The sequence below is a fragment of the Aquarana catesbeiana genome, linkage group LG05, assembly GCF_042186555.1.
Source record: "Aquarana catesbeiana isolate 2022-GZ linkage group LG05, ASM4218655v1, whole genome shotgun sequence".
NCBI lineage: Eukaryota > Metazoa > Chordata > Amphibia > Anura > Ranidae > Aquarana > Aquarana catesbeiana.
The window spans coordinates 103,919,697-104,338,489 of NC_133328.1; the positions used below are offsets into that span (position 1 = coordinate 103,919,697).

Sequence of the window (418,793 nt, forward strand, 5' to 3'; positions counted from 1 at the left end):
GGGCGCGCAGACGCGCGCCACCTCGTCGCGCATGCGCGGGCTTCAGAGCGGAGTCTGTTGCCTAGGTGACGCTCAACGCACTTACGTCGAGCGCACCTGACAGCAGTAACCTCAGACAAGCCGTGCCATTGGTCAGCGCGGCGCTCTGTCTCCGCCCACAACCCAGCCCACACCACATATAGGACGCCAGAGACCGTAAATGGCGTCATTCTTCCTGAGGTATCTACCCAAGAACATTAGGGCGAATCTATGGTTCTGAGCTCCACGGACCCTTCCTGTTCCAGGTTATGCTACTTGCACCTTCTAAAAAGTAAGTGCTTCTTTTCCTATACCTAAAAGGAACGGGATTCCCCAGCATTGGGGAGCCTATATTTATGGCTGAACCCGGTTTTTAAGGGGGGACTTATCTATGTGGTATTTCCTGTGGGGTTAGCCCACAGTTGCCACACGGGTACCACTCATTTCTATTATTTGCCCTTTCACAGACAGCCATCAGTCTTCTGAGGCTGAGGACGCCTAATATCGGGATCATTTGTTTTATATCCAGCCATCTTGTAGAGTTATAGGACAATCCAGGCCTCCAGGTGTGGGGAGTCTCTGGCCCCCGGCATGTAATACACGTACCCCGGGATGCTTTGGGAGGACGTAAGTCACATGAGAATCCAACCAATGCAGGAGATATATATGTGCATATGTGTATAAATTGTAACATTATGATTTTTGACTTTTTAGATTGTGATGTATTTTCCCTGAAAAAGACTTTTCTCTGTAAAGATATAAACGTTGAAACGCGTTGGAAATTCCACTACTCTATACCAGGGTGGTCACCAATGGGGACTGCATTGGGTAGTGTGATACATCACTCTCTTCTTTATATAACTTTTCTATATGTAAATTCTATATCACAACCATTACTTGATGTATATGCAGATTCACTTTTATGTCTTGAACTTTAATATATATTTATATGTTTATTGGCTTAAATGCTTTTTTATAAAATTTGCATTTTTTAACTCTGAACGATACAAAATAAAATTGATTTTTATTTAAAAAATTTAAAAAAACTCTAAATTCATTACCTTAAAAATCCCCTAAGAGGTATTATATTTTTCTACCAGGTTGGGGACAGGGTCTGGCTGTCATCTCACAACCTCTGACTTCGTGTTCCCTCACTGAAGTTCGAACCTCGTTTTATTGGGCCTTTCTTTATTCTTCGCAGGATTAACAAGTGGCTTACGCATTAGACCACAGGTGGCAAACACAAGGCCCGCGGGCCGAATCCGGCCCGCCAGGCCTCGTCATGTGGCCCGCGCCACTGCCGAAGGCCGCCACCTCTTTTGTCTCCCAGGCAACAAGAGTAAACATCCTCCGTCACACGAACGGCGCCAGCTTTGTGTGAGCGCATCCGTTGGCAGCCGATCTCCAAGGGAACATCTCCCGTTCTCTCTCCTCCTCAGTCCCTCTAGCAGCGCAGGCTGTTTCTAAGCTGTGGGCATGCGCGGTTGGCCCGTCAGTGTCGGAGGTTACTGACAGCTTTTTTTTATCCAGAGGATTGCAGTCTGAGAGTAGGCTACTTAAGGACTTGCTGCAGTGTTGTGGTGCTGAACACAGATCTTCATACACAGGGAGGTACCAGAGCTGGGCCAGGTACAAAGGTAGGAAAGAGCACAGATGTGAGAGGTGTTTTTTTTCGGGGGGGGTTGAGGGCTGTGGAGGCAGAGGTGGGAGGATGGAAGGAGAGTGCAGGGTGCAGAGCTCAGATGTTGCATACTGCATAGCATACTCCTGTACCCTGCACTCCGTACTCAGCATACTCCTGTACCCCTCACTCAGCATACTCCTGTACCCCGCACTCAGCATACTCCTGTACCCCACACTCAGCATACTCCTGTACCCCGCACTAAGTACGCAGCATACTCCTGTACCCTGCACTAAGTATGCAGCATACTCCTGTACCCCACACTAAATATGCAGCATACTCCTGTACCCCGCACTCAGCATACTCCTGTACCCCGCACTAAGTACGCAGCATACTCCTGTACCCCGCACTCAGCATACTCTTGTACCCCGCACTAAGTACGCAGCATACTCCTGTACCCTGCACTCAGCATTCTCCTGTACCCCGCACTAATTACGCAGCAGACTCCTGTACCCCGCACTCAGCACGCAGCATACTCCTGTACCCCGCACTCAGCATACTCCTGTACCCCGCACTCAGCACGTAGCATACTCCTGTACCCCGCACTCAGCATACTCCCGTACCCTGCACTAAGTACGCAGCATACTGCTGTACCCCGCACGCAGCATACTCCTGTACCCCACACTAAGTACGCAGCATACTCCTGTACCCCGCACTAAGTACGCAGCATACTCCTGTACCCCGCACAAAGTACGCAGCATACTCCTGTACCCCGCACTAAGAGTGGACATATAGTCCTACAGATACAACCGGCCCTTTGAGGGCAACCATACTGCTGATGCGGCTGATGAGTTCGACACCCCTGCATTAGGCCTTCCTTCCAATATGCGTATTTTGAATGTATTTCTTGTCTCCTTATTAAAATCTTTGGTCTGCAACCACTTTACCACCTCGGTGCCACTTCCTCACCCTGTACAGGTTGAGAACCATGAGGAGTATGAAGTACAGTCCATTGTTGACTCCCGTAGGTTCCGTGGGCGCTCACAGTACCTGGTACATTGGAAAGGGTACGGTCCGGAGGAATGCTCTTGGGTCTCATCCTCGGACTTACATGCCCCTGTCCTCCTCCGTGATTACCATAGATGTTTTCCCCTCAAGCCTGGTGGTCCTCCGAGGGGGAGGGGTCGTTGAGGAGGGGGTACTGTCAGGGCTGGGCTCCGTCCTTCCTTCTCTGAGCTGGCCACTCAGCTGTCAGCTAATTGCCAGCTCCTATCTCTCCACAGTAACTCAGCTGTTGGTGATATCCTACTCACCAGTCCTGCCTACTTAAGCCGTACAGTCCAGAGGTTCTCTGCCTTCGCCTTGGTCAACATGACAGAAACTATATCCCGCGATCCTGTTCAAGACTTGCTTTGCTGACATCCCTTCTGGCTCCGGATCCTGCTTGATGTTCCACTACATTGATCCCTGACTTCTGGCTTGGCTGACTATCCGTTCTAGTTACTGAACTTTGGCTATGTTTTGACTACGTTTGTTCTTTTTACTTTTATTATTAAACAAGTGTGATTTAACTGTACTTCTGTCTTGGGCTGATTTCATGGTCTCTGACAAATACAGAGCTACAGATTGAAAAGGAAAGGTAATTTTTAATAACATTCAATTACAATACGACTTGTGTCCAAATTGTATACTCTTTATTATTTTTTTCTATGTGCTATTTTTCCCCCCATAAAAGTGGAGTTACCCTTTAAATATACCTGTATATCAAATCATGTTTGTTTCCGAGGTACAAATATGGTTGGTTACATGTAGAAATATTTTATATTTTCTTGACACGTTTCACAGGGTGACCTGCTTTTTCAATAGTGGATATTTATAGCTGCTATACATGTATTAGCATAAAGCAGTAAGCCAAGGTCACATTTAAATATCTAATCATAGGAGAATTTAAATATATACAAAGTATAGTCACTTATATTACTGTTCAAATCAGTGAATGAATGTGCAGCAGTGTGTGCTCAATCATAGACATCTGCCTGTGGACTATAAGGGAGATTATATACAGGCTTTGATTACATAAATACGGATAATTACAACCCAAAATATACAGTGGGGACGGAAAGTATTCAGACCCCCTTAAATTTTTCACTCTTTGTTATATTGCAGCCATTTGCTAAAATCATTTAAGTTCATTTTTTTCCTCATTAATGTACACACAGCACCCCATATTGACAGAAAAACACAGAATTGTTGACATTTTTGCAGATTTATTAAAAAAGAAAAACTGAAATATCACATGGTCCTAAGTATTCAGACCCTTTGCTGTGACACTCATATATTTAACTCAGGTGCTGTACATTTCTTCTGATCATCATTGAGATGGTTCTACACCTTCATTTGAGTCCAGCTGTGTTTGATTATACTGATTAGACTTGATTAGGAAAGCCACACACCTGTCTATATAACACCTTGCAGCTCACAGTGCATGTCAGAGCAAATGAGAATCATGAGGTCAAAGGAACTGCCTGAAGAGCTCAGAGACAGAATTGTGGCAAGGCACAGATCTGGCCAAGGTTACAAAAAAATTTCTGCTGCACTTAAGGTTCCTAAGAGCACAGTGGCCTCCATAATCCTTAAATGGAAGACGTTTGGGACGACCAAAACCCTTCCTAGAGCTGGCCGTCCGACCAAACTGAGCTATCGGGGGAGAAGAGCCTTGGTGAGAGAGGTAAAGAAGAATCCAAAGATCGCTGTGGCTGAGCTCCAGAGATGCAGTCGGGAGATGGGAGAAAATTGTAGAAAGTCAACCATCACTGCAGCCCTCCACCAGTTGGGGCTTTATGGCAGAGTGGCCCGACGGAAGCCTCTCCTCAGTGCAAGACACATGAAAGCCTGCATGGAGTTTGCTAAAAAACACCTGAAGTAATCCAAGATGGTGAGAAATAAGATTCTTTGGTCTGATGAGACCAAGATAGAAATTTTTGGCCTTAATTCTAAGCGGTATGTGTGGAGAAAACCGGGCACTGCTCATCACCTGTCCAATACAGTCCCAACAGTGAAGCATGGTGGTGGCAGCATCATGCTGTGGGGGTGTTTTTCAGCTGCAGGAACAGGACGACTGGTTGCAATAGAGGCAAAGATAAATGCGGCCAAGTACAGGGATGTCCTGGACGAAAACCTTCTCCAGAGTGCTCAGGACCTCAGACTGGGCCGAAGGTTTACCTTCCAACAAGACAATGACCCTAAGCACACAGCTAAAATAGTGGCTTCACAACTACTCCGTGACTGTTCTTGAATGGCCCAGCCAGAGCCCTGACTTAAACCCAATTGAGCATCTCTGGAGAGACCTAAAAACGGCTGTCCACCAACGTTTACCATCCAATCTGACAGAACTGGAGAGGATCTGCGATGAGGAATGGCAGAGGATCCCCAAATCCAGGTGTGAAAAACTTGTTGAATCTTTCCCAAAAAGACTCATGGCTGTATTAGATCAAAAGGGTGCTTCTACTAAATACTGAGCAAAGGGTCTGAATACTTAGGACCATGTGATATTTCAGTTTTTTTTTTTTTAATAAATCTGCAAAAATGTCAACAATTCTGTGTTTTTCTGTCAATATGAGGTGCTGTGTGTACATTAATGAGGAAAAAAAATGAACTTAAATGATTTTAGAAAATGGCTGCAATATAACAAAGAGTGAAAAATGTAAGGGGGTCTGAATACTTTCCCTCCCCACTGTATATTGGATATATCATTTTTAAGATGTTTTAGTTTTATGTTATACTACAATACAGTGATGGCTGGTGTTTTTTTCTTTTAGGGGGGGCGGCAGACAAGCAGCCCCCCATGTGGCCCGCGGCGCTGACACCCACCCTCCGGGAGGCCGGTGGCATGGCACGGACAATACCCCTGGGCAGCCGGCGGTCAAGCACCTACCTGATCTAGGCTGGCAGGCTGTGGTGTCCGCTCCTCCTGCGGCTTCCTTCCTTCCTCTGCGGCTTCCTCCTCTCTGTTTCTCCGTCCTAAGTGCTAGGCATCCAATAGGATTGCTTGATGCTTTGGCCAATAGGGAAACAGGTCTCATGACCTGCCTCCTGATTGGTGGGGAGGAATATAAGTGTGTAAATTAATTCGCTATTGTCACACAACTGGGTGGGATCAGGGCGCAGTGCTCTGCACCCCAAGCCCACCCTTTTTTTGAAGCCTATTAGAGCCTATGGCTCTAATCAGGTGGTTAAAAAAAGCACCCCCCCATTCGAATCCATAGTCCGGCACCCTGATATGTAGATCAGGGAGCCGGTTGCATGGACAGGAGGGGCAGCACCCGTGTGCCCTCTATGGACGGGCCGCCACTGATTTCCACATTTCATTTGTACCTACCTTTTATCTTGGTGTTGGGCTCCAGTTACTGTTAAATACTTTTTAACACTATTATATCATGCATTCACAGTCTATCCGATTTACTCTTCTTACAGCATTGGAGCCTAAATGGATTTCTTTTTGATCACTTGTTTCCTTTCCCCTGGGGATCATGATGTGCATTCAGCTTCCCTTCCTCACCTCCCGGGATGAACATTTTAAGCAGCCACCAGTTTTCAGGTACACATGGTTTAGGCCAGTGTTTCTCAACTTCAGTCCTCAAGGCGCCCCAACAGGTCATGTTTTCAGGCTTTCCATTATTTTGCATAGGTGATTTGATCAGTTTCACTGCCTTAGTAATTACCACAGCTGTTTTATGTGAGGGAAATCCTGAAAACATGACCTGTTGGAGTGCCTTGAGGACTGGAGTTAAGAAACACTAGTTTAGACTTAGTTGACATGTAGGTATTCAGTGGGATGAGTTAATTTCTCCCCTCCTTTACATATATAGTCTCCTTCGTGTTTGGGTGTAACATTGGACCTTATCGTTTTATTTATGCTTTTCTTACAGACATTGGTGTACTGGCCCCTGATGATGTGGAAGAAAACCATGAAACGTGCGTCGGGCTAATTTTGATGCACCATTTTCTTTCTTTTTAGATGGTTTTTATTTCATCCACTCCCAAGTTACCCCACCATGTTGCTTTTTAAGTGATCCTATATGATGGACAACTGTCTTATATGTTCATCTCTAAGTTGCTATGATTGTTTTCATGAACATCTGGTTAATAATATGTGATTGATATGCTTGTTTTAACATGCATGTACTAATTTTGTCATGTTTTTTAATGTATTGAATAAAAAAGGTCTTCTCACATTGACTCATCTTTTAGCCATGCTAGACCTACCTCATTTAAAGTCCCAAACCCTCTTTGTTGCATATAGATTTAGGGATGGAGATGTGTGATCTCACACATCTCATTTAAAGTCCCAAACCCCTCCTTTTGTTTAATATATATAATAGGAGGTGGTTTTCCTCTCAAACAGTTTCCACCCATGTGAATGAGCCTCTAAGTGTTGGCCACGCCCCCTGCACCTGCGATTGGCAGGAAGGTGGCTGAAGGGTGGGCGCTGAGAGAGGAGATCCTGGCAGGAAGGAGGTGGGAGGGGCGCGGCTGGGTGTTTGGGATTGACAGGGAGGGCAGGACATGTGAGGGATAGAGGTAGAAGAGGGACATGCAGGCAGAGGACATGGAGGTCCCAGTGATAGGATTGGATATCCTCCTGTGATTTTTAAAATTTAAGGGCCTTTTCTGTAAAAAGTAAAAATCTGTATTTTTTGCCCCCAAACATTATATATATATTTTTTTAAATTTTTTTTTAACAGAGACCTTAAGGAATAAAATAGCGATCGTTGCAATTTTTAATGTCAGGCGATATTTGCGCAGTGGTTTTTCCAACGCATTTTTTTTGGGAAAAAGTACATTTTAATAATTTAAGGACCAGGACTTTTTTGACATTTGTTGTTTACAAGTTAAAATCATATTTTTGCTGGAAAATTACTTATAACCCCCAAACATTTTGGAACAGAGAACTTCGGGTCAGCACCACACCCACACACAAAGTGTAATGGATTCCTTTATTGAATATGATAAAAGCAATAGATGGATACAGGCAGGGGAAAAACAGGTAGGTTGACACGTTTCACACTATAGAAGTGCTTTTTCAAAACCACACAATAGCAAACACAACAAACTCTCTTATATCACATAGATCACATGACAACACAGGTGCATATGGTCAAATTGAGTTCAGTGATTGCAAAGTCAAACCCAGAAAATCTCCTGTTTAAAAATTGCATGTTTTGAAAACAATAATAAAACAAAAAACAAGACAGAAAAAATTCTATACAATATAGCAACCTTCACTAATAAAGGAAGAACAAAGCTCTTACCAAAATTGAAGAGGACACACACTACTTAATGCAGAAAAACTACCAGAAAAGAGGGACATGTGGACTAAAATAGAAAAATAAATGATTATTAAATATCAATCAATATAATCAATTTAGGTCCCAAAGTAAGGCATAATTAGGCATAATTTTAATCATAGAAATGAGTCAAATCCCATTCAAAGTTTAAACCTTGGGGAATTCTAGTGTTAAGGGAAATTATCCAGAAAACTTCCCGTTTGCACAGAATTCTAAATTCACCCCCCCCCCCCCCCCCATATGCTAGGTCTAATAATTTTCTCTATACCTTGTATTTGTAATAGGCTGGTATCACCATTATGGACATGATTAAAATGTCGAGCCACATTAGTGGCCTGTTTCCTTTCTGTGCTCCCAATATGGCATTTAAACAATCCCTAAGTTTCCTTGTGGTCCGATCCACACATTGGACTTTACAAGCCTTACATATGATCAAATAGATTACATACCTTGTGTTGCAATTGATGAAAATTTTCATTTAAAAAATTCTGTTAGTGGTGAAATGAAACTGTTTACCTTTCGCAACACAAGGACAGCACGGACAGTTATTAATACCACATTTATTAACACCTTTAAAATCCAACCATGTCCTATTTATAGAGCCTGGTCTAAACTCACTGCCCGATGGGACATTGCTTTGAAACCCCTGGACAGAATCTTGTCATATATGTCATCCTCATAAAGAATAGAGATATGACGTGTCATGATGTTTTTACTTTTCTGAAACTCAAGACTAAAAGGGGTTGAGAAAACTGGAATATTAACAGAATTACGTCTGGGCATCATATCACACAAAAGTGTCTCTCTCTGTATTCTCTGCAATATTAATAGCCTACGGAGCGTATTCTCACTCTAACCCCTTTTCAAGAACCTATCACTCATGTCCCTTTTCTCCCTTTGAAAAACATTTTTCTTTCTACATGCCCTCCTGAGTCTAAGTCATTGTCCCACAGGTATGCCACCAGTGACATGATGAGGATGTCCCGAATCTGCACGTAGTAAGGTATTGCCAGAATTGAGTTTTCTGTATATACTAGATTGAAGATGGCCATCCTCACTAAAGAGCGTAACATACAAAAAAGGTATAGATTTACAATTCATCTGTCCAGTTAACTGCAGGTTCAAACTGTTATTTAAATAATCAAGAAAAAAATCCAAATCACCAACAGCATCTGATCAAACGAATAGCAGATCATCTATATACCTGCAGTAAAATTTGATCTTAGAACGGAAAGGGGTTTCCATCTCCAAAAATGCGGCCCCTCTCCCACCAACCCATGTATAGGTTGGTCAAAGATGGGGAAAATTCAAGTTAGACTTACCGGTAACTTGTTTTCCTTAAGTGTCGGTTCACACTGGGACGACTTGGGATCCGACTTGTACGCCCTCAAGTCGCCCCAGAAAGAGATTCACATTTAAGTGAATGGGAGCGTCTGAATAGACACTACTGAAGTCGCTCCGACTTCAGAGCGTACTCCCTGTACTACTTGGATCCGACTTGGTAGGCGACCTGTACCATAGAAATCAATGGAAGTCGCCTCCAAGTCGGATCTCTCTCTCAAAGTCAAGCGACTTTGCAGGGAAAACCCCTCCCTCCCAGAGAGCTGATTGTCCTGTGATTGGCCACAGCCGAAGTCGCCTGTCCTGGAGGCGACTTGAAGTCACGTTGTAATTTGCTAAAGTCGCGCTGAAGTCGCGCCGAAGTCGCGTTGAAGCCGCGTTGAAGTCGCCGTGCAAAGTCGCGTTAAAGTCGTGTTGCCCCTGTGTGAATCGAGCCTGAGTCTTTCAGGACAGCACTTGAGAGAGTGACTCCTCCCCTTGCAAACAGGAAACACCTCTTCCACCAAACTTTAAAAGCAGGCTCCTTTCCACACATTGTCAGTAGTAGTAGAGAACCTCCGGCCACAAACTGGAACAAATAATCGAGATATGATTAGTCACAGTATATTATATATAAAAAACAATAGGGCGGGATGCTGCTGTCCTGAAAAACTCATGGAAAACAAGTTACCGGTAAGTCTAACTTGAATTTTCTCTTATCGTCTTTCAGGACAGGACTTGAGAGGATAATAGAGACTTACCCCCCTAGGGAGGGACCACAGCCTGCAGAACCTTTCTGCCAAAAGCCTGATCCCCTGCTGACAGGAGATCCAGTCTGTAATGACGGACAAATGTTAAGTAGCTTGACTACGTAGCCGCCTTACAAATCTGATCTGGGGTGGCACCAGCTCTTTCTGCCCATGTAGTGGCCTGGGCTCTCGTTGAATGGGCCCTAATTCCCAGCGCGGAGGATAAACCCATTTGAGAATAGGCTACAGAAATAGCTGTCTTAAGCCATCTAGCCAATGATCCTTTCGATGCTTGTTGGCCTTTTTTGTCTCCAGAAAAAAGAATAAATAATGAATCTGAAGTTCTAAATCCTCCTGTTACTTTCAAATAATGTAATAGGATACGTCTAACGTCCAAGCTGTGAAACTGCTCTTCCTTTTTACCCGAAGGGTTAGCACAAAAGGCTGGTAGAGTAATCTCCTGAGACCTGTTACTAAAGCTTGCCACTTTTGGTAAAAAACCCGGATCTACTTTAAGGACAATCCTATCAGGAAAAACTGACAAAAAAGGCTCTTTTACTGATAGGGCGTGCAGTTCACTAATTCTTCTTGCTGAAGTAATTGCAACCAGAAAAATAGTCTTCAAAATTAAATTCCTTAGGGATATGGCCTGTAAAGGCTCAAATAGTTCTTTTGCCAGAGCTTGCAGAACCACCGAGAGATCCCAATTTGGGAAATGCCTCACCGGGACCGGTCTAGACCTGGAAAGTGCTTTGAAAAATCTTATGATCAGAGTCTCTGAAGATAAGGATCTCTCCAGATAAACACCCAAGGCGGCCACCTGCACTTTAAGAGTGCTGACCGCCAGATTCTTGTCTGCACCTTTTTGCAAAAACTCCAGCACTGAAACTAAGTCTTTAACCTCCCTATGTTCTGAATGACAGAAAGAAACATAGACTTTCTACACTTTGGCGTAAATATCCCTGGTTACCTTTTTCCTACTGGAAAGCAACGTAGTAGTTAAACGTTCTGAAAAGCCTTTGCTTTTCATTAACTGCTCCTCAGATACCAGGCAGTGAGCTTTAACCTGCCTACCTCTGGATGATGCACTGGCCCCTGAATCAACAGATCCTGACTGAGAGGAAGATGCCAACATGGTTTGATTGCCAACTGAAGAATCGTGGAAAACCAAGCTCTCTTTGGCCAATATGGTGTAATCAAAATTATTGATACTCTCTCTTTCAGTATTTTTCTCAACACTAGTGGGATTAACCGGAATGGAGGAAAAGCATACCCTAGGTGAAAATCCCACGGATGTGCCAGAGCATCTATCCCCTGAGAGCAATTGTCTCTCTGAAGGGAGAAAAAATTCGGGAGCTGCGTGTTTTGTTTTGAAGCAAACAGGTCTACCTGCGGAAGGCCCCAAGCACCGGTGATTAATGCAAACACCTTCCTGTTCAGACTCCACTCTGATTCCTGAACTTTCTGTCGGCTCAGATAATCCGCTACTTCGTTTAATGTGCCTTTTAGATGGACTGCGGATAGAGATAGTAAGTGGTTCTCTGCCCACTCCAGAATCTCTACTGACAGTAAGTGAAGAGCCCTGCTTCTTGTGCCTCCCTGTTTGTTCAGGTAGGCTATGATACTGGCATTGTCCGACAAAATCTGGACATGGCAACCTATGAGGTTTTGAGAGAAGAAAGCTAATGCTAGGGCAACCGCTTTCAGCTCTCTCCAATTTGAGGATTTCTGGGCCTCGAACTGGGACCATGTTCCCTGCGCTAAGGCCTGACCCATGTGGGCCCCCCATCCCTGCAAACTGGCATCTGTTGTGACCACTTTTCCGGTCGGAAAAGACCAAAGAAAACTTCTTTGCAGCACCACCTGACTTTTCCACCACCAAAGTGAACGTTTGACTCTGGTGGGGATCTTTATTTTTGTATCCAAACTCTCTGTCCTGTGGTTCCATGTCCTTAGAAGGAACCTCTGGAGAGCCCTGAAATGCAGCCTTGCCCATTGGATGGCTGGCATGGAAGAGGTTAATGTCCCCAGAGCCGACATAACCTTTCGGACTGAAATCAGTTGATTTGTTTGTAGTGCCGTTATTACCCTTTGAACCTTGATCTTTTTCTCTTCTGGGAGAAAAATCTTTTGCTCCACCGAATCTATCAAGTAACCCAGAAACAGTACTTGCTGAGTTGGGATGAAATTAGATTTTTGAACATTCACTAGCCACCCTAGTGACTCCAAATGACTGCGGGCTTTGTTCAAATCCTCCTGCAACTTTTCCCTGGATGGGGCAAAAAAGAGGAGGTCGTCCAGATATGGAATTAAAGCAATCCCCTGGAGTCGAAGAGGGGCGAGAGCTTCCTCCATTATCTTCGTAAAAATACGAGGAGCTGACGACAGGCCAAAGAGAAGGGCCTTCTGAAGATGTATAATCTCTTTGCCCATATTCACCGCAAACCTCAGGAATTTCTGGGACTGAGGTGCTACAGGAATATGAAGATAAGCATCTCTCAGATTGATTGATGCCATAAAACAATCTTTTGTCAGAATGTTCCTGACTGTGAAAATGGAGTCCATACAAAACTTTTTGTATAGGACTGACTTGTTCAGGGGTTTTAGGTTGAGGATAAGACGGAAGTTTCCGGATGGTTTTCTTATCAGAAAGATGTGTGAATAGAAACCCTGACCCTGTTCTTCTGGGGATACTGGTATCACTACCCTCTGGTGCCTCAGATCCTTTAAAAGGTTCTTCATGGCCAGAGCCTTTGTTAGCTCCCTTGGTAGGTTTGTTACAAAGAATCTTTCTGGCGGGCGATCCGAAAACTCTATCCTGTACCCTTGGGACAGCATGTCCAAAATATATAGACTTTTTGTCATGCTGGCCCAAAGGGGGAGGAAACTTTGAAGCTTTCCCCCACTGGTACGCACAAGTCATTGTGTTTACCAGAGGCTGCAGGAGGATGGAAAAGGACATTTCCTTTTCCTTTACCCTTCTGCGATGCCCAATTTTTTGGGAACGAAAAAAACATTTAACTGGCTGTTTTTTCTTTTTGATGGGGAAAGACTTCTTTTTATCAGCTGTTCTATCTAGAACCGCATCTAAGTCAGGACCAAAAAGCAAGTCACCCAGGAATGGTATCCCACACAGCTTGTTTTTGGATGCCGCGTCCCCCGGCCAAGTTTTCAATCACAGAGCCCTTCTGGCCGAGTTGGCTAGGGCAGCAGATCTAGCTGTCATTTTAATTGATTCCGCTGATGCATCAGATATAAATGCGACAGCGGCAGACAGAGTCGAGAATGAATCCAAAATTTCTTGTTTTGGTGAGTCTGCTGAGATATGGGCTGAGATATATCAGAATCCTCAGATTGAGAGGGGGAATGTCCCTCTGGGGTAGGAGATGCCTCAGTCTCCACCGCCGGGACTATAAGTGAGCCTTGAGAGGACTGTGAGGTAGTAGGCTGACTCAGGGATGGGTTTGCTAGAGCGAAATGATTGGATAGTCACATCAAGTTCTTTTTTAACAGATGCAATCAAGTCCCTGCAAGCGGAAGAAGCTTCTTCTTTAACTAGCAAATCAATACAGGCTTGATATAACGTCTTTTTCCATCCTTCAGGTAGTTTGGCTTTACATGAAGGGCATTTCCTTTTTGCCACTGGATCAGAGCTCTTGGCCTGCCATGAGACAAAAAGAAGCAACCATCCCAGTGAGACAACCTGTCCTTTTCCCAAGGATGCTCACCACAGGTGCACAGTAAGAACTAAACTGCCTCATGTGCCCAGACAGGCCCCTGCCACCGGGGGGGGGGGGGGGAATAGAGAGAGAGAGAGAGACCCCATAGTACAAGGAGGACAGTATACAACTGCCCCTTACCTGGGCCTTGCTGGTGCCTGTGCCTGTCCCACTCGCTGCCGCCATCGATTCCATAGAGGAGCGCTTGCTGTGTTGTGTGGCTAAAAACGCCGGTTCCGGACTCCAATAGCGCCAGTGCGCCGGACTGGAACCGCTAAATTAGCACCAGCCCCGTTCCTCCCCTTTCCCTTTGCGATTTCCGGCGGAAATTACGCCGTACGCTTGTTCCATGGGCACCGCCCCCTTTCCGGATGCCTCACTTCCGGCGGATGGAGCCCCGCTGACATCCCCAAGATGGTGGCGGCGCAATAAGCAACAGGCGGTGGACCAGAGAAAAAAAAACACAGTAAACGGCTACCGCCTGTCTTGCCGCCGCCTAGGAGTAATGCCCATGACAGTCGGACTCACCCTGAGCCCAGATGAAGAGGGAGAGGGAGCCCAGCCAGCAGCACCTAATATCAGCTGTGGAATAGGAGGAACAGCTCTCATGAGGTAAAAAGCATTTGGTGAAAAACACAGGAAACCTGAGCTCCCAGGACAGCACCTGAGAGCCCTGACTTCCCCACGAAGTGTTCCCTCCGGAGGAAACACAAAAACTGACAATGTGTGGAAAGGAGCCTCCTTTTAAAGTTTGGTGGAAGAGGTGTTTCCTGTTTGCAAGGGGAGGAGTCACTCTCTCAAGTGCTGTCCTGAAAGACGATAAGGGAAAAACAAGTTCCTATAGCTGCTCCGCACTTCTGGAGATCGAAGCCCCCATCAAATGAGAAAAAATGATGAGTCAACAAAAATTCTAAACATTCCAAGATGTACTTCTTATGTATAGATAAATAATTACTGACATGATCATGGTAAAATTCAACAGCCCGTAAACCCATACAACGAGGTATGGATGAATAAAGGCTGGATACATCGCAAGTAATCCAGGTATCACCATCCTCCCATATTAAATCACTGCAACATTGTAAAAATTGTTTTGTGTCTCTAAGGTAGCCGGGAAGGCTACTCACTATGGGTTGTAGCTGGCAATCGACTCACAGTCCAAGGTGCTCATTGAGAGAGCCCATCCCAGCCGATATAGGACGTCCCTCAAGAGGGGCCAAACCTTTATGTGTTTTGGGAAGGTGGTAAAACACCAGAATAATAGGTGCCTCGGGAATCATATTGTCACCCTCTTTCTGTGACAAAACCCCCAGGCGTACTCCCTTCAAAACAAGCTTACCAAAACACATTTATATTCATCAGTGGGATTACTTCTAAGCTCACAATATACATCTTTATCCGACAATTGTCGGAGCGTTTCCGCCTGATAGAGGGATCCTGAACTACCACCAGACCCCCCTTATCTGAATTCTTAATGCTTAAGGAAGGGGGGAACACACTGGAAGATGGCCGCATCAGCTCCGCACTCCATTAAGACCCGACCGCTGCTCTCACCGCCTGCACCCAGGGTAAGGACTGACCGGCAGACAGCAAGTGGGGGGGTTGCTGGGGGTGTTAGTGCCACACCATGGGGGGGGTAGGGACAGTTGTTCTAGTACTGCTCCACCAGTGGCCCAGGGGGGTTGGTTTGCCCCCCCCCCCAAAAACACCAGCTGTCACTGCAACCAATGAGCTTTTGAAGGAAAAGAAGTGGAATATTCTGCAATGGACGAGTCAATCACCTGATCTCAACCCAATTAAGCACGCACCTTTTTAAAGCACCTTTTTATATAGTATTTCAGCTGTCTTAACTATTTCCGTTTATAAGCAAAATATACTATTAAATTAAAAAAAAACAAAATTGGTGCTACACTATTGTTTTTTATTTTGTTGTTTGAGGTTGGATATACTACCATTTGTGTTAGCAGCCTCATCTTTTATATTTAGGTTTTATATCAGGGCACAGATTTTGTCACTTATATTGATAAAATTAAACTATTAGCTGCAATGGAGAGTGGAGAGCTCTGAGGAAATTTAAGGGCACACATACCAGGTGTTATAATGTACTTGCCATGTATGCAGCTGGTGTCCTGTCCACATTTCAACTCTCAGTGTTCCTGAAATATTGGACCAACTGAAGGCAGAAGATTTTTGGAAGTAACAAGCATTTATTGACACGTGTGAAAAAGTGAAGAGACAACTTAAAAGATTGGGAATGTAAACCACCTATATTTTCACTTCATCTTCATTGTCCATTATGTCGTTAACAGTCACAGTGCTCTACATGGTTAGACCCAATGTGTTTTTTTTTTTACATTTTGCAAATGTTTCCAATCTAATGTCTAAATCAAAATTATCTTGTTTCCATGGAAACTGCCAAAAAGGCAGGGTGATAAAAAGTATTTAGAAAGTCTAAGGATAGCTGTAAATGGCCCAGTCTGTTCCCAAGTCAGCAGTTTAATACAACACTGGGAAGTGTCAGGCCATTTTGCGCTATCCTATGGGGTAATAAAAATTGCTTCTGCCAAACTGGAAATAACCATTACTGTACAAAAAGATTTTTAACTTGTTAAAAAATGTCTTTGCGACAGACCTGACTCTGCACTTCTTTGAGAAGGAAAAGAGTAGTTGACTGTTTGCACCACTTTTATATACTGAACTACAAGAACATAGTGGAAAGCAGTGTTTCTGTCTCAGGAATAAAATGGCCAGCCATGGATGCTCCAATAAGTCTTCACGTTACTAATTTATGAAGACAAGCAAGAACTAAATTATTTATCTATACTGTCTATACACACATACACATACAGTATATCCAATGAACATACTATACACTTGCTCTGGGTCTGGCTTACTTCTATATAGGACATGCAACGTGGATAGTACAAATTACACGTGGTAGTGGAAAAAAAAAAAGTACCATCCAGCCATTTTCCCAGTAGAAACGGGTGAATAGTGGCGCTAGATATGGTGATAACATAAAATTATATAGCAACTGGAATATAGGTATACATAAAATGTGTGTGTGAGGATTTAGATCTGGTCTCATTGCTGGCCAGTTCAGTACTCTACCACGCTTTGTCTTAAATCATTCTGGTTACTTTTTGATGTGTGTTTTGGGTCATTGTCTTGCTGTAAGACCCATGACCTCTGACGGAGACCCAACTTTCTGGCATTGGGCTCTACATTCCACTCCAGAATTATTTGATAGTCTTTATATTTCATAATGCCATGCACAAAGTCAAGACATCAAGTGCCTGAAGCAGCAAAGCAACCTCAAAACATTAGTGAACCTCCACCATGTTTGATTGTAGGGACTGTATTCTTTTTTTTAAAGGCCTCATTTCTTTTTCTGAAAACAGTAGAATTATGGGCTTTAACAAAAAGCTGTAATTTTGTTTTTTGTCAAACTTTGTTGAACAAACTTCCAGAAGGACATCACTACAGCTCTCCACTGATCTGGGCTTTATGGCAAAGTGGTTAGACGAAAGCCTCTCCTCAGTACAAAATACAGCTCAGCCCACATGGAGTTTGCAAAATAACTCTCGGACTATGAGGAATAAAATTCTCTGGTCTGATGAAACCAGAATTGTTTGGCCTCAGTTCTAAACATTATGTCTGATGAAAACCAGGCACCGCTCCACACCTTCGCAATACCATCCCAACAGTGAAGCTTGTTGGTGCCAGCATTCTTGCACTGCCTTAACCCTCTTGGGCATGGAGTTCACCAGAGCTTCACAGGTTGCCACTGAAGTTCTCTTCCACTCCTCCACGAGGATATCATAGAGCTGGTGCATGTTATGCCTCGTTTCCACTGAGCGGATCGGTTCGGTTCGGTATGGTACACTATTTTGAGTATTTCCATTATGAAAGCGGCCCATACAACCGAACCGAACCACACCATTCTGGGTCCTGCTTCAGATGTGGGGCCATAGAAAATGGTACGGTTCGGTTAGGGCGGAGCTACGATACATTCCACTGATTGGCAGACGTGTGACGCCATGCTAGGCATTTTTTCTAAACCCACGTATGGCCCCTGGTGGTCCCACTTGCAGTGGAAACGCTCACCTGAATAGGCCGGACCATTCTAGGCCTTCCAAACTGTACCGACCCGAACCAATCCGCTCAGTGGAAACGAGGCATTAGAGACCTTCTGCTCCTCCACCTTCCATTTGAGGATGCTCCACAGATGCTCTCATCCTTTCTAAATCTCTGCCATAGTGGTTATCTTTAAGGATATATATGCCTCCTGCATATATCCTTACCTGTCAAATGTCTCCCCTGTCTGTTATGAGACCCGAAAAACGGCAGATTCTTTGGGTGGGTCTGTTGTCTGGAGTTTGGTGGGTGGAGTCCTGATGTCAGTAGACTTCCCGCCCACCTCTATACTCCTCTTGTCAACATGAATTTTCTCCTGTGTATTTCTTACACTGAACTTCTGCTATGATCACTAACATCCAGTCAAAACCCAGAAAAGTCACCACATGACTTCAGCATGCCCAATTATGCTGAGGTGTGGAGCAGCCAATCCTGGGAGAGCTGGAGAAGAAAAGGGGGGGGGGTGTTTGGAAACACACATAATGCCTCTCTAAGGCTCATGCATGAGATATGTAAATCACCTGTCACTCACAGCAGGGGCAGAGAACTGACAGGTATTTCGCTGTCTGTCCATTTTTAGCTCACTGAAAAAAGATAGGAGGATTATTCAGAGCTAGATTAACTCTCCGTGGCAAGACTGGGCACAGATGATATGAAATCCTATACTGTACAATGTTCAGGTTTGTATCCACTTTGATGGGGTTTAGGTCTGGAGACATGCTTGGCCAGTCCATCACCTTCACCATCAGCTTCTTTAGCAAGGCAGTGGTCATCTTGGAGGTGTCTTTGAGGACATTATCATGTTGGACTACAGCCCTGTGGCCCAGTCGCTGAAGGGAGGGGATCATGCTCTGCTTCACTATGCCACAGTACATGTCCTCAATAAATTGTAGCTCCCAGTGACAGTAGCACTCATGCAGCCCCAGACCATGACACTCCCACCATCATGCTTGACTGTAGGAAAGACACACTTGTCTTTATACTCCTCACCTGGTTGCCACCACACACGCTTGACACCATCTGAACCAAATAAGTTTGTATTTGTCTCATCAGACTACAGGACATGGTTCCAGTAATCCATGTCTTTAGCCTGCTTGTCTTCAGCAAACTGCGGGTTTTCTTGTGCATCATATTTAGAAGAGGCTTAATTTTCAGACGACAGCCATGCAGACCAATTTGATGTAGTGTATGGTCTCATCACTGACAGGATGACCCCCCCCCCCCCCCCCCCCCACATACTCTGCAGCAATGCTGGTAGCACCCATACATCTATTTCCCAAAGACAACCTCTGGATATGGCGCTGAGCACGTGCACTCAACTTCTTTGGTCGACCATGGCGAGGCCTGAGTGGAACCTGTCCTATTATGGTCTTGGCCACCATGCTGCAGCTCAGTGTCAGGGTCTTGGCAATCTTCTTATAGCCTAGGCCAGTGATAGCTAACCTTGGCACACCAGATGTTTTGGAACTACATTTCCCATGATGCTCACCTACACTGCAGAGTGCATAAGCATCATGGGAAACGTAGTTCCAAAACGTCTGGGGTGGTAAGGTTCACAAGCACTGGCCTAGGGCATCTTTATGTAGAGCAACAATTCTTTTTTTTCAGATCCTCAGAGTTTTTTTGCCATGAGGTGTCATGTTGAACTTCCAGTGACCAGTAGGAGAGAGTGAGAGTGATAATACCACATTTAACACACCTGCTCCCCATTCACACCTAAGACCTTGTAACACTAACAAGTCACAAGACACCAGGGAGGGAACATGGCTAAATGGGCTCAATTTGGGGTGTACTCACGTTTGTTGCCAGCGGTTTAGATATTAATGGCTGTGTGTTGAGTTATTTTAAAGGGAACAGCAAATTTACACTGTAATGCCCTGTACACACGATAGAATTTTCCGACTAAAAAAATCCTGGATTTATTTCCGACGGATGTTGGCTCAAACTTGTCTTGCATACATAGTCACACAAATGTTGTCGGAAATTCCCAACGTCAAGAACGAGGTGATGTACAACACGTACGACGAGCAGAGAAAAATGAAATTCAATAGCCAGTGCGGCTCTTCTGCTCGATTCCGAGCATGCGTGGAATTTTGTGAATCGGAATTGTGTACACGCTATCAGAATTTCCGACAACGGATTTTGTTGTCGGAAAATTTGAGATCCAGATCTCAAATTTTGTTTGTCGGAAATTCCGACGGAAAATGTCCGATGGAGCCAACAGAGAGTCAGAATTTCCGACAAGCTCCCATCGAACATTTGTTGTCAGAAAATCCTATCGTGTACAGGGCATTACACTCACTACTTTACATTGTAGCAAATCGTAATTTCTTCAGTGTAACATGAAAAGATATAATAAAATATTTACAAAAATGTGACGGGTGCACTTACTTTTGTGAGATACTGTACACAGTGGGGAAAATATTTGATCCCCTGCAGATTTTGTATGTTTGCCCACTAACAAAGAAATTAAGGACCTATCATTTTTATTATAGGTGTATTTTAAATGATATATCAACCAAAAATCCAGAAAAAAAAAACAAACAAATAAAACAAATGCTATAAATTAAGTTGCAGTTCAGTGAGTAAATCAAAGTATTTAATCCCCAACAGTGGCGGCAGGTGGTATATTTTTTTTGGGGGGGGCGACAAACAAAACACCCCTCAGGTCACGAGCCCCACACTTACCTCATCTAGGTCGTGGCCAGCACTTCCTTCAGGCTGCAGCTTTATCCTGCATCTCCTGCTCCTTGGCTTCACAGCGGCTTCCCCTGTGTCTCCTCCTCCTCGGCAGCCAAAAGGGTCGCTTGTCTTTTTGGCCAATCGGGTCTCAGGACCGGATTCCTGATTGGCCAGGAGGAGACTCAGGAAGATAACGGCAAATATTCAATCGCCATTGGTTTACAACTGAGTTGGCTCACAGTGCAGTGCTCTATGCCCCGAGTCCACCCTTTTTTTAAGCCAATTAAAGCCCCAGGCTCTAATCATGTGCTTCAAAAAAAAAAAAAAAAAAAAAAAAAAAAAACCCATTAGAATCCATACGTCCGGCGCCCTGCATGTATCTCAGGAGGGATTTTGGTCCACTCTTTACAGATCTTCTCTAAATCCTTATTGTTTCTTGGCCATCTGTTGGCAACTCGAAGTTTGTTCCCGCCATAAATTTTCTATAGGATTAGGTCTGGAGACTGACTAGGCCACCCAATGACCTAAATGTGCTTCTTCAAGAGCCACTCCTTTGTTGCCTTGGCAGTATGTTTTGGGTCAATGTCATGCTGGAAGACCCATCCACGACACATCTTCAGTGTTCTGGCTGGGGAAAATTGACAGTTACTTACCGATAACTGTTTTTCTAGGATATCTTCCAGGACGGCACACCTGAGATGAGAAGCTCCTCCCTACAGGAAACACAATCAATCGACAGCTGTTTTAAGTCCCCACCCTTCCCCTTGATCCTCAGTTTGTAGAGAAGTAACTCCTGAACCTGGTTCACAAGGGAAATCATTCCTCATAGGTACTCACCTTCTAGTGTTCTACCATTTTCCCTCCTCCAACGGGCGGGAAGTAGGCCTGCCGTCCTGGAAGATATCCTAGAAAAACAGTTATCGGTAAGTAACTGTCAATTTTCTCTAGTCATCTTCCAGGACGGCACACCTGAGAGGATAATCAAGTACCTCAGGCCTACCTTAGGGTGGGACCACTGCAAAGCCCTCTTGGCGAACCTTGGTTCTGCAGTGAGTTTTACCTCCACTCCATATGCTTGATGAAGGTATTATAGCTGGATCATGCAGCTGGTCTGCATGTCTACTCCACCGATGTCCCTGCCTTCTCTGCTTCGGATGCAGGACCTAGGTGGAGTGGGCTCTTAAAGATGGAATCAGAAAACATGTTAAACTTGTAGGTTATCAATGTTGCCTGTCTCACACATCTAACAACCCTGGCCTATTGTGCCTGTAGGTGCTACTTAGAACCCTTAAAGGTTAATCAGAGACCTGTGTTGTAAGACAAGGACACTAATTGATCACTAAGAGGGCCTGTCTAACACTACCCTGTTCAGGGAATTAAAACGGCAAAAAAAAGGTGGGCCCCTAACAGACAACCTTTTTTGTTCATTTTTATCTTTACATCAGCCAAGACTAAAGGGAAGCCTACTTAAGGGTAATAGATTAACCGAGGCTTGATCCCCGGGTTTAAGGCATGCCCACTCTGTGGCTTTACTTACGCCAAAGTGCCTACTTCAGGAGAATAAAGCTCATAGCAGGAGTATAACACTTATACTGCTACATCTAGTTCTGCTAGAAGGGTGAGATGAAGGCCATGCACCGAGCCGTAACCTATTCGGTCGGGTGGACATCTTTATACTTCATCTTCAGGTCATAATACTCCTCTGAACAGAACTTCCCAAGTTCTTACTAAGCAGGGTGATTCTTTATCGCCTTCCTCCAGTGTCCTATAACCCTACTGGGCTTCAACCCTAGGAAATGGTTCCAGCATTCCTGAATGTATGGGGCTGAGGCTTTCTGACATGTGACGTCTGCCGCCAGAACTCCAGGCCCCTCCACGGAAAAGAGGGCTGAAATACAAAAGGTGATACATGCATTATTAATATCACAAATTAAAAAAGATCATAGATTGTGGACCCAGCACAATAGATTTAGACAAAAAGGACACAAGCATAGACAATAATGTGTATCTGAGTGTGGCTAGCTAAAGCAACATATCAAATATGGGAGAGACCCAAATCTGAACTTCAATGTAGACAAACAGTCCTCACAGTCTGGTTTTCTGATGTGCAGCCAATCTGTAAAAACATTAAGACACACGCAAACCCTCAGTCTTGGTTCACACTGGGACGACTTGTCAGGCGACCTAGTCACCTGACAAGTAGCGTCCTGTTCTGTGCAATGGAGCCGTTCTAAATCGGCGCGATGCAAGTCGCTCCGGCTTAGACAAAAGGTTCCTGTACGACTTTGGGGGCAACTTGCATTGACTTCCATACAGAAGTAGTTTCGCAAGTCGCCGCTGAGTCGTGTCCTGGGTCGCCTGAGGCAGTCGCGCTGTAAGTCGTGCTGCCTTAGTGTGAACCGACCCTAAATGCTGCGTGTTTCTGAAGTGCAGCTAGCTAGGTCATAACTGATAGAGATTATATATATATATATATATATATATATATATATATATATATATATATATATATATATATATATATATATATATATATATACACACACATACATACATACACATATACACACACATACATATACATATATATACATACATACATACATCCACATAAAGGACGGGAGTCCTGTTTACGGTGGAGTTTTACTGATGTACAGCAAAACAGGGCAATAAATATAAGACAGAAAGACCCAAACTTCTATGTTGCGTATTTCTGATGAACCACCAAATACAGTTATAAGATCAATATGGTACTGGCTAGCTAAACCAACATAACAAGACAATATCTTTTCTGTTATGCAGTTCTGTAGTGCAGTCACATAGAACCAACATGGAAAGAACCCAAGCAACCTGCAGCATTGTGTTTTTCCGAAGTGCAGTAAGGTAAGGGAATCTGAAACAGAAAGCACCAACAAGCTTCAATGTTGAGTATTTCTGCTGTGCAGCCACATAAAAACAGACAGCCTTCCTAGCTGCGATCTTTCTGGTGTATTGCAAAGTAAGGCAATAAACTCCATGATGTCTATTCTTGTGTGTAGCAAAACCTCAACCAGAAGGGAAACTTAGGGCTCCCACACCTGTGCGACCCAACCTGCAACCGCAAAAACGCAAGAGAAAAGTCATACACTATGGCTTCCAATGGGAACCAATTGTGTCTGTGCAACTCCAGGTCGCGGCGCCACCAAGCAGACCCTGCTTTCTGGATCCACAGACCTCAAGATTACACAGGTCGCAGGTAACTTACAATTTTCAGGTTGAACAAGCGAGGGGTCCCCAATGCTGTATCTCCCTGGAGGCGTGCAGCCAACAACCCCCTGCTGTGTACCCTTAAGAAGCAGCAAGGTAGAACAATGAGAAACAGAAAAGACACCCCTCACTGCTGTGCCTTTCTGATATGCAGCCGATAAGGCAGTAAATATAGAACATACAGGACACAAACAATCTTCAATCTTTGTGTATGTCTGATGTGTAGTAATATACCAATACTGAGCAGATCCGCCACCATCCTCAATGTGTCTCCCTGCTGAGGCAGTAAAAACAAATCAGAAAAGGACAAGCAACCCCACTGCTGTGTCCCTTCTGATATGCAGCCAATAAGGCAGTAAATGTAAGACATAAAGGGACAGACAACCTTCAATCTTGTATATATCTGATGTGCAACAATATAACAATCTGAATAGAGATAGCACATCCATATTGAAGGGATTTGGCATGCGACTCAACATGTAAAATCGCATGCCTAAAATCGGCAACCTTTGCCGTTAATAGCACTGTCAGCCTGACGCCACTTTGCGGGGCTGCACCTATTACCAAAAGGCAGTACCAGTACTACCCCTGGCACAGGTTCAATTTGTATTTCCCCACAATTCAGGACCATCAATCTTCACTACTGCCTTTCTAATAAGCAACCAATAAGGCAGTAATACAGGACACAAAAAACCCCCGACAGAACTCAATTTTGAGTATGTCTGATGTGCAGCAATATAACAAATATGAGCAGAGATGTCATAAAACTCAATGATGTGCATTTCCGCCATGCGTCACAAGACCAGAAAGTACAGACCACCTTCCCTGTTGTATTTTTCTGATCTGTAGCCAAATAAGGCAGTACCTTTAGGATATAACAGACAACAACAAAGCTTCAGTGCAGTGCATTTCTGATGTACAGCACTATACCCCTTATGAGCAGAGATGTCACAAATCTCAATGTGTATTTCTGCTGTGCCACAAAATATCCCAGCAAGGACAAACCTTCACTACTGAGGTCTACTGGTGAATCCCTTTATACAATAACCAAACAGAGCAATTTGATCCCTAGGCATAGCCTGGGCTGTAGATACTAACACTTCACCCCCAGTGAAGGAACAAATTCTAAAAAATGGTTAGACACCTTACTATAGTAGCTGTTGTCCTACCTTACCTCCGTAGACTGAGCAAATGCTGGTCAGCTCACACACAGGTGGGGCTGATCAGAAACTAAAGTCTCAATGAGCCCCGCCCTAGAGACCAATTTAGGACAGCCTCTAGAAAAGGTGATCACCAATTTAGCCTGGAGGAAAATAGCCACCTGCAGGCCTTAAACAAGCAATCATGTATCTATCTAGCTCTTGCATATGTTTGCACAGAAAATCCTTAATTAAAGGATATAGGAAGCGATTTATGGTAAATCGCCTTTAGATCTGTCACTGAGTTGACTGCAGCCCAAACCAACAAAAAGGTTTTTCTTACCTCCTGCACTTCAATATAACCACAATGTAAAGGTGGAGTGGGAGGTTGGGGCTTATGGCTTCAGATTCCTAGCAGCTGGGCTAATAGGGCCATATAACCTAGTGCACCTGCTGACCAGGAGAGCTTACTCCTGAATCCTTCAACCATTGCACAATCCGTAAATTGTTCAGTGGTATACCTGGCCTGTAAGGAACTCTTTGTATCTACCAGGTCCTCCCCCCCTTCGCTCTATTCATCCCTACTAATGTCCCACAACCGGACATGTAGGGAGAGTGTTGGAAACCTACTGTTGTGATAACCACAGTGTCTCTGCTGTAAGAGGGAGCTGTGGCTGGTGGTATTAGCAGTAGCTTCTGGGCTATTTTGTTATGCAGACCCCAGGTCCTGCACTGCACCACTTAGTAAATACAGGGGGAAGGGGAAGAAATGCCTTACCTACCTCTTTCCCATCTGAGGTGGTTTAGGCACACTCGCTCCTCTGCACCACTTGTCCACCATACAGCATCTCTGATGTAAGAGGGAGCTGTAGCTGGTGTTTTTAGCAGAAGCTTCTGGGCTATTTGAATCTAGACCCCAGGGGAGATTATCTCAAATGCCCAGAAACCATCAGGCTGGGATTGGGGATTTTGCAGCTAAATTCCCAAGGTAAAGGAAAGTACTCACCGTTGTAGTCTTCCCCTTTTTCCACAGCCACCGGGCTTGCTTTTCCATCCTTATGGTCCACACGCAAGGAGGATAGCCGCCAAAGTGCCCCCCCCCCCCCCCCAACTACTGTCCCCATAGGGAGCTGCAAGGTTAGGCTGTGTCCTGCCAGTCAGTATATACACCTGGGGGGGGGGCAATGCCGTACGTTCCTCATTCCATTCTGGAGGTGGTTTAGGCAGACATCCACCGTAGTGAACTGGTGCCTCCTCGAAAGGAGGATGTGGGCGCCTGCTCCTGCTGACTCTCAGCCTTCCCTCCTGGGTAAGAACGCGGGTCGTTCAAGCGGCGCCCTCCCCAGCAGCCCACGCGGGCTACCAGGGGCCCAGGAGTCGGGGGCCCTGGAAAGAACTGACAGCCAGCACCCCTGTCTGAATGGACGCCCGGACAGGTAAGGGGGGGGAGACAGGAAAAAGGCCCCTGAAGTTCTGGGGACACCACTGTACCCAGGGGCCTTCAGCTCTCAGGGGGGCTCTTCCAGTTTCTGCTGCCCCCTCTGAGGAAAGGATAGGGGAACCCCCCAGGAAGGATAATTATATCCGGCCAGACCCAGAGGCCCATCAGGTACTAACCAGGCCCGACCCTGCTTTGCCTCCGAGAACCTACGAGATCGGGCAGGCGGCGCCCTCTTTCACTTTCAGGGTGATGTGGCCATAGGCCTTCCCCAGGCATTTGGTCCGGCTCCCAGGGGGGGGACCACCAGCGCCAGGCTTCGGGTCATTTGAAAAAAACAAACGGTTTCGCTGTGTAGGGAGAAACACAATCAAAAACTGAGGATCAAGGGGAAGGGTGGGGACTTAAAACAGCTGTCGATTGATTGTGTTTCCTGTAGGGAGGAGCCTCTCATCTCAGGTGTGCCGTCCTGGAAGATGACTAGAGAAAGAAGGTTCTCATCCAAGAATTTACAATACATAGCCCCATCCTTTGGCCTCTCAATACAGCAAAGTCAGCCTGTACCTTTAGCAGACAAACAGCCCCAAAACATCATGTTTCTATCGCCGTGCTTGACTGTAGTGATGGTATTCTTAGGGTCATAGTCAGCATTTTTCTTCCTCAAAACACTGCGAGTCAAGTTAATGCCAAAGAGCTAATTTTTGGTCTCATCTGACCACAGCACTTTCTCATATCATTTAGATGTTCATTGGCATGACTGTACAACATTCCTTCCTAAAGAGGGGAACTCGCCGTGTTTGGAGGAAGAAAAATGCTGACTATGACCCTAAGAACCCCATCCCTATAGTCAAGCACAGAGGTGGAAACATTATTCTTTGGGGCAGTTTCTCGGCTAAAGGTATAGACTGACTTTGCTACACTGAGGGGCCAATGGACAGGGCGATATATTGTAAAATTTTGGATGAGAACCTTCTTCCCTCAGCCAGAACACTGAAGATGGGTCATGGATGTGTCTTTCAGCAGGACAATGACCCAAAACATACCAAGGCAACAAATGGAGTGGCTCAAGAAGAAGCACATTAAGGTCATGGAGTGGCCTAGCCTGTCTCCAGACCTTAATCCTACAGAAAATTTGTGGAGGGAACTAAAACTTCGAGTTGCCAAGTGACAGCCAAGAAACCTTAAGGATTTAGAGAAGAAGAGTGGACCAAAATCCCTCCTGAGAGGTGTGCAAACCTGGTCACCAACTACAAGAAACATCTTACCTCTGTGCTTGCCAACAAGGGTTTGTCCACCAAGTACTAAGTCATGTTTTGCTTGGGGATCAATAAATACTTATTTTACTCACTGAACTACAACTCAATTTATAACATTTGTATCGTGTTTTTTTTTTCTGGATTTTTGGTTGATATTTTGTCTCTATCATTTAAAATACACCTATGATAAAAATAATAGACCATTCATTGCTTTGTGAGTGGGCAAACTTACAAAATCTGTGGGGAATCAAATAATTATTTTCCCCACTGTATATATATTTTCAGTACTGTAACCCAAAAAAAAGGAATACAGTATGGTTTTGTAATGATAGATCAGCCTTTCTCAACCTTTTCAACACAAAGGAACCCTTGAAATAACTTTGTGGTCTCAGGGAACCCCTGCTAAAAATTACTATATCTACAACTCATGATGCATTAGTGTGGTGGTCCGTGGGAAGAATGTTACTTACACTAGTGGTCATTTGGAATAATTACCCCCTTACAGATTTTTAAAATCATCAATGTGTTCGGGAGTGGGAACTTATCTGAGAAGCAGAAATTACTCAGGCAACCTTTGACGGAACCTTAGTTGAGAATTCCTGTGATAGATGATTTGAGTACAGATATAGTAATTGAATAGCTAAAAAAACATCTGCATTTTGCTTGTAGTGGGTCCTTCCCCAGTTATAAATACATGGCTTAAAACATCACCCCCCCCCGCCCCATCTTTGAGAAACTGTTCTGGGCAAGTAAAGCTACAGCTTTAATACAAATGATAGACAAGTGTACATTACCTGCTATAGTTCAAGTTTACTGGTGAATTTTATTTGGCATGGAGTTCTCCTGTAATATCCTCAGGAAACAAAATCACACAAAATTAGTATGAAAATCTTTATTAAAAAGAGAAGTCCAGCCTGAGCTCGTTTGGCCGGGCTTCTCCTATGGGTCACAGGAGTGCAATTCGTTTTGCACTCCTCTGACCTGGTTTCAGCAGAGAGCGAGCTGAAGTCTGCTCTCTGCTGATGTCACAGGAATCAATCCAGACACCGCGTCATCTCGACAATAGAGTCTGGATCCGCCAGGTGCCTGGACTGATACCCACATCAGTCTCTCAGCAAGTCGTTGAGAGCCTGAGACGGCCGCTCCCCACCCCTCCACAGCTCAGAGCTCCAGTAAGTGCAGGCGGAGCAGAGCGGAGAGCTGCTGATTGACAGTCAGCAGCGGTGGGGGACAGATGCAGCAAAAAAAAAAAACCCACACAACACACCACATTCTTCTCTTTTAACTCATTCGCTTGAGTTACATATAAGTAAAAAAAAAAAAAAAAAAAGACAATCTTTCCATAATATAGTACAATCATTTTATTTTTTTAATACAAATCAACAATATATTAATGCCCAATAAAAAAAAAAAAGTCCCACAAGCTCAGATAGTTTACACAGAACACAAAGGCATTCCTCATTACAAAAACAACAGTGATGCCTCTGTACACAGATTATCATGAGTGGTCAATCTTCATTTTGTACTGGACTATGCGCTTCCACTACCTTCCTAATTTCCCCTTTCTTTTTTTACCTGTTCTTCCTCTGCTCTCTTCCTTGGAACACCCAATTCTACTTCATACTATTTGTTCATTTCCACACATTCTCTGCAGGTGAGGCTACAATGGCTGTCCAGACAATGGAGCTCACCTGCAGGAGAAAGAGGCTTGCGTACCAAACATTATATGCCCCTGTTATTGAGAAGGCCATAACAAGGCACATACATGTTTATAACTGTTACAAAGATTATTGTATAGCCATGTATTGTACCTTATTTATTGTGTGTTGTGTTAGATCTGACCATGAACTCTTGTGCCAGGAAGATATTTTATTATTTGATGTATACTTGTACTTTTCTGTTTTTTTACTATTTACTACTTTTGCTATTTTCTAGAATTATTCTGATAATATATACAAAGTGTTTAACACACAACAAAATGCATAAAGCAACTCTAAAAGAACTCTGACATATACAGAGAAGATAAGGCAGTAAAACCACTTTCAGACTGGGGCGGTGCGGGCGTTAACGGTAAAGCGCTGCTAGATTTTGCAGCGCTTTACCGCTGTTATAGCAGCGCTATTCAGACGCTAGCGGAGCACTTTTAACACCAGCTAGCGGTCGAAGAAAGGGTTAATGGCGCCTGTATTGTGGTGCTTTGCAGGTGCTTCGGCAGCGCTGCCCATTCATTCAATGGGCAGTGGAGGAGCGGTGTATACACCGCTCCCCCAACACCCCAAAGATGCTGCTTGCACAACTTTTTTTCCCGTCATGCAAGCGCACCACCCCAGTTTGAAAGCACTCAGGCTTTCACACTGGGAGGCTTGAGATGCGCTTTTCAGGCGCTATTTTTAGAGCTAAAAACGCCTAAAAAGCACCTTCAGTGTGAAAGGGGTCTTAATGATTGTAACCACATCAAAAATAAGCTTTCAACAGTTATTCCTGTGATAAAAACATAAGAATAGTATTATTGCATGGGTCAGGCTTCCGTAAGTCAGGGAGCCCTTCTGTTATGATTCGATAATTCAGGGTATTTTAGAAGAAGGCAGTACACAGATAATGAGAGTACAGAGGAACTTACAAGGAATCAGAATAGAAAAAAAGACAAAGAACTCAAATGAAGGAGGATATAAGAGAAGGTATAGAGGAAAAGAAAATTTAAAAAATTGGGTCCCAGAACACTGAACTAAAGCACATAGGTTTTATTTATTCATCAATGCATCTGCAATCTATACATAGAGCCCACACCACAGTGTATGACGGAACCCAATATTTTATTTTTAATCAATGGAAATGTTTTTCTTTTTCTTGTCTGGGGACATTTAGCAGACCTATGGATAAGATTTAATAGAGATGCAAGCGTGATGTGTATTACAATTAGCATTTATGGAATTAACAAAACAGTTAAATGTTAAAAAAGTCTGGTCCTGGAGCATTCCACAAGGAGTTTGCAATGAAAGAGGATAGAATTATAGTTCTAAAATGTACACATAAAATTCTAAAGTTTCCTAGCATATAATTAATAACTATACACCTTCCTTTAATGTAGGGTATGTTTTTTTTATTATTCAAGAACGGGGATTGCATGTAGATTAGGAAATCTGGTATTATGCCAAAACATAAGAACTCACAGATTTCCCAAATCAGTGTTTGTTAAACAGCAGGTCCACCACAATGATATCTAAGGTCTAAGCATATCTTGGCACATTTATCCATTGGTCAGCTTCATATAAATGGTGGGGAAAGGCCTTCTGGAGTCCTTAAGTTAGCCTATTGCAATGGCTGTAATTTACAGTTCTCTGCCAACTAGTATGGCAACACTTGCTCATATGGAGCACCGGGGAGGTTAAAAGTTGTTGTAAAGAGTTGTTATAAAGCTAAGTAAATGTAATTTACAGCACTGGTGCACCAACAGATCCAGAATTACCCCTTGAGCATTAAAAGAAGCCAGAATTGTTTTGTCAGAACCCATCAATGGTTCTTACATTAAAATGGACACTTGTCTGAGAAATTGTATACACCTTGCCTACGAGCAGATACCAATGTTGCCCATGAACACCTTTGTGGTGAAAAAAAAATCTCCTTGACGCACCCTTTGATCTTGGGCTTACAGTCCCCCTGTCCAAAAATTGCATACTTATAGGTTACTGCAAAGGCATAGATCACATTTTTTAATGGCTTGGGGAGGAGGGGGTGAGGGTTGGCGAGTTTTCTTGCACAGAATCACAGAAATGATCTGGAACCCAGACGTGCCTTCAGCCTCCCTCAAATAGAAAATCAATGCACACACAGGGCATTTGACAAGCTTCATTAAAGCAGTAGTAAACTTTTTTCTAAATTGTACCTACAGGTAAGCCTATAATAAGTCTTACCTGTAGTTACAGTGAATATCTCCTAAACCTGCACTGTTTAGGAGATATTCACACTGCATGCAGCTGGTGACGTCACCAGCGCATGCGTCCTGAAGAGACAGGATATCCGTGTTGTCCCTCCAGAGCTCCGTGTCACGGCCGTGACCCCCACACATGTGCAAGAGTGACATCATCGCAGCTCGGCCAGTCAGACAGCCGGAGCACGCGAACCCGGAAGGAAGTCTGGGTGAAGATGGAAGCCCTGTCAGCAGTGACAGCACACTGCTGGAGGGCTTCATTCTAAAGGCAAGTATTTCATAATGTGTGATGTGCTAGTATGCATACATAATATGTGTCAGGTCACCTTGAGGCTAGGTGACAGATGCACACCGTTGGGATCAGGAGTGCACCACAAGGTAGTGGACCCTACGGCTGACTGCTGCGGATGGGAGTCAGGGTGGTAAGTAAGGCAGGGCCGCTGGAACACCAACACGGATCCCACCGGGGTTAGAGCGCAAGATTCCCTAGGGTGTGGAGTCTAAGAGCCAGCAGGTGTTCACCAGAGTCTCTAGTGGTGAGGATGGACTGGGCTGCAACTGGCTCCAGGTCACGACCCCCAGGGTCCCCCAGCTCACACCCACAGTAGGCAACAGGAGGATAGTAAGGGAATAAGCCAAGGTAAGGGCCACAAGGAGACAAGGACAACAGAGTTCACAACAAAGGTTCAGGGTCACAGGCAAACAGGGATAGCTGGGGACACGCCAAAAAGGTCAGAGTCACAAGCAGATAGGAATAGTTGAGAACACGCCAAGGTCGGTAACAGAAACAAACGTAGAGAACACGGCAGGCAGGAAACAGGAAGCCAAACACACAAAGGTTGATCAGCAGGGCTGCCCTGCAGTGCAGAGGTTAATATAGAGTTCTCTGATAGGAGCTGGGGTGGAGCCATGCTAGAAAACAGATTATAAAAGCAGTCAGGTGAGAGTCAGCTGGGCTCTAGAGATTAACACATGGAGACAGGTAAGCTGACAGACAAAACTATTGCATAACCATGACAATATGCCATTGTGTTGCAGTTTTTTTTTTTTTTTTTAAAGGCTGCAGTTTTACTACCACTTTAAATATGGCCAACAGAGTCACTTGAAGTATTAACACAATCATGCTATTGTGTGAGAAATATCTCCTTTGGCAAATTACAATAGGAATTGCAAATTATATAGCAGATAAAAGTAACATTAGGCCTTGCAGTACACTGCAATAGCAATGGAACGCAATTCCCAGTAGTAGCCAAAAAGGAAACACATTTTCACTGCCAAATAAGCTTCTGATTGCTTGCCACACCACTGCTCATTAAACTATGTGATTAACTAAGGCCATGGGGTTTAATAGAACAGTCATGGCAGTACCAGAGCTACTGTACCATCTGCATATACACATATACCTGTGTTTGAGAACTTGACCTGATAAAGCAGCTCCTGATAAGAAGAGGAAGCAAGGAAAGCTACGAATGAAAGGATCCCTGAGATCACCCTGTTGAGGTCCTAAGAACCATTAGAAGACCCAAGACTTTATTGCTCATTTCTTTAGAGCCTTGGCGAGCCTGTCCCAAAACCATGCTTGTATATGTGGATTTGTGTAATCACACACTGTAATGAACCGGAGGATGCTGGGAAACTGCCTCTTCATGGGTTTGTACTTCACTGGAATTAGTCTTCTTTCTCGAGCACCTGCACAAGGAAAAAATACAAACAGCAAGATAAATTTTCCAGCAAAACAAATCTACCAGAACAATAACATTGCATTTTGCTGAAGTCATTGATTAAATATTCATCAATGTTCAACAAAATCTATATCACATCCAACAGCTTCCACAAACAGAACTATAATATATTCCTGGCCTTTTTCCAACGGGAACGCAGTACTGAATGTACTGTATGCAATGGCAAGGCATGCTGGAAGGTCTATTGATGCTGGCTGCTAGGGATCTATTTTTTATTTTTGCATGGTGGTTTATTGCTGCTGGGGAGGTCTATTGTTGCTGGTTTGGGGGGGGGCTTCTGTTTGCTAGGGGATCAAATGTTGCCGAAGGAATGTGCCATTGAGGGAGGGGTCTATTGATGCTGGCTGGTCTGTTGTTGATGCTCAAGGTCTATTGTTGCTGGGGTGGTATTTTTTGTTGTTACTGGTCATGGAACAACTGGCTGATTCAAAATTGAGAAAAGGACTACGGCAAGGATGTATATTGTCACCCTAATTATTTAACTTATATGCAGAGTACATTACACGAAATGCCAGGATCGACGAACCACAAGCTGGCATTAAGATCGCAGGGGGAAATATCAACAACTTGAGATATGCAGACGATACCACACTAATGGCAGAAAGTGAAGAACTAAAGAGCCTCTTAAAAAAAAAAAAAAAAAAAAAAAAGAAGGGGGAGAGCGCAAAACAGACAGATTTTATCTTCCTAGGCTCCAAGATCATGGCAGACTGACTGTAGCGCTTGCTTCTTGGGAGGAAAGCAATGGCAAAGCTAGCCCACGTTATAAAAAGTAGACATACCCCTACCGACAAAGTGCCTTATAGACAAAGCTATGGTATTCCCAGTAGTAACCTATTGCTGTTAAAGCTGGACCATAAGGAAAGCTGAAGACTCTTGAAAGTCCCTTGGACAGCAAGAAGATAAAACCAGTCAATCCTGAAGGAAATCAACCCTAAATATTCACTGGAAAGATGGCATCTGAAGCTGAAACTTGAATACTTTGGCCACCTAATGTGAAGAGAGGACTCATTGGAAAAGACCCTGAAGCTGGGAAACAAAGAAGGAAAAAGAAGAGGAGGATGACAGAAAACAAGATAGATAGGGTTGCACCGATACCGACACTAGTATTGGTGCCAATACCGAGCATTTGCATGAGTACTCGTGCAAATGCTCCGTTGCTTGCACCGATACCTGGGCAGTCAGGGATGATCGGTGCAGTGGTGCGGGCAGTTACATGCACCAATCTCCCTGTATACCTTTCAATAAAGCAGCTGACAGCTTCTCCTGCGGCTTTCAGCTACTTTATTGAAAGGTATACAGAGAGATTGGTGCTTGTAACTGCACACAGCAATCATCCCTGACTGTCCCCGGTGTCCTTCTTCATGCTACTCCAGTCCCCCCTGTCCTGGATGGAGAGCAGGGGAAGGATCCGGTAAATCTGTAATTTACCGACTCCTTCGTTTTCTGAATGGACAGAGTCACTGACTCTGTCCATTCAGATTCATAACTGAGCATTGTAAATTGCGTCACCAGTGCTGCATATTGGTGCATATTAGTGCCACTGTCACATGACATTAAAAGTATTGGTATCAGCGAGTACTTGGGATACCAAAAGGGTCAGCACTAAGAGGTGGGTGGGGGTGGAATTAAGAAATGGTGCTCAGAGATAAGTAGGGGCTAAGACAAGAATTTACTCAGAAAGGGGGGAGATCCTGCACCTTCATTATTACATATTTAACACATACCTGGTCCAAGGCTGAGAGCAAATTTCGTTTGGAAATCACACTCATTGCTGTCCAGATAATCATCAGATATAACCACCACCATCTTCCTACACCTGCAACATAAGTAATAACTCATTTGTTAAATATTCTGTGTTTTAAAATATAACTTAAGAAACATTTTAAAAACGATACTTATATTGTCCATGAGCCTAAACTATAGCACATCAGATCCAATATACCTGGGAACCTGGATTTTAGGGACCCATATAGCTTGCGAGTCTAATAAAATAATTGTGTCTAGAACATTTGCTTTTCTAGTTCCATGACATACCAGATCAGTTTCTAAAGAAGGAAAAAGAAAGAAAGAAGAAGAAAAAAGAAGAAAAAAGAAGGAAAAAGAAGGAAAAAGAAGGAAAAAGAAGGAAAAAGAAGGAAAAAGAAGGAAAAAGAAGGAAAAAGAAGGAAAAAGAAGGAAAAAGAAGAAAAAAGAAGAAAAAAAAGAAGGAGAAAAGAAGAAAAAAAAAGAAGAAAAAAAGAAGGAAAAAGAAGGAAAAAGAAAGAAAAAGAAAGAAGAAAAAAGAAAGAAGAAAGAAGAAAAGGATACAGACTGGAAAGACACATTTCACACAAAGGCCCCAAAACATTTACTGACCCAGGGCCTCAAGGGATAATAGACGGTCATCAAGAAGAAACAAAAACTAAGAACAGACTAACTCGTCTGTTTCAAACAGCAGAACCAGTCTACAAACCAACCATCCTAAAATTAAAATGAATTGCTTCCTGGAAGAAATGTAAAGCCCAGCTCCATTAAAATTAAAGAAAAATCTACATTTGCAGTTTTTTTTAAGTGTATTCATAGTCAAAAGTTTTGGTTTGAGTTTTGGATAGAGCATGGAAGGGCTTTTTTTTCCCTGTCTGTGTACCATTGGGGATATTTCCTTTCATTTCCTGTTCCAGAGGCACAATAACTTTGATTTTAGATTTAGATTTCTCCTTACCTCTTTTTATGGGGCCAGCTCTAAAATGTTGGATTTTCCTTTACTTTTTTCCTACAAATAGACTGGAGAAATTCTCCTAGGCCTAGGGACACAGACTGCAATAAAAACTTGACAGAGGCTCCAACTCTCCCCTGCTCTATCCACGATTAAAAAAAAGGTTTTGCTTAGAGATTTACTTTAAAGTAAGAAGCATAAAGAGTAAAAGCTATAAGAAAGGAAAAGCTCTCATTATCCGTCATCTATTGTCACAATGATCTTTGCAGTCCTACATTTACATACCTGTTTTCAATAAGTTCACTTGTTATAGACCACAGACATGTGCCAGGGAGGACGTCTCTATCAAACACACACAACTTCAGATTATAGTTCGTCTGCTCCAGTTTAGCGATCATTTCCTGTACGAAGCTTATATCCTGGGCACAGTAGCAGATGAATGCATCAAACTGCTCAGGCAGTTGTCCTGCAGGTGAACATGAAACATAAGCACAGTTGTCTCTGTAGCTTAAAAACAGGATAGCAGAAGAGGAAAAAAAAAAAATCAGTGCATAAAAATGCTACATAACCAAACCAGAAAAAGGTTGAGAAATTTAAAGCAAAGACGCAATTGAACAAAAACAGAATCTCTTCTGTTTTTTTAAAGTATACTTAAAAATGTAATTTATATTTCAGCTTTTCAGTTCTTACATGTGATGGCTGCATTAGTTTTCACTTTTCAGTCTATGATGGTTTTCAGCAAGTACAGAAAAAACAAAAAAAAACAAAAAACTGTTTATGTTGCCAGAATTGCAGGGTCCTTCTCACTTTCAGCTAGAGTACAAAGAACATTCCCTGGAATTCATAAAGATTGCCATTGGCATTTTTTTGAACTTCTACACTCACTACAAATGTTGGCGCTTGAGACAGATTCATGTAACCGTCAAAAAACAGGTACATGAATTTGCTGCAGGAAGCAGCTAGCACTTAGGCTATGCTAATGTCCATACCAGAAATATGATCCTCAGTGCAGCTCAGAAACATTGAGCCGTATAAAAATCACAGGCTTAGCCTTGCCTAATGCTCAGCCACTGCACCATTTCAGGGATCCTCAAACTACGGCCCTCCAGCTTTTGCAGAACTACATATCCCATGAGGCATTGTAAAACTCTGACATTCACAGACATGATTAGGCATGATGGGAATTGTAGTTCTTGAACAACTGGAGGGCCATAGTTTGAAGACCCTTGGATTACACAGACAGGAATAGTGACTGAGGGATTTTTATTTTTTAGAATCAGGCAGAGCATGATAGGTAACTCAGAGACTAGTTCCCCATCAGACCAATAACAAAGAAACAAGGATCAGACTGTACACGCCAGATAAGGAGGTCTTAAGATAAAAATGTCTAATTTTTATTATGCAAGATTAAAAATCAAAAAACGTCATAAAAACATTATATGGTGCTAGATTGATTAACTGTACATAGAACATTAATATTGCTCTTGCTTGATACAGCCAAAAAAGAGAAATCCTTATGTGTAAATGTGTTTAGTTAAAGTCATGCTTCATCAGGACGCATGAGTATAGTACTGTAATCCTCTCAGCATTGCATATGGTGCATATAACCTCCTGGGTGGGCACCAGGGCAGACAGGGAGGTCAAGATCAAGATCTCAGCAGGGCACCTCAAAATAACAGATCTACGTCGCAGGCATTATCATAAAGACCGAACAGGGATAGTACAGATGATAGCTACCTAGTGTGTATATTTCTGAGATCACCAGTTGTCAAAACATTTCAGATCTAAACACAGCTCATCATCCGTATCTACCCAAGCCCTATATTGAATCAAGAGAAAGGAGCCCCACGTGGTTGCGGTCAAAAAGACTTCTGCTGCAATAGTGTACCAAAAATAGTGCGATTGTACCCACCAGCTTTATTCCAATTTAAGAAAGGGGAAACAGCCTGCGACCATAGACTTCCCTCTATGTTGTCCTATGTGTCCATGCACACATGGACGTTTTTGGATGTTTATCAGCAGTGGAGTTTATGGGCGGTTTTCTGAACGCCATAAAAATAGCGCTCAGGAGTAATTTTTTCTGACCACAAAAAAATGCGGCTCACTAGCATTTTAAACGTTTTTGATCCATTGGAAAAAAAAAAAAAAAAAAAAAAAAGCTAGCGCGGAAAAACGCTCATGAACGCTAATGCAAAAACGTAAAAAAAAAACAAAAATCACTGCGAAGCAACTGGCGTTTTTATAAAGTTATTTTAACGTCCAGTATGCATGGAGCCTTATATTTTTGGCAATTACATGGTGTGAGCAGACTTCTGCCAGACACAGGCCATGTCACACCCCTCCAGCCTGTGTCTTAGAATAGGAGGAAGGTAAAGTCTCCATTAATCTACATGCAATATCGCACCCCCATTGCGTTTAGCAGGTTAGTGGGCATGGAGGAGGGAGGGAGTATGCTGTCATACCACTGTGTACAAGCCCACATGTGTGACTCTATAGTCACATGGGCTGCTCAGATGTGATAAGAAGGAAATGCTCAGCATAGAAACTCACTGAAAACTGAGCATGTGCAGAATTGCCAACACAGCTGCAAAATGAACCGAAGGTGGAGATAGAGAGCAGGATCAGCCAGTTTTTTTGCAGAATACAGGAAACAAATCTAAAAATGACTGAGCGAGTATGAACAGCATGTAATACACCATTTATTGATAGTTTTTTTTTTTTATGATGTGGGTTTAGTGACACTTTCACTCCAGAAGCTGTGTTAAAAAAAACATAGGTGGAGGGAAAAGGATTAGTCAGATTACCAGTTTTTACCTGTAGTCTTCCTGCAGCTGATTTTTCTCCATTACTACCTTACTTCACCTTGTTCTACATGCTCTCTCTCTCTCTGTGGAGTTGGCTCTCTTGGGAGGGACAGTTTGTCAGAACAAGGAGAACAATGAGCAGTACAGTAGTGATATCACCCCAAATCTCCTGAGATTAGCGGTCAGGGGCAGCATTAGTTTAGATCTCACACTGCAGTTGTTCAGCTATGAGGCTGTTGGTACAGAAGTGCCTAGGTACATTCACATACAAGGAAGTTCACTACTGGGTTTTTTGAGGATTGGCAAATAAAAGAAGGCAGATTTTCAGGCTATTCCTTAGGCACAAATAACATTTCTCTAATATAGCAAATCTTTACCTTTGAGTTTAGTTCCACTTTAACTCTCCAGCATCTACCAAACACTGGAATATTAGCACAGGCTGGCTTACCCTTTAATGATATAAAAGTAGTATCCTGTCTAATTAACACTGATCTGCCCAGATTTAAAATAATCTACACTGGCAGAGCCTGCCCCAATAAATACCAAAAGATCAGGAAATTGTGGATCGATTCCCCTACAGCACAAAGATCTGATGTAATTACCTTGGATGTTGTTTCTTCCTTCATGTCTCCCTTTATCGGGCATATATTATACAGTCCCTGAAAAGTCTTGTCGCTTGTGTACAAATTGACCTGAAGTGCCGCTAAAATATATTTCTAATCAAGATTTTGTTACAAGAAATGGGTCATTTTAATCCCAACAGGTTTTGTAATAATGTTTCAGTGCAAAACAAAACTCTGGAAAAGTGGCAGATGGACTCTGGAAAAGTGGCAGAAGGTGTATTTTTCAGATGAATCTTCTGTTGAATTACACCACAGTCGCCGCACATATTGCAGGAGACCTACTGGAACCCGCATGGAGCCGAGATTTACCCGGAAAACAGTGAAGTTTGGTGGAGGCAAAATCATGGTCTGGGGTTACATCCAGTATGGGGGTGTGCGAGGGATCTGCAGGGTGGAAGGCAACATCAATTGTCTAAAATAGCAAGAAATCTTAGCTACCTCTTATATTCCCAACCATAAAAAAGGCCAAATTTTGCAGCAGGATGGTGCTCCATCGCATACTTCCATCTCCACTTCAAAGTTCCTTAAGGCAAAGAAGATCAAGATGCTCCAGGATTGGCCAGCCCAGTCACCAGACATGAACATCATTGAGCATATGTGGTGTAGGATGAAAGATGAAGCATGGAAGACGAAACCAAAGAATAATGATGAACTCTGGGAGGCATGCTTTGCTATTCCTGATGACTTCATCAATAAATTGTATGAATCCTTGCCAAACCGCATGGAAGTCATACAAGATATTAAATTTGGATCTCACAGCACTACTACTTAATTTGCTGACATATTTTTGGATTTTGAGTAAAGTTGTTCAATTTCTGTATAGGCGACAAAACTTTTGTCTTGCCAAGATTTGACCTGTCTGTCTTGATTAAATGATAAATCTTTTTTCAGTGGAACGAATTTATTTCAGTAAATTAAACATCATTTGGGAGGGCTTTAGCTTTTCATATGAGCTATTTCTAACACCAATTGATTAATTAAAAGTCAGGTTAATAGCAGGAGTTTCTACAAAATAGAGAAGCGACAAGACTTTTGTCAGGGACTGTATGCCTCATATGCACTGGGGACGGCGAGGGCAAGTGTGATTGGTGTGTTTGTGTCATTTTAACTTGCATCTGTTTTCTTGACATCAGACCCTGTGTTATCCTGACCGTTTTTTTTTTTTATAAATTGTGTCCTGGCTAGGTTGGACTTTATGGAAACTAAAACAGCATTAAAAAAAAAAAAAAATTAAAAAATTATGTAAATGTTTATCTGTCTTTTTTTTTCAATCCCAAGGAGGATTTTGTATCATTATGCCACAACTATGAGCCATGTGTTTGGCTGGTGGTTGCATGACGGTACCATCAACCTCAATAGGCAAGTCTGTCAGGTCTGACAGTTAGTACCACCTGTTGAAATAGACAAGCTAGGATAAATTTGCTGCTGCATATGTACCAATACCTCCATCTATCATGGTTGGAATGTACCAACCCCCCTGTCTACCATGTTCAGGACAGTAGTAAATACGCGCATAGCCTGTTTTTATTGACCCCTTTCTGCCTGCACAAAAGAGGTCTTACATTGTTCTCACAGTGCCCTCGTTTTTAGAAATTTGCTCAGAAAGGAGGGATGTCACCTCAGAACCATTTTTCCCTGTTGTGTCAGACTCCTTGGTGAAAGCATGCTCCTTTTTAACAATAGGCTTTGTAGGCAGCGGTGAAGGGTGAGTTATTACTGTGGTAATACATTCGAATCAAACGGTTTTCATAGGACAAAAAGCACCCGCTGTAGTTGTATACCTGAAGGGTCGTCATGCGTGGTGATACACTTTCCCCCACTGCTATCCACGGTTTCAACTTGTACTGGTGGTGGCTTGCTTGACTCCTTGGTCTTTTCTAAATACTTCTGACAATCTCGATCTAGAATATAAACAATAGGACTCAATTGAAGAGTGGACATAAAGGAAAAAAAAAAAAAAAAAAAAAAACAATATTCTGGCTTAGCCGGTCTATTGCCCATATTGCCTTGTAACCAGTAGCAGAGCTCCACATCATAGGACTTGACCTGTTCATAGGGAAAATATCATGCTATTGCAGAGCCCTAATGCTAGATGCTTAACAATTATGATGACCCTGTAACTTTACCAATTCAGTGGGCTGAATGAAAAAACAACCCCCCCCCGAGGTTGCCATACTAACAATGCAATGTTAGCTCAGCAATCTCCCCTGCTGGGCTATTGTGTTACGACAGGGGGGCTGCCCCCCCGGCACTAGAACACACTGATCAACACTCGCTGACATTGGCCGCCAGCGCTGATCGGCTGCTGGTTTTCCAGCATGTAAGTTCAACAAAAGCCAGTCACTGAACCAGCTTCTGTCAGACAGTTGTACACACCGTCTGAATATTCGAATCGTGTGTACCCAGAATTATGGTTGGGTACCTGCAGCTGTGACATTTTGGGCCAGATTAAACAAAATTGGTAGTTGCTGAAGAATGCAAATTGTGACACACATGTCAAATAAACTATTATGTTGCACTGAATATAATCAATTTGCTGCATAGTAGAATGTGTAACTGTCTTCCGCCATCGTCCTCTTGGCACACTAGTGCATGCTTCTATTGTTCCAAATACTGCAAACCCATTTTATGTGCCAATATTTGTTTGTTTGGCACACATTGCGGGACCTTTTTTACAAAAAGTCCTGCTTTCCGCAATAGTTGCATTGTTCATTTCAAACCTTTTTAATTTAAACTATTAGTTGGCTCTTCCTTGTCAGCTTCACACAAACTTTCGCAATTGTTTATCCTTCACAAGGCCTATCGCACACCTGCTAGATTGATTGGGGTAGATACACTCATTTGTCCTACATGTAATGTACATAGAGGCGATTTCATACAAACGATTTGGAGTTGCCCAAAGCTCACCCGGTACTGGACCAAGGTTTTACGGTCCATTTCTACACTTGCTCAAGTTTCTATATCTACGAACCTATTAGTGTGCTTACTTGGAGCACTGGACCCTGAAACGTACTTACCAGGTATTTACTATATAGTAGGATAACCTAGTTATTGCATTTAGCTAGAAAGCCAATTGCTCGGTACTGGATGTCACCTACGGGCTACGGTACCTACAAGAAAACAGTGGGTTGAGCATGTCAATTCCCTCTGACTTAGAGAACAGCTAGCTTATCACCACCATAATGGGATGTGTAAATTCAATCTTATTTAGCAAGGTTGGTTAGATACTCCTGATTTAGCACCTCCGCAGTTAGTGATGGATAGACGGTTACAAATGTAAGCATGGATGGACCCGTTAAAAGTGCCCACATTGTTTGTCGCACCAAAGGTTTAGGTTGTTTTATTTTTGTTTTGAGCTAATAATGTGAGATTTTAAAAGGAAAGAGAAAATTATATATTTTTTGTAAGCTTTTTTAAAAAATGAGCAGTTGTTGATTTGATCTACCTATGTTCATACTTTTTGTTTTGTATAGAATAACTGTGTCCTGTTCAATGTTATCCTATTTTATGCTGATCTATTTGTTTTCTATCCTCTGGCGCTCTTTGATACCAATAATAAAACAAACACTATTAGTTGGCATTTTCAAAAAAAAAAAGGGAAGGGTGGGATTTCTGTGCGCCAAATATTTGGTGCACCAACAATAGTTTATCTAGCCCATTACCTCTTCTCCTATAGGTTTGGTATTATGCACATGTGGCTCTGTGGTGACAGAGTCACTTTAAAATGTATATAAACCCTAACAATATACTCCTCCTATTTGCTCTGTTTAATATACCGTTGAAAGCCTTTTGGTATATTTTTTTTTGAGAAGTGCAAAAAGAAAAATAATAAGGTCATAAATTCACTTCTGTCATGTGTTCTTAATGGACTACAGAATGAGTAAGCCTTTATGCTGCAGAGATCTGAGAGTGGGGGTGGTTAAGAAGTTTATGTCAGCCAACAAGGAATAAGGCCCCATTCACTATTGGGAGATTAGGAATCATGGGCAGAATCGGCCCTACTTCCCCTTTAATGTGTTTCCAGCTGCAAAATTAGTGAACATGGTATGAAGCCAACATACCTATTAAAGGAGTGACATCTGTGAGAATATCATCCCTTTCAATCTTCCGCAGCAGGTTCAGCAGCTCTCCAACAGTTGCTTTTGAATTTTTTTCCCGCCAGTCAGAGAGAAGCGAGGAGGTTGGATCAGGAAATCTCTCAAAATTCTTTATCTCTTGATAGGTATAACCCATTTCTTCTGCAAGGATGGTCCAGTTGGAAGCCGTCACTACATCAGGGTTCAAATATAAAGACAACTTCTTCCTGGTAGTGCAGTTCAGAGCAATAAGAGGAAAAGAGTTATAGTCCAGATGGACTGGACTTGATGTAGCCATATTTCCACCCTCAAAACAGCTAGAAATCCTTTTGAATCCTTTTGAAATAGCCAGGGGTCTTCAGTCAGCACTCCAGTGCCCCCTAGAAACTTTGGTCAAATCATTTTCTTCACTTGGCTAATACCTAGAAAATATGGGAAAGACAAGAATATTGTAAAACTTTCTTCATTTCTTAATTCAGAATACTGTACAATATATTCCACCAATACAAGGAGATACATTAAGGTATACAGTATGTGAACCCTTGCCATGTAATGCAACCAACTGGAGTTTAAAATAGAAATGAAAGGTAAAACATTTGCGTGTGTGCGTGTGTGTGCGCGTGTGTGTGTGCGTGTGTGTGTGTGTATGGAGGAAATAAAAAAAAAAAAAAGCTGCATAGAGGCTTTGAGAGGTAGGGGTGGAGATCAGCAGTACACTAATCTTCCCAGTAAATAGCTGTGCGGGGTGTGTGTCAGCATAAGTCTGATTATCGGGGGACAAGCAGGCTGTTCTCCCAGCACAGGCAGAAAACTGACACACTGGGAAGGATGTGCTTTCATTCCTAGAGTGGTCAGTTTGAGCTAGGAAATCAAGGGGACTGGCAAACAAAGGAAGAAATACAAAGAGAACGGGATACTTTTTAACATAGATACATATCAGGATGCTGGGGTAAAAAACTTTCTTTAATTCTATAAATCTCTTGCCAGCTGCTTATCTCTGAAGATGGATAAAAATATCAGATGGTGACCAAACACATGTTCAAAGTCCACATTCTGAACCTGAGAAGACCCTGGCGCTTGACAGCCATTAGGAAGTATCCACATCACCCAGGCAGAGACAGCTCAAGAAGGACCTTCCTCTGTGGTGAAGAAGATAAAGGACTTGGCACCAAGTGTACATGGAGCTTTTAGCTTAGTTTTTTTTTTTTTCACTAACACAGTGATTAGGTGGGGTGGAGGGTGGGTGGCAAAGGGTGTGCAGTGGTTTAGCACACAAAGTCCAGCTTTAAAGCGAAACTTCACTTTTAAAAAAGGAAAAAATCTCCAGGGCGTTTTGCCCTGGAACTGCAGATTCTTTCTCATTTCTGTCCATTAGGTAATAAGACAGGGCATTCTAGTACCTTGCTCGATCCGGTGTTTCGTCAGATTATGCGACCCCTCAGAATTTGTATGGAAGTGACATTCCATCGCCGCCATCTTTCTACACCCCGCACTCCTCCACAGCAACGATACAGTGAGAAGGCGGCAAGCAGACATCTTGTTAGACCCACCGGAGTCTTGCATCACACACTTAAACAGTAAACAGAGCTTATATGGTGGAATACAGTATTTAGAAATCCGTCAGGCTGTTTACATGTTGAATTTTAAAGGCTTGCTGTGGCTTTTTGTTGGCGGCGACATAACGTCACTTCCATTACAAATTCTGACGGATCGCCTAATCTTACGAAACACTGGCTTGTGAGAGGGAGGTTTGCCTGCTAGATTTGCTTGATCACTTCTAATACTGGAACATGAGAAATGTATACAATAAATTCAAGCAGCACTGCTAAAAAGTTCACAGAATCCCATACAACCTTACTGTACACACCCTAAAGAAAAATTGTATGACAAACCCAAGCCACTTCTGCAGTTTGAAGACTTTTGTGGCAAACTCTGACAACTGTCAGCTATGTTCCGGGTAAAATCTAATGTGAGAAACCATCATGCATAGACAAGTGAAAACATTTTTTACCAGGAAGTAACAATGCAACTAGGAAGTGCACAAATAATAAATCTGTGTTCAAGATTACAACTAGACCTGGGCTGGCTGTACATCACGGGATCAGAGAAGTCATCTGCAAAGTTTAAACCCCGTGAAGATCCCTCTTTCCCTCAACATGTTTGTGTGTCATAAAATCTGACTAATAGGAATATAAAAAGGGAATGTATGAAGACAGTCTACTCTAGTTCTGTCTCCTCTGAAATGTATAGGTCATGTAAATATACACACTTGTCCAGGTAACATGCCTAAGGCCCTCACATCCTCAGCATCAAATCTAACTTAATTTATATACTTGATCCATTATCAGCATGCACCCGACCATCTCTTCTCCATCAAAGAGCAGTTGTTGCCCAGCCCACTACCTACCTATTGGATTACACTTTAGAAGGCATTTTTCCCAGGTATAACAAGACATACGACCATCATGGCCACTAAAAACATAGGTTAGCGAGCGGTCTGTTCCTGCTTGTTCACCTGTACAGTTTCCACATTCACCTGTTGTCTAGTTTAGCTATTTATATTGCTCATTCATGCGTCTCCACTTGTATGCCTTGACGTCTGCTCTTCTGTTTATCTGTACTGCTCACGTGGCTGCAAAATGCCCACTTCTTCCCTTTTGTCTCTGTGCTGTAGTGTGGGTTTACCTGATTGCCAGGCTGATAACCTGTGTTGTTCTTATATTATTCTACTGCAATAGAATATGCTCTATTATTTCCTAGTAATTCTCCTGTGAGGAGTATTTGCCAGTATTGCTCTGTCGTTGTCCATCTCTGAACGCACAACGCAGCAAACTATCCTCTGCTAATCTCCTGTGTTAATGTAGCCTTTGTGGTTAGCACTTCTGTCTTACAGCACTGGTGCATCTAGACTGAGTCCGGATATGTATGTATAAGTATATATTTCTCTCGTATTTCTATTAGTGGTTAACACTTCTGCCTTGCAGCACTTGTGGGGGGGTGTGTGGTAAAACCTTGGATTGCGAGCATAATTCGTTCCAGAAACATGCTTGTAATCTAAAACACTCTTATATCAAAGCAAATTTCCCCATAAGAAATGATGGAAACTCAGAGGATTTGTTCCACAACCATTTATTCATAAGTCCTTCAGTTTATAGTCCATATAAAAATATTATAGACATGTGACCAGGTTGTGTAATCATAAAATGTCCATCCACAAATGGAAGCCTCCACAAGGAGATTAGAAGCAAAATCCAGCAGGAGCTACAGAGTATAAAAGAGAAGAGAGGCGCCTCTCAGGCTCGGTTCACACTGGGGCGACTTGTCAGGCGACCTAGTCGCCTGACAAGTCGCCTCCCGTTCTGTGCTATGGAACCGTTCTAATTGGAGCGACGCAAGTCGCTCCGACTTAGAAAAAGGTTCCTGTATTACTTTGGGGGCGACTTGGGGCGACTTGCATAGACTTCTATGCAGAAGTCGTCTCGCAAGTCGCCCCGCAGTCGTTTGCAGGTCGCCTCGCTGAGGCGACCTGCAAGTCGTGCCGCCCATGTGTGAACCGAGCCTAAGTGTAGCAATATGGTTACATTTAATGAAGGGGAACAACATTTAGCAAGTCACATGGTTGATGATTAAAAGAGGCATTTATATATATACAGCTGTTCACATAGACCGTCCTCCGCACCGCCGGCTCTCACCGCTGTCAGTCTGCAATTGTGACCGATAAGACTACCTGCAGGAGAATGATCTGAAAGCGAGGCTTGAATCACTTGTGGAAGGTGATGGCGGTGCAGAGGACGGTCTATGTGAACAGCTTTACCCCGGATACCTGCATACTTAGATGTGCCTGTTTTAATCATCAACCATGTGAGTTGCTAAATGTTGTACCTTCATTAAATGTAACCATATTGCTACACTTAGCGGCGCCTCTCTTCTCTTTTATACTCAGTTGTGACGTGATGCTACTTGTATATCAAGTCAAAATGTATTTAAAAATTTTGCTTGTCTTGCAAAACACTCTCAAACCAAGGAGATAGTGATATATATATATATATATATATATATATATATATATATATATATATATATATATATATATATATATATATATATATTATTCAAACCCTCTTATTGATTAGCACTTCTGCAGCATTGGGTTGCCCAGTTCAAATCCTAGCGGATCACTGCATGGAGCTTGCAAGAATAGAATGGAAATCCTCCAGTGGGGATACCAGATTTCCCTCACACCCCCCCCCCCCCAAAAGGTGGCGATTGTGGCACCGGAGAGGGGGGAGGAGGCAGATAAGCAGAGCTTCCACTTTTGAGTGGAAATCTACTTTAAAAAGGGATTGAAAAACATGTGCACATCTGTGTGTGTAAGGGTCGCCACAAACACAATTTGACCATACAATTTTTATAGGATCAACTTTAGATTTACCAAAACTATGTAATACGAGGACTTAAAGCGGAGGTTTGCTGAAAAAAAAAAAATATTAAAAGCCAGCAGCTACAAAATACTGCAGCTGCTGACTTTTAATATATGGACACTTACCTGTCCAGGGAGCCCGCGATGTCGGCAGCCAAAGCCGATCTGTCCTTTGGCTCTCAGCTGCTGCCGCCGCCATCCTCGGTAAGGGAATAAGGAAGTGAAGCCGTGCGGCTTCACTTCCTGGCTCCCTACTGCGCATGCACAAATCGCGCTGCGCATCCTCTCAGGTCCCTGCTGTATTCTATGTCTCACAGAATACAGCGGGGGAGGACGGGGTAGGCGGCGGAAGTGGCGTAGGTCACCGCAATCACCGCGGTGATCTATGCCAGGAAGTGGGAGCAAATACCTGTATTAGACATGTATCTGCTCCCTCCTCCCCCCTGAAAGGTGCCAAATGTGACACCGGAGGGGAGGGGGGGGGATACAAAAAGTGGAAGTTCCATTTTTGGGTGGAACTCCACTTTAAGGAAGCCATCCAATTAAATTTGTACCCAATCGGGCAGACACTTGCACTACAGTCATTGGTAGATCTAAAGGAGATTGTACAAACTGTAATGTGTGACGAGCTTCAAAATGGTGATAACAAAATAAAGCAATAAAACGCTACCAAAAAAACTGGCACCTTCTTTTCCTTCTATGTTTACAAACAATTCAATACTTTAGGAAGTTTATATAAAGTTTACCCAACTATACACACCCTTGTCACATAAACCTATTTTATACATCAGGTCTCCTATGGAGGAGGAAAGAGGGTCTCTCTATATTTGTTTTATTAACTGAGAATGATACAGATCTCACATCAAACACAACTGAAAGACACAAACAGGAACATTGAAATTATTGTAGAGAAAATAAAAAGAACCCCCCCCCCCCATATTGTATAGTAGCTCCTCTATATACCCCAGCAGTCATTCTATACTGCCCCTAATCCCAACTGCTCACTTACCTCCCCCATACACACACACTACTTACCCCTCCAGATAAACCCGTCCTGTCTGTCTCCTCCCCAGCTGGGAGCTGACTGTAGAGAGAAGCAGGGCTGGCTGGGACTCGTCCATTATCAGCGGAGGGGTGGACACAATGAACTTCCACTTTACAGGAGGGATAAACCTGGTCTGTGCTGACAACAGTTTATTGGACTTCATATACAATTGTGCAGGATTGAAATTTGTCTCTGGTGTAATGGAAAAGATTCAGAAACCTATGCAGCGTTTTATTAAATGTGCATACACCCCCTCCCTGTGTGTGTGGAAGTGTCCGAAGTTTCAGGAAGTTGGGGGAGAAGTTTGAGCAATGTGCGGGAAATGATGTCTTGTGTTACTATAGAGCTGTGACCACGCCTCTATAGAGCTGTGACCACGCCTCTATAGAGCTATGACCACGCCTCTATAGAGCTATGACCACGCCTCTATAGAGCTGTGACCACGCCTGTGCTGCATCAGCCTCTTACCCCGCAGTGTTGCCAACCAACCAGATGGAAACTTAATACTGACGTTGTGATCCAACATTTCCTGGCACAGCCAAGGTTTTACTGACATTTCCCCTAAAGTTAAAAAATTACAGTTTTAAGTGCAAATTTCAGTATTTAGGCTCCAAACAAGTACAATACGCAATCAGCAATGTGATTTAACCACTTAAGCCCTGGACCATTTCGCTGGCCAAAGACCTGAGCACTTTTTGCGATTCGGCACTGCGTCGCTTTAACTGACACTTGTGAGGTCGTGTGACGTTGTACCTAAACTAAATTGACATCCTTTTTTTCCCACAAATAGAGCTTTCTTTTGGTGGTATTTGATCACCTCTTTTTGCATTATAAACAAAAAAAAAAGCAACAATTTTGAAAAAAACTAGGGCTGTTACTGATTAAAATGTTCGCGTTCGATTAATCGTTTTTTTTTTTTATCCGATTAATCGACTAATTTCGATTAATTATAACGCACATACAGATCCAACTACTTTTAGCTGATTTAGCACCGTTATGGCAACGGCCGAAGCCGGACATAGCGGGGCATGGCTAGGACGTCACACGTCATAATCTCAGCCTTACCATGCCGATAATCGCAGCCTTACCGTGCCCCTAATCTAAGACTTACCGTGCCCATAATGCTGTCTCACCGTGCCCATAATCGCAGCCTCACCGTACCCATAATCGCAGCCTCACTGTAGTCAGTACCTGTGCCTGGATTACACAGTCTGTGGGCATCTCCCACTGTGTGTCTCGGTCACAGCTCTATAGAGGCGTGGTCACAGCTCTATAGACAATTTTTATTTTTTTTTTTTACCAAAAATATGTAGAATACGTATCGGCCTAAACTGAGGAAAAAAATAGTTTTTTTTATATATTTTCGGGGTACATTTATTATAGCAAAAAGTAAAAAATAATGAGTTTTTTTTTTCAGGGCTGTGGAAGTTAAAGATTCATTCCTCGATTAATCGTTATTTTTTTGATCAGTAGGCTACCTACCATGGGGCCGCTTTGGGCCAAGCTGTGGCTGCAGCGCAGCGCTCCGCTCCCTCCTCCACTATATGTCATACACAGTCTGCGGGCATCTCCCACTGTGTGTCTCCGAGCTGAGTGTGAAAACTTTGGCCGCGCTGTGAGAAGAGTCCCGCCCTCCTCCTAGATCAGCTTGTGTGATAGACGCAGTGTTCTGTTTATCACACAAGCTGACAACGTGAGTCTGCCTGTAAATGCCCTTCTGCTGCAGTATATCTGCGTGAGGTGGTCGGGAAACGGTTAACCACTAGCTGGCCAGCCACTGTCGTTATATGGCGGTAGGTGGTTGGCTCTCCTGCGCAAATCGCCGTAGCTGTACGTCGGCTCACGCAGGCGCGATCCCCATTCTGACAGGAGACATGTTAGAGATCGCTGTTCCCGATGACTGGGAACAGCAATCTCTGTCATGTCCCTGCCAGCCCACCCCTTCTACAGTTAGAACACACCCGGGGAACACAGTTAACCCCCTGATTGCCCCCTACTGTTAGCCCCTTCCCTGCCAGTGTCATTTTTACATTGATTACTGCATTTTTTTTTAGCACTAATCACAAAAAGTGTCATTGTCCGCCGCAATGTCGCAGTCCCACTAAAAATCGCAGCTCGTCGACATTACTAGTATAAACAATAAAAAATAAATAAAAGTCCCTAAATGTATCCTATAGTTTTTAGACGCGATACGTTTTGTGCAAACCAATCAATATACGCCTATTGTTATTTTTTTTTTACGAAAAATATGTAGAAGAATACATATTGGCCTAAACTGATGAATAATTTGTTTTTTTTTGGATATGTATTATAGCAAAAAGTAAAAAAAAAAAAATAATAATAATTTTTCTCAAAATTGTCGCTCTTTGTTTATAGCACATAAAATAAAAAACACAAAGGTGATCAAATACCACCAAAAGAAATGTATTCTCTACTCTATTTGTGGGGCTAAAAAAAGACGTCAATTTTGTTTGGGTACAGCGTCGCACAACTGCGCAATTGTCAGTTAAAGCTACGCAGTGCCGTATCGCAAAAAATGGCCTGGTCATTAAGGGGACAAATCCTTCTGGTGGTGAAGTGGTTAAGGTAGATATTAACCACTTGCCGACCGCTCCAAAGCACATTCACTGCTACAGGGTGTATATATATGACAGCCTGCATTTCCAGGTATCCGGTGCGAGGGTGTTCCGCCGCTGGCTTACTCCTGCTGTGATATTTCACAGCAGGAGCTGATCAGCGAGCGGGTCCCAAGGACCCGATGTCTGCCGGATAGGGTTGCCATCTGTCTGGGATTCACTCGGACAGTCCAGCTTTTGAGTCATGTGTCCGGGTTTCAGTCCGTCTGAAACCCCAGACACAATATTCAGATAGGAACGTGACTCAGAACAGGACTGGGTGAGGGGGGCACTATGCGCGCCAAATTACTATTCTCTTTGGAGCACTCAAAAGTGTCCTAGGTCTGTTACAATCCTAATGTGTATACTAAAAGAAAAAAAAATAGCTGTGTGCCGCTAAAAAGGTTTGGGTTTGGCATGAAGAAAAACTGGCAACCCTACTGCCAGCACCCACTGATAGTTTGGCACACAGGCAGAACGGCAGTCTACCTATGTAAACAAGGCACCGTTCTGTCAGTACAGAAGGCATGGATCCTGCGTTTCTGTAAAGCAAGAACACAGATCCATGCCTTCCACTAGTAAAAGCACCCCCCCCCCACTACACTGAAACACCAGCTAGGCACACATTTATTTCTTTGATCACCCATGAAGTTAACCCCTTCCCTGCCAGTGTCATTAGTACAGTGCATATTTTTAGCACTGATCACTATAGTAATGTCACTGGTCCCCAAAAAAGTGTCAGTTAGGCATCCGATTTGTCCACCGCAATGTCGCAGTCCCACTATAAGTCACTAATCGCCACCATTACTAGTAAAAAAAAAAAAAAAATATTACATAAAAATATCCCATAGTTTGTAGACGCTATAACTTTTGCACAAACCAGTCAATATACGCTTAATGTGATTTTTTTTTTTTTTACCAAAAACATGTCATGTCGGTGAGGTGCCATCATCATTTGTACTGCTGCACACTGCTGTCAGTGTCACTGTGAGAGTCAATTTCATGTGTGGGTTTGTGTGCCCGCCCATTCTAATTTCTTGCCCTCCTGAGTCCTGTCCCTGAGCTACTTACTTACTATATCAAAAATAAAATAAGTAATATGTTTCTTGCCTTAACCACTCCACCTCCGATAGATTTATCCCCTTCCTGACCAGGCCATTTTTTTTTTCGATACGGCACTGTGTTACTTTGACAATTTCGCGGCCATGCGACACTGTACTCAAATAAAATTTATGTCCTTTTTTCCCCACAAATAGAGCTTTTCTTTGGTGGTATTTGATTACCTCTGTTTTTTTTATTTTTTGCGCTATTAACAAAAACAACCGAAAATTTAAAAAGAAAACAGTATTTTTTACTTTCTGCTTTAAAACATATCCAATAAAAAAATGTAAAAAATCGAATTTCTTCATCAATTTAGGCCAATACGTACTCTGCTACATCTTTGACAAAAATCCCAATAAGTGTATATTGATTGGTTTGCATGAAAGTTTTAGCGTCTGCATACTATGGGATATATACTGGGATTTTTTTTATTTTTATATACTACTAATGGCGGTGATCAGGGACTTATAGTGGGACTGCTATAGTGCGGCGGCCAATCTGACACTAATATCACCAGTGACACAAATACAGTGATTAGTGCTACAAGTATATGCTGTCACTTTACTAATGACGCTGGGAAGGGGTCGTGCCAGTGCCGGTATTTACTCCCGGGGAGAAAAAGAAGGCACATCGCTGCTGTATGTAGAGAGCCCTGTGTTGTTTACCAACACTGGACTCTCTTCTGTCATTCGCTCAGCCAATCAGCAGGCGCAGGCCATAAATCATTGGGTGGGACCCGCTGATTGGCTAGTGCTGCAGTGAATGGCAACACAGCTGGGGCAGGGGAAGCAGATCACTTACATGTATGTGATCCAGTGCAGGGGGGCCACTCTGCTGCAGTATATCAGTGGTAGGCGGTCCCTAAGTGGTTAACATAAGAAGTACCTTCTATTGCTCTCAGTCTCCTCCAAATCTCCAAATTCCTGCATTATTTTTTTTTGTTGTTGCTGTGAGCCGAATTTCTGTTAGAGGATAGCTACATTAATTCTCCATAGTGCCCTCTGTATGCAGGAATGTAGCCACCTTCACTTGCGGACTCCTGATGTGGACTATGGGAGTTGTGGGGTTCCTAGAGCAGTACATCTGTACACCATGCACAGCTTGTTCCAAATAAGTGAAAATGAGAGGTTCGGGAGCACCCAGAGGCTGTTAAAAGGAGGCAAGAAAACACAGTAAGGCTAAGTATAAACTTTCATCCAAACTGCTAAGCCTCTGAAAAGTGATCTGGGTTTGGATTACTTTTCAGGGTATTTGACAGGTGGTGGTGAGATGATATGTCATTTCCTCACCGCCTGTTTTAACCCTGTAAATGGCGCACCAAAGCACCGCAAGTACGTGCATTGCATGCGGTTTGGGGGAATTGTCGATGTGTCCCCACTCACTTGAATGGGTTGCGTTCGGCAGGCTTACTAACTGTCAGATCCAACAGGAGCGATAGTTTTTGCTGCAGGCGCGAAACAAAGCATCGCAACCAAGGCATGTGAACATCTCCGTCTGCGGCTGAAGGGGGATTTGGGGAATTGCTAAAAATGCAGTTCAACACCGTGTTTTTAACTCCCCCAACCACAAGTCTAAACAAGCCCCACAAAACGATTTCAAGAAAAATAGATTCTTGGGCCATTAAATAGTGAATGTGTATGAATTCTTTAGGATATCATTTTGTGTAATTTTAACAAAATGACCTTGAACCTTGATCAGGCATCAACCTTGATCAGGCATTTCCTGTTATAGGGCGACAAAGCTCTGTCTTTGTCTCCCAGTTGTGCTCTTGGGTTGTAACTCTCACATGAGACTAGAAGTAAAAAAAACAAAAAAAACAAAAAAAAAACAAAAACTTAAAATTAGTGTTTTCTTTATTTCTTTCTTTTTTTTTTGCAATACTTATTTATGGTAAAAAGCAAAGAGGAGAGAAAGCAAAAAGGTAAGAGTGTTGTCACTGCTATAAAAACAATAAATCCCTGAACTAGGAACTTCATGGCAGGATCATGATGTATTACTGGTGTGGCGCTACCCCCGGAGGAGCCGCTTAATGTATATTTGGTCCTGTACTCTGCCTCTCAACCCCAATAACAGTCTCAGCCCCCTCTGGCACATCAGGCAATAGTGTAAGTGCAATGAGAAACACACACGTTATAATAAAACACAGAAATTGTCTGCAATATTTCTGTGGAAGAATAACAGACAGTAACAATATATATTCGCGTAATCAACATAGAGAAGAGCAATATAGCTCTCAAGCTGCTTTCAGGGGATTCCAAACACTAGAAAGCACCCAAGAGCAGAGCAGAGGCACACTTAAATGGCAAACAAAGCACAATATGACACTTTAAATTGGATAGGTTACCACTAGTCAACTCAAGCTTTATTGTCATCCTACCACACATGAGGACATACGGTAGAACGAAATGTCGTATCTCACAGGGCCACGGTGCTACATACAAATTAAACATAATTGTAAATAAATATACAAAGAATAAAAACACAGTGAAGAACTAAGAAAATAAAAATAAATAAATAATTATAAACCTATACACCTCTGGGAACTACATAACTGTACATATACTGTATATCTCTAAAATTCTTTGTAGCAGCAAGTGTTTATAAAAGCGTCTAGTGCATATTCAAGAGTAAAAAGGAGGGGAAGTGAGACGTTCCTGGTCACATTATATAGGTTGTAGAAGAGGTTTCAAAGAGGATTGGAGTTGAGGGCTCTCACAGCCTGGGGGAAAAAACTGTTGAGCAGTCTGACAGTCCTGGTTTTGATACTCCGGTACTTCTACCTGATGGCAAGAGCTGGAAGAGACTGTGGGAGGGATGGGTAGGATCCTTCATGATACGGGTAGCTTTGCTGCAGCATCATGTATGGAAAATGTCCAGGATGGAGGGGAGAGAGACACCAATAATCTTTTCAGCCTTCTTCACTAGCCGCTGTAGGGTCCTGCGGTCAGCAGAACTGCAGTTCCCATACCAGACAATGATGCAGGTGGTCAGCACGCTTTCAAATGGTTCCCCCATAGAATGTAGTAAGGATGGGTGGAGGGAGACTGTTTTTATTAAGGCGGTGGAGAAAATATAGGCCCTGTTGTGCCTTCTTGGTTAGTGACGTGATGTTGGTTGTCCAGGTAAGATCCTCTGAGATGTGCACTCCCAGGAATACTGCTTACTCTCTCCACAGTCAAGCGGTCGATGGTCAGTGGGGGGTGATCTACAGAATTTCTCCTGAAATCCATAACAACCTCCTTTGTTTTTCTTACATTAAGGAACAGGTTTTTTGTACTACACCATTTAACCAGTTGTTCCACTTCCTCTCTGTAGAGTGTTTCATCATTGTTGCTGATGAGACCTACCACAGTTGTGTCATCCGCAAACTTGATATGGTTGGAGCTGAACTTGGCAGTACAGTCGTGGGTTAGCAGTGTGAAGAGCAGTGGGCTGAGCACACATCCCTGTGGGGCACCCGTGCTCAGTGTGGTAGTGCTCGAGGTGATGCAGCCAAATGGACTGACTGAGGTCTTCCGGTTAAAAAGTCCAGGATTCAATTGCAGGGGCAGGTTGAGGCCCAGCGAGTTCAATTTAGTGATAAGTTGCTGAGGAACTATTGTATTAAATGCTGAGCTAAAGTCAATGAACAGCATTCTAACACAAGAGTCTTTCTGTTCTAAGTGGGTAAGGGCCAAGTGAAGGGTAGAGGATACTGCATCGTCCGTGGAACGGTTTGGACGGTATGCAAACTGATATGGGGCCAGCATGTTTGGAAGACTGGACTTAATGTGATGTATGACTAACCTCTCAAAGCACTTCATCATTATTGGAGTTAGTGCTATGGGACGATAGTCATTCAAACGGGACACGGGTGTCTTCTTTGACACTGGAATTATGGTGGTGGATTTAAGACACGTAGGGACAACTGCCTGGCTCAGCGAAACGTTAAAGATATCTGTAAAGAAATCTGTCAGCTGTACAGCACAGTCTCTCAGCACACGTCCAGGTATGTCATCAGGGCCAGTATCCTTCCGTCGGTTGATCCTGAACAGGGTCTTCCTTACGTCGGCTGGAGAAAAGCAGAGCGCCCGGTCGTTTCGGGATATGAGTAGTTTTTGTGAAGGTGTTTTATTCTGCATCTCAAACTGTGCATAAAAGTGGTTGAGTGCATCCGGGAGAGAAGTATAATCAGCACTGGCCTGTGGCAGGGGCTTGTAGTTAGTAATGGTCTGGATGGCTTGCCACATGGCCCGTGTATGGTTGCTGTCGCTAAAGTGTTTATTGATTTTTTTGAGCATATTGTTTTTCCTTCTTGATGCCATGAGACAGATTGAATCTTGCTGTTTTGAGAGCTGCTTTATCTCCTGATCTGAATACCTCATCTCTGGTCTGTAGCAGCCCACAAACCTCTGCTGTCATCCATGGCTTCTGGTTTGCACGTGTGGTGATAATCTTGGTGATTTTCACATCTATACCTTTTTTTGATGTAAGCAATGACTGTTTCAATGTACTCTTGTAAGTCTGTATGATTGTTGTAAGTGGCTGCCTCTTTAAACATGTTCCAATCTGTGTGCTGAAAGCAGTCCTGCAGTACTGGGGTAGCATTGTCTGGCCATACTGTGATTTGTTTTTTAGCCGGTTTCGCAAGTGTAAGCAAAGGTTTGTATGCTAAAAATTGGCAAAACAGAGATGTGATCTGAATACCCAAGGTGGGGGCGGGGGTTCAGCCTTGTATGCGTTTTTCTCTGTTGTATAAACAAAGTCCAGTATGTTGTTTGCAAAATTCACATGTTGGTAGAACTTCGGCAAAACTGTCTTTAAGTTTGCCTTGTTGAAGTCACCAGCAATAGTGAAAAAGCCGTCAGGGTTGTTTGTTTGATGTTCGCTAAGAAGAGTTATAAAGTTCGCGAAACGCATCCTTAGCGTTTACACACTGGGGAATGTAAACCGCGACAATAACAATGGCTGTGAACTCCCTACTCAGATTAGCTCTATGAGTCCAGGCAGGAGGAGATCAGAGGAATGACTCCCTTTGTGTCAGGCCTTTCTCTACTGTCCCCTGACACTACAGGCCCAACTTTAAACACTCTATACAAATCAACAGGTAATGGTTTAACTTTATAGATAAACTGTCCCACACACTCACTGCATACACAGAGCCCTGAATATGCGTGTATGGATCCGTATGGCACTAGTAGCTTCAATACTTTTGAGGCAAAGATAAGATTTGGTGGCTTCAGCTAGCCACTATCGTTGGTGAACTTAAACTCCTGGATAGCAGGGCCAAGCAACAGATCTGGTCCAGATTATCAAGTGAAACAGACAGGATTTTGTTCAACAAAGTGAGAGGACAATGGTGTCTGTATACAATGTCCCAGAAATGGAGAGCCTTATCCTTTATCCCTGTGATACTACAAGTGTCAGCAAGATGACTACCAGCAATGCAGACATCCCAAGTCTTCCGCGAGGTGCATTTTGAGGGCGGCTCCCAGACACCCACAAGTGCTGCCCGATATCCCGGCTGTGGGGCTGATCCTGGATGGTCCCCCTGGTTCACAGTTGGGGATGATCAGTGCAGCAGAAGGGACAGCTGTGAACACCGATCTCCCTGTATAGCTGACATCCGCTTCTCCTTCTCTCCCTCCTGCAGCTGATGGCTGAAAAGGTATACAGGGAGATCGGTGATCACAGCTGTCCCTCCTGCTGCATCGATCATCCCTGATTGTTCCCTGTATCCTCCTCCTGCAGCCCCCCTCCGTGTCCTTCACCCCCATCTGTTCTTCTGCAGCTCCCTGTCCTCCTCCTCCGGCCTCCCTCGTCCCCCACAGCTGGCTTCCCTCCTCTCCTCTCCCAAGGCTGTAGGGATCTGTCAGGATGGAGAGTGGAGGAAGGGACCGGTCATTTACCGGCCCCTTCCTATTCTGAATTGGACACAGTGAGCGAAATCGCTCCTGTGTCCTGTGAAAACTGAGCAGAGTAACCTGTGTGTTACTCTGCTCAGTTTATGAATGGACAGGAGTCGCTGTCCATTCATCTTCAATGCTGAGAAAGGGACTGGGGAATCGCTGTCCTCAGCCTCTTTCTCAGTCTCTAAGGGGAGATGTCAGGGATCTGTTTAGACCCCTGATATTTCACCAAAGCCCCCGCCCACAGGGTTGATAAAAAAAATGCAAAAAGTATTAAAAAATGAAATTGCAAACAAAAATTATAAAAGATTAAATTATAAAAAACAGACAGGCTCTCTTGGCAACCTGACTGGTCACCTCACACTAGAACAATTCACCGTCGGTGTAGGTGCGCCTTGATATGCACCTGGGATCCCCCTCTCTCAGGCTGGCCTGAATCTCGCGGGGAGATCTTCTGAGAGACAGCACCTCTCCCTCAGGTCTGGTCTCTTCCCTCCCTCAAGGCTGACTCACCTTTCCTCAGAACACAAAATGAAGTCTTTTACTTTCCTGTCACAGAGCATCATGGGCTTTTTGTAGTTCCTTCCTAAAGACCAGGCTATAGAGCCGCTTTGTGAGGAAACTGCATGTCCCAGAATCCATTGCAGCTGCTTCCTGCAGCTTAGTACAGTCTATCTGATTGGCTGCTGTAACTGTGCCTTTAATTGGCTTTCTTCTTCCTGCCAATAGGGTCATGGGAGAGGCTACTGAATGCACAGCTCTGTGTGTATAAGCTCACATTACATTAACCACTTGCCGACCGCCTCACTCAGATACACTGCGGCAGATGGCACGGACAGGCAGAATCACGTACCTGTACGTGATCTGCCTCCCGCGGGCGGGGGGTCCAATTGGGACCCCCCCCCGGTGCCCGAGGCGGTCGGCGTTTGTCCCCCGGCGATCGGAGGTGAGGGGGAGGCCATCCATTTGTGGCCCCCCCCCCCTCGCGATCGCTCCCAGCCAATGGGATCATTCCTCTGCTGCTGTATGCTAAACAGCAGCAGAGGAAATTATGTCATCTCGGCTCGGTATTTTCCGTTCCGGTACCGAGGAGAGAAGACTTCAATGTGAGTGCACCAACACAACACATCACAGTAGAACATGCCAGGCACACATTACACCCCCCTTTACCCCCCGATCACCCCCCCCCCGTCACACTGACACCAAGCAGTTTTGTTTTGTTTTTTTAATTTTTTTTCTGATTACTGCATTGGTGTCAGTTTGTGACAGTTAGTGTGGTAGGGCAGTTAGTATTAGCCCCCTTTAGGTCTAGGGTACCCCCCCAACCCCAACCCCCCCTTAATAAAGTTTTAACCCCTTGATCACCCCCCCGTCGCCAGTGTCACTAAGGGATCATTTTTCTGATCACTGTATTAGTGTCACTGGTGACGCTAGTTAGGGAGGTAAATATTTAGGTTCGCCGTCAGCATTTTATAGCGTCAGGGACCCCCATATACTACCTAATAAAGGTTTTAATCCCTTGATTGCTGCCTAGTTAACCCTTTCACCAGTGATCACCGTATAACTGTTACGGGTAACGCTGGTTAGTTAGTTTATTTTCTATAGTGTCAGGGCACCCACCGTTTATTACCGAATAAAGGTTTAGCCCCCTGATCACCCGGCGATGATATGCATCGCCCCGGGCAGCGTCAGATTAGCGCCAATACCGCTAACACCCACGCATGCAGCATACGCCTCCCTTAGTGGTATAGTATCTGAACGGATCAATATCTGATCCGATCAGATCTATACTAGCGTCCCCAGCAGTTTAAGGTTCCCAAAAATGCAGTGTTAGCGGGATCAGCCCAGATACCTGCTAGCACCTGCGTTTTGCCCCTCCGCCCGGCCCAGCCCAGCCCACCCAAGTGCAGTATCGATCGATCACTGTCACTTACAAAACACTAAACGCATAACTGCAGCATTCGCAGAGTCAGGCCTGATCCCTGCGATCGCTAACAGTTTTTTTTTTTTTGTAGCGTTTTGGTGAACTGGCAAGCACCAGCGGCCTAGTACACCCCAGTCGTAGTCAAACCAACACTGCAGTAACACTTGGTGACATGGCGAGTCCCATAAGTGCAGTTCAAGCTGGTGAGGTGGCAAGCACAAGTAGTGTCCCGCTGCCACCAAGAAGAAGACAAACACAGGCCCGTCGTGCCCATAGTGCCCTTCCTGCTGCATTCGCCAATCCTAATTGGGAACCCACCGCTTCTGCAGCACCCGTACTTCCCCCATTCACATCCCCAACCAAATGCAGTCGGCTGCATGAGAGGTATTTTCTTTATGTCCTCCCGAGTACCCCTACCCAACGAACCCCCCCAAAAAAGATGTTGTGTCTGCAGTAAGCGCGGATATAGGCGTGACACCCATTATTATTGTCCCTCCTGTCCTGATAATCCTGGTCTTTGCATTGGTGAATGTTTTGAACGCTACCATTCACTAGTTGAGTATTAGCGTAGGGTACAGCATTCCACAGACTAGGCACACTTTCACAGGGTCTCCCAAGATGCCATCGCATTTTGAGAGACCCGAACCTGGAACCGGTTACAGTTATAAAAGTTACAGTTACAAAAAAAAAAGTGTAAAAAACAAAAAAACAAAAAAATAAAAAAAAATAGTTGTTGTTTCATTGTTCTCTCTCTCTCTATTGTTCTGCTCTTTTTTACTGTATTCTATTCTGCAATGTTTTATTGTTATTATGTTTTATCATGTTTGCTTTTCAGGTATGCAATTTTTTATACTTCACCGTTTACTGTGTTTTATTGTTAACCTTTTTTTGTTTTCAGGTACGCAATTCACGACTTTGAGTGGTTATACCAGAATGATGCCTGCAGGTTTAGGTATCATCTTGGTATCATTCTTTTCAGCCAGCGGTCGGCTTTCATGTAAAAGCAATCCTAGCAGCTAATTAGCCTCTAGACTGCTTTTACAAGCAGTGGGAGGGAATGCCCCCCAACCCCCCCCCGTCTTCCGTGTTTTCTCTGGCTCTCCTATCTCAACAGGGAACCTGAGAATGCAGCCAGTGATTCAGCCAGCTGACCATAGAGCTGATCAGAGACCAGAGTGGCTCCAAACATCTCTATGGCCTAAGAAATCGGAAGCTACGAGCATTTCATGACTTAGATTTCGCCGGATGTAAACAGCACCATTGGGAAATTGGGAAAGCATTTTATCATACCGATCTTGGTGTGGTCAGATGCTTTGAGGGCAGAGGAGAGATCTAGGGTCCTGTCACTACCTATTGCTATCATAGGGGATATTTACATTCCCTGAGATAACAATAAAAATGATTTAAAAAAAAAAAAAAAAATGAAAGGAACAGTTTAAAAATAAGAAAAAAAAAAAAAAAAAGCACCCCTGTCCCCCCCTGCTCTCGCGCTAAGGCGAACGCAAGCATCGGTCTGGCGTCAAATATAAACAGCAATTGCACCATGCATGTGAGGTATCACCGCGAAGGTCAGATCGAGGGTAGTAATTTTAGCAGTGGACCTCCTCTGTAAATCTAAAGTGGTAACCTGTAAAGGCTTTTAAAAATGTATTTATTTTGTTGCCAGTGCACGTTTGTGCGCAATTTTAAAGCATGTCATGTTTGGTATCCATGTACTCGGCCTAAGATCATCTTTTTTATTTCATCAAACATTTGGGCAATATAGTGGGTTTTAGTGCATTAAAATTTAAAACAGTGTGTTTTTTCCCCAAAAAATGCATTTGAAAAATCGCTGCGCAAATACTGTGTGAAAAAAAAAAAGAAACACCCACCATTTTAATCTGCAGGGCATTTGCTTTAAAAAAATATATAATGTTTGGGGGTTCAAAGTAATTTTCTTGCAAAAAAAATAATTTTTTCATGTAAACAAAAAGTGACTAGAAGAGTGGGTAATGTGTGACATAAGCTTCTAAATGTTGTGCATAAAATGCCAGGACAGTTCAAAACCCCCCCAAATGACCCCATTTTTGAAAGTAGACACCCCAAGCTATTTGCTGAGAGGCATGTCGAGTCCATGGAATATTTTATATTGTGACACAAGTTGCGGGAAAAAGACAAATTGTCACTAAATGATATATTGCTCAAACATGCCATGGGAATATGTGAAATTACACCTCAAAATACATTCTGTTGCTTCTCCTGAGTACGGGGATACCACATGTGTGAGACTTTTTGGGAGCCTAGCCACGCACGGGACCCCAATAACCAAGCACCGCCTTGAGGCTTTCTAAGGGCGTAAATTTTTGATTTCACTCTTCACTGCCTATCACAGTTTCGGAGGCCATGGAATACCCAGGTGGCACAACCCCCCCCCAAATGACCCTATTTTGGAACGTAGACACCCCAAGCCATTTGCTGAGAGGTATGGTGAGTATTTTGCAGACCTCACTTTTTGTCACAAAGTTTTGAAAAACTTTCTTGTCTTTCTTCATTTTCAAAAACAAATGAGAGCTGCAAAATACTCACCATGCCTCTCAGCAAATAGCTTGGGGTGTCTACTTTGCAAAATGGGGTCATTTGGGGGGGGGGGGCGATTGTGCCATCTGGGCATTTTATGGCCTTCAAAACTGTGATAGGTAGTGAGGAGTGAAATAAAAAATGTACACCCTTAGAAATCCTGAAGGCAGTGATTGGTTTTCGGGGCCCTGTACGCGGCTAGGCTCCCAAAAAGTCCCACACATGTGGTATCCCCATAGTCAGGAGAAGCAGCTGAATGTATTTTGGGGTGCAATTCCACATATGCCCATGGCCTGTGTGAGCAATATATCATTTAGTGACAACTTTTTGTAATTTTTTTTTTTTGTCATTATTCAATCACTTGGGACAAAAAAAAGTAATATTCAATGGGCTCAACATGCCTCTTAGCAATTTCCTTGGGGTGATACTTTCCAAAATGGGGTCATTTGGGGGGGGTTTGTACTGCCCTGCCATTTTAGCACCTCAAGAAATGACATAGGCAGTCAAACTAAAAGCTGTGTAAATTACAGAAAATGTACCCTAGTTTGTAGACGCTATAACTTTTGCGCAAACCGATAAATATACGCTTATTGACATTTTTTTACCAAAGACATGTGTCCGAATACATTTTGGCCTAAATGTATGACTAAAATTGAGTTTATTGGATTTTTTTATAACAAAATGTAGAAAATGTCATTTTTTTTTTTCAAAATTTTCGGTCTTTTTCCGTTTATAGCGCAAAAAATAAAAACCGCAGAGGTGATCAAATAAAATCAAAAGAAAGCTCTATTTGTGGGAAGAAAAGGACGCAAATTTCGTTTGGGTACAGCATTGCATGACCGCGCAATTAGCAGTTAAAGCGACGCAGTGCCAAATTGTAAAAAGTGCTCTGGTCAGGAAGGGGGTAAATCCTTCCGGGGCTGAAGTGGTTAAACTCTCAGCCAGTGAAACAGGAAGAAGAGGGGGTGAAAAATCCCCCTTGCAGCTGCTGTCAGGTGTTCCGTCAGATTCGGCGACCCGTCAGAATGTGTAACGGAAGTGACGCTTCGTCGCCGCCATCTTGCTACACCCTGCACTTCTCCACAGTAAGGATGCACTGAGAAGGGGGCAAGCAGACATCTTGTTACACCCACCGGAGTTTTGCATTTTACACTTATTTATAACAGTAAACTGAGGTTACATAGTGAAATACTGATGTTTTGGGGATGTGTGAGCTACAAAGGCACAGTAAATTTGGTCAAAATTGATGGCAAGATGAATGCTGTATGTTATCAAAAAATACTGGAGGAACATTTGTATTCATCAGCCAGGAAGCTGCGCATGGGACGTACTTGGACATTCCAACATGACAATGATCCAAAACACAAGGTCAAGTCGATCTGTCATTGGCTACAGCAAAAAAAAGTGAAGGTTCTGGAGTGGCCATCTCAGTCTCCTGACCTCAATATCATTGAGCCACTCTGGGGAGATCTCAAACGTGCAGTTCATGCAAGAAAGCCCAAGATTTTACAGAAACTAGGGGGCTTTTTGCCAAGAGGAATAGGCAGCTTTACCATCTGAGAAGATAAAGAGCCTCATCCACAAATACCACAAAAGACTTCAAGCTGTCATTGATGTTAAAGGGGGCAATACATGGTACTAAGAACTGGGGTATGTAAACTTTTGATCAGGGTAATTTGGGTAGTTTCTGTTGTCATTATGATCTAAAAAGAGTAAACACAGTTGATTGATAATAAATGGCTTCAGCCAAACACTAACCATGATATTCTCTGAAAAAAGAAATCATAAATTCTGCCAGGGTATGTAAACTTATGAGCACAACTGTATAAATGGAACAGTATAATAATATGGACAGTAAGAAAGTGTGCAGCTACAGCCTGAGAATCCATGGAGGCCACAGTGTCTTTCTTTCAATATAGCACTGGCAATGAACACAAAAACTTACACCTTTGAATTCTTTAGAACACAAATTTATTTTAAAACATTTGTTTGTAATAAAATAAATATTTTCACAACTAAAAATGTAACAGTCAAAAAAGTCAAGATAATAGCCCAAAGCATCCCACACCACACTCGCAGAAAAAATGAGCTGTTATGAACACCATTCAAATGTATGTACTGTATATTTGCATAACATACTGCCACTGTTGTCCCTCCCCCAGTTTTTTGGATAGATGCTTATGCCTGCAAACATCCTGTATTGACTTCGATGACATACTGTAATGCCCACACAGCTCGGGTCTTATCCTTTACTGACAAATGAAATATAGATCTTCTGTTTTAAACTAAATGCAGATACAGCAATCACTGAATTAATAAACAAAACCATTGTACATAACTCCTTCCCGCTGAGCGTACGCATATATGCGACCTCGGCTTTAGGGTGTTATACCGGGATGATGCCTGCAGCTGCAGTCATTATACTGGTACCGTTTAGAGCGGGTGGTTGGCTCTTCAGGGATAACAACTGATGCGGCTAAAAGCCGCTTGGCTGTTATACCGAAGGAGCGAAAGGGGACGTCCCCCCTCTCACCACCTTCCGCCACTCCTCCCGCCCCACCGGGAGACCTGAGACACGATCGGGCACTTCCACCGGCTAGAGAGAGACTGGAACGAAGCCGCAAACATCACATCACTTCCTGTTTACTCAGCTGCTAACTGCGCCAGTTTAAAAAAAAATGACAGTATTCAAAATCGCCGTTTTTGGCGATCTGAATACTTTGAAGTGCAAAGGAGGGATTTGGGATCTTTGAGACCCCCGATCCCTCCATAAAGAGCACCTGTCACCACCTATTACTGTCACAAGGGATTTTTACATTCCTTGTGACAGCAATAAAAGTGATCAAATTTTTTTTTTTTAAAGTGACAATGTAAAAAAAAAAAAAAATAAAATGAATAAGGAAAAGAAAAACCACAAGCTCACGCAGCAAAGAAAACGCACACATAAGTCACGCCCGCATATGTAAACCGTGTTGAAATCACACATGTGAGGTATCACTGGGATCGTCAGAGCGAGAGCAATAATTCTAGCATTGGACCTCCTCTGTAACTCTAACCTGGTAACTTTATTTTTTTTTTTAAAGCACCGCCTATGGAGATTTTTAGGTACCGTAGTTTGTCGCCATTCCACGTGTGTGCGTAATTTCAAAGCATGACATGTTGAGTATCTATTTACTCGGCGTAACATCATCTTTCATATTATACAAAAAAATTGGGCTAAGTTTACTGTTTCGTTTTTTTTTTTTAATTCATGAAAGTCTTTTTTCCTAAAAAAAATGCGCTTGAAAGACCGCTGTGCAAATACAGTGTGATATAAAATATTGCAACAACCGCCATGTTATTCTCTAGATTCTATGCTAAAATAAATATATATATATATATATATATATATATATATATATATATATATATATATATATAAAATATTTGGGGGTTCTAAGTAATTTTCTAGCAAAAAATACGGATTTTACCTTGCAAGCAACAAATGTCAGAAATAGGCTTTGTCATGAAAGGGATAATACATCAGATATTTTAAGTGAAACTAAACCCTCCCATCCTTAAAGCGGGAGTCCGGCGACCAATCTTCTTTTTTTTTTCTGTCATTGAGACACTTTGCTAATCCCAAAATAACACTCACAGTTTGGGTGTAATATTTCTGCCTCTGTCTGTTTTCGTACTAAAGAATAACTTAAAAAATGTGATGCTGGCTGTTTCCATCTTGCTTGTGGGCATGTGAAGCCCACAAGCATTGATTTCCTGGATGCGGTGAATGCTGTTCATTCACAGCTTGTTCACAAGCATGATCATTGTTTCCGCACTGAATCTTGGGAAGCCTGACACTAAGCTCCCAGAAGACAGTGCGGCGCCAGGGAAAGGCAATAAACACGCCTACTCCCATGGGAGGAGAGACAGGAAGTGCCACAATAAAAGTACAATATAAAGGTAATTACAGCGATAAAAAAAATTTTCGTGCGGCATTTAAACATCTATGCAATCAACTGAAGGGGGTAAGATTAAGTTAAAAATTTGAGTGGAACCCCGCTTTAAAAGGGCTCATTTACACTTGCTTCAAAACATGGCATTGGACACGCTTTTTGAAAGCTCTCTGAATACCAATCAAAACCACTGTCACTAAATAAAATGGTTAGCTTACAGTCCTGTTCACACGTTGTGTTTGCTTCAAAAAAATATACCCCATGACGCTTTAGTGGTGCTTTAAACCATCTTCAAAGCGTCCATAGAAGTCTATGATAAAGCTTGCTTGAAGTACCTGCAACTTTTGAGAGGCTTTAATTCAGATTTAGCTCCAACAAGCTTCATTAAAGCGTCAAAAAAGCATCACCGAAGCTAGACGTGCACCGAATGGAAATTTTGTTGCCGAAACCGAAAATTTAGGATGCACTTGGCCGAAACTGAAAAATGAGGTTTTTTTTAAATATATATATATATATATATATATTTTATATATAAAAAAATGTATTATATTTGACATTTTTAATAATATCTTGAAATTAAATGAATATATTGTCAGCCATGATTGGCACCTTTAGTGCAAGAAAAATGCATCCCTTTAAACTCTATTTATGTCTTCACACTGTTCCCTTGCGCTTCTGTTGTGGTGTTAAAAATCTTGCTTGGTGCATTTTTGGTCAGTTAAAAAAAAAAAAAAAAAAAAAAACCCGCACCTCCCCTTTGAAATGCATTGAAAACGCAGCAAGCGTCACATGATCTATGAGAAAAACACCATAAGCACAGTAAAATCTTGGAAAAATGGCAGCAAAATCGTGTGCATTTTTGGCACCTTTTTTTTTTAATCGGCAAAATTGCGTAAACACCATTTTTGGCCGATATGTTACGGCCGCCGAAATTTCGGTGCATCTCTAACCGAAGCATCATCGAAGCACTACAAACACATCAGAAAAGCATGTTGAAGCTATAGGCACTTTAATGTGTGTTAAAGTCAAAGCAAGTGCAAATGAGCCAAGGAAAGCTGCCATCTTTGCCGCCAATTGATCCGCATTTGCTATGGCACTGCACATGTGATCAGTTATTTGACCAGCTATTTGATGGATTGATAGAGAACAGTTGTGACAGTTATCATTCAAGGCACGCCTTGAATTTTTCAGTTTTCAGAAACCAATAAAGCGGAACTAAACTCTGCAAAATACTCACTTCCATATTCTAGAGATGCGATGGTTACATCCCTCACCGGCTGCTGTGCTCTTCTCCCCGGGATACTTCCTGATGCTCGTTTCTGGCCTCTTGATTAACCAGCAGGGATGACATCATTCCACACATGCACAAGGGAGTCAGTCAATCTGACACAGCTAGAGAATGCACGCTGAGCTACGCATGCAAAACTCAGTGTATGTTTATTAGGAGACTGCAAGCAAGCAGGCAAATGTGTATTATTGCAGAAGAGACATATGTTTCTTCTGCAATCATTTTTCTTTTTTACCTGCTTGCAGTTTTTAATTTTTTAATTTAGTTCCACTTTAAATTAGTTGGTTTGGTTCTGCTTTAAAGTGCATTTAAACCCAATAAAAAATGTAGTATATTGCAGCTTACCAGTCCTTGGATGTGAGAGCTGCATTGCTTTTCGTTTTTCAGCATTTTTTTCTTTTTATTTTAACCTGATGATCCCAACAGTAACATGCTTCCTTTCTTTAGTAGGACAGTATATTGCAGGGGGAGGCAACCTGGGGCCCTCCAGCTGCTGTTAAACTACATTTCCCATGAAGCATTGCAAGGCTGGCAGTTACAACTACTCCCAGAGGTATGATACGACTTGTAGTTCTGCAACAGCTGGAGGGCCCCAGGTTGGCTACCCTTGGTGTATTGTATCTATGGAGGAGCAGTGATGTCACCCTAGTAAAGGACATATGTTAGGATTACAAAACAACTCCCCTTCTCCCCTTTGTAGCTCACATGGGTTAACTGGGCACGACTGATAACTCTGCAGAATGCTTTTAAATTATTTAACAGAATAATAGGGTGCAATTTAGAGAAGTTGCTTGTTTGGGTTAACATACACTTTAAAGTGGAACTAATTCCATGAATTTAATGGTTTCTTAAAACAGTTACAGTCAAGGCATGGCGTGAATAAAAATTGTCACAATGGCTTGTCTTCAACGGAACGGTCAAGCCTTAAAATGGTTAGTATCATAACTGATGTGCAGCACCTTAGCTACAGAACATCAAAGGCTAAAAGGGCAGCTTACTTGGCTGTAAACAAAAGGAGGGTTTAGTTCCACTTTCAGATTAAGGTGGCACCTCTGGTCGTTTGGCGAACACCAAATACCCAAGAACACGAGTCCCTGCAGAGTATACAAGCTTTGATACAATGATGCCCTTACCTGCACCGTGTGTACATATTACAGAAGAAAAATACATACAAGTCACATCACTTATCTGTAATATGCATGTTGTGCGGGCAGCTGGATCCTGGATAAATCTTCACCACCGGGATTATCGGTTTTCTTCCTGGCTCTAAACTTCTGGCGCTAAAATGGTTAATAACTTTAGATCTTCAAGCAGAATAGAGGTACACATGGTCTGACGGGTACATGCCCCCTCCCTCCTCTGTTAGGAAAAGTTATTTCATTGATTATACTGCCTGTAACACAATCTGTGAATGGGGGAGATAATTTGGTTACTTATTAGACTCTCCTCCATTTACAGATCATGTTACAGGCATTGTAATCAATGAAAAACCTTTTTCATAATGGAGGAGGAGGGGGAAGAGTCCCCTTCGCACCATCTTTAGGGACATTCTGCCCAGAAACCTAAAATTATTAGCTATCGCAGTGCCATAGGTTCAAAGCCAGGAAGAGGACAGGCATTCCTGCAGTGAAGATTTCTCTAGGATCCATCTGTCTACCTAATGTGGAACATACGTCATTACAGGAAAGTGTAATGGCTAAAGCTGTAGAAATTAGCTAAACCAGCTTTAAGAACCTTTTAAACTGTACCTGCACGGATGGTTCCGCACCTTTTTGTGTGTTGACATACATTGCAGTCTCAAAGCACAAAAAAAATGCACCTGCACTATTTTTGGCCAATGCAGCACACCACATACATGCATTGACACCTGTGTGTTATGGTGCACTGAAGGGAAGCTGCATTTCTTCACATTGTATATGTGTGTTTGGTTTCCATTTAGAATGAATGCAAATGCAGCACAAATGTACCATGTGTAAAATAAAAAATGCTAGCTAAGTAAATGTATGGATATACAGATATAGCACTTGTAATCCACTGATGATTTGGGCTGAACTTGGCTTCTAAGTTTACTTCTTCATTTTATGTCATTAAAAACGCATCAGAATTCTGGTCAAGTAAAGTCTCTGGCAGCTATTACAGTAAACCCTCAGTATCCATTTCTTCTGTCATACATCTTTATTCCTGGAAAAGTAGAAATCTACTCCTCTATTCCTGTGCTGTTTAGGTGTATATGATGGACCTTTTCCTCTCTTTGCTGGTGCTGCACCACTAGCCTGTAAAAAAGAAACAAAATGTTTTACCTGGACGTTTTTTTGTTGTTGTGAGTTTAAATAAAAAGGCAACACAAATAAATCAAAGGTTCAGTATAAAATAAAGTGAAAAATAAATGCGAGAAGAAAAAAAAAAAAAAACACAAGGCATGTCTGAGTAGTAAAGATTTCCCCAGAAACAGTCCATTGCTCTGATGCTACAACTCTCTGGGACTGGTCTCAAGGAACTGGGTCAGAAGTTTTTCTGGCCTGGTCATAGCCAGTTAAAGTGGTTGTAAAGCCTCCTATGCCCAGTGAAGTGACTGGCCTTAGGTGATACACAGAGATGAAACAAATCCTTCTACATAAGCTGTACCTGTTTATCTCCAGCAGTCTTACCTCTACATCCAAAGTGCAGAACTTACACAGGATCTCTTAGCAGCTCTGAAAAGCAGGGGGCAGACAGCTGAAATTATATCAGTGAGGAAAGCTCTGAGAGCTGATTGGAGGGAAGGGACACACCCCCCCTTCACACAACACAAAGGAACAGAACTGAAGCTGTCAATGAGCTGGTGCTCCCTCCCGGTCACCATTTTCCTCTTGGTGTCAGGAAAATTTGTCAGAAGTGACTCGTGCTTATAGCAGGGGAAGGAGGCAGCGGACAGAAATTACACTTAGTACTTTGGATTGAGACAAGTACACACTATAGAGGGATATGATTTGTTCATATTTTATGTCCAAGGTTTACAACCACTTTAAGCTGTAGAGAGGTTGTTTGAAGAAAGGTCAGAAAATACATATTCTTGAAAAGGGAATTTGGGCGGGCAATTTTGTCTGCCAAGTTATGCCTATTCACAATGTCAGACAAGAAACGCTTACTCGTTACCTTAATTACAAGATACTTTAGGACTGGGATTTTAATGCCCGATTGCTGCCCATAGCCAAACTGTATCCCTTCCAAAAGCGGTACCACTGCTGAGAATGCTTAAACTCCTGAGGGCTGACAATGTCAGAGCATTGCTACCTATTCAAATCAATCCCCCTGAGGAAGATACGTCACATCCCTGTATCGACACGCGTTGTGGAGGGGACAGGACAATATTGGAGGCAGGTGGTCTGCTCAAGGAGGAGAAGCATACTATCTCACACGATCTCGGTGTATATTTACCTTTTATAGAGTGGTGCACTGAAGCACCAAGTCCATGTGAGTATCCCGAACTGGAGCTTGTGTTTAATACATTTTTTTATATACCAAAATGTTATCACATTATCCAGCCTTTTCTGTTATCCCACATATATATATGGAGACTATGTTATTGGGCAGCCCAGGATTCTACAGCATTCACAGAACCCAGAGGGTGTTCACGTGTTTTGACTGAACTTAAATGTGAGGTCACACGCTCTGAGTTGAGCGCTCATTACCTGGGGGGGAGCACCAGTGTGTGAACACACCAACATGTTTGGATCACTGCAATAAGAATCTATGAACACTATTAAGAAACTATTTATGGACTTTATGACTTTGTTCCACTGTTTGATGTGATATATTAATGGGATATCACATATATGCACTACAGCACTTTATTTTTCCTATATGTCACTGTATTAAAGCGGGGTTCCACCCAAATTTTGAACAATATCTGTATGTATTCTCTTCCTTGCCTAGATGCTGACATGCCGTTTAAAAAAATTTAAATCGCCGTAATTACCTTTTATTTTTCTATTCTTCTTTGCACTTCCTGGTTCTCCTCCCGTGGGAGTAGGTGTGTTTCTAGCCTCTCCCAGACTCCTGGGAGCTAGTCTCAGGCTTCCCAGGATGCCACTGAGCATGTGCGGGAACGAGCGGTGAATGCTGGGATCACAGCATTCACCACATCCAGGAAATAGATGCTTGTGGGCTTCAAATGCCCACAATGAAGATGGAAACCGCCTGCAGTGAATAATATAAGTTATTCTTTCCGACGAAATCTGACACAGGCGGACATATTACACACAATATGTGAGTATGTAATGCTGAGAAGAAAAGTTTGTGAATGAACTAAAAAAAAAACAAAAAAAAAACGATAGATAGGTGGACCCCGCTTTAATGTTATGCAAATTGTGATTCTATCATACTAACTTGATCCAAGTAAATAGCACTTTTATTGCACTATTGTCACTTTATTTACATCAGTGTTTGGTAGACGTGATTTAATTACATTAGTTTGATTCACGTGATTACCACTCTATTGCACTATTGTCACTTTATTCAGTCATGATCATATACGTTTGTTTTCATTTAAAGACAGAGCAGCATTAACATATACACTGGTTTTGCACAAATTTATGGGACGTGATCAATGCCAGCAGCTGTCCATATAATAGCCATTTACAAGTGGTGGCTCGCAAGATTTCTTTATTTCACATGGCTACCTATTCTTTCCACCCCAATATTATGGCAAAAGAGTTTTCTCTGTCTATGTCAGCACTGCAGGGACTTCTATAACTCAATTCATGTTGTAATAAGAAGCAAAGGGAAACCTTCTCCAATAGAAACACAGGCAGAAAAAAATAAATAAACTGTCAAAAGTTGAGTTTTGAGTCAGCCACCGACTTGGAACAAGCAAACAACTTCTGAGACTTTCCTGATGCCCATTTGGACTCGGTGACTTAAAAAAGACTAAAGCCTGGAGGTATCTAGCATTTTCAGAAGGATGTCCATAATAACAACCTTGTACTTCTCTGACAACTTCGCTTAGCGAAAGAGGGGAAAAAAATCTGGTATGAGGAGGTTTGCATTTATAACAAAACTAGATGAGCTGAAGTGATAAGCACAGTGTGATATTACGTAATCCTTTACACAAGATGAATTTTCTGAAGTTGTGTAACTTGTGCTGTGATGCTAGCTCTACGATATGAACCTGATGGAACACATATAGCTGGTACAGAAAGTGCCGATGACTCTATGAGAAGAACTTAGTTGGTACAGAAAGTGCTGATGACCCTATGATATGAACCTGGTGAAACATACATATCTGGCATAGAAAGTGTTGATGACTATGATATGAACCTGGTGGAATGTACACCACTCAGCTTTAAATTTATGACCACCCACCTAATATTGATTTGGTTCTCCCTTCCCTGCCTACAGCCTGAAAACACTTTTGAATGTCTCCATAGAGCTAAAGAGCTCCTGAGATGTGCAACTTTGGCGCAAGCTAATGAGCGCTGATTTTAGGATCAATCCACAGCACACGAAGGGGGAGAGGACGCAACAGTCACATGAATGCTAAGAACATAACCAGTTGCCGACTGCCCTATAGCAGATTTACTGCTACAGGACAGACACTCTATGCAGAATCACGTATATATACACACACAAGATGCTGCACTTCTGGGAAGGGGGCGCAGAAGCCGACCAGCCGGTTTCTGGACAATGGATGACCACTGGTTGGCGATGAGACACACTGGACAGAGCTCTGCATATGTAAACAATGCAGAGCTCTGTCAAAAAAAAAAAAAAAAACACATACAGCGCTGGCAAAAAGATATAACTACACCGTAAATATGATACTATATAGAAAGTGCTCTGTGCAATAATCCTACAATCATGAATCCATAAATATCATGAATAAAGTGTTTCGACGTGTTTCGCCCCTCCCCCAAGGCGTCAAAGGTCTTCGATGACGCCCTGGGGGAGGGGCGAAACACGTCGAAGAAACATCCGGCTCACGTTTAACCAGTGACGCTTCTTCCTTTTCCCGTGGAACGCACGCTTACAGCGGCGATCGCGGAAGTTTTTCTGACATGCCTGATTGCAACCATGAATCTTGTGAGTAGCGCTATGATGCGCAAGTGATTTTTTTCTCCGCAATACTTCACTATATTGCTTTTCCTTGTCTTTTTGGGTCTGATTCGATGGTCCACACCTTCAAGTATATGACCTATTTGCTACGATTATAAGCTATTCATATTGCATCTACAACAGAGGCATCATACTGCAGCACTCCAGGAGACTGACTGTCAGCATAGGTTGAAGAGATGCTGTTTTCTCTCCAGTGAGGTCGCCACCAAGAGCTCTGTGTAGCAATCCAGCTGATGGCATTTATCTGGGACTATTCACCGTCATTATATTAATTTCACTTATTCTTTAGCACATAATTATTATTGTCTTTCACTATTCCAATAGTAATTGGTTTGTGTTTAGCACCAATTTTATATCTATTTACATCCTACCATTTTAGCGCTTTATTCATGATATTTATGGATTCATGATTATAGGATTATTGCACAGAGCACTTTCTATATAGTATCATATTTACGGTGTAGTTATATCTTTTTGCCAGCGCTGTATGTGTTTGTTTTTTATCATCCAACTATTAGTACTTTTCTTACAGCAGCGGCAATACACTCATGTATTTGTTTTAAATTTGTCACGAGCGCTGCATCATTTATATATTTTAATGCAGAGCTCTGTCCTGTTAGTGGGATGTGCTAGATTTTGTTTCCCTGCAAAGCAGGGAATAAAATCCAGCACATCCCTTAGTGAAAGTAGCACACTGTACACACAAAAACACTAGTTAGGCACACATTTAACCCTTTGATTGCCCTAGATGTGTAACCCCTTCCCAGCCAGTGTCATCAGTACAGTGACAGTGCATATTTTCATTACTGCTCCATGTATTAGTGTTACCGGTTCCCACAAAGTGTCAGCATCAGATTGTTCACCGCAATATCGCAGTGCCACTCTAACTCGCTGATCACCACCATTACTAGTATATATGAAAAAAACATTCCACTATACAGTGCCTTGAAAAAAAGTATTCATACCCCTTGAAATTTTCCACATTTTGTCATGTTACAACCAAAAAAGTAAATGTATTTTATTGGGATTTTATGTGATAGACCCACACAAAGTGGTACATAATCGTGAAGTGGAAGGAAAATGATAAATGGTTTTCATATTTTTTTACAAATAATTATCTGAAAAGTGTGGCATGCATTGTATTCAGACCCCTGTACTCGGATACACCTAGCTAAAATCTAGTGGAACCAATTGCTTTCGGAAGTCACCTAATTAGTAAATAGAATCCACCTGTGTGTAATTTAATCCCAGTATCGATACAGGTGTTCTGTGAAGCCCTCAGAGGTTTGTTAGAGAACCTTAGTGAACAAACAGCATTATGAAGGACAAGGAACACACCAGACAGGTCAGGGATGAAGTTGTAGAGAAGTTGAAAGCAGGGTTAGGTTATAAAAAAATATTTCAAGCTTTGAACATCTCACGGAGCACTGCTCAATCCATCATCCGAAAATGGAAAGAGTATGGCACAACTGAAAATCTACCAAGACATGGCCGTCCACCTAAACAGACAGGCCCAACAAGGGGAGCATTAATCAGAGAAGCAGCCAAGAGGCCCATGGTAACTCTGGAGGAGCTGCAGAGATCCACAGCTCAGGTGGGAAAATCTGTCCACAGGACAACTATTCATTCTGCACTCCACAAATCTGGCCTTTATGGAAGAGTGGGAAGAAGAAAGCCATTGTTCCCATGGCAGTTACTCTACATCTTCTGGTTGGGGTGACTTTCAGGATGGCTAAACATATCTTTAAGACAATGCCTAATCGGTCTCCACAGCCAAGTCCACTTACCTCGATAATAGGGTCGTATAGGTTTTTGCCAGGTATAAAAGACTTAAAATTTCAATCCATTAGGAGACGGAATGTTTTCCGACGCATTCATTTTGTGGCGGACAATAGGCTTCTATCTAGTCATGACCTCGAGACACAATTCCAACATGAGCTTGACTTTTTAAAATGGGCGCAAATAATTGCTTACCTTAGGTCACTGCCAACAGATCACCAAACCGTATGCCAGATCACTCCGCTTGAACAGATCTGCATGGACTGAGAGCAGCTCCATTCACTATCATACTTTTATGCTCTCTTACCGAACAAAGTAGAGGATTTCTGAGCTTACCTTTTTACAACAATGGGAGAACTACATTCTCCCAGCCTCAGAAAGACAGGATAATACTATTTGCTCACAAGGCCTCTTTGGCTAGTAGTTACCAAGAGGGAGGTTATAAACGTCTCACAAGATGGTATAGAACTCCAGCCAAATTGCATAGAATATACCCAACGGTTCCAAACAAGTGTTGGTGCTGTGGAGAGGCTGTGGGGACCCTTCTACATATTTTTTGGGAATGCCCAAAATTAAACAAACCGTTTTTGGACTGCGGTAGAATCTACTATTGAAACGCTGACCGGAGTCTCCCTTGGTAGGAACCCGGCAGTGTACTTATTGAATGAGACCCCAATGTTCACTAAGAAATGTAATTACTCCTTACTGAGACATCTGCTGACGGCCGCTAGGGCCTGTATTCTTGCCTTGTGGAAAAATACGAGCCCCCCTACAATCTCTCATTGGAAGACAAGAGTCGCAGACATCCAGGTCATGGGGAATCTTACCATGACCTTAAAGGAGCAAACAGAAAAATACTGGAAGATCTGGACTCCTTTTTTCCTTGTCAAAAGAAGTTTGAGTATACAATGTTATAAAGATACATAAAGTAAGTTTACAAGGATCTATAAAGTAAGCTCATTGTTTTACAGTAGGGTTTATATAGGTAAATATCATGAAATTTCAAATATTAAACATTGGGTTCACGTAAACCTAAATTAAAGATATATATATCATTTCCTTAGTTACTTTTGTAGGTATTTAAATGATTTATACCTACTATACATATTGTTTACAAGTAGAGTGTATATAGGTCAAATAAATTCTGATAATGAGCTTTAATCGTAAGGTGGAGAAAAGGAAAGAGAAAGAAGAAAAAGGGTTGAAAGATAGAGGTATGGTCCACAAGGTTGTCCCGCTCGTCAGTTTATTATTCTTTTTAGTTCTCTTTGAAGCCTTAGAATGGGTGTCTCTGTAAGTCATTTAATCTGTTACCATGGCAACAGGACAGAGTCATTGAAGTTTGACAGGAACTGTTGTTTTATCCAAGGATGCCAAAGGTTTTTCAAATTTTGGAATTTGATTTTGATCGATGGCTACCATCTTAGCATGGGACATTGTATTATTCATTCTGTGAATTGTTTCTGCTAGTACCAATGTAGGAGATTTCCATGCCTTGGCCACTGTTTGTTTTGCAGCCGTTATTAGTTGGATCATAAGTTTGAATTGAGAGAGTGTTAACCATTCCGGTTTTAGATTAAGTAAAGTTAAATATGGATCTGGTTGTATTATTTTTTAAAATATTTTAGATGCAATCACGAAGACTTCCTTCCAGAAGGTTTGGATTACTGGGCACGTCCACCATATATGTAAATATGTGCCTATTTCTGGGCATCCTCGAAAACAAAGAGCTGAGGTATTAGGTGAATATTTTGCCACTCTAGCGGGTACAAGGTACCAGCGAGTTAGGACTTTATAATTTGTCTCCAGTGCTAAGATGTTGGGTGAAGATGACTTAGATGTGAGCCATATGTTAGACCAGTCCGTGTCTTCTAAAGTTCGTCCCAGGTCCTCCTCCCACCTCTGAATGTAAGAGGGTCTATTAAGATTTGCTACTCCATATAATTGATTATAAAGTGATGAAATTGTACCTTTAGCAAATGGATCTTTTGTACAGATTGATTCAAAAATGGATAATTGGGATAATGGTGTATCCCCCTTTAGGAATGGTGTAGAGAAATTTTTGATTTGGAGATATCTAAATATCTCAGAGTTTGGTAGATCATATTTTTCTCTAAGCGATGGGAATGAAAGGAATGATTTAGATGCTATGAAGTCATTTAGTGTCTGAATGCCTGATGTTGTCCAAGCTTTAAAAGAATTTGGGTAGATCCATGCCGGATAAAAGGCCGGATTTCTGATAAAAGAAAGGAGAGGATTGTGTGGAGATTGTAACTGATATTTGGTTTTTAGTTTATCTCAGAGAGATAAGAAGTGTTTAGTTATGGGATTATGAATTTTAAAGCGGTCTTTAGGATCAAGCCATAATAAATTTGATATTAATAGAGGGTCATTTTCTGAAGCCTCTATAAATACCCATAATGGGATTTCCTGTTTTGCATGGTATTTGGACAGACTGGCCAAATGTGCTGCTCTGTAGTAGTTAGAAAAATTAGGGTATCCCAGGCCTCCTTTATTTTTGGGAAGATGTAGTGTGTGTATATAGGTATACGTGGTTTAGAAGAGCCCCATATAAACGAAGTTGCTCTTTTTTGTACTATTCTCAAAAATAGGAAGGAATTGGAATAGGGAGGACTCTGAATAGATAAAGCAATTTGGGTAGAATAGTCATTTTGATTGCATTAATCTTCCCTATCCAGGATAAAGGAAGTTGCGACCATTGTTTTATTAGATTTGTGATCTGTCTTAATACAGGAGGATAACTGGTTGAGAATAAGTCAGAATGAGATGCTGTTAAATGAATTCCAAGATATGGGATTGATTTTTCTGCCCATGTGAATGATAGACTCCTTTTCTCATCTATAGAGACGAGACACTGTTGACCTCCCAACCAATGGAGCACCCGGTAGAGTGATCTAGTCACAAGTGCTTGCCTAACCCGCACCCTTCTTGCTACTCAAAAAAAACAAAAAAAAAAACAGTTGAAAACCATTTATCATTTTCCTTACACTTCACAATTATGTTCCACTTTATGTTGGTCTATCACATAAAATCCCAATAGAAAAACATTAAAACTTTTGATGTAACATGACAAAATGTGGAAAATGTAAAGGGGTATGAATACTTTTTCAAGGCACTGTATCTCCTAAACTTGAGGTGTTTAGGAGATATTCACACTGGATGCAGCCGGTGACATCACTAGCGCATGCACTTTGAAGGTCCGGCATACCGTGCCAGATCTTCAGAGCTCCACGCCGGAGCCGAGGGTGCCATCATCGGGGATCTGGCCACTCATATAGCCGGAGCTTGCGAACCCAGAAAGAAGACCAGGGGAAGATGGAAGCCCTGTCAGCAGTGACAGTGTGCCGCTGGAGGGCTTAGTTCTAAGGTAAGTATTTAAAAATTTGCTAGTATGCCATGTATACTAGCACATTATGCCTTTACCTCGCAGGGAATTTTTTTTTTTACATGCCGCAGTTTACTACCGCTTCAAAGCTTCAAAAATGCATCATTGAAGCATTATCTAAGCATCACCTGATGCTTTAAGCGAGCATAAAAACATATCAAAAAAGCATGTTGAAGCGTTAGGCAATTTAATGTGTTGAACTCTAAGCAAGAGCCCTTTGTGTTTTCTTGAATTTTGATGACACTGCTTAGAGAACTTTCTTTGAATGCCATTCTTTGGCCCAAGGTAAAAACCAGAAAAACCTGCTGCCTTCTCAACCAAAAATGTTGAGCAACCAGATTGTGCAGGTTTATGAAAAGACTCCGGCCGCAGACCTCGTCTGGTTCAAAGCAAGTGCGCATGCCCAACAATCACTGAACTCCAGAATTATCAGTGGAAAGGATAGTTGGAGGTATAACATGATTGTTAACTTACCTGGCTGCAGTCTTTTCTAAGATGCCTTAAACTCTGACAGGAATAGATCTGTACCATCACCTCAGTGGTTCTGGTCTGTGTAATTTCTATTTCAGGTCCCTGCTATTTTCTGAATAGAATTATTCAATGCAAATGAAAGTTACGCAGACCTCTATTGTCTCCTCAAATTCACTTCATAAAAATAGCAGGAGCAGGGATGGTACAAGGACTGGGATATCGAGGTAATGGCACAGTTTTAGGAAAGCCATATCTGGGAAGGAACAGCACAGAAATAAACGTAATTACCACACTATTGCTGTCCTTTCCAGAGATTAAACTTGTCTTTAAAGGACTGACATTACAAAAACTATTGTATCATTTTATTTGTATGTTAAGTTATCATGGTAGGCGCGATAGAAGTAGGTAGATGGGGGCGTGGCTTGGCTCCGTTCTAAGATGGACGCGTAATCTCTGAACTCCTGTTCCCCGAGGTCCAGCCATCTGCCTAAACTAACCCAGCAACGGATCCGAAATGAATAAAACCCATCGGAGTGCCTCAGCAACACGCTCCCGCTCTCCCAGGGACCAAGATACGCAGCTCAGCCATCAAATACCGGAGATATTCCGGACCCGGCCTCAGGGAGCAACAATGGCGTCTCAAACCTCCTCACACGAGGCGCGCTCTTCCAGCAGAGACACACTGAGGGATCGGAGCCGCAGTCCACCCTCACAGGATCTGAACCCGACCTCTGCACTGAGCCTGGCAGACCTCCGCTCTGTAGCAGCGGATATTAAATCCACACTATCAGCGGCGATTTCAGACCTCCGCTCTGACATACAGGCCATCGCCCTGCGGGTGGAAGAAGTAGAGGAAACACAAGCCCGCCATGATACCTCGCTGTGCCATGTCCAACAGGTGACAGAATCCCATGCCATCCACCTGAGGGACATAAACCGCCACATGGAGGACCTTGATAACCGCGGCAGACGCCGCAACCTAAGAGTTAGAGGTCTCCCTGAAACCGTGGAAGCTGCTCAGATCACACGAGCGGTCAGCGCCATTTTCAATGATCTCCTGGAAAGGCCCCCCACTGCTCCAATAGCCATGGAACGCATACAAAGAGCACTGCGCCCAAGAGGTAAGGACACAGACCCGCCTAGAGATATAGTATGCTGCCTGAATGATTTCTTGCTGAAAGAAGAAATACTGCGCAAAGCAAGAAACAGGGGCCACCTCACATTTCAGGGCACTGAAATTAAGATCTTTCAAGACCTATCCACTATCACCCTACAGAGAAGGAGGGAAGTGAGACCACTGTTAGATGTTCTAAGATCCAGAGCAATTGTTTACCGCTGGAAGTTTCCTTTCTGCCTCTCAGCAAGTCACAACAATCACACAGCGAACCTCAGGGTACCAGAGGATCTAGAACACTTTTGCACAACCCTCAATATACCCTTGATAGATCTACCTGATTGGTACAGCGACTTCCGCTACCACCACTACGAAGAGCCTCATCCATGGATGGCATCACTGAAGCAGGAAATGAACACTTCAGCATCAGATGTCGCTGCACCCATCCTCCGCTGTCACCGCCAAAAGCTTCAGGGGTACCGAAAAATGGGAGCCCAACTGCTTCCCCAGATCACCGCAGAGCCAGACACTCCTGATAAGGTAAAGATTCCTCTAATAAGAATGAACAAAACCCACAATTGATGGAGACCCCGCTACTACTTTCCTCCCCCTTACACGCAGATGCACTCGGACATGATTCCTGGAAGCCCTCATCCCACCCTCACCATCCCAATACCTGAGCAGACCTCTGGATGCTGATCATCTGACATCATACCCGAATGCACAGCCTAACTATGCTATCCACAAGCAATTCCTAGCACTACTTGTAACAGGTCAACTCGCCTACTTGGAGACTTGCTCTCTGCTTCCCAGGGGCTAACAGTATAGCAGACCTAAAATGAGACAGCAACGATATAGGTCAGTCCGCCATCAGAGGACCTAGGGAAACCCATGCTAACTCTACTATCTCACTACCCGGAGTAAAACACTCTCATACATCTTCACTATGACTGACTTAGCAGAAGGAGGAAAACACAGCCCTTGCATTCACCCCCCCCCGGTCATGTCTTCAGATGTGGAACTGATGGAACTCACTCAAACTAACGTTGTACTCATTCTTTTCTATCACCAAGAGGGGGTTGGGGGGGGGGGGGTTTGTTTGTTTTTTGTCGGGGTTTTTTTTTTTTTTGTGGGATTATCTCTCCACAAAATGTATCCTTCGTTGATAAGTTGAAGACTCTCACATAAGGTAACTGATATTGTATATTGCAGGACAGAATTTATACTACTTTAAACCGCTAAAAACCCTGTTATCTAATGCCTTTGTTAACTTCTATACCTGATTATACCTAATCAACATCAAACTAAGAAGGGAAAAACTTTTAAGGTAACATTATTTATGAATATAAATGTTTATAACATATGTAACTTAGGGATACAGCCGATGGTGATATGCATAATACAATACCATACCACTACAAACATTTCGGTAGAATAGACACCGAGGATCAAACACAAGATATGTCATACTATGTAGGTAATGACTAATAGAGATCTAAGATAAACGAAATTACAATTGAGGTACTATTATCATTCCCCTTCACAAGTGACGCTCAATGCCTCATTGCTACCACCATCGGCTGACCCTAGCTGTCACCAGTACCCTGAACTAGAAAGGGCTTTCACAACCATTACCCTGATTACCACACACTAATGTACCAATATTGAGTATGGACTGACCTAAAGATGCCAATCCTTGACCTGATACACACACATGAAGTTACATGAGACTTTCCCTTCCAAAATACCAGGCCCTCAGAGGCCCTTGCTCTACCTATTGCAAAAAGACTGGATTCCCTCCTCCCATCCCCTCTTTTCCAGGAACACGACCATACATTGATTATAGCGGGACTTGTACTGTTATTACATTGTTATCACTTTAGGTAGAGTTAAATAGGTTCTGTTTGTTCTATGATACTATTATACCATTAACAGTTTTACTCTGTTAGACACCTTGTGTTTTTCATGTACAAAATGTTAAGCATTTATGTATTCCGCACGAACATGGACGATCACACCTCCCATAACACTTACGCATACCTTCAAACTACACAGACTGAGGCATCAGTATCTGAATCTCACCTCTACTCTTCACACCCACCCAAACACACACACATACCTAATCCCATTCGGATCCGTACCTACGCAGGCTTATTTGCCACCTGTAACTAACTACTACCCTCATAACATACCCAGACCTAAGCGGAACAAGAGTACCACTCCACCTCGGAACTTCATCCAATCACACCCACACACAGCGGACTCTGCGAGTACCGGCTGACCTCTACTGGACACACTATTAGTGATTAGTGAAAAAAAAAAACTCCTAATCACCACCAGTTGACCGAAGAACACACCGCTCTATTTAGTCTTAACCCACATCCCTTCCTACTACCCCACGAATAATCCACCCCTCGTATCCCGCACTCTCCATACTAGACTCCCCCCCCCCCCCCACTTCTATACACCCCCCTTTCCTCTACCCTTAACACACGGGCCCTCTCTTGCCTCCTTCCTCTGGAAGGCCCATACCGGATAAGACTACACCACAAACCATTATGGCTACTACCAACACCATGACAAAAAAAGTCTCCCTCAAAGTAGTCTCGCTCAACGCTAAAGGTCTCAATATACCAGAAAAACGGTCTCGAGTTTTAACATACATGAGGAGCACTAAAGCAGATGTTGTATTCTTACAGGAGACTCACTTCTCAACCAAAGCAGTTCCTAAACTCTCCAATAGAGACTTTCCAATCAGTTATCATGCTCCAACTCCGAACTCCAAAACTAAAGGAGTCACAATTCTTATCTCTAAAAACACATCTCTCAAAATCACAGACACGTTAATCGACGAACAGGGGAGATACATATTCCTAAAAGGGAAAATACGAGATAGACCAATCACTTTAGCAAACATCTATTGCCCCAATGTATCCCAAGTTCCATTTATCCGCAAAACCTTGCATGCCTTAACCTCTTTCCAAAGTGGCATACTCATACTAGGGGGAGATCTTAATGTACCTCTAGACCCTCTCCTTGATACATCTACGGGAACATCAAGCCTACCGTACAGAGCATTACGCCAAATCAAACTGAGCATTCAATCACTTCTTCTTCATGACACATGGCGCACCCTCAGACCACAAGAAAAAGACTTCACCTTTTATTCGACCCCACATAAAAAATATTCCAGACTGGACTATCTATTTCTCACTCAAAGGGACCTCCCTCTCCTCTCCAAAGCGACAATAGAACCCATGACCATATCAGACCATCACCCAATTACTATTACTCTGACATTCCCAGACCAAACCACGTATACTAATATCTGCAGACTTGACCCCATGTTACTGACAGACAAGTCCAGAATATCGACAATCACGACATGCCTGACTGACTACTTCAAAGACAACGATACACCAGAAACTTCCAGTTTGACCCAATGGGAAGCACACAAATGTGTGATAAGAGGCAGGTTTATCTCAATGGCAACAACTATTAAAAGAGAAAGACAACAAACTCTCACAAACCTGTTTCAGAAACATAAAACATTAGAAGCCCTCCACAAACGGACTCTAGCTCAAAAATCCTATCTGGATCTCACTGAAACACGCAAACTAATACAGGAAGAACTGGGTCGTAATGTAGGAAAAAAAAATGTATGCTGACTCAAAAGCTGTTCTACGAATCGGGAAACAAAAGCGGGCACTTACTGGCCCAAGCATTACAAGGAAGGAAAGCCAAAACGACATACATACACAAGAGATACCGATATAGCCCACGAATTTGAGCGATTCTACACGACACTTTATAACATAGACAAACCAAATGTACACTCACCCTCCACCGAAGAACGCCAAAACAAAATTAAACAGTTTTTAGAAAAACACTGCCCCAAAGGAATTTCTTTAGAGTCATCCAAGACCCTAGAAGGTGCGATCACACACCAAGAACTTAAAGAAGCTATCAAAAGCCTAAAGTCAGGCAAAAGCCCGGGCCCCGATGGTCTATCGGCGGTTTACTTTAAAACATTCTTTGACACACTAAGCACACCCTTCTTAAAAGCATTTAATTCCGTATCTAGTTCCATCTCACTTACTCCAGGAATGCTTCAAGCAAACATTACAGTCATACCCAAAGATAATAAGGACCCGTCACAACCGGCAAATTATAGACCAATCTCATTACTTAATGTGGACATCAAGATTTTTTCCAAAATACTAGCCAATAGACTCCTACCACTACTCCCCTCAATCATCTCCCGAGACCAGGTTGGCTTTGTCCCTGGTAGAGAAGCTAGGGACAATACTATAAAAGCAATCAACCTACACCACCGTATAACAACTTCCAACCAGGCAGGCTTTTTTCTTTCTTTGGATGCGGAGAAGGCATTCGACAGGGTGTCGTGGGATTATATGGCTGCAGTTCTAAAATCCTTAGGCTTAGGCCCACGCATGCTCAGTCTCATATTCTCTTTATATGCCAAACCTACAGCCAGAATTAGAGTGAATAACACCCTGTCGAATGCCTTCCCCATCCACAATGGTACCAGGCAAGGGTGTCCCCTTTCCCCCATTCTCTTTGTCCTCACACTCGAACCCCTACTATGCTCCATACGGCACAACCCCGACATAAGAGGTATCTCTACCAGACAAAGAGAATATAAATTAGCCGCTTATGCGGATGACATTCTCCTATTTCTCTCGAATCCGCACATTACCATACCGGTACTACTTGAAGAATTCCAAAAATTTGGCTTAATTTCCAATCTCAAAATTAACTTCACCAAATCATTTGCTCTTAACATTTCCCTGCCCCGTCATTGGTCACACACTGCAAAGCAAACTTCCCCTTCCAGTGGCAAACAGAGGCGATCACATACCTGGGCATACAACTCCCTGCAAAACTATCAGACTTATACAAGAAAAATTATCTGCCGATACTAAACAAACTGACAGAAGATCTCAAAAATTGGAATAGACCAGTGTTCTCGTGGTTCAGAAGAGCAGCGATTCTAAAAATGAACGCCTTACCGAGAATACTATACATACTACAAACAATTCCTATCCACGTACCACTGACCTTTTTCAAAAATTACAGAAACTTTAGCTCACATTTCATTTGGGGAGGACGTAGACCCAGGATCAAATATTCACAATTAGCCTTACCCAAACATCTAGGAGGAATAGGCCTACCAGATCTTATCAATTACTATAAAGCCATACATTTGACCAGAATTTTGGACTGGAACCTTCACGGTCCCACAAAAGATTGGGTTAGACTGGAAGAATCCTTCACAAATCTTTCATTGGCCACGTTGCCTTGGATTCTGGAACGACATGTTCCTATTGAATTGAAACTCCACCCTCTAATCGGACCAACCATACAATGCTTTCACAAGACTTGCAAACACTCCTCCCTTTCGACAGTTCAAGGCCCAATGACCCCAATCCGACTAAACCCGGACTTTCCCCCAGGCATGCATGCTAATTTCTTAGTGCAACACTGGTCTGAAGAAAGGGTTTTAGCCCACGACTTCTATGACCTAGACACATTCTGTTCCACATCACACCTCTCGTCTAAACATGCAAAACCTCAGATACCAGACTGGACATATCTCATGATCACACACTTCTTTAGAAAACTTGACAAAAAATATTTCTGTTCCAGACCCCTTTTGAACACCTCTGCTCTAAAAAATTGCCCCAGACACATTTGATTTCAATCACGCACTCCCTTCTTTTTGCAGACCATAAGCCCAACAATTTGACAATGTGTGCTGCATGGGAAAGAGACTTGTCCATATCTATATCACCGGAAGAATGGGAAAAAATCTATATCAATATCCATAAGGGATCGATCAATGTGACCACTCAAGAGCTTGACTGCAGTCACCGGGTGTGTGTGTGTGTGTAAAACCCCCTGCTGTCAGGTCTAACTCTGGCTTGTGGAACCAGACCCACCACAACAGAGAAGCACCAGTGGCGTCTGACAGTCTCCTTCTCGCTCTAGGATTGTAACCGAGATTGGGATGGTGGGTCCGGCTCCACACTGCTTCAGCTGCTCGGCTGTGTTTCAGCGGTCGGCGTTTGTTCACAGGGTATGGTATTACCCTTGTACTCTCAAAAGCTGCTGGTTCTTTCTCTTAATGTGAGGATTTTAGGTTTACATATAAAATGGTTACATTTTACTAATTCAGCGCTCTGGTTACTCAGCTTCCTTTACAAGCTGCTCTGGATATTTCCCAGATCTGGTTTACAGGAGCTGCACATTACAGTGTAACCCTTTTCTCCATTGATGGCTTCCAATCACCTTTGTTTGGATTTGCCTTTAATTCCAGGTCTTGTAAGTGTGGTTTGATTCAGCCACAAACTGACATTTTCACACTGATTTATATTCACTTTGAGCTGTGGATCACCTACCCTGGGTTTACTGCCACTCATTGTCAATTGTATTGTGTTTTCTCTGCACAGCCGCAAACTTAGTCATAGACTGATTGGACATTTACTTTGAGCTGCCGATCTCCTGCCACAGGTTTACTGCCACTTAATTTCCTATTGCATTGTGTTCCCTCAGTACAGCATTTGTATTGTTGAGCGCCGAACATAAGTTAATTGGTTACATATTTGTATCTCTGTCATCAGATTAGAATGAGAAGTGAGAAAAAATTCCCCAAATGGCGACACATACAGTAATAAAAGCACTGGTATTAGTAGCATTGGAAACAGTCAGACCTTCAGGCACATTTTTCTTAAAACCTTTGTCACCGCTGAAGACATTTCATAGCTTTATGTTGCGTCAATAGGACAGGAAACAGGAAAAAAAAACAAAAAAACCCACACACAACACAGCATAAAAAAAAAATAAAATAAAATAATGATCTATCTATCTATATATATAAATAAATAAAATGACCGACTGGACTAGATTAAAAATTGTGAGCAAAAAAGGTACAATAGCACACAGGCCCCTACCATTAAACCTTCACCAGTGGCAGACTGGGCCAGGGAGGCATCTAAAAGTACCACAGTGCGCTTGCAATTGAGAATTGTTAGTACACGTTTTTAATTCTATGTCTGTCTGTGATCCCATTTGGGACATTTTCCCAATGCCGCCAGTGAAAGTAAAGGGGGAACGGTTGTCACTGGGATAGCAAAGCATAGACAGCGATGAAAATGTTGTTAGGAGTTCAGACTTCCCTATCTACTAAATATGATTTGTTGTCTTTTTTTTTTTTTTTCTGTGCAACCAGCGTAGTTTATCCAAAAAGGTGAAAATCCATCAGTGATAAACACCCAATAATATTCCACAGTAGCGCAAATGGAACAATAGAAGAGAAAAAAAAAAAAAAAAACAACAGAGTTAGGTACCTGGTAACTCTTTTTCTAAGAAGTCTTCCAGGGCAGCATCCGAGATAGGCTCCTCCTTCCTGCAACAGGAAACACATTAGTCCACCATTATACATTTGTTAGTCTCACCTGTGTGCCTTAGTAGTATTAAAGCACCGAAGGAACTCTCAGTAAGCCAATGCGTTCCCACAATTCCTGGTATCATCGCTTAGGGTGGGAACTAGTGCTGCCCTGGAAGACTTCTTAGAAAAAGAGTTACCAGGTACCTAACTCTGTTTTCTCCAATCATCTTCCAGGGCAGCATCCGAGAGGATGTATCAAGCAATATTTACTAGGGTGGGGATAAGGTCTGGAGCACCCTGCGACCAATGTCCGGTCTTGACAGCTGGTCGCTGTGGTAGTGTCTCACAAAGGTACTGAAGCTTGATCACGTTGCTGCCCTGCAGATCTGCCCTGGAGTTGCCCCTGCTTTTTCTGCCACCGAGGTTGCCCAGGCTTTGGTCGAGTGGGCGTTGACCCTACTTGGGGGGGGGGGGGGGGGAGGGCAAGGTTTTGTCTCCAAATGGCCATCTGTATGGCAAGGTTTATCCATCGTGAGTCTCGATGCCTGCTTTGCCTTATTGACTCCTGCATAGAGGACAAATGACATGGCAGTTCTTTGCCAGCCCTTTGTTCTCTCGAGATAAGCTATGAGTATTATGTCTAGTTTGTTGTATGTGTCTCTCTGGATCAGTCAGCAGGCTTCCATCGTAAAAAAAACCTTGAGACTTTCACCTACTCCCCCTGGCCGATGATAGGGCGACTAAGAGTACGGTTTTTAGTGTAACATTTTTATCTGAGCACTCCTCCAGTGGTTCGAATGGCGGAGAGAGGAATCCTCTGAGCACCGTGGAGAGGTTCCATGTTGGAGTTCTGCCGACTTTAGCGGGTCTGGCTCTATTTAATGAGATCAGGAATAGCTTTATAAAATCGGTCCTTTGCTAATCTGGTGTCCAGACAGGGGGAGAGTGCTGCCACTTGTACCTTCGGCGTGCTCCGAGAGAGGTTCAAGTCTGCTCCCTCCTGCAGGAAATCCCGAATCGATAGGATGATTCTCTGTTGGAATCCTGTTTGTTTCCGTACCAGGAGACAAACTTCCTTCTCACTCCAGTTATGGAGTTTTCTGCTAGCTAGAATGGAGTTGATCACTCTAGCCGACAGTTCTTTCTTTTGCAGCCTCACCCTCTCAGTAACCAAGCCGAAAGCTTCATGAGTTTGCGATTCGGGTGGTTGACTGGCCCTCGCGATAGGAGGTCCGGTAGGTCTTGCTGTATTTGGTGCGGCTGGAGACAGTTTATTTGAGTGACTGAACCATGTTCCCTGGGACCAGTGAGGTGCTACAAGTATCACTGTTGCCCTTTCTTCCATGATTCTTTGGCTCACCTTTGGTATTCGAGCGGTCAGAGGGAATGCATAACATGGCTGGTGTGCCCAGGTTTATTTGAACGAATCCACTCTGATGTTGCCATCTGTGGTTCCAGCGAGAAAACCTTGGCAGTTTCGCATTTGTCCTTGAGGCAAACAGATCTACCTCGGGCACTCTCCAGGTTTGCGTGATCCACAAGAAGGTTGCTTGGTTTAGAGACCACTCTGTGTTTTATGGTCTTTCGACTTAGAAAGTCTGCCAACGTGTCGTCTGTCCCCTTCAAGTGTATGCCCGAGGTAGTTTGTCTTAGCCCATGACAAAATTGCTTCTGTCATTCTCAAACGAGGAGATTTTGTCTCTCCTTGCCTGTCCAGGTATGCCACTGTTGTGGTATTTGTCTGACTGAATCTGGACATCTCTCCCCTGGATAGCTGGTTGCCATGCTCTCCATGCTTCCTCTACGGCTTTTAATTCCCTCATATACTAGGAGGCTCAAGACCATCTGGAGTTACATCTGCCCTGTGTACAGAGATCCCCCATGTGTGCCCCCCATACTAGGGTATTGGTGTCTGTGGTAATCCTCACAGGGATGGCTTGCGCCCATCTGCGCCCCTCGAAGTAATGGAGCGGATTGAGCCACCAATGAAGAGATTGTTTGATTAACCAAGGGACAGGAATGGACATTTCTAAAGGATGATGGATCACCATCCCACTGGGTCAAATGTGATTTTGTAGAGGCCTCATGTGGAGCTGTGCCCAGGTGATGGCTGGGATCGAGGACATCAGTCCTAGCACTGCCTCATTCTTTTCTTCCATCTAGAGGGTTTTGGTTACTCTGGCGTCTAGCACATAATCCAAGTATACCACCTCTGGCTTGGGGTAAGCTACGATTTTTCTGTATTTACTATCCACCCCAGGTTTTGTGGATAAGAAATACCTGCGCAGAGGTTGTTTTTTTAGGTTCTTTGCTGTATCTGCAAAGAACAGCAGATTGTCTAGGTATGGTATCACACCTATGCCTTGCGGTCTCAGGCCCTTTAGCGCTTCTGCTATAATCTTTGAGAAGATTCTGGGCACAGAAGAGATGCTGAAAGGCAAAAAGATGTGTACTGCAGATGCAGGGTGGCCACCGGCCCCTGGATCGTGAACCTAAGGTATCTTTGATGACTTTTCTTTATAGGTACATACAAGTATCTTGCAAGTCTATTGTGGCCATGCATACCCACGCTCTTCTGTTGAGCGGCTTAAATCTCCTGGAATGACAAAAGGGCGCCTTCCCCTGCTTGTCTTTTGCTTGGGGGGAGCCCTTTGCTCTTCGCTGCAGTCCTGTCCAGGACAGTTTACAGGTCTGGCCCGAACAGAAAATTTCCTGTGAATGGGATCCTACACAGCCTATTGCTAGAGGCGATGTCCCCTCCTATGACTTTCAGCCACAGGGCTCTCTTCCCTAAGGTCATGGCCCTAGAATATATCTTCCCATTTCAACAGAGGCATCTGCTAGAAAAGCTGCCACTCTGGTTAGTGTGGGAATGGTCCTCACTGATTCTTCCCTTGGCGTGTCTCCTAGCAACGCTTGCAGTTGAGACAGCCAGCTACTAGGGTGCGAGCTGTGCAGGTGGAAGCCATTGCCAGATTCAAAATCGCTGCCACTGCTTCTCATGCTCCGCATCATCAAAAGCTATGTCGGATTTGTTTGCGACTCTCACGAGGGAGGCATCCACTTTGGGACATTTTCGCGCAAAGTCGTGGTATCTTCCTCTTCAAATGGATACCTGTGCTTGACCACACCTGGTATGAAGAGCTTCTCCTGGGTTTTCTGGGCTGCAACCCCTTGTATATTTTGTTGTACAGGGAAAGCCCTGCAGCTTTTTGTTCTTTGATATCCAGTGTGTCTGCTATAGCCTTTGGGCTAGGTTCCACAATTGCAACCCGAAGGTCGTACGATTTTTTGACGCAGGGATTTTGATGCAACTTGAAACCATGGTGTATTCTTGAGGTCTATAGACCTCAAGTCGCATCAAAGTGGGACCAAAGTAGTGCAGGGACCACGTTGAAGTCGCTGCGACCTGAAGTTGCACAGATATGAACGGTACTCATTGGAAGTCACAGGGTATGACTTGTCATGCGACTCTGCAGTCCCAAGTCACATGAAAAGTTGCACAAGATGAGACAGAGCCTTGGAAGATTATCTGTGTCTTCTGAGGGAAATAGGGTGTCCTCTGATGCTGAGTCATCCTCCTCGGAATCCCAGCATAAGCCGTCCTCTGAGATTTGTTCTGAGTTATCCGAATCGACTAGCTTGGCTAGAGCTTGCTGGCACCTCCAACTTCTCTACTGCTGAGTGTATCGGCCCAATAGTGCTCTTTATTTCCTTTTTTGAAGGAGTTAAGTGTGTCCTTAAGGAACCTTTTGACTCCTTAGCCACCATTTTATGCATTTTTGGCATAGTGGCTTTTTTCACTCTGGAAAAAAAACGGTGACCGCAAGAGGTGCATGCCTTGCTCTGGTCTGCGCCCTTTTTTCCTCTGGGGCCTTTGCCTGCAAGTAAGCACAAAGGGCCTGAGTGAGGTTGGCGGTGTACAATGCAATTGTACGGTTTGTAGGGAGGTAAAGACAGAGGTGACTCCAGAGTGCTCTGGCTTACCTTGGAGCTGTCCTGACATGCAGGATCCGCAGGGCAGGGTGGAGAAGCGTCTGACCTGGCCGGCCACCAGGATCCTCTGTTTAGAGAGCCCTTTCTGCTTCCTGCTCCAGCCCCGTCCCCAGCTGACCCCGTGCGGGTTGGTGGACACACCTGCACCTGCCACATCCTCTCTGGCGTCCTTCTTACTGGGTTTCCAATAGGGAGGGGGCACATTAAAGGCCTTTTCCCTGGAGGCTCCAGCCTCCACCAAGATGGCCGCTGACCAGACCGCACGATCGGAAATGATGCGTCCGGCCTCTCTTGCTATACCTCCCAGGACCGAAACGAGGGGATCTCGCAGAGAGGTTTGTGGGATGCGAGCGGAATACGATCGGTGAGCAGGAGGGTCGGCGGCCAGGTCGCCTGCACAGCGAGGGAACCTCTAAAGCGCCTGGAGTGCGGGGCTCAGCCAGATGGCCCTCCACCATCGAAGAGCAGTCGGCCATCCCGACCAACTGGAGATGGAGAGACCGCTATAAACTGAACCTGATGCCATTTTTATGTGATGAGCTATATTATTGTGGCTTTAAATGTGAGTGGTTTTCTTTTAATAAAAGAATGTTAATTTGAGATATTACATTTCTCTTTTTCTACATGTGTTTAATGGCACGAGAAATGGATAAAAGAATTGGAGGTTGTGTCTAAATTCCTGAGGTGGAATCTTATCATCATTAAATGCGCTATTGCCAGTCATGAGAATAAATGGCAATTTGGTAAGGTGAGTGATATTTTAAAGTGAGTGGGACCTGCACATTCACTTTGATGATGGATTTATACTTTATTTATACTTTATTATCTTCATTGAGAAGAGACAAAGCACTTCTTTTTTTGGCACTTTATGGACATTTGTTTATTATTATTCATTTATTTATTTTTATTTGTGCTATAAATGGTTTTCTTTTCCATTGTCTCATTTGTGCTACTGTGGAATATTATTGGGTGTTTACCACTGATGATTTTTCACCTTTTTGGATATACATTTTGATTATTAAGTAGCAGCAGTGAGTAGTGTTATACACATTGGTTTTTTGTATTATTACTCTTAGGGTACAATGATTTTTTCCATTTCCAGCTGTAGAGCTTTACCATCTCTTCTTGTCCTGATAGGAAGTGAGCAGATATCTTCACTTTTGGAACAAATGGCAATAAAAACCTATCCTCTTGGATCTATCTATTCAAATTAAACATTTTGGCCATAATTGTTTCCAGACCCCTTGCCACCTGCTTTATGCATATATGTAGTAGCATGGTGGCAAGTTTTAATACTGAGCTGCCACATTTATGTGTACAGCCAGTGTTGCTGCTCTATGCTAGGAATGGGCTCACTTGGGGTCCCCAACCCCGTCACCCGACTGTCATTGACAGCTCCTGGTCACTGCTTACAACTGGGGGCTAGTGGGGTGGGCTTTCCATCAAGCGATTACTGTGACAGCCAATCACAATGATCACATGACCAGATAGCCTATGCCTCCAGCATTACGACCTTCAAAAAGAACCAGCTCTGGCTTGCTGAAAAAGGGATAAGTACAGTTGTGATTTAAACAATAGCCATAAGATAATTCAATTACTGTTTGCACATATATCATTTGTAGAAACTGACAATTACAGAGAGGGATTGGTATAAGACAATACACTGAGAAGTGGCACTCACCGGCCTCTGATTGATGTGTCGACTCCATTCTGGTGCCATGACTATTGGAAGTGGGTAGGTCTTTCCAAGAGTTACATTGGCATGGGACAGGGCAGAACCACTCAGTGCCCAGGGAGTATGAACATCACCTCCTTTTATCTGCTGCAATTCTGGAACCCACAGTCGGATATAATCACCCTTTGATTGAAAAACAAATGCAAAACAATCATAAACAAAAAACTCAGCTGCAGAGAAAGCAATTAAAATATATAATAACATTATCAATGTTCTAATTTTCGTATGAAGATCCTGGCTACCCCCACTAAATATTGGTAACTGCAGCTCAGCAAAAACCTCTGATAAGTCAGACCATTTCTTGATGCAATGGTCGCATAAGGCTTCCTGTCGGAGCTCTCCCTTCTTCCCAGATCTGGGCTGCAGTAACATCTATGTACTTATAATTGAAATTAGAAGCCAACATCTATCTGTGCAACCCAACCTTACACAAATATGATCTACAATGCAACAATACACAAATATGAAAAGAATGCTGCACCAGACACTGGCATTATTGGCTTGTACTTAACCACTTAAGGACCAAGCCTCTTTCTGAGATTTGTTGTGAAGTTAAAAACAGTTTTTTTGCTAGAAAATTACTTAGAGCCCCCAAACATTATAAATTTTTTTTCCTAACACCCTAGAGAATAAAATGGCGGTTGTTGCAATACTTTGTCACACCGTATTTGCGCAGCGGTCTTGCAAGCGCACTTTTTTTTTTTAAAAATACACTTTGAGTTAAAAAAATAAGACAACGGTAAAGTTAGCCCAATTTTTTTTATATTGTGAAAGATAATGTTACGCCGAGTAAATTGATACCCAACATGTCACTCTTCAAAATTGCGCCCTCTCGTGGAATGGCGACAAACATTTACCCTTAAAAATCTCCATAGGCGACGTTTAAAAAACTCTACAGGTTGCATGTTTTGAGTTACAGAGGAGGTCCAGGGCTAGAATTATTGCTCTCGCTCTGCCGATCGTGGCAATACCTCACATGTGTGGTTTGAACACTGGTTTCATATGTTTTCAGCTAGCTGCTGCCATAACAACGATATCCTCCTTCAAACTGCCAACGTAAAACTGCGGCGGGCGGTCCGTAGGTGGTTAAAAGGAGATTTCCAGCCTGAACTCGTTTGGCTGTACTTCTCCTATGGATCACAAGAGTGCAATTAGTTTTGCATTCCTATGACCCGTTTTCAGCAGAGAGTGGGATGAAGTCTGCTCCCTGTTGACGTCACAGATTTCAGTCCAGGCACCGCATCGTCCCGAGAATGGGAGTCTGGATCCGCCAGGTGCCTGGACTGATAGCCATCTTAGGCCTCTTTCACATGAACGATCCGTTCAGGTCCACCACATTTCTCGGTTCTCAGTGCAGAGGGGACAGGTGCAGCATCAGACCTATGCTGCATTCACTTAGGCAAGTATAATGGGGGAAAAAAAAAAAAAAAAGAAAACCATACTTCTCTTTTAAAGAGCAACTTTAGGCATCAAGAGATATCATTAAGTAAGCTTCTAATTCTACCCCAGAAACACCAGAGAGCTCTACAGATGTCAGATGGATAGGTCTATAACTTTTTAAAGTTTGTGATGAGCAATTCTCTTTTTATAAAAAAAGTTTTAAGTGGACCTTCACTCAAAAAGTGAAAGTATCGCTCATCCTCCTTTCAACCCCCACCCCTTATACATTTGAGGCTTTTCTTTTTACTGGGAGCAGGTACCCTTCTTGACATGTACCCATTCCCACTTCCTCAACTGTCACCTAGGCGATTTGTGACAAAGAATAGTTGTCCTGACCCATGTCTGCCTGCAGCCTCCTAGGACATGTCAAGTGTTCCCGGAGGCTGCAGGACCAGTGTCACTGCGCCGTAAGATATGGCTTATGTACAGTGGGGAGCCAGCTGTGATTGCTCAGGAAGTCACAATCGGCTCCCAATTCGTGGATGCCAGTGCTGGAGACCTGCAGGACTGAGAACTGGCTGCGAGAGGACATTGCTGGACTCCAGAGACTAGTAAGTATCTATTTTTTTTTTTTAAATCTTTCGAATGAAGATAAAAAAGGGTGAAGTTCCTCTTTAATTACAGAATTATTTCTGTCTCGACACCAATTGGATGAAAAGTTTCAAGGCTGGTTTGAATAGTAGCTGAAAATTAGATTTCCCCATGTCCAGGCAGCAGGGAACCAGTACTGGGTATGTTTAGGAACACCCAGTTTGCATAACAATTATGTAGACAACAGGGGTTCCCAGATTGCTGAAAAAGAGACTGCAGTGGAATAGTGCACTACGGCATTCCTGGATAATTAATGGAGACCCTGTACAAGTTGGATGTGCTCCTTGTGTGGACATCAATGCCGAATTATTTAAAGAGATTGTAAAAGGACAAAATAAAATAAAAACAAACAACAACAAATCTCTATACTTACTTGCTCTCTGTTCAGTGCCCCTATGAGAAGCCACTTCTCATGGGGCACTTGTGCGTGCTCGCTCACGAGCCCCGCTGCTGTGTTCATTGACACAGACAGTGGGACTCGGCCCTGGCCCCTCATTACTGGCTTTGATTGATAGCAGCGGGAACCAATGGCTCCTGGTGCCCCAGCAAAGCCGGTAAAACCCGAAAGTGAGGGGCGAGAGGGGCTGCAGACATGCATATATGACATGAATCGAATGAGGGCTCAGGTAAGTAAGGGTGGGAAGGAGGGATACTGATGCCTAAACATTTTTTACCTGAATGCAGGGAATGCATTCAGGTAAAAAATGTTTAGGCTTTAGAACTGGGGTAGGCAACCCCCGGCTTGGGTGCCGCAAGCGGCACGCAAAGCCTCTTTTGCCGGCACTCGACTCCCTCCCCATCAGTAGAGCAGCGCAGGGAAGAGTCAGTGAGACACTAATGCATTCCAATTTCAGAATTTCCCACGCTGCACCTGCACTGAGGGGGAGGCACTGTGCCCCCACACATTGTAAAAGATGGGAAACATTGTTTGGTTCTCTAACTTTGCTGTAGCTGCGATTGTCAGCTTTTGTGATGGGGAAGAGATTGGGTGCATTTCTGCTAGGTGGGGGAGTCCCTGTTTCCAGGAGGAGGAGGACTGTCATTGGCCACTGCTAAAGCCAATCAGTCCTGGAGGAAGATGACTCGCTTGGTTGCCACTACTAATCTCAGAAAGAAGGAATTTCACTGTGATTGAGAAAACTACAATCAGGTGACAGTTTGTGGAATTACTGTTGAGCTTCTGGGAACTTTGTTGAAATTATTCCTGAACCTTTGCGTCACTTACTATTGAACCCCTGCACTCTGTGTCCTTTTAAGCCACAGCCAGTATTCAGCGTAATGAAAATCGCACCCAACTTTTGCTGTGGCGCAGTGCGCTGCACTTTTTCTCAGCTGCGGGGCCCCAACTTATGATCCTGCACACAGGCCCACTGCTTTCAGAAAATACCCCTGACCTGAGCTCATCATTGCACATCCATTCCAGATGCTTATATGTGACATCACATACATCCCATACAAGCACCTGGGGTGGATGCGAGAGGTGGATCAGCAGGATGAGTGTGCCAGGACAGGTAGATGTGTCTCATCTCTGCTTCCTTTCACCACTCTGCATATGACACATAGCATAGATGAGAAGAGGGTACAGCGGTGGGGAAAATGAGCAGGAGGGGTTTAGAGGTGGAACAAAAGAGCAGGAGGGTACAGCAGTGGGGCAGATGTGCAGGGAGGTACAGTGGTGGAAGAGGGTTTCAGCAGTGGGACAGATGAGCAGGGGGATTCAGTGTTGGGGCAGATGAGAAGGGGGTTCAGTGATGTAACAGAAAAGCAGGGGGGTAGAGCAGTGGGCAGATGTGAAAGGAGGTGTATTAGTGGGACAGATGAGAAAGCGGGTTGCAGTGGTGGGGCAGATGAGTTCAGTGTTAGGACAGATGAGAAGGCGATTCAGTAGCGAGACAGAAGAGCATGGGGATACGGCGGTGGAGCTGATGTACAGGGTGGTACAGTGGTGGGACAGATGAGAAAAGGGGGTACAGTGGTGGGACAGATGTGCAGGAAGTACAGTGGTGGGAGAGATGAGAAGGGGGTTCAGTGGTGGGTGGGATGAGAAGGGGGGGTACAGTGAGGGGGCAGATGAGCAGGGGGTTACAGTGGTGGGACAGATGAGCAGGGGGGTTCAGTGTTGGGCCAAATGAGAAGGGGGTTACAGTGGTGGGAAAGATGAGCGGGGGGGGGGGGGTTGTTGTCAGTGTTGGGGCAGTGGGACAGAAGGGCAGGGGGGTACAGCAATGGGGCAGATGTGAAAGGAGGTGCATTGGTGGGACAGATAAAGGGGGGTTACTGTGGTTGGGCAGAAGAGCAGGGGATACATTGGTGGGGCAGAGGAGAAATGAGGTACATTTGTGGGACAGATGCAGGGGGGTTGCAGAGGTGGGACAGATGTGCAGAGGAGAAAGGAGGTACATCAGTGGAACACATGAGCAGGGGGTTTCAGTGGTGGGGCAGAAAAACAGGGGGAACAGAGGTGGGATAGATGTGAAGGAGGTACAGTGGTGGGGCAGATGAGAAAGGGGGTTACAGTGGTGGGGTAGATGATCAGATGGTTCAGCGGTGAGAAGAGCATTGGGGTACGGTGGTGGAGCAGATGTGCAGGGAGGTACAGTGGTGGGGCAGATGAGCAGGGGGTTACAGTGGTGGGACAGTGATCTGAGGTGTGAAGGTGCATGAATTGGGACTGATCTGAGGCATGAGAGCGCAGGATGTTAATTTCTCACTACACCAGTAGTTTACAGCATTTACTTTATAAAAAATCATTTTCGTGATTGAGAGTGTGAAGTTAACATTTTCCAGTGGTGTCCGTTCCATGCACTACATTTTGTCAGTGCAGCAGGTTGAAGTGGGAACAAACACATTGCAAATCTGCTGCAGTTGATAGGACTGTATGGAAATGACGATTTTAATCAAATTCTGTGAAAGAAAAGAAAACAGTGCCATGCGCTGGGATTGGCACATTGTTACTCCTCCTCCCAGCACACACCAACAGCTGAGCGTTCAGTGTGGCTTGCTGGTGTGAACTGGCCCTAAAGATGCACTCCAGTTAAAAGTGAACTTCAAGTGGTTCTAAAGCAGGGGTAGGCAACCTTGTGAGCACAGTGTGCGGAAAAATGTTTTCAAAGAAATTGAGCGTGCCGATTTTATAACGAAAAATAAGGCATTTTGCCTTGTCTATGCATTGGGGCTGGGCTGCAAATCGCTGACAGCATAGCCCCAACGCATTTGGTGTACAGGGGCCTTTACACTGAAAAAAATTTAAATTGACAGATACCTAAAAAAAAAAAAAAAAAAAAAAAAATAATATGAGGCTTACCTGTAGGTTCAGTGAACATCTCCGGAACTTGCACTGTTTAGGAGATAGTCACACTACATGCAGCTGGTGATGTCACATTATGCCATTGTCTTGCAGGGTTTTTTTTTGTTTTTTTAAAGGATGTGGTTTAATACCGCTTTAAAGGACTTAAAAAGAAGCTGGAATCTGTGTTGTTATGGGCAACACAACCCCTTTTATTCATTTTTTTTTAGATTATACAATATCCCACAAAAGTGAGTACACCCCTCACATTTTTGTAAATATTTTATTATATCTTTTCATGTGACAACACTGAAGAAATGACACTTTGCTACAATCTAAAGTAGTGAGTGTACAGCTTATATAACAGTGTAAATTTGCTGTCTCTTCAAAATAACTCAACACTCAGCCATTGATGTCTAAACCGCTGGTAACAAAAGTGAGTACCCCCTAAGTGAAAATGTCCAAATTGGGCCCAATTAGCCATTTTCCCTCCCCAGTGTCATGTGACTCGTTAGTGTTACAAGGTCTCAGGTGTGAATGGGAAGCAGGTGTGTAATTTGGTGTTATCGCTCTCACTCTCTCATACTGGTCACTGGAAGTTCAATATGGCACCTCATGGCAAAGAACTCTTTGAAGATCTGGAAAAAAGAAATAAAGAATTGTTGCTCTACATCAAGATGGCCTAGGCTATAAGATTGCCAAGAACCTGAAACTGAGCTGCAGCACGGTGGCCAAGACCATACAGCGGTTTAACAGGACAGGTTCCACTCAGAACAGGTCTCACCATGGTCGACCAAAGAAGTTGAGTGAATGTGCTCAGCGTCATATCCAGAGGTTGTCTTTGGGAAATAGATGTATGAGTGCTGCCAGCATTACTGCAGAGGTTGAAGAGGTGAGGGCCTGCAAACAGTTTGCTGAAGACAAGCAGACTAAGGACATGGATTGCTAGAACCATGTCCTGTGGTCTGATGAGACCGAGATAAACGTATTTGGTTCAGATGGTGCGTGGCAGCGACCAGATGAGGAGTACAAAGACAAGTGTGTCTTGCCTACAGTCAAGCATGTTGATATGAGTGTCATGGTCTGGGGCTGCACGAGTGCTACCGACACTGGGGAGGTACATTTCATTGAGGAAACCATGAAAGCCAACATGTACTGTGACATACTAAAGCAGAGCATGATCTCCTCCCTTCGGAGACTGGGCCGCAGGGAAGTATTCCAACATGATAACGACCCAAAACACACCTCCAAGACGACCACTGCCTTGCTAAAGAAGCTGATGGTAAGGGTGATGGACTGGCCAAGCATGTCTCCAGACCTAAACCCTATTGAGCATTTGTGGGGCATCCTCAAACGGAATGTGGAGGAGTCCAAGGTCTATAACATCCACCAGCTCCATGATGTCGTCATGGAGAAGTGAGGACTCCAGTGGCAACCTCCATGCCCAAGAGGGTTAAGGCAGTACTGGAAAATAATGGTGGCCACATAAAATATTGACACTTTGGGTTCAATTTGGACATTTTCACTTAGGGGTGTACTCACTTTTGTTGCCAGCAGTTTAGACATTAATGGCTGTGTGTTGAGTTATTTTGAGGGGACAGCAAATGTACACTGTTATACAAGCTGTACACTCACTACTTTACATTGTAGCAAAGTGTCATTTATTCAGTGTTGTCACATGAAAAGATATAATAAATTACTAAATGTGAGGGATGTACTCACTTTTGTGAGATACTGTAAATTGGATTTTGTGATTATAGATTGGATTATGTGGGGTGGAAAAAGGATCCCTGAAACAGAAAGTCTGATCGCTACAAAGATGATGTTAGAGCAGAAAGGTAAGATATCTCTTTATTCATACAATACAAAATACATACATTCCCATCGTAATCCAGCCCTTGCTTTATCATATTGAACTTCCTATTCTCTCTAGGGTCATTCCCAATTCCTGCGCTGTACAACCAGTTTCCATAGTTACTGCAAACATCATAATCCACCTAGAAAGAGAGATAAAATGACAATTAATAGAAGGTAGCTCTGTGCAACACAGTTCTTATCTGTAAGCCCACAGAACAACACTGTAAAATGCAGTAATTAGCAAATGTTTCTCTGCGTAACAGAAACCACCAGCCCACCAAACTGGAATTGTCAGTTCCAGATGACTAAATACTATGGAGTTTAAAGGCTCATGTTTCAAGTTACATCCATATTAAGTTGCAACATGAAACATGGTTGCACACTCCATTCCCAAAACCCACACTGCCCCCTCGTTACCTGAATTGCAGGGTGCATCCTCCATGGAAATCCTGTTATTTCTTGAATTTAGCCTGGCTATGTGGGCACCCAGATTTGTTATGGTTTACATTTTTTTTACTACTGCAGCAGATGGAACTTGTATACAGCGTAACGGCGATCCCTCCTCCCTCCCCGCTGTGGTCCAGCTGCACATCCTCCAGAGAGGTATGGTCCTGACGCTGGGGGGGGGGGAGCTTTACAAAAGCGTGTGAAGAGCACTCACAATGCACTGATAGTGGTAGCAATGCTTTACAGACCTCAGTGCAAAACATGTAGAAAATGCACATTTTTATTATAGCAATGTTGGTGCATTTACTAAATTACTACAAAGGGTGGACTATGCCTTTGATTATAAAACTTGTGAAACAGAAGACAGCAGAACACATTTTAATTGCATTATTTACATCATGGTAGTCGCATTTACATTTAACCTATAAAAAAAAATAAATCTATACATTATTTTAGAGCCCATTGCTCTGCTGAAATGCACGTTTTCATTTTTGCCAAACCATTCCTCTAAGTGTAGTGTGTTGCAACGCACGTTTTCTTTTGTGGTGAACCACGTTACAAAAAGAATCATGTGTTTTTTGTTTGTTTGTTTGTTTGTTTGTGTGATGTGTTGGTTGTCTATTTAAAACATGCAAGTATGCTATGTGTAGTACAGTTGTGTTACTAGTCACAGATTAACCTGATTTATTAGAAAATACTGCAGAATTAGGTAATAGGTATGACCATTGCACAGCAAAGAAACATCTTATGAAGAATTCTTAATACCATCCTACCCCTACTGTATCTAAAAATCTGCACATCAGGCTTCATAGAATCAGTTCCTCATTTCTGTTATTCAATACAAATAAAATGAAGCTGTGCCCAAGATCACACTTCCCTTTGTCACCACAATTTAGAGGTGTTACAACACTTGTCAATGCAAATACTGGGGCTGTTGCTGCTGCTCCCTACCTCCAAAAACTACTTATGCAAACATCAATATGCCTTAGGTCAGCCATAGAGGGTTAGAACCTGGGCCAGTTCTGCAGGGACCAGAAGAGATTCAAACTATCTAGGGGCAGGCCGTACCAAAGTCAATCCATCGATCGACTTGGGTCAAGCAGCATTTTGGATTTTCGCATGTGATTATTGCCAGCGGCCACGACTGCTAGCAATAATCACTGTGTTCTAACAGAAGGGATGGCTCCCCGTGCCACTTTTCACCCCGAGAGAACACAAAAGCTCCACGGGAGGAATTCCCCTACCGACATGATTTATGTTGATAGGGGACTCAGGAGAATTTCTTTTATTCTATAAATATGCTTTCAATTTACCTTTGATATTATACTGACAACTGTAAGTTAAACAGTATATTGAGCCCTCATTTTTTGCCATAACCTGCTACATCTATAATTTGACTGAGTTATAGGACATTATAACATTACCTGTCAAATAATGTAAGCCGGTAACTTGCTGTTCTACTAAGGGTGTTCACTGGTTTTTGAGCACAACTCACTCAAAGTTCTCAAAGATGTGGGGTTTCCCAGCACAGAATAAATTGAGGATGTAGTCCTAATCAGAAGCTTTAGGGCCCTTTCACACTGGGGCGGGGGCGTCGTCGCTATTGTAAGCGGCACTTTACCGTCGGTATTTGGTTTTACCCCCTGCTAGCGGCCGAGAAAGGGTTAAAAACCACAGCAAAGCGCCTCTGCAGAGGCGCTTTGCCGGCGGTATAGCCGCGCTGTCCCATTGATTTCAATGGGCAGGAGCGGTGAAGGAGCGGTATACATTCCGCTCCTTTACCGCTCCGAAGATGCTGCTAGTAGGACTTTTTTTCCCGTCCTGCTAGCACACTGCTCCAGTGTGAAAGCCCTCAGGGCTTTCACACTGGAGAGACAGCAGCGGCTGTTTCGGGTCGGTTTGAAGGCACTATTATTGGCGCAATAGTGCCTGCAAACCGCCCCAGTGTGAAAGGGCCCTTAGGGAAAAGCTTACAGAATCTGCTCCAATATTTGCTAGATAACAGTTTGTTAAAGTGGGAGTAAACTCCCCTCTCTGACTTTTACCTATAGGTAAGCCTATAATAAGGCTTACCTACAGGTAGTGTAAATACTGTATCTCCTAAACGTGCACCGTTTAGGAGATATTTACTGTACATGCTGCCAGTGACATCACTGGTATCACTGGCACAAGTGCTCTGAAGGAACGGCCACCCGTGCCGTTCCTTCGGAGCCCTGTCCTGTAAACTGTGGCTCCCGTGTACATGCACGGGAGTGACGTCATCGCGGCTCTGGCCAGTCACACAACCAGAGTCTCTGAACCCGGAAGGAAGATGGGTGAAGATGTGAGCGCCTGAAACTCTGACATCTCGGCATTGAACGGGCTTTGTTTTAAAGGTAAGTTTAAAACAATGTGTTAGTGTGCAATGCATACTAGCACATTATGGCTTTACTTTGCAGGGTACAAAAAAAATGTGCTTCCTGAAGTTTTAAGAAAAATAAAAAGGCTGTACAGTCATCAACTATGTGAGTATGGAATGGGTCATGCATCTCTTAGCCCTTGCATGGGCTGCATTAGCTGCTGTATCATATGTGAAGGTTCTCATTTATCAAGGTCATGCATCCAGCTGGACTTGTTCTGTAATGCTGAAGATGTTTTGCCACTCTTCCAACTAGCTTATTTAGTAGTTCAGTTCAATAAGAGCTGATGCCATGTCTGATGCACCATTGCATGCAGTGTTTTAGGATGGGAAGACAGACCTTTACAGACAGCATTGCCAAAAAAAGTTATATTTATATGCTAAAAAGGATCTCACCAGTAAATATTCAAACCACTCCGCACCCATCCTCCAGTCTATTCCAAGGTCTTTAGTGAGAAAGCTGGCTACGTTCTGGCGCCCTCTATTTGACATAAATCCACTCATTGCCAGCTCACGCATATTAGCATCAACGAAGGGTACTCCAGTACGGCCCTCTATAATAACATACAGCAAAAGACAACTGTTAGGTGCAAGGTTCATTCAGTAGCAGATAGTCTACAAAGGCCTCTGGGCAGAAAAAAAAACAGGTTAGACCCCAATTCATTGCACAGCCATCACTGCCACCATGTACATGCCCCCCTGCTAGAATGGAATCTGTGAGACACAGCCCTCTGCTCTACTTCCATCCTCTGAAAGATTATTCCACTTACAACCCTCATACAATAATTTTTTTTTTTTAAATAACTCTCCATTTCCCCATGTCTTTTTAGGAATGCTGCAAATGCAGAAAATATCTAACCTTCCAGAAATCCAGTGACCTAACATCATGTGCAGCACTGAAACCCTGAACAATGTGATCAGCCCTGCCCGTTCACTGTGGTCTACCGAACACCCTTCCCTCTCTTAATCCATAGAGATAGAGAGGTGGAGGAGTTTTGTAGTCCTAAAACACTTCCTGTCCTAGGGTGACAACACTGTTCCTCCATAGATACAGTACAGTTAGCAAGCGCTGTCACCCTAGGACAGAAAATATGTTACTGGTAGGATCACCAGGTGAAAACTAAGAGAAAAAACTGCTTTCATAGCCACAACATTTAAAGAACATGCTTGAAATTTCCTCTCAAAAACGCACTTTTTTTTTTCCTGCCTCTATTTTCTCATGTTGAAATATGTCTCTAAATGCCCTAATATGCATGGACACAAAGGAGAACACTGAGCTGCTTCTACAGGCAGGAGAAAAAACAAAACAAAACAAAACAAAAAAACCCCACTTTGTAGAAGCAGCGTTTTTGAAGCCCAGTGTGCATGGACCCTTAACCTCTTGGCGCCAGCGTCTCCCGTCCCTTTAAGGCGTTTTGGATGCCAGGAGGTGGGGCGAGGATTATGATCATGCGACTGCTGTGATTGGCTGTCACATGATTGAAAAGTTCCCGATCACAAGCAGGGAGCGCGCTCTTGGCACAGTTGTTTTTGCAATTAAAAAAATTAAAAACCCACACACACACCACTGTCATTTTGCCCAGTCTCTTTAAAGCCCACAACCCCACCCACCTATGTTTGCCTTCATAATGCTCCCCGGCCACTCATTCCTCCATTACGGCTGCCCCAAAAAAAATAGGATTTTTAAAACAGCTTACCTGTAAAATCCTTTTCTTTCGAAGGACATCACGGGACACAGAGCCACAGTAATTACTGATGGGTTATATAGGTATCACTGGTGATTGGACACTGGCACACCCTATCAGGAAGTTCAACCCCCTATATAATCCCTCCCCCTTGCAGGGATACCTCAGTTTTGTAGCCAAGCAATATAGTGTATTAGAAGAAGGGGCGGGACCTCTGTGTCCCGTGATGTCCTTCGAAAGAAAAGGATTTTACAGGTAAGCTGTTTTAAAAATCCTATTTTCTTTCTCGAACATCACGGGACACAGAGCCACAGTAATTACTGATGGGATGTCCCAGAGCAATGCTACCTGAGGGGGGGGAACCACGACCAAGTAGGGTGCAATCAGACCTGAGGACCCTGTACCGCTGCCTGCAGCACACTACGCCCAAAGGCGATATCCTCATGCCTTCTCACATCCACCTGATAGAATCTGGTGAATGTATGAACTGAAGACCAGGTTGCGGCCTTGCAGATTTGAGCCATAGAGGCCCGGTGATGCACTGCCCAAGAAGCACCAATAGCCCTTGTGGAATGTGCCCTGATCTGAAACGGAGAAATCTTCTGTTTCAAACCATAAGCTTGAATGATCAACTGTCGAATCCATTTAGAAATGGTAGCTTTTGACGCTGCCTGTCCTCTATTGGGACCCTCTGGCAGCACAAACAAAACATCCGTCTTGCGGATCTGGAGTAGTTGCCCCTAGATAGGCCTTAACTGCTCTTACTACATCCAACGAATGTAGAGATCTCTCTTCCGGAGAACAGGGATCTGGAAAAAAGGAAGGTAGAACAATGTCTTGGTTTAAATGAAAATCAGAAACCACCTTCGGTAAAAAACTAGGATGAGGGAGTAGTACCACTCTATCCTTGTGTATAATCAAATAAGGCTCCTTACAGGAAAGAGCTGCTAATTCTGATACTCTTCTAGCAGAAGAGATGGCCACCAGAAAAATTAATTTCCTTGTCAACAAGACCAAAGGAATCTGACTTATTGGTTCAAAAGGCTGTTTCTGTAACACAGCCAGGACCAAATTCAAGTCCCAGGGGTTTAGGGGCGCTTTAACCGGAGGATTAAGACGCATCACCCCCTGCATAAAGTTTCGGACCAAAGAATGCGAAGCAAGTGGCCGCTGAAATAATACTGATAAAGCAGAAACCTGGCCCTTGATGGTACTCAAGGCCAGCTTCATCTCTAATCCCATCTGTTGAAAATCAAGTATTCTACCTATGACATATTTCCTGGGATGCCAACCTCTGGATTCACACCAGGTTATATAAGCCTTCCAGACTCTATGATAAATCATCCTGGAAGCTGGCTTCCTTGCATTAATCAAGGTAGATATGACAGGACCTGAGAGCCCACGACTCTTCAGAACGTGGGTCTCAATAGCCAAACCGTCAAATTTAGCATTTGTAAGGCAGGATGGAACACTGGACCCTGAGATAACAGGTCTGGGCGTACCGGTAGGGTCCACGGGGAACCCACCGTCATCCTTACTATTTCTGCATACCAAGTCCTTCTGGGCCAAGCGGGGGCCACCAGAAGTACCGACTTCCTTTCCTGCCTGATCCTGCGAAGGAGTCGTGGTAGTAGCAGAATAGGCGGGAATGCGTAAATCAGTGAGAACCGATGCCACGGAATCACCAACGCATCCGTCCCGCATGCAAGAGGATCTTTTGTCCTTGCCACAAATCTGTCTATCTTTTTGTTGAATCGGGATGCAAAGAGATCTACATCTGGAACCCCCCATCTTTGGCATATGGCCCAAAAGACGTCGGGATGCAGAGACCATTCCCCTGGAAGTAACTGCTGGCGACTTAGATAGTCCGCCTGCCAATTCTCTATTCACGGGATGAAAACTGCCGATATGCATGGCACATGCATCTCTGCCCAGACTAAGATCTGGTTCACCTCTTTTTGAGCAGCTCGGCTCCGGGTGCCTCCCTGAGGATTGACATAAGCCACTGCTGTGGCATTGTCGGACTGGATCCTGACCGGACAACCCTGTAGCCTGATAGTCCAGGCTTTTAGAGCTAGATGTATCGCCCGGATCTCCAGAATGTTGATGGGTAAGGTCCTCTCTGTCTTGGACCATACCCCTTGGACCGCAGCCTGTTCCAGAACTGCTCCCCAACCTGACAGACTGGCATCTGTTGTTACCACCGTCCAGGTAACCGGTAGAAAGGATTTCCCCTTCTGCAGGTTTTCGGGTATGAGCCACCAATTGAGGCTCTGACGCACCGCATGCGACAGGTGCATCGGAAAGTCTAATGCCTGAACCTTCTTGTTCCAGGTCGACAGAATACTGTGCTGCAGCATTCTTGAGTGAAACTGAGCATAGGGAACTGCTTCGAATGAAGACACCATCTTCCCTAGTAGCCTCATACAAAGGCGGACTGAGGGACCCTTCTTGGTCCTTACTGTCAGAATCAGCTCTCTCAAAGCAGTGATCTTTGCCTGGGGTAGAAATATTTTCTCCTGGCTTGTATCTATAATCAGACCTAAATACTCCAGTCTTCTTACTGGTTTTAGGAAAGACTTTTCTAAGTTGAGGATCCAACTCAGGTGTTCTAGATACCTGACCGTGGTCCTCAAGTTTCCATTCAAAGAGGCTACCGACCGGTCTATCAAGAGCAGGTCGTCTAGGTATGCTATGACAGCTATACCCTGAGCCCTTAATCTGGCCAGAGGAGGAGCCAAGATCTTTGTGAACACTCGAGGTGCAGTGGCTATCTCAAAAGGCAGAGCCACAAACTGGAAATGGCGCCCTCCTACCTCGAAGCGCAGAAACTTCTGATGAGCAGGAAAAATGGGCACATGCAGATATGCATCTCTGATGTCTATTGATGCCAGAAATTCTCCTCCCTGCAGGGTGGGAACTACTGTTCGAATTGATTCCATGCGGAAGGATTGAATCCTTAGGAATCGGTTCAGATCCCTTAAGTCCAAAATGGGCCTGACATCCCCATTTGGCTTTTGGACCGTAAAAAGGTTGGAATAGAAGCCCAATCCCTGGTCCTTTGCGGGAACTATCATAATGACCTCCTGCGACAAAAGTCGCTCTAACGCTAGAAGGAGCGACTGCTTCTTCTCTGGGTCTCTGGGAACATTTGATCTGAGGAACCGAGGAGAAGGGAATTCCTGAAACTCCAGCTTGTACCCTAAGGTTACTGTGGAGACTACCCATCTGTCCTGGAAGTCCTCGTGCCAGAGCTCTGAGAACTGTCGCAGTCTTCCCCCCACTCGAGTGAGCGGGGGCGCCCCCTCATGCAGAGGTCTTAGTGTTTTGCCTAGTAGGCTTCTTTCCCCAGGACTTCTTTTGTCCCTGGGGTTGACTCTTGTCTCTGGACCCCGATGGAGGCGGCCGTCGAGACTGCCTGGAGGCTGAAGCCCCCGGCGCTGGGGAAAGAGTCCGTTTGAAAGAGAGACGCTTACTCTTCTTCTTGACAGGTAAGAGAGTGCTTTTCCCACAAGAGATTCTCTTGATATAGTTATCCAAGTCCTCTCCAAACAACCTTGCACCACGAAATGGAAACCCAGCCAGTAGCTTCTTACATGGTGCTTCGGCTGACCAATTTTTCAACCATAGGATTCTACGTATATGCACCAACCCCAGTGAAAGACGGGAGGTTTGCACGATAGAATCTCTAATGGCGTCAACCACAAAGCATAAGGCCGCTGGAAGGTTAGCAAACCCCTGGGCCTGCTGTTCAGGTAATACTTTGATGACTTGCTTAACATGGTCTCTTAAGTATTGACAGACTCCAATCGCTGCTACTGCAGGTTGGGCCACTGATCCTGCTAAGGAGAAAACATCCTTCAATAGGGATTCCATCCTTTTATCTACAGGATCCCTGAGCATCTGAGCATTGTCTACAGGACAAGTCAGGCTATTATTTACGGAGGAAATGGCGGCATCAATAGCCGGTATTCCCCACATTTTAATAAACTTTTCTTCCATCGGATAAAGTGTTGAAAACTTTCTCGGCGGAAAAAAACGTTTGTCTGGGTGATCCCACTCAGAATAAATAAGCTTTTCAAGTAAAGTATGAACAGGAAAAGCATGTGCTGCTTGGAAAGGTTTCAGTGACCCCAAAGCAGAAGAGGATTCTCTAGCAGTTTCAGGTATGGGCAACTTAAATGTGGAGCGGACCAATCCAGTGAGGATCTGCACTAAGACTTTCTCCTCTTGGGAAGTCGCAGAGGGTCCCTCTCCACCTGAATCCTCCGAAGAGGAATCATCCATCCCATCCCGATCCTCTGAAAGGGATTCATCTCCTTTATCCCAGAGCTCCTCTGTCTGAGGGTCTTGGGGAACAGAGGAAAGCCTAGTGCGTTTTCTTCCACTGAGTGAAGACGTAATCACGGCCATTAATCTTTCCTCTAGACCATTAATGGTTGAGGAAAAAACCTCTTGTGTAATATATACAGGGGCTGAAGTGCCAGAAGCAGGTGTAGCCCCTGACCCCGATGGCTCTCCCTGGCTAGCTGTCCCTGGCCCATCTTTAGGGGGGGAGGATGCTGCCGACAGGGGGCCCTCAGAACCTGAACGAGATCCCCTAGTGTCTCTGGTTTCTGGGGTGCTTGAACCTCTTCTACCCATAGTGCAAAGCAACAAGGTGTGAGGTATACAAATGAACACTGCCCGCTGAGCGATGTAGTCTGGCTAAAAGCCTTGCTACCCAATGCTCAGTCTGGTGTTACTTCAGTAAATGCTGCCTAGGAGAATGCCTGTGTCCCACCTTACATGCGACCGTCAGCTCTGTGTCTCTCAGAAGGCTGAGTGCACCTGTACAGAGTGCCTTTAATAGCCTGCAGCTGGCCTGAGAAAAGCCACTAGAACTCAAAAATTCTGTGGAATCTCCTCTTACCTTATCCAGCCGCAGGGTGCTGTTTACACAGACCCAATCTTCACCTCTCACGGTGGGCTCTGTTTGAAAAAACCGTCAGAGACTGGGGCCCCCATCAGTAGGGGGATCCAACAGTTCTGGGACCGTAAAGCACCTCGCCAGAAATTAGGAAGTTTAAAGCCATTTTCTGATATGCGGGGTCCAGCTCTCTAAAAAGAGAAGCATTACGGGTAAAACCTCGTTTCTTCGGACACGAGGCCCGGGTACCATTCAATTCGGCCATGAAAAGACACTTTGAATGGATCCGGTTCGCCTGGCTTGCCCCAGTATAGGATCTTAGGATATTCCCTTTGGAGCTCAGCACAGGACATCTTTACACGTTCATCACCTAAGACACTGGCGTAAAAACTGAGGTATCCCTGCAAGGGGGAGGGATTATATAGGGGGTTGAACTTCCTGATAGGGTGTGCCAGTGTCCAATCACCAGTGATACCTATATAACCCATCAGTAATTACTGTGGCTCTGTGTCCCGTGATGTTCGAGAAAGAAATAAACAATAACCATGCTTCTGGGTATGGGGGAGCATATGGCCTCCTTCCATGATGCAGTGCACAGGCCTAGCGGTTAATCACTAGACCATGCACAGTCAAAGATCCGCTCCTGTGCAAGACCCAACATGGAGCTCAGATGATTGCTGCTATGGCGAAAAGTGAGGCAGGGAAGAAATTGGAATGCAAGCACAAGTGGGTCAGGAAGTGGATTTCACAAAGGTTGTCACTTTGCTCTTAATGGGTCTTTTAGCTAAGAGGAGTTTGGTTTGTCTGCATTCCAACTCTTCTCTAATACTAGGCCAGGTTCTGTCCAAAAAAAAAAAGACACAGTAGTACAGGCAGACTGGAAATACTGTGGATCCCTTGACTTTTAATACAGCAAAACCTAAAATGTGTTTTATCTTTTACTGCAAAACAGAATAAAAGGTAGGAACAGTACTAACCTTTCCAGGCATCAAACAGTTGTTGGTCTTTCTTCCAGGGGACATCTCTATCCTGAAGACCTAAATATTAAAAACATGTTAAATACCGTACTCTGTATTACCCTGTTTCCCCGAAAATAAGACCTAGCGTGATTGTCGGTGATGGCTGCAATATAAGCCCTACCCCCCAAATAAGCCCTAGTTAAAGTCCTTGTAGGTCTTATTTTCAGGGTAGGGCTTATTTTCAGGGAAACAGGGTAAAAGCAATGCAGTTTGACTATACGTTTTTATTGTAGAACAGGTAAAGAGTCGCCATCTGTAGTAAACAATTAACACATCTTTTACAACTAAATTGTTTTGAGCCGAGTAGCTATAATCTTACATATTGAAACGGTCCTAATGTTGAACTTTAGGCAGGCAAAAAATAATAAATAATAAATCATGATTATCAACCATTTATGTAGGTATGTATTTGTTTATAAGGTATTAAATACAGCTAGTACTGTACAAGTACCTACATTAGTGTTTATATTAACTTTCTATAATCCCACTGAACACATACATATATACAGAGATTTCCTCAAGGGATTTTAAGGGCTTGCCCCCCCCCCCATATTTTTGTGGTTTAATGGTCAAGAGGTCCTTTTAAATTTTTGAATTGTATCTTTTACATTTTAGCTATATAGCTGCAGCTCTTTTGTCCCTATGAGGTCTTGTTGCATCCCAGGGTGCTCACTGGTGGCAAATGGGAATCCATGTGGTGTCTTATGAGGACACTCCATTTGCAAAAGGTAATATATATACATTGTAAACCTTGTGGGACAATCGTGTCTGGAGATCTGTAGAACTGTTATAAGAAATTCTTAATGATATTATTTTTCATCATAACGTGGTACACTTTTCCCTGATGAAGAATTGTATATCGATCCAATTCGAAACGCGCTAGCGATTCCCCAGCACTACGACTAGCTGTGAATCCTGTAAACATCTGGTTTAACACCAGGAACCTGTCTACATGTACCACATTTTTTACTTCAACTGTGATTCTCAATTTTGTACATGGCAATATGAATGTCTGTAAAGATTTTTAAAGGATATTGGTATATTTTTGTAATAAAATTGAACTTTTTATGGTAATGTTTAACTGCTTGCCAACCAGTCACCGTCGTTATATGGCAGAAGGTTGGCACTGCTGTGTAAATCGCTGTACGTTGGCCGATTTAAGAGCTATAGACGGTGGCCGCGATGTCCCCTGGGGACCCGCGATCGCTCCTCAGAGAGCCAGAACGATGATCTGTCAATGTAGACAGACAGATCCCCGCTCTGTCAGGGAAGTAGAGAGAGATTTGCTGTTCCTAGTGATCAGGAACAGCGATTTCTTCGTACTCCCAGTCAATCCACTTCCCCCACCGTTAGAAACACCTCCCTAGGAACATTTAACCCCCTGATCGCCCAATAGTGTTAACCCCTTCCCTGCCAGTGTAAATTATACAGTAATCGGTGGCTATTTTTAGCTCTGATCGCTGTATAAACGTCAATGGTCCCAAAAAAAGTGTTCAATCTGTCCGCTGCAATGTTGCAGTCCCGCTAAAAATCCCAGGATCGCCGCCATTAATAGTAAAAAAAAAAAAAAAAAATTTATAATGAAAATGCTATAAATATATCCCCTATTTATTCGCTTATTGCTATTTTTACCAAAAATATGAAGCGGAATACATATTGGCCTAAACTGATGAAGAAATTCGTTTTTTACTTTTTTTTTTGGATATGTATTACAGCAGAAAGTAAAAAAAAAATATATATATATTTTTTTTTCAAAATTGTCGGTCTTTTTTTGTTTATAGCGCAAAAAATAAAAACCGCAGATCAAATACCACCAAAAGAAAGGTCTATTTGTAGGAAAAAAAGGACTTGAACTTTGTTTGGGTACAGCGTTGCAAAACCGTGCAATTGTCAGTTGAAGCAAAGCAGTGCCGTATCACAAAAAATGGCCTGGTCAGGAAGTGGGTAAATCCTTCCGGGGCTGAAGTGGTTAAACATGTTTGGTTGCCCTTAAAATGCCTGTAAATTTATATGTGGAAGGGATGGTGGCAACCCTCACCGATATGGAGTAGGTTTTCTATTGTTATCACATTGAACATAGAGATTTCTATTTTTTTTATTGCGTTCCTGCAAGAGCACCAATATTCATTAGTATATACACTAGAAGCCACAGACACTGGAATTGCTTTGGATGGCTGTGTCTTCACAGAGTACAGAGAGTTGCAGCCAAGCAGCAAATGAGATTACAATTATGATGGCTCACTCTTTTCAGTTTCAGTTCTCATTTATGTACTCCTAGACACAAGCATGGAGACTTGCAAAGAATTTCGGTTTCTAATGACTATATGGAAAAAATCTAAATAAGACATTTTTGGAAGCATCTTACCTCTCAGAAAGAAAATTCTTCTGCCATATTTTAGAGCCACAAAACGGAAGTAATCCCGCCAAAGAAGCTCAAAAACCACCCTAGAAAAGAAAAGTTAAAACTAGTTTAAACCGTAGAACACATAACCAAAAAAAGCTGAACCAAACCTGGCTTAAATGCACTAAGGCCTGGTTCACACTAGTGCAATTTCAGATAGGACTTGAGTCACCCAGAATTGTATGACAAGGGAACTCAATGGTGTCTGTTCACATCAATGCAGCACGATTTTGGAAAAGGGTCCTGTGCTACTTTGGTGCGATCCAGCACGATTCTGGCCCCATAGAACATGCAAACCACATTTAAGCAGCATTACATAATCGTATTGAGAGTCCGATAAAAATCTGATTGCAGATTGTATGTAGTATCAGCTATATACAGTATATAATGCTGTGTTCCGGCAGCAGTATGGGGGACTTCCTGTGCCATTCCCTGAACAAAATCAAGTTAGGCCAAGCGTTGATGAGCCATTCACAGGAAGTTTTTTTATGAATGGATACAGGACTTCTTCTGATTGGCTGAGGTGGAGATTGTGATGATGTCATCTGTCAGTTTTTCCCAATAGAGGCCTTGCATTCATTCATAAAATGCAAAGCATCTGTGAATGGTTTTACCTGACTCGATTTCTTGGTTCCTGGAATTGGGTGGGAAGTCCCAGTAGTGCCGCAACACAGCACTGTATGCTGTACATAGCTGACACTACATACATTTTTATACAGCACTGACGCATTTCTCAGTAAGGAAATAGTTTGTGCCACCTTGGCTCAGACAAATTATTTGAAAAGTGAAATGAAACCTGGCGTTAAGCTTTAAGGCCAACTCATGTTCACTTTTAAAATTACGTTAAAGTCTATGTATGGACACAGTTACCCAAAAATGCAGTTACAGAGGGCTGGATCAAAAGTATAAAGATTGACTTGATAATATATCAAAGTAGAAAGAATTGATCCAGTAATGCTTCCAAGAACTTGCTTAACACGTTTCGCTAGATTAGCTTCCTCAGGACAGATACTGGGCAGGTGCTGGTAAATTAAAAGCAGAAAAAGTGCATATATCAATATTTCATGTAATATATATATAACAGTAGTTATTACAACATTTATCCAGGGAGGGTACATGTAGAGAAACTATACAAACAGATGCAACAACATATATGCTTGCCTGGTAAGCCTGTGGCGCAGGGTATAGGGACACCTCAGAAAACTAGACAAACATCCGGAAAGACGAAGTTTCAAAGTCCATATATATGTATGCACTGACAACATGCACGCATATCATGTGGTCTATAGTAGATACCACTAAATGGAACAAGAGAATATTCATTATAGTACACTATGGGATAAGATGCACCCATACATTCAATTAGATTTGAGATTAGGGTTTTTTATACGAGGAGATAGAGTCCGCATTACAGATCAAACTGTACTAGAATAGCTCTCACCTGATGTATAACAATCATATAGCTTAAGAGTATTAGGGTATAGGATAGGATAAAGTAGGATGTCTCAAATTGTTCTGCCTTGTGAGAAATGTTAATTTGCTGCTGCAGTCATGACGGTTCAGTCATTGTGTGTGTTTTTTTTTTTTCCTGTCTATGTCCATGTTGGTGTCTGTTATTTGGTAGATTTGGTGTATAGGGCTATGTGTGGGCTGGAAACATTAAATTACTTAATGAAGTGCAACTTTTTTTGTCATTGCTATATACTGAGATGAGACATTTTCGATCTCTAGTTTGGCCTTTCTTGCCCTTTGTTAATCGGTGGGCGTGTTGTACGGCAATCACGTTTGGATATGCTGCGTCTTACTTTGACGTTGGCATGCATCCACGGCCGTATGCATGCTTCGTATAGATGCGAGCATGTGACACGGTGTATGTGCGGTGATCACGCGGTGCGTCATCGCGTCACTTCCTGCAGGGGATCTGATTTGTTTTGATCTGTGCCCATTGGTCCACCTTCTAGGGGTGGATGCAGAAGTGTGCCAATTCGGTCATGTGCGCTAATACCTCCCCCCGATGCCTCCTTACTCTTTGGTAACTGTTCACCAGCTCTGGCAACTATTGATGACGCGGATGGGGTCATGTGACTATGGTCAACGTGATGACACAACGCGTCATGTGATGTGACGTTTTGGCGCCAACAATCACGCTGTCACGCCCTCTCTGTCACTTTATGCCCCTCTATAAAAAGGGGATGCTTGGAGATCTGGCCTACACATGGAGGGGAAAGCTGTACAGACTGGAGTAGTGTTCAAAAGTAAGCTTTATTTTTGACAGTCTTTCTAGGGAACTATTGTATAATCAGTTACTCATTCCATCGATATTCTTTTTTCCCTTTTTAGGGATATATATATATTCTCTCTCGCTTACGTGGCATTATCTGCCTGGGTCTTACCAATAGGCCTTCCCATTTGGGATAAGTGTAATACTTATACACTCTGGTCAGTATTTATGTCTTTTTATTTCTGTCTATGTTTCTACCCACTTACATTTTAAGTACCTAATAGGCGCTTATACTCCTTTCCTAGATATGTCATCCATCTTTATAATCGAGGGGACTTTATACCTAACATATTGGTATTGTAACTTTGGGGCCATATCTGGTACTTTTGGTAAGCACCATCCTTAAACTCTGCTCATTTATATCCGGTTTAGAGGGCTAATGCCTAATTGTAGATACCATCTATATTTTCAGATTTTTTGTCGGAAACATTAATAGTGAGACCCCCTTACAGCTTACCTCTGTGTGTGTCCTATACCCTAATACTCTTAAGCTATTCTAGTACAGTTTGCTCTGTAATGCGGACTCTATCCCCTTGTATAAAACCCTAATCTCTTGAGACATCATTTATATTCATATCTATCCACTCTAATTGAATGTATGGGTGCATCTTATCCCATAGTGTACTATAATGAATATTCTCTTGTTCCATTTAGTGGTATCTACTATAGACCACATGATATGCGTGCATGTTGTCACTGCATACATATATATGGACTTTGACACTTCGTCTTTCCGGATGTTTGTCTAGTTTTGTGAGGTGTCCCTATACCCTGCGCCACAGGCTTACCAGGCAAGCATATATGTTGTTATGTCTATGTTTGTATAGTTTATGTCTACATGTACCTTCCCTGGATAAATGTTGTAATAATATATATAAAACAGTAGTTATTACATGAAATATTGATATATCTATCTATCTATCTATCTATCTATCTATATATATATATTGTACCTTCCTGGATAAATGTTGTAATAACTACTGTTATATATATTACATGAAATATTGATATATGCACTTTTTCTGCTTTTAAACATACCAGCATCTGCCTAGTATCTGTCCTGAGGAAGCTAATATTCTAGCGAAACGTGTCGACAAGCAAGTTCTTGGAGGCATCAATGGATCAATTCTTTCTACTTTGATATATTATCAAGTCAATCTTTATACTTTTGATCCAGCCCTCTGTAACTGAATTATTGGGTAACTGCGTCCATACAGGGTGTTGTTTGTATGTTTATATGTTTTTTTTAACTATGCTGTAATAAAATTTATACTGTTTTAATGATTCCTCCTCTCATTATGTGTCCATAAAGTCCACCAATTTTTTGAATCTCTCAATATTATATATATATATATATATATATATATATATATATATATATATATATATATATATATATATATATATATATATATATATATAACTGTACATATAATGTTGGCATGGTGAGGGTACTTCCTTCCTACATTAAAGCCCTATTTGAAAGAATAGAAAGAAAGTGTAAGAGGAAAGCTAAGAATTCCTTTTCTGTAAAAAATTCCAATTCCTTCCAGTATTTGTCACATGTCAAAAACCCCAAACATTTATGCCGCGTACACAGACCGGCAGAAAAGGTCAGACGGAATCATTCCATCGGACATTCCGATCGTGTGTGGGCTTCATCGGACTTTCTTTTGAAAATTCTCATGAACCTAGAAATAGAACATGTTTCAAATCTTTCCGACGGAATCAGTTCCTATCAGGAAAACCGCTCGTCTGTATGCTGTTCTGATGGACCAAAAATGACGCATGCTCTGAAGCAAGTACGAGACGGCAACTATTGGCTACTCGCTAATGAACTTCCTTTTTCTAGTCCCGTTGTACGTATTGTACGTCACCGCGTTCTAGACGGTCGGACTTTGGTGTGATCGTGCGTAGACAAGACAGTTTCAGTGGAACTCCGTCGGAAAGTCCTTCAGAGTTTATTCTGACGGAAAGACCGGTCGCGTGTACGTGGCATGAGTCATTTGATTTCATAGGGATCAGAGTTCAGATTGATTGATCATTCATTTATTAGATATCACATGACCAAATGCCCAGGCTATCAGACATGCAAAAAGCATTTTTATTCCTCCAAACACGGCATGTCGAGATAAAGCGGTTGTATTCCCCCACTTGCACATTTTTACCTACAGGTAAGCCTATAATAAGGCTTACCTGTAGATTAAATGAATATCTCCTAAACCTGTACGGTTTAGGAGATATTCAAGTATTTCATAATGCAGTGCATACTAGCTCAATATGCCTGTGTCTTACAGGATTTTTTCAGGGCATACAAATGCTTTAATGCCAAAGAGCCTAATTTTGGTCTCAATTGACCACAGCACTTTCTCCCAATCCTTCTCTGAATCATTTAGAGGCTCATTGGCATGACTGTACATGTGCCTTTTTTTGAAGGCAACTCGCCGAGTTTGGAGGAAGAAAAATGCCGACTATGACCCTAAGAACACCATCCCTACAGTCAAGCACGGAGGTGGACACATTATACTTTGGGTCTGTTTCTCTGCTAAAGGTACAGGCTGACTTTGCTGCATTGAGGGGCCAATGGATGGGGCCATGTATTGTAAAATCTTGGATGAGAACCTTCTTTCCACAGCCAGAACACTGGAGATGGGACATGGATGGGTCTTTAAACATGACAATGACCCAAAACAAACCACCAAGACAACAAAAGGAGTGGCTTAAGAAGAAGCACATTAAGGTCATGCAGCGGCCTAGTCAGTCTGCACACCTTAATCCTATAGAAAATCTGTGGATGGAGGGAGCTGAGAAACTTTGAGTTGCCAAGCGACAGCCAAGAAACCTTAAGGATTTAGAGAAGATCTGTAAAAAAAAAAAAAAAAAAAAAAAAAAAAAAAAAAAGAGTGGACCAAAATCCCTCCTGATATGTGTGCAAACCTCTGTGCTTGCCAACAAGAGTTTCTCCTCCAAGTACTGAGTCATGTTTTGCTTGGGAATCAATAACTTATTTTACTCACTGAACTGCAACTCAATTTAGAACATTTGTATCATGTGTTTTTTCTGTATTTTTGGTTGATGTTCTGTCTCTATCATTTAAAATGCACCTATGATAAAAATTATAGACCCTTCATTTCCTTGTAAGTGGTTAAATTTACAAAATCTGCAGGGGGTCAAATAATTATGTTCTCCACTGTAGCACCGGAGTGAGCCTGAAGTACCATTTCCCAAGAAAAGGCAAGTATTTTAGCCCTAATTTTAACTTTTTTTGTTTATCTTACCAAGACTGGTAATAAGTACGCAAAATTCAGAGATTTTCATCATTATTGTTGTTGACTAAGTGTGCACTCTGCTAGATTTTTTTTTAGAATACAAAGTGTGTTATTGTGTCTTAAAGGCTCGGTTCACACATGGGCGGCACGACTTGCAGGTCGCCTCAGCGAGGCGACCTGCAAACGACTGCGGGGCGACTTGCGAGACGACTTCTGCATAGAAGTCTATGCAAGTCGCCCCAAGTCGCCCCCAAAGTAATACAGGAACCTTTTTCTAAGTCGGAGCGACTTGCGTCGCTCCAATTAGAACGGTTCCATAGCACAGAACGGGAGGCGACTTGTCAGGCGACTAGGTCGCCTGACAAGTCGCCCCAGTGTGAACCGAGCGTTAAGATAATGTATACAGGTCAACGTGATCACTTTGACGTAAATTTAATCTAACAATGACACACAAGTATGGTTTGAAAACCACGTCTGGTTATTTGGCATACGGTATACTGTATATCTATTTATAGTTACAATGAATTTGCATGCAATCTGAAATGAAGATATTTTGCTAGGTAATACCAGGTAATGCAGTTTGAAATACAATATACTTCCAGAGTGGATAAAAATGTGACTGCCATTATACTACAGAGTGGAGCGTAGCTTGCTATCCATCACTGGTTAGTGTATGGCAGGAGTGTGAAACTCAATTTCTTCATGGGCTGCATCAGCATTATGGTTGCCATCAAAGGGCCAGTTGTATCTAAGATTAGATGCCCAGAGCACTCCCCCACACCTTACATCAGATGTCAAGAGCCCTCCCACCATCAGAAGACAAGAGTCTTCCACCCTCCCTCATATTACATGTGCTGCTGCCGGGAGGAAGCTGGGGGTGGAGCTGGGAAGCAGGAAGTGTAGGTCTGGAAAAGGACCAGAGGAGGGCTGGAATCTGCTGCTGGAGTCTACTGAATGCTGAGACCAAGGGAGGCGGAGACAAGGGGGTGCTGTAGCTGCACAGGATCTGTAGGAGGAGTTCTGTCCCCATCTCTGCTACCGACTGCTGAGACAGAAGGATGGCAGAGATGAGCCTCTCCACAGCTGCATGGGGAAGCGCAGGATCTATAGGAGTTCTCTCTGCTTAGCGACAAGGTGCATGTTATTTGTACTGAAATATTTTTAAACACAATAAGCAGAATTTGTTAAAACAAAAACAAAAAACATAGGGATTCTCTGATTCGGTTATGGGAAGACAACACGTCATACATGAGCAGCAGGCAACTGTCTACAATATACATAAGGAAATGGAGACATGCACCATACATGTACATTGGATAAAGGGTATATGTAGATGATCCTGGAATCAGCTCATTACATGTTATTATACTGACCATGCCCAGTTTACAGTAGATTTCATGTGAATGTTTCCTCAGTTTGCGCCATATAAACAGTTGTGATAGAACTGACATCTGCATGATGAAGGCTACTGAAAACAGCAGCAATGGATATTCTTGCACTATTTGCGCAACACGATTTGTCTCTTAATGAGCATTTGTGGAACGGAAATATGGAGAGGGATACACTGGTCTACACTATTCATACAACGGATACTTGGTGTCACAAGCTGCCATATCCAGTATGACTGGCAAAGCATCCTAGATTCTTTGTACAAATTGTCAGTAATTTTACTTTTGGTGTAAGTGCCGCACCCCATCCTATTATTTAAGCTAACGGGGGCCAAGTTGTGGATTTCTTTGTGCAGTCACTAGGTTGTAGGGGACTTTTACACACAATGAATGAGGATATATATTGTTCTATTTTCCAGGAAACCTAACGTAGGCATGTTTAAGAAACTACTGTATCTCTCTTACCAATATGTACTTTGATTTGCAGTTCGCTCCTTCTCATATTTGCCAATCTGCTCAAAGATATATCTGGGGGAAATGCAGCCAAAAGCAAGCCTGTAAAACAGTAATATTGATAATCATAAGTTTATTTTATTTATTTCAGGTACTTATATAGCGCAGTCAATTTACGCAGCGCTTTACATATACATTGTACATTCACATCAGTCCCTACCCTCAAGGAACTTACATTCTAAGGGTCCCTAACTCACATTCATACATACTAGGGCCAATTTAGACAGGATCCAATTAACCTACCAACATGTCTTTGGAGTGTAGGAGAAAACCGGAGTAGCCGGAGGAAACCCACGCAGGCACAGGGAGAACATGCAAACTCCAGGCAGGTAGTGTCGTGGTTGGGATTCGACCCAGCGACTCTTCTTACTGCTAGGCGAGAGTGCTACCCACTACACCACTGTGCCGCCCAAGTGATTGCCCTCAATTGCCGTATAAGGCAGAATATAGCTCTCTTTCTCCATAAAAAAAATAAGTTAATCTTTATCACATTGAATGGTCAGGAACAAACCTAGCACTCAAAGAAAATATGCTGCCTTATGCTACAAAGCTGTAGCTGAGACATGCCTTGCAGGGTAAAATATGGATAATGGCCTTTTGGCTTTTATTTAAGGCAGATCTTCACCCGCTTACCCTACATTTTTTTTAACCCCAACTTACCAGGTTGCAGTTTCAGCAAAGTTCAGATACACACCCACCCAGAGGATCTAGCATTGTCCTACTGAGATCCCCTTCTCTTCTCCCACCGATGGGGTCCTGTGCTGCAAAGTTCTTGTGTGACACCAACAAGCCCTTCTGATTATGTGCCACTAGGTGCCCCCCCCCCATGAGATATTAGAAGTACATATCTCAGGAGGCACAGTGAGTACAGTGCATATCATTCACCAAACAAGTTACGTAGATGAGGGCCAAGACCGAAATGATTTTTTTAATGAAAAAAGTTTAAAAACATATCTTAGAAAAAAGAAGAGGGGGGTGGAGAAAAGGGACGTTTGTTTTGAGGGTGAATATCCGCTTTAATCCCTTCTTTGTTCCCAAAACATGAGCTGAGAGAACTGCTAAATCAGTACAGGAATTTACCCGGCCAACAGCTCACTGAAGTTTAAAAAAGCGAAGTTCAGAGTTTAGGTTACAGATTCATTAGGAGGTCAGCCAAGCTCATCTCTATTCAGATATATTGGAGCTCTTTAAAAAGTCTAGTATCTCCAAAAACTTGGCATGACCTACTAACACAACAGAACCATGGAAGTCTAGTGTTCTTGGTGATGGGAGTGTGGTAGGGCAACCAAACTACATTAAACTTTCATTCCTATGAGCACAGCATAAATCTGTTGCGAATGTGCGGAAAAAAAAAAGAATAAAAAAAAAAAAATCTGTGTATGTTCCAACATCCCCCCGTTTGGAGGATCCACTAATGGGTCTACTAACTGGAAAGAGAGCTAACTTTATTATACAGGCTCATATACATTGCTATGACCAGGCTAATGTAAACTTTGACAGTGCTTCTGGGGTGCTCTGTAATGCTTTACTTTAGTGGAAGAAAAATGCTTATGCCACAGTATGAACAGTGTGATAAAGCTTGCAGCATATATAATAAAACAAAAGCAGGTTGAGTGCCAGAGTTTGAGTTTCATTTTCCAACCTACACCAGAGCTGGTGTCCATTGGCATACTTCTGAATGCTGGTAAAAGCCTTATACCCATCTGCTGGAAGTCCACGATGGTACCTACTGTTAAAGAGTGGCTGCTGAAGGTACAGGAAATCCAGCATTTGGAAGAATGGCGGCATCAATGTTCTGATGATTACCAAATAAATCTAACATTTTGGCTTTGTGAATTGAATATTTGACCACTGACTTATATTACAAAAATTTCTTTGCAGCAACTGTTTGTATAAGTCAACGCTAAGTTAACTGCACTTTATTGCTGGTAATCTGGTGGGCGGGGGCTGGTTGATGTGGCATAACAGATGACTTGTTTTATTCTTCCGTCTCCTTTCCTGGCATTCGAGCAGGAAGAGCTTCGCCTGAAGACCTTGGTTTTTGTAGCTACTTATTTATCTGTTCTTTTCTGGTTAAACACTTATTTCCATTCTGTTACCATGTTTTCATGCGGCGGGTTTGGGGCACAGGACCTCTCTGAGGGCTTAGGAGGGTCCTGAGCCCTCCTGTGCACCCTTGTGGGGTTTACCAATAGGTGTAGTACTCTCCCTATGCTGTTTGATGTTGATGTGGACTTCTTTGGATATGTATATTGTACCTGTTCTGGATTTCTAATTTGTATACCCGTTGCATTGGGTGCTCGCAGGTTTTAGCTCACACCCTTTACCATCTTTTTCACATATGATTATCTAATTTTACCTGTTTGGTGGATATTGAAACTGAAAAAAAAGATTTTGCAAAAAACATTTTTTAAATAACCACCACACAGTGAAGCAAAACCCCCCCAAATATTTTTGTACATACCACGGAGCAAATTTGGTTGAATAATCCATTCCTATTAGTCCATTTCGTGTATCTTTATAGGAAGCTACAAGATTCTGAAAAAAGGTAGAAGTCAATTTAGAAATGTAGGGCTGCCTTTAAAAGGGCAAACCATATGTATCTGCATTTCAAAAGGCACGTTTCAAAGTACATAAAGCATCATTATCTGCTATGTACTGTCATGATAATAATAATAATAAAACTGGTAATTCCTAATACGGTCATTAATAAAGCCAATACTAGAAAACTAGTAGCTGACCACACATGGACTGATCTGGCTTTATAAACCAATGGCAATACCATCTGTCGCAGCCAGAATTGTCTGAACACTTCTATGTCTCTGGAGATTGCTAGGACAGAAAATAAATTCAGGTAAGATCATTGTGCTCATTCCATCCACGCTTAATCATTATGCCCCTTTTAATTTTTCATAGGAGGGTTGATGGATACAGTACCATTGTATTTTTCAGGACACACTAAAGAGAACAGCCCCCATCACGCTGCAGTATTCTTCCTAAAGGTCTTAAAAACCAGCAGCACCTCAACAAGCACAACAGTATATTATGGATTATTGACTTGAAGATGGTAACATGTGCTGTAGCACAGACCATAGCAGAAGTGTCACTTTCTCTGTAGGCTGGCATAGCTAACAAAGCAAGGATTACTCATTAGGTTTAGAACCATTTTAAAGTGTAAGTTCACCTTTTTCAGAAAAAATGAAAGGGGAACTAACATTATACACATCTCCACCCCAGTCCCTGCTCTAGTTACCGCTGTGGGTGATGAGCTGTCAGTGCCCACGCAGCCAATGCAGCAGTCCAGGGATCTGAAATCCCCAACCTTAATCCCCTTCTTTCTGTAGGGCTTCCGAGAGGGATCAGGATGATTCTAAATGGTCAGCGTCAGCATTAAACCGCTTTCACCAGTCGAAATGACTCCAATTTGTCCTGGAAGTCCTACAGAAAGTAGGGGAAGAAATCAGGAATTCAAATCCCTGGACCACTACAATTTACCCCAAAGGTAAGAGTACAGGGGGAATCGGGGGGGGGGGTTAAGTTCACCTTTTCAGAAAAAATGAAATAGTCAACTAACCCTTTAAAAGCATATCTAAACCTAAGAACAAAAATGTATTAGATTGAAGCTTACCAGTCCTTATATGTAGTTGTAGCATTAGTTTTTTTCTTCAGGCTTTTTTTTTTGCCTTTTTCACCTGCTGATTCTGCCATTGGAAAATAAGGTTACGTCCCTGGTGGGTACATAGCGGTTCTGTGGCATAGATCCACCATATCAGACAGGTCATGAAGCCTAGTTGACTCTTACAGGAGTTAAAGGGTTACTAAACCCTAGGTTTTTTTGTTTTGTTTTTTAATATTTTAATAACATATCATACTTACCTCCACTGTGCAGTTCGTTTTGCACAGAGTGGCCCCGATCCTTGTCTTCTGGGGTCCCCCAACTGTGCTCGCGGCTCTTCCCCGCATCGGGAAACCACCTAGGAGAAGTGCTCTCCTTGGGGGTCCCTGTGCGGGCACGCTCCCGAGTCCAGCATTTGTGTCCATAGACAATCTATCAATCTATCCATTCAAGAGCCGAGACAACGGGCAGAGAGGATGAGCATGTCTCCGGCGTGGGAAGGAACGGGCTCAGGTGAGTAAAATGGGAGGGGGGGGGGGGGGAATGGGGGGGCTGGTCAGTGACAGAAGGTTTTTTGAAAAAAGACGAGGGTTTACAACCCCTTTAAACAGCTTAAGGCTTCACTCTCCTCCCTAGTAATCAAGTGCCTACAAAACCTGAGGCATATGCTTTTAAAATGTGTGAAAGAATTTTCAATTTTAATGCGTCAATCTTATATGGGGTATGTGAGGAAATCTGCAAGGAGGTTCTTTCGTATCCAGACTTCAGCTTTAAAGTATAACTAAAGCCAAAACTTTATCTTCTTAGTTTTGGATAGAATGGAAAAGGATTAAAACACCTATTGGATCCTGTTAGGGAGATTCACCCTCTCTAGAAGTCCTGTTTATCATTATCATTTAAAGTGAATGTAAAAAGAAAAGAAAATCCCAAATCATGGGTTGTCCTCAGAAAAGTAAGAGGGGGAAAATCTTCCAATGGGGACATCAGTTCCGTTGACATGGGGAACCCCAAGGGATTCTCTTAATTTGCAGGGATTTCCTCTGACTTCCTGTTTTGGCTATAGGGGAGGAAGTGAAGAGATCTCACCATTGGGACACAGATGGCAAAAATAAATAAATAAATAAATAAATCTGGACAGGGATTATAACCCTTCCTTACGCAATCCAAAATGGAAAAAAAAATAAAAAAAGAAGAAGAAGTTTTGCCTACAGTTCTACCTCAAGCTAGGCTCAAGAAGAACCCATAATACTAAATAATCACATAAAATGTATAGATGTCAGTGGAGGCAACAGTACTTACTGTATCCCAGAAATAATAATCCAATCTCTGTAAGGCCTGGGATTCACCTCCACTGCAAGGAAATGCTGTTCTTGGATCGCTTAAAGGATCTATGAGACATTAAGAAAATAAAAAGCAATGCCATGATATATTTATGAAGTTATCATGACCAAAATGAAATTCAGTACTTGATAAAAACTGGTGTGATAGCAGCTGCATAAATTATTCTAGAGTCCAGTGCCAAAATCCCTTGCAATTACTATCAGCCAGAACCCGGCACTTAGATTCATTCTGCTGTCATCTCTAATGGTGTAAAGGCAGTTTAGTAGGGAAGACTAGTTTATTTGTCCAAATGTCAAAGGAAGGGAGTAGTGCCTGACTGGAATGCCAGCAAGATAAATTTAAAGGGCTTTAAATGTCAGTTTAATGTGGTCCTTCTATAAGAAAGCATTATACAAATCTCTAGAATACTGCTTACACTGGTTTGTTCATATAAACAATAAACTAATAGGCATTAATATTTGAATGACATTAGTGACAGTAATCACTAACACTGGTAGAGTGTTCTCACCTTGCTGTTCAAAATCTTCTAGTGTTGGGACAGAACCCTCCTCCAGGCCTGTTGGTAAAGATTTCAATTGCTCTGGCATCTGAAGGGTGGGCCGCACTTTGCATTGTGTTTCCACAGCTTTTCTGAACTGGGTGTAGACATCAGGTAAACTGTAAAGACAGGAAGTTATGATGATACCTAAAGCAGAATGTAACTGAATCTGAGCACCACAACCCGAAAACGCTATTTATAATTTTAAATTCAAAACATAACACCCCCCCCCCCCCCCCCCATCCATTTCTAATGCTTTATTTTGTTGAGAAATCACTTTGAAAAACACCCCCAGCATTTCTAGCCACAGCCATATTGAGCCCCCATTCACACCAGTTCGGCTTTGAAATCGCGCTACTTCAGCGCAATTTGAAAGCCACACACCAGTGGGATTTGCACTGTCGATTTCATTGTGGCTTGCGACTTCATTTAACAGAAGTCTATGCAACTCGCAACAAAATCAGTAAAAAGTAGTGCAGGAACCTTTTTAACCACTTAAGCCCCGGACCATTTTTGCTGGCCAAAGACCAGAGCACTTTTTGCGATTCAGCACCGCGTCGCTTTAACTGACAATTGCGCGGTTGTGCGATGTGGCTCCCAAACAAAATTGACGTCCTTTTTTTTTCCCCACAAATAGAGCTTTCTTTTGGTGGTATTTGACCACCCCTGCGTTTTTTTCTTTTGCGCTATAAACAAAAAAAGATTGACAATTTTGAAAAAAAAACACATTATTTTTTACATTTTGCTATAATAAATATCCCCCCAAAATATATAAAAAAACATTTTTTTTCCTCAGTTTAGGCCAATACGTATTCTACATATTTTTGAAAGAAAAAAAAATATATATATATAAGCGTTTATTGATTGGTTTGCACAAAAGTTATAGCGTTTACAAAATAGGGGATAGTTTTATGGCATTTTTATTAATAATTTTTTTTTTTTACTAGTAATGGCGACGATCAGTGATTTTTATCCTGACTGTGACATTATGGCGGACACATCGGACATTTTTGACACATTTTTGGGACCATTGGTATTTATACAGCAATCAGTGCTGAACAAATACGCTGATTCCTGTGTAAATGACACTGGCAGTGAAGGGGTTAACCACTAGGGGGCAGTGTAGGGGTTAAGTATGTCCTGGGGAGTGATTCTAACTGGAGGGGGGGGCGTGGCTACATGTGACACGTCACTGATCTCTGCTCCCGACCACAGGGAGCAGAGATCAGTGACACTGTCACCAGGCAGAACGGGGAGATGCTTGTTTACATTAGCATCTCCCCGTTCTTCCTCTCCGTGAGACGATCAAGGGTATCCCCGCGGTGATCGAGTCCGCGAGACCCGACTCATGGAGCTCCCGGCCGGCATGCACGCAATGGCACGGCAGCAAATTTAAAGGGATGTATGGGTACGTTTGCCCAGCCGTGCCATTCTGCCGACATACATCGGCATGCGCCGGTCGATAATCGATGCGACATGAGTAGCGGCGATATGAACGGTTCCATTGCCGGCAATGGGGTGCAACTTATGCGATTTGGAACTGTCAAATCGAATGACAAGTCACACCGTTGCAAACAGGGGCTAAAGGCAGATAATTCATGTAGCATTTACTGCCTGGAATTCATCTGCCCTAACTGTGATGGTGACCTAGAAAACCTGACACATGCGCAGTACAATATACACAAGCTGCCAGTACACTTTCACAAGGTCAGGAATGCAGACAGGAGGGCGTGGTTAGTTGAGAAAGCCTCCACCTTCCTTCCTCCTGAGGAGGAAAAAAAAAAAAAAAAAACACATGCCGATAAAGACTCCTGGGATGTATCACATCATTCTGGCCCAGGCCAGAAACCAGGAAATACTGAAAAAAAAAAAAAATACAAAAAAATAAAAGTTTTAAACAAGTAAACATCATGGGCATTAGTGGGAGGATCAGTGCCCCATCATTAGTGTCAGTGGGAGGAATTGTGCCCAATCATTGGTGTCAGTGGGAGAATAAGTGCCCCATCATTGGTGTGAGTAGGAGGAATTGTGCCTAAGAATAGCAGCATAAGGATTATGAATAGTAAATGTTGATTGAGCCCAGGTTCACATTGACAGCGGGAATGAAATTGTGCAAGTTCAGCTGAACTCGTACAACTTCATACCCGCATGTCAGTCCAACTTTGGGGCAATTTCAGAGACATCTGTGCGGGTTCCTGCACAGATGTCTATTGAAATTGCACTCCGAAGTTGCCAAAAGTAGTACCGAAACAATTTTTGGGAATTGGTACGATGCCGCAAAGTAGGCGTCGCACGGATTCGAACGGTGCCATTGCTGGCAATAGCCACCGATTTGAAATGCAGTTTGACATATAAAATCACATGCCAAATCACTGCAACGTGAACCTAGGCTGAAAGAGTCAAGTTCTGCTTTTAGACATTTTACATACAGGTTTAAAGCCAAACTGAAGATACATAAATAGATATGCTGTAGAGAGACATTGTACTCACAACTGCAATTGTGCAGTTTATCTATGTATGACTGTCCAGTCTATTAGGCAACATATTTCAAACCAGTGAACTCAGTGTTCAATAACAAATCTAGTCTGTTACTGCAGCAGAATCGGACCATAGCGGGGAAGGATGACATCGGGTGTCAGAGGATGAGCTATCCCTTAGGGATGCATGTATGTCCGTATTTCATCCGAAAACGGATGGATGAAATACGGACATACTGTCCGCACGTGTGAAAGGGGCCTTACACAATCAAAATTTTGATCTGCAATACACGCCTGTGCTGTGCTGAATAGTGCGCTGTTACTTAGATCTGCCAGCATAGGGCACTGAGGTGTTTGGGCTGGAAATCACATTTATACTGCATGAAAAAAATTTTTTAACCCCTACCTGCTACCACCTACTGGTCCTTTATATAGATCTAAAAGCCAGAGGCGGGCTTTCAGATCATGTGACCGATGTGATTGGCAGTCACATCATCAGAAAGCCCCCAGTCACAAGTATGCATCAGGAGCTTTTCGGTACCCGTTTGTTACTGCGCTGGGTGCAGTAGAGTGTTTACCTAGGACTGCATCCATGTGCCGCTCTGCGTTAAAGCCCACCTGTCGAGAGGCCACATATATGCGCCAGGTTGGTCAGAAGTGGTTAAGGCAGTTCAAGGAAGCAAAATACAGTTGTAATTCACACCGTGCAAGGGCTCAGGACTAAAAAAAAGTTCCTAACTATAAGAGGATGTGCACACCTACGCAACCATGTTATTTTATGTTTTTCACCAAACAATTTCAGGTTATTTTTAATTGAATTGCACAGATTATAGGTCACATTAAAAAGGAGGAAAAAATTGTGAACCAATTTATTTTGGTCTGATTTTTTTTACATCTCAAAAACCTGGATTTTTTTTACAGAGGTGTGTAGACTTTTTATATCCACTATACGTTCTACAAGACAACTGCCACTTTGTATAATGGTATATGGCTTATATGGGTCCCTGCAGTCCTTGTAGCCCGCTAGACCAATGACAGTTCTTTAGGGGCAGAAGCAACTGTTAGTCAAGTCTTCTGTGAAGCAGGTCTTTAGAAGTCCACAAGTAACAACAAGCACATACTGCACTGCAATTCCCAAAAGGATGGATGAAAAAAAAAAAAACACAGAAGGGCAAAGCAGATGAAAGATCATCTTCAAATGGTGAAATTACTTTCTTACAACTGAGACCTGTACCTGGAGATGTGCCTGAATGGAAGATCATCACGGTGGTACAATGTGGACCCCCAGATTGATTGGACTTTTACCCCATGACGAGTACAGACTTGTTTTATGGACTTTTCAACATCAAGCTCTTCCTTTGTTGCCTGAAGAAACAGATGGCAAATGCAGATAATTAAAATTCTTTGCAGACAGGGTAACCTGAAAACTATGGCAGAGTAAATTTAATGCAGTGGTCTTTTATGGTGTATTCCTGCAGAACTAGTTTTGTGTAAACCTCTTACTTTGTCTACAGATGTATCCAATGAGCCCTTCAGCCATATAGTTTAAATATGAAGCTCTTGAAGTACAGTACTTACTTGAATGAAGAGTGCCGTGAGTGCTGATGGCTGCTCTGCTCCTTAAAATCTTCTGTCCTCTACCCCCCTTGGATATTTCCGTAGCTATGGTTTTTCGGTGCTGTGCAGGTTAACACGAAAGATTTCAAGGAACAGAGCAGCCACTAGCACACTCATAATTTATTTAGGTACGGTCACTGGTGCTGATGTAAAAAAAAAAAAAAAAAATTTTTTATATATATAATTTTTTTTTTTTAAATGTATGTCAATAAATGGTCTTACATTTTTTTTATATATAGTCCCGTGGGCACAATATTGTTGTTGTATGCAAATAAATATTTGACTATTTTAAAACGCGCAGGAGACATAACTTAGAATATATCATACAAGTATGCTGGTAGTTTATTAAGGATGCATACTTCTTCTTGGAAAGCAACAGCAGACACTGGACCCAGCTGCTTGATTAGATCTTCAATGACATCTTCTGGGTGACCTCTTTTCAATAGCAGATTGCTGTATGAATAAACAGAAAATATATAAGTGAAAAATTCATGTAGAATAAGTAAGAGTTGCAAGTAGAGTATAGGCTGGCCACAAAACATTTAGAATCCAGCTGTCACTTTTCTGTATCTTAAAGATGGTGTCCAGGTATGATATATTTTTACCTAGTTACATTGGTCCAGCTTGGACCAATAATAACTATTGTCAGGGGTTAGCTCAAAGGGGGGGGGGGGGGGGATGGGAGAAATCGCCTTCCCTGGGAAAAAGGTAGTCCAAACGGCAGGTTTCTTAAAATCTGACTGGTAGCCAGTTTTATTTAAAAGGTTGCATGAAAATAACACAAACAAAAACAGAAAATAAATCCTAGCCACCCAGGCAATAACTGAACATTGCAGGTTCCTAATGCCGCGTACACACGACCGGACTTTCCGTCAGAATAGACTCCGACGGTCTTTCCGACGGAGTTCCGCTGACACGGACTTGCCTACACACGATCACACCAAAGTCCAAACCATAGGACCGAAGTCCTATGTAACTATGTAACGAGCAGTTCTCCCGATAGGAACTGATTCCGTCGGAAAGATTTGAAACATGTTCTATTTCTAGGTCCGTCTGAATTTTAGAAAGAAAAAGTCAGATGAAGCCCACACACGATCGGAATGTCCGACGGAATGATTCCATTAGACCTTTTCTGCCGGAAAGTCCGGTCATGTGTACGCAGCATAACTCAACAGGTGAAGGGCTTCTCCCAGTCACCCACAAAACAAAGATAATGCAAACCTTTTCTCTTACAAAGCAAATTTTACATAAGTACCAGGCCAAGAGCAATTCTTTGCTCCAGTCCCGCTTTATTTATACCACCTGTTGGTGGACACAACTGGACCACAAAATCTGGTTCGGAACCAACCCTGCCAAGGTGGCTGGTAAAACCCGGACCGGATCCCACCTTAGTTCTCAGCAAATTAAAGCGGAGTTCCACCCAAATTTTGAACAATATCTGTATGTATTCTCTTCCTTGCCTAGATGCTGACATGCCGTTTAAAAAAATTTAAATCGCCGTAATTACCTTTTATTTTTCTATTCTTCTTTGCACTTCCTGGTTCTCCTCCCGTGGGAGTAGGCGTGTTTCTAGCCTCTCCCAGACTCCTGGGAGCTAGTCTCAGGCTTCCCAGGATGCCACTGAGCATGTGCGGGAAGGAGCGGTGAATGCTGGGAGCACAGCATTCACCACATCCAGGAAATAAATGCTTGTGGGCTTCAAATGCCCACAATGAAGATGGAAACCGCCTGCAGTGAATAATATAAGTTATTCTTTCCGACCAAATCTGACACAGGCGGACATATTACACACAATATGTGAGTATGTAATGCTGAAAAGAAAAAGTTTGTGAATGAACTCAAAAAAAAAAAAAAAACGATAGATAGGTGGACCCCCGCTTTAACTCATGAGAGGTGAAACATAATGTACCTAGCCAATGTTCCCGGAAGCTGCATAATGTTCTCCGATTGGATGAGGTGGACAGCATAATTTCACCACCCCACCTTGTTCAATCAGAGAACGCTTTGCATTCATTCAGAAAAGCATTCTCTAAATGGCACCCATGTCCAGCAGTCAACCTCCTGTGTGCACAATGCATCAGACCGGCTGCTCAGCACAGGACGTGGAAGCTAATGGAAATCACTGGAGTAGAAGTGTCTACTTTACTAATTGCCAGCTTCCAGGGGCATCAGCCAGATATGGTATATAGATAGTTAGATTGGTCCAAGCTGGACCAATGTATCTACGTAAAACTATACCATACCTGCAATTCATTTTTAAGCAGCCATATACTAACAGATTCCTCCATCCACGCTATACAACACAGATGGACGAATTTCTTGCTGTGCCTTAGCCAGTCCCACCAGCTGTCAAAATACCCCAACAGTGTCTGCATCTGACTGGATGCAGCTGCTTTTCAGATGACAATTTTCCGCTGGGCTCCTTCAATTTCTCATTTGAAGGATATCGGGCAACAGACAGGGCCACCCACTCAGTGAATTTTGTTTGTTTTTTCAAGAAGCGGACGAAATTTGTACATTGTGTGGCTACTTTCAGACAATGGACACTGATCCCTATTTTTTCTGTCTGCCAGATAAGAACTAAAGCCAATTAATAAGCCAGCAAATAAATAGAAAGAGTTACCATACCTTCCTCTTTTCTTCAGAGTGTTCCGTAAATCCTTAACACTCTCTAACAGAAATTTCAACCGAAGAGGCCCGGTCTTTGGAAAATTATAGTGATGTGTCCCAAGGTAGTGTCTCGGGTCAAAGCAATATAAAGGGACGATATGATCAGCATTTCTGTGTGCCCACAACAGTACCTACAGCACAAAAAAGTTACATAGGGCTTATACCCACTGATCCATCAAAATACAGTCACTATTGTACATTATTCGCATAAGTAAATGCTGTACACATACCTTATGAAGGTCTTATAAATTCTGATTTGCAATTGCTTTCATTGAAGATGTAGGCATGTATATATGGTACATTAATCCCCCCCTCTGTATTGTAAAATATTCTATAAAAACAACTGAACAAGAAAGCAGTTACACTGCACTCCTGTTCTTCCTTTGCACTACATATACGAGGTGGTATCAAAAAGTTTCAAAGACTAGTTTTGTAACACGCCAATAGATGGCAGCACAAGGCTGCATGCGCAGTCACAGGGAGCACCGACCTTCATAATGCAGCGTGCCACAAGACTTCACCCTGTGTACATCGGGAGATGTGCATCTGGTGCTACTCTGACCACGTGTGTTACCACGTCTGCTATTTCATCAAAGACAAAGTTAGAACAAAAAGCAAACGTGAAATTCTGCGTGAAACTGGGCAAATCTGCCACAGAGACGTTTGACATGATTCAGAAAGTTTACAGCGATGCTGCAATAAGTTGTTGGAGGTGTTTTGAGTGGCATGCATGCTTCAAGAGTAGGAGAACATCACTGGAAGACGACGAGAGATCAGGAAGACCTTCAATGAGCTAAACCCCCAAAAATGTTGAAACCTTTCAGCAACTTGTGCATGATGATCTTTGGAGAACAATCGCGTGTGCAACTCAAAACACCTCGAACGACTCATTGCACATGGTCAGAATAGCACCAGTTGCACAGCTCCCGATGTGCACAGGACGATGCCTTTTGGCACACTGACTTATAAAAGGTGGGTGCTCTCCGTGATTGTGCCATATGTTGGCGTGTTACAAAACTTTGATACTGCCTTGTATTATAGGCTGGATGGAAAAGAATCAGCCTCATGCACACCCGACACTCATAAGTTATGGTAAAAGAGAAGATTCCCATCAGGGACCTCTATAGGACTGTAGCAGCAAATAAGGCAAAAATGATACAGTCCATTTCAAGGATGCAGAGTAATTTCTTCACTGCTTCTGCATAATTTTAAGAACAACTAAAGGCAAAATGTTTCTTTTAATTTTGGAAAGAATAAGCGTTCACATTGGCGCGATTTGACAGGTCAAATCGCATTTCAAAATCGGACTCTATTGCCAGCAATAGGAGCGTCTCAATCAGCGTGATGCTGACTTTGCACCACCGTACCGATTTCTAAAAGTAGTTCCTGCACTACAAAAGACATTTCATTTAGTTTTATTCACCGCAATAACACTGCGTTGGGGTGGTTTGAGTTGCAGCATACCACACTGAAAAAAGGTACTGCGTGTAGTACAGTACAGCGTGGAGGGGATTATACAGTATGGTGTGGAGGGGATTATACAGTACGGTGTGGAGGGGATTATACAGTACGGTGTGGAGGGGATTATACAGTACAGTATAGAGGGGATTATACAGTACAGTATGGAGGGGATTATACAGTACGGTGTGGAGGGGATTATACAGTACGGTATAGAGGGGATTATACAGTACGGTATAGAGGGGATTATACAGTACGGTATAGAGGGGATTATACAGTACGGTATAGAGGGGATTATACAGTACGGTATAGAGGGGATTATACAGTACGGTATAGAGGGGATTATACAGTACGGTGTGGAGGGGATTATACAGTACGGTGTGGAGGGGATTATACAGTACGGTGTGGAGGGGATTATACAGTACGGTATAGAGGGGATTATACAGTACGGTATAGAGGGGATTATACAGTACGGTGTGGAGGGGATTATACAGTACAGTATAGAGGGGATTATACAGTACGGTATAGAGGGGATTATACAGTACAGTGTGGAGGGGATTATACAGTACGGTGTGGAGGGGATTATACAGTACGGTGTGGAGGGGATTATACAGTACGGTGTGGAGGGGATTATACAGTACAGTGTGGAGGGGATTATACAGTACAGTGTGGAGGGGATTATACAGTACGGTATAGAGGGGATTATACAGTACGGTGTGGAGGGGATTATACAGTACAGTGTGGAGGGGATTATACAGTACGGTATAGAGGGGATTATACAGTATGGTGTGGAGGGGATTATACAGTATGGTGTGGTACAATTATACAATGCACTGTGGGTGACCAGGAGAGGTTATGAAAGCAACATCAACACACAACACGTGTCACACCGACCCCGCCCCTTACCACACCATCCTCCAATAGGATCCCTGCCTGCTCCCATTATCTAACCAGCCCTATGGAGAGCACATTGTATAACCAACACTATACATTGTATACAGACAGCGCTATAGAAGGTCACTATGTATACAGACAGCCCTATAGAAGGACGCTGTACACACAGAGTCCCGCATGTATATATATACACATCAGCCGGCTCTCCAATGCTCGGTGTATGGAATCCATATTCATACTATAGATAGGTCTGTACGCCGCACACCTCGTTGTCATGGAAGCGGAGATCATTCCTCAGCAGACACACGATCACTCTGGCCGGACCACTCATCTCCCGATCGCTCCTCTCCGTCCGTCTACAGAATACAACGAGTAATTCCCAATCACTGACTAGACACGCCCCATTCGGTGACCTCAGGGACCCCGCCCTCCATGCGCTCAGCTGCAGTTCACCCTACAACCACCGGAGGGCCTCAGAACTTTACACTGTCCATGTGGATTCTATTCTCATTTACCCAGTATGGGCGCTCACTGGACTGACACCCCTCCAGATAAAAAACAATATAGGTGTGACAGCGCTGTAAAAGTGAAACAAACAATTATGGTGATAAAAACTGATATTACATTAATATAAAAAAGTAAAAAAAATAAAATGAATTAATCCACGTTGTGCAAAAAAATGAAAAAAAAAAACAATAAAAAAAACAAAAAAACAAGCTTGTGTGATGTCTTCAGACAACCTCCATGAACGGAGCGCTCCCACCACCTCATGCAATGCTCGCTCACCTCCTTTGAATGACCCTTCAAGGGGTCAAACACGCCTTGCACCCTGTGCAAACATTCCCTCCCAGGGATCGTCAGAGAATCTTGGTGGCTCAGGGGATGAAAGTAATCAAAAGCAGGTAGGTACTCCTTCCACTGTGCTGCTCCAAACTTTAAATCCACGATGACTACCGGTAAGTTCAGCAACACATGAAAAAAAAGTTTTGAAAAAAAAGTTTGACCTCTTTCAGGGTCGTTTAAAGGAGGTGAGCGAGCATTGTATGAGGTGGTGGGAGCGCTCCGTTCATGGAGGTTGTCTGAAGATAGATATCACACAAGCTTGTTTTTGCTTTGTTTTTTTTTTGTTTTTTTTTTTATTTTATTTTTTATCATTTTTTTGCACAATGTGGATTCATTCATTTATTCATATTATTGCAATATCAGTGTTTATCACCATAATTGTTTATTTCACTTTTACAGCGCTGTCACACCTATATTGTTTTTTGCTGATTTCTGTGGGAGCACATTAGTGACAGCTGCAGTAAAAAGTTATCACTATTATATGTTTTTCTACGTTTCACATTTCACACCATACTAGCACACAACTACCTCAATTTTCATTTACACCCCTCCGGATAAATGGCAGTCAAAAAATGCATCGCTCTACAAGGAAATATCCATAGGTATCAGGTGCCATCCACAGGAGGGCGCTCAAGCTACAATGTCCTCACGACAGCAAGTAATCATCAAATTCCAATAGAAGAAGCCGCACTCCAAATCCTTAGTAAATGGTTTATTAGGTACATATAAAAGGCGCGCATGTTTGGGCACAACCGCCTTGTTCCGAAAACGCTCACCCCTTGTAGCCTTTTATGTGTACCTAATAAACCATCTACTAAGGATTTGGAGTACGGCTTCTTCTATTGGAATCTCCAGATAAATGAGTTCCAGTGAACGATCCTCTGAGGGCTCATTAGGAGGTCATTTACATTTGTGGATGGGGGCAGTAAAAGCACATAGTTGAGCCATGTTTTTAGAAACTCCCCCATGCTCCCCCTTAACCACTTCGATCCTTTCTGCCCAGGCCAATTTTCCGCTTTCAGCGCTGTCGCACTTTGAATGACAATTGCACATAGGGTTGCCACTTTTTAGGATTGTAACAGACCTGGGACACCTTTGGGCACTCTAAAGAGAAAAAGTAATGTGTCATGCATAGTGCCCCCTCACCCTCCTATCAGGCCCTGTTCTGAGCCCCATTCCTGTCTGAATATTGTGTCTGGGTTTCAGGCGGACTGAAACCCAGACACATGATTCAAATCCCAGACAGGTGGTGACCCTAATTGCGCAGTAATGCAACACTGTACCCATATGACATTTTCATAATTTTTTTCACACAAATAGAGCTTTCTTTTGGGGGTATTTAATCGTCATTGGGTTTTTTATTTTTTGCTAAACAAACAAAAAAAAGATCGAAAATATTGAAAAAAAAATGTTTTTCATATTTTGTTATAAAGTTTTGCAAACAAGTAATTTTTCTCCTTCACTGATGTGCACTGATGAGGCAGCACTGAGAGGTTGCACTGATGGGCACTGATAGGCTGCATTAATGGGTACTGATAGGCTGCACTAATAGGCGGCACTGATGAGGCTGCACTGATGGGTGGCACTGAGAGGTGGCACCGATGGGCACTGATAGGCAGCACTGATAGGTGGCACTGATGGGCAGCACTGATGGGTACTGGTAGACAGCACTGATAAGTGACACTAATGATGAGGCACTGATTGGTAGTACTGCAGGGCACTGATTAGCGGCACTGATGTGCCATGTGTGGGACCTCTAACAGAAGAAGCTTTATTCTTTATTCATGCTGACAGCGTGAGGGGGAAAAAAAAGCCAATAACCGGCTTCTGTTTACTTCTGTGATCAGCTGTCATTGGCTGACAGCTGATCATGTGGTAAAGGGCCCGCTGTAATTGGCCCTTTACCCGATCTGTAATCAGCCGACTCGGCGATCACAGAGTGCGCCGCCAAGAACAGGAGGATGTTAATGTACACATTCCCAGCATTTTAAGACATTTTAAGACTGCGTTGTACACAGCCAATCACAAGGTAAAGAGCTTACGTCATTGGCTCTTTACCCTGATCAGTGATGCTCTAAGTCCGAGAAACAGCGCATCAGCGATCGTCCAGTCAGGATCTTAAAGTCACCACACAGCTGTCGTTCTGCTATAGGCCGGACGGGAAGGTGTTAAAGCAGTAATAAATAAAGTACAACTATAGGCAAGCAACCCCTGTTGGTTTTTTGCCACATGTGTCTCATTGAGGAGATTTACCTTCACTTCCTGTCCCATAGTCAAAACACGTGAGAGGAAATCCCTCCAAAGTGAGAGAATCCCAGGGTGTCACCAGGATCACCAGAATTAGTGCCCCCACTGGAAACTTTTCCTTCTATTACTGGTTCTGGGGACAATTCAATTTGTGATTTTTTTTTTTTTCACTTTTGATGATAATTGTAACCAGGACAAATAGAGAGGTCGAATCTCCCTAGTGGAGACACAGACAGCAAAAAAATTGATAGGTGTTCTAATCCCTCTCCACTCTATCCAAAAGTAAAAAAAAAAAATCTAAAGTTATACTGTAAAAAAGAAGTGTGGCCAAAGCTTTTTTTGGTCATACTTGTCTTGTGGGTCACAGACACAAACTTACTTTTGCTCTCCTGTGACCCAGAGTTGGCTGACAGCAGACTATTGCCCCCTATCAGCTCCCTGTGTTCTCCAGGTTCCTCTCGACTTCCTCCACCATCTTCATTGCCACTGCAGATGAGCGCCACCTGCAGTGGAGAAAATAAACTGCACCTACCTACAAGCTGATGTCACAGAGCCACTCCAGGCTCTGCAAGGATCCTGACAATAATGTTGGTAAACAACCTGGCTGCCTGATTGAAAGCTGGCTCAGCCTCTCAGAGCACAGCTGACAGCCAAAACCAGCCGCAACCCCCACAGCCCACCCAACTTTCCAATGAGCACTGGAGGAGCGAAGTAAAGAGTGGTGACTGACAGTTACTGCTCTCCACTCAGGGTGGACCAAGAACTGAATGATCAACCTCGCCTACTATGTAACTATCAACATACAGGAATATACAATGTAATACTGACATAAAACCACACACATAGTACTACTACTTTGCAACTATGTGGTCATGTGATGGCTCAGTTCTCGGTCTTAGTGCCAATGTGGGACGGCTGCAGCATAGAGGTGAAAATGTGTGTTTGTTATTTCAAACTTCATACTTCTCCTTTAAATTCAAAAACAAAAGTGTGATTTCTCAACCCTCTAGCTGCTGCAGGGCAGCTTGTTCTGTTAAAATACAACAGGCTTACAGGCCAGATCACCAGGTAAAAATAAAAGAAAGAAAGCCTAAAAAAGAAAACGTATGCAGCCATCACATCTAAGAATTGGGTTTCATACTGCTTTGAGTTCCAAAGGCAGCAGACATAAGTGGAGGTGATAGTAGAGCCAAGTCAGGGAGCCCATCCTTGTTAGTCAAGCATCTATGTAAAGGGGATGACAACAGTCACAATAAGCCCTACATCACCCTACTCTGAGCTCTTGCCGCTCCTCCAGTCCAATCAATGGCGAATGGCTTGTCAGAGGTGTTTGACAAGCAGTAAGGAGGCAATATATATGTCATCCCCTCAGCACCTGATTTAACCCTGTAAATGTAACACCACCATGCTGCATTTGCATACACCATAGACTTGCATGGGTTGCATTTGGCAATGATGATGGCTGCCGAATGTGACATGCTGTCTAATTTTTGCCGTTGCTGCATGTGTACGGCCCTAAGTGACTGCAGGTTTCTGTTCAGATGGCCAGTCAGAGGGTGGTAAAACTGTGGAAAAAATGCCAGATTTTACTACCCCAGGAGAGCACATATAAATGATCCCTTAACCTTTTCCTGACTGCGCTACAGCCGAATGACGGCTACAGCGTGGTTGCACATTTCCAAGAGGGTGTCTATTGACATCCTCCCGTGATCGCACTTCTCGCTCGCCCCCTTCGGCGTGCATCGGCACAGCTGATCACAGATCGGGGTAAAGAGCCAATCACAGCAGCTCTTTAACATGTGACCAGCTGTGTCCAATCACAGCTGATTACAGTGTAAACGGGATTTGGCAGTTATTGGCAGTCTTCTCCTTGCTCGTGAGGAGATGAGGGCCGGTAGGCGGCAATCCACACAGGGAACATCTACACTGATAATTAGGGCACTGATGATCAGTGTTGTAATTATCAGTGCTGCCAACCAGTGCCCATCATTGCTGCCTATTAGTGCCCATCACTGCCCAACAGTACCACTCATCAGTGCAGCCTCATCAGCGCACATCAGTGAAGGAGAAAAGTTACGTATTTGCAAAAATTTATAACAGAAACTAAGAAAAACTTTTTTTTTCTTTTCGTTTGTTTAGCAAAAAACAAAAAACACAGTAAATAACACCAAAAGAAAGCTCCGTCTGTCTCCAAAAAAAAGGTAAAAATGTCAAATGAGTACAGTGTTGCATGACTGTGCAATTGTCCTTCAAAATGCGACAGCGCTGCAAGCTGAATATTGGCCTGGGCAGGAAGGGGGTGAAAGTGTAATGGATGTGATTAAGAGTATCATGGTGAAATGTAATATATATATATATATAAGTACATGCTTTATACCTGATATATATCAGCTTCTGCTTATCAGTCTTAAAACATATTCAGTAGAATACTGTTGAATTGAACTGCAAGAGTTAAGAGAAGATCGCACCAACGTTTTAGAAGAAGCAAGAACATAGCTATGACCGGTTGCTACTTCCTTATATGGACGACCCAGCTAGAGCCTATACTTTGTCACATACTTTGTCACAAAATATATATATATATATATATATATATATATATATATATATATATATTTGTGGTTGTTTTGTGGTTTGCATGCGCCAGCCTTAACTGATAACGAAATAGTATATAAGTCTTGAAAAGAGGAAATAATAAACAGAAAGTAATTTTAAGAAATATGGGGAAAAGACTGCGCTACAACATAAATAAACAATACAAAGTGAAAAAAAAAGCTGCCAACACCCAAACAAGCAAAGTTCAACATGAATGATAAAACAACAGTGTAGCGCTAGTATGCACACTAGAATGGAGAGGTGCATGTGCCTAAATGTGGTACATATAAAAACCAAGTGTAATGTGTAAAAAACAGAAATAACTGTGCTTGAACACATTTAATATGTGGATCAAACATATAACAACAGTCCACATAAATGTGAAGGGAAGATCTCTTCCTGTAAAGGTGACACCAAATCAGTGGGGATGAGAAATTGATTGCCTGTAGTCACTCTCCGCAACACTTCGAAGGTAAGTAAATAAATACTCTTACCAACTGGGGTGGACACACAAGTCGTACGACAGTGGGTCAAACAGGCTCGGGATCCTATGAGGTCTGGATCAGGTTCTGTACACAAGAGGTGGTCAGGCAGGTCCAATACGGTGTCCCTGACTCCCGGTCCCTAGACTCCACAGGTACTCTGCAATCCGAGTAGATGTCGCCCAAAACAATTCCTGATGGACTCCAAAAAACAGACATGTGGAAAAAAGTAAGGGAGGTCTCCAGATAGTGCAGGTCAAACCAGATGGTTTATTTTAAATATGCCATATATCAGCAATGACACAATAAAAGTGATCACAAAATATATAAAAGAAAATAAAAGAAATGTGGGGTACAGAAAGAGCCGGCCCAATGCGTTTCGACACTAAAAGGTCTTCAACTGGGGCAAATCTCTGTACACTCACATTGCTACTAAATACATAAGTTTCCTAACAAGATAGTCCATCCTCTAGGGGCGGGCGGGACGGGGAGATAACCAGACAACATGCTCTCCAAACTAGACTGATTCATGACTGCAAAAAACATAGGAGGCATGGTGTATCCTATAGTGACAACGGATATCTAAAACTTGATTTAAAACCAACTATTTCAGGGAGTTATATGTCAGAATATGGTAATGTGGTTTTAAATGGAGACCGAGCGTCATATGATGCACTCCAGGCCTCGACTAGGACCACCGTCACATGACACGAATTGGCCAATGGGACACAATCTAGGTTAACACATTATCGCACAAGATACTCATTGGAAGTACACAGAACCCGGTGGTATGCGTAATACGCATGCTCAATAGAATTGGAGCCGCGCATCGCCACGATCAAACCATTGGGGCGGTCCAAAGACGTCATCACTTCCTTCCACAGACTCATCAAAAGGAAGGCGAATCCTGACAGCGGGATCGTGTGATGCCAGAGTCCCAAATTGCAAGGGTTACATCTCCAAATCTGGAGCGCCGCCATGATTAAGTCATCAGGTCACGTGGTACGGCCATCCAAGGTGGTCACATGGTGGCCTTGGTGTGCGTAGTACATACCTAAGCTCCCCTTATTGTAAACAAAAACACATGACATCGTCTCTGCATGCGATGCACGAGTCCCCATTCACCTAAAGGGAATAGGGCTTCGTCGCAGCTTCATTGCAAAAGTCACTAGTCTTCCACCGTAGAAATTAAAGAAATTAAAAAAGTATCAAAGGCCAATGTGTCACATCAGGGCAACAACATACAATAAATGAGTGGCCTCATCGCAGCCCAATCTCCCACCAGAGGGTACGAAATAGCACTCACTAGCAGAGGGAGCCCGCGGGTCCTCTACACTTAAAAAAAAAGGGGGAATTAAATTAAAATATAGACAGTGTATAATATACACCCAGAAACGTACCAATAAGCATTCAAAGACATGGATTCATATATAGTTCACAAATATCATGAACAATGACTACTCCACATGTGTGCAGAGGATACATACATGGAGTAGTATATACATGAACACACAAAATGTATTCATAAATGAATCCTAATGTGGAACACCCAAGGAGGGCCTCCCTCGTTGCTTTTATGGCCACTCTGAATGGGAATGATCAAAGTATTGTTTTGAACTACGAGGCCAGTACTACAACCATACATTTTCTAGACTTGGAAATTACAGCCACTAATAATCGTTTGGAACTTAGGACCTTCTTTAAGCCTACAGACAGGAATGGCTATATTCCGGTGGACAGCTGCCACCACCATCAGTGGCTCCAATTTGTCCCCCGAGGCCAATTCCTTCACCTTAGGCAGAATTGTACGAAGGATAGTGATTTCTTTTCTCAGTCCCACATTCTCCCAGATTTGTGGATAAAGTCTACAAGCCCTCAGATCTGGATGCCGATATTGGTGCGGTCTCCATGATAGATAGGGCCACCCTCCTGGAGATTAAACCTAAAACGGCCAGAGATGATAAATCCAAATGATCCTTTTTCACATCTTTCTCCACTCAGCACAAAGAGGTCAAAAAGATCTTTAACAAACACTGAAAAGTCCTCCAGAGTGATAAATACCTGGGAGCTTCCCTCCCAGAAAAAAGCAGGAGTAATTTTTAGGGGAGCACGCTCTATACAGGGCGATATTGCCCCTAATACTATAGATCCCCCAAAAGTATTTTGTTCTTTCCTGAATGTAGAGGTTACTTTCCTTGCAGAAAATGTAATGTCTGTCTACATAATGTTCTGGGGAGACATAAAACTGACACTTTCAAGTCTACAGTTACCATGCACACATACTCTATGGAGAACTTTACCACCTATGTAACTAGATTCATAGTGTACCTTATTACGTGCCCATGTAAGAAACAATATGTGGGCCGGACTATTAGGAATTTTTCCATCAGTGTCAATGAACATTTGGCTAAAATTAAAAAAGGATGTCCTAAACACACTGTTTCTCGTCACTATCTGGAACATCATGGGAAAGATCCAACCGGTACCCATTTCCAGAATATAGATCGATTCGTCCCCCATTGTAGAGGCGATTCATGCCTACGGGGTGTATCTCGACTTGAGACCTTTTGGATATATGAGCTCAAGTGTTATTCGCCCCATGGCATGACTGTCGACTGGGATCTAAATTGCTTTATCAATCAGGCTTGATCTAGTTTCTTCCTTTTTTTCTGATCATCTCCCCATTTTATTGATGTGACTGGTACTAGTTGGCTCCTTCCGTATATCAAATCCCCTTTTTTTTCCCATACTTATTGAGTTTCCTCAGGCATATATGCACTTACCTCATACATTATTCATTGTTCTAACATTCCAACAATATGGGTCCTTGGGGGTTCCACATTAGGATCCATTTATGAATACATTTTGTGTGTTCATGTATATACTACTCCATGTGTGTATCCTCTGCACACACGTGGAGTAGTCATTGTCCATGATATTGGTGAACTATATATGAATCCATGTCTTTGAATGCTTATTGGTACGTTTCTGGGTGTCTATTATACACTGTCTATATTTTAATTCAATTCCCCCTTTTTTTTAGTTGTAGTGGACCCGCAGGCTCCCTCTGCCGGCGAGTGCTATTTCGCACCCTCTGGTGGGAGACTGGGCTGCGATGAGGCCACTCATTTATTATATGTTGTTGTTGCCCTGATGTGACACATTGGCTTTTGATACTTTTTTAATTTCTTTAATTTCTACGGTGGAAGACTAGTGACTTTTGCAATGAAGCTGCGACAAAGCCCTATTCCCTTTAGGTGAATGTGGACTTGTGTATCGCATGCAGAGACGGTCACATGATACATCGTGACTATGTCATGTGATTTTGTTTACAATAAGGTGAGCTTAGGTAAGTCTCCATTTAATACCACATTACCATATTTTGACATATAACTCCCTGAAATAGTTGATTTTAAATCAAGTTTTAGATATCCTTTGTCACTATAGGATACATCATGACTCCTATGTTTTTTACAGTCATGAATGAGTCTAGTTTGGAGAGCATGTTGTCTGGGTATCTCCCCGGTCCTGCCCCTAGAGGATGGACTATCTTGTTAGGAAACTTATTTATTTAGTAGCAATGTGAGGGCACAGAGATTTGCCCCAGTTGAAGACCTTTTAGTGTCGGAACGCGTCAGGCCAGCTCTTTCTGTACCCCACATTGCTTTTATTTTCTTTTATATATTTTTGTGATCACTTTTATTGTGTCATTGCTGATATATGACATATTTCAAATAAACCATCTGGTTTGACCTGCACTATCCGGAGTCCTCCCTTCCTTTTTTCCATATGTCTATTTTCTAGAGTCCCTGATGAATTGTTTTGGGCAACATCTACTTGGATTGCAGAGTACCTGTGGAGTCTAGGGACCGGGAGTCGGGGACACCGTATCGGACCTGCCTGACCACCTCTTGTGTACAGAACCTGATCCAGACCTCATAGGATCCCGAGCCTGTTTGACCCACTGTCGTACGACATGTGTGTCCAGTCCACCCCAGTTGGTAAGAGTATTTATTTACTTACCTTCGAAGTGTTGCTGAAAGTGACTACAAACAATCAATTTCTCATGCCCACTGATTTGGTGTCACCTTTACAGGAAGAGATCTTCCCTTCACATTTATGTGGACTGTTGTTATATGTTTGATCCACATATTAATTGTGTTCAAGCACAGTTATTTCTGTTTTTTACACATTACACTTGGTTTTTATATGTACCACATTTAGGCACATGCACCTCTCCATTCTAGTGTGCATACTAGCGCTACACTGTTGTTTTATCAAAAAGTAATTTTACACTGAACTTTGTGTCTGTCAGTGAATTACTTCAGCGTGCACGCCTCACGTTGAAAATCAATTTGGCCAGGAGGCAGATATAAGAATACCGGACCTTGGTTCCCGTTCAATATAAAAGTGCCCAGTAGGCAAGTGGTTAAACAGACAGAGCCTCACAGAATAAAGTATTTCCTGTGGCTTGGTCTCCCAGACACTTCACATGACAACTCCAGTGGACTCCCACCAAGGCTATTCATCTTTAAACCCTAACTTCCAATGTGCTGCACACTGCTATAGGCAAGGCTAGTGCTTCCTAGAGCAGGCCTGGGCAAATTACGACCCCGAGGCCACATTCGGCCCTTTGGCTGTCCCTATATGGCCCTTTATGTCTCCACTGTCAGCATGTCTTTCCAAGCCTGTCAGCTTCCTTACCAGTGGCGGCTGGTGCTCGATAATTTGGGGGGGGGGGGATAATGCGGGGAATGTGGCGCGAGACGGACGGCCTCCTCACTCCGATCTCCCCTCCCCTGTCCGAGCCGGGGAGCACTGCTGCGGGTGAGCTAATTTACTGGTGGGTTGGCGGGTCTTCTGCTCCTGCCATGCTCTTCGCCCTGATCCTCTTCCCTCCTCCTAGGCATCCAATAGGATCACCTGGCGTTTTGGCCAATCAGGAAATGGGTCTCATAACCTGCTTCCTGATTGGCCTAGAGGAGGATTAGTATAAGACTAGCGAATATTTATTCATATTGTCGCACAACTGGGTGGATTCAGAGTGTAGTGCTCTGTGCCCCAAGCCCACCCTTTTTTGAAGCCTATTAGACCCTCTGGCTCTAATCTTGTTGTTCAAAAAAAAAAAAAACACCTCCTCCATTGGAATCCATGGTCTGGCATCCCTGTATGTAGATTGGGGGGGCCGGATGCATGGACGGGGGGGTAACGCCTGTGCGGCCTCTATGGACCGGCTGCCACTGTAGCCTTAGGCCACATTCACAACTGAGCAAAGCGGTTTTGAACGTTTTCCGGCGTTTTGTTGCACATATTTGCGCGTTTCCATGCAGCGTTTTCCTGCGTTTTCGAGCTTTGGCGTTTTTTTTATTAGCCAATTAGCCAGTAGGAAAAATTATTATCTGTTTCATCATTTGTTGCTATGTTTTTAGATTTTGTCATCTGCTTCCTGCTAGAAAAAAGCCCAAATCTGCCAGTGGATGGTATCAGTAGTTTTTTTACTTGATTTTTTTACATTTTCATTTGTTTTTCATTTTTTCACAATGCTTTTTTAAATTTTTTTTACACTTTTTCATTTTTTAGAATTTTTTTACAATTCTTTATTTTTGGGGGGCTTTGGTGAGATGTCAGAGGTCTAAACAGACCCCTAACATCTCCCCTTTGAGACAGACAAAGGGACTGAGGACACATTCCCCAGTCCCTTTCTCAGCACTAAATATGAATGAACAGGAAACAAGAGGCTCCTGCTCATTCATAAACTGAGCAAAGTACAGTTTACTCTGCTCAGTTATCACAGGACACAGGAGCGATGTCACTCACTGTGTTCAATTACTAGTTCCCCCCACAGCCAGCGGCAGAGGAGAGGAGCCGGTTGCGGGGGACGAGGGGGGGGGGCGGAGAAGGACACGGAGGGGGACAGGGGAGGAGTACACAGAGAAGCTGGGGATGATCGGTGCACAGCAGGAGGGATAGCCGCCGCACCGATCATTCCCAGGAGATGGGGAGGTGCTTGTGGGTGTGCGGGAGCCACCGCAGAAATGTGGGACTCTCCCGCACCTTCTGGGAGACTTGAGATGTCTGCAAATGCTGCACTACCCTACTGCAATCACGTGCATTGCAAGCTGTTGTAGCACGGCCCTATTAAACTCAATAGGTCAGGTTGCTTCCAAGTTTCCCACGGAGGCGGGCCAGGGCTAGCACTCTGCAAGATACTCTAATCAGACTCATCTTTATACACTTGGAACAGCGGTTCTTTTTCTTGTAGGTCAGCTTGCTTGTCAAACTCTGCAACCCAAGTTAAAAATGCTGTGGCCACAGCATGTGGACAGCCCCATCCCGCTGTTATTTTACTGTTCAGATGGGCAACCAGGAGGCAGTAACACCAAAGCTAATCGGTCCATTTTTACCACCCCCGACCGCCCATCTGAGAGAGACCCATTTCATGAGCAGTGTACCTATTATTCCTAGTGCTAGGTGATCATTTTGTATATATTTACCTACTTATGCACCTTCTCAGGTCCAAAATTAATATTGAACAGAATTAAATGGTTCTAAAGGCTGGAGTTTTTTTACCTTTATTCTTTGCATTAAAGTAGAACTGTAGGCAAAACGTTTTTAAGGCCTCAGCTTCTACCTAGCACTGTCAGTATTGCTGGAATGCCGGCCAGTTGAAAAAAAAAAAAAAACTGGCAGGCATTATAACCCTTCTTACTCTAGCCAAAACAAAAACAAAACAAAAAACACATACTTATACAAATGCTAAATTATTGACAATACCCAAACTCTGTAGGAAACTTTGCAGTGCAGGAATCTTGTAAACCCTTATTCCATTACCCACTATGTAATTGCACAGTGCTGGTTATTTTGTGAATAATAATAATAAAAATTATTATTATTACTACAGTATTATTATTGTGTATACCCTTACTTCATTACCCAATATGTATATTCACAGTGTCGGTTACTTTGTGAAAATAATAACAACAATTATTATTATTATTTTGTAAACTCATAATTCAGTACTTACTATGTAAATGCACAGTGTTGGTTATTTTGAGAAAATAATAATAATAATTATTATTTTTTTGTGTGAACCCTTTCCAAAAAAATGTTTCATTACCCACTATGTACTGTAATTGCACAGTTTTTGGTTACTTTGTGAATAATCATAATAATCAAAATAATAATAATTATTAGTAGTATTTTGTAAACCTTTACTTCATTACCCAATGTGTAAATGCACAATACTGGCTACTTTGTGAAAATAATAATAATAACAACAATTATTATTATTATTTTGTAAACTTCTATTTCATTACCCACTATGTAAATGCACAATATTGGTTACTTTGTAAAAAAAAAAAAATAATAATAACAATTATTATTATTATTTTGTAAACTCCTATTTCAGTACTCACTATTTAAATGCACAGTGTTGGTTATTTTGTGAAAATGTTAATAATATTTTTTATTTTTTGTGAACCCTTTCATTGCCCACGACGTAATTGCACAGTTTTTGGTTACTTTGTGAATAATCAAAATAACAATAATTATTATTAGTATTTTGTAAACCCTTACTTTATTACCCAATATGTAAATGCACAATATTGGCTACTTTGTGAATAATAATGATATTAATTATTATTACCTTTTATGGGGGGAAATTCTTATTTCATTACCAAATATGTACTTGCACAGTGTTGGTTAGTTTTTGAATATTATTATTCTATATTTATGATTTGTCTGTCAGTAGTTGGCGGTGTATTACCAGGAAATGACCGCTGTGTGTCGCGGTGGAGCAGTGTTGGTGTGCTGTGCTCCCAGTTTCCTGCTCTGGGGGGAGATTGCTGACATCACACTTCTCCTTCTTCTTCTCATTACCTCCCAGCTGATGATCGGGGATCGGGTTGTTGCAGAGGATCTCGGTGTCGGTGTTTGTGGGAAGTGGATCGGATCGGATCGGATCGCAGTGTTGTTGGTCTCCGGATGTGATCGGGGAGTTGTGTAGGAGAAGTGTGGAGTCGGAGGAATAGTTCCCTGCCTGGGAGAAGTCCCGGATGGGCTGCCTTGATGTGGATGTATGATCACCCCGGGGGGTGCCGGAGTATTGGGGGGCGAGGAGGAGCAACAAGTCAGGGTGAGTAATGCAGAGTGCTCAGTACTCCGCTCCTCTCTATGTCTGCGATATCCTGCACTGTCACTTTGGCAGAAGTTGGGGCTCTTCTCCTGGCACACAAGGGGTTATCGGTGTGCAGTGCCCCTGGCAGCAGACCAGTGCAGTGTCCCTGCAGGGAAGATTATCAGTGCTGGGTGTTGTGTTGTCACAGTGGCCATGTTCCATTTCCTGTCACTATGCTCTTTGCCCCAGGTATGTATTTACAGTACAGTATATACACATTATATACACTATATGCAGTATATACACATTATATACAGTATACACTATATGCATTATATACAGTATATGAACTATATGCATTATATACACTATATGCAGTATATACACATTATATACAGTATACACACTATATGCATTATATACAGTATATACACTATATACACATACTGTATATACACAATATACATTACATACAGTATATATAGTATACAGTATATACATTATATACAGTATATGCACTATATACAGTATACATATACACAGTATATCCATTATATACACAGTATATACATTAACTGGGCTGTGGGAGCTTCAAGGTGACCATAGAGATCAGGACAGGTCTGGGGGATCACAAGACCGTACACACACTGAACTGCGTGCAAAACTTTTTACTTTGCGTTAAAAAAAAAAAAAAAAAAAAAATCAGAATCTGTTTCCAGCTGCTGTTCCTCTGCCGGCCTGTGTACTCCTTCCTAGCAACTTGCATACATGCTGTTTTGTAGCAACATCAGACACTTCCACACCGCTTTCCATCCCAAAGAATTAACCCTTTACAGCCGACATGGCGCTGGCCCTTTAAAAGACACGCACTTCCCAGTCTTACGATCGATTCCATTTGTAAACAGTGACCCGGCATTGTCAGTGGCAAGGGGACACCAGTTGTTATATTATATGCACAGCCAGCGTAAGAGTGGAGCCAAAGGCAAAACTTTGAGAGGCTTATAACCCCTGTCAGTTTTTTTTTTCCTGACATCTGTGTCCCATTGCAGTGATTTCCCTTCACTTCCTGTCCAATAGCCAAACAGGAAGTAAGTGGAAATCCCTCCAAAGTGAGGGAATGCTGGGTGTCCCCTACAGCAGATATTCCTTCTATTACTGTTCTGGGGACAACCCAAAATTTTAGATTTTCTTTTACTTTCACTTTTGATGATAACAGTAAACAGAACAACTAGAGAGGGCGAGTCTCTGTAATGGGGACACAGACAGCTATAAAAACTGACAGATGTTGTAACTTTGGTTCCTCTAGTAGTTGGTTACTCTAGTTAGTACCCTCCCCATTTTTCCCTGAATTTACGGATGTGGCAATTTAAGTGCTCCCCCCTTTTTCCATTTCCAGGTGTTCTAATCCCTCTCCACTCGGTCCAAAACTTAAAAACAGTTTTGCCTTTAGTTATACTTTAAGGGGTTAAAAATGGAACTTCCGCTTTAAGTACTCGTGACCCCCTGACATTTTTTTTTTTTGGGGGGGGGGTGGGTACCTAGTTTTCACAGGTACCCAGCTCCCTCTTCTTCTCCTGGCACTGCAGCGCCGGAAGGAAGTTCATCTCTCCCCTCCCTGCAATCTTCTGGGACACATCACAGGTCCCGGAAGATTGCCCGGCCATTCATGACGCACATGCGCAGTGCACGCTCAGGTGTGAAGCCACAGCCGGGCGCCCTCACTTGCAATGCCGGCATGGCAGAGAGGAGAGGGAGAGCAGCGAGGCTTCGGGTGGCCACATCGCTGGACCGTGGGACAGGCGAATGTCTGTTTATTAAAAGTCAGCAGCTAGACTTTTTGTAGTTGCTGACTTTTAAATGGGTGGAACTCAGATTTAAGCCCTCGTTCACTTTGGAGTGACTTGTCATGCGATTTGACAGGTCAGCATTTCACTGCAGCTCACCACATCTCCTGGCTATATTGCTGTGTGTACAGCACACATAGAAAACAATTCTCATTTCTATGTACCCTAGCAGTTACTGGCATTTAGCCAGTGTGGAAAATGTGCGAACGAGCCCCAAATTATGGGGTAAATCCTGGATATCAGTCAAACACAACTGGTGGTTTCTACCCCTTTCCCGCTCAATTAAAGTGTTACTAAATGCAGAACAGTAAAATCAGTCTGCATATGTAGTAAAGCATGCTTGGTATACTCACTGTGGAACCTAAGGGGTAATCCTCTGCATTGTGTAAAAAGGCTGTTTGATCCTGTCTTCTCTGATCCTCCCCTTCTTCCACTGTCCCCAATCCATCTCCTGCTAGAACAAAACTTTGGAGTCACTCTGCACATGCTCAGTTTGATATGTAGTGCTAGAATTTTTTTTTGTTTGTTTGTTTGCATGTGATCAGTACAGGGCACTGTCCAGACAGGGGTCCTGCTCTAGCACTACATATCAAACTGAGCATGTGCAGAGTGACTCCAAGGTTTTGTGACTCAGAGGAGAATGAAAACTCCTCCTATAAGCTTTAACCAGACATTGATAGAAGTCACAAGACTGCTATATACTGCTGATGAGAAAAGGTATTTAGCAATTTATATTTACTAAAATAATTTTCATGTTCTGTGTACCGTGGGAGACCAGGAGTAGTGAATGCAGGGTCCTGGGTTTAGTAACATTAAAAAAAAAAATGATTTGGAGATTTTTGGTTAGGCATTTACTTTAATTATAATAAGTGCATTTTCATTATTTGAGTGGATTGTTGTGCAAACTGTTTCTGAAATAGGAGCAGCGGGATGACTTAGAGGAAGGATCCCTGGGTGGTGTCAGGATTAAGTAAGATTGGAGCTGGCAGGAATCAGTGCAATAAAATCTACCAATTATATGTCTTCAGGGTGTCACCACATAGGTCAGGCACTGGATGGTTTTCCTGTGCTCTATCCAGCAATATTACATCGAAGAAGGCTACATGCATATGGGCGGTTTGGCCCATCAGTAATAAATCCCAGTGGGAGGCACAGGTGCCGTGTCCAGGACACACCGCTGCCTGCCTGTTAAAGTCTATGGCAGACCAAAGTATGCACAGCCAGACTCTGTACTGAGCTGTACTTGCATTTAGAACCATATGCATTCAGGGCAGGAATTGTGCGTCCGGGCATAGGGATCGGCTGAAATTCCAACAGTGCGTAGCCCTGCCAGCTCAATAAAAGTCAATAACTCAGTCAACTTTTGTTGAAGAAGCCGGCCCTCAAAAATTGTCAGCTAGTCAGCTACAGGCATTATTTGGGTACTCTGACGGCCGCACTAGAGGTCGTGGTGCACTGCGTTTTCAAAAAAAGGATTGTTTCTTTTTTTTTCCCTGCGTTGTGGTGTCTTAGCAGATTATTATTATTATTATTTATTATAAAAGTTAAAAATTTTCATTGCGTACTTCAGCAAGACGGTAAAATCTTACAGAAGGAAATAGTGAACAGTGCCTTGAAAAAGTATTCACACCCCTTGAAATTTTCCACATTTTGTCATGTTACAACCAAAAACATAAATGTATTTTATTGGAATTTTATGTGATAGACCAACACAAAGAGGCAAATAATTGTGAAGTGGAAGGGAAATGATAAATGGTTTTCAAAATCTTTTACAAATAAATATATGAAAAGTGTGGTGTGCATTTGTATTCAGCCCCCTGAGTCAGTACTTTGTAGAACCACCTATCCCTGCAATTATAGCTGCGAGTCTTTTTGGGGATGTCTCTACCAGATTTTCACATCTAGAGAGTAATTTTTGCCCATTCTTCTTTGCAAAATAGCTCAAGCTCTGTCAGATTGGATGGAGAGCGTCTGTGAACAGCAATTTTCAAGTCTTGCCACAGATTCTCAATTGGATTTAGACTGGGCCATTCTAACACATGAATATGCTTTGATCTAAACCATTCCATTGTAGCTCTGGCTGTATGTTTAGAGTCATTGCCCTTGCTCGAAGGTGAACCTTCACCCCAGTCTCAAGTCTTTTTCAGGTTTTCATCTAAGATTGCCCTGTATTTGGCTCCATCCATCTTCCCATCAATTCTGACCAGCTTCCCTGTCCCTGCTGAAGAAAAGCATCCCCACAACATGATACTGCCACCACCATGTTTCACGGTGGAGATGGTGTGTTCAGCGTGATGTGCAGTGTTAGTTTTCCGCCACACAGCGTTTTGCTTTTAGGCCAAAAAGTTACATTTTGGTCTCATCTGACCAGAGCACCTTCTTCACATGTTTGCTGTGTCCCCCAAATGGCTTCTCCCAAACTGTAAATGGGACTTCTTATGGCTTTAGTTCAACAATGGCTTTCTTCTTGTCACTCTTCTATAAAGGCCAGATTTGTAGAGTGCACGACTAATAGTTGTCCTGTGGACAGATTCTGCCACCTGAGCTGTGGATCTCTGCAGCTCCTCCAGAGTTTCCATGGACCAACAAACCTTCTGAGGGCTTCACAGAACAGCTGTATTGATACTGAGATTAAATTACACACAGGTGGACTCTATTTACTAATTAGGTGACTTCTGAAGGCAATTGGTTCCACTAGATTTTAGTTAGGGGTATCCAAGTAAAGGGGGCTGAATACAAATGCACGCCACACTTTTCAGATAATTATTTGTAAAAAAAAATTGAAAAACATTTATCATTTTCCTTCCACCTCACAACTATGTGGCACTTTGTGTTGGTCTATCACATAAGACCCGGTTCACACACGGGCGGCACGACTTGCAGGTCGCCTCAGCGAGGCGACCTGCAAACGACTTCCGCGGCGACTTGCAAAACGACTTCTGTATAGAAGTCTATGCAAGTCGCCCCCAAAGTCGTACAGGAACCTTTTTCTAAGTCGGAGCGACTTGCGTCGCTCCGATTAGAACGGTTCCATTATACAGAACGGGAGGCGACTTGTCAGGCGACTAGGTCGCCTGACAAGTCGTCCCTGTGTGAACCGAGTCTTACAGCCAAATAAAATACATTTACGTTTTTGATTGTAACATGACAAAATGTGGAAAATTTCAAGGGGTATGAATACTTTTTCAAAGCACTGTACATCCAATATCACAATAATTATAGAACAAGATGAGTCACAGCATATTTTAGGTACAAAACGGCAAATGAAGATAAAGCTTTCCTGGCACATAATAAGGGGTACCATTTAGATCAAATGTATATAACTAGCGGGTGGAATACCCTTTCTAAATTACCCAGACGTAATGGTTTGAGATTATGAAATAATGCTACCTTCTGAGGCCCCTTCACCCTTTTACACTTGTGCGACTTTTCCGGCAGCTTTGGACATCAGAGTCACATGACAAGTCGTACCCCATGATTCCCAATAATAACCATTCATATCTGTGTGACTTCAAAGTAGTCCCTGTACTACTTTGGTCCGACTTTGACGTGAGTTGAGGTCCATAGACCTCAAGTTTACACAGGCATTCCCTGAAATGGCGTCAAAATCGCGGCCGCAAAATCATGTGACTTTAAAGTCGCGGCAGTGTGAAAGGGGCCTAAGCAGGGTCTTGCCTGCATGTTTTTACGTTTTTCCTAAGAGAAAACTTAGTTTTTCATTTTGGACAGCGTAAGGTAGGATTATAATCCTTGTAAGATTTCGTTTTGCAATCTGTGTGCCATTTGGGGGATTTCCCTTCACTTCCTGTCCCAAAGCCAAACAGGAAGTGAGGGAAAATTTCCTGGTGCCAAACCCTTTGGAATAGGAAGTGCGGCCCTTCAGCAGTCTGTAGTGGGAACATCGATTCTGGTAATAGCATTGATCTCTACTAGCCTCATGTAACATGTTCCCAGTGAAGTGACTGACCTTGGGTGATACACATAGAGTAAACAAATCATCCTACGTAAGTTGTACCTATTTATCTGCAGTCTTCTCTTTTTTACATCCATTCAAAGTTCAGAATAGCTGTCAATACTGCTATCACCTCCCCTGTCACCTTATTTCTCTTGATGTCAGGAAAACTTGTCGGAAGTGATTTATGCTGATAACAGAGGAACAAAGCAGCAGACAGAAATGAAACTTAGTACTCTGGATTGAGTACACACTATAGAGGGATATGCTTTGTTCATATTTCATGTCTGAGGTTTACAATCACTTTAAGGAAAACATACAATGTAGCTTGTAACCAGAGGAAAAAGGTGAACCTGCTGCCCATTTCAGCCAAGAAGATCCTTATTATCTAGGGCCTCATTCACACAAGCACTGAGGTCAGTAGACCGTGAATAGGCCTGTTTTTACAGCTTGAGATGTCTTGTTCTGCATGCAGGCAGCCCATGTTAAGTGTATGGGGATGCAGCTTCTGCATGGACACAGCCGCTTTTCCCAACCTGACAGACATGTGGCTGCGGGTGATTGACTCCGAACGCATAGTATTCACTGTCTGTCGGCCTCAGTGCCCCTCTCAATGAGCTGTAAATAGTGGTAGAAAAATTAAAGAATGTTGATGATTGGGCAGTAAAGACAGATCCCTTCTCTCTACTCCCCATTACAGTTCTGAATCAGTTTAAAGGGTTTGTAAAGGTTCGTGTTTTTTCACCGTAATGCATCCTATGCATTACGGTGAAAAAATACCTGTCAGTGACCGGCCCACCAGCCCCCCCGTTTTACTTACCTGAACCCTCGAACTTGTCCCACGGGGATGTGCTCTCTCTCTGCCTGGGGTTCTCGGCTCTTCTCGGCGTTCGCAGTCATTGGCTCCCGCTGCTGTCAATCAGATCCAATGACGCGGGGGGCGGGGTTGTGTCCTGCATTCGGTCTCTATGGATGCCGAATCCTGGACTCGCTAGCACGCCCGCAAGGTAACCCCCCAGGAGAGCGCTTCTCCTAGGGGGTTATCTGATGTGGGGAGGAGACGAGAGAGCCGTCGGGTGACCCCAGAAGACCATGTTCGGGGCCAAAACGAGCTGCACAGTGGAGGTAAGTATGACATGTTTGTTATTTAAAAAAAAAAAAAAAAAAAACCTTTAGTGTCACTTTAAGACTGGGTTCACATACTGTATATGTGAATTGGATGTGTTTTACACTGAATCAAATTCTCATGAGTGTCAATCCGTGTGAGTGTGACCGGCTTTCGATGGTTCACACATTTCTGAGGCGGCTGCGGTGTGAATTTGAAAAGGATCTTGTGTGTTTTTGGGTCTGGTTCAGGTGTGAATTCAGGGAAAAATTTGCACCTGAACCAGTGAACACAAACGCACAGGACACGGGACTGTAATTCGCAGCCAGACCTGTGTGAACCCGGCCTTAATGAAATCCTGACATGGCTGTCCCGAAAAGTCTTATCCAAAATACAGGCCATGGTATTGTTATCCATAACAAGTACAAACCGGCAACTCGACAGCTTCTCCATAGAAAATTTTATTATAGCATTACAGCAGTAACATCATCCAAAATGCGTTGTTATGGGTTCACCGATTTCCTTAGAATGTCTTTCTGTCCTGTGCCATGGTATCTCCTGGTTGTGGTTGGTTTAGGTTTGTTCTTCCGTATCGGTCAGGAAGGTTCTCCTCTGTTAGGTGAAGCTGATAACACTGACAATCCCTTAGAGTAAACACTGGCTGTTCTGACATATTGAGCTCTTTATAATAAAGTGGATTCTACATAACCGCACATTAGACCTGTGTATGAACAAACTACATACAACTACTCGTGTCATGGCTTGTCAACAGTACGCTGCAAGTGTAAGTTATCTTATGCACAATACAGCAACATGCACACCTTCCCCTGTGTGTACAATACCGGATTTATCATGCAACCAGGAGGTAAAGGTGCCCCGTCCAGCCCCGGTGCCTGCAGCTGGTCAAAGTCTATGACAGGCTGAAATATGCTGTGCCTGGATGCGATATCGAGTGCTATTTGTGTATAGGGCCCTATGGGGGAAATTTACTAAAACTGGAGCATTCAGAATCTGGTGCAGATGTACATGGTAGCCAATCAGCTTCTAACTTCAGCTCGTTCAATTAAGCTTTGATAATAAAACCTGGAAGTGGATTGGTTTCTATGCAGAGTTGCACCAGATTTTGCTTGACCTAGTTTTAGTAAATCTCCCTTGATGCATTTAGAGACGTATGCCTATAACCCAGAGTACCTGCCTTTTTGGCAAATTTAAGTACCACTCTGTACAGCGTCCAGCCACAGCGTAGCTTAATCTGTCGTACATAGACTTTGATGGGCTGCAGGCATCGGGGCTGGACGCTGCACCTGTGCTTCTCGGGCACACAAAATCATTAGGATTGGATGCCTAGTGTGCAAGGGGCCTTCTATGTGTAGCATATAAAAAGCATACTACCAGGTTGGCTCTAAAGCAGGGGTGGCAAACTTGATTTCATTGTAGGCTGCATCAGCATTATGGTTGATCTCAGAGGACTGGTTGTATCTGCAAGACTATATAAATGTATCTACTTCTTATCATATTAAAAATTGCCTCTGCCCCCGATTATTATTGGTTTTAGTGGACAGCTGTGAAGAGCAAATGCAGACCTGCATGGAACCCTCCCACTTCTGTAGCAGATGATGCCAGTGTGAAGAGGAGGATCACACACAGCTGGTATCATCCTCAAAAAACTTTATTGGAGACTGCTCAGAGAGAACATGGTTTTGCCATTGTGTTCTGTCTAAGCAGTCTCCAGTAAAGTTTCTTGTTAATGATACCAGCAGTGTGCGACCCTCCTTTTTAACTGCCATAGAATTGTATTATTATCATAAAAAGTATTAGCAATTGTTCAGAACACCCCCTCCCCTTACATGAGATGTGAAGAGCCCCTCCCCCCCCCCCCAACCCATCAGTAGTCAAGAGTCCTTCATCCTGCCATACATCACCGTGCACTCCCCCTACCTTGTGCTGCTGCCGGGAAGAAGCTGGGGCGGAGATGAGAGGCAGAAAATGCAGGGTCTGGAGGAGGACCAGAGGAGGGCTGAAGTGTGAAGGGCTAAATGTGATGGATTGGAGGTAGCCTGATGTAAATGGACATAAGCCATCACAGGTTGGCCACAGTCCTCTGTCAAAGTGCACACACAAACTGAACACGCACAGCTGTCGCAAAACTGCGTCTGTCCATTCAGCTTCATTCAGCTGGGGGCTTTTCACAGATTCTCAGCTGAACGCAGTGCAGTGCCCTGTGCAATAGGGCCCTTATGGTGCGATTATCTCCTATGGTACACCCATCAGGGCATTACTTATTATAAAGACAATAAAGTTACTATATTATATAGACAAAGAAGTTAAAGAAAAAAAAAAAAAGATGGGCAGACTCGAAGGACTACTCTGTCTTTTTCTGCTGTCACTTTTCTATGTTTCTATGTGAAGACACTTCTTTTTTGGTGGTATGGCCCTTTACTGCGGCAGACAGCCTTGTAGGTAGAATGGGTCACGAGCGTACTGATTAGCATACTCTAATACCCCTTTATAAATAGTCTCTGCTAAGAGCCTGAAAACCGCCTCCTATTCATTCCAGTGTGACTTTTCACATCCAGGCGGTGCGCTTGCGGGACATTGTGAAAAGTCCTGCAAGCAGCATCTTTTGGGCGGGTTGGGAGCACTGTATACAGCGCTCCCAAAACACCACAGCCTATTGGAATGAAGGGGCAGCGCCTTCAAAGTGCCTTAAATGCGATTTGAAAGCGCTGCAAAACTGGAATTTTTAACCCCTTTCTTGGGGTTAAAAGTGCCCCGCCAGAAAAGTGGCGCAAAGGCGCAGATTAAACAGCTGTAAAGCGCCGCTAAAACGAGCGGTGCTTTAGCGCTAACACAGCTGCGGCCCCAGTGTGAAAGGGATTGAAGTGCATTCGCACTCCCTCCAGCTTGAGTCTGAAAGCTGTACGGAGTCTGTGCAGGAGCCTGACATTGTATCCTCGATGTGCTGATCGTAAGTGCATTACTTTGCGGCTTCTGTTAAGAAAGAAATAATAAATGCACATTTTTAACCTGCAAAAAATGTGCATTTATTATTTCTTAGTAAAAGGTGAATGTAGCGTTTAATTCCCCTGATTTTATGTTTTTGATATTTTTTTTATTACTTTCTTTGTTTAGGACCTCATTACAGATGCATTTTTCGGCAAATAAATAAGAGCCTCAGGCGCAGCTGAGCAGTATTGGTACAGTGCTTGTGGAAAAGCCATAGGCAGGGTATCTTTGGTTTTTGGCCAGACATACACTTTAAAGATTACCACATACTTGTTATGTTGGGAAATCGTTCTTTTTTTAATATTCGTAGTAAATGTTGTGTCTGGGTTTGAGTTTGTTTCAGTTTGTTGGGATGAACCCAGAGGACTGTATGAATCACACGCCTTCATCCCCCTAACCAAGACGCGTTGTGTCTGAAACAATGACACACAATCATGCAGTATGTAGATGTATGTGTGAGACTGCTAATTGATCTTTTATTGGGATGTGGTTGCCAAGCAATTGCAATTTAATTTTGGCATTACCTAATGTTTTTTTTTCTTTTGTATGTGAGGTGATTCATTGAAGGATTTTCTGTGAGGAAACTTAATGAATTAGTCACACATAATAAAAGGGCAAAAAAGCCATTAGAGACTATCCTACACAGCACTATGGCTGAGATTGTGTGTGCGGCTGTGTGAAGGATGTGATCTCTAAGCATGGACATTGTCTCAGGCCACCAAGATTGTGAGAGCTGTGAACACCCTATCCTGTGGCACATGGAAGATTCTAGTAATGAATCATAAATCAATCCCTTCTCACACTTGAAATAGCTGTGAGGCCTGGACAGGCTGATGTACTGTATGTGCTAGACTAGAGGATGGTGGTGGGCACCTGCTACAATATAGGGGCCTCACACTGGGCCTCACACTAGACCTTCAGCTCTTCCCATACAGGTTCATGGCTGTTTTTGTTTGAGATGATACCAATGCACAGCAGTATCATTTTAAAGTGTATTTAACATGAACACTTTTTTTCAACAAAATATAAAGTTCTGGTCCCCCTGCAAGTCAATGGCATAACGTGCTAGTATGCACCACATACAAGCACTTTATGGCAGACTGACCAATAAAACGGATTCCTCCAGCGGCGTAATGTCACCGCTGCCAGTCTCCCTTCTCTTTCGTGGACTGGTGGCCCTAAAGCCAAAACATTTTTATTCCAATAGAGTAGAGGAGGGCTAGAGGGTTTTACTGTGTCCCCAAGAGCGAGATTCCAGATGTCCTGGTGCCCTTTTTCACTGGGAATGAAAGTGCAGGAAACCCCAAAATTTTGAATTGTCACCATTACGGTAGTAATTGCGAAATCTTTCAGTGGGGACACTTGTTCCAATGAAAGATGACTACGAGAAGATTTCCCTCATTTTGGAGAGTTCAGCGTTCAGCTCTTGCCTCCCATTATATCTATGAAACAGGAAGTGAAATTAATTCTCAGCAAAGGGACACTAATAGCAAAGGAGCAATGACAGGGGAATTCATCTTTTCCTTTTCCAGGGGTCTCCAAACTACAGCCCACGGGCCAACTCCAGCCTACTGCAATATTTTATCCAGCCCTGATTGGGGGGGGGGGGGGGGGCGGCTGTGATGTTTATTTGGAATTTCTTTGCTTTGTTTTACTTATTTTTTTCAGTTGTTCAAAATAATGTCACACTAATTACATAAAAAAAAAAAAAAAAAATCTAACTACCGTATATACTTGAGTATAAGCCGAGTTTTTCAGCACATTTTTTTGTGCTGAAAGTGCCCCCCTCGGCTTATACTCGAGTCAAGCACTTTTCCGGTGCAAATAATGACATTTCCTAAACTGAATTTGGGGCCCCGTATCAGGGCCACTTGGTGTTAGGAACCTCAAATTTGTAGTACAAACCCAGTGGAACTAGCACTACAACATATCCAAAGCTGGGGTTCCTAGCACCAAGTGGCCCCGAGATATGGGGCCCCAAAGTCGGTTCGGAAAATGTCATTCTCTGCTGCAGAAAAGTGCTTGACATTTTCTGAACCGAATTTGGGGCTCCGTATCTCGGGGATATGTTGGATATGTTGTAGTGCTAGTTCCACTGGGTTTGCACACCAAATTTGGGGTTCCCGGGATACAGTGGCCCCGGGATACAGGGCCCCAAAGTCGGTCAACTGTGTCCATCTGCAGCAATGTCATTTCGGGACCCTTTGGGGCCAGAGACCCCAAATTTTGGCTGCAGCTAGGGGGCATGTAGGAACCCTTAACTACCGAGTTCGGGGGACCTATGGCTGCAAATGGGCACAGTGAGGCTGCAAATGGGCATTGTTGACCCTCTTTTCTACTTACAGTAGCTGTGCATTTCTCACCCTAGGCTTATACTCGATTCAATAATTTTTCACAGTTTATTATGGTAAAATTAGGTGCCTCGGCTTTTATTCGGGTTGACTTATACTCGAGTATATACGGTAATTAATTCATTTCAATTTGGTTCATTCAAAGTCTACTTTTTTCCAGTCTGCATATACAGTATATGTAAAATATAGAATGTGGCCCTCAAACTGAAAAGTTTTGGTGACTCCTGCTCTACTCTATCCAATACTACAAAAGAGAGAAAAATTTGGGATTTGGGTATTCTCTAAAGTGACCCTGTCACCACAAGTCACTTATAAAGAGAAGGCCAGCACTGTAAAGACACTTATCTATATTCACTGTGTCCTAAAATGCTGCCGCTTCACTGCAAGTATTCGATCTTTCCGGGTGGGTCAAATACATGCTCCCCCCCCCCGCACACAATGGTTCCTCCCGCTGGCTTGTATGTCTTGTAGTGATCTACATAAAGGCAAGAGAAAATACAGCATGCTGCGGGGGGTGCTGAAAGTGTGGAATCCCTGCAGTGGCCTAGGAGCAGTGCAGCGATGGTGTTTCAAGGCACGGGTTGCATGGGGCGGTCCTGTTATTTTTTTTACGTGCATGAATTTGGAATGAGTTTCTATTCATGACAATATGTTACCATGTTCATCTAAAAATAATACAGCATAATGTACTGAGTGTGCCCTGAGTTTAGATGAGTGCACTGGCAGAAAAATCTATCTGAGGCATTTTTAACTGTGTCGAAGACAGAGGCATCAAAAAGCATCCAGGAACCCAGGCCGGCGGTATATGCGTACCATAACACCTCAATGGAAACATTATTTTCCACAGAATGGTGTTTGTTGTTATGGAACGGTTCAGGCATAGACATCCAGAGCCCTTCCTGTGGAGGTAAATACGCTCATGCTGTGCCAGCACTTACACACAGTCCAGGGCCTTGTTTTGGGAAAAGGGAAAAAATTCTCAGGGGCCATGTACATATTCTATCCCATCAACATGTTTCCCACAAACTGTGTTTTGGAAAGTGATTTATAGTGGAAAAAAGAAACTGGCTTAGAACATGAATGTAACAAATGCAGCATGTCTTATCACATGGACACTAGCCCGACATAACATAACACATAACACCAGCTGATATATGATAGTGTATGTAAACCCTGACAAAGAACTTTTATTATTTGCTCCCTTTTGGTCTGCTGAATACCAAATTGAAAGCGTTTTGTCATATTTGTTTAATAGATGCAAAAAATGCTTGTTGATACTGACAGAAATCTTGTCAGCTGATCGCTTCCTGTGCTATCTGTCTGTACACAAGGAGGGGTTATGTAGATAAGGGGAAGTCATGAAGTAGGCAGGGCTGACACCACTTGCTTAGGAATTCAAAGCTGTGTTGTCATGTCAAAGAGGAAGGTAGGAGAATAATATTTTTGGCACAGCAACAGTTATAGCTCTGTACTTGCAGGGTGTTTAAAGAGGAGGTAAACTCTGCTAAAAAAAAAATTCCCTGCAAAGTAAAGGCAGATTGTGTTAGTATGCATCGCATACTAGCACATTATGTGAGACCTGCAAACGAAGCCAGTGTCGTCCTCGCTGCAGGCCGCATCCATCTTCGACCGTCTTCCTTCTGGGGCTGCGGACTCTGGCTGTGTGACTGACTGGAGTCGCCGATCAGGGATGCCAAACAGTGCCCATCAGTAATGCCAGTCAGTGCCCATCAGTAATGCCTGTCAGTGCCTCCTCACCAGTGCTGCCTAATAGTGCCATCTATCAGTGCCGTCTATCAGTACCACCTATCAGTGCTGCAAATTAGTGCCTCCTCATCAGTGCCTATCAGTGCAGCCTCATCAGTGCCCGTCGGTGAAGGAGAAAACCTACTTATTTACAAAATTGTATAACAAAATATCAAGGCATTTTTTATTTGTAGCATAAAAAAAGCCTGTGGTGATCAAAATACCACCAAAAGAAAGCTCTATTTGTGGGGGGAAAAAAAGATAAAAATTTCATATGGGTACAGTGTTGCATGACCACGCAATTGTCATTCAAAGTGCGACAGTGCCGGAAGCTGAAAATTGGCCTGGCAGGAAGGGGGTAAAAGAGCTTTGCATTGAAGTGGTTAAAGAGGAGCTTCCCCCAAAAAATGAAAAGTCAGCAGCTACATATACTGTAGCTGCTGACTTTTATTATAAGGACACTTAACCTGTTCAGGGATCCAGCGATGTTCTCACCTGAGCCTTTTCTTCAATTGGCTTCTTGTGCAGGCATTGGCATCTCAAGTAAAGGAATAGGGAAGCGAAGCTTGTGCTTCACAGCCTGTGTCCTACTGTGCATGCACCAGCCGTGCTGTGAATTGTGAATGGTCTTATAGTCTTCTGGGACCTGTGACATGTCCCAAAAGACTGTGGGCCAAAGGGGGGGGGGGGGTGAACTTTGGGCGCAGATCAACACGGCGATCTAAGTCAGAAGTAGGAGCAGGTACCTGTCAAAACCAGGTACCCGCTCCCCCCCCCCCCAAAAAAAAAGTGCCAAATGTGGCAGGGGGTGGGGGGTTGCAGACAAGTCAAATTTCCCCTTTTTGGGTGGATCTCTGCTTTAAGGAATTCTATTGGTTCAGCCATTAACCTGAATTAATTTAGATTAATTCACCAGCAAAGCTGCTTTGCCAGTAAACTCTTCTTATACCATACGTGTTTGGTTTTGGATGTGTTCGGGCAAAATGCTTCAGCTCATGGCCTGGACGAAACTGGGCTAAGGCTACTTTTACTCTGTGAAACAAAAGAGGGGGGAAATTTGCCCAGTGGAGAGAGACCAGGCAATAAAAGGGGTTACTATTAGCAACAAAAATAGATCAAAATTAATTATATCAAAAAAGTATCAAATTTATTGATTGAAATGAATCACATCATCTAAAGTTAATCGAACAGTTGGTTCAGGTACATTGATGTATTCCATAAAAACACTTGATCACAGTATGGTATTGAGCAAATAACCATATAACAATGTAAACAAACAAGACAACACACACAAAATACAAGACAATGCTGAACACGGTTCGGACGCTTTGTGGTGGTCAGTGAGCCAGTATCTAGTTCAATTAAGGCAAAATTATTATCCCAAAAGGATCATAGTAGATCACTTAATTATCAGAATTTTGATGATAGCTGGCACTGATCAAGACGAAATGAAAGGGAGACAGGATAGAGGGGAGAGATGGTGAGAGAGGAGACTATGGGGTAGAGGAACCAGGCCAGTATCAAAAAGTTGTTAGCATGCAGGTACTCTTAGTGACTATGCAAAGAGGCCAGGGACTGAAAAAATAGTCCCACGTAGGTCAGGTAGTCCATGGGGTACAAGTGGCGTGGTTTAGTATGGTCCACACAGGTGGTAGATTGGTTCTAACTCTAGAGGTTAAATCTTCCTTGGATTTCACAGGCAGTAGACAGCACAAAAATATAATTCATAGCAGCATTGATTGCATACATTAAATCACTTGTTGGTCGCTGACTGTAGATATCCTTGCCCTTATGTATGTAACAATGTTACTGCAGCACTGACACAGGTAGCTAAGGGACCTATGAGTCAGTGTCCGGACTAGTAGTACAGTCCTTTAGTTGGTATGAAAAAATTAAATCTGTACATTACCTCTGTATTAGAGAAGTCAGCTCCAGCGGTCCATGTCTGTGCAGTTGGCAGAGTATTATGGTTGCTTTTAGGCTGTAGGGATTCTCGTTCACCTTTAGTGAGTGCGCTCACACATCACTGACCATGCAGTCAGTTCTCTGCTCCGTTGCCCTATAGCTCCGCCAACCCGCCTGGTACTCGTGTATGAGTACCGCTGTTAGTGCCTACAGAAGCGGGCGTTAGTTCTCTCCTGGGTGTCCAGCTCCCATAGCGTCTTTGGACGTGATGGCGCCGTTGATGACATCAGTGCGTTTCACTGGGCTAGAAGCGTAGCCTCATCTTGGACGTTGATTGGTGTAGAGGCCACACTCCCTTTTTATTGCGGTGTTTTTGCGTGGTCATGGCCAATCAGATATGGTCATTTACAAGGGATAGTGTCTCGTTCTATGTAATGGTTACTTTTACGAAATTCACATTCTTAAACAAATAGATATCTTGGATAACACAGCTCAGACAATTAGCCGTTAGTGAGTCAATTCCACTTCACTTCAGGGGAAACTTTTGTATTGCTAAAGCATAATATGTATGGGTGGTAACAGGTAATATGAAGACACTACAATAGCAGTAGGAGAATTAAGGAGTGAGACAAGATCACTCATTTAAAGCGGGGTTCCACTCAAATTTTTAACTTAATCTTACCCCCTTCAGTTAATTGCATAGATGTTCAAATGCCGCACGAAAACATTTTTTATCGCTGTAATTACCTTTATATTGTACTTTATTGTGGCACTTCCTGTCTCTCCTCCCATGGGAGTAGGCGTGTTTATTGCCTTTATAAAAAAAGGGAAAGAAAAACTGCGCTATAGACCAAAATGAACAATTAATCGTTGAAAAGCTGCAATCCTGACAATAAACATCAATTGTGGGAAAAACATAAAAAGTAAAAGGAATTGCGCTAATGCATGTGCAAAGTAACATAAAAACGATATATATAAAGTTAAGTACAAAAATAGAAATAAAACTGGATGTGAATAACAGTTGATGATAATCCACCGTAATGTCCCAATAAAATAAGAGCTCAATGTAGTATGTAAAGAACTCCAATTCGCCCAAAAAGTGCAAAAACAAAAAGTCCAAGTGATAATACGATCAGTGACAGCAAAGGAGGGTCCACCACCAGGGATAGAAGGGGTTGCTCCTTACCAGATGGCCATGACCCCCCACTACAGAGGGTCACAGCAAGCAGATAAGATTGTAACACAGAGATTGGGGACTTCTATCAGCATCCACCAGGGGTCGCCTCACCGCCAGTCACTCCAGCAAAGCCAATGGCAGGGATACACCATAGAATGAAAAGGAGCTCACATAGTGTAAAACCATCGAGAATTTATTTAAAATCAAATAACAAAGTGAACACTTACAAAGCGTATGTAGAAAGAAAGCCTTAAGTCCGGTTCCTTGGCCACAGGAGCACGGACAAACCCGTCCTACTGGAACACAACACTGTTTGGGGGTGACGTCAGCGCGTCGTCTGGCTCCGCCCTACGCGTTTCGTGACATCATCACGTCTTCCAGGGGCACGAAAGACGTGATGGAAGACGTGATAATGTCACGAAACGCGTAGGGCGGAGCCAGACGACGCGCTGACGTCACCCCCAAACAGTGTTGTGTTCCAGTAGGACGGGTTTGTCCGTGCTCCTGTGGCCAAGGAACCGGACTTAAGGCTTTCTTTCTACATACGCTTTGTAAGTGTTCACTTTGTTATTTGATTTTAAATAAATTCTCGATGGTTTTACACTATGTGAGCTCCTTTTCATTCTATGGTGTATCCCTGCCATTGGCTTTGCTGGAGTGACTGACGGTGAGGCGACCCCTGGTGGATGCTGATAGAAGTCCCCAATCTCTGTGTTACAATCTTATCTGCTTGCTGTGACCCTCTGTAGTGGGGGGTCATGGCCATCTGGTAAGGAGCAGCCCCTTCTATCCCTGGTGGTGGACCCTCCTTTGCTGTCACTGATCGTATTATCACTTGGACTTTTTGTTTTTGCACTTTTTGGGCGAATTGGAGTTCTTTACATACTACATTGAGCTCTTATTTTATTGGGACATTACGGTGGATTATCATCAACTGTTATTCACATCCAGTTTTATTTCTATTTTTGTACTTAACTTTATATATATCGTTTTTATGTTACTTTGCACATGCATTAGCGCAATTCCTTTTACTTTTTTTGTGTTTATTGCCTTTCCCCGGTGCCGCACTGTCTTCTGGGAGCTTAGTGTCAGGCTTCCCAAGATTCAGTGCGGAAACAATGATCATGCTTGTGAACAAGCTGTTAATGAACAGCATTCACCGCATCCAGGAAATCAATGCTTGTGGGCTTCGCATGCCCACAAGCAAGATGGACACAGCCAGCATCACATTTTTAAAGTTATTCTTCAGTACGAAAACAGACAGAGGCGGAAATATTACACCCAAACTGTGAGTATTATTTTGGGATTAGCAAAGTGTCTCAATGACCTAAAAAAAAAAAAAAAAAAAAAAAGATTGGTTGCCGGACTCCCACTTTAAATAGAGAGGGAGGAGGGGAATTTTCAAAGAACCAAACCACCAAAAGTAGACAAACAATAACATATATATATATATATATATATATATATATATATATATATATATATATTTTTATGTAATCAATTGGGGAGACAATCAAAGATTAAACGACATTGATTAGCATAGAAGTGGACTGAGTTAATTTATTATTTAGTAAATGTAGCTGGGTGCTATTCCCTGACATCCATATGGAGATAAGGGAGGGGAAGATCATTTAGGTCTCCAAAAACACCTGTAAATTTAATTCAGTATTTAAACCAATTGGAATGAGGGACTTCAAACGCTACACCCACCACTTCTCTTTTTGCAGGAGCACACGATCAAAGTCACCATGTCTGGTGGATAGCTTTAAAGCATAAATGCCTTTAACCTGCATGCCTGCAGAGCTTCCACCGTGGTATAGAGCAAAATGTTTGGCTAACGGCTTTTCTGGAATTTTTCCTTTTTCATTAATTTCCCGTATGTGTTCCCCTATTCGGATTTTGAGCGGTCTCTTAGTTTTGCCTATGTAAATTTTGGGGCAAGAGCAAGTTATCATATATATGACCCTGGATGTAGAGCAGTTTATTAAGTCTCGTATTTCATAGCTTTCTTTACCCAATGTTTCTCCAAAATGGAGAGAACTGTGTTCCACTGGGAACCAAAAGCAGTTATAATTCTAGTCTGATCATTTGTTTTCTGGGAACGATGGACGTCGGGGTCAGGTGGTTCTAGGGCAAGTAGACTGTCATGATCTCTACTTGTGACTTTTTTTGGCGCTCTTAATTTGTTTATGCGAGTAACCACGTTCGCGGAACCTCGCATAGAGTTCACGGGATTCCTGTCCGTAGTCACTACTCTTCGTGCAGTTCCTTTTGATGCGTAGAAATTGCCCCACTGGTATACCATTCTTTAGCCAGTGGGGGTGGTGACTTGTGGCGCAGAGGAGGGTATTAGCTGCCGTCTCTTTGTGAAACGTACAAATGTGAAGCGTGCCATTCTCAAGGGTGATTTGCAAGTCAAGGAAGGATAAACTTACCCGATCAAAATTATACATTAACCGTATATTTCAATGGTTTACATTTAGTTCATTCATGAACTTGTGCAAGTCATGGAGAGTACCCCTCCATATCACCAAGATATCTTCGATGTACAGCAACCAGGTATGTACATGGTCATGGTACGATGGATAGACATCCTCCTCTTCCCACAGACCCAAGTGTAGGCATGCGTAGGCTGGGGCCCATGCTGCCCCCATAGAGGTACCTCGTATCTGCTGGTAGTAAGTAGTTGAGAACTGAAAGTAGTTGTTGAGTAATGCAAACTTCAATACGTCAATTAGAAATTCATTCTATGGACCTGATTCGGGGTATGAATATTCTAAGAATGTCTCTACGGCTTTAATACCGCATTTGAGGGGCATTGAAGTGTACAATGACTCAACATCAATTCCTACTAGCCACACATCCTCTATTTGATTTAGCCCAACCAGTTCAGAAATTTTTGCCAGTACGTGTCTGATATCCTGTTGGTGAGTTGTTGGTGTGCACTCCTGGGGGTTTCTTTCCTTCTTATACAGAAACTTAGAGCCCTTGCACACTGGGGCGGTTTGCAGGCGCTATTGCGCTAATAATAGCGCCTGCAAACCGCCCCGAAAGTGCTGCTACTTTCATTCCAGTGTGCAAGCCCCGAGGGCTTGCACACTGGAGCGATGCGCTGGCAGGACGGTAAAAAAAGTCCTGCTAGCAGCATCTTCGGAGCGGTGAAGGAGCGGTGTGTATACCGCTCCTTTACCGCTCCTGCCCATTGAAATCAATGGGACGGCGCGGCTATACCGCCGGCAAAGCGCCTCTGCAGAGGCGCTTTGCGGTGGTATTTAACCCTTTCTCGGCCGCTAGCGGGGGGTAAAACCGCTCCGCTAGCGGCCGACGCTGCCCCCCCGCCCCAGTGTGCAAGGGCTCTTATGGTTCAGTTTCCTGGAGGTAGTCAGATATTTACAGTTTCATTCAGTTAAAAGGGACATACAATTGTTTTCTTTGTGCCCTGTTCACATCTCAACACTAGTGTGATGTGCGTTGCCATGCAGTGTGCAGCAGGTCTGCAGTTTTCCAGAGTGTGCTGGTTGTCACTCTCAAGTGTCACTATGTGGCACTTCTAAGGCTCCATGCACACTGGAGCTGATAAACTGCAGTTTATTGGAGTTTGGGCGTTTTTTTTTAAAAGCCCATAAACTCCACTCTACGTTATCCTATGTGTCCATGCACACATGGACGTTTTTTAGCTTTAATGAGCAGTGGAGTTTATGGGCTTTTTTCTGAACGCCAGAAATTCGCGTTCAAAGTGGCGTTTTTCACCGCCAAAAAAAGCTAAACGCTCATAAACGCGTTTTAATTAGCGTTCGGCGTTCTATTTTTTCCAATGCATTGTGAGAGTTTGGTATGCATTGTGGGATTTTTGGAATGTCCTCTGTGTATTTTTATTAAAAACACCCATAAACGCTAACGCTAAAAAACGCTCATAAACGCTCATACACACTAGTACAAAACGCTGTTAAAAGCACATTTTTCAACCGGAGTTTTCTGCCAGCAATCTGGCATCCAGAAAAAGCTTTTTTGAACTTCAGTGTGCATGGAGCCTTATAAAGTTAAAAAAAATAAAAAGTTCTTCACAATTTTTTTTTTTTCATGGGAACGTTAACATGACTGCTGAGGTGCAATAAGCCCAGGTCCCAACCATCACTTGTCATACCTTACCCCTTCTTCTCAACCAATAAGAACCACACATACAACCAATAACGTTGGAAAGGGCAAGGCCACAGCTTTATTTAAAACAACATTAACATTAACCTTAACATTAACCTTTTGGACCGTGCCAGTCACAGTTGTACTGTGAGCACTCAACTACCAATGTAAAAGGGAGATGAAGGAGGGGCCTGTCCTTACCATCAGTGCCGGACCGGCCGTCAATCTCCCAATTACCATCCGGGCATCAAAGGGGTGCCATATTTGCTGGCAAGGTTACCAAAACCGCAACACGCTGTGACATACCATCAAAATTAGGGTGGGAGGGTGGGCAGCTCTTCCATGCTTCCGTCCGAAAAGGACCATAATCCCCTGGGGTGCCAAACTCCTGAGCTCAGGCCCAACCCTTTTCCCCTTTTGTACCAATCCTGAGTTATAACAACTTTACTGCAACTCCTCCCTGGTCATGCCCCCATCAGTCAGGGCTCTCTCTCCCGATGGGCTCAAGAGGCTCTCATGACTGCTGAGGTGCAATAAGCCCAGGTCCCAACCATCACTTGTCATACCTTACCCCTTCTTCTCAACCAATAAGAACCACACATACAACCAATAACGTTGGAAAGGGCAAGGCCACAGCTTTATTTAAAACAACATTAACATTAACCTTAACATTAACCTTTTGGACCGTGCCAGTCACAGTTGTACTGTGAGCACTCAACTACCAATGTAAAAGGGAGATGAAGGAGGGGCCTGTCCTTACCATCAGTGCCGGACCGGCCGTCAATCTCCCAATTACCATCCGGGCATCAAAGGGGTGCCATATTTGCTGGCAAGGTTACCAAAACCGCCACCAGCCAGTCAGTAATCCACTGACGGGCGCCCCACCGCAGCCAGCGCCTGTTCCACCCCCCTCTGAAGTCCCAGGTTAAATATATCCATGCCAATGTCGTTGAGGTGAACACCATCCCTCCTCAACAAGTCATTGTTGTTTCCCTCCAAATCTTTGTGACGGACAACGACCCCCCCGATCCTCCGAACAAATTTGGACACCTGGGCGTTGACCTTCCTCCGAAAATTTTCTAAACAGGGTCCCGGAACTTCTCTAGCCCAAATAGAACAAGGGACAATCTCTGACCATACAAAAGTCACACTGGTAAACATTGCAAGGCATTGAGCAATATCACCTTTTATGGCAGCAATGAGATCCACGGACCGGGTGTAACCTACGTCATTCCCGCCGGCGTGAACCACCAGGACAATGTGACCGGACACGCGGGTACGGAGGTGCCAACATTCCCACAGTACCTGATGCCAACGCAGCCCGCGCAGGCCCAGCCAGCGAATCCTTGCCACGGTCGAAGAGAGTCCCAAATTTCTCCCATAGTTCCGGATCTCTGCACGACGAGCCGCCCAGAAGACAAAGGAATCACCCAAAATCCAAACTTGAGTCGGGGGAAAACCTGAAATTAACACAAAAGGTGAGGGCGAACATACAGCGAAAAACGAGACGACTCCCATCTACCCAGCCGCTGAAGTTCCGTATCGGAAAACCCTAAGCCAGAAGCGGCGGTGGCAGCGCCTATGCGAAATGAGTGAGTTGAAAAATCGCCCGCTGGTAAGCCTAAAGCCTCGAGGCAAAAACGAAAAACTTTTAAAAATTGGAAGCGACTCAAAGAGGAGGAGTCAGCGTGCACGAAAAAAGTGGGAGATGGGGGGCGCGCGGAAAGAAAAGGAACGGCCAGAGACACAGGACAGAATGGGCCGCCACAGTGGTGCAGCACCACTCGGCGGCCCCTGCCAAGGCTGTCAGTCTTCGAGGAGCGCAATAAAATGGTGACACTGCGCTCCGACAGGACGACATCCTCCGATCGAATACCCCCAGTGGAAGACCTGGATTTTGCAACTAATTCCCCGATGCGAAAAGCCCCAAAAAACGCCCATGAGAAAGCTACTCGGAACAGCAAAATCTCAAACTCGGATGAGCACACCTCTGGCAACATAGCCAAAACATCCGATAAAATCTGTAAAGAAATGGGGCGCCTGGAATCAGGCAGATGAGTGATGCGTTTCCAGCCCCTCAATATCCGACGCACTGGAAAGGCTTTTGTGACATCCCCCCACCCCAGAAGCTGAAACCAAAAGGATAAGGCAGACATGGCCGAAGAGACAGTGGAACCCGACACTCCCTTATCCTGTAACTGGACCAGGTAAGCAAATAGGATCAAACGTCTATCATCCGGAGATGAAATAGAGAACTCACCGCCCGACGCTTGTGACCACTCGTGCCAGACCCGACAATACGACGCCCACGTCCTCGGAGAAAGCGACGACCGAAGCAGTTCTAACAATCCCCGGAAACGAGGTTCCATAAGTGGGCCGGACAGGGGAGGCCCTCCAGCGAAGCCGACGGAGCCAGGGAACGAAAACGGGGGTACTGTTGGCGGGAAAGAGCATCGGCAATGTCATTTGAAACTCCCGGAACGTGTTTTGCCCTAATATAAATGTTAAATTGCAAACATTTTAAAACCAAAAAACGCAACAGTGATACGACCGGGGGGGAACTGGCCGATTGCTTGTTCACTACCTGCACTACGCTCATATTGTCTGACCAAAAGATCACCTGACGATTGCGCAACTGTTCACCCCAGAGCTCCACCGCTACAATGATCGGGAAAAGCTCCAAAAGGGTGAGATTGCGCAATAAATCCATGCGGGCCCATAAGGCCGGCCAACATTCCGCAGACCACTCCCCCCGAAAGAAGGCACCGAAACCACAGGAGCCTGCCGCATCAGTGTACAACTCCAGCTGTGAGTTCGGTACCTCCTCCCGCAACCAACAAGACTGTCCGTTGTAGGATTGCAAAAAGGTTAGCCAAATGTCCAAATCCGCCCGCATGGGCTTGGTGATCCGAACGTGGTGGTGCGGGGCCGTAACGCCCTTCGTGGCCCAAGACAATCGCCTGCAGAAAGCCCTCCCCATGCGTATGACCCTGCACGCAAATACTAGGTGCCCCAGCAGAGATTGTAGCTGTTTCAGCTGAAGTTTTTTGGACCCTTTCGCCAAACGAACCAAGGATAAAAGCCTGGTCAGCTTCTCCCTCGGCAGGCGAAAGACCATGGCCACTGTGTCAATCTCAATACCCAAAAAGGATAGTACCGTTACCGGACCCTCGGTTTTGTCCACGGACAATGGAACAGTGAAACGCCGACAAATATCTTGAAAAACAGAGAGCAAGCATTGACACTGCCCACTGTCCGAGGGACCCACAAAAAGGAAATCATCCAAGTAGTGCAGCATGGACTGAGATCCGGCCTCCCGGGCGACCACCCACTCAAGGAAGCTACTAAATAACTCGAAGAAGTAACACGAGATGGCGCAACCCATAGGCAGGCACATATCGAAGAAATAGCTTCCCTGAAAGTAGCAACCCAGGAGGTGGAAACAATCCGAGTGGACCGGGAGAAGGCGAAAAGCGGATTCAATATCCGCTTTTGCCAAAAGAGCGGAACGCCCTGCTGCCCTGACGAGGTGAAGAGCCTTATCAAACGACGCATAATGCACCCGCGATTCCTCGCGATCAATTCCGTCGTTGACAGAGGAGCCGGAAGGGTAAGATAAGTGATGAATTAAACGAAATTTACCACTCGCCTTTTTGGGGACCACGCCCAGTGGGGACACCCGCAGGTTGTGAAATGGGGGAAGATCGAAGGGGCCCGCCATGCGCCCCAGTTCCAGCTCTTTCTGGATTTTCTCGGCCACTACTGATTCAAATTCAACAGCCGATTTTAAATTAGCCGACATGGTAGGCGCGTTCGATGGGGAAAACGGTATCCAAAAACCTCGATCCAGGCCATCCTTTAGGATCAGGGCCTCCCTACGAAGGGGGTACCGGTCTAGCCAGGGCGACATCTCTAGGACGTTCACCGGCGTCCTCCGGCTTAGGAAGGTCGGTCTTGGCTCCCGCTCTGGAAAATGTCTGTTTACCCTTCCTGAAGCACCGGCTGGAGGGGTGAGCGCCCCCACAGCTAGAGCACTCATGCCTGAAGCGACAGGCGGAGTACCACTTACAGTGGCTTTCGTTGAAAAGCCAACAGACACCTTTTTTGGAGGCGGTCGACGCTCCGGATTGAAGAGCGCCGACCGCGGACTGAAAGGACGCCGGCCTATGAGGGCACATTAGCAACAGCCATAGGCTACCATCCTGACAGTCGAAACGAAGCTCCTTGCGCGCCGCCATCTTCTGTCTAAACTGGGTGTCATACTGGAACCAGCATTGACCCCCATAAACCTTGTACGCTCCCCAGATAAGGTCCAGGTAGCAGAACAAGGAGGTCGCCAACTCTGGGTAACGCTCACAGAGCACACCCGCGTAGGCACAAAAACCTTGCAGCCAGTTCCCAAATGTTCTAGGAAGCTGCTTGACTTTATCGCCCTGCGTAGCGACGTCCACCCGACGGGATTTGTCGACCGTTTCCCTGTCCGATGGAACTAGAGCGAGGAAATCAACGAAATCCCGACGCCAAATTCTTTCCTTCGTCTCCTCCGGTATGTGGGCGCCCGTGGGGGCTACAGCCCACAAGGCCCCTCCGGAAGGAGGGGAAAGATTTGCCGCCGCGCCTGAAACACCCATACTAGAAAGAACCGACCTGACCACCGACACTATACGGTCTTCGGGGCCCGATACGGAATCATCAACAGACCTCCCCCAAATCAATTCACAATCATACTCACTGATCCTCGGGGGCATCACTGATGGACGATCAACGGGCGAGGCGGTGTCCCATGCGACTCCAGGAGACTGCAGGCTGGAACGGCCAGCACTGAGGAGCAACGGGGCCGTGTATGTTCGGGCCGTCTCGGCCGACTGATAGATCCAAAGGCGGGGATCCCGCCACGGACACTGAAGGGTCCCCCTGGCCGAGGGCAGTGACTGTGCAAGTGCAGGAGTGCCTCTGGATTCTGACCGGCTGATCCGGGGCGGAAGCTGCCGCCAGCCCAGGTCCGGAATCTCCCGCCCAGCTGGGCGCAGGGAGACTGGCGTTACCCGCCATGTTGACCGCGTAGGAGGGGTTAAACCCCGGAGACTGGAGGGGGGGAATCCGCGAGCCCTCCGCCCAACCGGGCGCTGGAGGGCGTCCGAGAGCACGGGGGGGGATGGCATCCGTGAGGGCAGATAAACCCGCACCCGCCCTGCCAGGCGCAGGGGGGGGCACATCCCATGCGGGATGCTAGATGACATGGCGCGGCCCGGATCTGGGACCTGTCCCCCACCCGTCCGGGTGCAATGGGAGTCCTGCCCTGCGAAAAGCCCGCTCCCGATGGCCTAGAAGTCGCTGAGGGCCCCGCCCATGAAGGCGCCGGGGGACCCTGCGACCTGGCCATGTTTGCACGATTTCCATCCCGGGACGAATTACCCCCCACCCAGCCGGGTGCTGAAAGGGCCACATGTTGTAGGGCGCCCTGGCCATGGGAATCCTGAGCCGGCTGCGACCCCGCCCTGGAGGGCGCAGGATGGGGCAGCCCGCACCCATATGCTCCCCTGCGAATGCCCCCACCATCACCCCCCGCCCAGCCGGGCGCAGAGGGGTGCTGGGCACATGCATTGCTGTAGCTGTGCACAGCCAGTTCGAATTCTCCCGCCTGTCTAGGCGCAGGGAGCGAACTGGCCGCTAGGGGGAGCCGGTATGAAATCGAGTCGCCGCCGCCCGAGGGAACGAAAGCCGCCGCCGGAGCAGGCGAACAGCTCCGGCCCCCTCCAGCCGCCCTGCGAGAGGACAGCCTGGCCGAGGAGCGGAGCGGCCGCACACCCGCCACCCCCCCGCTGCTAGCAGGGGCGGGAGCAGGTACCAAACGGCTCGAGGCCGTGGGCTGGAGCGCTCCAGCTCCATCCAGGCCTCGCGCCATGCACAGGGAAGGGGAGGGGGGCGAGGGGGGTGCTGCTGAGCGGGGGCTACGTGAACGGGGACACCGAGGGGGGGCCGCACGTTACTCCGGATGGCCGGGGAAGGTGACCGACGAGGGGGGGCACGTCGAGAGCAGGCGGCCGACCCCCGCTTCCTTGCTGCTGGAGCCCTGGGAACCCGCACCGGAGAGGGATGGAGGGGGGGAGCAGTGATAGGCCGCAGAGGGACTGGGGCTAAAACGAGAAGGTGGACGGGCGCGTCTGCGGGCCCTGCGTCCATCTGACTCAGGAGGAGGAACAGGGGAAGGGGCAGTGGAAGGGGCAGGAGAGGGCACCCCAGGGGATAAGAGGGCAAAGAGCCAGTCAGCCTGACCCTTGAGGGCCAGCTCACGGACCTTAGCCAGGAGGTGATCCGTGTCCATAGCTGGAGCCGCAGGGTCAGGTCCGAGCTCTTCCATGCTTCCGTCCGAAAAGGACCATAATCCCCTGGGGTGCCAAACTCCTGAGCTCAGGCCCAACCCTTTTCCCCTTTTGTACCAATCCTGAGTTATAACAACTTTACTGCAACTCCTCCCTGGTCATGCCCCCATCAGTCAGGGCTCTCTCTCCCGATGGGCTCAAGAGGCTCTCATTTTGTGTTCCAAATAACTGAATACAAAGGATTGTTTGCTTTTTAGGGATATTTGATAATTATTCAATTAGGTAAGTATAAGGCTAATTGGAAGAAACAGGATTTTTGCTAGCATGTGATTGGGTATTCAGAGACTGGATTCACCCTTATGCAGTCCAATGTGTTACATCAACGCAATTGAAATAATACTCATTGTGTTGTGTTGCATTAAGATAATACATATATTCTGGCAGTGGACTAAAAGACGCACATGGCCCTTCTTTGACAGTGCAACGCACCCCTGTGCATGGCTTGGGCTTTGTGATGTGCTGCTGTGTGTTTGTGGTGGTTGCTACTGCATAGTGTATTGGGTTGCCATTTACAATAATTGCCAGTGCAACACATTGGAATACATGCATTGCCATGCGTTGCAGTAAAAGTGTTCATAAAGCGTGCAATACAGAGGTGTGAATGGGCCCACAGTGAACATGTGCTTACCTTATTTACTAAGACTCACTCTAAAAATTGAACATACCTACCAATAAATTAACAGACTGTATGTAGGCAGGAATAGTTAACACACAGCAATCTGACTTAATCTGGGAGCATACAAATAAGCCTTTTCCCTAAATATTCACCTGTGTTTATTTAGCTTAAAGTGGTTATAAAGGCTTAAGTTTTTATACCTTAATGCATTTTCTCTGCCTGGAAACTGACCTCTATGTTAGCCAATGTGTCCATACACACTATGGTTTTTTCAGGCTTATGCTCCTACAGGCAGAAACCCCCCCACCAAACTCGTGTTTTTGAGAGGAGCCAGTGCTCAAAAAGAGCTTGAAAATGCAAGAAAATGTTTTTTCCAGCTTTTTGTGTTGTTTATAACATGGTTTGTGAATAAAAAATGCTTATGTTCAAAAAAGCTCAAAGAAGCTTGAAGTAGCTCAATAAAAATGTGCACAAGACCACAAAAAAGCACAAGCTTCTTCAAGCTGAAATAAAAGCTCAAAAATAGCGTTTTTTTTTTTTGAGCTGCAGTGTGCGTGAGCCCTTATATAGTTATATTATAGTAACCGCAAAGTATTCCTTGTACGCAGCATAGATCAGTGAAAAGATAGGGCCTCATGCACACTGAACAGTGTTCATTTTGGCAGCAAATTTCGATTTAGTTTTAGTCATAGTCTTAGGACTAAAATGGCATTTTAGTTTTAGTCCCATTTTAGCCTTCTGCAATTTTTAGTTTTAGTCGTATTTAGTCGACTAAATCTCCAGTATATTTAATCGACTAAAATGTCCTACGTTTTAGTCAGCTAAAATCTCCAGTACATTTTAGTCGACTAAAACTCATTTTAGTCGTCTAAAATCAAATGGGTGTAATTAAATTGTAATGCATTAGTTAACATTTCTCTACAATTTCCAAACTTATTATATACTGCTGGAGTGAGAAATCTAATATGTTATTTATTATGGTATTGAGGTATGAACATGCACTACAGACCAGTGTTAATTTTGAAGTCAAATTTCAATTTAGATTTAGTCTTAGTCTTTTGACTAAAATGCAGACGAAAATAGTATTCATTTAGTCGACTAGAATGTTTTAGTCGACGAAATTAACACTGACACTGAAGCTCATAAACGGCCGTTTTTGGGAGTTTGGGCGTTTTTTTTTTTTTAACTGCCCATAAACTGTACTCTATGTTATCCTATGTGTCCATGCACTCATGGACGTTTTTGGACGTTTATATATTTTTTTTCAATGGGTCAAAAACATCAAAAAAAGCTGATGAGCCACGTTTTTGAGCGTTTATCAGCGTTTTTTTGACGTTAGAGCATTTTTACAGCTGAAAAACTCCTCTCAGAACCCACTAGTTTGGGGGTTTTTAACGCCAAAAAATGCCCCAGCCAAAAACTGCTGATAACAGCCTATGTGTGCATGGACACATAGGATAACATGATGGGGCGCCAAAAACAGCTGCTGTAAAAACGTCCAGTGTGCATGAGGCCTAACGCTTCATGTTACACAGAACGTTGTTTAACCGTTTCAGCCCCGGAAGATTTTACCCCCTTCCTTGGCGTTTCAAATGCCTCTGAACATTCGTCTGAACCCATTTTTTTTGCATTCCAAAAAAGGCCTCTAAACTCAACTGCCTAGAAACGACTTTAAGTGACCCTGTGTACATGTACTGATAAGATAACATAGAGGAGAGTTCAGGAGCAGCTGAAAAAACTGCCCAACTGCTTCTAAACATCCGTTTACCAGCAGCAGTGTACATGAGGTGGAAACGTACTTGTTAAAGCGGAGCTCCACACAAAAATGGAACTTCCGCTTTTCGGAACCCTTCCCCCTCCGGTGTCTCATTTGGCACCTTTCAGGGGGGAGGGGGGTGCAGATACCTGTAAAAGACAGGTATTTGAACCCACTTCCGGGCATAGAACCCAGCGGGGGTCTACGCCACCCCCCCCCCCCCGTGCTGTCTGCTGGGAGACACACAGGTCCCAGAGACAGCAGGGACAATTCGGATTGCTCAGCGCGACTCAAGCATGCGCAGTAGGGAACCAGGAAATGAAGCCACAAGGCTTCACTTCCTGATTCCCTTACCAAAGGTGCCGACATCGCGGGCGCCCTGCACAGGTAAGTGTCCTTTTTTTAAAAGTCAGCAGCTGCAGTATTTTTGGCGGACCTCCGCTTTAAAGACAAATGTTAAATACCGTATTTTGTTCTTTTTGATACCTGATATGTAAAATGTATAATCACAAAGGAAACAATGGCAGAAGCTACAGAAGGAAAGCATGAGATTAGATAATCCTATTCTCACTCCAGCATGTGTGATCCTAATGTGGTTGTAAACCTTAGACATGAAATATGAACAAAGCAAATCTATCTATAGTGTGTACTTGTCTCAATTAAGAGCATTAAGTGTCATTTCTGTCTGTAGCCTCATTCCTCTGCTGTCAGTGTAAATCACTTCTGACAAGTGTTCCTGACACCAAGAGAAAAAAGATGACAGGGGAGGGAGCTCCCCCGCGTAGCCTGTGTTTGACAGCCTCGGCTCCGTTCCGAGGGGGAGGGGTGTGTGCCGCTTTCTTCCAATCAGTACTCTGAGCTCTCCTCACTGAGCTCTGCAGAGTGTAACTTGAAAATTCCTACAAAATTCTCAGAAAAGCCAACAGCTTGGCAATAGCCATATTTGAGTAATGACAGGGATCTCCCAGACAGCAATTAAATGGGGCCCCGGATGCATCAATGGTTGCTATGAAAACTCTGCAGTATGGAAACCCTGACCTCAGTGCCACCCCTCCACCATGCCTCGGATAAATTACGACAGGAACATGAATTTGTCACAAGCACAGCAGACCTTTGTCATGCAGGGAGCACAATGGGATTTCTTTATGAATTCCCCAGATTGTGTTTCCAGCACAAGACATTTTTAGTAGAGGAAAAATAAGTAGACTTGGTAGGGTAGGCCGTGCATTCCTTGTATATATTTGAAGGCATTTTCAGTGACTGGAGTGTATGTAGAAGTATCTTTTAGGAGAATCTGAACCTGTCTGGTGACTTCCTGAGCTCTAGGCATGTAAATAATTGGGATTGTTTGTGCAAACAATACTTCCTGTGTGTAATTGTTCCTTTTTTTTTTTTAACTTAAGACAACAAAACTGCATTGGGATGTCAGGGTTGAATGGTGATAAATATATTATATTGTGTTCACTAAAATGAATTAAAGTGTATTTTTTCCTGAAAATTTGTGTTTGGTAAACCTCTGTTTAAATATAAAACACCCACTATTTTATTCCTCAGGAACTTTGCTTTCAGAAAACATATATTGTTTGAGGGTTCTGAGTAATTTTCTAGCAAAAAAGACACAATTTTACGTGTGATAAATGTCAGAATTGGCCAGGTTTTAAAGTGGTTAGTAGCCACTCAGTACTCGACATGACAAAATGGGTAAGTGCAGCTAAGTGTCAATTACATGTATTTGTTGGCCATCCACTGCTATGATAAATATTCAGGTCATATAACATCAAAAAACTCTCTAAAGTTTGAAGTACTCATCTAAGGCTGGGTTCACCTCTTTCTGTTTCTGTTTTCATGCAGTTTTTAACTCATTTTTGGTGTAACTTGATGGGCATTTTTTCAAAATTCTGTGGGCTCAGAATGCATAAAAGAGAAAAAAAAAAAAAAATCAGACCTGAGCTACTTTCAAAAACACGCACAGATCTGAAGAGGCTCTATGTCTAACATTACAAACAAATGGTCACTGCCCCCAACTATAATCTGGCCTTCACAGCAAGGAGCACAAAGAAGGGCGACACACGTCAAACAAAACCAAAGAAAATTCCCAGCTCAGCTTACCGACCAGCCTGCAAACAACCAAATTATCCTGTCTAACAGTTTGCATTAAAAACAGGGGTTTAGTTTGCACACATTTGCAAATATATGCCTTTACGCCACCCCAGTATTATCTGCAGTCCTAACTCTATAAATTATCTATCTATAACATTGCATTTGATTGAATGTTTTGGAGGTTTAAATATTCTTCAGACCTAAAATGTGCATTTTAACACATGAATAAAAAAAAAATACAAAAACGGCTGACAACTAAAAGGTTAAAAACTCCAAACTCCAGGCGAAATTAGTAATATTACTAAACTGCCAGCTTTCAGGAGCTCTTATTTAAGAGCCCTTTCACACTGGGGCGGTTTGCAGGCGCTATTGCGCTAATAATAGCGTCTGCAAACCGACCCGAAAGTGCCGCTGCTTTCATTCCAGTGTGAAAGCCCCGAGGATCGATGCGCTGGCAGGACAGTAAAAAAAGTCCTGCCAGCAGCATCTTCGGAGCGGTGAAGGAGCGGAGTGTATACCGCTCCTTTACCGCTCCTGCCCATTGAAATCAATGGGACGGCGCGGCTATACCGCCGGCAAAGCGCCTCTGCAGAGGCGCTTTGCGGTGGTATTTAACCCTTTCTCGGCCGCTAGCGGGGGGTAAAACCGCCCCGCTAGCGGCCGCATACCGACGGTAAAACGCCGCTAATAATAGCGGCGTTTTACCGCCGCCCCCCGCCCCAGTGTGAAAGGGCTCTAAAGGGTAGCTCCAGGCTCCTTCAGAAAAAAATTAAAGTCAGCAGCTACAAGTACTGTAGCTGCTGACTTTTAATATTAGGACACTTATCTGTCCATGAATCCAGAGGTGTTCTAACCCAAGACAATTTTTCAGTTGGCATCTCAGCTAAGGGAAACCGGCAGTTAAGCCTTGCAGATTCACAGCCGGATCCCTACTGCGCATGCGCAAAGCGTGCTGCACTTTGTGAATGCCCTGGCGGCAGGGGAAGGAGTGGGGGGGGTTTGAACTTTCGACTGAGTTCGTTGTGGCGAAGTCAGAAGGAGGTGGGAGCGGGTACCTGTCAAAACCAAGTACCCACTTGAACCCACCCCGAAAGGTGCCAAATGTGGCAGCAGAGGTGGGGGAGAGAATGCAAACAAGTGGTGCTTCCCCTTTTGGGTGGAGCTCCGCTTTAAGGGATAGTTTACACTTGCTTCAAAACAAGGCTTCGGACGAGCTTTGTTAAGGCTCTCTGAACGCCAGTCAAAGCTCCTGTTACTAAATAAAATGGTTAGCTTACAGTCCTGTTTACATCTCCATTTGCTCGGTGCTTCCATGAGGCTTTGGTGGAGCTTCGGTGGGGCTTTGGTCAAGGTTCGGTGGGGCTTTGATGGAGCTTCTGTGGAGCTTCTGTGGAGCTTCAGTGGGGCTTTGGTGGGGCTTCGGAGAGGCTTCGATGAGGCTTCGGTGGGGCTTCAAGCGAGCTTTGCCATAGACTTCTATGAAGGCTTTGAAAACGCTTTGGAGCACCACTGATGTTACATGGGGTATAATTTTTGAAACAAAGCAAAAGCAGGTGTAAACAGGACTGTAAGCTAACCATTACTGACAGGAGCTTTGACTGGCGTTCAGAGAGCTTTAACAAAGCGTGTCCGAAGCCTTGTTGAAGCCAAAGCACGAGCCCTAAATGTGATTTCAGACCACTCTTGCTGTTTTCTTGCCATCAGACGGTGTTGCTAGACAAAGAGATGACATGGTTCAGAAAGTAAATGTGAGATTTCCAAATATACTGTGCAGATTGTAAATTCAGCTCCTGGATGTGCCGTAAACTTTATTCGTTGACCAGAAGAACAGTGTGTGTGTGACATAACCCCGGACCTCCCCCACAGGATGTGTTAGCTCAGAATTTGACAATCCACTGACTTGAAGTTACTTTCCCTTGTCTCCACCATGTCTCCCTGTACAGAGTTTATGGTGATGTCATCTGCTTGCAGAGTTCTTGTCATGCAGTCTAAGGCTGACCACTCTCAGATTGTTATATTCTGTTAGCTTTGCTGAGATTTGGAAGGGAAAAGTTGCCATGCAAGTTCTTAGATTTAGGGATTAGATGAATACCAAACTGATTACATTGCTCCATAGTACAGTGTGACGGTTATTTTCTGCACTGTGAGCCGTGTCTTGTCTCTTGCTGTCAAGTGAAAAAGAGATTAAAGTGGTAGTAAAGTCTTTTTTTTTTTAAATAAAAAAGCTGGCTCCCCTGCAGGTTTGAGTCACAATATACTATTATGCACCGCATACTATCACATTATGACAGACTCACCTGCAAACAGATCCCTCCAGCGCAGCGATGTCACGGCTCTTCTTGGTCCTTTGTGCACCCATCTTCACCAGGTCTATCTTCCGGGTTCTCTATCTTCAGCCACTTAAATGACCAGGCTGTGGTGACGTCAGAATCTCATCGGGGTGGCACACAGAGCGGGTCATAAATGTGATGTGAGCGTCAGCAGTTTTTAAATAAAATGTCTTTACTATCACTTAAACATCAAACACTAAAGTTGTCCATACATGTACATGATTCATTTTTCTTTTGTTCAAGTCGAATGAAAAAAAAAATGACTTGATTTCTCCATTCACACATTCAGGGAATCACTCCTGCTGAGCCTTTGTATTCTGACAGTGAGGAGACTTCCCCGGCCTTCAGAATACACTGATCAGCACTGCCGACTATAGCCAGTAATGCTGATCATGCAGAGATTTTCCAACAGGCTATTTGTACTGAAGTCGATCTACCGACTGACTTCTGTACAACCAGCCTGCCCATACATGAATCGAAAATTCGTCTGGCTATAAACAAGGTGGGTGGAGGGATCCTCCTATTTGTGCCAATGTATTTTTGGCAGGGCTTCCATGCTGTCAGATCACACTGACTGGTGCTGGCGCCGCTGATCGATGACAGCGGTGCTGGCGCCGCTGATTCCAACAGTCATTAAATCAACTTCATTTGAACGGGAGCAGTCCTAGATGGATCAAAATGCTGACCCGAAATGCTGAATGATGGACGCCTGCTGAACCAGCCAAATTTCAATTCATGTATGGGCAGCTTTAGAGAGAATAAAAAGTCATTTTAGTGATTATTTCTTATATATATATATATATATATATATATATATATATATATATATATATATATATATATATATATATATATATATATATATATATCCGTATCAGTCTCTGATAGTGTTGTTAAAGTGTATTTCTACTTTGGAGCCAAATGGGTTAACACCTACATGTTCCCTTTCACATAGCATAACTTCAAAATCAAAATTGCTGCTTTTGATCTTAAAGCTGAATTTCAGATATGGTCATCTAGCCTCTAATGCAGTCGGTGTGAACCTGTAAAACCGGTAAGGCATTCTTTTGTTGACCTTACCCGTCCCTCTCTCCCGCGCATGGAACTCTCAGACCAGAATTGCTAAGTATATTCCAGAGGCATAACTAGAACCTTCAGGGCCCCGGTGCAAGAAACCATGATGGGCCTCCCTTCCATCCGAGCCCCAGGCTACCAATTTTGGGAGAGTGTCCATGGACATCCTCCCAAAACCGTTCATCCTGCATGACCCCTGGGACATGCATCCAGCAAAATCACATCGGCCCTTTACCATGTGATCAACTGATCACATGTAAACAGACTTGCCGGTTATCCACAGCCCTTTCCTCACACGCTGTGTCTGTGTGAGGAAAGGACTGCCGTTAACTGTCAAGAATGTCAGTAAATTGTTTACACAGATAATCAGTGCCCCAATCATCAGTGCCATCTATCAGTGCCCATCAGTGCTGCCTATCGGTGCCCATCACTTCCACCTACAAGTGTTACCTATCAGTGCTCACTAATGCCGCCTATTAGTGCCCATCAATTCTGCCTATCAGCACCACCTATCAGTGCTCATTAATGCCGCCTAACAGCGTCCATCAGTGCCACCTATCAGTACTCTTCAATTCTGCCCATCAAAGCCCATCAATACTGCCTGAGTTCTGCCTATCAGTATTCGTAAGTGCCCATCAGTACCACCTATCAGTGCCCATCAATGCCACCTATCAGTGCACATTAGTGCCACCTATCAGTACTGACTATCAGTGCTCATCAATGTGGCCTATCAGTGCTCATCAGTGCCTTCTATCAGTGCCCATCAGTGCCTTCTATCAGTGCTCATCAGTGCCCATCAGTGCCTTCTATTAGTGCTCATCAGTACCTTCTATTAGTGCTCATCAGTGCCTTCTATTAGTGCTCATCAGTGCCGTCTATCAGTGCTCATCAGTGCCTTTCATCAGTGCCGTCTATCAGTGCTTATCAGTGCCTTCTATCAGTGCTCATCAGTGCCTTCTATCTGTGCCCATCAGTGCCTTCTATCAGTGCTCATCAGTGCTGTCTATCAGTGCTCATCAGTGCTGTCTATCAGTGCTCATCAGTACCTTCTATCAGTGCTCATCAGCGCCCATCAGTGCCTTCTATCAGTGCTCATCAGTGCCGCCTATCAGTGCTCATCAGTGCCTCCTATCAGTGCTCATCAGTGCCTTCTATCAGTGCCTCCTATCAGTGCTCATCAGTACCTTCTATCAGTGCCCATCAGTGCCTTCTATCAGTGCTCATCAGTGCCTTTTATCAGTGCTCATCAGTGCCTTCTATCAGTGCTCATCAGTGCCTCCTATCAGTGCTCATCAGTACCTTCTATCAGTGCTCATCAGTGCCCATCAGTGCCTTCTATCAGTGCTTATCAGTGCCTTCTATCAGTGCTCATCAGTGCCTTCTATCTGTGCCCATCAGTGCCTTCTATCAGTGCTCATCAGTGCTGTCTATCAGTGCTCATCAGTGCTGTCTATCAGTGCTCATCAGTACCTTCTATCAGTGCTCATCAGCGCCCATCAGTGCCTTCTATCAGTGCTCATCAGTGCCGCCTATCAGTGCTCATCAGTGCCTCCTATCAGTGCTCATCAGTGCCTTCTATCAGTGCCTCCTATCAGTGCTCATCAGTACCTTCTATCAGTGCCCATCAGTGCCTTCTATCAGTGCTCATCAGTGCCTTTTATCAGTGCTCATCAGTGCCTTCTATCAGTGCTCATCAGTGCCTCCTATCAGTGCTCATCAGTACCTTCTATCAGTGCTCATCAGTGCCCATCAGTGCCTTCTATCAGTGCTCATCAGTGCCTTTTATCAGTGCTCATCAGTGCCTTCTATCAGTGCCTTCTATCAGTGCTCATCAGTGCCTTCTATTAGTGCTCATCAGTGCTCATCAGTGCCTTCTATTAGTGCTCATCAGTGAATTGCTATTAGATTCCATCAGTGCCGGACAGCACGGCTCTGAGCGGAGATCGTGTGTCATAGAACAATAGCACAGAGACACCGGCGGCATTAATGTTCTATTTGTTGGTCCTCTCTGGCAAGTATGAGAGAGGACACACAGCTGATCTCACTGCTCCCCCTTTTCCCCCCTCCCTCTCCTGTGTGCTCCGCGGGAAATGTGAGCTCTTTAGCTTCACACTTAACTTCCCGCGGAGCACGGAGGGGGAGAGGGGGAGCAGTGAGATCAGCTGTGTGTCCTCTCTCATACTTGCCAGAGAGGACCGACAAATAGAACATTAATGCCGCCGGTGTCTCTGTGCTATTCTATGACACACGATCTCCGCTCAGAGCCGTGTGTGAAGAGCAACCCCGCTGCCCCCCCCCACAGTGGCAGAATGCCGGGCCCCATCGCAAGTGCGACTGTTGCAACCCCGGTAATTACGCCACTGGTATATTCATAAAATTTACATTGGCCTCCAAGTGGCACTGTTTTGGATTCCTCTATATAGACTTGGCTTATATACACTGCTCAAGCTTCAAGCCTTACAGTATGTCAGGGATATGCAATTAGTGGACCTCCAGCTATTGCAGAACTACAACTCCCATGAGGCATAGCAAGTCTCTGACAGCCACAAGCATGACACCCAGAGGCATGATGGGACTTGTAGTTTTGCAACAGCTGGAGGTCCGCTAATTGCATATCTCTGCAGTATGTGGTTGTTGTACTGCACCCTTTATGTATATATTACGTGAATGGTTTTGCTGGATTGTCTCAATGTATAGTACACATTTTGGAGTTGAGTCTTAACCAGGTTATTATGAAATTCTTGGTGTTCATGTTACGTGAGGTACCGGTGAATCCTCCAATTTTCTTTATCCTTACAGAATGGAACCTTGAGGATTATAATTAACTTTGTGTGGACAGGGCCATGTGTACCACAGTGTAGCATCCCCTCTTCTTTTAACAACTCTCTGTAAACGTCTGGGAACTGAGGAGATCAGTTGCTGGAGTTTTGGGAGAGCAATATTGTCCCATTCTTTCCCGATATAAGATTCTAACTGTTCAACAGCTCTGGGTCTTCTTTGTCGTATTTTTTATTTCAAGATGTGCCAAATATTTTCAGTTGGTAAAAGGTCTGGACTGCAGACAGGCCAGTTAAGCACCCTGGCTCTTCTACTACGGAGCCATGCTTTTGTCATAGATGCAGTATGCGGTTTAGCATTGTCCTGCCAAAATATGCGAGGCCTTCCCTGAAAAAGACACCTTCTGGATGGGAGCATATGTTTCTCTAAACCTTGGATATATCTTTTAGCATTGTTGGTGCCTTTCCAGATTTGCAAGCTGTCTGTTCCATACACACTTATACACCCCCATATCATCAGAGATGCAGAGATGCTTTTTGAACTGACTGCTGATTATAAGCTGCAAGGTCTCCCCCCCCCCCTCCCCCCTTTTAGTCTGGAGGAGGAGGCACCCATGGTTACCAAAAAGAATGTAAAATGTTTATCTGACCACAGAACAGTTTTCCACTTTGCAACAGACCTTTTTTAATGAGATTTAGTCTAGAGAAGATCTGGATCATGTTCAGATATGGCTTCTTCTTTAGATGATGGAGCTTTAACTTTCATTTTTGGATGGCATAGCGAACTGTGTTCACAGACTGTGATTTTTAGAAATATTCCTGAGCCCATGCAGAATCATGGCAGTTTTTAATGCAGTGCTGTCTGAGGTCCAGAAGATCACGGGCATCCAATATTGTGTTTCAGCCTTGTCCTTTGCGCACAGATTTCTCCCAATGCTTGGAATCTTTTGATATTATGTACCGTAGATGATTTTGTTGAGAAAAAAAACATTCCTCTCTGGGTGATTTATGTACATTGCAAGGATTTTAACAAACTTTGTTGCAGATTCCTACCTTTTGTTATTCTGAAGAAATCCCTGTTTGTTCCTTTGTGCCCTGCAACTGCAGCAACCAGCTGCTGCAGTTACAGGGCTCGAATGGGGAAAACTGCAGGGTCAGCATCCCTTTAGAGGTGACAGTCAATCTTCACTTCTCAGACACTCTTGACTCTCTAAGTTTGAGATGTTCTTTTTATACCCAATCATGTTACTGACCTGTTGCAAAATGTTCTTTCAGCTCTTCCTTGTTAGTATCACTTACTTTACCAGATTTTTGTTGCTCTGTCCCAACCTTTTTGAGACATGTTGCCATCAATTTTAAAATTACCTTATTTTTCTCCTAAAATGGTACATTTTCTCACTTTAACATTTGATATGTTTTCTATTTTCTATTGTGAATAAAATATGGGTTTATGAGATTTGCAAATCATTGCATTCTGTTTTTTAAAGTAGATTTTACACAACTTTTTTGGAATTGGGCTTGTATATTGATTCAAGTTGGACCGGTGTAACAATGCAGAGAAAACCATACTTGGAATTTGGCTTTAACTGCTTTTTATTTGCTGAAAGAGGAACTCCACCCTTATCATACAAATTACAACAAAGGCACCTTTAGAAATGTTCAGTAATGACAATCTACAACTCAGCGGCTTGTTGACATTTTTTGTGCAATTTGAGGCAATTTTTAGACATTTTGTCAAGGCATCCTGAAGAACCCAGAAGGCACCCTGATTGAAAAAGTCTGGTCTATACTGTGCCGGGAGATTTCATTATCAGTTGTAAATAAGAGTTGAACACTAAGGAGTATACAAATTAATGCTGGACCCTGCCTGTCCAAAAAAAAAAAAAAAAAAGAAAAAAGGCTAGAGGTCTCAATGCTTGGGTTCTGCATTGTATGGTAGCCTCCCTGATGGTATTCCTGAGTGGGGTTAAATTTCAGCACCATTAGCGGTAACCCAGAGCCACACTCGGGATTGCAGGATCCTGGTGCGGTATACTTACCTTGTCCCCAGGATCCTGCGATGTCCCCCCGCTGTGTCTGCGTGCTCTGTCCTCCTCCGAAGCCTCTCTGTGCCAGGCTCGGTTCCCTGCGAGTGTCGCGACGCACGGCAGCGGAGCCTGACGGCAAATTAAAAAAATGTAAAAATCATAACACATACAGTACTGTAATCTTACAGATTACAGTTCTGTATGAAATCATTTCACATCCCTTTTGTCCCCAGTGCTTTGTCCAATACTCTGCATGCAGTTTTATATTATATATACTGTTCTTTCTGCCTGGAAACTTGAGATTGTCCATAGCAACCAAAAAGTGTCCCTTTACGTCAAAAGTGGCTTTAGACCAGCTAGAAAACAGCGATAGTAAATTAGAACACTTGCAGAATTGAGCGATAGTGAATCGTGGGGAAATTTATTTTATTATTATTATTTTTTTAAATTATTTATATTTATTATATTATAATTTATAATTTTGTGTTTCAAACTTCATCATACCCGGGATATCTACTAGACTCTTGGTGGACAGATATAAGTGTGTTATTGCTAAGAATTACAGACCTACAATATAAAATGCCAAATTTCCATGCAAAATAATTGTACCGCTTTCAGCACCTAAAATCCGAAATAATCATACCGCCAGGGAGGTTAATAAAAAAAAAACCTGTCCCTCACTTTGTCCCTTATACGCTATACCTTATAGAATGTCTATGAATGCATTTGCTCTAAAGGAATGTATGCTATGTGAACAGGAACACATAACAGGGTGGATTGAAAAAAAAATCAAAAAAATCTCATTTAAATTTAAAAAATCTGTTTTTTTTTTTGTTTTTTTTAAATTTAAATCAGATTTTTTAACATTTTTATCAAATTTATTTTAATAAAATGCTTTTTTTGATTAAAAATCTATCTAAAGATAGTTTTCTATTTAAAATACATTAATAATTTAGTTTATTCAGCATGAAACGGAGATTAGTTCTGTAGCATGAGGCTATATATTCTGCAATATTTACATTTTTGGTAAACTCATTCAATGAATCCAAGCTCTGCAAGCTAAGATAACATGCCATACATTGATGCATTCACACACGTTCACAGTAACCATGAGATAAAACAAAGTTTAGGAATATTCATTTATCCCATTGCAAATCTATGTACAAACTGTATGATTGAATTGGTTCTGATATCGCTGTTTTACTAACCTGACAGCTTATTATTCTAAACAGGAAACCTTCACTTTGTTTACAAATATTAAAGATTCTAACTACCAGCAAAAATGAGTCCTTACATTTAAAGAGCACCAGTCATTTCAGATCCCTCTTGGCAGTGCCTGTTAGCGGGCATCCACTCACTTGCTGCCGCCACGTCCCTCACCTTGTTGTGTCACTGTTGCGTCACCAGCCGTCCTATTAAAGCGAATACGACTGTCGGTGAGTCACAGCGGGTCAGAAGAGGAGCCACTGCAGGACAGATATGACAGTTGCTTTTTAAAAATCATGATTTTAATTGAGTTGATTTAAATCAAGCCTTTTTACTAGTTAAATCAAATCCACCCTGCATAACAAGCATATAGTAGGGATTTCTCAAATTTGACTGCAAAGGTGGATGTTTACATTTAGTCTACACTAGTGCGAACAGACAGTACATGTGATTCGCACTGCATTGCTGTGCAGATCACATGTGATGAAACTGTATGGCTGAATTTGCATTGCATTCGGACCAAAATGATATAGGACCCTTTTTTTGGTCTGCAATGGGTGTTTACTGTATGTACCATTTCACAGTTCACGCTGCAATCTGCGAATCAGTCTTTGGGTGTCATTAACTTGGCATTGACACCCGCAGCGGTTCGCAGATGTCAGTGTAAACTTTCTGAGATTCAGGTGCGATGCGGGAACCTGCACAGGATTCGCAGGGTTTCCTGCATCGCACCAGTGTGAACCAAGTCTTAGGGTGTAACATTACAGCGCTCTGCTTAGATGCAAAGGTGTAAATACACTTAAAGGCCTTGTTTCTATGTTACCTATGTAATTATATACAGGGCTGGAGTTGAAATTCCTGCTGCCCTAGGCTAACTGTCCAGTGCTTTTCCCCATACCCCAGTTGCCTGGCTACCTTTGGTATCAAACTAGCAAGATGCAATGCCATAGCCCCACACAGCACACCTAGCCGGGCGCAGAGAGAAGAAATTTGGCAGATTGGCCATTCTACATTAGCAGACCTGAAAGCAATGACTAGAAGTATAAGGTAGGCTGCTCTCACAACCCAGCCTGCTATCAGTTTGGTTCAGGGTGTGCAGGTAATCTACACAGTAAACTATTCCAGCAATAAAAAAATTATAAACTGCAAGGACACCAACAATGAGTATATGGGCAAGATTACACTGAACGGCAGGGAGGCTGTGTGCTTACTAGTGTGACACTGATATCCCCTCTAAGTGATAAGTTAAGCCTCGTACACACGATCGGATTTTCCAACGGGAATTGTGTGATGACAGGCTGTTGGCGGAAAATCTGACCATTTGTACGCTCCATCAGACAATTGTTGTTGGATTTTCTACGGACAAATGTTGGATAGCAGGTTTTAAAATTTTCCGCGGACAGACGCCTGTTGTCAGATTTTCCGAGCGTGTGTACACAAGTCCATCGGACAAAAGTCCAAAGTACAAACACGCATGCTCGGAAGCAAGGACGAGCCAGAAGCGGTCGGTCTTGTAAACTAGCGTTTGTAATGGAGAATTAACATTTGTGACGTGGCAAATTATGAAATCTCGAAATGCAGCGCACATTCTCTTCTTCTTTATTGGGATAATAATGAAGCTGCTTTGCTGGTGATACTGATGGAGTTATTGCAAACGATTTTTCAAAGGCCTTTTCTTTTTTTTTTCTTTCTTTTTTTTTTTATTTTAATTTGGGCAACTTACCACAACACCATTATCCCGTAGTTTTTAAGATCAAAGATACAACTATGTTGGTGTCCCTTGTCAATTTTACATTGTATTTTTTAAATGTAATTGCCTACTCCCAAACTGTCATTTGAAGTAAAACACATAGCCAAGTATTATTCTCCACAATTGTTTTTATTGTGCATTAAAAAAAGAAAACAAATAAAATTAGACATGCTATCTGCCAATAGAACTTAACCAAAAAGTGCATTCTATGCATCCAAAAATATAGAAAATATACCAAATCAAATCATTATTATTCAACCAAAAAATAAAATAAAAGCCTCGTGCATATTTCCTGCTTCTTAATATAGGGGGTCAACAATGCCAAGAGTTGGTGAAAGCAGGGGTCCGTCATCCGGAGATAATTCCGAAAAACATCTGGATTATTCTCCTGGAACTCACGCAGCAAAGGCATATGACATAATTGGTCACGATTAATAAAGCAACCAATTTTTGGTCCAAGAACTCCTCCTCCTGTTCCTGGACTGGACTTGGGTCAAAGCAATAACTCCAAGGCCAATAATAAATAATATGTTATCTGCTCCAATTCCGCAACATGGCTGGTTGACGAACAGCCGTTCAGAAACGAACTGAAAAGCGTGAAATGAAAAGTGCGAAATGAAAAGCGTGAATCAACACTCACCAAACTTCTACTAACACGAAATTAGCAGAAGGAGCCCAAAGGGTGGCGCCAAAGATCTGAAAAACAACATACGTTCATATTCGTTGGCCGACAATTCCTTGTGGCTTGTATGCAAGACAAGTTTGGGCCAACACCCTTCGGACAAAAGTCCACGGTTTTGTTGGCCAACAATACGATCATGTGTACGAGGCTTTATACTTTAGAAAGTGCATAGGTTAAAGACTTTCCCCCCTGAAGTATATTTCCCTTTTTGTAGTCAAATTGTGATAACACTTACTATGTACTGTATATTTGTTATATTTTCTCATTCACGTTAAGTAACTTTAAAAAATAATTTACCATAATCAAGCCAGTCTGTACTGGCTGGCAGATCTTCATTATAAGATGTAAACTAGATTTTTTTTTTTGTTTTGGATAGAGTGGAGAGGGATTAGTACCCCTGACAGTTTTTATTGCTGTCTGTGCTCCCTTTAAGGAGATTAAACCTCTATTTGTCCTGTTTGCCAATTATAATTGAACGTGAAAGTAAAAGAAAACCCCAAATTTTGGGTTGTCCCTAGAAAAGTAATAGAGGGGAGCTCTTCCAATGGGGACACTAGTTCCGGTGACCTTGGGGTCCTCAAAGCATTCTCCTTATTTGCAGGGATTTCTTCTCACTTCCTGTTTAGCTTATGGGACAGGAAGTGAAGGTAAATCTCTGCAATGGGACAAATCTGGCAGGGGTTATAACACAACCTTACTCTATCCCAAATGCAAAAAAAAATTTTGCATATAGTTCTTCTTTAAAGGGGTGGTAAAGGTACATGTTTTTTCACCTTAATGCATTCTATGCATTAAGGTGAAAAAACATCCGACGATTTGCGCCCCCCTCCCCCGTTTACTTACCTGAGCCCGCGAAAGTCCCGTGTCGTGAACGCGCTGGCTTCTCGACCGGGCTTCTCGGCTCTTCTCGGCTCATTCATTGGATGATTGATAGCAGCGCAGCCATTGGCTCCCGCTGCTGTCAGTCAAATCAATGACGCAACGCGCTGGACCAAGTGATACAGTCGGCGGCTATAGCCGCGCTCCCGCTGTATCACGGGAGCGCGCCCGCAAGCTAACCCCCTTGGGAGAGCGCTTCCCAGAATGGGGGTTAGCTGATGCAGGGAGGAGCTGAGACAGCTGCCGAGGGGCCCCAGAAGACGAGGATCGGGGCCGCTCTGTGCAAAATGAGCTGTACAGTGGAGGTAAGTATGACATGTTTGTTATTACTTATTTTTTTTTTTTTAACCACTTCACTACCCGCCTATAGTCATATGACGTCCTGGGATGGGATCTCCCATCCTGGGTGGACGTCATATGACGTCCTGGGATTCCCGGCCGTCTAGGGGGCGCGCGCTCGGAACCCGGTGCGTGTGCCGGGTCCACAGATCCACAGCCTGTCAGCTCTGAGGAGAGCGATCTGTGTTCCCAGAAGGGAGGAACACTGATCGGTCTCCTCCCCTAGTGCGTCCCCTCCCCCTTCAGTTAGAATCATTCCCTAGGAAACACATTAACCCCTCCCCGCCCCCTAGTGGTTAACCCCTTCACTGCCTGTCACATTTACACAGTAATCAATGCAATTTTATAGCATTGATCGCTGTATAAATGTGAATGGTCCCAAAAATGTGTCAAAAGTGTCCGATGTGTCCGCCATAATGTCGCAGTCATGAAAAAAAATCGCGATCGCCGCTAAAAAATTAAATAAATATATATTTCTTTAAAAATGCCATAAATCTATCCCGTATTTTGTAGACGCTATAACTTTTGCGCAAACCAATCAATATACGCTTATTGCGATTTTTTTTTTTACCGAAAATATGTAGAAGAATACGTATCGTCCGAAACTGAGGAAAAAATTTGTTTTTAAAAAAAAAAAATTGGGATATTTATTATAGCAAAAAGTAAAAAATACTGTGTTTTTTTCAAAATTGTCCCTCTTCTTTTGTTTATAGCGCAAAAAATAAAAACCGCAGAGGCGATCAAATACCACCAAAAGAAAGCTCTATTTGTGGGGAAAAAAAGGACGTCAATTTTTTTTGGGTACAACGTCGCACGACCGCGCAATTGACGTTTAAAGTGCGACAGCGCTGAAAACTAAAAATTGGCCTGGGAAGGAAGGGGGTGAAATTGCCCTGTATTGAACCGGTTAAAAAGGAACCTTTACAACCCCTTTAATGCACCTAACAATCTGTCCTTAAGTCTGACCCCTAATTGCATATGACAGGCTATTCTGAACAATACAAGCTTGCTATAGAGCTCATATCTTAAAAGCAGAAACATTTTAAAAAATAATTATTTTTAGGTATTCTGTGTTAATGGGAATGCATAACAAACATATAGTAGGGGTTTATCAAAGTTGACTGCAAATGTGGAAACACATGGTTGTACAGACTGAAGGTTTTTTATCTTAATGCATTCTGTGGGTTAAGGTAAAGTGCAGCTCCCCCTTATACTTACCTGAGCCTGATCTCTATCCAGCGGTATGCACATAAGCAGTGACTCTCTCCCCCCCCTCATAGACTCAGAAACAGCAGTGGGAGCCATTGGCTCCCACTGCTGTCAATCATAGCCAGCGAGGAGGGAGGAGCTGAGCCGAGCCACGCTCTGTGTGTCTATGGACACATAGAGCTAGCTCAGGAGAAAGCTTGCATGAGTGCCCTCATAGCAAGCGGCTTGCTATGGTAGGCACTTGGTGAGGGGGGAGAGAGCCAGGAGCACCTGAGAGGAGGAGGATTAGTGCTGCTCTGTGCAAAACCACTGCACAGAGAAAGTAAGTATGACATGTTTATTATTTAAAACAAAGGGTTTACAATCACTTCAAGCCCATTCTGTGCCAAAGCTGCTTTCTCTTTGGTTTTGTGTGACCTTTCACATCCCAGTTATCAATCAGCGCTGGCCAAGAGTGCCTTTTTTTAATCTAAAGAATTCTCATACTCTCAGATAGATGAAGTCCCTCGAGGGAGGAGCTTGTTGTCGTTCAGTCATTTAGTCCGACTCTTCGTGACCTCATGGATCATAGCGCACCAGTCTTTTCTGTCCTCCACTGCCTCCCGGAACTTGCTTAACTTCATGTTTATTGTTGCGATTATGCTATCTATCCATCTTTGTTTTCTGTTGTCCCCTTCTTTTTTTTTTTTCTTCCATGTTTCCCAGCATCAAGGTCTTTTCCAGTCCCCTCTTCGAGTTATTTGGCCAAAGTATTTGAGTTTCAGCTTCAGGATCTGTCCTTCCAGTGAATATTCAGGGTTGATTTCATTCAAGATTGACTGGTTTGATCTTCTTGCCATCCACGGGACTTTCAAGAGTCTTCTCCAACACCATAGTTCAAAAGCATCAATTCTTTGGCGTTCAGCCTTCCTTATGGTCCAACTTTCACAGCTAAAGGTTACTACTGGGAATATCATGGCTTTGACTATACAGCACTTTGTCGGTAGGGTGATGTCTCTGCTTTTTGTAATGTTGTCTAGGTTTGCCAGTGCTTTCCTCCCAAGAAGTAAGCGTCTCTTAATTTCATGGCTACAGTCACCGTCTGCCATGATCTTGGAGCCTACGAAGATAAAAACTGTCATTGTTTCCATTTCTTCTCCTTCTATTTACCAAAGAGTGATGGGATCTTAGTTTTCTTAATGTTCAATTTCAGGACAGCTTTTGCGCTTTCCTCTTTCACCTTCATTAAGCGACTCTTTAGTTCTTCTTCACTTTCTGCCATTAGTGTGGTATCATCTGCATATCTCAGGTTGTTGATATTTCTTCCTGCTATCTTAATTCCGGCTTGTGATTCGTCGATCCTTGCATTTTGCATGATGTACTCTGCATACAAGTTAAATAAGTAGGGTGACAATATAAATCCTTGTTGCACTCCTTTCTCAATTTTGAACCAGTCAGATGTTCTGTGTCCTGTTCTAACTGTTGCTTCTTGACCTACTATTTGTCACATCTTGTGATCCAAACAATCGCTTTACTGTAGTCAATAAAGCAGAAGTAGACATTCTTCTGGAACTTCCTTGCTTTCTCCATCGTCCAGTGAATGTTTCCAATTTGATCTCTAGTTCCTCTGCTTACAAGACTATTAATCTAAAATTTACAGATGGAAAGAAAAAAGGATCTCTAATTCATCACTACTCAATTTGTAATCTTTGTGCTTCTTGTTATGGCACTCCATGGCACTGTACCCTGCTTGAATGAACTAAAAAGGGAGCAGCCTAACATAGATAGTGTTCAGTAGTGAGATGAAACCTCCCTATAAATGAAGTTTCAAGCATTTTTAGGGGGCCTATATAGGAAATTGCACTGTAGATGTGAGTCAGGGGCTGTGAGAACATAGAAGAAAATGATAGCTGGATACAACAAAGAATCTCTAATATTCCCTCTGTTCAGAATGCAGGAAATTGTTGTGTTGACCAAACAAAGATACTGAAAAAAGTGTCATCTCTTTAAAATGTTCCAAACAGCATTCTGGTGATTAACTGGACTCCAGCAGCAGTTCTGTTCCGGCACACTTCCTCTGCTGCTCTGTTCCAGTAACACAGTTGGCAGTGAAGTCAACGTCATTAGGATATCATTCAGTACAAGAAAAGGAGGGTCTCTGGCTGCATTTTTTACTACTCGGATATAGATATGAGTCTTAAAAAACATTATAACTGCTAAAAAAAATAAGTATAATTTTTCATAAAAAATGAAGATACCAAAAAATGATGTTATAGTTGTAAGTGGAACCTTGTAAGTTGAGTAAGCCCCTGGCTTCCTATGTCTTTTTTTCCCCTGCATGCCATAATTCCATACTTTGTTCTTGACCATTTGAAACTTCTAGGGTTTTGCTATCCATCTTTGTTATTCCAGCTCCTCCATTTTAAACATTAACTCCAGTATGGAGAACGGGAACGCTCATAATGGCCACAGCAGATTTACAGACCCAGGATCTCAAGAGCAGAGATCTCGCCAGTAGAGTCCCTGAAATATATAAAAAATTGTCACATTTAACTCTGAAACCTACCAAAAACAAAATTATCAGTTGTGGAGGTGACTGACTGGATCAGCATGACGGCAAGATGAGTAGTATTTTCAGATGTAAATTAGCAGTGGCAACGCTCCATATTTCTTTCAGTGTTCATTTAAAAACGGATGCAGGTGTAAAGTACAGGCTGTAGGTTTCTGCACATACTGCAAAAGCATGGCGTTATGATTAAATGCTGGGCCAGTCAGACAGGCAAGGTTCCCGCACTTCTGTGTAATGCCTACCTTCCGTCTCTTGGTCACTGAATGTGATCAGCTGCCTAGCTGGCAAACTGGAATGTGCATAGACAGGAAGGAGCAGGGAAGCTTTGATACTCTTAGGAAATACAGGACAGGCTGGTATTTGAAGGTAGCTGGGTTTCTGAATGCTGCTTTAAAGTGTTACTAAACCCAGGACCCTGCATTCACTATATCTGCTCTCCCACAGTACACAGAACATGGGAATGCAATTATTTTAGTAAATATAAACTGCTAAATACCTTTTCCCATCAGCCATATATAGCAGTATTGTGACTTCTATCAGTGTCTGGGGTTAAAGCTTATAGGAGGAGTTTTCATTCTCCTCTGACTGTCCTATGAGGCTGCAGGTCCCCTGACCCTCTGTCTGGACAGTACTAATTGGCTCTGTGCTGGTCACATGCACCATCCCAAGAAAAAAAAACTCTCTAGCAATACACATCCAACTGAGCATGTGCAGAGTGCCCCCAAGGCTCTGTACTGTCAGGAGATGTATTGGGAAGTTTGGAAGAAGGGGAGGATCAGAGAAGACAGGATCAAACAGCCTTTTTTACACAATGCATATGATTAACCCCTTAGGTTCCACAGTGAGTATAATAAGCATGTTTTACTGCATATACACACTGATTTTACTGTTGTCGGTTTACTAACACTTTCAGCATGTAGCTGTAGGTGCCTACACTTTATACACTTCTCTTACTTTACAAATGGTGTTCTAGTTTACCAAAGTTTGCAAAATTAATTTCTATATATATAGTGAAAGCTTACCCTAAAAGCTCACATTTCAATGTGTACAAAAATAAACTGGTTGTATCTTCCAAACGACTTCAGTCATTTATTACTAACTCTCCAGTCCCCCAGTGCCCAATCTGCAGCCAACCAGAGGACTTAGGCTGCAGTTATAGTGCTTTTTGCATTTTGCAGATTTGCAATACAGTCCATTTAACATGGTTTCCTATGGAACACGTTCTATAGAGCAGATCTGCAAAATGCAAAAAGCACTAAAAATGCATAGGTGGGAATCAGGCCTTACTCTGGGACAGAGGAGGAAAATATTAATTAGAGCAGGGGTCTCCAAAATTTTAAAACAAAGGAACTTCACCGGCGCATGCGCTCTCAAGGTCCGGCTTACAGTGCTGAACCTTCAGCCTATGCCAGTAACGGCGGGAGTGATGTCATTGCGGTTTCGACCAATCAAGTAGCCGGAGCTCGCAAGACCAGAAGACAGACAGGGGGAACATGTCAGCCCTCTCAGCGATGGAACACATTATGCCATTGCCTTGCAGGTTTTTTTGTTTTTTTTTTAATCAGCAGTTTACAACCACTTTAATATTGATGGAAATGCAGTGTTCTTGACACTTCCTGTGAGCTACACAGAAGAATATTATCTTAGCTATCTTCTGTAATACATTGCCTTGTCCTGCCATGTAATGGAGAGGAAGTTGCATAGATATGTAGTCCATATCAGGAGAGCAAGCTGGGGTGACAACCATGGCCCCTCCATAGATACAGTGAAGGTGTAATGTAGCCACCCAGGGACAGGAAGCGTGGTATTTTCAGGACTTCCAGGCAGGGTGGATTTGATTTAAATCAGGTTGATTTAAGTCACAATTTAAATCATGATCATTGGCACATGCGCACTGAAGCAACGGCTCGTTTGTGCCGTTGCTTCAGCTGATGTGCCATTACCAGCGGCTCCCGCGTGCCTGCGTGGGAGTGACATCATTGCGGCTTTGGCCAATCACAGTGCCGGAGCCCGCGATACCTGGAAGTAACTCCGGGAGTGGTGTCACCGGACAGAATATTGTGCTGGGACCACTGCGGGGGGCTTCGATCTAATTGAGTATTTCATTATGCATGTATCTATCTATTTCACTATGCATACTAGCTCATTATGCCTTTGTCTTGCAGGTTTTTTTTTTTTTTGTGGGTTTATAACCACTTTAAATCAAGTCGATTTTAAATCATAATTTTTAAAGAGCAACTGTCATCTCTGTCCCACAGCTGCTCCTCCTCTGCCCAGCTGTTGACTAACTGACAGTCTCATTCACTTTAATGGGACAGTTGGTGATGCGGCAGTGACACGACAAGGTGAGGGACGTGGCGGCAGCAGGTGAGTGGATGCCTGATAACAGGCACTGCCATGATGGATCTGAAATGACAGGTGCTCTTTAAATGTAAGGACTTATTCCTGCTGTTAGAATATTTAATATTTGCAAACAAAATGAAGGTTTCCTATTTAGAATAAAAAGGTGTCAGGTTAGTAAAACAGCGATATCAGAACCGATTCAATCATACAGTTTGTAGTGTACATAGATTTGCAAAACAATGGGATAAAGGAATATTCCTGAACTTTGTTTTATCTGATGGTTACTGTGAAATTGTGTGAATGTCTCAATACAGTTCATGTTATCAGTGCAGAGCTTGGATTCATTGAATGAGTTTATCAAAAATGTAAATATTGCAGATTAGCTTTGTTTCATGCTGAATAAACTAAACTACTAATGTATCTTAAATAGAAAACTATATTTAGATCGATTTTAACTCCAAAAACATTTTATTAACATAAATTTGATAAAAATCAAAAAAATCAGATTTTTTTTTTAAATCATTGATTTTTATCCACCCTGCTTCCAGGTCAAAATGAACGAAAAAAAAGAGAGAAAACAAATCCAGTCACTCTACCAAGGACCAGTAAGCTGCAATATACTGCATTTTTAGTTTTGGGGTTAGATACACTTTAAGCTGGTTCCTACCATCTAAGGCTCGGTCCGCATATACTGAAAGCCAGTCTGGTTTACATGTTATACGAATTGGATTTGGTTCAAAACGCAACCAATTTGCATATATATATATGAACCAAAACTAATTGCTTTAATTTATTCACACTCCCTTACTTTTTCTGTACTGTCTATTCTTTTTTTTTTTTTTTTGTGTAACTTTTTCTTTCTGACATTTTACAATGGATCTTGTTGAGAGGAATATAAAAGGTGGCGCAAGTAATTTTTAAGGGTGTTGTAGGGAGTGCTGACTTGTTATAGGGATTCTAATGGCACTAATCCCTTCCAGTAATTAAATAATGTTCCCAGTCTCCGACTACTTTACGCCTTTTATCATGACTGCAGTCTTTGACCATCTCCTATGGTATGCCTGCAGCCTCCGACCATTTATTGTACTTTATCCCATCTATGATTGCATTGTTTGTCCCTTTTATGATGTCAGGGGCTGCCCCTGAGCCCTCCTATATTAAAAACCCCTTCCCGCCGACCGAACGCACATATGCGTCCTCGGCTTTCCGGGGTTATACCGGGATGATGCCCGCAGCTGCAGGCATCATCCCGGTACCGTTGTTTTCAGTGGGCGATCGGCTACCCGAATATAACAACTGATGCGGCTAAAAGCCGCTCGGCTGTTATACCGGAGGAGCGGGAGGGGACATCCCCCCCCTCCCGCCGCCTCCCGCCGCTGTTACCGGGCCTCCCGTGCGATCGGGAGGCCCGGTGTCCATTCGGGAATCTCCGGCGGCTGGGGGCGGGCTGGAACGAAGCTGTGAGCGGCTTCGTTCCAGCCTTCTAATTGTAAACGCGGAAGCGACGTCATGACGTCACTTCCCGTTTACTCAGCTGCCAATGGCGCCGAATTTAAAAAAGTACACAGTATTCAGAATCGCCGTTTTCGGCGATCTGAATACTTTGAAGTGTAAAGGAGGGATGGGGGGTCTTTTAGACCCCCCATCCCTCCATAAAGAGTACCTGTCACCACATATTACTGTCACAAGGGATGTTTACATTGCTTGTGACAGCAATAAAAGTAAAAAAAAAAATAAAATTTTTAAACACAATTTATAAAAGTACAAAAATAAATAAAATAAATAAATAAATTAAAAAAAAAATTTTTTAAAGCGCCCCCGTCCCCGCGAGCTCGCGCAGCGAAGAAAACGCATACGGAAGTCGCGCCCGCATATGTAAACGGTGTTCAAACCACACATGTGAGGTATCGCCGCGATCGTCAGAGCGAGAGCAATAATTCTAGCCCTAGACCTCCTCTGTAGCTCAAACCTGGTAACCGTAAAAAATTTTTAAAGCGTCACCTATGGAAATTCATAGGTACCGTAGTTCGTCGCCATTCCACGAGTGCGTGCAATTATAAAGGGTGACATGTTTGGTATCTATTTACTCGGCGTAACATCATCTTTCACATTATACAAAAAAATTGGGGTAACTTTACTGTTTGGATTTTTTAAAATTCATGAAAGTGTCACTTTTCCAAAAATTTGCGTTTAAAACACCGCTGCACAAATACCGTGTGATAAAAAATATTGCAACAATCGCCATTTTATTCTTTAGACTCTCTTCTAAAAAAATATATATAATGTTTGGGGGTTCTAAGTAATTTTCTAGCAAAAAATACGGATTTTAACTTGTAAACACCAAATTTCAAAAATAGGCTTAGTCATGAAAGGGTTAAGTAAGGTGACCTTCACTGATCTAGACAATGAAGATAGTTGAACATGATATCATTAAGGAATGCACAACCTATACTCATTCAGTGGAGTACACCCTTTTACCCATACCCAGCCCCTGTCCAATCCTGAGTCTTTTCTTGACCCTCTGCATTCCACACTTGCACACACCTCCACACCTAGCATGATGGGCTGACCCCCGCCATACACAGCCAGGCAACTTACCTTCCATAGCATTGTGTGGTAGCCCTATTGAGCCCCACCAATCTTTCCATAGAGTCTTTTCTCAAAACTCTGGTTCCCCTCATAGGCTAGGAAGAACCTGTCTAAGAATCAAACATTTGAACTCGCTACCAATTTTGTTGTTGCTCCAACAGAGTGCAGCATGATATATCCATGGATAATGCTACGTTATCTACATACCTAAATGTATGGTTTAGTCAATGGCTGGTTAGGGGCCTTGGTGAAATCCTGGGCACACTACAAGACAGTTGGAATTTGCAGTTTTCTGGTCATCTTAATAAAAAATGCACTGAAACTGCATGACACGCATGCTAAATTCCTTAAGATCTGGGAACCATGGTTGACGTATACTTTCTCTGATCTTCCCTTGGCAAGCGCAGGTAGACTTTAATTGCTGTCTCTGGTATCCCCGGGTCCCTAACCCCCCTCCTCTACTCCTCACCTTACTTTCTCCTATCCTACCTTTCTCTCCTGTCTTGCTTTCCGCTCTGATCTTTGATTGTTTTTTTCAGCCCTTTTTAGCTGCCTATTGGTGTCCAGGACTACCCACTACGGGGTCGTTGTCACACATGTCCTGGCTTCTTTGGCAATTATGGGGTTTTCCCCAAACTACATATATGTCTGTTTAAGTTAGATGTGCCTGTTTGAGAAGGAGGCCTTTCCTCCTTCACCTATGCTGTTATGTCCGCTCAAGGTTTTTTTTTCCTTATGTTGCCAGCCGTAGCCCCTGCACGGGCTGGACTTAGGTGCATTTGTATTACTGACTGACCTTTGCTATCTTTACAATAAAAATGATTGAACAAGAAAATTAGAAGTAAGCTGGTTGTACATGAGGTGCACTTTTAGGGGTGTCTTTTGTGCTTTGCTCCATTAAGGTAAAGTGACTTATTGTCCCGTGTTCTATATTGAGCACTGAGTGGGAGCTATATTTTGCTTAGTAACGGCTGTGCCATTTAGAAGCATAGCCCACAAAGAAACCCCAGTGTTATCTCGCTGGCCGGCAGGATATGTGCGTAATTGCAGACAGGAAACCCCAAAGCTGTGACTGCTGCAGAGCCATCTGATGCCTAGCAGACGGAGTGGAAATTACTTGGAGGTTATGGTTTAGACGTTTCCTTTACAATGAATGGATCTTAAAGAAAAAACGTAGCCGCAGTTTTGTTCCCAATGGCTGAACCACAAATCCCAGCGGGTTTTGCCTGCAGCGTAGTTTAGCCTTCTTTTAGAGGGAAAGGATTCATAGTCTGAAAAGTTGGATCAGCACATCTCAGATAAAGTTTTTAGTACTTAATAATCAAATTAAAAGCACGGTCGGTCATATAAATCTGCTGCTAAAATCACCATTTATAACATGAGAACCGTAAAGCGTTTTAACCCTTTCAGTATCTTATTCACCAGGAACTATATCTGGGATGCGCTGATCAAACTCCTGGACTAAAACTAAGATTGCTTGTAGCAAGTCCAGAGGGCTAGCCTTGTTCCCTTGCTGGTGGCCAGCACCAGCATTTTATTATACTTACTTTTTTTTTTTTTTAGGCAAAAAAAAAAAAAGTATCAATATCAAAAATCTAGTTTCCTTTATTACACCTACACAATTACAGATGATCAGCTACTCATAAAACAAACTTGCAGTTTTGGAAAGCACAGCTATAAACCACTACCTACATCCTCTTAAAGCAGAACTACACTTTATCTGAGCACCACAAACCAAAAATGCTAAAAACAAAAAAAGAGCAACTTTTTTGAAAAAAACACAATATTTTGTACTTTCTGCTATAATAAATATCACCAATTATTTTTTTAAAAAGCAAATTTGTTCCTCCGTTTAGGCTGATATATATTCTACATATTTTTGGTAATAAAAATCGCAATAAGCGTATATTGATTGGTTTGCGCAAAAGTTATATGGCATTTTTATTGTAATTTTTCTTTTTTTTTTTACTAGTAATGGCGGTGATCAGCGATTTTTATCAGGACTGCAACATTATGGCGGACAGATCGGACACTTTTGACACATTTTTGGGACCATTGACAATTATACAGCGATCAGTGCTATAAAAATGCACTGATTACTGTGACATGTAAATGTCACTGGCAGGGAAGGGGTTAACATTAGGGGGCGATCAAGGGGTTAACTGTGTTCCCTAGGGAGTGATTCTAACTGTGGAGAAGGGGACTGGCTGGGTGAGGAGACCATTTGTTCATACTTAGTATGAACAACAGATCGCTCTCCTCACCCCTGACAGCACGGAGATCTGTCTATTTACTGTGTGGAGAGATTGCGGGTGCCAGGCAGCATGCGCATCGGCTCCGGCGTCGCGGCGCATGCGCGCATGCCCTAGTGGTCAAAAGGCGAACCGACGTACAACTACATCGGTTCGCCCAGGGGAGCCAACCTGCTGCAGTACAACTGCGATGGATGGTCGGGGAGGGGTTAATATTCAAAGCAAACTCCCCCATCCTTCCATGTCTCCATGCTTTATTTTGTTGAGAAATCACTTTGAGAAACACCCTCCTAGCATTTCTGGCAACGGCCATCTTGAGTAGGGGCCGATGATTCATGTAGCATTTACTTCCTGGAATCCATCTGCCCTTAGCTCAGGCATGCAAACAGGAGATGGTGTGCTTAGCTGAGAAAGACCCCTCTTTCCCTACTGAAGACTCCTTGGATGTATGACATCATTTAAGTAACTGAAGAAATGTAAAAAAAAGTTTAAAATCTATTTACTAAGGCCAGCAGCATGAGGATTAAACATAGTCAATGTTAATTGAGAGAGTAAAGTTCCACTTTAATGAGTGTCTGAATGGAGGATGCATTATATTCTTGATAAGGCTGGGTTCACACTAGTGCGAATTGGATGTGGATTTCTCCGCATCCAATTCGCATGGCAGGAGACTGTGACCGGCTTTGGCTGTGCGTCTGTGGCTCTGCTTCAGGTCCGAATTCAGGCAAAAATTCGGGCCTGATTTGTCCCTGAAACGGAGAACAAGGACACACCGGACCCCTGCTGTGAGCCGCGTCCGCATTAGATGTGAACCCAGCCTTAAGCAGAACTCTGAGCATATTTCTTTTTTAGTTGTTCATACAAAGATCTTACGCTGCATTTTTTACAATTATTTTTGAATAATTCTGACATAATTACTAGTAATTTGTTTAGCTTATTAACGTTCCACAGTCCAGAGCAGTGTTTCTCAACCCTCTTGGGCCTGGCTCACACTGATGCGATCTCAGATGTGACTGAATTTCCATATGACATTGGAAATAACATTGCTTCCAATGGTGCCGTTCACATCAATGCAGCGCAGCTGCGATGTGACTTTAGAGAAGGGTCCTGTGCTACTTTGGTGTGATGCAGTGCAATTTGCGGTTTATAGACTTCAAGTGGAAATGCATCAAAATCGCATCCTCGTGCTTTTGAATTGATTTTGTGTGCGATTTGTGCTGGTTGTTAGGAGCCGTCACCCACAGATATCCTAACAACCAGTTACTCATCCCTGCTGTCAGCAGCAGGGATAAGTCATCGGTTGTTAAAGAATATCTAAAGGTAAATTATTATTTTTTTAAAACAAACATGTCATACTTACCTCCTCTGTGCAGTTGGTTTTGCACAGAGTGGCCCCTATCCTCCTCTTCTGGGGTCCCTCAGCGACGCTCCTGGCTCCTCCTCTTCTTGAGTGCCCCGTCGGAGAAGCTCTCTCCCTCGGGGCACCCATGCGGGCACGCTCCCATGTCCTGCTGCTGCGTCCATTGACACAGACAGCAGGATTCAGGCCCCGACTCCCGCGTCATTGGATTTGATTGACAGCAGCGGGAGCCAATGGTTGCGCTGCTATCAATCTATCCAATCAGGACACGGGACACTGGCTGGAGCTGGTGTGCTTGTTCCTGGCGCGGGAAAGACAGGGTTCAAGTAAGTAAAACAGGGGCACTGGGTGGCTGCTACACTAAAGGGGGTTTTTCAACTTAATGCATAGAATGCAATAAGGTGAAAAACCTTGAGGGTTTACAACCCCTTTAACCACCTCAATACAGAGCACTTACACCCCCTACCTGTCAAGTCCATTTTTCAGCTTTCAGCGCTGTTACACTTTGAATGACAATTGTGCCGTCATGCTACACTGTAACCATGTGAAATTTTTATCATTTTCTTCACACATATAAAGCTTTCCTTTGGTGGTATTAAACCACTTCCTTAAAAAAAAAAAAAAAAAAAAAAAAGTTTTTCTTAGTTTTTGTCAGTAAATTTTGTAAATAAGTAATTTTTCTCCTTCACTGATGGGTGCTGATGAGGCAGCACGGATGGGCACTGATAGGTTGCACTGATAGGTACTGATGAGGTGCCACTTATGGGCACGGATGAAGCGGCACTTATGGGCACTGATTAAGTTGCACTGATGAGGAGGCACAAATATGCCGCACTTATGGGCACTGATATGTGGCACTGATGGGCAGTACTGGTGGGCACAGATAGGCGGTACTGGTGGGCACAGATAGGTGGCACTGGTGGGCACAGGCAGCACTGGTGGGCACCGATGGGCGGCATTGATGGGCAGCAGTGATGAGCATTGATGGGCAGCTTTGATGGGCAGCACTGATAGCCAGCATCACTAATGGCCGGCATCTCTGTGTTTACATGAGACCGGCTGTGATTAGACACAGCCGATCACATGGTTAAAGAGCCGTGGCCACGATCGCCACGCTGCACGCCCGAGAGCGGTCATTCTGGGAGGCCATCATATGACATCTACCCAGAACAAGAGCCGCACCGCCCAGCCGTCATTTCACGGTGGGCGGGCGGCAAGTGGTAAGGAGCCAGTGGGGGGCCCTTTGGGTCTGGTATGGATTTTACGGGGGGACCCCATGCCAAAAAACAAAGAAAAAAATGGGTCCCCCCCCAAAAGCTATACCAGGCTCTTATCAAAGCATGTAGCCCAACAGGCCTAAATCATACCAGGCCACATGCCATCAACATGGGGGGAGGGCAAATGTTGATGAGGACAGGGGCCTCTTCCCCAAAACCCTGGGGCAGTGGTTGTGGGGGTGCGCAGAGGATAGCTTATTGAAATCTGGAAACCTTCGTTAACAAGGGGGCCCCCAGGTCCTGACCCCCCCCCCTGTAAATGTGTGTAGAATACATAGTACTGATTCCAAAACATCATCTTTTACAATATAAAAAAAATTGGGCTAACTTTACTGTTGTCTTATTTTTTAATTTAGAAAAGTGTATTTTTTCCAAAAAAAGTGCGCTTGTATTGCAACAACCGCCATTTTGGGGGTTCTAAGTAATTTTATAGCAAAAAAAAAATGATTTTAACTTGTAAACACCAAGTCTGAAAAGTAGGCCGATCTTAAAGTGGTTAAAAGCAATATAGTGTTTTTTCAATAGGCTTAAATGAGAAGCTGTAGAAAAGCATGTAGTGCATTTTTGCAGCGATTTATGCATTTTTTAATGTGCCCCCAAAAAAAGCAAAAAAAAAAGCAATACGCATCAAAAAATGCATTAAAAAAATGAAAAAAGCGGCTTTTTTTAGTGCATTATGCTTTTTGCAGAAGCTCACCACAGTCTAATAAGGCTTCGTTTACACCTATGCAGTTTGCGTTTGATCCATTTCTGCAGTACTTTTTGCAGTGCTTTTTGCATTTTTACACACATGCTTTTGCCGCATTTTTCATGTGTTTTGCATTTATGCTTTTTTGGCCAATTTGTTGGGCAGATTACAAAACGCGGCCAAAAGCAAAAACACACCACGTTCTTTTCTGCAGCTTCTCAATTGAAGTCAATTGAACCAAAAAAACACCATTTTGCATTTAAAAAAGTCACCCTTTCCAAAAACGCAGTGGCTCAAAAAAGCATAGATGTGAACATGTCCCATAGGAAAACCATGTTAAATTAACTGCAGTGCATTTCTGTAAAAAGCAAAAAGCACCAAAAAAAGCTTAGGTGAAAACTGAGCCTTAACATAGTTTGCTATGGGACATGTTTACATCTATGCTTTTTTCAGCCGCTGCATTTTTTTAGGATAGTACTTTTTTAAACGCAAAATGGTGCGTTTTGGTTCAATAGACTTCAATGGAGAAGCTGCAGAAAAGCATGTAGTGTGATTTTGCTGCGTTTTTTCATCTGCCCAAAAACAAATTGGCCAAAAAATGCCATGAAAAATGCAAAATGCATCAAAAACGCTTCAAAAAATGTGTGCAAAAATGCAAAACACACTGCAGAAACGGATCAAACGCACACTGCATAGATGTGACACAACACCGGGAAGCTCACGGATCCCCTACTAATTGGAGCAGACCCCACTTGTGAAAGAGTCCTTGCACTATTACATGGTAGGCTGCTGGGATTAGACATTTTGTAAAGAAGGATAAGATTATTTTTGCTGTCCTTTTAGCCCACAGGCAGTGACAAGGACATTGCATTTATGACAAAAACAATGGTATTTTCTGTACTTGCTAAAAATGTTCTTGGCGCATAAAATCCAAACGAATGCAGCTACCACTAAGCTACAATATATTACAAATTTGTTTTACTGTGTGAATGTCAGAAAGTTCTGAAATCTTTAACTAGGGTTATTATACACAGTAAGTTTTGTTTTTGGAAAATTGCGGAAGCAGAATTGAAATGGCATTAAACTTGCTAGTTCTGTTTTACCCGCATCAGATTTAAGGAAGTGAGAGGATGTTATATAAGAAATAGTAGATAGACAAGACAGTAGAGAAGTGAGAGTCGGAGCTGAAAGATAGATGTCTGCTTAAACACTGAAATCTACATGAGCTAATTGGCCGGCCAAGACCATGGGTAAAGAAGAAGAGATGAGGCCTAAGGACATAACCTTGAGAAATACTAACAGATGGAGAGAAAGGAGAAGAGATAGTGTGGTAATGAGAGACATTCAAAGTCAATCCATAAAGGTAAGAGAAAATCCAGGAATGGGCAAATCCTTTGATACTTTGAAGTACATGTGTGCTTTTAGGTAAACTATCCTAACCCCCCTCCACCATCAGTCCTAAACTAAACTGCACTAATCCCCCCAACCCAGCTATGTACTTACCTCTGTAGCACTGCTGAACTTTACTCATTAAGCCTGTTGGACAAAATTCTCCCCTTTTGCTGGACTGGGGGTTAGTGCCGTTTAGCTTTGGAGGCTTGGGGTGGTTGGTTAGGGTAAAGTTAGTAAAAAAGTACACCTGTAATTTTAACAAGAAGTATGAAGGAATGGTGTTTATATTTTGTGATAAGTAGTATTTGACATCTTTTGGGAAGTAAGTTTCAGTGGAATGATTTGGGTAGAATCCAACCAAGTTTAAGATGGTTAATCAATGAATTAGCTTCTAGGTAGACAATATAAGTATGGAAATGCAAAACATGGATTGAAATGCTGGAAGGCCCTGGATGGGCCTTAGACTGGGAGGTTGTGGGGCACTGTTGGGGGTACAATAGAGGGCTGGAGGCTCTGTAGCAGGCTTGGGGGCTCTCTGGTAGGCTTGGGAGCTCTGTGAGAGGTTGTGGGGCACTGTTGGGGGTACTATGGAGGGCTGGGTGGATCTGTGGTAGGCTTGGTGGCTCCATGGGAGGTTGTGGGGTACTGTTGGAGATACTATGGAGGGCTGATAACTCGGCAGCAGGCTGGGGGGCTCTGTAGTATGCTTGGCAGCTCTGTGGCAGGTTGTGGGGCGCGGTTGAAGGTTGGGAGTACTATAGAGGGCTGGAGGCTCGGCAGCAGCATGGGGGGCTCTGTGGTAGGCTGGGCAGCTCTGTGGGACACTGCTGGAGGTTAGGGGTACTATAGAGGGCTGGAGGGCTCTGTAGTAGGCTGGGCATCTATGTGGGAGGTTGTGGGGCACTGGTGAGGCTAAGGGCTCTCTGGGGGCACTGTGGGCCACTGTGGGTGGTTGGGGGGCACTATGGTTGCTGGATCTGCAGCTAACTGAAGACCATGTTGAGGGGAGATTGTAGCCCTCTGGGCCATGGCCCGGTAGCTGTAGTGCATTCCTCTAAGCTTTATTTGGACAACTCACTGCAACAGGAAAAAGAAGTAGTTTGGCATATCACAACCCCAGGTAGGTAGCCATGAATACCAAATAAGGGATCACACCCGGGCCAATTCCTTTCAAAACAGAAAAGCACTTTTGGCCAGTGATGCTCATGAAAATTGTTTTTAGCTGATTTATTAATTACCATGTTTTTAAGGTTGCTTGTTTACAATGAAAGTTGTTTTTGCAAAGAGGAAATATTTTTAACTACTGTTCTGTAAAGGAAATATTTTGATGTATTTTTCCTGCAACCCTCTCGCTGCATGGGGTGTTTATTAAATTCTGCTGCGTTTACATAGTGCCTTTATGATGGACATCCACAAAAGTCTCACTGCGTCTGTTCTCGAATTAAAGGTGACCTGTCACAAAAGGAGCACTCCTAGACCAAGCTCAGAGTTTAGGTCTGCTTTTCATTGATGGAAGCTATAGTACAGCTTCTGTGAATAGAGAAGGGGGTGGAAAGGATGGGCATAGTTGGCACTTTTTCTGAGTGTCTGTGACAGGTCCAGTCCTTTTATCGGGGTGGGGGGTGTGGTGGAGAAGTCTGGATTCTAGTTAGGACAGCTGACACCAGCGCAGTGGTCTCTTCGCATTAAATGTGAGTATTGTCCCTTGTGCCGATTTAAATTAAAAAAAAAGTGAGCTTTAAAGTGTTACTAAACCCACAACAGTAAAATAAGTCTGTATATACAGTAAAGCATGTTTGTTAAACTCACTGTGGAACCTAAGGGATCAATCCTCTGCAGTGTGTAAAACGGCCTGTGAAATAACTTCTAAGATTAAAGTAAATTCTAATATAAATATTATCCGAGGGTGGTTACGGATTCCCTCTATTTATTCCATATATGTATTAATTTGTCTATTCCTATGGTTAGCTAGTCTATTAAAACTCTGATAATGTTACTGTTGATAGCACAATAATATAAGGTTAGCTATGCAAACAAACACACTGCTTAATAAAACAACGTCTTATTTATTTTCCAAGAAAATAGGAAAATGCTAACATGAAAATACTATAGAGCATATAACAAAAGAACATCAAAGGTGCTTATCACAAGGCTGTCCTCTAGATATTGTCTCATCAGCTGGGCTCAAAAATGGTAACAGAGAGAGCCATGAGGGACAGAGAACCATCGGGCAAGAGCCAAGAGTGAAAAGGGACGAATTCCCTTCTGTGTGCATTTTTTAAACTTCATCCATACACCGTCCAGACCCAACCCCATTGCTGTCCCATCTAGACCTTTGACAAATCAAAGTGTTTTTAAGGGGCAGTCCTTCTCAATATACTATATTACTGTCAGTCCTGCTGTATTGGCCTCTAGGGGCAGCATTGTCCATATATCATGTCTATGTGTCCTGGGTCCATCTTCAGTGCCTGTTGATCTTTTGATCTTTGTAACCCATCTTCATCAATCATTCTGGCAGCCATGGCCCTCTTTGAAGCTTGCTTGCATAACGTTATCACATCAGTCTATCAGTAGCCAAGATTTTGTTCAGCCTTGCTTCTTTCAGATGAATATTCTGATATGCTACAAAGCTTTGATGTGCTTTAACCAGACACTGATAGAAGTCACAAGACTGCTATGTACCGATGATGAATAAAGGTATTTAGCAGTTTATATTTACTAAAGCTATTGCATTTCCATATTCTGTGTACTGTGGGTGACCAGATATAGTGAATGCAGGATCCTGGGTTTAGTAACACTTTAAGCAATGATCTAAACTGTATAATAACATTACTATTATACAGGATTTGCAGTAAACTGCACCATCAGTTTGTGTTGCAGTTTGCAAAATAATTAGAGACAGTGCACTTACAACATGAGGGTTAAGAGATAATTATTATTGCCATTGAAAGAAAAGTATGGGTTGGTGTTTTTTCCCCCCATCATACTTACCTAGGTGGATGCAGCATTGGTCTGATGCTTCATATTTCCCCTGCACTGAGAACCGAGCGATCGAACATCGCTGATGGCTCGGTTCTCTCAGCTTCCCGAGCAGAGAGCTGCTGACTGTCAATCAGCATCTCTCCACTGTGCTCCTCCATGCCCACTGGAGCGCTGAGCTGTGGAGGGGCGGGGAGACACTGAGAGCCTGAGACAGGTATTAGTCCAGGCACCTGGTGGATCCCGACTTCCATTGTCCTGATGACGCGGTGCCTGGACTGATTCCTGTAATGACAGCAGAGAGTGGACTTCAGTCTGTGCTCTGCTGAAAACGGGTCACAAGAGTGCAAAACGAATTGAACTCCTGTGATAGGAGAAACTCAGCCAAACAAGCTCAGACTGGACTTCTCCTTTAAGTAACAATGATTGCATACTCTATTTTGTTGTGTTTTTTTTTTTTTTTGTTTTTTTTCTTTCTCTCATTTTTTTTTTGTTATAGTAATATAATTTGTTTAGTGGGCTTGTCCTGTATGTAGTAGTTTTCTTTTTTTTGCAAACTCTCAATAAAAAGTATATGATTAAAAAAAAAGAGGGCCCTGCTCATGAGAGCTTACAATCTAAATAGAGAATTAAAAAAAGAAAAGATTTACAAAAATGTGCACAATATACATTCTGCAGAGTACAATCGATACGTTAAAGCTAAACCCCCGGGTACACAACTAAATACTCAAATGAAATACATATAATGAAGCTGTTTTTCCTGCCAAATCATTTGTATTTTTGTCCTTCCAGTCCTGATATTTACACAGCTCCATCACACAGCACAGCCCTGTCTAGCAGGGCAAGAGACCTGATTTTCTGTGCTGCTGTTATGTAACACTTACAGGTCTAGTCCCTCCCCCTACATGTGATTGGACAGCAGTGAAAGAAAGCAGCTGGCTTATTAGCTCATCTCTGTCACATTATTCTTTCCTCCTATCAACATGTTCCTTATCAAAACATGGGCACACAGCATACCTGATTGACTCCCAATATTGCCACTCCCTCTCCTAGCCGGGCTCTGCTGTACATAGACTGCAAGACACTGATACTAAGTTAAATCGAGTTACTTACGCTGCTTGTATTTTTTAAAAATACATAATTTAATGTTTCATTAAGAAATGGTTTGTGTCCTTCATATGTGCCTAGCAGTTCAGCTTTAAGAGTTTATACTTACACAAGGTAGTCAGTTTGGTAATACATAGATTTGCAGTACTGATGATTTCATTGCTCTGCTTTGCAGAAGGAAATTTATCCAAAATCCAGGCTTTAACACCACACCTGAAAAATATTAGGCATTTTAGTAGAGTGGTGTTTTCATTTTATGATTCACCCAAATATGTGAACGCCTGGCAGATATTAAAGAACTGTCAATCATTGTTTAATGGTATTTAACTCCCCAGGGGACCAAAGGTATATAGTACTTGGTCCCATTAAAATCTGTCCCTTAGTGTATGTGTATGGAAGTTATTATTATGTTACAAAAAAGTTCAGATGGCTTTTGCTCATGCCACCCTCTAGTCCTTACTGTATGTATGTCTATAGATGGTGTGTTGAACTGGGTCCCCATTGTGTTTGGAGGCCTAACTGGAATTGATCTTTATTGAATATGCCGATGTAATCCCTGTATTATTTTTCTATGCGTACTGATGACTTTGTATGTGGCTTGTACCTTATGTTGACATGCGCTATCTGTTAAAAATAAAGAATTTAAAAAAAATCTGATCCTTAGTTTTGAAGCAGCATGGTCGGGCAGGTTCTCCCCCACAGTCTGACAACACTACTGGAAAGGTGACAGATTTGACAGCTCTTCTCCCTGGCAGCAGGGGCCATGCCGGAGACCAGTGCTACCATTTACAGCAAAAAATCCCACAGCCCACAGTGCTGTGTGTCTATCAGCGACTTCTTTTATACATACATGACCAGGAAGATGGATCACACAGTGCTGCACAGTTGTATGAATGAACCACCAGCACTGCTGGACTGTGTCATACAGTGCACTAGGCCCAACATCACTGATTGTCTATTCATGAAAGTGAAAGATCACACAGCACAACGGCACTGTGTGATCCATTGGCAGGACTGTGTTTGTATAAAAACAGCCGCTGATGGACGCAAAGAGCTGAGTAATCCTTCACTATTATGAATGCGCAATTAGTCTCCATAAATACCTTATCATTCCAGAGATCCCCATCTGCATTCATTTCCTTAATGTATGTGTCTACAATTCATTCTGCTCTTTCCATACCTCCCATTGTAGCCACCCATTCAGATGCTCTGAGAACAGACCCTACAAGTGTAAATGATGATGGACGGATGAAGCTGAGTGAAAGAACACATAACAGACATCCCTTTGCACAAGCACGATCCTCCCTGCTGACCACTGGATGGTGCAGACGTCAGTTGTGCTGTGCTGATCAGTTGCTTGCTTACTGTTGCAGAAAAAAGTCTAATCAAGCAACTGATGGGAAGACTTCACAACTAAATTGTACACCATCCAGTGCCCAGCTCCCTATCTAAAACATGCACATCTAAAGGGGATGTGCTCTTTCACTCTAGCTCAGCAGTACAGCACTGCAAGGAACCATGGAAGATGTAGTTTTGCCATCAGCACACCCCCATGCTGGCTGGTATTAAGAGCTGTAAATACTGAAAAATAGCAGCAACAGCTACAGGAATGGACAGAGGATATGCTAACAGTACTAATACAACATTCTGAGTCAGCGATTAATTCTCTTTATTAATATTTAATGTAATTATTGATAATTTAGTAATCCTTTAAATAAGCAAGCAACGCTACATTCCGTTTAAAGAGTGGGGAAAAAAGATGTTAGGTGGAGGATAATACCCAACATATTTTGAGCATTAAGCTGAAAATGTACCAAGAAATCAGCAGGCTCTGTATTTTATGAACTAAATGTAAAGTGCAAGTTGGTATTTTCTCTACTTTATATATTGGCCTTTTTTTCGTTTCATGTGGAGATTATAGTCAACTGGTTTTGTGCACTAATTGCTTAGTGCAAATAGATGTATATTTATTGCAATTTAATAACGATGTTATCACTAGGCATGTGATGGTACAAGGTGCTCCAAGACTCTTCTATTCTAGGCTTAGGGGTAGCGGGCAGTTTCAGAATGTGACCTTATTGTAATATCTTGGCAGCTGTGGCCCAGCTTCTTCAGCCTTTCATTTCTGCTATCTTTGTGCGCTCACACGGCTTCCTCCCAGCGTCTAAGTCATTGTTCACTTTCATTGTAATTTATGTGGCCGGGTGATTCAGCTTTCTCTTTTAAACTCTCATTGTTGACAAAAAATAGCTTCTTTTCTTTGCAATGTTGGGTTCTCTTCAGGTTTCACTAATGAAAGCTGATGAGCTTCTTTGATTTTTAAAAATTTTTTTTGCAAATCAAATAGTTATAATTGGCAAACGTTGTCTGTCTCTAAGCCCTCGTCCACATTGGAGCGACTTGTCATGTGATTTGACAGGTCATATCGCATGACAGGTCACACCCTATTGCCAGCAATCACACTGTTCGAATCGGTGCGACGCTGACTTTGCGGTGCCATATCGGTTTGAAAATGTAGTTCCTGCACTACCTTTGGTGGTTTCGGGTGAAACTTGCATAGACGTCTGTGCATAAAGCCGCACAGATGTCTTCCAAGTGGCACTGACATGCGGCTTTGAAATCATACGATTTCAGATGACATCGCACAATTTCAAAGCCGCAGTCACAATGTAAACGAGGGCTAAAGGCTTTTTTTGTTTAATTCTTCTACAATAAACATGTTATACTTACCTGGTCTGTGCAGTGGTATTGCACAAAGTGGCCCTGAACCCCCTCTTCTGGGGTCCCCTGCCAGCGCTCTTGGCTCTTCCTCTTCTGTGTCTGCCACCATAGCAAGCTGCTTGATATGTAGTCAGACATGCAGGCTTGATCCCAAACCAGGCTGTTTGCGTCTATTGACCTACAGAGCGGCTTTTTTATTGCTATTTGTGCCCTTTCCCTTATTAGTTGTCAAACTGACAATATTGATAAATGGATAAGAACTGAGGGTAAACCTCAGAGGAAGTGACACAGACAGGCATAAGGTACAAAACCTTCCCCGGTCCCCACTCTACTAAAGGCAATGTGTTTTTTTTTTTGTTTGTTTTTTTTATCCTTCTCACTTCCTGTACTGGTGACAACTTTTTGACAGGGACATGAAATGAGGAGAAACACCATAACAAATTAAGCAGAGGTTCTAACCTTTACCCACCCTACCTCCCATGTATCAGCATGAAGTCATTAAGCAGATCTTCCATGACAATGCAAAGCCAGCCTCCCCAGAAATGAAGGATATAAAGGAATAAAAAAAAAATCTAAAATTTCTGTGGGACTTCAGATCCTCAGATCTCCCAGGATCCTGTAAGAAGGCCTAGTGGTGTCATCCTCACCTAGGTTTGCACTCTGGAAGTCAGTGTATAAGCTGAGTGCTTTTTTACCTGTTTTTTAATATTTTTTGTATTTTATTGCTTTCTGTTAACATTATTTATTCAAGTGGCAGGGGCTTTAAGATACAGAGACCTTACGTTTTAACGCATTAAAGTAGAATTAAACTATGCTATATTTTTTTTTTTTTTTGTAAATAAATGGGCCAGCAGGAGCTTTGCCATAGTATGCACCACATATTAGCCCATTAAGTCAGGCCTACCTGTGAAAAAATACCCTCCGGTGCTGCACTTTCAGCACTCCCACTGGTCACGGACGTTCCATCTTCTCCCGCTCTTTCTTCTTGGTAATTGAATGGCAGGACCAAGATGATGTGACTCCCATGCACATGTGCTCAGGAGTCACGTCATCATGGCACAGAGGAGTGCTTTAAATGCACGGTGAGATGCACATGCGCAACCCCATGTGCATTATCGCTGACAGGCATGGAGATACATTTATAACAGAACAGAGGTGTAGTATCTCTTCTGTTATAAAAAACCCTACTTGTCAGCATTTTTTTTTCCATTTCGTTCAATGCTACTTTCATGCCTATTATTGGATTTTTAAGAACTCCAAAAGAAGTCTTGTACATAGCAGTACATAAAAGTGGGTGTTATAGGCTGATAAGTCATATGAACATATTGAAGTAATGACACACATAAGCATTAATGAGAATAAGGGATTCCTCTAGAACAGCCTTTTTCAACCAGGGTGCCTTTCTGGGTTTCTCAGGGGTTGCCTCGGCTAAGTGCCTAAAAATTGCTCCAAATTGACCAAAAATTGTGTACAAGCCAGTGGGTAGATCAAGCCTGCCATTTTGTTACGGAAAGCCATAGGTTTTATTTTGCAGCATTACAACCCACCATGCAGGCCAGTCGCTGGCATCCTGACAACCAATGATGTCTGACTTCCTATCAGCACTGGAGTCATGTTAGCTGAGTGATGGAGAGAAACGCTGGAATACTAGTCATTACCAGTGTGCAAAGGTATATTGCTTTGTGAGAAAAAAAAAATCACCTCTGATGTTGGGTGTCCTATGTGTGTGGATGCTGCTACATTTTGTAAAACTATTTGTTTAGCTCGTTACATTTTCAAACAGGGCGCCTTGAGATTGTGTGGAATTTTAAAGGGCGTCTCGACTGAAAAAAGGTTGAAAAACACTAGAAGACTATGGAGTGCAGTAGGTGTGGACCTGGTCATGTTTAGAGCTTGAGTGTTAATTCATTTTAATGGCCAGAATAAATGAATTCAAATGCCAGAATATTCATTTAGTCTGGCCATTGAAATTATCGCTCAAGCTCTAAATACGCCTAGTATACTCAGTAGCATGAACACCCAAACACTTGACAATGACACGCCTAAACGTGCCAGGAGAAAAAGGCATTCAGAAGAGCTGGGCAGAGTCTCCAGTGGATAAAGTTGGCTCTTGTAGTTGCTTATGCCTGGTAAACATGAGATTATCGGACAAATGATCATCCGTTTTGTTTTTTTCATGCTAGTCTCATATTAAAAATTAAGAGTTTACTAAAGTTACGAAAATTCTCATACAACAGAATAAAAATTTGGAAGTGATGTAATATTTTGTATTGTATTTTTGGACAACTGTACTGATTAAACGAAAATCATACTATCTGGCGTTGTACGAGAAAAAGTTTCATGCTTGTCCCATCAGATAATATCAGATAAACTGTCATGATCAGCATTCTAAAGCTGTGTACTAACGAGTAACAATCGCTTTGAAAGCGGATTTTTCGATTTTCTGATCGTGTGTACAGGCTATTAGGAGATCTTCCTAGTCTTACCTTGAAAAAGTATTGATAGCCCTTGAAATTTTCCACATTTAGTCATGTTACAACCAAAAATGTAAATGTATTTTATTTGGGATGTGACGTGCTAGACCAACACAAAGTGGCACTTAATTGTGAAGTGGAAGGAAAATGATAAATGGTTTTCCAAATGTTTTCCAAATAAATATGTGAAAAGTGCGGCGTGCGTTTGTATTTCGCCCCCTGAGTCAATACTTTGTAGAACCACCTATCACTGCAAGTCTTTTTGGGGATGTCTCTACCAGCTTTGCACCAGCTTCAGAGTGACATTTCTTCTTTGCAAAATAGCTCAAGCTCTGTCAGATTGGATGGAGAGCGTCTGTGAACAGCAATTTTCAAGTCTTGCCACAGATTCACAATTGGATTTAAATCTAGACTTTGACTGGGCCATGAATATTCTTTGATCTAAACAATTCCATTGTAGCTCTGGCTGTATGTTTAGGGTCCTTGTCCTGCTGGAAGGCGAACCTCCGCCCCAGTCTCAAGTCTTTTGCCAAATCTAACAGGTTTTCTTTTAAGATTGCCCTGTATTTGGTTCCATCCATCTTTCCATTAACTCTGACCAGCTTCCCTGTCCCTGCTGAAGAAAAACATCCCCACAACATGATGCTGCCACCACCTGGTTCCAGGTGGAGATGGTGTGTTGTGTTCAGGGTGATGTGCAGCGTTAGTTTTCCACCACACATAGCGTTTTGCTTTTAGACCAAAAAGTAAAATTTTGGTCTCATCTGACCAGAGCACCTTCTTCCACATGTTTGCTGTGTTCCCCACATGGCTTCGTGCAAACTGGACTTCTTATGGCTTTCTTTCAACAATGGCTTTCTTCTTGCCACTCTTCCATAAAAGCCAGATTTGTGGAGTACATGACTAATAGTTGTCCTGTGGATCTCTGCAGCTCCTCCAGAGTTACCATGGGCCTCTTGGCTGATTCTCTGATAAATGCTCTCCTTGCCCGGCCTGTCAGTTTAGGTGGACGGCCATGTCTTGGTAGGTTTGCAGTTGTGCCATACTCTTTCCATTTTTGGATGGTGGATTGAACAGTGCTCCGTGAGTTGTTCAAAGCTTGCAATATTTTTTTATAACCTAACCCTGCATTAAACTTCTCCACAACTTTATTCCTGACCTGTCTGGTGTGTTCCTTGGCCTTCGTGATGCTGTTTGTTCACTAAGATTCTCTAACAAACCTGAGGGCTTCACAGAACAGCTGTATTTATACTGAGATTAAATTACACACAGGTGGACTCTATTTACTAATTAGTTGTCTTCTGAGAGCAATTGGTTCCACTAGATTTTAGTTAGGGGTATTAGACCCCTTTCACACTGGAGGCGTTTTTCAGGCGCTTTAGCCCTAAATATAGCGCCCGTAAAGCGCCTGAAAAATGCCTCATCTGCAATCCCAGTGTGAAAGCCGGAGTGCTTTCACACTGGGGAGCTGCACTGGCAGGACTTAAAAAAAAAAGTCCTGCAAGCAGCATCTTTGGGGTGCTTTAGGAGCGGTGTATCCACGCACCTAAAGTGCCCCTGCCCATTGAAATCAATGGGCAGCGCCACCAAAGTGCCTGCAAAGCGCCTTGACAGCTTTGCTTTGATGCATTTAACCCTTTATTTGGCGATAGCGGGGGGGTTAAAAGCGTCCCGCTATCGGCCAAAAAGCGCCTCTAAAATGACGGTAAAGCGCAGCTCAAACTAGCGACGCTTTACCGCCGACGCCTCCATGCTGTCAGTCTGGAAGTGCCCTTAGAGTAAAGTGGCTGAATACAAATGCACACCACACTTTTCAGAATTTTATTTGTATAAAAGTTTGAAAACCATTTATCATTTTCCTTCCACTTCACAATTATGTGCCACTTTGTGTTGGTCTATCACATAAAATCCCAATAAAATACATTTATATTTTGGTTGTAACATGACAAAATGTGGAACATTTCAAGGGGTATGAATACTTTTTCAAGGTACTGTAGATATTGTAGATATAGAAAGAGGAAAGGGGAAGGATAGAGGGAGAAGTAGAAGAACGGTGGGCATAGGATTGGGGTGTCTTGTCGAGAGAAGATAGCTAGAGGTGAGAATATGTAGGAAAAGAAAATGGAGGGTATGAGGGAGAGGAATGGAACGTTGGCTGTTTTCGCTCCCATGACTCCCAGTTGCTGCAAGCAGCTGGCTCATAGGCTAGGATGTATCTTTGCTTTTCACTGTAGGGAGCCGCGATACTCCGAATTTTCTTTGAAGTAGGGAGACACATTCTTATATGCTATCGTCATTTTATGGTAAATCCAGCATGACAGCATTTCTTAGCATAGCGCCTATTTAGCACATTGTATATTAACGTTAATGTGGATGATGAACACATTGTATTACAGAAGTGTTCAGGTTGTTTTTTTCCCAGGTCTGGATAACATTGGTATAATACCTGACCCCTGACTCACTACAGTGCCCATGGTTTTTACTTCAAGGATCTGATCAGCTTAGCATAAGTTGTGAAATGCTATAAAAATAATAAATAAGGCATTACAGCACCCCTCAAGTCTACAGTACAAAAATAAACTTCCCCATAGAAGGCCCTATAACTTAGCCACAACATGCAACATAGTCTATAGAAAAACTTTACATTGTGAATAAATAAATAAAACAGGTTTTCAGCATTTACTATAGCTCCCAACTGTCCCTGATTTGGGGCAAAGTCCCTCTGTCCCTCATTCCTCCTCATTTTGATCTGATCTATATAGTTGTATATAAAATGCACTTTTTATATATCAAAAAGTGTTTTCCAGGTCTAAACTTTTCATCCAATTTCTAAATTGCAACATTTGTAAATTCCAACAGCCAATATGAAGGAATAGTAGTGGTAAAAAAAGTACTTGTGGGTTTAACCAATCTTGTTTTTTTGAACAATTCTCCTTTAAGGGGGCGTGGCAAGGGGGGTTGTCCTATGCCCAGCATAATTTTGCTGATAGGTGTCCCTCATTCCCATCTCAAAAAGTTGGGAGGTATGATTTACTACTCACAAGCAGCCTAGGATGCTCCCTGCCATCTAGGTGCTTAACCTCCCTGACGGTATGATTATTTCAGATTTTTGCGTCTCAAAGCGGTACAAATATTTTGCATAGAAATTTGGCGTTTTATATTGTAGGACTGTAATTCTTAGCAATAACACACTTAGATCTGTCCACCAAAAGTCTAGTAGATATCCCGGGTATGATGAAGTTTGAAACACAAAATCATAAATTATAATATAATAAATAAATATAAATAATTTAAAAAAATAATAATATAATAATAATAAAATACATTTCCCCACAATTCACTATCGCTCAATTCTGCAAGTGTTCTTATTTATTATTGCTGTTTTCTAGCTGGTCTAAAGCCACTTTTGACGTAAAGGGACACTTTTTGGTTGCTATGGACAATCTCAAGTTTCCAGGCAGAAAGAACAGTATATATAATATAAAACTGCATGGGTCAAAGCATTGGGGACAAAAGGGATGTGAAATAATTTCATACAGTACTGTAATCTGTAAGAATAAAAATAAAAAAGCATGTATTATGATTTTTACATTTTTTTGGATTTGCTGCCAGGCTCCGCCCCCGTGCGTCATGACGCTTGCAGGGAACGGAGCCTGGCACAGAGAGGCTTCGGGCAGAGGACGGAGCCCGCAGACAGCGCGGGGGGGGGGGACACACATCGCAGGATCCTGGGGACAAGGTAAGTATACCGCACCAGGATCCTGAGATGTAATCCCGAGTGTGGCTCGGGGTTACCGCTAATGGTGCTGAAATTTAACCCAGAGCCACACTCGGGTATACCGTCAGGGAAGTTAATGGGAGATGGGGCTTATATTGCATCCCTCCCCGAAAATCACAGTAGGGTTTATTTACAGGGTATGTCTTATTTTCAGGGAAACATGGTACCTACATTTTTACAGGAAATACTATATTAAAACTCCTCATCCCTATACTCCCTCCTATCTATTTTTGTGTGTTTGCACTGCTAAAATGAATAATCCAGAAAACAGTTAGAAGGTTGTAGATCAAAGCAATGACTGTGCTGTTATAATGGTTCATCACTATACAGATGACTCTTTTGCTCTCTTGCCCATTTTAATAGTACACACTGATAATTATAGACGCTATTGTACTAAGATACAAATGTATACAAGATACTCTTGTTTCCTCAGAAAAGACCTTTCAGCTGCTTTACCTTTTAATACTGCCTAGCCTAAAAAATTGAGGAAAAAAATGAATTCAAGGAATCAGAGGATGCAGAATATTTTGTTCTATGAATCCCTGTGCAGGCAGCCCTTATTGATGTCACAGCTCCTCCCAATTTGACGTGTGTGGGGGTGCGTGTCCCCAAACTCATGCAGATTTTATATTGGGAGCAGCGTCTGTGCACAATGGGATTACCTGCACAGGGATGTACGGAACATCTGTGTATCCCCCTATGGGTAAACACAGCCTTATACAGGGATACGCAGTTATACGCATTGTGTGAACGAGGCCTAATGCCGCGTACACACGGTCGGACTTTTCAGCTACAAAAGTCCGACAGCCTGTCCGACAGACTTTCGACGGACTTTCGACGGACTTTCGACGGACTTGCGGCAGACTTTCTAACGAACAGACTTGCCTACACACGATCACACAAAAGTCCGTCGAATTCTTACGTGATGACGTACACTGGACTAAAATAAGGAAGTTGATAGCCAGTAGCCAATAGCTGCCCTAGCGTGGGTTTTTGTCCGTCAGACTAGCATACAGACGAGCGGATTTTTCGACCGGACTCGAGTCCGTCGGAAAGATTTGAAGCATGTTTCAAATCTAAAGTCCGTCGGATTTGAGGCTGAAAAAGTCCGTTGAAAGTCCGGAGAAGCCCACACACGATCGGATTACCAGCCAGCTTTAGTCCGTCAGCGTCCGTTGGACTTTTGTAGACGAAAAGTCCGACCGTGTGTACGCGGCATAAGTCTTCTGGTCGGTTTAAATATGGGCCTTCCATGTAAAAGTGTTATTTCTTAAAAAATCCATTCTCTTGTGAGGCTTACTGGTGTAGGGCAGCATAGGAGTTGGTAACTTGGAAAATAAAAGCTGCTGCTGATATAGTATTAATAAAAGTGCATGCCCCGAGTGTTTCCTCTGTTGTTGTAACTGTGTTTTCCCTGTGACTCATATCATAGGTTAAAGTAGACAAGTCTAGGCAAGTTTATATTCAGAGGGAATCATGAACCAGAATTTGTTTTAATTAAAAAGGGTTTGATAATCATATTGCCAATGAGGGGATATAAATTAGTTCTTAAGCCTCTTTTTTTACGTTATGTATTCCCTGCATTAGCCCCTGTTCACACTGGAGCGACTTGTCACGCGATTTTGGCACGCTAGTAGTTTTTTTTTGTTAACCCAGCAGGGCTGAATGGAAAAAAACCTGACAGCTCTGGAGGAGCCACTGTACCAACTTTGCGATGTTAGTACAGCGATCTCCCCTGCTGTGCTATTGTGTTCTGACAGGGGGGCGGTTCCCCGCCAGAACACTCCGGTCAGCGCTCTCAGCCATAGGCTGTTCGGGAGTCGGTCGGCAGACCTTTTTTGGTCATGCCCCATTGACAGAAGCTGGCCCAACGACTGGCTTCTGTCGGACCGTCTGCAGGCCGAATGTCGGCTGGTTTCTATTGGACCGGCTGATCCCACCCGACATTTGGCCCGTGTTACTAGGCTTAGTTCCGCTTTAAAACCGAATTCCTTGACGCGTTGTAAACCTGTCCTCTAACACCAGGCTGCCACCTCTATGTGTGGACAGTAGCTGAACGACTAGATGACGGTGTGTTCCTGGCACTATTTTTTTTCTCATGGCATCCTGCTCACATCTGTCACTGTACATTTGTGTCTGGGATACAGAAAGGTTATTTATGTATTTGTGCGCGCAATGGGCTCACTATAATGTAACTGGAACATCTGAATCTTGACTAAGGTGAGAGCCAGCTCTGCCCTGGCAGTAAATTCCAATCTTTCTCTAATTGCATTTTCCAGCCCCATGTAATTGGTGCATCTGGCTGTACAGTTTGTAAACCTCCACAGGAACCATTGACACAAGTATTGAAAGTCAGCAGGCGGCGTGTGAGTGCTTATTTTTTCAGCTGGGGTCTCTTCATATACTTCTTGATCTTCAAACTGGGCATGTGTGCCAAGATGTGTAGACTGGACTCAGTGTTACTAATGGATTGAAGGCCCGTTCACACCACAATTCCTTCATTTTGATTCAGCTACACAAGTGCAAGTTGCATGGGTTGACTTACATTGTATTCTTTTTATGCATTTTTTTGTTCATATTTTGCAATGCGTTTTTAAAGCGGAGGTCCGCCCACCACTGCTGAAATTAAAAGCCAGCAGCTACACATATTGCAGCTGCTGGCTTTTAATAATAGGACACTTACCTGTCCTGGAGTCCAGTGATGTCGGCACTGCAGTTGATGTTTCCATCAGCTGTCGGGTGCTGCCGCCCCCATTGCGGGTAAGGGAACCCGGCAGTGTAGCCTTACAGCTTCGTGCCAGTAACCCTACTGGGCATGTGCGAAGCTCCACTCCTCTCTCCTACTGGCTCGGGGGCAGGGGAAGGAGGAGGGAGGAGGAGGGAACCGAGCCGTGACGTCAATAGCTGTGTTTGTGGCTCCTGGTAGTGGGAACAGGATTCCTGTCAAAGATCTGTCGGGTATCCTTTTCCCCCCTCCCCCAGAAAGGTGCCAAATGTGGCACAGGAGGTGGGGAGGAGATAAATGAGCAGAAGTTCCACTTTTGGGTGGATCTCTGCTTTTACGTTTTTTTTTTCTTTACTGCAAAATGTATATTTTATAACCAGTAAATGGAATGGAAAGGTGGGATTTTCAGAGGAGGCAAACTAGTTTTTTTCTTTTTTCACAGTTGCGTTTACGCTTGTTAGGTTGTGTTTTACGTGCATATTTTTTTTTCACTGCAATTCAATGCAGTGGTTTGAACTGCTCTCATTTCAAATCATTGTTTTGGACTGTCTATGTGGTGGGAATGCATTTAAAAAAAAAAAAGTCTGATCGCATCTGCTGTGAACAGGCCCTTTAAGAGGAGCTCCAGGCTCCGTCAGAAAAAATGAAGTCAGCAGCTAAAATATTGTATTTGCAGACTTTTAATATTAGGACACTTACTTGTGTATGGATCCTGAGGCATCTTCAGCCGTTTTTTCATTGCCACTGCCATTTCGGGTGGGCGAAATCAGAAGTGAAGCCTTGCGGCTTCACAGCCAGTTCTCTACTGCGCATGCACCTACCGCCCTGCGTGTTGTGAATGGCTTTGGGAAGGAGGGGGGGGGGCAAATTTGCGGGTGACTTGGCCGCTACAAAGTATCCTGGAAGTGGTTTGGGTGGAGCTCCTCTTTAAGTTATCCATCACTGGATCGAATTTCCCAGCCCCTGATGAACCAGCCGGATCCATGTGTGGGCACTGTGGTTGTACAGAAGCACACTGATCAACTTCTGTACAACCGGCCTGCTGGCAAATGTCCTCTCAATCAGCACTGCGGGCTCTTCCACTTATACCGTACATATTTATTTAGATTTTGTTTATTACAAGAATTTATTTAGCATCGACAATTTACACAGCATTTTACATATTTATTAAATTCACATCTGTCATTTACCCTTCAGTTCCCTCCGCTTGTTGGCATTGTCAACAGCCTGACGGTTCACTATTACACTTATTTTGGACATGCCCCCTTATCCGACCCTTCTGGGACACTATTCAGAAATTGTTTTTTAGTCCTCTTACACACAGGGCATTCGAAAAAACGAGCTGCAAAGCCACTACCAACGCCAGGAAAAAGCTGCTGTAAAAACGTGCTGTTAGTAGCTTTTTGCATTGGCGTTAATGCACGTTTAGCCGCGCTAGCTTTTAGCTGTGTTTCTCTGCCTTTATTGAAAATCATTGGTTCTCTATGAGAACCCATTGATTTGAATAGAAATCACAGCACAAGTCAGATCATGATAATCCGACTTGTGGTCCCGGCTTATGCACTGAGGATCTTGAAGGTGATCACTTGCTAAAATGAAAAAAAAACTGGCGTGGGGTTCCCTCCCCAAAAGCATACCGGACCCTATGGTCTGGTATGGATTTGAAGGGGAACCCCCCATGCCAAAAAAATTGGCGTTGGGTCCCCCCCAAAATCCATACCAGACCCTTATCTGAGCACGCAGCCCAGCAGGTCAGGAAAGGGGGGGCGGGGGGGGGGGGGGGCGCCTCTCCCCTCTCCTGGATCATACCAGGCCACATGCCCTCAACTTGTTCCATAAAACATTGAACAAAACGTACAGTGCCCTTACAAAAGTATTCACAAACCCCCCCCCCAGTTTTTTACCTATTTTGTTACATTACAGCCTTTAGTTCAATGTTTTTTTAATCTGAATTATATGTGATGGATCAGAACACAATAGTCTAAGTTGGTGAAGTAAAATTAGAAAAATATATACATAAAACTTTTTTCAGAAATAAAAAACTAATAATTGGCATGTGCGTATGTATTCACCCCCTTTGTTATGAAGCCCATAAAAAGCTCTGGTGCAACCAATTACCTTCAGAAGTCACATAATTAGTGAAATGATGTCCACCTGTGTGCAATCTAAGTGTTACATAATCTGTCATTAGATATATACACCTTTTTGAAAGGCCCCAGAGGCTGCAACACCTAAGCAAGAGGCACCACTAACCAAACACTGCCATGAAGACCAAGGAACTCTCCAAACAAGTAAGGGACAATGTTGTTGAGAAGTACAAGTCAGGGTTAGGTTATAAAAAATATCCAAATCTTTGATGATCCTTAGAGCCCATTCACACAGGGACGACTTGTCAGGCGACCTAGTCGCCTGACAAGTCGCCTCCCGTTCTGTGCTATGGAACCGTTCTAAGGGGAGCGACACAAGTCGCTCCGACTTAGAAAAAGGTTCCTGTACGACTTCGGGGGCGACTTGGGGCGACTTGCATAGACTTCTATACAGAAGTCGTTTTGCAAGTCGCCCGGGCAGTCGTTTGCAGGTCGCCTCGCTGAGGCGACCTGCAAGTCGTGTTGCCCCTGTGTGAATGGGGTCTAAGAAGCACCACTTTTATAGTTGTTTTTTTAATACTTTTGCAAGGCACTGTATGTATACCTACAAGAACGTAGAGGTGAGGGTTTAGTCACTTCTGGTTTCAGTTTGTTTACAAGGCTTTTTTGGCTTTTAAAGCATCTAAGAAGACCAATCTCGGTTTGATAAGATGCTTTGGTGGGCACAAGAGAGATCTGGAGTCTAATAGACCCCTGGTCTCTCCATAAAGAGGATCTGTCATGGCCATGCTATCACAAGAGATGTTGTTCATCCCTTGTGATAGCAATAAAGTTCCATAAAAAAATAAAGGGAGAGTGTCAACGTATTTTTTAAATAAAATAAATAATAATACTTTTTTTTTTAAAGTCCCCCAATCCACCTGGGCTCACCTGCAAATTCGAACACGCACGAAGGTCCTGCACGCATAAGTTAACGGTGATCACGCCACTTGTGAGGTATCATTGCAAATATAGAGCAAAAATTCTAGTACCAGACCTCCTGTGTAAGTCTAAACAGGTAACCTGTTAGGACTTTTAAAGGGTTTCCTATAGAGATTTTTAGGTACCTGAGTTTGTTGCCATTCCAAAAGCGTACTCAATTTTGGGTATCTATTTGCTCGGCATAACATCGTCTTTTATATTTTACCAAAATATTTGGGATTGTATTGTTTTTGTGTGCACTAAAACACATTAAAGTGGTTAAAGTGGAACTTAGTTTAGGTTGGCCCCTTTTGCAGGTATAGCAATGTAAAACATATACTGTTTGAAATCCAGTAATACACTGTCTCACCCTACTCTGCGCATGCTCAGTTGCTCTCCATTTTTGACATTGGGCACGCAAAAATTAGAACCACTAGAGGCCAATCTGCTGACAGCTTAAAGATTTACTGCTGCTCAGGGGCTCTGGGCTTCAGCAAAATAGCAGCTTCCGGCAAGAAGAAACAGTAGCAGTGCTGGAGGCAATTTACAGCACACACTAATTTTGGTAGCATAATGACTAATGTGGAATGTATGTTCCTTGCTAAAGAACATGATTTTTTTGATCAAGTTGTTATGGGTAAAGTTCTGCTTTAGGCTGGGTTCACACCAGTGCGAATTGGTTGCGGCTCTGGTGCAAATTGCATAGGATCCCTGTGCATCTTTTGGCCTGTTTCAGGTCCGAATTTAGCCCAAAATTCAGACTGAAATCAGACCTGAAACGGTGAATGGAGACGCACCCTACTCCTGCTGTGAGCCACTGCGATCTCAAGTGTGAACCCAGCCTTAAAGTGGTTGTAAAGGCAGAAGGTTTTTTTATCTTAATGCATTCTATGCATTAAGATAAAAAAACTGTGTGTAGCAGCCTCCCCAGCACCCCCCCCAATTACTTACCTGAGCCCCCTCTTTCTCCACCGATGTCCATGAGTGTCTAAGCCATCCGGGACACTCCTCTTAGACACAGTAGCGGCGCCATTGGCTTCCGTGGCTGTCAATCAAAGTCAGTCAGCCAATCAGGGGAGAGAGGGGGCGGGACCAGGTCTGGGCTCCGTGTCTGAATGGATACACGGAGCTCTGACTCGGCTTGGGTGCCCCCCTAGGAAGCTGCTGGCTGAGGGGGCCCTCAATAGGAGGGAGGGGCCAAGAGCAGCAAAGAGGGACCCGAGAAGAGGAGGATCCAGTCTCCTCTGTGCATTTTTTTTTTTTTAAACAAGACTTTACAATCACTTTAAGGCCCGTACCTCACATTCATACATACATACTAGAACTAATTTCAACAGGAGCCAAATAACCTACCAGCACATCTTTGGAGTGTGGTAGCCGGAGGAAACCCACAAGTGCAGAAGAACATGCAAACTCCATGCAGGTAGTGTGATGGATTGATATTCAACCCCAGTGCTGCAATGCATGTAAAAATAAACATTAACAGGTATAGATTACATTGGTTTTAGCTGTAATACAGCACAAAAAGCAATATGTTACTAAAGCTTTCCTTGACAGTTACAGCCTTAGGTATAGTTTTTTTACCGTGTTTTACTGAGAAGGTGAATGGATGAAGTGGATTTGAATTCTCCTAATACTTCTACATTAACGCTATGATCTCTATGAGTTTATTGTTATTTCCAGCTTGTTATGGTCCCTCCATCCTATTCAGAAATGACCTCTTCACATTTTAGGTCAGAGCAAGGGAAATTTCTCTTTTAAAAATAACAGGAAATATGTCCATGTATACATTACTGTGCTAAAATTTTAGGCAGGTGTGAAAAAATGCAGTAAATTCAGAATGCTTTCAGAAGTAGAAGTGTTAATATTTTATTTTTATTAATAAAATTGAAAGTAAACAAGAGAAAGAAGAGAAATCCAAATCATATTCAAATGCATATTTGGTGTGGACACTTGCTTAGTTTCAAATCACCATAAATTCTTCTAAGCCTCGGTTCACACTGACGTGGCTTAAAAGTCTGACATCCCAATGCGACTTCACCACGGCTTGCATACGACTTTTTTAACAGAAGTCTATGTTGTGCTGAAGTCGCACCAAAAGTAGTGCAGGAACCTTTTTTTAAGTTGAATCTTAATCATACCAATTAGAACAGTTCCATTGCCATTCATGGGATGCGATTTATCATGCAACTTTGAACTCTCAAGTCGCAGCAGTGTGATCCGGGCCTCAGTACACTTGCACATAGTTTCTGAAGGCACTCTGCAGGTAGGTTGTTCCAGACATTGTTAGATAATTGTACTCAGATCTTCTGTGGATGTTTGCTGCCTCACATCCTTCTGTCTCTTTCATGTAATCCAGTGTCCAGTCCAGCTATCACTTATGCCGGCGCTCCTATCTTTGCTCTGTAAGGCCTCATGTACACTGCTGCTGGTAAACGGACGTTCCGAGGCAGTTGTCTGCTTTTTTAAGCTGTCCCCGAATTGTCAGGGAAGGGCAAGGGAAACACGCAAAAGTCAGCGACAATTGAGGAACAGGACACACAGAACATAGAGGATTTTTCCATTCTACATGATCATATTCCATCTAGGTCTCCTCCAGATATGAAGGTGGTTAACCTTACCAAATTTCCGCTTAATGTACATCATATTTCATTACTTAATAGAGGCCTTTCATTTTCCCCGAAGTCAGGAATGAACGAATTTGAGGTCTATAAGGATATTTCCCTCTATCTTAGGAAAGTAATCTTTAGGTACTGGCATTCCTCAAGACATAATGAGTCCCAATCAAATCAGTCAAATAAGAAAGAAAGAGATGCCCTAGATGCCCTTGTTTCCCTTTTACAAGAGAATGTTGACTCTGACTCAGACATAGAGACCTCTGACCATCAGTTTTCACTGACACGTCCCGCCAATATATCCATCAGATCAGTCAAAATGCCCCCACTATCCAAACATAAATCGATTGAATTCTTCTTGGCGCAAGTCAAGAGTGACCTATCTAAAGTTAATTGGAAATATAGGGGTATTGATAATCTCATACGGGAAGAGAGGAAAGCTCTTAGGGAACTTGAGGAGACCCCGGGCATTATCATCAAGGGCAGTGATAAGGGAGGTAATGTGGTCCTCCTTACTGAGGACCAATACGAGAGCGAAGTGATGAGATTGCTCGGCGATAAATCCACTTATCGCAAGCTTGACTCAAATCCCTTTCCTGCCATTGTTAATGCCCTCAACTATCAATTGAGTCTTGGTCTGGAAGAAAAGTTGATCACCAGGAAAGAGTTTAATTACTTACAGGTTTCTCAGTTCAACACTCCAACATTCTACATCATACCCAAACTTCATAAGTCCCTACATAACCCACCCGGTAGACCCATAGTGTCTGCTGTCAATGGTCCCTTGGAAAAGATTGGAAAATTCATTGATGCACTAATAAAGGAACTGGTGCATGACTTACCCTCCTATGTGCAAGATACGAGGGATGTAGTGTTACGACTGGACACTATGTCTCTACCGGAGGGAGCTCTCATTGTAGGGATCGACGTGGAATCCCTGTATACGTCGATTCCCCACGTTTGGGGGCTTAAGGCCGTTCAGTTCTTCCTTGAGAGGAAATTCCCACTCCTTGGACAGCAGAACGAATTTATTGGTGAGATTCTCACCTTTCTATTGGAACATAATTGCTTCCAATTCTTGGGAACCTACTACCAACAGATTAGGGGGACCTCAATGGGGGCACCCTGGGCCCCCTCATACGCATGCCTTCATTTGGGCATGTGGGAGGAGGAGTCCGTCTACTCTTCGCCAATGTACCTCGGCCACAGTCGCATGTGGCTGAGGTACATTGATGACGTGCTCATGATCTGGGAAGGCACAGAACAGGAATTGTTGCAATTCATGGATGAACTCAACACTAACGATCGTAACATCAAACTTACTTTTACAGCTCATCCCCACACCCTTCCTTTTCTTGATTTAACTCTAGTAGCTGAGAATGGAAAGATCAGTACCAAAACTTACAGGAAGTCCGCAGCAGCTAACGCCCTTCTTCAGGCTACCAGTGATCACCCGAAATCTCTGATTAGGGGTATACCGGTTGGCCAGTTTCTTAGAACTCGAAGAAACTGTTCCAGACAACAAGACTTTGATGCCAAAGCTAGGGACCTATACGGCAGATTCAGGGAGAGAGGCTACTCCCATTCATGCATTAGGGAAGCCAAAAAGAACGCTATGCACAGGAACCCCTTAGGATCATCTCCAAACTTGGTGCCCATTGGGACCAAATTAAGGCAATATTAAGCCAACATTGGCATATTCTGTCTGAGTCGCCTATCTTGGGAGATATTGTCGGTGAGCGTCCCCTTCTCACCGCCCATCGTTCTAGGAACCTCAGAGATTGCTTAATTCATTCAGAATATAAAAGATCCCCCACTCCTAACTGGCTTACCCAACTTCCACCCTTGAAAGGTATGTTCAGATGTGGCAGATTCTCGGTCTGTAGGTATGCCGAACGCACGGACGTGTTCACCGATTCTGACGGAAAAAAACAATTTAAAATTCATAACTTTATCAACTGTAATCTACATGCTCACTTGCCCCTGTGGAAAAAATTATGTGGGCAAGACTAAGAGGCAACTTAAAGTCAGAATCGGTGAACACGTCCAAAGCATTCTTAGCAAGGATGATGAGCGCCCCATCCCATTGCATTTTATTAAATTTCATGGTGGGAACCCCACTGGACTCACCTTCAAGGGTATATATAGGTTGAACCTCCCCCTGAGAAGGGGTGACTTTGATAGAATCTTATGCCAGAAAGAGAAAATGTGGATATACAATTTAAACAGTATGTCCCCCCGTGGGTTAAACAATGAATGCAATCTCTTCGTGTTCCTTACGCCCTAGCCCCCATTAGCTATAATTAGATCCTCCTCTCAGTGTCGCATTCCTGTTTAAATTTATGTCAGTAAAATTCATGTATTACTTATCATTTACTATCTGGTCCATATCTTACTTTCCTTTTCTCTTGATTTCTTCTCTCCTCCCCCCTCCCTTTTCTTTTTCTCCCCCCCTCCCCTTCTTTTCTCCACCTTCTCTCCCCCACCTGCCCCATTTCCTTCCCTTCCCTTCCCACTCCCCCCCCCTTTTGCCTGTCCCTTCCATCTGCTTAATTTGCTTTATTTGTTTTTGATCTCTATTTTTCTTTGATGGTTGTTGCACCTACAGACCGGCCCGCTGACCATGTATTTTGTTTTGTTTTCGGCATGTATGGCTGTCAATTAGTTGCGCTGTTGCCGAGACAACCAGACGCCGTCGTATTCACGCGATTCAGCGTTAAGGCTATATAAGGTGACTGTCTTGGCTACAGCGCATGCTCTGAAGAAATCCGAGTGACGGATGAAACGCGTCAGCAAGACGCCATCACGCTTCTCATAGCGTACCCACAGACCCACCCACCAGCCTTGGGGATTCCGCCCGCACCTCCGCGAGGTTTTTCAAAACAGACCCGGGAATTGGAGGACTGTATGCACCGCACTTATCGCTGCACCTTCCAATTCAACATTACCTTTCCCGAGTGTCACCATTTGAACCCCGCCTGCGATACCTTTTATGTGGATGGAAGTTAGCCTGTTCAGCTGCCTGGAGATGGTACGAGTAAGACACGGCTGCTCTCCCTGATCTGTGTCATATTCCGGTGTCTACAGAGGGGTGAGATCTAACCTTCTATACCCCCTGCACAGGATAGTTGTATTTACCTCCCAGTATTTCTCTCCCCTAAAGCACTGATGATTTGACCAATACAGTCACATATCTAAGCCTACTGCCAATCCTCCAGTACTTATAGCCTTTCTACACAGGACATTACCCCCATGGTATTTGCTTCCTACGACATTGAATGACCTAAGTGAACTTTATAACTTCATGACTGCAGTTTCCACTGCAACATCAATAAGCTGGTTACTTTCAATTCTTTTCACTGCCATTCATACGGTGGATGTGAATTACATACGGCTGCATCACCCACCACCTCTCCTTTGTTTGCAATCTACTTGCATATTGATATATATATATCAGTAACATTAACCTCCTTTAGATGATCTACTTGGAGGCATTATCTTGAAACTTGCTTGATTAAAGGTGTGCATGGTTTGTGTTTGTGGTGGCCATCTGTGTTTGTCCCAGACAACGTTGTCTATTTTATAAATTGGTGGTGGTACCTGGTTTTTAACCATTTTTTTGATTGGTGTTTAAGTGAATTTTTTCAATAAAATTAATATATTTTTGCTAATTGCTTGTTCCTCCTTGATAAATTGCTTTCAGTTGGAATTGGTCTCCAATTCCACTTCTCTCCCCCTCCTTTTTTGATATGCTGCCCCATGAACTCATGTTATCTTATCAGTACATGTACACAGGTTTGTTTAAGGTCATTTTAGGCAGTTGAGTTTAGAGACCTTTTTTGGAAAGCAAAAAAATGAGTTCAGACGTGAGTTTAGAGGCTTTTCAATCGCTAACCGCTTCTAAAGCAGTAACTTGCATTTAGTCGCGTTTCATTTACAGGCGTTTTTCATTTTTGGCTATTTTGGGAAAAAAAAAATAATTTTTTTTCAAACGCTTCTAAACGCAAATGCGGCTAAATGCGGCATGTAAAAGCTGCAAAACGGACGTTTTAAACGTGGGTTACTACCTGTCAAGTTAAATCGTTCAGGAGAGGTTGTAAAAATGTCCCGTGTACATTAAGCCTTACACTCTCTGGATGTTTGAATAGCCTGGCTGTAATAACGTCACTCCTGTGCATGCACATGACAGTCTTTATCTTGGTACAACGCTCTGCATTCAAGGTTCATTCAGTGTCACTGCACATGCTGGAGCCAATGTGAATATCTCCTATAAAGCTTACCTATAGGTACTAACTGTTAACCAGAGTTTACTGCCACGTTTAAAGTGGAACTACACTGTATGGAACTACACTGTATGTACACTGCGGAACTGCACCACAAACCAAAAGTGCCATTTAATTCATTTGTAATATTTAAAGCAAACTAACCCATCCATCCATGCCTCCATGCTTGATTTTCCAGGGAGAAATCACTTAGAAAAGCACTCCCCTATCATTTCAGGCTGTGGCCATCTTGAGTGAGGGCAGATGATTCATGTGCAACATTTACTTCCTGGAATCTATCTTCCCTTAGCTCAGGCATACAGGCATGCTTAGCTGAGAAAACCCCTCCTCCCCTCCTGAAGACTTCTGGGATACATGACATTGTTTGCCTAGGTATGAAAACTAGGAAGTAACTAAAGAAATGTAAAAAAAAGGGTTTAAAACAAGTAAATATGATATACTTTTCGATCTACTTACTAACGCTAGCAGCATAAGGATTCAAAATAGTCAATGTTGATTGAGAGAGTAAAGTTCCACTTTAAAGCGGAGTTCCACCCAAAAGTGGAACTTCCACTAATTTTTTCTCCTCTCCCCCTCCGGTGCCACAATTGGCACCTTTGGGGGGAGGGGGGACATGATACCTGTTTTTGAAAGGTATCCCGTCCCACTTCCGGGAGTCTGGGCCGCGGCCCGTGGCATCACTGAGAGGCTCCCTCCTCCTCCTCTCCCTGTTGCCGGGCCATTAGGATGCGCAGTAGGACGAGCATGCGCAGTAGGGTTCCCGGCATGAAATCGTAAGGCTACACTGCCGGGTACCCTTATCTGCAATGGGGGTGGCAGCACCCGACAGCTGATGGAAACATCAGCTGCAGTGCTGACATCACGGGACTCCAGGACAGGTAAGTGTCCTATTGTTAAAAGCCAGCAGCTGCACTATGTGTAGCTGCTGGCTTTTAATTATTATTTTTTTTGGGTGGAACACCGCTTTAAGATTGTTCAGTTGTTTTGATACAGAATCTGTTTATTGTTTCTCACTAGTAAGCATTTTTCCCTATTACAATGCAGAAATGCTCAATAAATCCCAAGACCAGGGTGCTAAGAGAACTATTTTTAAATAAAATGTATCCTCAATTGATCCCAGTAAGACCTTTTTGGCCCTCTGTTTTTCCATATTCTTCGTCCTCACAACATTACTGTTTTTAACATGTAAGCCAAGTTCTTCCGAGGAAAACAACGCTCGGCTCTAATTCTCCTTATGTTACATATTTACTGCCATGTGGAGGAGAATTTCCTCTTACCGTAATCACTTAGTTGATGTCCTTGGCCCTAAAGGCTAAACTTTTCTACAGAGTTCAGATTCAATCCTCACTAGGAAGAATGCAGTAGGTGATATGTTCAGCAAATTCCAGACGTCAGATGATTGTTATCATCAGTCCATTAATCCAGCCAGTACAGTATTAGAGACGCCACAGATTAGTGGACTTGGGTTAAAGATGTCTTTGCTGAGCCACATGGGAGGTTCTTTCAATCTAGTATTTACTACCGGTGTCAGTGTCTTAGGATACCAAGTGCCAATATCCAACAGGGGTGACTAGATCTGTGTAGCTGTACAGGGGAGGCTGGACCAAAGCTAAATGCAATTATAATAAGATTTATTAATAACACAGCAAAAACCATCCAAAATCACAAGCAAGTGAAACTCAAAAACTACTTATCTAACTATGATACATTATATACAAAACAAGGAGAGAGATTGGGTAAAGCAAAGTCAGGCCGGAGGTACGTGGAACAGCGGGTCAGGAAGTGTGCCAGAGCTGGGATCCAGTACAAGTGGAACAGGTAGAGCCAGCAGGATCAGGATAGCAGGTACAGAAGAAGGACCAGGATAGGCACAACAATATCTGGATGTTTGGCACAATGTGCAAAATGATAAGGCCCTGTGGAAAGATAGAAGAGGGGCTAAATACCTTCCCAACAACCAGCATCAGGCTCAAACGAGTTCCTGTGATCTGCTGCCTATTGGGAGGCACCCACTGTTAGACATCGGAACTACACCTTTTAGGTCTGAGGACTATAATGCCACCAGTAGGTGCTCTGGTTCCTGACACAGTGGTTGCTTGCATTCAAATGTCAGTTGCTATTATTCCATGAATATCGTGACACATTAATACTTTCTGATCCATTGTGTTTGATGTACTGAAAGAGTAGAGACTGTTCACTTAGCTCAATAAATAGGGTAAATCTGTATTCATTTTAATCATCCAATTATGTGCAAACAAAACATTTTTTTTGCAATTCCCTTGCACTTGATTGGCTATTTATGTCAACACAGTTTTTATGTGTTTAGTAAATCAGCTGCAAAATATTCAGTCAGCCAAAGAATGTTAGATCAATAATGTTACAACACAAAGATTTACAAGGCTCAAAATGAAACTTGCAAAATTATTTGCAGCTTAGGTAATAAATTAATTGTCTCTGCCATCTTATAAGGAACCTTTCAGTTATTATGCAAAGCCTAAATGTTTTTTTGCTTTCTCTGTCCCATCAGGGACACTTCCCTTTACCTCCTTTGCCAGAAACTGAGGAGAAAATAAAAGGAGGGGGCTATCCCCTGTTAAACAGTTGTCACCAGAACAGGTTGTCACCAGAACAACTCAGAAAAGGTTGGATTTGCCATCACTTCTTGTACCAGAGACAATGGTCACAAGGAGGTATTGAGAAGGGAGAATCTCCCTAAACAGCAATAATAATGATCCAGAGGTTAAAACCCTTCTACATTGTGTCCAAAGTATTACAAAAAATTGTCACACACTTTAAGAGACTGCCTCTTTAGTTCCCTTAGACCCCATTCACACAGGGACGACTTGTCAGGCGACCTAGTCGCCTGACAAGTCGCCTCCCGTTCTGTACTATGGAGCCGTTCTAAGGGGAGCGACGCAAGTCGCTCCGACTTAGAAAAAGGTTCCTGTACGACTTCGGGGGCGACTTGGGGCGACTTGCATAGACTTCTATGCAGAAGTCGTTTTGCAAGTCGCCCGGGCATTCGTTTGCAGGTCGCCTCGCTGAGGCGACCTGCAAGTCGTGTTGCCCCTGTGTGAATGGGGTCTAAGAGTTGTATAGGAAGAGAAGTCTTTTCTCTGATTAAATGAGACTTACCTCCAATCAGGATAAAGGCGTGTTGTTTCCTTGTTAAAGCCAAAACTGTCAGTATACAAATGTGTCAGATAAGGAATGAACTTTCGATAAAGAACTGTAGCCACCAACCCACCCAGTAGATGCTGAAGAGGACATCTCTCTCTATTCCTTTCCCATGTACTGTAGGCCTTACAATCAAGTTCAGTTTTTTGGATTCACGGTGGCTTTAGATGGAAATATTTCAGGAAGTAAGTGACTTGATTCCTTTCCTGACATGTTTCCTATGCCCTCTGTCAGATGCTGTCATCTTGTGATAGAGTTTGAAATGGACCTTAGGAGATGACTTCTTTTGATACCACGAGAGCAGAGACATACTGCGGGAGAGAAGCAGAGGAACAACACTCAGCCTAGAGCTGGCAATGTGGTTTAATCTAGCAGAAGAACTTGCTTTACGTTTTTTTTTTTTCCCACAATATTAACTGATTTTAAATTGTCCCTGGTTCTTCACTCCCACTCTTGTCAACATACTATTGAGGAAAAACTTTTTCAGTACATACCTTACTTTAAACCTCTTGTGCCAACCTGCGGACAAAGGGCTGCATGAGGCCCTCGGTCTGCAGGTTGGGCACCAGGGGTCTAAAGTGAGGTAGGTACTGAAAACAGAAAGACCTCAGCAGTCTGTAATGGAAAAACGGATTAGTGATGAGTAAGGCCCCTTTCACACGAGGCGGACTCTGCTTCCACGGAGTCTGCCTCGGTCCGCCGGCTCAGTGGGAGATCAGTATGTTGATCTCAGCTGAGCCGGCGGATGACAGGTCCCTCTCTGCTCACTGAGCGGGGAGGGGCTTGTCAGGCGCCGCTGCCGCCTATGGAGGGATCGGATGAAAACGGACAGCATGTCCATTTTCATCAGATCTCACCTGATCCGAGCCACCAGCGACGGACCTGGACGTAGGGCCATCCGTCTGCTTTTAGCGGATCGGACCGGGTCGGATGTCAGCGGACATGTCTCCGCTGACATCCGTCGCTCCATAGGCTAACATGGAGCGCCCGTTCAGGTCCGCCGTCAAAACTGACAGGCGGACCTGAACGGTCCAATCGTGTGAAAGGGGCCTAATAGCATTGATCTCTACTAGCTTCATGTAATATGTTCCCAGTTTCATATTGTCTTCTGCAGCATATCTCCAGCCAAAAATGTAGCATGTTCACAGTCTGTGACCCTCATTTCTTCTATTAGGTCTGCAGTTTCTGACAGTCTTCCCAAGCATTACATATATTGAACTTTATGTGTGGCCCTTTGGTGATATAAGAGGCTGTATTTGAGGCCCCTTTAGCTTATAAGTTGACAACCACTTCTTTAGACCCAGATGTGTCATCAGTAGGCCTGTATTTTTCTATGAATGCAGGTCATGGCTGGTGGGAGGGTTGGCAGGGTTCTGTATATAGGTTCCTGAAAACATCACAACACCCGACCTCTGCGGGCTGCCTCTTGGGAGGGCAAATAAAATAAGAGAATTCCTATGTGCTACCACTTGTGAATAATGGAGAAAGTAACTTGAAAATGCAGCAGCCACTCACATCGACACAATGTGTCCGCACATGTATGCATATGATTGATAATATCAAATGACGTGGCGCTTTGCTTTTATTTAATTGGTTACAGTGTATGATTCTGTGGAATAAAAATAAAAATAAAATCGGGGTATGTATGGATAGATATACTGTATGTGTATCTATCAACAAAGATTCAAATGTGCATACTCAATTCAATTCAAATACATGTACAGTGCATCCAATATATAAAGTGCTGTCCATGATATGTAATAAAAATTCATATAATATAAAGTACCTCTAAACTCATAGATATAAATTCATATATATAAGTGATAACGTGCATTTAAACATAGATAATGCTTTTAGTGGTGTTGTGCAAAAAAATTCTTTGTATCTAACCAACAGCTTAATGTGAACACAGTAATATTTAAAAGTGTAAATAATCCCAAGGATAGTTGAATGTCCAATTGATTAATCCGCTGTGAATATATCTATAAGGTCCCAAAGACAGTCCCCAATACATGCAAAGTTTGTTCAAACTTTGCATGTATTTTCCTTTTCCCACTTTATATTATTGTGTCACCCATTAGATTCGATACTAACTACAGTGCCTTGCAAAAGTATTTTTATTATTATTATTATTATACAGGATTTATATAGCGCCAACAGTTTACGCAGCGCTTTACAACATTAGGGAGAACAGTACAAGTACAATACAATTCAAAACAGGAGGAATCAAAGGGCCCTGCTCGTTAGAGCTTACAATCTAGGAGGGAGGGTCAAGTTATACAAAAGGGTAATAGCTGTGGGGAATGAGCTAATGGAGAAAATAGTGCAGTTGTTAGATGGAGGCAGGATAGGCTTCTCTGAAGAGGAAAGTTTTCAGGGATCCCCTAAAAGTGGATACATTTGGAGACATTCTGACAGATTGGGGTAGGGAATTCCAGAGGATGGGCGAGGTTCGGGAGAAGTCCTGAAGGCGGATATGGGAGGAGGTGATGAGGGAGCTAGAGAGCAGGGGGTCCTGGGAGGAACGAAGAGGGCGATTAGGTTGGTATTTTGAGACTAGGCTAGTGATGTAGCTGGGGGCAGAGTTGTGGATGGCTTTGTAACTAAGGGCCCTTTCACACTGGAGCGGTTTGCAGGCGCTATTGCGCTAATAATAGCGCCTGAAAACCGACCCGAAAGTGCCGCTGCTGTCTCTCCAGTGTGAAAGCCCTCGGGGCTTTCACACTGGAGCGGTGCGCAGGCAGGACGGGAAAAAAAGTCCTGCTAGCAGCATCTTCGGAGCGGTGAAGGAGCGGAGTGTATACCGCTCCTTCACCGCTCCTGCCCATTGAAATCAATGGGACAGTGCGGCTATACCGCCGGCAAAGCGCCTCTGCAGAGGCACTTTGCGGTGGTTTTTAACCCTTTCTCGGCTGCTAGCGGGGGGTAAAAAAACCATCCCGCTAGTGGCCGAATACCGGCGGTAAAGCGCCGCTTACAATAGCGGCGCTTTACCACCAGCACCACCACCGCCCCAGTGTGAAAGGGCCCTTATTGTTAGTATTTTGAATTTAATTTGTTGGGCGAGTGGCAGCCAATGGAGGGATTGGCAGAGAGGGGTAGCAGACACTAAGCGATTTGTAAGGTGGGTGAGTCTGGCAGCAGCATTCATGATGGACTGAAGGGGGGATAGTCTATTTAAAGGTAAGCAATGAAGAAGGAGTTGCAGTAGTCGAGGCGAGAGATAACCAGGGAGTGAATCAGGAGTTCAATGTTTTTTTAATCTGGATTATATGTGCGTGATCAGAACACAATAGTCTAAGTTGGTCTAAGTCTATTCTATCTACCCTGTAAAAGAAAAGATGTTGATACGTACATTAGAGATGCGCATCTTCACTGGTCTCATGATTCGATTCGATTACGATTATCTGGTCAACGATTCGATTAGATTCCGCGATGCATCACGATTCAATTATGATTACCGACGAGCTCCCACTTCCGCTTGGCCCGCCTTCCTCCCTGCAATCTTCTTGGACACATCACAGGTTACAAAAGACTGTCCGGCTATGCAGGACAATGCAGTGAGACATGCGCACCCGGCTGTGAAGCTGCAAGCTGTCCAGTAGTATTGCCAGCGCCCGTGGACAGGCGGGGGAGAGAAGGGAAGGTTTGGGTGGCCAAGTCGCTGGATTGTGGGACAGGTGCGTGTCTTTATTAAAAGTCAGAAGATGCACTTTTTTTTTTGTAGCTGCTGACTTTTAATAAACAAAAAATTGACAGGAACTCCGCTTTGAATTAAAAATAACCTCACTGCCTTAAAAAGTGCACTACAGGGTACAGGCATTCACACACACTGCTGCTGGCAGGTCAGGAGGGATTACAATCCACAGCTGACAAGCAACCCTGTGAAGTTCCCTGTACTGTCTCTGTGCTGACCAGTGGCGGCTGGTGCTCAATTTTTGGGGGCGCAAACAAATTGAAAAATACTGAACCTCCCCCAAAAATTGGATTTTTTAAAATTTAAATCGTATTTTTTTGATTTTTAGCAAATTTATTTTAATAAAATGCCTTTGCAGTAAAAATCTAAATAGTTTACTGTTTAAGATAGATTAATAATTTTGTTTATTCAGCATGAAATGGAGCTTGGTTATGTTAGCATGAGGCTGTATATTTTTTATTTTACATGTACTTTTGGTACACTCATTTAATAAATTAAACCTGTGCAAACTGAGATAACATGCACTGCATTGATGCATTCACACAATTTCACAATCACCATGAGATAAAACAAAGTTCAGGAATATTCCTTTATCCCATTGTTTTGCAAATCTATGTACACTACAAACTGTATGATTGTTTGAAGATGAATGCATCTATACCAGACACTAAGTGTGAAAAGGAAGGGCAAGCAGTAAAAATGAAACTGCACCCAAGCAGCTTATAAACCTTGTGATCTTTCTGCACATAGCTTAAGTGCTTTATTCCTCCCTTGAGGAGCAAAATGGCATGAGGCCGTAAAAGAGACCCAGTTTGGAAATATTTACTAACCTGACCGCTAAGAGCCCATTCACACAGGGACGACTTGTCAGGCGACCTAGTCGCCTGACAAGTTGCCTCCCGTTCTGTGCTATGGAACCGTTCTAAGAGGAGTGACGCAAGTCGCTCCGACTTAGAAAAAAGTTCCTGTACGACTTCGGGGGCGACTTGGGGCGACTTGCATAGACTTCTATACAGAAGTCGTTTTGCAAGTCGCCCGGGCAGTCGTTTGCAGGTCGCCTCGCTGAGGCGACCTGCAAGTCGTGTTGCCCCTGTGTGAATGGGGTCTTATTATTCTATTTAGGAAACCTTCATTTTGTTTGCAAACATTAAAGATTCTAACTACCAGCAAGAATGAGTCCTTACATTTAAAGAGCAGGTGTCATTTCAGAATCATCATTAGAGGGCTTCCACTCACCTGCTGCCGCTATGTCCCTCACCTTGTTGTGTCACTGCCGCATCACCAGCCTTCCCATTAAAGTGAATGGGACTGTCGGTGAGTCAACAGCGGGTCAGAGGAGGAGCCGATGCGGGACAGAAATGACAGTTGCGCTTTAAAAATTATGATTTAAATCGAGTTGATTTAAATCAAGCCTTTTTACTAGTGATTTAAATCATGAATTAAATCGTGATTTTAATTGACTTGATTTAAATCAAATCCACCCTGGTTATACTTTAAAGGGGTTGTAAACCCTCGTGTTTTTTCACCTTCATGCATCCTATGCATGAAGGTGAAAAAACACCTGGCAGTGACCGGCCCCTCCCACGGCTGAGACGTGCTCTTCCTCTGCCCAGGGTTCTCAGCTCTTGATTGGATAGATTGATAGCAGCGCAGCCGCTGCTATCAATCAAATCCAATGACGCGGGCGCCGGGGGTGAGGCCAAGTCCTACATTCGGAGTCTATGGACGCAAATGCTGGACTCGGGAGCGCGCCCGCAAGGTAACTCCCCGGGAAAACGCTCCAACTAAGGGGTTATACGATGCGGGGAGGAGCCGCGAGAGCCGACGAGGGACCCCAGAAGTCGAGGATCGGGGCCACTCTGTGCAAAACGAACTGCACAGTGGAGGTAAGTATAACATGTTTGTTATTTAAAAAAAAAAAAAAAAAAGATTGAAACTTTACAATCACTTTAAGGTATAATGTGGCTGTAATTTACTGTGTATTTGTGGTCTGAACAATATTCAAGAACCTACAGCAATGATGCCTTATGGTCATAGAGAAATCATAATGGCCAGTGGTTGGGGTGAAATCTTCCTACCTTATTATATTTAGTTAAATAGTTAAAATCGTTATAGACTTTTTATAGACTATAGACTAATCCATATAAACAAATTTGTTCTCATTTTTTTTTTTTTTTATTGCCATCCTTTTGGCTCCAAGAGGTTTGGAAAGAAGAGTGTATTGTCACAGTGAAGTGCACGCACGAGAGGGATTTTAGTGTTCCTGGCAGAACAGCTCTCTGTACTGTATTTTAGGCTTGGATTGGACTGGGGAAATTTCTGCATCCAGTTGGCTGTTGTAGAAGAAAACAGAACGTACATGTTGGTTTTAGGCACTTTTCCATCAACTTTGTACATTCTGCACGTTCAAACTGTACCCATAAAAAGGACCATTATATCTTTATTTTATAATTTTTCTTATTTGACAAACACATCAAACACATGGGTTATACATGCAAATCACGTGTTTAATTGTACTCCTATGTTTTTTTTTTATTTCCAGATGTGGTTGAGCAATATGTAAAGAAGAAGGCTAAGAATATTTTTATTTATTTATACAATTTGTTGGCTTAGTTTAGGAAATATGTTTTTTAAGAGCCGGTTCACACTAGGACGACTTGTCAGGTGACTTAGCCGACTGACAAGTAGCGTCCCGTTCTGTACAATGGAACCGTTCTAATCGGAGCGATGCAAGTCGCTCCGACTTAGAAAAAGGTTCCTGTACTACTTTGGGGGTGACTTGAGGGGACTTGCATTGACTTCTATATAGAAGTCGTTTTGCAAGTCGCCGCTGCAGTTTAAGTCGCCGCTGCAGTTTAAGTCGCCGCTGCAGTTTAAGTCGCCGCTGCAGTTTAAGTCGCCGCTGCAGTTTAAGTCGCCGCTGCAGTTTAAGTCGCCGCTGCAGTTCAAGTCGTCTGAGGCAGTCGTGCTGCCTCAGTGTGAACCGACTCTAAGGGGTTATAAAGTCAGAAGGCTTTTTATCTTAACGCATTTTATGCGTTAAGATAAAGAGCCTTCCATGTGCAGCAGCCCCCCAATACTTACTTGAGGTCTCTCTCTATCCAGCAATGTCAACGTGCGTCTTGGCTGTCCAAGACTCTCCCTCCTACTTGGCTGAGACACAGCAGTGGCACCATAGGCTCCCGCTGCTGTCAATCAAAATCAGTTAGCCAATCAGGAGAGATAGGGGGCGGGGCTTGGAATAAACGTGCGGAGCTGTGACTCGGCTCGGGTGCCCCCATAGCAAGCTGCTTGCTGTGAGAGCATTTGACAGGAGGGAGGGGCCAGGAGCACAGAGGAGGGACCCCAGAAGAGGAGAATCTGGGCTGCACTGTGCAAAACCACTACACAGAGCAGGTAAATATAACGCGTTTGTTATTTTTATAGAAAAAAAAAACAAGACTTTACAATCTCACTTTTAGGAATGTGTAGTCATTTTTCATATACTTTCTTTATTATGGTCAGGGCAAAAAACAAAAGTGAAAACCTGAAAAATACTTAGTGATACAAGTCTCGTTTTTTTATCTTTAAAAATAACACACATGTTATACACTACCTGCATAGAGTTTGCATGTTCTCCTGCGCTTGTGGGTTTCCTCCAGCTACCATACTCCAAAGATATGCTGGTAGGTTATTTGGCTCCTGTTGAAATTAGTTCTAGTATGTATGTATGAATGTGAGGTACGGACCATAAAGTGATTTGTAAAGTCTTGTTTAAAAAAAAAAATAACAAATAACAAACATGTTATATTTACCTGCTCTGTGAAATGGTTTTGCACAGAGCAGCCTGGATTCTCCTCTTCTCGGGTCCCTCTTCGGTGCTCCTGGCCCCTCCTTCCTGTCAAGGGCCCCCACAGCAAGCAGCTTGCTATGGGGGCACCCGAGCCAAGCCGCAGCTCTGTGTGTCCATTCAGATTTTTTGTATTATCCTTCTGAGCCAAGTAGGTGGTGCTTAAGGCTCCTTTGCATGTTTTCCAGGGACTTCTTTGCCTCTATGATGTTTGCAGAGCTTAATAGTTTACTATATCTAACTAGCTTACACAAGTAAAAGAATCAAAGAAAGTACTCTTCTTTGTACAGTTCCTTATGTACAGTTTTAATGAGAGACAAAGAAAATAGCTAATTTGGTGTTCTTCCTTAAGATAATCTATAGTTTTCTAAAAAAAACTTTTTGCCTTTATATTTATTGCATTATTTATTTATTTGTTTTTTATTGGTTGACCTGTTGCCTTGTAATTTGCAAAAAAAAGCCTGAAAAATTGTATTGATTTGGGGAGCACCCTCTCCCTGTTTCTCTTTTTATGCAGAGTGCTTCTTAATTAATGTATGGTTGGGGGTCTTTGTTTTTTATTTGTTGGTATTCGCTATTCTCTCCTTGCACCTACAGGCAGGGCAATAGAATGAGGGGTCTCTCTCTAAGGCCCCTTTCACATTTGTGTGACCTGAAAGTCGCACAATTTTGCCACAATTTTACCACGATTTTTTGACGCGACTTGAAGCAATGCCTGTGTAATGTTGAGGTCTATGGACCTCAGGCCTGGTTCACACCTATGCATTTTTTAGTGCTTTTTCAGTTTTGCAGAAACACAATACAGTCCATTTAATATGGTTTCCTATGAATGTAGTTCACAAAAACTAGCAGCACTTTACCGCTAACAGACCCGCCGCCCCAGTGTGAAAGCAGCCTAAGGGATGCTTGTTTTTCCTCCCACTGTATAGCCTATATTTTCACTTGCAACTTGGGTTCTCTTTCCTTTTTTTTTTCCTTTTTTTTCTTTTCACATTTATAACGTTAATGCAGATTCCTATTGGTGATCTTGTGACTGTCAGTATGTATTCCTATGGTTTACTATTGTTGTCATTTCCAAGTTAACACTTTATGCTGCCTGCATCACGGTTTTGTACTTTGTTCACTCTTGGATGATTCAAGCGAGGATGATTTATAGGCCTTATTTTTGTATGTTTAGGTCTACCTTTTTAACCTTTGTAAAACACTTTCAATAAAAACTATTGAAAAAGTTTGGAAAAGTATGCTGCAGCCAGTTGTCTTGGCTGTGTATAATGGGTGCCACCTTTTAAGGAGCCACGGACATACCGATGCTGCTTCACCTTCATATACTTTTTAGATAGATATAGATATCTATCTATATCTATCTAGATATATATATCTATTTATATATACAGTATCTCACAAAAGTGAGTACACCCTTCACATGTTTGTAAATATTTTATTATATCTTTTAATGTGACAACACTGGAGAAATGACACTTTGCTACAATGTAAAGTAGTGAGTGTACAGCTTGTATAACAGTGTAAATTTGCTGTTTCCTCAAAATAACTCAACACACAGCCATTTATGTCTGAACCACTGGCAACAAAAGTGAGTAATCCCTAAGTGAAAATGTCCAAATCGGGCCCAATTAGCCTTTTTCCCTCATCAGTGTCATGTGACTCGTTAGTGTTACAAGGTCTCAGGTGTGAATGGGGAGCAGGTGTGTTAAATTTGGTGTTCTCACTCTCTCTCATACTGGTCACTGGAAGTTCAACCAGGCACCTCATGGCAAAGAACTCTGTGAGGATCTGAAAAAAAGAATTGTAGCTATACATAAAGATGGCCTAGGCTATAAGAAGATTGCCAAGACCCTGAAACTGAGCTGCAACACGATGGCCAAGACCATACAGCGGTTTAACAGGACAGGTTCCACTTAGACCACCCCTCACCATGGTCGACCAAAAAAGTTGAGTGCACATGCTCAGTGTCATATCCAGAGGTTGTCTTTGGGAAATAATGTATGAGTGCTGCCAGCATTGCTGCAGAGGTTGAAGGGGTGGGGGGTCAGCCTGTCAGTGCGTAGACCATAGCCGCACACTATATCAAATTGGTCTGCATGGCTGCCATCCCAGAAGGAAGCCTCTTCTAAAGATGATGCACAAGAAAGCCGCAAACAGTTTGCTGAAGACAAGCAGACTAAGGACATGGATTATTGGAACCATGTCCTGTGGTCTGAGGAGACCAAGATAAACCTATTTGGTTCAGATGGTGTCAAGCGTGTGTGGTGGTAACTAGGTGAGGAGTACAAAGACAAGTGTGTCTTGCCTACAGTCAAGCATGGTGTTGGGAGTGTCATGGTCAGGGGCTGCATGAGTACTGCCGGCACTGCCGAGCTACAGTTCATTGAGGAAACCATGAATATCAGCATGTACTGTGACATACTGAAGCAAAACATGATCCCCTCCCTTCAGAGACTGGGCCGCAGGGAAGTATTCCAACATGATAATGACCCAAAACACACCTCCAAGACGACCACTGCCTTGCTAAAGAAGCTGGGGGTAAAGGTGATGGACTGGCCAAGCATGTATCCAGACCTAAACCCTATTGAGCATCTGTGGGGTATCCTAAAACAGGAGGTGGAGGAGCGCAAGGTCTTGAACATCCACCAGCTCAGTGATGTCGTCATGGAGGAGTGGAAGAGGACTCCAGTGGCAACCTGTGAAGCTCTGGTGAACTCCATGCCCAATCGGGTTAAGGTAGTGCTGGAAAATAATGGTGGCGACACAAAATATTGACACTTTGGGCCCAATTTGGACTTTTGTTGCCAGCGGTTTAGACATTAATGGCTGTGTGTTTAGTTATTTTGAGGGGACAGAAAATTTACACTGTTATACAAGCTGTACACTCACTACTTTACATTGTAGCAAAGTGTCATTTCTTTAGTGTTGGCACATGAAAAGATATAATAAAATATTTACAAAAATGTAAAGGGTGTACTCACTTTTGTGAGATACTGTGTGTGTGTGTGTGTGTGTGTGTGTGTATATATATATATATATATATATATATATATATATACACACACACACACACACACACACACACACACACACACACTTTTTTAAAGTACTTGTAGAGCACAGTGAAGAATTCTTTCTCTACCTCTTGTCTTGCGGCTCTGTGCAATGTGAAAAAACAGGAGGTGGGGATTAAATACACCACTCACCTTTGTGAGCATCGCACTGGTCTGTAAAAGGCACATGGAGTGGGTCCGCGTCACCCTGAGATTTTGTTAAAGTGCCTTTTAACACTGATACGTTTGCCCTGCATTTTTACCAAGAAAAATGTCCCCCTTTAAATCCTATGGGACTCTTTACACCACTGCGCTATGGGTGCTGTGCGTTTTGAAAAGTCCTGCATGCTGCATCTTTGCACTTTTGAAAACTGCACCAAAAACTCAGCTCCCATGAAATTAATAGAAAACGTGGCAAAAACGCTCCAAAATGCACGTGTTTTACGTTTTGGCACATTTTTTGAGTCACACTGACTTTTCCAGTGCAGGAAATGCATCTGAAACACAGTAAAATTGTGGTAAAAAGACACATGCGTTTTTTACTGCGATTCTGCTGCAGAGCAGTGTGAATGGGCCTTAAATAATGGGACAGTGCCACAAACATCAGGAGGGTTGGCAGGTGCATGAGATTTCATTTATTTTCATTGTAGACTTGTTTCCATCAAAATGTAGTAAAAAAGCTACTGTCCTTATTTTTTATAAAATACATTAGATGAAAATGCTTAGTGAAGAATAGTACCATTGACTCTACTGACAGTAATCTCACCATAAATGTAATGAGTAGTTTATGGTGCGGTGCGTCAAACTGCGCCATAAACATGAAAGTGTGACCAAACCCTATTTTTTAATGGAGTATAATTTATTGCAGTGAAATGTCTTTAATCACAGATTTGTCAATCAAAAGGTTTTCAAAAATGGAAAAAAAAGGAAAACTCTAGGTTGGTCAAAGATGTGGTCAGGGAAAGATTAGTATGGACCTTGCAGTGTGACTGTATATAATTGATGGCGTGCTTTCTGCTGTCTTACTGCAGCGCTCTATTGATCGCTCTCCAATCATCAGTTTTGCCTGGAGAAGCCATGACAAGGGACAGGTGTGTTTCTTTAGCTCATAGCGTAATAAGGACTTGTTTACACTGGCCTGCACATTATAACGCACTGGTGTACATTGTGTAGTGAGTGGCATTGGCAGCACATTGTGACAGGATGTCATGTGGTGTGCTAAGTTGTGCTGTGTAACATTACAGACATGCTGCTTACAGACCTTCTGCATTTTTATGCACCGCACCTTAACATACTATTATGGTGTGAACAGGGCCCATAGAAAACAATTGTTTGTGTGCCATTCCTTTGAGACTGTATTGAGCTCTACAGATCAGTGTAGTTCGACAGATAAAATCATTCGCTTGTGCGGCTAGGGTGTGGTAAAACCAGGTGGTTGAACTGCAGTTCTACCCCCCCCCCCCCCATCCCCAACGACCTTTCTTATTACAGAAATGTAGACACTCACCCTAGGTTCACACCTATGCGTTTTTTAGTGCATTTTGCAGTTTGCAATGGTACAAGCACACATCTATGCGTTTTGCGGCCGGTGCGTTTTTGGTAAGGGTCAGGGATTTTTTTCCCACAATTTGCGGGTAATAGATGGAACTGCACCAGAAATGCAAGTCCATGACAGGCCCTTCTGGTCTAGTATGGATTCAGAGGGGACCCCCCCCCCCACGCCAAATGCCAAAATGTAATCCATACCAGTCCCTTATCCAAGCATGCAGCCCGGTAGATCATGAAAGGAAGGGGGACAAGCGAGTGCCCCCCCCCTCCTCCTCAACCATACTAGGCAGCATGTCCTCAACATGGGCTCTGCGCCCCCCCACCCCAAAGCACCTTGCCCCCACGTTGCCAGTGGTAGTCGGGGTCCCCAGATCCCGGCCCACCCCCCGATGTGAATGAGTATCATACCACTACCCATTCACCTAAAAAAACGGTGAAATCTTAACAAAATACAAGAGCCGGTTATTGACAAGTCCTTTTTTTAAATAAGAAGCCCAGAGCCATCATCTCCCGGAGCTGTCAAAAAAGCCGTTCTTGTCCTTCTATAGGCATGGGGCGTGGCCATCCAATGACTTTGCCCAGAGAGCCTGCCCCCTGTGATGTCACTGATGGGTTATTGGAGGCTAAAAGGAAATGTGTTGAAATAATATGGCTTTAATTGCTAACCTCTTTCAGAAATGCTAGTTGCCTGGCTGTCATGTGATAGACTGGCGTTAGTACAGTTTCATCAGCTAGAAGTGTGAAGATCAGCAATTTTGACGTTACTGTTACTTTCTGATCTGCATGCTTGTTTCAGGTCAGTGACTCAGAAAGTATTCAAGCCAGAGACAGCCAGACGTGCAGCATTCTTTGAATGTGTTCAGCATAAGACTCTACATAATTCTCAGGGTACAGGTTTCCTTTAAAGAGTTACCAAACCCCGGACCCTGCATTCACTATATCTGGTCTCCTATACAGACCATGGATATGCAATTATTTTAGTAAATCTAAACTGCTAAATACCTTTTCTCATCAGCAGTATATAGCAGTCTTGTGACTTCTATCAGTGTCCGGCTGAGCACTGGTTAAAACTTGTAGGAGGAGTTTTCATTCTCCCCTGATTGACCAATGAGGCTGCAGGACCCCTGACCTTCTGTCTGGACAGTGCTGATTGGCCCTGTGCTGATCACATGCACCCTGCCAAAGAAAAGAAAACCTTTCTAGAAATACACACCAAACTGAGCACGTGCAGCTTGCCCCCAAGGCTCTGTTCTATCAGGAGTTAGATTGGGGACTGTGGAAGAAGGGGAGGATCAGAGAAGACAGGATCAAACAGACTTTTTACACAATGCAGAGGATTAACCCCTTAGGCTCCACACTGAGTATAACAAGCATGCTTTAATGCATATGCAGACTGTTGTGGTTTTAGTAACACTTTAAAGGCAGATATTGTACTGCAGAGAATGATAAATGAAGAAATGTGGACAATACAGTATGAAGCCTTTACAATAGGAGATAGTGTAAATATTTTCCGTTCTACACCGACCAAGCTAGAAAGTATTCTGTGCAAAGTAGGCGAGTCTAGTGTGCAGCGGCCGGGGATCATGTGCGTAGACGGCCCTGTCATGTAAACCGGGCCCTGGTGACAGGCAGAACACACAAACATGGAACAAATCTATGGACTGAAGGTCATTATCTGTGTTTGGAAAGAAAATATAATACTTCAAAATCTGTGACAATACCTGAAGGCTGTCTCAGTGTCCTGCTTCTGTGCAGCCTGGACAACATACTATCCATTACACACACTGTAGTTTGATCCGAATCTTCTTCATGACATTTTTATTTATTATTATTATTTATTTATTTATTACAGGTATTATATAGTGCTATCAATTTACACAGCGCTTTACATATATTTCATACATTCCTATCAGTCCTTGCCCTATAGGAGCTTACAATCTAAGGACCCTAAGACCCCATACACACTATTAGTTTTTCTGCAGATTTTTGTCTTCAGATTTACCCAAACCATATAATATGAGGTCAAATCTTAAGAGTTGCAATTTGTATGCAATCAGGCAGGCCCTTGCACTGCATAGTTTTGGTAAATCTGAAGACAAAAATCTAGGGTGTATGGGGCTTTAGTTACTCTAAACCGATGTAAGGAAATATATAACACTAATTACCTGTATTGCTGTAGCTTGCAATTTAAAAAAAACAATTCTCAAAAAAGCAGATCTGCAGCCAAAAATGTAAAAATAGCCCATTAGAAGATAAATTAAAAAAAACTGCTTTTGTTGCAGAACTTAGCATTAATCTGAAGTCCATGCAATTCTTCATTTCCACATAAGATGTCATCATTCTTTTGGGTTGAATGACCACCAGCATCATTTAGCCTGCTTAATCTGAGGCCAGGTAATCATGGGCCCAACCCACTCCGTGACTTGACAGTGAAGCAGAATAGTGATGAGCTCATCAATTTGCCACTCTGCTTTTCTCTTTCTACCAGCCTTGTTAGGACATTATTGGCTCCTCTCCCAGTCTGAGCCCTGCTATACAGTGGACTTCAAGAAGCTAATCCCAGGTCAGGTATTTAGACCGTGTTAACACAGGTTATAGCAATACATACACCCGTGTGAGGGCCATCTTTGCATGCGTTCCATGCATCTGCGTGCGGGCAGTCCCATTGATGTCAATAGGGATGCAGCAGCTGCATGGGCAAAGCCACTGGTCTCAATTTGACATCTGTGTACGTGCAGGTGCATGTCCCTGAAGGCAAACAGTGTGTTCCTCGCGATCCACCCACATTCCTGGACTGGCACCCGGCAGAGCCTCTCAGCAAGCCACTGAGATCCTGAGCCAGTCTCTCCCACCCCCTCCACAGCCCAACGCTCCAATGAGCAGTCCAGTGTCAGTCACCAGCTCTCTGCTTATGGAGCTGTGAGAACCAAGCGATTGGCGGTGTTTGATCGCTCGGTTCTCAGTGTTAGGCCCCTTTCAAACTGGGGTGGGGGCAGCGTCGGCGGTAAAACGCAACTATTGTTATCAGGTGCTTTACTGCCGGTATTCGGCCGCTAGCGGGGCAGTTTTACCCCCCGCTAGCGGGCGAGAAAGGGTTAAAAGCCAGAGGCACTTTGCCGGTGGTATTGCCGCGGTGTCCCATTGATTTCAATGGGCAGGAGCGGTGGAGGAGCAGTTTACACACCGCTCCTTCACCACTCCAAAGATGCTGCTAGCAGGACTTTTTTTTACCGTCCTGCCAGCACACCGCTCCAATGTGAAAGCCCTGCTATGGACTGTCACGGAATGTCCCACACTCTGCTTGAGTGCTTCCGTCAGTATACCGCTTCCTAAGTTCTGGAACACGAGTCCATTGGATCTGGCTATAGGAACCCCCAAGAACTAGACAACACCAGTCTTGGAGTACATCAGGACTAACTTTATTTAGAATCAAAATACAGTTTTATATATAGGAGAAGATGAGGTTCCCCCCTCCTGCTCATATTACTCTAACAATACAAATGTAACCTAATTAACATGAGCTAATTAACTTTTACCCAGACTAAGTGACTACGTCTCCTAGCTCATTGACTATTCAACATACATTACCATAAACATCAACACAGGGTTAATTAGAACAAACAACAATGAGTTGAATACCCTTAGAACCTGTGGTAAGCCAGACTGAACTCATTTACATTAAACACATTATAGCTGACATCAGACAGGTGAGTGGAGTTGATGACATTAGCATCTTCTCACAGTATGAGTCCCAACAGTATGACTCGGTCACTATTGCTACTATGGCAAATACAGGGTCCCCAGAGTCTGTGTGTTTTGGAGGGACATGGAGCTAAATCCAAAGTAACACCAACCCCAGGGTCCCCAGGCATACAGCTCACAGAGAGCACCATTCCCCCAAATGCCAGGGCCCATAATCTGTTGGCAAGAGGCTAGCGTTCAGTCCCCTCCAATAGCCTCTATCCCGGGTGAGTCTGTCACATGGACAATCTCCAGTTTCCAGGCAGAAAGAACAGTTTTTATAACATAAAACTGCATGCAGGACACTGGACAAACCACTAGGGACAAAGGGGATGTGTAATTATTTGATACAGTACTGTAATCTGTACTGTGTGTTTCACTTTTTGAATTTGGCGCCGAACTCCGTCCCCGTGCGTCGCAACGCTCGCAGGGAACGGAGCTCGGCACTGTGAATCGAGCGAGACATGTCGGCTCGCCGATCACAGCAGGGAGACATCGCAGGATCCAGGGGACAAGGTAAGTATCCTCTACATGGATCCTGCGATGCGATCCCGAGTCTGGCTCGGAGATACCGCTTTTGGTATTGAAATTCCACCCCGAGCCAGACTCGGGAATACCGCCAGGGGGGTTAATAAAAGTGGGCCAAAGAGTCTTAAAACACAATTCGGACTGGCATGGGCACACCAAGATCACAGATCCGAGTGAGGGGTTGATCTCAGCTGTCAGTGTGAGGGAAAAAAAAAAGCTGATCACCGGCTCCTGTCAGAGGGACATCGGTGGGCTGTGCCCACCAGTGTCACCTGCCAGTGCCCACTGTGCCACCTATCAGTACCCACCAGTGCCACTTACCAGTGCCACCTAGCAATACCCACCAGTGCTGCCAATCAATGCCCATCAGTGTCTAATCAGTGCCACAGATCAGTGCTGCCTATCAGTGCCACCTATCAGTGCCTATTAGTGCCGCCTTTTCAATGCCTATCAGTGCCGCTTAGCAGTACCCATCAGTGCAGCCTCATCAGCGCACATCAGTGAAAGAGAAAAATTACCTGTTTTCAAAATTTTATAACAGACTATGAAACCGTTTTTTTTTTTTTTTTCAAAATGTCGGTCCCTTTTTGTTTTATTTAGCAAAAAATAAAAAACCCAGCAGCAATTAAATACCCCCAAAAGAAAGCTCTACCTTTGTGAAAAAAAATGATAAAAATTTCATTTGAGTAAACTGTAGCATGACCGCGCAATTGTCATTCAAAGTGTGACAGCGCTGAAAGCTGAAAATTGGTCTGGGCAGGAAGGGGGTTTAAGTGCCCAATAAGCAAGTGGTTAGGTATTGGTAAGCTCATATCTGTGCACATTTATTTAGTTTACATTTGCATTTCCTTTTTCTGTCATTGTACATTAGTCATTCATAGCCTCTTAAAATTGCATCATTAGTAGTTTATCCTCCCTGCTTTATGGCAGAGTTCACTAAAGGAGAATATGAGGAAGTTTCTGCTACACATAAATTCTTCAAGGTTCAGGCTGTCATTATCACACATTACAATTTTTACCGTTCAGGAGGACACGTTTATTTACTTTGTGTCAGAAACCATGAATCAGACTGAGACAGAAGTACAGTTAAATCACACTTCTTTAAAGACACTCTGGTAGGTTAATTAGATCCTGTCAAAAAAATTGGCTAAATATGTGTATGTTGTATGTGCATGTGTTTGTAAGCGTGTCGGGACCCCATGGGGCAAAAGGATCGCGCTATACCGCAGATGGACACTTGCGGCAAAAAGCGCCTTGAGTCGATTCAGTTCGCATAGGTGGCGTTATACAAGTCATTCATTCACATTCATTCATTCACTTTAATAATGATAAAAAAAGGTAAACTGAGTAAACATAGTCAAAACATAGCCAGAGTTCAGGAACCGGAACGGATAGTCAGACAAGCCAAAATGTCACGGAGCCAGAGATGAGGGTAGTAGAACAGCAAGCAGGATTTGGAGCCAGAAGGAATGTCAGCCAAGCAAGTCTTTACCAGGAAGGCATCTCTAGAGATGTGACCAAGGCGAAGGCAGAGATCATCTGGACTGGACGGCTTAAGTATACAGGACTGACGAGCAGGATATCATCAACAGGTGAGTCACTCTGGAGAGATAGGAGCTGGCAATTAGCTGACAGCTGAGCGATCAGCTTTGAGAAGGAAGGGTTGAGCCCAGCCCTGATATTTGCAGCTTGATTTTTTTAAAATATATTAAATGTTTTTTTTTTCCTTGGCTGAAAGGGACGGCTGTGATAGCTTTATGCTGTCATTAGCTGCACTGTTATGACTAGTTGTCTCCCTAGCACACCTGCTAACTGAACAAGCTAAAAACAGCAAGCGAACTGACTTTGCACCAGGAATCCTACCACCCTAAGGTCCAGATCATTTTTGAATAGCTGCATCCCTGGCCAGGGCTGGTGCAAGGATTTTTGACACCCTAGGCGAAACCGAATTTTTCCGCCTCCCCTGGCTCCACCCCCTTTGCCCTGCCCATTTATACCCCAGCTTTTTAATGACGCGCCCATCAGATGCAGCCCACCAGCACCCATCAAATGCAGCCTCACCAGCGCCCATCAATGCAGCCTCGTCAGCGCCCATCAAATGCAGCCTCGTCAGCGCCCATCAAATGCAGCCTCGTCAGCGCCCATCAAATGCAGCCTCGTCAGCGCCCATCAAATGCAGCCTCGTCAGCGCCCATCAAATGCAGCCTCGTCAGCGCCCATCAAATGCAGCCTCGTCAGCAACCATCAAATGCAGCCTCGTCAGCGCCCAGCAATGCAGCTTCACCAGCGCCCATCAAATGCAGCCTACCAGCGCCCAGCAGTCCGCCCTAGGCGGCTGCCTAGTTTGCCTAGTTTTAGCAGCAGCCCTGACCCTGGCTACACTAGCTGAGGGATGATAGCTATGATCCTGAAAGTAATGCAATACACAGTGCTTCCAGGGTCATTGGCCGCAGGAGAGATTGGGGCTATTCCCAGAATTCCCCCTGCTCCAGAGGAAGGGAGGAGCCCAGGACCCACTGTATGAGGCCAGCAAAGGGGAAGGGGACACACTTTGTGAGCCCATAAAAGGCAGGAAAGCCCTTTGCTGGCTCCTAAAGCCTGTACAAAGCTCCCAAGTGCAGCAGCCATGAGCTTGATTTAAACACTTGCCTTCCATGCTGTTTATATGCATACCTTGGTAGATAAGTGGTTAAGACTGTAAATGGAAAAAAACAATAATGAATTGTAAGTAACTATATATCATATTTTAATGGAGTTATTTGACTGTTCTCCTTTATATTGCAGATTGAAAGCGTACTGCCGAACCGATACTCACTGGAATGCGGACCTGATAGAATGTTAAACATGGGTGAGTTATTCTTTTTTAGTCCTGTTTTTGTGAAGTTATATTCCTTATTTAATCGAATTGAGGATAATACTGACATAATCATCTGTAACGAGATGCAATCTTTTTGAGTCAATATTTAGCCTATTAAACCACTGCACACTGGTACCATTAGGACATACTGCAGTCATTGATGTTACAATGGTGAAGCCACAAACAAATTGGTAACGGGCAGCCCATAGAAGATTCTTTTTTTTTTTTTTCAACCAGCAGGTTGAACGGAAAAAAAGTCTTAATTCCCCCATCCACACATTCAGGCTCCATGCACATTAGCGTTTTTTTAAGCTTCTAGAAACTATTATAAGCATTTTATTTTTCTGCTCCTAGAAGCTAATAGTGTTATGCACACTATTTTATGCTAAAAACATTTTTGGGAGCATTTTCTTGACAGAAAAAAATGTTAAATGCTACTAAAATGCTTTTTTAGAGCTTTTTTTTTCCTTTGTGTACTGTAAAAGCGCTAATAAAACACTAACACTCCTAAACACTTCTAAAAGCTACTAAAACGTTACTACAAGCTGGCACAAAAACCCTATTATCAGCATTTTTCATCCAGTGTTTCTTTTTCTAGCGGTCTTGGAGCTTAGAAAAACTGCTAGTGTGCATGGAGACTTAATGTAGATGGGGGAATCCTCCCTCTAAGCTATTGCATTATGACAGTGGGGAGACTTCACTGCTGTCAGAATGCACCGATCAGTGCTGCAGCGCTGATTAAGCATTAAAAAAAACAGGACAGTTGTACAGAAGTCGATCAAATTCTATATAACAACCCTGCCCATACCTTCCTGCTGAACTGGCTGATTTTTCATCCATGTATGGCCGGCTTACTGAGAGACATCCTACACTTGAATGTCAAAAATTGGAGTTTGGCCAAATTGCACAGTGGGAGGATCTGAAAGGAGCAATAAATACCAGAAGTGCATTATGTGCAGAGTTCAGGGATGTGCTTTGTACAGAGTGTAGTTGTAGGGGTGCCCTATGCACAGAGTGCACAGTTCAGGTATGCCCTACATAGAGAGTGCAGGGTTCAGGTGTGCCCTACGTAGAAAGTGCAGAGTTCAGGGGTGTGCTACGTACAGAGTCCAGGGTTCAAGAAGATAGATTCAATGAGTGTATCCTATAATAGTGCCACACCCAAAATCTTTAGAAAAGAACTGAATACCCCTAAGCACACCTGAACCCTGCACTCTGTACGTAGGGCACACCTGAACCTTGCACTCTGTACGTAGGGAACACCTGAGCCCTGCACTCTGTATGGTTCAGGTACAGAGTGCAGGGCTCAGGTGTGCCCTTCGTACAGAGTGCAGGGCTCAGGTGTGCCCTTCGTACAGAGTGCAGGGCTCAGGTGTGCCCTTCGTACAGAGTGCAGGGCTCAGGTGTGCCCTTCGTACAGAGTGCAGGGCTCAGGTGTGCCCTTCGTACAGAGTGCAGGGCTCAGGTGTGCCCTTCGTACAGAGTGCAGGGCTCAGGTGTGCCCTTCGTACAGAGTGCAGGGCTCAGGTGTGCCCTTCGTACAGAGTGCAGGGCTCAGGTGTGCCCTTCGTACAGAGTGCAGGGCTCAGGCGTGCCCTTCGTACAGAGTGCAGGGCTCAGGCGTGCCCTTCGTACAGAGTGCAGGGCTCAGGCGTGCCCTTCGTACAGAGTGCAGGGCTCAGGCGTGCCCTTCGTACAGAGTGCAGGGCTCAGGTGTGCCCTTCGTACAGAGTGCAGGGCTCAGGTGTGCCCTTCGTACAGAGTGCAGGGCTCAGGTGTGCCCTTCGTACAGAGTGCAGGGCTCAGGTGTGCCCTTCGTACAGAGTGCAGGGCTCAGGTGTGCCCTTCGTACAGAGTGCAGGGCTCAGGTGTGCCCTTCGTACAGAGTGCAGGGCTCAGGTGTGCCCTTCGTACAGAGTGCAGGGCTCAGGTGTGCCCTTCGTACAGAGTGCAGGGCTCAGGTGTGCCCTTCGTACAGAGTGCAGGGCTCAGGTGTGCCCTACGTACAGAGTGCAGGGCTCAGGTGTGCCCTACGTACAGAGTTCAGGGTTCAGCTCTCTTTCACATGCTGTCCACATTTCCCTTCCACCCCTCCCTAGCTCCTGCACACATCTCCCTCTATAGAATTAATCTCTACTGCCCCCTCCCCTTTCCCTCCCAAAAAAACTTCCCTACCTGGTCTGCCACTAGTACCTCCCGGCAGTGTAGGCGGATCCATCTCTCTGTCACTTGCAGGGAGATCATTGGTTGGCATCTGTGCACCTGGACACAGATGGGGGTCACAGTGCAGCTTACCGCATGGTGCCCTATCCCACACTGCATCTGCAGCTCTTTGGTCCCCACCCTGAGTGCAGGGCAGGGAGGGAGGGATCTGTGAGAGTCGCCAAGAGGAAAGCTTTTGTGTTTACAAATGACAGTGCTGAGTGGGAAGTGGAGGGTGAGAGCCAGAGATAGCTAAGTTCTGCCACGTACCAGCTGAAAAAAAGCCCAGGGTGTGAGAGCCACACAAAATGGCCTGGTGTGCTGGATTCGACCCGTGAGCCTTATGTTTGATTCACGGGGGCTAGAGTGTCAAGTATGGCGCTGCTACAGGTTGTAGAGGGTGGTCAACCATGCTGGCACTTCTCATTTCCCAATTGGGATATCAGTAGTTGTGGATGCTTGGAACAGACTACCAGTAGAGGTAGCACATCTGTCAACATTACACATTTTACCATGAAGGATGTATCATTTTTTGGCCAAGTAGTGCCTTGCTCTTTTAAAGACCAAAACAGCATATATATACAGTATTATTTATTTATTTATTTTTAGTATTGTATTGAACTTCTTTCTTTTTTTTTTTTTGAAATGTCAGTCTGTCACGGTGCATAAAAATGCAGACAGACACAGGTTAACTGGGGTGCGGGGTGGAACACTGCAGACATGTTTCAGATTTCTGCACCGCAGCTTACCTGAAGGCTGCGTTTAAGCAGGAACAGGGCACATAGAAAACAATTGCGGAGAGTAGTGTTTTTTTTCTAGCGCACAAGTGTGAGCCCCCTTTTTGTGAAGTTGTCCTTTAAATGTTCCTCCCAGCCTTGTGAGTGGCCACCTAATGCAATACTTACCTTTTAGCCCTGGTCCCATATTCTACACCTGTGGCAGATCCAGCCATCCAGAAGAGTTTGGTCCCAGCCAATGGAATAATTGAGCTGCCATGCGTAGTAGGAGCTGGACGCGGCCAGAACTTCTTTTTACAAAGACTGTGCAGTGCCAGGCAGGGCACAGCAGAGAACTGAAGAGTGGGGCTGAAGGTAAGTACTTTGGCTGCTGGGGGGAACATTTGAAGCACAATGATACCACTCTAGCAGAGTTCTATGTTAATAACGCGTGATCCATCTTGTTTGAACCATTCAAAATAAGTCTTGGTGCCGGAGTGCACTATATCTGTCCATGTCTTTGCTGATGATGTGTATTTTTGGAAAATGGTTTACATTTTTATTTCCTCTCGAGCATCTTGTCTGTGTTATGTAAGGCTTGTTGTTTAGTTGGCTCTGCAGCTGGAGGGTATATATAGCATGTACTCCAGCAAAGGAGCTGAATTCCTCTGTGCTGCTGTGTTATCAGAGAAAACTCCTCATCCAGCTGCTTCTTCTTCTCACCTTAGGACCCATAACTAAAGCCCCGTATACACGATGAGATTATCGCATGAATGATTGACGTTTTTCTTCATTTGAGTCCTCTGGACATTTGTGTTGGAAGCGGTATAGGCATTGCAATGGAATAAGTGTCTGATGAATAAGTGCGCATTCTGTTCTGTTTCTTGATGTCACTGGAAAGTGGATGTGTACACAGGGGACAATGTTACACACCTATAGATCATTTGTCTTGGCTCCATGCCTGGAATGCAGCAATGCCATAATATAGTGTGTCAGCATTCAAAGTAAGGAGAAATCATTCACCACACCTTGTCTGTGGATACAACAGTGATACACCATCACAATAGGATATTTTTACTGACCAAAATACATAAACGGCTATTGATGATCAATCATTATGAAAATGTGCGGTGCCTAGCTACCAGGCAGTAATCTGTACAGAAACAAAATGACTACATAGCTGTAATTTAAAGTGGCTCTCCAGCTTTTAGATCCAATCTGTCAGGGTCTTAGTATACAGTATCCCTTTTTTGGAAATTCATTTTCTATCCTGATATCCATTCCCATAAGTGAATAAAGATAAGAGAAATCTAAAAATGTACAAAAGTCACTGGGGTAGAGTGTGGGAATCTTCAAAAGGGAACACCTGGTCCGGTGACAGCTTGCAGAAGTGGGATTTCCCCTCACTTTGAAGAGATCTCTCTAGTACAGCAGTTGCCAACCAGTGGTACGTGGAACACTGATAGTCCACAAGAAAATGTTGGTGGTTCCCAGGGGTTCTGCTGCAAATCAACATTGTGGTGGATGTATACCGCCCAATGTAGTTTTTTTAGTGTTGTTCTCAATGCGCGCTGACAGTCAATACTGTCAGAGTGCATTGATACCCGACGCCTCTTCTGTAGCCTTGGCTCCTGTGAGCTCAGAGGGAGGTTCTGGGAGTAGTGCAGAGAGTGGAAGGTGAAGAAGGAGGGGACTTCCAATGGCAGCGCTGATCACAGTCTGTAGGAGGGAGCACAGAGCTCGAGCAAATGGCTGGATAAGGAGGTGAGATCCAATGATGGGCCTGTGTAAGGCAGCAATGTGATGCAGAGTGGGGGTGGGGTATGGGCAGAGAGACAGAGGATTGTGTGTATAAGGCAGCAGTGTGATCCAGGGGGAGGGGGGCAGGAGAGCCAGAGCATTGTGTGTATAAGGCAGCAGTGTGAATGGGGGGGGGGGAAGAGAGCCAAAGCATTGTGTGTATAAGGCAGCGGTGTGATCGGGGGGGAAGAGAGCCAAAGCATTGTGTGTATAAGGCAGCAGTGTGATCCAGGGGGAGGGGGGAAGAGTGCCGAAGCATTGTGTGTATAAGGCAGCAGTGTGAGTTTAGTGGGCCATGAGATCCATCAGGTTGGCGACCACTGCTCTAGTAGGCCTGCAGACATCAATAGAAAAACCTTCCCTAAGCTAACCAAAAGTAGACATTTTTTCTTTATTAACAATTTCCAATTTGAAATTTGATCAGTCGATGACCATATTAAATAATATAAATTTAAAATCAGAGAAAGATGTGCATATAGTAGAGCTGCACAATTATTCGTCAAGAATCGTTATCGTGATTAATCGTCAAGAATCGTTATTGCGATCTTGACTAAAGTGTTTCACAATTCTTTCTATGCAAAGAATTCTCTCTGCTCTTCTGAAGTCACAGCCCTCAAAAGAAAGGAAGAGAAAAACTGGGCAGTCTGCCAAGAAACAAACCATTCTTTATCAGTTGAACTTAAGTATAAACATTGTAACAATTTGTCAATGGAATAGACTTCCTGTGTAAGTGAAAAAAGTTTAACCACTTAAAGTGGAGTTCCACCCAAAAATGGAACTTCCACTTTTTGGATTCCTCCCCCCCTCCAGTGTCACATTTGGCACCTTTCAGGGGGGAGTAGGGAGCAGATACCTGTCTAATACAGGTATTTGCTCCCACTTCCTGCATAGATCACTGCGGTGCTTGCGGTGACCTACACCACTTCCAGCGCCTACACTCTCCTCCACCGCTGTATTCTGTGAGACACAGAACACAGCAGGGACCAGAGAGGACGCGCATGCTCAGTAGGGAGCCAGGAAGTGAAGCCGCACGGCTTCACTTCCTTATTCCCTTACCGAGGATGGTGGTGGCAGCAGCCAAGAGCCAAAGGACGGATCGGCTTCGGCTGCCAACATCAAGGGCTCCCTGGACAGGTAAGTGTCCTTATATTAAAAGTCAGCAGCTGCAGTATTTGTAGCTGCTGGCTTTTAATATTTTTTTTTCAGCGGACCTCCGCTTTAAAAACTAAACCTTTTTCTGACATTTGTTAGTTTCAAGTTAAAATCTTTTTTTTTTTTTTTGCTAGAAAATTACTTAGAACCCCCAAACATATATAATTTTTTAGTAGACACCCTAGAGAATAAAATGGTGGTTGTTGCAATATTTTATATCGTACTGTATTTGTGCAGCGGTCTTTCAAATGCAATTTTTTGGAAAAAATTACTTTAATGAATTAAAAAAAAAATCTTACCAGTAAAGTTAGCCCATTTTTTTTGTATAATGTGAAAGATTTTACGTCGCGAGAATCGTGAGAGAATTGTGATCTTTTTATTCTAAGCAAAAAAATCGTGATTCTCGTTTTGGCCAGAATCGTGCAGCTCTAGCATATAGTAAGGTTAACCTCCATCCGGGAAGCTCTGTCTTGAGGAGCCCTTCAGCTCACCCTTGTACTGCCACTGCAGACCTCCCACACTTCTCCTCTATGGAAGCAATGTGCTGCCACAGGGACACGGCCACCTTTGGTTTATGGGAAATGGCATTCAGCCCAGAGCAGAGGCAGCAATAGTAAATTCCCCTTCAGTGGTGTCAATGTTAATTTAGTTTCACGTGGTTGCCGAACCATCACTTCCCATGCAAAACTGAAATATTGTATTTGGGGACGAAGTAGGCCTTTAAAGCTGAATTCCAGGTATTTTTATATAGTTACTTTGGTCCAGCATACCAGCCCGTTCCCATGGAATCTGGAAATCATGTATTTTATTTTTATTTTTTTTGGGTCCTGTGCTGAGCGGCTGCCCTGGTGCTTATTGAATACCAGAGGTCACTAGTTTGGTACAGACGCCATTCGCATGACACTTTATATTTTTCCGAATAAATGCAAGGCATTCTCTGATTGGACGAGGTGGAGAGGCAAAGCCATGATGTCACAATCTTCACCTCTTCTAAATAGAGAACGCTTTGCATTCATTGACAAAATTCAATAAAATTCTCTGAATGGCGGCAGCGCCGAGTGATCGACTTTCTGTGTTCACTAAGCAGTAGGGCAGCCACTTGATGCAAGACCTGGAAGCCAGCAGCAATTAGTGTAGAATTGGTGCCTATTACAGTGATTTCCAATGGAACTATGTAAAATAGCCATATCTGAAATTCATCTTTACAGCATTCCAAAGGATATGACAGAGTGAAAAAAAGCTGGGTATCTCACCTTGGGTTTTATTTCTGGAGAACTTAAAAGCTCACAATAAGTTCCTTTTTTTGAACAAGGAAGCAACAAGTTAGGAAGTGACTGTTAAAGTTCTCAGCAGCAAGGGGGGGTTAAAAAAAAGCTTTGTCATTTTATTAGATCTGTCATATTTTTGCAGATGCGCTGCGCGTTCTATTGCGAAAGCTGTAAAAACCCCAAAAATCACATGTTCACAACAGCAATTATGTGATCGTGTGCCCTCTTCTGAGTCGGACGTGTCTTTGATTGGGACACGTTTTCTCTATTCAGATGTACATTAGCAGGAGGATTTCTTGTATGTGCACACTGGTGTGTGGCCTCCTGAGATTATCGGACATCACTCAGAGGTCGTCTGTGCAGATGTTCACAGGGCAAACGTAGTGAGACCAGCTAACCAGCTTGCTCAGCCTCCATCTATTTTAGAGACACAAGAACGTTCAGGGATTCCTCTGGTACTTGCTAGTTATAAGCTATAGACCGACCACACACTAAGAGCCCTTTCACACTGGGGCGGTTTGCAGGCGCTAATAATAGCGCCTGCAAACCGACCCGAAAGTGCCGCTGCTTGCATTTCAGTGTGAAAGCCCCGAGGGCTTTCACACTGGAGCGATGCGCTGGCAGGACGGTAAAAAAAGTCCTGCCAGCAGCATCTTCGGAGCGGTGAAGGAGCGGTGTATATACCGCTCCTTTACCGCTCCTACCCATTGAAATCAATGGGACGGCGCGGCTATACCGCCGGCAAAGCACCTCAGCAGAGGCGCTTTGCGGTGGTATTTAACCCTTTCTCGGCCGCTAGCGGGGGTAAAACCGCCCCGCTAGAGGCCGCATACCGACGGTAAAACACCGCTAATAATAGCGGCGTTTTACCGCCGACGCCGCCCCAGTGTGAAAGGGCTCTTACTGTAACTAATGAAAAAAATAGACGCGTGTTAGGCCTCGTGTACACTGCTGCTGCTAAACGGACATTTAGGAGCAGTTGGGCATTTTTTTCAGCTGCCCCTGAACTTTCCTCTATGTTATCTTATCAGTACATGTACACAGGGTCATTTGTAGTAGTTTCTAGGCAGTTGAGTTTAGAGGCCTTTTTGGGAAAGCAAAAAAATTAGTTCAAAACGCTTCTAAATGCGGTAACTCGCGTTTAGCCGCGTTTTGTTTACAGGCGTTTTTCATTTTTGGGTATTTTGAAAAGAAAAAAAAATTTTTTTTTTTCAAACGCTTCTAAACGCAAACGCAGCTAAATGCGGAATGTAAACATGGCAAAACAGACGTTTTAAACATTGGTTACTATCTGTCAAGTTAAATTGTTCAGGAGAGGTTGTAAAAACGTCCTGTTTACATGAAGCCTTACACTGGTGGTAGCAGGCTCTTACACATACTGTGGTTAGTGTGTATTGTTGGGTAATAAAGAACTCCTCTGTCATGAGTACTGCAGGAAGAGAAAAGTGAACGTTTCCTAAAAAGAAAAATGGAAAGCCATGTGTCAGTATGTGCAGAAATACAATACTCCATTAAGAGTAGATTATACCATGTATATTTTAACCCTTACGCTGCTGCTCAGATAGCTCAAATATTTAAAGACTGTCGAGTTATTTAATAACAAATATGTGTAAATTTAAAATCGTGTATGCAAAACAGTAAAAATCAAAGGCACGTTATGCGAGGGAGTTAAAAAATTGCTTATATGATGCTACTTCATCTCATATGATACCACTTGACCTCCGGAAGCTTTACCCCCCCCCCCCCCCACAACCAGGCCATTTTTTGCAATACGGCATCTGACAATTGCGCGGTCATCCAACGCTGTAGCCAAATACCTCTTTTTTTGGTGGTATTTGATCACCACTGCGTTTTTTTATTTTTTGCGCTATAAAAAAAAAAAAAAAAAATTTTGAAAAACAAAACACAATATTTTTTTACTTTCTGCTATAAAACATATCCAATAAAAAAAAAAAAAAAACACATTTCTTAAAACTTTAGGCCAATATGTATTCTGCTACGTGCTTTTGGCAAAAATAAATCCCAATAAGCGTATATATTGATTGGTTTGTGCAAAAGTTACACCGTCTACAAACTATGGGAGATTGTAATTTATTTACTAGTAGTGGCAGCGATCAGTGACTTATAGCGGGACTGTGATATTGGGGTGGACATTCTCACACTAACTGACACTTTTTGGGGATCGGTGACACTAATACAGTGATCAGTGCTAAAAATATGCACTGTTGCTGTACTAATGACACTGGCTGGTAAGGGGTTAACATCAAGGGCGATCAAATAGGGTTAACGGTGTGCCTAGCCAGTGTTTACAGTGCCTTGAAAAAGTATTCATACCCCTTGAAATTTTCCACATTTTGTCATGTTAAAACCAAAAAGATAAATGTATTTTATTGGGATTTCCAATTTTTTTACAAATAAATATGCAGGGTAGATTTGATTTAAATCAAGTTGATTTAAATCACTAGTAAAAAGGCTTGATTTAAATCAACTTGATTTTAATCATAATTTTTAAAGAGCAACTGTCATTTCTATCCCACAGCTGCTCCTCCTCTGACCCGCTGTTGACTTACCGACAGTCCCATTCACTTCAATGGGATGGCTGGTGAGGCAGTGGTGACACAACAAGGTGAGGGACGTGGCAGCAGCAGATGAGTGGATGCCCGCTAACAGGCGCTGCCATGATGGATCTGAAATGACTGGTGCTCTTTAAATGTAAGGACTTATTCTTACTGGTAGTTATAATCTTTATTATTTGCAAACAAAATGAAGGTTTCCTGTTTAGAATAATAAGCTGTCAGGTTATTAAAACAGCGATATGAGAACCGATTCAATCACATCATTGTAATGTACATAGATTTGCAAAACAATGGGATAAAGGAATATTCCTGAACTTTGGTTTATCTCCTGGTCACTGTGAAATTGTGTGAATGTATCAATGCAGTGCATGTTATCTCAGCTTGCAGAGTTTGGATTTATTGAATGAGTTTACCAAAAATGTAAATATTGCAGAATATATATACAGCCTTATGCTACATGACTAAGCTCCATTTCATACTGAATAAACTAAATTATTCACGTATCTTAAATAAAAAAAACTATCTTTAGATAGATTTTTATTCCAAAAGCATTTTATTAAAATAAATTTGATAAAAACCAAAAAAAATCATTTAAATAAAAAAAAATCATTTTTTTTGTTTGTTTAAAAATCATTGATTTATATCCACCCTGTAAACATGTGAAAAGTGTGGCATGCATTTATATTCAGCAGACATGGGGGTAAGTCACACATGTGCAAGTCACAAGCAAGTCTCAACTCTTAACCTTCAAGTCACAAGCAAGTCCCAAGTTACTGTGGCAAAAAGCAAGCAAGTCAAGTCGAGTCCCTGCTAGAAGTCAAGCAAGTCAAGTCATTTATTTTGGTCAAGTCACAAATTAAGTCAAAATACTGATCTACCCAATTTTCACCCTTTAAATGAGTTAAAAGTCAGTTTTCAGGAAAGGTTTTGTTTTATTTTCAACATTAACAAAACTGCTTAGTGCTTTTTTCTTGGCATATTAAAGAAACTCTTTGAATGCCCAAATAGCAGACAAGGAGCAGAACACTCAGCAATTAAATGGCCAACAAGCCTGAAAAAATGTAGTCCTTGCTGAGGGAGAAAATAACTAAGCTCAAAGTTTGAACTTGACACAATGTCAACATCTGGACACTTGAATGGTGATGAGAATAATAGTATTCTCATCACCATTCTTCAAGTGTCCTGATATTGGCAATTTGGCATTGTGTCAAGTTCAAACTTTGAGCTTAGTTATTAGAATAGAAAAAAGAGGGAGAAACACCCGCGCAATAGGATGCATGCAATGGAATAAAAATTTAAAAATTAAAGAATGTTGTTGGAACTGCTGCCACTACCGATTACTTCCACTAGGTGGAGTAAGATATAAGAAAAAAGGAATAGAAGTAGATAGCGCTGTTTCCAAGCCTGGTGAATTCAAATGTGTTATAAAGGTCCTGGATGTGCATAAGTCAAGTTGGTTGTCTGACTTAATAAAGTGCAGTGTGTGCTCTAAAAAAGATATAACTTAATCCGTATAAATATAATATATCCATATATAAATTAACCCTATTTTTAAATTAAAAATATTTGTGCAAAATTATGTGATCCATAACGTAAATCGATAATGTACATATGAAGTGAACAAACAAATATATATAATCAAGTGCTTTCAGTGCTGCTAGGATCTGGTGAGTGCAATCAATTACTATTAGAACACGGATTAAGGCACGCACTGAAAGGTTTACTCATTGGAATATCCATCAGAATCCAGGGTTTTTTTTTTGTAGCAGCACTGAAAGCACTTGATTATATATATTTGTTTGTTCACTTCATATGTACATTATCGATTTACGTTATGGATCACATAATTTTGCACAAATATTCCAATGAGTAAACCTTTCAGTGTGTGCCTTAATCCGTGTTCTAATAGTAATTGATTGCACTCACCAGATCCTAGCAGCACTGAAAGCACTTGATTATATATATTTGTTTGTTCACTACATATGTACATTATCGATTACGTTATGGATCACATAATTTTGCACAAATATTTTTAATTTAAAAATAGGGTTCATTTATATATGGATATATTATATTTATACAGATTAAGTTATATCTTTTTTAGAGCACACACTGCACTTTATTAAGTCAGACAACCAACTTGACTTATGCACATCCAGGACCTTTATAGTAATTCCACGGGATAAACATTCACTAAATACTATAGGCAACATCTTTACAATCTTTCCCACTCCATACTGCCCTCCCACTAAGGGAATAACACATTTGAATTCACCAGGCTTGGAAACAGCGCCTATCTACTTCTATTCCTTTTTTCTTAGTTATTAGAATAGCCACTTAAAATGCATTGCATTTGCAAAAAATAGTATTCTCACTTCTCAGAATACTATTTTTTGCAAATGCAATGCATGTTAAGTGGCTATTCTCAGAATAGCCACTTAACATGCATTGCATTTGCAAAAAATTAAATTTGAAAGTACTTTCTCGCTCACTTGTGAGCGATGGGGTCGCATTATCACCCCACCATGGGTAAACACACGTTCAACAGGTGCGCTTGATGCAGGGACTGACATTACTCTTACCGCTACCCTGAACAAAGAGGGGAGCATGTGCCTGTTCTTGGCCCAAAACTGAAGGCAGCTCTGTCCATCACAAATGTCTAAATACTGGTTCAGCTGAATTTGGGGACTGGAACATGAATCTCTCTTCTGTTTTTTGCGGTATGCTGTGAACAGCCCAGATTGACTCTCTGACTCTGCCACTGGCATTTGCTCGTCTTCATCGGTGGTTGTTGGGGTGGGCTTGCAGTCCTCTTTGAGAATCAAGTCTGAAAAACACAAGCATAAAACAGTGACTCAATGCACTCAGGTGTTATTACTGCAAACGGGTTATTACCAAAAACATAACATACTTTTTATCATCGCAGACACAGCCTCCTTGACATTTTCGGTAGCCAAAACATCATGGGTCAACCACATGGTGCCAAATGAAGGATCCAGCAGAGCAGCTTTTAGGTATAGAGGGTCAGAGGAGGGTAAGGTTGCTACATCATTCTGTTCATCTGCCATCCTCACATTGACAAAGATCCCTTCGAATCGTCTTTGGAGTGATTCTTGCAGGCTACGGATCAAGCCACCAAGGTAGCGCACACTCTCTTTATGATTTTCCAAGTGGTGATTCAGAGAAAGGATACAGGGTACAACAGCACTTATTGTCACAAGTTTTTCTCCCTGTGAGAGGTCTGTGGCTTCTCCAAAAGGTTGAAGGACATCCACGAGTTCCTTAATCTGATTCCACTCTCTAGCTGTGAATACAGTCTCTTTGTGTCCCCATCTTCAAGCATTCTAGTCAGTTTCAGCTGGTCACAGCTGACCATGATTTCAATTGCCTCAGTGTGGAATTCCAGCGTGTGGTAACAGAGGCAGGGATTCCACGCTGTCCAAACTCCTCCTCAAATTTTTCCTTGAAAGAGGTGCTTGTGTGTAACAAGGAGCTCAACCTGGAAGCTTTGGCGAGAGCTGCATTGACTAATTTAGTCTCTTTAAGTCCATCACCTATTACCAATTGAAGCGTGTGTAAAAAACATTGAAGTCTAGTCTGGGTTTTTGCACTCAAATAATTGTCAAACATCTCCTGTTCTTCCACTGACAGGTCATTCCAAATGTCTGAATCATCAAGGTCATCGTCTTCATCTAGCTGTCCTGGAAAACATGTAGTGAATGCTTTTTTCATGTTTGCGGCGTTGTCACAGATGATGTGGTCTACCTTTTTTTTAATCTTGTACTCTTCACATATATGCTCAAATTCCTCACAGATTCTTTCCCCTGTATGGGGACCTTTGAAGCGGTTGCACGCAGGCAACTGTGATTTTAACTGAAGACGGTCATCCTCAATGTTGATCCAGTGCACTGTGACTCCAAGAAAGCCTCTCATTCTGCGGTCTGACCATATATCTACAGTCACAGACAGATGATCTACCACTTCGAGTTCATTTTTCAGCTTCATTTTCCTATCTGCCACCAGATTGTCAAGCTTGCCAGTAATTGTTCTTCTACTTACTGGAGAGTACTTGTTGTCTACTATTGACAAAAAGCGACGAAAGCTTTGGTGTTCAATGATGGACAGTGGCATGTTGCAGTTTATAATGAGGTCTGACAGGATTGAGTTTGTAATTGCCTTTTGCTGCTGGTGGTTGCAGTGGTATAGCTGCACAGTCCCCTGTGCGATGAATTGTGAGATTTGAGGCTGGGTATCATCAAAAGTCCCTTTGGTATGGATGTACTCTTCATATCTATAGAGTAAACAGAAGAAAGATAGAAAAAAAAGTTAGCTATGTGATTTATTGATTTGAACAACAATACACTCTGCTCCCACCTAAAGTGGGATGTAGGGCTAGTTTGCATATATATATATATATATATATATATATATACATACACGTGACGTTACTGTACCTACTTTTCTTTGTGGGTTTTGTAGTGACGGATGAAGTTGGATGTTGTGGTGGACGTGTCTCTTATTTTTGAGTTGCAGACCTCTCTTCTCTTCTTTTCACCAACATCTAAAACATAATCCTTAAATCCAAATTTAATTATTTTTGGAATCGCTCCCTCCATTATAGCTGCCTTGTGCGTTGATCTGTCAGGGATGGATCCAGAGTTTGCTGTCGGGACGGCCCGGGAACTACCAGAAAATAAGGTGTTGCTGCTTAGTACACTAGTACTTACAGAACTATTTTTAATGTATTATATATATACGGTCCTAACCTAACCTTGTTTAAAACAGTGACACGTTTATCATTCCAGATTACAATATTACATTAGTGACTCATAGTGACACTTTTTGGGCACCAGTGACACCAATACAGTGACCAGTGCTAAAGTTTGCATTGATTTCAGCATGCATGGAGCACTGCAGTACATGAACTTTCACTGGATGTGGACTGTTTAATGAGTTTGTAGTACGCATGGAGCACTTAATTCAGCAATATGATTTTTATGTAATATTCACGTTCAGCACTTTGTACTTCGCACAAGTAATAGTTAATTAGTGAAGGACTCAGGGAGGAACTGGTCTGGGACTGAGGGTCAGTGCAGTGGCCGTCGCAGCGCAGGAGAAAAAAAGCACAGAGCAGAGGAGGAGGAGAAAACAAGGAAAGAAGGTTTGTACCTACCTAGGTTTCATAGTTTTAGCATGTGCAATGATATTGATGATTGATTGCATCTGCAATCATATCTGCATCCTGCAATCATCAGTACAGGCCACTGGCTAGGGCCCTGCTAGCTGCTACATCACAAGTGCAGATTTGCAGAAGCTGCAGGTCTGTTTGATGCAGTGCCAAGCAAGCTAATGCTTCCCTGCAAAGTTTGCAGGGAAGTTTTCAGGGAAGCATTTGCTTGGCACTGCATCAAACAAACCTGCAGCTTCTGCAAATCTGTTTCCTCCTCCTCGGCTCCGGGCTCTGTGCTTTTTCTTCTGTGCTGCAACGACCACTGCACTGACCCCCATTCTCAGACCAGTTCCTCCCTGAGTCGTGTGACTGTCCCTGCTCCAGTGCCCCTTCAGTAGAAGAATAATAGTCTGCCATGACTTACTCTATGGCTGCTGGACTGGACTCCACTCAGATTCAGTCAGTCGGCTAGGCTTGGCTGGCTCCTTGGGCAACTTCCAGTTCCTTCTTCCTCCCCCACCATGAGGCCCGCGACTCACGCTGCTGGCTCTGCACACTTGCACAGAAGCCCAGCCCCTCCCTCAGAGATCACTCCGCAGCAGGAGGGGGGGCGGCGCCGTGGCCTGGCCGGACGGAATACAGAGACCTGTACAGCCTAGGAGGAGAGACTGCAGCGCAGTCATCATCAAATAAAAAAAGTCTGCGGCAGCTGCGAACACTGCAAGCGCCGCTCGCGGACACCTATGTGATCCCCGCCCACAATGTTAGCAAGCTGTATTTGTGCGGGCAGAAGCCAGGACTTGGGGGAGCTTTCTTTTGTGGGGGGGCGGCTTTTGCCTAGGCCAAGACACAGCACTGGTGGTGCCAAGTCATTGCAAGTCAAATAGCCCAAGTCAAAGTCAAGTCGCAAGTCATTAGTGGCAAGTCAAAGTCAAGTCGAGTCATTTATTTAATTTTGTCAAGCAAGTCGCAAGTCCTCAAACAGGTGACATGAGTCCGACTCGAGTCAAGTCATGTGACTCGAGTCCCCCACCTCTGGTATTCAGCGCCCTTTACTCTGATACCCCTAACCAAAATCTAGTGGAACAAATTGTCTTCAGAAATCACTTAGTAAATAGAGTCCACCTGTGTGTCATTTAAAGCGGAGGGCCACCCTGGAAAAAAATGCCACCAAAATTCCTAAAAAAATTTAAAAAAAACATTTGGAAAAAAATTTTTTTTTTATACTTACCTAAACCCTTGTTGCTAGGCAGTCTTCCTAATCTGCCTCTTCCTATTCCACGGCGTGTTCTTCTCCTCGGTGAGCGGCCCCGTTGTCTTCTGCGAACTGTGTGTGTTCCCAGAACACCACGGGGCCATTCACAGATCGCTGCGCCGCTCGCGCATGCGCAGTAGGAAACTGGCAGTGACTGTCTGTTACCCTGTTAGGTAAGGGTAACACTGCCTGTTACCCTTACCTAGGATGGCAGTGCTGGGACCCGAGAGCCGAGGGACGGTTCGGCCTCAGGCGGCCGACATTGCGGGCACCCAAGACAGGTAAGTCTACTTATTTAAAGTCAGCAGCTACAGTGTTTAACATTTTTTTTTAGTATACAGTAAATACAGCTGTTCTGCGAAGCCCTCAGAGGTTTGCTAGAGAACCTTAGTGAACCTTAGTGAACAAACAGTATCATGAAGGCCCAGGAACACATCAGACAGGCCAGGGATAAAGTTGTGGAGAAGTTTAACCACTTAAGCCCTGGAAGAATTGGCTGCTCAATGACCAGGCCATTTTTTGCGATACGGCACTGCGTCGCTTTAACTCACAATTGTACGGTCATGCGACACTGTACCCAAACAAAATTGATGTCCTTTTTTCCCCACAAATAGAGCTTTCTTTTGGTGGTATTTGATCATCTCTGCGGTTTTTATTCTTTGCGCTATAAACAAAAAAAGAGCGACAATTTTGAAAAAACACAATATTTTGTACTTTTTTCTGTAATAAATAACCCCAATTTTTTTCTAAAAAAAGCTAATTTTTTCCTCAGTTTAGGCTGATATGTATTCTTCTACATATTTTTGGTAATAAAAATCGCAATAAGCGTATATTGATTGGTTTGCGAAAAAGTTAGAACGTCTACAAAATAGGGGATAGATTTATGGCATTTTTATTATTTTTTTTTTTTTTTTTACTAGTAATGGTGGCGATCTGCGATTTTTATCGAGACTGCGACATTATGGCGGACACATCGGACACTTTTGACACATTTTTGGGACAATTGACAATCATACAGCGATCAGTGCTATGAAAATGCACTGATTACTGTATAAATGTCACTGGCAGGGAAGGGGTTAACATTAGGTAACGATCAAGGGGCTAACTGCGTTCCCTATGTGTGTGTTCTAACTGTGGGGGATGGGACTGACTATAGGAGATGACAGATCGTGGTTCCTAGCTTGTAGGAGCTCACGATCTCTCTCTCCTCTCCTCACAGAACTGGGATGTGTGTGTTTACACACACACGTCCCTGTTCTTCCTCTCGTGCCCGCGATCGCTCATGGCCGTCGGTCATCGTGACCGCCGGCCACGAGCATCGGCACCCTGCTCTGCTTTCCCACTTAAAGGGACCGACGTATAGCTACGACAGTTCGCGGGATCGTGCCGACCTACCACAGTATAATGAAGGCGGCTGGTCGGCAAGTGGTTAAAGCAGTGTTAGGTTATAAAAAAATATCCCAAGCTTTGAACATCTCATGGAGCACTGTTCAATCCATCATCCGAAAATGGAAAGAGTATGGCACAACTGCAAACCTACCAAGACATGTTAGTCCACCTAATCTGACAGGCCGGGCAAGGAGAGCATTAGGCCCCTTTCACACGGGACGGATCCGTGTTGATCCGCCCCGTGTTTATCCGCTGCTCAGCGGGGATCGCTCTGCTTTCCCCAGCTGAGCAGGCAGATGACAGGGCGGGACCCGCACACTGTGCAGGGACCGCCCTGTCAGATCTCCGCTCTCCCCTATGGGGGATCGGAGGAACACGGACCGTCTGTCCGTGTTCCTCCGATCCGCTCTGCAGACGGATAGAAAAATAGGATTTTCTTCCGTCCGCAGAATCGGACGAGAGCGGAGGCGGACGACATCGGGTGTTAGCGGATGTACATCCGCTGACACCCGCTATCCCATAGGGATGCATGTATGTCCGTATTTCATCCGAAAACGGATGGATGAAATACGGACATACTGTCCGCATGTGTGAAAGGGGCCTTAATCAGAGAAGCATCCAAGAGGTCCATGGTAACTCTGGAGGAGCTGCAGAGATCCACAGCTCAGGTGGGAGAAATTGTCCACAGGGCAACTATTAGTCGTGCACTCTACAAATCTGCCCTTTATGAAAGAGTGGCAAGAAGAAAGCCATTGTTGAAAGAAAGCCATAAGAAGTCCCATTTACAGTTTGTGAGAAGCCATGTGGGGGACATAGCAAACATGTGGAAGAAGGTGCTCTGGTCAGATGAGACCAAAATTGAACTTTTTGGGCTAAAAGCAAAAAGCTATGTGTGGCGGAAAACTAACACTGCACATCACCCTGAACAAACCATCCCCACCGTGAAACATGGTGATGGCAGCATCATGTTGTGGGGATTCTTTTCTTCAGCAGGGACAGGGAAGCTGGTCAGAGTTAATGGGAAAATGGATGGAGCCAAATACAGACGGTCCACTAGTTACAAACATCCGACTTACAAACGACTCCTACTTAAAAATGGAGGGAGACAACAGGAAGTGAGAGGAAAGCTACCCCTAGGAAGGGAAATTCACTCCTGTAAGGGTTATTATGGGAAAAAAGTACCTCCACTGATGCTTTTTCAGCATGGCTTGTTTCCACAACAACCCAAAATTTTCAAAGTCCAATTGTCATTGGGACAGAAAGTGAGTTGAAATCTTCTGAGCAAGGGCACATACAGCAAAACAAACATTACAGGGGTGTTAACCCTTCCCTATGCTATCCAAAAAGCTTAAAAATAGTTTTTTTGGCTGGAGCTACACTTAAAAAATTTACCTGTTCCGACTTACAAACAGATTCAACTTAAGAACGGACCTACAGACCCTATCTTGTTTGTAACCCGGGGAAAGCCTGTACAGGGCAATCTCAGAAGAAAACCTGTTATGCCGTGTACACACGGGCAGATTTTTTGACTGGACTGGTGGGCTCCATCGGACCTATGCCCCGTACACACGGTCGGATTTTCCGACGGAAAATGTGTGATAGGACCTTGTTGTCGGAAATTCCGACCGTGTGTAGGCTCCATCACACATTTTCCATCGGATTTTCCGACACACAAAGTTTGAGAGCAGGCTATAAAATTTCCGATCGTGTGTACACAAATCCGACGCACAAAGTGCCACGCATGCTCAGAATAAATAAAGAGATGAAAGCTATTGGCTACTGCCCCATTTATAGTCCCAACATACGTGTTTTACGTCACCACGTTCAGAACGTTCGGATTTTCCGACAACTTTGTATGACCGTGTGTATGCAAGACAAGTTTGAGCCAACATCCGTCTGAAAAAATCCTAGGATTTTGTTGTCGTAATGTCCGATCAATGTCCGACCGTGTGTACGGGGCATAACAGCGGACTTTTTCTGTCGAAAATCTGACGGACTTTAGATTTGGAACATGCTTCAAATCTTTCCAACAGATTTGAGTCCGGTCGAAAAATCCGCTCGTCTGTATGCTAGTCCAACGGACAAAAACCGACGCTAGGGCAGCTATTGGTTACTGACTATCAACTTCCTTATTTTAGTCCGGTCTTATGTCATCACGTACGAATCCGTCGGACTTTGGTGTGATCGTGTGTAGGCAAGTCCTTTCATTAGAAAGTCCGTCGAAAGTCCCTTGGAAAAACCGCCGGACCTTTGTTGTCGAAAAGTCCGCCCGTGTGTACACGGCATTAGAGTCTGCAGAAGACTTGAAACTGGGGCAGAGGTTCACCTTCCAGCAGGACAACGACCCTAAACATACAGCCAGAGCTACAACAGTTTAGATCAAATCATATTCATGTGTTAGAATGGCCCAGTCAAAGTCCAGACCTAAATCCAATTGAGAATCTGTGGCAAGACTTGAAAATTGCTGTTCAAAGACGCTCTAAATCCAATCTGACAGAGCTTGAGATATTTTGCAAATGAGAATGGGCAAAAATTAAACTCTCTAGATGTGCAAAGCTGGTAGAGACATCCCCAAAAAGACTTGCAGCTGTAATTGCAGTGAAAGGTGGTTCTACAAAGTATTGGCTCAGGGGGGCTGAATACAAATGCACGCTACACTTTTCAGATATTTATTTGTAAAAAAAATTTGAAAACCATTTATCATTTTCCTTCCACTTCACAATTATGTGCCACTTTGTGTTGGTCTATCACATAAAATCCCAATAAAACACATTTACTTTTTTGGTTGTAACATGACACAATGTGGACCATTTTAAGGGGTAAGAATACTTTTTTAAGGCACTGTATGTGAACCATGTGAGGTGCTTTTACTAAGGGAAGCAATGGAATTTATTCCCTGCTTTGCAGAGAAACAAGTTCCATCCCTTCCCCCCTGTCATAACTGAGATATGCCTTGTTTGGATAGGCAGATCGCAGTTCTGTGTCTCTCCCTGATGATCGGCAGGTACCTGCTGAGTACCTGGCACCCGCCGATCAGTTTCCGCTGTGTGTAATCACACCGGAAGCAAGCCCCCGGCACCCCCTGCCCAGAAGTGCGGAATCACGTGTATATACACATGCTGCCAACCTGTAGTAGTAGTAGTAAAACCGCTATAGGGTGCACGACAAGCGGTTATTGTAGTACTGAAGAGTATGTGTATTGTAATGTAACAAAGGCTGATGTATTACTATGCATCCTAATGGTGTATATGTGTACTTTATGCGTGTGCACGTGTGTGTTTATATTGGTTTTTACATTTTTTTTTTTTTTCATTTATTCATTTTTTTTTTTTTTCATTTACCTTTGCTATTGTCTCGATGGGGCTAAAGCAGGGCTTAGATGGTGTGTTTTCTTTTATCATTTAGCCAGCGGGTCCTTTTAGTCTCTGGATAGCTTTAATATACACTTCTATAATAAGAGCATAATAATTAGAGCTGCACAATTATTAATCGTCAAGAATCGTTATCGCGATCTTTACTAAAGTGTTTCACAATTCTTTCTATGCAAAGAATTCTCTCTGCTCTTCTGAAGCCACAGCCCTCAAAAGAAAGGAAGAGAAAAACTGGGCAGCCTGCCAAAAAACAAAACATTCTTTAACAGTTGAACTAAGTATAAACATTGTAACAATTTGTCAATGGAATAGACTGTGTGTGTGTATGTGAAAAAAGTGTAACCACTTAAACACTAAACCTTTTTCTGACATTTGTTGGTTTCAAGTTAAAATCATTTTTTTTTGCTAGAAAATTACTTAGAACCCCCAAACATTATATATTTTTTTAGTAGACACCCTAGAGCAGTGAAGGCGAACCTTGGCACCCCAGATGTTTTGGAACTACATTTCCCATGATGCTCAACTACACTGCAGAGTGCATGAGCATCATAGGAATTGTAGTTCCAAAACATCTGGGGTGCCAAGGTTTGCCATCACTGCCCTAGAGAATAAAATGGTGGTTGTTGCAATATTTTATGTCACACTGTATTTGCGCAGCGGTCTTTCAAATGCAATGAATTAAAAAATAAATAAAGATTAAAAAAAAAAACTAACCAGTAAAGTTAGCCCGTTTTTTTTGTATAATGTGACAGATTTTACGTTGCGAGAATCGTGAGAGAATCATGATCTTTTTATTCTAAGCAAAAAAATTGTGATTCTCATTTTGGCCAGAATCGTGCAGCTCTAATGATAATATAATAATACTGTGCAGTCTCAAAGACCTGTGGTTACAGTTGACATACCCATTTTATACAGTATGTAGCGCTCATGGTACCCCAAACCAATTAAGTTTATGCTCATACAAAAAAGTATGGGAATGCAAAACATTCATTGAAATGCTGGAAATAATTACCTGACCTGTAATAAAAGAGGATCTATACCTACCTGTTGGGTGATATAGCTAGGCACAGGAGCCAAAGGTGAAGCATTCAGCTGCCTGAATGACTGCATTTAGTGGACTGACCATGGATGAAAACTAAAGAGGCCCACAAAAGAAGGCATAATGCTCTGTTCAGGACCTACAGTCTCCTGCAGAATGTTTACATCCAACATTTCTGAGTATTGGATTGTATTCCACTGCACACTGTGGACCCAGGACCTCAGCCACAGAGATTTTACCAAAAGAGCCCATGAAAAAGAAATAGAAAAATGTTTGGGTGGTTTTAGTCTCCTGCATCTACTAAATACTGAAGCAGCACCTTCCTGAGGAGCGGGTCATATGAAATATTAACCGATTATTTTTTCTTACATTTGAGGTTTACAAACTCTATGACTATGAAGACCCCATCATTGGTGGCAGTGCAGTAAAAATAGTCTATATGTGCACAAAATGAAAACCCAGCCAGGTCATATTTTCCTGCTAGTACAACAAGTTCCTTGTAACATCATTATGGCATTCTGTACAGATTGCCTCATGACTAAGTGATGTTTGTTCTAGGATTCTGTTGAGCTACAGAATGTCTGATTTCTCACCAGGGTTTTGGGCACTGTTTAGCAGCTGGTCTCAGACCTGTGGAATTAGACCATGGCATAAGTCTAAAGCATTTGTAGAGAGATGCATGCCATCCCTTGTCTTGTTGACTTCACATATTTAGTTATGTCCATCTTTAGGGAAGAAATGGTGAGAAATTAGCATTTCATCACTAGGTGCCTGCTAACATGAGATGTTTGGCCAGACCTTGTCTCATTTCTTAAAGGATGAAAGCTGGCAAGCCTCATGGGAGGAAACCATTGGATAGATGAAAAAACATTGCCCAGATGCTGTAGTCTCTTTGAGACAAGTCTGCTCAGGAACAGTCTGCAGTAGTCACCGTCCTATATTCCCAGGTATAAATGCACACTTTCAGACAGTTTCTTTATGCATGCTGTGCCTGAGCATTTTGCGTAGGATGTACACATCATGCCAGCATGTCAAGCCGCCCTATTAAGGGCTGATGTCGATGGCATGATTGAGATCAATTTGAGATGCTCCTAAATTTAGTGACTGGTGAATTTGACCTGCAGTTGAGCTCCTTCTGACCTGCAAATAACTTGCTTAAAGCAGGTTTTGCAATTCCATAGATTGGTACGGAAATGTAAAACCCAACTGATACAAAAGCTGTGCACACAGGCCCTTCGTCTCTAGACAGCTTTTTAATACATCGAATATATAATTGACATACACATTATATACAGTATATAGTGGTCATGGTGCATAAGACCAGTAGTTCTCAACCTTTTTGAGACCAGGGCCCTGTAAATTCTTCCAAAACCTGGCATGCCCCAACAGTAAAATAGTTATGTTTATACTCATACAAGAAAAATAATTGGGAATGCAAAACATGGATTGAAAAGTTGGAAGGCCCTGCATGGGGCTGGTTGTCACCGGGGGAGTGGGTGTGTGTGTGTGTGTGTGTGTGTGAGTAAGGGGACCCTGCAGCAGACTTGATGGCCCTGTAGGAGATGAGGATTCTGGAGGAGGTTTGGGGTCACTGTGGGACACTGTTGGAGGAACTATGAAGGACTGGAGGCTCTATAGCAGACTGACAGGTACCGTGGGACTCAAAGCAGCACTGTGGGAGCTTGGGGGGGGGGGCACTATGGAGCTTTCGGGGAACCTGGGCACACTGTGGGCCATTATGGGAGGTTGGGTAGCACTATAGGAGCTGGGAGGCACTGTGGGAGGTGAAGGGATCTGCAGCTGACTGGAGGCCCAGGAGAGGACCCAGCCAGGCACTTGAGAATCACTACCCTAGACATATCTGAGTGATGATGTCCTTTTGTGTTTAAATTGGTTGTAAAGGCACAAGGTTTTTTACCTTCATGCATACTATGCATGAAGGTAAGAAACCTTCTGTGTGCAGCAGCCCCCCCTAAAACTTACCTGAGCCACATCTCTATACAGCGATGTGCACAAGAGCCTTGCCTCGCCGAGGGGACTCACACCCCTGATTTGCTTTTGGCAGCAGCGGGAGCCATTGGAGACAGGAGGGGGTGGGGCCGAACCACAGGTCTGTGTGTGAATTGACACACAGCCGCGAGTTGGGAGCATGCCAGCTTGGGTGCCCCCAGGGCAAGCTGCTTGCTGTGGGAGCACCCGGCAGGAGGGAGGAGCCAGAAGCGCCAGCATGGGACTCAAGAAGAGGAGGATCTGGGCTGCTCTGTGCAAAACCACTGCACAAAGCAGGTAAGTATAACATGTTTGTTATTCACAAAAAAAAAAAATGAAAAAAACAAGGCTTTTAATATCACTTTAAGTGTTCCACAATCCAATTGCTTTTATCCAGTCTAGAGAATGGCAAGATTATGCTTACATAGTCGTTAACTGTATAAAATCATACATAGGCTCCATGCACACTGGCCCTAAAAAAGCCAGTTCTCTTGGTAGAAAAAAACGCTCACATAGAGCATTTTTTTAGTTTTGGCGAGTTTAGGAGAGTTTTGCGTTATTTCTGCCAGGAAGCTCCAATCAGAAACACAAACCAGAAGGTTTTTTTTTTTCCTGCCTCTAAATGTTGAGCTCAAAATATACCTGTAATCGTCCTAATGTGCATGAACACATAGGATAACATTGAGCTGCTTCTACAGGCAGAACATAAAACTCCTGTAGAAGCAGCGATTTTTAAGCCAGTGTGCATAGACCCTTAAGTGGGGTACACATTGTAAGAAAATCGGGCGAACGATCGTCCGATTTTCCTCATTGTTTCACAGCACGTCAAAACCCAGGAAGAAAATAATGTACAAATATTCTCGTATGACAAAGGCTTTTTTTGTTTATTATTTCTGTTCATGCGCAGTCTTTCATTTCTGATTTCTCTCATAAAAAAATGGTGCACATTAAATGAAAATTGTTTGGTTCCAGTATGAGAAAAATTTTGGAGTTTGACCCTTGTTGTGTACACACTATCAGAAAATCGTATGATCCTAAACCTAGGAATTGTACGTTACCCGGACGAAAATGTTTGTCCAATTTTTCTTATAGTGTGTATAGCCATTAGAGATGCTTTGCTGTTGAGTTGATGCATCTTATCTTGTCATACCTAACAATGTGCTCAGTGATTATGGATTGCTATAGACCAACCTTTCTAAGGCCTGGTTCACACCTATGCAGGTTGAAATTTGTCTATTCCAGGTGCATCTTGCATTCTTTCAATTGACGTTTTTGATCCATTGGAAGTCTATGGAACCAAAAAACAGAAAAAAGTCCCTGGCCCTCCTATAAAATGCACAGATGTGGAAGTGACCCAAAGGAGACCATGGTAAATGGATTGTAGTGTGTTTCTGCAAAACTGAAAATGCAAAAAAAATGCATAGATGTGAATCAGGCCTTAACCCAAGGGCGGACTGACCATTGAGCCACTTGGGCACTGCCCGAGGGCCCTGGGCCACTAGGTGGCCCCATCAGGGTTGCCAACCTCAGTACAACCAGGGACAGTATGTAAAAATCTGTGTTTTTTTTTTACACCTGTCTCTGAAATGTCCCTTACCAACATCCTTTTGGTCTAAAAATCCCAAGATTATAGCTGCCCCACCTCTCCATTACCTTCTCGGCCAATAGAAACATGTCTGTGTATACTGTGTGTACATGTATGTGTATACTGTGTGATTGTGTACTGTGTGTGTGTATATACTGTGTGGCCCCATAATCTCTGATTGCCTGGGGGCCCCATAATCTCCTATTGCACGGGGGCCCCATGAGTTGTCAGTCTGCCCCTGCCTTAACCTTTTCAACACAGAGGAAACCTTGAAATAACTTTCCGATCTCAGGGAACCCCTGCTACAAATTACTAGATCTACAACTCATAATACACTAGTGTGATGGTCAGTGGGAAGAATGCTCCTTACATTTGTGGTCATTGGGAAGAATTATACCCACATACAGATAGCTAAAAAGATCAGTGGTGTCAGTGGGAACTTATCTGAGAAATTGTTCCTTACTCAAGGAACCTTTAGAAATCTCTGGAGCAGTGGCGGCCCATCCATAGGGGGCGCACAGGTGCCGCCCCCCCATCCATTCATCTGGCCCCCTAATCTACATTCGGGGTGCCGAATGTATGGATACCTATGGGGGGGGGGGTAAAAGCACGTGATTAGAGCCAGTGGCTCTAATAGGCTTCAAAAAAGGGTGGGCTCCGGGCACAGGGCACTGCGCTCCGAGCCCACCCAGTTGTATGACAATAGCGAATGAGGCCTGCTTCCAGGTTGGCTGAAAGGACAGGTGATCCTATTGGATGCCTAGGACGAGGATGGAGGAGACGCATGGTGGAAGCCGCTGTGATGCAGAGGAGGAGGAGAAGCTCACCTGTCGCAGTGCTGCTGGGTCACCGACCGACCACTAGACTCACCAGCCGCCACTGCTCTGGAGGAACCCTGGTTGAGAAACCTTGCTATAGACCAGGGATCTGCAATTAGCGGTCCTCCAGCTGTTGCAAAACTACAAGTCCCATCATGCCTCTGCCTCTGGGTGTCATGCTTGTGGCCCTCAGAGTCTTGCTATGCCTCATGGTATTTGTAGTTCTGCAACAGCTGGAGGTTGATAATTGCATATCCCTGCTATAGACCATTGCTATATAATATACTGGAAAATAATCAGTTTCTACTAAATGCACATTTTTGGTGAATAGTATAGGGCCCCTTAAGTTTTAATAGCTTATAGGGCTAGATCTGGAAAAAAAATTGTAGTTGTCAAAAGCAACCACTCAAGTCTCACCGTTTGTTGGATAAAAAGAAAAAAAAAAAAAAAAAAGGAAGGGTGTGCTTTCAGCAACAACTTGTATTCTCATTTCCTTTTCTCCAGTTTTAATCATTGTGCCCAATAAAAATCAAACACTTTTTTGTGGTCATGCCTGCGGGCATGCAGACTGTGGGTCAGGGTATACACCCTTCTTCGTAACCTGTTTCAGATTAATCTTAAACGGGACCCTTATGAAGCTCTCCTTGGTAAGCCTATTGTTGAATTACTGCATCCGGAACGGCAACTAGCCCAACATCTTTTCACTGCAACTAGATTGACAATTGTGAGAGCATGGAAAACCCCCACACTCAGCTTTGAGGCAGTCAAAAATCATCTGAATGATGTCATGGTTAATGAGAAACTGACGGCTATTCTTTCTGATACGCATGACAAGTTTCCCAAGGTCTGGCAACCTTGGATTGCATTCCAACCTTGGATTCCAGGTTTGATGCAGCATTACTGTCCATATAGGACTCCTCCTGCTCACACCCCCTGGACCCCCCCCCACCCCCTTCCTCTTTCTGCCTCTCTTCCTCCCCTACCCCCCCTTCTACTCTTTCACCTTTTCCACTTCTTTCTCACCTCTTTCTTTTCAGTCAACTTTTTCTTTTCTTTTCTCGAGGATGCTAAATCTCAGGTTCTACTGTTGTGTATTGTACACTCATGTTACAAGTAGCCGGGCATTGCCCGGGCTCTGGACCCAACTGGTTTCTATAAATTTCTTATTTGAGTTTTACATGAGATCATGACTCCTGATTCCGTCATGCTGGTGGAGGCCTCTAGGCCCTGATTTGCTTTGTATATTATATGTTATAAATAATACTCTATAATAAATAAAAAAAAAAAAAATATATATATATATATATATATATATATATATATATATATATATATATATTATAAATATGCTGTAGACATAAATAATAATATATGAAATGAGGTTCTCCAATGACGTGCGCTGCCGTATCACACATTTACTGAAGCTTGCTGTTCAGTACAAAGTTCACGCTGAGGTTAGAAAAAAATGAGCCTCTTAAACAGTTATAAACAAATCCCAGAGATTTTCATCACAATGGAAGAACGCAGTAAAGACCTTCTAAGGCAGACTAGCAAAAGTGTGCCTGTTCCAAAATAAGCAAAGTTGGGGATATTACAAACAATGCTGTAGAAGTGTTTTTTATATACAAAAGTGTCAATAACAAGTAGAAACAATGTGTACAATTTTGTAGTGAAAGAGGAGATTTAAGTTTTCCTGTGCACAAGAAAGGAGCGCCAGAAGATATGACAGGGGGCCAGTATGTGCAAGAGAGGAGAGCCAAGGGTATGGCAGCAGGCAGAGTGTACAAGAAATGAGAGCAGAGGGTACGACAGTAGGCATTATATGCAGGTTGGCAATGTAGGTATGGCAGTTGGCAATATATGCAGGAGAGGAGTGCATAGGGGATGGCAGTATATGCAGGAGATGGATAAGGAGGGTATGACAGTTCACAGTATAGGCAAGGGAGGAGTGTGGAGTGCATGTCAGTATTGAGTAAATGCAGGAGATGAATGCAGAGGGTATGACAGCAGTCAGTATCTGCAAGTGAGGAGGGTATGACAGTAAGTATTATATGCATGAGAGGAGTGCTAAAGGTATGGCAGTAGGCAATGTATGCAGGAGAGGAGTGCAGAGGGTATGACAGTAGGCAGAATAGGCAGGGGAGGAGTGTGAAGGGTATGTCAGTAGGCAGTGTGTGAACAGTATGACAGTGGACAGTACATTCAGGAAAGGAGTTTGGAGGGTATGATAGTAGGCAGCAGTGAAGGCTGGTGTAAACATTTTTTTGGGGGGGGGGCAGCAAACAGTATGCCAACCCCCCCGGTCGGTAGCACTTACCCCATCACTGGCAGCTTCCCCTGCTCGGCGGCTGCAGCCTCCTGCTCTCTATGGGTCATCACGGCGGCAGCGGTTTCTGTTTTCCTCCCCCCTCCTTTACGGCCAATCGGGAGTCTTCTCTTTTCGGAAAATCGGTGAACGGGTCTCGCACCCGCTTCTGATTGGCTGGATTGAGGATCCGTGTTTCAACAGCAAATATTCATTCGCTGTTGTAACTCACCTGGGTGGGATCAGAGCGCATCCGCTGCGTCCCAAGCCCACTCTATTTTGAAGCATATTAGAGCCTCTGGCTCTAATCAGGTGCTTAAAAAAAACCCAGCGGTTGTAATTCATGCGCCGAGTGCCCTGAAAGGGGCCGGACACATGAATAGGGGTGGCTGTGGCAGCTGTGGATAAATTTATGCTATGCATGAATCTATCCATTGCATATAGTGGCGTGGAGAGAGGGGGCAGCGCCCGGGCGCCCCTAATGGACGGGCCGCCGCTGATAGGCATTATATGCAAGAGAGGAGTGTGGGGGCATGACAAAAGGCAGTATATACAGGAGTGGAGTGTGGAGGATACGACAATAGGCAGTATATATAGGAGAGGAGTGTGAAGTGTATGACAGTGGGCAGTACATGCAGGAAAGGAGTTTGGAGGGTATGACAGTAGGCAGTATATGCAGGAGAGGAGTGTGGAGGATATGACAATAAGCAGTATATACAGGAGAGCAGGGACGGTCCGTCCATTGTGGGTGCACAGGCACCACCCCCTATACATGCCCTGCCACCCTCCCTTTCCTTGTGCCCGGCCCCTTTCAGGATATGACAATAGAGACTATATACAGGAGAGGAGTGTGGGGGCCTGACAGTAGGCTGTATATACAGGAGAGGAGCATGGAGGGTATAACAGTAGGCAGGATATGCAGGAGAGGATGTAGGGGAATGACAATAGGCAGTATATGCAGGAGAGGAGTGTGGGGGGTATGACAGTAGGCAATATATGCAGGAGAGGAGTTTGGAGGGTAAGACAGCAGTATGTACAGGAGAGGAGTTTGGAGGGTTTGACAGTAGGCAGTATATACAGGAGATGAGTGTGGAGGGTATGACAGTAGGCAGTATGTACAGGAGAGGAGTTTGGAGGGTATGACAGTAGGCAGTATATACAGGAGATGAGTGTGGAGGGTATGACAATAGGCTGTATATACAGAGGAGTGTGGAGGGTATGACAGTAGGTAGTATGATGTAGGCAGTATGTACAGGAGAAGAGTTTGGAGGGTATGACAGTAGGCGGTATATACAGGAGATGAGTGTGGAGGGTATGACAGTAGGCAGTATGTACAGGAGAGTAGTGTGGAGGGTATAACAGTAGGCAGTATATACAGGAGAGGAGTGTGGAGGGTATGATGTAGGCAGTATGTACAGGAGAAGAGTTTGGAGGGTATGACAGTAGGCAGTATATACAGGAGAGGAGAGTGGAGGGTATGACAATAGGCTGTATATACAGAGGAGTGTGGAGGGTATGACAGTAGGCAGTATATACAGTAGAGGAGTGTGGAGGGTATGACAATAGGCAGTATATACTGTATATACAGAGGAGTGTGGAGGGTATGACAGTAGGCAATATGTACAGGAGAGGAGTTTGCAGGGCATGACAATAGGCAGTATATGCAGAAGAGGAGGTCAGAGGATATAACAGCAGGCAATTTATTCCACCAAGGAGTACGGAAGGTATGACAGTGGGCAGTATGTGCAGGACCTTTTCAGGTAGAATAACATAGCACAGCTAATGCCCAGCACACTGGCCTACAAAGAGGCCTAAGTGACTAATCTCCAGACCTCAGTCCAGTCACATTAGGGCTGGTGGAAAGTCTATAGCCATGGGTAGGCTCTGACCAGAGTGATTTGGAGCTCCCACAAGGCTTCTTCACTTTGCAATCACAGGTGAATGAAATGGTAGTGGAGCAAAGAAAGGGTAAACATAAGCAGTGGAAGGACAGCAAAAAATATATATATTTAAAGTTAGTTTGCAGTTCCATCATGAAAATGAAACACTGTATATCATTATGAAGATTATTTTGGAAAGAAAACTTATATTAATGTAACATTCATTACCTATTCCAGTTTTGTGACTCTGATGCCATTATCCTTTAGCATGCAGATTTATGAATCCCGGACATTGTACTTATTTGTGACTCTTTATTCTATAGTGGTGGGTGCATTCTTCACAGCGTATGTTTTAGAATGTTTTCCTAAAGTAGAGCAAGTTCTGCATAATGTCTGTGTTTCATGTAGTGTTCTCCCAGGTCACGGTGTCATACTCCATCCTGAGAAACAAAACCCCTGCCTGCTTGTTTAGAGGGACAGTCCTGTCCTGCTTATTGTATCATGTCATGATGTACAGAGCTCTTCTGTCAGTGTTAGTGGGTAAGTGAAAGGTTGTTTCCCTATACAACGTAACTTACTAGAAAACTTGAGAAAGAATTATGTGCATTTCTTAGTCTGGAAAAAATTTACATTGGACCTCTCTTGGAGGTCCCCAGAGTGAGGAGTAACTCATTTATTTTCAGCCTACGCAGCATCTCTTGGATTGCAGTCACTTAAAGGTGTAGAAAATCATTTAATCTTGTGCCAATTGCACTAGTATGATTGAATAAATGAATGCTTAACTGTACCAGGAGGAATTTTATAATGGCAGTTTAATCTGTTTGCTTGTGAATGATGACAAAGATCCAACGTTTTGATGTGAGAGTTTTAAATTAGAAATGTATTTACATTTAAACATTATAGGAGTTATAGGGTCAGTCCACCTTAAGTGCTCACTATTTAGGTTGAGGCTGTTGATTCTTTAATGGTTTTGAAGGACACAGCTGCAGGATCTCTGCATCTAAATTATGTTCCCAACTCCTCCCACTTTCCTTAGCGATAACATCTGACCCTCCCTTTCTGAATTTCCTTTAGGGGCCTTTCCACACAACTGTTCAGATCAGGTCGGCCTGTCAGTGTTTTAGGTGGATCTGATCAGACGATCCATTCATCCCTATGGACTGGTGGGTGTAAACGGATATGTGTCCATTTACACCTCTTACCTCCAATCCAATCTGGTCCACTAAAAACAAACAGATGGGGACCAGTCCTTTTCTGTGTAGGCAGATCGGAGGTAGTCAGAAGTAAATGAACAGCAAAGTCCATTTACACCCGGCCGCCCATAGAGCAGAGTGAGCTCTGTCCATGTTCCCTCTGCAGAAACTGAGTGGACACGGATCTGTCATCCACCCTGCTCTGATCATGTAGGGATCTGTGAGTGCATCCCCTGCTGATCAGAAGGAAGTCCGTCCCATGTGAAAGGGGCCTAATTATACACCATCTGAAGTAAAACTAAAAAGATGGAATCTCAACACATTCAGTAGGAGATAAACTGGCCCTATGCACATAGATTCCTCCACCCATTCTAAATAGTTCAGATGGACAAATCTCCCCTGCCTTCTATTGTATTCTGACAGGTGACACTCACGGCTGTCAGAATACCTTAAAGTAGAACTATAGCAAAACTTTTTGTTTTCATTTTGGATAGAATAAGGGTGGGTTATAACCCCTGTCAAATATATTTTTTTTGCCCTTTACTCCTGGCTTCACAAACAGACACCTCAGGAGACTAGGCCAACAGGGAAAGTCATGCCTTCTGGATTTTTGGCCCCATGTTGGGTTTCCCTCCCCGGTCAACATCACCATACTTTCGGAACATCCTTTGGACTGTGGATTACTGTCTAGCTCAGACTCTACTTGCAGACTTTTCAGAGATTAAATTACTCACCATGTTCACTTACACCATATGAGTCGCTGTGCAGGAAAGGGGAGACATCAGACACACACTCTCTTTACTATATGGTTATCTGGCTGCGCTCTCTGATGATCCATTTCTGCCATACTTATGTCAATGGGAACTGGACCTGGGGAGTAAGTTTTACGCCCTATTAATCAGACAAGATTTTTCTCTTGGCCTATAAATCATCCATAGCTAACCAGTATCAAGAGGTGAGGGTATAACATTTTCTTGAGATGGTACCGCGTACCTCACTTGTTCCACAAAATGGATAGCAGTGTTCCAGACATCTGATGTTGCAACCAAGCGGTGGGTATGATGTCCTTTGTCTTCTGGCAGTGTCCCCTTTTAGGGGCTTTTTTGGAGGATGTGATGGCTACTATTAAACATCTGACGTTGGTTGACCTAAGTGGGAATCCAGCGACGTGCCTCCTGCACCTGACTGAGAGAACCATCTGGAAATACAAATAATCACTCACTATACATCTGGTAAATGCAGCTAGAGTTTGCATTTCTTCGCTCTGGTGGCAGACACATCACCTGATGAAGGTCCTGTGGTATGCTAAAGTCAATGATATCCTTCATATGGAGGAATCAACTGCCACCCTAAACAATACAGAAGAAGCTTTCAGGGAGCGTTGGAGGCCCTCAAGAGATTTCACCTGCACAGATTGTTATTTGCAGACTATGTCCTAATCTGAGCCGGTTGCTGGCCAAGCCACCTGTTAGTTGCTTCACTGTGGGTGATTGGTGGTGCCTGATCCCTGAAGGGTGACACCCTGGTTTCCTGTCCTACCACTCTCCCTCCTCTCCTCCCCCTTCCTTCTTTCCTCCTCGCCCCTTCTTGCCCATCCCACCCTTTCTTTTAAAATAGCTATTCCCTTTGCCAAATAATTTACTGACCCTTTGTCCTGTATAAGATAATGCCATGCTATTGCTACACTTGGACTTTAGTTATCCCCTGAAGCTAGATTGTATTTCTCCACTATCCTTTTCTTGTGTTATATGTGCTTATTATACGACAAGTTTAGAATATTTGCTTTACCTAGGCTAGATTGAACACTGACATTAGGCAGTTAGTCCTATGGTGCAGATTTACCAGTTATGTTGCAGCAGTGGAAAGCCTTGGTTTGCTGTGTTTTTGGCATTTTGATCAGTTCTATGTTCTGTAGGACTATTCCTTCAACTGTTTACTTATGTTGGCCCATTCACATGATATGTATGGCTTTTCCAAGTAATGTTTTTGGCTATGGTCTACCACATTCTTGTTCAATCCTATGTACCATGTATAGCCATCAATACAGACTTAATATTTATTTATATTCAAATATATATATATATATATATATATATTCTTTTTTTTTTTTTTTTTTCGCCATCTGTGTCCCATTTCAGAGATTTTCCCATTACTTCCTGTCCCATAGCCAAACAGGAAGTGAAAAGAATCCCTGCATATTGAGGAAATCCCTTGGGGACCTCCAGGTCATCAGAACGAGTGTCCCCATTGGAAGATTTACCCTCTATTACTTTTCTGGGGACAACCCAAAATTTGGGATTTTCAGTACTTTTTTACTTTCATTGATAATGGTAAACAGGACAGATAGAGAGGGTGAATCTCCATAACGGGGGCACAGAAAGCAATAAAAACTGACAAGTGTTCTAATCCCTCCCCACTCTATCCAAACCTAAAAAAAAAAAGTTTTGTCTTTAGTTATACTTTAAGCGGATAGGCTGCCATCACTGTTCAGCTGACAATTTTCCACCTGGCTCCTTCGATTATTAAAGTTTGTCAAACCAGGTTGTGAAAGCAGGGCGACCCACAGATCAAATTTAAGATCTTCTTACTTTTCTCAGTGACTCGGAAAGTTTTGAAGCCAGTCAGGTATCTAGCATTTTCAGGAGTGAGCAATGACTGTCCTCATATACCTTCCTTGAAACGATGGGAATAAAAGTTGACAGTTTTAAACACATCTGGTAGCATTCTAATTTATTTCAATCCTTTTCACTCTCACATCTGAATCGTTCAGATGTTCATTAGCAACCTTCAGACGGGCCTGTGCATGTGCTTTCTTGAGCAGGGGGACCTTGCAGGCGCTGTGAGATTTCAGCATTTCATGGCGTAGTGTGTTACCAATTGTTTTCTTGGTGTCTATGGTCTCAGCCACCTTGAGATCATTGATAAGATTCTCCCGTGTAGTTCTGGGCTGATTCCTCACCGTTCTCATGATCATTGAAACTCCACGAGGGGAGATCCTGCATGGAGCCCCAGACCGAGGGAGATTGACAGTTATTTTGTGTTTCTTCCATTTGCGAATAATCACACCAACTGTTGTCACCCTCTCACCAAGCTGCTTGGCGATGGTCTTGTAGCCCATTCTAACCTTGTGTAGGTCTACAATCTTGTCCCTGACATCCTTGGACAGCTCTTTGGTCTTGGCCATGGTGGAGAGATTGGAATCTGATTGATTGCTTCTGTGGACTGGTGTCTTTTATACAGGTAACAAGCTGAGATTAGGAGCACTACCTGCAAGAGAGTGCTCCTATTCTCAGCTCGTTACCTGTATAGAAGACACCTGGGAGCCAGAAATCTTGCTGATTGGTAGGGGATCAAATACTTATTTCACGCATTAAAATGCAAATCAATTTATAACTTTTTTAAAATGCATTTTCTGGATATTTTTTTTGTATTAAATTATTTTTATTTAGTTTTATACAATACATATTATAGCAAGCCACACAGTGTGGACAACAACTGGCCATAACATTGCCGGCATACATTATATAAACAATACAACATAAAAGTTATCACATAAACTTGTGATACGTCCCCCCCAAACTTTGCTCAGACAGGTACACAAACATTTCAACCTCTGGCCGGAGGCAGTCCACCATGACGTAGGGATACAGTCCCGCGGCTCCCCATGTGTTTTATCGGATACCTTCAGTGAAGTGGTTACGCTCTCCACCCCCCCATACCCCTCCCCCCCACCCCTATAGACACAGGGTCTAATTAAGAGGAGAGTTTCCCGTCCCCCAAATGTTCAGTATATTAACTCCTCAACTACTCACTAGTCCTGTAAACCCCCAGAACATTCACCTCTCGGTGCTATAGTACCTGCTAAGGATTCCTGTTCTATATCACACTGTGGTTAATCAGATGCCATCCCCATGGAAGCCATCCACCCCCCCCCCACCCCCCAAACCTTATCGAAATTAGTTAGAGCCTCTCTGCTGAAGTATGTGGCTTTGTAAAAGGATACTGCCTTGTTGACCAACGTTTTCCAAGACTCTGTAGTAGGCGTCACAGAGCTCTTCCATGATAGGATAATGCACTTTTTAGCATAAAATAGAAACAGGGTAAGGAGGGTCCGTATAGCCCTGATAGTGGCCAGGGGCTCCACTAAATGTAAAAGACATACTTCAATGGACATGGAGATAGATATGGAAGTGACCGACTTGATACTAGAGGCAATGGCTTGCCAGTAGGGTTTAATTAATGGGCAATCGCAAAAGATACGCATAAAGTTAGCTAAGGGAGCAGCACATCTCCAACACAGGGAGTGTTGATTCCCAAACATCCTTGCCAATCTAGCCAGGGTGAGATAGACCCTATGTAAGAATTTGTAATGAATCAATCTATCTCTGCTAGATACTGAAACACAGTCCCCCACATATCGTCCCAATCATCTCTGTCCAGCCCCGGAGCTATAGCTTCCCAAGCTCTCCATGTCAGCAGCTCTAGGTCACTGGGCTCATTGAATGTACCTGAAGAAACGTGCATTAGGCAGATTATATTTTAGTTTTAATTCATCAAATGACAATAAAATACCATTCGATACAATGTGGAGCAAGATCTTAATACCATACTTGGTCCACACTACTGGGTCCGGTAACCAAAAAAGTGAGTTAAATTGGGATTCTTCCACAGTGGGGTATTAAGTGAAAGTCTGTTTGAGTTTGGTATTCGCAATCCCTGGGCCATAACCCATGCCCTCTTTACTGAGCGCATGGAGGATGTCAGCGGGTATGGAGCTTTTAGACCCCTGTATACCAGATGAGACAGCGCCTCGTAGCAGTCCACACAGGCAGCTTCCGGGAACACCGAGGCATCATCCATTGGAACAGTCAGCCAGCGGTGGGCCACTGTCAACTATGCAGCCAGGAAGTATTTGTGAAAATTACCTTCCTGCCACAAAAAGGAGGAGATCGTGGCATCTATTGTTTTAAAAATGGACTTGGGAATCCAAACCGGAGAATTCCTGAGGTTATACAATAGTTGGGGCAGAATTTTCATTTTTATCAAGTTTATCTTCCCAATGAGAGACAGAGGGAGGTTTTTCCAGGCCTGGAATTTCTTAGACATTACAACAAGCAGTGGGGAAATATTAAGGTTGATGAAATCAGTCACCGAGTTAGTAATCTGGAGCCCTAAGTACTTGATTCGGGAGACCCATTGTAGGAAAATGTTAGGGTCAGCTTGTTCAGGGAGTGGATGGGAGCGCAAGGGGAGTATTTTGGATTTAGACCAGTTAACCTTGAGCCCAGAGACCAATGTGAATCTATTTAAAAGTGCCAACGCAGCCTGTAAAGAATGTCCGGTGTCACTGACAAATAGAACCAAGTCATCCACATAGAGTGCTGTAGTTTCAATTAGGGTGCCCACTTTAATGTCCTGAATCTGAGGAGAGGAGTGTAGTGCAATCATCAATGGCTCCATTACTAATGCAAAAAGGCCTGGAGAAAGGGGGCATTCCTGCCTGGTGCCTCTGGACACTGGAAAAGTCTCCAAGACCCCTCTGTTAAATCGGAGGGCTGCCACCAGGCGCTCATACAACAGCGATAGCCATTTGACGAATGTAGGGCCAAACCCCATGCGTTGCAGTACATGAGTCATATAACCCCAGTCAATGGAATCGAAGGCCTTCTCCAGGTCATAATACACCAATGCCTCTCCAGAGAACATCTCCGCCCCCAACTGTGTATGCGTATATACTCTCCGTATATTGATATCTGTGGCTTTTTTGGGCATAAAACTGGTCTGGTCAGGTGATACTAAGTGGTGTATAATTTTCATCAGTCTATTGGCAAGCATCTTGGTCAGTATTTTTAGGTCCATATTCAGCAAGGCTATGGGTCTATATGAAGAACAGCATAGGGGGTCCTTGTCGGGCTTGGGTAGTAACACTACATTTGCCTCATAGAAGGAAGTTGGTAAACCCCCTTGTTAAAAACAGTCACTGTAAAGTCATAAAAGTCTGGGTGACAAGATATCTAGGTATTGCTTGTACCACTCCGCTGGGAGTCCATCAGGTCTCGGCGACTTACCATTAGGAAAGGATGCAATAGCAGTCGCCATTTCTTTGCCCGTGAAAGGAGCCTCAAGACTGGCAGCCACCTCATCGGGCAACACCGGAATCTGAAGGGGGCCCAGCAGGTCAGTCAGTACCCGATGGTCATACGGTGGGATAGCAGAGTACAGGTCCGAGTAATATGTAACAAAGGCCTGCATGATACCCTCTCTATCCTTCACCATGTTACGCTCCAAGGAATAAACACAAGGTATGGCCATGTGTGCCCGTGCATCTGCACTCAGGTATGCCAACAGCTTCCCGTTTTTGTCACCCTTCTCAAACAGTTCCTCAGCCCCATTTTTGCAATTACATTGGGTAAGGTTTTGGAAATGTACCAATAAGGCCCTTCTAGCCATCTGCAATTCGGTTAGGAAGGATGGGGAGGGTGCTTCAGCGTGTGCCTTAGCACAGTGTGTTTCATGAGCCTGGAGCTCTTCAGACTTGGAATTTTTCTCAGCCTATGCAGCTTTGATGGCCAACACATCTGCCCCTCGAGTGGACGCTTTGAATGCGTCCCGTACTACAGGTCCTCCTGTCGAGTCCTCATTATGTTCCCAATATTCCTGCAGATGAGGTGAAACCAGGGCCTCGACCGAGGACTCACCCAACCAGGATGCCGCCTCCAGGACCTACTACGGCCACTCGCGGCAAGGGTCAATGCCACCTGCAAGGGGTTGTGGTCTGACAGACCCCCAGCCAGGTAACAATGTGGGGCAATTCTATGCGGGAGGTACTGACGTGGGAGAGTAACCTCTCTCACCAGGATGTTTCCACCGCCAGATCTCCTCCAGAGCTGCAGACTCTGCCCAATGCCCAAGTTCCAGATTCTGTGCCGTGGTTGGGTTCAAGTTGTCTAAGAAATAATCCGGGAGGTTGTTAAAATCACCCACCACGAGCAGCTTCAAAGGGCCGAATGTGGCAACGTTTTCCAGCACCTGGTATAGCACCTCATTTTTGAAAGGAGGAGGGACATATACATTAGCAATGGCCATTAGCTGAGATTCAACAGTCATGACTACGATAGAATAGCGTCCAAAAGGATGAGTTACTACATGTTCAATAGCACATGTCAGCTTTTTGTGGATCAAAATAGCCACCCCCCTGGCATAAGAGGAGTGGGTTGAGTGTATGGCTCTCTATATCCAGTTCCGACTGAGGGACAAAATCCTGTTATCCATTAGGTGTGTTTCCTGTAAAAGGATAATGTGGGGGTTCAGAGATTTAAGGTATTGCAGGACCAGTGGCCTTTTAAATTTTGAGTTTAATCCAGGAACGTTCCATGAGAGAAGTCTGAGATCACTCATTAGGTCGGGTAGTGTATAGCATGAGGACAGGAAAGGGACCCAGGAGAGGGAAGACCTGAGAGGGAGGAGCCTGAACACAGAGAGCCACGGACCACCAAATAACAGCAGTTAAATTTCATGTACCATACTGGGCAAGCAAAGCATCCATCTGCACCAGTTTTAAAACCAGGGCGCAGACGGAGCATAAAAAACAAAGACAAAACCAAGATTAAAAAAAGGAAGAAAAGAAAAAAACGAAAAAAAAAACAAAGTAGTCCAAAAAGGTAACAGTTTGAGCCCAACGCCTTGTTTGCTCCAGGCAAACCGAACCAAAAAACTGCTGGAGAAACTTTGATCCCAGAAACAAAAAAAACAGTAGTGGATAGTTCCAAGAGTTCATCCACTCAGTGGGGCGTCTTGAAAATAGACGTGCAGTTCAGTGCATCCAAAACAGAACCAGAACTTCCCACAGTTAACGGATAAATGTTCTCGGATGATATGACACATTCCCCACATCTGAGAATGCAGTCACAACAGAAGAGCAGGGTATTAGCAGATAATTTTGACATCAGGTAATACTGCTCCCAGTAAATTATTCAGCAAATAGGTAAGTATCCCAGTGTTACTAGGTCTCAGGCATCAGTCACTTTGCACATGTAACGCTCTCACATCTTTCTCACATTTCTATGCAATGGAGTCAAGCCAGTCTGTCACTTCCGCAGGGGAGTTAAAGAATTTGCTGGCCCCATGGATAACCTTCAGGCGACTGGGATATAGCATGCTGTACACCAGATTCTTCTCCCTCAGGCGGCGGCAGACATCAGTAAAAGAGCGCCTCTTTTTTTGCAAATCCGGAGAGAAGTCAGGATATAAATGTATGACAGCATTATCATGTTTCAGTTCAGGTTGTTTACGGGCTTCTGCCAAGATGAGATCCCTATCCCTGAAATTGAGCAGGCGAACCAGAAAGGCACGTGGCCACTCACCAGCAGGCCTCCAACCAGTGGGCACCCTGTGTGTATGCTCCACAACATATACATGTGACAAGTGCTGCAGGCCCAGGAGTTGCTTGAAAAAGGCCTCAGCAAACACAACAGGATTCTGGCTTTCCGCACCCTCAGGGAGCCCAACCACCCGCACATTGTGCCCGCCCCTATCTATGCTCATCTGGCTACATTGTGGTCCGGCCCCTTGGCATTTTTGGTGGCCACATGGACGCCCAAGGGCATTCTTGCCTTCTCCAGCAAGACGCCCGCCACTCTGCGCCGGCCTGTGTGGTCCGCATCACATCTCACTGTTTTTCAGGGATGACTTCCCCCTTTTCCACCACTGGAGGGAGCCGCTCTGCTCCGCCCGGCATCCAAACCTTAGGACCCGGCGCCGGTGGGCTGAATGACAAGATAGCGTACTGTGCATGCGCGGCGCAGCCCTGCGTCCCTTTGGGACCGGATGGGGGTATAAAATGCCGCTACTCCAGCATTTAGATGCTGCTGGAGCCCCTTGGGACACACTGTACTGCTACATCACACAAGGTAACCTTTTTAGCTTCACAAAGGATCATTGGCTCTATTCTAATCCTTGTTTATGACCTGGTGCCGGCCTGCCTTTCTTGCTGGCAGCCTAGGTTACCCACTTCGTTTTTCTGATCATCCTTTTTGTTGCCTTATATACTGTTTGGACGATTGGTTGCTCACTGGATAACTAGTTGCCTGTTTGTAATTTTTTCTTTTGTGTGCATTAGTTTTGATGAGCACTTCCAGCGTTTATATATAACATTCTAAGTCCCTCGGATTCAAATCCACCTTGAGTCTCTATTGTAAGTTAGTCTCTCTCTTTAACCAATTTGGCAATAATATTATGTATATCCTCTCTTTCTTTCATATTTGACACATCGTATTGTCTATAGCTGGTCCCTTTGTTCCCCCTGTGACCGCCAGTCGCCTGTGTTCCCGTTTGCATTGTCAGCTGCTGAGGAGACTGTGGTGGGATTCTTATCACTTTTTCGGGTGAACTAGGCTAGAAGCATTGCTCTGGGAGTGGAGACACAGGTGCATATTCAAATTACCTTGTATATTATATTGCTATAACACTTTGTTTTTTCTTTGTTTACAAAAAATATGCAACATAAAATTACATTCTACATTTTTGATTTTTTATTCACCTATTTCTTGTATATGTTGTCTGTTTGTTTGTTGTTCACCTCAGAAGGCCTGTACTTCCAAAGGACAGCCCCCCCGAAGAAGCCCGATCTTTGGGTGAAACATGTTGGGAATCTATATTATGCTGTCCTGCTAAATACTGTGACTTTATGTACATGCCTATGCCACTTGTTTTTATATATATTTTTTTGTTTTGCTCCTCAAGATAAAAAATAAACTACTTTTTACTGAATATATTTGACGATATTTTTTGCACCTACAAAAATCCCAATTTTTCTTCCTTAGTTTTTTATACTAACCTGGGGTTTGGTGCCATTACCTAGCTGAATTATCCACGACCAAATAATCTGTTCACACGCACATTGTTACGCCTGAGGCGATTCTCAGCATCCTCTGAACGGGCCATAAGAGTTTTAACCTGTTGCTGCAGTTCAACCACTGATTGTACCATGTAGACAGCCGAATCTTCTACCGCTGAGATGCGGTGTTCCGCTTCAGTAAGGCAGCCTCTAAATTTGGACTGTTCCCCCAATAGCTCTGGGTCCGCCTGAGGTGCTGCCGAGACCCCCTCCCGGGCCAGTATCCCGAGAACTGCCATCGTCGAGTCCATCTGTACTGCAACAGATGCTGGAGGCAAGGAGGTAGTGGGCAAGATGGCCGCCGCACGAGTTTTCGGCGGTGGGAGCCGGAATGTCTGAACAGCTGCCTTCTTGGTGGATTTGTGCTTTCCTGTCATGGGAAGGACCGGGGTTGCCCCCAGACCACAGGGAGATGTTTGCTCAGCAGGATGGCCGGGGAAAAGATAGGATTCAGGCAGATTAGGGAGACGGATGGCGGGAGCCTGAGCTGAGCACGTCCTTCCTTGTTCACATCGCTGTGACTCCCCCCCTTTCTGGATATTTTTGTTGTTATTCTGTCTCTCATTGGTAAAATAAACCTACCATTAAAATTATAGACTGATCATTTCTTTGTCAGTGGACAAACGTACAAAATCAACAGGGGATCAAATACTTTTTTCCCTCACTGTATACGGGTTTAACCGCTTCAGCCCGTAAGATTTTACCCCCTTCCTGACCAGAGTACTTTTTGTGATTCGGCACTGCGTTGTTTAACTGACAATTGTGCGGTCGTGCAACGTTGCACCCAAACAAAATTGACGTCCTTTTTTCCCCACAAGTAGAGCTTTCTTTTGGTGGTATTTGATCACCTCTGTGGTTTTTATTTTTTGCGCTTTAAACAAAAATATATAAAGAATTGATTTTTTCCTCAGTTTAGGCAGATATGTATTCTTCTACATATTTTTGGTGAAAAAAATCCCAATAAGCGTATATTAATTGGTTAGCGCAAAATTTATAGCGTCTACAAAATAGGGGATAATTTTATGGCATTTTTATTTTTTTTATTAGTAATGGCGGCGATCTGCGTTTTTTTTTATCGGGACTGCAACATTATGGCGGACAGATCGGACACTTTTGACACTATTTTGTGACCATTGTCATTTATACAGCGATCAGTGCGATAAAAATGCATTGATTACTGTGTAAATGACACTGGCAGTGAAGGGGTTAACCACTAGGGGGCGGTGAAGGGGTTAAGTGTGTCCTAGGGAGTGATTCTAACTGTGAGGGGGCCGGGCTTCAACACACAGGACAGTGATTACTGCTCTCGATGACAGAGAGCAGTAATCTCTGTCCTGTCACTAGGCAGAACGGTGAAATGCTTTGTTTACAAAAGCATTTCCCCATTCTTCCTCTCCGTGACAAGATCGTGGGCACCCGGCGGACATCGAGTCCGGGGGACACGCAGTCACGGAGACCACGGCGGGCACCCGCTACACCGCTTCTTAAAGGGGACGTAGCTGTACGCCCTTTTGCCTACCAGTGCCATTCTGCCAACGTAAAATGGCGCGCGCTGGTCAGCAAGTGATTGTAAAGGTAATTTTTTTTTTAAATAACAAACATATAATACTTCCACTGTGCAGCTTGTTTTGCACAGGGTGGCCCCGAACCTGCTCTTCTGGGGTCCCCCGGCAGCTCTCACAGCTCCTCCCCACCTCTGATAGCTCCCTCGGAGAAGCGTTTTCCCGAGAGGGTTACCTTGCGGGCGCTCTCCCGAGTCAAGCATTCGGCGTCCATAGAGGCCGTCTGCAGGACTCCACCCCGCCCCCCAGCTTTCGCGTCATTGAATTTGATTGACAGCAGCAGGAGCCAATGGCTGCGCTGCTATCAGTCTATCCAATCAAGAACTAAGAACCCCAGGCAGAGAGACAGCGTGTCCCATGGGTCAAGTTCGAGGGTTCAGGTAAGTAAAACGGGGGGCTGGGAGTTGGTCACTGACAGGTGTTTTTTCACCTTAAAGGGGTTGTAAAGGTATTTTTTTTTTTCTTTAAAAATAACAAACATGTTATACTTACCTTCACTGTGCAGCTCGTTCTGCACAGAGTGGCCCCGAACCTACTTTTCTGGGGTCCCTCGGCGGCTGTCTCGGCTCCTACCCGCAATAACTAGCCACCTTAATGCGAGCTCCCTCGCATGGTGGATAGTTATTGCGGGCGCGCTCCCGTGATACAGCCGGCGGCTATAGCCGCTCGCTGTATCACTCGGCCCCGCCCCCCGGCGCGCCGTGTCATTGGATGTGATTGACAGCAGCGCGAGCCAATGGCTGCGCTGCTTTCAATCCATCCACTATAGCCAATCAGCGACCCGGCTGATCGGCTGAATGGAGGTCGGGAACGCGCAGGCGAGTTTTTGAGGTGTCAGGTAAGTAAAACGGGGGGGCTGGGGGCGGCGGTATTATCAAAAGTTTTTTCACCTTAATGCATAGAATGCATTAAGGTGAAAAAATGTATACCTTTACAACCCCTTTAATGCATAGGATGCAACCCCTTTAAGTGTCTGCTGATTTAAATTAATAATAAAAGAGTTAAAAAGTTTGGCTCTTCCTGGAAGCGATCAGACTTGTTGTTCTCTGTGTTCCAGAAATCACGTAGGCAAATCCCATGTTCATTTGTGCAGCAGACATAAATTTATTGGGCTTGCGTAATACTATGATGTGAGTGTGCAGAGTGAGCTAAGCACAGTTCACTTAAAGTGTATGTTGCCCTAAATATTTGTATTTTTTCTACCTGTGTGTTCTCATATGGGTATTTTGTAAATCATAGTCTCTATCATTTTCATGTACTCCTTCCAGCCGTAGTACCTGCTTGATCCTGCCAGTCACCTTTCTTCCTTGTTCTAAAATGACCACACAAAGCACAGAAGCGTATCTGTGTTACGCTGGCCATACATTATACAATTTTCTTGTTCAGTTTCAATTAGATTTACCTAGAACTATGTAGTGGAAGGGCCTGCCTGATTGCATACAAATTGAAATTGTTTAGGTTTGACCTCATGTGGTTTTGGTAAATCTAAAGGTAAATTGTACAAGAAAATTGTATAATGTATGGCCAGCCTTAGCCTGGTCAGTTTTTGTCCTAGGCTGGCAACTGTGCAGATACACAACATGCCTGCATTGGGTACAACCCCGTTTCCAAAGAAAATGGGACATTGTGTAAAATCTATTCAAAAATAGAGTGCAATGATTTGCAAATCTAATAAACCCATGTTTTATTCACAATAGAAAACACATCAAATGTTTAAACTGAGAAAATTAAGCATTTTAAGAAAAAAAATAATATACTTTTGAAATTGATGGCAGCAATCAAAAAAGTTAGGACGGTCATGTTTACCACTGTGTAGCATCCCCTATTCTTTTACCAACACTCTGTATACGTCTGAGAACTGGGGAGACCAGTTGCTGGAGTTTTGGGAGAGGAATGCTGTCCCATTCCTGCCCGATATTTGATTCTAAATGCTCAACAGTCTTGGGTCTTCTTTGTCGTGTTTTTCATTTAAAGATGTACCAAATATTTTCAGTTGGTGAAAGGTCTGGACTGCAGGCAAGCCAGTTAAGCACCTGACACAAAAACAAAAAGTTGTCATGGAAGTCTCACCTAATACATACTTCTGGGAAGGGAAAGGAATTAGGTAAATAGTAAAACAAAATAACAATTCCGCAATCCAGTAATACAAACCATTCACCTATATAAATACAATTAAGTAATAGGCTCCATGCACACTGGAGCTGATAAACTGCAGTTTGTTGGCGTTTGGGCGTTTTCTTTAAAAGCCTATAAACTCCACTCTATGTTAGCCTATGTATCCATGCACACATGGACGTTTTTTAGCTTTAATGAGCACTGGAGTTTATCGGCTTTTTTCTGAACGCCAGAAATTCACGTTCAAAGTGCTGTTTTTCACCGCTAAAAAAAAGCCAAACGCTCATAAACGCGCGTTAATTAGCTTTCGGCGTTCTATTTTTTCAATGCATTGTGGGAGTTTGGAATGCCATGTGGGATTTTTGGAGTGTCCTCTGTGTATTTTTATTAAAAACACCCATAAACGCTAACGCTAATAAATGCTCATAAACGCTAGTACAAAACGCTGTTAAAAGCAAGTTTTTCAACTAGTGTTTTCTGCCAGCAATCTGGACGTCCAGAAAAAGCTTTTTTGAGCTTCAGTGTGCATGGAGCCTTAGGGTGTGTTCCTCTGAATCAAATCAGCATATAAAAAACAGGTATTATCAAAAAAAAAATCTTTATTAGAAAAATCCACCATATAATAATTCAAAACAGAAAACAATACCTCCACCACATGAATTCAAATATGATAACATTATCAAGACACAGATGGCCACAACAAACACTCAACCCTCATTCCGATCGTAAGCCAGCTGGTAAGTTGATGAGTCCCTAGAGAAATATTCTTCGCATATTAAGAAGCTGACCTCTATTTAATCAATGGAAAAGTTCATAGGGAATTCAGCACACTTCCGCTGGAGACACCAGTACCGTGTATGAAGTACGATTCCAGGCAAAACTGGATGTTTCAGGGAGAGTAGCCCTATTATGGGGTTTGCAGTGGAATTCCAGAAACGGAATATGTTTTCAATATAGCAGAGACAGTTCATGAAAAATAGATCATAGTAAATGATGATGAAAGACTAGCCGGGCTATCAGTGCAATATACAGTTCTCTTTGTGGGTACTATAGTCCTGCCATTCACCGTTATCTTGCCAAAGCCAACAATGTAGCAGTATATTAAAGCAGACAAAGGAATTAGAGTAGTGAGGAGTACAGTCCCGTCACTTACCCGGCTAGTTGGACATACACACAGATGAAGGCTCACCACTCTCCCGATGTCCAGTGATCCAGGCAAATAGATCCGCTGAAGAGGATAAAAACTCTCTGATTGTAAAGGGGGAGAGGGGAGTTTGTTTGCTGCAGGTAAAGATCAACGTGTCTACATGTCAGCGTATCTGCTTGTGTAGCGGTCTCTCATACTATTGCCTCCACTAGGAATTCAATACACTTCTGCAGTCCAGGAGTCCTCCTGGCTTCCGTAGATGTCTGGAAGGGGAATAGATGTTGTGATAGATCTGTGTACAGACTACAGATGGTGTGGTGGCGTCGTGTTGACGCGTTTCACTCAGTGATCGAGTTTCTTCAGAGCATGCGTCAGCATGGTATGAGGGTCTCTTAAGTAATATGCAAATTAGTCTAATAACACAAAGACTCATTCATCACACGCCCACTCTTTTCAGGAAACCAGCAACATCTAAACAGCTGTGGGGATACCCAGACCTAAAGTGCAGTGCTCATATGTTTAAATACACACAACCTCAAAGAGTTATGAAAAAGTTAAAGGAACTTCATATTAGATATACCTGCGAAACCCATTATTGTTACCGGCCCAGAGTAGGATAGAAAATAAGTAGAAAAGTATATAGATAATATTTAATAAAGAAAGAACAGGAGGATTAATATATTAGATAAATACTAACAGTCATAACTGTTCCAAATACCAACATGAATTAGACATCTATGTAAAAATATGCCTAGATTCAGTGAAGTGGGAAGGTTCTATTCTGTGGACCAAACTGCAGAGGATTTAAACATCTCTCAAGGGCTAAGGTTCTAGGAAAACCGACAGATTACACTCATTGTTTAAGCCTAGGGGCTGTAAGGCATTTAAATAGAAGATCCACATCTTCTCTTTTTGAAGTAGGATTCTGTCAACATCACCCCTTCTAAGGGGCAAATTAAGCTGATAAATGCCTTTGACGTGTAGTCCAGTTCACATCCCCGCCATGATAGTTTAGAAGGTGCATTGCCAATGGACATCCATCATCCTTTTTGGCAATGCTTTGGATGTGTTCACTGATTCTGATTTTCAATTGTCTTGTTTTACCCACGTATATTTTGCCACAAGAGCAGGTTATCATGTAAATCCCTCGTGTGGTAGAACAGTTGATAAAGTCCTTGATTTTAAATTGCTTCTTTCCATCAGAACTAGAAAACACATTCGTTCTGTCCACAAATTTACAGATGGAACACCTTCCACATGCAAACATGCTTTTTAGGGGGGTAAGTCTGCCAGCCAATTTTTGTTGGGCGACCTCTGATATTCTGAGCGGGTGAGAACATCTTGCAAATTCAGAGATCTGCACGCTGTCAGGACAACCTCCTACATATTCTAACAAAATTGGCGCATTCGAAAGAATGTGCCAATGATGATTAATGATACTTTTTACCTGGTCCCATTGGGATCCATACTTAGTAATAATCCTAATAGGGGCTTGTAGTGTATCATTCTGCTTATCACGGGAGATGGTGTCAAGGAGTTCTTTCCTATCGGTTGCGATGGCCTTTTTCTTGGCCCTTCTAATGCATTTGTGTGAATAACCCCTTTCCCTGAATCTACCATACAACTTAGTAGGGAAATCTTCATCCAGTGAGCAATTCCTTTTAATTCTTAGGAATTTACCCACAGGGATTCCCTGTATAAGAGAGTGGGGATGATGACTAGTGGCCTCCAAAAGTGTATTAGCCGCCATTTTCTTACGGAAGGATTTGGTCACAATCTGTTCTTCCTGCACACCTATAGTCAGGTCAAGGAAGGGTAGTGTCTCATGATGGTGGGTGTACGTGAAACAGTACCCCCAAGACCATAAGTACATCTACATCATCAATGTACCTAAGCCAGGTACAGGGGAGACCTGTAGACAATCTCCTCCTCCCAGAAGCCAAGATGGAGGCAAACATGAGGGTGCCCAAGGGGCTCCCATCGAGGTGCCCCTTAGCTGTGGATAATAGTTTTCCAGGAATTGGAAACAATTATGTTCCAACATGAATTCCAGGATATCTATTATGAATTCATTTTGTGCACCCAGGAGTGGAAATATTTTCTCCAGGAAATGCTTCGCTGCTGACAGTCCCCATTTGTGGGGAATTGACGTGTATAGTGATTTGACGTCAATGCCCACTAGAATAGCTCCTTTAGGAAAAGAGAGATCCTCAAGTCTATGGAGGACATCTCTAGTATCCTTGACAAAAGATGGTAGGTCCTGTAGTAGTTCCTTAATCAAAGTATCTGCATATTTACCCAACTTCTCTAATGGGGCCTTTTATAGCAGACACAATGGGCCTGGACTCTTCTACTATAAAGCCATGCTGTTGTCATAGATGCAGTATGCGGTTTAGCATTGTCCTGCTGAAAAATGTAAGGCCTTCCATGAAAAATACATCATCTGGATGGAAGCTTATGCTTCTCTAAAACCTGGATATATCTTTCAGCTTTGGTGGTGTCTTTTCAGATGTGCAAGCTGCCCATTCCATACACACTAATACACCACATACTATCGGAGATGCTGGCTTTTGAACTGGGCACTGATAACAAGCAGGAAGGTCCCTCTGCTCTTTAGTCTGGAGGATGCGACACCCATGATTACCAAAAAGAATATCAATTTTCAGTTTGTCAGGCCACAGAACAGTTTTCTGCTTTGTCTGAGGGACAAAAGATGATAGGCATCCAATATTGTTTTTCAGTCTTGTCCCTTGTACACAGAGATTTCTCTAGATTTTCAGAATCTTTTTATGATATTATGTACTGTAGATGATATATTTTAAGTCTTTGCAACTCTACATTGAGAAGTATTCTTCTGAAATTGTTGACAATTTTTAGACACAGCTTTTCACAGAATAAATCGGATTTGGCATGAATTGGTATCCTACGCACCGCATCCCTAACAACCATAAGTGTGAAAAAAATATCAGAAAAATGTGGGACTTTTAAGATGCTTTTACTTCAGCCTCAGGAATAAAAAACATCCTTCATTAAAATCGTATGTATTTGATTGTATGAAGCACATTAAAATCAAGGTAATAACTAAAGAGTGTACATCAACACTCCACACAGTTAAAACCTAACATCAGACAGAAAAGTATAAAATCCAGCACATCTTGACTTAAAAACTGTTACTTTATTTTATCCCGAAACATAAAATGGAATCAATTTCTGTAAAGATTAACGTGTTTCAGCCTCATACATAGGCCTTAGTCTTAACGTCAGACACCTTTAGCATCCCTCCCGTTCCATCATTACAAATACACGGAATAAATGTAGATTACCCATCATTAGCAAAACTATAATATTCCAAGGAAATGGGATGTCACGGGATGCTGTTCACTTTATTTACCGAAAATGAAAAGGTGAACGAACACCCCATGGTCCCCAGTGCACCTTCCTCCGTGGGTGATTAGCTGTCACTGCCCATGCAGAATTTTAATTCCCCACTCTTCTTCTCCATCTTTCCTTAGAGCTTCCGGACAGATCAGAGGGCTTCCAATTGGTCAAAGTGGTCACGTGCTCAGATTTGCTCTGATCTGTCCCAGAAACCCTGAGGAAAGACAGGAAAGAAGAGCAGGGCTTTCCAATTTACAAACCAATACACCAGGCAGTGACAGCTAATCACCCATGAATGTACAGTCAGGTCCATAAATATTGGGACATCGACACGATTCTAATCTTTTTGGCTCTATACACCACCACAATGGATTTGAAATGAAACGAACAAGATGTGCTTTAACTGCAGACTTTCAGCTTTAATTTGAGGGTATTTACATCCAAATCAGGTGAACAGTGTAGGAATTACAACAGTTTGTATAAGTGCCTCCTACTTTTTAAGGGACCAAAAGTAATGGGACAATTGGCTGCTCAGCTGTTTCATGGCCAGGTATGTATTTCCTCATTATCATATTTACAAGGAGCAGATAAAAGGTCCAGAGTTCATTTCAAGTATGCGATTTGCATTTGGAATCTGTTGCTGTCTCTCAATATGAGATCCAAAGAGCTGTCACTATCAGTGAAGCAAGCCATCATTAGGCTGAAAAAACAAAACAAACCCATCAGAGAGATAGCAAAAACATTAGGTGTGGCCAAATCAACTGTTTGGTGCATCCTTAAAAAGAAAGAACACACCGGTGAGCTCAGCAACAGCTCAGCAACACCAAAAGACCCGGAAGACCACGGAAAACAACTGTGGTGGATGACCAAAGAATTCTTTCCCTGGTGAAGAAAACACCCTTCTCAACAGTCAACAGCCTCAAAAACAGGAAGGCCAGATTAGAGTTTGCCAAACAACATCTAAAAAAATCTTCACAGTTCTGGAACAACATCCTATGGACAGATGAGACCAAGATCAACTTGTACCAGAATGATGGGAAGAGAAGAGTATGGAGAAGGAAAGGAACTGCTCATGATCCAAAGCATACCACCTCATCAGTGAAGCATGGTGGTGGTAGTGTCATGGCGTGGGCATGTATGGCTGCCAGTGGAACTGGTTCTCTTGTATTTATTGATGATGTGACTGCTGACAAAAGCAGCAGGATGAATTCTGAAGTGTTTCGGGCAATATTATCTGCTCATATTCAGCAAAATGCTTCAGAACTCATTGGACGGCGCTTCACAGTGCAGATGGACAATGACCCGAAGCATACTGCGAAAGTAACCAAAGAGGTTTTTAAGGGAAAGAAGTGGAATGTTATGCAATGGCCAAGTCAATCACCTGACCTGAATCCGAATGAGCATGCATTTCACTTGCTGAAGACAAAACTGAAGGGAAAATGCCCCAAGAACAAGCAGGAACTGAAGACAGTTGCAGTAGAGGCCTGGCAAAGCATCCCCAGGGATGAAACCCAGCGTCTGGTGATGTCTATGCATTCCAGACTTCAGGTTGTAATTGACTGCAAAGGATTTGCAACCAAGTATTAAAAAGTGAAAGTTTGATGGATGATTGTTAATCTGTCCCATTACTTTTGGTCCCTTAAAAAGTGGGAGGCACATATACAACCTGTTGTAATTCCTACACCGTTCACCTGATTAGGATGTAAATACCCTCAAATTAAAGCTGAAAGTCTGCAGTTAAAGGAAACATCTTGTTAGTTTCATTTCAAATCCATTATGGTGGTGTATAGAGCCAAAAAGATTACAATTGTGTCGTTGTCCCAATATTTATGGACCTGACTGTAAGTGCACTGGGGACCAGGGAAGGGGGGTGGAGAGGGTGTGGGGTGTTGGTTCACATTTTCATTATCTGTGAAAAGGTGAACTTATACTTTAAGCAAATAATTTCTGTGTCTCTGTTTTATAGGTTTTTAGGAAGTCTGTAAAAATTCTTACCTGGAGATCCTGCCAGTAATAGCACTTCCTGTTACTGGCTCACAGTGCTAAGCCCCTGCCTTACAATTAACAGTAGAATGGTCAGTTTGCTGCTCAGGTTTGTTTAGTTGAATGTTGGACTGCTTATTAGGTCTATAAAATAGGCAATTTAACAGCCAAATGAAGGACCTCACACAGCAGGCTGGCAAAAATATTGCGGACTTTAAGTCTCTCAGCCAGTCCAGGCTCAGGAAAGATCCTGACTTTACAGTCAAGATCCACACCATAGCCTGGACAGGCACCTGGCTCAGTCTCTCAGGAGCCACTGAGGGCCTGAGCCAGCCGCTGCCAACCCCTGTACAGCTTGGCACTCCAGTGAGTGCTGGAGGTGCAGAGAAGGGCAGAAGACCAGGAACTGAGTGATCAGCGGTCTTTGATCACTTGTTTCTCAATCTTAGAGGCAGCGGGGGACAGCTGCAGCTGGGATCGGTCCTGCAGCAATCTACTGTAGGTGAGTATGGCTGTTTATTTTTTTTTTTTAAAGCCATGCTTATCTTTTAAGTTTTAGGGTCCTTTCACACGGACGTTCAGTTTTTTTAGTTCAGTTCAGTCACTTTTTTATTTTGTAAAAAAAAGGATACCGACGTCAATCTTTACATTTGTCTTCATCAGTTTTTTACAAGAAAAAAAGTGACTAAACTGAACTATAAAACTGAACGCCCATGTTTTTTGGTGAAAAACGGATGTCAGCGGATCAAATGTAAGTGGATGTTGTCCGCTAACATCTGTTTTTTGTCCGTTCCGTTTGTTTTTTAAATGGAAGAAAAATAGAGTTTTCTTCCGTCTCAAAAAATGAAACTTGAAAAGGAGGTCCCCCCACCCCTGCAAAAATTCAAAGCCAGCAGCTACACATACTGCAGCTGCTGACTAATAATAGGACACTTACCTGTCCTGGAGTGCAGCGATGTCGGCACCAAAGCAGATGTTTCCATCAGCTGGGTGCTGTCGCTGCCATTGCGGGTAAGGGAAACCGGGAGTGTAGCATCACGGCTTCACGCTGGGTCCCTACTGCGCATGCGTGAGACACCGCTGCGCTCTCCTACTGGCCCGGCGACAGGGGGAAGAGGAGGAGGGAGCCGAGCTATAATGTATTGCGCCACGGCTTGGACTCCGGGAAGTGGGGACAGGATACCTGTCAAAGACAGGTATCCTCTTCCCCCTCCCACTGAAAGGTGCCAAATGTGGCACCGGAGGGGAGGAGGAAACAAATGAGCGGAAATTCCAATTTTGGGTGGAACTCCGCTTTAACGGAGGCGGATGTTCATCCGCTAATGTCCACTAGCCCATAGACATGCATGTTTGTCCATTTTTCATCTGCCAACGGATGGAGGAGAAACTGACATACAGCCGTGTGAAAGGACCCTTAGGGTCTGAGTGTTTGTATATTTTGTGGGTAGATTTTAATGTCAGACTTAAGGTTAACATTTTAGCACCTGAAAAATATTTTCTGTTCTGGATTTTCTATGCCAAAAATTGTAACCAATTAATAAGGATGAGCTCAGGCGTGTTTGCAAGTCCACGTGCCCGCGCCCGCCAGGAAGCTGACACTCCGCAGCACTAATCACAGGCAGTGAGACATTTCCCGATCTGTGCAGCCGCGGGCACGTAGACTTGCAAGCACGCCTGAGCTCATCCTTACTAATTAACTTGATTGTTACATGCACAGCACTCTGCCAACTGTGTGCACTATATGATCCAGCAATGATTTAGAAATGCTTTATATACTATATAATGCTAATGTATTCCTGACTATTCTGCTTCTCATGAGCACAGTCCATGGGCTCTGCCTTATATGAACTGGAGCAAGTAAAAATATCTCTGTTGCCCAAACTGTTCTCGTAGGCAAATACTGTAATCAACATCTGCCAAAGTCCCAGGTATTGGACAGTGATTATCTAAATGGAATGAAATCCAGCTGGCAGCCCTCCTATCCTTTTTTGGCCCTTTTTGCCTGAGCATAAAATAACCTCATCAGCTGCTTTTCTTTACTTTCTAAAACCAATTTTAAAGAAGTTTGTGAGCATGCTGAGATGAAAAATGTCAAAAATGGGTTTAGTTTTTCAGTCCTGCCATGTTATCATTGCTGCTTTACTCTATTAATTTTACAAATGTTATCATTACTACCATTCCTGTACCTGAGTTGCACAGCTTTTGGTCACATATTCATTTATTTATTTTTACAAATGGGAAAAAAATAGCAAATAAAAAAATCTAATATACAATTACGACACAAGTCATATTCTAATTGAATGGTATTAAAAATGTCCTTTCCTTTGTAATCTGCAGCCGCTGTAATTTTCTGTAAAATGCAGTAGAATATGGCTACCTGGACCTTTCTGTACACAGATGGTACACAGAATGCCACCTGAAAATAAAATTTCCTGCTTAAAGCGTAACACTTTTGTTGAGAAAAAAAAATTCCCCTCTGGGTGATCTATGTACATTACTAGGATTTTAACAAACTTTGTTTCAGATTCCTACCTTTAATTATTCTGAAGAAATCCCTGTGTTTTTGTCTGTGTCCATGTGGGAAAGTGAATCTAATGGGAGTGGTTTCATAATTGTCAACCAGCTGCTGCACCTGCAGGGCACTAATGAGGAAAGCTGCTGGGCCTGCATCCCTTTATGCTGGCCATACACTATACGAAGAATCGTTTAAACCCATGTTCGAAAAACGAACATTTGGCAGTGAGAGCAAACGATAGTGACATCATGTAATGACCAATAAATAGTTCAATGGACATAAATGAATCAGTTTTTTGTTTGTTTTTTCACATATACCTAGTTCAAACAGTTTGGAGGGGAAACACATTAACCTTTCAATTTATCGATTGTTCAGCAGAAAATTTCCAAACTTGTCCTTCGTTTTTTTCTGCTCAAAAACGTCCCAACTGATTACCGATTTGTGCCCATTAACTAGAAGAAAAACGAACGAACTGTATAAATGACTGAATTTTGGCCAAATCTAACTTGTATCTTAGGCAGACTTCTGGGAAAATTGGTGAGCCAATCACACAAGCAGGAAATGTATGTTTCTGGGGACGTTCTGTACACATTCTGTAAAGTCAGAAAATTACAGAGCTGGAGATTCAAAAGGAAAGGTAATTTTTAATAACATTCAATTACAATATGACTTGTGTCACAATTGTATACTCAAAATAATGGAAAACCTGAAAACATGACCTGTTGGGGCGCCTTGAGGACTAGAGTTGAGAAAAACTTGTATACGCTATATTATATTTTTTCTTGATTTGCTATCCCCCCCCCCCCCATGAAGGTGGAGTTATCCTTTAACTTGCAGGGATTTTGTCTCACTTCCTGTTTTGGCTATGGAACTTGAAGTGAAGAGAAATCTCTGCAATGGGATACAGATGGCAAAAAAGACAGGGGCTATAACCCTCCCTTGCGCTATCCAAAATAAAAAAAAAAAAGTTCTGTCTATAGTTCTACTTTAAGGCCAGTTTCTAAGACATATACACAAAATGGCCACTAAGAAGATCAGTGCCTTAAATGGAAGAACAACATTAGATTGGCTATCATTTTAATAGGGCTTAAAGTTCAGCAATTCAACACGTCCATGTTTGCAGTGTCAACATCCTGCAGAGTACTGACTTGCTGTGTTGTATGTCATGAGTATAGCAATGGCCTACTAATTGATGGCTGTGATGTTTTTCAGATGAAGAGGAAGCCCTCGATCTAATCATGAAGGACCTGGCAGCGCTGGGGAGATGTGGAGGATTACTGGACAGTAATCGTAATAAGAATAACAAACAGGTGAGTTTTGTGTTACTTTGTTTCTGAAATATTTTTACTGACAAAAGGTGGCTCTTTATGTTCAGGGTGTACACAAAGGATGGTTCTCAAAGGAAACCTTTCTTAAAGCGGAGTTCCACCCACTTTTGAGAGGTGGTCTTAAATGAAAGAGCACAGGAAATCCCTGAAGAAGGAATTACATCCATAACAGTCCGAAACATGTTGGATTCCTTAATATGTATCACGCATGCATGTGTTCCTTGTCACTAGAACCTTCATTATCATGATATAGTGCAGTAGTTATATGCTACACTCTTTGCTTTTAAACTTTCAATTTATGTGCATTTTTCAATAAAGTATATATTTTTACATATTTTGATCTTTTTCACCATTGATTATATCTCTACTCCCTCTCCCCCTCTCACCCATATAATCCCTGGGGCATCTCTTTCCAATATTTTTTCCTTAAATGAAAGACCACTTCACCCCTCGTTTTTGGCTAGTTAAATAAATGTTTTTTCTTCTAACTTACCTTTTTATGAAGTACAGCCTGTACTTCAGATCCATCCGGTCCGCAGCGCAGGACGTCATATCTCTTCTTCGGCGAGCCCCCCCGATGTCTTCTGGGACATGTGTGTGTCCCAGAAGACAGACGGCCATTCACAAAGCACCGCGCGAATTGTGCATGCGCAGTAGGAAATGGGCAGTGAAGCCGCAAGGCTCCACTGCCAGTTTTCCTTAATTAGAATGGCAGCGCCTGCACCCGATCCGATGGACAGATCAGCCTCGGGGGGCGACATCGCAGGCTTCCTGGACAAGTAAGGGTCCTTATTAAAAGTCATCAGCTACAGTGTTTGTAGCTGCTAACTAAAAAAAAAAAATTGCGGGTGGAGCACGGTTTAAGAAAAAGGTAAAAAGTGCAGGCTTGCATAGTTGACTCATTCTACATATGCTAGTTACCTGGCAGTCGTTGTGACCCATTAGCTTTAATATTTTGTGTCACTGATCCACAACAAATATGCAGATTAGGGCACCTATCCTTAAAGGGGTTGTAAAGGTTCGTGTTTTTTCACCTTAATGAATCCTATGCATTAAGGTGAAAAAACACCTGGCAGTCATCGGCCCCCTAGCCCCCCGTTTTACTAACCTGAACCCCTTCATTCAGTCGGTTAGGACGCGCTGTCTCTCTCTCCACGGGCTCCCGGCTCTTGATTGGATAGATTGATAGCAACGCAGCCATTGGCTCCCGCTGCTGTCAATCAAATCTAATGACGCGGGGGCGGGGCCGAGTCCTGCATTCAGCCTCCATGGACGCCAAATGCTGGATTCGGGAGCGCGCCCGCAAGAGCGCTTCTCCCATGGGGTTATCTGATGCGGGGAGGAGCCGCTGGGGGACTCCAGAAGAGCAGGTTCAGGGTGACTCTGTGCAAAACGAGCTGCACAGTGGAGGTAAGTATGATATGTTTGTTATTTAAAGTAAAAAATATATAACCCTTACAATCACTTTAATGTACTGAGAATGCTCTAATGCATAGGCATGTTTTTAGCAAAAGTTGGTGAACTAGCCTGCAAAAGAACCATTCTATTAATGAACAATCCATCAGACAAAAATTACAGTGTGAGAGCTATGAACAGTCTGTTATTTGTGCAAACATCAGAAAACTGCACTACTTGGGAAATTGGGTATACTATTAAGGATATATAGTTTGTTTGGCACTTCGGAAGCATGCATACCATACTGTATCTGCTTCCTCTCCTTCCTGTCCAGAGAACTCTGTGGTACAATGTTTTTTGGAAAGGAAAATATTCTTGCAATATAATTCTGATAAACCTTTTTTTTATGCTCTAATAACGTGTCTTAAAGCGGAGTTCCGCCGATTTTTTTTTTTTTTTTTGTTAGCAGCTACAAATACTGCAGCTGCTGACTTTTAAAATAAGGACACTTACCTGTCCAGGGAGCCCGCGGTGTCGGCACCCAAAGCCGATCTGTCCCTCAGCTGTCGGGTGCTGCTGCCGCCATCCTCGGTAAGGGAGCAAGGCTTCACTTCCTGGTTGGCTTCACTCGCGCTGCGCTATCCCACTGGTCCCTGCTGTGTTCTGGGACCCGTGTGTATCCCAGAAGACAGCAGGGGGGGAGGGAGTGGCGTAGATACCCGCGGGTGGCTCGTGTATCTATGCCTAGAGGTGGGAGCAAAATACCTGTATTAGACAGGTATCTGCTCCCCCCTGAAAGGTGCCAAATGTGACACCGGAGGGGGGGAGCAACCGGAAAAGCGGAAGTTCCATTTTTGGGTGGAACTTCGCTTTAAACCAAAATACCTGTCTCAGGGGCTTCTCATAGAAGTCACTCTTTGACTGTTGTCCAACATGCTAATTTCAGGCATTGCAGTTTATCTAAATATGTCCACATATATATAATTTTTGTTTGTGAGTTTGTGGGACTCACTTCCACTTCCTTAATCTTCAGCTAGGCAACAATGACGTCTGCTTGGGCCCCATCCTACCCTGCCCATAGCCTCCTGGGATCACATCACACATCCCCGGAGGCTGTAGGACCACTCTCCCTGTACTGATGTGTCTCACGTGTGCAGTAGTGAGCCAGCGGGTACACATCATGAAGTGACAGAGAGCTCCCTAAACCAAGGTGGTAGCTGCTGGCATTTATTTTTGCCATATGCAGGTGAAGTTCCCCTTTAAGGCAGGGTTCCAGTCTGGGGAAAAAAATAAATAAAAGTCAGCAGCCACCATCACTGTAGCTGCTAACTATTAATATAAAAACACTTACCTGTCCAGGGATCCAGTGACGTTGGCACCTGTCAAAACCAGGTACCCGCTCCCCCCCCCCCCCAAAAAAAAGTGCCAAATGTGGCAGGGGGGGGGGGCAGGGGTTGCGAACAACCAGAGTTTCCCCTTTTGGGTGGAGCTCCGCTTTAAAGCTGTTTTAAACTTGAAAACAAAAAATGTCATATATTGCATCTTATCAATTCTTTAAAGCCATTGTATACCCGCAGAAAAAAAATGTTAAAAAAAAAAAAAAACACCCTGTAAGGCAAAGGCATGATGAGCTAGTATGCACCGCTAGAATACAGGGTTCAGGAATGCATTTTGCTCAGAATACAGGGTTCAGGAATGCATTTTGCTCAGAATACATGGTTCAGGAATGCGTTTTGCTCAGAATATAGGGTTCAAGAATGCGTTTTGATCAGAATGCAGGGTTCAAGAATGTGTTTTGCTCAGAATACAGGGTGCAGGAATGCGTTTTGCTCAGAATGCACTGTACAACATATACTGACCTACCTGACATATACACTGACCTACCTGACACATACTTCCTGCACTACTCACACCCCCTCATCCCCCCACACACAGTGCAATGTAGATTGGAGGATCCATCCTCCTCCTTACCTTTCCATGGCCTCATCGTCCAACACATCAGGGCTCTCCCTAACACCAGGCAGGCAGTATTGCAGGAGTCCCTGCCAACCAGCCACTCCTTAGTGTCCCAGTCGATAACAAGTACCTAAAATGGCAGTTTGCAGTGCTAATCAATGCACATATCAATATTTAAACTATAAATGTGTAGCTAGTGCTATTAGTAATGTGTTTAATTTAAACAAAAGTCAAAAACCATATTTCTCCATTTATATGAAGGTCAGATTAATATAACCCAGCCAGCACAGAGTTCCCCCTTACATCAGAGTCTGCAGGATTCCTCCTTACAGTGCAAGGGAACTCTGACGTAAAAGGGAATGCTGCAGACCATGATTTAAGAGGGAACTATAAGAGACCACCTTACATCAGAGACCACTGCATTTCCCTTTACATCAATCATATTTACTGCTTACATCAGGGTCTGCAGCATTGCTCTTTACATCAGAGTTCCCCTGTACAACAGGGTCCGCCGCAGAGTTCCCCCTTACACTGTAAGGGAGAATCCTGCAGACTCTGATGTAAAGGGGAATGCTGGGAACTCTGATGTGGGGCGGGGGTCTAGTGACCAGAGACCACCATCTGCAGATTGAATACACTATGGTAAGGGGGGGTTACTAGTTCAAGGGGGAACCTTTATATCAATGCCCCCTTAAATTATTGTATTCACTCCCCCCTTGCATCTGTAACCTCAGACTTTGGTGTTATCCTATAATCTCCTCTCCACAGTCCACACACATCTGACTCCTCCTGGAATTCCCATCCCTGCGGCGCTCTCACTCTTGCTTCCTCGCCAGACTCCCCCTCACAGACTGCAGACATGATTAAAGACAAGAGATGGTCAGAGATTGCAGACATGATACAGGAGATGGTCAGAGATTGCAGACATGATACAAGAGATGGTCAGAGACTGCAGACATGATACAAGAGATGATCAGAGACTGCATGCATGATACAAGAGATGGTCAGAGACTGCAGGCATGATGCAAGAGATTGTCAGAGATTGCGGACATGATATAAGAGTCGGTTAGAAACTGCAGACTGGATACAGGAGGTGGTCAGAGGCTGCGGACAGGATACAAGCGGTGGTCAGAGATTGCGGACAGGGTACAGGAGGTGGACAGGTACAGGATGGAGCAAGACAGAGATTGTATACAATGATTTTATACAATCTCATCACTGTCATTTTTGTTTGGTAATTGCTGCCTGTGACTGTCTGTGGCCACCTCCATAGATAACAGCCAGTCAAGCAATGCATGGATGTTGCAGGCCAGGGGTCCTGTGGTGGGACTCTAGTTGGGGCTTGCATGCATGCTTGCTTACCAAGCCGTAAGGTAGGAGGATCCATACCATCTGGTGAGTGGACATCTATAACCTATCCATTTATAGGACGCATATAGGACGTCTTTATCTGGACCACACAGGATTTTGTTTTTTGGACTTATTGTGACCAGTGGTTTTCTTACCATTTTGGACCATCTTATATATAATTACAATAATTTTCATTTCCATGAATTATGTATTTCCTCATATATATCTCCATAGAGAATAATTGTTTTTTTTTTCTCCTCTGGCGTTTTTGGAGCCTCAAGCTAAAAAAAAAAAAAAAAAAAAAGCTGAGGTATGAATGGGGCCTAATACAGTAGTTGTGTTACTGGCCAGATCACCAGGTGAAAATAAAGGAGAAAAGAGCCTAAACAAGATAAAACTAATGTAACCACCACATTTAAGGATCGGTAAGCTGCAGTATATTACATTTTTGTTTTTGGGTTTAATGTGGCTTTAGATCTTTGTGACAGATAAACCCAAAACAAAAATGTAATATATTACAGCCTGGGTGATTATTGAGCTGCACAGATAGGGTGCCTCCCATCTAACCTGCACCTAACCGCTGACCCAGACACTTCTTTCCTGCATTACCTGATCACATCTGCACACATTTATTTGTTTTACATTTGCATTTCCTTTTTCTGTCATTGTACATTAGTCATTTACAGCCTCTTAAAATTACATTAGTAGTTTATCCTCCCTGCTGTACAGTAGGGTTCACTGAATGAGAATATGAAGAAGTTTCTGCTACACATAAATTCTTCGAGGTTCAGGCTGTCATTATCACACATTACAATTCCACCGTCCAGGTGCGTGTTTTGTTTCTTTACTTCTCAGCCTTTTCGTATTGACATCGGAAATCTAATATCTCCACAAATAGCTGAGTGGTTCTGCGAAATTGCTTTCCAGTGCAAAAACACGGTTGTTAACCTTTTTGGCGAGCAGAAAACAGCGGAAAGATGTCATCCAGTCTGGGGACAAGCTGAGGAGGAAAGGCCTTCTTGTTTTGATTAAGTGAAGAGCCTTTCTGAACCTTAACCCAAAACAATAACGCGGCGTCTACAAGCAAACAGAAGGAATTCAGGGAGTCTGAAAGGAAAAAGGAAGCCCCACAACAAAAACAGCCAAGAGAGTATCAGCTTTATTGATTGTGCTTTGGAATTTAATGTCGGCCTGTGGACAGCAACATGTTTTTGTAAGTGTCCGGGCAAATGCATAACTTTGATAAGAGAACCAAAAAAGAAAACATAAGCATGTTTTATTTTTTTAGGTTTAAACCAGAACTTCAGTTAAAAATACCAAGATAAAACTGAATAGCCCATTACAATAGGAATTAAGAAAAGCAGCCAATCCAGAGATTTTCCCCGGAATAGTCTTTTTCACCCGCTAGATGTCTTCAATCGGATGACTGGCATAATTCAATTATAGTATGCATCAATACATTCAATTAATTAATAATACCTGGTGTATGATTAAATATCTGAAATGACTAAATTCATCAATTACAAAGTGCATATTTTCAAAGGTATAAATAATTGTCAAATAAATACATTCAATTAATTAATAGTGCACAGTGTATAAATAAACATAATGGTAATAACTAAATTCATCAAACACAAAGTACATAGTACTTGAATTAAACATATAATCATAAAATCGCAATTTTTATGCCTAAGCGTGAATGGACACATAGGCTAACATAGAGGGCATTTAGAGGCAGAAAAAAGCCAAGCAACTGCAAAAGTGTTTTTTTTTTTTTTTTTTTATGCCCAGTGTGCACGAGGCCTCAGGGAGGTTGTGAAATCTTTTTTCTTATTCTGTCATGTTGGTGTCTTGGGAATATCTTTTGCAATCATTTTTACTTCATACTGTTGATATTATCATTAGAACTACAGTATGGTGAGGCAGTCTCACTCTCTGTATTACTAGCTAAAGCAACCCTGTTCCCAGACCATGAAAACACTGGAGGCCAGCTACTGAGGGGGCAGTTGTGAGGGCACCCTCCCGAGCCAGGTGGTGTGCATCTATAGACACACACAGTGTAGCTTGGCCATGCTCCCTGCTCCCTCCTCACAGGATTTGACAGACAACAGCAAGAGCTAATGGCTCCTGCTGCTCTGAGAGACAACTGCAAAAATGGGGGGGGGCGCACAGGCATTGGAAGGTTAAAAACCTTTTGCATTTAGAACCATTTTAAAGAAAAATTACTATAACATACCCCTTTGTGTTCATTCTGTAAGGATAGGATAAAGAGGGTCACAGAGGTAGGTTGAGATGTTTGCAGGTTGAGCATCAGCAGTCTAATCCAGGGGTCTCAAAGTGGCGGCCCTCCAGCTGTTGCAAAACTAGAAGTCCCATCATGCCTTTGCCTGTGGGAGTCATGCTTGTAACTGTCAGCCTTGCAATGCCTCATGGAACTTGTAGTTTTGCAACAGCAGGAGGGCCGCCAGTTTGAGACCACTGGACTCTAATCTGAAGGGCCTTTCTCTGCACATTGAGGGATCTACACACATTAATTGTTCAAATACTTGGTCATTGTATCTTCAAGGCTCTTTAGACCACCATCAGAATCTTCAGAAGCTTCAGCCAAAATGTTATTTCTGTGTTTTGAAGGAGTGGGGAGGGTTAGAACATTGCTGTCTATCTTACTTTTGCAGCAATGTCCCCTCATTTCTTGTTCCAGAGATACCCAAAACCTTCCTGATTCTTCTAAAAAAAAAAATTTTAAAAAAGATTTGCCTAGTTCCACTGTAACTAATGACAATAATAAAGCCTATATTGAGAATGCTGTGAGACATACACATATATCACAAGACAAGTAAGGTCAAGATACTGTACTCAGCAGAGTGAATCACCTTCATCCGTATTTCTAGATGTGATCTTTTGATCACCATATTAGTTGTGGCTCTTGTTATTGACCACAGTGTAAGCGTACTTTGAATGGATACGATCTATCTGACTTAAAAAATAAAACAAATACACCGTATCCAAAATACTGCTCTAAACTTAACTAATCTGGTGTAAGTACGTATTTTCACAGTGTAGGAGCTTTGATAATAATACAGATTGCATAACTCTGAGTTACTGTCTGGAAAGTGAATGTCAGGTTCTCTTTTTCTAAAAATGAAAAAACTTTACTGGTAAAATATAATGCTGATACGTCTGCTTTTAGGACCTTCTTCACCCAAGAATCTCATATTTTATGACTGCATAGAATGGGACACGCTCAGATTGTCAGAAGAAGGGTGTGACCATGTACTTGTACCCAACAAGTATTGGAAACATCTGCTAAAACATGTGTCTTTTGTAGACTATCCGCAGATCAGATGTACACTGTACTACAAATTGATAACACTTGTTCCAATTATTTTCACTATTTATTATATTCATTATTTTATACTTTAACATACTCGGACCTATTTATAAAAGATGAAAAGGTGCCCATCTTCTGATGAACTTTGTTCACTCTCCATTTATAATATTTAGCTTACCACTTTGGTTTTTCTTTACTTCATACATTTCTGAAACTTTTTTCAGTGTTTTCTTGTTTATACATTAAAGTGGATGTAAACCCAAATTTTTTTTTTTAATCATACTGTAGAGTATAAGATTTCCTATCATTTGAGCCCAGTCTTGCCACACAGAGTTAATCCATCTCTGAGCAATCCTCTTTTATTGTTCAGTGAGAAAAATCTTGACAAACTGACAAAAACTTTGTCAAATCCTCCCCCTTGCTGTGAGTGACAGGTGATTTACATCTCGTGCACTAGCCTAAGACACAGGCATTATTTTTTAATTCCCTCCCCCCACTACTTTCTTCAGCAGCTCTGCAAGGATTGGCTGTTCCACACCTCAGCATGATTTGGCATGCTGAAGTCATGTGGTTACTTTCCTGTCTTTTCACTGGATGTTAGAGATCATAGCAGAAGTTCAGTGTAAGAAATACACAGGAGAAAATGCATATTGACAAGGGGAGTGTAGAAGTGGGCGGGGAGTTTACTGACATCACAACTCCACCCACCGAGCTCCAGACAACAGACCCACCCACAGAATCTGCCGTTTTTAATGTCTAATAACAGACAGAGGGGAGACATTTGACAGGTAAAGATACATGCAGGAGGCATGTATATCCTTATAGATAACCCCTATGGCAGTAGTTTAGATAGGATTGTTCAATACATGTGCAAGGTTGATTGTTTTTTTGTTAGGAGAGGTCAAACATCATTTTTGACAGATATCTGCACTTGAAAAAGTCCTTCACTTTTTGTTTTCTGTTTGCAAAAGTTCTCAACCTTCCATTCCTTCATTTTTCAAAAGTGCTCTACTTTCTGTTAACTGTTTGGAAGAGTTTTCTTCTTTCTGTTCACAGTTTATTACTGACAGATTCTCCTGGACTGCTCACCACTTTGAAGAAATCCACACTTTCAAGCCAGTTTCTCAGCTTGGAGTACACTGGTTTTCAGTAGTATGGCAGTTCCATTTTATTTATTTTTGATGGTAGCATATAGAGTATTTCCTAGTATTGCTTGGAATTTTCAGTGTGTGCTTCTTTTACAAATAATGCAGAAAACCTAGTGCAAGCTTTATTCTGAAAACGGCAAATGGGAACACAGACGTACTTGTAGTTTGCAATATCTGTAAGCCCCAATGCTTCCACTATATATCCACACAGGGTTTTTTTTTTTTTCACAGAGCATAGGTTCAGGAACTCCCCTCTCCCAAGTCACCCATTTTCTCTGCCCCCTACCCATCTCCAAGCACTTGTTTCCTCCCCATACCCACCTCCCAGTACCACCCCCAAGTATAATTTTGTGGTCCTAAGTAATCTGTATGGAATTTGGTAATTATAACAAGAAAAGCTGTAAAGTGGATACCAAGCAGCAAGCGACAATACCCCCCCCCCCCAGCAAAAACAGATCCCCCTGCAATAATAGACACACCCAACAATAACAAATCCCCCCAGCAACAATAGACCGCTTGCAACAAAATACTGCCTCACAACAGTAGACCCCACCAGCAACAATAGCTCTCCCATGTATCTTTACCTGTCAAATGTCTCCCCTCTGTCTGTTATGAGAGCTGAAAAACTGCAGATTCTGTGGGTGGGTCTGTTGTCTGGAGCTCGGTGGGTGGAGTCATGATGTCTGTAGACTCTCCGCCCACCTCTACACTCCCCTTATCAATATGCATTTTCTCCTGTGTATTTCTAACACTGAACTTCTGCTATGATCTCTAATATCCAGTGAAAAGACAGGAAAGTAACCACATGACTTCAGCATGCCAAATCATGCTGAGGTGTGATACAGCCAATCTTTGCAGAGCTGCTGAAGAAAGGAGAGGGGGTGGGAATTAAAAAATAATGCATGTCTTTGGCTAGTGCAGGAGATATGTAAATCACTTGTCACTCACAGCAAGGGGGAGGATTTGACAAAGTTTTTCTCAGTTTGTCAAGATTTTTCTCACTGAACAATAAAAGAGGATTGCTCAGAGATGGATTAACTCTGTGTGGCAAAACTGGGCTCAAATGATAGGAAATCTTATACTCTACAGTATGATATAAAAAAAAAAAAAATTCGGGTTTACATCCACTTTAAGAAAGAAGTGTCAGAAAAACATTTAGACTTTAAATGGTTAAACTTCTTGCATTTACAGGTTGTTGAAAACTTGGCAGACTGCCCAGCTTTTTTATTTACACAGAAGTTCTTTCCCTTTGATCTAAGAAGGAAGCTTAGTTAAAATGTATCAAGTTGAAGACTTGGCAGAATGCCTGGATGCTTTCTTTTGACAGCTGAGTGAGCAGATAGTCTCTCCACTTGTTATATGAAAGAATCGGCAACCTCTGCAGGAGAGATCGTCAGGGGAGGTGAATCGAGATCACGATTTTTTAACGATTAATTGTGCAGCTCTACTTTACAACCTTTTCAAGTTAAATTGACACTTTACATAGAAATTACAAATTTGCGAACATGTAGGCTTTTTTATTGCAGAAGAGTCTCTTTGACAAAGGATTCTTCATGTCTTTTCGCCGTCCGTTTGACAATGTGCAGCTCAGTATACAGCCCAGGCATCTGCCATGTTTGATGGGGTTTTTTTCTGCCTGTAGGATCATATGCTGGAAAATGCCTGAAAAAGCCAGAGTGTGCATGGACACATTGGCTAACATGGAGGGGAGTTTCTCAGCAGAAAAAATAAGAACTCGGAGCAGCTTCTTTGAGTTTCTTTGAGCTGCAGTGTGCATGAGCCCTTACAGGAGCAGAAGGCACTCAGCTAGTAAGGCGGGTAGAGGACACAGGTCTGTAGTCTTCAAATACTTATATATATCTATATAGATATAGATATATATCTATATAGATAAATCTCTCTATATATAGAGAGATATATCAATATATATATGGGCTTTTCAAAAAGTTTCCACACTTTTTTTAACTCTATTAAATAAAAAAACTTTTTGGAGACCCCTCGTTTACATTAATTAAAGGCATTGTGCACTTTTTAATTTTTTTAATTTTTTGTTTTAACTAGGTATTAGTTTGGTTATATTCCCTGTGTTTTTGGTTTGGCTTGCCCTGAAAAAAATGGCTCACATGTTGCTGAGGTTTGTAATGTCATCACTGATCAGTTCCCCTATGTCCATGTATTCATTCACCTAGCATGTCTCTATTCATTAAGGGTACAAGCAACTTCCTTTTCTGGTTCAGACAGTGTCCAGTCCCTGCCTCCCCATTACTCTGTGTTGCATGACAAAGCGCTAATGTGATGGAAAAAAACCCTTCCCTTCATTGCTCTGCCTACTTGTGGCTGTGTCAGATATAATTACAATGCAGTTCTCACCTGCAGAACAATAGACAAAGCGACCCAGGGATTGTGGGATATGTATTTTCTTCATAGTGTCAGTTGTAGACTGCAGACGGTTGTCGTGGATTAACCTGTGCAATGCCATGGTGCATGCCTCATGTTTGAACACAAACAAACTTCTGACAAAAGAATGTGAAAATTTACTGTACTATAGGCTGTGCATACAGGGTACCAAATGACACCATGAAACTACATTATCAATGCACATCTTATGCTGATGAAAAACACAAGGTGCAAGTACGAAGGATAATAATGCCTTTAAATGCTCTCTCACACCAATTTTGTTCAAGAGAGAAACATGGAGGCTGCCATTGCTGTGTTCTTATTCTAAGAATGCTAATTACCTGGCTGCTATACTGGCATGAATGGAGCATTTTACATTCATATGAGATTGATTGCTCCTGTGCTACTACATGCTGCTTGTGTAGCTTACTTCATGGGGAGCTATTTGTTTGATTTGTTTAGTGATCATGTGCTACACATAGTGATTGCACGCTAGCGATTTGAGAAGGAGCTTCCAATGCAGCTGTGGCCTATTTTGGTGACTGCCAGTAAGTGGTTAAATCTCTGACTAGCAGAAGGCTAATATCACCCATGTACCTTAGCTCTAATTGCATCAGGCTGTATAATAAATGTGTTGGCATAAAAGTGTCTTCTAAATGATAAAAACAGATTCCTGAGTTTCCGTCAGATATGACGGATAAGAAATAAACATTCTTGAAATCAGGTCATATGTGGGCTCCCAGCAGCTCTGTGTTCTGGCTAGAAGTTCGTTCCCCTCGTGTAGCATGCAGCATGATTATTGCTACCTCTCTCTAGCGCCTCTTACATTTGTCGTTGAGCATGCTGGAGGCTGCATTGAATAAAGGCTTTACATTCTTCTGGATCTGGAGAACTGTTGGCTGGGCTGCAGCTGTTTCTCCCGGTAAAGGACCCTGATGAATAATTTTCAATAATCTCTAAAGAATTTTATCCTTAAAACCTGTGTTGTGCTGGACACTGAAAGCAACAAATTGGAAGCAGTGATTGGACGCAGGCGTGTGTGCCGCTTGTTTGTATAAGTTTCTGGTCGTAACCAGGCAACTGCAGCGCGACCTGAGTTCTGCATCTAGTTAGCGAGCAGCCCACTGCCTCACGTTCCAGGGGAAGTATCCGATTATGGGGTTCCTCAAGCATCTCCAGATGTGGCTCCATGGCTAGCAGATAGACTTTATCAACACCTGCTTTTCATCCCGCCCTGTGCAGCGTGCTCTGGAAAATGTGTGCGGCTTAAGGTGGGCACATGTCCATCTATTCGGATCCTATGAGAAATAGAACTCTCATTTACTAATCTATAGTAAAATAAGTAGATCTAATCCCTACATGGATTACATCCTAGTTTGCCAAAGTGATGGTTATCATAAACAATTGCCATGTCTTTTTTTTTTATTTTTAGCTTTTTTATAAAATACTCTTTTCACTTTTTTTTTTTTTTTTTTATCTCATTGCTTTTTTAGCCCCATGCTGGATATATGCATGCCTTCCAGTGTCAGCTGCACTTCATTGCTTAGATTTCTGATAGTGACAACTGCAAAATATGCCTGAGCAATGTGTGTCGGCTCAGTGACAACTCAGGAGGCAGTTGGAGGATAAGTTGTCACATTGCTTGAACAAGGACATTGAGGGCTGGAGCAGCAAGTACTTTTTTAATTTTAGTAGCTCCTTTCTCCCTGCAGACTCAAAGCACTCACTAAATTGGTTTTGAGATAGGCGCTGAGCAGCTATCTTTTAAGCTATGCTGTGGGTCTTCATTGATCAGACTTGTTTTTTCCAGCACATCCCACAGATGCTTTATTTGATTGAGATCTGGAAAATTTGTTTGTAAGTCAACAATTCACACTCGTGTTCCTCAAACAATTCTTGAACCATTTTTGCAGTGTGGATTATCCTGCTGAAAGAGGCCACTGTTGTCAGAGAATACCGTTTCCATGAAGGGGTGTACTTGGTCAGTAGCAGTGTTTAGGTAGGTAGGTGGTATATGTCAAAGTAACATCCACATGAATGGCAGAACCAAGGTTTCCCAGCAGAACATTGCCCAAGCATCACACTGCCTCTGCTGGCTTGCCCTTTTACCATACTACATCCTGTCTCTCCAGGTAAGCTATGCTTATGTACCCAGCCATTCACATGATGTAAAATAAAACATGATTTTTTGGACAAGGCCACCTTCTTCCATTGCTCCGTGGTCCAGGCTGACGCCTTAAAAATGTTTACCTTAAAGGGGTTGTAAAGGTTCCTTAAAAAAAAAAAAGTCATACTTACATCCGCTGTGCAGTTGGTTTTGGAGTGGCCCCGATCCTCCTATTCTGGGGTCCCTCAACGGCTCTGGTGGCTCCTCCTCTTCTCGAGTGCCCCGTCAGGGAAGCGCTCTCCTTCGGGACACCTGCGCGGGCGCGCTTCCGTGTCATTCTGCTGCTGCGTCTGTTGACACAGACAGCAGGATTCAGCTTCGCCCCTGGCGTCCGCATCATTGGATTTGATTGACAGCAGCGGGAGCCAATGGCTGCGCTGCTATCAATCTATCCAATAAGGACATGAGACACCGGCCAGAGCTGGTGTGCTCATTCCCAACGCGGGAATTACGGGGCTCAAGTAAGTATAAGGGGGGCTCGGGGGCGCTGCTGCACTAAAGAAGGGTTTTTCACCTTAATGTATAGAATGCATTAAGGTGAAAAAGGCTGAGGGTTTATAACCCCTTTAATGCAAGGAATGTATTATGGTAAGAAATATTTAGGCTTTACAACCACTTTAAGTTATGCCTATTTGGCATTCTGGGCTGGGCACATAAAGTGTCCTTGTTATTCCTATTTTTCCTATAACAAAAATGTAACAAAAATACAATTACAAAAAAGTGTATGAAAACCCTAACCCCTTTATTTTCTTTTTTTCTCTCAAATACGCCAGAAAACGGTTTTATTATATCTATTTGAAAAGTACAAAAAGTGCATGTTGATCCTATCAATTAACCAGTGTGCTCTGGGCACAAGTTTCTTGCGCCCCGTGCCTCTGCTACCCTGTTATTGCTGGCATTGCTGGCACCAAGCCAACAGTAGTGAGTCCTAGCTTGTGAGGTGGGGAATTCATGGATCAGACTTGTTTTTCCAGCACATCCCACAGATGCTTGATTTGATTGAGATGTAGGGGGAGCTCTTAGGCCCCTTTCACACGATCGGACCGTTTAGGTCCGCCTGTCAGTTTTGACGGCGGACCTGAACGGGCGATCCATGTTAGCCTATGGAGCGTCGGATGTCAGCGGAGACATGTCCACTGACATCCGACCCCGTCCGATCCGCTAAAAGCAGACGGATGGCTCTACGTCCAGATCCGTCGCTGGCAGTTTGGATCGGGTGAGATCTGACGAAAACGGACACGCTGTCCGTTTTCGTCCGATCCCTCCATAGGCGGCAGCAGCGCCTGACAAGCCCCTCCCCGCTCAGTGAGCAGAGAGGGACCTGTCATCCGCCGGCTCAGCGGAGATCAGCGGACAGATCTCCCGCTGAGCCGGCGGACCGAGGCGGGCTCCGTAGAAACGGAGTCCGCCTCATGTGAAAGGGGCCTTAGGGTGTAGGAACTCCTAGACTGACAACTGTACTCCTCTGTAAGTACAGTACGGCATATGAGTGATGTCACCCTAGGACAGGAAATTACTGGCAGGATCACTAGGGGAAAATAAAATATTGCAGCCTGCACATCTAAGAAATGATAAGCTGCAATGAGTTTAGATACACTTTAACCTCTTGCTGACCAGCGCACACCGATTTACGTTGGCAGAATGGCGCTGGTGGGCAAAGGGGCGTACAGGTACGTCCCCTTTAAGAATCGGTGCTGCGGGTGCGTGCGTGGTCTCCGTGACCGTGGGTCCCGCTGACTCTATGTCCGCCGGGTGCCCGCGATCATGTCACGGAGAGGTAGAACGGGGAGATGCTTTTGTGAAAAAGCATTTCCCCGTTCTGCCTAGTGACAGGACAGAGATCAGTGCTCTTTGTCATCGAGAGCAGTGATCGCTGTCATGTGAGGTGTAGCCCCTCCCCCACAGTTAGAAACACTCCCTAGGACACACTTAATCCCTTCACCGCCCCCTAGTGGTTAACTCCTTCACTGCCAGTGTCATTTACACAGTAATCAATGCAATTTTTATAGCACTGATCACGGTATAAATGACAATGCTCCCAAAATAGTGTAAAAAATGTCCGATCTGTCCGCCATAATGTTGCAGTCCCGATAAAAATTGCAGATCGTCGCCATTACTAATAAAAAAATAAAAATAAAAATGCCATAAAACTATCCCCTATTTTGTAGACGCTATAAACTTTGCACAAACCAATCAATATACGCTTATTGCGTTTTATTTTTTTACCAAAAATATGTAGAAGAATACATATCCGCCTAAACTGAGGAAAAAAATTGTTTTTTTTAATAAATTTTTGGGGAATATTTATTATAGCAAAAAGTAAAGAATATTGCGGGGGGTTTTTTCAAAATTGTTGCTCTTTTTTTGTTTATAGCGCAAAAAATAAAAACCGCAGAGGCGACCAAATACCACCAAAAGTAAGCTCTATTTGTGGAAAAAAAGGACGTCAATTTTGTTTGGGCACAACGTCGCATGACCGCGCAATTGGCAGTTAAAGCGACGCAGTGCCGAATCACAAAAAGTGATTTGGTCAGGAAGGGGGTAAATTCTTCCGGGGCTGAAGCAGTTAAAGCTTATCTCCAGGTTTTGGTGAAATTTAAATAGTTTGTTTGGACTAAGCTGGTCTAAACAAACTATTTACTTCACTAATAGATGCAGCAGCTGTGTGTGCTGTATACACTGTACATAGCCTCAGCGGCATACAGTATACAGCGCTGTGTTCTGTCAATGGGACTGGAACTTCCTGTCCCTCTCCCAGGACAAAATCTAGTCGGACTGAGCGCTGTTCAGCCATTGTAGGGAGCATATGCATTCTATAAATGTATACAAAGATTCCTTTGATTGGCTGAGGCGGAAAGGCAGGCAAATTACATCATGATCTCCACCTCAGCCAATCAAAGGAAGCTTTGGATTCATTCATAGAATACAAAGCTCCCTGTGAATGGCTGAGCTGTGGTCAACTTGACTCTATTTTGTTGCTGGAGCGGGATCAACTTTAAAATTAGCTAGTAATTGGAGAAGTCAGATTGTATAAGGCCTGGTTCACACCTATGCAGTTTGCTTTTGATCCATTTCTGCAGTGCTTTTTTGGAGCGTTTTGTGTTTCTTGCACAAATGTTTTTGATGCGTTTAGTTTTTTTGGCCAATTTGTTGTTGAGCAGATTAAAAAATGTGAAACTAGTCAAACGCATCAAAAACGCGCTACATACTTTTCTGCAGTGTCTCCATTGAAGTCTGTTGAATCATAAACACACCATTTTACGTTTAAAAAAGTCCCAGGCGCTTCCCAAAAACGCAGTGGCTGAAAAAAGCACAGATGTGAACGTGTCCCATAGCGAACCACGTTTAATGGATGTGGCTGTAGTGCGTTTCTGTAAAAAGAAAAGCACCAAAAACCGCATAGGTGTGAACCAGGCCTTAAACTGCCTGGACGTAATTACATTTATTTTTGTTCTTAATTTGCCCTGTTTTGTTTAAACCATTTAAAGGAAGCCTGTAATCATAAATCAAATTTGTCATTATGGAGTGCTCTTTCTAAAAATGTTGCCTGCTTGTTGTGTAAACCCTTCTACTTCAATCATTGCCACACAACCTGTATGCAGATAAGGTTTTCAGATTTTCCTGATGTGTCAGCATAGCAGCCAGGCAACATGTATTATCAGATGTTATCAGATGTACGTTGGCTTGGGAACTCTATTTTGTGGGCACGCGTGCACACGCCCGCTGGCCAGCGGGAGAGCCAATCGCCGGCCACCCGCGATCGTTTCTCGGAGTGACAGAACGGAGATCTGCCTGAGTAAACAAGGCAGATCTCCGTTTTGACAGGGGAGATCACACAGCTCCTGTCTTTCTGCTATGCAGGAAGACGGATCTCTGTGTTTCCCCAGGCAGCCCATCCCCCATACAGTTAGAACACACCTGCAGGAAACACATTTAACCCCTTGATCGCCCCTGAAGTTATAACCCCTTCTTTGCCAGTGTCATTAATACAATAACAGTGCATATTTTTAGCACTAATTACTGTAATAATGTCACTGGTTCCCAAGAAAGTGTCAAATGTCAGTTAGGTGTTCGATCTGTCCGCCGCAGTGTCCCAGTCCTTCTAGAAATCGCAGATCATCGCCATTACTAGAAAAAAATTTTTAAAAAATGCCAATAATCTATTCCCTATTTTATAGATGCTTTAACTTTTGCGCAAACTAATCAATATTCGCTTATTGAGACTTTTATTTTTTATTTTTTTACCAAAAATATGTAGAAGAAAATATATCGGCCTAAACCGAGGGTGAAATTATTTTTTTTATTTTTTTGGGGATATTTATTATAGCAAAATGCAAAAAATATTGCTTTTTTTTTTTCAAAATTGTCACTCTTTTTTGGTTTATAGCGCAGAAAATAAAAACTGCAGAGGTGACCAAATACCACCAAAAGAAAGCTGTATTTATGGGAAAAAAAGGACATACATTTTGTTTGGGTACAGGGTTGCATGACCGCTAAATTGTCAGTTAAAGCGACACAGTGCTGTATCCTGAAAAATGGCCTGGTTATTAAGTGGGTAAATCCTTCAGGTCCTTAAGTGTTAAATGCCTTATAGACACACTTTTAAAGTTTAATCTACACTGTTGATCTGCAAAGTACAAAGCAGCAGCATTTCCATCTGAATATTCTGATTGTAATTGATAATGATCATTACTTTTCACTTGGGAGAAGAAGTGAAGAACTAAAAAGTGTCCTGGTTCTTCCTGCAGCTGTGATGTACACATACATTGTTTTGTGTATATGGAAACCGCTTCATATATACAGTTGTAAAACATTCCTGGTTTCCAGAGGTAATCCCTGAGTAAAATTAAAGTTAAAATCCTCCCTGGTTTTTATTAACAGTCAGTTATACCAATTGTGCTCTGATCCTGAAAGATCCTGATACATAAAATATAAGAATGGGTTAAAAAGGGAGAGTCAACACTTGATTAAATTGTAAATTGGGTGAAAAATTCGACTCACCCCTATTAAGGGGTGGGGAGTCCTGGAGTTAAGTGGCAAGCTGAAGGAAAGGGGAAGACTTGGATATAGAAATATCAATAAAAGGTAACTCTAAAGGGAGACAAACAGTAGTCACAAAATAGAAAATATTTATTAAGAAATTTCCACAAAAAGGCAACCTTCACCACACCACAGTAAAATCATTTAAGACAATGTTGTCAAAAATCTATTAAAAACAAAGAAAAAGACCCAGGCTCACATGCATTACTCACTGTCACACCAGCAGACGACCCTATGCAAAAAATGTGGCACTTAGTTGAAGGCAATGATGGCCAAAAGTGTTGCTCAAATTTAAAAAAAAAATCTCTAGCTAGACTAGTAATTTGGACTCATCAAAAATAGTCCTTGAGAACAATAAGGGAAACCGATCCGTCTGTATTGGATGGACTGCTTGCTGATTAGGCATATACCTGCAGGCGCTTGGTGGAAGGTGAAAAATTAGTTCAGCTCACATGTAAATGGGCTAACAAGGGACCAGGGTCAGGGGAGACTAGCTGTTAATGTTACAGCCTGGTGTGTGAAGGTGAGGGGACAGCCACTCAGCAGTGGTGGTGGCAGTGCAGTGAAGGATGGAATTATTCTGGAAGCTCACCCAAAGCCATGCTGATGCTCCATCCTCACTGACAGGTTTGTTCACGTAGGTGGCGGGCTGCCAATGAAGTCTCTTCCAAAGCTCCACGGACCGCCGGATCAGTGGTTCAGCGTTGAAGCTGATACAAACGTGGAGATGTGTGAGATGCTGGCAGTGCTCCTTCACTCCTCAGAGCCCAGACAGCTTGGTGCGCGCCATAAAATCAGATGGCTGTACGTACTGCGATTTGTTTACGTGGGGAGGCAGTTGGAAAGAGCCATACAGGTGCAGGTGAAGGTGAAGCCGGGTCAAATGACGTTAAATGCATTTCACTCACATGATGTTAGTTTCATCAGGGCACTGTGAAAGTCCAGAACTGGAGTTTATAACGGGTAGACTAGATACCTCTCATTTTAATTGGCTCCATCACTTAGCACAGACTTAAAGAGACACGTCAGAAAAGGACTTTTCTAATAGTTCGTGAAAATGGTTACACATATAGCAATGCAACCCATAGAACCTATAAGTGGCTTGCTTGTATAGACAAAAAGTACAGGTGTATAACATAATGCTAGTTACCGCATATGTAGTAGGAAGGTAAATGATACATAAACTAATTATAAAAAAGCACCTAACCTAAACATCCACACTTTATTAGCAAAAATAGGTTTTTGATATCCACAGCAAAATTGAGGAATGAATTTAAATTAAATTAAATTATTGACTTGAAAAACTAAATAGATAGTAGATAAATAAGGGCCCAGTGTAATAATCAAAGAAAAATTGTTATTAACAATAGGTGGTAGTCAGGTGTATATTATAGTATGTACAAGAGGACAGAGAAAAGAGAGCACAGACAGAGGAGAAAAGCGAGAACCAAGCACTGTGAAGTGAAGGTGTTCACATATCACAATCATTATTAATATATCAGGGTTCCAAAAATACCTGTAAACTTAGTTCTGTGTTGAGGCCCCTAGGGGTCATGATTTTTAAACAAAATATCCATTCTTTTTCCTTGCGGAGGAGGGCCGTGTCAAAGTCCCCCCTCCGTTTGGATAGAGTAAGGGCAAAAAAATCCCTTAATTTTGAGACCTTCAACAGACGACCGATAGAACCTATCGAAATGTTGGGCTACAGGAGGACGTTCGGACTTGTCATTATATTTGGGGTTCCTAATGCTGGCAAGATGCTCACCGATGCGGATGTGCAACTGGCGCTTAGTCTTTTCCACCTAAAGCTTTTTACAGGGATACTTAAGGATGTACAACACCCTTGAGGTGCTGCAATTGGTAAATGGCCCTATGGGTAAGATTTTTGTGCATCAGCAACAGTGAAGCTAGCCGTGCGTTCAACAAAACGGCAGATATGGCAACATCGGAGTCCGTACAAATTCTGAATGGACTAAATTGTTTCGAATATTTCTAGCTTACCTAGATACCAGAAGGCGAGGACCAACAATTTGTGACAAAGCATCAGATCTATGCAAACCGTGCCAGTGTTTGTCTAGGATGGACCTGACCCCATTCCACTGAGATCCGTATCGAGTTATGATATGGACAAGAGAGGTATCAGCTGAACGAGGTCTACCTTCTATTGGCTGGATAAGATTTTCCCTTTTGGCAGATAATGCTCTTTTCTGTGCCTATCTAATTGTCTTATGAGAGTAGCCCCTATTCCTAAACCTTCTGTACAGGTCCTCCGTTTCTGACCTGTAGGTTGCTTCATCAGAGCAATTTCTCTGAATATGGAGAAATTGACCTATAGGTATTCCTCTAAGTTATGGTGGATGATGACTAGAGGCCAGAAGTAAGGTAATTAGCAGCTGTTGGCTTTCTAAAAGTTCCGGTCTCGAGTCTACCGTTGACGATAAAGATGGATAGATCTAGAAAAGATAAGGTTTCAGTATGAAAGGTAAACGTAAGTTTAATGTTTTTGGCATTTACGTTAAGTTCTGAAACTAACTGATGCAGTTCTTCTTTAGTCCCACCCCAGGTTAGCAAAACATCCTCGATATATCTTATCTAGAGCTGTACATGACGTAGATACAGTGATGACACATAAACCTCACATCGCTCCCACCTGCCGAGGTGAAGGCAGGCATAGGCGGGTGCCCAAGGTGCCCCCATTGAGGTACCTCTAAGTTGATGGTAATTCATCCCTGCGAATTGAAAGCAGTTGTGGGTGAGAGCAAAGTCGAGTAAATCCAAAATGAACTAATTTTGGGAGCCCATAGAGGGATATTTCTCATCTAAAAAGTAGGCTACAGCATAGAGATACCACAGTCATGTGGAATGGAGGTGTAGAGGGACTCAACATCAGTGCTAGCTCTGGGACCTCCACCCCCGCAATCTTATGGAGGACGTCCCCGGTATCCTGAACGAAGGATAGCAACTCTTTAACCATCCCACTGATCAGGGCATTGAGGAACTGACCAATCCGTTCCAGTGGACGTCCATTGGCAGCAATTATCGGCCCTCCAGGTGGTTTCGTTAAACTTTTATGGACCTTGGGGATCACATATATGCTGGGAATATTGAAATCTTTAACCATAAGAAAATCAAATTCTTTTTTAGTAGTTGAGCTTCATAGGCGAGTTGAAGTTTAAAGTTAAGTGGGCTGATTATCCTAGGAAAGGGATTGAATGCAAGTTTAGAGTAAGTTAGTTGGTCACCTAGTTGTCTCATTATTTTGGCTTCATAGTCCTGCTCTGATAGGGGCACGACATTCCCCCCCTTATCGCTAGATTTAATGACTAGGTTAGGGGCCGCACTGAATTCTTTGAGTGCTACTCGTTCGTCTGGTAAAAGATTATCATTGGTGATTTTGTCCCAGTTAATCCCATTAAGGTCCTCCTGGACTAAGTCAAGAAAAATCGCAAGCCATCGATAGTTCCTGAATTGTCGCATCTTTGTGGACTTGATGTTGAGATTTGCTTGTCTCTTCAATGGATCATGAGAAAAGTTCTCATCTGAAGGGCTCCTTTCTGGTGCAGTCATGTGATGTTGTATGTAAAAATCTGTAGTAGATCTTCCTGAGGAAGAGGTTAATGTCCTTAAAGACCTCAAAATGGTTCATATGGTTAGAAGGTGAAAAATTTCTTAATAAATATTTTCTATTTTGTGACTATTATACTGCTGTCTGTTTCCTTTTGGAGTTACCTTTTCTTGGTATTTCTATATCCAAGTGTTCTCCTTTCCTTCTACATAAAATATATACTTTTTAAAATATGCGGCTAAAAGGCGCTCGGCTGTTATACCGGAGGAGCGGGAGGGGACATCCCCCCTCCCGCCGCCTCCCGCCGCCCTTACCAGGCCTCCCGATCCACCGGGAGGCCCGATCACCAATCCGCCTCCTTTGGCGGCTGCTGACAGTCTGAAACGAAGCCATGAGCGGCTTCGTTCCAGCCTTCCAATTGTAAACACGGAAGCGATGTCATGACGTCACTTCCCGTTTACTCGACTGCCAATGGCACCGGTTTTAAAAAAATATACAGTATTCAGAATCGCCGAAAACAGCGATCTGAATACTGTGAAGTGCAAAGGAGGGATCGAGGGTCTTTTATACTCCCTCCATAAAGAGTACCTGTCACCAACTATTACTGTCACAAGGGATGTTTACATTCCTTGTGACAGCAATAAAAGTGATAAAAATGTTTTAATTTTTAAAAAAAAATTTTTAAAGCGCCCCGTCCCCACAAGCTCGCGCAGCAAAGAAAACGCATACGGAGGTCGCGCGCATGTGTAAACGGTGTTCAAATCACACATTTGAGGTATCACCACGATCGTCAGAGTGAGAGCAATAATTCTAGCACTAGACCTCCTCTGTAACTCTAACCTGGTAACCGTAAAAAAAATTTAAAGCGTCGCCTATAAAGATTTTTAGGTACCGTAGTTTGTCGCCATTCCACGAGTGCGTGCAATTATAAAGCGTGAAATGTTTGGTATCTATTTACTCGGCGTAACATCATCTTTCACATTATACAAAAAAAATTGGGCTAACTTTATTGTTTGTTTTTTTTTTTAATTCATGAAAATGCCCCTTTTCCCAAAAAGTTGCATTGAAAACACCGCTGCACAAATTCCGTGTGATAAAAAATATTGCAACAATCACCATTTTATTCTCTAGATTCTCTGCTAAAAAATATATATATTGTATGTATGGGGGCTCTAAGTCATTTTCTGGCAAAAAATACGGATTTTAACTTGTAAACACCAAATGTCAAAAATAGGCTTAGTCATAAAAGGGTTAAAAACCTGTGTAGTGTGTTTTTTTTATTGACACTTTTTCCCTAGGTGAATGGGTAGGGGTACAATGTACCCCATACTCACTTACATAGGGTGCGGGGGCTGTTATCTGGGGGCCCCCTTAATTAAAGGGGGCTCCCGGATTCCGATAAGCCCCCCGCCCACAGACCCCGACAACCAACGGCCAGGGTTGTTGGGAAGAGGCCCTTGTCCTCATCAACATGGAGACAAGGTGCTTTGGGGGGGGGGGGGCGCTCGCTCGTCCCCACCCCCTTTCTCGACCGGCCAGGCTGCGTGCTCGGATAAGGGTCTGGTTTGGATTTTGGGAGGGCCCCCCACGCCGTTTTAAGTAGACTTTTGATCATACTGGGAAACATGTACTATCATGCATTGGATTCATGGATTTGGCCCGTCCTGAGCTATGTACTGAACTTATGCGCAGCCTGATGTCTATACTCACAGTGCAAGCTCTCATTTGAAACCTCTTATACTAGGTACCATGTTCAGCTGTAAGACAAATGCTGTCCTTATACAGGCCAAGCTGCACTCAGTCTTAAGGCCATCAGTTGCAGTTAGAGTATCTCCTTTAACCTCTAAAATTGTATTGAGGTTAAATCAAGGCAGATAACCTACCATCAAAGTTGAGCACCTCAACAGGCCAAATGTGCTGTTTTATGTATTTTAAAGCGGTAGTAAACTGCAGTTGTTGGGAAAAAAAATTCCCTTCAAGGCAATGTCATAATGTGCTAGTATGCATTGCATACTAGTACATTATGAGAAACTTACTTTAGAATAAAGCCCTCCAGTGCATGTGCGCGGGAGCTGCCATTTACGGCACAGGCTCTGAAGGTCCGGCATACAGTGAAGGTCCGGCTTTAGAGCGCATTCCCCCGGTGACATCATCGGCTGCATGCACTCTGAATATTTCCTAAACAGTGCAAGTTTAGGAGATATTCACAGTACCTACAAGTAAGACTTATAGGCTTACCTGTAGGTATACTGTAAGTGGTGTAACAGAGCTTACTACTAATGATGGTCTTGGGCATGTTGGGATCGTACCCGCCAGGAAGCCATCATTGAACACTGCCAATCATAGGTAGCGTGTATATGTGCAGCTGCGGGCCCGGTAATGCCTCACTGCCTCTGATTGGCGGTGTGCAGTGAAGGCTTCCTGGTGGGTACGATCTGAACATGCCTGAGCCCATCCCTATTTTCTACCACTTTAAATACTCTGGTACATGGATGTGTGTTGTCATGCAAAATACATAAAGATAAGCGCATTCATGATAGAGGCGAACAGTGGCTCTTTAATGGCTATCAATGTAGTCAGATTAGTGAATTTATGAACTTGGAATTCCACTCTTCCAGAGTTTGACAACTTCACCTCTTCTTAAGCAAACAGAATTGGGCTTCCTTTAACTTGGATCACACAAAGACTCTGGTCTATTGGCAAAACTTCCACTTTTCTTTATGATGCTAATAAACACAAAATATGAGTTAATAGTCGCATATGTACTTTTTGTGGGAGAGATAAAGGAAATATGATTGACTATCTCTCAGCTATAAATTCAAAATGCAGCCAACAATTCCAGAGAGAACATATAATTAACTAAGAGGAGAACCTCCAGACTGCTGTCTCATTAAGCTGAATGTTAATCTCCAGAATAGCTTACTTTAGAGAATTTATCCTTATGTGTCCAGGCCATAGTGTAGACTTTCTATGAATTCTGCAATGTGTCATTTTTCACTTCATTCTGGGCATCAAGTCCAGCTCTTTCTTTTAATCAAATCCAGTCCAAACACACACATGCTGCCTTCCCCCATATGTCCCACTGGAAAACAAAAATTGGCAAGATGCATAAGGGTGTGTTTTAATGCAAATATTTCTGCTTGGAAAGAGTACTCAAGATTTTCTTGTAATTTTTTTATCATATAGATCACACATAATTACCCTGTGGCCCTGCAGGTGTTAATGGAATATAAGAGGTCAGTCCATCACCGAAACTTGATGTTTCACTTTCTGATGCATGCTGGTTGGTTTTACCACCTATTGGTTTATTATAACACTCAAATGGCCCATGTCAATGTTTCTGGTTCTACTTCCTCTCAGCTCTATGTGTCTATCGGCTGAAAACCGATACACAGCTTTTTGATGGATTATTCTTTTAAAGGTTTAAGGAAACATACAACATAGCAGACAGTCCTAATGAACATTTTTTAGAGGCCTACCATTGCAGACTTGTATTTGATAGTATATGTTGTGAGGATGTTATCCTCATGTACAAGTTTAACATATGAGGCCCGAGGCAGTCCTAAGAAATTTGAAAATGTCTGGTCCCCCTGGATAAATACATAAGCCACAATACCACTGGGTTAAATGGGTATACAGCTGTATATAATGATATAAAGCTATGAGCTACTAGAGTTACCTTGACTCTCCCATTGCAATTTAATATACTGGCTTATATAATATGTACCGCTGGAAATCTGCACACACATATCCTTGATCTGTATGGCGATAATGTGGACTCATTACCTATTTTTTCTCTGTTCCTTTTTCTGTGTTTAAGCTTGGTACACTGTATACTTTTGTGCCTTTGTATTCGTGTAAGAAAAAGAAAAATGCGCAACCAAAAATATATGAGTAAAAATGTGACAATATGCTATCAACAGTGTAACTGTGATAAGACACTTGGTGAAAAAAGGCAATGAAAAAACCCTTATGTTTTATAATCCGAAGACTACTGTGAAAATAGTGTCCAAAAAAGTAGATAAATATTACCAACAATGTAGCTATATAGCAATGTAACAATACAACAACATAGCTGTGTTTTTAAACACTTAATGGAGATATCGTTTCCTATATAATATAGTCCACAAGCTGCTGTAAATGTTATATTCAGAACTTCATAGGGCATCAGGAAAAAATTAAACGATTAAAACGTGTATATTCTGTTCCTTACATATTCAAAGCAAACAGCGCGGCTTTCCAGATCAGGTGGATCTCAAATTATAGAGATCATAAGCTTAAACTGGAACATAGACCCTCACTTGAAGTACTTTACCTTTGGAAGATCCAGGAAATTAATACTGCAAGAGCGTGGAGCAGGAGTAGGAGGAAGATTCCTGTCATTGCTGATCATTTTCATCTGCAGGCGATTCCATCCTTCCTGAGTATGCCCATATGATCTCTATAATTTGAGATCCACCTGATCTAGTAAGCACCGCTGTTTGCTTTGAATATTTCAGGAACAGAATATAATCGTTTAATGTTTTCCTGATGCCCTATGAAGTTCTGGATTTAACATTTACAGCAGCTTGTGGACTATATTATATAGGAAACGATATCTCCATTAAGTGTTTAAAAACACAGCTATGTTGTTGTATTGTTACATTGCTATATTGCTTCATTGTTGGTAAAATGTATCTACTTTTTTGGACACGATTTTCACAGTAGTCTTCAGATTATAAAACATAAGGATTTTTTCGTTGCCTTTTTTCACCAAGTGCCTTATCACAGTTACACTGTTGATAACATATTGTCACATTTTTATTCATATATTTTTGGTTGCGCATTTTTCTTTTTCTTACACATTTCTATAAGCTAGATATTCTGGTTTTTGTTTGATACTGCACCTCCCCTTTCCCATTTCATTATTGCATTTTTTCCAGTTTTTTTTATATGCACATATTTAAGGTTTAGTGCAGATTCTCCCTTTTATCTCCTTTGTATTTGTGTTTGTAAAATAATAATAAAAACAATAAAATTTACCATGCAAAAACTAGGACTTTTTTTTTTTTTTTTTTTTATCGCCCCTCACCTAAACACTTACCTGATTCCTGTATAGATCCAGCGCTGTGCCTGTCTGCAGCTCTTCTCCCCATAGGATCGGGTCAGTGGTTCCCGCTGCTGTCAGTCAAATCCTATAAGCAGAGACAGGATGGAGCCGAATCGATCTGTGTGCGTCTATGGACACACAAAGCCCAATTTGAGAGTGAGCCTGCACATCTGCCCCCATAGCAAGGGAAAGGAGGATCCAGCAGGGAACCCCAGAAGAGGGGGTTCGGGGCCTCTTTGTGCAATACCATTGGACAGAGCAGAGGAATATAAAATTGGTGGTTTTGACAAAGCACTTCTATAGTGTGAAACGCGTCAACCTACCTGCATTTCCCCGCCTGTACCCATCCAGTGCTTTTAATATTTATGCTTCAATAAAGACTTAATACTTTACTTTCTGTGTGGGTGTGCTGCCGATCCGAAGATTCTCTGTTCCAGATTAATGTACCATGTTTAATATTTAAATTAAAAAAAAATTGCCTTTAGAAATTATTTAAAAGGTGTTGCTCTTACCATGGACCTTTAGAGTAATAATAAACACACTGTTCAATTTACATTGTTCCTTCTATTTCTGTATGTGAATGATGGCACTGTAAATATTTTAATTTAAAAAACATCTAAGTACCTTTTTCCTAATCGATATACAAGTGTCGCATGACACAGCTCTTTCCTGTCTGCAGGGAAACATAAGCAGAAGGAGCTTCTAGTCCTCTGCTGTTGATCACATGTTCAAAATAAAAAAACAACCTTAGGAACACTGAGTAAAAATGTCATTCCCCTCCAGCCTGTGTCTTAGAATAAGAGGGAGGGGAAGCCTCCATCAATCCAGATATAATATCCCACCCCCATTGTGTTTAGCTGGTTAGTGGGCATGAAGGAGGAGGGAGAGAATGGGCTGTCATTTAACCCCAATCCCACACAGGCAGCAAAAATTAATCCGATATGGGTTGCTGTACTCTACCTAAAGCTAAAAAAAACTTTTGGCAATACATACACATTAAAACGGTATTAAACCCTTGTTTATTTTTCAATTAAAATAACAAACATATCATAGTTACCTGTAAACATTAAACCTGATAAGATTATTGGCATCAGCCTGATCTTTTACATGTAGTCAAGTTTGGAAGACCGTGCTTATTTAAAAAAAAAAAATTCAATTCTTTAATTCTCCTGCATGTAATTGGGCGCTTGAAATGAATATGGGTTCTAACTAAAGAAAAGATGAAAATGTCTCCATTCCTAAGTAAACCAATTAATGTTAGCTATTCCTACTTATAATAGAAAATCCACCATGCACATTATAAAACTTGCTTTCCTGTTCTGTAGCCGTGGCACCTCCATATCCAGTATTGCTGCAAACTGGGTGTTCAGCCAATAGTTCTATAACTATTTGTGTTTACATGTGACTGAAGTACATTTCTGAAGCTGAGTTTGTTTTGCTTGGATCTTAGCCACCGCAGATTGTCGTACTTGGTGGACCGACAGAAGTGGGCGGAAGTTTTGGGACCTTGCAAAGAATGAAATGAAGAGAAAAAAGTTAGCTTTTTTGGCTCAGTTGCATGCACATTACATGTTTAGTGTTTGTGCATGTGTTCCATCACGGCTCACCCTTCAAGTACTGGAGGGCAAGGCTACATAAACTGACCACTATGGAAACAAAACTGGGTTTGTACATGACAGGGCATTCTCACTGCAGTAAAGACAGAGGCTTGGCCAGTATTAGTAATGTTATAGTCAGTATCATTATAGGCATTTACACAGCACTTAATTTTCAATTTGCATCAGTCCCTGCCCTTAGGGAGCTTACGATCCAACATCCCTATCTCACATGCGAGCCATATATGCACACATATGCTAGGACCATTTTAGATACCAGCATGTCTTTGGAGTGTGGGAGAAACCCCATGCAAGTACAGTGGGAACATGTAAACTTCATGCATATATTGTTCTGGTTGGCATTTGAACCAATGAGCCTACTGCTGCTCAGACGGAAGTGCTAACCACTAACCCACTGTGCTGCCCCAGAAGTTAGTGAATCACATGGTCTTGCACTGCTGCCATTGGCTGGCTCCCTGAATTATAATGGAAAGTGGCAGTGGACAGTATTTGGAGCTGCATGAGGAAGACCGATAAAGGCTAATTTCACCTTTGGAATATGTTCCACCCGCATTTAGTCTACTGATTGCAGGTGTAATGCTTTCCAGGGTCCTGTAGGATAAAGTAATAAATGCACATTTGTTTTTTCTACGAAAATGTGTGCATTTATTTTTTCTGTACAGGTGAACGTATCCTTTAAATAAGGGGTGAGAGGACACCAAAATAACAATTCAGTATATGTTTTTCCAGGGGTTCCTGTTGCACAACAGCATTACCTGAAAGAAAAACAGAAGCCCAAAGCAGGTGGTCTCTGCACTTTGTATGTTTTAAAGAAACCCATGTGATGGGTATATATGGGCTGCCATTAATGATCTTTTGAAAATGCTATCTGCCTGGCTATCTCACTGATCAACCTATCATCCCAGACTTTAAAGCTCACCCTACATGTTACAGTCTGACTGTACAAAATCTTTTAGCTCTACCAGCATCTGTATAGAACCTGACTGGCTACAAAATGAGTGGTTTAGGTAGGCATTCATATTACATATTTAAGTAAATAAAAAAGAGATCGTACAAAGATTGGAATGCAGCGCTAGGTGAGCTTAAATGTATATTCACTTTATGCATTTGGAATTCTTGCGCTGAGAAACAACTGGAGGTTTATTGCTGACATCACTGGGATAAGTGAGGATATATCAGTCAGATATTATTTAAGTCAGTGCTTCCTAACTTCTTACTTGGTCTGGAGCATTGAAATTACTAAAGCTAGTGGATAAGTATGACAGCCAGATAATAATTTTCAGGGGAATAGCAATGGTGTTTTGCCTGTATAATGTCTAATGACGTTTCCTTTAACTTTCAGTTTTAATTACTGGACTTGTGACATGTAGAAGATCTTGACAGTTGTAAGATTATTTCACATCATGTGGTTTTCAAAGATGAGTTTTCATTATTGATGATCTAAGCTGATACCAATGGCACACCAGCACTGGGTATGTTCCAGCATGTGGCTTTATTCACCGGCTCCTCTGGAACTGATGACAAGGCCACTGCACTGAACCACCTTTCACAGCTAAAATACAGGGCACCATGTGGGAACACAGGTGAAACGTGAATGTCATTTCAAGTTCACTTTAAAATACGGTTTTACTGAATCTCTGAATCCGCCGACTTTTGGTCAGTGTGTACAGCAGTTTGTCTGACAGAATGGCTGCGAGCACTGAACAGTGTATTTAGGGGGTTGAACGAAAAAAACTTGCAGTGTGTACCGGGCTTTAGCTGTACAGTATAGGACACAGACTCTTTAATCACTACTACTGGGTTATATGCAGGTGATTAGACACAGGTAAAATGAGAAAGCTGTAGGGATGCCCCTACATAACCCACTTCCAGCCAGCCTAGGTTTTTGCTGCTGTTCTCAGGCGATAGACCTTTTCTCTCTACTGAGATCCTTACCTTCTACCATTGGATGTTTCTCTCTATCTCGGTCGCTGGCTTTAATTGCGTGGCCACAGTTGAAGTCACAGTCCTGAGGAACAGGAAGGTAGGCTAGGAAATCTACTTCTTGCAAAGGAAACCATCAGACATAGAAGTCCTGTTTTGATTGATACAAGTCAAGGAACTTTCATCCTCGAAAGTACTCTGTGGGATGTATTTTGTCCTTCCTTCAGGCTGGTCTGAATCAGCATCTGGCCTTGAGTACCATCAAAGGACAAATCTCGGCATTGGCCATTCTGTTCCAGAGCCCTTGGTCTCTCTCGCTCCCTAATTAAGGTCTTTATTCAGGATGTAACACACATGTCTTCCCTTGTGTGCTCTCCTGTTCCCTTCAGGACCTTATTATGTTCTGTTGGCTCTTCAGAATCTACTTTTTTAACTGGCTAGAAATATTCCCTCACCTTGCCTTACTCATAGGGCGACTCATAAGGCGCCTCAGCCAGTTGGTTTCCATCTTTGTACTTCCTGAGGGTTCATGCAGGGGTCTCCCTGCTCTTGCTCCACCATTATGTGAAACTTTCCTGCAAACGAAGCCTTCGTTGTCACCGCTGGAGGCTGCATACATCTTCGCCCATCTTTCTTTATGGGTCATGCATACGCGGGAGCCGCCAGTCACAACACAGGGCTCGTTTCAGAAAGTTCTTCGGTACATACAGTTGCAAACATCATATGACTCCACTTATTTTATACCCAAACAATACAGGGAGGTCTACTTCCTCTTTAGGACACGTGCTTCAGATCTGTTAGTGCTTATTGGGCTCTTCAAGATCAGGCATCTATTTCTCAGATTTGCAAGGACACACTTTTGTTAAGTTCTACCAGGTGGATGTTTTTTTAATTTTTGGATGTAGTGTGGAAGGGCTACAACCTCTGTCAATATTGCTGAAGAGAAGGTGAGGGGAGTGTCCAGAATAGTAAATGTCTGCTGCATCTAATCTGTAAAAGGTGATACTTAGCAAAATTTTAATTTAATTGCCTGTTATACAGAGTTATCATAACAGTCCTGACCCTAGTCCATTATTTTTTCAGCCCTGATTAGATAACCTTCCAAGCTCCTGAAATGCATTGGCTGACCCTATGGAACATAACATTTATTATGTACACTTACTAGTAGAGCGACGCTTTCATTCCCCAGGTGCTTTTCATAATTTCACAAAGTTTGCCCAAAGAGCTACTTGGGATTAGAGAGCTGTCTGCAGAACCCCACAGACCATCACCAAAGTATTTACTACAAATATTACCACACCTAGCAGTCCATCGCTCCATCTCTCTACAATATAACTTTTTATAGCTGCCTTTGCCCCCATGCTAGGGTTTTCCTCTTGGTCCTTATTTGACGGGTGCCACACAGAACAGGGTATGAAAAGAAATCCCTTCAAGGGGGATACAGGAAGAAACAAAAACACATCTTTAAAGTGAGAAAGGTTTAATAACTCTGTCAGGATCAAAGATCACCAGTGTGAAGGGGTCAGAAGTATTTAATGTACAGAGTGTAGGGGTATGCAGTGTTCTGGGGGGGGGCAGCATGTAATGCATAGCATGCAGGTGCCCTAAGTGTGTAACATACAGAGTGCAGGGGCTCGTGGTGTGTTACGCCCAAAGTGCAGGGCTCAGGGACATGTTATGTACTGAGTACAGGGGTTAGGAATATAAAATGCAGAGTGCAGGGATCAGGATTGTGTAATGTGCAGAGTGCATGAGGTCAAAAGTGTATAACATAGATACACCCATCCAAATACGTACATTCACTCACATATATACATACATACTGTGGCAAGTTGGGGAATTTGTAGCTCATTGGTAGCGCCAAACAGTGAGTTTCTCCACATTAGAAGTACGTTTTAGGGCTTTTTCTGCCCACATTTATTTAAAACAAAGCAAAAAGTTCACACTTGATTCGTTTCCCACACAGGGGATCCCCACTACCAATGCAGCAAAACATAGAATTCAGCCTCAATGCTCTCTTTGCAGCTTCACTGCTCAGGCCTCATGCCTTGCTCCTCCAGACCATCAAACACACAGTCCCAGTGCTTGTGTACAAAACGCTCTACCTTTGTCAGCTTAGTTTCTCCTGCAGCTTATAGCTGCGACATTCTCACAGGCTCGGGCCTTTGTTTGTCCTAACCTAGACAGTATGGTGCGATGTTCACCTCACAGCTCCCTTCACACACTGACCCCCTCGGGAATGTGGGGCCACTGACCTCTAACTTTGTCTTTAACATACTGTAAACCCAGCACACATCTGCATCATTAGTGTGCCTGTTTCCTGAAAATTCTGGCATAGACCGCCATTTTAAACAGTGGCAGCATGGGCTCGACCTGCCACAAAAACATACATACATACACACACACACACACACACACACGCACACACACAAAAACACTGCAAGATTAGCAATATGGTACTTTATCCCAGGCACGCTTATATTAGACATTGGGTTGTTAGGCATATTGGTTTTTACACTATATTTGGTGATGGTGACTGAGCTGGTACCTCAAACTGTTTTAATATTGGACAGAATTGTTACTTAATGCTTTACTATTTCTGCTTGACTATTACTGTAAAAAAATGTTAGTTGGTCACCCCCATACCACATACTGTAATTATGGCAAATAACATGGAAATAGTTGTTGAAGTGAGTGGAAAATGGCACCATGTTTAGCCAAAATTTCACTTCTATCTCTGCATCTTTATTGACTTTGACTGGTGTTTTTACTTGCGTAAAAAGCAGATGGCACTGCACTTGTGTTTATATTAAAAAAGTAAGTCTATTAAATAAAACCTTACATAAATAAATTAAAGTTAAACACAGTTAAAGTATATTATAAAGCTCAAGTCCACCCAAATATGGCATTTCAATTTTATGCACAGAGCAGTGGTTTAAATCACCTAACAGTTTCTTATATCTCAAGGGCACTCCAGCTGTGAGAGGTCCCTGCCAGAACTCCCTGCCATAGGCACTATGAAGCCATGTCAGATGAAATATAAGAGGCCAGCAGGTGCTTTAGGTCGCCTGTATCACCCATAAATGAAAACTGTTTTGCATAGGATGAAAAGACTCTTATAAGCAAAAAAGTGACATATGTGTTAGGGAAAAGAGGCACTAGTAACACTTACAACTATGTATGTAAAAATACCCAAATCTGTATTAAAATGGAGATATTTAAAAATGTTGTGATGGTGCTGTGTAATCCGTTACTTTGTTGAATCCACCACTGTAGACAAAAAGAGGAAACAGAATGACAGTTGACCATTGATTTGACAGATTAGGGCTTTTGTATGATAAGAGTGCAAGAAGAACATTGCTTTTTGCCTATAGCAACCAATCGGAATCCATGTTTCACTTTGAACTGTGAATGGTAGAGGAGAGGAGACACTGATTGGTTGCTATGGACAGCAAGAAATGTTCTTGTCAGCACATTCTTCATGCATGACCCCCAAAGTCAGCTGTGTGTGGGAAAATACGCCCTGCTCTGTACTAGTTGGATTTGAAATATTTTCTTTTCTAATTGTAATCTCTGGGAACATTCTCACATAAGCCCAGGAATTCTAATAAGATCTATTTTGCATAAGCCAGTTTAAGAAAATGATGTAATTTAGGTATAGAGTCCCTCTAAACTTTAAAGCTTGGCTCTGAGAAAGGCATCTAAAATGTGGCTTGGTGTAAGGTAGACAGCTTAGAGCAAAACCTGCACACTACAGAGGAGGCACCCTGGATCACATGAGATGCAAACTGTGATCGGTGCAGTGGTGACCTAGGCAGCAGGCAGTGGATGGGCACTGCACCAGAGCAGTGTGATTGCTTTCATTTTGTGTGGGTAAGTGTGTGTGCACCTACATTTGCCAGAGGCCTTGGGTATACATGTGCCATTTTATTAAACCTTAAAACCACTTGTTTCCTGATATATGACAGTAGGAATACAAAAATAATATAAAAGGTCAAATGCAAGTCAGAAAGATCAGTGCAAGTCAAATGTGAAGGAACTCCGTAACATCTCAAACACAGACTGAGCCGTTGTTCACACATATGCGATTCTGGATGCGTTTTCAAACACACAGATTTGCATGACAGACAAGATATGATTCCCTATTGATGTGGATCACACAGATGCGATCCTCATAGTTTAGTGCCATTCGGAGACAAGTGTTTATATATTGTTGCCATTCACATACATTCTTGCATTGAAGTCAATGGAAGTGATTTCTGCATTGAAGTCAATGGAAGTGATTTCTGCATTGAAGTCAACAGAAGCTGTTTCTGCATTGAAGTCAATGCGTAAAAACGCAAAGGTATTGACACACAATTGCATCACTGAATCGCAGTGTGATTGCTACACGCAGATATGTGAACCTGGGCCTAAAAATGCATAGCATTTGCCTATATACACAAGCCCTGAATATAAACATTCCTAAACCCTGGCAAAGTGTAGCTGCCTATACAAATATGGGATGATATGATTTTTTAACCCAAGGCTGCCTTTTGATGCCATTTGCTGCAAGTCCTCTATAACTACAGTAAATATATATATTCATTATCACTGCTTCAGGCCAAATGCATTCTAGTACATATAGTAGTGTAGGGATTGAACTGGGAACTGAAGTTGTTGGTGTGCGTTTTACTATACTGACAGGTGAAATTCTCTATACCATTAGGGCTGAAGCAGAAAGTTATATTATTGGGCACAGTGAGCTCAGAAGCTTGTGATAATCAGAGGAAAAGGACATATGAAGCTCAGATTCCAAGCAGCAAGTCTCCTAAATCTATACTATGTAAACAGCATTTTTGTGATTGAACATATGAACATTCCTCCATTGCTGAGTAACTACCCAGTACGATAATAAAATAGAAATTTTAATATAGTTATTCTAACAGACTAAGGTAGTTTTAAGAGAAAAATAGTGTAGGAAGTGCAATATCTAATTTAAAAGCAACTACTGTATTTATTGGCGTATAACACTCACTTTTTCACCATAAAAATCGGGTGCAAATAGCGTGTGCGTGTTATACGCCAATACTTCAATTTTAGCTGCCTCGGAGGGGACAGGGAGGGGGGGCGGGACGAGCGCCGTCAGATTACATTCAGCGAGAATCTCCTGTTTACTTGGCGGCCTCTGTAATAGGAAGCCCTGTCTCCTGGGTTGCTATTGGACCACTGTTCTGTTCGATCAAGCTGCACTGATGGCAATGGTGAGGCTGCTGCATTGATGGCAATGGTGAGGCTGCAGATGGGCATTGATCAGGCTGCATTGATGGCAATAGTCAGGCTGCAGATGGGCACTGACCCTTATTTTGCTTCAAAGTTTCTTATTTAAAATGTAGGTTTTTTTCCTGAAACTTCCCTCTTAAAATGAATGTGCGTGTTATACGCCTGTGCGTGTTATACGCCGATAAATACGGTAATCAGAAAGCAGGAACTCCTCGGCATAGAACGGAAGTCTGATTAGCTGCTTTGGTACAAGTAATATACATCTAAATAATAAAAAATCTTGCGAGGTACCATAAATATATACCAATTATTTAATCTAGACAGCTGCTAGCACTGATCATGTCCCATATGACGGTGCAAACAAACTAAAATACAGAGGAAATCTTGATCTAGGTATATGATAACCACAATAAATATTCTATTTCCGTGTGTACTTCCACCAATCACTATAAATCATATAATTAAGAATATTAAATATTAGAAAATTGTCCAATGCTTAAAGTGCCCTAATGACAATAAAGTGATTGTGTGCAGAAATATAATACAATGTATAAACTCATATCATCTTATTAACAAAATCCTTGTAATTGGTCAAATATTATACAAAAAAGTGTTCCAGTGCACTAAAGTGCTACGTGCAAAATACTTCATGTGATCAACGTGCGTTGATACAAAAATAATGAATATAAAGTCCATTCCAATTTAATCGGATCCAAAGAATATATTGGTGATGAACAAACGTGTTCTTGTGTCCACTCAGGTGCTCCCCCCTTCAGTGTGTGCGCTCACCTTAAAGCGTGTGACCTTGCAGTTCAGCTGGGTCAAAACATGCATATGAATTTTTTTTTTTTTTTAGGTTATTTATATTCTTGTAAGATAAAGTACTTACAAGAAAGCATATAGTACAACCCCAAAACATTATATATATTTTTTAGCAGAGACCCTAGAGAATAAAATGGCGATCATATATTTTATGTCACACGGTATTTGCGCAGCGGTCTTTTAAACACAATTTTTTGTGAAAAAAGACACTTTCCTGAATTAAAAAAAACGAAACAGTAAAGTTAGCCCAATTTTTTTGTATAATGTGAAAGATGATGCTACGCCGAGTAATTAGATACCTAACATGTCATGCTTTCAAATTGCTAGAATTATTGCTCTCACTCTGACGATTGTGGCAATACCTCACATGTGTGATTGGAACACCGTTTACATATGCGGGCGCGACTTACATATGTGTTTTCTTTGCCTCGTGGAGACGGGGGCGCTTTAACTTTTTTTTTTTCTTCATTTTATTTTTTAAAATTTTTTTACACTTTTATTCAGTGTCTTTCTAGCCGGCGGAAGTGCGGGATTGTGGATCAGGTCTCCCCGTGGGACGGGAGGCCCGGGAACAGCGGCAGAAGGCAGCGGGACATCCCCTCCCACTCCTGTGGGAAAACCGAGTGGCTTTTAGCCGCATCGGTTGTTATCCCTAAAGAGCCGACCTCCCGCTCTAAAAAACGGTACCAGGGTGATTTCAGTATAACCCCTGAAAGCTTAAGCCGCATATGTGCATACGCTCGGCGCTAGGTTAATCAAATGCAAATACATTGAAAAATTCTATAGTAAAACAATACATATTGTGGTCATAACATTTTATTTATCGTATGCAACATAGCTGCTATATGAACAAAAGAGGATACATATATGTACATTATACATGATAAAACTGGGTATGTAAGAAGTATACACGGGCCAATATAAAATAAGGAATAATAAGCCAGACTTGACCATTCACCCTAAAGAAACTACGTGTTTCATGGCTTGTGCCATTCATCAGGAGTTAGGTGCACAGATAAACTGTAGAAACAAATAAATAGACAAAAATTGTTAGGTTTTTCTCCTTTTGGGGGTAGAATATACTATTAGGGAGAGTGGGATCTATGCTCACAGGTCGGCTAGAAACTGTGCTTGGCCTGTGTCGAAGTGGATGGAGCCCAAGACTATATGTCCATCCCGTAGCTGAGACGAGGTACCCCGCCCCAACCGGAAAAACACCCCCACAGCACGCCCGATCGCCATGACACGCTACACATGTGTAGAGAGGATCCCAAACATGGTGTTCTAAAAAAAGTGAGCCTGTGAAAGTTTAGGAGATATTCAAAGTACCTACAAGTAAGCCACGTTATAGGCTTACCTGTATGTAAAAGGAGTGTGACAGGGTTTACAACCACTTTAAACCCAAATGTTACCTGGTATATAAATAAATAAATAAACCTTCCTTGGTACAAAATATATAAATATGTAAAGTAACTGGTGCTTTAAATCTGGCTAGTGATCTAGCAATTAATAATAAAGTTTTCTAAATCCATATGACATATAGTGACATTTGTGGCATCCTAAATAGAGTGACTAGTGCTCTGGTGAATCTTCTTTTTTTTTTTTTTTTTTTTAGACATACACAATCCTTTTAAATACATAAACATAAAGTCTTTTGGAAAAAGTGACAGGTGCTCTTCAATCTTGTATGCCTTTGTGCTGGTGCTTCTCTCCCTATAGCTGTTGCACTCACCAGAGAGATATTCACCCCTTGAAGGGGTATTCCACATTCACAGTGTATGCCACTGTGCAGCAAATCCCAGATCCATGTCTTTAGATACCTTTCCTCCGTCTGTCAGTGTCCGCCTGGAGCGCTCAGTTCCCCAGTCACAGACTTCTCTGATCCAAACCAAACACTCAGACTGACCAGCAACACAAATCTCCCTGGACACGGAAGAACCCAAAGATGCTCTGTGCTTAGTGGCTTCATGTTCATTCACAAATTGAAGCATAGTAAGCACAGTTTACTAGACTTCAGTTATGAATGGACACAGTGAGCGAGTGTGCTCACTGTATTCATTTAGAAAAGGAAGGGACCGGTAAATTACATATTTACTAGCCTTTTCCCCTGCTCTCCATTCTGAAACATCCTCCTCAGCAGCCAGGGGGAGAGGAGAGGAGGGAAGTCATCAGCACTGCGGGGCCAATCAAGAGGGGGGAAGCCTGGGCAGTAGGGGGAATCGGCACCGCACATAGTGATTAGGGTGTGCCCAGGCACACCTTGCACACCCCCTGCGCACGCCTATGCCTTTATGACAATTGGACATTTTCTTTTAGTACATTTTTGAGGTAAACCCTCCTACTCTTCCTGGATTCTCACCAAGCCAAGAATCATGTATACAGTTACCCTCAGGCTCCTGAGATTCTCGTGTCACGCATCAGAGCATGCCTCGGGGTACTTTATAGCACATGCACCACTACACATACATCATCAGGGGGCAGCTATTTCTTCCTGGTTCATGCATATTGCCCCCCTGATGATGTACTCCCAGAGACATAAGATGACAGCACGGGACTAGGTTTTCAGCAGTAGAGTGGCGGATCTCTACAGAACACTGATCACAGGTCAGAGCCTCCATCCCGCACCACCATCTTGGTCCTCTTCAACAGATTGCCTCTTCCTGGTTCAGGACACCCGCCTACCACCGATGACATGCTTCTAAACCCCCCACAACCCCCTGCTGCACTGTGAGTGGGCTCCCCAGCCTCTTAGTATGGGCCCAGGGTGGGGCCACTCAAAAAAAAAAAAACAGCTCAAGAAATAGTACAAAAAAAAACAGCTGTGGAGCTGGAGCCAGAGCCAGATACTGCAAGTCATTTTGAGGAATAAACTTCAATAGATGTGGTTGGGAACTCTTATCATGTATTACAAGCAGGAGGTTCACATATAACCACATTACCTGCGAAAATGAGCGTGGTTCTCTGGGGTGCTTCAGCAGTGTCTGAAATACTAAAGGACTAAGCTGGTAAGCTGTGGTTCTTGTATGCAAGCCATAGTTTCATTTGTAGTTTCTACTGCAGCTAGCTGGGCCTTCTGTAAAAGAAAAAGAGAGAGGCTGTAGCTGACTCAACTGACAGTGGAGGGTTAAGGCTTTATTATTCAGAGCTCCACAGGAGCAGATTGGGGAACTCTGTCCCTCTCCTCGTCATCTAGAGAATGAGATGATGGAAACTTGAGGCTTTTATGTCCTCGGCTTTCAGACAAGTTGTAAATACATGAAATTCTTCAGCCCGCCCACACAAGAGTGATTATTTTCCAATCAAGTGAAAAACTGAGGTGTGTCACTGACGCACGAGCAACCAGTGCAGTTTAACAAAACAGCTATGCAAATCTGGACACAGACTACAGTATATGGCTTTCCTCTATGCTGCCTTAATAAGTGTGGGGAATACTGCACATAATATATACTACATTGCACATATACACATATGCTGCATAAATGCAAGTTAAACTCGTCAACTTAATGGAGAAGTAAGGGTTTGGGTTTTTTTCCCTAATCATACTTACCTAGGTGGATGCTGCATCTGTCCCCTGGCGTCTCTGCACTGAGAACCGAGAATCCACTGTCACGAATGCTGGATTTGGCCCCGCCCCCCAGCGCCTGCATCATTGGATTTGATTGACAGCAGCAGGAGCCAGTGGCTGCAGTGCTATCAATCTATCCAATCAAGAAGCGGGACTCCGTGGAGAGAGGGAGAGCACGTCCCTGCCGAAGAGATGACGGGGCTCAGGTAAGTAAAATGGGGGGCCGGTGACTGCCAGATGTTTTTTCACCTTAATACATAGGATGCATTAAGGTGAAAAAAACACGAGGATTTACAACCCCTTTAAAAAGGTTATAAACTTCGGGCATGAAATATGAACAAAGCATATCTCTCTATAGTGTGTACTTGTCTCAATTAAGAGTACTAAGTGCCATTTCTGTCTGCTGCTTCCTTCCTCTGCATCAGCATTAGTCACTTCTGACAAGTTTTTCTGACACCAAGAGAAAAATGGTGACGGGGCCGGAAGCTCCAGCAGATTGTCAGCCTCAACTCTTATGCCCTGTACACACGGTCGGACGTTGATCGGACATTCCGACAACAAAATCCATGGATTTTTTCCGACGTATGTTGGCTCAAGCTTGTTTTGCATACACACGGTCGCACAAAGTTGTCGGAAAATCCAATCGTTCTGAACGCGGTGACGTAAAACACGTACGTCGGGACTATAAATGGGGCAGTAGCCAATAGCTTTTGTCTCTTAATTTATTCTGAGCATGCGTGGCACTTTGTGCGTTGGATTTGTGTACACACGATCAGAATTTCCGACAACGGATTTTGTTGTCAGAAAATTTTATAGCAAGCTCTCAAACTTTGTGTGTCGGAAATTCCTATGGAAAATGTGTGATGGAGCCCACACACGGTCGGAATTTCCGACAACAAGGTCCTATCACACATTTTCCATTGGAAAATCCGACCGTGTGTACAGGGCATTATTCTTTGTGCTGTGCGAAGGGGGCTGCGTCTCTTCCCTCCAATCAGCTCTCAGAGCTTTCCTTGCTGAGCTCTGCAGAGTGTAATTTCAGCTCTCTGCCCCCTTTTTTCTGAACTCTCACTTTGGGTGTAGAGGAGAGAGGTCTGGAGATAAACAGGTACAACTTATGTAGGAGGATTTGTTTAATGTCTGTGTATCACCTGAGGACAGTCACTTCGCTGAATATATGTAATATATTTAATATGTTACAACCACTTTAACCACTTGCCGACCAGGCCATAGCCGAAAGAAGGCTACAGCGCGGTCGGGTTTTTCTGGGTGGGCATCCATGGACGTCCTTCCAGAATGTTGCTCCTGTGCGCCCCCTGGGACGCGTACCCGGTAACATCCTGAGGACCTGGCGCATCACGGTAAATAGCCACTGATCGCGGCCGTTTACCACGCGATTGTTCCGTCAAATGACGGAGCGATCACTTGTAAACAAACCGGCGTCACGTCATGACGCCGGTTCCTCCCTCCCCTCTCTGTACCGATCGGTACAGTGCGAGGGGAGAGGGGGAGAGATTGCAGCATCGCTGTGGGCTGCATGCGTAGTGCCCACAGTGCTGCTCACTACCAATAAACTGCAATACTCTGCAACACTGTGCAATACTCTGCCTATACTCTGCAGTAATGTGCAATACTCTGCAGCACTGTGCAATACTCTGCAACACTGTGCAATACTCTGCCAATACTCTGCAATACTCTGCAACACTCTGCCAATACTCTGCCAATACTCTGCCAATACTCTGCCAATACTCTGCCATACTCTGCCAATACTCTGCCAATACTCTGCCATACTCTGCCATACTCTGCCAATACTCTGCCAATACTCTGCCAATACTCTGCAATAAATTTTAACTGAAACAAAGAATTTTTTTTTTTACCGAATTTTCAGTATTTTTTGATTTATAGCGCAAAAAATAAAAAACTCAGCGGTTATTAAATACCACCAAAAGAAAGCTCTATTTGTGGGGAAAAAAGGACAACAATTTCATATGGGTACAGTGTTGCATCAGTGAGTAATTGTCATTCAAAGTGTGAGAGCACCGAAAGCTGAAAATTGGTCTGGTTAGGAAGGGGGTTTAAGTGCCCAGTGGGCAAGTGGTTAAAGTAGAATTTCAGACTAAACCTAACTACTCTTAGGGCCAGTTCACACCAGATGCAGTTCTGTGCGCTTTTTTTTTTTGCACTAAAAATGCATGCACATTGTTTTCCATGTATTCCAATGGCTCTAGTTCACACCAGTGCAGTAATTTCCAGTCAGTTTCCGGTCGAAACTGACTGGAACTGACTGCATTGGTGTGAACTAGAGCCATTGGAATACATGGGAAAACACTGTGCATGCATTTTTAGTGCAGAAAAAAAGCGCACGGAACTGCATCTGATATGAACTGGCCCTTAAAGATGATCCCCCTCCTAACATCTATGCTGACTAACCTGTGTAAAAAAAAATCTATATACTTACCTATGTTCAGCCCCCTCTGGTCTGGTTATGTGCTCCCCTGTGTGAGCCAGCACTGGCTGCAGGGGAGAGGAGAGAGTGCTCGATATTGGCTGCTAAAGCCTAGAGAAGTTGTCAGCACATCCTTGTCTCCCCTGAAGCCACGTGAATGGAACAGGCTGAAAATAGGTAAGTATATACATCTTTCTTACACAGGTTAGTCAGCGTATGTATTAGGAGGGGAAGGGAGGATTTTTAAGACTAGTTAGGCTTAGCCTGGAATTCTACTTTTGGTAGATTTACTCTTAAATCCGAGCTCCCAGGTATGGATTTTTTTTGCATTATTGCATTGGTCCAGCTTGTAAGTATACATATTTCAGTAAGTATACATATTTCATACCTAGATAACCCGTGTAGAAGCAGAGAATTGCTGAACTAGCTGCCTCTACTACTATAGGAATCCTCACTACCTGTTAGGTCCCATTCAGTGAACGCCATACATTTTTCTCAATGAATGCTGTTATGGATTGGAGGTGGAGATTGTGATGTCTCTGCCCTGATTGTACAATCAGATTTGGATAGTTTATGGGGACTGTAAGTGTAATTTACCCATTAAATCAATGATTTAAAAAATGAAAATAAAAAACCTATTTAAATCAGATTTTTCTGATTTAAATCTGATATATTTTTTTTTTATTTTGATCAAATTTATTTTAATGTAATGCTTTTGGAATAAAAATCTATTGAAATATAGTTTTCTATTTAAGATATATTAATAATTTAGTTTATTCAGCATGAAATGGAGCTTAGTTATGTAGCATGAGGCTGTATATTCTGCAATATTTACATTTTTGGTAAACTCATTCTATGAATCCAAGCTCTGCAAGCTGAGATAACATGCACTTCATTGATGCATTCACACAATTTCACAGTAACCATGAGATAAAACAAAGTTCAGGAATATTCCTTTATCCCATTTTTTTGCAAATCTATGTACACTAAAAACTGTATGATTGTTTGACAAGAAATGCATCTGTACCAGGCTCTAAGTGTGAGGAGGAAGGGCAAGCAGTAAAAAGGAAATGATAGATTCTAACTACTAGCAAGAATGAACCCTTATATTTAAGAGCACCTGTCATTTCAGATCCATCATGGCAGCGCCTGTTAGCGGGCATCCACTCACCCTCTGCCGCCACGTCCCTCACCTTATTGTGTCACTGCCGCATCACCAGCCGTCCCATTAAAATGAATGGGACTGTCGGTGAGTCAACAGCGGGTCAGATGAGGAGCCACTGCGAGACAGAGATGACAGTTGCTCTTTAAAAATTATGATTTAAATTGAGTTGATTTAAATCAAGCCTTTTTACCGCTGTTTTAAATCGTGATTTAAATCGACATGCTTAACAGCAATACTCTGAGACAAGGACCACTTTAACCGCTTGCCGACCGCCTCACGCAGATATACTGTGGCAGAAGGGCACGTACAGGCAGAATCACGTACCTGTAGGTTCCCCTTGAAGAGGCGGCGTGCGCGCCCGCGGCAAGCTCCGTGAGTCAGGTTGCAGGTCCCGCGGACTCGATCGCCGCAGGGACACCCGCGTTCGCCTCACAGGGAGGAAGAATGGGGAGATGCTAATGTTAACAAGCATCTCCCCGTTCTGCCTAGTGACAGTGTCACTGATCTCTGCTCCCTGTGATCGAAGCAGAGATCAGTCACGTGTCACACACAGCCCATCCCACCTACAGTTAGAAACACGCCCCTAGGACACACTTAATCCCTACACTGCCACCTAGTGGTTAACCCCTTCACTGCCAGTGTCATTTACACAGGAATCAGTGCATTTGTATAGCAGTGATTGCTGTATAAATGACAATGATTACAGTCGCAGTCACAATAAACATCGCTGATCGCCGTCATTTAAAAAAAAAAATAAAATTAATAAAAATGCCATAAAACTATCCCCTAATTTGTAAACGCTATAACTTTTGCGCAAACCGATCAATAATTACTTATTGCGATTTTTTTTTTTTACCAAAAAGAAGAAGACTACGTATCGGCCTAAACTGAGGAAAAAACATTTTTATATATTTTTGGGGGATATTTATTATAGCAAGAAGTAAAAAATAATGCGTTTTTTTTTCAAAATTGTCGCTCTTTTTTTGTTTATAGCGCAAAAAATAAAAAGTGCAGGGGTGATCAAATACCACCAAAAGAAAGCTCTATTTGTGGGAAAAAAAGGACGTCAATTTTGTTTGGGAGCCACATGGCACGACCGCGCAATTGTCAGTCAAAGCGACGCAGTGCCGAATTGCAAAAAGTGCTCTGGTCAGGAAGGGGGTAAATTCTTCCGGGGCTGAAGTGGTTAAGGATGGCTGGGATGACCTTTCATTTTAATTGTTTCTGTATGTGTCTGAAGTTAGTGCCCAGCTATAAGCCCAGATGCTTGCCATTTCATTTCTTCCTCTTATCACATTTGTGTGTATTTCTGACAGATCTGTCATGAAACTTTATGGTCCTGTTATTACATATTTACATTCTTACTAAGAATTATGATAAGACTATTCAGTAAGCTATAGCCCATCTCAAATTTGGCTGCCTTGGGCTCTGTACTAAATCTGTGCCTGGACATTGTACACTAGAAGCGTTTGTTCAGCTTCATACAAGTATGCTGTTGAAATTCCAGCAATACTAACTTTCTTGTCCAATAAATGTTCAAGATTTATAGGATCTGTTTATTCATACATATATCTAACAAGTTTAATATCTTCTCTCCAGCAGGACGCCAGGATCAAGTTTGAATACAATGGAGAAAAGAGGTAGGTCGCTGCATTAAACGGCTACATGCTGCTAATTTTAAAATCATCATCTTTAAATTAAAGGAGAAGTTTGGGGTATAATGAAAACAAACATACATACTCACTTCTATGCTGCAGCATCAGTGTAATGCTGTAGCTGTCCCACATCCGCTCTGATCGCTCAGTTCTCGGTCTGCTCGGGTTGGAGAGCAGTGACTGTCAGTTACTGCTCTTCGCTCTGTTCCTCCCATACTCACTTGAGCACTGGGAGGAGAGAGACGTGCCAAGCCAATCCTTTAAACAGCTTAGGAATTTATTCAGTATATAAGTATAAAACAGCACTAAAAACTTGTGTGAAAAATGGAAGCTCCCACCCGCTCTAGCACTCTGCAAGTGCTCCAACAATTTTCACGCAAGTATTTAGTGTTGTTTTATACTTATATCCTGAATAAATTCCTAAGCTTTTTAAAGGATTGGCTTGGTGCTTCTCTCTCCTTTTGCTTTCCTTTTGTTCACAGTGATCGGGTTCCCCAGCCTGTGCCTGAAGCAGCCTCGCTCCCTTTACAGCCTCCATTTAGAGACTTTTTTAGAGACTAATTTTTAGGGGTTCATCCCCCAGAACTTTCAATCCACTCACCATTCACATGGTTGCACCTCCATTTATCAGCATGCAGATGCATGCCTTTTCATTTAAATTCTAAACTTTAATCTTTTTCGTCAGATGGTTTAGCGCTGAACATTATACCAATATTGTGTATGTTTCACTTGAGCACTGGGAGAGCTGGTACAGCTGGCTTTGCAGAATCAGGCAGCTGGGTAAATCGGTCGGGATCCTTCCAGAGCCTGGAGACTCTAGTAGACAATAGCCCACTATAAGCTGACTTTGGGTCACCGGAGAGCAAAAGTGCACTGGTGTGACCCACAGGAGAAATATGGTCAAACAAGCTTTGGCTATGCATATCTTTTAATTAAAAGTCGTTTACAGCAGATGTCCGTTTTGCATGGAATTGGACAGGGAAATATCCACTGTGGGTATTGCTATCTGAGACCCCCGGGACTGGCTGTTATAGGCCAAGCTCAGCTTGTAGTGGTTAGTCACCTCTGACTAGACTTGTTTTGTAATACTGAAGCCATTATTCCACTCATCCAAGTGGCTTCCTCAGTTCAAATGAGTGTTGGGTACACACCCCAGCATATATATATATATATATAGCCATGCGAGCACCTCAGTTACCTTAATCCAATCACCATGATGTCAAGAATTGTATTAAAGTTTATTATCCAAGAAAATGAGTTGTGAAACTTCTTCACCATTACAAGACAAGTCCAGGGACTGAAGGGGAAGCCACCCCCACCGGGAGAAGACAGTGGTTATCGCTAGCAGAGGATCCGGCAGGCTGGTTGTACCCAAGTCGATTGATTTGATCAACTTGGTACATTCAGCCTGCCCATTAATGATTCGAATGTCAGCTGGTTTCTGCTAAACCGGCCAAGATTCAAATCGTATATGGCCGGCCTAAGACTTTTATAGCCACGACTGCTTCAGGGACATCTCTCTGTCCAGCTTAGTATACAAAAGGAACTGTTTCATGTTTTAAGACTTATACTGAACCAGCGTCTTAATGAAGATAGGTACTCAATGAAGCCATTGCATCTCTACATACTGCATTACATTACCAATAGGATAAAAGCTTTAGCTGTCAATTTCTCTTCTAATTGAAATAAAATCTAGACAATACATCAACCAAACTGCAATATCTTTTCATGTGACAACACTGAAGAAATTACACTTTGCTACAATGTAAAGTAGTGAGTGTACAGCTTGTATAACAGTGTAAATTTTCTGTCCCCTCAAAATAACTCCACACACAGCCATTAATGTCTAAACCGCTGGCAACAAAAGTGAGTACACCACAAGTCAATTTCATACATCACATGTACAAAAATCTGAATCAACTTGGGTACAATCAGCCTGCCCATACATTAATTGAAATTCGGCCAGTCCCGGCTGAACCAGACAAATTTCGATCTGCATATGGCTGGCTTAAGATTTATTAAAGGGGGAATCCTGAACACAATTATTCCTAACTCCCTACAGTGGTAAGAAAAAAATGTGATGTGCCTGTGGTTACAAAGAAAACTAGAAAAACTAAACTCTAGGTCTTAGTGGACAGCTTTTCCAGTCTGCCAAATTCTACCCTCTGGTGTATTTTTGTTACCAGTCATCACTATCAATATAAAAAAAAGGTTTTACGTGCCACAGCCAATAGACAGTAATAAATCTGGACCAGCTGCTTCAGACAAAATAATACTTCAAGTGAATTATGGAATTAGTTACAAATGATCTGGGTGAGAGGATAGGCAGATGTGAGTCACCTAAAGAAGGCCAAAAACAGGAGAGGCCAGTGCCAAAGACAGGCCAGCTTCCGCCACATCTTTAGAGAGATTACTCAGAATAATCCTTTGTACAGCTTCTTCATTTCAGTACAGCATATATGGTATGACATTTACTGTAGTTTTTAAAGAGTGTTCCTCATATATATCAAACACAAAGTACAATGTGATTTAATGTTGCCTAAAGAAGCACATAGATTATGTGATTTTCCTTACTTCCACTGAGAGTGGAAGGGAAGAAAAGCCCTTGATTCTCCCATCCACACTGTAAGTGTGAATAGGAGAATTGCTCCCACAGTGTTGTGTTTTGCCGGTGGGGAGCCTTCCGAGCCATCAGAACACAATGATTACTGCTAGCAGCAGTCGATGGATCAACTTTGGTACAACCATCCTGCCCGTAGATGGATTGATTTTCGGCCGGTCCCTGATGAACCGGCCAAGATTTGTTCCATCTATGGCTGGCCTAACTCATCCAATTATTCCAATAAAAATTGAAGTACCTGTTTAAACTTTTTCTATTGCAGTTAGTAAGGAACACGTTACCTGGGCCCATAGAAGTACTTGTTGGCTTCTGGGTGCCACACAAGGGCTCCTTAATTTTGTTCCTTTTTTCAGGTTATCTGCTTGCAATACTAGTTAAAAACTTTTTGTAAAAATAGTGACTTTTGTTTCACATGTGTTGTGCAAAATTGTACAGTACAGTGGTAAAATGTATGCATAGCCAAATATTATTTAGTTGTGGATCTAGTAATGTTTAGAACTCCCTTAATTTTTTAATTTAACTATTGCAGAGACAAAAAAAATCCAGAAAAAAAACACGATACAAATATTATAAATTGAGTTGCAGTTCATTGAGTAAAATAAGTATTTGGTCCCCTACCAACCAACAATAATTCTGGCTCCCACACATTGGCTACAGTATGTGCTCATGTGGTACACAGATTAGTCCTGTAAATTTAAGGAGGTGCTCCTAACGACCACTCGTTATGTGTATAAACGACACCTGTCCACAGAATCTTTCTTCCATTCAATCCTCACCATCATGGGGAAGACCAAAGAGCTGTCAAAGGACATCAGGGACAAGATTGTAGACCTGCACAAGGCCGGACTGGGCTACAAGACCATCAGCTTGGTGAGAAGGAGACAACTGTTGGAGCAATTATTTGCAAATGGAAGGAATACAAAAAAAAAAAAACAGAACTACAGGGGAGGAGCTTGTGAATGATCTTAAGGCAGTTGGGACCACGGTCACCAAACAAACCATTGGAAACACAACACACCGCCATGGGTTGAAATACTGCAATGCTTGCACGGTCCCCCTCCTTAAGAAGGCCCCCCCCCCTTTTCTTACCTAAACCCGATTTATCCAGCGACGTGGACGAGCACAGCAGCTCCAACTGAATAGATTGATAGCAGCAGAAGTCATTGGCTCCCGCTGCTGTCAATCAAATCCAGTGACACGAAAGTCAGGGGGTGGGGCCGAGTCCTGCCAATAGATGGAGCAGCAGAACTCGGCAGCACGTCCGCACGAGTGCCCCCATGGAAAGCGGCTCTCCGTGGGGGCACTTGAGAAGAGTAGGAGTCAAGAGCGCCGCGGGGGGACCCCAGAAAAGGAGGATTGCGGCCGCTCTGTGCAAAACTCTTGCACAGAGCAGGTAAGTATGACAGGTTTGTTATTAAAAAAAAAAAATCTTTACAATCACTTTAACTTGACTCGCCATGTTTGGAGGAAGAAAAATGCTGATTATGACCCTAAGAACGCCATCCCTACAGTCACGCGCGGAGGTGGAAACATTATGCTTTGAGGCTGTTTCTCTGATAAAGGTACAGGCACTTTTGCTGCATTGAGGGGCCAGTGGACGGGGCTATGTATTGTAAAATCTTGGATGAAAACCTTCTTCCCTCAACCAGAACACTGAAGATGGGGGTCATGGATGGATTTTCCAGCATGACAATGACCCAAAACATACCGCCAAGGCAACAAAGGAGTGGCTCAAGAAGAAGCACATTAAGATCACAGAGTGGCCTAGTCAGTCTCCAGACCTTAATCCTATACATTTATATAGGGAGCTAAAACTTCAAGTTGCCAAGGGACAGCCAAGAAACCTTAAAGTGGTTGTTAACCCACTTCTATGAAATCTTATTATCCCCTCTGTGCCTTAATAACATGTGCCTGTGTTCTTAAAAAAAATGCCAATCTGTACTCATTAAAGCTCCTCCAGGCGCACAGCTGATTCCTCTCCTCTCTTTTCAAGCAGGGAGGGGAGGGGGGAGGAGGACAGAGAAGACGCAAAAGGACCATGATGTCAGGTCTCAGCAGCCATGACTATCATGGTCTGTTTGCAGAGGGGAGGGTATAGCCAGGCAGGATCAGACAGGTTTTTTAGGGTATACAGGGGTCCAAGTGACACAGCACAAGCTCTGTGCTGTATAACATGCTTTAAAGGAACAGTATCTGTTTTTTTTTATTGGGTTAAGGATTTAGAGAAGATCTGTAAAGAAGACTGGACCAAAATCCCTCCTGAGATGTGTGCAAACCTGGCAACCAACTACAAGAAACGTCTTACTTCTGTGCTTGCCAACAAGGGTTTCTCCATCAAGTACTAAGTCATGTTTTGCTTGGGGATCAAATACTTATTTTACTAACTGAACTGCAACTTAATTTATAATATTTGTATCATGTGTTTTTTTCTGGATTTTTGGTTGATATTCTGTCTCTATCATTTAAAATACACCTATGATAAAATGATAGACCCTTCATTTCTTTGTAAGTGGGCAAACTTACAAAATTTGCAGGGGATCAAATAATTATTTTCCCCGCTGTATGCCAGTAATGACCTAAAGGATTATGAATCCATAAAATCAGCATCACTCCTCAAATCCAAGTGTAGAGTCATGTACACTGCGAAGCGTTTTTTGTGATTTGATGCACATTTTAGGGCTACCTTGAACCCCAGAAAATATATATTATATAAATATATATGATTTATACACGTTTATGGACAGTGGCTGTTTCTTTTATAATATAACAATGTCTTTGTTTTTACTTTTTGTCAATATTTTAAATATTTCAGTTCCCTAACTGAGAGGTTTTAAACATTCAGTGCAGTGAAGGAAATGCACCTAAAATTTCAGTACAGGGACTAATTCTGAGGGAAGTGGGGAAATCTGCAATCATCTGAATTCCTGTGCACTAAAACTGTATACAAGCATACCCCACTTTTAAGTACACATTGGGGTTCATTTACTAAAGCTGGAAAGTGCAAAATCAGGCTCACTTCTGCATAGAAACCAATGAGATTCTAACCACGGCTTCTTCAGTTAAGCTTTGGTAATAAAACCTGCAAGCTCATTGGTTTCTATGCAGAAGTGAACCTGATTTTGCACTTTCCAGCTTTAGTAAATAAGCCCCATTGTGTACTTAAAAGTGAGGTATGCCTGTACTATTTTTATGGAAATGTTTTAATTGATACAGCACAATTAAAAGAGATACTTACCAAACGAGATCTCAGTGGCTCGTAGCTGCATTCCCACTATATTGTTTCGTGAATGTACGCAGAATTGCGTGATTTTGCATATGTTAACCAAACACACGAAAAGCACGTGCCAGGCTTGTGGAGCTATTCATTGCTGTTGGAACCACAAACACAACAAAATATACAAGTGATTTTTCCACAAAAAACCTTCAACAAATGTGGAAAAACATGCAGGTAAAAAGCGTTCAAGGCTCGCAAAGGTGCATAAGCTACCGTATTTATCGGTGAATAACACGCACAGGCATATATCGTGCACCCCAGTTTTAGGAGGGAAGTTTAAGGAAAAAAACTTACATTTTAAATAAAGAAGTTGGAAGCAAAATTTGGGTCATAGCTCATCAATGCACCCTGCTCAGTGCCCATCTGCAACCATTGATTTGCCCAACAATGCAACCTGTTCCGTGCCCATCTGCAGCCTCACCTTTCCCATCATTGAAGCCTCGCCAGTGTTGGATTATGCCTGCTGTCTCCGAGGAAAGAGGAGGAGCGAGCGCCGCTGAATTACACAGAGCCACGATCTCCTGTGTACCCGGCGCTCCGTCACTCACAGCCACGCCTCCCGGCCCTGCTCATATGATAGACAGAACAGTGGCCCAATGCGGGGCCAGGAGGTGTGGCTGTGAGTGACGGAGCGCCGGGTACACAGGAGATCGCAGCACTATGTAATTAATTCCCACGATTTTCCACTAATTTTAAGGGGGAATAAATGGTGTGTTATACGCCGATAAATACGGTACTTTGAAATAAATATTGTTCATTACGGATTTTTTATTACATGACTGTTTACTGCATAACCAAACAACTTCCTACAACTATTGATGTTCTTCATAACTGTAATAAAAAATGATTACACAATTTAACAGTTGTAACGTGTTGTTTGTGCGGTATATTACATAGTACATGTGGCTATTTTTTTGTGCAGTAACACTGATGGTTCCCACCTGTCAATCTCTCCCTTTGAAGAAGAGCCAGGCTATTAGTGTTGGATGGCTACTGAACCAACAAAAGGGTTCTTCAATTGGCAGGAACCCAAACTGGATACTCACAATGTAAAATGTACAAATATAGATAAAGTATATTGGACATTTTAATATCTAAAAACTATAAATCTGGTAAATGCATTATGTATGTTGCCAGCTAGGTACATAGGTTATATATAATCAGCATTGACAACTATAATACATTGCAGGTTGTAGACCCCATCATGTATGTTGATAATGTATCTGATTTTAGGCATCCCCTCTTTTTTCAGGATTATAGAATTCCGGAGGCCAGTAAAACTCAAAGATGTGCTGCAGAAAGTTACAGATGCCTTTGGGCAAACAATGGACTTGCACTATGCAAACAATGAGGTAATGTGTACTTTGTTCCACTGGAGACTCACATGTCAGTTCCTTGTGCACGGTCTGCATGTCCTGGTCTGTGTCAGACTCCATTTTAGTTTTAGATAAAGTTAGGGCAGGCTTTAGTGCTGTGTCTGTTGCCCCAACAAGAAAACTTTCTATCACTTCCTGTCCCTGTGATAAGAAATAAGGGGGTAGGAAGACACAAAGAGCAATAAAAACTTCACAGAGATTCTAACCTTTCCCACTCTACTAAGAAGGTGGTTTGGTTGCAATCGGTGTCCACAATGAAGAGATCTCATTGCATCCTGTCCCTGTAACACTGTGGGAGGGATTTACTAAAACTGGAGAGTGCAAAATCTGGTGCAGCTGTGCATGATGGCCAATCAGCTTCTAACTTCAGCTTGTTCAATTAAGCTTTGACAAAAAATCCTGGAAGCTGATTGGTTTCTATGCAGGGCTGCACCTGGTTTTGTACTGTCCAAGTTTAGTAAATCAACCCCTTTGCCACCAGGATAGAATTCTGCCCAGTGTGGGAATAGCAATAGAAGCCTTACAGGAGCTGCAACCTCTCCTTTTTATCCAGTTTGGCTTTAAAGGAAATCTGTGATCACAGCATACACTTTCATTTTATGACATCAGTATTGTAATAACAATACAAACAAAAGTTATTTTTGACAATATAATATATACTCACCGGCCACTTTATTACATACACCTGTTCAATTTCTTAGTAACACAAATTGCTAATCAGCCAATCACATGGCAGCATCTAGGCATCTAGATTTGGTGAAGATGACTTGCCGAAGTTCAAACCAAGCATCAGCATGGGGAAGAAAGGGGATTTAAGTGACTTTGAACATGGTTTGGTTGTTCAGATGGGCTGGTCTGAGTATTTCAAAAACTGCTGATCCACTGGGATTTTTATGAGCAACCATCTCTAGGGTTTACAGAGAATGGTCCGAAAAAGAGAAAATATACAGTGAGCGGCAGTTGGGTGGACGGAAATTCCTTGTTGATGTCAGAGGTCAGAGGAGAATGGGCAGATGGTAGAAAGGGAACAGTAACTCAAATAACCACTCGTTACAACCAAGGTATGCAGAATACCATCTCTAAATGCACAACATTTTGAACCTTGAAGCAGATGGGCTACAGCAGCAGGAGACCATACTGGGAGCCACTCCTGCCAGCTAAGAACAGGAAACTGAGGCTACAATTTGCACAGACTCACCAAAATTGGACAATAGAAGATTGTAAAAAGGTTGCCTGTTCGAGTCTCGTTTGCAGCTGCGACATTCAGATGGTAGGGTCAGAATTTGGCGTAAAACAATATGAAAGCATGGCTCCATCCTGTTTATTTAGTAAGCTTAACTTGGCAATACTTGAAGCATGCTGGAAGTCAGAAAATCAGTGGCAGTCAGCACTCCATACTGGCACTTAGGTTTGATTTAAAGGCTTCAACATAGCTGATTGAAAGCTTGCTAAAATCTTTGGCAATATTTTCTAAAAGCTTGCTGTATACATGAATGTTTTGTATCCTGAATCCTATCTGATGAATGATTTCTTAGAAACTGTCCAACCTTGATTACCAGACATAAACTAGTCATTACACACAATGCGATTCCATCCACCCTATACACAATATGTACGATTGATTACAGCAGAGGTTGCCAACCATTTTCCGGACCTCATAGACCACTAAACTCCCAATTTTGAATCCTGTGGACCACTAGCATCAATTTTACATGCCTTCTATGCACAATGCTTCGTCGCTCTGGCATTGTTTGGCATTGTTTACTCCCTCCGATGCCAGGGCACTTTCTACTCCCACGGCCAAAGTCCAGCCCCCCTAATATTTGAAAGGCAGTAAAGTTTCCCTTTGTTTTGAAAGTTTGGAAACTCCTGGATTAAGGGACACCTCTCACATCCACAGAATGAGATGTCTGTGTTCAGGTTCAGGTATTGCAGATAAAGAAACTCCACTTACTGTTCACACAACTTGATGTTCTGGAGGTTTACGCTTTGGTGTCCTTCTTTAATCTAGGCATGGCATTGGAAAAAATGGCACCATTTCAATAGTATAAAATCACTTTAAAATGGATATTATATTATTCTTCCCAGTCTGAGCACTCTCTGTGTGCAGTCCTGGTGATTGAATTGGTCTTTTCATGAGACAATGGCCTGTTCCGTTTTCCCACTTACTTTTTTTTATTTTGATTGGCTTAGTTTGATCAGAGCAGTGCAGAGTAATCAGATTGCAAGCCAGGATTGCCTTAAAGCAGCCTCGTCCCTTACACATGATGGAAGCAGTCATTATTTGTCTCATTTATGAAGTGTCTGACTGTCCTTACATATAGAAATTCTGGATCAACACTCTGGACGCTGCTATATATCCTTTCTAGCAAACTTTGCAAAGAAAAAAACAGCGATTTTTAGTTCACACATATTGCAATACATGTTTAAGCTGCCCAAGTATGTCAAAGTAATCTCTCTATGGCCAGTCCCTAACCTGCTCTGCATAATACAAATGCTACAGTGGATATCGAGCCAATATGGGGTAAATAGACACAAGTTGGAGGAGAGCTACAGGTTCAGGTCTGGCCACTGACCTGCGCACCTATTGGCAGACCTGGGACAAGCATTGCAGGTGCCCTGCGAACTTGTAAAACGTCACCTTTATTTCCCTGTGTCACGTGATCCTTATTCCATCAGCTTCATTGGAGGACAGGTGAGACATCAGGAGTCTTTTAGACCCATGATATCTTATTAAAGAGATCCTGTCACCAAAAAAGCATCACATAGAGGACTTTGTGTCCCCTATTTGAAGAAAAAAATGTTATAAAGAGAAACTAAATTAAAAAAAAGTGTAAAAAAATGAAAGTTCCCCTAAAGCACCCCCCCCCCTCGGAAAAAAGTTTGAGACCATCACCACACACATGAGTGTATTCAAGGTTAACTCTAAACTGATGACCTGTAAGAGATTTTAAAGCCTCACCTATGACAAATATAATATCAAACTTTGTCACAGTTTCAGCAGTTTTTGAGGTTTGACAAGTTTTATTTATTTATTTTATTTATTTCAGGTACTTATATAGCGCAGTCAATTTACGCAGCGCTTTACATATACATTGTACATTCACATCAGTCCCTACCCTCAAGGAGCTTACAATCTAAGGTCCCTAACTCACATTCATACTTACTAGGGAAAATTTAGACAGGATCCAATTAACCTACCAGCATGTCTTTGGAGTGTGGGAGGAAACCGGAGTACACAGGCACAGGGAGAACATGCAAACTCTAGGCAGGTAGTGTCGTGGTTGGGATTCGAACCAGCGACCCTTCTTACTGCTAGGCGAAAGTGCTACCCACTACACAACTGTGCCGCCCAAGTTGGGTCTATTTATTTGGAGCAACTTCATGCTCTATATTTTACAACAACAAAAAACGGTCATTTTTTGTGTTTGCCCTAAAATTAACTATAGTGTATTTTTTACTGAAATTTTGCATTTCTTAACCACTTCCTTGACAATAGGGTGTCCATGGATATCCTAGGGTTGGGATGGTTATATCGCAATTATGCCTCCAGCTACAGGCTATATATATCGGGCCATTAGTGGCCAGGTAAGCACCCGATCAGACTGATCTGTGTCTGATAGGCTGCATTGGAGGCCAGGGGAGATATTTGGGGTCTAATAGACCCAAGATCTCTCCATAAAGAGGACCCGTCATGGCCCATGCTTTCACAAGGGATGTTAAAACAAAAATGAAACCTCCTCCTATGCTTACACACATGCGTGAACGGCCGCATATGTAAGTCCTGCCCGCTTATGTAAACAGTGATTGCACCACATTTGTGTGATATCATCGCGAACTGCAGTGCGAGGATAATCATTTTAGCTCCAGAGTTACCTCCTGTGTAACTCTAAACTTGTAACCTGTGAAAGCTTTTAAAGTGTTGCCTATGCAGTTATTTTAACAAAAATTAGTTATTATATAGTGTTTGTGTGGAATTGAATTCATTAAAGTGTATTTTTTTTCAAAAAAATTGTTTGAAAAAACGCTCCCACTATTTTTTTTCTCTAGGGCCTCTGCTAAAAAAAATATATAATATTTGGGGGTTCTAAGTATTTTTCTAGCAAAAAGGTACTTTTTTTTTACATATAGGAGAGAAATGTCAGAATTGGCCCGTAAGGAAGTATTTAAACCAGTGTCCTTATATCTTGTGAAATAAAAAAATTGGAACTACCACTATTTTATTCTCTAATGTTTTGGAGGTTTTTTGCAATGTTTAGGCCTAAAATGTGTGTAAAAAAAAAAAAAAAAAAACACACAAAAACGGCTCTGGCAGCGAAAGGGGGTTTGTGTGTACACAGAGAAGCTTGGAAAGCTGGTACCTGTAAATCTGACTATATATTCAGTATCTCACAAAAGTGAGTACACCCCCTCACATTTTTGTGAATATTTTATTATATCTTTTAATGTGACAACTCTAAAGAAATGACACTTTGCTACAACAAAAGTAGTGAGTGTACCTTGTAGTAGTGTGAGCTTGTGTAACAGTGTAAATTTGCTGTCCCCTCCAAATAACTCAACACACAGCCATTAATGTCTAAACCACTGGCAACAAAAGTGAGTATACCCCTAAGTTAAAATGTCCAGATTGGGCCCAAAGTGTCAATATTTTGTGTGGCCACCATTATTTTCCAGCACTGCCTTAACCCTCTTGGGCATGGAGTTCACCAGAGCTTCACAGGTTGCCACTGGAGTCCTCTTCCACCCCTCCATGAAGACATTACAGAGCTGGTGGATGTTAGAGACCTTGCGCTCCTCCACCTTCTGTTTGAGGATGCCCCACAGATGCTCAATAGGGTTTAGGTCTGGAGACATGCTTGGCCAGTCCATCACTTTTACCCTCAGCATCTTTAGCAAGGCAGTGGTTGTCTTGGAGGTGTGTTTGGGGTCGTTATCATGTTGCAATACTACCCTGCGGCCCAGTCTCCGAAGGTAGGGGATCATGCTCTGCTTCAGTATGTCACAATAGATGTTGGTATTCATGGTTCCCTCAATGAACTGTAGCTCCCCAGTGCCGGCAGCACTCATGCAGCCCCAGACCATGACACTTCCACCACCATGCTTAACTGTAGGCAAGACACACTTGTCTTTGTACTCCTCACCTGGTTGCCTCCACACACACTTGACACCATCTGAACCACATAAGTTTATCTTGGTCTCTTCAGACCACAGGACATGGTTCCAGTAATCCAATTTCTTAGTCTGCTTGTCTTCAGCAAACTGTTTGCGGGCTTTCTGGTGCAAGGCGAGGCCTGTTCTGAGTGGAACCTGTCCTGTTAAACCACTGTATGGTCTTGTCCACCGTGCTGCAGCTAAGTTTCCGGGTCTTGGCAATCTTCTTTTCCAATCACACCTGAGACCTTTTAACACTAACGAGTCACCTGACACTGGGGAGGGAAAATGGCTAATTGGGCCCAATTTGGACATTTTCACTTAGGGCACTTTCACACTGAGGCGCTGGGGCGTCGTCGGTAAAGCGGCGCTTTACTGTCGTTTTAGCGGCCCTTTTCACCTGAAAAAGTGTTCAAAGCGCTGCTACAGCGGGGTTTCCCATTGATTCAAATGGGCAGGTGTGCTTTAGGAGCAGTGTATACACCGCTCCTAAAGCGCCTCAAAGATGCTGCTTGCAGGACTTTTTCTAGCGTCCTGCCAGGGTGCCTTTCCAGTGTGAAAGCCCTCGGGCTTTCACACTGAAGTGACAGGAGAGACGATTTGCAGTCGCTATTTTTAGCGCTTTAGTGCCTGTAAAGTGCCTCAATGTGAAAGTAGCCTTAGGGGTGTACTCAATTGTGTTGCCAGCAGTTTAGACATTAATGGCTGTGTGTTGAGTTATTTTGAGGGGACAGCAAATTTACACTGTTATACAAGCTGTACACTCACTACTTTACATTGTAGCAAAGTGTCATTTCTTCAGTGTTGTCACATAAAAAGATATAATAAAATATTTACAAAAATGTAAGGGGTGTACTTACTTTTGTGAGATGTTTTGTTTGTGTGTATGTGTATATATATATATATATATATATATATATATATATATATATATATATATATATATATAATGTAATGTCCTCCAACTGGAAGGAAAATTACTGATTTTTTTTTTAAACAGATTTTTTATGGTAAAAATTGTTCAGATTAGTAACTCACAGTGTCTGAAAAGAATACCTATTTACTTGGGGTGCAAAGGATCGTCATTGATCCGTGATCTGATCCGCGGAGGTTGATCCGATCCGCGGAGGTTGATCCGTACGGGACACCTCTGTGGCCTCGGCCATAGGAAAGGCCGCGGCTTTGGCCTAGCTCCGGAGCGGTGGCCATCTTGGTACACCCGGAGGCCGTTTAGCACGTCGAATGACGGAGCGATCACTTGTAACAAACCGGCGTCATGTCATGATGCCGGTTCCTCTCTCTCTCCCCTCTGTGTAATGATCTGTACAGTGGAGGGGAGAGATCGGATGGCAGCAGTGCCAATACTCTGCAATGCCCTGGCAATGCCCTGCTGCAATGCCCTGCCAATACCCTGCCAATAGGGAGATTGTGGATATTACTGTGGGGGAGATTTTTTTTTGTTGATCCGAAAATGATCCGAACCGTGACTCCTGATCCGAGGAACGATCCGAACCGTGAGTTTTTTGATCCGTTGCACCCCTACTATTTACTATCAACATCTCCCTTTTCTCTTTTGCTACCACACAGAGATCAATCTGCTACTGTTGAGATTGCTATAAAAAGGCCTAGCGATGGTTCCAACACATACTCATTGCTATTCTTTCTATAGAGACACTTTCACAAGATTTTTTTTGGGGATCTTTTAGCTAAAAATAAACATGCATATATTTAGTTCAGTTCTAGTGCAGAGTGGGCAGCAATGTTCCATCATAAATCCTTTATTAGTAGTCCAAGACACAAAATAATAAAATATCTGTTCTAGTTAAGCAAGTAAAAGTTTGCAAATCATAGCCTTAGTTACAATTTGTGGCACATTTGGCAGATCTGCAGGAAAGTTGATTTGGCCTCAGCAGGCATTTTCCATTTAGCGGTGCCTAGCGCGTACCATCTTTGTAATAATACCCGCACTGTAAAAGTACTGTAAGGAACAAAAAAAAGTTTTCTTGTAGTTCTGTAGATTGGACTTTCATGATTGCTATTGTCAGAGTGCCCTCTAGTGCTACAATCACAGAATACATTGTAATGGTATATAGTTTGGAATTTCCTTACTCACAATTATTACAATTACACAGCTGCTTGTTCCGCTCAAGTACCAAGATGACTTGGACAAAGCCATAGAACACATGGACATGAACCCGTCTCACAGAAGCTTGAAGATAGTAGTTAAAGCACCGAGTAAAAATATAGTGAGTAGATTCTTGCTTACCATGAGTTAATATATTCATCTTATTGCATGCCTTCAACAGAAGTGCATTCATTATGTATTGCATTGACTCTATTTTATGTCTACTCTACACTTTCTACACTATCTTACAATGTAACTCATGTTATCTTCTTCCTAGCACATTTTAGCAATCTGTCTACTCACACAGCACATTCTCATAGCACATTTAAACAATTCCTGGCACATAAATTATTCCCAGATTGCATGCATTATCGATCATTTTTTTCTAAATGGTCAAAAATGGGATAATAAAATTCATTCGAATGCACTAAACTCTGTCTTCACATTACAGCACTTGCAACCAGTTGGGACAAAGCAACACCATGACATGAGGATATCAAAGTCAATGGGGGATATTCTGGGATCACTATATAAAGATGCTGGAAAGAACAGAAAGTGTTCTACAGGTAAGTACCTGGATAGGTTAATCCCTGAAAACTGATCAGATATGTCTTCCACTCCATGTTTCTGATACAGTATGCTTACATGTGCATTTATGCTTGTATATAAACAGCATTTATCGCTAAGATAAGAGAGGCTGTAATGCAAAGTAAAGATAATTGCATAGCACATCTTAAGCTGGATACACATGGGCTGAATGTTGGGAGACATTTGCCGGTTCAAAAAAAACGTCCGACATTCGGCCTGTCCGACAGAAGCAGGCCATTTGTCTGGCTTCTGTCAGACGAGCATGCTGGAAAACCAGCAACTAACAGACTCCCGATCAGCGTTCTCAGCCAATGGCGGAGAGCACTGATTGGAGTGTCCCCCTGTTAGAACACAACAGCTCAGCGGTGAAGATCGCTGTACTAATGTTGGATGGTTAGAACAGTGTCTCGGACCCAAGCTGTCAGTTTTTTTTTCGTGCAACCCAAAACACCGTAGAGTGTGCCCGGCTTTACAATTAGCATGGCGGTTTGTGCTGCTTGTGCACAATGCTATGTGCTACTGCTTTGACCCTGCTATGTGTGTAATATAGCTAGTGATTAGCATAGAGGTAAATGCATGCTGAAACACATCAAAACCATCAGTGGCACCTGTTAAAGACACATCAATATGCCTTTGTGCAAAGGGACTACAATATTTAATAAATGCTCAGTAGGCAGAATAGTCTTATGATGCATCATAAGGCCTTTCCCATTTCTTTCCTTATCCTCCATATCTGTAAAAATCCATAGAAGGAGGTCTAGGGTGAGGCATATGCTGAATAGAGATATAAGACTCTGCACCAAAAGAATACAGTCTACCTTTCTCTTCAGGCCCTGTTTAGTAGACTGTATTCTTTTGGTGCAGAGTTTTATATCTCTATTCAGCATATGCCTCACCCTAGACCTCCTTATATGAACCGGCAAATGTCTCCCAATGGACACTCACACACCAACCAGATGGCATGCTATCTGCAATACAGAGTCTTTGTGTTATTGTTTGTGTAAATGATCACATGATTTAGGTTACAGGTAGAGGAAAGAAGAGGTGAAATCTGCACAAATAGGTGTCATCACTTACTGTTAGTTCAGCATGAAATCTGTTCAGGGTCAGCACACACCATTGTGATATCCTGGCAACTGTGCCTGCCAAATACAAGTTTTAAGGATTCACACATGGAAACTCTTCTGAGTGATCGATACAAAATGATTCTGCCAGTCAAGGCCGGATATAGTACAAAATTGTACAACAGGAGAACAGCTTCAACCAGTGGTAGAACTGTGGATTCACATTTGGGTGATTATCAAAGGGAAGTATGCCAACTCAGCAATGTCATTAATAGAATTCTATGTGTGGATGCACCAGGTGTGAAAAATCACTTCTATTATTGTCCATTAAAGTAAGCATTTGTACCAATGCTCTAAGTTCAGTTAAAATGTATTCTAAAATGTTCACCTTCACCACAGTGCGTAAATAGTCAATATATTTTAGAATTTACTGAATGGTTTTAGCTTTTAATCCACAGTGTTTGGAGCCACATGATAATTGCAATGATTATTCTTGTATTTTCTGCCTGCACAGGATCTCTACACACTGGCCGGAGTTCTCCTCCACCTGGAAGTGTTCCTGATGAACAGCAGCAAATTGCTCGTCAGAAATCCATCACCAGTATCAACAGTGAGGGGGAATTCATTCCTGAGGTATTGGCTCTATTGTAATGGAATTCCAAGGACAGCTAAAAAGTACACATTTACACAAAGGGGTTTTTCTGAACATATACCTTTAGGAAAAATGTAGTCTTTTTACTCTTTAAACAAATATCATCATAATTATAAATATGTATAGTGGAGCAACCTTTTGAGGTCATTACATATGCAGGCTTTGCATTGTGGTGTTTTTTCTCTCCCACTGCAAGCCTGTCAGGCAGCTCAGAAGTATTTAGTCATACGGTGCCTAGGTGACTAAGGCCGGCCATAGATGGGTTGCAAGAAAGAAAATCGCTTGATTCCGTCCCAATGGAGCCATTGTATTTTCCCGGCAGGAGAAGTTGTCCCTGGCAGGAGAACACAGTGATTATTGCTACTGGCTGTATAGTTGAAGGTAAATCTAAAGAAATTGAACAAGAAAATTGTATAATGGGAACAGCTTAAGGCCCCTTTCACACTGGAGCGGTTTTCAGGCGGTATTGCACTAAAAATACCGCCTGAAAACCGCCCCTAAACAGCCTCCGCTGTTTGTTCAGTGTGAAAGCCCGAGGGCTTTCACACTGAAGCGGTGCGCTCACAGGACGGTAAAAAAAGTCCTGCGAGCCGCTTCTTTGGAGCGGGGAAGAAGCGGTGTATTCACCGCTCCTAAACCGCTCCTGCCCATTGAAATCAATGGGACAGCGCGGCTATACCGCGGTAATACTGCGGCTATAGCCGCGCTGTATGAGCGGATTTAACCCTTTTTCGGCCGCCAGCGGGGGGTTAAAACCGCGCCGCTAGCGGCCGAATACCGCTGCAAGAACGACGGTACATCAGCGCTAAAAATAGCGCTGTTGTACCGCCGACGCCCCCACCGCCCCAGTGTGAAAGGGGCCTTAGCCTTTATCTTAGCAGTCCCTCAGCAAGAGTGTTAACTGTGTAAAATACTAATTTGGGGGAGATATACTAAAACTGAAGAGTGCAGCTCTGCATAGAAACCAATCAGGTTTTATTGTCATTAAAATAGAGTAAAATAGGCAAAACTTTTTTTTTCATTTTGGATACAAACTGCTAGGGAGGGTTATAAGCACTGTCAATTTATTATTTTTTTTGATTATCTGTGTCCCATTGCGGAGATTTCCCTTCACTTCCTGTCTTATAACCAAACAGAAAGTGAGAAGAAATCCCTGCAAATTAAGGGAATTTCTTGGGGACCCCCAGGTCACCAAATCTAGTGTCCTCATTGGAAGATTTCCCCTCTTACTTTTCTGGGGACAACCCAAAATTTGGGATTTTCTTTTACTTTCACTTTCAATGATAATGGTAAACAGGACCAATAGAGAGGGAGAATCTCCCTAATGGGGGCACAGACAGCAATAAAAACTGACAGGTGTTCTAATTCCTCTCCACTCTATCCAAAACAAAAACAAAAAGTTTTGCCTTTTAGTTATACTTTAATTGAACAAGCTGATTGGCTGTAACGCATAGCTGCACCAGGTTCTGAGTGTTCCGGTTTTGGTAAACTCTCCCCCACTGTACTTTAAAATACTCATCTGTTTTTAAAATACTTATTAACATTGTATTGGTTCCCAGTGATGAAAGCTAGTGCGCACAGTATAGCTGAGAAATGCTTTGGAAAGAAACAATATATCCCCTGCATTTAACACCCCCCACCAGAACACTTCTCTAAAAGGAGCACTCAACCCTAATTTCTAATTGGACCCTAACATTAAAACTACTCCCAGCTCTTAAACCCTTAAAGCGGAGTTCCACTAGTTTTTGTGTTTATTAAAAGTCATCCGCTACAAACACACACTCACCTGCCCCACGATTTAGCGTTTCAGCCGCCTGAACCCTTGCTTCTCTCCAGCGCCGGCATCACAAGTGTGGGCACCCGGCTCTGACAGCTTGCGGCTTCACACGTTACGTCGCGCTGCGCCTCCGCAATGTCCGGGCAATCTTCTGGGACCTGTGATGTGACCCAGAAGATTGCAAGGAGGGAGGTGGAGAGGAGAACTTCCACTGGAGTCACCTAGGTGGTCCGAACAGAAGTGGGAGCTGGGTACCTGTCAAAACTACTCACCCCAAAAATAAAATTACATGATAAATGTGGCATAGAAGGGGATGAGGAGTCCTCACAGCGGAAGTTCCACTTTTGGGTGGAACTACGCTTTAAAATAAGTCTAAAGCTGGCCATTCAAGGAGTGAATTTCCCGGTGAACTGGCCCAAATTCAAGCCACAGGTTGTTCTGTTGGCACCCTCCTGCCCACCATCCTTCCATCACAAAATTAATGGCCGAATAGACAGCTGTATCTAGTCAGATGCAGTAACTGTTTGGGTGTTCTGACAGCTGCGGGTGCTGTCTGTCAGGGTGCTGTCTGTCAGTAGCTGGCAGGGAAGATTCCTCCGTCCACATGGGACTGAACAAGAAAAATCTTATGGTGTATGGCCACCTTAAGGGTCCTTTCACACATACAGATCGTTCCATCCATCAGTTCAGTTCATCCGTTTCTCATCAGTTCAGTTCATTCGTTTATTTATCAGTTCAGTTCATCAGTTTTTCATCAGTTTTTTTTTTTTTTACATCCACTACCAATGCAAAAGCGGATGAAAAACTGCCCATTTGTCAGTTAACATCTGTTTTTCATCCGATCCGTTTTTTTGACAGATGAAAAATAGAGCTTTTATCCGTTCAAAAAAATGGATGTTGACGGAAGCGGAACAGATGAAAATAGATAATCATCCGTTGTCATCCGTTTTTCCATAGGAATGGATTGATGTCCGTCTTTCATCCGTCAACGGATGGATGAAAAACAGATGAACGGTCCATAGGTGTGAAAGGGGCCTCACACTAACCTGAAATGCCACAATTCTCTTTTTGTTCTAGGTTTAGTGGTCCTGGGTTATTTGCACACAGTGATAATTTCTCCTGTATTTTCACATTTTTGCCAAATATTTTTTGACAGGCAACCAGTGACCATCTCTAGGGATCAAGTTCTCTTTTTGTGTCTCAGGGATGAAATTATTTTATTTCAGTGTTTTGTATTACCTTCCACAGGTGCTGGACTCCTTTATTAGCCCAAATGGCTCTCTCTCCAGTAGCTGTCATTCACTGGACCAATCTCTGGACAGGTATGAATATAAACTGAAAATTGTGTTAGCCTTTGATCTTGTTAGTTTTTTTTTGTTAGGATGTGTTAGCATTTTAAAAGCTCTTAAGGCTTTCCTGTATCCTTCCATAGACCTCGATTTTATTATACGAAGAAGTACAAATTATAGTGCTTTTCTTGTTGAGGGTCAAAACACATTTGAGAAAGGCAATCTTGAATTTTAAATTATCCCTAGTTTGACAAGTTTACAGGGCTGAAACCCTTCACAAATGAGCAACAGGCCTCCTAAATGAAACAGCAGAATTCCGTCTCTGTAACATTGTATCAGTTGGTGAAGGCTCCCAAGACTCCAATTACTGTTGGTTCCCAAGACTCCCCTCTTCATTGCCGGTGGGCAATATGAGCTGGTTTGACCCACAGAGCGTATGCTCTTTTGGGTTCAAACTTTTTGGCTCACACCGTTCCACAGATCATCCCTGGATCTTCTTCCATCTTCCACGGAACTTCATCAGCTGTTTATGACTCAAGCTTGTTTGAGCCTCTGAAGACATCTGTTATGATGAAACATGTCAGGCAGGCTGACAGTCGTACGCTGATTGCTGCAGCCCTTTGTTCCTATCATTGATGCATGCTGTTTTAAGCTTCAACTGAAATCCCACGGATGTTGTGGTCTGATGAGGGGTTCCAGTGGGCTGGATTTGCTGGATGCTATTGAGAATTTATCATCTATGCCTAATCCTTAACACCTTCTGTGGATACCCAGTGGGGACTTTTAATACATCAAGGGATAGGAAGTCCCCACCTCCTTGTGTGCAAGCAGCTGCCTTTGGGATTGGGACGCGTGGAAGGAAATTCACACGACCGGAGTGACAGGACCAACATCACACGCTCGTACCCCTGCAGGGGTGGAGTGCTCCGGTGAGTGCAACCACATTGGGGGGTGACTACCAGTTATTACAGCACGGCATTTTACCACCAAAGAAGAACTTTTTTGCACAATTGCTATGAACATTTTTTACACCAAATAACATATGGGATTTTTTCTTTGATACTTAGTTGCGATTTGACACACTACTAATGATTTATTATTGCGAATGGTTATTGCACATTAATGCACTATTGTTTGATAATCACTGCCTCTGGCACTTATCACTTTATATTTATTAACGTGAGGATTTATATATGTTATATAAAGGTATCGTTTTAACATTTGCGGTATTTTTTGCACATATAGTAGCATTTGTTTCACTTAATAAGGTGTTTTTACTAAAATAAGGACAAAAAAAATTTTTTTTTTTAATTTCTGGATCATACCAAAATATATATTTTTTCAATTTTAATAGTAATTATTTTATGCACTTGAACATTTGTTTAATTTATAGCCACACTCCTAGTTCCAACACAGCGCCATTCCCTATACTTTGATTTTCATTTTTTGGGGGATCACTTAGGTGTCCCCTTTCCACATAGGGGGGCTGCAGGTGTAAATTAGTCTGTAAGCGCGGATCTGTTGATATATTTACCATACAATACATTACATCACTTCTGGATTTTTATTCTGTCGTACGAGAATTTTCGTAGTTTAGTAACCTCTTCATTTTTGATATGAGACTAGCATGCAAAAAAAAAAACAGGCGATCATTTGTCCAATAATCTCATTGTGTGTACCAGGCTTTCTTGAGTTCTAGAGCAACTGCACTTGCAGAGTGCACTATCAGTCTATTTGCTTAGATGTGTTTACTAAGTAAAACAAATCAAAGTAGAATAAGAATTTAAGAATGAAGAATATAAGAAAAGTCCAGTTAAAAATAAAATTGTTAGAATGTAAAGCTGTGTAATGTGCTTTTGTTGTAGATCCTTTGGATAGAGGCAAGAGTACACTTGCAGACATTTGCAATCACATCTCTGGCCTCAGTACATGATCACTCATGCCACTATTTACATTGCTGAATGTTCACATAGTGTGATGTACTTTTTTTGTATTTGTAGTGCACAAACACATATGCTGCTCCTATTATCACATATCTTCCTGCATTTGGTTTAGGCTGAACTACAGGTAGATATTAAATAGAAGGTTAATGCAGCTCTGTATTTATTAATACATCCTTACACTTATTTTAATAATGCAAGCAGTGTAAGCACCTGAATTTGGCTTAGTATTATCATTTCGCAGTCATTGTACAGCTGAGCTCAAACTGGGGAAGGGAGAAGCAACACAAGGAGCCAAGCAGTTGTGCTGTAGAACAATAAATATGCTGATAGGAGGAAAAAGTAAAATGGCAGAGAGATGAGCTGATCAGTGTGCAGCTTCTCCTTTCACTGTACAGTCAAAGGCTGAGGAAGGGAAAAGACATGGATTGTATTGGTTGACTGCAGAAGGTTCTGGTCCTCTGCCCTACCAGATAGGGTTGTTCTCTGTGGCAGAGCTGGGAACTGGATGGACAGAAATACAAATCAGTTGACAGGTAAAATGGCTCTCTGTGTGTTTCATCCATGTATTTAGCTATTTGCCTGGGGTTCAGCTTTAATACTCGAAGGATCTTTGTGAAAATGAGAAAGAGTTTACATCTGAATGGATCTGATAAGCTACATTTTCTTTTTCATACATCATGGGAAGCAGAGTCAGGCTAATATTCATTACCTGCTGGGTTATACTTCATCATTAGGTGAATAGACACTGGTAGATCAAAGGTCTTCAGACAGGAAATGATCCCCTATATAACCCCTCCCATACAGGAAGTACTAGTTTTTTACCAGTGTCTGCAAGGTGGATGGCACAGTTTGAGCTCTCTGAGCTCCAGGTCTCTAGTCCCACAAATGGTTCCAAAAATGAATTGAGGGATTGACCGATCGGATCCATTTGACACAGGCTTTTAAGCTTAGATAAATGGTACCCGAGCCTTGCAAAGAAGACTCAAGACCCTGCGATGTTTTGCCTGTAATGTGGCCTCCGGACGCTGGACCCTGCTGAGTGGAAATCCTGAACACTACAGCGCTAAGGCATTTCCTGCAGGGTGCTGTACAGGTCCAAGGGAGTGGACCATAAACATAAAAGGATACACAGTCCTTGAAGGTCCAAATGATAGGAACCCGCTGTGAAGGGTGAAGATTGGGCCCTTAGTTCCTAAGTGGCCCTGTGCCTAGACAGGTAAGTGAAACCCCTTTATTTTATTATTGTGGGGTGTCCCAGTGATTGTAACAATCAGTCAAGCTAGCTAAAAGCTGGACACCTGTGTGCGGTGACTATATAGGGGAGTTCTGGGCTAGGTGTGGGTGTTTGCAAAGTGTACCTTTTTTGCTTGTGTCTAAATCTACCTGTAACCCATTTCGCCTTGGTTCGCCATGGCGCACATGCGTTCACAAGAGCGCCGCTGGGCTCAGCAGTTTGTTTGTTTGTCGGCCATGGCACACGCGGATTCGCCGCACATGTGCCGTAGCATTTTTCTGGGCGCACGAAAATTTGCGTCATATGCAAATACAGTCACGCCCACTCGCCGGGGCCGCACACATGTGTGCGCACGCACGCATAGAACATTCCAGCGCACACCCAGCTTATTTAAGCTGTGCAGGCCAAGCATGTGGTGCTCCCAGAAGGCAGCTGTGGGACACAGAGCAGGCTCTAAACAGACACTTGCAGTGGTTCATTTCTCGTTACCCGGGTCGCGTGAGTCACCAGGTGTTGCTTGGCAGGCTAAAGGTGCTTAGCAGGATTGTTGCATAGGGGCTTGGTGAGCCCTATTAAAGGGTCTCCCTTCTGAGGTGTTTTAACTACACCCAAGTACTCTTTGTTTGGGGCATTGAACGTCTTCCAAAAAGAGTAGTGGGACTAACACCAGAGGGAAGGGCACACCTATGTCATCAGTAGTGCTTGATGAATCTAGTCGTATCCCTAGTGTTAAGACCAGAGGCTCCCGGGCTATCTGAGCCACTGCGCCTATCTGGTATTGTGCCTACAGTCAATGCTGCTGCTTCACCCTTTATCACTAAGGATGAACTGACCTTAGCCCTAGCCGGGTTAGAGCACAGGATTGCCAGCATGATTTCCTCCATCCCTCAGGGTGTCAGGAAGCGTGACAGATCCGCCTCCCCGGAGTCTCCTTGCCTGGAGCAGGAATGGGATGAGGATGGGGAAGAGCTTAAAGCTCAGGATTCGGTGGAGTGCCCGGCAGATGAGTCTGCTTCTGAGCAATCTGGACAAGAAGATATCCACTCGATGTCTGCCTGTCAGTCGCAGAGGTTTTTGATCCTGACTCTGACCAAAATGGTTCATTCTGCCTTTAAGTTGCCTCTTGCAGAGGTGACTGAGCCCCCCTGGTCCTCTTTGGGATCTCTGAGACCTTTTCAGGCACACACACTTTCCTGCTACACTCCCTTTTGGAACAGGTGGTGTATGCTGATTGGGAACATCCTGACAGGACTTTTTTGCCTTCTAAAAGGTTTTCCCTTTTATATCCCATGGATGAAAAGTTCATCAAAAAATGGAGCATGCCAGCCGTAGATGCAGCAGTCTCTTCCTTAAACAAGAACTTAACTTGTCTGGTAGATAACGCACAGGGCTTGACAAGTTGACAAGAAATTGGAGTTATTATTAAAGGCTTCCTTTTCTTTGGCCAGTTCAGCTATTCAGCCAGCTGTTGCAGCAGTTGGTATTTGCCAGTCTGTAAAGGAACAGGTCAGACGGCCGGATAGGCCTAACCAGGAGGATGATCTGCCTGAAAATAAGACAGATATTCCTCGAGTGCGGTGTTTTGCTGTTGATGCTTTAAAGGGTTCAATACAGCAGGTTTCTTGTCTGGCTCTCTTGTCTGTACATATGCGCAGACTTTTATGGCTTAAGAACTGGTCAGCCGAGCATCCTTGTAAAAAGTTATTGGCAGGTTTCCCGTTTCACGGGGAACGTTTATTCGGTGATCACTTGGACAAATATATCCAAAAGATTTCCGGAGGGAAGAGTTCTCTACTTCCTGTGAAGAAAAGCACCAAACGTCCCTCGTTTAAAAACCCAGGGACTGCTTCCTCAAATGTCTCAGCGTCAGGGCAGTTCCGCTGCCAACAGGGCACTAGGGCCAGGGGCAAGCCGCAAAGCCAGTGCCAGAAAAGGCCCTGGATCCAAAATTCTTCTAAACCCAGCACCAGGCCCTTATTTTGAGGGGACGCCCCCCACTCCATCGGGTGGGGGGAAGGCTGCTGCACTTTGCGGACATTTTCAAATAACAATTCAGGACGAGTGGGTCACCTCAATTATATCTCGCGGTTACAAGCTTGAGTTACGGGGGGGGGCCCCCTCAGAGGTTTCTAAGATGCAGCGTTCCCTCGGATCCTCCAAAAAGAAACTTATTGCTTCAGGCACTACATCATCTACTGCATCAAGGAGTGATTGTAGAGGTTTGAATACGAAAGGGGCACAGGGTTTTACTCAAACCTGTTTACGGTTCAGAAACCAAACGGAAACACAAGGCACATTTTGGACCTAGAGTCCCTGAACAAGTATCTATTGATACAGTCCTTTTGGATGGAGTCTGTCCGGTCAGTAGTAACCTCTCTACAGAGGGGAGACTTTAACCTCCATCGATATAAAGGATGCATACTTACACGTGCTTATCTTTCACCCTCATCAGAGGTTCCTACGTTTTGCAGTAGAGGAAAGTAATTTTCAGTTTGTGGCTCTACCCTTCGGGCTTTCTACAGCTCCCCGGGTGTTCACAAAGGTCCTAGCACCAGTACTGGGTCTTTTAAGGGCCCAAGGGATCCTGGTGCTCCGGTATCTGGACGACCTCCTGCTCAGAGATCACTCAGTACAGGCTCTAGAAAGAACCTGTGAAAGGGAAAATCCTTTCTTCCGGTAACTTGGAGAGTACTGACTACAGATGCCAGTCTCTCAGGTGGCGAGCGACCCTAGGGGGAATCGTCAGAGACAGAGCAGACCCTGCCCATCAACGTCCTAGAATTACGAGCAGTCCGTCTGGCCCTACGATCCTGGACGGTGGAGCTTCAGGACTGCCCCATCAGGGTTCAGTCCGACAATGCCATGGCAGTAGCCTATATAAACCACCAAGGCGGTACCAGGAGTCGTTCAGCTCTGAAGGAGGTGAACTACATACTAGCCTGGGCAGAGGGACATGTACCAATAATATCGGCAGTTCATATCCCGGGAGTAGAGAACTGGAAGGCAGATTATCTCAGATTATCTCAGCTGCTAGCAGATCTGTCCTAATCAAGTCCAATCAGTATAATCAAACACAACTGGACTCAAATGAAGGTGTAGAACCATCTCAAGGATGATCAGAAGAAATGGACAGCACCTGAGTTAAATATATGAGTGCCACAGCAAAGGGTCTGAATACTTAGGACCATGTGATATTTCAGTTTTTCTTTTTTAATAAATCTGCAAAAATGTCAACAATTCTGTGTTTTTCTGTCAATATGGGGCACTGTGTGTACATTAATGAAGAAAAAAATGAACTTAAATGATTATAACAAATGGCTGCAATATAACAAAGAGTGAAAAATTTAAGGGGGTCTGAATACTTTCCGTCCCTACTGTATATATACACATACACACACAGAACAAGAAGAGCCTCTATTTAGTATCCATCTCTCCAGATGTGTCTTGTTTCCTCGGCACCCAGAGTACACAGTTTCTGACGGGTCTGTGAGTCCCAGGCAGAGCTTGTTAGCAGAATGTTTTCTTTTACGTCTTGTGGTTATTTTATTTTTGGGAAATCCCCATGTAACATAATGGTTCTTGTTTTGGCCCACAGCCCAGCTTTTTCTACGCCAGTTCCAAGAAGAAAAGGTCAGCTGAAAGACTGCTTTGAATGTTTAGGTAATAAAGTTCACGAAACTTAGGAAAAGTATAACTAGTATAACCTCTGTGTCTCTCTCCTTGTTAACCCTTTATGTCCATGGGGTGAGGGGTCAAATGTTTGCTTCGTGCTGGTCGCGTTTTCATGTTGATAGAAAATAAGAGAGGGAAAGAAGGGGCCTAAAAGTGGGAAACGTCATGGTCCTCATATAGGAGTAGAGGAGAGAAGGAATTTGTGTTATCTGTATCATACAGTCAGATTGCTGCTTAAAAAGTCCATCCTAAACTTGAGAAATGGCAAGCAGAATCTGGTCTGTTGTTGAGCACAGATATTTCCGCAGTTTTAACACAGGCCCACTGTAGAAATCCCACTAAACAGTATATTGGAAGCCAAAGGGTTAATAAAAGAGCATTTCTCTTAAAAATCATAGTGGATTGGGTCACACAACTGAGTATCAAGAGTATTCATCTGACTTTCTAGTGTTCAAAGTTAATCACAAAAATTATGTTTAAAGTGGGGTTCCACCCAAAAAAACAAAAATACATGAAAAATCCTAAGAAAAAAACAAAAAAACATTTGGATATTTTTTTTTTTTAACTTACCTCTAAATGCCTGTTGCTAGGGGGTCCCTCGTAGTCTGCCCCTTCCAGTGCCTGGGCTGGTGACATCACTTCCCCCTCGGCACAGGAAGGGCTCCGCTCTGCTCCCTCCCTCCTGTCAATCATCTGGGACCCATTACAGGTCCCAGGTGACTGAGCGGCCAATCACGGCGCCCAGCGCCGCTCGCGCATGTGCAGTGGGTGCCAGGCTGTGAAGCCACAGCCCGGCGCCCACAGTTGCAATGCCGGTGCCGCTGAACGGAGGGGGAGACGAGCGGGGTTCGATCCCCCGCATCGCTGGACCCAGGGACAGGTAAGTGTCCAATTAAAAGTCAGCAGCTGCAGTATTTGTAGCTGCTGACTTTTAATTTTTTTTTTTTTTTTACTGGACCCCCTGGGTGGAACTCCTCTTTAATTACTGTATTTATTGGCGCATAACACTCACTTTTTCACCATGAAAATTAGGTGCAAAAAGGATGTGCGTGTTATACGCCAATACTTCAATTTTAGCTGCCTCAGAGGGGACAGGGAGGGGGGGCGGGACGAGCGCCGTCAGATTACATACAGTGAGAATCTCCTGTTTACTTGGCGGCCTCTATAATAGGAAGTCCCGTCTCCTGGGCCACCATTGGATCACTATTCTGTCTATCAAAGGAGATTCTCACTGTATGTAATCTGTCGGCGCTTGTCCCACCCCCCTCCCTGTCCCCTCTAGGCTGCAGATGGGCATCAATCAGACTGCACTGATGGCAATGGTGAGGCTGCTGCACTGATGGCAATGGTGAGGCTGCTGCATTGAAGGCATTGGTGAGGCTGCAGCAATGAAGGCAGTGGTGAGGCTGCAGCAATGAAGGCAGTGGTGAGGCTGCTGCATTGATGGCAATGGCGAGCCTGCATTGATGTGGACTGATGAGGCTGCAGATGGCCATTGATGAGGCTGCATTGATGGCAATGGTGAGGCTGCAGATGGGCACTGACCCTTATTTTGCTTCCAAGTTCCTTATTTAAAAGTTTTTTTCCTGAAACTTCCCTCTTAAAATGAATGTGCGTGTTATACGCCGATAAATACAGTACTTTTTTATCATGATTTTCCATCAGTGCTGTTCAGTGGTTTATTTGGCAGTATTTCAATAAACCCAAACTAGTTTACACTCATATTAAATTACTGCATTAAGCCTGCCATAGACGGTTAGAATCTTCAGTTCAGCTTGAACCAGCCTAGATTCAAACAATGTATGGGCAGGCTGAATGTACCCAAGTTGATTGATCAATCAACTTGGATACAGCCAGCCTATCGTATTTTACATGCAATTATTTCTAGCGGCTGTAATAGAAACTAGCATTAATCACTGTGTTCTCCAGGTGGGGACTGCTTACCCCCACCCCCCGCCGAGAGAACACAATTTTTAATGACTGTGTTGATGGGGGAATCAAACGATTTTCTTTCCTGCAACCTGTGCTTGCAGGAAAGAAAATAACTTCATCTATGGCCAGCCTTAAGCCCTGTACACACGGGCAGAATGTCGGGATACATTTGCTGGTTAAAAAAACAAAATGTCCGACATTCTGCCTGTGTGTATGTCGGCCTGGAAAACCAGCAGCTGACCGACTCCCGATCTGCGCTCTCAGCCAATGGCAGAGAGCGCTGATCAGAGTGTTCTGGTGGGATGGGGGGCTGAGTTGTCAGAACATAAAAACTCAGTGCGGGAGATTGCTGAACTAACCTCGCATGGTTAGTACAATGTCTCCGACCAGAACTGTCAGGTTTTTTTTCATGCAGTTTCATTTTCATTTTTTTCTATTGGGCCCCTGCACAGACACCAAACAACCAGGCTTAAGAGGAACATTCAACTAGTTACAAACCTCTCCCAAATGCTATTGTTCCTGCACCAATGCCCCACTCCCTTCTTTACCCTTTCCCTGTTCCATTGTAATTACCGAGTCATTTAAGCCAGCTATAGATAGTTCAAACCTCAGCAGGGACTGGCCTAGATTCAAACCATCTATGGGCAGGCTAAATGTGCCCAAATCGAGTGATCGACCTGGGCACAACCAGCATGTCTGATGTTCGGCATGCTATTATTGCCAGCAGCTATAACCACTAGCAGTAATCATTGTTTTCTCCTGACGGGTGGCCCTCTGTGCCCCCCTGCCGGGAGAACACATTAGCTCTGCGGGAAGGATTCCCCCATCAACACTGACTCTGTTGATGGGGAATTTGAGCGATTTTCTTTCCTGCAATTCGTGTTTGCAGGTAAGTAAAATTGCACCATGTATGGCCAGCCTTAGAGTTGTTTTCTAACATGGTGCAATAGAGTGGCCAAGTGCAGATATAATTTTTTTAAAGTTGTTAGATAAAATGCTAAAAATGCTCCCATTGCAAGAAAAGTGTTAAATTATTTAGTGATTTCAACAGCTACGTACTTTAAAACAACATTCTCTTTTTTAATTTAATTTCCCAAACACCAGTTCCCATGCTACATGCTACAACAAACACTTTGGTGACTTCATTCAGAATGGTTTACACTCCCCTATAAACCTTTTCCAGAGCAGGCCATAGATTTGTTTCCTGCAATCCCTCCCACAGAGCTATTGTGTTCTCCCAGCGGGGGGGGTTAATGGGGAGCCGCCCCTGCTGGTTGAACACAGCGATTACCGCTTGCGGCTATAGCCGTTGGCAATAATTGCATGCTAAAAATCCGACAGGCTGGTTGTACTTAAATCGATGGATGGATTGACTTGAGTACAATCAGCTAAACCATTGATGGATCGAATCTCGCATGGTTCCTGCTGAACTGTCTGAAATTTGATCCATCTGTGGCCTGGTTTATGGAAGGAAAGAAAATTGCTCTGTTCTCCCATCAACACAGTGTTGATGAGGGGAATCCCTCCTGCAGCAGTATTGTGTTCTGTTGGTGGGGAGCCTTCCTTGCCAGCAGAACACAATAATTAGTGTTGCTGACTGTACCTAGCTGCACTAATCATTTGGGAAAAACCCAACAGGCTGGTTGTACACAAGTCGATCAAAATTGCGGCATGATTTTACCACGATTTTGCGGCTGGTGATCAAAACGTTCCTATCCTGAACGCAATTCTTCCACAATCAGGAGAGGGAGGTTAGGAGAGGTTGAACGCCTAACTGCAGCAGCTCCTAAACGATCCTAAAAGCCTATGTGTACATGGAGTTTGGGGAGCTTTGGCAAAAAAAACGCCAAAAGCTCCTAAGTTTAGGAGCTGCTAGTGTACATGGAGCCTTAGCTACCAGCTGCATGTTATTTGTTTTATTCTTACTGTAAGTCAGCTAACTTCATAATTCCAGCCCTTGATATTTGTATTGTTTTCCTAAATTCATTGTTCTAATCATTGTTACTGTTTTTAGATTTTGAAATTCCTATGTATGAGAGATTTGGTAAAGGAGGCACTTTTCCCCGTCAGTATCACTTTTCCCAAAGTCGGAAGGAATACACTGATGGTAAGTGGATCAAGGTAGCCCCGAAAAGAAAACCATCTGTAATAATGAATATCTGTTCAAACAATACACATCATATTTAACCATTTTTACTGGGACATTTCATATTTAGAATTATTTCTATGCCTTATCTCATGTTCTACAGAGCTTAAAGAGTAAGTACACATTTATCTGTAATAAATTCCAGAATATCAGCCTTTTCTATGCCTTCTTGCCCAAGATTAATGTACGCTTAGCTGTTCAGTTGCCAGACATTGGTGCATCCTGGGTACTTCTGCATTATAGAAATTACAATTATAAAATTGCAAGGTTCTTGGTATCAAACACATATGATTTAAAACACAACAGTTACTAATTATTACAAAGGGGCACTTATTCTCAAAATTTTGTTTTTACAAACTGTGGTTTTACTTGCAACACATGCGTCCCAGTGCAAGACTCAAATACTCCCTACAACATGACCACACCATTACCTACAGTATTTAAAACTCCCAACCTACATAATCTCTCCTGCACATATAACAATCCCCCAGCTCTTATGACCCCATCAACTTTGCATATATTGTCCCCTCAGGGGAAGTGTCTTCTCCTTCAGGGCTCCACCACCTCCAGTCACAGCAAATGTACTGTGTGTGCCCATCCTCTGATTCATATGCTCCACATAGGCTGTACATGTAACTAGCCCTGGAGGTTACACCAAAAATATGCAGCTACACACTTAAGCTGGCGGTAGACGGTTCAGCAGGAACTGGCCGAGATTCGAACCATGTATAGGCAGGCTGAATGTATCCAAGTTGATTGATTGATCAACTTGGGTACAACCAACCTGCCTGATTTTACATTTGATTATTGCTAGTGGCTGTTATACCTGCTAGCAGCAATCATTGTGTTCTTCTGGCGGAAACAGCTTCCTCCACGGGAGGGATTCTCCCATCAACACTGACTGTGTTCATGGGGGGATTGAGCTATTTTCTTTTGCAGGAAAGAAAATCACTCCATCTATGGTCAGCCTTATTTGAGGTGATAGTGATGGAGAGGACAATTGGAAATGTTTAGGACAACACTGTAGGCCCAAGGAGCCTGGTTGCAATCACACCCTCTACTTCTTCTCTTGTTATATCACATTTCAGTCATTTTCTTTATACAACAGATTGTTGGTCTTTTATCACTGTGTTTAGGTCGCCAGACATTTCCTAGAAGTTACGTACCCCCAGAAAATTTGTTCCAGCTGGGTCCCAGCAGCAGAACGAGAAGTGTTAATGGAGACAGTACCCTGCAATTTGATGAGCCCAGAAAGAAAAGGTGGAACAGCTCAGAGAAAAACTTAGCATTTATACATTCCACACCTGCCGATCCCTGCAAGAAATGTAAGTATTCAATGCATATATATATATATATATATATATATATATATATATACACGTGATAAAAAAACAAAAAAAAAACAAAGCTCAGTACGGACCTAATGCGCTTCTAAGAGACCTGGTCTGAAACGCTCCCTCTCTTCCTCTCCAGTGCATGTCTATATGAGGACCATTGTGATAAGTGGTTTTGCTGTTACTCAGCTCTGCCAGCATTGGAGAGGAAGTATAGGAACTGCATTTCCAATAAGAGTAAAGGGTATTTTGAGGCATTTACAATTAATGAAAAATGATAACATAAGTCAGTATATAGAGACAAAAGGTGGGATACTTTATATGGGCTTGTAAAATACAGTACAATGATAATAGCATCATCAATTTTGTTTGCCAATAAGTATATCAAGCCAAACATGAAGTAATAAAAAGCATTGTGTTACAGCCCCACAGGCCCCAGAGAACTGGAGGCTGGGTAAGCTGCTTGGGAGAGGAGCATTTGGGGAAGTCTACCTTTGCTACGATGTGGACAGGGGGAGGGAACTAGCTGTGAAGCAGGTGCCATTTGACCCGGACAGTCAAGAGACAAGCAAGGTGAGTGCCTTCCAAACTTACCTTTTTCTGGTCTTTCTGATGTTTTTCTTTGAAGGTTCTGAAAGATTATGGTAGAATAAATGGCTTTGTTGTTTATGTCTCTCATTAGTTGTCACTAATTTGGGATTACAAGGTTCACATTGACGTTGATAGCCTGATTTACTAAAAGGGTTGTGAGTGTTAACACAATAATTTGTATCTGATAGCGGGAGGAAAACTCAGACTGTGTGTGCTATATGTCCACATCCCAGCAAATCATGTAAAACTATGGACATAATATGTAGTTTGTGTGGACATATAGAAGAGAAACTGAGTACCATTATTATTATTATTATACAGGATTTATAATAATAATAATACCATAAAAACAACTTTATTATGTACCATTAAAAATCTATTACACAACATTAAAAATTACTCTCCACATAAGGGTTCACAATATCCAAAGATTCCGATTACAGTTCACATGTGAACAATGCGTTTTGGGAATCCTTTAGGATCACGTGACAGAATCAGTACACTGGATCGCACTCCTAATCTTTATTAGAGTAATAGAAGTGGGTGCCTGGGGTCACCTCAGAAGTGCCCCTGGAAAGCGAGAAAAGGGTTTGGACTATCTCGGTACCTCAAGGATATAGACAAAAGTATGTATAATTTGTATAAAAACTGTTTAATAGTATATAGAATATAAAAACATGGTGGAACAAAACCACATTGACAGAATTAATACAGTTGATAGTTACAGCCTTACGTGCTGCTTCAAACAATTGTACAGACAATAGGATGAAAATGACACCCAAGGTTGAGGTGGGGTGTAAAGTATGATGTGTCTTGGCACATGTCCTTTACTAGTTTTGCAGCAAAAGCTGCTTCTTCAGAAGGAGCCAGTTGATACATATTTCAAGACATGGAAATTATTTTCTTTAATGTTGTATACATTCAATTTCAATTGAGAAGGGTATAAAGACACTGCTTACCTAGACAATAGGGAAACTGGGACAATGTGGCAGCATATGCAGAGGCACCCGAAGGCAAATGTACCCCTCGGCGGACACGCACGGAAGGCATCTAGGACCACTGAATATTAAATATTATATAGTTTAAATGATATGGTCCAGCTTCTGACGTTCATCTATAGAATGTGTGTGTACAACCAGATAGATTGAGTAGAAAGAAAAGAGTGTAAGGGACAAGGACATGGGGGGGAGAAAAAGGACGGGAGAAGTGGGAGACCAGGGATGAAAGGGGGATGGAGAGGGAGAAGGGAAAAAGAAGGAGAGAAAAAAAGAGGGGAGGGAGAAGGGGGGGGGGGAGAAAAGAGAAAAGAATAGACGGAAGAGTGAAGGTTTAGTATTTTAGAATAGACAATAGAAGTAATTAGAGAGTAGATATATTAGATTACCGTCCTAATTTATTAGAGTAATATCAGCTAGTACGGTAGACTGGAATTCATAGCATGTGTATGTTGCCCATAGAGGTGTAAAAGAGTAAGCCAAGGTGAAGCCACTGCCTCTCTGGAGGGAAATTCAAGTGAAATCATTAAACAGCCAATGGTCTTGTACACATAATCCTAAAATAGAAGGACCAACTTTCCAATGGGGAACCATCCAGACCTAATGTGAGTAAATCACCATAATGATAGCATGGTAGTCAAGGCATATATATATTCCAAAGAGGGGGCTCTTGATAAGTATCTTAGAAACAAACTCAGTTCACATCAATCCAGCCAATAAATTGTATAAAAGGTTTACTTCAATTATACAAATGTATGAAAGAAAATCCCAGTTTACCTATTGCAGGGGGTCAGAAACCTGTAGATCACGATCTACCAGTAGATAGTGTACAGGTGACTGGTAGATCGCGGTCTGGGCTTGCTGACCCGTCATTCCAGAGCATCAAACAGAGTGCAATGCAGAGGGACTACTTAAAAAGTTGGAGCTGTAGTAGACAGCAAGATGCCTCCTCTATTCCTGGCTCCTTTCCCATGCAGAGTGATACCAACTGCATTCAACCTCTTATTCTGGCTAGTGGTCTCCAGAGCTGTGCCAGCAGCAGGAAAGAAGAGATCAGGTCAGTGTGAAGCAATACACTGGGCATCATAGTATAGGGCTGCTTTTACAGTGATGCGATGCCGAATGCCACAAAGGGCTCATTCACAAGTGCAGCAAGCACTGCTGCTCCTCTGAAAAGCGATCCAAGTGTGTTTGAGGAGAACAGGTGGTGAGGAGCGATATGTTGCCTCCTCACCACCTGAATTAAACCTATGATTGCCATGCAGTGCAAACATTTGCGACACGGTAGTTTGGCAATTAGAAGTTTAAATCAGTTGTCAGGGGGTGAGACTGTGCCCGCTGATCTTTGACTTCTCCCATGCTGTTCAGGTAGATCTCCACCTCTGTAAGGTTGCCTACCCCTGACCTATTGCATCTGCATGTGATTGGATAATTTACACAGTTGTGGATTTGCCCAGCGTTGTTACTGCAATAGTTGAGTGTTTGGAAAAATGACTAGCCTGTGTTTTGGTTCCAGGAAGTGAATGCTCTAGAGTGTGAGATCCAGCTGCTGAAGATTCATAGACATGAAAGGATAGTTCAATATTATGGCTGCTTGCGGGACCCCACGGAGAGGAAGCTTTCCATCTTTGTGGAATACATGCCAGGGGTGAGCTAGATATTCTTTGTAAATCATATGAACAATAGGACCTATACTCATCTATGTACAGTATTACTTTAACCATTTCAGTAACAGCCTACTGCCACTTTATATCTTTCATATGGGCCTTTAAAGTGATACTAAAGTCTTGTTTTTCTTTTTGGTTCAAAATAACAAACATGTTATACTTACCTGCTCTGTGCAGTGGTTTTTCACAGAGAAGCCTGGATCCTCCTCTTTTCGGGTCCCTCGCTGGCACTTCTGGCCCCTCCCTCCTGTTGAGTGCCCCCACAGCAAGCAGCTTGCTATGGGGGCACCTCACCCGAGCCGCAACCCAGTCCCCTCTCTCTACTCATTGGCTAACTGACTTTGACAGCAGTAGGAGCCAATAAGGCTTCACTTTTATCTCAGCCAATGAGGAGGGAGAGTCCCGAACAGCCGAGTCTCTCGTGCAACAACGCTGGATCGAGATGGGGCTTAAGTAAGTATTAGGGGGGCTGAGGGGGGCTGCTGCACACTGAAGGCTTTTTATCTTAATGCACAGAATGCTTTAAAATAAAAACCTTCTGCCTAACCTTCTGATAAAAAGCAATTACTTTAAATACATTTTTGGATGTTTTCAACAAAGATTATGATTATTTTAAATATATAAAGCCTTTCAGCACTTACCCCAATGAATTGTAAGCAAATCCGTAGCACTAACTAAGCCCGTCTCTAATCCTAACCTCAAGGCAGCCAAAGGCGGATCAAAATTCTGCCTGTTCAGCAGGAACCGGCCCTATTTCAATCTGTGTATAAGAAGGCTGGTTGTACTAAAGTTTATTCATCAATCGACTTCAGTACAACTAGCCTGTCTGATTTTTTTTTTATGTGATTACTGCTGGTGGCTATAGCTGCAAGCCGTGATCATTGTATTCTGTTGGCTGGGAACCCTCCCGCTGTCAGAATACCATAGCTCTGCGGGAGGGATTTCCTCATCAACATACAGTTGTGCTCATAAGTTTACATACCCTGGCAGAATTTATGATTTCTTGGCCAATTGTCAGAAAATATGAATGATAACAGAAAAACATTTCTTTCACTCATGGTTAGTGTTTGGCTGAATCCATGTATTATCAATTAACTGTGTTTACTCTTTTTAAATCATAATGACAACAGAAACTACCCAAATGACCCTGAAAGGAAACCATCCTCACCTGTGATCTGTTTGCTTGTAATTAGTGTGTGTGTATAAAAGGACAATGAGTTTCTGGACTCCTGACAGACCCTTGCATCTTTCATTCAGTGCTGCACTGACGTTTCTGGATTCTGGGGAAAGCAAAAGAATTGTCAAAGGATCTGCGGGAAAAGGTAGTTGAACTGTATAAAACAGGAAAGGGATATAAAAAGATATCCAAGGAATTGAGAATGCCAATCAGCAGTGTTCAAACTCTAATCAAGAAGTAGAAAATGAGGGGTTCTGTTGGAACAGGTGAACCAACTAAAATTTCAGTCACAACTGCCAGGAAAATTGTTCGGGACGCAAAGAAAAACCCACAAATAACTTCAGGTGAAATACAGGACTCTCTGAAAACATGTGGTGTGGCTGTTTCAAGATGCACAATAAGGAGGCACTTAAAGAAAGATGGGCTGCATGGTCGAGTCGCCAGAAGAAAGCCACTACACAAATACCACAGAGTATCCCGCTTACAATACACCAAACAGCACATAGACAAGCCTCAAACCTTCTGGCACAAAGTCATTTGGAGTGATGAGACCAAAATTGAGCTTTTTGGCCACAACCATAAACACTACATTTGAAGAGGAGTCAACAAGGCCTATGATGAAAGGTACACCATTCCTACTGTTAAACACGAAGGTGGATCGCTGATGTTTTGGGGATGTGTGAGCTACAAAGGCACAGGAAATTTGGTCAAAAATACTGGAAGAACATTTGCATTTATCAGCCAGGAAGCTACGCATGGGACGTACTTGGACAGTCCAACATGACAATGATCCAAAACACAAGGCCAAGTCGACCTGTCATTGGCTACAGCAGAATAAAGTGAAGGTTCTGGAGTGGCCATCTCAGTCTCCTGACCTCAATATCATTGAGCCACTCTGGGGAGATCTCAAACATGCAGTTTATGCAAGACAACCCAAGAATTTCCAGGAACTGGAGGCTTTTTGCCAAGAGGAATGGGCAGCTTTACCATCTGAGAAGATAAAGAGCCTGATTCACAATACCACAAAAGACTTCAAGCTGTCATTGATGTTAAAGGGGGCAATTCACGGTATTAAGAACTGGGGTATGTAAACTTTTGATCAGGGTCATTTGGGTATTTTCTGTTGTCATTATGATTTAAAAAGAGTAAACACAGTTGATTGATAATAAATGGTTTCAGCCAAACAGTAACCACAAGTGAAAGAAAAGTTTTTGTGTTATTCATTTTCTCTGAAAAATTGCCAAGAAATCATAAATTCTGCCAGGGTATGTAAACTTATGAGCACAACTGTAGTTTGTGTTATTGGGGGAATTGAGTAATTTTCTTTCCTTCAACCTGTGGTGAAAATTGGTTACTGTATGGCCTGCCTTAGTCTCCCGTAGATATTTTAAAAAGTAAACCAATTACAGCTCTCACTTTAGCCAGTTGATTGATTACTGCACACTTAGTAGTAGCCAACCAGCCATGTGAATTTAAAAAGTAAAATTGATTCCTGCTTGCTCTGCAATACTGTGATATTTGTTAATATATGTTGCATTGTCTAGCATATGGTGAAGTCATGTATGTTTTCATAGAAATATCAGTTTGCAGTAGTTTAAACCTCATATTAGCTCAGCTTTACAACTGCTTTCACATCTGCCTCATGTTCTGATAGTGACCCGCTTGTTCCATTGTCCATCTGTCTGCACTCCATGTGAAGAATGCACTCATTTTTCTATTACCTACCTTTTCTTACAGGGATCGATCAAAGACCAGCTCAAAGCTTATGGTGCACTCACAGAAAACGTCACCCGGCGGTACACACGGCAGATTCTGCAAGGAGTGTCATACTTACACAGCAATATGATTGTACACAGAGACATTAAAGGTAAGTAAGTGTAAGAAGATTGTTACAGCATTTTCCTTTGAAGTCAGTGGGACCAATATCACCTTATAAAAGACCAGAACAGTGAAGAAAAATGAATTTAAGTGCATTGCCCTGACTCTTGGATCTAGAGAATTTCTTCCACTCTCCATCAAACAATAAAGAAAATGTGTACTGTTGTATATATTTTCTTTATCATGGTTAGAACTTAAATACAAATGAGAACATGATTTTAGTCATTAAATATAAAAATGTTATTCAGACTTATATGTACGTGAGAGAGCTTTAGGCTCCTTTTTACTACACTAACAACTAAGTATAACTGCAAAACGGTTTTGTTTACTGAGCTAATTAACTGACATGTAAAGTGGAATTTCAGTCAAATTCTAACTAAGCCTAAATCTTTTCCCACCCCCATTCTAAACCTATTCTATATACCCTGTAAAAGATGTCTATACTTACCTATTCTGAAGCCGCTCCAGTCCGGTCACATGATCAGGTCCCAGCGGCAGCTTCAGTGTAGAGGAGAGGCAGCGACAATGGCTGCAAAGCCTGGGCGATGACATCACCCATAGGCGTACTATAGGACATTCGTTTTCAGCTGTCCCTCCTCCACACTGAAGTCAGCGCTAAGACACAATCATGTGACCAGATTGTAGCAGCTTCAGAATAGGTAAGTATAGACATCTATTACAGGGTAGACATGGCTAGACATGGCTAAACATGACGTAAATCACGTCAGTGCGCTGTAGTATTCCTTTAGTATTGTAGAAGGGATTATAGTATTTGTAAAGGAGTTTCCATGACTCAAGGGAGTTGCACAGTGGAGTAATGTCATTTCTGGATCAGTCTAATAGGCAATATTCAAGAAATAGTATGTACTATTACAGATATACTAGATACCACAGCATACAAGCAATGAGAGATACCACAGGAAGGCTGAGTAAGAGAGATAAAGACCCAGCTCCCTCCGCCATGGCACATTGCCTGGCTGTTTCCTGGATTTACAAAGCCTGTACTCGTTAATAACAATGGCAAGGGAGACAGGATTCTCTTGTGAACACATGATATTACAGATGTTTTATCCATTATGTGCAGGTGCCAATATTTTAAGAGACTCAGCTGGGAATGTAAAACTTGGTGACTTTGGGGCCAGCAAACGCATCCAAACCATCTGTATGTCCGGGACCGGAATTAAATCGGTGACAGGGACCCCGTACTGGATGAGTCCAGAGGTGATCAGCGGAGAAGGATATGGGAGGAAAGCGGATGTGTGGTAGGTATTCCAGAATAATTCCTAGTGACAGATGAACTGAATAAATGTGAATACATATGAATAGCCAAGGCAATAACCCGTCAACATGACTTAGGAATAGCAATACAAAAATGAAACCTGAGAAAACAAATGAATGCACCCTTCACTAAAATACTGAACCTTCCAAAACAGTATTTATAAAAAATAAAACCTTGTTAACTATGCCAAAAAATACAGCCCACTGTAGATAATGATATACAGGGTGTTAATGAAGCACATAAACCACCCTGCATGAATTTGGATCTGTCTGTCCGTGTTCATCCGATCCAACCCAACCTGTATCGCCATACGTCTGTTTTCAGTGGATCTCGTTGAATCATATGCCAGGCAGGTGTCAGCGGACACGTATCCGCTGACATCCGCCTCCCCATAGAAGTCAATGGGTGGCCCGATCGGATCCGTCTGAAAAACGGACAGGCGGATCCAAATGGTCCGATCGTATAAAAAGGGCCTTAAGCTAAATTAAAAAAAGTTTGTTGTTCAGGAGGACTGTTTTTCGAAGTGTAACCCTGTTCTTTTCTTCTGTTTGTCCTAAAGGAGTGTGGCATGCACGGTTGTGGAAATGCTGACAGAGAAACCACCATGGGCGGAATACGAAGCCATGGCTGCCATTTTCAAAATAGCTACCCAGCCAACAAAGCCCAGACTGCCGGACAATGTTTCAGATTCCTGTAGAGATTTCATGAAAGTAATATTTGTGGAAGAGAAAAAGAGGCCCACAGCGGAGGAACTTTTAAGGCATCCTTTCGTTAGTCATAGTATTTAATTTTTTTGTCAGTGTAGACAATGTAAACAAATGAAGGATTTTACAGTGCAAAAAAATGAAATCCATAAAGACATTGCAACTTCCTGCTGCTTGTGTTCATCAAGAGGCCACAGAGTCTTTAGATATCCCTGGGATATAATAGACACTGCTGGAAGGACACATACCATCAACATACTGCAAACAAGTCATACAAATGTATCAAGCAATATAGTACTGGAGGACGGTCGGAGGTCAAAGAATGTATCTTGCCCATAGCATTTTTTATTTGGAATTATATTGGACCTTTTGTTTCATGAAACACTAAACTCAAGGCAGATCTTAAAGTGGTTGTAAACCTCAGACATGAAATATGAACAAAGCATATCCCTCTATAATGTGTATTTGTCTCAATCCAGAGCACCAAGTGTAATTTCTGCCCACTGCTTTGTTCCTCTGCTATCAGCATGAGTCACTTCTGACAAGTTTTCCTGACACCAAGAGAAAAATGGTGACAGGGGAGGGATTGCCAGCTGAATGACAGCATCAGCTTTGTTCCTGTGTGAAGGGGGGTGTGTCCCTTCCCTCCAATCAGCTCTCAGAGCTCTGCTCACTGATGTTACTTCAGCTCCGCACCCCCTGCTTTTCAGAACTTTGAGATCCTGTGTTTGTTATGGTGGGATCCACACTTGCACATGACATCACACATCTGAGAAAAAGGGAATGGGGCTTCCTTGGCTGGCAGGTTGACGAAGCTGGCAAAATTTCAAGTTTGCAAAAAATGTGCTAATCTACTACGTATACATAAAGGATTTATCTAACAACACTTCATGTCAGCATGGGTTAGAAGTGGCTTCCAAAGAAATTCTAGGTCTAAAGACTATGCACCTTCATACATGGGCCCATTGGTTTCTGGTGATCCAGAGGGTACCACAGTATTAGTGTCAACAGGCTTGCAGTTTGGTTTAAGAAAAAGGCAGAATCAATCCAAAACAGTCATATTGTGTATTGACCGCTTTAAACGTTTATAAAGAGAATGGGATTTGAAGGTCTATTATTCTGGGGAACACTGGCCACTCTAGTCCATTCTATATCTAGTATATCGTATAGATTATCTGAAATGAATCACCAGTGTTATAAATTGTAAATCAGGCAGAGTGGCTACAATAGTCTACAATGCTGTGTTCTTGTTAGCACACTTTTCAAAAGCCCCATTCTTCCTTCATAACTGTAAGACTCTTGGGGGAGATTTACTAAAACTGGAGCTCTCAAATCTGGTGCAGCTGTGCATAGCAGCCAATCGACTTCTAACTTCAATTTGCTCAGTTAAGCTTTGACAATAAAACTCGGAAGCTGATTTTGCATTCTCCAGTTTTAGTAAATACCCCCTAACTCTATCTGCGGTCAATTTTTTTCACACATTTCCCTTTTATGGAGCAATACCATTACACCAGCACAGTGCCTTCAAATGGAAAAGGTCATTTATTTATACAGTGAACCAATGGCAAAAATGGATTTCCTAAAAAGTGAAATTAAGAAAAATACACATATTATATTTTAAGCAAAAATGGAATAGGAAGCACTAGAGAAAAAAAAGCATATATATATTGGCTATTGCCGAAGACCATCATAATGGAGGAAATTGTACCTGATCAATTTCCTTAATATCTAAAATATGCCAAAGGAGGGTGAACTATATGCTACCACTGACCATGCAGAAGATTAGTGCAGATTAGATGTGTGTATTGTTATGTGCATCATGTTGTAGCAGGAACATTCCCCTATAATTATCTGTTCGTTTTCTCTAATCGATTTTCCTGTTTCAGAGTTCACCTATTGGTTTGTTTTTGGAAAGTAAGATGTTGTGGGCACCATAATAATGTCAGCAGAGTTACGGGGAGAAGCACCAAGCCTCAACATTTACAAACTGATCATTCGTTTCTATTTTGGCTACTACAGAACATCTATAGCTACATTCAGCAATAAAACTGCAGAGAAAGTGGAAGAAAAGTGGATATTCAGGGGAGTCACAAGACTCGCTATAGTTCAAAAAACATGAAGCCATCTTTTGTTTATTTTGTTTTTTGGATATAGTTAAAAGGTTGTTATGAATATAAAGAAGACAGCAAAATCCAACAGCAGTTTCTGAGAACATAATGACACGAAGCAAGGCATGGAGCTTGTTCACAATAGCATCTTTATTCAGGTGAGGGCAGCACTGTATGTGGGTTGCCATCATGGCAAGGATTGCAGCACTTTTGAACCTGAACTTCCTGTTTAGTTTGTGCCTTTTGTGAAATGTGATATTGAATACAGGACACATCTTTATTTCTGCAAAAAAAAAATTATGAAATAAACCTCTAAGCAAATGCCTTTGGAAGCTGATAGGAAGTGATGGGGACTTGGATGTGCTAATAGAAAGGAATAGCCTCCTAGTAAGTGTAAGCAGTGTGGTGATTTACAGATGTAGTCTAAAGGACAGGCACACAGAATTACATACAATAAAAAGTGTAGTCCCATTCATGCCAAGCAAGAGCGCAGCACAGCAGGGGTTGCCAATACTTTTCAGGCCTTATATACAGTTCATATTTCAGCTATGAATAAGCCTTATGGCCTTTATGGTCCACCCCTTAAAATGAAAGTTTCTGGAAGCTACATGAAAACTGTATTGTTGATGTCATTGGGGTTGCTATGGGCAATGCCACATTTTTTCATTAATAATAACTTTCATAAATGACACAAATACATTCTGTATATGTTCTTTTGGATTGAGAGTGGGGTCAATGAACTCAGACTGGGATTAATATTTGAGTGAGTCCCTGAATATGAAAGACAATTTTGTATACACCACTGACCAAACTGACTTGTATTTCACTTTTGTCTCTTTTGATAATAAAAAATAGGAGTAATGTATTATGTGATAATGTTTTTGGTTGCTTGTACTTTATTTTTGCACTTCCCCTCGTAGGAAGACTGCAATGAGAGGGAAAAAAAAAGCTTAATTGTAACCAGCCACTGTGAATTTCATTCTTTTTGCAAATTTTTTTGCAGTGTATGGTTAAAATTAAACAAAATGTGGAAATAACAATGTGAGGAAGAAGAAGGTGTGTACCTTGCTTCAACTACCTTTGTCAGTAGCCTAAATTAGCTCTGTATATTCTGACAGTCCACTAGAGGGCGAGTCGTACAGCAATTGTTTTCCATTGGTACTAACTAAGGCCAGTGACAATTGTAGCACTGCAAGACAGACGCACACCTTTTTTCTCTCACACAATGTTATTTCCATAATCTTTTTAGTTCATTTTAACCGCATTAAAAGAGGGACTAGGAAGAGGAATTCACTTGGGCTGATGACCACAGAAACTCAGCTGAAGAGGCCTCTACTGTAGCCTATCATTACTGCTCCAGAGTAGGGAGATCTTCCCACCTGGGTCCTGAAAAGTCATAGGCACAGGGGGTTGCCCCAATACACCTTAAATAGATCCATTTGATGTAGGTGGCGTTCTTTAATAATCACTTTTAGCAAAATGCTATTAAATTACTTACAATAAAATTGATGCTTATATGTTCTAACTACAGCTATGACATCCTTTATACAAAAGTGTTATCCAAAGAGTTACAAAATGTGTAATGACAAGTGGAAAATTGCTGCTTTTCTGTAAAAGTTCTGTAAATTATGTGTATACATTGACTCTGTTATAGGAGGATTGAGCAAAGAATTCAGAGTTGTAGTCACTAGCAGCCTATCAGAAGAATCCATGGTTTATTTCTCATGGAGAAACTGGCTGCCCTGGGGAAAGCCCTATTTCAGAGGAGAGCGGGTACCTAGTATTGAGAGGTACCCGCTCCCACTTATAGCTGGGCTTGCTGCAGCAAACTTAGCCAGAAGTTCATCCCCGCTCCTCCATCCACCGCAGGGTTATTCACGCAACGCGCATACGCAGTAGGTAACAGGCTGTGAAGCCACAAGGCTTCAGTGCCAATTTCCCTTAGTTGAGATGGCGGCGGCAGCACCCAACAGCCAATTGAAAAATCGGCCCCGGTGAAGACACTGCTGGATTCGTGAACAGGCAAGTGCCCTTATATTAAAAGTCAGCAACTACATTATTTGTAGCTGCTGACTTTTAATTTTTTCTGAAGGAGCCTGGAGCTCCCCTTTAAGGAGCCAGGTGGCACTTTCATGCATGCTGCTCTCCAGTTCACTGTGCTGCGGTTACCTGCAAAGGTCCCTGTGGAAATATTGACTTTCAGAGAGTTAATATTTGCATAAAGTTTGGCATGCCCCTGCTTCACACCTGATAGTGTTTGGGCCTGGTGAAAGAGCATCCAGACTCTGTATAGATACCTGGAACCTTATGATGCAGTATAATTCTGACTTGGTAACTAAAACTATCATGCAGAAAGTTAAGTCAGATTGGAATCAAAATACCTGATCTGAAAACTCATTTCAGGGAGAAGTCAGAGGTACCAGCCTACATGGCCCAATCATGCATTTTGGGTTAAGGCACTGCCCCTAATGTACATTGTGTCACTTATTATTGTGCATAGTGATAAGCAGGCCATAGATTATGCGATTTTCATTGTTGCAGGAAAGAACATTGCTAGATTCCCCCATCAACACAGTCCGTGTTGATGGGGGAATCCCTCCCGCACAGCCACTGTGTTCTCCTGGCAGAGGGGGAGGGGCACCAGAAGCCATCCCTTCCGGGAGAACACAGTGAATACTGCTAGCAGCTATAAGCGCTGCCAATAATTGCATGCCCTTAGATTAATTGAATCTCGGCCAGTCCCTGCTGAGCCAGCCAAGATTTGATTAATTCATGGCCACCTATAGGGCATTCATTTTTAATGGGTTGCCAACATACAAGAATGGACACAAAATAAAAATAAATTCTTCTGGTAGTACATTATTATCTGGTGGGGTGCGTTGCAATGCTTGCACAGCTGAGCTGCAGTGACTTGGTGTTCCATTAAAAATAAATAGCACCCTAACCCATATTGCCACATACAAAAGTGTGATTTGACAGGTTTCCTTTATATTAAATCTACTTTTCAGTGTAGGGTCTAAAATGACCTGATCAGAGCATCTAGGGGTTAAGGCCTTCCAGATAGTAGTAAATCCTAAACCTGTGTTTTGTTTTTGCCATATAAAGTACATTGGATTAGGAGTAATTGTTACCAAAAAAAGCCTTAGTGGGCTGCATGTGGCTCATGGAATTCTGGGACAGCTGTGATAAAAAATGGAAAAAACATATTCAGAAAACTTATCGCATCCCTTCGTGTTTAGATACAGAAACTTGGGATCTCTTTGATGTGGTCTTATGCAGGCCATACATGGGTCGAATTCCGAACAATTTGACGATCAAAAATGTGTGTATTTTGTGATTTGATGGTGCCATTGAGTTTTGAAATTCAACCAACCAAGCCTTCAATTTAACCTCATGGTGTTATGTAAAAGAAAATTCATGGCTGGGAATCTTCTTTCTTTTCCAGGTCACAGCTCATGTGCATTTTTTCAATTATGTTTCTCGCACGATTCTCCCATCATTAATTATAAATTCGTTTGTTTTTCCAAAAATTTCCAACATGCCCGATCACTCAAATTCGATGGCCACACAAAAATTGTCTGTTGCGGCCCCACTAATGGTCACAAATTGAAGTATTATTCAAAGGTGCTATTTTTGAATGAAAAATCATTCAGAATTCGACACATGCATGGCTGGCATTAAGTCAAGCAGACTTATTTCTGTGATCTTTCATTTCACATGGCAGCAGATCGCAGCTTGATAGGAGTAACAGCAAAACAATGAAAAGGGCAGAATATAACTTGCTACAGACCAAAGATGACTTGCCTTGTATATAGCTGAGCTGTAGACACATATGCCTGTACAAACAGAAGCTTGTTCCTAATATTAGGACAAGTCATAAATATTCTATTGTAAATCCAGAGATCACAATTTTGCATTTTTAAATGTCAATTATTGTTTATATATTTTTATCCTTTGTAATCAAGATTTTTTTAAATAAATTTAAATTTGAGAAAACCAAAACAATTGGATTTTCTGTGTAATGTGTTGGGTTATATTGTAAAACTGCCATACTTTTTATTCATTTTGCTTTTATATTTCCAGGAAAGATAAAAATTCTACTGGTACTATAGGTAATGTGAAGGTATATTATAATGATTTCCACCCTAAACAAACTCTTCTTATCTAGTATATGGATTAATGGTATCATATGGATTAATGGTTAAAGCTATGCTTAAAGCGTAACTCCACTTTTGTTGGGAAATAAACATTCCCCTCTGGGTGATCTATGTACATTGCAAGGATTATAACAATCTTTGTTGCAGATTCCTAGCTTTTGTTATTCTGAAGTTATTCTACTAATCCACGTGTGTTTGTCTGTGCCGCTGTAATAAGTGGGTCTAATGGGAGTGGTTTCATAATTAACTGTCAGGTGTGCAGCTGCAGGGCACTAATGAGGAAATCTGCTGGGCCTGCATCCCTTTAGACGTGCTCCTATTGAAAGTATCTTTCCAAAAATGAAGTTTTTGTTGCAGGGGATGCCTGAAATCTGACTTGTATCTTAGTGCAGACTTCTGGGAAAATTGGTGAGCCAATCACACACAAGCAGGAAATGATGTTTCTGGGGAGTGGTCAGTACACACTGTGTACAGAACAACTCAATGTAGCGATATTGCAATGCATTCTCAGAAAATTACAGTGGCTGTAGGTTGAAAAGGAAAGGTCATTTTTAATAACATTCAAATACAATATGATTAGTGTCGCAATTATATGTGCTATATTATTTTTTCTTTATTTGCTATTTTTTTCCCCCCACAAAAGTGGAGTTACCCTTTAAGTCTTTCTTTTTCCTGAAGAATTGCTGCTGTAAGCTCCCTCTAGTGCTGGTCATGTCACCAATTCCAAGCCATTAGTCATGTGATTTAGTCTCAAATGGCTTAGGGTGTCTTGCCGAGAATGTTCCCTCGGCGGATAAGTTCCCCCCCTGGCGCCTGCGCAGTACGGACTACTGTCAGCAGCCGGAGATAGCTGAAGCTCAAACGCTTCAATCAGCTGTACACGGCGCCTGCGCTCTGGGTCCAGGTTCCTTCCCCACCATCCAAGTGGACCTAGAGGGGGAATCTAAAAGAGCGAAGCGAGGCCGTGCCCGAAGCGTGGCGAGCGAAGGGAGGCCGTGCCCGAAGCGTGGCGAGCGAAGCGAGCCCGCGAGGGGCCCTCTTACAGGTGCCGTGTACAGCTGATTTTCAGCTATTCCGCTTCGGCTATTTCCGCCGGATCCTACTGCGCAGGCGCAGCGCCTGCGCAGTAGAGGGGGGAGCTTAGCCGCCGAGCGGAACTTTCTCGGCAGAACATGGGAAGGCAGAGTCAGACACATGATCACTGATCTGCTCTTTCAGTTAGGAATCTCCAATCACTTGCTGAAGTCCTTGGAGTTTCTCCTACGCACTCTGGAGTAGCTCCAAATGTGAATTGTGTTTCCTGAATGCCTTTAGGGAGGCATAGTAATGAGATGTTTTTTGTATACGAACATGAAATACCACCCTCAAGATACCCTAAAAACATGACCACTAGTAAATTAATCTGGAACTAAGGGGCAGTGAAGCTGGTTGACAAAGAACAGTATGGAGCCCAGGGCAGAAGGGGCCACAGTGGATGGGAGGAACAGTCCAACACACAGCAGGAAGGGAGGAGCCGCACTGGAGGAGTGTAGAGTTGTCAGGAGGAGAACAGAGAGGGGTAGAGAAATAGCAAGAAAGTTGACAAAAAACAATGGAGAATGATCCAAGATGGTATAAGACAGAATGTGTGCAAAACCCTTCCATTACTACATTAGCAAATGCCTCCTCTCACTTTATATTATAAAGGATAAAAAAATACTTATCAGGAGACAATACTACCCAAAGTAAGACATTTTTATCCACATACTTTTTTAGTGTCATAACTACTAAAAAGGTATTGCCAAGTCAAAAGACCCATAGCTGAAATGTGAAAACTGCTCTAGTGGAGGGTAAGGAAGCACATCCATCCCAATGTGGTCAGTTTGCTACTGTGTGGGAGCTACAGGATGTTGTGCTGATGCATAGCATGCCTGTACTCCCGTAGTCAGATGTCTGCTGACATGCCCCCATGTGCAATCTCTTTGCTAGGAAGATCAGTGTACTGCTCTCCCTCATGCTGACACGCACTCCTGCACAGCTCTTCAATGGGAAGACCAGTGTACTGCTCTCCCTCTGACTCCTGCTGACATGCCCCCTCTACCCAGCTCTTTTCTGGGAGGATCAGTGCATTGTTGTTTCTTTGCCTCTGCTGAAATGCAGCGTGGCTCCATGTCTGAATGGACACAGGGTAGAGGCTCAGGAGCTAGCCTGCTTGGATGCCCCCATAGCAGGCTGCTTGCTGTGGGGGCACTCAGCAGGAGAGAGGAGCCAAGAGCACTGCCGAGGGACCCAAGAATAGGAGGATCTGAGCGGCTCTGTACAAAGCCACTACACAGAGTAGTATAACATGTTTGTTATTTTTAAACAAAAACTCAAGACTTTAACCAGTTTCTGCCCGGCCTATAGCATAAAATTGCCGGTGGGAATCTCTTGTTTATCTGTGCAGACATCATATAACGTCATCCTGGACCGCGTCCTGCGCAGTGACGCGATCTGTCACCGGCTGATCACTGTACCGGCCCGCTGCCTGTACCATGTGACCACTGTAACCAATCACAGCAGGTCACGTGACAGTTGTATAAAATAGATGGCTTCCTTTCAAGCCATCCACTGTATACAATTGGGTTACTAGCTGTCAGTGCAATTACATGGTGCAGACTGGGCCGATCATAGCCCATCTGTACCATGTGATTAGCTCTGACCGATCACAGCTAATCACAACAAAAGAAACTGAATGAATCGATTTCATTCAGTAAAATGCGTGCATATAGCAATTTAATGCACTGCTATATGCAAACATAATGTGTAAAAAAAAAAAAATACTGATCACTTGCCCAGAGTAGTACAATGTTAACATTATATTGCTCTGGTCAAAGTGTTTATAAAAAAAAAAAAAAAAAAGAAAACACAAAAAAAGAAGAACTTCCTAACTGACCAATACCCTGGCAGGAAAAAACCACTGTCAGTGTCCGATCTAATATATTCTAAAAGGTGTTCTATTGGGTTGGGGCAGGGCAGTCAATTTCCACCACCCCAAACTCGCTCATTCATGTGTAGCGCTGGTAGATTTTTATCTATCGCTGATAGGTAAATCTAGTGAGTCGCTTGTTATAGGAAGTTGTATTTGCCTCTGTTCCAGCTTGGTTGACGTTGCGTGTAGTTCCACACTGTGCCGGTGGGTGTCGTTGTCACCATGGGCCAGTGTTGGAAAAGCGACGTGTTGAAGCGTATGAGTGCTCCTCTTTCCCGGAGATAACTCGGTGGAGGTGGTCCTCCGAGTTGCATTCTGGGAGAGGGTATTTATGTTTCCAGCCACCTGCTGGCCCTTCTGGCCGACAGGTATGCGTTAAGAGTACCACCTCGTGGTCCTCCGGTCCGGAGGCCCACATCGCTGCGGGGTGTGGGTGGGCCCAGGAGCTTGTCTGGGGCCTACTACAGCAGCAGAGGAATGGTCCTGAGCTGTCTATCCTGTGTGAAGAAGCAGGACAACCGAGAAGATCCCAGGGGAGGACCCATCATTGAAGGATCATGCAGAGTGCTGGTCTGGAGAGGGGCCTGGTGACTCGGTTGGAGGACGTATCCTGAAGTAGTTTTACCGCATAGTACTGCCGGATTGGCTTAAAGGTTCAAGTACTGTGTCTGATATTCATCGCAAACCAATACATCCTGTGGCAGAGGATCGTACGGATTTTATTCCAAACAAGTCTGTGGCAGAGACTTTTGTTCGTGCTACGTACTGGCTGCTAGACAAGTGAGAGAGGTCTATCCAGGCGGGCAAAGATTGAATCCCACAAGGGGGAGTGCATTCAACTACAAGTGTTCAATTACTAAGAATGTTCTGGAGAATACTAAGGAAAGGTATTTGAGCTTCCCTGCAGCTTTCCTTCTGCCTCTTTCCTGCTACTTCCTTTATTTGTTCATTAAAGCACTGAAAAATCTACTCGAGTGTTTGGTGCTTATATCGTCCAGAGGTAAACTCAACGGAACCCTAGACCCGGTGCCGGTGAAACAGAGGTATTGAGAGTGAAGGTAACAAGCCCCCTGTAAACCAGCAGCTCTACCGAGAGTTAGTGCTACACATGTCTTTATGGACCTTGTTTTGTTCACTGGGTGAAATCATTTGGTGAAGGGGGATTATGGTGTGGGGTTGTTTTTATGCTCCCAACTTTGTGGGAACAGTTTGGGGATGGCCCCTTCCTGTTCCAACGTGACTGAGCACCAGTGCACAAAGCAAGGTCCATAAAGACATGGATGAGTGAGTTTGGGGTTTGCATGACCGACGGATGTTGGCTCAAACTTGTCTTGCATACACACGGTCACAAAAAGTTCTTCGGAAATTCCGAATGTCAAGAAGGCGGTGACGTACAACATGTACGACAAGCCGGGAAAAGTGAAGTTCAATAGCCAGTGCAGCTCTTCTGCTTGATTCCGAGCATGCGTGGAACTTTGTGGGTCGGAATTGTGTACACACAATCGGAATTTCCAACAGCGGATTTTGTTGTCGGAAAATTTGAGATCCAGATCTCAAATTTTGTGTGACGGAAATTCCTATGGAAAATGTGTGATGGAGCATACACACGGTCGGAATTTCCGACAACAGGATGCCATCGAACATTTTCTGTAGGAAAATCCGACTGTGTGTACAGGGCATAACAGTTTTTTGGTAAGCGTATATTTAGAAGAGTGGGTGATGTGTGACAAGCTTCTAAATGTTGTGAATAAAATGCCAGGACAGTTCAAGCCCCCCCAAATGATCCCTTTTTGGAAAGTAGACACCCCAAGCTATTTGCTGATAGGCATGTTGAGTCCATGGAATATTTTATGCAAAGGGTGTGGCTGCACTACTGCTGATCTCCTGAGCTCCAGAGAGGCCTACTGATCCAGGGAGCTTGATTACTTCCTATACCCAGAGTGGATGCAGGAATCTGGGGTGGACCCAGGGGAGGATCCCCCGGATGGCCAGAGTACCGGTGCTCCCATACCAGTGTTTGAGGACCTGGGAAATGGCCCAGCTAAAGGTGAACGCCTGTCAGCCCACAGAAAGAAGGTTTGTGCTAGGATTGTGAGAATTGCCAAGGAGGAGAAAGTACTGGCAAAGTTAAAGTTTGATTTCAAGCATAAAAAAATTGCAAATGACCGGCTTCACAGTTCCAAGAGAAGACAGATGCGGCCTGAGTTAATGGCTTTGGAGGCCAAAGTAGAAAAGCAGAGTCTGCTGGTGGCCGCATTAAAAGAAACCAGCGGAGCTTTAAAGGAGAAACATGGCAATGATGATCTCTTCCGTACAATGCGCAGAGGGGCCATAGAGTCCAGTGGAGGAGAAGCATCACCAGAGTGCGAGAAGCCAAGGTCAGTGCAAAGCGGAAAAGTTACTGTGGGCTCGGACTGTGTTTCTGGCCAGCACGCTGGAAAATCTTTACATTCCGAACCAAGTATTATTATGCCTGCAGAAAGCGGAGAAAGCTCTGGCACACAGGCTGTCGGTGATCAGCAGTCAGGTGTTTTGACTGCCAGTATGTCATTGGGCCAAGGAAGTTCTGTGCCCTTGTCACCGCAACAGGAGGCTATGGAGCAAGATGATCCATCTGAGCCTGTGAAGGGAGCAGGTATGCTAAAGTTAATCACAGAAATGGAATCACCTTTGCATGGCCGCAAGTTTGCTGTGTCTGGATCATCTGAGGATGAAGAAGAGGATAATGATGTCCCCCCAAATCCTTTGAAACAACAGGTGGCAGAAAAATCTGTTTTTGTTTATGACTTGCCTATACGTCATAATGGAGGTGTAGTTCCTATGGATGGTGCAGTAGAGGGCAGTGGAGAGCAAGCTCATCTGGCTGAGACCCCCACCTGTGTACAGAAAGCCAGTGAAGGGTGTGCAGACTCTGCAGTAAAGAGTGCTGATAAGGACATCTCCACTGTTGGTATTCCTTTAGTTACTGGTAATGAAGTAAGAATTACCAAGGGTAATGTAAATGATATTTCTGTGTCAGAAGTCCCTGCTTCATCTGTTGATGATAATGTTGTTTCTAACTTATCTAAAGAGGGGTCTGTAACTAAAAGTGATGTGCGAGATGTTGCAAGGAGTGCGATTATTTCCTATGCTGCAGCGGTGGCTGCACCTGTCCCGAGGGCGAGTAGGGCAAGTTATTCTGCGGTCACTAGGACTGATGTGAGCGAAGGTCAGGCCAATCTGACACCATCTGGTAGCTCCTTTAAACGCTGCAATGTGGTCCAATTGAGGTGGACTGGAGAAGGGCCCCCCAAATAGGAGAGATGTGGTGGACCGTATTCTGGGGATGGGTTTTCAAGCGGAGGAGATTTTTGCCCTTATCAGCCCAGTTGGGTCATATGAGTATGACCTTTCCTTTGTCAAGGTGGAAGGATTAGATGTCTTTTGGGAGAGGTATGAGCAGAGGTGGAAAGAGTCCCCAAAATGGGCAGGTGTGTCACCCAAAGTAATCTCTCACCAGCCATTATATAAGAACGTCACCATTCTAATTCTAGTACGCAATGAGTCCATTCCTGCTGCGGACCTGGTGGTGTGGTTGGGGAGATATGCTGATGTCCAAGCCCCCTTGAGGAAAGTTGTAGATGATAGGGGGATATGGACAGGAAGATGGATAGTATTAGTAAAACTGCATGTCACAGGTAATGTGGTTAAGCACATCCCTTCGTCTGCCTTTATAAGTCGTGATAGGATTATTACTTTTTATGCAGGGTAACCAAAGTTGTGTCATTGCTGTGGTGAAAAGGGGCAATTTTCAAGCTCATGTTCTGTGCAGAAATGTTCCCTCTGTCAGGGCTCAGGGCATGTTGCAAAAGACTGCAATAGCATTCGTTGTAATCTTTGTAACAAGTTAGGTCACCCCTATAGTCTTTGCCCTGAAGCCCTCCATAATGAGCCAGAGGTGGTGGAAGAACTTCTGAGGATGGAGGAGGAGGAACGTGGGGGGCAGCAAGGGGTTGGTGGAGCTGTTTCAGCTAGTCCTGAGGGCCCCCCCCAGATGTCAGTTTCCCAACCTGAAGGTGTGACCCCTATTGTGTCTGCTCCCCAGTCTGTGCTCCCTACTGTGTCGGTGTCTACTTCTGTTGTGTGTTCTTCCCCAGTGTTTCAGGTGCCCAGTGTTCCAAAAGTAAATAAGTCATACAGATTGGCTGAGGCTGCCAAAGGGGCAGATTCGTGCAGATCTGAGGTGGCAGCTTCATCAGGCCCTTCCCTAAGGCAGGTTAAAACCTCTAGTTGAGGTTCTAAGGTGAAGAAGGGGGAAGTTGCCACTGCTAATAATGTAGATGAGGTCTTTCAGGGTAATGTTTCAGGGGAGGAGGGAGAGTGGACCAAGATGGGGAGAAGGAGGAATAAGGTAGTCATGACCTCTGACTCCTCGGTTTCATCTTTAGAGGTAGATGATCTACCGCTGGGAAACAAGTTTGGGTCCTTATCTGAGGGGGAGGAGGAGTCTTCTAATTCCATGTCTCAGATGGAGGAGAATGAGGTAGAGTGTTCTCTAAAGAGGTCAAGGTCTCCAGTAAGGGGGGAGGGAGCTCAGGCTAAGAAACGCCTACCTCAATCATCCTGATGGCAGTTCCCACTCCGATAAAGGTGGCAACGATTAATGTTGCCAGCATAAAATCTGTAAGGGCTCGTAATATGGCCTTATTTTTGCTCAGCAAGATGGATGCTGATATTTTATTTTTGCAAGAGACCCGGCTAAATAGACTTGCCGATGTCCACCTGGCAAAGAGGGAGTGGTCTCTTGTGGCTGAACCTTACAGCGGAGTTGCAGTACTTTTTACTGGCATAGTAACGTGTCGGCGGGTTATCGAGATAGAGATTGGAAGGTGTATGGTCCTGGACGTCTCTGTGAAGGGGCATGATCTGCATTTAATAAACATTTATGGACCATAAACTAGATGGGAGAGGAAATGCCTCTTTACAAAGATTAAGCCTTTCCTTTTTACATCTCGGCAAGTTGTCTTTGGAGGTGATTTTAACACCGTTACTAGGCCCAAGGACAGGAAAGGCTCCATTGACAGCCTGAGATATGATAGGGTTTTTCTTAATACGATAGCCAGGGAAGCAGGTCTAGAAGATGCGCATATTAAGCGTTGCCCAGACAGCATGGGGTACACATTTAAGCGAGGCAGTTGTGAGAGCAGGATAGATAGGTTTTTTTAAAGGGGGACTCTGCCTTTTCGGCTCCTGAGTGTGTAGTATGGTGGAGTTCTCTGATCACCTTTTGCTGTCTGTTATTCTCAATGCTTCAAATATGCCACCTAAAGGAAAGGGTATTTGGAGGATGAATTCAGCTCTGCTGGATGACGAGGAGGTAAGACAATCTTTTGAGGATTTTTTTCAGGCTCAGGTAACCATCCTGGATTTCTGCAGCAGTCGGAGTGGTGGGAGCTTGCCAAAAGCCGGATTAGTGGGTTTTTCAAGGCCATAGGAAAAAGGAAACAGCTTGGTAAGTACACTGCCTACCAGCAGCTGCGGAGAAAACTTGATCGCCTTGTCTCGAGTGGTGGAGATTCTGAGGTGAAACTTCTCCTTAGGAAGTATCAGTATGACCAGCATGCTTCTTTGGTTCTGGAAAGGGACTACGGGAAATATCACTCGCCCGACCCTTATCAGAACTGCAAACAAAGCGCAGCAGTTAAGAGGGTTGTTGGGCTAAGGGATAGTACGGGCTCTTTGACGAAATCCAGGTCAGGGATCTGGAGGTCTCAAGGTCTTTTTATGTGGATCTTCTGGGGGAGAAGTACCTCGATCTGGCAAAGATGTCGAGTTTTCTGGATTCTACACCAGGTCTGGGAAATAACATTCTGCTGGCAAGTTTGACAGGGGGAATCACAGCAGAAGAGGTAGTCAAAACTATAGATGGTCTGGCTATTAAGAAAACCCCTGGGCCAGATGGATTGACGGCTGAGTTTTATGACTTTCAAATCCAGCTTGGTACCTTATCTTGTGGAGGTATTTAACGGCTGTCTGCAGGAGGGTTTGCTCCCTCCCTCCATGAGACATACTGCTGTGATTCTGTTGTCAAAAGGCAAGGATCCCTCAATGATTGAGAATTGGCGCCCCATTAGCCTTCTCAATGTCGATAGAAAGATTCTGGCGAAGATAATTTTCTGGCGTTTGTCGTCAGTAGCAGACAGATTGCTTTCTTTTCAGCAGCACTGTTCGGTCCAGGGCAGAAGCACTTTTTCAGCGTTGTCAGCTGTCCGGGAGGCTCTGGAACGTTGCAGGGCTGAAGGCTGGGGAAAGTATTTGCTGGCACATCAGGCCTGCATACTAAGATGTGCCTCTTTTAATCATTTAACCATGTGAGTTGCTAAATGTTGTACCTTCATTAAATGTAACCCATATTGCCAGGGGGGTACCTAGAGCATGTGGCACCCAGGGGGAACCTATATCTGGCACCCCTCCCTCACTGATCATGCCTGTACGCACTCAGTCCCCTTATACCTGTACGCACTCAGCCCACCCACACACCTGTACACAATCAGCCCCCCTCATACCTCCTATCTCTCTACAGTGACTCACCTGTTGATGATCCTGCTCATCGGTCCTGCCTACTTAAGCTATCCAGTCCAGATGATCTCTGCCTTCGTCTTGGTCACATCTCTAGAGACGCTCTCCTGCCTTCCTGTTAAAGACTTACTTGGCTGACATTCCTTCTGGCTCCAGATCCTGCTTGCTGTTCCACTACGCTGTTCCCTGGCTTAGTGAACTTTGGCTACGTTTTGACTATGTTTGTTCTATTTACCTTTATTATTAAACAAGTGTGATTTAACTGTACTTCTGTCTCGGTCTGATTCATGGTTTCTGACACCCCCCCCCCACACACACACACACACCTGTACACACTCAGCTACCCCCCCTCACACCTGTAAACACTAAGCTGCCCCCCCCCCCCAGACCTGTACACACTCAGCTGCCTCCCCCCTCACACACTCAGCTGCCCCCTTTCACACCTGTACACACTCAGCTGCCTCACCTCACACCTGTACACACTCAGCTGCCCCCCTCACACCTGTACACACTCAGCTGCCTCACCTCACACCTGTACACACTCAGCTGCCCCCCCTCACACCTGTACACACTCAGCTGCCTCACCTCACACCTGTACACACTCAGCTGCCTCCTCTTACAACTGTACACACTCAGCTGCCTCACCTCACACCTGTACACACTCAGCTGCCTCACCTCACACCTGTACACACTCAGCTGCCTCCCCTCACATCTGTACACACTCAGCTGCCTCCCCTCACACCTGTACACACTCAGCTGCCTCCCCTCACACCTGTACACTCAACCCCCACACACACACACACACACACCTGTATGCACTCAGCTGCCCCCCCCCACACACACCTGTACACACTCAGCTGCCTCCCCTCACATCTGTACACACTCAGCTGCCTCCCCTCACACCTGTACACACTCAGCTGCCTCCCCCCTTACACCTGTACACACTCAGCTGCCCCCCCACACACACATACATCTGTAAACACACACACAGCTCTGCCCCCCCACCTGTACACAAACAGCCTCCTTCCTTGACTTGTACTCACAGCCCACACTTGTAATATGGTGTTCCTTGTCCCAGGTCTTGATTCCACATGTCCCTGTGAAAATACATTACTGTATAGCAGGGCTCAAAATTTCAAGTCCTGAGCCACTAGCCAGGCCTTAAGAGTTGCCACCAGTTGCTCCACCCAGCCCCTCCCCTGCCCCTAAATATGCCCTCGTAAATTATCTCATGAAATTACACTGCTAAATGTTTTATGCAGAATTAAGTTCCAAAAATAAATATTAACAACAACTTTAACAATATTAACATAAAGTATATCAGTACCCATCAGTGCAGCCTCACTGTACCCATCAATGCAGCCTCACT

General features: G+C 43.1%; 3 protein-coding genes across 8 annotated transcripts; 1 reads left to right on the forward strand and 2 right to left on the reverse strand.

The window, feature by feature from the left end:
- Positions 1-32,638: 32,638 nt before the first annotated feature.
- On the reverse strand, positions 32,639-49,102 carry MYD88 (MYD88 innate immune signal transduction adaptor). Of its 3 annotated transcripts, none has more exons than XM_073630023.1 (6): positions 48,999-49,102; positions 43,529-43,965; positions 41,249-41,368; positions 36,326-36,506; positions 35,070-35,161; positions 32,639-33,289 (listed from the first exon to the last, which is right to left on the reverse strand). In XM_073630023.1, the coding sequence occupies exons 2-6, from the start codon at positions 43,839-43,841 to the stop codon at positions 33,138-33,140; spliced, it is 858 nt and encodes a 285-aa protein (XP_073486124.1). In that variant the 5' UTR covers positions 43,842-43,965; positions 48,999-49,102; the 3' UTR covers positions 32,639-33,137. The 3 variants fall into 3 exon arrangements, with proteins under 3 accessions (XP_073486124.1, XP_073486125.1, XP_073486126.1); XM_073630024.1 differs by having other exon boundaries at positions 48,973-49,041; XM_073630025.1 differs by lacking the exon at positions 48,999-49,102 and adding an exon at positions 48,724-48,829.
- Positions 49,103-65,046: 15,944 nt separating this feature from the next.
- LOC141144385 (cryptochrome DASH) lies at positions 65,047-136,842 on the reverse strand. 2 transcript variants are annotated; one of them, XM_073630026.1, is made up of 14 exons: positions 136,681-136,839; positions 134,022-134,194; positions 131,753-131,846; positions 131,011-131,141; positions 127,270-127,418; positions 126,720-126,808; positions 124,269-124,342; positions 121,757-121,846; positions 114,318-114,397; positions 111,911-111,970; positions 104,736-104,893; positions 101,515-101,634; positions 94,267-94,443; positions 65,047-70,588 (listed from the first exon to the last, which is right to left on the reverse strand). In XM_073630026.1, the coding sequence occupies exons 1-14, from the start codon at positions 136,744-136,746 to the stop codon at positions 70,481-70,483; spliced, it is 1,569 nt and encodes a 522-aa protein (XP_073486127.1). In that variant the 5' UTR covers positions 136,747-136,839; the 3' UTR covers positions 65,047-70,480. The 2 variants fall into 2 exon arrangements, with proteins under 2 accessions (XP_073486127.1, XP_073486128.1); XM_073630027.1 differs by lacking the exons at positions 65,047-70,588; positions 94,267-94,443 and adding an exon at positions 100,001-100,275 and having other exon boundaries at positions 136,681-136,842.
- A 13,521-nt stretch (positions 136,843-150,363) lies between these two features.
- LOC141144387 (mitogen-activated protein kinase kinase kinase 3-like) lies at positions 150,364-405,284 on the forward strand. 3 transcript variants are annotated; one of them, XM_073630033.1, is made up of 17 exons: positions 150,364-150,716; positions 259,588-259,651; positions 315,176-315,273; positions 361,128-361,168; positions 368,330-368,429; positions 375,737-375,850; positions 376,181-376,295; positions 377,896-378,014; positions 381,059-381,132; positions 387,872-387,936; positions 391,895-391,987; positions 393,163-393,351; positions 393,785-393,933; positions 396,463-396,594; positions 399,528-399,657; positions 400,753-400,930; positions 401,507-405,284. In XM_073630033.1, exons 1-17 carry the CDS (start codon positions 150,660-150,662, stop codon positions 401,733-401,735), a joined length of 1,947 nt encoding a protein of 648 aa, XP_073486134.1. In that variant the 5' UTR covers positions 150,364-150,659; the 3' UTR covers positions 401,736-405,284. The 3 variants fall into 3 exon arrangements, with proteins under 3 accessions (XP_073486134.1, XP_073486132.1, XP_073486131.1); XM_073630031.1 differs by lacking the exon at positions 150,364-150,716 and adding an exon at positions 211,229-211,469 and having other exon boundaries at positions 361,131-361,168; XM_073630030.1 differs by lacking the exon at positions 150,364-150,716 and adding an exon at positions 211,230-211,469.
- Positions 405,285-418,793: the final 13,509 nt, after the last annotated feature.

Coding starts and splice junctions, on each gene's coding strand:
- MYD88 (XM_073630023.1), bottom strand. CDS start 43,841: ATGGCTACATCAAGTCCAGTCCATCTGGACTATAACTCTTTTCCTCTT. Junction 41,369..43,528: donor AGATGTCACTCCTTTAATAG/GTATGTTGGCTT, acceptor TTTATATTCTAG/ATCGAGATTGTCAGAAGTAT. Junction 35,162..36,325: donor AGTGAACTTATTGAAAACAG/GTATGTAAATGT, acceptor CTTATGTTGCAG/GTGTAGGAAGATGGTGGTGG.
- LOC141144385 (XM_073630026.1), bottom strand. CDS start 136,746: ATGAGTGGTCCGGCCAGAGTGATCGTGTGTCTGCTGAGGAATGATCTC. Junction 131,847..134,021: donor ACTCTGAAGAAAAGAGGAAG/GTATGGTAACTC, acceptor TTATTCATACAG/CAATCTGCTATTGAAAAGAG. Junction 114,398..121,756: donor GCAAATCAAAGTACATATTG/GTAAGAGAGATA, acceptor TTTCTTTTCTAG/GGTGGTTTTTGAGCTTCTTT.
- LOC141144387 (XM_073630030.1), top strand. CDS start 211,353: ATGGGTAAAGAAGAAGAGATGAGGCCTAAGGACATAACCTTGAGAAAT. Junction 361,169..368,329: donor GAATACAATGGAGAAAAGAG/GTAGGTCGCTGC, acceptor CTCTTTTTTCAG/GATTATAGAATTCCGGAGGC. Junction 368,430..375,736: donor TGCACTATGCAAACAATGAG/GTAATGTGTACT, acceptor ACAATTACACAG/CTGCTTGTTCCGCTCAAGTA.